Source organism: Muntiacus reevesi, chromosome 6, assembly GCF_963930625.1.
Source record: "Muntiacus reevesi chromosome 6, mMunRee1.1, whole genome shotgun sequence".
Lineage (NCBI taxonomy): Eukaryota > Metazoa > Chordata > Mammalia > Artiodactyla > Cervidae > Muntiacus > Muntiacus reevesi.
Window position 1 is genome coordinate 86,935,778 of NC_089254.1, and position 576,716 is coordinate 87,512,493.

The 576,716-nt window shown below is 45.8% G+C and overlaps 2 protein-coding genes and 1 non-coding gene across 3 annotated transcripts; 2 read left to right on the plus strand and 1 right to left on the minus strand.

Moving 5' to 3' along the window:
- The first annotated feature begins 20,502 nt into the window (after window positions 1–20,502).
- SND1 (staphylococcal nuclease and tudor domain containing 1) lies at window positions 20,503–434,816 on the plus strand. The gene is made up of 24 exons (XM_065939612.1): window positions 20,503–20,776; window positions 51,730–51,879; window positions 57,260–57,380; window positions 60,797–60,875; window positions 63,537–63,697; window positions 64,453–64,544; window positions 65,155–65,313; window positions 66,868–66,974; window positions 70,703–70,793; window positions 82,551–82,664; window positions 171,262–171,351; window positions 204,612–204,712; window positions 241,434–241,544; window positions 258,795–258,867; window positions 281,604–281,745; window positions 336,169–336,278; window positions 420,644–420,832; window positions 425,809–425,950; window positions 429,228–429,351; window positions 430,225–430,294; window positions 431,212–431,325; window positions 432,050–432,253; window positions 434,040–434,084; window positions 434,194–434,816. The coding sequence occupies exons 1-24, from the start codon at window positions 20,699–20,701 to the stop codon at window positions 434,257–434,259; spliced, it is 2,733 nt and encodes a 910-aa protein (XP_065795684.1). The 5' UTR covers window positions 20,503–20,698; the 3' UTR covers window positions 434,260–434,816.
- TRNAG-UCC (transfer RNA glycine (anticodon UCC)) lies at window positions 221,880–221,952 on the plus strand. Its single transcript has one exon. It is a non-coding gene; the product is annotated as a tRNA-Gly (tRNA).
- LRRC4 (leucine rich repeat containing 4) lies at window positions 371,038–372,996 on the minus strand. Its single transcript, XM_065939832.1, has one exon. It carries the CDS (start codon window positions 372,994–372,996, stop codon window positions 371,038–371,040), a length of 1,959 nt encoding a protein of 652 aa, XP_065795904.1.
- Window positions 434,817–576,716: the final 141,900 nt, after the last annotated feature.

Sequence of the window (576,716 nt, forward strand, 5' to 3'; positions counted from 1 at the left end):
CTGTCTCTGGCTTGGCACCACCAAACACAATAACCAGACTTTGAATGGTCCGTGTCCCAGGTTTCACCATCAGCCCAGCCGGCATCTCTCTCACCTGCACCCCTCAGCTTAGCCAACTCCTCTTTACTGGTGGTGCTCGTGTCCACTTCTTGCCCCGACTCTCTCAAATCTCCACTGCGTGTGTGCTCGGTCACTCAGTCATGTCTGACTCTGTGTGACCCCATGAACTGTAGCCCACCAGACTCCTCTGTCCATGGGATTCTGCAGGCAAGACTGCATTCCCTTCTCCAAGGATGTTCCTGACTCAAGGATCAACCCCAGGTCTCCTGCACTGCAGGTGAATTCTTTACTGACAGAGCCACCTGATCTCAACTACCTGAAATCAATTATTTTAGCCTTCCCTGGGCTGCTCCACATTCATCTCTCTCTTTTTGTGGAAGAAAGTGCAACAGTGATGTTTGTCCTGTTTCCTGTCTGATTCTCCCTTCTCTCACTGTTCAACGTTTAGACTATTCACCAAACCCCTCACTTTCTCCACCCACTATGCTGGTTTCTCTTTCTCCTGGTACTTTAAGTTCTTTCTGTTAGTTTTCTATATCCTATAATACAATATATAATAATAATCATCTCCATCAAACAGTGTCTGGAGAGAACGCTGGCTGGAGCTGCCTGACCTGTCACCGGGGCAGCCCCTCTGGAGCCTGCCTGGGCCAAGCAGGTGCCCCTCAGGGTCTGCACATGGGCGCCCCCTGCAGGATGCCCAGTGCTCTGCGTTTGGTAGGGACAGCCTGAGTTGGTAACCCAGGCTTCCTTCATCACATCCCCTCTGAAAGTCTGAGCTATGTGATTGGCAGAGGAGTCAGCATCAAGTCAGAAGAGGCAAAGGAGATGCAGACTTGGGAAATATTTGGCAGCTGCCAGTGCCCTGAGGCACCAGTTCCCCTTCTAACCCCGTACCCTTCAATATCTGCTCCCCACACCATGAGCCTGACTTTCTCCAGAGATGGCATTGAAAAGACAGGCTCAGGAACTCAACAGGGTAAAATCCTTTGGGGGTTATTGTCACTGTTAAGAAAGCTGGGTTTGAGAAGAGAATTCTCCTCTTTTCTTGGGAGAGAACAAGGAATTTATTTTAAACCAACAGGTAAAAATATCAGTCAAACTAACATAATTGCCCAAATGTACTAATCTTAGTAACTCAGAAAAAATAAGTCTGCTGGATTGGTAATAAAGAATGCTGATTTGACCTCTGGCATTTTCTTTAACATTGTGAGAAAATATGCACCACATAACCACATTTAAGTGCACAATTCCATGGCATCAAGTACATTCACAGTGTGGTATATCCATCATCACTATCTATTTCCAGATTTTTTCATCATCCCAAATTCTGTACCCACTAAATAATAACTCTCCTTTCCTCACCCCCTCTAAACTTGGATCTTAATGTTACTTTCTGTTTCTATTGATTTGTCTGTTTTAGGTACCATGTGTGAGTGGGATCATGTAATATCTGTTCTTTTGTGTATGGCTTATCTCACTTGGCATGGTGTCTTTGAAAAGCAAGTTCTTAGGCATGCTTCCCTTCTCTTTATTATCCTGGTCTCAAAAAAATTAAAGCTACTTTTGGAGCTACTGGTAGAGCCTTGGATAAGAACAGAGGTGGAGTCCTGGGCAACAGGGGAGATGTCAGTCCATCTGCCTGCGAGGATGAAGTGTAGAAGCAAAGGAAGTCTGTAAGAGTAGATTCCTTTTGAGTTTCAAGTTCACATGTCTTGAGTACTGGGAGAGCCCCAGTTGAGAGAGAAAACAGCCAGCCCACAGAGATACCACGCAATTCAAATAGGAAAACAACAGGGACATACCTGGTGGTCCAGAGGTTGAGACTCAGTGCTTCCAATACAGGGGGCGGAAGTTTGATCTTTGGTCAGGGCACGAAGATCCCACAGGCTTCCAGGTACGGCCACAAAAACAGAAAACAAGAACAACAACAAAAAAACTGATTAAAAAAAAAAACAGGAAAATAACAGCTTGTCTCTCCCCTCCAAATGCTGGGCTTTCTCTGTTCTGGAGGGTGAAAGTGAAAGTCGCTCAGTCGTGTACACTTTTTGGAATCCCATGGACTAAACAGTCCATGGAATCCCCCAGGCCAGAATACTGGAGTGGGTAGTTGTTCCCTCCTCCAGGGGATCTTCCCAACCCAGGGATAGAACCCAGGTCTCCCACATTGCAGGCAGATTCTTTACCAACTGAGTCACCAGGGAAGCCCAAGAAAATTGGAATAGGTAGCCTATCCCTCCTCCAGGGGATCTTCCCAATTCAGGAATCAAACTGGGTTCTCCTGCATTGCAGGAGGATTCTTTACCAGCTGAACTATCGAATCCTCTGAACTCCAGTCTGCTTGGAAAGGCAAGAAGTTGGTGGGGTCAAAATAGCAAAATTACAATGCGCAAGTGAGTCCTGCCTCTTAGTTTCTACATTCTTCCTCTCCTAAAGCACTCTCATCTTTCAACAACTTATGGAGGAGGAGATGAAAGGGGAAAGCTTGAAGTAGAAGGAAGCAGTACCCTTGGTAGGCACTCCAGAGCAAATGCCCAGCAAGGCAATAATCCAAGGCTCTCACCAAGGTGCCATTCCTCCTTCTGCCCTCACTGCAAGTTCTTCCTTATGGACCACTCCATGGGACCAATACTTTGTGCTGATTGTCATATTCTTGTCCACGTGTTTAGCTCTCCTTCGAGGCTCATCCTCCCCAAGGTAAAAAGAAGATCAGGAGCTGTGCAGAACCCATAGGCAAACAAATCCCCAAGTTAACTGAATACTTTCTGTGAACAACTTGACCATCGGATGGTATCCTGATATGTGAGCTGGGTACAGAAAGAGGCTGTGGGCCGGGTCCTGGGAAGAGCCTGCTAAAAAGGCCTCAGCTGGGCAGCCAGGGGGCAGTGTTTGGCCACCTAGTACCCGATAGGGAGGCATCCCTTAGAGGGGGCAAAGGCTCAGGAAATGGGGCTGAAGCTGGGACCAGCAGGCAATATTAAAGCAAATCGCTCCCAGGCTCTAGAGTACACACGCCACCACTAGAGAACCTGCATGCCACAACTAGAGAAAGCCTGAGCGCCGCAATGAAGACCCAGCACAGCCAACATGAAAAATAATAATAAATTTAAAAAAAATCACTTCCAGGACTCCTAAACCCCTCAGATATATTCAGCTCTGTCTTAACCCCAGGAGCTTAAAGGAGACTCCCTCTAATCACTACTTTCTAGGAACAGAAATTTTCTTGGGAGAGAAAGGACAATCAAGTTGGATAAAAGAGAAAAAAAAATGACCCAAGGTGCTAGATAACAGTTTCTGTAGGAGGAACAGAGAAAATTGTCATAGTGGCTTGAAACAATGACTCATCTAGCCCAGGATTTTGGTTTTAGGACTGAATAAAACAAGGATCCTTTGATGGAGAAAATAAAAGCTGAGTGAGCAAAAGACCGTGTAAGGTAAGAAAGAAAGGGTGATAAGGTGAATGTTATTAAATGTTACTAAAAGAATGTCTTTGACAATGACCTTAGCCTTTGTGTGAGGTGGGATGGCCTTTAAGGGGCTTTCTAAAGCATGCTTCATGAATAGATTGACAGACAGACTGGGTTCTTCAATTTAGGACTCAGTAGACCTGGGTTGGGACTTTCCTGTGTGTCAGTGGCTCAGTCGTGTCTGATTCTTTGCGATCCCATGAACTGTAACCCACCAGGCTCCTCTGTCCATGGGGGTTCTCCAGGCCAGAATATTGGAGTGGATTGCCATGCCTTCCTCCAAGGGAATCTTCCCAGCCCAGGGATCCAACCTGCACCGCTTACATCTCCTGCATTGGCAGGCAGGTTCTTTACCCACTAAGCCACCTGGGAAGCCATGATGCCAATGCAGAGGGTGTGGTCTGCAAACTAAGATCTCACAGGACACATGCCCCACCCCTGCCCCTGACCAAAAAAAAAAAAAAAAAGAGAGACCTAGGTTGGAATCATATCCTCTGAGCTTCAGTTTTATTGCTTTCACAGTGGAAACATTTCCCCCATGGGAGATTATTATGGCAATTTAATGAGATAATATGATAGTATATAAAAATATCTAGTACTATACCATACCATCCTAAAGACTGACTAAAAGGTAGTGTTTATAATTTACTTAAGCACCAATAGAAGGGAAAATGGGGCCATTTAATTACCAAAAGTGATGAGCACGTGGCTATGCAGGCATTCTGAAGCGATGTGTAATAAAACCAGGCCTGAGCAAAAGCTCAAATAGCAAAGAGGTTTTTGCTGTTTTTCTGGGCTGTTGGTTTGTGATCACACAGAACTCTCTCATTTATTCTTTCTCACCCAGATGAATTCTGGCCTGGAGGCTAGAAAGGCATAATTGTCAATCATGCTGTTGCCAAAGAGAAGCAATTCCAGGGTACACTTTGGGTGTGCTGGCCAGCAGACGGGGCTGGTAGGACCAAGTCCTGCAGAGCAGCTACATCACTGTTACCTGAATAAGTGACGGCAGCTGCACTTCTGGGCAATCTTCTGTAGCATTCTTCAACCAGCACCAGCTATGGGGTATGGACCCTTAGAAAGGCGCCCCCCAACCCACCTGTGAATGAGGCTGGGGGTGGGATGGCCTCTGTAAGGCTGCCTTCTTGGGAAAAGTTCATAAGTACCACTTACTTCCTACCCAGTCACAGTCTTTTGTAAGCATTTATTATGCTCTGGTACTGTGTTCTGACTCCTTTTCTCTCTTTTGCATTTCCTGGCCCTAAAAAGATTCTTTTCAAGAATATATATATTTAAATACATGTACATATATTTGGCCGTGCTGGGTCCTAGTTGTGGCATGCAGGATCTTCAGCTGCAGCATGTGGGATGTAGTTCCCTGATCAGGAATGGAATCTGTGTCCTCTGCATTGGGAGCGAGGAGTCCCAGGCACTGGGCCCCCAGGGACGTTTTTATACTGATAGGAGATGGAAGTTGAAAGTCTTAAGGAAAACAATGCACAGGGTGGAATTTTTGTAAGGGTGGGGTGGGTTGTTTTTTTTTTAATCATTGTTTAAGGTTTTATTTTCTTTTCCTTTTTTTTTTTTGGGCTGTGCTGCAGGACTTGTGGAATCTTAGTTCCCCAACCAGGGATTGAATCCAGGCCATTACAGTGAAAAGTGCCAAGTCCTAACCACTAGAGCACCAGGGAGCTCCTAATTTTTTCTCTTAAGTGTCCATCAGCAGGTGGACTGGAAGACCCCTGGCACCTTGGGTAACCAAAGCATTATCCTGCTTCTTGGCTTATTCTGTCTGGAGGGCCTGCACATCAGTGCCTCGGTTCCACAGTTGATGGGGTACCTTCAAGTCCTCACGTCACATATTCTTCAATCAGTCTCAAGGGTCTACACACCTGTCTCCACAACTTCCTCCACGTTTGCGGGTTGCACACCAGGAGAATACTCGGTTTCTGTCTCTCTTCAACCTCAAGACCAACTTCCCCCAGCCACACTTTGGAGCCCTTGGAGATTTGAGTAGAATCTTGTATTTTCATTTGGCCCCATGAGAGAGAAGCATTTTCAGGGGAACAAATAAGGAACTTAACTGAGCTCCAACATCATCTGTCCATGGACCTGCGACCACCAATGACTCTGTACTTTTATCTCTTACCTTGATTTATTCAGGTCCTCTTGGCTAGGCCAAGGGTGCTTAATTATAAAAGGTTTATTTTTAGTTTGGGGGAAGAGATAAATTCATTTAGGAATATGGGGGAGTTATAAGCAAAAAGGAAGATAAATGGGAGGAAGAAAGAAAGAAGGAGAAGGGAAGGGAATGCCTAGGGGAACCTGTTTAGCTGTAAACATTAGGGTTTACAGACCTTTCCATTTGTCTGTCATGGCTAGGAAGAACTTGGTCTCACATCTTACAAAAGAACTGGCTGGAAATCTAACTGCCTTGGAATTTCATGGGTAGCAACTCCCAGCAAGAGAAACCATCCTAATCCTTCCAGGGAAACTCAAACAACAAGCTAGAAAAGTCTAAAGTTACAGTTTAAATGCACTGACATCCTCCTATTTGCCCTTCAATCTGGGAATCCAGAGTTCAGGAGAGACACTCCTCTTAATCCCCTTGTCCTGGCCACAGGAGCTGGATGGGAGTCGGGATGTTTATGCTTGCTTGGGAGCACAATGAGAAAGAGGAGGAACCATGCTTGAAACTGAACTCGGTTTGGAGACCAAAACCAAGCTTTGATTTTGGTCAAAGATCTGAGACGGGGAGAAAAGAGCAAGTGGGGAGCTCTTCTGCAGAGTTTCAGACTCAAACGAGTTAGTGGAATTAGGCTGCTTGAAGAATAGAGTTCTACTCTCATAGGGTCTTAGGGTTTTAATTTTATCATTTGGTACAATGAAGAGGGCTTCCCTTGTGGCTCAGCTGGTAAAGAATCCACCTGCAATGCAGGAGACCTGGGTTCGATTCCTGGGCTGGGAAGATCCCCTGGAGAAGGGAACGGCTATCCACTCCAGTATTCTGGCCTGGAGAATTCCATGGACTGTATAGTCAATAGGGTCGCAAAGAGTCAGACATGACTGAGCAACTTTCACTTACAATGAAGAATTTCTAAGCTCTGGGAACAGCAGAATATTCCAGGGTGAGACTCTCTCATTTTGGATTAGGAGAGCATTGAAACAGCTTCAATCCCAAAAGATGATGACTCGAGGGCAGACAAACACAAGGATGTCACAGTACCTCCTGGAATTGTTGCTATTAATGTGGAAGGCAAAATAATAAAGCTTCCAAAAGGGTTGCAGTCCTTTAGTGGACCGGGACCTGGGGGTCCGGAGTCAACGATAAGAAAGTGAAAGAGAGAGCCGGAAGGAGAGAAAGAGAGAGAAAGAAAGAAAGACAGAAAGACACAGGGACCCAAGCTCTGATGGAGCAAGGGTGCTTTATTAGCAGAAATGCAGGCTTATGTATCTTTAGTAAGATGATTACTCAGCTATTACACAGGATGAAATTTTATCAATAGCCACAATATGGATAGTCTAATACATACAAGGTCACTGACGCTGAAAAGAATCACTGAAGGGGATTCATACATGTCTCATCCTGTGACCTCAGTCCTGGGAACAGCGTGCTGTTTCGCTCATTCCCGGAATAGAAACTGATAAGGAACAGAGAATCCTTGGGAAATGGCAACATATTGGATTCCTTAAAGTCAAACGTCCCCTGATATAAAAGATAATACAGGAGAACACCTCTATGATCAAATACCAGTTACAAATATTTTAAAATGCTCAGCTACAGGTTTTCCCTTGTGGTCCAGTGGTTAAGAATCCATCTTGCAATGCAGGGGACACTGACTCAATCCCTGGTCCAGGAAGATCCCACATGCCCTGAGCTACCACTAAGCAGGGCACAATTACTGAGCCTATGTTCTGGAGCATGAGAGCTGCAACTACTGAAGCCCACACACCCTAGTGTCTGTGCTCTACAGGAGGAGAAGTCACTGCAATGAGAAGTCCGTGTACCACAACTAGAGAGTAACCCCTGCTCACCACAGCTAGAGAACACCCACGCCCAGCAGTGAAGACAGACCCAGCACAGCCAAAAAAAAAAAAAAATAGAAAGCAGGCAGATGCAAATTAAGACCAAAGGAGATACTACTGCACAGTCACCAAAATGGCTGGAATTTTATTTATTCATTTAAACTTTCTATTTTATATTAGAGAGTAGGAATGGCTGGGATTTTAAAACATTGATAACATCAAATGCTGGAGAGGATTAATGGAATAATTAGGACTCTCATGTACTGCTGGAGGCAGTCTGAATTGGCCCATCTACTTTGGGAAAAAAGCTATTCACCAAAGTTAAGGTATTCATAACCTTTGACTCCTATGAATGAATGAATGAAGTCGCTCAGTCATGTCCGACTCTTTGTGACCCTGTGGACTGTAGCCTACCAGGATCCTTTATCCATGGGATTCTCCAGGCAAGAATACTGGAGTGGGCTGCCATTTCCTTCTCCAGGGGATCTTCCCGACCCACGGATTGAACCCCGGTTTCCTGCATTGCGGGCTGATGCTTTAACCTCTGAGCCACCAGGGAAGCCCCCTTGACTCCTATAGATTTCCCCAAAGAAACACATGTTCATGAATGCATATTTATAATAGCTAAAAACTGGATACAGTCATGTTTCTGACACTACTGCTGTGTATTAAACCACTTCACACCTAGTGCATAAATCCATCACCATTTTATGATGGTTGTGGATTCTGTGGGTCAAGAGTTCAGAAAGAGCCTAGAGAGGATTGCTTATCTCAGCTTAGCCAAGTCTGTGGCTTCTGCAGGGAGACACAAAGACTGTGACTCAGTGGTGAGGGGGCTGGAATCATCTAAAGGCCTTTTCCTCATACAACTAGACTGCCAGGGAATGCCTAAAATGGCATGGAAGACACACATATACGTATGCTTCTTGATTTTTGGGAGGGGGGAGGGGACCATGATGCATGGCCTGTGGGATCTCACTTCCCCGACCAGGGAATGAACCTGGGTCACTGCAGTGAAAGCCGAGAATCCTAACCACTCAGCCCTCAGGGAACTCCCCTACTATAGCTAGCTGTTGGTCAGGATCTCAGCTGGGGCTGTTGGTTAACACACCTGAACACAGCCTCTCTATGGTGTAGGTTGGACTTTCACCCAGTTTGGCAACAAGTGCAAGCATCCCCAAAGAACAAGGTGGAAGTGCAAGGCATATTTTATGAAGTGACTTAAGAAGTCACTTTTGCTGCACTTAGTTGGTTAAGACAGAGCAACGGCCTTCAACAGGAGGGGACATAAATTCCACCTTTTATTTTTTTTAAAATTTTGGCCACATCTTAGTTCCCCAACCAGGGACTGAACCCATGCCCCCTGAATTGGAAGGTAGAGTCTTAACCATTGGATCACCAGGGAAGTCCCAGATTCCACCTTTTAATGGGAGGAATGTTGAGGTCGCTTTATAAAAACAACATGTGTGTTGAGAGATATTTCTGTGGCCTTCTTTGGAAAATGCTATCTGCCACAAGCCAAATAGCCATCAAGAGGAGAATGGATAAATTAAGTATGGTATGTTCATTATGAAGGAATACTATACAATGATGAAGATGGCAAACAGCAGCCATATGAGATAGTGTGGCTGGATCTCACCAACATAGTGTTGAGCTAAAGAAGCCACATGAAGAAATACATAGCTTAATTCTAGTTATAAATTTTTAGAAACACAAGCAAAGCTATAAGTCTGTTTTGAGATACAGACTTAGGAAGAGCAGCAATTAGAAGGACAGTTTCTGAGAATACTGGCCATTCATCCTGACTTGGGTGATAATTACATCACGAAGCAGTTCGTGATAAATCATAAAGAGCTGTACATTTTTGTTTGGGGCACTTTCTTGTGTCTTACATTTCACAATAAAAAAGGGTAAGAAGTTGTGATCTTCTGGCACTGGAAACTAAGTTTATGTGAAAAGAATTCACTCTGAACTTTAGAAATGATACCTAGCAAACCAACAGAACATTAAACTCTGTCTCCATCTCTGTTAGTTTCTTTTTAACGTACCCATGTCTTCCTACTTTGTTATAATCAACAGGCAAAACTATTTTGTGTCCTGGTTTTTATGCTGTGCTATAAAGGTAGTTTACATACATGTCATTTTTTAAAGCTACATGGTATTTCATTGTTTACAAATCATAAGGTTTCTTAGCTATTTTCATATTGTTCAGACTATACGTAGCTTCAAATTCTCTAGATCATCACTGTTATCACTAAACTTATTAATAATTCCCTGGTGGTACAGTGGTTAAGACTGTACTCCCAATGCAGGGACCTGGGTTTTATCTCTGGTTGGGAAGATCCTGCATGCCACATGAGGTGACCAAAAAAAAAAAAAAAAAATCTAATAACTCCCTAGATCCTAGACCTTGTAAATAGATCTCTTCATTCATCTTCTCACATCAACCTAATGATTAATGAGACAGGCATGACTTTTATTCCCTTTTTTACAGATGATAAAACTGACACTTATGTTAAGTAAACCTGTAAGTTTCACAAAGTATAACTTCCACAGCTATTCATACCTTGGCAAACACATTCCAGAGCACTTCCTCTTGACCTTTTGACACAATACTTGCTGTGGACTCCTCCCACCCTGCCCCAGGACATTTTTTCCCTTGTTTTTCAGTGGTTCAGTCATGTCTCACTCTTTGTGACCCCATGGACTGCAGCATACCAGGTTTCCCTGTCCTTCACCATCTCCCGTCCTTCACCATTTTTTTCCTTGGGATTTCCCAAAGTGGAATTGTCAGTTCAAAAGTTGTGAGCAATTTTAGAGTATTCCAGACTGTTCTCTAGAATCCAGATGGTTCTCTATACAACCTGAACCAAAGTACACTGATATTAGGAGGGTCCGGTAAAGGGTCAGGACCATGTCAAGTTTATTGATTCCTTGGTTCCAATTTTAGAGCCTCTCTGTAGGAATTCCCTCACCAAAATGGTGTAGGCTAGGGAATACCTAAATACTATTCTCACACTTGACCTATTTAGACTATTTTAGAAGCTCTTCCTTTCCCTTTTCTTGACTGCTTTGGTTGACTATCAGTACCTTGGAGGAAATAATGAAGTATCTTCCCTTAGTGGGTTTTTTGTTTTTTGGCTGTACTGCACAGTTTGCAGAACTTAGTTCCCCAATCAGGGATTCAACCTGGGACCTCAGCAGTGAAAGCACCAAGTTCTAACCACTGGACCACCATGGAATTTCCAAGAATTAGGTACTTTGACTCCTCTTTTTTTAAGCAGATTTTTTTCTTTATAATGATTACTGTTTTCTACCACAGAAACTTTCACTGAGTTACCATCCAATAGTATTCCTTTAGGTTTGATGTGACCTTTTAGTAAGAAAAAGTCATGTTTCTGCATCTCTTACAAAATTCTACTGCAAATACTGCACATTATATTACTCATTGTTCTTTTCATAGTCATGCAATGCCAACTTTCTAGAACTCAATGTCAAAGGAAAAGTTTGTCTCTTTCCATAAAATCATATATTTCCTTTGATCAGACAGTGAAAATTATACAGCCTAATGTATCTTTTTAATTTCTGCCTTGGTTGCAACTATCTCTAATGCAAATGTAAAGTTCAGCCACCATAATGATCCCCTTCTGAGTTTCCAATACTAAAATGTAAGGTTGCCCCCAAAATAAAGTAATAAGTTAATTAAAAAAAATAAAATGTAAGCTTCCAAAAGGCAGAGATTTTGTCTATTTTGTTCCTGTTGAAGGGGCAGACAGAGGGAAACAGCTCTAATGCTTTATATTGGGAAAGAGACTTTTTTTTTTTTTAGAAAAAAATCACATAACTCTGTGGCTGTTTAGCCCATTTCCATTGCAATATAAAGTAACATCCTATCCTCTGAAGTACTCTTAAAAAAAGCAAACTGCTTTCCACCGAACCACAGGGTATAAAATAAAGTTAGAATTATCTTGCCTTCTCATAAAATCATTTCTCATTGGTATTTACGTCATTCACGAATACATAAAACAAAGACTTGGGATAAGAAGAAAAAGAGATTTTCTGATTTTTTATGTCTCTGTGGTTTTGTGCAGAATGTGGCTGAAATAAGGGGTTATTTCACCTGAAACAGCAGTCCCTTGGTGAATTAAGCTGGAAGAGGTCCAGAAAAGGGTGCCTGAGAAAAATGCCTGGACCATCCTGAAGTCCACCTTTTAGTACATGGGTTGCCCTTTTAAGGTGTCAGTTGAACTCTGGTCTCTTGCCTTAACTCCACCCCTATCCTTTCACTACCAGCAGATGACCTATTGGCCTAGACTTTGCTCATTGAAAGCTGGCCGCCCCACCCCATGCATCCAGCTACCCTCTGTCTGTTTCCCACTCATCTTGCCCCAGCATTGCCCACCATCACCACTCATTCAGATCCTGACCTCTTGCTCTGCTTCTTCTTGGTTGCTCTGATCCCTCAGCTTTGACAGCTGACACTGGCTACCCTAGCGAGGCCATGCGAACCCACTCCAGAGACCCAGCCTTACTTACTTTGGATCAGTTTCTGGCTATTCCAGGCCACTGTCCTCCGTGGGAAGGGCCTCATCTTCAATCCTGAGGTCACTGCTTCTATAGAGACCCATTCTGCCTTCTGAAGACATGATACCTTGTGATAAAGGTGGTACCACTGGCTGTAGCTTTCTTTATGCCTTTTTTCGTAGAGATATGAAGGTGGTAGGCAGGGTCCAAGGTGACACAACTGGACACTGGTTAAGGCCAAAGGCTGTAGCAGGAGTAAATCAGTATGCAATTATCTGAGGCTACTAAGAATCCAGAGACATTGATTAATAGCTTTGGGGAGAATGAGATGAAGGTAGGTCACGCTATTAAATGACAATAAGACAGGTTGCAAAGTCGGTCCATTAACCAAAAGTTTATAACCATTGCCCAAATTACATGGTCGTATACACGCTTATTACACCTTTATAAATCCTTTATTATAAATTGACTTACTATATAGATAGGGAAAATTGGAAAGAGCACATTATCTTTCTTGGATTGATATGAATTTTGTTCTGCTCTGTGAGGTCTGAGAAATAATATCTAAGTCCAAGCACTGGATACATTCTTTTCCTTTTCTTTCTTTTTAAAATAGAACTTGAGTTCTACTTCTAATGTTATAAACTTTTTGTTGTTTCTTTAGATTAAAAATAATGTTTTATGCTGTCATGCATTTTAATCAAGTTTGGTTTACATAAGGCATAGAGAAATAACTTAAAAACCTACATAGAAGATTCTGGTATTGGATATGACAGCAGGATTCAAGTTTAATCACCTAGACTAGCCTTGGGTGGCTATTTAAACTTAAAATAATTAAAGTTAAGTAACATTAAAAATCTAGTTCCTCAGTTGCAGTGGCCACATTTCAAGTGTTCACTGACCTCATGTGGTTGATGGCTACTGTGTAGGACAGAGCATATATAGAGTGTCCATCACTGTACAAATTTCTTTTGGCCTGGACTGACCCAGACAACTTGGGTTTGTGAAGTTTTCTTTCAAATAAACATGTAGTAAGACACTGCGGCCTCCCAGGTGGCTCAGTGGTAAAGAATCCACCTGCCAATGCAGGAGACGTGGGTTTGATTATTGGTCCAGAAAATCCCTTGCAGAAGGAAATGGCAACCCACTCCAATATTCTTGCCTGGAAAATCCCATGGACAGAGGAACCTGGCCAGCTACAGTCCATAGGGTCACAAAGAGTCGGACATGACTGAGCACATACACATAGTAAAACATTGTATTAGTCAGCTCAGGCTGTCATAATAAGATACCACAGACTGGGTGACTGGAGAAACAGAAATTTATTTTCTCACAGTTCCAGAGACTGAAAGTCCAAGATTAAGGTGCCAGGGTTGGATTCCGGTGAGATTTCTCTTTCTGCCAGCTTCTTGCTATCTTCACATGGCCTTTCTTCTGTGCACCTACCGGGGCGGGGGGAGAGAGAGAGAGAGATCTATTTCTCTTCCTGTTCTTATAAGGACACCACTCTATTGGACGAGGGAACCACTCTTCTGACCTCATTTAACTTGAATTATCTCCATAAAGGCCCTATCGCCAAATACAGTCAGGGGATTTGGGCTTCAACATATGAATCTGGGAGAAACACAAGCTTGTCTGTAACAAACTTCAAAAAGAAGGAGAAGGAAGAATGGGAGAGAGGAGAGAGGGGAAGGAAAAGTAAGTCAGGGCCAGATGGTGAGGGCCTCATTGCTATGCGAAGGAGTTGAAAGTCTGTCTGAAGCAGAAGGGGAACCTCTGTAAAGTTAAGGAGGGAGTCTACATGATTGAAATGTGTGTTTTAGAAAGAACAGCGAGCTAACAGTATGGAGGGTGGGCTGAAGTCTGAGGGTGTCTTGGAAGAACGGAGACAGGAAGTTACTCCAGTGTTGGAGTTTTCTCCTGTTTACCCAAAGGAAGCTTACTGGAGAGTTGAAAATGTTTTCTTTGAAACCTCTGAACCCTACAGGTGCAGATCCAGGATGAGGGGGCAGGTTTGCCCCCCTAGAAGCAGGTTAGCCAAACGGTTAGAGCAAACTAGGGTCAGACAGTTCAGAGTTCAATCTTAACTCCACTCCTTATTACCTGTTGACTTAGAGTTGGTTCGCTCAGCTTCTCTGAACGTTGATGTACTCCTTTGTTGAAAGGGATTGATTACACTATTTCACAGCACTGTCCTAAGGATTAAATTATGCAATGTAGGGAAAAACATTTAACACACAGCCTGTTTAGTGTTTAGTGCTCAATATATTTTGGCTATTACTACTACCACGGATGTATTTCCTGAATTTACTCTCAAAGGAATATAGGAAATAGGGTTTTTGTTTGCTTAAATGAATCTTGTCTATCTCAAGATTCTCTGTGTGTGTGTGTGTGTCTATGTGTGTATGTGTTCTCTACCACACAGCAGTCACCTTAAGGCTTTTGAAGTCACCATCCTGTATTGGTAGAGTGAACATGAGCTTCAGAATCACAAGAACTAGTGTCAAATCCCTTCCCTGGTGGTCCAGTGGCTAAGACTCAGTACTTCCAATGCAAGGGGCCCAGGTTCAATCCCTAGTCTAGATCTGGAATCTAGATCCCAAATGTTGAAGCTAAGAGTTCTTAATGCCACAACTAAAGACTGATGATTCTGCATGGTGCAACCAAGATCCAGGAGAGTTAAAAAAAAATAAAAATCCCTTGTCTACCACTTCTCTAGCCCTGTGACCTGCAAGAGACATCTTACTTGAGTCTTAGAGCTTTCCTGGTGGCTCAGAAGGTAAAGCATCTGCCTGCAATGCGGGAGGCCTGGGTTTGATCCCAGGGTTGCGAAGATTCCCTGGAGAAGGAAATGGCAACCCACTCCAGTACTCTTGCCTGGAAAATTCCATGGATGGAGGAGCCTAGTGGGCTACAGTCCACGGGGTCACAAACAGTTGGACGTGACTGAGTGACTTCACTTTCTTTCTTTCAGTTCCTTATCAGTGAAATGAATATGATAATACTTTTCAGTCATTCATTTATCCACAGATATTTACTTACATTTACTGCAGAGTTGGACTATAAAGAAAGCTGAGTGCTGAAGAACTGATGCTTTTGAACTGTGGTGTTGGAGAAGACTCTTGAGAGTCCCTTGGACTGCAAGGAGATCAAACCTGTCAATCCTAAAGGAGATCAGTCCTGAATACTCATTGGAAGGGCTGATGCTGAAGCTGAAACTCCAATACTTTGGCTACCTGATGTGAACAACTGACTCACTGGAAAAGACCCTGATGCTGGGAAAGATTGAAGGCACGAGAAGGGGATGACAGAGGATGAAATGGTTGGATGGCATTACCGACTCAATGGACATGACTTTGATCAAGTTCCAGGAGTTGGTGATGGACAGGGAAGCCTGGTGTGCTGCAGTCCATGGGGTCACAAAGAGTCGGACACGACTGAGTGACTGAACTGAACTGAATTGAACAGCACCAGGCACTGGGCTGGGGATTCCACTGTAAGTATATCAGACACAGTCCGATGACATTTTTGAGGGGAAAGAGACAGTTATACTACAATCTTATGAGTGCTCTAACAGGTCAAATATAGGAGAAAAGACAAACCTAATCCTGCCCAGAGGAACGGCATTCCTGTCAATGCCTTCCAAGGCTTGCCTTCTGCTTTTTAAGTGGGGAGTTGAAGGATGGGGAATTGACAAACAGGTGAAGCAAGTCAGGGTGGGAAGGAGCAAAGCGGGGGTGGGAAGAATGCTCCAGACAGACAGAGAAGTAGGCACAAAGGCCCAGAGCCAAGGAATGCCATCTTGCAAAGTCAGAACCAAGTTTACCTGTCCTGGGCAGACTGTGGAAGGGTAGAGCTGAGAGAAGGGCTGTAGAGAAATCGTGGGAGGGGCTTAGGGAGTAGAAAGATATGATCAGATCTGCATTTTAGAAATATGTTCAGCTACGTATTCAGCTACGTTCTGCTACGTTCAGCTGTAGCAGAAAGAATGGGTGGGCTCTAAGTAAAGGCAGGCTGGTGTCAGAGAGCTCTAGTAAAAGCCCAGTGCAGTGATCCAGGTGAAAATGTGCCAGGTTGAAGCAACAGGTGATACATAATAATAATCATGGCAAATTTAACACATATATCCAGGAAGTGTTCTACGCATTCAGCATACACTAACATATACAATCCCCAAAACCAGAATAAACCTAAGAGGCCAGTCTTATTAACATTTTTATTTCATAGAGGAGGAATCCATGGAATAGTCTGCTCAAGAGTATACAGTGTTGGGATCAAACCCAGGCAGTCTTGCTCTAGGCAGGGCTTCTTATATGCTTCTACTGTGCTGCTGAAGACCTAACAGATTTCTGAGATTGAGTAAGAATTAAGGAATGAGGTAGAGAGAGGAGTCACAGAGATCTCCAGATCTCTGGCTTGCTACTGAGTAGCTTTTTGAGTCATTGTTTGGGCTGAAACATATACTAGGGAAGAGCAGAGTTGGGAGAAAAGATAACAAGTTGCTAGTGAGATATGTTGAATTGAATTTCTAATGTAACAGCCATGGGCAGATATTCAGAGTATCATTGTACATATGAGTCTGGAGCTCAAGAGAGGGCTAGTATTACTAAATGTTTTATTTTCTGGTTGCACAGTGTAGCATGTGGGATTTTAGTTCCCCGACTAGATAGAACATGTATCTGCTGTGTTGGAAGCTTGGTCTTTACCACTGGACCACCAAGGAAATCTCAAGAGAGTTATCTGAACAGGAGTTGTATATTTGGGACTCATTAGCATGCAACCATGGGAATGGATTAGATGTCTTAGGAAGAATGTTTTGAACTAGAAAAGAAGATACTTTGAGAAGAAAGCAGAGGAACTCCAGTATTAATGGGTAGGTAAAAGGAGAGTCACTTCTAATGGCAATTAGGAGGAACAGTAAAGAGATGGGAGGAATATAGGGAACAAGGAAGGAAAGAGACATTTTGAGCAGTATGGTGTCAAATGGTATGCAGAGCTCAGCAAAGTGACCACCAAATGTAAAAAGTGTCCATTGAATATAGTTACAAGGAATTCGGTAGTGACCTTGGGGAGAAAAGTTTCAGTAAACTGATAAGAACAGTAGTCAGAGTGCAGGAGCCGGAAGACTGAATGCAGGGTGAGGATGTGGAGGCAACAAACACAAAGAATTTCAGGGACTTCCCTGGTGGTTCAGTGTTAAGACTCCCTGTTTTCATTGCAGGAGGCATTGGAACTAAGATCCCACATGCTGAATAGCATGGTCAAAAAAAGGAGGGGGGAGAGTTTCACCAAGAAGATTTGCTTATGAAGGAAGAGAGCTATCTGGAGAGGGAGGTGGATTAAAGGAAAAAATTAATTTTTATTATGCTAGACATTTGAGAATATTTAAATATTAATGAGAAGAATCCAGGATAACCTGAGAGGCTGTGAAATCAGGAGAGGGAATTATCTGAGAACCCTTGAGAAAGTGGAGGGCGTAGATGCAGGACATAGATGGAGAGTTTAGCCTAAGCAGTAGGAAGTTTTTTCTTTGTAACAAGAGAGATTCAGAGAAGAATGAGAAGCAAAATTAGAGTTTGTGGTGGGAAACAGAGGGAGTTCTTGATGGCTTTTATTATCTCTTCGAAGTAGGAGGCCTTATCACTGTTAGAGAGTGTGGGAGACAGTTGAGTCGAAGTTAAGAGGAAAACAGAGAAGGTTTAAAACAGATCCAGGGAATTTTAGGGCATGGAAAATACTGTGTATGATACTATACTGATGGAGGGGTGGATGGATGTCCATTATACATCTGTCCAAACTCACAGAATGTACAACACCAAGAGTGGATCCTAATAATGTAAACTATGGACTTGGAGTGATTATGCTGTGTCAATGGAGGTTCATCAATTGTAACAAATGTACTTCTCTTGTGGGGATGTTGATAATTAGGGAGTACATGTGGGGGGCAGGGGATACCTGGCAAATCTCTGTACTTTCCTCTCAATGGTACTGTGAACCTAAAACTCCTTTAAAAAAATTAAGTCTTAATTCAACAACAACAACAACAACAACAACAAATCAGACTCATGGTGGTGGAGATCAACGTGACTGAGGAAACAGAAAAAATTCCCAGCAATGCATGAGGACCTATGAATTCACTATGGTAATAACCTGCACGTTTGTTCTAGTTAAGTGGTAGGTTTGGAGAAGACAGAGAGAGCTAGAATTGGAGTTTTGACAGTTGAGTTCAATAGAAGACAATGGGGATTAGAAATTAGGATACTGGTAGGAGAGCGGAAAAAAGAATGGAGACCATCCAAAGGACCAGAAGAGAGCAGAAAAGAGCTGATATAAGGAGGATAGAGGGGAATTCCTTGGCAGTCTAGTGGTTAGGATTCAGTGCTTTCACTGCCAGAGCCTGGGTTCAACCCCTGGTTGGGGAACTAAGATCCCACAAGCTGTGAGGTGAGGTTAAAAAAAAGAGACATTTAGGGTCTTTGAATTCTACTTAAAGAACAGTGTGTGATAGGTAGCCTCTAAGATGAACCCCTGTGATCCTACCTCATGGTATTCATGCCCTGGAGTAGTCTTCTCCTTTTGAGAGTGAGCTGGACCTAGTGACTCGTCTAATAAACAGAAGAAGGTGATGGGATGTTACTTCTGAAATTGGTTTCAAAAAGACTCTTCCTGTCCTCTATGCTCTCTCACTCATTGGCTCTGATGCAAACCAGTTACCATGGTCTGCGCCCTATGCAGAGACCCACGTAGCAAGGAAATGAGGGCGTGAATCCTGCCAACAGCTGCCTGAGTGATGTTAAAGTCAGATCCTCCCTTAGTCAGATAAGGGACCTTCAGATTAAGATCACAGCTTGTGTTGACACCTTGATTGCGGCCCCTTGAGGGAACTTGTGGCAAAGGCACCCAGCTAAACCCTGCTGAGATTCCTGACAAGCGCTACGAGATAAAACTAATACAGAGTATAAGTAACTGAGTGAGAAGGGAAAAAGGACAGCAATTAACCATCAGAGATGGGAGTGTTTGAGGTTACAGTTTCAGCTATGTAGCTAAATAGATGCAGAGATCCAACTCAGTTAAGGTTAAGTTTCGAGGCCAGGGTCCTGGATAAATCAGGTGCATAAATGTGGGAGTCATTCAGGATCACTGGGTGGAGAAGAGTGTGCACAAGGTGTCAGTTTCAATGAATGACAAGTGACACTGGGGCTCTTTGCCTCTTTGTCCTCTTTGGACAGGAAACCTAGTGAGATGGAGAGAACTATAATTGGGTGGAATGAGCTGCCACAAAGTTTGTTTTTTTTTTTTTTTTTAAGACGATGGCAAATTAATAGTATGGAAGGAACACTAGGAATCCAGGAAGATGCTGACCCCAAAACTGGACTCTGGGATAAGCGAAGTGTGGGAGAATCACCTCTTCTCAAGAGTATAGGGGAAAACTGTCCTCAATGTAGGAACAAGTTTCAAGATTAACTGGCATGAAAGTAAGGTTCTTGTCCCCTCATCGTCGGCACTCGAGGAATATTAGCCGTCTCTCAACATTCAGGTAAACATGTATATGCCTTTGCTCTGCGCCTCCCTCTCCCCAATCTCTATGCAAAAGACTAGGGCTAGGTAAAGGGGTGGGTTCGGGTGGTTGAAGGCAGCGTGGCTCTTCCTTCACTCGGTCAACTGAGAGCGTGTTAGCAAGGCTTTCCGTAACTTCACTGGCGCACAAGACATATAACCCCGTAAGGGAGATTTATTCCTTTCACCAAAAAACATTAATCGAACGCCTAACATGTGTGAGACACCGGCTCCACAAACATGAGCGAGGTATATTCCCGACTACCGGGGTGGGGGGGGGGGGGGCGTTCGGTCACATTCGGTGTCAAGGCCAACACAGGTAGGTTTCACATCGTTTAGACGTTTCCAAGTTCTCCCCACACTTTTAGCTGTGGTAAAATGTCGGAAGTCGCTGTGCACCAGAACTGAGATCCCTCCAGAATTCGGCCTCGCTGTCTGGTGTTCCCAGCTCGCGCTTGCGAACCTGGGTGCGCCCCCCGGGAAAGCTAACGTCCACGTGGGCTCCCCAGCCGCCCGCGGGGCGGGGCGTAATGGGCGGGGCCAGGCCGGAGGGCGAAGCTGACCCCGCCCCTGGGGCTCCCAGGGCCCACTGCGCCCCGCGGCCAGATGCTGACGTGTCCTTTCCTTTCCACTACACCTCCCGACACCACCTACTGCCACTGCCCCGGAAGTCCCGCCTCATACTTAGCCCATCACTGCAAATCAGCTCTTTCAGCGCTTCCTGAAGCTCTTGACCGGTTTTGAGACTAAGAGGCGGGGCTCCGCAAGCAGGGTGCCTATTGGCTTGGGGTCCGGCGGGTTCTGGGCTCCAATTGGCCGGAGGGCGGTGGCGCTCTGGCACGCTTGCGCGGCGAGTAGAACGTGTGGCGGCGGTGGAGATCGCGTCTCTTTCGCTCCCAGTCCTGCTGCTGCTCCAGTGAGCGCCCAGCGCGTCCGTCCAGTCTATCGCCCACAGCTGGTCGCCCGCCCGCTCCTCTCCGCGGCGGCCTCTCACCAACACCGACACCCACATTGACACGTCCTAGCCGGCCACCGCCTTAATCGCTGGTTTTCCATCGCTACACATGGCCTCCTCCGCGCAGAGCGGCGGCTCCTCCGGGGGACCCGCGGTCCCCACCGTGCAACGGGGCATCGTCAAGATGGTGAGAGCGGGGCCCGGGACACCGATCTCACTGGCCGCCACCGTGCGGGAGTCTGGCGCTGGCTCCTTCCCCTACCGCCAGCTTGCACTCTCTCCCAGATCCTCTTTCCTCTGCCCCTTCCTCACTTTTCACCCGATCTCGGAATCCCCTCCCTAGACGCCAGTCAACACGGACTCCCCTTTGGTACTTTGCCTCCGGGACACCCTGGCATTAGGGGGCCACAGTGATTTCGGTGATCGCGGCACTCAAGTCTCCTGGCTTTTTACCGGGACAGATCGATTACTGATTAGTTAACGGGGATTTGTTGGTATCAGTCCTCCGATTCAGCGTCCTTCTGTCCATTTTGGCATATGCGGAGTAGTTTGCAGTTTTTCGTAGATCCTAACGTCCGCTCTTCCATGAAACTCTTGGAGTACTTGGCCTTCTTGAAGCTATTATGTTTCCACCGACGCTCAGTTACGCCAAGTTTTCTCGCTCTCTGGACCTCATTTCCCGTCCTTTCCCCTCCACCTCTTGTGTCAAGTCAGTAGTCCTGAGAGCTCTTCATATTTGTGCTCCCCCTCTGTTTGGCCCTCAGAGCCTTAGGCCGGTAGGAATCTTAGAGATCCTTGTTGTTCCTTCACTACGGATGAGACAACTTTGAAGAGGACAAGTGACTTGCCTAAGATCACATGGTGGTTTGGGTTGGAGCCAGGACCGGAGCCTAAGTGTTCTGATTCCCAGCCCCCTGCTGTTACTGTAAATTCTGCCTGATTATATATCCCCTCACTCTCTACATCCTTGAATGGTGAATTTAAAACCTTGCAAGTTTCATTAAAAATTAACCCCCATCATCATTTTGTAATATAAATTCTCTTTATCAATTGTCCCCTCTGTTGGCCTCCCCTCAACATTCCCCAGGATTGGAAACGGACATTTCTTCGTTGTTACCAGAATTTCTGGTCGTGATGGCCGCAGGCTTATAGATTTCATTTCAGGCCGCAATTCTGACTTTTCCATGTGGTAATATTCTTTATGACACTTTGTCCCAGAGCTCTGCAGCCTTTTATAGTTGTAGAAAGTTTGAAAAGCATTCTGTTTTCTTGGCTCATTGTCTTTCACAGGATTATAATTTTTCTCAGCTTGTGTGTGAATTAGATTTCAAGATTTTTTTCCCCCTGATCCTCACACAGTCACTTCTTAAGCAGTATTCCACCTCCAACTGAGATTCTTAGGCTTTTCATTAGTGCTTTTCCCACTTAATTATACATAAATGGAGAGTCAGAGTTTATCAGAAACTGAATGAGGAGGGAATTTCCAGGGTCCATATAGTTTCACCTCTCTGAAATATTGACCTGACCTATGAAAGGATTATCCTGAAGCGGCTCCTCTTAAATTCGCTTTTTCATTTGCACTGATCTTTCCCTTCACCGTAGGAACAGAACAGTGCTTGGTGGTCTGGTAGTGGAATTGGCAGCACCAAGTGAATCTTGTCCGAGTTTTTTTCCTTTGCTAAGGCTTGCATTTTTCTTAAAGTCCCCTCTTATTTGTAGAGTGGGAGTGGAAAGGGGCTGATCATATTTTTGCTTCTATAAATGCTGGAGGTTTCCAGGGCATCTGGATTCTATGGGGTGACCATACTTGTCCGCAAATTACTCCCATGGATACTGAATATCAACAGTAACTTGTTTATTAAGGCTCATGTCTTGTGCTGAGTTTTCTGCTTGTATTATCTCTTTTATAATACTGAACAAGTGGATAGGATCATTGGCTACATTTTACAGATGTGTAATCTGAGGTTTCGAAAGAATAGCTTACCCCAGGACAGGTACTTTTTAATTGGTAATGAGAGGCAGAGCTGGGACTTGAACCCAGACCCTGTTGGCCAAAGCACAGTCTTTTCAAAACATTCGTGGTTTGATGACTCTGACTCCAGGCATTGATTTTAACAGGGCAGGCCCAGTGATGCATGGCCGCAAAATTGCAGGAAAGTGAAGCTGACTGTAATTGAGCCTAGGAGAGATTAGATGTTATTCCTGTCTTGTCCGGGAGCTGCTGTGGCAGTAAGTGACTTTATTTGGTGCTTATGGTCCTTAACATAAGCAAAGAAATGTGGTGTGGAAGACACATTAGGGTGGGAGCAGGCTTTGAAGAAGGTGTTAAGAGTTGCCGCTACTGCTCTTTTTCTGTTTTCAAGCTGCAAAGGGGTGGGTGGGTGAGTTCCAGGCAGAGATTAGGGGAGGGAAGCCGGGTGAACTGCGGAGCCACTGGCAGATTTGTGCCAGGCGTCGAAGCCTGTCTGGAATGAAAAATTGACCCCTGGCAAATTGCTGTGTGTGAAGCTCTTCTGCTTAGCGAAGTTGTATTTTCCTGGAGAGTAATTGTTTCCAGTGGTACCAGGAACTGCTTTGTAAGAACTCTGTGAAGGAAGATGGAGCTCTATGACAGAGGGAGGTGAGGAAGAAGGAAATAGTTTGATGAATAGGCAAAGAGTAATTATCAGTGACTGCTTTTCTGCCTTTGGGTTGAGAGGCAGAAACTGACCAACCGGATTTGGACCTTTCAGGCTGAGCCCTCCGGATTTGTCTGAACTCAGGCTGAGCTGAAGGTTCGAAGTGGTCTTGGGTTGAAGTTTGCTGCAGTGAAGAGGAATACTCATTCTTCCTCTTTTGGGTAAAGAACGGGTTATAAGGCGATGGAAAGTGCATGTTTCTTCTGGTCTCTGCCTTGCCATCTTAGTAAGTCCTGTGTTTTTTTTCTAAGATTGAAGCAGAAAGAACTTGGGACTCAAGTAGTAAAAAAATGTTTGCATTTGACCAATTTTTTAAAATAATGGTAGGGGCTGTGTCTGCTGTTGACAGTAAGAGCCAAGGGACAGAGTTGGTTCTGGAATATGTTGAAGGAGGAAGTGGGCAGTGAGTTGACACAATCATTGTGGGGCTCTTCTGTTAACTGAGAAGGCAGTGAGGATGATGGAAAAGCTGAAGGTGGATTTATATATTTTTTGAGTTGGGGTAAGACTGGCAAGTGTGTGGGCAGGTGAAATAGAACCTAGGAAAGTAAATGCCTGTGTCACATCAGATCTTTTCTCGAAACCCTGGAGGATTCTATCTCTGGGTTTCTTGGGTAATTTGCTAGACTTTCTTTAGCTGTCTCAGAATATTGTCAGCCCATGTTAAATAGAGGTTGGGAGAAGTCTCCGGGGTAGTGAGTGTGAAATTCAGTCACCCCACTTAGCAGCTACTTAGAGATGGCAATTTTCTCTTGTTTTTCTGACCCCATTTATTTCTGTCTTGGGGGACAGAGCCCTTTTTGAAGTCTAACTCTCCTATCTTATGTCTGCGTATCTTTTCAAGGAGCACACAGCAGAGTGAATCTGCGGCAGTTCTTGAATCTTCGGTGCTCAGCAGAAGCAGCCATGGCAGCAGCCTATCTCATCCTCCTTATGGTGTGGAAGGCCAAATCCTAATTCCCATTTCCCTCCATCCCATTTGAAAGGGGAAAGGAATCCCCCTGCTAATCTTTGGCTTTATGGTTAGAACCATGATCCTCACTAGATGACTTAAATCCTGGGGCACCTAAAGAAGGAGATGGCCACAACTTCCTCCCCTGACAGGAATTGTGCTGCCAGGCTGTTGGGAAGCGGGCTGTAGGCTTTCTGGTGAGGAGGTTAGTGGGAATTTCTCCAGTGTACAGCTTGTAGGAGTTGCTGTATGTAATTTAGATCATTACAGCTAAATGTTTCTAGATTTCTGAGCTAAGAAGTACGTGTCTTCAGAGTATAGTGAGGATAGAGTGGTAGTCTGCTGATCTGTTCCTTCCTGTGTGCACTCAGCTCATGCAGACTGTGAAAGAAAATTACCTTTCCTGAGCTACTTAAAATACCCTTATTCTGCCACTGAAAGGGACAAGGTAGGTGAATAACAGTATTTTACTAGGGCCATTTGCAAAGATTCCCAGGTGGCTTAGTGGTAAAGAATCTGCCTGCCAATGCAGGAGACACAGGTTTGATCCCTAGGTCAGGAAGATCCCCTGGAGAAGGAAATGGCCACCCACTCCAGTATTCTTGCCTGGGAAATCCCGTGGACAGAGGAGCCTGGCGGGCTACAGTTTGTGGTATTGCAAAGAGTTGGACACAGCTTAGTGACTGAGCACGCATTTGCAAAGCAGTAGGTGGAATAGAATGGAAGACTTTCCCCTCTAGTCTTAAAATTGTCTATTTCCCAGTAGGTTAGCATGAGTGAGTGAGTGAAAGTTGCTCAGACGTGTCTGGCTCTTTGCGACCCCATGAACTACAGTCCATGGAATTCTCTAGGCCAGAATACTGGAGTGGGTAGCCTTTCCCTTCTCCAGGCGATCTTCCCAACCCAAGGATCCAACCCAGGTCTCCCGCATTGCAGGTGGATTCTTTGCCAGCTGAGCCACAAGGGAAGCCTACAGGTGAGCGTGGTAGCTTTCAATCAAAATTGTAAGCAAAGGGGCACTAAGTTTTTGTTCTGTCTTAAAGACTTCCTGTCATTTTTCCAGTTTGAAAAAGAAGCATACATTTGGCTGTAGTCAGGCTAACACTGGCCACTGCCATGTACTAACTAATGATAGAGATGATGAGCAATCATATTTCCTTTCTCCAACGAGTTTTATTGATCATCTGTGTCAAGCGCTGCCTGTGTATTGAAGAAACAGTGGTGAAAACTGCCCTTACAGTTTATGGAGGAGGCAGACAAGTACATAAGAAATAAGCATATGATTTCCAGTAGGGGAATGGGACTGAGTAGTCGGGAGTAAGGGAAGGGGTGGCTCATTTAGATTGGAAGGCTTCCTTCAGCTGAGATCTGATGGACGTGAAAGAACCAGACACAGAGGAAGAGTTCCCGGCAGAGGGAATAGCATGTGCAAAGATCGTAGGTATCCATTGGTGATTATCTTCAGAATATTTACAGTAGCTTTTCAATTTCTTGAAGTTCTGTGTTCCACATACATGGTATGGGTTTAACCTGAACTGTTAATATATGTGTTTTAGGGTAAGAAAAGGCAGAAAGGCAGCAGAGGTGGTGGTGGTTCTGGTATCCTGGTGAGATAAGTTGTTGTTTCATCACTCAGTCATGTCTGACTCTTGTGACCACATGAACTGTTGCCTGCCAGGGAAGCCCTGGTCAGATTAGTAGCAGACATTAAATCTACAGGATAAATATAATTGATAGGAGACTGACTTAAAACAAAATGCTTGCTCTTGGTCATGTTTCTTACAGGGCCAAGACCAGGGTTCTTTGACTTCCTACCAGTGAATCACGTGTATTCCCAAGGTCACCACCTTTCAGTGGATAGGACCTAGATGAGAAGATAAATGCCAAGAACAGGCTCAACAAGAGTTGCATAGCATCTAGAACCTGATAAAGTTTATGCTTCTGACATCATTTTATTGCTACTTGGAATGTAGTAGCTCTGGCCTCTGGCAACACTTTTAACCTAGCAAACTGTAGGGGATAGCGATGTTGAAAAGCAGAGTAGCATGCTTGAGAGCTCAAAGTAATGGTCAGGAAGGAAGGGCTCATGCAGTGTTGGGGACTCCTGAGGCTGCGTTGTTCTCAGTGCTGGTGTTAAGGAGGCAAATGATTTCGTGCGTCTATGCCCAGTTTACATGGAGAATGAAATTGGGGAAATACGTGAATATTTTAGTTTTCATTTGTTAAGTTCAAAAGAGAAAATTGGCCAGGTTTTTTAATGCAGTTAAGGATTCTCTGGGCTTCCCAGGTGGAGCTGGTGGTAAAGAACCTGCCTGCCTGTGCAGGAGATGTAAGAGCCTCGGGTTCGATCCCTGGGTCAGGAACATCCCCTGGAGGAGGGCAAGGCAACCCACTCCGGTATTCTTACCTAGAGAATCCCATGGACAGAGGAGCCTGGCGGGCTAGGGTCAGTCCATAGGGTCGCACAGAGTCAGACATGACTGAAGTGACTTAGCATGTGTGCATTTGAGGAGGAACTAAGGCCTGTTGTGAAACTCACTTATCGGCATGGGCTGTCAAGCCAGCTGACAGGTATGATTCTAGCAGTGGGTGCAGCAGTAGATACCCTTTGGAATCTGCTGTTTAGATTTTATTTCATTTCTTCAAGGAAGAGAATAGCTGAAGATTTTAGGAAATTCTTTGCCTTATCAGGGGCAAGGAATGAAGTAAAGGGATTCAGCTCTCACTGAGCTTATGTAGCTTTTTCTCCTATTTCTTTGGAGGTAGAGACCCACCCAGGTTTGTGGGTTTTTTTTTTTTCTTTTTCTTTTTTTTTTTTTAATATTTCTTTCTTTATTTGGCTGTGCCAGGTTTTAGTCGTGCACACAGGATCTATTTTTTTTTTTAATAATTTTACTTATTTATTTATGGTTGAGCTGGGTCTTTGTTGCTGCACAGGCTTTTCTCTAGTTGTGGAGAGTGGGGGTTACTCTCTAGTTGTGGTGTGCAGGCTTCTCATTTTGGTGGCTTCTCTTGTTGTGGAGCACTGGGTCTAGGGCGTGTGGGCTTCAGTACTTGCAGCACATGGGCTCAGTAGTTGTGGCTTCCAGACTTGGGAGCACAGGCTCAAAATAGTTGTGGTGCACAGGCTTGGTTGCTCCTCGGCATATGGAGTGTTCCCAGAGCAGGGATCGAACCTGTGTCTTCTGCATTGGCAGTCTGGATTCTTTACCACTGAGCTATCAGGGACAGTCTCACACAGGATCTTTAATTGCAGCATGTGTTAGTCGCTCAGTCGTGTCTGACTCTTTTTGACCCCATGGACTGTAGTCCACCAGGCTACTCTGTCCATGGAATTCTCCAGACAAGAATACTGGATTTCCTCCTCCAGGAGATCTTCCCAACCCAGGAATTGAACCCAGGCCTCCTGTGTTGCATGCAGATTCTTTACTGTCTGAGCCACCAGGGAAGCCCTTAGTTGCAGCATGGGAAATCTTTAATTGCAGCCTGTGAGATCTAGTTCCCCGAGCAAGGATGGAACCCCTGGCCCCCTGCATTGGGAGCGTGGAGTCTTAGCTACTGGACCACAAGGGAAGTCCCAACACCTAGTTTTTTTCGTTTTTGTTTTTTCCCCGCCCAGTTTCTGTTGCTATTCCACTCTTGGGAGACCAACATATGCTTTGTTCTTTCGGCAGAAATTGATGCAGAATCACAGGTTGTGCACGTTTGATGCGGATGGAGTGTTGTGGGGTTTCACTTACTTTCAGTGAGAGTCAATATGATAAATTAATGTTATGTTTTTCTCACTTAGCTCTAATATTTAGGGGAATAAAAAGAACAGTGGTTTCAGTTGGCATTTTTTAAAAATTAGGAAGTTAAGCGAATTACAGGAAAAAGAAACCTAGTGGCAGTTTAGATGACGTTTTTCAGATGTTGTTTTTGAGATGTCCTGTCTCTGAGGTAAACTGGGCTGGCACAGATTTTCTCCATTTACGTGCTGTCTTTCTCCTCTTTATGAGTGCTTCAAGTTCTCTTTATGTGGGAATTATTCTGCTGTGGTCTTGGAACACCAGCCTCATGTGTAATAAGGGGAATTGAGGAGATTGGGGAGTCTGTGGTTCGTTATTAAAGCCCATATATTGGATTGGCCAAAAAGTTCGTTGGGGTTTCCCATGGCAGCTTATGGAAAAACCTGAACAAACTTTTTGGCCAACCCAGTATTAACATTGTCCCTGGAAAGTAGCCTGGTGGAGAAGAGAGGTCCTCGCCCTGGGATTCAGGGGACACAGCTCTAGGCCAGCTGCTGCTGATCTGCTTATGGGCACTGGGGTAAGGTAGTACACCTTTCAGGCTCTTTCTTTTTCTCTTAAATGAAGTGGTCGGACTCTGAGGCTCCTTGCAGTCCCCAAAGGCTGCAGTTGTATCAGAAACCCTATATTACGTGTCTTTTAGGCATGAATCAAAGCTGAGGAATCTCATACCTTCTGCTAGTCTTCATTTTGAATTTATGTTTTCCTTGCGGGAGACATATTTTCTGTTCCCATTGCTTGTTTTATTTTTATTTATTGAGAAGGTAGATTAGTCGGAATATGATTTTCTAGTGTGGAAGACCAGAGTTGGAATTTGAATTAGACTAAGTGACCAGTTACTGGCGTGGCTGGAGGGTGGGTAGAATTGGACCGGGGAGGCTCCTGGCTTCAGCAGTGGTGTCAGGGTAGATTGGTGGGAGTGGTTGCTTGGCACCCAGAGGAACGTGGCACCAGTGGGTTTTATTTACGCAGTCTCACCTCTGTTTCTGAACATCCTGCCGTTCTCCTGGGGCAGCAGGTCTGGACCTAAGAAAGGTGGGGATGATGAGGGCACTCTGGGAGTGTGTAGCTCACGGGAAGAGTTTATCCTGGCCCTTTTGTTTGGTTGAGTCTGGCGGGAGTTTGGGGCTTGGTTGGGTTCTGAGCTCTGGCTTCACGCTCTGAGGCCAAAGCCTCTTCCTTTAGATTATTCTCATTGTCCTGCAGATCTTTTCCACTTCTGTTTAATGTACAAGTATAGGAATCCTCTAAATCTATTCTTGGTAGTTCCTTACAGGGTTTCTTTTCTTTTGAGTTTATTTTTTATTGTAAGCTTTCTTACATTCTTTTCTGGGAGGGATTTTGAGAGAGAGAGTGGTGAGTTCCTAAGAGCCCAGTGATTTTCTAAACACATCCTTGCCTCAGGACCACCTGGAAGGTCGTTCTGAGGCACTGAATTAGAATCTGCACATGTGGCCTGGAAATCCGTATTTTTAAAAAGCCTCTCCTAGGTGGTTTTCTCTCCTGAAGAGGGACCCTTTGGGATTGATCCAAGGGTTGGCATTTGAGATCCATTGATCTTATTTAACTCCTGTGCTGTATGTAGTTGAAGGGACAGGACATAAAATGCAAAAGGAATGTATGCTTTTGGGGCCAGTGCACTGGAATTGTATATGAGGGGAGATAGTAGCTTCTTTTTTTCTTTTTTAGCACTTGGTTGATGGCTCCCAGAACACTTTGCATTGCTTTTAATCTGTAGCTCAATATTGGGCTGATGTCCCCAGGAGTCCATTTACTGTGACTCTGAGAGCATATTCCTAGGTCAGAACTGACAACTGAGAAGTTGTTTTATGTGCCTGATTTAGGCCATATGCTCATTTTAACACTCATCTGCCACTTTTCCTTCTATTTGCATAGATTCCCCAGGTCTTTCTATAATTTGGCATCAATACCTTGGCGCATTATTACTGTGGAAGTCTTTTGTGTCATCCACAAGCATAAAGATTCTTTGTTCCTCACTTTCTGCCCTTTTAATCCCACAGAACCACACACGTGGGCTTTTTGTTGTGTCTATTTATATCCATCCTGTTTCTTGTTTATAACCCCGTTCTTAACAAGACCACCACCAATAAAACCCCAAATGACCTCTTTGGTGGTCTTGGTCTTTAGTTTTTATTCCACTAGCTTGCCAAATATGGAGATAAAATTTTCCTATCGTTCTCAAGCCTTTGAAGGCCTGAGGATGAAGGATCACATTTGCAGTTCATTGATGACCTTTCCTTCTCTTGACCAGCTTTTCTAGTTCATCCGAGAAATCCTTCCAAATGCTCAGGTGAGTGCCATCCAGTGTTAGTCATTTCACAATTGTCGATGTTTAAAATTTGGACTTAAAAAAAAAAAAATTTGGACTTAATGCTTGCTCTTAAGACTTCAAACAGTACAGAACTATGTAAAGTTGAATGCAAAAATCTTCCTCCCTACCCTCGTTATGAATTTTCTGCCATTAATTCTCATCCCTGTAAGTAAATGTACTCCCCAGTTTTTTTCATGCAGATTTATACACCCCCCATTTTTTTTTTTTTAAAGAAACAGAAATGAGGTTATAATGAGTTCTGTAACTTCCTTTTTAAAATTAATTGTCAAAACTACTTTTCAGTGTCATGATTATACGTCTGTCTCATTCTTTAGGGTTTGAGGAGTGTTCTGTAGTTTGGGTGTATTTACTTAACCATTTTTTTCTCTGTTGATACATCTTTGTGTTCTTGTGTTAGCATTTCCCTAAGATAGATTCCTGGAAGTACACTTCGTGTTTTTGGTGGCTGCAGTGGGTCTTTATTTAGACTTTACCTTTTTATATCCTACAAGGATCATCTTAGATTTGATTGAGGGCAGAATGCAAGAATACTGGAATGGGTAGCCATTCCTTTCTCCAGGGGATCTTCCCAGGAATCTCACCCAGGTCTCCTGCATTGCGGGCAGATTCTTTACCATCTGAGCCACCAGGGAAGCCCAGCAACCTCCTTACACTAATTAATTGTTTAACAATTGGTAGTCTACTTCCCCAGTCAGTACCCTTGAAAACCACTGTCTTCTCCAGTGGAGGGCAGGGTTCAGCTCCTGGGGATCATTAAATCACCATTGTTTAATTGCTTCAAGGCTCCCCAGGGGTTTTAAGGTCTTGAACTTACAGGAGGGTCGGCTCCGAGGGCTCTAGCCGTGTCTCCTCTCCCTGGGTTCTGGAAAGCTCCCTCGCTAAGAAGTGTTTCAGTGCCCAACGGCGGGTGACAGGAGGAGGTCAGAGGCAAGGTCCTGTGAGAGGCCTGACTTTTTTTTCCCTACAGACTGGTATTAATACGTAGCTCTTCCTCTTCTTTCTTTTTTTCTACTTGGATTAGAAGGTGGGGGTGCTAGTGGTGGTGAATCTGACAACATCCTGCTCCGAGAAACCCGGCCGTTTTTTAGAGTTCAGAGAGGCTGAGCCAGGGCCAGCTGATTTCAGCCCCGGAAAGGGTTTACCTCCAGTTTCCTGGGTTTCAAGTGTGCATGTGCCCTTCTCGTGTTTTTAGCATATCCGAACACCGCCTCTACTTTTATTTAGTATGAAAATCTTTGGGACAATCAGTTGTCTTTAAAAATCGTCATATTATTTTAAAAGGAAATGGTTTCACCATTGAAAATGGGAAACCAGTGTAACTTGCTAGTTATTGCTTACTAGAAAGTACCTTCAGAAAAACCCCACAATGAAAACAAAATAGCGAGTGTTATTAAATTCTAACTAGGTTAAGCATTTTGCAGAAGGCTCTGAAGGAAGTGTGTAACAGGTGGTAGAGACGTGCTGAAGGCTTCCTGCCTCTAAACCGAAACTGCATTTAATGGGAGGGATTGAAAGACAATTGAAAACAAGACAGGAGGCAGCTCTTATTTACATATGAATGTTGAATGCTGGTACACGCAGGGATCATATGCTACGGAAACCAGTTTTTCTTGTTTTGTTTTTTAAACAAGACCACACTTTGGAAAACAGACACACAAATTGTCTCTGGAGACAGAACCGAACTGATTTTCAGGGGTGGTGTGTCCACATCATTAGTGTCACGGACTAGTGGCCACAATACCTTGGGCAAGTCACTGACCGTTTACCTTCCAGCTTTGCCGGCAAATGAGCAGTGCGCGCCTCTTGCTGATAAGATGAGAGAAGGCGGTATTCCGACCACTGGCTGGAGTTGTTCCCAGCTCAGACGGGGGTGGAAATGGAACCAACTGAGGCGACATGAGGGCAAGAGTGACACCCGGCAAGTTTTGTAATGTTGTTAGTCGCTAAGTGGTGTTCGACTTTGTGACACCATGGCCTGCAGCACACCAGGCTTCTCTGTCCTTCACTATCTCCTGGTGTTTGCTCAAATTCATGTCCATTCAGTTTGTGATGCTATCTAATCATCTCATCTTCGGCCACCCCCAGTTTGAAAGACGGGCTTTAATTTTAAGATCATATTTTTTCTATTATTGTTATTTTTTGATTAAAATGTCCTTTATTTTATAAACAATGTGATGGCATTTGCTTTCTTTCGTGTCCTCGGCACAAATAAAAAACGGATAACATATCAGTCCCTAATTTTGGCTTAGCAAAAAGGTATGCACCGGTGAATGTCTAACCTTCTGAGCTTTGGAGCCGTCATTCATTTAACTGTTAGGGAAGCTTAAACAGATTTAGGTAGTGCATGGAAAAGTGCAGTTGTGTATGTGAATACTAGGTGGAGTTCAGTGGCACAGGTGAGGCTAGTCAGGCAGAAATGCACCTGGCAAAATTTTTAACTCCTTTGGCTCCTACCCTCTCCTCCCTGCGACCCCCTAGCTTCTGGTACTTCAGAACTGGGCTGCATTTCATTTCCATCCCGCCCTCCCTTCTAGATGATCAAAACTTGATATATTTAGGAAAAATTTGCCACTGTAATGTAAAACATTCCGTTTTCTTTGCCCCAACGTGGACTAGGTAATCCAAATTTGTCTGAGCATTTTCTGGTCCTCTTTTGGAGACTGGGAGAGAGGAACAGTGTGTGTAGGATGAGCATAAATTTTTTATTTGCAAGGAACAGCACCTTACCTGGCCTCTCACCTTTGTAATGACAGGGCAACTTATATCCCAGTTTGCCCGGGGCTGTTGTCTTGGCATGACTGTCAGTAACATTTTGAGTGATAAAATGTTTGTTTAGGTGATAAAATGTATGACCCTTTTAGTAAGAAGGGTCAAGCCTGGGGGAAAGATTGGGTTAGCTTAGTTCAGAGAGGTCAAAATTAACTGAGAGTAGATGGTTCCATAAGTCGCTGGGAGGATGGCCTAAGGTATGGGGTGTCTCCAGGCTTCTATGAAACACAGGCAGCTTCGATTTGAGAGCAGGCTGTGCGCCTGATGCTGGGTAAAGCTTTTTAGGCTGTTGAGATATTAGGTGTCTGTCTCATTGAAGCTGTTTAATAGAGGCAGGTAACCATGTTTTATGGTGGAAGGGGGAGCTCATGAAGTGAAATACTGAAGCTTTTCTTGGAGAATGGATGGGTTGGAAAAATCAGATGTCATATTTCAGGTCAGTTTCTTTGCTTTAAACCTCTTTTCTGGGGAGATGGTGAAAGTGACAAGTCTTGACAGAGGCAGAGGAATAAAACGGGGGAGATAAAAGACAGCAGAAATGAGTAGGTCCAGGTGCGTATACTCAGTTCCTGAAGGCAGCTGCAAGTGACCTGCAGTCGAGGTACCAGTTGAAGGCAATGTGCCTGAAGGCCTGTTGGAAGTTTGTGGTAGAGAAAGGAATGAGAAGCGAGACGTTTAAGTCTGTTTCCAGTCTCTAGAATGCAGTGCTACAAACTTTTAAACTAGGAATTCTGTCCCAGGAGAGGGCATTGCTTTATATACAACCTTTAATACCAGGGGCATTTTTATTTTTGGCAACCACCCAAAACAGGGACTTACTTTGCCAAGTGTAATTTATCGACATACACGAAGTCCCAGGTCTTCATGGAAAGTGCGGCATTTCTTCCTTCCATTCCGTCCCCCTGTGTGTAGGTGAATGAGAGGGGAGACCTGGGTCCTGGGATCCCGCCGAGCTCTATTATTCTAGGTGCAGTAATTGCTTGTGTTATTACTACTGGCGGGTGAGCCCTTTCGACGCCCGGAAGCCAGGAGGCTGCCTCTGTTACTTAAAAGCCAAGTTATCTTATTAAACTCCTCTTAGGAGAGCTTTAGACTCTCCCGAGACCTCCCACAGGCTCTCGGTGGGGTCCAGGCCTGGCTCCCGGCTCAGCCCTCCTGCCCGCGTGGTAGTCATCTCCCTGCCAGCAAGTCACACAGCCGGGCGGTGCAGGGCTGCTGGCTGGGCTGCTGCCATTGAATTCTTTGTCATCCCCAGATTGGTGCTCTTAATGAGCGTACCTCCCTTACTCTCGTATTGTAAGAAAATGTGCTTCTTTGATTATCAACAGAAGCGGAAAACCAGTGTAGAGAGAACAGTAAACTTGCGACTCAGATTATCTGAGTAACAGGGAAAATCGGGTTTTTGAAAGGAATTGATAGCACAGGGCTAAACATAGTAAAGATGCCCCAGAAGTTTGAGCTGTCCATCAACTTGCTCATAAAATTTTTGTGCTTTATGTGTCAAAGACATTCATTTATTTGGTAATACATTGGAAAGAGTATGCCTGACCTCCTCCTCCCCAAAAAAGGGTGAAAGGAATCATAGAGTTGGGTTTTAGTGATAGTATAGGGTAGGTAGAATATTATTGCTTTTTTTTTTTTTTTTTTTTTTTTGGACCTTGCTGTGTAGCATGCGGCATCTTAGTTTGCTGACCAGGGATCAAACTCATGCTCCCTGCTTTGGAAGCACAGAATCTTAACCACTGGATGGCCAGGGACGTCTCTGTTGTTGGTATTTTTAATGAAAATGGAGGGACAGTCTCTCCTGGGCAGTAATTGTAAGCAAATTCCAGATCATGGCCAAATGGCCTTCTGTTTCACTTCTTGAAGAGGTGTGAAATTCTATGCATTATGGTGGAGGATGGGGTGGGCTGGGGCTGCAGGATATAGTGGGGAAGGAAGGACCCCTTGTCTTGTGATCTCCAGCTATGTGAGGTGATAAGGGACTTCATCACACACTCAGAAGGATTTTAATGGTAAGGAGAATTCTAGGATGGAACATTAATTTAGCATTAAAGGACCTGAAAAATTTATGGTAGATTTGTGACATCCACTTCTTTATTTTGACATCTCAAATTGACTATCAACATTTCAAATAGGAAAAGTTTCCAGAGAAGTTTGGACAATAAAATGGGAAAATTAACACCTTTCATGGATAGCAGAGAAGTTACCTGACTTCCCCAAGGGAAGTCAGGCTGGTAACAGCCAGCCCTGCACATAAGCCAAAATAAATGTATTAGCTCTTCTTACGAAACGGTTCATTCTGAACAGGATTGGGTATTATGCTCGATGACCTAGCATCCCTGTTGCTGTCAGTTGTAAGAAAAAAATGCACATGGCTTTATGGAAGCAAAACCCAAGGAGCAGTAAAGGCAATAATCTTTATTTCTCTCGGATGTTGCAAGAAGTCAGATGTTCTTTCACTTGGCTGTATCTGGTGCAGCTCTCCTGCCTCCTTTTTGATCGTGGGATTGTGGTTTGCTAGTTTGTATACTGTACTCATTGCTCATTGATGGCAGTGCTGTGAAGAGAAAGAAGAGATGACATCAGCTATGGCCATTGAGACTGGGAAGGCAGTAGCTGTGCCCTCTCCCGTTTATTTCTTCATTCATTCATTCATTCATTTGGCTGTGCCAGGTCTTAATTGCTGCCCTTGGGTCTTCGATCTTTGTTGCAGCATGTGGAATCTTCTTCTTGTGGCATGTGGGATATAGTTCCCCGGCCAGGGATTGAACTTGTGCCCCCTGCATTGGGAGCTCAGAGTGTTTGCCTCTGGACTTCCAAGAAAGCCCCTCTCCTCCTTTCTGAATGAGGAATCGTGGCTACATTTCTCTCCTTCTGAGCACTGGAATTGAGGAGAAGCAAAGAGAGCAAAAGGGTGGGGAGGGCGGGACGCACCGAGCCTGGTAACTGAGTTGTGCCTGGAGTGCACCCTCTCACCTGACAACCGGAGTTTCACCTCCGTTCGTCTCTGTGGGTGGGAGGAAAGGTCTTTGTCATCAGAACACTTTTTTTGAGCTTCCTTCACAGAAGACTTGTCTTTGGGGAGTTGCCTCCCATACCAGCAGTGCCAGCACATCAATTCAAAAGAAATAAGACTTTCAACCTTCCTGTCACGTTTTCATAGCAATTCTGCAACGCACAGTGGTCGGGTATGCAAAGTGTATCTGAACCACAAAAGGCATTGGTGATTTGAAACCCATGAGTAGGCTAAGGCCAGTTACCCTAGAAGTGTGTATTGAAGCATTTAAGAAAGCAATTGGTGACTTTTTAAAGTGCTTTAAAATTTCTCATAGTCCACAAACCAAATCTTTGGACTAGGGTTCCAGCCTGTTGTTGTTTGGTAAACGGTGTTACAGACTGCAAAGTGGAAAATATTCAGAACACATACCCTTGGAATTTTTAGCCCCATTCATGACAGACACTTGAATATCTCTAATACTTGGTGCACAAACAGTGCTTAGAACAGATCTTTACATCAAAGTCATAGAATCGAGAATTTGCTGTTTTCAGTCGCTGCATCATGTTCTAACGGGGGCTCTGGCTGGGGAGGTGGAGTGGATCCTGAGCCCCTTGGAGAGGGCCGGGAGCTGCCTTGATTTTTTTTTTTGTCTTCTTCACTGAGCACTTGCTAACCTGTCAGTGTGTTCTTTGCCTCTACTAATGTTTCTCTGTGAGCTTCTTCTCTGGAGATGAAGTGAAAATGTATTAGTTACTGTCACTGCTATCAGTTTAGGCACTTAGATATGTTTTTGTTACCATGGTATTTGGATATTGGCTTTGGGATGTAAGTCTATCAAGAGATCTTTGTCTGTTAAACAAGAATAAATAAAAGAACCATGGAGAAGATAGTCCTAGAAGAGATGACAGCATTTGTTCAGAGTATCTCTTTGCAACAGGTAGGAAAAGGCCGAGGAAAGTGGGAGGACAATTGAATGTTGAATAGTTAATTGGGAGATTTCTCAGTGTGGTCTGGGATATAGATTTGAGTGGTTTCTGTTGACAGTAGACCTGATAGCTCACAGGAAATAATCGAGTGGTTGGAAATGAGTTAGGTAAAACATTCTGAAAGGTAATAACAAGGGAAATTTGACATCTCATAATAAGAGGGCTGATGAAGAAAGCGGGTTGAAGAAAATTATCCCAGAGGAAACACGAATTTCTTAGGGGAGAATGAAATACTGCTGAAGACTGCTGGAGTTGCCTGAGAGAGGGCAGAGAGGGTGGACTAAGTTTTGAACTCTGGGAGGGGAGAATCTTGGAAGGAAGGGTTAGGTGAAGACCTGCTTGCCTGTAGGTCTTCCAGGGCCTGGAATGGGGGTGGTTCCCTGAAAGGCCTGAGAGAACTTTTGGTCTACCTGTTGTCATTTGGCAGAGAAACAGGAAAAACACCTCGAGTGCGGTGCATGCTCTCAAGAGCTTGGCTCTCATTAGCTTCAACAGAAATCCACTAAGCTATGAGCTGCTTAAGGACAAGGACTGTGTTTTAATTGTTTTTGTCTCTTCTTTCCAAAGTCTAGCACTTGATACTTGTGCTTGATACATACTGGGACCATTCATTTATTCAGGAAAAAAACACATACTGAATGCTTACTTTGTCTCTGTTCTTGTGCTGGGCTCCAGGGCTACCATGGTGAACAAGATGGATGGAGTCCTTGCCCAGAGAGAGCTTGCATGGAGGGGTGGAAAACTGCTGCTGAACAATTCATTATGCTATTTAATGTGTTGGTAAATTCTATGGGAGAGAAAGACAGAGGCTCAGAGCATATACAGCATCGAGCTGACCTAGTCTGGGGAAGGCCTCTCTGAATAAAAAGTTTGAGCCGAATTTGCTGGAGGACCTGTCTGAGCCAGGCAGATTCCCCAGGCAGAGTGGAGAATAAAGGGGTGGTGGTGGTGGATTAACCTGTGCGAATACATCACCCAAGGATCTTGTTAAAACAGATTCTGAATCAGGAGGTTCACGTAGGGTCTGAGCCTGCAGTATCAACAAGTTCTCAGGTGATTGCTGGTCTGTGAGTGCCTTCAGGAACTTTCTGTACATCTTCCTTCTCCCCTTTCATTGTTACAGTTGAAAGTTGGTGGGGTTCAGCTGGGTCAGCACCCTCCCCTCCCCAAGCCCCCCACTCCACCCGATCTGTAGCCATGTTGGCTGCAGTGATAGAACTTTTCAATGTACTCAAAACATAGTTGTTTAGCTGTAGAATCTTATTGTTCGTACCCTACCCCTGTGCTGGCTAAAAATACTCCTCTACTCCCTTGGCATCTTGATCCTGACAGCCTGCATTGTAGAGAAGGCCAGAGGTGTGGCAGGCAGAAGGAGGAAATTAGGATTTGGTAAGGACAAGAGAAAATAAAATCTAAACTCAGGATCTGGTGTCTTGCAAATTAACACATTTCTCTTGGTATTTCCCAAAGCATCTTTCCCTTTGTTTCTAGACTAGAGAGAAGGACCAAGGCATCGTTTTTGACAGTCAGATTCTTTTTTGATAATAAAGAAGGCCAACTCCCTGGGGAAAGGGATTACTATCAAGATTACAAGATTTTAAACCAAAAATACTTTGGCCACCTGATGCGAATAGCCAGCTCTTTGGAAAAGACCCTGATGCTGGGAAAGATTGAGGGCAGGAGGAGAAGGGGCAACAGAGGATGAGATGGTTGGATGATATCACTTAGCGACTGAACAACAAACCAAAAATATGTATGGTGCTCTTGCCTCTGAGAGAATGTTCACACGTTGTATCTCAAAACTTTTGAGACGTTAAAGGGTTTTCAGCTTTTCTGAATGTAAAACCTAATTAGATCACACATGCAGGTTTTTCAAATCCCCACTAGATAATCTCGCACTGGGAGTTTTAGGGCATCTCCCTAAAATTCAAGATCTTTTTCGGGGCCCATAGCCTTTTTGAACTGTGTGCTCAGAGGTTGGAATTCTGTGATTGGAACATGTCCAGCATTTTATTTCATTGGGGAGAGGAACATGAAGTGATGATGAATGGATCATGGGAAGATATGGTCCTTCATTATTGCCATTATATGACAATAATGATTTTGTCACTGAACTGAACTTGGATCCGCTTTACCACACAGCAAAGCCAGTTTACTGACACTGGGTTGTGGTGAAGTATAGTGTTTGTATGTTGGGTGCCAAGCAAGATTGCTTGTGCTCAAAACACCTGAATTCTTTGATGGCTGCCAGGAAATGAATTTTTTTTTTTTTACTTGGAGTGTAGTTGGTTTATAACATTGTGTTGGCCTCGGGTGTAGAGTGAAGTGAATCAGTTACAGTGATGGATACACATGTATCCACTCTTTTTTAGATTCTTTTCCCATATAGGCTGTTACAGAGTATTGAGTAGAGTTCCCTGTACTATACAGTAGGTCCTTAGTAGTTATCTATTTTATGTATAGTGGTGTGTATCTGTCAATCCCAGTCTTCCAGTTTATCCCTCCCTCATTTGGGGTGAGGGCTTCGTGGTGTATGGCTTCTGATTGATTGGTGGTGAGGTAACAGGGTGATGTGAGTCTTAACCATTGACCCTCTGGTGACAGTCTACACAGCCTGTTGTCACCATACTCGACCCGGGTGAGGGTCTTAGCTTCTGCAAAACAACTCAAAGATATGTGTCAGATGTTTCTGTGTCTTATCCCTTGAGGAGGAACTAGAATTTTGTTTTATCACTGAACTGTTGCGTTACTTTTCCTACTTAACTTTTTTTCGTTTCTGCACCCGCTCACTTCCCTAATGAGTAACTGCTGGTGCCTGCTGTTTGGAACTCCAGAAGGCCTAGGAGACTGCTTTTGTGAAGGCCATACAGAGTCCTGCTCGATTTCAGTTTGACTTTCATTCTCTTCGTTGTGTGTGTAGAGGGAGGGGAGCAAGAGAGGTCTTCAGAACCACCAAGGAGATCTAGTTCTTGGGATTTGTTTTGTAATTGAGACTCTAAAGCGGCCGGTAGTATGTTTTCCACTTTTGAAAAAGGTGTGGAAATTTTAGTTTAAAATAACCTCAAACGTTCAAGAAAGTTGTGAGAATAGTGCAGGTGACTCTTGTGACCCTTTCACCCAGAGTCCCTGGTTGCCATAATCTCTTCTTTGTATTTATAAAATACAGTCATCATGTTCTCTAGGGGATTTCCATGGTGGCTCAGTGGTAAAGAATCCACCTGCAATGCAGGAGCCGCCGGAGGGGGGTTCAATCCCTGGGTTGGGAAGATCCCCTTGAGGAGGGCATGACCACCCACTCCAGTATTCTTGCCTGGAGAATCCTGTGGACAGAGGACCCTGCCGGGCTACAGTCCATGGGGTCCCAAAGAGTCAGACACAACAGCATGCACGCACACATGCCTGCTCCATCAAGTCATAAGCACTAAGTTAGTGAATTTCGAACCATTGCTTCTGTGGGAAATACTGAGTTCGTTCCTATGAGCCTCTGGTCACTGCATTTTCATCAAGTGATAGATACAGGATCTTGTGTTGGGCTTCTCTGATAGCTCAGTTGGTAAAGAATCCGCCTGCAGGCCCATGATGCCCGTGAGCCATTTTAAACAGCAAGATCACCACGCAGAAGCCCTGATGATGGCAGTAATTTTCCTTTAGCTTTAACAGTATGAGTGTTTGGTGTTTCAGTCACTCAGTCGTGTCAGACTTTTTGTGACCCCGTGGACTCTAGCCTGCCAGACTCCTCTGTTCATTGGATTTTCCAGGAGAGAATACTGGAGTGGGTTGCCATTTCTTTCTCCAGGGGATGTGTGTACTTGACCCTAAACGTTCGATTGAGGGGTCAAAGTCCTATGATGCGCAGATGATCACTTCTATGTTCTCCTTCTTGTTCAGTTGCTCAGTCCTGTCCAGCTCTTTGTGACCCTGTGGGTTGCAGCACGCCAGGCTTCCCTGTCCTTCCCCATCTCCTGTGCTTAGAGCTGAGTTGCTCAGTCGTGTTTGCCTCTCTCCAAACCCATGGACTGTATCCCGCAAGGTTCCTCTGTCCATGGGGATTCTCCAGGCAAGAGAATCCCATGCCCTCCTCCAGGGGATCTTCCCAACCTGGGATTGAACCCAGGTCTCCCACTTTGCAGGCAGATTCTTCACTCCCTGAGCCACCAGGGAGCTCACCATCTCCCAGAGTTTCCCAGACTCGTGTCCACTGAGTCCATGCGTCATCCAACCATCTCATCATCCTCTGTTGCCCCCTTCTCCTCCCGCCCTCAATCTTTTCCAGCATCAAGGTCTTTTCCAGTCAGTCAGTTCTTTGCATCAGGTAGCCAGAGTATTGGAGCTTGGAGTCAGTTAATTTTTGGTTCTTCCTTTGATAATTTTCACACATGATGGTTACTCTGAAAAACTTGACAGCTGGAATGGATTTTTCGGGAATGACACTTTGCCTCTGCCTGCCACATAGTTCCTGCTGAGTTCTGATTTCTGAGTGACTCTGGTTCCTCGAGCACAGTGGAGCTCAGCGTGGGTGGTGAGGACTTGGCTCTGTAGAGGATCAGTGGGGTTTCTGGCTTCTAGGAACCTGAGCCAGTTCCTTCCTGGTGAGGCTTTCTTTGTGCAAGTTACAGGCGTGGTGTTTTGTATGTGTTACCACTTTTTGGATGCATAATTCTCATAGCAAATGTTTAGTATTTGTGGTTTATTAGGAAGTGCACTGGGAGAAGTTGTGTTCTAGTCCTGACGTGCCACAGCTTTTTCATCTGTAAAATGAGTGCCCCCCCTACAGAGCATTGTGAGGGTGGCGAGGGGTGGACAGTAGAGAAGGAAGGGAAGAGAGACTATTGTGTTCTTATTTCTTGAGTATCTGCTAGGTGTCAGCTACTGTGAGGCATCTCAGTAACCACAACCTGCAGAGAAGGTGGTGGTAGTATTGTCCTCACATGCAGATGAGGGAATATCACAGTGTTTCACTTAGGACTGCCTGATTTCACAGTCACACTCATCTGAGGCTGTGATTGTCAAGACAACTAGGTCACGTTTGAAGCTCACTGGTGGCTCAGTGGTAAAAAAAAAAACCCATCTGCCAGTGCAGGAGACACAGGTCAGATCCCTGGGTCAAGAAGATCCCCTTGGAGAAGGAAATGGCAGCCCACTCTAGTATCCTTGCCTGGGAAATCCCATGGACAGAGGACCCTGGCGGGCTACATATAGTCCATGGGGTCTCAGAGTTGGACACGACTTAGTGACTAAACAACAGTAACGATAGACATGAGATATGACATTTATTTATGATAATCTCTGAGGACAGAGGTTCAGAAATAACTTTCCTAGAGAGTGGAAATCTTAGGTGGTAAAGGAGGGGAGTGAGATCATGGGTCATTTCCCTGATTCTTTCTGGTTGAATTCAGTGGTGGAAGAATTTCCATGAATTTGGTGTTTACTTTTAAATCCCAGGAGGAAATGTTTCTTTTTCTATGGTACATTTATTTTTTCCAATCTTTACTTCAGACTATACTTTGAGACGTTTCATTTCTTTCTTTTTTTAAAAAATTCTGTCCATACCAAGCAGCTTGCAGGATCTCAGTTCCCCCTGCAAGAATTGAACCTGAGCCGCAGAAGTGAAACTACTGAATTCTAACCACTAAACCACCAGGAAACTCCCGAACCATTTCTTATCACAATAATATGGGCTATTATTTGTTGGGTCTTTTTGCCAACTTCTGTGACAAGGGCTTTATTCCCTTGTTTAGGTTTCATGACACCTCTCATGGATGTTCTGATATACTTATTAATGAGGAAATTGAGGCTAATAGAGCCAAGGAACTTTCAAAAATCACCACTGACGTGGATTTGATACTGAAACTAAATTATTTTGTCGCTTACCACTACCCTTTCTCTGATTATAAAGATGAGCAGTCTGTGTAACTTGAAGTGGTCGTCCAGAATTTATTTTTGCTGTGCACATACCGTTTAGACTACCATAAAACTAGCTTTCATCTCACTCCCTGTCATAATGTTTTATATCAGAGGCTGGCAGGCTGACTCTGTGAAGGGCCAGGTAGTAAATACTTTAGCCTTTGCAGGCCATACGGACTCTGTAGCAACTACTCAGCTTTGGCGTTTCAGTGTGAAAGCAAGCAGATAGACAATTACATAAATGAATGAACGTGGCCGTGTTCCAATAAAACTTTATTTATGGATGCTGAAATTTGAATTTTATACTCTTTTCATATGTTACATAACATCTTTTTGATTCTTCTTCTTTTTTCTCTTAGCCATTTAAAAATGTAAACACCATTTTTAGCTTGTGGGTTGCGCAGGAACAGGCGGTAGGGCGGAATTGGCCGGTGGGCTGTAGTTTGCCGATCCTGCTCTTTCTCAGTCTGAAGTTTACTTCCTTTGTATCTCTTTTTGGGTGTTTTGTAAAATTGGGACTGTAAGCCTGCTTTCCCTGCATATGGCAGTGTTTAATAAGTGTTGGTTTGGTTTGGGGCAGCCAGCTCATGGAAGCTTTGCTGGCTTAGTGACAGTCTCTGACACCTGCTCGGCTGGCACACGGAAATGGAGATTTTTAACCGAGGAAAAGATTTAATCAGTAGGTCATCTCACCTCCCGTTTTAACAGATAGCAGCTCCTCAAATGCTTGTTTCTACAAGTGACATAGTGGAACATCAGAATCAGACACTTCAGGTCTAGTCCTTGCCCTGCCATCAATTTCATTTTAAGCAAAAGTCACCTTTACCTGTCTCACATGCAAATTTTTCGTCTGTACAATAAAAGGACCTTGTTGAGATGCTCTCACTTAGCTGCTCTCTTGTTAGAGTCCCCTTTGAGATTTGAACTCGTTTCTTTTCAAACTGAGGTCCAGGTCTTGGTATAGCCGGCCCTGGAGCAGCCTTTGAGATCATCTCTCCTGAATGAGTCTGTGCACCCAGTGCAAGTGAAACGGGCTGCCAGGCCACGGGCTTCCAGGGCATTGTGCCGGGCCCCTCTTGTTTAGGTTTGCCTCTGGCTCTTGCCAGAAAAAAGAAAGCAGAAGCTGGCCATGTTGGCATGTATGCTGGGAAGGACCTCCCAGCTCACAGGGCTTACAGTCTTCTGGGTTGCTTGCTCCTTGTCCAAATGACTTTTTAATTTTCAAGAGAGGCAACAGCGCTGGTTGCCAGGAATCTTTTTCCTGATAGGCTTTCTGAGATTTTTCTCCAAGTTAGTTTTTTTAAGTTCTACACGTGCCTTAATTCCATTTCTTTAGATGTTTTTTGTTTCATTAATGTACACAACAATTCTCCCTCATCCCCTGAAGGCGTTTTTAGGTGGAGAGGGCACCTTGTCTGGAGAAGGGTCACTGGCCTGCTCCTTTGTCCTCTAAGCAGCCTCTGGGTGGTGGCCTTGGCAAGCTTCCAAATGGCATTATGGACTGTTCAGTTCAGTGACCTTCTTGCTTCTTCTTTCTGTGCCACAGAGGGAAGGAGTTCATTCTACTTGTCTCGAAGGAAAAATTTGTGTTGTTTTTGGTCATCTTTCTCCTTTTTCAGGCTTTGTAGATTTTACTAAAGTTTGGCTTCTTTCCTGTGACTTCTACCTTGTTATTTCTCAAGGCTTTGAAAGTTTACAGTAGCCCTTCATTCTGTTGTGAGTCACCATGCCTGACTTCTGGGTCTGAGTCAGCTGACTGTTGGTGTTGTTCAGCTAAGGGTCTAATTTTCCTGCAAGATATGGAAATACCTGTTTGGTGAAATAGACATTTTATGTCATTTTAATGTACATCCATATTGAACCTTAGCAGTATTTTTAATTGAAATAAATATGAAAGTGAAAGTCACCCAGTTGTCTCTTGACTCTTTGTGACCCCCATGGACTATACAGTCCATGGAATTCTCCAGGCCAGAACACTGGAGTGGGTAAATGTTCCCTTCTCCAGGGGATCTTCTCAACCCAGGGATCGAACCCAGGTCTCCCACATTGCAGGCGGATTCTTTACCAGCTGAGCCACAAGGGAAGCCCAAGAATATTGGAGTGGGCAGCCTATCCCTTCTACAGGGGATCTTCCTGACCCAGGAATTGAACAGGGGTCTCCTGCATTGCAGGCAGCTTCTTTACCAGCTGAACTACCAGGGAAGCCCAAATAAACACACAGCCTAAAATGATTCACAAGACTTACAACTGTCTAATTCTAGAACATTTTTCATTGGTACTCAGAAGGAAAAGAAACCCTGGACTCACTAGGAGTCACTCCCTTTCTCTTCCTCCAGCTCTTGAGAACATTCATCTACTTTCCATCTCTATGGATTTGCCTATTCTGGACATTTCATATGAATAGAATTATTCAGTATGTGGCTTTTTTGTCTTGACTTCTTTCACTTAGCATGTTTTCAAGATTTATCCATGCTTTAGCATCAGTCAGTACCTTATTTCTTTTTTATTTCTGAATAATGTCCTATTTCATGGATATACCATATTTTGCTTATTCATTCTTCGCTTGATGGACATTTGGATTGTTTCTGCTCCTTTTGGCTCTTATGAATAATGTTGCCCTGAACAGTTGTATATAAGATATTGTGTGGATGTATGTTTTATTTTTCTCGGGCGTGTACCTAGCAGTGGCATTGCTGGGTCATAGGATAATTCTTTGTTTGACTTTTGAGGGACTGCCAGAGTGTTTTCCAAAGTGACCATATCACCAGCAGTGTATCAGGGTTCTAATTTTTCCACATTCTTGTCACCACTTGCTTTTGTCTGTCTTATTGATTATAGCCACCCTAGTCTCTGTGAAGTGATGATATGTCATTGTGGTTTTGATTTACATTTCCCTTATGGCTAATAATGTTGAGTATCTTTTCATATGCTTACTGGCCGTTTGTGTATCTTTTTTGGATAGAATCTGTTCAAATTCTTGTCCATTTTCAACTGTTGAATTACGATATTTCCTTATTCCAGATACTAGACCCTTATCAGATATGTTTTGTGAATATTATCTTTTCGCTTTCTTGATAGTATCCATTGAAGCATAATATATTTGTTTGTGCGTTCTAAGATGGTGTCATTGCCCAATCCATTGCATTATCCACCATCACAGTGTTTTCTTCTAAGAGCTTCATATTATATTTAGGTCTTTGATCCTTTGCGTTAACTTTTGTATTTGGTGTGAGGTAGAGATCCAGCTTCATTCTTTTGCATTTGGATATCCAGTTTTCCCAGGGCTTCTCTGTTGGCTCAGTGGTAAAAAATCCACCTGCAATGCAGGAGACTCGGGTTCTATCCTTTGGTCAGAAAGATCCCCTGGAGGAGGGCATGGCAGCCCACTCTAGTATTCTTGCCTGGGAAATCCCATGGACAGAGGAGCCTAGTGAGCTATGGTCCTTAGAGTCACAAAAGAGTTGGACTAAACAACAACAACAGCAGTCCAGTTTTACTGGTGCGATTTTTGTTGAAAGGTTCTTTCCCAGTTATCTGGGTACCTGTTTTGAAAATCAGTTGACCATACATTTTTGAGTTTATTTTGGGCTTCCTTTTTGTAACATTTTGGTATTTGCCAAGTGACTGTCCTTACTCGTTTTCTTTTTTTTTAAGATTTCTTTCTCTATTTTTTGCTGTGCTGGGTCCTCGTGGCTGCGTGTAGGCTTTCTCTAGTTGCGGAGGGCGGGCTTCTCTTTGAGGAGGCTTTTCTTGTTGCGGTTCACAGGCTCTAGGGCGCATGGGCTCAGTAGTTGTGGTGCTCGGGCTTAGTTACTACGTGATGTGTGGGGGGTCTTCCTGGACCAGGGTATTAAACCTGTGTCCCCTGCATTGCAAGGCAGATTCTTAACCGCTGGACCACCAGGGGAAGTCCTATCCTTATTTATACTGGATCTTCAGGTTGGCAGATATGACTGAGATATTCTTGTTATTTCTAAACAGGCAGATAAACCTTTTCAGCTTGTCCTCCTTGCAGAGCTAACAAGATACTTCATCTAGTAAGATATGATCTTTAAGGGAAGATTTTTCTCTTGGTGCTGTGAAAAAAAAAATTCTGGTTTCATTGATGTATTTATGGTTTTCTATGGGGCTTCCCTGGTAGCTCAGCTGGTAAAGAATCTGCTTACAGTGCAGGAGACCTGGGTTCGATCCCTGGGTTGGGCAGATCCCCTGAAAGAGGGCTTGGCAACCCACTCCAGTAGTCTTGCCTGGAGAAGCCCCGTGGAGAGTGGAGAGTGTATCCATGAGGTCGCAAAGAGACAGGCAGGACTGAGCAACTAAGAACAGCATGTGGTTTTCTGTACCATCACTTTTTGCCCTAAATGTAGTGTGGCTAGGTTTTTGTGTAAGAGATTTTCTGTCTTCTGGTGTTTGTGGTCTGGGGGTTTAAGTGTTAAGCCAAGTCGTTTATCAGTATCTAGTGATGATTTAAGGTGGGGTTGCTGTTGCTGAGCAGAGCTTGTCACTGTTAGGTAACTCTCCCAGTAAACTCTTAGTGGGTTTGATCCGTTTGAGCCCCCATTTTCCTTCTCAGCTGACTTGTTTCAGTCTTTGTCAGCCTCGGACTCGTGACCTGAAGCCAGGTCCTCTGAATCACACCACGTTTCTCTGTAACCTTTATTGGCAGAGCTGAGAACTGTCTAATTCATGACCTCAATCAAACTGACTCGTTGTGACAGCTGTTTTCACAAACCTCCTGGTGTATCAGGTAGGGCTAAGATCAGATCGTTTCTCTAGAATATGTCATTTTATTAATATAATTGGATAAAGCAGTTACCATATGAATTGCTTTTTATGCCCTATAAATTAGCAATTAAGGATAATTACCACATCCATGAAAGTTTGCAACATGAATCAGTACAGCTTTGGCAGAACAATTACCCCTGACAGTTTCCTCTCAATCTTAACGTTATTTTTCTGAAATTAAAATTCTGAATAACAAACAGTATTTTACTTATTTATTGTTTATCTGACTCCCCCCACTAGAATGTCTGCTTTCCAGGAGCAGACATTTTTGTCTGTTTTAGTTCACTCGAGGCATGTTACTTGCCTGGAACAATGCCTGGCATATAGAAGGCACTCAGTAAATTTGTGTTGAACGAATAAATGGATTAATCAATGGATAAAATTGTAAGTAATCAACTTAGATGTCAGACCTAGTGACTTATAGAAGAAAAATGACTTATTTTCATTCCATATGAGATTCATGTTAAGTTTGAAACATAGACCGTTGGTCTTTTTCATATTTCACTTAAAGGCATTTAAAATATTTTCCCCCCAAAAGAGATTTACCTTGGCTTTATTCGTTAGGTAAACTTAGTCAAGAGAAGACCATTAAGTATTTTTATTGAGAAAGAACTTGAATAAAGACTTTTGACAAGTGAGACAAGTGGAGGGAATTGAAGAGTACTTGTAAGACGATGAAATGGAGAGAGCAAAAAAACGGAGATGGACTGTGTTTTGACCTATTTTAGTTTGCATAAATAATAGGAAGGAAACGAATTCTTTCAATGCAGACAGGTGTCTTCCTTCCATGATGGTCTGTTGACAGTCTTTTCCTATCTCTTCTCTAAGGCTGTGGCCAGATGAATGACAGGGAGAGAGTTTCGGAGGAAAGATGTAGGCATGTTAGGCCTCTCCTCCTGGGGGAGCAGGAATAGCAGTGCCCGCCACAGGGAATATCTGTCTTTGGAAGGTTGACTTGCTGGTTGTCACTTATGTTTGCACCTTCAGTAGTATTGGGTCGGCCAAAAAGTTCATTTGGAATTTCCCGTAAGAGCTTATAGAAAAACCTGACGAACTTTTTGGCCAACCCAATAGGTGTTGTGCAGCCTATAAAGTCATCTCTCTCTAAGATTAATTCGAATGTGGACTGTTGCCTGAATGGCCTATTTGGGGCAAAGAAAGCAAGGAGGCTCTGAAGCAGTCTTCAGAATAGCTTTCAAGGTGAAAGGGGGGAGTGTACAAAGGAGATTTTTCAAAATTGCTTCTTATAAATTATTTACTAAAGCTCTTTATGGGGCTGGGATAATAGTTATAGACCCATTGTCCCCCAAGAGTCTCATTTACTAGATTGAGGGCGTTAGAGGCAACACCTTGCTGGTATTTAAGGAGAATAAGAGGGTACCTATCAGCCATTGTGTTCTTGAGCTTTTCAGCAGGCTTTGTCAGGCTTGAGAAATAAAGATTGTTTCTTAGCTGGGGTCAGTGCTCATTGCTCAGCCACGGCGAGCATCTGGCTGGGCTTTCCAAGATGTACTAGGTCTTCTGGAGGAGCTTTATGAGTTTTCGTGAAAACTTGACAAGAATCGAGAAGCCGGCCTTTGAGACAGGAGCTCTGCTTTATACGCTGTGTGCTGCTCAGCCCTGTTGGAGACTGTACGTGGATGATTTCAAGGCAGGCATTCAACAGTGTGCTGTGCATCTGCCACTTGGTGAAGAATTGACTGTAAATGAGTCACTTCCAAGTTCTTTTCTTTCTTTGGCCCTTCTCATTTTAGGAACATCAGCCCTCCTCTGCTGTGTATATCTGTTTTTTTGGCTTTACTTTGTTTGAGGACTTGTCTTTTTAGAGTGTCAGATCCCTGGGATGATGCCCAGGGCATGGGTTCTCAAGAAAGGCTGTTTCGTTGGAGGCTGTAAGGTTTTGATTGCTGGTAACACTCAGTCACAGAGGATAAAAATGAAAAAATGACTTATAACTAGGTAAGGAAGGCAGTCTTTTATTGTGTGTGTCATGGTGTAGCCAGGGGGGTGTAGGCCGTGGTGTCGACCAAGGTCTGTGTGCTTAAGTTATTGGGGATAATGAGATGTTACTATCTTTTTTTTTTTTTTTTTTATTGGAATGTCTGTATTTTTCTGACAGAGTTTCTGTAAGAAAGTAGGATAGATTCATACAGTGGAATACTGTACAGACACAAAAGTGAATGGTGTTTTGGCATGAATGGGTTTTACCAAAAAAGGGCAAAAGAAGCAAGTCCGTGATGGGTGTACGTGCTGCCAGCTCAGTGTGTGTAGAGATCAGGAATAGGAGAGGAGGAAGCGCCGTATTGCATGGAAACAAACACACAAGTGGTAACTGTAGAAAAGCAGGGAGAGGCTACGGCGGTAGTTAGAATAGAGGTGGTGCTCAGCCAAAGGGACTGCGGGTTAAGGGGGACGTGGCATCCGAGGTCCTGCCAGTCTTCTAGCTCTTCTGTTATAAATTTAGCTGCAGTGGGTCCCCCTTGCAGCCACGGGGGTCTTCACTAGTTGTGGCACTGGAGCTTAGCTGCCCCATAGCATGTGGGATCTTAAGTCAGAGATCAAACCCACGTTCCCTGCATTGGAGGGTTGCTTCTTCACCACTGGACCCCCAGGGAAGTCCTCAGTGTTCTAGTTCTCAGCTTGGGTGATGGTTACTTAGTTGTTGTTTCTTATTCTTTAAGATGTAATGGGTTGGCCAAAATGTTCATTCAGGTATTTCCATAAAACCTTAAGGAAAAACTCGAAAGAACTTTCTGGCCAACCAAATGCACATATGTCTAATGCAGTTCTTTATTTGTATTACTTGTCCACAATTTAGAGCGTGAGTTTGGAGAGGCGGGGGAGACAAGTCAGCTAAGCAAATGACTGTTGAAGTGGCTTCCCTTCCTATTCTTTCATTTTTTCCTCTGAGTCAGCTTCTTTTCCAAGCACTGTTTCCTTTACAGAAAACTCCGTGGTCTAGTCTGCCGTGAAGTTCTACACTGGCAGGGCTCTCCAGCCTTCTAACTATTTGTTCAGCAGCTATTTGTTTTGAAACATGGGATTAAGTCTTTCAGCTCAAGCAAAGGCGCTGCTCAAGCCTCCCTGGTGATGAAATTGTGTGAAGAATTTGAATAGCTTGGGCGATGTTTATCATTTTTGCTGTGTGCCTTTGCTTCTCTTCTGCCACGTGAAACCCTTTCTCCTTCCGCCCTGCAAATATTTGAAGTGATCTTTAGAGCTCTTTGCATAGTTGCAAGTGGGTGGTATGCTAGACATCCTTCTTCAGAGAGAGGGAAGGAACTATTGGGCTTGGGAGCCCGAAGGTCCTTCTTGGATTGCCCTGTTTTCACCATGGAGGTCATGAGTTTTCTCGAGGCTCTCCTTTAGCCTCGACTCTGAGCCCTGTCTGCAGAGGAAGTATTGAGTCCTGGACTCTGGCCCACACTACTTGCACGTTAGCCCTGGGCACCTCGGGTCCTTCCGGCTGGTGTGGGTGGCATGTCAAGGCTTCTTCCTTCAGCATCCACTTTTCTCTGGCTTTCTTCCGTTTGCTTTTCCCATCGTAGAACAGCTTGTGTGGATGGAGACATTAGCTTCTTAATAATCATTGGAAGGAACACAGGTGGTGGTCTTGCTGGGGTGAAATTACAGAGTCTCTCTCCATGATTCACATGCCTCTTTACCCTCCAGTCTTTTCTGACTTTTCTGCCATCTTGTTTAATTCTCATTTGTATTTCTGGGTCAGTCCCTTTAGAATCGAACCCAAGGTTTTATGTAGGTATTTCTCTTAAAAAATTGAAAGTAATCTTGTTCATTCAGTCGTTCAATAAATGTTTGAGTGCCGTGTACTGTTCTAGATGTTGGGGATACAGTAGTGGACCATACCTGTTATGGCGATGTTACCTTTCAATGGCTAAATTTTTCTGTTTCTCCCCAACCTAGGTGCTCTCAGGGTGCGCCATCATTGTCCGAGGACAGCCTCGTGGGGGGCCTCCTCCTGAGAGGCAGATCAACCTTAGCAACATTCGCGCTGGAAACCTTGCCCGCAGGGCAGCTGTCGCACAACCCGATGCAAAAGACACCCCGGACGAGGTAGGTGCTTTTCCTCACGAGCCTGTGGACCCTGGTGATAGTCCAGTCTCCTCCTTGACTGCACATTTGGTGTACTTTCTTTTCTGTATATTTGAGTATTTTTATGTCACAGGACCAGTGATAGACCCACAGTGGCATGCCTCAGTTTGTGCATTCACTGCCTTTAATCCCAGTAACCCCCCTTCTCTTTTCCTCATATACTTTCCCATAAGTTTAGAGCCTTTCCAGGTTTATCAGCCTTTTCAGGTTTACCCTCTTTCTCTTAGAACAGGTTAGAATATTTCCTAGGTAGTCTCAGCTCTTTGAGGTTGGTATTGGTTATGGCCCAGCTCCTTTATTTATGTTTAAATCCTTTACCTTCAAAATCCAGAGGGATGCACAGCAAAAAATCTAGTTCATCTCCCTGGACATTACAGGTGTTACTATAGTCTTGAGTCTCCAGAGATATTGACCATCCATATAAGCAGGCATTTAAGGAAAAACATGTAGTTTTTTCATCTGTAATAAAAAGCATTTTGTTGGACTTAAGATAGTGAAACATTGTTCTGGAAATAGAGAAAAATCATCCCCAATTCTGTCATCAACAGTTAGATTCTTGGGATAATGACTAAATAGAAAATCAGTTATTTTCCATTGGTCTTCTCTCAGTAAGCACAAGTATTGGAAATAACCATACTGTATGTCTCAGGGTTGTTCAGTGAGGATTAAACAAGATAGTGGAGAATACTTCACATGGGCCTATAAGTTACTTAACAGATGTTAGCTGTGGTCATCTATATGTGCTCAGTCACTCAGTCGTGTCTGACTCTGCGACCCTATGGACCATATCCCACCAGGCTCCTTTGTCCATAGGATCTCCTAGACAATAATACTGGAGGGAGTTGCCATTTCCTCCTCCAAGGGATCCTCCTGATCCAGGGATCAAACCTGGGCCTCCTGCATTGCAGGCAGATTCTTTATGGCTGAGCCACTGGGAGGTATGTGGTCATCACTGGTGCTGTTTAGTTTCTGCAACTACAAACACTTCTCATACAGTTAGCCCAAGTACTGAAGAGTAAATCTCTCTCAGCACTTTTCAGATTTTGGCTGCTAAGTGCTTTTCTTGACCAATGTTTTGAATAGTTCTTTCCTTTCAGTTTTGTGTTGTGTAACAGCTTGCCTGCTTTGCACAGAAGAGTGTTGAGCCTGGTTGGCTAAAACCAATCAAGCTTATTTCCCCAGAAGGAAGAAGCAGGGTCGCCTCTAGGAAAGAAGGGTTGGGTTTTCATTTCCTGCTTTGTGGGTGAGGATCGAGGCCAGTTGGAGCTGGTTCTAAAATCTCTTAGCTGTAGCCTGTGCAACGGTACAATGAAATCTTACCAGAACTATCCCAGCTGAAGGAACATCATGTAATCTGACCCCCATTCTCATTAGTTTCTTATATTTCTGTAGCCAAGTTAGTGGGTTTTTTGTCTCTTCCAGACCAGCTCAGTTTCTCCTAGCAACTCTTGAGAGGCCCCTGTGACATGAAGTGTTAGAAACCTGCAAAGCTCACCCTTTGTCAGCCACAGTCACTGTTTCTCTGTCTAATGGTCTAGTCTCTCCCTGCCTTGCTGTGATATGATTTCCTCCTGCCATGCCCTTGAAGTTTTTCTGCCTCAACTAAGGAGTGATGCCAACTAGTAACCCAATTATGAAAACACCCCCAGCTTTTATCGAGGACTAGAGATTCTGCCTTCTTAAAAATCTTTCTTCGCCGTTCTTGAAGCATCATTACAACTGCCATTGTTCTTTGTTCAGCTCTCAACGTGTGCTTGGAATATTGAGAGAACAGTCTCTCTGCCTTCATTTTCCTGTCCTCTAATCCTTGCACTGATACTGTTAGATCTTTTTGAAACACAATTTCATTTTTTCCCTGACTCAGTGTTACTCCCAGGTATTTCAGCGATTCCTCATCCCTGCTTGGACAAATGTAAATGCCTCAGCCTGGGATACAATCCCTTCTGTAATTTGGCTTCTAGTCTTCTCTCACTGAACCCACTCTGGGATGTGAAGTCCCAACCCCGAGGAAGTATTCGGGTCTCCTAACAGGCCACCCAAGTCCTGCTGGCTCATGGCGTGGCTCAGGCTGCCCCTTCCATCGGGAGCTCCTTCTCCATCTTGTGCCCTGGTGATCACCTATCGTCTGTTAAGATCTAGCCCCCTGAGAAGTCCCTCCTGACACCTCCTTTCATTTTCCCCTTTTGGTGCTATCATCCTGTTCAGTGCTCCTGTGTCTCTTTACTAGATTGTCAGCTCCTCGAGGGGAAGGACCGTCTCTCATATCAGTGTTTTTCTGCCTAGTCAGTGCCTGACGTGAAGCAGGTATCCAGTGAGGAAGCGTTTCAGTGAATAACAAGGAGAACGAACCTGAGCATCTCCTTTTGAGGATCAGTAGATTGTGGAACTTGGCAAGGCTTTCTCTCGGGCTTTCCATTGTTTTGGAGCAGGTCTAGTTTTTTTTAACATTCAGACAGAGTCAAGAACGTTTTTGCCCATTTGCTTCCCTTTGTATCACTGTCCCAAATATCATGCACTTGATTATTCTCTGCCTTCTTTCATATCTGCTTTCAAAGAAACTTAGCTCTCTCCTAAGTGGTGTGGCAATAAAAGCAGCTCTGCTCTGTGTCCCCAGCCATCACTGCCCAGTTCCAGGCTAATCCCTTGCGTTGCCTAGCTACTCTAGGCAGCCTGGATACTGCATTTACAGCCACTCTGGGAATTATATATTTATTTCTCACAGATTTGTTGAGCTTTCATTATGTGTGAAGCTGTGCATTGGTTTCATGTGAAATACAGAAATGAATGTCGCAGTGGTTGTGCATTCAGTGGAGCCTTTGAAAGTTGGGATGGTGAGGTGCCTGGGCCAGAGAGGGATTAATTACATACACAGGTGGTACAGTGGGATGATGGACTAGCTAGCTTTGAGGTCTTACACTGTTGTGGGATTTAGTGTTGTTTCAGTAGTTTAGGAGTCTACCTGGTGCAAAGAAAAAATGGGAATTAAAATTCCACTCATCACGGTAGACACCAGAACCTTGTGGTAGGTCTGGGAGAGCAAACTGCTAGATCACCTCTTATTGGGAATTCTGAAGGGAAGAGGCAGTTTTGAGACTCAGCCACTTAACAGCCATTGCTTTGTAGATGGAACTCTGGGACATCACTCGACTACATCACAGTGGTTCTTCTTATGGGGCCATTGTGGACCGTTTGGATGAATGTGTGCATGCTCAGTCATGTCCAACTCTTTGTGACCCCATGGACTGTACTCGTTAAGCTCCTCTGTCCGTGGGATTCTCCAGGCAGGAATACTGGAGTGGGTTGCTGTTTCCTACTCCAGGGGAATCTTCCTGAGCCAGGGATCGAACCTGCTTCTCCTGCACTTGCAGGTGGATTCTTTACCACTGAGCCACCTGGGAAGTGGTGGATGAATGCTTTGAGTCAGCTTCCCTCTATGTAGGGTGGGTCAGGGAGGTGCTGTTGCGATAGCCTTCTCCATGGGGTAGCCTTCTGCTGGCTGTCCTCTGTGTGGACAGGACTGTCTCCTGGAGTGCTCTGTTGCATTGGGAGCAGTGGTGTGGCCAGCTGCTTCCCTGAATATCCCAATTGCCTCTCTTCCTGGCCTGTACCTTGTCCAGTTATTGAATTTGCTCAACCCTGGATGGAATACAACTTGCAAAGGCTGGAAGATTAAGGAAGCTAGATCATTTTCCTTCCGGGATAAGTTGTGTGTCCTTCTCAGGACCTCTGGTGTGGCTTTCTCTTACTGCCCAGTGACTGACCAGCTGTAAAACAAGTCCGAGGGAGGGGTGCTTCTTCTGCAAGCCTTAAAAGCTTTTAGTAATTCTGCCTAGTTGGTAGAAATTGGAGGTTTCCCCACAGGGGTTAGCTATTTCTTTGTGAATTGACCCTTGATAAATGAATTTTTACCGAAGTCTTGGCTTCCTTTAGGGGCACTTTGTTTTGTCAGAGCTTTTCATTTGGGGAAGCAGTATATTACTGAACTTTGGGTATTAGTGTAGTACTCAAAACTGAAGCCAAAAAAAACCCCCACAAAAACTGAAGCCTAGACATTCGATCTGTGGCCGAGGATGTTTTTAGAGTAAGTGAATCACTAAGGTGATAAAAATGTACAAGGCTCTGTTAATTGGTTTAGTACTTGTTTTTGTGATGTGGCTGGTATTTGGGCTCATTATCAGTCATGAGACTCCCTTTGGTTACAGGTATCTGCTTCCATTATTATGGTGTGGGACAAAGGGTGGAAACAGGAGGTAAAAATATGGTGAACTTCATATTGCCTTTGAGTGGTTGGCTCTTTTGCTTATTGGTGCTTTGAGAAGAGTGCGTTAAATGAGTGAGTAGGCTTGTTTTTGTATCTTGAAGAGCACTTACTCAGGATTAGTTCTTCCCAGAACTGTCCACAGTTGGTGTTGGCTGACAGTACTGGTTTTGTGAACACAGGCCCAGCAGGTTGGTGGACTGCCACCTTTAAATTGGCTTCTGGTTTCTGGGAAGTCATGGATGTTTTTCTTCTAGAAAAGCTTCTTGGCTCACCCCGTGGAATAATCTTCGTGGACTGAAAAGGTAGGCAGACGCTTCCTTTTCCGGTCAGTGATGGACTGTTTTGCCTTTACTATTCAGAGCCCATGTTCTGGGGCTCCAGGAGGTAGTAGCGCGTGCATATTGTATACGACCCTGCCCTTTTATATGTTAACTGTTTCTGCCCGTGAACTTCTGCAGATCATGTCCTCCTTGAACTCTTACCCTCGCCTTCCTCATTTCTGTTCTAAGGAAACTTAGGGCACCGAGCTAGGTCCAGACTGTAAATTCAGGTGCTAGTCACCCCTGACTGCAACAGGGCTTCTTCAGAAGAGACATCTTCCTTTGTCTGTACCATCCCCAAAGTGATGAGGCAAAACCATCCTTTTGCACAGCATCTTAAAATCACATGGGGGCTCTATTTGTACCCACTGTGGATGTGTGGCTCAGCCCTTTGTTAGGGTCTTCAACGGGTGATAGGAAAGAATCACTGTTGTCAAGCTGATCCCTTACCAGGGCCTGTTACCAAGTAAGAAGTAAACTGTAGTTCTGAATGGACAGTGATGGAGGTGGGGAAAGTCCTAGTGCTGGTGCCTGGGAAACCATGGTGCCTGTTTTTCGGGCTGGTGCAAGTTGCACCAACAATTAGACCTTCATTTTTCAGGAGCCCTCTAAATGTGTGAGCTGGGCTGTTCGTTTCATTTTTACCTTCTCCTCAGGGCCTAGTGCGTTGCTGGGTTGTTGAAGAGGTGAAGTTGCTTGGGTGTTGATTGTGCAGTGTGAAAACGGCCTGGCTCCTGATCGTGATGGTTCTGTCTTTCAGCCCTGGGCGTTTCCTGCTCGAGAGTTCCTTCGGAAGAAGCTGATTGGGAAAGAAGTATGCTTCACGATAGAAAACAAGACTCCGCAGGGGCGAGAGTATGGCATGATCTACCTTGGAAAAGGTGGGTAGCAAGGGGAAAACTCCCCCTAAGTCTAAAGTTTCTCCCAAGATCAGTTTTCACCTGGTGGAGGTGGCTTTGGACGGTTGGCTGTGGGGTCTCACTGGGAGGGTGCAGAGCTCGGGGTACGTAGGTGCAGAGGAACGGCCCTGGTACACCTGCTCCTTGCTCACCCTGTGCCCGCTTTCCTGCCTTGGTTTAGATGTGTGTGTACCATGTAGTATTTGTTTTCTCCATATGCGGGCCATCAGCCCATCAAACTCATTGGCTCTTTGCTTCTAGGTCAGAGTGCTAATTGAATTCCTATAGATTTCCTATTGCATCTTCTATTTCCTTTATCTGTCTTGTGGCTTTTCTTCTCCTTTCTTTTCTCTTTAAGAAAATGGGATTTGTTTAGGGCTTGTGGTTTTTTGCAGACCACATGATTTGTAATGGAGTGGAAAGAACACAGGTTTCAGAGTGGTATGATGTGGGTTCCTGACTCTTCTACCGTGTACTCTACTTGTTTTTAGTCTCTAAGTCATGTCTGACTCTTTGTGACCCCATGGACTGTAGCCCACCAGGGTCCTCTGTCCATGGGACTCTCCAGGCAGGAGTACTGGAGTGGGTTGCTGTTTCCTTCTCCAAGGACAGAGTATGCCCTCAGTAAATATGTTTGTGTGTGCACACACGTACGCCTGTGGTGTAGCTGTTTAGCTGTAGCTGCCATTTGAAATTCAATTTTGTTTATTTATTTAATATTTTCAGATGCGCAGGGTCTTTGTTGTTGCGTGGGCTTTCTCTAGTTGTGATGAGCAGGGTCTACTCTTTGTTGCGGTATACAGACGTCTCATTGAGGTGGTTTCTTTTGTTGCGGAGCACGGGCTCCAGAGTGAGAGCTCAGTGTTGTGGCACGTGGGCTAGGTTGCTAAGGGGCACTGCCATTTAAAATTTAAAGTTGTATTTAGAAATTGGCTTTCTAAACTGACCCACATGACAGAGTGCATATAATTTAGTGTGTTAATAATATACTGTTCGATTTGATAGAACCTGGCACATAGGAGATGATTGATAAGTATTTACTAAGAGTAATTTTGAAATTATCTTCATCTTTCAGTTTCAACCGCTTAATGGCTTAAAGTTTAATATTTTCACACGGATATTTTGACTGACTCTCAGTGCCAACTGCAATGAAACAGTGCTTTCACTAATTAATTAGCATTCATACATTTATCCTATTTTGTGGCTACTCTTTTTTTTTTTTTTTGCTATATGTAGATGGATTGAAATATTCATTTAACTATAGTTGACTTACAGTATTATGTTTCAGGTATGTAGCTTCTAATTCTTTTCCATTATAGATTATGACAGGATATAGAATATAATTCCATGTGCTGCGCAGTAAATTCTTATTTACATGGCTACTGGGGTTTTTTTTGCTTGTTTTTGGCTGTGCTGCGCAGCTGGTGGGATCTTAGTTCTCTAACCAGAGATTGAACTTGGGACCCTAGCAGTGGGAGTATGGGGGTGTAACTACTGGACCTCCAGGGAATTCTCCTGTGAATACTCTTTTTATGATGGAGGAGAATAATAGAATATGAGAATTTGTGGTTAACTTAGGACTTTTTTTTTTTTTTTAAAGGGAGAGATGATTGATTAATCTTCAAATTGTGGGATAAATACAGTCACCCACCTATTCTGAATACCAGCCTCAATTGTGACTTGATCAAATTTGTACTTTGATTAGTAATAAGTGAGTAGTGTATCTTTGTCCTACAGATTCCCCATTTTCAGTACTCTATCCATCACATTTTGTTGCCTTCTCTTGGTCCAGAGAATTTTGTTTTTCTCCGTTTTGAAGGAGCAATCAAATCATTTAGAAATGAGCCAGCCAACAGCTCTTTCAGAGTGCTCTGTGCCAAGGAAGTGTCTGAGAGCTATTGGGTTTGCTGTTAACCAGCTGGTTTTATGGCCATTCACCTTCTTTGTATCTTGCCTTCATTCTTTCTACGCACTGACCTGTTGACACCTTACTGCTTAACTTTTCCCGTAATTGTGGAGTTCTTCCTTTTGACTTCCCATTCTGTGGGATTATTCCTATTGCTCTGAAAGATTCAGTGTAATATTTATTGATGGCAGATAGCTGTGTGCATCTGTGTCTGGCCTCAGCAGTAACTCCAGTGCAAAGGTTCTTGTGATTCACTTTCATCTTCAGAACCTGAACTTTCTTTGTATGAACAGCATTCATCTCAGCCTTTTGTGTGTGTGGTAGAAAAGGGGCTTGTGATTTGCCTCAGAAATTTGGACAGGGCTAATGGCAGAGCATTTAGGTTGGGTTTGGGCCTAGTATGTAGACTTCTTTTTGCTTGCAGAATTCAGTGAATGCATGGCATACTGAATATAAATCTTACAGAATTTTATTCTACGCTGATGTTACCTATCAGCTAGACTGCTGTGTTTCAGTTTATCGAGGAGCTTGTTCTCTGCTATATTAAAGATTTTTATGTGGTGATTCCCTCATAGATGTCTTCTTTTATCGTTTTGGCTGACAAGCGGAGATTTAAGAATACACCGAGCCTAAAAGCTTTTTCAGTAGCATGGAAATGCAATTAATGGTCCTGGTGCCCAGGTGGAGCCTAATCGGGTTGTGTTTGTTTCACTTCATTTTTCTTGCCCGCTCTGAAGGCTGCTGTGTGAGATTGGAAGTCTGGATTCTCTCCCTTGCATCTCTTTAGAACACCAGAGTGTGTTTATCAAATGATGTAGCTTGTCTTGGTGGCCTCCTGGAGCAGAGAATAGGATATCCTGAGAGGGACTGGACTCAGGTGTAAAATGTAAATGGGCCATGCTAAGTGCCTCTGCTGCCTGATTGTCCAGGTGTGGGGCTGCCTTTGCATTCTGTCGTTTTATTTTTTATTTTTATGTTTTGGATTCTGTTGTTTTAATTCCTGCTGTGTGCTTGGCACTGCCCTTGACGATTTACACACATTGATTCCCACGAGAACCCATCTGGTCAGGTTCTCTCCCCATTTTATAGGTGAGTATGTATACTGAGGTGCTGAGAGAGCTGTGAAGTGGCAGCGTTGTATTGGGCCCAGCCTCTCCTCCTCAGGCCAGTGTTATTTATCCTCTCCCCGGCTGCTACTTGAGCCTTGCTTTCCTGTCAGTCTCCTGGAGTTCCTGAGATTGCCTTTGGCTCGGGAGATACACTAAGAAATAAGTCCAGAGAAGATGTATCGACCTCTGGGTCCTAGAGATGAGACATTTTGCGGGAGAAGAGGTTTTTCTGAAAAACCCAACCCCAGCCTGCTGCCTTGTCCAGTTAGTGGATAACATTATTCCTTGAAGAGCTGAGGGTGAAAGTGGTCCCATTAAGAGCCTTTTTGCTATTGGATATGGATTTAGACCCACGATTCATGTCTCTTTTTTTTCCTTCTCAGATACCAATGGGGAAAACATTGCAGAATCGCTGGTTGCAGAGGGCTTGGCCACCCGGAGAGAAGGCATGAGAGCTAACAAGTGAGTCTGCGCTGCTCTGCTGACCCTCAGACTTCCTCCCCTCCACCATGAGAGCTGGGGGAGTGGATTCTGCACTCGCTTTGATGCATTTTCATTCCTGCCCCCTGATATAAAATGGGTAACATCTGGGGTTCTCCTGGCTTCTAGAACATTCCTGCCCAGGTGCAGCTGTGTATTGTTCTGAGTGAGGAGGTTTCTCAGCATTCGTGAATGGCATTTGGTATGTGTAATCAAAAACTTCTTTGCTTGACAACAAAGAAGTGCTATGCTTCATATCATAAGAGTCAGTAGGATTGTTTCTTATACCACTGATATTCGGTTTCAGAGTTTTTATCTATTCTTCCCCAAATACTTATTGAGCATGTATGCCAGGCTATGTTCTAGGCACTGTGCATATAGCAGTGAACAAAGACACTTAGCTTCTAACAGTTTAACCGGGAGACAAACAACAAACCGATCAACAAATAGATGTACAATATTATATCAGGTATACAAGGAATAAGTAAATGCAGAATAAAGCAGAGTGAATAAATAAAATTCAAAGCAACATCTGCTGCTTGGAATATAGGAAAACTGATAGGGGCTGAGTGGTTCTGTTTTCAGGGAAAATTTCTGTCTCTCCAAAGCCTCTTATGTCTGTTTTGGCTTATGGATCTGTAGATACTTAAGTAATAAGGTAAATGTATTTGTTGTTAATAGCAGTGTGAATTCGTTAGAAATGAGTATTATGTTTATGGACTTCCAGGTGACTCAGATGGTAAAGAATCTGCCTGCAATGCAGGAGACCCTGGTTCGATCCTTGCATTGGAAAGATCCCCTGGAGAAAGAAATGGCAGCCCACTCTGGTATTCTTGCCTGGGAAATTCCATGGCCAGAGGAGCCTGGTGGGCTACAGTCTGTGGGGTCGCAAAGAGTCAGACACGACTGAGTGACTTCAGTGTCAGGTTTATAGGGCATATGTCAGGTTCAAGTTCACCAGTGTTGGCTCCTCAGAAGGATGGGGGTTGTAGCTGGCTTTAATTAGCACATTAAAAGTGCTAATCTGAAAAGTGCACATCTGAAAAATGATAATCTGCATCAGTAATTTGGATGCTGTTTAGCTATTATTTTTTTGGCCAAAATGGCTTATGGAATCTTAGTTCCCTGACCAAGGATTGAACTTGGGCCACAGCAGTGAAAGTGCCAAGTCCTGACTACGGAAGGTCAGGGAACTCCTGCTGTTTAAATCATTAAGTCTGTGCTGTATTACGACTGTAACTGTAGAAGAAGCTTTAGATAAATATTTGCGTGAACTATGCCAATGATAGGGACGAGCAAAGGCCAAAATGTACAATTTGCATCCTTCTTTGTGATCAAATCATTCATCCTATAGTTCTCTGATCCTTTCCAACTCAAAAGAGTCGTTGGCTAGAGCTAATGATTGGAGTGTGAGTGAGCATGTGGGAATTTGTTGAATTTTGACACTTGTCTTAGGTGCTGTGTATGGAAGCACGCTGAAGCTGTATTTTAAGGACAGTTGCTGGCATTTTTACCATTGTAATGTTTTTTGGAATCCAGTTTGCAGCCAGAATGAAAAATTATAAAAAAGCCTACAGCAGTATTGTACCACCTCAACAAAGAAATCCCTCCAGGAGTCCCAGTCTTTTTTACGCCAAAGTTGTCTTGACTTCTTTTCTCAGTTTCAGTGTTTCTGCTTCTATCTCAAGCTACATTCCACCCCCCCCCTCCCCGCCCCCGTCAAATTCTGACAGAAAATTTGGATCTCTGAAGATGATAATTATCGTCTTTTTTTTTTTTCTTTTTTTAATGGGGAGGAGGGAAAGAGCCATTCTGAAGACTTCTGGTTTGAGAAATTGTAGGTCATGCTCCCTGTTGAAAATCCCTGCCGATCAAGGTGGGAGGGTCAATTTCTCTAGATGCCTGTTGATGGAACACGGTGTTGGCATTGTGGAAAGCCTTTCCAGTGTTCACTTCAGCTCAAATTCAGATGAGAGAGTGAAGAGTAGAGCCACTTCTGGGTTTGGTTGTTTTTGATGGCTTTTTTTTGGAGGGGGAGGGGGTGAGTGGTCTATCTACTGGGTTTCTGCTCTTGTGCATAGTTTGGTTTCTTGTCTGATGAAAGAGTCTTCCATCTTCAAACTCCTTTTGCTTAGCTGGCCTTATGGCAAGTGTAAGTAGTGTTGGGCTGATACTGTCTGTAATAATGATATTTGTTCTATGTGCCCCAGTCCTGTTCTGCAGATGACAGAGAGTAAGTGTGATTCTTAGTCACTTTTGTTGCACTGTGTCTGGCTGAGGTCTGCCTGGATTCTAGTTCCTGAATCTGGGGTGGTTAAATGAAACTCTCCCACCTGGAGTGGCTCCCTTGTAAGCCACCAACTTGTTCTTTTGTAATCACTCATGGTGGCAGTACTGAGAAGAGTGGTCTGCAGATGTTCTCATTAAATGCTGTTACAATTGAGTCTTTTATTGGAGGGAATAAATCTGGAATCTGGAAGTTGCACTCCAGATAGGTTTCTGGTTACAGGCCTGGGTCTGAAACAATTGCTTTGGTTTTTTCCAAGCAGAGAAGATGCTGTAGAAACCCAGAGTCAAAGATGACCCTGATATTTCTCTTGTGAACTCATTAACCACACTTATTTCTTTTTTTTCATGTCCCAGTCCTGAGCAGAACCGGCTTGCGGAATGTGAGGAGCAAGCGAAAGCAGCTAAGAAAGGGATGTGGAGTGAGGGGAATGGTTCACATACTATCCGGGACCTCAAGTATACCATTGAGAACCCAAGGCACTTCGTGGACTCCCACCACCAGAAACCTGTCAACGGTGAGTCTGTTGGGGAAAGACCGATCTATGACTCAGGGTGATTTCTCTCTATTTGCTGTCGAGCTCCTTGAGATTAATAAAGCAGATTCTACTTTAGTACCCATGGAGAATTGTTAAGGGTAGAACAACACCATGGTATTTTGGAAGGGAGCTTTCATCCAGTTCATATAGGGATCAAATGTATTTTGCAGAGAATAGTCCTTTGCTGCTACAGAGTAGTAAATTGCTGGTAATTTTGCACATGGGGGATCTTCCTGTTTTCTCTAAAAAATGGCTATCTCTAAATACCACCTCTAAAACTTCAAGGTAGAAATATGTATTCTTTATATATCTAAACATTTATGCATGCACACACGCCCCCACACACACTATATAGTTCTCAGTTCTACTTTGAGACCTTATTAACTTGCAGACTCAGTAAAATAAAATGATTACCGATCCTGAATTATTGTTAGTTTTTGCCAGGCACTCAGTATACAAATGAGCAATCTGGCTTATGGATAACAGAGCTTAGGTATGAGCCAAGAGGTCCCAGAAGGTTCAAAAGATGTACAGTTGGTTTGAACCAAATCCTCCTAGAGTAGCTTGGACAGGAGTCTGTGTGAACCCTTGTGATCTGCCAGTGTTTCGTCATCTCCCAGAGTGGGGATTTCTCAGGATTTGGGAAGAGGAACTGTGCTCCTGGCAGTTTGATGGGGGCGTTGTTTCTCCTTGGCACAACCTGTGTCACTCAAGCCGTTTGTTCTGTCCTGCAGCAATCATCGAGCACGTGCGGGACGGCAGTGTGGTCAGGGCCCTGCTCCTGCCAGATTACTACCTGGTCACGGTCATGCTGTCAGGGATCAAGGTCAGCTCATACGCTGGGCTACGGGTTGGTTCATGGAAGTGTTCAGTGTTGGGGGGACTTCATACATACCATTTCTTTTTAGTATGGGCCGTTAACATTGACTGGAGTACTTTAAACTTTGCAGTGGGTGCAGTTCTATTTAGATCAAATAAGACTTTTTTAAGTACTCAGAGTCTGTTTGGAGTGGGCTGTGCAGAGATGGTTGAAACCTAGAGAGGAGGGGATGGGAAGCCAGTCCATGGGATCACAAAGACTGAGCAACTAAGTATGCACACGCAAAGTTTGCCTAGTCTTCATATAAAATAACCATTTTGATTAAAGAAAAATATCAGGGATTTAAAGCGAAACACTGGTGAATCTCTTCTTGGCAAGGGGTCATTTTCAAGTGTAATTAATGATTTTCCCCATGTTGTCGTGAGTTTTATTTTGCTTTACCAAGAAGTCTGAGAGGATGATATTTCCAGTTGCTTTTTATCAGTATTTTTAGGAGGGTTGGAAGACCTGATTAGACACCTTTCCCAGCCCAGCTTTGTGGGTTTGTGCTGTTTGGACTATTCCTTGTGGGCTGAGCTTGCCCAGCACCCATGCACCCGCCTCACTTGTCCTTTAGTGCCCAACTTTTCGACGGGAAGCGGATGGAAGTGAAACACCAGAGCCTTTTGCTGCAGAAGCCAAATTTTTTACTGAGTCTCGACTGCTTCAGAGAGATGTCCAGATCATCCTGGAGAGCTGTCACAACCAGAACATTCTGGGTACAATCCTGCACCCGGTGAGTGAGCCTGGCAGACTGGACCACGCGGGGCGGGGGTCCCCTTGGGGTTTGAAGAGCTGCATTTGGCTTCTGTTCTTCCTCTTTGTGTTTAGGATCCATTGAAATATCTTGGTAGGGTTATCATCTACTGACTTTGAGACCTTTTTAGGGAGTTACCCGTTCTCTGATAGAATTAGACAGTTTTGCAACTTTGTACTTATAGAAAACTAATCTCAGTTGTGAGGAAGGACGCTTGCACTTATTTTCCCAGATGCTAGTCGTAAAGATTGCCAGTAAGAAAGGTAGGAGGTTGCCACAAGTTAAGAAGTGGCAGTGGAACTTGTAGAATGGGATTGCTGAGGTTTGGAGTACAGTAAGTCCCCTACAGAGGAAGGAGTTCAGTTCTCAGAGTGTATTTGTTAGGTCTAATTTGTTTGTAAGTACAACAAAGTTAGCCTTGGTACCCAAGTAACACAGTTGGCTATATGCTGCTGGCTTTTATGCTTCTTTCCAGATATCCTGGGCTTGAAATGAAGATACTGTACTCCTGTACTTTGTACAGTACTGTACAGTAAAGTACACAAAAGCGCAACCACTTGTAGAGGATGCACACACATGACAGTGTACGCCACACTCGTGAACTCACTTTCATGGCTGGACATGCAAACGCACGTTCACATCATTGAAAGTTTGAAACTTGAAGGTTCACTTGTAGGGGACTTACTCTATGGGTAGAACTGTCATGAGGAAACATTCCTTTGGAAAAACTGTGTCTCAGGCCTTATTCAGTTGTTGCCTAGTGCTGCTTTTGAGTAGGAAGTAGGTTAAGATCTTGTAGTTCTGACTACTGGGAGTGTTACCCTAGTGGATACTTTGGTAGGTGGGATATTTTGGATGGGAAGTTGCTTTTTAACACCCAAGTTTAAATAGATTGTCATTGTAACCTGTATCCAGTACCAGAATAAACTACCATTCTTCTTTGGCTAGGGAATTCTTCCATGATGGCAGTTGTGGAAGGCTGGGAGGCTTGGTTTGGCATGTGCCAAGGTCATGTCTATTTCTTCTGAAGTGCTCGCTGTCTGCCGGGGCCCTGCCAGATGGCTCTGTGTCACTGTCGAATGTGAATTGTAATTCACGGGGCAAAATGTAACTGTAGTTATTCCCTTACTCAGCCTGTTCTTTGGCTCTCCCCTTATGAAAAGGGGAGTAAATGCTGATCTCAGGGAAGGAAATAAGAAGGTATAATCTCTACTGAAGATTAACATCCTCTGTCCACAAGAAGAGCTATTGCAATGCCGATTCCATTCAATGCCACTAACATTTATCCTACCCCTGTTAAGCGCGAGTTACTGTGCTGGGTGCTGTGGGGATATGAAGCCAGGGCTGTTGAAGGGAGTCACAGAACAGCGTCTGCCCTCATAGGGCTGGTTTCTTCATGAGAGAAATGACTCTACTTCATTTTTTTCTTTTTTAAACTACAAAATAGATTGTGGCTATGTTAATCACGTCAGAAGTCAAGAGAAACGGATTCCCTTGCAACAGAATCTAATCTGTGCCTGCCTTATTTTTTAGAACGGCAACATCACAGAGCTCCTCCTGAAGGAAGGTTTTGCCCGCTGTGTGGATTGGTCTATTGCAGTCTACACACGGGGCGCAGAAAAGCTGAGGGCAGCTGAGAGGTAAGGCCTGTCAGGAAAGCCTTCTAGCCAAGGATCTTGGTGTAGGGGACTCCAGGGGAAGGAACCTCGGGATCTTCTCTCACCCAGCCATGCCAATGTACAGGACTGGGGAAATGCTAGAAGAAACTGGGATCTCGCAGAGGAGTGACTGGCTTACAATCTCTGGGTTCAGTCTAATTCAGGGCTGTCTACTGATTTTTCACTCAGACATTATTGGTCACCTGATTTGCTTTATTAATGTTTTCATTTCACTTTTTTCCCCAAGCCTCTCGCTTAAATTTCAGGTTTTAGGCATTTGAAGTGAAATAAACTTGAGGCTCATTTGAAGACAGTGAAATAACTTACCGGCTCCTTCCTGACGTGCAGGCTGGAGACAAGTGTATGATGGAAAGACAGAGCCTGTGGGTCCCTAAATAGGACTATCCAATGTTGCTGCAAAGTCTGATGCCCTGATTTATTGAACTATATGCTGTAGTTATAAATGCTAATATAACTGTAAGGTGTCGTGTTTTTGGCTGGGTGCCCCATAGTTAAAGCAGATGGAGCAATAACTGATTTCTAGAAAAATGATAGTGGATATGCTAAAAATCAGTGGCCATTTCAGGTGTTTCCAGGTATTGGTGAACTTGTCTCCAGGTGGAAAAAAATGAAGCAGATAGATGAATAGAGATGATATCTTGTTCATAAAGTCACACCCACTACTCCCAGGATACGTTTAGGTAGAAGGCCAGGACCACTGGTGCCATTCCACTCAAGCCTGTGTGGTTTATTTCAGAGTCATACAATTTACAGTTTTTTGCCTTTTTTTTTTTTTTTCATAATTCTTGGTTTTTATTGTTTATCTTTCAGGATCCTGAATTGTACTTCTCTTGAAGTCTTTTTCAGGCTGTGCTGTCATTTCCATCTTGAGTAGATCAAAATTTTAAAAGATGTTTGTTGGCTATTTTTATCATTAGTTTTCTTCATGTTTTGAAATTTTGATTTACAGTGGGTTTTTTTTTCTTTCTTTTATTTTTTATTTTTTTAAAAATTTTTAATTTTTCAGTGGGTTTTGTCATACATTGACATGAATCAGCCATAGAGTTACACGTATTCCCCATCCTGATCACCCCTCCCCCCTCCCTCTCCACCCGACTCCTCTGGGTCCTCCCAGTGCACCAGGCCCGAGCACTTGTCTCATGCCTCCCACCTGGGCTGGTGATCTGTTTCATCATAGATAATATACATGCTGTTCTTTCGAAACATCCCACCCTCACCTTCTCCCACAGAGTTCAAAAGTCTGTTCTGTACTTCTGTGTCTCTTTTTCTGTTTTGCATATAGGGTTATCATTACCATCTTTCTAAATTTCATATATATGTGTTAGTATGCTGTAATGTTCTTAATCTTTCTGGCTTACTTCACTCTGTATAATGGGCTCCAGTTTCATCCATCTCATTAGAACTGATTCAAATGAATTCTTTTTAACGGCTGAATAATATTCCATGGTGTATATGTACCACAGCTTCCTTATCCATTCGTCTGCTGATGGGCATCTAGGTTGCTTCCATGTCCTGGCTATTATAAACAGTGCTGCGATGAACATTGGGGTGCACGTATCTCTTTCAGATCTGGTTTCCTCAGTGTGTATGCCCAGGAGTGGGATTGCTGGGTCATATGGCAGTTCTATTTCCAGTTTTTTAAGGAATCTCCACACTGTTCTCCATAGCAGCTGTACTAGTTTGCATTCCCACCAGCAGTGTAAGAGGGTTCCCTTTTCTCCACACCCTCTCCAGCATTTATTGCTTGTAGACTTTTGGATAGCAGCCATCCTGACTGGCGTGTAATGGTACCTCATTGTGGTTTTGATTTGCATTTCTCTAATAAAGTTTTTTGCCTTTGAGGTGCACAACGAAGAGGTGTGCAAGAACATGAATTGAATTTCTCCTTTCTTAGGCTCTTACAGCCTTCTCTACTTGTAAGCAGAAATACTTAGAACTTTTTGTAAAAATAGATTTTAATCTAGGCCATTTAATATGGCATACCTGACAAAGGTAGGTGCTTGGAAAAAACGCAGTGATTGTATACATTGTTTAGTCTTTTTATGTTCCACGGTTACATTCAAAAGATACAAAACGCATATCGAGCACAGCTTTCCAAATATTTCTGATTATTTTGTGATGCTCAGGTTTTTTTTGTTGTTGTTGCCATTGTTCAGAAAATCCTGTAGGTCTGTTTTTCTAAATTATTATTTTGGTTGATGATTCTTTTTGCATTCTTTAAGTTCCTTCCTCTCTTTGAAGAAAGTGAATTATAGTGACAGTAGTTTCTACATGTTTTATAACATCTACAGGAGATTTTTAAGATGGCTTATCATTAAAAAACAGATTTAGACCAAGGAATGCAGATCATATTTCAATGATATGATTACTTGCCTACTGTTTTGCATGCTGTGTTAGAACTTGCTTGCATTGTCGGTAAATCTCTGTTGAGGTGTTTCACGTGTTTTTACAACTACAACATGCTGTTTTTGTCTTTTCACATTTTAGCACTGCTTTGAAAAGCTGCAATACCATTTTCAGAAATAACAGTTTAATAGTTCCTTTGCCCTACATCCTTTTATTTCTAATAAATACTTTGACAGCTTTTCACTGATAGAATGTGTGTGTGTGTGTGTGTGTGTGTGTGTGTGTGTGTGTGTGTGTGTGTGTGTATGTAAATCTTTGCACATATTCCCTGCCCCCTCTTACTCTGACTCAGAAAGTTTTTTCTGGGCTTTGTACTCTAAAACAAATGTTTACCAACTTGATTTTTTAACTTTTGTTTAAATTCTATTGGATTATTGTCCATTTTTCTTCCTCATTAGATGCACTATCGTGACCATTTTGTTCATGTTTTCCACATGGGATTTGGGTAGCTAATAACCTTTTTATATATTTAAATATTTCCTTATGCATTCATTTTATTTATTTTTTATTTTTTTATCTTTTGGCCACTCTGTGTAGCATATGGGATCTTAGTTCCCTGACTAGGAATTGAACCCATGTCCCCTGCACTGGCAGCATGGAGTCTTAACCACTAGACCAGGGGGGAGGTCACAGTGCTCTTATTTTTGAAGAATGTCTTTCATAATCAAACAGTAAACTCAGAGCACAGTGACTGTGTCCTACTCAGTCTTTGTAGCATCACCGACCCAATGGATATGAGGTTGAGCAAACTCCGGGAGATACTGAAGGACAGGGAAGCCTGGTGTGCTGCAGTCCACGGGGTCGCGAAGAGTCAGACTTGACTGAGTGAACAGCAACCTTTCTATAATTCAAATAGAAATGAGCAGGCTTATGCTTCTTAAAAAATACTTTTGTTAGATGTGTGCGCTCTTCCCTCCCACTTAAGAGAGCAGTTACTCTGTCACCCCAGCGCCTGGCATTTAGGGATCACTTGAGAGGTACTTGATACGCCAAAGACCTAGTTAGCAAGATGGACTTCTACCTTCCAGGCTTGAGAAAGGGTGTATCCAGACCCCAGCCCGTCAGCCGTGGGTTTATGGCATATATGTGTGTGGGATTGTTTCAGCTGCTGTATAGTTTTCCTTGTGGCGGTCACACTTTGTGCTGGTCTGATTAGCCTTTTCTCCTGGGTGCCTTGTCTGTGAGATGGGGTAGGGTTTTGTGCCGTTTGCTCCTGTGATGGTGGTGGATTCCGTCGCTGCCCTAGTCCCGCTGAGTGATCTGAATCCTTGCTTTGTTGCCAGGTTTGCCAAGGAGCGCAGGCTGAGAATATGGAGAGACTACGTGGCTCCCACTGCTAATTTGGACCAAAAGGACAAACAGTTTGTTGCCAAGGTGAGTCATTCTCAGCATCTGGCACTGCACTGTGCACGCTGTCAGGCTAGTGATAATACAGAGATCTGAATAATCAGTCAAGGGCTGAAGCCTTTCTCTTGAAAAGCAAAGCACTGACGCGTGCATATGTGTGTGCGTGATTGCCTGCACGGGTGTGTTTGTTGTAAGGAACTTGGAAACTATAAGAACGTAAATTTCTGCTGTAGATTTGCATAACTTCATTAGAAATTCATGGGTTAAAATTGTGCACCTTGACCCTTTGAAATCTCTTATATGCTGGAGGTTTTGTCTGTCTGCTTAGCAAATGACATTCTCTTAGATTGCTTTCTTTCTTTCTCACTTGCCTTTTTTTTTTTTCCTGCTTGTGCTGCACGGCTTGCAGGATCTTAGTTCCCACCAAGACTTGAATCCCAGCCTTGGCAGTGAAAGCGCTGAGTCCTAATGACTGGATCACCAGGGAACTCCCTCTCTCAGATTTCTTATACCCAAGGGTATAAGACTTCAAAGTTCTCTTCTTTCTGGTTTGAAACTCTTGTGGTTTTTTATTTTTTTCTAATGTGGAATTTTTTTGTGGTTTTGAATTTTTTCTATTGTGATGTGTTTTTCTGAGGGCTCTCCACTTTGCTGGGATGGATTTCTCTGAAGGGAACTGAACTACCGAATAGATTGTTTGGATCCAGCAGCAGTGCTGTAAAAGTGTTTTTTTGAAAAAACTTCATCGCGGGGTTTGGTACTTTGAGCGGTAGAACCTATAGTAGACCTCGCTTTCCCAAAATTGCTAATGTTTTTAACTTATTTTTACTTTTGGCAAGACATGCTGGAAGCTTTGTCATAATGGACTTAAAATAGTTAAATATCCATATCCTTGGACTGAGAAGTGACTGTCCTAAATGTCCAACGGTGAGTTTAAGGTGGAGAGCCACTAGGTGGCACTGTCAGCATGAAAAATTTTGGAATGCTTTCTCTCAGAATGGTAAAATTTTAACAAGTCTCCAAGGAATTGACTGGAGTTCTTCACTTTCTTTTTTATGATGCCCAAAGCAGTAGGTCACGGAGCGCTCAAGCGGCCCCTTTCCTCTTCGAGTAGATGGTCTGTCTCTACCCCAGCTGTCGGGTTAACTGTAGTCGTGCCTTTCAGCAGACGTTAGTTGAAGGAGCTCCTGATTGGATTCTCCATATGTGTCTTTCACATCTTGATGCAGATAAGAATGGACCGCTGCTTCTTTGTGTGAGGACCACACCAGCTTGGGAACTTGGACATAGCTGCTTTGCCGATTGGAATTTATTTGTGTTTATGTTTTCCTGTAAATCTGTCCTAAGGCTATAGAAGGACATAGCTACACAAGGAAAGCATGACCATTCACTCACCAAGGAGGCAGGCCTTCCATTTTTTACCATCATCACAATTCCAGTGATACAGATGACTCTTGGGAGAGTCTCATTACACTGTCCTGTCCCTACCTGCCCCTCCTCAGTTGAAACTGAATTGGTAGAGAAACCTGGAAGATTTGGAAGGGTTTTGGGTCTTGGCTACTTGGGAAACTAAGGCACTGCTGAAGAAAAATTCTTCATCTAAAGAATTAGATGATTGAGCCAGCGGCTTTACATTTATCCTCAGTATGATTTTATTGGTAACTTGAGAAAGGAGAGCTTTAGGACATATAGAACATTCCTTCCGATTTGAAATAATCCAGGATCTCAGCATCTATTTTTGTCTTTTTTTTTGTTTTAAAACAAAGGGAGCCTTTTTTTTTTTTTTTTAATTACAATGAAGTTTTATTTTTTACAATGCCAGAATAGAGGAGATTATCTCTATAAAAGCCATCTGATTAAGGATCCTGTAGTATCCTAAACATAAATTTAGGTCATTCAGATATAGGCCTATTCAGAGAGTAGAGAGAAAAAGGTTTTCACTGAATTTTTTAAATCCTTCAGGATTATTTTTGTTTTTAAAACAGGAAAAAGCACAAAAAGAAGGAAAAACACACTTACTAGATGAAATTACTATGAAAGAAAAAGTTGATCATACTGTCAATTGTGGGTGTTGGCAAACTGGCCCATGGGCCAAATATGGCCCACCATTGTTTTTGTGTGGTCTGTGAGCTAAGATTGGATTTTACATAGAAAGAAGGGTTTGTGGCACGTTGGAATTATATGAAATTCAAATTTCAGTGTCGTGAGTAAATTGGAACATAGCCACGTCTCTTCGTTTACATATTGTCTGCAACTGTTTTTGTGGTATTGTGGCAGAGGTGAGGAGTTGTGACAGAGACCATATGGCCTGCAAAGCATAAAGTATTTGTTATCTGGCCCTTTACAGAAAAAGTCTGCTAACCTTTGACCTATACCAGTCCTCCTCAGAATGGTTTGATATGATATAAGGAACTTGAGCCAGAATGTAAATCAAGGCCTTGCTGCTTTCATCAAGAAGATCTTGCTATGGAAAAAATGTCAGCAATGTTCTCAGTGATGTAGTTGATTTATGTTCTGGTACAAGTGCCTTATCTCATTGTAGACTGGCAGTCACTTTTTGAATAGTACTGACTGTATACTGACTTGTATTCTTTTGTATATAATTTTTAAGTTGGTAAGTTTTTACTTTTAACATGTAGACATTTTTATTATTTTTTTAAAAATTTTATTTATTTTTGGAGTTCTGATGTCAGTGACTTTATTACACCTGAATTTCCTTAACTTTGGACAAAATGAGACATTGACTAATTTAACAGGCTACATACAGTCTTACAGGCACACTTTCTTATAGGAATATATCTAATACCAACCATAGCAGGTTAGATTAGTGAAGGATTTGAAAAATTTTAACTCTAAGTTTTTTGCATAGACATTTTTAAAGAACTCTGTGGGCTTCTTAAGAGAAGTGTACTCTTTTATTTCCCTCTCGCTTGAGGCAACCATTTTCAACTCTTGGCTAATCCACGTCTTTGAATAAAATCTTCAATTGCTTGCTCCTAATTTTTCAGGCGTAACCCCTTTTTCTTCACACCATGGAAGATGAGGATTTGGTTTTTTCACACATGGGTCTTCTTGTACTTTCCTCCGTGCCTTCTAATAAGACTATATCATAATTCTGGCTCAGTTAATATTCAGTGTTTACTTTGTAAATGCTAATCACTTCCGAGATATATAGCATGTTATGACTGCTTTTCATTTCCTGCATGATTTTTTGTTTTTCCTGGAGTTAATTTTTTAAATTTTATGTATATATCTTTTATGTACTTATTAATTCAACCCCCACGTTCTGTCATCTGTTTAAGTCTTTTCTCAAGACATGATTCAGGTCATTATTTTTATCTTTTTCCATAGTACTTGCCAGGAGCCTTGTGGCCTATGACAGTCTAGTTTAGTTTAGTTCTTCTTTTTCCTTTTATAAAGGTGTCTTCTTTGGATTTCTTTACCATTATCTTGAGTTTTTCTTTGCCTCACTCCTGGATTGGTGCTATGTTTGCTGACTCTTATGGCTTCATTATGATTTACTGCTTTGTTTTGGTGACACACATTCTGTTAGCTTCTTGGGAAAAGAGTGCTTAGAAGGTAGATTTTTTGAAACTGTTCATGTCTACTCTGTTATTACATTTGATAGTTTAGATGGGTATAGAATTTTGTTAGAAGCTATTTTCTTTTAGAATTATGACAGCATTGCTCCACTTTTATTTGTTAGGAGTTTTTGTTTGTTTTCTTTCTTTCTTTCTTATTTCTTTAGTGGCCTGAAATCATTCTGATCTCCCATCCCAGTGCTATGTTTTTTATTTCCATAAGCTCTTAGCAAATTCTTTATTCTGAAATTTCACAATGATGTGCTTTGCTTACCATGTGTGATCATGTTGTGGTTTAAAAATTAAACCATATTAAAAATTAAATTTTAACTCTTTTGTTGTTGGTTTCCATCTAGTTTCTCTGCTGTTTTTCTAGAATTTCTGTTTGGATGTTTAACTTCATGAACTAGTCCTAATTTTTTCTTACTATTTTCCATTTTTTTGTCTTTTCTTCTTTCTAGATATCTTCATGTTTACCTCTCATCTCTTCTATTAGATATTTTATCATGCTGTGTTTTGATTTCTAAAAGCTTCCTTTGTTCTCTGAATGTTTCTCTTAGTGCTATTAAAAAATAACATATTTCAGAGATGAATATCATCTGTTAGGATTTCAGGAATTAGCAATAATTTGTTAAAGATTTTTCTCTCCCTGTATAGTCTGTGTTCTCGTAAGTTGTTTTTAATTCTGTTTGGTTATTTTGATCTCTTATTTTCAGTTTTATAGACTTTCTTTAGATATCTGGTAACCTTTGGTGGTCTCTCAAAGAACGAGGTATTCAGCACTGGTTTAGGAGCAGTATGGGATTTAGGTATTCAACTCTGGTTTAGGAGCAGTATGGGATTTAGTGTCTCCATTTTGAAATCCAGGTGCTTCTTACATTTTAAAACAGTCCTGGTTTGGGGCCTTATTTTCATTCCCCCTTGAGATCCCTGATTTGATAGTTTCTCACTCTTGGTGAGTAGGGGAAGTCTGCAGTATAAATCAGAAAGACTGTTTTCTTTTCTCACCACTAGCTCAGGATTTAGCTTTCCTGAGTCTGTAGAGTCAGTTACCACTCATTCCTCTGCTTTCCAGCTTCCAAGTTTTGTTGCTATATTCTTCTCTCTCATTATCTTTGTCCTTTCAGGCTTTGGCAAACAACAGGACAAAGCAAAATGAAAAACAGCCCCTCAAACCTTTTATTTTTGTGTAGAAGTATTTAGGGAGGGTAACAAAGTAAATATATGAACTTTCTTTATTGTTCCTTGTGTTCCATTGTAAGGCTGCATCATAATTTATTTAACTAGTCCCCAGTAGGTCATTATTCATGTCATTTATCACTTTTCCATTATTTAATAAATGGAATAAATCTCTGCCTAAGTGGCAGTTATTTCCTTAGAAGTATTTTGGAGTATATTTGCCAAATAGCTCCCCAGACATTGGTAACTAGTGTATATCCCATGTGTGTTCATTTTAAAATATGTTGTTAGAACAGAGCTTGACCACCATTTTCTTAAAGGACCATAATAGTAAATATTTTAGTCTTTCTGGGCCATATAGTCTCTTTGCAACTCTACAGTTCTACCACTATAGCAAGAAATCAGCTATTGGTAATGCGTAATGAATGGGTGTGTCTGTGTTCCAGTGAAGCTTTATTTACAAGAGTAAGTGGTGGGCCCTTAGCCATAGTATGCCAAACTCTATTGTAGAACACAAGATGTCAGCATTAAATGTAAAAGGGAAGATGATTTCTTTTCCCAAGCTAGAACCCAGCGGCAGTTTTGTAGTTATTTTGCCTAATTTAAAACATTTGTTAATGACAAAACTACTCTTGCAAGGAAACCTAAAATGGTCCTAAGGTGCCTTGGGCTTTCCTGAACATAGTCTGGCAGTCCTGCAAATTTTTGCTGAAGGATTCTGCTCTGAGGCTGGTGTGACCATAAAGCCTAAACAAATAGAGTGCCTACTGAAGAGAGGACCACTGTCTCCTAGGTATTAATTTATTCCCTGGTAGCTCAGCTGGTAGAATCTGCCTGCAATGCAGGTGACCCTCGTTCGATTCCTGGTTCAAGAAGATCCCCTGGAGAAGGACAGGCTACCTACTCCAGTATTTTTGGGCTTCTTTGGTGGCTCAGATAATAAAGAATCTGCCTACAATGCTGGAGACCTGGGTTCATAATTTTACAGAGAACAGCTAAATAGCTAAAAAGCCTGCTAAAGGTGACCTATGAACTCTAACTTTGTGCCCCTGGGACCCTCTGGGTGACTTCTGGAACTGATGCAAAGCTGGAGGTGGGAGTGTTGGCCAAGAGTCCTACTCCTGAGAAACTTGAAACTCAGCCAAATGTTCTCTGGATACACGGGGCACTGCAAGAATTGTTGTGTTCTCCTCCTCTTAAGGAAGGCAGTGCTAGGGAACGTTCTCCTTGTCTCTGCAGGTTAGCAGAGAGACATGTTCACTTCACAGCGATTAGCTGAGCCTGCTTGAGACTTTTGTGCCTGTCGTGGCTTGCCAGTTTCCTGCTTGCTTTCCCTGTGGCGTTTTAGCTGATCTGTGCTGTTTGTAGCCATATGGTCCCTTGAGCACGTGGCTTGGCTTCCCTGTCCCTGCTGCTGCATGCTTGGGCCTTGCAGATTTCACAGACCTGAATAACACTTGGGGTGGGGTGAGGGGGCTGAGTCTTCTCGCTGCCCAGCCTGGTTAGATAGAGGCAGCCAGCTTGGTTCTCTGTTCCAGCTGATTGCTTAACAGAGCCCCGAACTAGGTGCTTTGAGAAGATGCAAAAGAATGAGAAGTGGTTTCTGTCTCAGGGAGCTTACCCCCTGGGGCTTCGACTGGGAGAACCTTTGGTTAGCTGTGTGCTACTGTTGACCATGTCCAGTTCTGGAGGTCCCGTTATAAGCTGTCCATGGGTGGGGCACCGGTACTTGTTTGGTTTGACCCTGCTGATTTTCTGCTGTTCAAGAATGTCAGGGCTTTGTATGGAGTTCATTATCATGTCTTCTCAGATGGTGGCTCAGTGCTAAAGAATCCGCCTGTTAAAGCAGGAGACGAAGGAGACGTGGGTTTGATCCTTGGGTTGGGAAGATCCCCTGGAGGAGGAAATGGCAACCCACTCCAGCATTCTTGCCTGGAGAATCCCATAGACAGAGGAGCCTGGCAGGCTATAGTCCATGGGGTTATAAGGAGTCAGACACCACTGAGCGACTGAGCATGAGCTCAGATGAGCACAAAGATGGTTTTTAAGCAAGGATACTTAGTATTTTTGTCTAGACTTTTATGTTCTTGTTTGGTAATATGGAGAGAACAAAAATGACTAGCTACTCCCTTGATCTTTGGTTTGGTCATGTGGCTTTCAGATGAAAAAGAAGTTCTGGGGATGTTCTTTCTGGTTAGGAAGGTGGCCCTCTTAAACCAAAAAGAAGTCAAGACTTGGTTTGTTGCTTAAGTTAGCAAACCAATTTGCTGATAAGAAAATGGTTAATTTAGAAAACATTTGTAAACATTTACCTACTTTTAAAATTGAGACTTTTTTAGAACAGTTTTAGATTTACAGAAAAATTGGCAGATGCTACAGAGTTCCTACGTTAGTGGCCCCCCCACCCCCAGTTTCCCCTATTATTATCTGACAAGATTATGGCACGTTGATTATAAGTAGTTACTGGTATTGATATATTATCAACTGAAGTCTATACTTTAGTCAGATTTTCTTAGCTTTCCTCTGATGTCCGTTTTCTGTTCCAGAATCTCATCCTCAATAGCATGCTAAATTTAGTTGTCAGATCTTGTTAGGCTCCTCTTGGATTTGGTAGTTTCTCAGATTTTCTTTGCTTTTGATGACCTTGACAGTTACGAGGAGTGCAGGTCGGGTTTTTTGTAGGCTACTCCTCTATGGGAATTCGTCTGATGCCTGGCTTCCTTTTAAGTACCTATTAGAGCATCCGGTTTGTTGGCTCGGGCTTAGGTACCTAAGGATATTGGCCTCAGCAGGTTGTGCTTCGTACCTTGTGAGGATGCAGGGTGGTAGCTGGGGTTTTCTGGGGGCTGTGTGGGGAGCCATGGTCATCGCTGAGATAGGGTGGGGTGCTCCTGATATCCCCCACTGTGGTGTTGCTTCACTAATGCTTCCAGGTTTAGCTTGGGGAGAACAGACCTGGCAGATGAAAGCTGGGGAAGCAGGAGAAGCAGCGATGTCCTCAGTTAAGAGAGTAAGAAGGGTGTTTGGTGTCCCCTGTCCAGTGGCCCCTTCAAGGGCGCTCACAGGTGGCGCCTGTAGAAGCCCTGTTTGAGCGGCCGCTCCTTTCCTTTCTGCCTGGTGCTGATGACCTCGGCAGCGTGGGAGGACTGCGGGTTGTGTCCGGAGCTGTCCTGAGGGTCTTTCTGTGTCTCAGAGATGCTGCAGGTTTGAGAAGCTGAGCAGCAGCAGCCCTTTGCTCAGCTCTGTAGACGGGCGCCGCAGATGGGGGGATGTGGCAGGGGGCCAGGGTGACAGCCGGATGTCCCCTGCCTCCGACAGCGCTCTGCCATTCTCCTGACCTGTGGCAGCCCTTAGCCTGCGCTGTGTCATCATTAAGCGTCTCATTTTTCCTTTTGCAGTTGGGCTCTGAGAAATGCAGAGGGGATTGGGTTTAGGTCTTGCATCTGGAGTCCAGCTAGTGACCTTTTATTCTGTGTAGATTCTGCTCTTGGAGCGTGTGGTCAGTAGGGGTGTGTGTGTGTGGACTCGAGGTCAGTAGTATGAGGAGGTGAGCGATGATGTGGGCATACTTCAAATTGCCCTGATGGAAAGCACCATCAGAAACATCACTGTTATAAATGTGGCCTGTGATGGTGCTGACAAGCAGGCTTTGGATGGTAATCCACTCTGCGTTTTACTTATTGCACTGTGTGACTGTAACTGCTGGTTGATTGCTTCTTCCATGTCTCTGCCCAGGAGCTGCTTGTTCTCCGGACAGCTATGGCACAATTTACCCCATAAACCCCACTTACATGCACACATGCACAGACAGGCACACTCACCCCGCTTCTCCAGGAAGGCAGGCCTCGTTTAGCTGGCAGCGTCAGAGCACACAGTTCCTGAAGAGGAGGTTGCTAATCAGGGAGATGCCGAGCAGAGAGAGTCTGCTGCTGAGGCCTGAAATTTACAGCTCCGAGAAGCCGCTCGCTGCGGCTGCGGCTGCTAACACGTTATAAGGGGTGACGAATACCAGTAACTTGTCACCAGGGTTTACTTCGAGCCTCACATTCTGTAATCAGAGGGTAAAGGTGTGAGCGCTATGATACTTTCCTTGGTTTTATTTCTCTGTGAGCATGACTAGGGTGTAGAGAATGTCTAGATATTTCTCATGTCTTAATCATAGGAAGCTTCCCTGTGTTTTCAGCAATGGACATTTTAATAGGAATTGGTTTTGGAGGGAGAGGAAGGTACAGCTTGATCCATCATTGAGATTTGGAAATCCCGTGATGTGTGTGCAGTTGAGATGTCTGTTGGGTCGTGGTTCTGTACCTCCTCTGGAGGGAGGAGCAGTACTGATTCTCTGTACTAGCTGTTGTGCTTGGTATGGCTTTATGGAATTTTTGGCTTGAAGGTGGGATAGCAGTATAACTGTGGATACCTCGTGGTCCCCTCCCCTACCTCTCTCTGCTTTTAATCCAGGGGTCCCTGACCTCCGTGCCACGGACCAGTACCTCCTGTCAGATGAGCGGTGACATTAGATTAGAAATAAAGTATGCAATAAATGTAATGTGCTTGAATCATTCCAAAACCATCCCTCAACTCTTGGTCTGTGGAAAAATTGTCTTCCATGAAACTGATCTTTGGTGCTGAAAATGTTGGGGACCTCTGCATTAACCCATTTCATATACATGTGGGATTTTGAAGGATAGAGAAATCATTAGCTGAGATCTTTCTCTTGTGGTCAGTTGGCCAAGCCACTGCTGCTGTCTTTAGGGAGTGAGGGAGATTCCGTTATGGCAGGCATTTTTACTTTGGCATTAATGTGTCTAGATGGTAATGGTAGCAAGATATACTCTTTTTCTTTCAGTTACTGAATCCATATGCTTGGTTGTATCTTCTTGGCTGTTTTTAGTTCTGCACTTAAATGATAGGGCTGCTGTAAGGGGGGTCTTTGTTTTGGAGAGTTCCAAAACCACCCATACTAGGTAATCATTCCTGACCTTGGCTTGGTCCTCATGTGACCACACATCATGCTTTTGATTACCTTTGGGCTTCACTAAGGTTTTCTGGCCAGGTGAGTTTTGAGGCTCTGGCTCTCTGGGCTTTAGTGTTAGTTAGCCTTTGTGTGATTCTCTAACAAAAAGGTTATAGCAGAATGGCTGTAGTTATCTGAGCCTGGTTTTTTGCTGCATTCAGGTTTTGCAAGTTAAGCTTACACCTAGTTGAAACTTGAAAATAATTATCCCCTCTCCTAATCTATGGGGCTTCCCTGGTAGCTCAGAGGGTAAAGCATCTGCCTGCAATGTGGGAGACCTGGGTTCCATCCCTGGGTCAGGAAGATCCCCTGGAGAAGGGAATGGCCTCCCGCTCCAGTGTTCTTGCCTGGAGAATCCTATGGGTGGGGGAGCCTGGCAGACTACAGTCCACGGGGTCACAAAGAGTCTCCTAATCTATAGAGCTCTTTCTCAGACCTTTACCAGCCTTGTGGTCCCTAGCCTGTTTTTGTCTATACTGCTTCCATTACTAATGGTATGAAAACCCCAGGTTATCTTCCCATCCACCAGCGGTAGTCAGCCCTCCATGGACTTACAGCTTGATTCCAACTGTCATCTTTCTTTTTTTCATTCATTCTGTTTGATGGCACTTTCCTCCTGCTATTTTCTGTCATGTATAATTTCTCACTTGGTTTTTGCTTTTTTGCTCCTTCTTCAGATAGTCCCTTAAATCACTCTTTTTTTTTTTTTTTCCTGTGTGATTGGCTGGTTCTCAGGAAAAGATAGAGGCTAGCCATTTTTGCAGAAGTCTGCAAATGAGTGGGTATATTCTGTTGTAAAAGGTTGTGAGTCTTCCAGGGAATAGTTAGTGAAGGCTCTTTTAGGATTCTTAGCAGTGTGATACCAACCACAGCCAAGGAGACTCTAGCTCCTTTTGTTTCACCTATAAACGATGAGGGGACTTTTGCAAGTCTTCCCTCACGGTGGCAGCTGACCCTGTAGTTTGTTCAGTTACCTGTTTGCTCCTGATGGGGTCTGATTGAAGGCAGGGAGAGTGGGTTTTGATTCATCAGATGAAGTGGATGGTGACTGTGTTTTGTAGTCAATAGCTTCCTTGTAGTAAAGTGTTACTTACCAAAAACCCCAAATGGCCTTGTAACAACAAGTTCTGAATAAAATCGGGTGAATTGTAGACTGCTGGCTGAATTGTGAGGTCTGGTTATAACCCTGATGTACTCTGAGTGTGGTTTTGAGGAAATTTTATTCTGTGCACATTGGTGGGGTGTTCTGATAACCTCCACAGAGGAATATTTGTGCTTTTGCTGTTGAATAGATATCATCGAAAGCTTGGGAGTTAGTTACTAGCTGAGAATGGGGTCCAGTGTTACTGTTTTGGGTTCCAAAACAGAGATGCCCATAGTAGTGCTCTGAAAAGGTGGCTTCCAGAGTAGTGGCTTCCAGAGCAGTAAGTCATATCTTAGCAATCTAACGTTTCTGCCGGTGAGATCAACAACGGAGCATCTCCTTTCACACGCTGAGATGACAATACTTTTTGCCCTTCACTTGCCTTTGATTTTTCTGCTCTGTGTTGGGGTGTCCTATTTTGGTTTTTTCTTGTCTAATGCTGGTACCTCCTAATCCAACCCTTGCCTCTTTTCGTAGAATCATGTTGTGGTAGTCATTTTGATTTTAACTTAGAACCTGTTTCAAGGAAAATCTTCAGTAGCACGTAGAGACTAGATTTCCAGTTCTTAAGCTTTGTAGTTCCCCACAAATCTTGGTCAGGGCAAAAGATAAAAAAGCTTGGCCATCTTTCTGAGTGATACAGATCCTGCCTTGCTGAGAAATCATCATATCTCTCAGATCTGCTAATAATAGGATAGTTTCCTTCAACATTGTTGTACCGTAAAGAATGATGTTGGGTCTATCGCAATGGCTGTTGGTCTCAGCCTTCTTCCTGTGACCGGCGTGCCTTGCTCCTTAGCACACGTGCTGCGGGGTTTGGGCCGTTGAGGCACGTTTCAGCATTTCCGCCTTCTTGCCGCCCACAGGTGATGCAGGTGCTGAATGCCGATGCCATCGTCGTGAAGCTGAACTCCGGGGACTACAAGACCATCCACCTGTCCAGCATCAGACCACCGAGACTGGAGGGGGAGAATACACAGGTGAGACGAGAGAAGCAGCAGCACCTCCTTTCCGAAACCAAGAGGGAGGAGCTGGAGATCACTTAGCTGTGGTCCGTGTGTAGGCGAACACTAACAGACCAATGGTGTAAATCACCACAGTATGATTTCCTAGTGTTTGCAGCCTAGCTGCCCCGGGCAAGACCGTTCCTCTTGAACCACACTCACTGCTCTCCTTCGTTTTTGATGGGCCCCACTGGCATTCCTTCCTAAGGGGCTTGAGAGGAGGTAGGGTTGGTGCATGTTAGGTGGTGAATGAGTCTTGTTAACGAGATCTTACTCTCTGAAGATAAGGAGAGGAAAGGTCCCTGTCTCACGTGCATGATAGCAAGGCCTGTTCTGCTGGTCATTTTGATTTACTCTGTGTTTTTGCTCTAGGAAGAAATAAATCTTGGTATGTGTATATGTATATATACTTACATATATATTGTCTGGGGTCAGCTACTCATCTTTTCCACGTGGTGACTAGAATAATCAGTTGCACTGTTCTGTGCTATTTGCTGGGTCTTCGGGCAGCAGGGGTGCTTGGCTAGCCAATGTGTACGATTTTGGTATGTCAATTTGAGAAATTATGCTTAGGATGAAAACTGCAGGCAGTTTTGTTTTAAATTTTGTGTTCATTTTCTTTCTGTTGTTCCGACTTATAAGAGATTGGGGAAAGGGATTGTGGTTGAACTTTTTTGTTTGTTAGGCTGTCTTGTTTTTGTAGACATTTTTTCCAGCCCCTGTTTTTGCCTCCTGATAGTTAAAGTGTGTGACTGTGTGGATTGGTTGTAGAACTGGGTCCTCGGGGAGAGCCAGTGCCACAGGCAAATTAAACAGCGCGGTTGAACTTGGTGCCATGTGGTTTTGTAATGTATCCTTTTGTAGTTTTAGAGATGTGAAGTTTGCTTTTCTCATGTTTTCCACGTACCCGTGTCTCAGTGCATTCACGAGTTGAAATTCAGGCCCCGTTTTCATTTGTGTGAGAGTTTATAGGCAGCCCATAAGAGTAAAATAAAAATATTGTGATTGTCTTTTGAATCAAATCATGCATAAGAAATCCATACAGGATGGATTCTTTGAAAGTCTGCCCAATCAGTTCATCTCCACCCCTCCCCACCATCTTCCCAGCCTTTTTCCCCCCATATAGGAGGCATTTTAATGCAGCAAACAGTATTGTGGTGAGCTTGAGAATTTAAATGCACGAAAGCTTAGAAATGCCAAAATAAGGTTCTCTCAGTAACTGTAGCTCTGCCTCATTGCACAGAGTAAATATACATCTCCAATTTTATCAGTGTTGGGAGTAGTCCACACTTCTGCATCTGTGCCATGCAGTTGGAATTAAGGTTCCCACAGCAACCACAACTTTGGAATTCTTGAACGTTAATTTTTGTGCCTGCATCATCAGCCAAAGCATTATGTTAAAGTAGATTCAGGAGCTGAATTTTAAGCAGTTTTTAGGGGTGTGGGGGTGTTACAGCAGGTTGATGATGATAAACTACCACTGAGAAGTTTATGTTTTTTGTAGAATCCTTTGTAACTTCTCAAGGGGTAATGGATGGATTTCCCTTAGCTGAGTGGACGACGGAAAGTTGTTGGAATATATTTCCTAGTTTAGGCAGGGTCCTGTTTATAAAATTTCTTGTTCTTTACCAAGGTAGGTTATCGCTTATTTCAAACTCCTGTTCATTCCTGAGGGATCTTCCTCCATTTTAAGAAAGCTTTAAGTGAGGCTCAGCTGTAAGAGTCAACATACAGCTTTTGAGTGAATTGAGGAATGAGTTCCCATATTTGTTCATTAAATTCCTTTGGAAGATCTTAGTGAGGGTCACATAAGAGATGAATATAACCCCCTTTGAGTACAGTGATGGAGGTGCTGTGCGGAGCCCTGTTGTGGTGGGTGCTGGGGAAGTCTTCTCGGGAACAGCTCCGAAGCCTCTTGAGCGCTCATGGATGAGACGTAAGCAGGTGGGAGAAAGGGCCTCGTAGACCAGCACTGTCTAATAGATGCATAATGCAAGCCACAAATGTGAGCTCTGTGTGTTATTTACAATTGTCTAGTAGCTCTGTTTTAAAGAACATTAATTTTAATGCAGCTTATTTGACCTACTATATCCAAAACAGTATCATTTCAGCATTTATTGAATATAAAAAATTCATGAGATATTTAACTTTTATCTTAACTGTGTCTTAGAAATCTGGTGTATATTTTATACTTGGATCTCAGTTCATCCTAGCATATTTCTAGGGTTCAGGAGCCCCAGGTGTCTAGTGACTATTGTAATGGACAGCACAGGTTGAGGAATTCCGATGAATAGGTTCATTGTCCTTGATCAGTCCTTTCCACTTTGTACCAGATGTTGTGCTGGGGAAGCCATGGGGAATAAACCATCCTAAAACTACTCTCATGGAACTTTATAGTCTAGTAGGGGACATACGCACGTGAGTGTGTTTATGTTATGTGCTGTGGAAGAAAACAGCGTTCATAGGAGTGTATGATCTGGGAAGGCTTCTTAAGGCCTGAAGGCTGACTAGGAGTTAGCTAGGTAAAAAATGGAGAGAAGACAATTTCTGACCAAGACAGCAGCAATGACAAGAACCGGATGAGTTTGGTCCTAGGGAATGGGTGGCCACTGTGAATGGTGTACGTGTGGTGTGATGCTCCGTGGGCTGCAGGGCAGGGCAGGTAACACATATTCTGTGAACATTCCCGGTACTCATGAAGAGAGACTGCGGGCCATGTGATGAACTGCCAGCAGTTTTGTATGGTTGGAATAGAGGATACGTAATGCTGGGGTGGGGGTGGGAGGAAGCAGGGTAATAAGAAATGGGTTTGGGAGTTAGGCATGGACCACAGGTTGAAAACATCTATGCCATGGTTTTTAGATTTCTTTTGCCTTGAAGAATTTTAAGGGACGACACCTTTCAGATTTGAGCGTGCTTGTGTTGGTGGCTTGCATTTATAAAACATGAAAGTAACTTTGCATCTATAAAGGAAAATCATGCTAGATGAAAACTGATCTGTAGCGATGGGTTCTGGCTTTGTTTTTGGTAAAACTCGCCTGGAGGCGAAAGGAGTGGAAAATGCAGGGTTGTGGGTGTGGCTCTAGCAGCCTCTACACTAGAGGAGTTAGAGTTCTTGCCTTTCTACTTCCCCTGGAACTCTCACAGTGAGTGGAAGACCTAATGCTTATGTTAGATTTACAGTATAGGTGTAGGAATAGGCGTCATCCAGGGATCCCAGCCAGGCTGTAGCTATGTGTGTGTAATGACTAGGCAAGCAGGAGTCCCTTTGGAGTCCTTGGTTTCCCTAGTGTTCTTTACTGTATACAACAGTTTTTTTTTTTTTTTTTTTTTTACTACAAGGGCAGTCCAGTCAAGTACTGAAGGCGTAGATGTCAGGACATCTGTGAGGCCACATTGTACCCTTATGCAAGTTAGAGAAGACCTCCCCTTGCTTCAGGCAGCCTCAGGTCAGGGCACACGGCTTGGCAAATAGAGTGGAGGCTGGATTTCAGCTCCCATTTTCCCTCCGTCCCCCTGGCCAGGTGCCCTCGTTCACGGCACAGTGTGTACAAGATGATGTGGCTGTCCTAGTTGGAACAGCCCTGATGGACTCTCCAAAGGAAACGTCAAGGGTGTGTTTTGGGAACTGGAGGGTGGTCTCGTAGTTAACAGAAACAAAGGATGCTTGGCCATTGTTTGGAGATGACAGATGGACCATGGAGGGCATTGAATGAAACCCTTAGGACATTGCCTTCTCTCCAAGTCTGGGACACTTTTGGGAGAGGGTGTCAGTGGCTTTGAAATAGAGAAAAAAGTAACCTGGTGGCTTATGTTATTGGAGCTGTTCTAAACCAAAGAGCAGAGTGGAGAAGGTGCAGATGAGGGAGTGGGAGGAAGAGAGGTAGGGGCCAATTGTTTCGCAAGCTCGAGCTTCCTCACAGGCAGGCTGATGGCGTGCAGGGACTCCTGCTACGGACAGCCTCCTTCCTCCAGGTACCCAGGTGATGACCCAAGGGGGCTTGTCCTTCAGGTGAGGATGGGGAGATGCTTCTAATGTTTATCTTCTCCATATCCTGAAAACTCACATGGCATCAGCTCACACAGATCTTCTGAGACATCTATCTCTATATTGTGAAGATTGTAGTGCAAGTTGGATTTTCCTTTTTTTTACATACAGAGACAAATTCATTTCTGTTACATTATACATGAAGGCAAGGAGGTTTTGCCCAAGGCTAACTGTACTTCCACTCCCCCCTTTTGGTTACTTTCTAATTGCAGCCAGAGGAAGGGCTCCGGACAGAACCGCATGATCAAAGGAACTGCTTTCATTCTCTGCAGCTCCTTTCTGGTAGTACGGGGAACTCAGGAGTAGCCATGGCTCTCAGATTGTGGTTAGAGCTTGATTTGTTGCTGGAACACGTGACAGTTAGAAGCTAGAGGGTGCAGTGTCTCTCTGAGAAGGAGTACAGTGTCTGATGCTGTGGATTCTGGTTGTGTGGCACCAAAGTATTGGGTTATTCAGGGAAGATCCAGTGTTAGCTCTTTGGAGATGTAGCTCCTTGGCCGAGATCCTGTTTGGACATCGGTTTGTGGTACTCCTTTGGACCTGAACATGTATCAGGATTTCTCTAAAGGTGTGGTGTGCGTGTGCTAAGTCACACGGTTTTGTCCAACTCTTTATGACTCTATGGATTTTAGCCTGCCAGGCTCCTCTGTCCATGGAAATCTAGGCAAGAATACTGGAGTGGGTTGCCGTTTCCTCCTCCAGGGGATCTTTCCAACCCCAGGATCAAGCTTGCATCACTTACATTTCCTGCATCAGCAGGTGGGTTCTTTACCACTGTGCTACCTGGGAAGCCCTCTCTAAAGGTGTAGTCTGTGTTATCCAGTTGTTTGCCACAGAAATACAAGTGCTTAGTCTTGGAGAAAGGCTGTGGGTTTTCCAAGCTACTGCTTAAAGGAGATAACACATTGTGCAATCTCAGGACTTCCTAGAGAGCTTTCGACTTTGATCTGAAGCTGGAAAACCTAGTGCTCTATTGCCCAGGGCTGCTGCGGGCTTTGTGTTACACTTGGAGTGTTAATGACAAAGGAAATACAGCCCCTGGGCATCCGATGAAGGTGCTGACTTATTTCCCCGTGAAGTCCAATCGTGCAGCGCGCAGTGACACACACACACACACACACACACACACACACACGAAGTCCAGTCGTGCAGCCGGCAGTGACACACACACACACACACACCCATCAGACACACCCATCTCACACACACACCCGTCACACACACACCCACACACCCACACACACCCCCCCCCACACACACACACACCCACCCACCCCTGGGAAGTGGGGTCTAGTCGTGCAGCCGGCAGTGACACACACACACACACACCCATCAGACACACCCATCTCACACACACACCCGTCACACACACACACACACACACACACACACACACACACACACACACACACACACCCCTGGGAAGTGGGGAAACCCTTCCCTCATCTCCTGTGTGGTTTCATGCTTTCACACACACACACACACACACACACACACACACACACACACACCCCCACCCCCCCTGGGAAGTGGGGAAACCCTTCCCTCATCTCCTGTGTGGTTTCATGCTTACACACACACACACACACACACACACACACACACACACACACACACACCCCGGGAAGTGGGGAAACCCTTCCCTCATCTCCTGTGTGGTTTCATGCTTACACACACACACACACACACACACACACACACACACACACACACCCCGGGAAGTGGGGAAACCCTTCCCTCATCTCCTGTGTGGTTTCATGCTTACACACACACACACACACACACACACACACACACCCCGGGAAGTGGGGAAACCCTTCCCTCATCTCCTGTGTGGTTTCATGCTTACACACACACACACACACACACACACACACACACACACACACACACCCCGGGAAGTGGGGAAACCCTTCCCTCATCTCCTGTGTGGTTTCATGCTTACACACACACACACACACACACACACACACACACACACACACACACACACACACACACACACACACCCCGGGAAGTGGGGAAACCCTTCCCTCATCTCCTGTGTGGTTTCATGCTTACACACACACACACACACACACACACACACACACACACACACACACACACACACACACACACACACACACACACACACACACACACACACACCCCCTGTGTGGTTTCATGCTTTCACCTTGTATTGGTTTCCATCACCCTGTCTTTCAGCCTTTTCCCTTGAACTAACTTACCACATAAGTGTTCTTTCACAGCAGGGCTTCTAAATATACAGACCTGGGCACTGTAGGATGAGTTTTGTTAAAGCTGCAGTCTGCCTCGCCTCCCAGAGTCACTGCTGCCTGTTGGGGGTTTGGTTTCCCAGGTCTGACCTCACTGGGTCTGCCCTGCAGGCAGGTGACGGGAGACCAGGGCTGCAGGCAGGCACGTTCAGGCACGTTACTAGTGATGCCCTGCGATGCTTAAGGGCATTTCCTCAGAGACAGGGTGGTTGGGTGGTAATATTCCCTTTTGCAGAACCCCAGGGTGCTTTGCTATTTAAACACGATTAAAAGTGGTTTCTCTACCTATTCCCTTTAGTTTAGATTTCTGAAGGGTCAAGCTTTTCCTGAGACCCTAAAACAGATGATGCTGCCTCTGAGATGCATACCAACAGGAAACTGTGGGACTACAGTCCCTGCATGGAGCAGGGGCAAACCAGTACACTGCGGTCTCAAGTGTGTGACTGGGAGCATAAGGCAGACAGCAGGTTGGGGAGGGACTCCATCCTGGCATTGAGCACCTTGGAGAAAAGCAGAAGCTCTTTGAAATGGATCTAGCATCTCACTGGTTTCTAATGGAGAGATTTGGGGACTGCAGCAAAGTGATCAAAAGACACAGAATGTGTCAGAGCACCAGCAGAGGCATTCTGTACCTGTTTCAGATTTGTTTGATCTGAGTGTTTTCGAGAAGAACATTTGAAACTTCTTTGTTAGAGGACTGAAAAAAAAATTACTATTAGGAGACGATGGCTTGGTTTTAGCTCGTCTATTTAAGATACCAGGATGTATGTATGCTGTTGTTTTTTAATACATCAATACCTGTTGCTTGGCTGGAGTGGTCACTGGGGTCAAGACATTTCATATTTGAGTGGAGATATATATATACACACACACATACTATGTATTTTTATATATTATATATTTAGATGTATTATTTATTTTTATATATTATATGTATTTCATATATATATTTGCACTATTAGTCACTCAGTTGTGTTTGACTTTTTATGACCCTTTGGACTATAGCCCGCCAGGATCCTCTGTCCAGGGGATTTTTCAGCAAAAAGACTGGAGTGGGTTGCCATTTCCTACTCCAGGGGATCTTTCTGACCCAGGGATTGAACCCACGTCTCCTGTGTCTCCTGCATTACATTCAGATTCTTGACCCACTGAGCCATCAGGGAAGCCCCATATATGTATTCCAGTTCAGTTCAGTCGCTCAGTCATGTCCGACTCTTTGCGACTCAATGGACTGCAGCATGCCAGGCTTCCCTGTCCATCACCAACTCCTGGAGTTTACTCAAACTTGTATTTAGATAGAGCTATATCCAGAGTTTCCTAAAACCAGTATGTTCCACTGGTCTATATAAGTGAATTATATCCTGGAGAAGACAACAAATGCCTATTTGCCTTTGATTTACTTTTTTTCTATTACAAATTATATTTTCTTTAGTTCCCTGTAGTTAACGCATCCCCTTTCCCATGATATTGCTTCTCCCCTGCAAATAATTTTTGGGTGAGTTTAACAGTCTCCTAGTGGATCTTGCTTGTTAATCTTTCCCCAAGCCATGTGCATTGATGTCTTTCAATCCATCTCTCTCTCTGTCTTCTCTTCATTTAATCATCACTATTACACTCTTCTATATTTTCAATTTATCTAAGTCGTCCCAGCGCTGCTTTGTTCATATTTATTGCCTCTCTTCAGTCCTGTGAGCTGCGGTAATCTTCTGTTGTTTCCAGAGTTGACAGCCCCATCGTGTTTACTGTCCTGTGGCCACTGAACACAGATGCTTTGCTGAGGTAACCCTCTTCCTTGCCCTGGTTCTTGAAATCCTCTTTAGGCCAGAGATTCCATGCACAGTCCTTCCCTTTCTCTGTATCCTCCTCTTCTGATGGTTTCTGTCCCAGCCCGCCTACTGCTGTGAAGCCTAAACTCCATGATGGCAGGAATGGTGTGGTTTTCTCGGCTTCCTCTCCCCTCTATTTCTAAAGCTTGCAGAGTGCTGTGGCTACTGGAGGCTTTTAACAGATGTTTAAATCGACATGTCTGCTGAGGCTGAAGACCTAATCCATACATTAGTTTTGAGTGGCATCATTTTTAGCAATCCCAAACCATCGCTAATCTCCTTGACTGCTTCTGCTAGCCATGGCAACTTGAGCCAGTGTATTGGTGTCGAAAGGCCCCAGGAGAGAGTTTGTGCAGTCAGTTTTTTCCTCCTTTCTAATTGGATTGCTTGTTTTGATGGTCACGTCACACATGGCTTGGTTTTCTGCAGGCACTTCCTCTTCCCCACTCCTGGTTTCAATCTAGTTGCCGCCATTGGGGTGACGAGCCCTGCCTCTCTCTGAGCGGTGGTTTTCCTCATAATAGTATTTCATTAGTGCGGGGCAGATTGGGTTCAGGCCACCAGAGGGGTTAATTTCAGGATTTTAAGTGTTTTGCAGATTGGTCCCCAACTGACTTTCTTTTAACACGTCTCCTCTTAGTCAGGCTTTCCCAAATAATCCCTCTTTCATAGCAGTTCAGAGGTCTCGATTCATTGGAGTTTTAGGGTGCGCTTCCACCTGAGGGCCATCTTTTTCCTGTTATCGACCTTGTTGGTTGTCAGATTATTTCTTTGCATGGAACTAATTTTAAAATCAATTAGAGAAGCTTTCCCTTCATCTTTCTCTCTTTATTTATGAGATACTGATTGCAGAGCTACCTACACTGTGTTTAGATAAATTACTTTTTTTTTTTTCATAACATTTATATTCAGGGCGAGTTTAGTGCAGCCATCCAGTGCCTTACACTTCTGCAGGCCAAGGCTGTAGGTTTCATTCCTTGGTGGACTAATTAGCTTTATACTGGGAAAATTGTGTTCAGTTCAAAAACCCCAAATGTCCCAGTTCCTCATGTATTATAGGCACTGTGGATCTGGGAAATTATTTTGATTAGTAAGATGTTTGTAATTGTAGAAGCTGAGTCTCAGATCCTGACCAGCATATGCCTGGTGTGGTCACAAGATGGACTTTAGATGGATGGTGGCTTGTGGATGAAGCAGCATCAGGTCATGTCACTGCTGGGGAAAAGGCTTTTCAGAACCGAAATGAGAAGGGAAAGCTGAAGGACACAGATGCTTGCTTTTCCCCCCTGCAAATGACAGGTCTATTGCTTAGGCATATTTTTAATGTCACTTTTCATTTCAGTCCTCCCTTGAAATCCATGACCAGTTTATGGGTTGTTCACGTTTTATAGGCCTTCATCTCACTACCTCTTGTAGTGAGCCTGGTTTTGACGGCCGTGTTGGTGGCCGCCTTGGCATAGTGCTGCTCCATTCGGATTAGCTGTGGAGACATCCGAGACTTTGTGCTCCTTACGTTTTCACTTCTCTGCTAGAAGCCAGTGGATGTTGTCTCCTTTATCCTCGTCTCATTGTTTTGGGCCCTTCGTGAGGCTAAGCAGAAACATCCCCTTTCTGGGGCGTCTGCTGCCAGAATTCGATTCCTTTTACGGTCCTACTGGTTCTGGTTAACCCACTGAAGGGATGCCTGAGCACACAGCCAAAATAGCAGTAGTTGCCAACTCAACCCCGGCCCAGAGCTTTCGATACTCACATGTTTGTGTAATGTCTCATTTCATTCTCACTGGCTCCTCATGGTTCATAATTGGGGCAGAACATACCGATACTGGCCTTTCTGAGTTGTCCTCTCTACACTTCCAGGACATCTTCTGCATCATTACAAGGGGGCTGGTAGGAAGGCTTGACTTTCTTTTTTTTTTTTTCTTTAAATGTGCTGCCGTCCTCTGTGAGATGGTCTGGAAACAGGAGAAAGCCACATCCTTTCATACAGAACTGCCTTCAGCGTCTGCGTATGCAGCTGGAGGTGCTTGTTTTAGAAAGCCTGCCCTGCACAAGCTGTTGGTGGATATCTACAGAGGGGCTGCTGGTGTGCCGCGGGCCCAGGCTGGCTCCCTCGGGCCCTGGCTGGAGCGGGAACCTACGGGTGGGGGCGCAGGTGCACCGCCCACCCTAGTCTTGTTGGCCCCCTCTCCCTCTTAGTGTGACCTCTGAAGGAGCACGCTGTGTTCTGCATGGGATGGGTGGCAGCCAGCTCCCTTGGCTGGTTTTGGCCATTGGGATAGCCAGGACTATTAGGACGGTTTGTACCCTGGTGGCTCAGACTATGAAGAATGCGCCTGCAGTGCAGGAGACCCAGGTTCCATCCCTGGGTTAGGAAGATCCCCTGGAGAAGGGAATGGCAACCAACTCCAGTATTCTTGCCTGGAGAATTCTATGGACAGAGGAGCCTGGCGGGTTACAGTCCGTGGGGTCACAAAGAGTCAGACACGACTGAGCAACTAACACTTTCATTCTATTCTTAACACTTTGTACTTTAAGAGGAGGGAAACTTGACATTCACTCAAAGCAGCTTATTTCTTTCTTATTTCTTATAAAGCACAAAGAAGTCATCTCAGTCCCTTGCTGCTCCTTTCAGGGTGTAGTAAATGAACAGCTCAGCATTTTCTTCAGGAAAACATCTGCGTTCCTCCCTGGCCTTGACCAAGCTCTGCCTCAGTTCCCAAGATCCTGCCATGCCCGCCTCCTCGCTCTTAAGCCTTTTGGCTTCACCTCTTCTTCCCTCACCCCCTTCCACCCTCTTCTTGTGGAGGAGTGAATGCTTTCAGTCTAGATGCTCCTGTTTGCAAGCTGAGTTACAGTTACTCTGGAGGTGCTTGGACTCCATAGTATCAACGTTCCAGAAAATGTAAGCTTCTCAGTTGAGAAGCCATAAGGCATTTTCTGTCTGTAACACCCTTGGGTCCCTGATTATTATTAGATATTCATAAAATCCCACAGGGGGAGAATGGTCATTGGGATTCTATTTGAGAGAGATGTCTCCATCCTAAAAGATACAGGTTAGTCCCAGGGTACCTGAGGTAGTAAATGGGACTTGACAAACTGAGAATTCAGTGCAATCAAATCCTACAGCCTTTCATCTCTCACCCTCATCGCCCAGGGAGAAATGAATTCCCAGGGCAGAAGCCGATGGTGTTGAATACCTCTGTCTTGGACTATAATTGAATGTGCGCAAGTGGGAACACGCTCTCCCCTTGCTCCTCTGGCCGCTCTGGAGACTGTGTGTCTCCCCGTCTGCCTGCCCCCCACCCCCGCCCCCCACCCCCGCCCCTTCCCCAGCACTCTGTCTCCCTCCCTCCTCACCACAGGGTTCTCGAAAGTTCTAATGCAAGCTGGTGCCCTTTCTTTTGTCTGCTTTTGTGTTTTGACTTGGAAGTATTTCCGCAGGTATCTAAATGGTACGAGTATAGATTTGTGCTCCTGCTAGTCTAGTTTCCCTTTGGATTTCTTTCAGTTACCTCTCCCAGTCCCTGCTGGGGTGCCTCCCATTTCCCCTACCACCGCTGGAGCTCAGAGAGGGAGTTTGTAAATGTTTTTTAAAGATATATTTGACTGCACCAAGCCCTAGTTGTGGTGCTGGGACCCTCTAGCTGTGGCACTCCAGGGCATGTGGGCTCACCAGTGTGGTGTGTGGGCTTAGTTGCTGTTCGGCGTATGGAGTCTTAGTTCTCCGACCAGGTGCTGAACCCGCATCCCCTGCTCTGCAAGGCAGATTCTTAACCACTAGATGACCAGGGAAGTAAACTTTGATTTGAATGATGACGTCGCTCCAGGCACTGGCATCTTGGTCATTCTGTTACCATTACTCATGCCTTCTAAGGAGCTCCTGGCTGGGCTGTCCCTTGTTTCGCCCTCGCCCTGAAATCCTCTGGGTGGGGTTTCGGATGCTGCGTGAGCTGGCAGGGAATCCTCATTTACGTTCTACAGAGTTGAAGTTCACTGTCATCCTGTGGATGCCTTGCTTTGGGTTCAGCCTGAAGGAGCAGCATCTTTCACCTGAATTCACGACTTAAAATGTGAACAACCAGACTGGCTTGCCTTGGTTTTCTTGAATAACCACATTTAAGCTGCTTATTCACTGTAATTTTAGGTTCTAGAAAACGTCATTGACGCAATTGAAAGCAGGCCAATAAACCTCTGCTTCCAGAATTTACATAATTTACATCTTTGTTGGTCAGTTCTCTAAATTGATAGATGATGGATACTGATTGGAAGTAGGCGCCTGACGGATTGCAGTCGAGTCTGCTTTTAAATGAGTGCATAAGGCTGTGCAGGGTGCCTGCAGCAGGGCAAGAAAACATCCTTCTGACTTCCTTGTGTTAAAAAGTTATTCATGGTACTTGTTAAAAAACAGTAATGTACCCTCTATTCAGGACAATTGTGATAGGTGTAGGGACATACTCCAGTGGGGTTTTGCAGTGGAAGAGTGAGATTGGGCCCTGAATGCCATAAGAAGGTGTGGGTGTTTATAATCAAGGCAAAGAATGGGGCTGGGGGATGGTGAGAAACCCAATTAGATCTCCAGGGTGATCAGATCTCAATAGGAGATCTGATTGTCCTAAAATAGGACAATGCAGGGGTGAACGCAGTGCCAAGAAGGCAGGGTCCAGTTGAGAAGAGAGCTCGGAGGAACCTGAGTAGTGTTTGGTCAAGGAGAGGATGGCATTTGTGATGTTAGGTTTCAACCTTGATAGAAGGTTTCAAAACCGCTTTAGAGGCTGTGGTTCACTTCTGGGGTGCCTATGGGAGGAAGCAGGCCTCAGACAGTGGAGCTTCAAGAGACTTCCCAGCAGCTCTCTCATTCCTTCTTCCATTGCCGTCTTGACCTTGCCCTCTCTCCAGCTTGGTCCTCGTTATTACTTTGCTGGTCTTTGTCTTTTGTGGTGGTCAGGACCATAAGAGGAAGCCAGAACCTAAGAAGGAAGCTTCCCCTTTTCTCCTTTTATTTTCAGTCCACACTATCTTCTCTGCTCAGTGACAACCTCCTGCCATGGCTAATTCGGGGATGTAGATGTAGATGTACCTCTACTCTCATGGTAGTAGAGGTAACTGAGCTCACTACAGCAGGAGACTTGAGGGTGTAAAATCTCAGGAAGCAATTTTTGACTTGCCCACCCTCATGCTTGTATACCTTTAAGTGTTGTGGTGACGCTGACGTGACTTGGAGTTCAGAAGCTGGGGAGGAGGGACTCACTGCTATTTCTGGCTTCTGTTTAACCTTGGTCCATCTCTTCTACCTCTGCCCCCTTCCCTGCTAGGAGAATGATGTTCATATGTGTGGTTCAAAGGTATCCCCTGATGGGAAGTTCTACAAGGGCAAATCATTTGACTGTTAACTGTTAAATTCACTGCCAATATGGCTGCCAGTATTTTTGCCCCTCATTTGCTACAGATGAGCTCTGGCCTTCTGGGTTTGCACAGGACTGCTCTGAGGACAAAGATTAAGTGGCTGTCTGTTAATGCCGTATCTTTTAATTGAACAGCCGACTTGCAGTGTGAATAGGGGTTTGCCACAGCCCTTCTCTTTCTGGTTTCCCTTCCTCCCCTCGCCCTCCAAGCCCTGGCTCAGAGGCAGAGGCATGTACCCTGCTGGTTCTCACATGAAATCCAGGCTTTAATCCCAGAGTCAAGGCTAGACCAGTTTTCCCTACAGTGTGGTTTATAGGCTACCTGTGTTTGAATCTCTGTGGTTGGAGCCTGGAGTGTTCATTTTGCACAATTGCCAGGTGTTCTGTTGTATTTTAGGGTGATGCTGGTGTTCTAGAATGTTGCTCCTAGCAGGGGGAAAGTGGGGGTTTACTTCTCTAGGATTTTGGTCTCTGACAGTACTGTTTTTCTTCCCGGAGCCAGACTCAGACAGTCTGTAATATCTCTGCTCTTTTCCGGGTGAGCTTTTTTCTCCCCAGGTCTCAGAGCCAGCTGTGAACCAGATGTATCCCTTCTTAGCTTAGAACATCTCCTGAGGATTTCAGTGAAAGGAGATACGAGAGTTCCGCCTGAAGAAATTTGTCTGCCTCGGAGGATGGAGCTCCCTGGGGAGCAGTGCAGTCTCTTAGGGTCTATGATGTACCCTTTGAGCTGATGTTTAGTTGCGGGGAGGCCTGTTGATGATTTCTGGGTGAACTTCATGGTAAAAAGTGAAGAGGCTTATGAGGTGGTGCCCTGTTAGAGCTGGATTCACACCTTACATAAGGTGGAAGAAAGGGTGCCAGATAAAAAGCGTGCTTGCCTTCGACACGTGCAAGCAGCACGCACACGAATGGGAGAAGATCCAGGTGTTTCCTGGCGCGTACGGCGGAGTCAGGAGCTTGCTCACTGTTCAGGACGCAGCCATCACAAGATCCTGAAGAGCCTTCTGAATCGTGACAGGCGCACGTTCATTGTGGGGTTATGACAACCCTGTGTTAAGGCTGAGGAGGAGGCAAGCTTATTCCTTCTTTAAGGTCTTAGGGAAGGTCGTCCCCTCAGCTCAGCTTCTGTTTAGGGCTCCGCTCTGAGTTTCTCACGTTGAGAAGTGCTGTCTGTTAGACTGGTTAATTGATTCACACTAAAAGAGCTCACAGAGATGTGGTCTGAAAGTCACTTTGTGGACGTGTTCGTTCATGATACGAAGTCCAACTGCCAAGTAGACTGGAAGGTTCTTACGCGCCCGGGTGTTTTCCCTTTCATAGGGAAGTCTGTTTATTGTCCCCAGAATTGGAAGTACAGGGGGTTGCTGGATCCCGAGGAAGACTCGGGGGCCCTGGGTGCCCCCGTGGCCCAGGCAGAGTGTGGGGCCCAGGGCCTGTGCTCGCTCCACCGCACCCCTGTGAGAGACAAGGAGACGGAGACGTGGGAAGATTGGAGAACTGGCTCAAGGTGCCTTCCCCAGTAAGCAGGGGAACCAGAATCCCAACTGAGATCTGTTTTACTTGTCTTCAAGTGTGTCTCTTGGATTTTCATATTGGCCGGACAGGTTGGTGACCCTCTCCCTTACGTTGGGTGAACTTCCCTTCAAACTCTAGTTTTTTTCAGAATTTCTGCCAGCTACCAGAAGCTGCAACTGGTTGTCTTCACAACGCAAGTTTTCTTATTTCAACTTATTTTTACAAATGAAAATGTTTTCCTGCAACTGTTTTGGAAGTACCATAATGGATATCAAGAGAGATTTGAATTTACATTTCTGCTGAGTGTTTAACATCAGAGAAGTGGGTAAACTGGGTCACCTTAATGTTTTTGTCTTCCATGTGAAGTTTTTGTGGCAGTAATTTCACTATTTGAGAACAGTCAGGCCGACTCTGTGAAGAGACTGGATTCTCCCTTTTTAATAAAGAGTATCAGTACTTGTCAACTTGGTATAGGTTTCTGAGCCCTTTGAGCCTCTGCTTCTGGACCTTGCATTGTATGTGCTCAGTCGTGTCTGACTTTTTGCGACCCTCCATAGACTGTAGCCCGCCAGGCTCTTTGTCCATGGAATTTTGTAGGCAAGAATGCTCGAGTCGGTTGCCATTTTCTTCTCTAGGGTATCATCCCGACCCAAGAATTGAACTTGTGTCTATTGCGTCTCTTGCACTGGCAGCCGGATTATCTACCCCTGCGCCACCAGGGAAGCCGCTCCACCTGTGGGCGGCCCCCCGCCCCCCCAGATCCTGGATACTTCATTATTTACGCACCGTAACCCCATTAGATGGCTTAAGTTTCTGATTTCATTTTTACGTACATTCCCTACCATAGACATTTTTTCCCTTGTATCAATGAAACATACTCACTTTATAAATTTTGGAAAATTTTTAGAGAAGAAAATATAAATTATATCTCACCATCAAGAGGCAACAACACCACTGTTAATATCTCACAACCTTCTTAGCTGCTTCTGTGTTCATGTTTTGTAACAGAGCACTTCCCCTGGCCTTTAGATAATTTTCTAAACTTGATTTTTAGTGGCTGTGCTGTTTTAAAAAATGTGAATCTACCGTAATTTACCAGTTTCCACCAATTTTGTGAAGATAAGCTGTTTCTGATCTTTCCAGTTATTCTCATTCATAAAAGAGAAGGTTTGCCTGGAGTAGAAAGCAGGAAAAGGTCCATTCAGAGCCGAGGCTACTCTTGGGCGGGTTTTGCTGTAACACTGTGCAGGAGATTCCCACCGCAGACGAACTCCCAGAGGGGCTGATATTTCACCCCGTTGGCAGGAGACTCTAATCACCTAATTCCTTAACTGTGTGCTATTTAGAAGCAGGCTGCGGTCCAGGCCCTTTGTGTCTTATTGCCAGAAGGGTTCCCTCCCCACCCCACCAGCAACTGAACTTGCTGCTTCTGAAATAAAGCGTGGAGTAGATGGTAAATCTTCTCCCGGGGACCACCGCTCTTTTCTGTTGCCCTGACTGGGACGTGGGGAGACACTTTAATGGGAACACAAAGGCTCCCGCGGTAGCTTTGTGAGCGCGGCTGGCAGTGTTTATTTGTTTCGTCCCATGTGTCAGTGACTTCCTTCCACTGTGCATGCCCTTGTGCATATTTGCACAATTACATTGTAGATTATTACACTGTAGCCTATTGTGATAAAAACGATTATCCCCAGGTAAATGTATAGGAAGCTGTTATATTTAACTAAGCTACAACAGCATCGCTGACCGGTGGATATTATGCTATTGCTAATTCAAAGCGATATTACCAACGCTTCTGGGCTTCTCAGGTGGCACTAGTGGTAAAGAACCTGCCTACCAATGCAGGAGACGTGGGTTCAATCCCTGGGCTGGGGAGATCCCCTGGAGGAGGGCTTGGCAAACCACTCCAATATTCTTGCCTGGAGAATCCCAGGGACAGAGGAGTCTGGTGGGCGACAGCCCATGGGGTCACAAAGAGCTGGACACGATGGAAGTGACTTAGCACACACACACCAACGCCACCACCCTGAGGAGGGTGCTGCTCCTTCAAGGTTCCAGGAAAGGAGACACATGCAGGTTCTGCGCTGCTCCGCTGTCTCTGTGTGAAATCTCGGCACTGGCTACAGAGTCTTTCTGATCTGAAGAAGTGGTGTGTTTGCAGAGAGGTCAGGTTCCAATCGCTGAGGTAATAAGCTACAGCCAGCATCTCAGATACACTCTCAGGCAAAGGGCAGCCGTTGTCCCCCAGGCCCAGGTGTGCTCGCCACGTGCCTGTCCCTCCGTTGCTAGCTGTTGAGTTTCTTTACTTGGCCAGAAACTCTGATTTGCTGCCTTGGGTGCATCAGTGTATAATGCAGTGACCCAGAAGTTACTTCACATGGTTAACATCTGTATGTATAATCAGAAGACACTCAGAAGACAGTTCCTCTCAATTTTTCAAATACACTTTTATTGCATATTTTTGTGTGTGTGTTTTCTCTGAGGATCAGTACTTGCTACGGGCAAGTTTCTCCCCCACCCTCAAATCCCTGCCCCAAGACTGGTCCGTTGTTTACTCCCATGGGTCCTCTTGGCCAGGGACAGACCAGAGCAGTTTCTTTCAGGATCAGTTACTTGTCTGACCATCAGCAGAGGTCAGAGGACCCCAAATTAAAGTTGCATCTATTTACTATTTGCTGTTTGTTTATTTTTTTTTCATATCTCTCTATCCTTTTGAGATGATAAATCCTGGTCCAGGGAACAGAGGAGACCAGGGGAGGATGGAGGGATAAGAGCTGAGTTGCCAGTCTGTCGGAGGTGTCCTGTATGATACATGCTCCTCCCTCTTCCTTCTTCCACTTGATAAACTTTCTCCCTGTTTCCCTGCAGCTCTGGAGGGCTGCCGTAAGTAACAATAGAGGGCTTTGGAAGGACACTTCCAGGCTTACTTGTGTCTGTGCGCAGGAAGTGTGAGTGGAGAGATTTTAATTTGTGCACAGGTGTGTCGCTTGGAGTGACATTGGCTCCCCCTGGTTTGGTGTTGATGAGCCCGAGAGTGGTGGGTTTGTGCTGAAATGAGGCTGCAGTTTCTGTAGGGGAAGAACAGGCCAGGCTGGTGATCATCCGTGATACAGTGTCATGTGTGTGGGTTCCTCCCTGTGGTCCTGAAGAAGAAATGAGTATATTGGCCATTTGAAAAAGTAATTTTAGCTCATAGACTCCGTGTCTCACTTGAGTAACTTTTGGAAAGTGTAATATTTTTCCCAAATCCCATTAAATCTATATTCCCTTTACTGTCCTTTAACTGATTAGCGAAATATTTATGTGAACCCAGAAGGCTGATTTATTTATTTTGTTGTCTTTTTTAATAACTTGCTTCTCCCCAGTGCTGGGTGCTTTCTGAGGGCCAGACAACCGCCACGATTTCTTTGGTAATAATCATCTGCCAGCCCCTGGCCTGCACCCTCTAGGGACAGCGTTGAGCTCTTCCGGATTTAATGAAGCCTCTAGCTGTCCCTCCCTCTGGGTAGGTGGTAATAAATCCACCCAAAATGCCCCCCCCCAAGGCCAGTAACTCATTGAATTTATATAGCTGATCAGTGGATAAGACTTAGCATCCTGACCCCACTCCCCACCCCCCGATCCCAGAAGGACCATGGAAGAGATGTAGAAATGAAAATGCCATGTAGCAAATTGGACCCAGACCTCTTGCTCTGGGGGCTTTTCTTGTCTGAGGTGTGAGAGTTTCTGCTACGATTAATTTCCTGGCCAAGGTGTTCTGGAAATTCCTCAGCACCTGCCTCTGCCTGGGTAATTGCCGATAATCATGGTCTCTGAGATGCTGCTCTGGAAGGAGATGACAGATCTTGGGTTCCAAGTCCTGAAATCAGCGTGGTGAAGAGATTGGTGAGGAGAGAGCTTCTGGGTGGGAGACACCTCTCCCATGTACCCGTCACCCTCCCTCCTACCCCTACCCACAACCCCCAGTGTCTGCTAGTCGATAGCACAGCAGCAGCTTTTGGCAGATCCCTCTTGGTTGAGCCAGTGTTCAGGTTGCTGTCCATAATTAAATTCTTTTTGTTGCCTGCAAGCACAGATTTTAGGTGTTAAGATTCAGGGTAAAACAGGTTTCTGCAATCTCTCCTGCTGTAAGGATAACTGGCTACATTTGTTTGTAATGGACACATGCTTGGAGGTGACTCTGTGTTGGGGTCGGGGGGAGGGTTGGGCTGGAAATGGCTGGGGATCTTTTATTCATCAAGCATCTTTTGAAGGCAAAAGGCTAAGCAAAAAGAAGACCGCAGCCTGGGTATTTTTTAAACGCTGATTTTTATTTTTTTTTAAAACGTGTTGATTTGGAATCATGGAAAGAAAAGCATACACAGCTTGGAATACAGTAAAAGATTAATGAGAAACAAAGCCATGAACTCATCAGTGTCTCAACTCCACTAAATTACAGCCCCAAAGAATCACAGTAACTCATCTGTGTGTCATGGAACAGAACCGATTATGGTCTGACTCTGTAGCAACACGGCTCAATCAGTAAAGCAATGCAGAGTGGAAATGTTAAGTGTCGATGCTTTTAATGCAGAGATTTTCAGCCCTTGACTGCACATCAGATCATCTAGGGATCTCTAAAAAACCTTATGTGCCCCAGGTCTACTGAGTCAAAATTTCCAAGAATGGGTCCCAGATAGCTTCTCTTTCCTCCTGCCCCCTTCCTTAAAGCTCTTCAAATGCTTCTGATGTGCCACTTGGGTTGAATACCACCTTTTTTGTGTGTGGGTTTCCTGGGTGGCTGTCGTAGATGTGGGAATCTGGTGAAATGGATTCTGGATGGGGGTCTTATGGTTAAAAGCAGTGGCATCTAACCCAAATAAATCTTGTAGCTGTAAATTTTGTTAAGTTTGCCTTAGGAATTGCTTGAAACAATCATTCTTTTAACAGTTTGGGGAATTTTCAGTTATTTCATAATAAAGATGTCGTAGCCACTCATTTCTTGAAAGTTGAAATATTTCCCTTCTGGAAAGCTCTTTTCCCTATAAAACATTATTGCATATTCTGTCTCCTCTGGAGATAGGGAGAGAAAATCATTATAGTTCTGATATTATTGTGATTTATAATGCACATATCTTTTAGTCTGTGTCCCTGTTTGGCTCGAAAGCTGCCTTTTGTTATGTTAATAAGGCGACTTTGGACTTCACCTGAGGATGGAGGGGGAGGAATGTGCTGGAGGTTGGACCAATCGCTAGTGTTCAATGATTTAATCTTTCATGCCTGTTTAAGGAGGCCTCCATAAAAACTCATAAGATTGGGTTTGGAGAGCTTCCGGGTCCTCGAACACTGGAGAGTAGAGATTGGTGAGGGCTTGGAGAGAGTATGGAGGCTCTGTGCCCTTTCCCCAGATTTTGTCCTGTGCATCTCTTCCATCTGGCTATTCTTGAGTTTTACCATGTTAAACTAGTCATCTAGTAAGTAAAGTATTTCTGGGTTCTATGAACTGCTCCAGCAAATTAATCAAATCTAAGAAAGTTGTTGGAACCTGTAGTTTGTAGCCATTCGGCAAGGAACACAGGTAAGAACCTGGACTTGTGATTGGCATCTGAAAGGTGGGGGTGGGGACGAAATCTTGGAGGACTTTTCCCTTAACCTGCCTCCAGTTAGTGTCAGAATTGTGTTAAATTGTAGGACACTCAGCTGGTGTCAGAACATTGCTTGGTTCCATAGGGACTCCTCTACTTCCACCCCACCCCTCCCTACACATTAAACTTGGCATAAGAGTGGTAATCATTAATAGTAGTAATGTCTGGCTTTTTTTTTTTTCTTGTGATTTGGGCCACTGGTTGCCTTAAAAGCAATAATGCATCTTGATTTGTTCACAATTTCAATTTATGTGGGAAACTTAAATTTTCCGTCAGGAATGCCTGTAACTTTTTAGATACTTATGTTTCACCCCAGAATTGGCTTATCCTGTGTATAACTTTCTCAAGAAATTAAGATGACTCTTTTAAATATTGAATGTGATTTTGTTACCAACCTGGCTCCTTGAACTGTTTCATCAAGAGAAGGTTAAGAGGCCAGACACATTTAGGGGCTCTTGCTGCAGCAGGAGGGAGCGAGAGCAAGAAACGTGTATGCTTGCTTGCTTGCTGGGGCAGGTGGGTGGGTTGCTTGTTTCTTGAGGTGAATTGAGGGCGAGCTGGTTCCTTAATTGAGGGGAGGATGGGGGAGGATGGGTGGCTTGTGCAGGAGGCTTGCCTTGGGTGGTCTGTTGTCCACCCCTCGTGGTGCTGTGTGTAGGCACCCAGAGCTTTGGCACCTCCAGTGGTGGTGAGTTTGTGACCTTTTTGTATTTTGTTCGTAACTTGCCCCAGCTGCACACAGTTCACACTTGCTGTTACTTTTACTCTCTTGTAGTTTCTTTGTATTCTATTGTTCAGGAGCCGTTTGTCCATGTGCGCGCACTCAGGTAGAGCCTCAGGTAGAGGGTCCCAGGTCCTAGCCTGTCTCAATTTTTTTTTTCCCTTCTTTTTTGGTTTCTTCTTCTACAAGGTAACTTCTTAAAATGCCCCTTTCTTTTTATCCTCTGTTTATTCTTTTTCTTTTTTTACTTTTTGGCTACACTGTACAGCAGGTGGGATCTTTGTTCCCAGACCAGGGCTTCCCAAGTGGCTTCGATGGTAAAGAAGCTGCCTGCAGTGTGGGTCTGCCTGCAGTGTGGGAGACCCGGGTTCGATCCCTGGGTCAGGAAGATCCTCTGGAGTAGGAAATGGCGACCCCCTCCAGTATTCTTGCCTGGAGAGTCTCATGGACGGTATACACGACTGAGTGACTAAACCCTTTCACCCTTTCTTCAGCCAGATGAAAGTGCAGCCAGCTTTAACCCCTGGGCAGTCAGGGAATTCTCTGCTCTTTTTAACAATGTTAAAATTACCTATGGGACTTAAGGACAAAAAGGCCCAGGAGTGAACCAGAACCATCCCTCTCCGGGAACGCAGCGCAGGCTCTGTTGTCCCCACAGGTGACTCTTGTCAAGCAGATTGTAGATTCCTGAGCTTGTCATTGTGCTTCTTGGCCAGCACTTATCCCCCTCGCCCTCACTTTTTAATGTTGCCTAAAGCTGTGTGTCTGTTACGGCCCTTATGAGAGACCATATTTTTCTTTTCTCTTCTGCAGGTGACTTTAAAAGACCACTTTGTTAAAATGGAACTCAGTAGATTTTTCCACTTTTGAACTTTGTTCGTAATAAATGATAACACTGTATTATTTAGGATTCTTTGGGGGGAGGACTTGGATATGTTTAAAGGTCGCACAATTAATTCCCGCAGTGTTTCCGCTGAGTCAGGTAAGGGATTCCTTATTGTTAAAACTAATACTCTGAAATTGCTGGGCTCCGCTGTCTTGTTCTCCATTGTTCTCAATTTGAATGCTACCCCTGTGGGGTTGGACAGTTTCCCAGATTGTCTTTCTGGTAATCTGAGCAGAAAGGTTCACCACTTAGCTTTTCTTTAGCTGGAGGATAAGTCCTACAGGGACTTCAGAAAGGTATTCTTTCTAATTTTAGGTGAAGAGCTCTCTCTGATAGGCATTTGGTGGCTGGTGTGGCATGAAGGATGTTATAACATTAGGGTCAGTGTGTGAAAGTGGGCACGACAGCTGGACTGAGCCCAGCCAGACCCACTGAGACCAGAGGACACGCTTTGCCTCCGAGATGTGTCTTTGGCTGATGTTTAAATTGCTTCAAATTAAAGGGTATTTCTCATTCGCCACTGTCATGTCACCAAAGGGCGGAATTAGTGTCATTTTCAGCAGCTTTGAGCTTCTGGAACTGTCACTCTCCCTGAGGGTCACTAGGGGTAGTAACTCGGCATTTCACATTCTGAAGAGGCAAGAAGCTTCTCTGGAGGACTTAGGAGACTTGCCATTCCAGGTCCACTGAACCTACTCATCTGTGTTGCAATATTTTTCTTTTTTTCTTTTTTCTTTTTTTTAAACCCTGTAGTATGAAGTTCATATTAACTTGTCATACTTAAAAGAGCAGTTTGGCGGGGATGGGGTTGGGGGAGTGTGGCAAGTACCATGTACTGCTGTGTGTATGAAAGTACTCTGCAAAGCATGCATCATAAGGCTGTTTGCAGTGATCAGTCATTTTCTAGTCATTTCTAGATCACCCACTAGTGATCTAGTCATTTTCTTCTGGTGGGTACTTAGTCCTTAATGCGAACAATGTGTTGTGTTGAGGATGAGAGAGGGCTACAAGGTACAAGAGGGAGCCTCCACGGTCAGAAATTGACAGTCGGGTAGTGGAAAGATTTCCAGCACAGGTTAAGCAAGGCAGCATATGCTCCCTGCCGGAAAGGATGCAAAGGAGACTCAAAGGAGAGAGAAACAAGGTTTGACCTTTCTTTCCACTTGGGTTTTGGGGATGGTCCTGCTTGTGCCTCTCATGAGATGGAAACCCAAACAGAGGCCTGTCTCTGACAGGGATATGGCGCTAACATGTGTCACCCCACTCCACCCGATTTTATTTTTACTTGAGGGATTTCTGTTTAAACCTTTCAGGCAAATCCAATGTTGTAGGACCCAGCCTCTCATCCAAACAACTATTTAACTTCCCTCTGGGGGAAAAGGAAGATGATGGACAGGAAAGATTGGTGCAGAACTTATTGCTAGGATTGGAACTAAATTACATGCTGGTCAGAAGCCCCACAGACTCATAAGGTGTTGATCTTTTGTTGGATGTCTTCCACTTGAAGACGTGCTTTGCAGTGTCCAAGAACCTTAGTCTGTAAAGCGTTTTCCCATGAAACTCTGCTTTTTACCTAGACATTTTGTGAAGGCCACTCCTTAGGCAGCCTTTGTCGTCTTGCTGAATGTCAGCAAGCATTTACTGTCACTACTCAGATGCCGGGGAGGAAGGTGATGTTATTACTTTCTAGCAAAATAGCCCCCGGCCTTTTGGTAGCTCTACATTGAAAGGTCAGCACCCTCTCTCTCCTTTTCTTGTCTCCTCTGTCCTCACTGTCATCTTTATAACTTGTCCCTCTGGAAGCTGTTTTTGTGAAAAGCACCGGAGCCATATTTTACAGAGAATGTATTCAGTAAGTCTCAAGGTTGTTGTGTTGAGATGGTCACCTTGGTCCTCAGGAAGAAGTTGCTTATTTATGGTTTCTGGCTTTTGGAAGAAAGTATTGACTTTTGGTGTGGTGTTTTTTTCTTTTTTGCTCACTTTAACCATGTGTGCCAGTCATTCCTGGACTATCTTACAGCTTGAGCATACTGTAATTTTGAGTGGTTTCCTTATTGAAATTGGCCAAGATAATCATGGTGGTTTGAATGGGAGAAGATCTCACCTGCTGTTGAGGTTCCTTTTCATTTCGCAGGCCGTGCACCTGTCTTTTATCAACAGCTATGTAAATTGCATATAGATACAAATATTTTTCAAATGTGTAATGATGCTGGTTTTAATGAAGAACTTGGAGTTGCCCTAAAAGCCCTTTTAAATTACATTTGTATGTGGTGTTTTTTAATGATAGTAGATTATAATCTTTCATGGTGGTGATTAAGTTATAAGTTTAGTCAAACATCTGTTTATTTGGCAAAGTGATCATGAATATTCCCTTTGCAATTAACGCTGATTTAGGGAAGATCTATATTTGTAATTAATAGATATTGAAGGTGTGCTAAATATACTTAGGCTCCTCTTCTTTCCTAGTTCCTCCATGTTCTTTTAATTCATTTTGTTCTTTTTTGTAACCTTACCTGTTCGTTTGCTTCCCTTTGTGTATTGAAGGTATAATATTAACTCATTACTGACCATCGGTGGCTGGTGAGTCTTCTTTTGGCCAGCCAAAATTCATTCTGTTATTTCACTAAGACTTTGCGGCCTGTTGGATTCAGAGGCACACCTGTAAAGTCTTCAAATTTTCATGAAATGTTGTCTTCGATTCACTCTTTTGTAGAAGCAAAGGAGTGTTCTCCAGCACCGTGAGTTTCATTTTCACTTTCCTATCATAATCAGTCACTGAGGTTTTTTCGGCTTTTTGTTGGTCCAATATTCACATTGTCTGAATCAGAACTATATTCTGAAGAAGTATCATCTTCTGAGACACTAGTATAAATGTCGCTTGGACAATAAGAAAGTATCTGCATAAAATTCACTGAATTCTTCACTGAAAATTTTGCATCGTTTTTGAAAATTTAATGTTTTTAAGCAGAGTTGGAACAAAAATCTACCGGAGCAAACGGAATGATAATGACGATCAGAAGTTGTATCATGATCCCTTGATCTTAAGCTCTAACAGCTTTGCACAGTGATGTTAATTGTATCACTCTCTAAAAATACATTGATACATCTCCAGTCAGTGACATGTTTTTAAAAAATCAGCGTACTTTATGGTGAAATGTTCCTTTGCTGAGTAAGTCCGTTTTTACCCTTGACCACCCCTGCATGACCGAGGTAGGGGTGTTGCACACGCGGTGAGCATGAAGTAACTGTTACTGCTTGAGAAGGCACTTTTGTCTGTTTCTTGGCCTGTCCTGCACAAGAAACACTTTGAATTAGGTTCTCATGTGAATCTGTAAGTGATGTGCTCATTCCCCTTTAGCTGTCCCGTCTTTTCTCTCGAAAGAATCACTGGTGTGTGATCAAGAAAATAATATACTTGATAAAGTCCTTTGTTAGGTTATGACTTTAAATCTTGGTCCCCTTCCTCTAAATTCAGATGTATAGGTGGAGAAAGAGAAATGATTTCTGTGGAGTGCCAAGTGGATAGTGGAAAGACAAGAGTTTGGAGAGAGAATAAATAGAACCCTTGCTTATTTAAAACAAAAAGCCTCCCTCTGAATGGTAAGGATGGCTTCTTCAAGTAAATTCTAAGATAACCACAAGTGCAACTTTTTTCTCTAAGCCTTATCTCTGTATCTTACAAATTATGTAGTCCCTGAGCAGGCCTTCCTTTTTTAAACTTGGTTACATTCATAAACTGATATTTAGGGAGATTATCTCCAAGAACCTTAAACTATAGAAAAATAGTACTGTTAATCCTTTAAATACCCTTGATAAGTAGAAAGATACTCATGGGAAGATGCAGTCACTCAGCTGTGTGAAGATTAGGGAAAAGGATGAAGACAAGGGACTTAATTTGTCCTATAGATTCAGGCTTTCCCCCCCTTGTTTCCTTTAGTAGAAGCTTTAAGGATGTTGCTGTGTCTTATTTTCAGAATTTTAACTGCTTTGGTTACCAGAATCTTCTGTGTGATATGCCTCTTGTAGCATGCCATCAATGATTTGTAATGTTGCAGAGACATAGCCTCTTCTTGGCACAAGGATTGGTTGGTTTGGATCCCATTTTTTTTATCTGTGAGGTTATGACTGATGTACTTCACTTTCTGTTCTCTTTCCAATGCTGCTACCTAAAAGTGGTTTTTTATCTTCCTGTCTGGAGTGAGTAGCTCCATCATAGACATAGTTAGATCTGTGTTAACCCTTCCAAGTCCTGAAACCTTGCAGAGTCTGATCAGTAGTAGTCCTGGGTGGCCTGAGCCACTAAGAGTCTGAAGAATGAGGGTGGCATCAGACCTATGGGCCAGCAACAGCGGCCCCGCATCCCTCCACCTTAGCTCCTGTGTGTCTGGCCTCCCAGCAGGTGCTCAGAGGGTGTTCTCCACCATCACTACCAAAGAAGCTGTGATTGTGTGTGCACCTGAGTGTCGATGTTTTTTGTCATACCCTAGAGGCAAGTAGTAAAGTACCTGCGAGAAATGGTCATGGTAGAGAATTACACATTTTAAAAAAAAAATCCCTTTTTGTTTCAGAGCACAGTCTCTGCCTGCCATTGCAGTGCTTCACAATTTTAGAAATAATTAAAAAACTGTCTAGTATTGGTCATAGAACTGTCTTAGAGAATCTGGCAGAGGTCTTCGTTTTCTTACACATTCCATTCAGCTCTTTCTCACCAGCTAACCTGACTTCGGAGCCCGCGTGGTCTTACATCCATTTCCATAACAACCGGTTGTTGTCCCTTCAGCTGTAGGGATTGCGATTTGAGGTGGGAGGGAAATAGCAGGAACCAATGAAGGCTTAAATGAGAAATCGGTTTGTAATGTCACACGTTCATCAGAGGAGGGCATGAGAGATGGAAAGGAAGAATGGAAACAGACATCCTGCTGGTGGAGTGAAGTCTCCCTCCTTCCTGATTTTCTGAGCCTTATTTCATTGGGAGATGCTTCTGACTGCCCTGTGTGGCTGCCCTTTTCTTTTCCTTGCATCCTCTGAACGCAGATGCTGTGAGTGTGGGGGTGCTTTAGGCTAGACGACTGATGGCTGGCTCTGGTAGTACAAAAATACCTCTTGATGCACTGGCTTCTGTGGCTTTGTTGATGTCCAGTCCCTTTTCCCCTCAGCTTCCAGCAGTGACTGACCACTTTGAGCCTGTGATCAGTGAGTTGCAGAAATGGCTAACAGGCTGCTAATGTTCCATCTCAGAATCTCAGCCTGTGGTTGTAACATGTAACTCTAGATAATCAATATGACTTAAGAGGCAAGGTGTGCTGTCTTCTTTACTAGTACATTTTGTTCTGTATTTTCTCTGGTCTTAAAAAATAACTGTCTTAAAAATGTCAGAATAATAAACACTTTATACCTTTGCATTCAGTACAGATAAAGTATCTTTTGTGTGTCTTGGGTGGCAGAGTTCGTATAGAAATGGAGGGAAAATGTGGTTACTAGAGCTGTTCTCCAGACTGGTCAGCTTTTTCAAAGTGACAAACATTTCTGTTGCTTTGAAATTTGTAGACACATTGGAGTGCCCTCTGATTCAATGGCCAAGGTCCATGTGTCCTATGCTTTGGATAGGAGAGCACGCGTGCTATACAAAGGATTCTTAATGTGTAGGACTGCCCATGCAATTCCAGCCCTTGTCTCTCTGAGGAATCATGGACAGGATGTCATTCTTGCTTCTATTTTTCATGCCTTCAGATCACAACACTCATACTCACAGGCCAGTTTGCATAATGTCTTGTTCCAGACATACACGGTATTCCAAGGAATTGGCGTTGGGAATTGAGGGACATGTCTGCGGTCTTGTGTACTCTGGATATGACTTGCCCTAGCTACAGTCTAGGGAGAAGGCAATGGCACCCCACCCCAGTACTCTTGCCTGGGAAATCCCATGGACGGAGGAGCCTGGTAGGCTACAGCCCATGGGGTCACTAAGAGTTGGACACGAGTGAGCGACTTCACTTTCACTTTTCACTTTCATGCATTGGAGAAGGAAATGGCAACCCACTCCAGTATTCTTCCCTGGAGAATCCCAGGGATTGGAGCCTGGTGGGCTGCCGTCTATGTGGTCGCACAGAGTCGGACACGACTGATGTGACTTAGCAGCAGCAACAGCTACAGTCTAGAGGGAAATTAAGAGTCAGATAATCCAGAAACTTGACGCTTGACCTCTAAAATCCTTTAGAAAACTTTTTTTCCCCCTCTACTGACAGCAGCTATCAGAGCCTGGCTGACACATTGGAAAATACTGAACATCATGGTTTGAGGAAATGATTCTTGCTTGTGTAGGCCCACAGCAGGGTGCTTTCTTACACGGACTAATTTTTTAGGACATGCCACTGTCGTGATTTTTAGCAGCACTTTAGCTGAAGACTGCTCCTGCCTTTCCATTATCAATGTCACTGCCTTGTATTGTCAGTTGGTTTTTCTCCCGTCTGTTTGCCTTTTATTTGACCAATGAAAGAAGAAACTGTTGTTTGGCAATAGGGGAGAAGAGTGTGTCTTGATGATAGTACAATTAATATATTTTTGTATGATGACCCAAATGTCGTTACTGCCCCCCACATCTTGCTCCTTTTGTGGGTGTGTTTTGTTGCTTTGGATTAGAAAACATCTTGATCTTTTGATATGTCTCTTAAGTGCCTAGGTATCAGTTGCCCGAGTCAGTGTGTGCTAACCTGTTTTTTAAAAATTAAAACAAATTTTATTGGAGTATAGTTCATTTACAATGTGTATTTCAGGTGAATGGCAAAGTGATTCAATTATACATACATCCACTAAGATTCTTTTCCATATGGTCATCACAGAGTATTGAGTAGAGTTGCCTGTGTCGAACAATAGGTCCTTGTTAGTTATCTGGGTAGCCTCTTCCTTTCACTTTGTTTCTGACTCAGTGGAAATTCAAGCTTGTGAAAACAGGGCATCAAAGCGAGGTTTGGGCACTCGGAAGAGCCATTCCATCTTGGCTGACTGGGCCTGCAGTCCTTGTGCTCTTCTAGCCTGGTAATGTTCATTTTGTGCCTTCTTGTCTCCTGCCTTCTGACTCCATGCAGACAGACCATAATGCTTAGCAGTATGATTGCTCACACTCGGTCTTTGCACCTTTCTTTGATGTGCCTGAGGTGTGAAGCTGGTGTGCATGGCAGTACGCTTTCAGGACACCACTTTTCCTCTTTAGGTACTGGACCATAACCTCCCCAGCCAGGTGTGTGTATCTTTTGTTTTGTTTTGTTTTTCTTTTTTTTTTTTTCAGGTGTGTGTATCTTGCCTGGCAGTTACTATCTGATTTGATAGCCATGAAGTCTATTACTTCTCTGATATATGGCAGAAGTAATTTTAAAGTCAGTTTATAGGTTTTCAAAAGATACCATAATTACATGTGTGAGAATTAAGCTTACCATACTTCATGAGACTAGGAAAGGGTTTAAAAGTCTTCCTCTAAATTATAATCTATTAATAGTTGACCAGTAAGCTTAAACACAGTTTTAAAAACAAGTGTCTTATAAAACATTCCCACTTCAGTAGAATATAATATCACATACCTTCATGAATTAGTTGTTTAGAGATTGCTGTAATTGTTAAGAGGCAAGAGAAAGTGTTTCAAGATGTGTTGAAAGAGGTGGGATTAGAAGAAATGGGTGGGTAGGTGAGTGAAAGGTGCAAAGCATAAGTGGGTGCTGGGGCTAAAGTTTTTCTACGGAAATGGCATATAAATCATGAATGCGCCTGGGAATCATGGAGGGGCTTTAAAAAATAAAGGGACAAAGCTGCAATGACAGAAAGAGTGTGATACAGCATCACTCCTGTTTAGTTGCTCGGTTGTGTCTGATTCTTTTTGCGACCCTGTGGCCTGTAGCCCACCAGGCTCTTCTGTCCATGGGATTCCCCAGGCAAGCATGCTGGAGTGGGCTGCCATGCCCTCCTCCAGGGGACCTTCTCGACCCGGGATTGAGCCTGTGTCTCTCGAGTCTTCTGTGTTTGCAGGTGGAATCTACCTCCTGAGCCCCTGGGGGAGCCCAGCACCCCTCCTAACTAACTACAAATATCTGAGGAGGGCGGGAGGATATATAGACATGGGTGTAATAGATCTAAAAATCTTCCCTGTTAATTCAGATGTCTGTGTAGCTTTAAGAACATAAGCCTGCACAATGTTGCTTAGAACCAAAATTGAAAGCTCTTGATAGCTACCGTAAGGGTAGTTTGGGCTTCACTCTGTGGGCTGAAAAGCCTTTGAAGGTTTTTGAGCAGGTCTTGTGATAATAGAGAAGGATGGGCATATCCAGAGTGCTTTTTATTTTTTAGCTTTTTAAATTTTATTGGCTACACTACGCAGCATATGGGATCCTAGCTTTCTGACCAGAAATTGAACCCATGCCCCCTGCACTGGAAGCAAAGAGTCTTAACCACTGGACCACCAGGGAAGACCCTCTGAGTGCCCTTCAGATGGAAGGAGGAGACACTCCAGTGCAGGGTCAGTGAGGTGGCTTTGGTGGTATGAACAGTGAGGTATGGAGACTCTGAATTAGGTGGTAGACACAGGAAGGGAAAGGAGGCCAGAATGTTCATGCCAGGAAGAGTCAGCAAAGTTCAGTTGTTTGATTAAACCTGGGGAAAGGGTGGTTAATTTGTAGATCAGTGGATGTGAATTTGTCAATTGAGACTTCTGATTTTGCTCTCAGGTTATAAGGGTTCATTAATGAAATTAGGTGGATTAGTAGATGTGGAACTGGTTTGGGAGACTGGGTAACCCCAAGAAGTTCTGCTTCAGGTAAGTTGGCACACCCACAGGTGGGGATGTTCACAAAAGGGGTTTGAAATAAGTGAGGTGTAACTCAACAAAACATGTGATGACAAAAATGTTTGACTCCCCTGCATACAGGTTGGTTAATCCAGTAAAGGGTTACACATACTGCAGATGGATCAAGCAGAGAGCCCTGGAAAGGCTTGAAGGTTGGGTTGGAGAGGATTTAGAGGCACTCAGGGCCTTCCCTTGTGGCTCAGCTGGTAAAGAATCTGCCTGCAGTGCATGAGTCCTGGGTTCTACCCCTGGGTTGGGAATACCCCCTGGAGAAGGGAAGGGCTATCCACTCTAGTATTCTGGCCTGGAGAATTCCATGGACTGTATATAGTCCATGGGGTCACAAAGAGCTGGACGTGAATGAGCGACTTTCACTTCACTTCAGAGGCACTCATGTGCCAGTTGCCAGGAATAGAAGGATGGAGAGCTAGGGAGAGTGATGAGGAAGATATGAGGAAACATAGGCCTGCAATCCTTTCTTTAAAAATCATTAGGGTCATATGTATTTGAACTCGGGAGCAAAGGTTTTATGGTCCAAATAATATTAATTCCATACTGCCCTCAGTGGGGTGTTGGATAGCAATCCTACAATTAAACAGATTAATATCTGCAGTGAAACTTGTGTGTTCACACTAAATGGGATAAAAGACTTTAAAGTAACCTCACATCTGTTCAGTTGAAGTTTTGCAGCATGTAAGTTCAGGTTAGGTGAAGATTTACTATCAAATATGTTATAAAATGCAAATTCGGGCTTTCAGAGCCTCTTGGAGTTCACAGTAGTGAACAAGGGATTTTAGACCTGCAGTTTGAGGTTTACTGTGTTAGAGAATTCTGACAAGGAAAGGATATCACCACCACCACCTACCTTCTTACCGCACTGCACCACCCCCGCCCCGACCCAAAGCAGAAACAGGCAGAAAGTCAAAAGTACAAGGTAGGAAATAACCTCTTAAGAGATGAATTTGTACTGGTATCTTTGGACACCACGCTGGGCTTCCCTTCAAGTTAGTCATCTTTCTGGGGTGTATATAATGGTAATAGGTAGTTACGTAGGTGGTGGGAGTCTTTTCGTTTACCAGTGACTTGGATGAGGGAGACCACTCTAGGCGCTTTATTGATGTTATAGAGGCCAATCTGAAGAATTATCAACAAGATAAACAAATCGTTTTAAGTGGCTGCAGTGTTGCTTTTTGACAGCATGTTCTGTCAAAGCTTGTTCAATCTCTCCTCTTTTGTTTTACCTCGACTTCCAGTCAGGAAGCATTTTCACAAGCATTTTTAGCTCCTGTAGGTGACTTTCATAGATCCTGGCTTGGCTGTGGTACTATACTATACTATACATTTTGTATAGTAGCCCGTGGGCTAGGACAGTCTTGTTGTTTAGTTGTTATGTCGTGTCTGACTCTTGCAGCCTCATGGACTGTGGCCTGCCAGGCCCCTCTGTCTGTGGGATTTCTCAGGTAGGAATACTGGAGTAGCCATTACCTTTTCCAGGGAATCTTCACAACCCAGGGAATGAACCTGAGTCTCCCACATTGGCTGACAGGTTCTTTACCACTGCGCCACCAGTGAAACCCCTCAGACAGTGCAGAGATCTGTGTTGTTGAGCAGATCAGATGAGGAATGGAAGCTTGCCTTTTTGCCTGCGTACCACCCCCTTTTGTTTTCCTTGGTTTTATATTTTATGTCTTGAGGGATGAGTTAGAATGGGGAAGGTTTTCAAAGGCAGACAAATTTATTGATTTTAGAAAATACAAAACTTAGTGGAAGGAACCTTGGGTTATAGCCTCCTTTGATCTAGGGAGGCTGTTTGTAGAGAGACAGGCCTCAGTGTCCTCGTTTGTTTGGAAGATGATGCTGTTGAGGTTCTGTGGGACTCACAGCAGTATTTCTGCTCTGGCAAATCCTTGGTGAGGACAGGCTTGGGAAAATCAGGAGTGTCCTTGCAGTTTTCCAGGATTGTCACGAACAAATGACCCCTTTGCATTCCTGGTTCCTCAGCACCCTCTGGAAACTGGCCTGGTCACAGACAATTGACTGTCCAAACAGCGTGTGCAGGTTTGCAGCCGGAGCGCTTAGCAAGGATGAGGCCCAGCGCTTTCCCGGCCGTCTGCCCGCGGGAGCATTACCCCGTGTGCAGCTGTCGCCTGCATCTCAAGTAGCATCCGAGTGTGAGACCAACGCCAGCCCTGCTCGCTGTCCTTTCTGCTCGCTTCTCTGTGACTATCTGATCGATGGGGCCACATGCTGGCGGGGATCTAGCTTGGCCAGGCATGTTGTGGGCTGTAGCCTTGCAGCCTCGCCCCTTCTCATCTCCTCCTCTCTGTCAGCATCCTAGGAGACTGTGCCCCTAATAGAAGCAAAGAGTTGATTCCAGCAGGGATTGTGGATGGGGCATGCTGGTCTCCCTATAAATCGAGAGTGGGTTTTCCTTCAGTTCTCTTGGTGTCTTGTGGTTTCTAAAAATGAGCGTGGAGAAATTTGGAGGGTAAACCCTGTGTGGTGAGTTAGTTGTAGAACCGTCATGATGTTTAGGTTCACGAGCCATTCAGAGACACGCATTTATTAAATACCTGTCGTGTGCCAGGCGTGGGAAATGTGAAGCAGAGCCAGCCCACTCCCTCAGGAGCCCCAGCCAGCTCCTGGCTGGCGGGCAGACCGCTCTGCTGTGTTCCTTGGTGGTTCCAGTGGTGAGCTCTGGGCTTCTACACACTGTTTCCTTGGGGGAAGCAGAAGGGGAATTGAGAGAGCATAAGGAATGGGTTGGCACATTTTTTTTCCCTGTAAAGGGGCTAAATAGTAAATATTTTTAGTAAATATTACGGTTTGCAGGCCATTCGGTTTCTGTCACAACTATTCTGCTATTGCCGCTGAAACCAGCCAGAGACACCACCTAAATGGTGGCCACGGCTAAATTCCAACAGAACTTAGCTTATGAACACTGAAATCTGAATTTTGTATAATTTTCACTTGTCTCCAGATACTCCTCTTGGACTTTTCCCTGACAAATGTAAAAACCATTTTTAGCCTACCAGCCACACAAAAACAGATTAGCAGTGAGGCATTGTGGCCGGTGGGTGGAAGCTTGTCCACCAGCCCCTGGTGTAAAGTGTTGGGCTTTGGCCTCTAACTTGGCCTATTCTGCTTCTGCTGCTGTCTTCAGAGTTGCTCTTCAAGACAGCTGGCTTAGCATTGATCAGGTGCTTTTTTTTCCCCTCGCCCCACCTTAACTCTTGTTTATTTGGTTTGACTGCTTGAAGACACACTTGGTATTGACCCAGTAGTCTTAACTCACTCTCAGCTTTGAGGGACAGGTAACATCCCTCTTCAGGGCTGCAGAGGGCCAGAGGTTCAGTGCCTCCTCCTGGATCACGAATTCCTATCACGTGTCTCAGCTCAGAGCTTCGTGTAGAAGAGACTGGGTTCAGAGCAATGCGTTTTAAATTCTTACAGGAGTACTTTGCACTTTCGGGAGGGTAATCGAAAGGGAGACTTTATAACAGCCATCCTGATAATAGAAAACAGTATTCTTGAATCTCTCGAAGAGCAGAGGTCGTGTACAACAGGCCCATAGGAGCCTTGGATGCTAAGAGCCAGATGTTGTGTGTAGGTGTGCTAGGCATGAAAATTGAGATGATGTTTTCTTGTTTTAAATTGAACTCCCTCAACTCCCAACCCTCTGCCTCCAACCAAATCCTTGCTTATTCTGATTATTGATGGTAGAACAGGACTGGGATGAGGGCAGGACAGCAGAGACTCGTAGGATGCCTAGACATATAGTGCATCCTGTTTCTGATGTCTTCTGATTCTTTGGCAGAAAATCCAAAGTTTATAAGCAAAGTAGAGTGGACCAGTCTGGTCTGTGCATTTTCCTTCCCTCAATGTCATCTTCGTTAAGGATTATCCTTCATTGTTGTTGGTTAAGATACTGTTTGTTGTATCCTGCCTTCTGAGGACTCTGAAAAATATTTTTGACATTGAAATGCACTTCAACTCTTATTTTCTCTTGAACTCGGCACAGCTAATGTAATTTTGTGCCAACCAAATCCTGCTAAAATGGTTACCACTTTGTTATACCTTACTTATCCAGATGACAGTGAGAAGGGAAAATTTTGACTGCTGAAGAGCTGAAATAGTTGTCTTCATAAAAATTAGCTTTCAGTAGAGCCCCCTTGACAACTCAGAGCCTATTTGTTTATATTTTATTCACACTTAGCCCAAAGAAGATTATCAATTAGCAGTGAGTTGGATCTAACAGCCTTACAGCAAGATAGGAAGCAGAGAAAGATGAAACAGATACTAGATGCTCTGAATATGATGTGTCATTTTGTGCCACACTATTTTCTGTTTTGAGGATAGAAAATGATCTCACTGTTGGAACTGTATAGATTATCTTCTTGAGTGCAAATGGGACTCCAGTTGAGGAGGTCAGATGTAGTAAAAGAATGTTGCCTTCCTAAAATGAGCCATCATTCTGTGGAAGATGTTTTTTTGCCTCTCTGGATGTTTTGTTGCCTTTCACTGTAGCATCAGTATCCTGATGGGGACCAAATTTCCTATAGCTTTTATTTGGTCCACTTAAGCTAAGTTCTGTTTCAGTAACAAAAGCTCAGTAGCTTTCAATAATAGAGGTTTATTTCTCATTCATACGTCCATCCTAGGTAGGCTGTAGCTGTGAACCAGATCATTAATTATCTGGGATTTTACCAATATCATAGTGGAGCGAAAAGAGGAAATGGCCGTCAAGCACTGACTTCATGGCGATTTAACTGGCCCCCTCCACATGGAGCAGAACAGCCATGTATAAGCCCTCCTTGGGAAGGGCCCTCTAAGCCACATGGCCAAGTCTGATGGTGAAATGGGAGATGATTTTCTTCTCCCAGAGAGAAAAAGGCACTGTTTCAAAACACTACCACAGACTTGATGGATGACCAGATTTCTCCAGCCCCAGTGTGGAACCCCTAGTCCTTCACTTTGGGAAAACTATTTTTGGAGGATGGCAGGTTTTTTTTTTTTTTTTTTTTTTTTTAAGATTTTATTATTTTGGCTACTCCATGCAGCTTGTAGGATCTTAGTTCCCCAACAAGGGATCAAACCTGAGCCCCCTGCACTGGTGTAGCACAAAATCTTAACAACTTGACCAGGAAATCCCTGGGGAACGTTTTTGGCCTGCAAAACTTTTACCGGTCTGATGGGTCAGTAACGATAAGCATTAAAAGATAGTATTCAAGTTGTGGGTCTTATTTTTATTAGCCCTTTCACTTCCCAGAAAGCATTATTTCTTTTAGACTTGGATAAATGCCTCGGGGTCCACAGACTTGTTCTGATTTGCATAGTTGTCCTTAGCTCTGGGGCCGAGTTGTAGCAATGATCTCTGTAACCTACAAAAAAGCAATTGGAATATGGTCTTCCATCTGCCACCAATTTGTGTTCTGGGTAAATGATGCCAAGAGGTATACTCTGCACCTGACATCTACCTCCTTTTACCAGAAATACCCGAGTAGGTTCCTGTTAACTTTATTCAGTGCAGTATCGCCTGCCTTGGGTAGCACAGAGCCCGATGGAGTGACAGCTAGATGCCTACCTGTATGAAGTTGCCCTATGCAGGTATGTGATGGAAGCGAAAGCAGAAAGACTTTCTGCTCTTCAGGTGGGGTTAGGCGTGCTCCGCTCCCCAATCTTTGCTGTAAAAGAATAACATTTGGTGGTTTCGTATGAGCCAGGCATTTTAAAACCTCTTGTAAAATCTGACCATAGCGTATAGCCTTGCCAGACAGTCTGAAGATCATAAACAGTTGAGTCTGTCTTGTCTTTTGAGAAATCCCAAGCAGTCCTTCCGATGCGGGGCAGCCGTAGGTGCTCTGGATCGGGGAGTGAAGTATAAAGCCTCCTTGGCGGCTGGTGAGGAGTAGGCTGCGTGCAGACTTTCCCTGTCGGTGCCCTTCAGAGTGTGCAGCAAGCGGCTGCAGACGCTGCTCTCATTTGACGCGGTGGCTCCGTCTGCGAGCGGAAGCTGCTGGTTTTCAGACCGGCTCCCTGTAGGATAATGAATTGTCATGCCTCTGCTGATTATCTAACAAGTTTGTACAACGTGTAACACAAGCTGACAAGACAAACAATTTTATTAATTTAAGCCTGCTGCTAATGGGATTGCAGCAGTATATGAATGTAGGAGTATTAGACACACATACAAGAGTATCCAACCCCACAAATAGTCGAACTCTGCATTCGGTAATGGGCAGAGTCTATTCATTGAAAAATAAAGTTTGGTATTTCCATTTGTCCTTAATAAAATACTATTCATTTGAATGGTGAAATACTTAGGGATGTTCAGGGATTTATAGAGCTCAAATCAACAGCTCAAATGAGCCATCGTATCAGCCTTTGAAGTACGAGAGCTAATAGATGCCGGTGGGCAGTAGATAAACTTCTGGTTTTTACAAACCAATTACAAGTAGAGGAGTTTTTGTCATAAATCTGTCTAGAGTTTTGGTCTTCAGCTGGGAGAGTGCTGGAGCCTGTGGGGAGAGAGGCTAGACTTTTACAGCCTCTGATCTGCAGTATTTTCATTTCAAATTCTCATATTCTTATATATAAACTTGACAATTTGAGGCCATCGAACCTTGGGTTGTTGGCTAGAATTGATTAACCATGTTTATGAAAGGAATGCATCATCCAAAAGAGAGGGTTAGTTCAGGCAGATAAGAAAAGAGGTTTCCTATGAACTCTGTGTAATCTGATTTTTGGCTTCTGACAGATGTGTTCCCAGCATGGAAAATGATCTGGGAACGAACCAGGGAGTTTCAGACTCCACCAGAGTACATGGTTGTGGGGATAATTTCAGCAAGCATGCTTCTGTTTTAGAGACAATAAGCAGGGGCCTTTCCTTTCAGGACCCTGGGTAAGAAGTGTAGCAGCAGAGCAGGTTCCCATCAGTCTCCCAACATCCAGACGTTTAGAGCGCAGGCTATAACCCGTGCCAAGTTAATGCGGCAGGCAGTCAAGAATTTAGGGCACTGGTATTTAAAAAAAAACACTTAAAAAATAGTAGTAAATCTAAAGCAGCGAGTGATTGAGGCTTTCTGCCCTAATTGTGTCAACTTTATATATCATTCTGTTTGGGGATTATCCAGTGTTTGCACCCCAACAATTGTGGTGTTGCTGCCTATTTGTCCTCCTTGCCTCTCTCCCTGGTGCCTCCCTCACATCCGCTTTCCCAACAGCTTCTGTACTTCAGACCAGTGTATTGTCTTAAAGCAGATTGCCACAGGGCAGGGGGTGATAGCAGGCAAGTTCTATAAGGGCATGTTGTATAATGTTAAAAAAAAAAAAAGGAACTAGAGAATCCTAGTTGATATTTCCTGTTTTGTCTTTATTCTTCTGAAGCAGAGGCTGTGTTCCCAGAGTGTCGAGCCTCTGGTTCTTCCGGTGTCCTTCCCCTGTCCCTTTGTATCTTAGGCCTGCATGTCTTCAATTTTTCTTACCACCACTCTCTGTTTCAGCCATTCCTGTTGGGATTCTTCACCTGCAAGGCTCATCGCCTCTCGGGTACAGAAGCGACATAAAACCTGGGCTCCTCCACCTTGTTTACTTGCCCCCAAACAGATTAGATGCACGGCTTCATTTTCTAAGAGGTGGAATTGCCAGCTTTTACCAGAAATAACGATATTTGCATAATGGTACAAATACCAAGTAGCTTTTGGATTCTGCTCCTGTTACCAAATCCAGACTCATGCTGCTTGCCATATGATAGGTCAATAAAACAAGAGATGAGTTGTTGGGGCAAGAAACAGCGACTCTTTGGAACGCCAGGAGACTTAGAAGATGGGTGGATTACTGTCCCGAAGAACTAGAATTCAGACTTCTTTTATACTAAAAAGGGAGAGGAGAAAGTCCTGTCTGGCCAGACTCTGGAGGGAATGTGTTCATTTCTTTCTTCTTGGAGCCATTATTCATAGGTAGGCGCGGTCAGGATGTTTCTTGTGAACTAAACAAAGGCAAGTTAGCTTAACACTCATTACCTAGGAGGCAGGGTTCCCAGAGATGGCCCTACATATAATTTAAGAATAGGCAGCATCCCGTGAGTGAGTGATTAACTTGTAGTAGGATACAAAGGTTCTTCCCTATTACATTCATAGTACTAATACACTTTTCTTCATTAAATTGTAAATGGTATTTACTTTGCCTATCTTTGCCATTTTCTGAAAGCCATTTTCTGAAAAGAAACCTTTTTGAGGTTAAACACTCAGTCATGTGTATAAGGTGTAGTAAGTGTACAGCTTGATGAATTGTTGGGTAGGTATACACTCATGTATCTACTACCCAGATCCCAGTATTTTAGCATCCCAGAAGGTGCCTATTCCCAGACCATGTGCTTTGTGCTAGGTAACTGCTGTTCTTAAGGGCTTTCCGGATAGCTCAGTGGTAAAGAATCTGCCTGCCAGTGCAGCAGATGCAAGACACAACAGGTTTTGATTCCTGGATCGGGAAGATCCCCTGGAGACATGGCTATCCAACCCAGTATCCTTGTGTGGGAGATCCCATGGACAGAGGAACCTGGCGGGCTCCAAGGGGCTCCAAGGGTCGAACACGACTGAGTGACTAAACAACAACAGCAAACCACTATTCTTATCATCATTGATTAGTTGTGCCTATCTGTTCTTGAACTTCACTAAATGGAATCATGCAGTTTGGGTCTGGCTTATTTTATGCAACATTGTGCCTATAAGATTGATGTGTATAATATTCCATTATATGAATTAGCTATAGTTTGTTTTTGAGGTCTATTATTGGACAGTTAGATTATTTCCAGCTTGGATCTATTATGATAAAATGCTGATGAACATTCTTGTATATGCCTTTGGACATGCACATCTATTTTTCCTGTGTACCTAGTGATGCTTTTGTTTGATCACAGGGATGAATGTGAATGATCTGAACTTTTTTTCTTTCTTTCTTTTTTTTAACTTTACAGCTTCATTAACCTTCCCTGCTTATTTATTCCTTGAGAGACTTGATTCTGAAGGGAAGAGGAGTGGACTTGAAAGGATTAGGCTATTTGAATCAGGCTGGTGTCTGAAACCAGCCCACCACTAGTTCTGAGACATTAAGAGGATAACTAACTTTAAATCTGTTTCTGAATCTGTGAGATGGGTGTTACAGTGTCTAGTTACTATGTAGTAAATGAGGTGGTGTAGTAAATGAGGAAAGATAATGCATTGTTCAGTTGCTTAGTTGTGTCCGGCTCTCTGCCACCCCATGGACTGCAGCACCCCAGGCTTCCCTCTCCTTCACTATCTTCCACAGTTGGCTCAAATTCATTCATTCAGAGATACTGCATAGGGGATATTTATTTAACACACATTCCTTTTTTTTTTACTTTCTAGAGAAATCTGATTGCCTGCTCATAGCTAGTGAAGAGGAAAATACTTGCTGGACTTTCGCACTATTAATTTTGACGTTTCCTAGCTTTGTCTTGGATAATCATCTCTGTGCAAACGTGACAATGATGAAAGTTAGTAAAGAGGTTAACATATAGCTTTTATGTAAGAAGTCTCAAAGGGCATCTTGCCATGTTTTGTCATCCTACCTTTTTGCTGTTGTAAGAGACAAGCCTCTAAAATTTTAACCTAATTATTTATTCAGTAATTCTTTTAAGTGCTACCTTTATGTCTAAAGGACTTCCGTGGTGTCTCAGAGGGTAAAGAAACTGCCTGCAACGCAGGAGACCTGGGTTCTGTCCCTGGGGTCGGGAAGATCCCCGGGAGAAGGCAATGGCCACCCACTCCAGTATTCTCGCCTGGAGAATTCCATGGACAGAGGAGCCTGGTGGGCTCCAGCCCATGGGGTCACAAGGAGACACAACTCAGCTACTAATACTACAGTTTCACTTTAGACATACAGTGAAAAGTGAAGTTACTCAGTCATATCCAACTCTTTGCAATCTCATGAACAGGCAAGGATACTGGAGTGGGTTGCCATTGCCTTCTCCGGGGTATCTTCCCGACCCCAGGGATTGAACCAGGGTCTCTGCGTTGCAGGTAGATTCTTTATTGTCAGAGCCACCAGGAGTGGGACACGACTGAGCAACTAACACTTTTACCTTTTTATCTAACATTTTCCTCTTTTGGTTATTTCTTCCTACCTTCAAACATTGAGACTCTGTGTCCAGACATGTACTAATAGCTGATTTTGTAATAATATGGACTTGATGAACTACAAACTGCATTGTAATCATAAACTCTTCTGAACAAATTTGTATGTCATCACAATGTTTTTATAGCACAATATAATTTTTAGAGCACATTTTAAAAGTACATAATGATTTCAAAGATAGATTTCATGTGATTGCTCTCCATGTATACCTTAACGAGGGCTTCTGGAAATCACTGTTTTCATCTTTTCTCCATATGGTTTTCTAGGCCACCTACCATTACCATTTTGGTCTACTACCATTTTGGTCATCGTGTATAAGATTAGCATGGTGAAGAACTTGAATATTTTGCTGCCTCTAATTACAGCTCACTGTCCCTTACTTTTAAGTTAATCATCTCCAAACCCAAACAGTTTCTCTGTGAGGGATGAAGAATTTGGAGGAGAAAAGTGCTTTTTAACATTTGTATGGAAGTTCCTTTATCAAGCAAATTCCTAGACTTAAGGGGTTAATAACTAATGTTGTCCATGCTTATCTGTCATTTGGCCAACTGTAGTTTTGTGGATTATTTTTGGTGAATTTCAAGGTGGGAAAGCTTTGGCCATCAGCTCATCTGCAGCCTTTTGCTTCCTCGTTTAGCTGAGAAAGCGTCAACTAAGGGAGGAAAGCTAAACAAATAACGTGCTAAGGATAGATGTTGTACAGAGACATAGACGTCTGAAATACGTAGTCATGCTTAAACTGTTCTCGTTACACTCAGGAGTCTCTTCCATTCAATTAGGTGCTCAAAGCTAAAGACTTGAAGTTCCAGTTTTGATTGCATTTCTTCATCTATGGAGTTTCCCAGGTGGTGCTATTGGTAAAGGTTCTGCCTGGCAGTGCAGGAGATGCGGGTTCAGTCCCTGGGTTAGGAAGAGTCCCTGGAGTGTAGGAGGTGGCCACCCACTCCAGTATTCTCGCCTGGAGAATCCCATGGACAGAGGAGCCTGGTGGGCTACAGTCCATGGGGTTGCAGAGAGTCGGGCACCACTGAGCACCGCACCTGGTTCAAAACTAGCTCCTCTCTAGTCTTACTAGCTATTTGGACTTATTCAACATCCGTTTTCCCCTGAAAGCTGTTAAAATTAGCTTCAGCTCCCTGCCAGAAGCAAGTCTTCCTTTTACTTGTTCAAAGCCTTTGTGTGAGTTTTTAAAAAAATACCCTATTTCAGTTTTTCTTTGAAGGCACAGATCTAGTGGAACAGGTATGTTTGGCATAGGATACTTCTAATTTTTGTACCTAGAAATGTTGTTGGTCAAATCTATTGAATGTTTTGAGCTCCCTCAAGACTCATGTTCCAGAAATTGAAGATTCAGTTGCAGATCTTTGATGCTCAGAAGTATCTTGGAGTCTCTTGTATCTTGGAGTTCTTGTAGGATGGTAGAAAGCGGTTTGGTGTGAGAAGAAATCTAGATTCTCATGATCTTCCACTTGCTTTGCGGTTGCAGGTGAAACCTAGCCTCACGGAGCTTGACTCCAATATCTGGCAACGGAAGGCTTTGGAGTAGATCAGGAAGAGTAGAGCAATGTCCTTAAGGACAGGTTGTTACCTACTAGTTTGCTAAGGCTTCCATAACGTACCACACACTAGATGGCTTAAATAATACATTTACTGTCTCACCATTCTGAAGACTGGAAGTTCCAGATCCAAGGTGGCACTGGGGTGGTTTCTTTTAGGCCTGGTTCCCTGGCTTGCAAGTGGCTGCCCTCCCGAATCCTTTTCATATGATCATACCTCTGTATGTGTGGTCTGTCCTCACCTCATATGCTGCCACCAGTCAGATCAGGTGAGTGCCCTCACTAGGAACTCTCATTTAACAGGTAATAGCTCCAAATATAGTCACATCCTGAGGTTCAACATGTGAATTTGCAGGGGAGAGATCTTAACTCATAACAGTCACTTCAGTGTATCAGGCAGCTTAGTCTGGCAGAGAAGATTTTGGCTTAGACCTTGTCTCCTGCTCAAAAGGAGCTCCGTATTAGGCTAACACGTGATGCTGACTCTCATCCGCAGAAAGCTCGACCCTCTTAAGCAACTTCTAAATTGAACTCCTAGTGGTTTCCTGTTTGTAAAATCCTCTTTATTTTCAAGGAATAATTGTGAAAGAAATTGGATATGCAATGGCATAATATCCTTTGCTGTTGGGACCAAGCAGTCAGACTGGCTAAAGATGTGGATGGCTTCATAAAATGTGCATAATCTGTATCAGAGTTGTCACCTCTTAAAGCTCTATTTAAGGAAAGACTTGAAGAGCCAAACTTTGTATCTGAAGATGTTCGCTGTAGGACAGTCTCTCAGAAAAAGCAGAAATCGTCTAGCCAGAAGTAGAGGCCCAGTGCAGTTCAGTCACTCAGTCGTGTCCCGACTCTTTGCGACCCCATGAACTGCAGCATGCCAGGCCTCTCTGTCCATTACCAACTCCTGGAGTCCACCCAAACCCATGTCCATCGAGTCGGTGATGCCATCCAACCATCTCATCCTCTGTCATCCCCTTCTCCTGCCTTCAGTCTTCCCCAGGATTAGGGTCTTTTCAAATGAGCTCTTTGAAGTAGAGGCTAGCTTATATAAATTCTTGAACATTAATGGTGTATTAAAATTTTTAATTGAATTATTTCAGTAAAGTCATAAGTGTACAGTTTGAATTTTTACTTTTATTTATATTTACACATTCTAATTCTGTATCTACCAAAAATTATAAAGATTATATTTCTGCTGGGAAGATTAGGATATGGTGTTAAGTTGATCAAAAAGGCTTAGATCATTCTGTTTGTACTATTATAATTGTACAAAAATCTAGACTTAGGATGAGACTGAAAGGGAACTGTTTTTAGAACAGGGTTAAACAATCGTTTGGGGAAAAAGGAAAGTGGATGTTTTCATTTTGATTTTCTGTAAGGATTTCTTTTTACTAGATTTATCTATGTAGATGACACTCCTGTTTGAAAGAGTTTTGATAAGGCAGTTTCACATTGTGGCTGTCCTGCATTGGGCCTTTTTTGTGGCATCAGCAACTAGATTAATCTTTCAAGTCCCTCTAAAAAAGTGGTTCTCAGTCTTTTTGCTTTGAAGACTCCTGTATATTAACAAAACCTTTTGAGGGTCCCCAAAACTATTGTTTATGTATTTTATATCTATTGATACATTAAATACATATTAGCAGTGAAGACTGAGACATTTAAAAACATTTAAGTCCTTAAAAATTCCGTTATATGTTAATATAAATTTTTATGAGAAATAACTGTTCTCTAAAAAATGAGGAGTGACACGTTACTGTTTTATGCAAATCTGTTTACTGTGTGACTTTTAATAGAAGACAGCTCGAATCCTATCAGCTGCTGCATTTTCATTGTTTTGATGTGTTGTTTTGGTTGAAGTGTTATGAAGAAATTCTAGCCTCATGCACAAACAGTGGGAAAAGGAAGAAAAGAGGAGCCAGGAGTCTCTAGTTTACATTTTTGAGAACTGCTGCTCTAAAACAATGGTATTTCCAAAGCAGCATTGTAAATCCTGTTGAATGTACTACCTGAGCCTTGAGAAAATCTTCTGGCTTGAAGTGTGTGTGGCTACAAATTTTTTTTGTGAGGTACATTCAGTAAAGTAAGAGCATCATTTGGAAATCTATGTCTCTGACAGTCCACTTATTTTGTTCACTTACTATGAAAACTTAGATGAAAATAAGATGAAAATAAGAGCCCTAAAGAGCAAACACCTTCTCTAATTATACTTAGGGAAGATAAGCCTATCTCTGTTGTCAGAGAACAGAATACTGAGTCTAAAGTCATGTGTATTGTTCCTTGTTTAATATCTAATGGGAGCTTTTTTCATAAACATTTAAGACTCTGCCGCTGTTAAGTTTTATAAATATATCGCTGGCTCCCAAACATGTTCAGGTGACAAGCCTCCTAGAACTCATGGTACATAGGAATGTTTAATACTCTCATTTTGATTCAGGATAACTCTCCAGGTAGAGAACACGTTATATATGTTATATAAAATCAAGCATATGTGTGCACCAAAGTATTCATTCTATTAATAGTAATTCACAGCAGTATTAATGTTGGTTCATTGATTTGTTGAGGTTTGACATTTGATAGTAGATGTTCTTCTTATCAAAGAAAAATGTATGGACAAAAATCTCCAACTGAGACTATTACAGTTACTAACTTACTTTTTGGTAATGTTATTTTTAGTGGTGATGGCACTTTTTCTACATTGTTTGAGAACAGTGGACACCCATATCCTAGAGAACCAGATTGAGACTTTTTAAAATACAGTGTCAAGGCCTATTAAGTCAATTTCAGATAATGATAAAATTTCTTATGGGATAATACTTAATCCCAATCTGAAAACTGTGGCTTTTGCAACAGTAATGAAGGTGGCAGCTACCTTTCTACCTATTGAGATAAAGTGTTTCATTTCTCTTGCTAGAGGAGTTCTCTCCCACCCTTTTGCCCATTTCCACGTAAAACATGCTTTCACTTTGCTTTTGGTTATTAACTCCATGAGTCAGTGCAATGTGTGTGCGCATGTGTGAAGGCCTTTAGTGGGACGATGTGGCTTTCCATGGTCCTTTCCTCTGGATGCGACTTCGCGTCCTCACTGGGTTTCTGATATTGCTCTATTGCAGATGCTGCCGAGGGCTTCCTTTGCTCTGGGCTACCATCTTCAGTTTGCTTGGTGTAGAGTCAAATAACAAAACCAGACCAAAGCAGAACCTTGACATGCATGGAGCAGGCTGCAGTTTTATCAGAATGTCTTTTAATGTTTTTATATTTGAGATATTTTTCAGAAATTTTGTCCTTATTTCTTTGTTGCATTTCTGTATGCAAGCGAAGAATTTGGGATGAGAAAATAATAATTCGTTGGTACCAGATGATGTTTCCAGGACTGGTTTGTAGGATCAGATGTGCGTTTTTCAAATTGGAACCTTTTCTAATGGGCCCCTGGGAAATGTCTTAGCTAAATTGCAGCAGTGACTGGTGAAGTCGATCGAGGTAAATTGCTCCCATTGCTGAGGGTTCAGAAACCAGGCAGTCGAAGCTAAAATTCCAGGGGAAATCGGGCAGAACTATTGCAGATGGTTTCCCCCTTGAATAGCGAAGGGGGTTGGTGTCACTGTTGATGAATGAGGAGATTAAAGCCTGATTTTTTTTTTTTTTTTTTGCAATGAATCGGTAGCCTGTTCCTTGGCAGGTGAAAGAGAAATTTATGAAAAGACCATCAGAATCAGTTAGGTGATTCTTCTCAATATTGGCTACAAATGTTAAAACACAACCATGAACATGTTGGACTCTCTGTTGCTTAATAGATAGGTACCACCCAGAAACTTGTGTATGCCCTCAGTGACCTGAGAGGTGGAGGGAGTCCTTACTTAGGTTGTTCATTTCTACATGATGGTCAACTACTGAGCACTTCCGATTTGCCTTTAGGAAAATGAACCTGGCTGGTTTTGACTGGTTGTGGTGTTATTTGAGAATTGAGGTTATCAAGAAAGTATTTGTGATTGGTATTCTGAGGGTCTGGCTCATGTCTTTCCCACACACCTACTGTGTATTTGAGAAAGTCCTTCAAGTTCCCTGCAAAATGGGGAATAATAATACATCACAAAATTGTGCGATGCTATCAAGTCTTTTGTAATAAAACTCGGTGCTATAAACTGTCCATTGTACCGAATCCCTGGTAAGTGCAGAGAAACACTAAATTAAGGTCTGGCCTTAAATCCTTAAGCATTGAGAGGCCAAGGCCTTCCTGGGCTGTGGCTCATTCAGTTGATGGCAGGGTACATTGTGAATGTCTGGGAATGCAACTTTTTATGTGTTCTCTGTGCAGAGAATTTCTTATGTTTTAGTTCTTTGTTTCTTGGAAAATACTTCATACTGCATTTTAGAAGCCCAGATCTTGTATTTTCCTAGGGGGATAAAGGACTTGATGACTTCCTTAGTTGATGAAAATTCTGTAACTGTCACTTGTAAAGGCTGAACTTAATGTAATTTAGGTTTGCAGCTTACCAAAACCATAAGAACATTTTTTGACTTGTTTTTCTTTTCTTACCTAAGTATGTGGATGTTTAGTCAGTGTTCCTATTTTAATATCACTTGGATGAACTTGGCATCATATAGTATATAACTAAAATTCATGTATAATGCCAAAGGTGGAAATGGCTATGGAATTGCTGTGATGGTATCAACTTTTGGCCTTCAAGAGTTAAGGCTTTGGATTACTGATGAGTTGATTCTGGTTCCTGTGAACTCTCCTTCTACAGATCACTGCTTAATAGTCCCTGTCTTACTGCCTCCCAGAATTATTCTTGCCAAGAATTTGGTGCAAGTAAATATTTTCCTGTTTTCCTCACCACTCTGTCCATGTCTAATTTAGGCTGAGTTCCTCCAGGCTCTTGTGCCTATGTTCTGTGGTTTGTAAAGTGCTGTGTACTTTTATAGCCTCTATAAATAACAAAATATAGCTCATGGCAATAACACTGTGGCACCCTACACGTTTAGAGAGTGTGTGTAAGAGAGAAAGGGAGAGAGAGACACATTTATCTTGAGTAGAGAATGTCTGGCATGCAAACCTATTCATCTCATACACATCGGTACTGCTTCTGATTTTTGTTCATTGATTAGTAAATGACATCCCTTTATCTTTGGGACATTTGATGGTGAAACTAGGTGTGATGCTAGTCCCTTCCTCTCTCTCTTTTTATCCTTTCCCTTTTTTAACATAACAAGGATGAGGAGAGAAAGGCTGTTTGCCAGCATGGTGAGATTTCCACCCAGATGCTTATGTGCTACGGGCTTAGCTTTCTGTCCTGGTCTTTCTGTTTTATTCTCCAGTGGATCACTGCAGATGTCATCACATATTTGGAAGATGTGAAGCTAAAAGTCTATTTCTATTAGCCCTGTCAATATAGTTTGATAAAATGCAAATATCTTTAAAATGGTAGACTTCCAATTAAAAGGCTCCAGCAGGGAGTCTGTTTTGATAATGAAAGTGATTAAGAAGGTTCTATTTTTTCCATTGGTATGAATATTCAGCTAAAAGAGCATGGATTTCTCTCTGTAATTGGACTCCACTAATGAGGTTCTAATAACTCTTAGGTTCTAATAATGATTCTAACAAATCTATTCACTATATTCAGTGAATAATACTGGACCAAGAAGACATAATATCCAGATGATGGTGGCATCATACAGAGTTTTCATCCCAACCATTTCCTCTTCTCCCTCATTCTAAGGAATGACTGGGAGTTTAGGGTTTTTCAGTGCTTGGAATTGCCTTCAAACTTGGAATTTATAGGCCTACAGGTGTTGGTTTTGATGTGAGAAGGGAAAGGACAATAAACACAGCCACAACTGATTATAAGACTGAGCTTTATCTGAAAACTAATTTCTAGAGCATTCAGTCTCTTCACACCAGGTCTTCCTTGCATAGCCTCAAGCAACAACATGGGAGAGGATTTTCTGGTAAAACTGGATTGAATAATTGGATGTGCTATAGTGTAATCTGAGACATTTTTTTTAATTTTATTGAGGTATAGTTGATTTATTGGGACATGTATTGAGACAGCATAGTTACCCAAGATCGCTGCCTTGTTTCCTTTCTCAGCACCTCATCAACAGCCTGACACCCTTCATCTTTCCTTAGTAGGGTCAGTGTTTGGGCTCTCTGTGATTTTCATAAGTCTGTCTTTTCACTCTCTGTTTTTCTATCTTTTCCTTTCATTGCTCATTCTCTGAGAGCCTGTTTGTTTGATACCAGTTTTCCCTCCTAACAAACTCGAGGCAAAGCATAACCTCTCTAGTACAAGAGGATTGAAAGGCATGAGCTTCCCTGGTGGCTCAGAGGTTAAAGCATCTGCCTGCGATGTGGGAGACACAGGTTTGATCCCTGGGTCCAGAAGATCCCCTGGAGAAGGAAATGGCAACCCACTCCAGTATTCTTGCCTGGGAAATCCCATGGACGGAGGAGCCTGGTGGGCTACAGTCCATGGGGTCACAAAGAGTCGGACACGACTGAGCGACTTCACTTTCACTTTCAAGGGGCAAATAGCTGTCCTGGGCATGTTCAGTGACTCAGGATGCTTCCCCATTTTGCTTTGTTTTGTTGTTGTTTGGTGAGGAGGCACGAAGAATTCAGCCAGTGTGGTGGGGGGGGGGGGGGGAGGCGGCAGCGGCAGGCGGGCATCTTGGTCTATAATCCATAATCTCGTTTGATATGGTGCTTTGTTAGTGGCCTTCTGAGTGGCATGAACAAAGAGGTTTTTTATGTCTTTGATTTTGAGGGACAGTTTTTAAATGAAAGGATAAAACTAACTTAAAACTTTGTAGGTGATGAGTCTTTGTGTAAGAAAGAATAGTCTTTCTCTTGTTTAAAACTTGTAGAGATGGTATTTATATTCTCCGCAGCCAGGAAAATAGGAATTTTTTTTTTTTTTTTAATTTCAATTTGTCAGGAGACAAATTGTTGTCTCTTACTGGGGACTATAAGTCTAAGGTCATAGTATGAGATAAAATAGTGTATAGTGAAAATGACCTTTAAAAATCTCTTCTTCATTGTTATCTTGTGCAAACAAAGCAGTGCTTTCAGAATGATCAGGACCAGTTTAAAATCAGTCTTTTCTGAGTGGAATTGGCAGGGAACAGGGATAGACAGTAACGTGTAAAGTTATAGTTACCCCACTCCCACCCCACCCAACCCCTGTCTTTCTCTCTGAGAGAATACCAGCTATACCGGTAAGTTAAATATGTTTCAGAGACAAATTCTTTATCTTCATTGTACCTCTGGAGTTGATAAGGACCTGCCCCTGGAGAACTAAATCCCAGAAGATTCCATGAGGCGACTGAAGTGGGGATAGACAACGTCTTAGAGTACTGCTGGTGACAGTGCGTCAGTGCTAGATCCACAGCTGGCGGTGGTCAAGAGAGATGCTTGGGTTGGTTTTCCGAGGTCCAGAAACATCAAGTAGAGTGTTTTGGAAAAGTGGCAGTGCTGACCTCTGCTTTTTCAGGAGGGTAGGCTGTCTGCACAGGTCAGGCAAGTCTGCTCATGTGTGCCCAAGGCAGGCAGTAAACGTGCTGTCAGCTCTGTTGGATGCTATGTGCCGTTATAGGGTGACTTTCTACCTAGGACTACTGATTGCTGACTTCTGAAGGCTGTCTTAGTTTCTCTCTAGCAACATACCCAACTGATTCTGGTTACTTATTTTAGGGGGCAGTCCCTCCCTGGTCATGCTTCCCTGGTGGCTCGGTGGTAAAGAATTCATCTGCAATTCAGGAGATGTGGGCTCAATCCCTGGGTTGGGAAGACAACCTGGAGAAGGCAGTGGGAACCCACTCCAGTATCCTTGCCTGGAGAATCCCATGGACAGCAGAGCCTGGTTGGCCACGTGGTCACAAGAGTCGGACATGACCTAGTGACTGCATCACCACCATCACCCTCCCTGGTACTTGTTTTGTCAGGTATATCCTAGCCAGTTTATATTTCTTGGCCAGGTTTGTTCATTCCATGCATCTTGTTACCGAAAGGGTCCTTTGAAATGTCTCTCCGTTTTTGCTTACATAATGTTGGCAGACTCTTAAAAAAAAAAAAAACACTTTCTTTGTATATATGTATTTTAATATGGGATTCCATATGCATTCATCTTGTATCTTCTCTGTTCCTCTTCCATTGCAGAGGCAGCTGTATTAACTGGAACAGTGCCCTTCTGTAGCCCACTATTGCAGTGTGCATTGCTTAATCCTCTCCTGCTTTTTTAAACTCGCAGCCTCTAATGAATTAAATAGTTTTTGACTCTTCCTGATAAGGATATTTATGGGTCAGACTGGCAGAGTTCCACCGAAGCACATTAGTGTCTCCTTTGAGTGGAAGCATTTATATAGAGGTGTCCTTCTGTATGGAGGGAAATGGCAGTGCTGTGGGGCCTCTTGCTGCCTGGCCCTACTCGCCTCCCAGCTTTGCGTCACTCCCCTTCATCAGCACGAAGCGTTCCAGGCAGTGGATACCAGGTCTCAAGCCCACAGAGTTTTTATGTTCACTTATGCTTCATTCACTCATTGCCCAGGTATTTCTCTAGCAGTGCTATAGAACTTAAATATTTTTTGATATCTTATTAGTTACTGAGGGGCAGGGGTGTCCAGAGATGTTTTTGAAAGTAGGTGGGGTGGGTTGAGTCAAGTTAAAATAGAAATAAAGACAGTGCCAGGTGGAATAAAAATGTAACAGGAAAGGCACAAAAGCAAAGAACTAATGAAATTCAGAGCAAGAAAGATGTTTGAGAAATAGGTGCCTGATAATGTTATAACTGGTATTGATGATAAAGAGCACATACCATTTTGTATCTTTTTCCCGGTACCAGGCAGTAGGTAAGAGGTTTCCTGCAGTAATTCATACCACACAAGCCAAAGTCCTATGAGGCGAAGGTTTTATTGTCTTTATTTTGCATATGAGGAAACAGCTTGGTAAGAAATGTCATCTTGCTTGTGCAAGGTCAAATACCTGGTAAGTGAAACCTTTGGGTATAGACCCCAGGTCTGGCTCAAGGCCTGTACATTAACCACTACATCTTTCTGTTTAATTTTTTTTGTTTTTTTTGATGTTTCAATTCAGTGCTTTATCTAGGTCACCAGTTCTTTCCATTAAAAAAAAAAAAAGTGTGGTGAAATGAATGTGTTGAGTAATTTGTGTTGTGCTGAATGCTTATTGCTATTTCATGCTATACACTTAATTGCTTCTATATGCTTATTGCTTAATTACATAAAATGCAGTAGTCCTTTTATCATCTTTCTGCAAAACTGCGCTTATTTATTATGACTTAGATTTAAAAAAAAAGTGTGTGCTAATTTAATTTTGGTAGTCAGAGTTCTGTTTGGTAATGTTGTCTTTGTGAATTCACTGATGTCTCCTGGTCAAAGCGTGTGTCTGGTCAGAATGCAGCTCTTCAGTGTGGAAGCATCAAACAGCTGTCACTGTGTGGCGTCTTTTCCAGGCACCAGGTTGACATCTGGACTCAGTATTTTGGTGTAAGAGAAATGGTTCTTGCTAATCGTGTTGTCACAGATCATGCATCACACAGAGCTGGGGGCTGTGTGTTTCTGCCAATTGCCTTTCCATCATTATTCACCCCGAGTTAATGCAAAGGAAATGATCAGCTCGGGGGCCACCGGGTAATACTTGACATACACATGCTCTTGGTTTCCCAAAGGGCCAAATATAAGTTTATTTTCCCTGAATGGGTGTAAGTGACTTGGATGGGTGGTGTTCGGCTAAGCTAGTCAAGTGCCTTCTACGTCCTTTTCTATATGGTTGCCTCAATGTCATCTTAATTCTTAAAGGTCTATTTGCTGTTTGAGTGATTGTAATGGATACATAATGAATGTTCGGGGTAGGAATAACTGTGAACTCGTGTTTGCCAATTCTTGACCTTATTGGAAACACACTGCATTTCCTGAATTCTTATAAGGTATCTCTCTGCCCATTCCCAAATTTTAGCATCTGGTTTCAGGACGAAACTTCTAGTTATAACTGACGGCTTTGTCTTTAATGGTGTATAAAATAATGTGTCTTAAAATAAGCGGGATCTGAGCTTGAATTAAACATGGTAGTTCTTCTATGCACCATTATTTTGTTCTAACCCCCACTGTCCTGTTCTGTTGACTTGGTAAATTGCTTAGCTTGTTTAGAACCCCCGAGTTCTGGTTCTGTCTGGCCTGGCCGTTTGCTTAAAAAGGTGTGTTATTCATTGTGCATTATTGGTGCTTTCCTACCCGTTGGATATACATGGAGCGCTTCAGAGTTCATGTGACATTTGGGGACTGTAGGTGATAGAAAAGATGGTGTCTAATTTAAATGCACCAGAAGCATAGTCTTCGCAAATATAGTCAATGCAAAGGGACATGAGAGGAGGGGAGTGGAGCATATATTTCAATGAAAACTCATTTAGATTTAATGCTGTTTACCTTCACCAAGAGAAAGGAAGAACAGTAGCTGTGTCCTTGAATCTTAGAGACTTAGACCTTGAGGGGACTTTTCTCACTCCTCAGAATTAGATTTGAGTAGCTCAGGTGCATGGTCCTTTTCCAATAGTGCAGAGGTTTGGTATTTCATCACCCGTTCTGTAAGACTACTTTCCTATGCTTGCAAAACCTTTATAGTAGACAGTGGCCTTTGAACTCAGTTCTAGAGGACCTTTTTTATTATATGTGTGTCTTTAAAGACAGTGGCCTTTGAACTCAGTTCTAGAGAGCCTTTTTTATTATATGTGTGTCTTTAAAACATATTATGTTTTTAGATATTTTCCATTATTGATGGTGATTTTTAGGATAGGAAGAAATGGACTGTATTAGATCTAGTGCCTGTTTATACCAGATCTAGATCCATTCCTTAAACATTCACTGTATTGTGCTTAATATTAGAGGTCATCACAAACATTCCCTGTTTCTGTGTTGCCACAGTGCTGATGCATGTTAAAAGGTTATGTAATAGAGGCTGTTTTGATATTGTTTACATGCTACCTAAAAATAAGCAAATTATGAAGCATGCAGTTTTCCTTTTTTTAATTACGAAGTAATATACTAAACAGACGTCTTCCAGGCACTGTCTGACAAGCAAATCATATGAACCGGAGGCATATGCTTCTGAAATCAGAATGAACCCTCGGTCATCCATCCGCGAGGTCACTTGAATATCAGACAATTTATAGCTTAATCTTCAATATCTTCCTTGTGATATGATCAGTTTAATCAGTTTCAGTTAGTACATATATTTTACTGTTTAAGAATGAAATGGTTTTCATTTGTAAATCTAAAGGATAGGAATCAAATTTTTATTATGTTCTGAATTATGCTAAGCTTATTTGATTTGTACACATTAGACACCACATAGAAAAGAATGTTTGAACTGCAGTAAAATCCTTTACTCTTAGCTCTATTAGAATGTAAGTGTACACTGTAACAATAGTGTTGTGCCTAAGTGTGAATTAAGTGTACCAACACATGTTATACGCCTTTATGATGATGATGGGTTGAAAGGACAAGACCCCTTTAGAAGCAAATTGGTATCTGACTTTACAAAGAAAAAAAATTAACGGTTTCATTTATTTCATTTCCACTTATAAAAAGTCTCAGCCCCCCCCCCCCAATTCAAGCAGTGTATTTGTGTATGAATATTCTTACTAATAAGAGGGGTTATGAATCAAAGATGTTTGTTGCAAATATTTTCCATTGAAAAAAATGAAATCAATTTAAAAATTATCAATTGATATAAATATTTTGTTAGCCATTTTGAGGTATTTTGATTCAGTGTGAAATGGCCACAGATATGTGAAAATATTACTTGCTACATTAACCGAAACCTCACTCCTTCATTATTGTCTACTTGAAGAGAATTTTACTATGTTAGATATTTGCCCCCCTATTGTGTGTTAAGTTGTGACCCTCCCGCAAAAGATATGTTAAAGTTAGCACACTAAGAACCAACGACTGTGACATTGGATCTGTGAAGAGCCTAATTTCAGATGATCCGTTAGGATGAGGTCATATCTGGTGAGTCTGGGCCCTAGACCCATGAGAGGGTCAGACGCACACAGATGCAAGAAAGCCTTATGGCAAAGCAGAGGGTGATACAGCTGCAAGCCGAGCATCGCCAGGGACTGCTGGCGCCACCAGAAGCTGGGAAGAGGCAGGGAAAGAAGCTGTCCTGGAGCCTTGAGAGGGAGCATGGCCCTGCAGCACTCTGAGCTTTGGACTTTGGGCTCGGAACCAGGAGATAATAAGTTCATGTTGGTTGCCACCATCAGTGTTGGGTAATTTTTATGTTAGCCCCAGAAAATACATACCTGTGTCTCCCGCCTCTTTCTTTAAACGTTTTATGTCTTGTGATGAAGAATGACTTTCCGTTTTTTTTTTTTTTGGAACAAAAACTACACACTTGGCTTTTAAGTGAACATCATGTCTGTCAAGGCATGTTAACCTGGATTTTTGAAAGGTTGCTTTGAATGCTGAGACTGGGCAAATCTCCAGACATTGTCCTCCGTCCTGTGTACAGGGTTCCCTTCATGCCTCACCCTGGGAGCACTGTGGTTGCCCTGCTGCAGTTGCTCTGGTTTCCCTGTTTGCAACACTTCTGAAGCAGCTTTCTCTTTCCCAAGCCTCTTGGGATTCTAAGTGTGTAGCACGTAATGTAGAACAGAGTTATGTGGTCTGTTTCTGTTGTGTGACCTTTTCATATGATCACGGGCAGATCTCCCAGCTGTTGTTTCTAGAAAATAAGAATGGCTCTTTAGATAAACTCAGTGGGTGTACATTTTTTACTAAGGTAACTAAAACCTCTATATAAACTTTATCTCTGTAGATGTAAATTTGTAGTCATGGCCAGTGTATACATGTTAGTTTATATTTTGATATTCATAGCTATTTATAAAACAGCTCTTTTCCTTCTGTTTTTACAGACAGCTTTATTGGGACATAGTGGTTATGGAGGCAAAGTGTGAAATTTGGAAAACTTTGAAAAATGCATATATACCCATGGAATCATCACTGCAGTCAAAATTGTGAACATACTCATTACCTGCCCCCTAGCCCCCCAAGTTTCCTTGTACCTCTTCCTATCCCTTCCTATGTACCCTTCAAGCCTTTGATCTACTTTCTCTCATTATAGAATAGTTTCATTTTCTAGAGCTTATATAAATGGAATCATATAGTATCTACTTTTTAATCTGGCTCCTTCACTCAGTTAAATTATCTAGAGATTGATCTATATTGTAGTTTGTGTCAACGGTTCATCCTTTCTGTTGCTGAACAGTATTCTACTGTGTGGATATACCATGGTTTTGCATCCATTTACCTGTGGTGGTCATTAGGACTGTTTTCCGTTGCTTCCAGTTTTGGGCTCTTGACATATAAAGCTACGATGGACATTTGTATATGAGTCTTTGTATGGACATATATTTCCTTGTCTCCTGGATAAATACTCTGGAGTATAATGGTTGGGTCTTTATGGTGATAGTAGGTACTGTTGCATGGAATGCTTTCCCATGGTTCTTTCCCTGGGCTGATTAATACTGTTCTTGACCCTGTGTGGATTTCAGAGGTCATTTCTCTGCTGCTGTCTTTTCCCTAGTCCTTTGTGCCAAGAGCTGTAGCTGCCATAATCTCCCCCAAACCGTCCTCACTAGAAACTCTAGGCATTAAGCAATTGTAGGAACTCATTTGTGTCCTGTCTGTCAGGGATCACTGTTCTTTGTCTGTTACCTATCTTATTGAAAACCCATGTTTTAGAATGTTTGGGGTTTTTTTGTTTTTGTTTTAAGCAGTAGGGTAGGTATGGTCGTTGTTTCATTTTTGGAAGTTGCACGTTTTTATTGAATTATGGCACTTTTAATTTTAAACACACATATATTCCATTAAACAAATATACTATTTTCTAACTATGCACATGTTCAAGATTTCTTTTTCGTAATAGCATTAAATATGTACTTTTCTCCCCATTTAGGATTATTTATTTTAGAAATATATCCACAAGGCAATATACTAGTATGTAGGTATAACCTAATTAGTAGGTTAAAGGGTATATAAGGTTAAAGGGTATATGTTTCAGAATGTACCCCATAAACATTTAAACTTTCCTATGTATAACCCAGTTTTTGTTTAGTCTCTGTTCTTTTTGCCTTAGATAAACAATTTTAGAATTGTTTTCATCTGCATGTAAGATTACTAGTAAGAATGTGTGTTTTCATATAATCTACATTTGATTTCCCTTCATGTAAATCATTCATCTCCTTGATTACTTTTTTTTGAACTACTTTTATTAAAAAAAATTTTTTTTTAATTTTGTTGGATTGTAGTTGCTTTACGTTGTGGTGTTAGTTTCTGCTGTACAGAAAGGTGAATCTCTTTTGATTACTTTCAATGTAGAATTATTTTGTTGGTTATATGTCTGTATCTTCTTACCTGGCTTTCAGTTGGGTTTCATTGTTTTTCTATGTCTAGATACTTTTTCAGTACATTTTATTTTGTAAAAATACTGTTTAATTCTGGATCATTTTATGTCTTTCCTCAAGTGGGCTTAAATCATAAATCTTTCTCCATGCTATGTCATGTTTATTTGTTTAAAGCTTAATTATGAGATAGTGAGACATTTATTGTAATTTCTTGGTGAAATAACCAAAGTGCTTTTTAGAAATCAACTTTAGAAATCACTCGGTAGAGGAGTGATTGGTGTCCCCACTCATTCTAGCCCAGCTCAAACTATATTTTTCAACCCCTTGAAACCTTGGCTTTTCACAATCTACTGCACTGAGACAGTTATACAGATATTCTGGAAACCTACCAAGCTTCCAAGAGCTTCTTAACGACAAAACACTGTTTTGTTTGGTAGGTGTAGTGAAGAAATTAGGGGAAAGACTGTCACTGTGTCATTTAGACATCTGAGCACAGTGGGTGGTCTGATACAGTCAGTGTTTCTGTTTTGTTTTTGGACTTTACCTCTTTTTCTTTTCTTCTCTGTGTTGAGTCGCCAAGTCATGTCTGACTCTGAGACCACATGGACTGCAGCACGCCAAGCTTCTCTCTCCTTCACTATATCCTGAAGTTTGCTCAAGCTGATGTCCTTTGAGTCAGTGATGCTGTCTCATCCTCTCTTGTGCCCTTCTCTTGCCTTCAGTCTTTCCCAGCATCAGGGTCTTTTCCAGTGAGTAGGCTCTTCACAAAAGGTGATCAAAGTATTGGAGCTTCACCATCAGTCCTTCCAATGAATATTCACGGTTGATTTCCTTTAGGAATGACTGTTTTGATCTTTGCAGTCCAAGGGACTCTCAAATGTCTTCTCCAGCACCACAGTTTGAAAACATCAATTCTTTAGCGCTCAGCCTTCTTTATGGTCCAACTCTTACAACCGTACATGACTACTGGAAAACCATAGCTTTGCCTCTACGGACCTTTGTTGGCAAAGTGATGTCTCTTTTTAATATGCTGTTAGGTTTGCCATAGCTTTTCTTCCAAGGAGGAAGTGTCTTTTAATTTCATGGCTGCAGTCACCATCTGCAATGATATTGGAGCCCAAGAAAATTAAATCTGCCACTATTTCCACTTTTTCCTTATCTATTTGCCATGAGGTAATGGAACCAAATGCCATGGTCTTAGTTTTTCGGAATGTTGAGCTTTAAGCCAACTTTTTCACTCCCCTCTTTCACCCTCATCAAGAGGCTCTTTAGTTCTTCTTCACTTTCTGCCATTAGAGTGGTATCATCTGCATATCTGAGGTTTTTTTCTATAATTTATTTAAAATTTGTATTGGGGTAAAGTTGATTTAAAGTGTTGTGCTAGAACAGTGGTATTCCTTAAAATCAAGAGATGCAAGAGATGTGGGTTCAATCCCTGGGTCGGGAATACCCACTGTAGAAGGAAATGTCAACCCACTCCAGTCTTCTTGCCTGGAGAATTCCACTGTCAGAGGAGCCTGACGGGCAAGAGTCCATGGGGTCTCAAACCGTCCGGCATGACTGACTGACTGCATGCACATACTATACCAAAGACAGTTTTGACTATCGCAGAACATAGTGAGTCTTCCAACATTTTGTGGGAGGATAAAGACACTGTTTTTGTTGTCCATTCTCTGTTCCCCAAAGACCTTGCTGAAAAAAGGTACCTTCCTTTGTTTGTAGCCATTCTTGCTCAGCCTGGTGGCTCTGTTGACTTTTCTCAGAAGTTTGCCCTTGATGTTACAGTCTGTCCCTTACCCTCCATGTCGGGGTTGTGTGTGTGAGTCCCTCGGTTGTGCCCAACTCTTTGTGACTCCATGTGCTGCAGCCCACCAGGCTCCCCTGCCCATGGAATTTTCCAGGCAGGGATACTGGGGTGGTTTGCCATTTCCTTCATCAGAGGATCTTCCTGACTCAGGGTCATACCTGGGTCTCTTGCTCTGCAAGCAGATTCTTTACTGACTGAGCTACCAAGGAAGCCCCCATTTGGGGTTTCTTGACCCCAATTGGTCATGTTCGTCCACCCACTTGCCAATCCATTTTATGTGTGTCTTCAAATCACTTGCCTGGTCCTTGTTATGTTGTTACAGTAATTTCTGAAATGGATGGTCTAGAAAGAGGACAATTTGCAGTCAGAATGATCTGGGTTTCAAGTCTGTGACTTGGCAATGACTAACCTCAGGTGAGGTATTCAGCACCTTTGAGCTCTGGCTTCTTTATCTGTAAAATGATGCTGTTGAAATTTTGTCTTTGTGAATTAAATGGAACTCGCATTGTCCTTATGTATTGCATATTCAAGTATATGTAGTTATTAATTGTTCTTATCAAGCTTACGTAGTAGCTCTGGCTCACTTTGGATTGCTAAATAAGAAGGTGCCTCTGGCATTTCATTTTGTACATCCATCTCACTGAGAGCTGCTGACCACTTTCCTTAGGTCAGATGGTGGTGGTTTTTTCTTTTTTTTTTCCTGTTGAAAGACTTAGACTTATAATCTTGGCTTTCACTTTGAATGGCCTAGTCTCAAGTGTCATTTTAAGTTGATTTGTTATGCTAATGCCTTAACATATAATGTGTCTCCTAATTAGCCCACATGTAATAAGGCCAGGTACCTGTCTACATACTTGCATGCAAAATATTCTGTGCAAAAAACCCTTGACTCAGCTTCACACCATGAGGGAGATTGTGGCAGCCCATGAGGAAATCTGTTCTCTGACTTGAATGGTGGTGACATGTTGCACTAGAGAACATCATGGAAGCCAGGAATCCATGGTGATGGGAATCATTTAAAATGGGTTTGAGCAGTGTGCTGTTGAACCGAACACCTTGTGAATAATTCTGGTCTTAATTACATCTTGCCTCTACCTCTCTAATAGCCTCTTCGCTGGCCTCCTTATCTCCAGTCGTCCCCCCTCTAATCCCGCTCTATATATGGCTGCTGTGTTAATCTTCCTGAAACATATCTCTGATTCTGTCACTCTTTATCCTCAACTTTTTAAAAAGCTTCCCATTTCCTGGAGAAAACGGCTGAACTTCTGAAATCTCATGATGTGGCCTAAATTTCCAAACTTTCTTTATATAACACTTGCTTTTAGAGTGGGTATTAACAGTGGGAAGTTGGAAATATGTCCAGACATTGGGTGCATATCACTGGGGGATGTTTTTACTGGGTAGGGGGCTTAACGTGCTAGATGGGATAGTCCTACCAATGATTTGGCTAGAACAACAGTGGAACATCCACTGAGCAGACGGCAGGACTTTTGAAAAAGTCAGATCCATTGTGTCAGAAGTAATCTGTCCTGCTCAGCTGCCACAGCACTTTACCCATGACTTATTTTATGGTGCCATTTTCTGTTCTGTGCTGTAGGCACATGCCTCGTCTCTCTAACTAGAATTCTAGCTCCTTTGAGGGTAGGTTTCATGTTTGTGTCCCTAGTATATGCAGATGGGTTCCTTGCAGGGCATGAACACTTGTTTCACTTGTTTTATTTAGTGGATGAAGTTTATTCCTGTTTGAAAGCAGTGACAAGTTCAGCAATTGCTGCTTGTTGCTTGAAAATGTTCAGTAAAAGGGGGTGAGGGAGTTGTGGTTTCTCATGTTTTATAATAATTCTCCTGATCACACTGATTAAAATGTGGTAGCTTCAAGACTTCACTGGCAATTCAGTGGCTACAACTCCACACTTTCAATGCAGGGAGTGCGGGCTTGATCCCTGGTTGGGGAGCTAAGATCTCACATGCTGCATCGTGGCATGATCAAAAGTTGGGAAGGAAAAAAAAATGTTTTTAATAAATTAAAATGTGGTAGCTTCTACTTGTGAATTCCAGCCAACACATGAAACAGGATTGTTTCATCTTATATTGAGTAGGATCGTATTCTTTGCAGGAAGCAGTAGGAAGTGTGGCGGAGTAAGAATTCCTTTTACCAGTTACAGTATTAGAGTATTAAAATTGTCAATCTTGTTAAAATGCATGGGTCCAATCTCCCAATGTTAAAATTATTATTTGTAACTCACTGAGCCTGACTTGTCTGAGGCAAGAGTCTGAATCCCTATGGAAATATCTCAGCACTGTTGTATTTATTTTGTTAGTTTTTGACACCTCTAATTTGTATTTAGAATCACCTGCCTCTTCAAAGATGGCTTCCTTTGGTCATTTTTCTTCTTGACATAATGAAAGCCTATCCTTGTGTTCTCTGTTTAGGGTTTAACTCACTGATCATAATGACACCATTAGTCTTACCTCTGGCTAGAATTCTTTTCAGTGCCTTAACTGGCAGATTAGACAATGCAAAGAAGAAATCCTTAATTTTAGATCTATTTTTATCTAGTTTGGTCATTTAGAAGATCAGAGCGACAGGTGGTGTAGTTCATGAAGAATGAGTTTCATAGTGCAGGGGGATTTAGTATCCTGAGCTGCCCGATGGCTGAAAACTGAGTTCTTTATTTTTCTGGCAGCATTTCGTTTTATAAAGTTTTATGACCTGTTTGTTAGGCTGCACTGCTAAGAAACTGTAATACTGACTAGTCGGTGAGGGAGTTTACTAGGTTCATTCTGCTGGACATCAAGGAGTAAAACTAGGGCCAGTTATAGGGAAACGTCATTAAGTTTAATACAAAAAAAGAGCTTTCTAAGTAAGATGTTCAGTAGGAGTGGGCTGGCCCATGAAGTTATAGTTTCTTTTCATCAAATGCCTTGACACATGACCTGAATAACCAGATGGTAGGAACGTTGTGGAAGGGATTTGACTGCATAGAAGGCTACATGTACACTCCAGCCCACAGGGCCTGTGATTCTGTGGCTTATAATTCATGAAAATAAGCCTGATTAAGTCCCCATAGAAACAATGCACCTGTCCTTATATCTATATATATCCAAGACAAGTGCAGTAGGTGGTTCTTGATGAAGCTTGCTTATACCATGTGGCAATGATCCTGCCTTTTCTTTTTTCCTTCATTATGCTAATTAATATAATTGAGCCTGATACATTAAGAAAAATGGAAACTGGTTTACTGCCTGTGATATTTAGTTCTGTTTTTAGTTGTAACTCATTCCACTTGTACCAAGTTGCTGGAGTGGAAGGGATAGCAGCGTTTGTGGTTCTTTAGGAATTAAGAAAAGCAGGAAACCTTTTCTTTGGAAGTTTTCATTTGGAGTAGAAATCAGGGTCAGAACCTTATTTCATGATTTGACTTATAAATTCTACTTTTTATCCCAGGAATGACTTTTGGCTAGCCCTAGAGCAAATTAGCCATGTGCTTATGTTTAATTTTCTTTTCTCTTCCTAATAATTAAAAGCAATCAAAGTGAAACATCATTCCAATAATAATGGAAATGTTTGAAGTATGTTTCCATTTGTAATCTCACAAAACACATAACTACCTGGCTTATTCACAAGAAACATTTCACAGAGAAGAAGCCCAGGATACTGAAATTAGAGAATTATTTGCAGAACCAAGTCCACATCCCCATCTCCGCTTAAGACAAGTTCCCACAAAACTCTCACCAGTTCCTTTCAGGTATTTTTGTGATCAACTGGCAAAATCTGTGATGCTGCTTAAGGCTGTGCATCTTTAACAAAGGAGGCAGGGAATAGTTCCATGTCCTGCTTGCAGGATCCTAAGTAACAGTCAATACCTTATTTACCTGTCTGATTTCCTGTTTCTTGATCGCTTCTCCCAGGCCAGGAAGATTAATTTAAACACACTGACTTCCTTTATGGTCGTCGAGGATGATTACTGTTGGGGTCTGATTGTTTTCCCGGGGTGGAAGGGAAGTTAATTTAAAAAGATCTTCATCAGAGCAGTAGTTTCAGTGATACATGTGTATGAGTTTAAAAACCAATACCGGGGCCCTGCATCTTGCCATGGGCCTGCAAACTTGTGCCTGCGATTCTGATAAGATACTGGTCTTCAGAGGAGATGTGCAGTTCCTTTGAGGTTAAGCACTCTGAGCTGTTGAAAGATGGCTTGTTTTTCTATTTAAACCTCATTCTGTCATAGGTTACAGTCCTTTGGGGGCAGATACGGGTTGTTAGTTTGCTGAAAATAGAACTTAATTGGCTACTGTACAAAGTACTGATTTTTAATTTGGCAAGAGAGTTGTAATTCAGTCAACCTATTAGGTCCTTAAGGTTGTATGGAAGTGAGAAAACAACGAAAACCCACCTGGAACTCTGCTCCTATACAAACGCAAGAATATAGACCTCTCTGTGTGATTGTGGGTTGTGCACAGTAGAGCTTCTGCCAGTTGTGTAGCTGGAGAAGCAGTGTCTGCCCCACCCGTGAGGACTGCCACGACGTGTTCACTGAGGTTTTCAGCTGCTGTCTGTTTACTTGCTGTGGAAATGTGGAGGAATCGAACTGTCCCACAGATGAAGAATTATCTTCCTGATTTGGACTCTAGGGTTTCCTCTTGTGCTAAATAGGAAAGAGACCCATTGGGACAGTATAGTAATGTACATGGTCAGTGATTTTTCTCACGTATAATTCAACAGATATTGCAGAGGTATGAGTTCTTATGATAGGTTCCTGCTCATAGAAAACTGAGGAGGGATATCAGTTCTGGCTCTGTTTCCTTTATTTTTTATTTTCTATACATTTTATTTATATACATTTTTGGCCACACCACACAGCATGTGGGATCTTAGTTTCCCCCACCAGGGATCGAACCCTCAAACTCTGCAGTGGAAGCGTGGAGTCCTAACCACTGAACCGCCCAGGAACTCCTGGCTCTGATTCTTCTGAAGGGCGGTTACCTCCTCACCTTCTGAGGCTGCATGAAGCACTTTCCAGTGGATGCATAGAGTTACTGGTCCCAGTAGACCTTGAACCAGATGTGCTTGCTGTTGCAGAAGTGAAGTCTGACAGCTGCTACCTAAACTCTTCAAGATCATTATTCCATCTACTTCAACCTTTTTAGATTTTTGAAGCCTTATTAGATATGAACAGTTTTTGCCCAGCGGAACTGGCTTCTTCTCCCCGTTCACTGATGAGACATTGGTCATCAGACAGGGATTAACAGAAGGTTGGGTTTCCTTTCCCCTGATGAATATTTGTGTTCACAGAGAAACAGCAGCTATAAGCACTGTTGTTTAGAGAGACTGTAGAGAAGAGTGGGTGCTCTTAGGTTGATGATCAAGGTGCTGACTCTGAAGAGTGGTGGTGGTAGGCCAAGCATACTTGTGTGTTTCTGGGGAATCTTCTAGTAACTGAACTTGGACGTCACCTGAGCCTTTCTTTGCTGTTTTGCTTTATGTGAGATTTTGTGAGAGTCCATTTATCATCAGTTATAATGTATTTATTGAGCACCTACTGTGCCCAGGTCTTTTCATGCTCTGCCTTGAAGAATTCTTAAATTTTCCCTGATTATATATGACATGCTGTGGTTTGGATAATTAGTGTTCATGAAGGTGCATGCATACACCAATTATTTTGCTTTTTGTGTGTATGGAGAGGAACCATGTTAACACGAAGCCTTCGGGTTCTTACCTAATGGCTTACCTTCTTACTTTATGGCTAATGGAACCACATCTAGACAGCATTCTACGTATAAAGGGAACAGAAAGATACTGGCTTTTGAGTTTCTCTGTGTGGGTCATATAGTAGTCAGCCAGGCACTTTATACATGGTAACTGATTTAAGCTTCAGAATACTGCCTCAGGTTTCCTCTAACCCTTGCTGTTGAAGTTTTCATTTTTTGTTTTATCCGTTGCATCATCATCCATTGCCAAGCTTTTGGGCCCCAGTTTCAGATAACACTCTTCCGTCTGTCTTTCCACGTTGCTGCTCAGTTGGTCTTTGTAAAATTCCAGTCACGTTCTTCATTTTGTAAAATGGTAATGTTCTGGTCTCTCCCCTTCATTTCTCTGTTGCAGAGGTTAACATCTCTGCCTGGCAAACAGCGCCAGGCCCTGGCTGAGCTTTCCCCCGGCTCCCTGTCCAGCGTTACCTCCAGTTTGAACTCCCCATTCTTTCCTACTGCTTCTCTTGTGTCTCTCCCTCTGGAAAACTAACTCGTCCTTCCAGTTTCAAAACTTGAGAAAATGCCTCACCTCTTCTGACGTTATTTCTTAGAATAAGTGAACAGCTAATTCCCAAAACTTTATGTATTTGTGTGTGTGCAACACATATTTTTAATAATAATAAACAGTCCTTCAGTCTGAAATAGTTGACATTAAATTTGGTCAAATTCAGACTTGACATATTGTTGTCTTTTTTTTTTTTTTTTTTTTTGAAAACTGGGGCAAAGTTCACCCCAAGCCCTAGTTTCTCAGACTTGTGTTTTTGAGTCACTTGTGTACGAGGTGAAATTGACAGAAAGGCTGGAAACTGGATGGGAATGAAGCAGGAAACATTTTCAAAGGTTCTGCTTACTGAAATATAGAATATTGGAAGAGCAGTGAGAGTGGAAAGAAGTGAAGAAACCTGCTAATCATGCAAAGGGGCTGACTTAAAGGAGGGCATTGTAATTGACCTGGTGGAAGGGAAGAAAGAGTTAAAAGGGAAACTAACTGGAGAATGAACAGCACTGAGAAAAACTGAGACATGAAGCCCTCCCCAAGATTGTCTAATGTCTACTTGAATTTTGTGAGCTGGTTCCTGATTATACAGAGATAGAAATGATATTGATTCATCTTGGGTATTCTGATGAGTGCTCTTCAAAGAGGAAGGAAAGACCATTCTCTATCCAAGTTTATTAGTGGTGAGATGACATTCTTTAAGAAATATCACCCATGGTGGTCACTGGGGAATTTGAGCCATCTAAGCCTTTTGGCCTAAAAGTAATTTAACAAGTCAGTATCTTTCTGGATGACTGTAATTGCTAGACGTTCGATAGGCATGAAATTTAGTTAGCATTCTTGCTGTTGAATTGATTTTTAATGTTTATTTGCAAAACCGTAAATGTGTGTCCAAAGTCTTGAGTGCTTTCCCAGGGTTATCCATTGTATACTCCCCAGATATGAAATATCAATTGTACAGGCTAGCAAAATGGTATTTAATGGTGGCTGACAGGATAGTGTTTAAGGACAATATGTATTGGATACTTAAATTTTTCTATTATCTGACTCTTGGCACAGATCATTGAATTTAAGTTGTACTGAGATTGCAGAAGATCTAGCTGCCTTAATAACCCAAGCTGTGCAGCATGTTTATTTAATCTTAGGACCTTCCTGTGTCTTCTGCTTTCCAAGCATGTACAGAAGAAAATAAAACAATTTTGGTTCCTGTTTTCACATCTACTTGTATTAGGAAAGATGTCTTTTAAAAAATGGTAGGGACATTTTCAGGACGCTTCTTGAAGCCTAGGGCACACCGGTTTTTTGTGATTTGTTGACATCAGTCATTTCTTCCCCCTCCTTCTCTACTGTTTGCCTTCTTTGATTATACCTCAAGACCCAAGGTTTCACCACATTTCAGTTTAAAATTTTGAGGCTAAATTTGGTCAAGCTACAGCTATAAAGGATGTTCTGTTTCATACCCATATCGTTTTGTCTTGAATTTCATTTAAATTGATCACTGTATTTTAGGCATATGCAATGTCTTCTTAATGGCTTCTTGGATAAAATACATTGTTCAGTTAGAGAAGTAAATGAAATCGTCTGGGTTACCAAGCATGACTCACTAAAAATCTCATTTGGAACAATTTCTCTGTCCACCCTTTGTTAACTATATATCCTCCTGGTTCTGCAGTACTGGGACTTGCACAAGAGTTAAACCATGGAGATCTGGATTTGGGGTAACAGTCCCCACCGTCAGTTCAAGGACTGTGGATGGATCTCTTTCCTTTCTGCTTTTTCTTTATTTTTGATTTTACTTTCATCCTTTGCCTGTAGGTTTCTTAGCTGCTTGTTTATTTTTTCTTAGAAAAGTATGAGCATATGTGTTAAACTACAAGGAGTTTTGCAATGATTAAATGGATATGATATCATATACATAACCCATATGGGTTGTCTGAATAAGATTCCCCTTTATAATAGGCCAAAATTTGCATTTTTGCTTATAGTTTCTCCACCATATCTTTGCGAGGGTGCCTCTGGGACATACAGTAAGCTTCCCATCCTTGTCATGCGTCCATCTGCTCGCTGGAACCCTTCCTACTTGGTCCTCTGTCCCACCACTCAGTTTTTAGATTACAGTCTTGGTACAGAATGGCGGGGGGTACTATCTGTTACCATTGGATACTGTATAAACCTGTTGGGAAAATGGTATAAAAAATTAAATCCTTCAATATTTTCTCCATCCGTATATTCTTTTTATAAACAGTTTAGCCCTGCTGATGCTAAATTAAATAATGATAATCTGTTAACTTTACAAGGACATAGTTTAAAGGCACTGGAAACACAAAGGGAAAAGGTATAGCTCTTTGTAATTTTTCTAGAATGCAGCAAATAAAATTGACTGGTAAACCAATTTGTTGTAGAAGCACTGGGGAAAAAACACATTGCCATATTGTAAATAAAATGATTTTTAAAGTTATAGAGGAGTCTTTTTAAATCATAAATAATCACTAATATTCTGTTATGTTGGGATTTTTGTTTTCCTGCAGTAAATCAATGCTACTTGATTTCAATTTGGATCGATCAACAGAAAAGTGAAAGTGAAAGTTGCTCAATCATATCTGACCCTGTGGATTATACAATGGTGAAGTTCTCCAGGCCAGAATACTGGAGTGGGTAGCCTTTGCCTTCTCCAGGGATCTTCCCAACCCAGGGATCGAACCCAGGTCTCCCGCATTGCAGGCAGATTCTTTACCAGCTGAGCCACAATATAGTCAGCTAAATATTTTCGGATGGACAAAGTGTTAATTTACCAAGTGTGAACACATTGCCACTCGGTAATTAATTCTCTATTCTCTGAAAATTGTTTCACGCCATAGCTTTATTGCTAAAACCTGTAATCTAAATATTTCCTGTGGATTAGGCTAGATTAAATTGTTATTTGTCCCATCTGTTCAAAATTCATGTGGAATGAGGTCCAATTATTTTGTAGTTAAATTCTGATTTTGCAGGTTGAATAAAGTTCTATAAAAGACTGGAGAGATTGGAGGAGCCAGTGAAGCTTTTAGGGTTGTAGGGTGTGGTGATGGCGAACCAGTGCATTTGTGTTAAAACAACTGCCATTGTTTGTGGCTGTGTTAGCCACAGCGCGCCCCCCCCCCCCCCCCCCCCCCCACACACACACATTTGGTGGCAGGTGAGGGTGGGGCACAGGTTTGAGTCCTCTTCTCCCCAGAGTCTGGTTCTATCTGGCATTTTAGAGTAATAGCAGACATAATTGCCTTCTGATTTTTAAGGTTGTGTGGCTTTCTCGATAATAATGGGAAAATGGTTATTCATTTGACCGCTGTTGGTCAGTGTTGATGTTTTAATGTCTCACAAGTATTTCTGTTATCTGTCTGCTGATACCACCGGGGGCATCTCTACTCTTAAAGTTGGGGCTTCATTTATTTCCCTTCTCTCTGTTCTTTCCTGCTGCCCTAGCTCCCAATTTGGATTAAAACTTAAACAGCTTAGGCCTCGAAGAAATAAGACATTTACACAATTGGAGATTTATTACTTTTGAATTTTTAAAAATGAACTTTAAAAGGGTTCTTTTATCTTTTTAAGGTTTCCCAGTACTTCCCATGTCTGAGGAGACTGACAGTTATCCTGGGGGAGGGGAGGGCAAAAGAGACTCAGGACGTTCTCTGAAGAGATCAATCTTCTATTCCTTTCTATGACCTGATTTGGTGAAGATATTTCCACCTCAAAGGAGGATCTTAAGAATACCATATATTCTCATTTTTAGGTGAATAGATGCAGCTTTGATGTTATCATGCCCTCGCTTGAATGTGAATGTTAAAACATGGCAAATTTTTGAGGAATCGTGGCGAATTGATCTATTTTATGTAACATTTACAGGCTGATGGGCATTTAGAGATAGAAGGAATGTCATTTAGACCCGGCCACTTTTTTCCCCCTTTTCTAACAAGAGGAAATGGAAGCCCAGAGAGATTAAGTAATTTTATTCAACAAACATTAATTGAATGTGTTCCAAATGTCAGACCCAATCCTAGAAGCTAGGGGCTACAGAGATGAATAAGTTTAAGTCCCTGTTGGAAATAAAATACATAGTTCTGAGATCGTACAGTTTGTAATTAGAAGGATAGGAAGTAGAATATTTATGAATCATTCCTAGTCAGATCTTTATATGTTAATTGTTAACTGTGCTTCCCCTTACCTTTAATTTATTAAATCATCCAGTAAAGATGATTTGCACTTATTTGCTTACTTTGTGGGGCTAAATCTGGGGTTTTCCTTAGGCTTCTTCCCTTCTTTTAAAGTCTTCCACTCTTTCTTGTAAGATGAGTGGACACTAGCCATCTCCATTTTATCAACTCTTCAACCTGCAGAAGCTTACTGAAACTGAGTCTTGCTGAAGTTTCACTGCCACCCCGAGTGGCCACGTTTTAGTCCTTCCTGTGGCTGTTGTGAATGTGCCGCCTCTGTCTCCTCTCCGTAAACTCCACTCTCCCTGGTTCTTTGGTGCCCCGGTCCTCCTGCCTCTTCCCTTTTCATCTTCCTTTCGTGTTGCCACTGCCACTTCTTCATTCCCTGAATGGGCCACACTTTCCCACCTCTCTGTAGCAGCTGGTCATCCCGCAGACTCGGCTCAGATCTCATCTCCTCGGGAAATGCTGCTAACCTTTTGAAGAACCGAGCCCTTTCCATTTCTTGGCTCTTCTTTTGCACCTTGCCTTTCTTTATGAATCCTGTAATTTTGTTTATAATTTGGTTTATAAATCAACCTTCTCCTTTTGAGATTTTTATTTGTCTTGATGGAGAACAGGGACAGTTTTACCTACAACTCACACTTGATACTGCTTTTAAAACATACTTTCGCACAGAATGACTTCTGTAGCTCAGCCCACTGCGGTCCATCCCTCTTTTTCCAGCGCTCTACTGGGGTCTATGTGCTAGGCCAGTACTTCGCTGCCAAGAAACAGTCTGTGGTGACCTGCTATTAATGGTAGATTTATAGTGCTATCAATTGTCAGTATATTAATTCACTTAAGATGCTTAAACATAACCCTTAGTTATACTCAGATCGATTGGCAAATCTTTTTTAAAAATTCATAAATTATACATGCATTAACTTGAGCCTAACTCTGATTAAATCTTAGTTCATAATTAGTGTGAGGTAACTAACAAATTTTTTACAGGTAAAATAAGTGGTTCTCAACACAGTAGAGATTTTCTTGCATAATGCGTTGTTTCCACATTTTATTATAACCTAAACATTTATGACTCTGGTGTGCCGAGCAGCACCCCATCCTACCTGTGTATCGCAATTAAACAAGAACATACAGATTGGTTTTCCCCAGTGCCTAATTCTCTGTGTCATGTGACCATGATAAGACTTTTAGACCTCTTAATAAAATGATCCATTTGCCAAGATAAAATGTTTTTCTCGTTTCCCCATTTCATTTGGGTTGCTGACCTTTTATCCTTGGCTGTATACTTGTCCTTGATTAAAATTAGATCAATAAAGCTAAATCAAGGTAAAAAAAAGAACATCCTCAGTAGAGTAAGTGACCATATATTACCATTAAACTGTTCAGAAGGAAATACCAGGTGACTTTTTGATTTTGTTTTTACTTATAGCCTTTTATTTCTGATTTGTACTGATAACCAACCATATGCATTATACCTTGTTTTGTGAAAGTATGGCAGTAGGGATGTAGATTTTTTTAAGCTGCTGGTTCCAAATTTTGTGTGTGTTTGTCTTTTCCAGTAACCTCTTGGTCTTGGGTGGCGTTCAAATCTCTAAGATTTATTAGGTGAACATTCTGTAGCTAAGTGGCAAGATGTTCTGGCTTCTCATTAGCAGTGACCCTGAGTAGTTTTCTCACATTCAGCAGCGTTTGTTGAAGCCACCCAGCATCCCTGTCACCTAGCAGTGAGGCAGAGCTGGGGTGCTGGGTGAGGAGGTCACCTTGTGCACATCTCCACTGCGGGGAGGGCTCTTTGTAAGGCGTGCTCAGGCCAACTGGTTTCTCTTTTCTTTTTGCATGTGAACTCTACTCCTGTAGCCAAGAACTTATTGCTTGGAAGAAGACTTTTCTTTTGCTCTAAACTGGAGAGGCATCCTAGAGTTCTTAGATGCCTTGTAATAGAATTCAGTGGCCATGGATTTTGGAGTCAGTTAAGAGTCACTTAAACCCGAGGAGCCTGGCATGCTGCAGTCCATGTGGTTGCAGAGTCAGACACGTCTTAGCAACTGAACAGCAACAAATTAGAGTTCGATTTTTGCCCCACCCATTTTCTACTGTTGGGGGCTTTGGTCTAAATCACATGGTACCTCTTTTCCTTCATCTGTTAAAAAAAATTGTATTTGCTGACTGTTGTTGGATTCTATTGAGGATTAAATGAGTACAGTGGAATTAAAATGAGTCAGATGCTGTTTTTAAGCTTAGTTTCTAATCACCTATGAGCTATAAGAAGCATAGATACTGACTTAGGCCAGATGAACCATGAGAGAAAACAAGATATTTGAGAGAGCTCAGACGGTTTCCTGGGGATGGTGGGTGGCATTTAAGGATGCCCTTACAAAATGTTTGGCATTTTAATAAGGAAAGTCTTTAGCACTGAGATAGCAGTCACATCCAGGCACTGGAAATAACATAAAAAGGGGAGTAGAAGATTCAGTCATGGACTCGTTCAGGAAGGAAACAATTTGGAATACAGTTGTTGGGATCAGAAGTGGGCTAGCATGTTTGATTGTATCCATAATTAATGCCTTCTTGTAGCTAGGTAAAGATCAGAATTCATATCTGAAAAGTCTCCTATTTACTTGGGTTTTGAATTTTTAATGTGCTATGGCTTCTTGCCACTTAAATCAGAATATTACCTTGATTGAATTCCACTTTTCTTTTCCTTATGGTTAAATAGCATAAAATTTACATTCTCAACCATTTAAGTGTACAGCTCAGAAGTGTTTAGGATATTCACATTGTTATGAGACAAATCTCCAAAACTTCATCTTGCAGAACTGAAGCCCTTGTACCCATTAATCAGTTCCTTTTCCCCTTCCCCTCAGTCTCTGGTAACCATTATAGGTCTACTTTTTTTGACAGTTGACTTTAAAAGAAGTTTCTGGAATTCACCTATAACATTGCATGATAAATTATATGACAGCAAATCTGGTGCTATTTATTTCTTTTTTCCATCTGGCTGTAGTGGAAAGATGACCTTTTGTGGGTGTTCTGTGAATTTGGCCACCCTCACTAACCCTCACATTGTGTATATGTGTTTCTTCATGCAATATGGTAGCCTCTCTGACACAGTGAAAGTTTTTACTTTTCCATCTTTTCCAGATATATGCTCGTTATGGTTGGTCTTTAAAATCATAAAATGATTCACTACTCACGAGGGTCCAGCAAACTGTTGGGGAAAAAAAATAAAGTACATTGTTCTCTTACTGCTTAAATTCTCTGTCTTGTAGACTGCATGGATTTGACACCTACTGGTTTGGAAGTCTTCCCTATGCTAATGTGATGCTTGTGCTGCCAGCTGTTAGGTACTGAAGCATTTCTCTTCATCAGCCGTTTTAGCTGTGGAAGCTCTTGTGTGCACTCCAGCCATTTTTCTTGTGGGCTTGTGTGTGTGCACACGTGCACATTTTACATGGTAGGTGGTCCTGCTCTATGGGAATTGGCCAGGTAGATATCTGGAACAGGTAAGAGGGATTATTCTCTCAGGAGAGAGTTGATTATCAAGAGGTGGACTGTTCCTCTCTGGTTGCAGTTTTTGTTTAGTTATATAGAGAGGGTGCTTTTGGCCATTATGGTAGTAAAGAAACCACAGCAGTTATTTTAACAAACAGCTTAACATAAAGAATTATTAACTACGAATGGGAATACTAAAAAGGCAAAAAGAGAACCATAAGGGTTACATGGAGGTTTTAACCACACCACACAGATACAACCTCTGGACACAAGTGTGAGATCGAAATGTGAGAACTCAGGCATTTGGAGGATGGACCCATTGGAAGCGGGACTCAGATCCCTGTTGAGCCGATGAAGGGTGGAAGGGGAACTCCGTGGACCTGGGACCCAAGCCTTCCAGGAGGGGCTGCCAGTTGATTGTTCTGGTGACTCTGAGAGGGTGTGTTGAGGATGTTTCTGGGAGTGTCGGGAAAACTGCAAGCTGGAATCAGTTGGTGCTGCTGGAACAAGCTGCCATTGCAGAAAAGAACTGCTCTGGAGAAGCTGACTGAAATAGGAAAGAGTTTGTCCCTTCTTCCTCCTGTCCATTCTCCCTTTGACATCCCCTATTGGCAGAGCCTAACAGGGAACCAACCAGCTGGCAAAGCAGAAACAGGATTGGCAATTTTCCCACCCCACAGAGTGGAATTTTTAAAAGGCTGGGTTTGGAGCCTATTTTCTAAGCTGTTTGGACAGTGGCTTCACAACTGGCACAAACTATGTCCACATTTTCTTGAGCTTCCCAGGAGATGGTGGCTTTGGGTGGGCCTGCATTCCGTGCTGAAAAGGGACCCTTTCAGGTCTGAGGAGGGTTTCATGTAGAACCAGGTGGGTCAGTTCTTGCTACCTCAGTTGTTGGGAGTTAGGTGAGAAAAACTAGCCTGAACTCTTTTGCGCCCTATTGCTCTGACATATGTTCTGTGGGGCATGCTTTTTATCTGGACCCTTAACTTCTCAGTTGAGTAAAGCTGAAAAGAGTTCCAGCTTTATTGGTTGCTGTGGGGATTAAAAGTAATATGAAATGTAGAAAATTATGGTGGAGAGACAACCTTTTAAGGGGGTTAAGTCAGAAGCCCAGCTGTGGAAGAGAAAAGTGTGTGGTTATCAAAATTGGATGGTGACATGATTGACCTAAAAACATTAAATAGGCACAGTTAAAGTGACATTACATAAAGCAGGCTTCCCAGATGGTGCTAGTAGTAAAGAACCCACCTGCCAATTCAGGAGACATAAGAGATGCAGGTTTGATCCCTGGGTCAGGAAGATCCCCTGAAGGAGAGCATGGCAGCCCACTCCAGTATTCTTGCCTGGAGAATCCCATGGACAGAGGAGCCTGGTGAACCACAGTCCATGGGGTTGCAAAGAGTCGGATATGACTGAAGTGACTTAGCATGTAGGCACTTAAAGCAGGACCTAAAACTGCCTTCTCACAGACCAAGGCCCTGGTCTCAGGTCCCCTGTCCATCCACACGGAGACAAACAGCAGTGGGTGACAGCCCCTGGCATAGGGTGATACGCTTCTGCTCACACCCTTCTGCCCCCCACATTCACCTGGCTGTTCTGGCAACCTGGTCACTTGTCTGCTTGTTCCCTAGGTGCCAACACCTGGCGCACAACAACCCCATTATATTCCTGAGCCCGTTTTTTTCATTTGGGCGGAGGACTAGTCTCTTGCCCAGGGGCAGCCTCTACCGGGTCTGGCTTCAGGTTTGTGAAAGTCCCCCTTCCTGCAGTCGGCCAAGTCATGGCATGTGTACATGATGAACTTGCCTTTGCACCTTGCTGCATCTGAGTGTCTGTGCTGTTCACAATTCTGGTAACTTCCTTTGCCCGTATTTCTTCATGGTGGTAGTAGGTGACAGATGTTACATTTTTCTTACTGATGAGAGGCTACACAGTACGAGAGAGTCATCTTTGTTTAGGGTTAGAATGATACCTGTCCTAAAAAAAAAACCACAGGCCCCATTTTGCTGAGTATTTAAACACAGGCTGAGAGTACTTTGAATTTGTAGATAAAATACGTGGCACTGGACCTGCAGCCTGACTCAGATCTGGGATTGATGCAGCAGGCAAGGCAGGAGCCCTGTCTAAAGGGAGGCCTTAAGCCATGCACTTACATAATTCAGTTCTGTTTTTTTTGGACTGCACTACAATGTATTGCACAAATTTGACTGGAAATCTGGCTGAATTGGAGATTCCACTGGCACCAGCTAAATAATGGTGTCATACCCAGCATCATTGTCTCCTCCTGTGTTCTTCCAGAAAGAAACTTTAATAATTATTATTATTTTTTAACATGGTGAAGAAGGGAAGGCATTCACAAAGAAATATTTCTCTAACAAAACAGTGTTCTTTTCTGAATGGGCTCACCCGAGCCTGCTGTCTGTTGCAGAGAAGATTGCCTTCCTATTGCAAGAGATTTATTTTCTTTTCCTCCGGGACCTTCCCTCTCTTCTAGAACTGTGGGAAGGCCAGTGGCACATCGCCGCGTGCTGGATGGGTTTCATCTGGCCTGCAGCCTGTACTTTAAGTAACGGGCTTGTCTCTTCAGAGGGCACGGGCTCTCCATTTTTAGCCCGGGGATGAAGGGTGAGAAATAGGGAGACTTGTCCTCCATTACTAGAAAACAAGATTCGGGGCCAACTGGTTAATTATGAGCTTCCAGTGAAAAGGAAAGATGTTCCACAGGGGCTGAGCGAGTTGAGATATATTGGTTCCCATGACTTTCCAAGATCTCTTAGACCCCAGGCCTGCTCTGGTCCTTAAGACCCCATTTTCCCTTCTGCTTTTAAACTCTGGTTTCTTATTCGTAGACCAGTGTGTGTGTGTGTGTGTGTGTGTGTGTGTGTGTGTAGCTCTGTAGAGAGAGGGCCTTGCTAGAGAGACACTAATTATTTTCATTCTCGGCTTCCTTTGCTCATTTGAGCAACACGTGAAGAGTGCATCATTCAGCAAAACCTCACACCTTAGTAATGTCAGAGACTAGCCTTTTGAGGACAAAGGAACAACTCTACAATCTTTATCCTTTTCTTTTTCTTCCATCTTAACCACAAAAAATACTACCCAGGCAATTTAGGCTTGGTATAAAGTCAGATTGATGAATTAGTTAGGAAGGTAGGCTGCTGGTACTTTTGAGCCCACATTAAGGGAATTATCCCTTTTTATAGTAGGGCTTCCCTGATGGCTCTGGCAGTAAGAGAATCTGCCTGCAGTGCGGAAGACTTGGGTTTCATCCCTGGGTTGGAAAGATCCCCTGGAGGAGGGCATGGCAGCCCACTCCAGTATTCTTGCCTGAAGAATTCCATGGGCAGAGGAGCCTGGTGGGCTACAGTCTGTGGGGTTGCAAAGATTTGGACACGACTGAGTGACTAACCCTTTCCTTTTTTTCATATTGTAGCATCCTATCATCATATGTAGTGTTGAATTCTCACAGTCTTTTTGTTTTTGTTTTTATAGTATCAGTTCAGCTTTACTTGAATTATTATATATGTCCTGTAAGGATAACCATTAGCTAATGGTAGTTTTGCAAGTGTGTTATTTCGCAGATCCTAGGTAATTGAATTATGTCAGATTTGTAGAGAGCAGAGGATTGCCTTAAAGTCTTAACCAGGTAAAAAGAAAACACTGAGTATTCAGATTTTGTAAAATAGCTTCCCCCCGCCGCCAACATAGCACATAGAAACTATCAGGAGTACTGCTTTTGCATGACTGCTTGCAAAGAGCCTTGTTTTATGGCTGTACAGTGAGATACCTAGTATAGAGTCTTTTTAATCATTATTCAGGAATATACTTATCTTTATGTAATACTGAATCATTTCTGGTAATAGTTGCTGGAAGGGAGAGACATTAGAAGTAGTTCACATTCAACTGGTGCTATATGAGAGACATTCATTACTAACAGTGATGTGAATCCACAGTGATACTGCCTCCTCCTTTTTTTTTTTTTTAACGTTCTCTTTATGTACTGACCACTTCCACTTCTTCTCCTAATCAGAAGTGCAATTTGAGTTTTTTAAAAAATAAATATTTTAGCAAGGCCTTTTTTGCATCCCCCATCTTATTCTCTCTCTGTGTTGGCATGTTCTAGGAAAATGGCACTATACTAGGCACTTTGTAGGTATTATTAAGATCAGTTCTCCTCTCACATAAATCTTCCTTCCTGTGGTCTGGTAGGGAAGATAAGGCCTACAGGAATTAATTAAATTACAGTAATACAAGGAACAAAGTGATTAGTGCTGTAACTTCTGCTTATCTCTTCTGTTGCTTGATATTTTAGCATTTGTTAACATCTATGTTAGATGTTGTAAAATTTTAGCTAAGTATCTTCTTAGTTACATGTGTAGATCTGTTTTTTCCCCACAGGGTTCTTATTACCTGAAATATTCCTTGAATATGAACTTAAGAGTTGCTTAATCCTGTGTATTAGTACATAGGGTTAGTGCCTTTGGTATTCTGACTGGACTTTGAAGTCATTTCCCCCTGGGCTTTATGTGTTCTGTGTGACGCCAGGTTATTCTTAACTGGCTAACTCTTGGGAGGAAACTGAGGCAAGCCGGGAGCTGCTGGTGCAGAGTCATTGTCGAGAGCCTGGGCGTCTGTTCATTCTCTGGGTGACAGCGAGCTGCCCATTTAACTCTTGATCATTTGTTGCCATCAAATGCTGGAGGAATGTTTGATTTCAAGTCCAGGACAGCACTTTCTGTCTGATTTCAGGAGTGCTGAACTTGAGCTTTGTTCTCTTCAAGGATCTGATGCCCTTTCTGTCTCATTATCCCAGTCTGCATCCTCACCATTCCTCCAACTCACCCTTGGAGCAGATCTTTATTTTCAGAGTGCTGGCTGGGTGGGGGAAGTTTTTGTCCCCTGTGCTGGGAAAGGAAGATGGGCGGGGCTTTCTCACCTTTTTTTTCCTTCCTGGGTCTGGAGCCTCCTTGCAGCTGGTTGCATAGCTTCCTACTTGGGAGCCTTTGACTTCTTCGGGCCTTGCGGTCTGTGCGGGGCAGTGTACTTTTCTCTTTTTCTCCTGGCCAGCAGAATTTGTAGCTGAGTGAAAATGTCAGTTGCTCAGTCGTGTCCTACTCTTTGAGATCCCATGGACTGTAGCCCACCAAGCTCCTCTGTTCCATGGAATTCTCCAGGCAAGAATACTGGAGTGGGTTGCCCTGCCCTCATCCAGGGGATCTTTCTGACCCAGGGATTGAACTTCGAACTCGCACATTCCAGAGAGACTCTTTACCATTGGAGCCACCAATAGCTGAGTGAAGGCACCCCATATGGTTTGCTACTTGGATAATGATTTTGGAGCCCTTACAGCCTTAACAGTATTTAAAATCTTGACAGGGTCTTGATAGTGAAAAAAAAAAAAACCTGATACTTGGCCTCTTCTGTCCCACCTCCCTCCCCTGTGCTTACTGCAGCCACAGAATAAATAGCAAGAACTTCTGAAAATGTTCTTAATTGGTATATAATTGTGTAGGAGAGCCATCTCCAGAGACAGATGTTTTGCTCTTTGCATAATGGTCTTGCAAAGGGACTCTTCATTTGGGGAACGGTGCCTTCACTGGGACATGATGCTCACTGTGCTCTGTAGATGATCGGCGAGTCCCTTCCTGGAACATGAGGCTGCCGAAACCTGCTTTGCTTCTTTTTCCCTCTTTGGATGTTGCCAGAGACCGTGGTAACTGGGGCTGTTCCTCAGACTTGCCACTTGGTCTGCAGGCACTGTGGCTAGTGTAGGTGTAAACCGCTGGGTGTCTGTATGGAGGGCGGAGAGAGGGCTGCCAGTCCTGCTGTTCCCTGGCATGGGCAGGTTGAGGAATATTTAGTAGTCTTGTTTTCCTACCGTTGCTAGACTGCCAGCTAGACTACATTGCCGATTGTCTTGTTTGTAAAGACTTTTAAGGAGTATTTCAAATTATCTTCAGCTACATGTGGAGGAAGAAACATGAGTTCCCCAGTTATTTACTAATTTACCTGCTTACTTAGCCATTTGGACTTTAAACAAGCTCCTCATTGTTGCTTTGTGACTGTCTAAACCTTTGGATTCCGTCTGCTTCTGTTTCCATTGGTTTAGGTTGGGCCAGAGTGCTCAAATGGTGCTCGGCAGCATTTCTCAAAAAGTGCCCCGTGGTCCTTCTCACTATTTACCCTAAACAGAGTCGGGGCTAGAACCCCAGACCTGATCAGAGTATCTGACGTGGGCCTGGCAGCCTGCATGTTCCCAAACCCCCACCCTAAACCTGACGGTCGCCTGATTGTCCTTTGATGGTCAGAAGCCAAGAGAGAGTAGTGTCTGGCCCTCCAGCTGCAGCCGCTGGGATAGCTGTGGTCAGAATCCTAACTCTGCTGGTTAACCTGACTTGAGGCATGTTACTTAACCTTGAGCCTCACTTTCCTTGCTGTAATTTAAGTTCATAATCCATTTCATAACGAATTGAAGACTCAGAAGCAGACCCAGTGTTTTTTGTCCTAGGTCTGATGTATGGAAACGGTGGGTCGAAGAGTATGAGAGAAGTGTAGTCAACTAAGGGTTCTATAAAAGCAACAAGGTGCTTCAGGGGCCCAGTGTCTTACATAATCTCACGGTTCAAAGTCCAGCCTTCTTCCATTCTCCCACCTGTAAATTTTTATAATCACATCTCAGTTTTTTTCTTTTTTTTTTTTCCTTCAGTTTTTATTTAACACTCTTCTTTGCCTCCTTGGAGATATTGTCTGAAATGTATTCAATTGTTGTGAACTTAGGACTTACCCAGACCTCATCTTTTTAATAGACCCTATTTATGTTTAGGGGCTTCCCTGGTGTTTTTTACTCAGACAGTAAAAAACCTGCCTGCAGTGCAGAAGACCTGCGTTCAGTCCCTGGATTGGGAAGATTCCCTTGGAGGAGGGCATGGCAACCCACTCCAGTTTTCTTGCCTGGAGAATTAACATGGACAGAGGAGCCTGGAGGGCTACAGTCCATGGGGTTGCAAAGAGTCGGACACAACTGAAGCAACTTAGCATGCAGCACACATTTACCTTTAAGAGGGATTTTTTAGGAGGAAGAAATAGAGTTAATTGAGCAAGAAAGCATCTTTTTCTTTGAAGCAACTCCTGGGGAGTATTGGGTACATGAATCTTCTGTGTGTGCTCCTGTAGATAGTGTAGATATCTTCCGTTTGGTCAAGGTGGTTATGATTTTGACCCTTCCCCTATAGCTGCTGGCTGTAGATTTCCATCTAGTTAGATCTGCCTTTTATAAAAATGTGCTATTGTATGTGTTAAGGATAATAAATAGTGGATATCCCTGTGGATTCTGTCTCCTGGCTGCCAAGGGAATTGAAAGGTCCTTGATTGTAAATATGCCCAGGGCATGTGGTAATGTTCCTATTTTAAGTCTATAATTCAAATGGAAATCACAGCCTTTTGTTTATTAACGGAGCTTGTGTGGCAGGGCAATTGGGACTGGTCCATTTACCTTTTGAAATTTTATCCATTTAAATCGAATCGTGTCTGTTCTTATTTTAATTCAACAGTCTGTTTTAAGATCTTCATAGAGTATAATTCTGCTTGGCTACTTGTAGTGTATTTCAAGTCTACTTTTTAAAACAAACAAACAAACTTGTTTTTGACCCTGGTTATTTGAGAGCCAGTTGGTATTTAAATTATTCCCTTCTGCCTCTTGGAAAAATACATCTGTGAAAGAATATTATTTAGAGAGAAGGGGTGGGGGAAAGGGAATTTAATGCATTTCTTATGAGGAAAGGGATGGCCAATTATTCTGCCTCTGAGTGAAATAAAACTATGAGACATTGAGAGCCAAGGGAAAAGCTGACCAAACCAGGTGTGGAGTTTTCCTATCCCTAAACATTTTTTTAGTCTAAAAAGGCCCTGACATTATAGAATAACATAGCAAACTTTCCTTCTTCTGCCTTGATGTTGTACCGTGTTGCTCAGATCCTCCTCTTTTTAAAGACACAGCCGTGCAGGTAAAGTGCCTGGGCACTCATCCTCCACCCTGTTCTTTCCTCTTCTGTTTCTTCCTCTGCCTATCCTGCATCAGTAACCAACCACTGACCTTCGTTTCAAGGTATTTTTGTATTTTGGCTGTTTACATAGCTCTAGGAATAATGTTGTTTTTTAGTCTGTATTTAAATCATTATCATTCTGCACCTTACTTTCCTGCTCAATGTTGTTTTTCAGATTTGTTTATTGTGTTGCTCTCATTTAGACTAACCGCTCTGTGTTCTGTTCTGTGATTGTACCATAAACATGAGCGCTGTCTTCCTTTTCTTGCATGAGCCAGGCTTCTCTTTGGTACATACCTACCTGTGAGAAGAATTTTCTGGGGCTTCCTTGGTAGCTCAGCTGGGAAAGAACCTGCCTGCAATGCAGGAGATCCCGGTGTGATTCCTGGGTCAGGAAGATCCCCTGGGAAAGGGATGGGCTACTCACTCCAGTAATTCTGGGCTTCCCTGGTGGCTCAGACAGCGAAGAATCTGTCTGTGGTGCAGACCTGAGTTCGGTCCCTGGGTTGGGAAGCTCCCCTGGAGGAGGGCATGGCAACCCACTCCAGTGTACTTGAGTGGAGAATTCCCATGGATGGAGGAGCCTGGTGGGCTACTGTCCATGGGGTCACAAAGAGTCGGACATGATTGAGCAACTAAGTACAGCACAGCAAGAATTTCCTAAGTATTAGGATGTATATCTCTAACTTTAGCCTCATAAGAGTGTAGCACCATGTGAACGTGCCATAGTGGCCGAACCATATTATATTCCCATCCGTGGTTACAGCATACCCATTCCCCTACATCCTCATTTTTAGAGTTTGACAGTATAATCAATGTCCTATAGTATCTCAGCTTACGATGCCCTGATTATTAATGAAGTGATACCTTTCTTCATACACTGAATGTCTTGCTGCCGTTCTTTCGTGAAATGCCTGCTGATACCTTTGACCACTTTTTCTGTTGGATTGTTTCTCTTAATGATTCCAACAACTCTCACTACCACGCATGCCCACCTAACAGTATCTGCTTTAGTATCACTTTAGGGTGAATTATTGGAGCTCCTGTGAAAAGCCACTCCCTCCTTCCCTATGTAAAGACATTGCCTTAACAGTTCTATCCTCTTCATTCTGCATTATCACATACTTGCTTTCCATAGGAACTGTGCCTATCATTTCTTCCCTCTAATACCAGAAACCGAAACCCCTGCTTTTCACCCTGCTTCCTCTGCCAGCTGCCACATAATGTCTTTGTGTTTTGTAGCAGAACTTTGTGAAGTATCACAGCTCTTCCCATTCCCAGTTCCCGTCAGGCTTTCCTACTGCTTCACCATAATTAATCTTGCCAAGTTACGGATGACCCACACTTAGCTTAATCCAAGTGGATCTTAGTCACTTGCCTTGTGCATTGACGCAGCTGGTCTTTTCCTCCTCAGTTCACTCTTTTCCTTGACTTGGACGTAGCGTTGGTCCTTTGTCCTGCTGAGATCACTGATTGCTTCTTCTCAGTCTCCTGCTGTTCATTCCTTCGCTTATTCCTTACAGTTTAATGTTAAAATGCCCCAGTCCTCTGTGCTTCTCAGTCTCTTCGCTTTAAGTACCACCTGTATGCTAACCAATCCCACATGTAACTTACCAGCTCAGAGCTTTTCTCCAAACCCACACTGCCCACGCAGCACCTCAGCTTGAGTCCAGCGTGCCCATAGTCGAACTCCTGTTCTTCCCCTGCTCCCTCTGCCTGTGGTCTTCCTCATCTCAGGTGATGACCCTGCCACCCCACCAGCTATTCCTTTACCTTTGCTTATACTTGACTTCTCCCTTTTTTCTCTTCTCACATTCCATCTACCTGCTTTCAGAATATCCCCAGATTCTAACCACTTCTTACTCTCTCACTGCTCCTTCTTGATGTAACCTGCCGTCATTTCCCACCCGAGGTTAATGCCATTATCTCCTAATCAGTCTTCCTTTGTTTTCTCCTTTCTTTGCTTTAGTGTCTGTCCTGAGGACAGTGGCCAAAGTAATTCCTTTAGATGTTAAATCAGACGCGTCTTTGTCTGTTGTTCTTCCCTCTTGCTCTGTGCTGTAGCCACAGTGATGCCTCTGCTATTCCTTCAACCCACCAGACATCTTCTAACTCGAGGCCTTTGCATTGGCTGTCCTCTCTGCCTTTCTCCAGATAACTGCATACCTCTTTTGAATCTGTTAAAATGTAATGTGATAAGGGTAGGCCTTACTGAGAAGTTAATGCCTGTGGCTCAGTATTCCAGTTCTCTCTCACGTGGGTCTGCCTTTTTCTCTATCTGTTTTCACTTTTCAGCTACTGAATCTGTGCTTTGATCTGTCGGTTTGTTCATGATGCCTTTACAGTAAACAACTCTAAAATTTTACTGGAGTCACATTTATGAATCTTTTCATGGTTTGTGTTTATTCAGCCTTGTTTTATTTTATTTTATTTTTTTATTTTTCAGTGGGTTTTGTCATACATTGATGTGAATCAGCCATAGAGTTACACGAATTCCCCATCCCGGTCACCCATCCCGGTCACCCATCCCACCTCCCTCTCCACCCGATTCCCCTGGATCTTCCCAGCCCAACAGGCCCGAGCACTTGACTCATGCCTCCCACCTGGGCTGGTGGTCTGTTTCACCACAGATAATATACATGCTGTTCTTTCGAAACATCCCACCCTCCCCTTCTCCCACAGAGTTCAAAAGTCTGTTCTGTTCTTCTGCGTCTCTTCTTCTGCCCTGCATATAGGGCCATCGTTACCATCTTTCTAAATTCCGTATATATGTGTTAGTATACTGTAATGTTCTTTATCTTTCTGGCTCACCTCACTCTGTATAATGGGCTCCAGTTTCATCCATCTCATTAGAACTGATTCAAATGAATTCTTTTTAACGGCTGAGTAATATTCCATGGTGTATATGTACCACAGCTTCCTTATCCATTCATCTGCTGATGGGCATCTAGGTTGCTTCCATGTCCTGGCTATTATAAACAGTGCTGCGATGAACATTGGGGTGCACGTGTCTCTTTCAGATCTGGATTCCTCAGTGCGTATGCCCAGAAGTGGGATTGCTGGGTCATATGGTAGTTCTATTTCCAGTTTTTTAAGAAATCTCAACACTGTTTTCCATAGTGGCTGTACTAGTTTGCATTCCCACCAACAGTGTAAGAGGGTTCCCTTTTCTCCACACCCTCTCCAGCATTTATTGCTTGTAGACTTTTGGATAGCAGCCATCCTGACTGGCGTGTAATGGTACCTCATTGTGGTTTTGATTTGCATTTCTCTGATAATGAGCGATGTGGAGCATCTTTTCATGTGTTTGTTAGCCATCTGTATGTCTTCTTTGGAGAAATATCTGTTTAGTTCTTTGGCCCATTTTTTGATTGGGTCATTTATTTTTCTGGAATTGAGCTTCAGGAGTTGCTTATATATTTTTGAGATTAATCCTTTGTCTGTTTCCTCATTTGCTATTATTTTCTCCCAATCTGAGGGCTGTCTTTTCACCTTACTTATAGTTTCCTTTGTTGTGCAAAAGCTTTTAAGTTTCATTAGGTCCCATTTGTTTATCTTTGCTTTTATTTCCAATATTCTGGGAGGTGGGTCATAGAAGATCTTGCTGTGATTTATGTCAGAGAGTGTTTTGCCTATGTTCTTCTCTAGGAGTTTTATAGTTTCTGGTCTTACATTTAGATCTTTAATCCATTTTGAGTTTATTTTTGTTTATGGTGTTAGAAAGTGTTCTAGTTTCATTCTTTTGCAAGTGGTTGACCAGTTTTCCCAGCACCACTTGTTAAAGAGATTGTCTTTTTTCCATTGTATATCCTTGCCTCCTTTGTCAAAGATAAGGTGTCCATAGGTTCGTGGATTTATCTCTGGGCTTTCTATTTTGTTCCATTGATCTATATTTCTGTCTTTGTGCCAGTACCATACTGTCTTGATGACTGTGGCTTTGTAGTAGAGTCTATTCAGCCTTGTTTTAAAAACTCCTCCAGGATCCTTGGGTTCTGCAAAATTTTTGGCTACAGCTTTTTGGCTGCAAGATGGGGTGGATAAAATTTAGGCCTGAGATGGGGCTGAGAATAAAGATCTTGATTAGTGTGTGTTAGTCACTTAGTTGTTTTAGGGATCCCTTCTGTTTCCTCCAGATGAGTGTTGACCAGAGACCTCATTTTAGGAAGGTAAGATCCTGAGCGTGGGGGAGGATGCCAGGCATGTCTTTGGATGCTGAGATGCTGATATTGGGCTTCTTTCCCCAGCCACGAGGAGGTAAAATGATTGAAGTTATCTATGATGTGAGTCATTGCCAGGCTTACATACAGAGTCACTTCCCAGGATGAACAGTGATTACAGTACATATTGGTTTGTGTATTATCCGCCCACCAGAAAATCAAGCATTCTTTTCTATATTTACTTATTTATTTATTTTTTAGAAAAAGCATTTCCATGTAGATTAGAATCTAAACTAGACAGTCCATTTTAGCAGGCAAGATTCAGCTAAAGTCTTGTTTTCTCAGAATACATTCTATACCTCAATTGCCTCTTAGAGATTTCAAAGGCTTTTATGTACCTGGTAATTTGGAGGAATTGCTTTTATTTTGTAGTTTCTTAGGGACTTCTAATATCTCTCTTGTAAGATGTTTACAGATGTCAATAGCTTCTAGATCTGAAGGGTTAGAGTAACAAGATCATTCTGTTTTCACTTGTGATATCTTGTTTTCTACTTGTGCTATTAGTTCTTTCCTAGATTCATGAGAGACATATAATCAGACTCAAGTTGCCCTGTTTTTTATTGGGATGTTTGATGTACTGTTTTCTTCTTTTGAGAGAGTCTTGGCTCAGCCCAGTTCTGTCGAGCACCTTTCCTGTTGAGGCTGCCATGTTCGCACATTTAGGTGTGTCCCATCCCATGGCCCTTATTTAAAACGCTTGTTGAAACTGTTTCTTACCATTCCTCGTTTTAGAGTTCCAGTCAAGTGACCTTGCCTTTAACCTTGGTGGTGTTTCAGAATAAGTAGGGTGAGCTTCTGATATCAGGTTCTATGGTATATCCTAAGGCTGTAGAAGGGAAATTTTGGTTGTTTTAAGTCATTAAAAAAAGCAAATGTTCACTTAGTAACCACGTACCACCTCTCCGAGTAGATTGCCCTATATTGCTAGGGGAATAATATGAATCCATTGGGACCGGTTTGCTCCTGATGGCCGATTCTGATAATCATTGATTTTTGTCTTTATTTAAAATTCTGTTCGTTAGTGACACCTAGTATCTTCTGTCTAGCAATCTTTCTTACACTATCAATAGTGCTATCATAAACTCTTACTTTAGGGCTTCTCAATAGTGACCCACTATAAGGAAAACTCAGTGTTAGATTATTTCTTTAAAGAAGTTTATGTTTAGGGCTATACTTATTAGGCAGGAGACATGGCCACCATATGACTTTGATCAGAGTTTAGAAATCCCCGTTGTTCCTGTGTAGATTCTCACACCTCAACTTGCAAAAGGGGTAAAGACTCACTTTCAATTCTGAAGGTGTCTTCACTTCTTTGAGGAGCACTGCAGTGATCCTGCTGCCTTTATTTATTTTTTAACCCAGAGAAATGAGAAGACAGTTGGTATATATGAAGCTTAAACTCAAAGAATTGTGCATATTCTCGGTGATATTAGTGAGCTGAAATGTTTAAGTGATGTGTTCTGGAGGCCAAGTCTTGCTTTGGGTCTAGGGGGAGACCTCTATCTTGATGCCTTTGACTTCAGAATTGTCATTAGGATGAAAATGATAAGTGTTCTTAATTTGAGTGTAGTTGGCTGCTTAAGAGAACGTAATTTGAATACTATAAGTACAGAATGAATTACTTAGAGATCTTCTGTCAGTTGTATAAGAGATGGCAAAGCAAACGAGCCCAGGTGGACTAATCATACAGAATGGGAAGCAATGACATGTATCTGGGTTGGAAGTTAATTGCTTAATTTTCTCTTTTTTTCTGATTTTTTTTCCCTCCAAATATCTGTTCGTACAGTCCTATTCCTCTAGCATATTTGTTCTCATATATCATTCTGTGTATTTTCTTTTGTTAGTACCTCCAAGTATTTGAATATATATTATAAGGGAGGTACTATATATTTGGGTCTGGGGTCACAGAGGACAACAAATATGAACAGGGTTTCTGTTCTCATGGAACTCAAGGGGCTAGCAGGGGAGAAGCATTAGTCATACCAACCAATCTAGTGAGCGTCTCCCAGTTTCTTATTCACATGGTCTAGTCCTGCATACCGGAGAAGGCAATGTCACCCCACTCCAATACTCTTGCCTGGAAAATCCCATGGAGGGAGGAGCCTGGTAGGCTGCAGTCCATGGGGTTGCTAAGAGTCGGAGATGACTGAGCGACTTCACTTTCACTTTTCACTTCCATTCATTGGAGAAGGAATTGGCAACCCACTCCAGTGTTCTTGCCTGGAGAATCCCAGGGATGGGGGAGCCTGGTGGGCTGCCGTCTATGGTGTCGCACAGAGTCGGACATGACTGAAGTGACTTAGTAGCAGTCCTGCATACCCTGTTCTATCCCACCCCCAAACTTCTTAGGTTCCTTCTCCTTTATCCCCTCTGTCCATTCCCCTGTCAGTTGCTGTTAATTCATTTCTTAAACTAGTTCTCATGTCTCTCAAGGTCCTGTCAGTTCCCAGTTCTGTTGCCTTTATCTGGACCCTCTCTCTTCATCTCAGTTGTTTTGCTCAAAGCACCTCTTTTGGGGGCAGTCTGAGCTCTAAGAAATAACGAAGGGAGGGATTAATTGCGTTATTTATGTGTGTTGAGATACTGTTTGTTCCTGCCTCTCTACTTGTGCTTGTCTTGCTTTTTTTCCCCCATCTCTAGTTTTCTTCCTAGTTCATTCCTATCCTGCAAACTCATGTTAAGTCCCACCTTGTCAATGAAACATCTCCCGATTACTTCTTTCTTTCCACTTCCCTGAATTCTAATAGCACTTAGTCCCTCATCTGTATCACATAATTCAGCACTTATTCAAAACTGCTTTGTGTTACTTCACAGTTACAGGATTTCTTCTATTATTATTGTTAGGTTACAAGGATTTTAAGTCCAGGATTATAACATACATTTACATTGTGCTTTGTCTGGGGCTAATAGTTGGTACGTGCTTAATAAAGGCTTATGGAGTAATAGAATGAGATTTATAGTATATCTGTAAATATTAGAAGGGCCCTGATAACTCAGTGAACTGCTTTTATGTTGCAGTTTATATAGCTATTTCCCTGTTGATGAACATTTAGGTTGTTTCCTGTTGCGTAAACAATTCATTGCTTATTTTTGAGCCTGTCATTTGTGAAAGATAATTTTGTTCCCTGTAAAGCAACCAAATTCTTAATCACGTACTGTGTATCCAGCAGTTATTCAATATTTGTGATACTAGAAGATAGAGCCTCCTTCAGGTGCATTGTCTGTATCTTGTGCTCTTGGCTGTGTTCCTGTGTCAGTTTTTGCTTTGATTTCCCATTCCTGATGTGATATTTTATTTTGCTTTAAGGATAAGAACAAGAAACTCCGTCCCCTCTATGACATTCCATACATGTTTGAAGCCCGGGAATTTCTGCGGAAGAAGCTCATTGGGAAGAAGGTAAGCGATGACAGAAACCTATTTGCGAATAGTTGTGTGTTGTTTTAAGCTGGGCCCTTGTGACGGAATCCCAGAGACCAGCAGATAGATGACTTGCCTCCCCCAAGTCAAGCGATTTTGCTTTGATAGAAAGAGAGGCGTGCCTCTGTCTCAGGAAGTGACATCCCTCGGGAGAAGTCTAAAATTGGGGCCCTGACCACAGTGTGATTGCCAAGGCACTCACGGCGAGCTCTTTCCGGGGTCCAGGCTCAATTCCAGTTTCAGTAATTGCATATTGCCCTGAGCTCCAGTCACTTGGCTCTCTACTTCTCTCTAGCCACCTCCATTAAAAGTTGGGGCTGTGGGATTTGCTGGGGAAAGAAGGTGGCTGCTCTGTACTGCCTTCCCTATTTCTGTGGAGAAGAGGGAGCCTGCCTTGGTGGGGAAGAGAGCATGGTTTCCTGGTGGTTCTTGGGGAGACTTTCTGGTGGAGCCCAGAGGCCCTCAGAGGGCATTTCCTTGGGTTGTCGGAGCAGAATGTTCTAGGAGCTGCAGAACTTGCCGTTCTGTCGAGTGGATCATTAACCTCTGACCTTCTGCTGACTTCCCTTGACCTCCCCACCCTGCCTGTGCCGGGCATTTCTTTGTGTCCTGACTAAAGAGAGGGAATGAGTTGGGAGCATTTCCTTCAGTAATTGAAAGTTGTGGAGAAGAACTGTGATTTGTCTTCTCCTTATTCCTTACTTTGTTTTAGTGGGAATTCTCCAAGGAAAATGTTATGTTTTTGGCCAGCTTTGGTTGTGGGTTCAGAAAGGTTAGGCCATTTGGTTCTAAGGCTGGCTTCAGCATGCTGAAGCCATATTAGCATTCTTTACCTCCATGCAGGTTTTTAAATGATGGGAGTTGTGAGAGGTTTGTCAAAGTAGTGTAAAAATAAATATAAATATAAGCCATTTTATTATATACCATAGTCACTAGAATGATAAATTATAACAAGAGATTTTGAAGCTGGGCATAAGATGAAATTGCTAATTTTGAGGTAGAGACACCAAACTGGATTCCCTAACATGAGTATTAAATCTCCTCAGGTTCCTTCAGAAAATAGGCTCATTTGTCATTGTATAAAACTTGACAGAATGTTGTATTCATTCATGAAGTGTGGTGCGAATGATGGCTTTAAGCCTCTTTCAATTTCTAGATCTCCTGTTATCTGATCGAATGTCTAACATCTGTATTTCACCAAGTTGATACCATATCACTCATTTACTGGCTCATAAACAATGGCATAGAGACAAGCAAGGAATCCCATTCCCCACCCCGCCAGCCCCCGTACGTACGCATATCTATTGAAATCCATCCAAGAATCACATTGAAAGGGGTGGCAGTGCATATTCAGTTCGTGGGCAACCAGTTGTGTGGCCTGTGTTATGGCCTCCACCTGCTTGGTTTGAATATTGCCCTCCCAGTTCGATTCTGCTTCATCTCTGGGAGCATAGATCACAGCTCAGGGTAGCAGCTGCTGAATGGTTTTAGGTTAGTCCAGGGCCCTGCTCTCAAACACTGTGTGCCTGCTGGGCCTTTGTAAAGTCCTCTGTCTCAGGATAAAAGGACTAACCTCCGGTGTCAGATTTGGTGGCAGTTCTTAAGCAATTAGTCTCCTTCTTGGTGGGAGAAACCTCATTTACTGGTGCCTCTGCATCAGAGTTGATTGGATTCTGTTTGTGCTGAGCCCAAGTTTTGTCCCCCACGGTGACACTGTATAAATGATGAATACTGTATCCCCGCATAGGGAAAAGGACGCAGCTCAGCTCTGCTGGGCTAGAACATTCCTGATGCAAACTGCTTTTCCTGACTCACCACCTGAAACCACTTGCCTGTCTTCTGGGCCCATCAGTTGCAACAGCAAACACCCATGTGCTCTGGAGTCTGGGAGCAGACAGGGCAGTGGCTGCCTCAAGGGGATAGCCCACACATCATCACACATTTCTGCCAATTCCCTTCAGACCTCTGCAGCTGTTGAGAGCAGCATGTAGTGATTAAGAGGCACCGAGAGGGTGCATGCGGGCCTGTGTGTGCCCGTGTGCACAGAAGCTGATTAGGGCTGCCTGTCACAGCTTAAGCAAGATAATGGAGGTAAAAATCATCTTCTCTGCCCAGACTATTATTTGACCGTCCCAGAGAGTCTATAATAAGACAGTTTGGAGGGATTTCTAGAATGTAGAGAAATAAGATTGAAGGTAAAGTGGTGCAGTGCTTTGTTAGATTCAGTGGCCTCCATTTCAGTTATGGAAATGCACTTTGGTTCACTCCCCAGATTTAATTCTGGCTAATGCCTTAAAAAGTAACCAGACACCTCTCTGAGTCTTGGTTTTATCATTTGTGAGCTGGGAATATTTGCCTTTCCTCTCATGGATGAGAATCCGGCATAAAACTAGTCATTCATGTTTTTCCAGATGCCTATTAAGATTTTGTTTTGTTTAATGATACTGCTTTCATTTAGAATCTAGCATAGCCTGACTTTTTCAGGTGAGGTCAAGAGATGTGAATCGGTAGGCAACTGATTTGCCCTTGCCCAGATTTGGGTGTTACCCTGATACCCACTTCCACAAAATGAGTATGCACTTATGTTAAAGTATATATTTGCGTGCGTGTTTGTGTTTTGTGTGGTTTGAGGAAGAGGTAGAATACGTGTGTATCCTGGAAGAGTTTCAGAAGCTGTCTGAATTGCCACACTGCCTGGTCGAATGCCCTCCCCATCCCCTGTTTACCATCTGCCATCTGTGCATTCACTCAGATTTGACTCAGGGAATATGCATGGAGGAGAGAACTGTCTTACTAATTTCTTCTGGGGTTCTTCATGGTCCCAGTGTAGTGGACACATGGAATCCTTGATAACTTCAGCATGTCCTGTAGTTTTCCAGAATGTCATCCTTACTTTGTGTAAGATGATGAGATTGTGATGCCCTTCTAAGAGGATCAGAGCTACAGTCCTGTTGTGATCACAAGAACAGCTTCTTTCTCTGTGTATTTTTTTCCTTAATATTTAGAGACTGTCAGCCCTCGGAAAGCAAGAGTTTGTATGTCTAAGTCATTTTGCCCCAGTGGAATAAGGTGATGATAGCTGGGAATCTTCACTGGGAATTTTCCACAGCTATTTCATAGAATCGCTAAATATTTTTTAATCTGTTTAATACAGCATTTACAAATGACATGTGAATCACTGTAACTTCTATCCCTTGATTATGGAATTTTTGTCACCATGGGAACCATTGCGTTCAAAGTTGTAACTTGTTTGGACCATTGAAGGGTCAGAAATGGTGGATGAAATGAAATTCCAAAAAGTAATGAAGCTTTAGCCCTGGCAGTAGAAAGATGCTCAATCCAGGCTGTCCTGTCTCTAGAAGTTCTACCCCTACCCTGACCCTCCACCTGTTCATCTGTTCCCTAAAGATTTTACCACTGTTTTCGTTGAATAAGTAAATTGGGGAATGAGGCTCCTTTGTAAACCAGTAGCTGACTTTGTGTGCTTTTTATGTCATTAAAATTTGTTCTGTAAACTATGCAGACTCTTTTTAGGCACTCGAAATTAGGTAGTTTTCTTGATAAATGCAGACATTTGGAAAGTTATTGGGCTATAAATTAGGGAATTATTGCTTTAGATTTTTCTTTTTTTTGGAAGCCTATTTTACTTGAGGGTCATGCTTTTTGGGAGTGTGGAGCTTTTGGGGGGTGAGTGGGAATGATTTCCGTGTGTGCCAGACTTAACAATTCCAGCAGGTTCAAGACCGAACCTCATGAAAAATCTGTTCTCACTTTTTAGAATGGTTGGTGTAGTATGTAAACGATATTATCTCTATTCTGAGTTAATGTGCTTTTATGAGCCAGGCTGGCAACCCAAGCACTGTTAATAGCCTTGCTTCTCTGGGATAAAATATTCTGAATGTCTAAGTCGACTATAGAAGATACAGCTCATTTGTTCTTTGGTGGCTACCTGTGTGTGATTTTCATGCCATTCCAATATGTATGTAGCATGAACTAAAGACCTGTTTTTTAACAGCACTTCGTATAATGCTCATTTTAGCTTAAAAAGTTAGAGCTGTCATTTATTGAGTTGTTTCTTCCTGGTAAACACTGAATTTTGTTTTCACTTTTTAAAATCTTCACCTCTGTCCTGAAAGATATATGTATCATTCCTATTTTATAGACATGGAAATCGAAACTTACCCCAGATGTCCATGCTTTTAATGATGATTCTGATGATAAAGGGCGTCCGGAAAGGCCTGCTTTCCTGTTGTGTGTACTGACTGATGTGAAGATGACCAGGGTCGGGGTGCTTTGGGGGTACGACCGTTCCTGTGTATGACACCCTACCTGCTGTGAGAAGTTGATTCTCTGCCGCCGCAGCATACTGGTCCACAGAGAGCCGCAGGTGGTCAGAGCACCAGGGATCAACCCTCTGAATGCCTTCAGCCCTCTAGACATTATCTCATGAGTCTTTGAGATGTCCCTGTGAAATGATGTTTCCTCAGGTTGCTCCTCCGAGAAGCCCGTGTCAGATTACATGATCTTCTTCAGTTCCACAGACAATGTGAGGTCATAACAAACAGTGTTAAGCCAGTGTGGAGCTCGATTTTACTTTCTCTGCCATCTCCTGGCAGAGGTGAGGCTTCTGGGAGAAGGGAAAGGGCAGGTTACTTCTTTGTTTTTAATCTTCGGCAGGGCCCCCCCTGCCCCAGGTTGAGGAACACACTCAGTGCTCCAGCCCCTGTGTGAGCCCTGGACCCTGAGGAGACCCCGTGTAGCCTTCTCAGCCGAAGCAGCACTCACCCTAGCCGGTGGGTGCTCTTCAAGGGCGTGGGGCTTCCTTGAGAATTCCGTTTTCTCACAGGCTGCGTCGCAAATATACTTTTGCTGTATGTTAACTTAATCCCCTGTGTTAAGTACAGAGCTGGCAGTCTGGGGATTCTTGTTCTTAATTACCTCTGATGCAGTTTAGCTTGGTTTTTATAAACATTTCCTTTGTCATCTCCACATTTTTCACTTCATATTAATGTGATTCACTCACGCCATGGAAAAGTCCTCTACATTAATGATCAAAACAGGCCCTAGGGTTGTGAATGCATTGTGATTTAAATTGACAGGTTTATGCGAGGTTGCTTGTCCTTGCCTTCTCAGTGCCAGCTGTTACCATCAGTGTGGCTGTAAATTTTTTGAATAAATGGCTGAAGATATTCACCAAATCGAGATGTTTTGAATTGGCTCGTGTTTTCTGACCATGCCTTTTCCAAGTAAGACTTCTCCCACTTAGACGGGACAGGCGCATGTCAGTGCGCCACTGGAGACCAAGGGTCACTGGAGATGCCATTGACCTCTTGGCTGGACTCATCAGCTCTCTTGTCTGGTGTAGGTAATTAACAGAAATGACTGTAGAGTTTCTGGAAACTCAGTTGTTCCCAGCAAGGTAGCATTCTCCTGGCTGCCACTTGAGAGCTTTCTTGATGAGGTTTTGGTTTTGTTCTATCTCTAGGTGGGGCAGAGCACCTCTGTGCTTTAGGGACCGTCAGGGTGTTGAGCTGAGCAAGTAGCTCTTTGGTGAAGTGTGGTATTAGTATGAAGTATATTCTTATGCCTTCTTCAGAAAGGACATCTTATATAAATGAAGAAACCAGAAATTGAAACTGCATTCCTGGAAATTTCTTCTGTAGGCTCACCTGTGGGAAATGGTTTATTAAGCACCAGGATCCTCAAGATCTCCTGTCTCTGGGTACTGTTAGATCTTACTTGGTTTAGAGACCTTCTTCCCTGGACTCCCAGGTTGCTCGTAGTTTCTGGTAAGAGTCCTCACCTTCATAACTGATTCTCACTTGGCTTGTCTTAAGCCACCCACTCCTGATCTTTTCAACCAAGATTCTGAAATATCGTCCTTGGGGCTGGAACTTTCCATGCCTGTTCTCTGCAAACTGGGCTTTTATTTTAGGGGGAGATTTGTGCTGAATCAGCTCAGCTGTGTTTGGGGGTAGGGAGAGGACAGGCTTTTTTTCCCTACTTTAAAAATAACCCTTATGTGCCAAAAATCCCTATAAAATGTGCTGAATTGCAAATCTTCCAACTTCCTATACCTCCTGGTTTACAGAGAATAGCTTCTTTTGAGCTTGGGCTCAGTGATAATGTATAGAATATTTTACAGTGTGTGGAAGAGAGTAAAGTGAGACTACCCAGACATGCTCTGTTGGGAAGCAAACCCAACTCTTGTTATCTTTTCTCACAATATTTTTTCCCTAGTAGTTTCATCTTCTAAGGGTTTGTATAGTGATAGTACATATAAATTTTCTAGGAAGAAAGGTTTTGGTATATTTGCAAAATCAGACATCATTCCAAAGTAGTGAGTCCAAATTTTAGGCATAGACTCTTTAGGATTTCTTTCTGTGGCCTCTGTTTTTGATGTGTCTGGAAAGTTAGGCTAATATTTCCAGTTGCTTGAGTATCTTTCCTAAGGACATGAACAACTTGTGGGTGTACAAAAGGGTAGTATGAACAATTGTCTGGTTCTGAGGTGGAAATTCCTCCAATTTGTTACAACTGGGTGACTCAAGTGGTGTCTTAGGGCTTCATAATTGAGGTCATACGGTTGTGAACTCAAAGGCTATGCATTCTTTGTTTTAATGCATTTAAAATCTGAGCAAAGGTTTTGTTCTTACCGAATCAAGGTCTTTAGTTGATACCTAGAGCTGCCTTCTTGCTTCCATTGACTAGTTATCTATCCTCTGGCAAGCTTTCAGATATTCCTGTGTGTGTGCACAGTAGTGTCTGACTCTCTGAGACCCCATGAACTGTAGCTCATCAGGCTTCTCTGTCCATGGGATTCTCTAGGCAAGAAAACTGGAGTGGGTTGCCATGTCCTCCTCCAGGGGATCTTCCTGGTCCAGGGATAGAACCTGCATCTCTTAGGTCTCCTGCATTGGCAGGCTGATAAGCGCTGCAGTTCTACCTTATAAGGACTGCTGGCGTGGACAGTCTTTCCTGGTGATTTCATGATGATAGGTGTAGTGGGCTGAGTAGTGTCCCCTTAGAATTCATGTCCTTTTGGAACCTAAAAATGTGACTTTATTTGGAAATAGTCTTTAAAGATGTGATAGGTTACAGTGAGATCATACTGGTTTAGGGTAGGGTCAAAACCCAGAGACCCATGCTCTCATCAGAAGAGGGTAAGACACAGACGGAAGGGCATAGGACAGTGGAGATGGAGATGGAAGTGACGCAGAAGGGGCTAAGCCATGGAATGCCAGGGGGAGTGCCAGGAGCCCCCAGAAGCTGGGAAGAGGCTAGGATTTCAGACCCGAAGCTTCCCAGATTGTTACAGTCAGTTTCATTGTAAGCCAACCAGTTTGTGGTGCTTGGTTACAGCAACCCTAGCAAAGTAAAACAGTGAAAATGTAGGTTAGTCTCTTTATCTATCTGGCCAGTTGATTCCTGACTGGAGTTCTCATTCTTTAGTTTTGTACTTTAGTGATAAGCTCCTTTGAAAAGTAATCCATCAGTTGGGGTTTTATGTTGATGTTCTTTCACCTCTGACCCCCTGCCTGTCTTGTATTTCTTGCATTTTTTCTTTCCTTCCTTTCTTCTCCCAGGCTTTAATGCCTGTGATCTCCAGACCAGCTGACAGTTCATACAAAATAACCAATACTTGGGCTTCCCTGGTGGCTCAGTGGTAAAGAATCCATCTGCCAATGCAGGAGATGTGGGTTTGATCCCTGATCAGGGAAGATCTCTGGAGAAGGAAATGGCAACCCACTCCAGTATTCTTGCCTGGAGAACCCCATGGACAGAGGAGCCTGGCAGGCTACCTTCCCTGAGGTTGCAAAAGTTAGATACAACTTAGTGACTGAAAGAGGACTACGACAACCATTACTTGAGCACATTTCTAGTGTTGTTGGCAGGCTCACCCGAAGACTTCTGCCTTGTTTCCCTTTCTTGAAGAATGAGTGCAGATGTCTACTTAAGAAGGCTGCTGTAGTCACAGGGCTTCCATCATTTCGACTTTGATCATTAGCATTTTGAAATATGGCACGCCCTGGGAGAAATCATTCTGGCAGGAGCTTTTGATGAACTATGCTCATCCCATTTAAGACTGATGAATAGGACATTAGGAATAATTAGCAGAGGCCTGGTCTGCAGCGCCACATGAAACAGGTCACTTGCGTAGGTGTGTGCCACGAGAGCTGTGCCTGAGTTTCTCCTGGCACTGTAGGAATCACAGTTTTTGTCTTCAATCTAGTCTTTTTGGACTGGGTAATTTTTCTATGGCTTTGCCTTCCCTCCTCTTCTGGCTGTAAAAAGTGATTGGACTGGGCTGGGCTGATGAGCAGGTAGCCCTCTTCTGAAGACGAAGGTTGAATGGGCTTATTCTCTTTGACAACTTAGCCCCTAAAGCTTTGATCATGCCTCATAACTTGATAGTATAAGAAAGCCAGAAGAGGAAGCCTGGTGAAATCAACTCATTTTTATTATTCAATAAATAGTTCTTGAGCAACTACTCCATACCACACCTTGTTCAAGACATTGGGGATGGAACCTTAGAAACCCCTGTGCTCATGGAACTCATAGTCCAGAAAAGTCACATGGTGGTTGGGTACCTTTTGGGAGGTAAAATGTGAATGAAGTATCATCTCTGTCACAAGCTGCCTACAGTCTAACTGCGATAAGATTACATCAAAATGTGCAAAGTTGAATAAGAACAGATTTGAATATCTGGTGAGATAAGAAACGTGTCTCTTGGCAGGATTGGATTAATATTAATGTGAACTGTACGGATCATGGTTGTCTTTCAGAGACAGGAGAGTTGCCACCTGCTGTGTGACCTCATGCACTTAGTGGCTTCAGCGGCCTCTTACATATGAATATTTCCACCCCTTGCTTCTTTCTCTGCCTTCAGATGTACTTCCACCTGCTGAACACTGGATCCTCAGATAGAGATGCCAGGAGATAGGTGTCAGCTATTAGGTCTAAAATGTAGTTTTTGGCTTCCATGTGGTTTTCTTCTGTGCCCACAAACCGCCTTGGTACCTTTTGGTGGTCTTAAATATTGTCACCACTCAGCCATCATCCCAAACTTAAGTATCAGCCATCTCCCCATCCCATTCTGCCACAGTTATCACTTCCAAATCTTCCTTTTCCCAGTGTTACCAATGGCTATGAGTCTGTATGCTCCTTATCTCTCAGTTACTGCACTCTGTCTTAAGTGGTTCTGCTCCTTCTAGTTCTGCCATCTTTCACAGTGCTGTCGGAATTGCTTTCTGTGGGCAGTCATGGTCACCTCACAGACTCTTGTGTACCCAGATGCCTGCAGGAAAGCTCCTGCCTCCTTAAATGAAGAGAAAAGAAAGCTGGTTGTGTATAAAATATCATAATGTCATTTAGGGATGTTTCCATTTCCAGTCTCACTTCCTACTCTACCCTCCATATGATACATCACAAAGAACTTCTCACCCTTGCATCGACGTGCCGAGCCCTTTCACAGCTTCCTGCCTTCACACTTCTTTTTCTGTAAGGATCTTAGCACGGTCCTCTATTCCTGGCTCCCTGTGTAATGTTGGGGCCCCTCCAACCTGTCATTCCCCTGTGCTGGTTTCTGGAGTATCCGTTCCCAGATCTGACCTCCCTCCCTCACCCCTATCGGGCAAAGAGCCTGTCTGACCTTTTCTTCAGCTCTCAGCTCCTGATGTCAGGAATCACATTAGGATCCCCCAGTAATAAGTCTCTACAGAAGCAGTGGGATTTGTCCTCCACCTGGCAGTTCTTAAAAATCGTAAGTCTTTGGATATAGAGAAGGGATGTAGAAAGCTCATCACATAGCTCTGAGCTAGGCAGATGGTTTTTCTGTCACCTGTCTTCTTCAATTTCCTCTTTCTAATATAGACCTCGAGCCCCACTCCAAAGAGACTTTAGGCGTAGTTCTGTCTGACAGATAAAAACCATGGCCTTACAAATAGGTAGAATGAGGATGTTTCTCGTGTGTTTTCTGGATAGGAGTTGTAGTTATGAACTGATGACTCCCCCTGACTGGCAGTGTGCCGGTTTTTCTGTGAGGCACCCCCCTCCCCTCCCTGGGGGCTGTTCCTGAGGCAGCTGGAGCAGTCGCTCCTTGGTTCGGGAGGTCTGCTTTAGGGCCGTTTCTGCGTCCTTTTGAAACCTGTGCAGCATTTGTAATTTGTTCTCTTTAAAAAAACGATTTTTGACAGAGGGGCTTACTCAACTAGTAGGCAGTAAGTGAATATTTTTCACTTGAATCCTTTATTATGATTTTAAACCTCTAAATGACAGATGCTTGATGGCCCCTGACTGCTGCCTGCCGTGCTCATTCCCAGGGACGTGGGCTCGGTAATGTCCATCTTCCCCAACATAGTCCAGATGAATTGGAAATAAATAAGTCCCTGACTGGCTCCACTTGGCCATTTCTGCGACGTATAGCTTGCCTTATAGCTTGGAAGGTTGCTACTGAGCCCGGCTCCTCAGAGCCTGTCAGGCTAGACTTGGATGTGGGGAGGAGGTGGGGAGGACTCTTGGGCAGGAGAGGCCAGTTGAGCATGGATTTTCCTGCTGGGGGCCTGTAAACCTGACACCCCTTGAGTGAGTGAGTGAAGTCACTCAGTCGTATCTGACTCTCTGCAACCCCCCTGGAAGTAGCCTACCAGGCTCTGCCATCCATGGGATTTTCCAGGCAAGAATACTGGAGTGGGCTGCCATTTCCTTCTCCAGAGGATCTTCCCAACCCAGGGATCGAACCCGGGTTTCCTGCATTGCAGACAGACGCTTTACCGTCTGAGCCACCAAGGAAGCCAACCTCATTGTAATATAGACCTCGAGGGAAAGGAGGAGGGGAGGGAAGTAAATAGTGGAGTCACCTGGGCCCTGATTAGGAATTGGTGAAATCTTGCAACATGCAGCTAGAGAGCTGCAGAAGCTTCTTTACTCTCCTAGTGAGTCTTACGAGCTGAGAGATGCATCCCTAACCAACCATATGGTCTGCGCATTCTCACTGCCTCTGTGTCTCCATTTGTGAAATGGGCATGGTTATTTCAGCAGCTGTGACTCCTCAGGTGTGCAGGTATTGGGAAGTGATGGAAGCAGCCCGCTGCATTAGGAGTAATTTTTGGGGTAGGGCACAAAGGGTGGAACCATGTAAGCTCCTCAGGATGGAAATAGAAGCTAGCACCTCAAGTGCAGCCCTGCAACCGCATCCACGGTTGTCAGCCTGCATCACAATGAACAGGAGGGATGGTTCCGTGACCTCAGAGGCCGAGAGATACACAGCTGAGGATTGTGTGTTTTCAAATTCTTACACTTGGGGTGAATTTCTTTCTTCCAGTCTGCCTTGTTTTCTTGATCTGTAATATACAAAGGAATCTGCCTTTGTAAGATCTTATTTAAGAACCCAGAAAGGATCATTGGTCATCCTGGTATCTCTGATGAAACTCTCTGACGTAATGGGCATCTCCTTCCTGGGTTGGCCAAAAAGTTCATTTGGGTTTTCCTGTGAATACAGTCAACCCAAATACTGATCACTGCGTAGGGGAAAGGGCAGGCTAATTTCCCTTGCCTGGGCCAGAGGTGGGAAAACACCGTTGCCTGGTACCCAGGGACGTGAAGTACACCTAGTCCTTGTTCACTTAACCCCAGGACCTTGAATTATGGTTCCTTTTATTTCCTTAATTTCCTTGTTGGCAAAGGGGGAATGAACATTTTTTGCCCTGTTTTTGCTGAATTGATTGATCTACTTGATCTTTTTATAGTCCTTAGAGTTTAATTTTTTGACACCAAAGACATATTTTACCTGAAATAACAATATAATGTGAATACCTGCAGTAGCCAAAACACAAGATTTGAGAGGTGCTTTTAAATGTGTGAAGATAAATCTCTACCCCCTTTATGGCGTGGCTTTAATTATCCTTAACCTACCAGACTCCTGCTTCGATAAGAGAAAGCTCGGAGATTGAATTCATTCTTTTCCCGCTATACTTATATTACTGTTCCGGTCAGAGTGTTTTTTCTGTCTTTTCATGTGAAATTTAAAGTTTAAACTGTTATGGTTGGGGTCACAGTTTTCCCAGTGGGGAAAGCACCTCTTTTCTCCCTTTTCTGGAACCTGTGTCTTCAGCTGATTGTTTCCCTCTATCATTTGTCAGCTTGCTACATTTGGGGAACATGGCTTTGGAAACCAAATGTGTCAGAATGACTGACCCCTTGAAGTGGCCCAGAGCCTTTTCACATTTTCTACTAGTTTCTTCCATTGCCAGTGGCGCTGCCAGCCATGGGGAAGAAAAGCTGTGTGTGGTTTGAACTCCACAGCATGGGAGGGTTTTTGAAGATGAAAGACAAGGATAAGTTGTATTGCTGTTCTTCAGTGCTGCTGGTTTGGTGGTCGCTAATCAGAGTTTCTGAAGGGAAAATGGTAATATGATCAGAGTCTAGATAGATTTATTGTGTCTCTCTTGCCATTCTGAGAGTGAACGTGGTATTGATAGCCTCTCATATTTTCTCCTTTTCACACACCTACTCCCTCTTCCTTTCCTTCTGTCTCTAACCTTCTGGTGGTTTCCTTCTTCCCGCCTCTTCTGCCTTCCATTTTCCATCCCCCTCCTCAGAGGTGCTCAGACCCACAACATGAAAAGTTTCAGAATTCTAAGCTTGTAGTTGCTCTCCTGTCCCAGTTCACATGCCCATCTGCCATGCTGTCTGACTTGGCCATTGCACTGGATCCCTGGGACCTTTCTGGCCTTAACAGGGAAAAAGTGATTTGCTAAATGTCATCTTTTCTTGTTTCTGTTCTTCCTCCCAGCAGCATGGAACTTGGTCGATGACCAAAGCTGACAAAGCATCAGCTTCTGTCTGAACAAGTCCACTTAGTTTGCTTGGCGGTTCCAGTTTCTCCTTGGGCTTGGGCCATCTCAGATGAGCATAGAATTTGACAGGCTAGGTAATGCTGTGTACATTTTAAATTGCCTGCTTGAATTGTCACTTGCTCTGTTTTTGGAAAAGGGAAAGCATGCATGAGGAAGAAACTGTTGGTTACCCCTTCTAGCCAGGATTGGGTCAGGGTATGTGTGTGCTTGCTAGGTGCTCCAGTGATAGGTCAGCTCGGTACTACGCCGAGCTCAAGATCTTGTGAATATTTGGGTATTGTACTCGTTAAGAAAAGAGAAACTATTTGGTTGACACTGGGACCTGCTTCCAAATCTGGGAGCGTGTGTCTTCTCTGCATGGTCCTCCTTCCTGCAGTTGATACCTGGATTTGTTTCCCCCCTGACTGCAAGCCGTTGTCCCTGTCCTCCACCCCTCTGTGTCCAGGTTGATTTGGGGGTTCTTCTTTCTTCCTTTTCTTGCAGAGATTCCTCTTTGCATTGATATGTATCTATGACAAGGCAAAGATACTTTTTAAATTTAATTTTTAAACAGCCAGGAAGCCATAATTTGAAACGTTTTTTGGTCGTTTTATATAACATGTTCTTTACTTTTTTAAAAAAATAGATGGAGGTTTCATTTTTAGAAAGGACGTATATGGATAAAGCCGTGCATCTTTTTTTATTCTCCTGAAGACTTTCAAAGTCAAATCAAGAAACTAAATCTTCTTTGTTGTTTCATTTGCTGAAACAGATATTTTGAAGTCATTTGGCAGGAAAGCCAATATGGAAACACAGGATATTTTTGACAAATTATTGTATAAAATAGGCAGACCCTTAAATTAGTTAACATATCTTTTAGGCATTTGTTGGAAAGTCAATAACATTGTTTTAAGTTTTTCTTGTGTGTGTGTGGGGAGGGGTGCGTTAGTCTTACTTTTTGTGTTAATTGAGTAGGTAATACATTTAAAAATCAAAATGCTGACAAAGGCTGTATTAATCAAAGAGCTCCCTTCTACCCTGGTCCTTCAGCAATTCAGTTCACCTCTTCAGAAATAACTAGTATTATCATTTCCTTGTAAATCTTTTCCAGAGATATTTTAGGCCAATATAGACAGATGTGTTTGTGGGTGTATATTCTTCAAATACTAGTATCATAGTTAAAATTTTATATATATTGCCCAAAATGATACCTTTGCATTTATATTTCATTTTTATGTACTTAAAAGTACTAAAGAGTTTTTGTTGTTATTCAACCTAGTTTTCTCTATGACCATAACTTTTCTACTTGAAAGTGTAATTATGAATTCAGCCAATATTGGGGAGCATGTCCATTCTGTATGACGGTGTATTTTGGTTTTGCTGCTTTGCTATAAATAACACATGCTGCCTGTTTTATCAGTGACAAAAGCAACACTTATTCACACTAAAAAAAATATTTCTGAAAGAGAAGTTAAAGCAAAAAGAAACTACCACCCAGGGTAGCATCTGTTAATACTTAAGTATGTATTATTCCAATCTTCTTTTTATGCATTTGGGTATTTGCATAATTTTCAACTTAGCTAATAATTATATGGTACTTAGTGTTTTGTAACCTTCAATATGATGGTTTCCCTGTATCATTTAAATAGACTCTTACACGAGGTACTTTTATTATTTAACATCAGTTGAGTATTTAGTCAATATCCTACTTTTGGCTATTTGTCGTGGTTTAGCACATGGACTTTTGGAAGCAAAAAGACGTGGGTTTGAATCTCTGGGGTAGCATTACCTAATTCAGTCCTGTCATGAGCATTAAATGAGGTAATATATGGAAAGTACTTACTGCAGTGCTCGGCACATTTTAAGAGCTCAATCGATAATAGCAAACTACTGAGTCAGGGCTTGGGAAAATGAAGAACAGGGAGCAGTATATAATATGACAAAATGTGAACTCGTTCTATTCTGTGTCCTGATAAGGTTGAATGAGAGAAAGGGAAGATGGCCGTTCATTTTATTGTCTTTGGCCTCTGTTGGCTTGAAAACCAGTCTTAAGAAGACGGCACTGAGTTGCTTTCCCTTCTTTTTAAGAAAATCTTTTTGATACGCAAGTGCCCAGTGGCCCTGGCTTGTATCTGCCTGACTCATGAGGAAGTGGGAGTGGGCCTGGGGAAGGAAGGGCCTGGAGAGAACTCTTCACATCCAGTTTGCTGCTTTTCTGAGATGCCTGGTACATTTTTTATAGCTTGATAGTTTCCATGGGAACTGGCAGGAGATCTGATGAGAACTTAATTTTCTATGACCCAAAGTAAGCTAAATAAAGGACAGAGTATGCCCCAACCAGCATTTTTTTTGCACCCCAGTTTCTCTGAGAGTCTCAAACTTGAAATTCCAAATTTTTGAAGTCTCTGTCTCCTGCACTTACCTAACCAAGAAACACAGCTGCTTCATCATCAGTTAGAAATAAATGTTTGATGTCCTGCTTTTCAACTCCCAAATGAATGCTCAGCTAATCTAACACTTGAAAATATTATTGCCACTTTGATTTACTTTTAAAAGGTTGAATTAGGAGATTGATTACATTTGTGATAATGCTATGAAACAGGTTCGTTCCTAACCCTGTAGGTAGCACATTTTAAGTACTTCACTATTGCTTCAGGTGATTTGTTATTCTTTGTATTATAGAGTGATTCTTCGTTTCTCAGAGCAATTAATAAGTTATCCTAATACTAAATAAGATAACAAAATGAGGTAAAAATTTGGCGTTATTAAAGATGTACGTAAACGGATTGTGAGTTCGTGTCACATTGTCATTTCTCCATAGTGTTACCCTTAAGGTTTCCACTGATTCTAAATGATGTCCCTTTTACATTAAAGTGCATATTAACCAAAATTGATCAAAAAGAATTAGGCCAGGTACATCCTCAAGCAGTATTGTCATTTGTTGGTCTCTCTCCCCCTGCGCCCCCGCCCCCGCCCCCATTACAGGCCAGTTCTTCTAAGGACTAATTTAGGGATAGGATTTACATTGGCTGTATATTCTAGAATGTAACTTCTGATCTACATTCATTTTTATTTGTCCTAGTCTTGTCATCACATACTGGCACTCCCACTGCTAGGAAAAGATAGATTCCTATGCAGCTTGCACAGATAACAGATCTCCATCTGCATTCCCCTTGGTATTTTACCTTTTTGAGCAGTGGAGTGTCTTCGTTTCTAGTAGTTCTGCTCATCTTGCTGCTGTTGATCATCTTATTTCCTTAGTTCTTCACTTGGCAAAGCTTTTCAGATCTCATTCTTGACCCTTCTTCTTTGAGAGCGACCCCATTGACTTTCTTCTCAGGTTAAGTATTTACCAAATATTTTCTCTGGTTTTTGGAATGTGGTACACAATCACTATAGACTTGTAAGTTACTTTTGAAAATGGGGAAGTAGGAACGTGCAGGCACAAGTCAGTTGATCCTAAGCCTGCGGGAGAACTGGACCTGGGAAAGCAGGCCCGTCCTGTTAGCAGTGACGCACAGGTTATGCTTTTGGTGAATGTGACTATTACCACACCGTAACTAAGATGATCTTTTGTTTTCCTTCCGTGATTTTTGTTTGATTATAAAAACAATGTATGTTTGTTATATTAAGTTTGGAAAGTATAAAAGAAAATTAAAAGTAATTCGAAGAACTGTTAGCATTTTGAGATTTTCTTTGATTCATATGTACACAGATTATAAATAAACCTATATGTCAGTTGACAGCATAACCTGAACATTTCCTCACAAACTTAAATGAAATTTTTTGAAGTGATAATTGCATCAGTTATGTAATTTTATTTCATGATTGTGTGATAATTCACAATTTGTGTTCAACTTTTTTGAACTATGGTGCTGTGGCTTTATGTTTTGATAAACATACCATACTGTATAATCAGCTAGATTCACTAGCATGAAAATCAGGCTTCTCCATGTGGGAGGACCTAAAGTTAAGGGCAAAAAAGCTTCTATTTATATATAATTTATATATATAGTTATAATTTGTATATAATGTCTATTCATTGATGTTGAGTGCTTTATTTACATAGGATTTGGCCATTTAAGAAGTATAATAGCTTCCCCCCTTCTAAGTCTCTTAGATTTTTCTCATTTAAAGTCAGACATCTGTTTTTCGAGATTTTAATTATTGAATTTCCAACTTTTATTTTTTTTCCCATAGATTTCATTTAGTCTAGTTCTTAATGCTTAATTTTAACCTTCTATTATTCCCTTATTTTAGAGCAACTAAGCAATAGAATAAGTTTTTGGTTTTTTTTTTAATGTTCTTGCTTATAAATCAGCAGGAGATATGGCAATAAGCTGGATAGTTCTGGAGAAAACCAGAAACAATAACCAAAGTTGGAAGTCTTTCTCAGCCTTCTCATGGATTACTCCTTCAGCCACCTGCACTGTATCATGTATTTAAGGGTAGCTTCTCAGACTTGCAAGACCTTGGGCTCTTAGACTGTAAATCTCTCCAGGCATATAACAGACCTAATTTACTGAAATGACTTTTTATTGTGGATTACTATTCTTGTAATTTCAACTTTTACTTGTAGGATTTAGTGGTTATAACTTTCACTGAATTGCTGTTTAAGTTTTGGTAATTCACGTAACTCCTCTGAATCTGCTTTTTCTTACGTAGTGGTGTATGCTTGCCCTAGGTAATAACTGTGATTACTTTCATTTGATTTAAAATAAAGTCATTCATTTTACTTTATGCCTTAAAAGCTCAGCTAACTAAGAGTTGGAATAAAAAAATAATCTCAATGTAATAAAAATTTTAACTTAATCATTAAAAGTAACTTACTACGGAGATATATCTTCCATTTTCAGTCTTTATAATAAGCTAGCCTGTTCCAAATTGTATGAGTTAGCCGTTTTGTATTGCAGAAGAGACCCCTCTTGCATAATTTTTGGGCAGATTATATAATCTTCCTGAATAACTGTCATGTTGTAAATGTTATTAATGTTATTAATTCCCCCTGCTCCACAGCCCAGACACCTCTAAGCAGTTAAAATACTGTCTCACAGTGTTCAAGAGAATCGAGAATGTGTATTTAAAAAAAAAATTCTCACAGATAGGTTACCGATATATTGTAGAATTATTAAAAATTGGTTATATTCATTCTTTTTTTTTAGGTTTGGGAGTTGCTTATTAGATCAATGCCAGTTATTGGGTTGGCCAAAAAGTTTGTTTGGGGTTTTTTGTTACAGTTTATGGAAAAATCCAGGTGAATTTACTGGTCAACCCAATAATTCTTCTCTTTCCCCCATCTGCTCCAGACAGGCTCTAACATGCCTGTCATTTCCTATTAACTATGGGATTTTTTTCTTAGACTTTTGAGCCTCATACTTACCATTGGATATTTTAGTGATTACTGTATTATGCTTATTGTGATATGTACTCAAAAGAATTTTTATCAAATGTCACTAATAGAATGCTCATTTTATTCAGCGTTTCCGTTTCTAGCCTCTGTCCGTTACAACCATTTGTTACACAGGATGTATGTATGAGTGGGTCACTTCATTTGATTCAAACATGCGTGTGCATCTTGGTGTATCTTTTACAGAGAAAATAAACAATATATTCAATATGTTATGGACCCATCCTTTGTTTTTCACTAAGGAACCTGAAATTTTTTTTAATATATGCATTACTGTTCTGTTTGATTTCATTCATATACATATTTATATATGAAATTTAGCATGTATATATTGCAATTTTGTCTGCCCTTTTTGTAATGCAGTAAGTTTGATTTCTATTTCCTACACCTACTAGATGTTGTGAAATGTTTTGACTGAAATGAAATGTTTGGGCTTCAGACCATTCTTTTGAGATTATTCAAGAAGTCTCTCTTTGGGGTGGTTTGCCTAAAGATCTTGGCTACTGATTGCAATAAACTCTTGGCTATAGGTGGATTCCTCAGTTGCTGATTTTCTAGTGTTTGGAGGTGGGTACTGTTGTGTTATCCAGGTGCTTCTATCAGGATTCTACATATGCTCACCAGGCATTTTCCTGTTACCCTCTAGACCTGCTAGAAGTTTTAGCTTAAAATTCTTTCCCACAGACTTGTGTAAACTTCTGTGGTGATGCTACAGTGGCAGAATATTGTTAAATATCCTCACGATATTCTTAGGCTGGTCTTTTGATGATCAGATTAGTAAATTTATAGCTCAGACAGTTATGTAACGACTAAACCAATTTTCCTATTTTGAGTTTATCTTATGTGCTAAAAGACATGGGGACTTTTCTTTAGTAGCAGAAGAATAAAAAAATCTTTCTGTGCTAAGTTATGGAGGAGGGCTCATTGGGTCTTTCTGTTTATTCCTGTCCTTCTGTGCTGTAGAATAATTCATCGTTCATTTTCCGCTGTGCAGTTGGTGCAGGCTGGAGAGGAACTGGGTCAGCTGGTATATAGACCATCACATAGAAACGAGCTCACGTGACCTGTCAGAGAGTGATACATTGCTGTGGAAATCAAGGATGTATTCAAACAGGCTAAGTCATGAAGATCCAAGGATCCTTGAAACCGTGTTACAGTCTGGTTCATTGTGAGTGAGTGTGTGCAAGGAAACTGGAAAGCAAATGCAGCCAGTGGGAGGCTTAAAGCTTTACAGGGATTTCATACTTTGAAAGAATATTACTATAGATGGTATCTGCATCATTTTTGCCATTTTAAACAGTGCCTGAGTGCTTGTGCTGTTTGTCCTGATCACATGATCTGTTGGGAAGAAGATTGCTTTCCTCAGAAATGGCTGGCTGGTTGGTTGTTTGGACCATCTCCCCAAGACTTAGGCCCTGAAAGATTTCTTCTTCCTCTTCATGAGAGAGTGGTGCTTTTTATTTTTTTTTAACATGGATTTGGTTGAAGTTCTCTGAACCAGACAGGTTGGGAGATTCAAATATTTCTTTTATGTGATTTGACTCCAACTGTTTAGTTATTTGTCTTAATGATAGTAGCTTTTCTGCATATGGCATCAGATAGAGCCTTTCTTTTCTCAGCTGATCCTCAGTTACATTTTCTTGTTATAAAAAATAAAATTATTTTTATCATTATAATGAGATTTTATTAAAGTGGTTCTCAGTGCACTTGCTGTTATGGCTGCAGTCTCAAAAGTATATTTTCATGGATAAACACAATATGGTATATGAACACGCTATATACGCTCTGCCATAGAAGGAAATAAAGTACTGACATATGGAGCAACCTGGGTGAACCTGAAAGCATAATACCACGTGAAAGATGTGAGACATGAGAGACCACTTATCGCATGTTTCCATTTAAAGGACATGTTCAAAACAAGCCAATGGGAAGAGGCAGTAAGTAGATGGGTGGTTGCCAGGGGTTGGGGAGTGAGTGCTCAGTGAGTAAAGGGTTTCTTTGGGATGACGAAAGTGTTCTGGAATTACAATGGTGGTGGTTGCACAGCATTGTGGATATAACGAAATTTATTAAATTGGTATACTGTTGACTGTTGGCAGAATGGCTGCTGAATGAAGGACAAGGAGTAGTTGGTGTTTCCTTCTTGATGTTATTGCTGGTTGGCGTTTTATCCAGTGAGTTAAGTGTGGGTGAGAGTGGGGATGGGGGTGGCTGCTGAAATGTGTGAAGAGTCCCCTCATTAAGAGAAGCATCTACTTGTCTAGGGATTTGCTAATTCATAGAAGTGCTTTGGATAATTATCTTTATGTTCTCATTATTAATGGGAAAGCAAGACAGTTGGTTCACATGCTTGATTGATTTCACATTTGTATGTTTGCTGTCTTTTACTTAAGAAGGTAATATCAGGTTTTGAAATTTTACTTTCCTTCTTTTTTGGAAACTAGTCCCCGATTTGTTGACTAGATGTGGCCACAGGCCTTAAACTGATATTTGCTGGTTCATACAGACCGAAGTTCTACTAATAGGAGCAGTGACTGTGGAGACAGTTTAGTGGTACACCCAACGTGTTCTGTCATATTTCATCACCTTCAGATTATCTGCTGCTGTGAGACAGTGTTTCATCACCGCTAGTTCTTAAACCCTTTGCTGATGTGTGCATTATGTTAGGGGCTTCCCTGATGGCTCAGCAGTAAAGAACCCACCTGCATGTAGGAGATGTGGGTTTAATCCCTCAGTTGGGAAGATCCCCTGGAGAAGGGCACAGCAACCCACTCCAGTATTCTTGCCTGGAGAGTCCTGTGAACAGAGGAGCCTGGCGGGCTTCAGTCCATGGGGTAGTAAAGGGTTGGACATGACTGAAGTGAATGACCACGCGCACACACATTATGTTAGAGCTAAAAATGGAAACCCCCTGGGTTGTCATCAGCTTTTATTGACTGTACCATGATGATGAAGGGAGAGAGAATGGATTTGGTTTATCGGAGTAGGAAATCTGTCTTTCTTCTCTACTAATGGGAAGCAGGGTTGCAGGGCATGAATTGAGGATGGAGCACAGCCCTTCAATGAGTAGCTCTTGGATGTAGGAGTAGAGGAAGAACAGCAGGGGAAGTCTACTGTAAAATGTTGGTGCTTAGTCAGTGGTCAGTTGGTAAAGTGGTATTTCATGTCCTGCATCCTATGAGGCATCGTGTAGCTACCTCAGCTATAGAAAGTGCTGCAGATAGTTATAACAAACATGGACCAGTAGTATCAGACTTGTCTGTCAGTGATCAGCGTGCCAAAATGCAGTTCCTTGTTACGTGACAAGTAGGGAAAACATATGGCAGGCAGGTGGCGGCGGCAGCATCATTATCAGCACACAGTGAGATTGGCAGTTCATTTGCAGATAGTGATGCCCACCTGCCATGGAACCAGCGCACCACTGGGCACCCGGAAGTGTCCTTCTAGCAGTGTTCTGCTGGCCCTGCATCATCCTTACTGGTTGGCCTGAGTGGTGACCCTGGAATCATCCTGGGAATTAGTCAGAAATAAATGTTCAACGTTGAAATCTGGTTAGAGGAGGCCAGGTTTGTTTGTTTGTTTTAATTAAAATATGTGTTTCTGTTGTCTATTTTATTCCATTTACCACTGGTTTATATTTTTAACTTACCTTTTTCTCCTTCAAGTGTAATTTTAAATCTTAGAAATTTATGCTGTGAAAAATTGAACACATACCTTTGAAGGTAAGCCCTTGTAACAGTGTTAGGTAAGTTCCACCAGATTGTTTCTAAGTATGTCCCTGAATTCCCTCAAATGAGATTATAGCTACCATTGTGTCTTTGCTTTTTAAAATTTGAAAACGTTGCCATAGCAGAAGATACAGATCTCCCTTGTTTTCAACAGCTACAGCATATTTATCGAGACATGCTTGTAATAGGGAAAAAATGGCCATGCTTACTGCCAACTTGGAACTTGGGCTAGTGCGAGAGTTTGATCACAACTTGTAATTATGTATTTGTGTTAAACCACCATGAATGCAAAGGACAGAATGCTTGTACATACATCTTTGTTTCTATAGAACTATATTCCCTGAAGTGAAATTGCCAGGTCAAAAGACACTGCATATTAAATATTAGTACACAATTGCCAGTTTGACCTCAGAAGATGTACCCATTTAGGTTTCTGCCAACAGTAAAATTGCCGCTTAGAGATGCATATGAAAACTGAATGTTGATTAGATAAGAGCATGGACAACAGGGATTAAATTCAACTGGAGAACTAGGTAGAGGTGGGGAATTATGGTGGAACACAGAAGTTTCCCAGAAGTGTAGATGGACCTCCACAGAGAACTGCTTCTCATAGAGGGCTTGTGTCAGAGCACAAGACTTCCCAAATTGTGTGACAGTTTTATAGAAAGAGAGTGAGCTATGGACTACTACTCCATCCCATTCTGTAGCTGCCTCTAAGAATTGGTGACACAGGCCTATCTAGTTAGACTTGTGGTACCTAGGCATGCGGCTTTAGTTGGCTCTCTATAGGAAGCAGAAAAATAGCTGTCTCATATCCTAGGAAGATAGAATGATTAGTCCTCCATGACTGAGGCTTCTACTCTGTTATTAATGGGTTTGGAGATGACTTCTAATGACTGCTGCCTGTGGGCAACCATCTATTTTCCTGGGAAAGTGATAGAAGTATGCTCTTCAATTCTTCAGAGATTCTGGAGTAGTCTGGGCTCTGCCTGGTTTATGTGGGTAGAATACCCCAAGTTTAAAAATATACACACACGCACATTTAATTGTTAGATGCACATTACATCAAATTTACCATCTTACCTATTTTAAAGTGTATAATTCAGTAGTGTTAGGATATTCTCATTCTCGCGCAATCAGTCTCCATCTTGCAAAACTGAAACTATACCCATTAAACAATGACTCCCTGTTCCCGCCTGCCCCCAGCCCTAGGAACCCTGATATACTTTTTTCTTGAAGTTTGACTACTCTAAGTACCTCATTTAAGTGGAATCATGCATTATTTCTTTTTTGTGTGTGTGACTGGCTTATATAATTTAGCACAACATCCTCAAGACTCATTCAAATCATAGCATATGTTAGAATTTCCTTCCTTTTTAAGGCTGAAAAGTATTCCATTGACCGCATTTTGTTTCTTCATCCGTGGATATTTGGATTCCTTCTCCCTTTTGATTCTTGTGAGTCGTGCTGCTGTGAATATAGGCAACAATCATTTCTGAGACCCTGGATTGAATATACCCCAAACTGCTAGATCTCATGGTAATTCTATTTTTAATTTTTTTTTTTTTTAAGAACTCAAGAAATATCTTTGCTTTGTGTCTCTATATGAGTAATGGAAAGTGAAGAATTGTGAGTCTGGGAGAGGAATTCTTTGTACAGCTGCTGAGAGGTAGCTTACTTCAGGAATCTAGGCTGTAATTGGTCCCTTTAACCTAGGTTTAAAATCCAGTGCTAACCACCTAATTTCCTAATATGTATTTGTGGGCTGGAGACTTGGCTGTGTGCATATATGAGTACTGGGTTTGTTTTTTTTAAAGGACCTGGATTTGAAGGTGAACACAGATACAATCAGGATGGTCTTTGATCAGTGTCTGTGTATAGTTTCAGACACCGACCTCAGGTATTCCTGCTCTTTGCATGCTGTGCCTTTGATCAGGGAACTTCGTTTCATTTAGTAGGCCTCTATCTTATGTGTGCAATGCTGGAAGAGGAAGGTAGTCTAAAGGAAGACTTATGATGGTAACACCTGACTATCTTGGAATCTTTTCTTAGCAACACAACCAAGAATAATTTATGTAACAGAAGAGCTATATCTTTGGGCTGTTTTTCTTTGTGCCATTGGCAGGTATTCCTTAAGAATTAGATTTTTTCTTTATATTTCTCCTTTGAGGTCACCATACATTTCTCTTTGTCCAAGTTACCATTCTTTCACCTTTCATTAACTTACCTGAGTATATATTTGTTTCCTTGGTCTGAATGACTTCTAAATGCCACCCTGTGGGCATGCTGGAGAAATAGGTATGCCCTGAACTGTGGTGGACACAGGGTGGCTTTTCTGAACTGATTTTGCAATATCCAGCCCCCAGAGCATTAGGAATCGATCAGATCTTGCGCATACTTGAGCTTCAGTTTCTCAGTTTGGAGTTTTGGTGAGTGGCCTTTTCCTTTGTAAACTGGCACAGATTTGTGGAGAAAATATAATTTAATCTTTTTGTTTTTATCCATGTCTTAAAAGCATTCTTCTTTTCCTCCAGTAACATGACTGAGATGCCATTAAGCAAATACCCTTTCTTCACATCCCTGTGCTTCTCATCTTAGTTTTATTATAGCTGTTGTTTTCACGACTGGGTGACATTGTGTGTATTCCACACAAAGGCATGAGTATCTCTGTATATTTGTGCTGCTTGTGTGGCTGGAACTCCTCCAGGGAGAGTTCTGGACGGAGTGATTTAATTTCCCCTGACTGCTGCTGACCTTGGAAATTTTGGACACGGATGACTGTGACTGACACTTGTATAGAGGAGAAAAAAGACCCACACTCACCCTTCACCCTCCAGAGGAAGGCAGTGGAGACGGTGGCTCTGAGGACAAGAAAGAAGAGACATGAAGGGGACCCATGTGACAGTTTCCAGTAGTGTTTTGGGGGCCGTTGGCATTCTTGGGTGTGGATAGTGTGGTATGACAATTAGGTATCGGAATGAGTTATACCATGATGCGTAAGATAATGGTTAGAACACTGATGCAAACACAGGCTATGCTTCTCAGATGCATCTGTCGGTTTATAAGGACTTGGGAATCAAGAGCATTGATGAAAATACTTGTAACTGTGAGGTTACTTGCAAAGAGTGGTTTCTGTTCATCTCTGATCCTCCTCAGAGTTACTTGATATATTTTCAACAGTCAGAACTTCCTCTCCTTGATGATTTTATATGTGCTTATTATCTACCTTATACATAAACAGTGCCTCATTTCTGACCATGTTAATGTTCTGTTTTTGTCAGGGTGTTATCACTATTTCTAGAAATCATTGCCCCCAGCTCTAATGACCTCTTACATAAAATGTTTTCACGTTTACTTGTGAATCTCATGCCTGGGTATGCTTCTAATTAAATATTTACCAAACTGAGTGTTTATCAGGAAATAGTGATGTCCACTTAAATGACTAATGTCAGGTAGAGACTCTTAGCATCTCCACAGGCTCCATCTGAAGTTGGGTTTCCTCTCAAAACAGATGAATGCATCTGCCCATCCGACAAGGGGGTGGGAAGTAGCGGTTTCATTTTGTCAGAAACATCAAATAAGAGAACTCCTTGACTCTGTGCTCATCATAGAGGTTGGGAAGCCATGGAGGTTCATGTTCCATTGATGAAAATGAAATGTGCTCAAAATAATTCTGATTCTGTGGGGGAGTTGGGAAGGGTGATTGTAGATCAGAGAAAGCAACATAAATACATGTGAGTAAACAGCCAGCCTTAGCACCTAATTACAATGATTTTCAAGGGGGTGTTACCAAATACATCTAGGCTGGGTTGGAGAGGTAGGAGAAGATCATTGCTTATGTCTCCTTTTCTTTGCAACATAAATGTTTAATTTTTTGTCAGTGTACCTGTGAAAATTCTTTTAATTTAAGACATGCCAGAGCTAAATGATGTCCTAGTGGGACATAGAGATTTCAGCTTTTGTTTGTGCTTATAAACATAAATGGTTCACATCTATCAGTTGCTCACTTTCTAATAACACCATACTCAACAGAGGCATTAGTCATAACTAAAAAAGCAGGTATTTCTTTACCATGAGTTTCTAGTTACTGTCCATTGAATACATTGGAAACATCAAGGTGAAGAATTCTAGACTTGGGTCAGCAAATCAAGGATAAAGTTCAGCCACTGATTTGGTAGAGAAGTCACTCAAAAGTATCTTCCTCAAACATTGAACAGAATATATTCCACAATGACAGTTATAAATTGGAGGAATTTTCCTCCTTTGTGTACACATTTATTCACCCCTGAAATGTTTTTCAGAACCGACAATTATGTAAATACCTTGTCTTTCTAGTCTAATTAAATAGTAGATTTTTTTTTTTAGTCAGAAAATGAATGATAAACATTTTATTTTTTATACCATGTTTTTTCGTATTTGGTTTGAGTGTTTACAAGGATTCCTACGTATAAGATAGCAAAAGTTCCTGGGAGAAACTAGAGAAGGATAGAACCACGAAAGGCAGGATCATGTATAGAGGATTGAGGCTAAGACTCTGGTCCCTTAATGAACAGTCTGGGCATGTACAGTCCAGTATTGCAACTGCAGCTATAAGTGGCTGCACATTCTAAGTATTGCTGGTCCAGACTGAGATGTGTTTTTCTTGCACAACACACACTGAATTTCGAAGTCTTTGTCAGTGAAAGAAAAGAAACCCCAGCTCCTTAAAAAATACTGGTTATATGTTGCTATGATAATGTTTTGGGTGTTTTGAGTTAAATGAGAAATACTTTTAAAAACTAACTTTCTCTTTCTTTAATGTCACTGGTAGCTCAGCTGGTAAAGAATCCACCTGCAATGCAGGAGACCCTAGTTTGATTCCTGGGTCAGGAAGATCCGCTGGAGAAGGGATAGACTACCCACTCCAGTATTCTTGGGCTTCCCTGGTGGCTCAGATGGTAAAGAATCCACCTGCAGTGTGGGAGACCTGGGTCTGATCCCTGGGTTGGGAAGACGCCCTGGAGGAGGGTATGGAAACCCACTCCAGTATCCTATCCTGGAGAATCCCCATGGACAGACGAGCCTGTCGGTCTGTAGTCCACGGGGTTGCAAAGAGTCGGACACGGCTGAGCGACCAGGCACAGCACAGAGAATGTCAGTGTACCTATGTTGCTCTCATTTGTGACTCTTGTCGTCGTCGTTGCCTCCTGAACAACAGGGGTACATTTGACATCTCCTTGTGAGAGTTTAGCTTGTGTCCTAGTAGATAGCGGAGCTGGGAATCAGCGTGCCCAGAAGCAGGACCAAGAGACCCCTTGACAGTTTTGTTAGATGCTCATCCAATATCTAGATGGACGAGTGACTAAAATGTGTTTCAGATTTTAAGAAGATAATCTCTGATACTTTTAAAATAATTATGTATGCTACTTGTTAGCAGGGAGAAAAGATCAAGAACGCATAAATTAAATACTGTCCTGTTATGCCCAGAGCAGATGCCAACTTGGTTGCTCTCTGTTATCTTCCTGATTTTGTAAGGCAAGGAGCATCCTCCCCAAACACCTCTAGTAGCCTATTAGTTGAGATGATTCCCTACACTCTGCTTCAATTATCTTTGGTAAATACAGTCTCCACAACTAGTACCTGCCAATTAACCTGGAGAGTGTCTAAATAAGTACTAAATAGTGTATCATTCTTTAAAATAAGTCCTATTTATCTGTAAGTTGGGATGAATATGGATGAGGTACATACTCTTGTTTGCTGTGGCTCCTTAAGGAGAAAAGTGTATTTAATTGAGTGTTTCTGCCTAATGATTTAAAGTCAACATGTGCCTTATTTATGCATATATGTATATGTGCATGTATTTATGTATTTACCTCACAGACACTTATCACCTACCATGTACCAGGCTCTCCTCCAAGAAAATCAGTATGTTTGTCTAAAAATAACTGACACATAGAGCTTATTATGAGTCAGACCCTGCTCTAAATGTTTCATGTATATTGATGCATTTCTCTTCTAACAGTGAGATAGGTAGAGTTACCCATGTTCAACCGAAGCCAGAAGTGAGGTCACGTCTCCAAGTTCACAGAGCTCATAGGTAGAACTGCTGGGAACCAAACCTGCAACCCTCCTGATAGCCCAGTTGGTAAAGAATCCACCTGCAATACAGGAGACCCTGGTTCAATTCCTGGGTTGGGAAGAACCCCTGGAGAAGGGATAGACTACCCACTCCAGTATTCTTAGGCTTCCCTTGTGGCTCAGCTGGTAAAGAATCTACCTGCAATGTGGGAGACCTGGGTTCGAGCCCTGGGTTGGGAAGATTCCCCTGGAGAAGGGGAAGGCTAGCCACTCCAGTATTCTGGCCTGGAGAATTCCATGGCCTGTAGAGTCCATGGGGTCCCGAAGAGTCAGATATGACTGAACAACTTTCACTTTCAAACTCGCAGCCAAGGGGCTCCCAGAGCCCGTGCTCTTACCCAAGCTGTTGAAATAGTTTGTTCTACTTACTTTTGTCTGCCTGCTGCCTTAACCAGACTTGCCCAGATGATGTGTTTTCTGTTTCCATCTTGAGGATGACAGGTCACATGAGAGCCTTTTTCATGAGGTGGGGTATTTTTTTGAACATCTCTTTGTGGGTTTATGATTGGCCATGTGGAATAGTGGGTGGGATTATATAGTGATAGCCTCATGTAACAGCCCAGATTCAGGCTGTGGCCTGGAAATGTTAGGTATCTTTTATGCACAGGGCTTCAGATTATCATCAGCATCATAAAGTGTGTGGAGTTCTTTGGTGGTTTGACACTACTGAAGTATGATGATACTACTCACTCATCATATAGTGAATTAGTTTCATGAAGAGGATCCATAGATTGAATTCCTTAGGTGTGACCTGAGTGTTTTCTGTTAATACTAGGCTGTTTTCAGACTTTATATGAGATTGGAATACAAATTGGGTTTTAAGTTCTCATCTTAGTTCTCTGAAGGGTCTTTGAAATTGTTTTCAAGGAGAATTCCACAATGGACCACGGAGGAATCAGATTGCCTGGTACCCCTTCTTTTTCTCTGAGAGTTTCTTTGGGGGAAAAAAAAGTAATATGCAGAATTACACTTTTCTTAATTTAAAGCTTTATCCCAAAATATCTTCAAAATATTTCTTCCCTCCTTCATGCTTTAATATATAGAACAGAATGGTCAACAGCTTGACCATGTGGTCCTAACCATCTCATTTAGTGTCCTTCAGAATTTTATTTCTGAAAGGGTTCCTGATTACATGTATCCATTCATCAAGAAAATATTCACTATATATGCTCCTACTGTATAAACCCTGTGATGCTATATAGCACACAGTGTCTGGCTAAATTGTCTTCTAGGATTCTTGAGTTCAGTGATGCTCTAAAGTTCTAGTCTAGTGCTCTCATTTACCAAGTGAATTGCCTGAGAAAAGGGAGGCCCGGAGAGGTGATGTGTGACTCATTCATAAGAGAATGACAGGTGGAGTCAGCAGGGAGCTGTGGACTCCTTGTGGGCCTTGCTGTAAGGAGGGCCAGACCCTGCCCTTGCATCCCGTACATGTAAATTCTTGCATGTACCCAACATTCCAGGAGCATCTTTGCTGGAAAAATGAAGGAAACGTTTGCATTAACCCAGTACTTCTTTTCAACTCATGCCATCCCATATGGAATCACCCACAATCCCAAAATTCAGGTTGTTATTATTAAGATGAAGACTTTGCTAAGATCTGCCATTGTTTAATTGAAACTGTTCTTTATCAAGTGATTGACAAGTCAGGGATGAGTATCTGGAGATGAGAAACTCCAAGGCAGGAGAGCAGAGCTCAGACTCCCCAGGAGAGGAACATAAATGCTAATTACACATTGACTTTAATTCCTGGTTTGTCATAGCTGTCTGCAGGTGTGCGTCTTGGCTGTGGGCTATTCTCAGGGCCTCATTTGTTTTTGAGATTTTCTTTAATAATGTTACCTCCCCCATTGAGCTCTTTAATCTCTGGCTTTCAGTTCTTTCTCTAGATAGAGGAAAACATTAATTGACAGGTGAATGTAGAATGTAGTTACTGGTTCTTTTGCTGATTGAAGATGAAAGATTTGGGGGAGTGGGGTCTTTTCACTGATTTCCTTTCAAGACAGTTTGGGGATAGCATGCCTTTGGCTTGGAAGATGAGATGCGGAGCTCTTTGTTGCCAGTACACCCCTCACCACAACCATCACCACCACCACTCACATGGCCTTCCTGGTGAATTAGCATGATTTCTGGGGAGAGCTGCTGTTACTGTGTGCCATGTGCTTGCACTAATGAGCCGCTGTCCCACTCCCATCTCCTGAGGAGGAGGCCTGTCATTGGCAGATGCAAGGTAACCTTGAGATTCACTGAGTTTATTTTTAAGCGGGATGGATTATTTTTTTCCCCCTGCTAGTGGAACTGAGGACTTGAGCTTGTTACTAGATGGACTAGGTGAAAACACAAAAATAGGTGAACATCTCTACATACTTTTTGATTTGCCCCTGACTGCCCAAATTGGACCATGCCCACTGTTGGTGCCCTGCTGGGCCCTGAGTTACTTCATGTACTCCTGGGTGGGTACTCTTGAGGTTTAGCTCCTGTTCAGTGCTGATTTCCTGTGTGATTTTTGCCATAACTTCAAGTATCGCAGCCTCTTCCTTCTCCCAGAGGTTAATTATCCGCTCTTGCCAGAGGAGAGTTGCCAGAGGAGTTGGTCAGAATAGATAGCATACATAGGACTCTTTCAGAGAAGGCAATGGCACCCCACTCCAGTACTCTTGCCTAGAAAATCCCAGGGATGGGGGAGCTTGGTGGGGTGCCATCTATGGGGTCGCACAGAGTCAGACACGACTGAAGTGACTTAGCAGCAGCAGCAGCAGAATACTCTTTCCCTCCCAGGGATTGGAGTCAGCTGTGCTTCTGTGTGTGTCGACTGCCCATTTCTTGCCCTCTGGGCTCTAACAACTCTGATCAGCTGCATGTGGGGCAACTCTGAAAACCTCTTTGTTGGCGGTGATAGTTTTTCAGCCCTGCACCCACCCCTACTCCCTATCTGTTCACATTCCTCACATTTATCCATCTCCTTAGCTTGGACAAAGTGATGAGGCTGAGCAGTAATATCAGTGTGGACCTCTGACCTAAGGAGTCCTCTTTATGATTTCTTCTGAGTTGTTGTATTATGACAGTACTTCTCATGAGAAAGATTTCCCTTGCCTTCTGCCCTTAATTGGCTTTCTCACTGATAGGGCTTCTTGTTGCTTTTAAAACGTGATTTAGGTAGAGTGAGTGATCTGACAGTCAGAATTTGGAGGCAGCTATTCTTCTGAAATTTTACATATTCATTTTTAAAATGGATTTTTGAGGAGCAGGCAGTTTGAACGGATTTTGGTGATGCTCACCAGCAGTGTGGTTGATGCTCATATATCGTGCTGTCTTCAAGTAGCTCAGTGAGAACCAAAGTGGTTTTAAGGAAAGGTGGTTCTGGACTTTCAGGCTGTGAGGATGACCTCAGGTTGCTTGCCTTCTCAGTACAGGTATATAAGCTCAGCCATGACCGAAGTCAAGTATATACGCCTTAATGCTGTGATGCAGACTCTGTAGGTTTCCTGATGGACACGGCGTGCCACTTTGTTTTGACACACAAACATGGTCATCTTGAAAGTTTTCATAAAGAAAAAGCATTGCTCCACGTGTTTGTGTCCCTATGTTTTGTATATACTAGGATTAGCCCAGTATTAAAGGTTCTTCTGGTCCAGTCCATCCTCCTCTCACCCCACCCCCTAAATTTCCCAAGTCACCCCTATTGGTATTCAGTGTAGTCAGCTGTGTTGTTTTGATTCTTCTTGATAGTTCTTAACTTGGACCTTGAGAACTTATGGCAGACTGAAACTACATGTAGTTATTCTGTTGAAGCATTTCATATTTTTAAACAGATTTTCAAAGCAGTCCGAAAAGGTTAGAGAGCTGCTTTACCAAAATGTCTAGGAATCCTCCAGGAATATTCCAGATTTCTTCTCTGTCGACTGAAGTTTATGTGGGACCTTAAAGGTTCAGCCATTTGTCCTTCTCTCTTGACATCAGTCATCTTTAAGGTTCTACAGCATCTTTTAGACTCAAAGTAGAACTGAGCAGAAAGTAAAGAGAATTTCCATGTCCCCGCCCCCACCTGCCCCCCGCCATGTACTTCCTCTTCTGTTATCAGTAGTTCCCCTCCTGAGTGGTATATTTGTTATAATTGGTGAGCCTACCTAGACACACCATCATCCATAGACCATCATTTACTCGGGTTCACTCTTGATGTCCTGCATTGTACGGATTTTGACAAATGTGTAATGACATGTATCCATCATTATAGTATGATCCAGAATAGCTTCACTGCTGTCAAAATCCTGCCCCCACATCTGTTCATCCTGTCTCATCCTGCTAACCCCTGGCAATCACTGATCTTTTTACTGTCTCCCACATTTTTGCATTTTCCAGAACATCACAGTTGGAATCATATAATAGATAGCTGTTCAATGGGCATTTTTCTCTTAGCAATGTGTATTTCAGATTCTTCCATGTCTCTTCATGGCTTGACAGTTCATTCTTTTTAAGTGCTGAATAGTATTCAGTTGTGTTCATGAACCAAAGTTTCTTTACTCACTTACTGAAGAACATATTAGTTGCTTTCAAGTTTTGACGTTTATGTATAAAGCTACCAGAAACATCCATGTGCAAGTTTTTGTGTGTGGACTTAAGTTTTTAAGTGGTGGAACATGGTATAAGTTTGTTCTATACAAAACCATTGCTCAGAGAGGCTGTACTGTTTTGTATTCCCAGTAACGGTGAATGAGAATTCTATTTGTCCATACCCTCACCTCCATTTGTTGCCAGTGTTTTGAATTTTGGCTGTTCTAATTGACATGTTAATAGTTGTCTTAGTTTGCATTTCCCCAATGACACGTGTGGGGCATATTTTCATATGCTTGTCATCTCTGTGTCTTCTTTGATAAGATATCCAAGTCTCTTACCCATTGTAACATTGAGATTTTGATTTTCTTACCGTGCAGGTTTAAGAGTTCTTCCTATATTTTGGATACTATAGTCCTTTATCTGAGCTGGCTTTTGGAGGTGTTTTCTCCCAGTATGTAGTTCAGCTTTCAGTTGTTTTTTAAAATCTTAGACCCACAAAGTCATACCGTGAGTGAGCTTCTACAGCCAGCACATGGGGCTGCTAGTGAGCCGTGTTGCAAATTCTCAACCTTAATTACCTTGATTTCTTATTTTCAGGTCAATGTGACTGTGGACTACATTAGACCAGCCAGCCCAGCCACAGATACGGTGCCTGCCTTTTCAGAGCGTACCTGTGCCACCGTCACCATTGGAGGAATGTGAGTGTTCTGGCTGGTAGCAACTTGGCCATGGCTGGGAGTTCTCTTCTCATTCATCTCTCTCCTCCCTTTCACCCCGATTTGCTTTTTGTCACCACTCTCAACACAGTGGCTTGTGATTGTCATATGCCTGTGTAGCACTTTGCTTGCAGAGTACTTCATAATTGCTCATTAGTTAATCATATACTTTCATTATTGTCATTATTTAAGATTTATTGGGCTCTGTGTGCTTGGCATTATGTAGCATTCATTATTACTATTAATAATGCCATTTATTGAGTGTCAATCAACCCTTAGGTACTACACAAAATTAGAAAGATTCTGTGTGTGTTAGTTTAGGAAGTTTAATTGTAGGCCAGGAAAAGAAGAGAGGTTAATTGGACATATTCTTTGAATAGAAATATGTAGTCAGTAGATGACAGGGTCTTCATCTTGTGTTCCACCGGCTGTACCCTGGTTACGTTCCAGAGTCTCTTGGGAGCTTGGTTGACGAGCAGCCTTCCAAGGAGGTATCTGATGGGGGCAGGAGGAAGCCCGCTGGGCCATGCTTCCACAGTAAATATTAAAACAATCAGTCAGTCCCCAGTAGCAATTCTTACTCTCTGTAAAATATACCCGCATGCTAATTGTCTCCTTCTCTATTTAACAGTCTTAAATGGTGTTTGTTACCAAACTGGTATTTTGCTTTTGTTTTAAAAGGGGGCATGGTGGAAGGGAAGAAAAGAATAGGTTTCTCATCAAAACAGGGATTGTCTGATTGCAAGTACAATGGAGCCCATTGGGAGAAACACCTTTCTCTAAGCTATAGCCTGTCTCTGACAGGAAGGATATGGTAGCTAATGTGCTTTCCAGAAGCTCTCCTACCACACAGGAGCTTCTCCCGTCCATGTTCCAAACACCACGCCCCCACCCGCCCCCACTTCCTGTTGTCACTTTTGGAAATAAATATTTTTAGGTGCTGTTACCACTCTCATACCTATCAATGTTGTTGATGTTCACACAGCAATCAGGGGTTTCACTTTTCTGAGAGGAACTGAATATAGGATTTTGATGTCATTATCTTAACACCATCACAGGCGTTCGGTTATTTTTAGAAGCAGGTTCTTGAGAAATTAGATAATGTTTTCAGAATGGGGAAAACTGGGAACTATTTTGCTCATTCTTCTATCTGTCTAATTTGCAGTAATGGTTATTACCAATTTGTCACCAGTTCTTAGGAGCTCAGTGCATGCTTTCCTCCTGTGGAGAGCCGGAAAGTGAGTATTCCCCTAGACAGATTTAAGACTTTTGCTGCCACAAACAAGGAGTCCTCTCCAATAACTGCTCCTTCTATCTACTGATGGTAAAGACAACACCACTACTGTCAAAATGCACATCTTTTTGGCAGATGGTTTCTATTCATGTTTATCTGATGACCCATTAGAGTGGAGGGTTGGTTTGTTTTTTTCTGGTTACCACAGAGGTATATTTTCAAAATTTATGCTGCTTAAAATTAGATATTCTGAAAGTGTTCTTGTAGGGAGTTAACCTTGACCTTTCTCTCTCCCTGTTGTCCTAAGATGGTATCTGATTTACCAAAGTCCTTACCTTGAATTAGATCAATCTGTGCCAAAAATAATGTGCTGTGCTTAGTCGCTCAGTCATTCCTGACTCTCTGCGAACCTGTAGACTGTAGCCCACCAGGCTCTTCTGTCCATGGGATTCTCCAGGCAAGAATACCGGAGTGGGTTGCCATGTCCTCCTCCAGGGGATCTTCTCAACCCAGGTCTCGAACCCAGGTCTCCCACATTGCAGGCAGATTCATTACCATCTGAGCTACCAGGGAAGCGCATGCCAAAGATAGGGTGACTCTAGAAAATGTATCTGATAGCATGCTTCTGATGTTTAGGTCTTCCTCAGGGCTTCTCTTTATTTTCCTGTGGCCTTGATTTTGTTTTCATTTTTCCCTCAATTTTCTCTGCTTAAATCATTCCAAATACTACTGTAGGAAAGTTGAGGTATGAATGATACCAATATCCAAATACACACCTCAGATTCAGAATTATATTAAATACTTTCTGGTTTTAATAGTTATTTGAAAACATTGTCTAGAGCAGAGGATTTATTTTTTTATCCCAAATGTTTTACTTCCATTTTTAACATAAAAATGTACTTATATTTCCAAATCTTTGATGTATGATATCCTGCTGGATTAAATAACTTCTTCTATGAAATGATGACTTAAAAATACTACTTATGGAACCCTAGATCTTTGTGATTTACATCTCCCTCTTCTTTTGGCACATTTTGTTGCCATTTAAAAGCCATGTCTCTTATTAAACTTTTTGCAACAACTTGTTTTTGTAAAGGCTTGTTCCTTTTGTACTCATATTTCAATATTTAGTGAAGTACATAATAAAAATGACCAGTGTAAATCTGGGGACAGAAACAGATTGGGACAGAAGTGTACAGATGTGTTCGAGTGGTCCTCAGTTACTAACTGGTGTCAGCCTGTGGGTTTTGAGGAGGTTGTAGAATGTGCGGGTCAGTTAAGCAAAGGTTGCTGGAAGAGCTTGTCTAGTTAGTAATGCACCACGTCTCTTGTGACAGGCTTTAGACTTTATTCAGCTTTTAGAGATGCGGTAGAATTAAGAGAAGATCAGTGCTATGTCTGTCATTACCTGTAGGCTCATACCCCTTCATATTGGCCTTTGTAGTGTCTAGAGGCTTTCCCTTTAGTCACGGGATCAGCTGTGAATCTCTGATTCTCCAGTAGCTTTTCTCAAACTGCTCAGTCCAGGGAAGGAGAAAGAAGAGGCAGATGAGATGGCCTCTTTGACGGTTATTTCAAAGGGGATATTTTTCAGTGAATTTCACATGCCCAAGTGTGTGAACTGGCCTTGTCCTCAGCAGGGTTCTGTCAGTTCTCCCATGTTTTCTTTTTTTTTCCGTGTTTTCTTTTGCTGTGTGGGACGGCATCGAGTTGCATGGCCTTTGGGAGGCCCCTCATGTGAAACACTCTTCAACTCCCTCTCTCTTGCCCTCGGGGGAACGAATAAAAATGAGGTACATCATTCCTCTAATAGATTAAAATTTTTTTTCTTGATTAACTTCACTCAAGTTGGTGAAAAGTTGTTACCTTTTAATCAAAGCAGTTTAAATAAAAAATAAAAAGATCCAACTTTGAGTTGTTTCTTATTCTCTGGCTCCCAGGTTGGGAATTAGCTGATCCTTTTAGGCCTGGACTGTGACAGGAAGCTGTCAAGATGGCGCTTCCTGTTAATTACTTTTTATTGTATTTAAGACACTTAAATAACTCTTCTTGTGATTTAGTCTTCTGTATAATTAGCTTCAGTGATTAAAATCTCATTCTTCCGTTATTGCCAGAGCCTTCATGAAGAGCAGGTTTTGTGGGGTGACCTCTACTGTGCTGGACTTCACAATTGCTTTGCGCTCCAATTTGGCAAACCCATAGTATCTATTAGCTGATTGCCCATGTCTTCTTATACATCACGTTTTCAAAATGGGAAAAAAAAAAAAAAAAGAAGTTAAAAATTTTTTGTTCACATTTATAAAGGGGCACCTAAAAAACTAACTTGGGGTCCAGCTTCACACCTACACACTCATAACTACCACCACCACCCCATCCACCATCCATGGAAAATTGTCACGTATCCAGTAGGTACAGTGTCACTGAGGTATTGCCCCATTGCTTCTCATTATGTTTAAAAGTATTTCACAATAATAGACAGTAGACATTTTTCCATTTTGGAAAAGTGAAAGATGGCACAGAGATGGAAGTGTGGAATAAGAGCAGTGGGAAAATGCCTATTTTCTGCACAAGGTCAGTTTTTTGAGAGGTGATTTGAGTTTTATAACATTGATTTTTAAAACACTGTTGTAACCTCTGCTCCTGACTTCAAAGCTTTGCTCCCTGCAAAGGCACTACTCTCCAGCTTAATGCCTGTGTGGGGTCCTTACTGCCAGAGATGCTGTGGGACGTCTTAGTTACCTCTTTTGAGTAATGACTGTCATCTCGTAGGTGTGAAGCCATGTTTATGAACTTCCTTTGAAGCTCTTTGATGTCTTCATAGATAGTTTGCCTTTATTATGTTTATTTAAATCAGACAATTACTTACAAGGAATCCAACTTCTTTTGCTTTTTTTTTTCATTTTCATTGGTTCCAGCTTGCAGGCATACTTCCTCAGCTGTTCTGTTAGTCACTGAACATGAGGTTAAGATCTTCTCCTTCTAGAATAGTTCTTTTCTAATCTTAGTTCAGTTTTTCTCAGCCATAGTAGGAAGCCGTGTCATACCACCCGTAGTTTTTCAGGCTTGAGTTCTGTAGCTGTAAGGCTTTTGCTGTCTAGTCAAATCTTAAAACATACTAATGTCTGAGCTAGTTTAATACACTGGTGTGTCTTAAAACATACTAATGTTTTCTTAGCTAAACATGGCTGAAATCCCAATTTCTGTCCTAGTGTTCTTCCCCACCAGATGGTCCACAGCATCCTGAAGAGGTATTCTTTCAATAACCGACATAGTATTAATGTCATTGTCTCAGCCAGGAGATAGGATATGGGTTGTAGCCACCTTTTCTCTGCACAGATTTATTACTTACTGTTCCATCTACTTTAGTGGATTCCCCTACTCCAACCTTTGCTTTGAAGGTGAAAGAAGACATCAGAAGAAACATTCCTTTTCTCCTACCCCTGAACCCCCTAACACCTAAATCATAAACACTTAACCAACCTTCTCTTCTCAAAAGAGCACCTTAGATTGTTTTCTCAACCTCACAGGATGCTTGATTTATATAACTGTGCTACTTCTGCCATGCGGAGTAGTGGAATTACGCCTGTTCACCATCCTGAAGATACTGGAAGCATCTGTGTCATTTGGCTTAGATTACTTTGGAAAGAATAGTTAAATAATTTCACATGTCTCCTGCTAGCTTGAGCACAGTCATCATTTTAAGAGAACAGCCCCATAAAGCACCATAAGAAGGAACTTGGTTTTTGCAAAGGGTTCAGGTGGGAGTCAGGAGAACACTGCAATTTTAGTTGGATCTCACATTTTGTAGCCGTCTATATGTGGGACTATCATGCTGCTGAGCCTTTTTTCTTTCTTTTTTCTTTTTTGCTTTAAAGCCCTGATGCTTTCAGATTACTGTATTACCCTCATCACTATATGGAAGTTCAATTAAGCTTTACATAATGGAGCACTTGGCTCTTATAAATCAGCCAAATCCTTTGCTGAGCAATGTGTGTTCTTTCACTTTTTTTCCCCCTCAACATCAGTTGAGTAGAATATCAAGTACTGGGTGACAGTGTTTACTGAGCGGATCTTTAGGAAACTCCCTCATCAATTTCACAAAGTATACCATCGAGTTTCCAAAGTATGCCATGGGAGAAAATGAGGCTTTTCTCCAAATAAGAGGAATTCATCCTCAGGGAGGAACATTCTGGAGTACTTAGAGAGATGGATAAAGGTATTCAAAACCATAAGTTAAAGGCCCTGTTTGGAAAAAGTAGGAATGCTGTCCATTTCATTTCTGTGGGCCCTAAAAATAGCTCAGCGAGGGTCTGGTCCCAGACAAGAGATGAGTTGCTGCTCCTATCTGCTATGAACAGTAAATTTACCAGTTATTCATCAGATATTTGCTGAACAACTACTGTGTGTCAGGCACCGGGAATATAGCCATGAGCATATCCCTGTGCTAAGTCCTCCTGACTACACTTCATTCTTGGGAACCTTCTTGCCTCTGGTGGCTGAGACAACAAGAGTCCTTAAGGATATTCACTGACTTTGCTGCCTCCCAGAATCTTGCTTGGGTAGATTTTGACTTTAAGAAACACAAGTGACTTTATATAAACAATACCTGAAAAGACTCTTTTCTATTCAGGTCTTGCCTGGGACTTTTAGCGAATTTACCACTCAGAAACAGGTTTAAAATGAAAGATAATCCCTCTTATATCTTTATTTTTAGTTGAGTCCATAACTGAACCTGTCGGTAGACAAAATGAAACACTCAAGCAACTCCCCATTGGAGGTGCTTTTCCCCTTTACCCTCACATCACCGTTCCTGACTCGTCCGGCACTGATGGACCTCTGCGAGTCTGGCAGTTCGTTATGACCCCCCCCCTCTCTCCATGCCCCTAAACACCTGCTTATCTTATTCCTGCCTCACCTGGCAGAGGAGGACCCAATGTTAACTTCCTGACAGAGTCTGCTTCTCACTTTTGTGGATGGTTATCCTTATAACTCTATAAATCAGCACTACTAGATTTAAAATTTTTTAAACTATCTGTTTTTACTTCGTTTTAGTATTTGCACTGTAATTTCTACCCTTTAACCCCTAGTTATCTTATATTTGTTTTGTGTGTGTGCTCAGCTGTGTGTGTCTCTTTGTGACCCTGTGGACTGTAGCCCGCCAGACTCCTCTGTCCATGGGATTGCCCAGGCAAGAATACTGGAGCAGGATGCCATTTCCTACTCCAGGGGATCGTCCCAGCACAGGAATCGAAACCACATCTCTTGCGTCTCCTACATTGGCAGGCAGATTCTTTAACACTGCACCACCTGGGTTTTACAAGTGGTAAACTTGATAATGTTCAGTTTCTGTTTCTGTGTAACTTTATATAGTATCTCTGTACTGCTCACTCTGAAAGATTAGCGAATTATAGTGGTTACACTTCTTTAAAGAGGTTTTATTTTTTGGTTTTATCAAGATGGGGTTCCCCAATGGCTCAGTGGATGAAAAATCCACATGTAATGCAGGAGATACAGGAGACGCGGGTTCAATCCCTGGGGTGGGAGATCTCCTGGAGGAGGAAAGGGCAACCTACTCCAGTATTCTTGCCTGCAAAGTCCCATGGACAGAGGAGCCTGGAGGGCTACAGTACAAAGAGGCGGACATGACTGAGCAACAAAGCACACAGCTTAGCACTTACTCATTTTCTCCTCTTTCAATGTAATTGTCTCCTGACCTTTGCTTGTAAGTTGATCATAAATACTTAAAACCTGTCTCCCATCTCCATAGGTGTTAGAATTGTGTGTTACTGTTGGAACAAAAGACACAGGGTGATTAGTCCTATAGAAAAGGAACTCTACCTTTAAATGCAAAGAGAAATGCTGAATTAGTTAAAGATCTGCTCAGTAAACACTGTCACCCAATACATTAATTCTGTGTCTGTATTTCCTTCTTCCGTTTTACATTTCTTTATATGCAGTTGCCACCGTATCTCACGTCATTCTTTTTGTGGTTTTTCCTCTCATTTGTTGAAGAACCTTGATTTTTCTCATGTGTTGGGTGGTCAAGTTTCTGAATGTCTGAAATGTCTAAATATTTTTGCATACATTCTTATTTGTTAGTGTTATTAAAAAATTGTAGCTTGAAAATTGTTTGCCTAAAAACTTTGAAGGCATTGTGCTCTGTTGCTTCAACAATGTTTATAAGAAATCCAATTTCTGTTTCTTTAAATGTAACTCTCCCCTGCCCCGGCTTTGGAATTGTTCTTACAGTTTCCCATTAATTGGTTTTCTGAAATTTTATCAACATATTTCTATGTCTGTCTTTTTTGCTTCCTACTCAATTGTCTTTTCCACTCTGGACACCAAAACAATTTTTTTGTTGTTACTTCTTGAATTATTTTCTTTCTCTCTTTTGCTACATTGTATCTTATTCTTCATATATCTAACTTCTCTTCCAAATGTTTAAGACCTCCTTTGCATTTTTGTTCTATGTTCAAGAAGATGTCTTCATTTTTGCCTCTTGCTTAGTCAGCCAGCCATGTATATTGATTCATTTACACTCGTAATTATCTCTTGTTCATTCATCTCACTCATTCATATACTCACTTGTTAGTTCATAGGCCCAGTATTTCAAGAGTGCCTGGTATGTACTAAGCACCAGGAATATATCATTGTTCTAAAATGGAAATGATTTGTATCCCATGAAATTTACATACTAGTCTCTTAATCAAACCCATTTTACTTTTTAATTGCAGCACTCACATTTAAATTTTCTGTTCTTTAAGTGCTCTATTTTAATAGCATCCTCTTCTTAGTCTATGAATATAATATTTTCTCTATCTCTGAGAGTCTTATTTAAAAATTAAACACTTCTTCCAGCTTTCCCCCATGACTAAATGTTCTTTACTTTGTTCTTTTTCTTTTATAAGTCCTTAAGCATTGTGTGAACCTTGACCTATATTTATGAAGGAAGGATCAGGGTGGAGTTGGCACAGCTGTTCTTCTGAAGTTGTTTGTGTCTTGCAGACTTCTCTGTCATAAAATCATAGGAGGGCAGAAAGTATCAGAGGAAGACTTCCTTATATGGTGCCCGAAAGTGGAGCTGGAACGCAGAGGAAGCAGGCAGATTGCAGATCCCACCAAAACTGTCAGAGCTTGGGGGCTTTCATCACCTGTTAGGGAGCCTTAGTGTATTTTCCTGGCCTATAAGGTTGAGGGGTGGGGAGCAGGGATAGGATGGGTCTGTGATGTGTTCAGCCACCTCTCTCTAAATGTTATGCCTCGGCTTTACTTTGAGGCTACACAATCCATCTAAATCACCTGCCCTCTGTTCTGCTAGAACACGTTTCTTTGAAGTGAATTATCTTGTATGACATTGACAATTTGGGGAAACACATTAGATATAAAGTAGAAGTCGTGTTGGTTTGTAAGTGACATTCCCAAACACATTGAAATATTGAAAGGGTAAGGGATAAACTCTTAGATTTAAAGGGAGAGCTTTAGAAGGTATAAAGACTTAAGAAAAATCTCAGTGTGAAGATGAGACATTTACAGTAAGAACTTCCTTTAAGTCATGAGTGCCTTAGTGGCTTCAAGAACCTTTATGCTGTTCACCATGTTTAGCTCAGTAGCAGCCTGTCAGTGAGGTCGGAAAGGCTGTGAAGACACTTTTGCCAGTATTCAAACAGTGGATTAATGAAGAAAATTGGGCTTCCCAGGTGATTCATTGCTTAAGAATACACCTGCCAATGCAGGAGACATGGGTTCCATCCCTAGGTCAGGAAAATCCCCTGGAGGAGGAAGAGGAAGTGACAACCCATCTCCATATTCTTGCCTGAGAAATCTCATGAATAGAGGAGCCTGGCAGACTCCCGTCCATAGAGTCGCAAAGAGTCAGACAGGACTAAGCGCAAGCACAGTGAAGAAGGCTACACTCTGCCTCAGACTTTGTCTCTATTGATAGCACAACATTGTAAATCAACTATACTTTTAAAATGGTCTCTGTTGAAAACAAAGTGCTATAGTCCCTCCTCTAGAGGTAGCATCAGAATGCCAGAGTTCAAGACTACTCAGCCTATAGAGACATCCATTGTGTGCCATTTTTATTCTGGTTGTTTTTGCTGGTGCTTAGGCTGTAAAGTTCCATGGGGCTTAAAGGGACCACCTGTAACCCTTTTGCTTAGGAGTTTTGGTGCTTTTGTGGTATATGAACTGATCAGGATCACACAAACAAATATGTGCTGGAAAAAATGCCAAGTGCTTGCTGGTTAGGGTATTTCTCTTTTACCAAGGGTTAAAGCTCTCTGCTCCTAGCGCCTCGATGGGCATCGTAGAGATGTGTGGGAAAGAGGCGGCTCTTCTGAACGCTGTTCCTGATCCATCGCTTGGATGATGTGCCCAGAACCTACTCGCTGTGTGCTTCGTATGTGTCAGTAAAAGCCCTTGATGTGCTGTGCTTAGGCGCTAACTCGCGTCCAACTCTTTGAGACCCCATGAACTGTAGTCCGCCAGGCTCCTCTGTCCATGGGGCTTCTCCAGGCAAGAATCCTGGAGTGGGTTGCCTTGCCCACCTCCAGGGGATCTTCCCAGCCCAGGGATTAACCCAGGTCTCCCACATGGCAGGCAGATTCTTTATCGTCTGAACCACCAGGGAAGCCCTTGAGGCACCCCCAGTTTGTCACCCATCTGATCCCATCTGTTTTCTGTCTTTCAGAATTTGTGCAAACTTTCTGATGTGCTGTTTACTCACGTTCTTATTCTCCGGCACCATTAGGGCTTTATTCTTGTGCATATATGTCTTTTGCGTCCTTTCAGTGGGACCTTGTAAAGAATGTCATGTGGATGTAAGTTCTCAGTCTGCCATTCTGAACCCCCCTCAAGCATTCTTTCTTTCTTCCTTTGGAGAATGAAATTGATGTGATGAGGAGAAGGGGCATTCGACACGGTTACCAATGAGCACAAATTGTGTCTTTTAATACCATTTCTCAGCCCCTTTCTCTATACAATTCTTGTGGCCAGCACAGTACACAGTGGCAACGGAAACAGGAATGGATTTTTATCTTCCATGGTGATGCTGCTTAACAGGGATTTGCTCCAGTTCATACTGAATGACTTTTTTAAAGTAATAAAAATTGTAGTAGCATTTTCAAAAATTTAAAAAATATGAAAGAATCACTCACTACGTAATCATGCTAACATAAGCCTTATTTGAAGGGTGTGCCTTTTGAGTGCTGGTTATTTTTTAAGGATGTAATTTCGAACAGGAAACTTTGACCATTTGGCATATCGTTGGATGAAGGCTAGTTATTGCTGAATCTGAAGATTCTGTAGCTATTTTTTTAAAGTGGGCTTTGGAGGTAAACACAATTGAGATGAAAACTCGGTTCTATGCATGGCTGATTCATGTCACTGTATGGCAGAACCCACTACAATATTGTAAAGTAATTAGCCTCCAATTAAAATTAATTAATTAATTTAAAAAAACAGCTCTATGCCTGGATAGCTGCGCAGTCTTGGGCCATAGTTTTTCCTATGTGAGTTCTATACAATAATACTACACTTGTAGGGCCTTTGTGAGCATTAGATGTATCAATGCATTTAATATGTTTAGCACAGTGACTAAGCCATAACAATCAAATACATCCATGGGTCCTAAGTCTGGCTTCCAAACTGGTCATTAGCCTAATTTCAGACCTAGTGGTCTCTTTTGTCCCCGCTGTCACCTCTTCACGTCTCTGGCCATCTCTTTCACTCAACTTTTTCCTTTTTTAAAGGATTTTTATTGACTGCTTTTATGTTCCATCCTCTTCACAGTTCCCCCTCCTGCCCCTGGCCAAGCCCACCTACTTGACAATGTTGCTACCTCACAGATGTACTTGAATAAGATATAGAAAATGCCTAGTATGTGCTACATGCTCAGAGGCTTAACAACAAATCACCCATGGGATTATGATTAGATGTTGTTATCCTAGTCTGTTTCTTGTTTGTTGTTTAGGCTGTGCCACTTGGCACACAGGATCCTAGCTCCCCGACCAGGGATTGAACCCTTGCCCCCCCTGCCCTGAGAGTGAGGAATCTTAACCCCTGAACCACCAGGAATGTCCCCTGAACCAGTCTGTTCTTACTGTTCCGTGACAGATGCTTTGGTTTTAGACTTCTCTTTTTTCATCTTTTCAATTGCCACTAAATCATATCATTTTTCCTCTAAGCAGTGAATGTAAATATGTTTACCTAAGTACTACTGTAAAAGAAGTAGAAGATATTCATGAGTAATTTTTAATGTTTCAGGGAGTTTAACATGCACTTACCATTGAGTAAGGACAATATATATTCCTTAGTAAAAGCAATTTATTGAATAATCTTTCAAACCAAGAGGTATTGCTAGCAAGCAGACTCCCTGGGTATACTTGCTTCATATACATATTTAGTTACCTATTTACTTCCTATCTGTCTATATGAGTTGTTTTAAAGGCAGAGGGCTATTGTCTAAGTGTTTTAGGAGATGCTGCTATTCTCTATCCCTACATTGAAAATCTTACTGAAAGTCAGATTCTGTGTATTGCAGGGGGGTTGGGGGATAGCTGCAGAATCTTAGTTCCCCTACCAGGGATTGAACCTGGGCCTTGAGCAAAGAAAGTGGGGAGTCCTAACCTCTGGATCTCTAGGGAAGTTCCCTTTGTAGATCTTTCAGGGATCCACATCACTGCTGTGATGCCTTTTTTAAGTTTTGTGCCATCACTGTGTTCACAACAAGTCGAATATGGAGGGATTTAACAAAAACCTGGACCTTGGAGGTCAGCACGCATGGTAGAATTTGGAGACATTTAATGGCATGAGCTTCTTAAGGGCCAAAGAAAACTTGAAACTGCCTTTCATCAAGTTTCCAGTGTCAGTTTTCCATGGAGCCTTTTGGCTTTCTGATATATCTGTTTACATAACAGCTGTGATTCAGCTAACTATTGCCTTAATGTGAGCTTCTATTGTGTTAAAATCATGATTTATAAACCGTCATGTATCAGGTCATTAACAAGGGGAATTAATTATATTATTGTTCTTACACCATCTCGCCTCCTCCCAAAACAAAACCACCTTGACACTGACTAGAAAATCACCTTTCTTTTTCTTTAAAGTAGGAAGCACCTATGTGAAGCACTCAAAGGCTTGTCACCACTTTCTTAGAAACCTGGATTTGAAACTGTCTTCTATTGTGTGTCACTTAGCACGGCCTGTGGCTACAGAGCGATCAGACCATTTAAGTGAGGCTTGATCACAGAGGCTCCGGAGTGGCTTACTGTACTTCAAAGTTGGGAACCAAAATAATCCCCTGTTCTCCCCAAGAGGAGAGAAGAAAAGGAAACCTTGAAACGCGGATTGTGTTGCTGGGTTCATTTGTTGCTTCTATTAAAATGAAGAATCCTTAAGTTAAAAAACAGTTTGTCTTCTAATCCTTAGGAAAACATTGACCACCTGAAAATATTTTTGTTTAGACTTGGTTGCAGAGGTGGAAACTCATTTCTAGAGCCGTTACCCACTGCAGTTGTATACTTTGTTTATGCAGTGAAAGTTGAAAGCCGCTCCCACATTCTAGACCTTGTCCACACTGACGTTGGGCTTGGTCCAGTTGCTAATGGATTCCGGGGAACAAAACAGGACTTGCGTGTTCGTGTGGTGCCAGCTGGCTGGGTTATGGGCCATAAACCATAACGGAGCCGTTAGTAGAATTCTTACTCGGCCCATTTTTCCTTCCTGACCCATATGAGAGAACTTCCCTTGAGCCTTCACCCTGAGAAGCCACCTGTGCCAGAACAGTTTTTCTTCTAAATTATCTAGAAGAAGATAGTTATTCTTCCAGTTACCAGTGGCTGGGTTTTTCTTGTAGCAGACCGACAGCCCTCCAGAATCTAGGGTATTATCTTGAACACCTTCCTCTAAACAAAGCATTTTCAATATATATCAGCAAATGCAAAACAAAAAAAAGCAAAAACTACAGAGGATTTGAAAAAGGTTCTCCCCATTGCCATTTTGGTCTTTACCGGACCTTGCGATTTGGCTGGTTCTCCTCACGCTGTCGGAGCTGATCATTCCCAGTGCCATTATGTAATTTGCTGTCTTGGGTGCATGTTTGTGTGGGCGGGTGGTTTTGTTTTGTTTTTAAGTGGTGGTTAATGTCAGGCTAATAATAAACTGGATACGTAGGCCTGGTTTTGTCATAATGGCCACGCATTTGCTTATTTGTCCCCTATCCCCCTGAGAAGTGGTGCCTACATCTTGGAGGGGGGCCTCTTGTCATCACAGCTGCCTAGAAAATGCAGCACAGCGACTGGCAGCTCTGTCCTAAAGGGACAATCGTGAGGAGTCTTCTCCCTGGTTGCTCTCACAGCCGATTCCTTGTCTTCCTGTGACCTAAATAGAGCCAATAGCAATGCCTTTGCTGTTCCCGAACCGGTTCCCAAAGTTTGGTCTGCTCTCTACCCACAGTTCTTAGACTCTGTATCTTTGTGAAATGCCAGGACCTTTGACACGTGACGCTTTGTGACTCTGGGGGCCTTCAGCTGCATTCCATCATCCTTGGCCTCTTGAATTCTTGTAAAGAAGACTCTGTTAGTTGTCTGGGCTGGGTTTTGTTTTTCACACAAAACTGCATGACTGAACCACTTGGGACTCTTAAAAAATAATGGTATCCTATATTTTAAAAACCAGGTACTAATATTTATTGTTTTAAAAATACCGATTTTTACCCCTAGAGATGCTGGTTTTCTTGGCCCGGAATGGGTATTCTGAATGGTGATTCTAATGTGCCGCCAGTATCAATAAGCTCTAGGAAAGGAAGGCCAGAGGAAACAGAAGTTTCCAAAACCAACATTCTCCTCTACTCTAAGCTAAGTTGTAGATACAGGTAATGGGAAGAATAAAAACAACGCCGCATGTGTGTGTTTTCTCAGTTCACTTCACTGCCTAAGCTCAACCTTTTCCCTCCATTAATTTCTGTTATACCAGCTCTGCTTCAAAAAAGTGCAGAATGGCAGAGTAATGTTGGGTCGAAGGGGATGATGGTTATTTCTAGCTCTGCCTCCAGCTTATTGAGTGACCTTGACAAGTCATTCACTCTCTTTTCCTAAGGCCCTACTCTTGCCTTTTCTGAAGGAGAAAGTGGCATAAGCAGTATTGCTAATATTATGCCTCCTTCATGTACCTCTTCTTAGTAATGCAAAATTCCTTTAAACTTGTCCTCAGGTTCCTAACAGAAGTTTAACAGGGAGTGTTAAAGTCTTGGCTTTAAGTCTTGGTATGAATTTGTCTTCTTGTGTAGCCCTCCCTGCTCAGCCTCCAGATCATAAATGCTGGGTTTACTTGGAAATCTGTGGATTTGCGAAATCAGACAGTTAACTCCTAGTGGTCACTACTGACTGAGTGGTTTCATTGCTACTAGCTGCTGTGGTGTTTAGTCACTCAGTTGTGTCCGACTCTTATGTGACCCTATGGACTATAGCCCTCCAGGCTCCTCTGTCCTTAGAATTTTCCAGGCAAGAATACTAGAGTGGGTTGCTGTTTCGTCCTCCAGGGAATCTTCCTGACCCAGGGATCAAACCTGGGTCTCCTGCGGCTTCTGCATTGCAGGCAGACTCTTGACCACAACTGACATGACCTTAAATTGTTTACCATGGGAACAATATACAATATTGTGAGGTGATTAAATTTCTGATACTCCTTTTACACCTATCTCTAATTATCCAATTCAGAGATTTTGTCTGCTTGGTGGCCATTGTATTATTTTAAAATTTTCCCCTTAACAGAAACTCTTAGGCAGTAAAGGGTATTAGTGTCTTTTGTTGGTGGTGATATTGTTGATACCTAACCAAAACTGTGTCTTTTAAATACTTTGGGGAACAAAAGAAAATAAAGTTGACTGTGCTCTATTTTGCATGGTAGACTGACGTATCTGAAATTAATAATGTGTATTTAGATGACTGAGGCATAATTATTTGGCTGCGTTTAATCCAAACTAATATCTTCAAGTGATTTGCTGTTTCTGTTGATGCCCTTCTTGATGTAACCCCACTTATGACCCTGACTGCTTTCCTTCATGCCTTACTATTTATAAACAGGGCTTGTACTCAGCTAGTTTTCACTTGTGTAACAAACTAGCCCGTACTATAATGTTAAATATTTTGAATATTACCCCTGCTTATAACACACAAATGTTTGAGTCTGGTCTTAACCTTGGAAGACTTGGTTCCCAAATTTTGTTTGGTTGGCAAAGAGGAAAGAGTTAATGACTGGAAGTATTTGTTTTGGGGGGCTTGGATAGTTTGAATTGGCACTGTTTTCCATACCTTGTTGTGCATTGTGTTTGAGAGGGTGTGGCTGAGAATCTCAGCCTGAGCTTGAGTAAAACTTGGGTGGTATGTGTTTTTCTTATAAATGCAATGTCCCAGGACAGATCCATAAAAAGTAAATAGAAGTCCCTGGAGGCTGTGTTTTTCCCATCAGAAACTCAGGAAAATTGGAGTATATAGTTTGAAATGTGCCCATTCTGTTTTTCCTCTTTAGATCCTTACAGCATTAGTTAAGACCTTCCTTTTTGACATTGATAATGTTCAGCAGTAAGACAGTGTTCATTGTGGGTTACAAGAGCATTCATTAGGGTCAGCGCTCATCTCCCTTCCTCTCCCTAGCCAGCTTTCTGCACAGTTTACCTTCCATTTTCATAGCTGAGTAATCTTTTTCTGGAAGGTACACTTTTTATGGCATCTCCAAAAAGCATGAGCTGAAGGATGAGTTCACTTAGCCTAGAGTGTCCGGGACAGTGGGATTGAAAGCAGATTGGAGAATGAAATCGTGTATACTAAGTCAGTCCTATGTGACTCATTGCACCACCAAACTCCTCTGTCCACAGGATTTTCCAGGCAAGAATACAGGTAGCCATTTCCTCCTCCAGGGTGTCTTCCCGACCCAGGGATTGGACACAGTCTCCTGTATTGGCAGGCGGATTCTTTACCAATAAGCCACCTGGGAAGCCCTCAGCGGACTGGGATTGTCTTAAAACTTCTCTAGAGTAAACTTGTTTCCAGGGCACGAGGCGATAGCAGCCTTGCAGCCTACAGCCTCCCAAGAAAATCTAAGACGATTAAGGAGGTGAAACCTGACCAGGGTATCTGGAATCTCTTCTCCCTCTTGTTTAGGTCTTGAGGGTGTTATTCACTCCTGATTTTTGTTCATGTGATTTCAGGAGATGATGATTTCCCATTCATGACATAACTTATATGTCACCCCCTCTGTCTCCCCTGTAATAACAAAATTGCTGGGATAGCTCTCCAACCAGTTTAAAAAAATCTGGTAATTCATTTCTAAATTGGAGCTTGTTTCTTTCTAATCAGCCTTGTAATGTATTACAGACACCACTCTCTGCATTGGCTACAGAAGTGATTTAATGCTGGGTTTTTAATGACTCCTTCATTAATCCTGGTATTCTGGGATTTAACACCCGCTGGCCTTTGACCAGTGGAAATGATGAAAACTTAGATTTCATGCATATTGGATAACACTGGCCCGTTGCGGGAGCCATGAATCTTGCCACTGCAGCGGGTGCGTGTGATACAGAGGCTGCAGCTGGGTGGGTGCTCTCCCAGGCCACGCGCTGCTGCCCACAAGGTGAGCGCGACATCTCTATCAGCCCAGGGTCACCTCCTTGCAGGACAGCCGGGTTTGGAGCGGGAGCCTGTACTGGTGGCTCTGTCCACCTGACAGGTCTCTGGATTTGAGAAGTAAGGCTCACCTTTTCAGCGTTTCCTCAAAGATGCTTCTTTGAGGAAAGCATCATATACCTTAACATGATAAGGCACATGTACCTTAACATCAGTCTTTTTTTTTTTTCTTTTTTTTTCCTTCTAGTAAAGCCCCAGAATTTTGCAGTTCAAGACTGTCTAGTCCGGAAATTCCCTGATGGTCCAGTGGTTAAGACTCTGTGCTTCCACTGCAGGAGTCACAGGTTCGATCCCTGGTCAGGGAACTAGGATCCCACATGCAACAGCCAAAAAAACCCAAAAGGCTATCTAGTCCACCTCCCTCGTTTTATAAACAAGATGTCTGAGTTCAGGAGGAGTGGCAGAACTAGGCCACTGTTGAAGGTACCAGCAGGCAGAGTGATCCCACAGGTGCAGTGCTCGCTGCGTGCAGGCAGAACCTTGCTGTCGTCATTTACTTACTCCCTCACAAGAGCTTCGTGAAGGGACCTTACAGAGTGAGCCCAGGTCTCCACAGCTTCTCTTTCACCTCCTGCTGCTGTTGAAGGTACAGGTGCCCCTGTCGGTGGCTCTCCTCACTCTTGATGGAAGTATTGGGAATGCTCTTTCGAAGAGATGGGCTAGTTTATTTGTGGTAGAATCTTGTGGGCAGACTGAACACCGTGAGCAGGTGCCAGGCTCTTTTCTTCTCCCCACAGATCGCTGCTCAGGAGAGAGGATGTCACCTTATACTTGGCGTCTTCACAGGGGCTCTTGTATTATTACAAAGCGCTCCCTCAGTTTATTTGGAGCACATCAGTTAGCCGGCTGCAACGGCGTGAAGGTCACATGGCAGCATTATTAAAAAAGAAGCCAATAATTTTTTTTTAACATGAATGAAGCAATTATTACAGTGAATATGACCCCCGAACTGTGAGAGCCAAGTGTCACAGGAATTACCCTCTTAAAGGTCACTTCAAAAAGCAGTGCTATGAAGCAGGAGAGACAGATTTTTTTTTTTTCTGTAAAGGACTAGATACTAATATTTCAGCTTTGATAGCTATGTGCTCTGCATGGAAACTATTCAGCTCTATCTTGGTAATCCTAAGGCAGCCAGACAATATGCAGACAATTGGGTGTGGCTGTGTTTCAGTGCAATTTTAATCATACAGACAGACATTGAGTTTGCATCCCTTATGCTATGGAGATATGAACAGATACTTCTAGAACAACTAGTAAACCCAGTCATCTGACTATTATGAAAATGCAGGAAGAATTTCTGAAGGCATAGAGCATGTTGAAAAAGTGAGATGGGTAAGATGAGAGAGAACTAGCTCAGAACTGTCTGTAATGATAGTGTACGTTCTAATATTAAATATCTTTGTGCAGAGTATTGAGGGGATAAAAAGTAGGGTTTTAACCAAAATAATACTTCTAAATTTAATAAGTTATAAATAAACAATTTCACTTATATCCAGAAACTTGATACAGATGCACAATCCCCTACCCAACCCCTCTTCCCCAGCAAAAACAGCCCTGGTATCACGTTAAGTGCAAGTACATTTTCTTGAAATGTTTTCTCTTGACTCTTACCGAGACTCAGATTATGTGGAAGTGGCTGTATTTGAAAATTGTTTTCTATACAGTCTCTTAAATTTCACTTCTGTCTGATTGAACTGTGGCTTTGCTGGTCACTGATGACAGTACAGTTCTTTCCCTGCCTTGGGTGCTCCAGGCAGCCATCCATCCACTCCTCGCTGAATGTTCTCTCCTAGGTGTTTGATCCTGTAAGCATGTCCTTGTTTTATCTGGAATCCGATTCTCATTCTTTAATGCTTCCTAAGTCTTGCTATTTGGCACACTTGGACCTGGAGGACAGCAGTCTTTTACTGTGCTACCCACTTAATTTCTTGGTTTCTTTTTCTTCCATCTGTCACTCTCACCAGATCAGCACTGACTTAACCTTGGCTTTGTCTTGGTTGAAGTTCTCAACCGGGTCTCATTTGTGAAGGAAGGCACTGCCCGCATGAGTCGTTTTTGCTGGTCTCCTAGTGACAATTTTTCTTTCTTTTTTAGCTGCATCTGGAATAACAGCTGCATTCTCACTCCTGAATAAAATGGGTTAGCACAGCGTCTCATGGCAAAGCACCTGGACTCTTAGGCAAGATTGGGGGTAAAATCCGGACCAGCTTCATCACCAGCAGGGTGGGAGGATCAATTTTTATATAAGGGGTGGGGATAGGACACGTGAATGAGGATGTGAACAAAACTGGCGTTGTAAGAGCACCACTTGTATCTGTTAAATGTAAGGGATTAGATAATCCATCATTATGCTAATTCTCAGTAACAGATGGTGGAGAGTTCTGCCTCTCAACAGCAGTTTTCACCGTGGGGGAAATTAGCTTGCACCCAGATCAGCAGACAGGCAGGAATTCCATTGAAAGAGAAACGACTGGTGATTGCATCGGTGTGTCCCTCTGCACATGTGCTGAGTTCTTGTAATTCTCTCTAGTTTACATATTCTTGGCCAGACCTCTTTGCCCCTTTCTATAATGTAAAGAACTTGAAATGATTTCTTTCCATGCAGTTAATTTGAGAAGATCAATATTGGAAGTAGGTTAAGTAAATGTGTCTCAAAGCATTACTATGTCATATTTCTTGAGAGAAAAGATGCCATACAGATTATCAAAAACATTGCTGATCATCAGTCTTCATAATTGAACTTCAGAGGTGACATGCCAAGTACTGTAAATGCCCCATCTTGCCTTGATATAACACTTAAAACAAACAAGCTCTAATTAAGCCCTCTGGCTTCATCTTGTCCAAGAGTTGCCTTGATCCTGCTATTTTCTGTCTGTAAATGATTTATCTTTGGTGTTTTGTTAAGTCATAGCTTCACCTATCCTCTCTGTGCTAATGGCTTTCCACTTTTTATTTCTCATTGCTTATTCCTACTCCCGACTTAACCACGTACCTGCTTCTCATTTCCATTTGTACTGTCCTAGTCTCATTTCAACACCAACATGTTTAACACTAATGCTGATTTTAAAACTCAGTTTCATGCTCATCTGTATCCCAGAGTCACCTGTACAGCTTATTAATCAGTGGTGATCACCGCTCGTACAGGGTGTAGTTGGTTACAGGTATGCTTTAAATTGCCAGGGTCATTCAGATTCAGTGGTTCACTGAGTTTTTTTTAAGAAGTGGTACAGCCATCCTGGACTGGGAAGCCTAAAAGTCAGGGAGGGACCAGCCATCTGTAGCTTTAGTTCCCACCAAGAGCTGAAATTAACAATGTTTGGTCCTGCCTTGGTGACCCATGGAGTTTTGGGAGAAAGCAGTTTAGTGATTAGGTGATGATTTAGTAAAATTCTCTTATCAGTTCTTTCCTATTTCTCTTGCTGTTGCTCTGCTTCGTGCAATCAACAACTTGGATCTGTATTAACACAATAGCCTCTAGAGATGCCTTTTCTAACGGCAGAGTTTCTGCTCTCCCATTTCTTCCTGCATAATACAGCTGGATTAATTTTCCATAAATGCTGTGTCTATGCTGTTAATTCACTACAAACAGCCATTTTAGATTTTAACAAACGTCTTCAGTCCAGCCCCCTACCTCCTTCTCTCTCACTTTCAGCTTACAAACTCATCTATTTTCTGGAGAAAGACACTGGCTTATCAGGAAAGTGCCTTTAATTCCTTAGTCTCTGAACCCCAAACTTGTCTTCCTCCTGCCTGCTTTTTTATCTTCCCCTTTCCCATCTCCGCAAGATTTCACCCTCTTTCTTTCCAAACTCATTTTTCTACCCATGTGCCCTGAATTCTGTTTCTTTTGGTCTAAGGATTTTGTGCCCTTCAGTTCCCCCCAACCTCCCTTTTAAAAGCGATTCTTAAAAATTTGTCTTTAGTCTTCTCTTACTACTATCTGCTTTTCTTATTCTTCCCTTCTCTTCATAGCCAAGTTAATTGAGTTGAAAGCAATTTTGACTCTGCGTCCATTCGCTATGCATTCTTTACCATCTGGCTTTGGCTACTCCACGTTGTTGAAACTGAACCTGCCTAGAACACCAATGCTTCCCTCAGAGACACTTCTGAGTCTTTTATGTGCTCTCTCTGTAGTATTTAAAACATCACAGTCTTGTTCGGACTTTTCTCCCTCCTTTTCAGTGCACGAGACTTGACTGAATTTCTTTCTATGATTCTGATTATTATTCTCTGTCTGCTTTAGAGCTACTTAAATATTTGTGCTTCTTAAGCCTCTACCCTTGACCCTCTTCCTACCTTTGCTCAGTCTCCCAGGTTGTCTCATTCATCCCCTGGCTTCAGTTTGCAGGTAAATGTTGCTAATCTACCTGAAATCTGTGTCTCCAGCCCAGTTCTTCCACCAGTATATTCAGTTTTTGACTGGATGGACATCACCTTTTACTGAAGTTCAGTATGACTGAAATGGAGCTCACGATCTCCCCTTGAAAAGCTGTTTCTTTACTCAACTGATCACATCTTGATTGATGGTGCCACCTTTTACTTAGCCTTTTATGCCACAAATCGAAATGTCATCTTTATCACCTGTCTCCATACCTGATTGCCTACAGGTATATCTCAGGTTCATTTCAGCCTTTCTCTCCTCACTGCCTGGTTGATGCTGTCAGTCTTCCTACTGGCCTTTCTGTTTCTAGTCTGAATCCCTTCTGATCCATTTTGCCCACAGCTGTTGCAGTTTGCTTTTTGAAACAAATCTGATCTCCTGCTTAAAGTCTTCATTAATCATCCCACAGCCTTTTGGATTAATAGAAACCCATGAACTGACCCTGGCCTACCTCTCCATTTTTATATTTAATATGTCCTGCCTCTCATCCATTTCTGTAAAAATAATAATAATAAAAACAGAACACTATTCTTTTTTGTTATTGTTGCTGTTCAGTCACTCAGTCATGTCTGATTCTTTGCAACCCCTGAACTGCAGCACACCAGACTTCCCTGTCTGTCCGTCACTATCTCCCAGAGTTTGCACAAATTCATGTCCATTGAGTCAGTGATGCCATTCATCTTAAATTTTATTATTTTGGGCTGAGCTGGGTCTTCGTTGCTGTGAGCAGGGAATACTCTCTAGTTGTGGCGCACAGGCTTCTCATTGCAGTAGCTTCTCTTTTTGTGGAACACAGGCTGTAGGCTCCAAGTCTTAGATGCCCCTAGGCTCATGCAGTCCTCCCGGAGCAAGGATCGAACCCACGTCCCCTGCATTGGCAGACAGATTCTTGCTTTTTATTTATTTTTTAATTGAAGGCTAATTGCTTTACAGAATTTTGTTGATTTCTGCCAGGCATCAACATGAATCAGTCATAGGTATACATATGGCGGACAGATTCTTAACCATTGCACCACCAGGGAAATCCCAAAACACATCCTTCTTGAAGTTAGTTTGCTCTGTGTGCTGGGAACATAATTTCCACTCACCAGCTCCCACTTGCCCTTTAGCTATTGACTTCTTAGTGAAACTTTACCTTTGTGAACCAGGCAGACCCAAGACCCCGTTGAGCATCTGTGTATGTCCTTACTCAGGACACTATGCTTTCTTAATTACAAGGTTCACAGCATTTAGAATACTAAGTCACAGATACTTTGGATTTTAATTCCTAGTACATAATCCAGGAAGGTGGGAGGGAGACACGGCAGGAGACCATGTAGGTTTTCATGGGCCATTGATAGTACTTGGCTTGTACTTTGAACAGGACGGGAGACATTGAAGAGTTTTGAACAGAAGAGTGCTGTGGGTGTCTGAAAACTTTTTAACTTTAAAAGAAAAAAAAAGATTGTGAGATTTCTCTCTTTTTAAACATTTATTTTATTTTTATTTGGCTACTCCAGGTCTTATTTAAGGCATACAGAATCTTCAGTTGCAGCATGTGGAATCTAGTTGCCAAATCCAGGCCCCCTGCATTGGGAGCGTGGACTCATAGCCACTGGACCACCAGGGAAGCCCCCTTTTAAAAAACTTGATTTTGAAGTAATTATGGGTTCAAACAAGAGCCAGTCCCAGGTACCCTTTACCTAGTTCCCCCCAGTGGTTGTGTCTTACACAATTATTGAACAATAGTACAGATAGGAACTTTGGCCCTGGGACAGCATGTATGTTGGTCTCTTTTTTCCTGTGTGTGGATTCAAGTAACCACCTCCATAGTCAAGACTGACAGCTCTTCAGTTATCACAAGATCTCCTTTGTGCTACTCCTCCTAAGCCTTTCCCCTCCCATCATCTGTGACAACCATTTATCTTTTTCCATCTCTATCATTTTGAGGTCCCTCTGAGTTGTTCTGTGTATCCATAGCTTTTCTAGTCTGTATATGGGAACTGGAGGCAGGCTGACTGGGTGGAAGGACTTGAGACCTGAGTTCTAGTGCAGTTCAATCACTAAGTGCTATTTAATGTCTTAGCTCTCAGAGTAGCCACCTGTAAGGTGAGGAAATTGGACTTTTCAGCTCTAAGCTCTATGATTATAACAAATGAAGTCTTCGTGATTTTTTTCCCCTGTCATAATGAGGTCCATTTTCCTTGTTAATACTTACTGTGCCATAATCTATAGTCTTTTGTATAGTGTTAAGCGCAGAAAGACTATTGAAATATCTCATAATTGTTTTACTGACATATTGCTGCTACTTATATTCCTCAAGTATAAACTTGATACACCGAAGTAGTAGTAATACTTGGCAAACCATGTAAATATGAAGATTCTTCAATTTTTCCCCCTATGTTTTGTAACAAGACACAGAAGTAAACCTCTAGCTCTCTATAATCTTGTGAGCCTCAGAGATACAAGAAATGTGATAAATTGCCACTAAATGTCAAGTCTACTCTTGAGTCAGTTCTTTGAACACGTTTCTACTAATGAGGTTGACCGGTTTCTTGCTGTTGATAAAAGTTCTTAGCCAAAGTAGAAGGTCCTAGACAGTACAGAATCTGCTGAACTTCAGTTTTGCTGGTAGAAAATAAACTACGTATTTCTTACTTGTTCATCACTCCCTACTTTTTTTTATACTCTAGAACATTTAGGTAATACATTGTATCTTAAAGAAGTGATCAGCCTTGAAGAATCGCCTTAAGTTTGCGGAGCAGCCTAGACAAACCCTTCACCCCCATGTGTGCGCAGAGCATGTAGGGCACACAGTCCCCGGGGCAGGGATTGGAGACAATTGTGCTTGTTGCCACAGTGCCTGACCACACTGCCTATGGCCACAACCAGAAATGTGTTTAAACCCTGTATGTGCTACGTGCTGGGTCACTTCAGTTGTGTCCAACTCTGTGTCCCTATAGACTGCCGCCCACCAGGCTCCTCTGTCCATGGGATTCTCCAGGCAAGCCTACTGAAGTGGGCTGCCATTTTCTTCCTCCAGGAGATCTTCCCAACCCAGGGATCAAACCCTAATATCTTACGTCTCCTGTGTTGGCAGGCAGGTTCTGTTTAATACTTATTGAAATGATACATAATCTAGTTGGCTTTGAATATTATCAGTTATTGCTGTATAAAGATATGTAAGACTATTGATAAGTAAAACCTAGCTCCCTTTAAAAATGACAGTAGAATGTCTCTGAACTGAAACATATTGCCTAGAGCATTTGGATCTACCTTCTCATTTTATAGGTATGGAAACTGGTACAGGCTTAGCTCTTTTACAAGTTTAAATGGCCAGAGAGCTGGGTAAGAACCCAGGTCCTCTGGCTTGAATCACAGCTCTGTGCCATGGGTTCTTTATGAAACGAGCTCGTAATTGCTCTCTTTGGAGGGAGGAAGTGGGAAACATTAAGTGGCTTTCACTATTGAAAATAAATATAAATGCTATGTGTAATGTATCTTTGTTGGATGAGGGAGAATTGGATAAACATTCATTTTTAACATTTTTGTTTTACGATATTCATCTTTTCCTGTGTTATTCAATCTCTTCACTCATTTTTTTATAACTTAGATGAGGATTTTTTCCTTATTAAAGTGTCGATGTGAGATGTGATAATTAGAGCCTCCTTTTTAAAATTAACTGTGCCTCACTGAGTGTCTCTTTTAGAAAGTTGGTTTCCTCTTTGTGTATTTTGGAGCACAAACAAACAATAAGCTAAAATCAAACATGTTTTGGGTACCTAATGATACGAAATTCTTTTAACTGCTAAGCAGTTTAGTGCCTCTGGTCTGTTTTTTCCATTACGAAAATGAAGTATTTCATTTTTGTTTAAGAACTTAAACTAGAAGAGTATCTTTCACTAATGATAGGCCCATTTCAGATTTACATTGTTTATTCATTCTTACCATCACCTCTCATCCATATATCTGAATATAGTAGTGTCTTTGTAAAAACAGAAATACATATTTTCCTAACTTTTAGAAATTTACCTTTCATATATTTTGCACTTTAATATTTTCGTAGATATTCCTAAACTGGTTTTTATTCTTCACTTGGAAAGGGGGGATGTAATTGCTTCTTAACATCCTTTTTTTTAACGTGTAACTGTTTGGCTCTCAAACAAATACGTAAAGACCATATTATGCAGTGCAGTGTGGGATGACTCCAGTCAGCTTGTGCAGCAGGAGCTCTCCTAGATCAATGAGTTGATTCAGGAGTCAGAGTGATGGTAGTGGAAAGAGTCATTTCTCCACCATCACTGAGGGAGAGAAGGCTCGAGAGGTTTTCACCTCACACCACTCAATGTTAATTTCTCAAAGGAAAGAGGAGGAAAGGAAAGGGATGAAGAAAACATGCTTATGCCTACAGGCAGCATTTATACCTTGTGTTGGAACATAGAGAAAGAAAAAAGTCCTCTGAATCCCCAAAAGGCAAGCAAATTATTTTAATGAAATGTTTAATGTATATTTTAGCTAGGATTATTAGTATTAGAGTGATCAAATTTATAATATGATGTGGATGGATTATTTTTAGCATGCTGATAAATTTTTAATGCATATCTTGGATAATTCATGTGCACAATATATTTACTCCTATTTTATAGAAATGTAAAGGACAGCAGCATAGTAAAGTGATATAGGCTGAGAATCAGAAGGCTCTCAGATGCCCACTGAGATGGTGTCGCTCTGTTTCTTTAGACATCTCATTTCACAATTTTCAGGGTTTCTCTCAGGGTCTGTCTTCATCTATATATGGAGATTTGCAGATTAGTTTATCTCTATGGACTCTTTTTGCTCAAATTCTATGACTCAGTCAGTTATTACTTTTGTTTTCATCCAGCCGCCCACAGAACCCCTGGGAACACTGAGAATGCAATCAGTCAGCTAGCCAATAAATATTTATTGAGTGCCTACTAAGTGTTTGGCTCTTTTTTGGACCAATAGGGAATATGATCTGGTTGGGAAGACAAGATATGTACACAAAGCAAGATAATAATCTGCAGCAGTAAAAGATAAGTGCCAAATGAATGGCCCAGCCAAAGGAATTGAGATGACGGACTGCAGTGCTTGACTGCTTGGATTAAAGCAGAAGTTTGAAAGACTTTATAGAATAAGGTTAGAGAGGTATATGTGAGCTTTGTTGTAGAATGCTTCTTTACCTGCAGTTATAGCAATGTAGTCAAAAAGAGAACTGGATTTAAAATTCTTAAAAATCTAGCTTCTAGTTTTGATTGCCACTTACTAACACACTAACAGGATTACTTGTAGCAAGCCTGAAACTGATTACTTTTTTTTTTTTTAAGAAATACGTACTTATCACCTTTCTATTGCTATAGAAAGATTAGGTTATGTGCCCAGTCACTCAGTTATGTCTGACTCTTCGCAAATCTATGGACTTTAGCCCTCCAGACTTCTCCGTCCATAGGATTCTTCAGGCAAGAATACTGGAGTGGGTTGCCGTTTCCTCCTCCAGGGAGGTCTTCCCGACCCATGTCTCCTGCTTTGGGAGGCCGATACTTGATCACTGAGCCACCTGGGAAGCCCATCAGATTAGGTTACTGTGTATTTAAAAGCATGGCCTGTAGCAGACACCCAGTAAATGGTCATTAAATCTAAAATCATTGCAAAAGTTCAAACAAGGTTTTTGTGGTTGTGGTAGATTGGAGCATGAAGATTAAGAGGATTCAATTGAAAGTGATCAGGATTGGAAAACTTTGCAAGGAGACCAGATTTGGGGGCGGGTTGCAGAGGGGTGCGGACAGATAAGTTAGAAAGAGCAGGATAGAAAACAGTCATGGGAGAAACACTGGAGACTTGAGTTCAAAGTTTGGATAACTAATTTTATCTGGGGATGAATACAGATGTCAGCCTTAGGTGACTGGGAATCTGATGGTCCCACAATTAGAGATGTTAGGGAAATGAGCTGATTTGGTAGATTTCAGAAAAGCTTAATCTGGGGAAGTGAGTTTTATTTTTGAAATGCTGAGTTTTACATGGTGATGAGTCATGCAAATTCACATGTCCTGCAAATAGTTTGAAATGTAAATGTATGGCATATTTAGCAATGAGTGGACCAGTTTGGATATGAAATGCATATTTGTTAGACAGCTTGCTTATTTCAAGCTAGATCCTTGATTTAATTGATTATCTTAATTGTCTTTTGGGGGTCTAATTGTCTCCTGGGAAAGAAACATGGTTGTTCAGTAGAGCAAGTGTCACTTTGGGTATGTACCCCATGTTCTGTCCTGCAGGAGAAGGGAGATTCAGCTTAGTCCATAAAGCTTCTATGAAACAGACATTCTTCTTATTATGAGAGGTGGAGACTGGGGTAATATTTGAAGGCGGTGTTGTTTTCATTGCTCCTTACACTTAATATGCCTCTCATACCTCAACCAAGGTTCGTCACTGGACTAATAACCTCCTCTGATATTTTGCTGACTTGAAAGTGCAGCAGTACTCAGAGAAGAGCTGGCATAATAGAGTATAATACCACAGTTTTTCTTGTCTTATAAAGCCATAACCAGGATATTGCTGAATAAATGGAGCTATCATATAAGAGGTGGCAATAAGATTACAGTACTGCAGAAATCCTGGGGGCAGAATAAAATTGTCTATTTAGTAAGCATAAGCATTGGGTGTTATGCCTTTTCCCCTTCCTTTTTAAAATTGTTTTGACCCATATTTCCAGCACTATTCTCTCCCCTAGCTAGAGTTAAGAAGTGAATTAGGTGTTTCATTCTCCTGCTTCCAAGTAGGTTTCTGTCTTCTTTTCTGTCCATTGGTGTTTTCAGGAGGTGAGATTAGGTGAGCCCTCATGTAGGACTCGAGTGGGAATAAGATAATGAGGACGTTAGGGCTCAGACACATAGTGGAGAAGAAAAATGGCTGTTCTTGGAAGGTCAAATGAGAAGTCACATCTTCATCACCCACATTGTTATGCCCTGGTCCCTAGGTATCTTTGCTTTTCTTTCTTTTTTTCCCCAACTGAAGAGCGCTCTTGGTGTGTAGTAGGTCGTGACCCCTGAAGCTGGTTAGGCTTTTGCCCGTGTCCAGGGGTAAGCCAACTATTGACACTGAGGGTTGGATGGATGTCTGTGTTGGGGATTCAAGGATTTATTTGTCCGTGAAGCAGTAGTTTTTTCATGGACTGATTCCCTTTCCCCTTTCTCTTTCATCTTTACTCTTCCCTCCCTTCTTTTCATTTCTTTGTTTCTGCAAATCTTGTTTGTAGGTCTCCTTGGATTTCATTTTAATCATGCATCCTTCTGGATTCTTCCAGCTGGACTAAATCCATATCAGTCTTCATTGTTTTCTTTCCACATCACCCTCCCTACAAAGGAAGAATGATGAGGATTTATGAAAGTACAAAAATAGAGTCCTTGATCCTAAGAAGTCTTGATTTTCATATCTCAAGTCCAACCTCTAGAAAATGCTCTCATTGGTAGAACAGTTCTGTGTAGAACCTGTATATATTCTGAATTAATTCTCACTAAATATGAACTACTTATTGAAGGTGTTTTGTTTGAAAGGGTCCTTTTTTATATATTAGTGTATAGCCAATTATTGGAGAAGGAAATGGCAACCGACTCCAGTATTCTTGCCTGGGAAATCCCATGGACAGAGGAGCCTGGCAGGCTACAGTCCCAGGCTACAGTCCCTGAGGTACACAGAGTCAGACACGGCTTAGTGACAAAATGTCAGACCTGACTTAGTGACTAAATAGCCACAGCCAGTAATGTTGTTTCAGGTGGACAGCAGAGGGACTCAGGCATGCATGTGTTACATATGCATATGATACATGTATCCATTTTCCCCCAAACTCCCCTCCCATTCAGGCTGCCACATAGCATTAAGCAGAGCTCCCTGTGCTGCATAGTAGGTCCTTGTTGGTTATCCATTGTAAATACAACAGTGTGGATATGTGAACCCCAAACTTCCTAACTCTCGCTTTTTCCCACCCTTTTTTTGCTTGATTAGCTTCTAAAGCTACTCAGATCAGCCCATTCTATGCCTCCCTGCTCTTGAGTCCAGCTTTCTGAGGTCCTGCTTCTTTGTGTATCATGCCATGTTTCATGTTCACAACCACAGCTGGCCTGGTGTGAATGACAAAAGCAGTCACCTTTGGCTCTGTGTCTGGAGTGAATATATCCTGCCCTAAGACACTTGGTACCTAATGCCATGCTTGATGATAACTTTTTTCTCCTTCCTTTCACTGTAGTTTCTAAAGCTGCTTCCTTTTTGGTTTTGATCTATGTTACGAATTCTGGGAAAGTCCCTAGCCATCGTTCAGACCCTCTGGTGACTATCCTGGTGACAGGACTTGTTAAACAGAAAAGGGAACCATTAAGGGTAAAAAAGACTCAAAAAATCTATTTTAGTTATTTTTAGAATTACATTAGTTCAAGGGGTGAGTGAAAAAATAGGGAAGACGGTGGGGGAGAGATTTGGGACACATATAAAGGAGGTTATGCCACCTCAGATGTTTCTAATTACTGATGCTTCTAAAACAGAGTCTCCTGTCTACATATGCTGCTTGGTCATGTGGGAAGTGCCTCCTGGATATATTTTAAGGAAAAAAAAGAGGGGGAGTGTCATTGTTTCAGATTCTGGGGAACTCAATCTGAAATCGGAGGATAAAAGACAGTCTGCACTAGAACACGTTACTGTTGATGACTTGGTGGCTGAAATCACACCAAAAGGCAGAGCCCTGGTACCTGACAGTGTAAAGAAGGAACTCCTACAAAGAATAAGAACATTCCTTGCTCAGCATGCCAGCCTTTAAGATTGAATTAGATTGTGTTGTTTTGTGGTTTTATTTCTAAAGTAAAACTTGCCATAAATTAGGAATTGACTTCCCAAACTAAAATCCTTTTTTGTATGATGGTATACAGTTTTCAGTAATGATGTATACATTGTATTGATTTTTTTCCCTAAATGTGTTATTTTAATAAATATCTCATGAATGAGGAAAAAAAAAAAAAAAGACAGTCTGCACGCTAGATGGGACAGGCATAGCACGACCCCTTGTAGACACTGTTATACTGGCTTTCGGCAGCTCCCTGTTGCTCTCTTGGGCTTTTTCCTAGTTTGAGGCCTGGGGAAGAAACAGCAGTCAGTAAAGATCCTTATTCATGGCCTATTGTCTGTCGATCCCTCTCACCCAGAATTCCACTCTCACCCTTTACAGTCTTATTTTGCGAGTCTATAAAAGCCAAGTCTGTCTCAAGCCTGAAATTGTCAAGTTCTTGCCTGGTGTGCATATTAGAGGTCTGAGTGTGAACTCATAGAGAAGGTTGGAGGGGAACCTGGCCTTGGGGCCTTTTAGCCATTAATCATCCCCTCCCCAACCTTCTTCACCCTCTTAGACTGAGAAGCCCATGTTTTCTGTGTATATGAGCCGAGGTAGCCCTCATACTCTGAAGAAAGGCACTCTGTCCAGTGCTTGCTTCCTGCCTCATCACCCAGTCTTGGGGTGATCTCTCCCTCCTTCCTGGTCTCTAACCGATTTGCAAAAAAAGACATCAGCTGCCCCCTTCCCTCCGTAGTTTCCCTGTGGTTCAGCCCCACATCACTGAGATGTGAGATGAGCCATCTGATATATTAGGAATAAATTGGGGGGCCCTGTCAGCCAGGGTGCTCCATCTCAGCACTTGTGAGGGAGTGCGTCCTTGTGGTGAAGTTCCAGCCAGTGTGGAAGGAAATGGAGTCAGTTTCCCAGCTTAAGATACTGGAGCTTTTATGGGTCGTGGGTGACAAAGGCCTTGTCTCTATGCCTCATGCCTTGTTGGATCATATTCTCACAGTATATAGCCGTGGGGTGCATTGTACGCTCAGTTTATGAAATTCGACCCATGGGACCTTGAAGTTATTGTAGAAAAATCATATGAGGAATGCATGCATGTGTGTGCATGGATGTGCACACGTGAGACGGTACCTCTCCTAGAGGTGATGTGACTGTTATAAATGAATTGAGTTGTTGTCTTTCAACCGTTTCCTTTAACCTTGACTCCATAATAGTTAAAGGCATTTCTTTATGGGCTTACTTTATTCTGAATATGTGTCCACGTGTTCATTTGCCTCAAGGAAATACTCTGCTTTGTAATCTCCATGGACACCTCAGTGACTGATAAAATGTTGATGGTTTTTAAGTGGAAAATGTTAAGCTCAAATAGCTAGATAGAGATCTATGAGCCAGAGCCATTGAGAATTATCTGTTATCCCTACTCAGATGGAGACTGAAGTGTGTTTGTATGTGTGTGTGTAATGGTATTACGCCTTATGTGCACTCTTGAAATTTACTTATCCATTTACCCTAGCTTCTCTTTTGACAAGTAGCATATACCCTTTAAGTTAGCTCTACCACGTGTTGTGCTTAGTCGTTCAGTCGTGTCTGACTCTTTGCAACCCTATGGACTGTAGCCTGCCAGGCTCCTCTGTCCATGGCAGTTAGGACCAAATTGTGGAAGTCAAAGAAGGTGTAAGTGAGATGTTGTATGTGTATGCAGAGAAGATTATTCACGTAAGTAAAAGTATTGAGGATAATGGAAGGCAGACTTCCCACAGTCAGAGGGATGTACAAATAAGGAAAGGAGGAGAACTGCACGTGCCCTGAAGTGTTGAATGGGGTTGTAGTACATTTGTGAACTCATGGTGTGCTAAAAAGCTGATGCCAAGACAGGATGAAATAGACAAGAGGTTAATTGGGGAAAACAGAGAAAATGGGAAGGGAGCTGGCGGAGGCTGTGAATGCTTAACCTCTGTGGGAAAGGGAAGGATGGAAGGTTGAGCTAGAAACATCTAATCTGGGGCTGTGGGCAGTTGTAAGAGTTCCAGCAAAGGTGAGGGGGCGTGCTCAAAGCCGCAGCTCCCTGTCAGAGCACGCCCAGGTCTCTGAGCAGCAGGCCAGTTGTAGTGTCTCCACTGCACTCAGTCATTGGCTGGAAGCAGCTGGGGGAAAGCGTAGCTTTGGCGGAAACAGCGATGGGTTTCAGAGCACAGCAGCTGGGGCTGTCAGTCAGTTATGCTTCCTGCAGTCAGAGATCCAAAAGGCACGTTTTCATGACTGCCACACATGGTTTTCAATGGTTATAGATACAGAAATAAGAGTATGGAGATAAAAATGTAAATGTGGACTATTTAGACAAATGGCTGATTTCGGAGCTGCAGAAAACAGTGGAAGATATGAGCCTGAAACACATTGTGGCCTGAAATCAAGGAAGTGCTCGAAGGATGACAGGACACAGGAGTCAGCTTGACCCAGATCCCACTGGCCAAATTGGGAATAATTTCAGCATCAGAAACAGTTACGATTGTAGTGGGTTATATGGCTCTTTAGATAAAATATTTCATGACCATAAGCCTCTACAAATCAATAAATGAATAACTTGGGAGTTTAAAAGCTACACAGTTTTTCAATACCTGTTATAAAGAGGAAGAGAATAACTTCATAGAGAGAAGCCTGGTAGACACTGCCTGAATCAAGTGATCAAAATTAACATTATCAGTAAGTGGCACATCATTTCAAAGGAGGCCACAGGAACAACATAGCTTAACTTCTGTGACACATTCCTGCCAAAGATTCATAACTTGCTGCTGATCACAGAGACAGCAGACAGTCCAAAATTACTGGCCTGTAGTCGTGAGAAGTTTCAGGGCTGTGGTAGACTAAGAAACATTGAGCTTCTCCAGACTGAGGAGACAGGGTAACAAAGTGAAAAAACCTGATTCTGCTCTAGACCTGCTTTCCCCTAAGTTCTCTATTGGAACAGTTGACAAAATTTGAGTAGGGTTGTAGGTTAGATGGCAATAATGTGTCAACATCGATATCCTGGTTCAAGTCATTGTTTACTGGCTATGTCGGAAAATATCCTGATTTGTCAGAAATGCACATTAACGGTTTGGGGGATGATGGTATAAACAGGTCATTTGCTCTCAAATGAATCAGGGATCTGCATGTTCTTTGTTATTTATTGTAGGTGCAATTTTTCTGTAAGATTGTTTTAAAATTACTTATCACCTCCTTCCCCTACTTTTAAGTAATCTAGTTAATTTTAGTCAGTTATCTGACCTTCTCTATATATTATTGCTTCCAATCTTGGATTTGGGGTGTAGGGATTAGGGAAGGCAGGCAAAAGTGTGATCAAGTAATTATTGTGAGTGAAATCTATGTTTTAAGAATCCTATTCTCATATATGGGCACAGCATACCTTTTCCAGATTGGCAGAATATAGTACCCCCTGGTTTCAAAAGTATATTATAATGAGAAAGTAAATGCTTTCCACAACCTGCTAGCTGTGGAAACGAGTGGGCAGGGAGGATGTCAGGTACATGGAGACCTTTTGAGAAAGCTCAAGAGACCCATGTTGCTTGTGTTTTTCTCAGGAACATCTGATCCTGCATGGTGGAAACAGTTCACTTCCCATATAACCTAAAATTCTCCTTGAGCATGGAGAAGCATTTCAAGTCCAGAACTTATTCTGTCTGTTTCCAGCTGATACAGAGAGATGATTTCCTGTTAGACTTTCAAGACTGTTAGGTCCCTTTTTGTATGCTGATTGTGAATTATCCATTCGAGCCAGACATGTGTAATTGGAGTAGAATTACTGATACACTCAAGAAAGCAGAATTTATAAATTTGTCTAAAGCAGCATAATGTCATGGCACATAATTTAATGTTCTCTTTTCTTACTGGGCAACTAATCAGTACACCAGTGTCGAGTTCTGAGCCATCTTTGGCCAGGGGGAAATCTCCTGACCTTTCATTAGTGGCCCAAAGAAATGAATGAGAGAGTCAAGTACACGGATCTCAGCTAATTCCATTTTGTCTCCCTTTCATTCTCTTTAAATACAAGTCTTAGATAATGGGGAGGAGAATGACAAAAGCTGGGAAGGCATGTTGAAAGCTTTTGTTCTTAATTCTATGCTGGGCAAGCTTGGCTAATAAATGCTTAGGATAAGAAATAATGTTCCAGTGCTGTATTTCTCATACTTGGCTACAGAGCAAGAAAGACACAGCCCTTGCCCTCTTTGACCTCATCAGTTTGAGTTGGAAGATGGATGACGAATTAATTGTAATATAGTGTGATTTCATAGGGGAACACATACCAAGATGAAAATGCACGTGGTGTGATTCTCACACACCTGGCTCATTGGCGGGGCCCTGTAGTGATATCTGTCATTGTTTCCTGTGTTTTTACCCTCCATGCCGCTGAGCACTAACATTGCAGCTGTTCTCCAGGAAAAGTCTGTTGTTTAGGGAAAAGAAGCTAAGAAAACATGGATTGCACTGAAGCTTTGGAGAGAAGGGACAGGAAGTGATGGGCAGGTCGTGGAGTTTAGAATCTGAGGCCCTAACTGGTTTGCAGATATTTGCTGGCAGGATCCGGAGGGTGAGAAGCCCACAGGAGAGGAAAGGGTTGTGTCCTTGGTTCTGCTGGCCACGCAGGAACTCAGTTCGATACTGTGAATTGATTGGAGCAGCATTAACCAGGATGGATCATTAAACATTTGTGCTGTTTTGCTTTGTGTTCTCCAGCTTTTCATATAGAAGCTTATTTGTGTGGGTTTTTCCCTCGCCTTCTCTGTCACTCCAGCTTTCTGCTCCAGACCCCACATATCGACTGTAAAATGTCAATGCTTTGTTATTCCAAACACAGCACCAAACACGTCTTCGTTGTTGTCCTGGCATTTCCAATCACTAAGCCCTCACAACCTGTTGCAGGTGGGCGTGTCCCAGCCATCCCTCTGGCCTCTTGGTGGGCGGAGCCTCTCTCCTGCCCTCTTGGGCCTTGAATTCTCCCCATCTACAGCTGCTAACTTGGGGCTGCTGGCATTCTCCACCCTGCCAAACCCAGCTCGGTGATGATGACAGCGTTTGCCAGCACGCTTATGCAGTGACTCAGGAGACAGGGTGGCCAGCAAAGCAGCCTCTTTGTGGGAGTGGATTTTGAGAAGTGCTAATTCCGTGGCAGTTTGGAGATATTAATATCGTGCTGGCAGTAGATAAACAGGCAGCAGAGGGGCACATAATGAGAAGAGAATCAGCCACAGCATCTTTTCCTTCTTTATCTCCCTGCACATATTCCCCCCTCTCTTTTTTTTCTTTTTTCTTTTAAAGTAAATCCCTGGGCCTCGATGAAGAGAACCCTTAAGTGGCTTGAGCATGCCCATAGACTGGTTTAGCCCCGCTCACAGCATCCCCACAGGCTGGGAGTCTGAGAGCACCAGAGTGCTGAGAGTTAACCGCCTCCCCCAGCAACACTAAATCATAGCATATGGTACAGTAGCCTATTCCTTACCATCCCTCCTCCCTAAAGGGCAGCTCACCAGATGGTCTGAGCGGGTCCTTCGGTGTACTTACGACAGACACAAAGAAAGACATAACCGCGCTCTCCGCCAGTGATACCATGCCTCTTGCCTTGCAGTTACTTGCTACATACAGGTAACTTTTGAAAGTCTGTTTTTGCAGTTTCACTTTTGCCCATCGAAGTTCCCTTTTCGGGTTGGGGAGGAACTAGGTGAACACGCTTCATTAGCTGGCCGAGCATCATTTCCAGTGTATTCTTCTGAGTAGATGGAAGTCACTTACAGTAGCCCCGCTATCTTATTCTAGTGAAGAGAACGTGCAGCACGTTGAAGATTTTTTTTTTTTTTTGGAAGCAGGATTCTAATTTGAATATTCTGTGGTCCTTAAAGAACTGGAGTATTGCTTCAAAACTGGTCATCTGAGATTTTTCTACTTTTTTACTTTGTTCCCTAGCTCATGCTGTTTTTAATGAAGATGTTTCATTCCATCCCAATACCACCCCTCTGCCACCCCACAATTCCTTCCTGACCACACCTCACCCAGGCCCCCTTGGAGTCAGCGGAGAGTCAGTGTCCAGGGTTCTAATGAGAAAAGACACACTCTTGAGTGTTCCATGAAACCAGCGTTTCTTAAGTTTGCCAGACTGGAGCACGGTATTTTCTAGTTCCAGTACAGGCTAGAAAAAAGGGGATTTTGAGAAATTTAGGTCATGCTTTTATATGCTTTGTTTTTTATCTGTGTGCCTGGTATTTTAGAGCAGACTTTTCTTGAGGGTAGTGGCTTGTTTATACTATTCTGTAAATAGCCCTGCCTAATGTGGGCTTTTTACAGATATTTTCTGCCAGGTTTTATGTACGGATTGATATAGCATCTGACTGTACTAACCAGAAAAAATGCTGAGCCAGGGGACTTGGTTATTCCCCCTTTTTGTTTGGATTTCTAGCTTAGCAACTCATTGGTCTTGAACTCCCTTCCTCTGCCAGGATGCCTAAGACCTCCAGGTGCTAACTGTTGTTATTGCTGTTGACTGAGCCCCATATGCACCTCAAGTGCTCACTGACCTATCTTTTCTGTTGCAGAAACATTGCCGAGGCTCTTGTCAGCAAAGGTCTAGCCACAGTGATCAGATACCGGCAGGATGACGATCAGCGGTCATCTCACTATGATGAACTGCTTGCCGCTGAGGCCAGGTGAGATGCCTAATTATTACAGTGAATGCCTTGGGTCCCCCAGCCCCGCTTTATTCTTTCCCACTCCTCTGCCTGCCCCTGAGCAGAATGTGATGGAAAGCAATGTGCTGAGAAAGCCCATATTCTTTTATAATTCTAGCTTTTCCTCATCAAGATAAAAGGGGCATCACTTCATACTTGCAATCTAACCCGGGTTAAGCATGCTGGGGCCTCTATTTTTTAAAATTTGCAAAATTTAGGCATATATTAGACATAATCTTCCCAGAAAATGCTGTAAAATGAACATATGAGTAAATACTATGTGGAATATTTTTATCTCCACCGTCCTTTCCTTCCCAGGAACAAACCATGGAACCCTTCTTACTACGCAGGACATTTGCCTCGGGTTCATCCCTCCAGGGGCCTCTGCTCCCCAGCCCCTCCCACTTACCACCTCTAGACCTTTCGTCATGTACAAAGGAAATGAAAACATTTATTAGGAAATGAGTTTGGGTGTCACACTTCTGACAGCTGGCAGGAGAGCGTTTGTGAGAAGCCCCGTGACATTTTCCTTTTGTCCTCCATCCCTGTGGCTGGTTGCCCCAAGGACATGCATGCTGCTCAGCAGTATTTCTTAGCAGGGGCCTTCCTCAGGGCTCTTTCTCACGGGGCCTTCTGTCCCTGGAACGGGACTGGGAGCAAAATAATTCCTCTAGCCTTCCCAGGAAGCAGCAAGAGCCCAGTGACCATTGCTGGGTCCCTGTTCTGATCCAGAGCTCAGCAGACTGCTGGACTCTACCAAGATATACCTATTCTTTCTCAGAGCAGCTTCAGATACTTGTCTCATGCAGACACTCTCCTGTGACCTAGGAGTTTGTCCTAGAAGTCTGCTAGTTGCCAGCCTGTGCTCCACGGTTCAAGGAGGAATGAGTTTAAGCCCATGTTATCAGTACCTCAGATTTCGTCCCTGAGATCACTTCTCTTGCTCTTTGGCCCAGAACATTGACCTGATAGGAGGCATTTGCCTCTAACACCATGTGACATCCTGATGGATAGGGCATCTGTAGGATGTCACACAATGTCAGCTAAGAGAGCAGCCTGTTGCATTGCTATGGCTTTTTGGATTCTTTTCTTGTGGGATTTTCCCCGGAGGACCTGCCTAAGACTTCATTCTTAAGCACAAAGTTCACTGTCTTTGGTTGTTGAATGTCAAGTGTAAAATAATATGACATGGACTTCCCTGGTGGTCCAGTAGCTCCCCTCTGCTCCAGTGCAGGGTACCCAGGTTCAATCCCTGGTCAGGGGAACTAGATCCCACATGCTATAACTAAGACCCAGCACAACCAAATAAATACATTAAATATTAAAAAATACGAATACAATGTGTAGCCCATAACTGATGTTTCTCTTCAGTCCTCCCTCACTCCTTATGCTTCTCTCCCTGCCTGTATTATCATTAAGCCAGTGGGTTGAAAGGACCCATGGCGGGAAATGCAGCTCCACATTTCAAGTACTTTTGATGATCTCGCTATTTTAGGAAATGGGCAATGATTTGACTGTTCTTTATGTGGGATTCGGGGGTGGGTTCTTGCTGGGCATGCTCAGTTGGTCTGACGGTATCCTGAAGAAGCACTCACGCCTTGCCAGCATAGCAGGAACCCTTAGCCATTCCATGGGATCTTGAGTCCCATTTTCTGCTCTGCCTTCTCTCCGCCACTAGTGAATGTTTAACTCTGACAGGCAGGTAAGCATGAAAATAATTTGCCTAGCTGCTCCGGAAAGTGAGGCCACAGCAAGCTCTTATTATGCTGTCAGAAGTAGCTGTGTTGTGCTCTAATGTTTAATGAGTATGCAGAGTTGGTGAAATTTTTTAGATTTTAAGAAGAAAACAGTCCGGTTCTCATTTTGAGCTGATGGAATGTAACAAGATGCTTGCCTGTTAAAGCAGTGAGCTGCCTGGAGATAATTGTGTTGAGCCACTGCTTTCAGACCGATGGTGGAAAAACCGGCTTTGGGGCTACGGCCCTGTGGCAGGTTGACTAAGCAGAGAGCAACCAAGTGATTCCCCTGGCCGCTGAGGCACCGCCGTGAGGCAGTACATACCTCACGACGTGTTAGAAGCGGCCCGTGTGACCTGCGAGTGAGTCCTCTTCAGGAGCAGTGCTATCCATGAGCCGCAGGAAGGTCGCCCCATACCATCTTCTAGACGCCAACCCCAGCGAGAAAGACAGGAACACCTGCCAGATAGGAATGGTGACCTTATAGCCTTTGAATACTGTTTTCACTGCAGAATGCAAACACACACACACACACACTTTTGGGGAAATGGTAGTCGACCTTACTGCAAGAACAGTTCTTTTCTGAACACTGCTTTATCTAAGGTCGCACTCCGGCCCCTAGGAGACATTCCCTGTGTCACCTCAGCACTTCCTTGCTCATGTCATGTTACAACATGTCAGAGGGCTTTGTGCTTGCTGCCTCTGCCCCTTACCGTGCCTCTCTCGTGAATGTGAATGCGATCTAGTTCCCCTGGATAAGCTGTATCTTTTTTTTCCCAATTGAACTCGGCCTTGTAATTTTATGTCCCTGTCCATGTGGTTCCTCCACCTCCCAGCTGAGTGTCCTCTGCAGATCTCATTAGCAAGTTGTTTACTCCTTTCCTTGGCCCTGAATAGAACCCCTAAACAAGAATGGCTTTGCTGTTGACCCCCAGTCTTCCACCGCCTGGACTGTCACTTAACTGTCTTTTGTTTATCATCCTGCAGCCACTTTTTAATCTTCAGTGATTGTGTACTAAACCACGCCAATTTGAATTAATTTCCCAAGTAAAATTTCTGGAGGTACTGTATCTAATGATTTAGCAAAGGCCTAATGAATAACATCTGCTGTGTTCAGGGCAAGTCACTCATCTTGGAACTCTTTGAATGAATAATAAGTGGGTGAAGGTAACATGGCAAGGCTAGCAGTCATCTTGAGTCACCCAAGGGTGGTGATTCTGAGAGAATTCTCTGTCCCTGAGCCCCAGATCCCCGTTTTCCTCTCTGGTTGTCACTAGTGGTCTTGGCCATGGTGCCCAGTGCTCTTCCATTGACTTGGCTTCCCGGAGCGCTGCTCAGCCATTAATCCTTTTAGAGAAACATTGTAAGCTTTGGGGAAAGGGCAGCCTGTTAACTCGGCTGACTCTTTGGGTCAGCACAGCTGCCTGCGCGGGAGCTGATGAGCCCTGCCGCCCCTGCTTCCTCTGTGAGGGGCTCTGATCTGCCGACCTTTCTCAGATCATCTGATGGGAGCTCAGGGAGTGACGCGTCAGGCGCACATCAGGAGAGCGGGTGAGACCGAAGAGGAAGAAGAATGCCAATTTGCAGTTCCCTATGCTTTCAAGCATATCCACCTGCCCGCCAGAAACGAGCTCACTGTACCCTCTGCAGCTCTGTTCTGTGTGCGCCTGACCCTCTGCGGCGCCTTCATTTGAATGGCACTTTGCTTTTGGGAAACCCTCAATACGCCTCAAACACAGGGCGCATCTTGAGGAACCCACATCTTTTTTTGTTTAAAGGACAAATGAACCCCTAATTCCCACAGGTGGCCTTCCTTTCTAGTTCACTTGTCTGTCATCGGCTGCCTCTTCCCTCCTTACCTTGTGTCCCGGCAAGATAAGGGTTTGGCACTTTTGTGTGTATTTTTGGGCCTCGCTTCTCTCGTGGGCTCCACTGAAAAGCCCTTGGTTGTGTCCCAGCCTTGAGAGCTCCAGTGTGTGTCCTCGACATTTTTAGTAAAAAGAGCCTGGGTCCAGCTGACCACACTTTCTGATGACCTCCTGAACTGGGTGTCCTCTGTTAGGGACATCACGTGGTCTCTTTCGGCAAGTGTGTCGTTCCCTTCTGCACCGTTCTAATTTTTCACTCCCATACTGACTTCCAGCACTTCTCATCCTTGTCTGACTTCAGTATTTCTTGGCCAGTGGGCTGGCTGCTTTGCTTATCTTGACAAAGTATTCTAAGCTGAAGGCAGAGCTCTCACTCCTGGGAGTCACATATCCTTCTGAGGTATTTCCAAGATACTGGGTCATTCATTATAGGGACCCTTCTTATTTTCTAAGGTATTACACAGTCTCTCAAATTCTCTGTGTTTGATATAGCGTGTCCTGTTTGATTTTAAACAGTACAGAATGTGAATTTCCCTAGCGTTCTACAGGTCTTCCTGCTGGATTTTTGTCGAACTCATTATGGACACTAAAGATAAGCTGGTAACATGTGGAGTCAAAGCCTGGCTGTGTGTCCTGTTTTCCTTGGACATCCCAACCTGTAGGATATCATCTGTCTGCATTCTCCTAAAGCTATTTAATATTAAAATGTAGTATTTTAAGGTTTCCTGGAAACTTACTCTGTGGTTCATTGCAGGGCAACACAGAAGTTGTTCAGAAGTTGAGGCTTTATTCCTTTAAGGCACCTTTTAATTCTAAGGATTTTGTGATTTCAAGATAGGCTGTATATATTCAGAAAAGAAATTGATGCCCCAACTTGACAGTGGAAAAGCAATTGTATTGAACAACCTAGTGTCTGAGCAGATTTAAATGAATTTAGATTCATTCTGGACATCCATAATGAGGTTAGGGTTATCTCGGGAGAAAAGGGCAGGCTCTTATCTTTTCCTGTTCTCTTCCTTGCCGGCTCACTGCAGATTAAGGAACCGGGGGGCCTATCCTCCCTCTTGGTGAGGCAAGCATGAGCCTGCCCTGTCTCAGCACGGTGTGGACTCCTTGTCCTCCCCAGCCCTGCAGGGAGTCCTATTCCTGATTGCAACTTTGCTTTTCTCTAAAAACAAAAACAACTAGTGTTCCTGCCTTGCTAACTTCGGCATCGCTAGTCTCTCAGCCCTATAAATACCACTCAGGGAAGGACAGAGGATGAGATGGTTGGATGGCATCACTGACTCATTGGCCATTAGTTTGAGCAAACTCCGAGAGATAGTGAAGGACATGGAAGCCTGGTGGGCTGCAGTCCATTGGGTTGCAAAGAGTCAGACACATCTTAGCGACTGGGCAATAACATTAAAATCCTATCAACTCTCTCTTGCTTTTACCCAGCGTGGTTGACAGCACCCTCCCTATTGTGGAGTTCTCTCAGCTTGAACCTCCAGGAAATCTGTGTTGGCATTTCCATCACAGACTTTGATTAGAAGGCTAAAAACTTAACTCTTTCCTAGACCAACACCTGTAGTCATTATTAAGAGGGAAGCTGTTTCAAGTAAAGATCCCTCTTGGTGATACAGTTACTGAGTCTGCAGTGGGCTTACTGACTTCCATGTAGCAGTGCTCTTGTGACAGTGAATTGTAAATGTATTTTGCATTTCTGTTGAAGTACTTTCAATACCACTGGGAGAGAAATGTGCTTGAGCTCCCACTCCTGATACAGCCATAGCAGCTCCACTTTTTTCCCCTTGATTTATAGAGGGATTTTCCCACAAAACTTTAATAGGTGGAGGAAAAAATGCCTTGTGCTTAGACAAACACAAAACGTTTTGATAAGGTATTTCCTATCTGTGCCTTCAATTTAACTGGCATTTTCAGTGCTGGTTATGAATGAATGTGAAGAATTACTCACCAGCGCTTTTTTGCTTTCTATTGCTTTAATTGGAAGAGGTCAGCATTGCTGGATTGACACAGTTTTGACTTGTGAAATGCCTTGGTATGAAGCAGATTTCATCTTCCTACCAACCCAGTGAGAAAACTGGTGTTGAGGTTGAATCTGTTTTTTGAAAATTTGAAACTAATATATCCTATCATGGTGTACAGACTGCATGAGTTAACCAGTTCTCAAAGAAAATGAATCATTCCTCTGGTGGGTACAGTTGTTCAGGCTGGTTTTCTCTCGCACATGATGGCGTTGCTTTCATTCCTTTTCTTTGCCATTTTCTTTAGTGTATCCTGGGTCCTAGGCATTGGGGATAATGGTGGTGAAGAAAAAAGATAACAGACTGAAGCCTTACAAAGCATGCAGTCTCGGAGGGACACACGTTAAATAATTGAATAGGACTTCTGGGTGTTGCTATTTTTCCTATTCTCATTTTTCTTACCTGTTTTCTTAGCCCCTCCTCTTTTTTCCCTTTGCATCATTAACACTGCCCTCCTTACATCTTCCTTTATTCCTTTTCTCATTTCTATTAAATTTTCCCAGGAGGACACCTCCCTGAAATTCATCTCCTCCATCCAACCCGTGTTCCGCTCAGTCATTTAATGGTACAGCTTTAAATAAACCAAGATTTCACACTTTCAATCTAATGACCTAACCAAGTGAACATTCCCTTTGGATAAAACTAGATCCTACCGAATACTGCTGAAAACCAAAGCTTTGATTTGAAGTTTTTCTCTTCCCTTCCTGTGGCACCAGAGTGCAGGTGGGTTTTTGTAGCCCAGAGTCTTAGAAAGCTGGAGTTGGGTAAATTGTCTGCTGCCCTCTTCACGTGGCTGTGTTACAGGCTGTGGTACAGATTGGATGCCAGCTCGAGAAGGAGATTGGTCCTTCTCTTTAAGTAACTGCTGCTTTTTCTCCGGTAACCCCAAACGTGCACACCCTACCAGATTGGGGCTTGCCTGTAGGTGGCACAGCCAGAGGTTGCTAATGATATTCAGCACACGTTAGTGTTGGGGGCTTTCACCATGGGGGAGTAGGGCACATCAGCTCCTGCAAGTGGATGTGGTAACAGGAAAATGCATTACAAGAGCGGGTGTGGGGAAGTGATTTGACGATACAGCTGAATGTGGGGAAATTTAGCTTTTCCCTTTCTTCAGAAGAGATGATGCACTCAACATCCAAATAGCAGTAATCAATCTGCATTTAAGGCAGCACAAATGGCCACTTCTGGAGAGCTGTATAATATCTCCATTTCCAAATAATTTTCTCTTTCAGGATATTAAGAGGATCTGTTCACTCTTCATCCTATCTTGCCTCCCGACTCCCAGTTCCAACCCATACGACTCAAGCTGTAACATTCATCTCAGTGATTAGTGTGAGAGGTTTGGGGTAAAGTCAGAACCTGTAAGCTTTAGCTCCTGTGTGTACATAAGGTGTGGGCAGTCAAATCATGAACTCATAGTAAGAAGTTCTCGTTGCCCAGTCTTTTCTGTAATTATTAATGTGCACTGGTTGTATTCTTTCAGAGGAAGTTGTTCTTGACTAACATTTTTAATTAATTTGGTGTTCGCTGCCCCTTCCCACCCAGCAGTGACCATTTATCTGCCCACAGCACCTTATCTGTTCCCACCATCTCATTGTTCTTTTGACTAAAATGCTCTTGCTCCTCTCAGATAGCCCCTGAGTATTTGAGGTTTCAAAATAGTTCCAACATATTTCAAAATACATTTGAAGATTATCATACTGGGAATATAATTTTAATCCCAAATAAATAAGTTGAAGCAATAAATCGATAACATTGCCATTTTTGAATGTCTCCTAACTTGATTCCCTAAGCCACTGGTTCTCACAGTCTGGTCCTCAGACCAGCAACATCATTTTCACCTGGGAGCTTGTTAAGAAATGTGAATTCTCAGGTCTTGCCCATATCGTCCCACCCTAAACCTATGGAAACAGAAACTGGAATTCAGCCCCAGCCATCTCTTTTCACATGTCCTTCAGGTAATTCTAACACACTAAAATTTGAGAACCGGTGCCCTAAACAATTCTTAACTACTATTTTTTTTTTTAAGGAAAAAAATCAAAATTGTGTCCTTTTTGCGGCACATTAGTAATTTAGTAGTTGGCATTGTAATCATTAAATAAAGGTAATAGAGACTGAGGCGTGGATGGGATCAGCTTTGGACCTCTCTGGACGCCTGTCCTGGTGGCGCTTCACCTGGCAGCCATGCTTGTTTCTCAGCAAGCCTGTTGACTGGCTCTGTATTCCCTTTAACTCATCGTTCCCCTTCCTCATGCCCTGCATATGTGACTCTTTAAACAGATTCCTTCTGAGCAGCCTCTGCTGGCTCTTAGCTGATTTAGTGTGAAATCACTTTGAGAGTTGCTGTCCTCACGTGATCTGCCTCCTCGGTGGCATCAGGGGGCAGAGTGGTTGGGAGCGGAGTCTCTGTTACGGACGTCACTCTCCGACTTTTGCTCTCATCCTTGGAAATCTCTCCGGAGGACTGGAGTTCAAATAATTAATCACTGATACATCAATGCCCAGAATTTTATAGCTGCTTGTGAGAGCTTTCTTTCATTTGTAGATCTCTTTGCATCTAAGTTTCCTGTAAATTCCCTCATGTGAATGTGATCTATGCTGCCCCCAACTCCCCTCCTCCAACTCTGGGCCCAGAAGTTGAGTAGGCTTACTTCCCATGCCTCTTGCTTCTGTGTCAAGTTCAGAGAGCCAGATCTGTAGCGAATGGCAGTGAATCTTTTCCATCAGGTCCCTATAAATGTACTCACTTTGGAAAAGCCATTTTCCCAGCAGTAAGTCTGTTGCGTCTTTTGACTGAGTAAAAGGCATTAAATTTTTCTCTGATGTGTTGTTTTTACAGTAACAAATAGCAAGTGCATTGGAGGAGAAAACAAAAACGCATGGTCTGGTGGGAATGTGGATGAGCAAGTAAACAACTGTGAGCAGTGTGATAAGCCTGGATAGCCCAGTGGGCATGTGGGATGTGTGGGAACGAGCACCTAAATCGAAGGGTTTATCCACAAATAGAGTCCATGAACCAAGGCATGCTCTGTCCGTGTTGCCTGGGGAAAGGAGGTGAAAAATAGGAATGGCGTTTCACTGACCCATGATACAGCCATCCCGGTTGTATGAATTTATTCTAAGGAATAATTAGTAAGGTGCCTGACAGTTTAAGAGTTACTCCTTTGGTGTTATTTATAAGGCTGGAAGTATTACACTGGAATATTATAGTCACAGAGATACCCAGCAATAGACAGTTATTAAATTATTGGATGTGCAATGCTTAGAAAATGATGTAATAAAACGTAACAACACAAGAAAGAAAGTGTTCGTTTAGTTACTGTTTTGGAGGGGGAAAAAAACAATTGCTAAACTCTGCCCACAATTTTCTTTAAGTAGGCAGGTATGGTAAAGAATCTGCCTGCCAGTGCAGGAGACACAAGAGATGCAGGTTCGATCCCCGGGTGGGGAAGATCCCCTGGAGAAGAGAATGGCAGCCCACTCCAGAATTCTTGCTGGAAAATTACATGGACAGGGGAGCCTGGTGACCTATAGGCCGTGGAGTCACAGTCGGACACAGCTGAGCAACAGCACACACACACGTGTATCAACACTTAAAAATTACGTTAGTGGTGCTTTTGTCTTGAAATTGAATTATGGGTTGTTCTTGCTTGTATTTTCTCTGTCCCTGTATTGCCTCTGTGATAAAGACATGAAAAAATTATAAGAGCCAGTGTCATTGAGACAGTTTTCAGTTGTCATTGCCTCCGATCTTCCCTTTTTGCAGCCTTGTCCCCTCAAGGAGACTTGAGACTGCCACGGACCATTTCTACGGGGCACTACGAGGCCTGTGGCCCTAACCTGGGATAGCATCGTCTGCTCGTGTTTTCATGAATCTAATATTGCGCTGCCTGGTGGTTCTCTTCCACAAAGCTCAGTTTTCCCCTCTTAACCTGAGCACAGCAGATCGCTTGTCACAACTGGCACAACAGAAATACATCTTCATTTCTTTTTACATTAGTTTTAGATGAGGTTGCCCAGAGTTCCTTGTTATTTGCTCTACTGCCTCATAAGTCCGCCCACCTCCCCTTGACCGTAGGACTCAATTTCCTCCTTTCCTGACTATGTACGCTTCATCTTTTCTGTCTTATCAGTGATTCTGATTTCGTTGACAACGCAGCTGCATCATCTTAGCGCACCCGCCCCACCATTGTGCACCTGTGCCTGCTCCGCATCTCATTTTCTGAGTGTCAGGACCTGGTTGCCTCCTCCAGCTGCCAAGGAACCAGTAAAAAAGCTGGAGAAAGTGTTGCTTGCTGCTGTGTTTCACTGCTGTGTTTGTTTTAGTTGAAACTCTGTATTCATCAATGTGAGCTAAAAATACGTTGCAAGATCCTTTAGAAGTTTAGCAAGTTAACTGGCTCTTTGTTCTGCTTTTCCTCCTTTTCTGTTTGAATTCTTTCCCTCTCTCCACAGTTACATACTGTGTACTACCCAGTAGGTGCTTCTGACAGTCCTGCCACTCGGTCCTGTTTTATTGTTCATGGTCACTGGGGCTTTGCTCCCATCACTGCCTTTCAGATGGCCAGCCACCTCCTCTAGCTCTCAGGGACCTAAGGAGGGGAACGAGAGGTTTCTGATCTTGATGCCCTTGTGTTTCTGCTCAGAGGCCAGGCTTTCAACTCTTCTGCCTTGCCCCGCTCCAAGTAACGAAACCAAGATGCCTGCGACCTGGAGCATATATCTTACCACAAATCTGCATTTCCAGGAGAGCCAACAAGCTCACTCTTCTGTGCTCTGTGCTCACTTTGGCATTATCCAGTCTCCAGTCTGAAATATCTTCACACTCTGTGTTAGTCAACAGACATTTGTTCAGGCACATTTTACCAGATACACGATAATTGAACTAGGTGAGCCTGAGTTTAAGACTATGTGAATATAGCTCTGTATTAAATATTGTAGTAAATATTAAGGCTAGAATTCAAACCCTCAAAAGGCCCCTAGTCTAGCTATAGAAATAGAGTGAATGCATGATGCAGTTCAAAAATACTGCATTGCAATTTGTAACTGGATGCTCAACTGAGTTATGCACAGACATGTACCCATTCACATATATAATTCTACTGCTTCAGAGTAGTTTGTAGATACTTCCAGTATTCAAACAGACCCCCACCTAGGACCCCCGATGTAGCAGTTTGTATGTGACAGCTGTTTTATGATTGGGATGAGGTGGTGGCTACAGATAAGCTGTAATTCTTTTTTTTCTCTAGTGTGGATCTGTGAATAAGTTGCACGTAAGGGTCTGGAGAAAATGGACCCCGCTGGATTAGAAGGAGTAATGTGGAAATCGTGGGAAGACAAATGGGCCCATGAAAGCCAGGTTACACTTTCCCCTTGATGGCACAGGCTGGGGTCTCTGTTATGGGTATAAGCAGGGGAGCAAAATGATGAACTGATTTTGTGACGAAGTCATGGAGCAGTGGCGTGCACTCTCAAAGGAGCCTGAGTGGATTTAGTTAAAATAGTCCTGATGTTATCTTGGAATAAATTGATGTGGGCCTGGCCCAAGAGGGTTACAGCAGAGCCAAGTGAGCACAATTAGGAAGGAAGAAAGGCTTGGCTGTAGGCAAAGACGCAGAGCAGAGTGAAGGGACAGCTTGGTTTCCTGATTAACAAGACAGTGCTGTGAAAGGGGAATTGTTGGTCAGGGCCTCCTCATCTTGCCTTGTTTCCCTGTACCTCTCTGTCGTCGCTTTCCATCTCATTGTTTCCTTTAGATCCCTTTTATGTGTAACAGTGGTTCTTTCTGGAAACTGTTGGAGTTCCCATTCCCCAGAAAAATTCACATATATAATTCTCCTACTATTTCAGGTTGGTTCATAGATACTCCTAGCATTCTCCCTGAAGCTCACTTAATGTCACCAGGTAGAGAATTACTGGGACTTCCATGGTGGTCCAGTGGTTTAGACTCCATGCTTCCAATGTAGAGAGTTCTGGTTCATTCCTTGGTTGGGGAGCTTAATAAAATTCCACATACTGCACTGCATGGCCAAAAGATAAAAATAAATTTTTTTAAAATCCCAAGAAAAGGGACTTCCCTGATGGTCCAGTAGCTAAGACTCCATGCCCCCAATGCAGGGGGCTTGGGTTCTAGCCCTCATCAGGGAACTAGATCCAGGATGCCATAACCAAGACCCCATGCAGCCAAATAAATAATTGAATTTTATTTTTTAAAAATTCCTCCTGTGGCAAGTCTTTTATGATTGGGTTAAGGCTGGCTCTAACCATACATTCTTTGAACTTTTTTGGTAAACTTACAAAAATATTGAGAATACCAGTCTACCATTGTTGTGTTGAAATTAAGGTCATGGCCTCTTTGCCACAAGATGAACTGATGATTCAGGATGTCAGTGGTGCTTAGGCCTGGGCCCTGGAGATGGAGGCTTTTCTGCAAGGGACCCCAGAACCGAAGAGCAAACTGTTTCTTTGTACAGAATGTTAGGTTCTAATCCTTTTATGCTAAGTAGTGGGCTAATCTCCCTTTTAACAACACCCATGTCTGCCTTTGCAGAGTTGATGGTTTTATCTTCTAATGGGAAAGCAGTAGCATCTCATACAGGAGAATTTTAAACTTGCCAAGAAGAGTTTTCTGCTGATCTGAATGGGGTTCCTGTCCCACACTATAGCTTGTAGAAGCTTCTAGAAGCAACCTAAAAAACAGACTTTTTAATCCCTCTCCTTTACTGTTGCCTCTGTGTATGTGTACAGACGTTACTTACTTTTCCCGGCTGGCGATGATTTCTGTCCATTATTGACACTGCTGGTCGTTGGCATCTTTGTGCTGTGGCTGCTTGGAGAAGAAAGCCTCCGACAGGCACAGACTGCGTTCTGCCCCACTCTTCCTTTCTCCCGGCCGGCCTGAGCTCCAGCCTGCCTTTGTGAGAAAGCAGCTATTAAGCAGACACAGCAGGCGAAGTTTAGAAGTCAGGAGTTTCATTCCTTGCCTAATGAAAAGGGATGTTGAGCTGTGGTTTCAGCCTACAGAAAGCGTGGGGAGGGGAGTCACCGTTTGCTCGGTAGAGCGGGCATCGGTGGAAGGCAAACCCACTGCCTTCTATACCCTCCCAGGTCTTAAAAGTCAGAGTGCCCCCAAACCTAGGCCACAGAGGCTGGCTTGTGGAAGATACGGAGGTTGCCCTGCCGAGAAGTCATGACAAGGCAGCAGAAGCAGGATCCTGTTTTCATTTTCTGTATGTACAGCTGTTAGTAGACAGGCATGTCATATATGTACTTTGCCTCCTGGAAGAAAAAGGTACATAGTATATTCCTTTCGGGAACAGCACTGTGGAGAGTCTACTGCTCTTGGTGTTTGCTCCTCACTTCTTTGAGATAAGAGCAGGTATGTCTGCACTGGGTCGTTCCCCCAGATCCTCTCTCTAGAAGCCCTTGTGTCAGACTGATGGAGGTTTTCTGCGGATGGCTCACCCGGGGCCCTGGCTCACCCCGGGCCCTTTCTGCAGCAGTGGGCAAACAAGGACCAAAGCAACCGCAGCACAGGGCGGGAGACCTGGGTCTCCCTGAGCAGGTTTGATACCATTTAGCAACTTTGTCAGTGAGCCCTCATGCTGGGTGGCCTGGGTCCCGTGTACCATTTACTCTTTAGAGGTTGCCCTGGGCAGGCAGCGATTATAGTTAGTATCTACAGATAGTAATACAAAACTTTCACTTTTGTCTCTGTTTTGTTAAGAACTAACAATAAGAACTATTTCTCAGTTTAAGTATGATCTGTTGTTGTTTAGTCGCTCAGTCATGTCTGATTCTTTGCGACCCCATGGACTGTAGCCTGCCAGGCTCCTCTGTCCATGGGATTTCCCAGGCAAGAATACTTTAATGGGTTGCCATTTCCTTCTCCAGGGGATCTTCCTGACCCAAGGGTTGGACCCAGGTCTCCTACATTTCAGATAGATTCTTTACCACTGAGCTACCTGGGAAGCCCTTAAATATGATATTGCCTCCTGAATATAAATGAAATTTACAGAATGTGCCTGAAATCTTATCTAATTTAGCAATTTTATCTAAAGTATGGAAAGAGGAAGTCTTTGAAGGTTTTTGCAAAATTAATACCTGAATGCAACCAACTACTTAATAATAATCTTTTTAGAAACAAGGTAAGCAGCCTACTCAAACTCATGTCCATAACGTTAGTGATGCCATCCAACCATCTCATCCTCTGTCGTCCCTTCTCCTCCCACCCTCAGTCCTTCCCTGCATCAGGGTCTTTTCCAATGAGTCGATTTTTCACATCAGGTGGCCAGAGTATTGGAGTTTCAGCTTCAGCATCAGTCCTTCCAGTGAATATTCAGGACTAATTTCCTTTAGGATGGACTGGTCGGATCTCCTTGCAGTCCAAGGGACTCTCGAGTCTTCTCCAACACCACAATTCAAAAGCATCATTCTTCAGTGCTCAGCTTTCTTTATAGTGCAGCTCACACATCCATGCAGGACTACTGGAAAAACAATAGCCTTGACTAGACAGACCTTTGTTGGCAAAGTAATGTCTCTGCTTTTTAATATGCTGTCTAGGTTTGTCATAGCTTTTCTTCCAGGGAGCAAGCATCTTTTAATTTCATGGCTGCAGTTACCATCTGCAGTGATTTTGGAGCCCCAGAAAATAAAGTCTGTCACTGTTTCCATTGTTTCCCCATCTCTTTGCCATGAAGTGATGGGACCAGATGCCATGATCTTAGTTTTTTAAATGTTGAGTTTTATGCCAGCTTTTTCACTCCCCTCTTTTACTTTTATCAAGAGACTCTAGCTCCTCTTTGCTTTCTGCCATAAGGGTGATGTCATGCATATCTGAGGTTATTGATATTTCTCCCAGCAATCTTTATTCCAGTTTGTGCTTCAGCCAGTTTGGCATTTTGCATGATGTACTCTGCATATAAGTTAAATAAGCAATGTGACAATATACAGCCTTGATGTGCTCCTTTCCAATTTGGAACCAGTCCATTGTTCCATGTAAGGTCCTAACTCTTGCGTTTTGACCTGCATTCAGGTTTCACAGGAGGCAGGTCAGGTGGTCTGGTATTCCCATCTCTTGAAGGATTTTCCAGTTTGTTGTGATCCACATAGTCAAAGGCTTTAGCATAGACAATGAAGCAGAAGTAGATGTGTTTCTGGAATTCTCTTGCTTTTTCTATGATCCAATGGATGATGGCAATTTGATCTCTAGTTCCTCTGCCTTTTTAAGATTAAGACTTCATTTTTTTAAAATTCTGGTTTGTTTCAAATGGCATATGCATACTGTTATCCATATTTTCTGTTTGGGGTATGATGGTTTTTCCCCTTGGGTTAGTATGTTTAACCTTGGTTAAGTCCTAAATTTCTGCTTATGTCATAAAGCTCCTTTGGGATCACAGAGAGAAAGAAGAATTTTAGTTTACCACCTCACTGCTTTTACAAAGAACCTGTTTTCTGACTTACTGCCCAGACCCCATTCTTTTTTCCTCGTAGTATATGAGATGCTCTCCAGCCCCCAGGAGAGGCCAGGCATTCAGCAATGTTCTCACATGAACCATCTGTTTACTGGGTAGGTCCATTTATTTTGGTTGTCCTGATTGTTAGAACAGGAGAAGGCTGTAGGCACTTTGTGCCCGCACAGGACCTGCAAAAAGCTAACCATGCCTAGCCCTGAAGGGAGGCAACTTACAGTTGGGGTGACAGTAAGCTTGTCTTGCCTCACAGCAGGTTTGTTCCCAAGACTCCTCCTTCGAGTTTATGGTAGCAAATGGGAAAGCGTGTTGGTGGCAGAGGAGACTGTAGAACATAACACAGTCCAGATACACCCAGGGCTTAGGAGCTGAAGGAGGTGGAGCTGCTATTAGATGGAGATCCCAAGAGACCAGGGAGTACACCTTGAGAATCAGCCCCCATCTGTGGTCATCATCCGATTCCCTGAATGATAAAGCACCGGACTAAAATTAAATGGAGGAATTCTGACCCACTTGGAATATCTAAAGCCCTTGCCTTGATTCACATTCAGGAGGAACTGTGGCGTTCAAGGAACTTGTAAATATTTTCTTTCCATTAACAGTTCAGAAGAGAGCGAGTTACAGTTTTTTAAAATTCTGTATTTTGATTTCTTACCCTCATCACGGAATGGAAACTGAGTAGAAAGGGAAGTGTTTTGTTTGTTGTTTCTGAACAGAAGGTGTTTCAGATAAGTTGAGTGAGAGATAGGTCCCCTGGGTGGAAAACGAGGCGAGTGATGAGAGCCACGTATGTAAGAAATGACTCTTCCACTTTGCACTCAGCAACTCCCACCCAGTTTGATTTGTGAATTGGATTTAGAAAGTTAGGACTCGAGAGTAATACCTCTAGTTCTGGTCGTTTGTGGAGCCTGAGTGCAAGGAAGGCTGCAGTGTGGTCTGGGCAGTTTACTTTAACACTTTCTCTGGGATATGGAAACCCTAGAAAGTCTAGTTCATGAAGCAGACACAATTCTGAATCTTTCTCTGTCCCTAAACACAAGTGTTCCTTACATGGCAGTATGCACAAAGTGTTAATCACTCAGTCGTGTCTGACTCTTTGCAACCCCATGGACTATAGCCCGCTCTGTCCATGGGATTTCCCAACAAGAATCCTGGAGTGGATTGCAATTTCCTCCTCTAAGTATGTGCAAAGGTCTTAACTAATTGCTTAGTGCTGTACCACCACCTTTGAGTCTGCGGTCCTTCATTGTTACACGAGTGATCAGGTCCCTGAAGCTACCACTCAAGGGATTAGGACGCAAAAGGTGGGAGATTGGACCAATTCAAATAGGACACAACTGGACCAGTCCAATTAGGGTGCAAAAGGTGGTCAGATGTGTGTTGCAGGATCCCCTGCTAAGCCCATTGTCATTACAACCTGAGACTGATTGAAAATGAGGCTTATTCTCAATTATGCACCTTTGCTAATTTCTTCCCGATTTATTTATTATTTATTGACCATGCTGCACAGCTTGCATGATATTAGTTACCCAACCAAGGATGTGAAAGCACTGCATTCATACCACTGGACTTCCAAGAAACTCCCTTCTTCCCCAATATTAAAAAGACTTCTGTACAATATTGCTTCATTCAGGGCAATTTATCTTTTTACCTGGGAGAAACTTATTTCCATTAGAATTGGAATGCTAGGTACATATATTGCATTGAAAATGTTTCATGTGATTACACCCAGAAAGAAACATTATTACTTCAAGAAACATTATTACTTCTGTTTTTTAGGAATGTGCTCTTCCAACTGATTGTTCTTTTATGCCTGGAACAATGCCTTTCATTTGGAGACAAGTTAGGGAGCTGTCTCTGATAACGTGGCAAACAGCTGGCCATAACTAGCAGCCAAGTCATGGTTACTGGGCTTGGGGGAAGAGCAGACGTGTACCCTCCCCACCATGGAATGTTCTGGACAACACTAGCTACTCAGCAGTATGCATATGCCCTCTGTAGTCACATGTGCCCAGTGAACTGACTGACCTCTCTTCTCGCCCCCTTTCCCACCCTCCTTACCCCTTCCCACTGTGGTTTGTATTTTCATTGGGCTTTTTTTTTCTTCCTTTCTCTTTCTTTACAGAGCTATTAAGAATGGCAAAGGATTGCATAGCAAGAAGGAAGTGCCTATCCACCGGGTCGCAGACATATCTGGGGTGAGTTGTGTCGTTGAATGGAGCCATGTGACTTCGAGGCGCCAAGAGCTTGGCTGCTGCTTCACTGAAGGGCCTCCGCTTATGTGTTTTCTGTAGCCATTTGTTTTCAGGCACTGAATGTGAGTTTTTCCACGGCTTCTGCTAATGCCTCTGTAGAGATCCTGTTTTATTCTCTGGGAAAACAGAATTTAAACCAGGGCATAAAACCTCCCAGCTCTCCACCTGAATTTTTACTGAGTTACTTTTCCTTTTTCTTATGATCATGAGTTAGAAGATATTTCTCTTGAGCTGTGTTAAAATGAAGTTATCTTAAATAAGAAATTTCCCTGTTTAATTCTGTGGCTGCCAAGTCTTAGTGGAAAAAAACGTCAAATACAGATTTTCGGACAAGTTTAGGAATTAATCCTAATGAGTGAGGCTGGAAGGGTGTGAGCATCCTTTGAGCTAACAGATCTACTAGATGATAGAAAAGAAGAGGTGATGTAGATACTTTTGAGCTGCCTAAAGGCTGTCTCCAAATGATTATTTGTGACTAAGATGTTAACTTGCGTATTTAGGAGCTTCTGTGTCTGAATTAGATACCTTTGTTAGTTGAGACAGCTTATTCATTTATTCAGCAGGTGCCTACGGTGCCTGGAACTGTTCTCAACAGTGAGGATGTAACAGTGAACAGGACAGATAAAGACAGATAAGGTCCCTACATGCAAGCACTGAAGAGAGAGAACAGTGATGCGGGGGGGCGACCGCTCGGAAGAGACATAGAGCAGCCCAAGGCGGTAGTGAGGGCTGAGTTTGATTTTGTTCAGGGGGCCAGGGAAGACTGTCAGCTGTCTGTTTCACCCTCTGTTCTTGGGACACACACCATCCAGTTCTGCTGCCATAGTCACTAAGAGGCAAGGAGGAGCTCCAGGTCCTATGTAGAGAGAGCACATAGCCCAGGGGACGTGACAGAGGAAGAGCTTGTCAGCCTCAGCTTGAACAGCTTGCCCTGGGCACCAAGAAGAAAATACTGGTGTAAACAGAAGCTCAGCCGAGCCCACAGCAGTGACAAATCCAGTGTGTCTTGTTCTGTTGTGTTCCCAAGCCTGACTCAGGCTCTACCTGTGGTTCCTGGTGATGGCTTCTAAGCCCATCTGGCCAGCTCTCTATTGCCTGAGTGTGGTGTTACCCTGCGGCCTTCAGTCACTGGGATTCACTTTCCCTCTCTGTAGCAGTCACTGCATACTACAGATTGTACAGTGTGGCCTATATTAATTGGACTTCAATCAAGACATCATGCCACTGTTTATCAAGTGAGATACACTGTTATGTGTCCCTCATAGCTGAAGTCTGGCTTTTGAGCTGCAAGTGACTATGTTGTATCTATTGAGGCTCATGTTTCACAGGTGATTTTCCCTGCAAGCTGGTATCAGGCCAATTTTCTTTCTTGGTTACCATGCTGAGTAACTGTTCATGTATGTATTAATTTCTGTCTGTATCTGCTGTGGCATTCTCAGCCATATTTCTTTTAATATCATTCTTTTGGTCAAATCAAAGGTTAATTTTTGTTTTTGATTTTTTTATCTGCAGGGGGGGGAGTTGTAAGATATCTATTTTGGAAAACATAGTGGTAGTGCTGTCTCCTACACTGAGAGCAGATATGCCCACTCCAAAGCCCTTTGTCCAGCCCACACTCTGGGGCCATCCAGAAGCTGAATTGAGCCTTGGGATGGTGCTCTGTTTTGGCCTGCGGGGTTCATGTTCATGCTTAGATTTCCCACTGGGATCGAGGTGAGGCCCTTGATGGGTTTTTGAGGCAGAGTTACACTTGTTTTGGGATTATCCTCTTGGCATCCCCAGCGAAGTGTCCTAGCGATCTCTGATGCTATCTTTGAATCTCACGCCGCCTCCTACCTTGATGTGTTTTCTTTGTGTGTGTTTTGTGTTTTGGTAGCCATGAATCTTAGGAAACTTGCCTTCATGATCCCCCCTAAACTGTAGTTCATACATACTTTTATTCTCTTTTCTGCCTAGATATTGGAGAATCGGTTTGCTGTTACATTACTCAAAAATAAATGCAAGTCAAACTCCTCCACTTACCAAATAAATAAAAGAGGATAGCTGGATCACGTGGGAGAGTGAAAGTGAAAAAGCTGTTCAATTCAATAGATGTCAGAATGACCTTGTCCACCTTCATCACACATTATTCAGTTTAGATTAAAGGTTTTTTTGGTGCCCTCTCTAACAGAAGAGTTTTGTCTCCCTTTTCTAACCTTCCCTTCTTGCTGTCACAGTATCGTGTTCAGTATGTGTGTGTTGATTTCTCTTGAGCTATTTAAGTGTGATGTGTGGGTCTCCAGTTTCCTGCAGTGTTCTGGCGCTGTTACTGAGGGACCTGTGGTCAGGTGGGGTCAGTCAGGTCAATGGTTTACATCCAGGTAAACTAACAAACATTGGAATAAAGGACATCTAATACAAACATGTGTAATGGTTTCATTAAAGTTTGTAAAAAAGTTTTTTTTAATCTTTGTGTCGCTCCCTCCCCTCATTGGCCACCCTCTCAGTTGCAGGCTGTGATAAATGGCAGTGTTCATTGAGCCAACCTGCCGTATGCCACCACAATATTGACTATGAACTGATACTTGTGCATGACCTCTCACACCACCCCAGGACATATCCTTGGAGGAGAAGAAGGCATATGCTCTTAATATTTTGTTTTCTAAACACACTCAAGTAATATGCTCTGTGGAGGTGGTTATATATCATGATTGGGAGACAGATAACCCATAAACTTGTTCTAATCTTAATGGCCTCCCACTCTTAGAGATGGGTTTCTACCCATTGTTCCTATATCTTCTCTTCTGTTTTATAAAAAACGATTTCAGTGGGTCAGGGTTGGAGTGCCCGAAGATGCCTCCTGTGGAGAGTTAGCAAGTGCAAGACCTGCTGGGCTGACTCCCTGCTGTGGGGAGTTAAGTAGCCAGGTGTAGGAGTGAGTGGCTGACTCTCTGCTTGGGCAGGTGAGATGCTGGCCTCATCTGTGGTGCTGAAGCAAGCAGGCTATTTCATGTGCATCCATCAGCTCTCCCCGGGACTGGACTGGACTGATCAATGCTGGCTACCAAACATGCTTTCTTACTTGGAGTTCTCTTGTCCCCAGTTGAGCTCTTACATGAGAGCTCATTACAGTTTTTCTCTTTTTTTTGACTTTTCAAGAATGTTACAATGGCTCCCTAGTGTTTAGGTTGTGTTGGGTTTTGATTTTTGTTAATGGAGATGATTTTTGACATCAATGTCAACGGAATGTGGTATTTTTCATAAGGTTCATGGCCTCTATAATGCCAGATGCATGAACCTACCTTTTGACTGGGGCTAGGATAAACTTGACTCTTCTGTATCTCTGTTCCTGTTTTTCAGGGTATCCACTAAGGGGAAAAAAAAAATAATCTGAGAGTTTGGGTCCTGAAACAGTTGCTGGTTTCCTTTATTTCTGATTTTTGAAAGGTGAAGGAAATAGGCTATGACAAGCACCTGTCACCGTGGTCCTTGCTCCCCTTGTCCATTTCCCCTCCAGGCCAGGACAGTTCTATGAGCATGAAACCCACTGAGAATCTGATCGACTTGGTGCTAGATCTGATTGCATTTGGAGAGTGGTTCTGTGGCGACTGCTTCCCTTCTTTCAACCCTGTTTTCATTATTCGTGCCTTTTCTTTCTCCCTGATCCTGTCTCCACTCCCCACCTCTCCGACACACAAAAAGTCAGAATGCGAGTTAGTGGAATGTAAGGCTGTTGCTTATCTCCGGGTTATTATTGTTTTTGCTGTAGCCTGCTCTGTAATAAATACAATCTCCCGCAGATATAACGTGCAAAACAGGCAATAAAATGTGGCTGGTGCGTGGCTTACTGTTGTTCTGGTAAATCAGACAAATCAATTATAGTTCTGAGGTAGGAGAGAGCTCCCTGCTCCTCAGGTTGCAGCCCACGGTGCACTGGTTTCATCCTCTGCCTCCCTCACTGGCAGTGGGTGAGTCCTAGTGTCCACTGGACTGTCCCTCTGTCCGCTGTTGTGTGTCCTTTCCTCTCGGGTGCGTGTGGAGTTATGTGTGTTTGTTGACAACACCACGAGAGACTAGAGCCTCGTCCAGCATCCTGTCCACTCCAGCCACATTTCTAAAAGCCCCAGAATGGGTCCGATTACTAGGATGGGCCAGTCCATCTCCTGAATGTCTTCTGCCTTTCCGTGGTGTGGAATCCTGACAACTCGGAAGCAGATTTTGCTGTTATTTATTGTGTTCTTCTGTCCTTCCTTGTATTCCCACAGGGCTCGCTTCAAAATTGTCTTCTTTGCTCGCATTACATAGTCACTTCCTAGTAACCTCCTCTGGCCATGGCTGGTTTTTGTTGGAAATGCATACTGTTACTAATACGAATGTGCTGAACTGAGGCCTGGAATAGTCCAAAGACTGGCTCTGGGGGTGGGAAGTGGATGGGGTGGGGCAGTGTTAGGTTTTCAGGTCCTTATTTCTCCATTAAATTGTGAAGTAAAGGCCTGCAGAGTTGGCCAGTGAGGGTGTCACATGTAAATACAGAGGATGGAAGTACTCCTTGAGAATAAATAACCAGGTAGGATGTTAAGCATGTCCTCCTGACCTCTGCCTCCAGGTTCTGGGTTTTCAGCACCTTTTTCAACTTGAGTAGCCCTGTTGTCTTGTCCTCAGGGTATTGGCAGCAGCCTTTCCGGAGGAGGCTTATGAGCTGTTATAGAAGTTGTCTTTTTTTAGCTCCCAGTGGAGTTGGCCTCAGTGTAAGAGTTTTAAAATATTTTTGGCCAAAGAGATTTAAAATGTGGTTTGTCCAGCAAGTCTGGGGAAGTTGTACAGCCACACGAGGGCTTTATAACTTAGGTCTGTGTTAACCTGCAGTTTCCCCTCTGTGTATTCCAACTTGTTGTTTAGATTGCTGACTCCTGCTTCTGTGACTCTAAGGTTCCGCTCAGCTTCTCATCACCAGTGACTTGCTAGTACCAACACTCCTTTCTTGTATGTTTTCACAGCTCTTCCCTGTTTTACTCTCCTTTAGCCTCTGGATAACCTCCTTAACATTTGAGGGTCTTGGTGTGGTGACTGAACAAGGTGGTGACTTTTTTGTGGTGACTGCACAAGGTCGTGGCTGAGGGCTCTGCCTGGGAGTTCAGTTGCTTAGCCCTCGATCTCCCTTCACACCGTGTATTTGCTCCCCTGGGGAAATCCCAGAGGAACCTTGTCTGGCAAGAGCCAGCACCCTAGCCGCTGACCTTGCTGCTGGAAGCCGTATGTGCTCCGTAAGGTTGACATCCCCTCATGGGGAAGGCATGCTGAGTGCCAGTGCCGGGTTCTCACGTGCTCTTTGGCAGCTCTGGTTTTTGCCAGTTTAGGGGAAGGTGCTGTTCTCTTTGTTCCACTCCTCCTCCTTCCCCACAGAAGGTTCTTGAACTCCTGTCACTCTAGTCGGACTGCAAGGGGCAGCTCATCGACCAGCAGTCTCCCAGCTCAGAAACGCAAGGCAGCCCTGTGGTCCAGGCAACTGCAACAGCAGAGTGGCAACCACACTGGGAGTCTCTTCCTTCCTCCCATCTACTGAGCCTCTTTCCTTTCTTCATCCGCCCCCCCCCCCCCCATTCTCGCCTGTCCTCCCCGTCCTCCCATCTCTCCCCACAGCTCCCTTCTCCCCTCCCCTTCTGCAAGAGAGTTTGTAAGCAGACCTTGATTGTAGGGGATTTGGCTTCAGCTGGTCACCCTCCCTGATGGCCAAGGGCATCGCTTTATGGCCCTTTGTTCATAGTTTTTGCAGCCCTAGGAGTCCTGTGTGGCCAGTTCTTGTTTTGTAAAGCTCTCCTATTCACACTCCCCAGAACTGCAGCAGTATCCGTCTCTTCTAAAGAAACCCAAAAGCATTTATGCTTTCCATGGGAATAAGAGAGAAGTCTATCTTTCTTAGACTGAATGTGTTTCTGAATGAAATTGCAAAGAAATGGCTGGAATTTTAAAAAGATTGTATTTCAGCTTCTATCACAGTTAGTGGTTGTATTTAAGCACCTCCTTTTACAAATTTAATCCCATTTTCAACTGAGTTCTTCTATTGTTGATTTTTTTTTGCACTGTCAGACACTAAATGTAGGACATATTCTCTCACCTCTTTTATTTAGTTGGGAACATCATGAGAAATTGTTAGTAGACTTTGAAACTGGCAAGATGATTATTGAGTATCCTTTCAGTGGAATGCTGAGTGCTCCCTGGTAAACCCTTTGGGATTATCTGATTCTGTAGCCCCTTTGCTTATATCTGGATTGTTTTGCATGCCTATGGAGAGAGAATTTCACTTGAAAACCTGATAAGGAAGCAAATGATTCCTGTTTGTCCAAATGTGGTCCTGCATGAAAGTGGAAGCATTAGTCACCAAGTCATGTCTGACTCTTTTGTGACCCCATGGACTGTAACTCACCAGGCTCCTCTGTCCATGAAATTGTCCAGGCAAGAATACTAGAGTGGGTTGCCATTCCTTTCTGCAGGGGATCTTCCCAACCCAGGGATTGAACCCAAGTTTCCCCCATTTGCAGGCAGATTCTTTACTTTCTGAGCCACCAGGGAAGCCCCTAGTCCTATACAGATAGTTAATTGCCACTCTGTAAAAGAAATGTTTTCATACTTCACATGTTTACTCTACAGTTTTGCTCTACGGTTTTGCATCTTTAGCAAATTCGGTTCAGCATTCCTAGTTGCCTATATATATATGTGTGTGTGTTCAGTCACTCAGTCGTGTCCCACTCTTTGCGACCCCATGAACTGTAGCCCACCAGGCTCCTCTGTCCATGAAATTCTCCAGGCAAGAATACTGGAGTGGGTTGCCATTCCCTTCTCCAGGATATATGTCTATATCTATATATCTCCTCAAGACCCTGCTTTGAATCACTTATAAAATCTTTCTGATTCCTTCATTAATAAGTGGATTAATAAAATATTGACACATCTTCATTTTATATTTGTATAGAAATCATGATTTTACTAGTTCGAAAATTATCCTTTAAGAGGGGAGGCAATTGCAAGAACAGGAAAGCAGCACCAGACTACTTATAACATGGTTTATATTGGCTCCTCTATACCTGAAAATGTGGAGTCATTTGGTTGTAGAAATTCTTTTAAGAAATAAAGTTCTAAAGTGAATATGTCTTTCATCTGCAGAATGCCCCATTACATGCCCCTGCCTTTCTGGGTCTGCTGTTTTCTTCACCAACAGGATTTTGTGTTGGAAAATTCAGGTGTCTTAGTAAGTTGACATAGAAGGATTGGACATTGAGCACAGGGCCCTAGGTCTAGACATGTATTCCAGCTCTTAAATTCAGCACCTCTGAAGATATGTTTGATCAGGTGACTTGCCCAGAGGTGGAGCATTGTTAGAAACAGGTTTTTTGTTTGTTTGTTTGTTTTTTCTTGCTTCTTACAATAAAATATCTTCCAAAATAATCTATAGACTTGATGTGCTCCTACACTGAATTCAGGAAGTTTTTCTGCCATACATTTGTCTAGTTCCCTTCTGATTTCGTGTTTAACTGACTCCACTCAGAGGGATGCATACAAATGAGCTCTAAGAAACAGAGTCTTCCCTTTCATTTAAGTGGCCTGAGCTACAGTTTTTTTGTCTTTCTTCCTTTGTTCAAAGAAAGGAGAGAGGAAATTGAGGGAGTCCTGGAGCATTTCTTCCAAAGAAAAAATGTCATCTGTTTTCAGAGAGTTGCCTGTAGCATAGATTCTGCTTCCACTGGTTCATGCTCTTCAGTTCTCTTTTCTGTTTTCTGGGCATATGGGGAGATTGTTCTGTGAGTCTGTTTCATGGGTCCAAATTGGCTGAATGAGCCCATTACAGGCCTGGCTAAATGAATGTTCGGATATATAGGAGGCAATTGATAAAATTCCTGGTTCCCAGGTTCAGGTGTGTGATAGGGTTGTTCGATTTGTGCCATGACTGCCAAGTGATGTGATAAAACCTGAAACGTTTCTGCCCAGCCATGGCTTCACTCTCCACTTCCCCATCATAACACTACTTAGCCCTAGATTGAACTCATTTTGTCCTGTGGCTATTGCTTATATAAACATCTCAAAGTAAGTCATTTTACTAACACAGACATTCTGCTTACTCGAGTTTTAAGGCTTTATTTAGCATGCTTCCAACTTATTCCCTGCAGAATGTTGTACAGAATGTTGGACACTCCTCGCAGTGTTGACTTCCAGATAAATATCCTCGAATCAGACCTTAGGGCAACTTGGGAATTACCTAGTAATTTTGTGCCTCAGTTCCTCATGAAAAGGGTATTCTCAGGAATAAATGATAGAATTTTTATTATAAGATTAGATTTGGGAGTGTTTGAATTTGGAGGAAGACCTGTGTTCGCTTGTAGGACATTACAGCAACATGCCTGGCTACTTCAACCACCGTAGAGAATATTTTCATATTCATTCTATTCCATTATTTCAAGTTGTCAGTCCGCTGACTCCAACTGCATTATTGATAAGCTCTTTTTGAGTAGCTGTCTCTTCTCTCCTGGTTGTGCCCTCCTCCTCCTTCAGGCTCTTTCTCTTTTTCCTGGCAATTTTCCCCTTTGATCTTCACTGGCTTCTCATCATGCCTTCCTTCAGCATTTACACAATCACTTATTACTGTAATTTTGTATTTGTTAATATATTGATTGGTAACTGATCTTAGTTGACATATGTACAATGATCTTCCTCAGTAGTTGCTAAACTCCTGAGAAAATGATATCTTTTTTATATCTCTTTACAGAGCCTGATTTAGATTTGATTTACCAAGGGATGACATAAACAGAATGAAACTGTTTGAACGAATGTGACCCTCTAGATCCTAGATGTATGGTTAACTGTGCTGGTTAGTAACTAGAAGTGAGAGGCTGGAAGAAGGATGCAACAGGAAGGATGGTCTGTTTTCTAGAATACAGCAGCAGTATGGAGAACCTGGTTAGTAGCATGAACCCGAATATTAGATCACCAAATTCAGGTCTTGGCTCAGGTTTTTTATTACTTTGTCACTTTGAAGTTATTTAACCTCTCTGTGCCATAGCTTTCTCATCTGTAAAATGAATGTAATAAGGGCCCTTATTACCTCATTAGGTTGTGGTGTGCTTCAATGAGTTAATACATCCAAAGTATTTAGAACCATTGACCTAATGAGAGAGATCAATGGTTCATGTGGTGGTGGTAATTAAAAGGCGGGGCATTCTGCCTGGCATACGGAAGCTCCTTGAAAATGATCCATCCATCCTCATTGGTAATATTTGTATTGCAAACCTTTTATCTAGTTCAAGTCCCAAACTATAGTCCTTCTCTCTTGAGTTCTTTTACTGCCTCTTTCTCTCTCCTTGGCATTTAACAATGCTGTCTGGTTTGTGTTTTAGATGCATTTGACATGTTGAGTCATGAATGAATGATCAAACAATAAGTATTGAAAGCTTATTATAGCCCCTGGCTTCCTTTGTCGCTCAGACAATGAAGGATCTTCCTGAAATGCACGAGACCCCCAGGGTTCAATCCCTGGGTCAGGATGATCCCCTGGTGAAGAAAATGACAACCCACTCCAATATTCTTGCCCGGGAAATCCCATGGATGGAGGAGCCTGCTGGTCTGCAGTCCGTGGGGTCCCAAGAGTCAGACACAGCTGAAAGACTTAAACTTTTATTATATTGCAGGCAAAGCGCTGGGTGTTGAGGATGCAACATTACAAAAGACAGGTGCAGTCCTTCTAGGTCATATGCAGCTGGGTCTATAATTAGAGTTGTAATAGAAGTATGAAAGTGTTTTAGCTCAGTTGTGTCCGACTCTTTGCAACCCCATGGACTGTAGCCTACCAGGCTCCTCTGTCCATGGAATTCTCTAGGCAAGCATACTGGAGTGGGTTGCCATTTCCTTCTCCAGAGAACCTTTCTGACCCAGGGATTGAATCTGCGTCTCCTGCATTGCTGGCAGATTCTTTACCATCTAAGCTACCTGGGAAGTTATTGGCCTAACTTAGGACTTGTATTATCACAGTTGTACCTTCTTCCATGCGGTCAGAGACCATGTTTTAAGTGATTTTAAATAGAGGCCTAAAGAAGAAATTAGCTGGAGGTTTTATTCAGGGCTGAAGGATATAATTATGCACCAGAAGGTCCTGTGGTGGAAAGTGACACACGAGTGTGGTAATGAAGTCAGCATTTCTCACGTCATTCTGGCCGCTCTGTGGAATGAACAGTAGCTTTAGTATCTTTACCTGGTTGGGGGAGGACTGAATGGTGGCTGGAACTAGGTTTTTGACAGGGAATGAAGAAAGATAGGTGTGAGATCTACTTTGAAAGAAAAACTAGTAGAATTTGGCCATTGCCTGGATCTGGAGGTCACGGGTAGAGGATGAAAGGTGGGTGTCATGCGTGTGTATCCTAATGTCCAGCACAAATAACTTGATGCTGCTTTTCCTGTATGGTGATTTTCCTCCCAAATATATGCCACAAGGGTTTGTGATTCTAGACCTTTTAAAATTGAGGTAACCATGGACTGTTCAAATGGTCCAAGGCCAGAAAAGTGAATGGGCTTCATGCATGAGTTAGTCCTGTTGGGTGAGTGTACAAAATTACCCAGGAAATTAAGGAAGAAGAGGAGTCCCTAGGCCAAGCCCTTTATCTCCAAATTTTAAAGAATCTTTAAAGGGAATTTCCCAAGCTGTGAGGGGAAAAATCATAGAGATTAAAAAGTAAGCCTCATGACACTAGTGACAACTGTAATTATTAATACATATGCACCGTTGGAGACAGAAATGGCAATGATACGAGGTCCTTAGCTGAAAAAGAAATATCTTGACCAAAACCCGTGGTCCGAATTCTTTGCCATCACTCACATATTCTGGGGTACATAGCATATTCTGAGGTACATGGTTTTCCCTGGTAGTATACAACCTGGGCGTCTCACATTGGGAACCTCAGTACCGTATCCTTATGCAAATACATCATATCCAAGTTGTAAAGTCACTGGTTGGGGGCAGCATGAAATCTGTATTTTTCTTTAGGAAGAATTACAACTCCCAAGTGTACCCCAAGACACAACATGTCTAGCAACTTTTAAGTTATTTTTCTTTAAGGATAGTTTCATCGTTGTTTAGCCTGTTATTACACATTTTTCTTGTATATGTGGAATTCTGGTACTTTTTTTTTTCATTTATTTTTATTAGTTGGAGGCTAATTACTTTACAATATTGTAGTGGGTTTTGTCATACATTGACATGAATCAGCCATGGATTTACATGTATTCCCCATCCCGATCCCCCCTCCCACCTCCCTCTCCATCCCATCCCTCTGGGTCTTCCCAGTGCACCAGGCCCGAGCACTTGTCTCATGCATCCAACCTGGGCTGGTGATCTCTTCCACTATAGATAATATACATGTTTCGATGCTGTAATTTATTTTTGGGTGCACTGGGTCTTTGTAATTGGACATGAGCTTTCTCTAGTTGCAGTGAGCATGGGCTGCTCTCTGGTTGCAGTACATGGGGCTCTCATTTTGGGGGCTTCTCTTGTTGTGGAGCACAGGCGCTAGGATGTGTGGGCTTCAGTGGTTGCAGCTCAAGAGCTCAGTAGTTGTGGCGCGCTGGATTAGTTCCCTCTCAGCATGTGGAATCTTGCCGGGCCAGAGATTGAACCAGTGTCCCCTGCATTGGCAGGCAGATTCCTAACCACTGGACCGCCACACTTCTAAGTACTTTTAGTTAAATATCTCTGAGCCCAGAGTCATGCTCGTTACATCATGCTGCTGACTTTACTAGGAACACATTTTTCTTATTCTCACATTGTGCTAACACGTGAATTTTGTTTTTCAAAATCAACAATCAAAGGAGTGTAATGTCAACACTCCTTTTGGCTCTCCACCACAATTATCTAAGTTAAACGTTCATTCCTCAGGAGAGGAGCTTAGTTTGCTGTCATCAGTGCCATAAAGCTCTGTGCTTCAGATGCTGTTTTTGAAGGAGGCATGGATCATGTTTCTCATGCAGTTTTAGGTTGGGACGTTTTCCAAATCAGTTTCCAGGCTTTATTACAGTGTCCATAATATTTATTTGTCTCAAAATATATGGAACAATTAGGAAGAACTAATTCACTCAAGAGAATGTTGACTCTTGGCTCTTAAATTATCTGACCAGAATTATTTGCAACTTTATCTGGGCAAAATCAAATCAGCCCCTGAATGTTAATATGTTTTCTTCTTTTAAAAACAAAAACTTTCATACTTCTTAACACAGGTTTTCTGTCAAAATTTTTGTTTTTAAGTGCCTCGAATATAAATAAGCCAAAGGAAGACAATCATCTCTACTAGTACTACCAGAAGATTTTCAGTAAGATTACATCTGTCATCAAAATATGGGGTTGTTTTCTTTCTTCATTTTCTCTTCTTTTCCTCCCTCCCTTTTGTAAGTGATAGAAGATTTTTTCAGAACTGAGACTTCCACTGTTGTATTCTTAACTGTGGAGTCAGTGCCTGGAACAGTGACACATAATGGGTGCTTCATTCCTTTTTCTACTTAATTATTTTCCACACAAATATTCCTCTTTTACCTTACTATCTACCTAGTATTATTGTCTTACATGTTGTTGGATATTTAGTTTATTTGGATTATTTTTTCCTTTCACAAAAAAAAGTCATTGGTTCCTTTAGCTAAATCATAGTCTGTAGTTATTTTCTTAGAGCAATTCTACTTAGAGCAAAGTAGATCCTTAGACTAAAGGTTAGCATGAGTGATTTAGCAGTATCATTGTTTACCTGTAAATCTTTATTGAGTAAAATTATTAAGTTTTAGTTTAATGCATTCTTATACACTGACCATTTTTGTCTTAATAATTTCTACCATAATGGATGTCCTTTTTCTCTGTTTCAAAAACTTGAATTTAACCTTCCAAATTTTATAATAGTTTCATTAATGCTTTAAAAATGCAAATATTAAGTCCTCCACAGTGCTTTTTACTTAAATTTGTTGAACCTAAATTGGTATGTCTGCAAGCAAAGATAAATGTTCCAGGTAATGGGTTGGCCAAAAAGATTGTTAGGAAAAAACCTGAACCTTTTGGCCAACCCTATACTTTTAGGGGATGTTGAGATTATTTTAATCATCTAACCTTTATTTAACATTTATCTTCATTTTTTTATGTCCTAGGTTGCTTGATTTTTTTTTTTCTTTCCCCTCCTCCATCCTTTTCTGAAGTTGTGTTCTTGTCTCAGGTGGGGCAGAGTTTAGCATGGCATCAATTTCCTTGCCTCTGAGCTCTTGATTTGCCCATGAAATGAAAACTTGTGCTTCATAAGATCGTCTTTTAAATTCTTTACTCTGCACGTATTATTTTAATTATACCTCTCAAGCCATTTTGTGGTTCTGTAATAAATTCTCACCTCTTGCATATAGAGAGTTCAGAAGTGATACAAATTGATCTAAATTTTTCTTTTAAATTGTGTTTCAGACCTGTGTGTTACTTTTTAATCATAGCCCCAGAATTGATAATTCAGAGTTACAGACACTGGCTGATGGGCTTTGTTCCATACTCACACTGTCACATCCCATGTATAAGCTATGTTTTTAGACCTTTCTCATGTCCTTTTTCTGGAAATGTACATGATGGTTATTGCAGTATTCCTATGATAACTTAGAATTCTTTTTTTCTTAGAAAAGTCACAGTAGCATTGTTAAAAATCTAAATGGCCCTTTTCTCATATCCCCATTGGTTGTTTTTATCTTTAACAAGTTAAAATAGGAATACTACCGTTTAACTATTATCACTGTAATCATCTATTTGATGTAAATTGGTTTTTCTACAATTTGGGTAAATTACTTGTTTTTTGAGAAATAACTAGCCTTAAAATAATGGGAAGATATACCTTCCCCTTTAAACATTTTTTGTTATAAATTGGTAATTTTGGACCACTATCTTTTGTGTCCATGAAGTGAAGTAAAGTCGCTCAGTTGTGTCCAACTCTTTGCGACCCCATGGACTGTAGCCTACCAGGCTCCTCCGTCCATGGGATTTTCCAGGCAAGAGTACTGGAGTGGGTTGCCATTTCCTTCTTCAGAGGATCTTCCCCACCCAGAGCTTGAACCCGGGTCTCCCACATTATAGGCAGACACTTTACTGTCTGAGCCACCAGGGAAGTCCCTTTTGTGTCCATATTCTTGAGCAAATATAATTGTTTCATAATAAAATCTTTCTTCATATCATAACTAAAGCAACCAGTGGTGTCAGAAACATAGTATATTGCTGTGCTCATGGATTATGAAAAGAATTTATCTGTTGTTCAAAGTTCTCATGATTAGGATAGTCTTTTACCCAAATAAAATCTACAAAAGCAATCCTATGTTTACTTACCTGACCTAAGATAAAACATTTGCTCCAAAAAAGAAGAATAGGATTTCTTTTTTAAAGGAAAAGGTTGTCAGGAGGAAGATTTTTATGGAGGGAGACATGGATTCAGGAAATACAGCCTAGGAAAGGATGTGAAGGGAATTTCCAAGGTTAGCCCAGGACATCTGCTGTGTATCAGGCCCCACGGGCCACAGAGGTCAGTAGGAGGACTGCATCACTCCAAGGAGAGCTGGAATTTAAAAAGTCATGATTTTGGAAACACGGAATATCTTTGTGATTTGAGAAACACTGAATTCTTTAACCAAGGATTGTAATAGTCATCTGTCGAAGAGCTAGAGTCTGTAGAAATGGGGATGGGGTAGTTTGGGTGAAGTAGTGGGTGGGAAGAAGGTGGAGTTTATTTGTGAAAACCCACAAACTATGAGCCATAACTCTGAGACAGTTGTGGATTGGCAAACTGGAGTAGGGATGTGGCTTGGCACTGCCTTGGTTATCTAGGTGAGGGAAAGAGGATTGAAATAGGAGGAGAGCAGGCTTCCTACGTAGGTGTAGGTGTAGACTCTTCTCTCTTTGCCTGAGGCATAGAGATATCATCAACTGCACTTTCTATACACTAAACTTATAAGTAGATTTTTTTTTTTTTTTTGTCTTAGAGAATAACCAAGGGCATTGTATTTCCTGTTGGTGATCAAGTGCAGGTTTTTCCTCTCAAAGGCTGTGACTTCATTTCTAAAGGTTAAATTGAATGGTTCTTGCAGCATAATTTCAGCCAGTTAAATTTGGGAAACTGAAAGTCATTTCAGTAAAAGAATTATCTTTGAGCCTATATAGAATGTTCGTTTGATTGGGAATTGGGTATTATTTTATGAACGTTAAGTCAGATCACAGAATGATTTTATTTCAAGGTAGAGAAGAAATGTCAATAGACGTATGTACTTAGTAGTATTCTTTTCATTGCTTGAATAGAACATTTCCTCTGTATAGCCAGTTGAGGATGGCATCATGCTTACTCTTAGCCATTGCCTGAGAACTGATACTTTCTTATGGTGCTTTTGGGAAACGTAAGTTTTTTTCTATGCTCTTCTAACCTTTTGCTTTCTCATTCAAACTATTTTCAGTTTAAATTTTTTAAAGTACTTGAAAGCATTGAATAGCTAAAGTGGTTTACCTAAAATATAATTACTGAGTACTGAATTTTGAACTTTTTATTCACTGTGAAAAGGTTATAAACTAGTTGATTAAGAAAATTTTCTTGAGTTAAAAATGAAAATCTTGCATAGTCTACCTACCCAAGACATTTTTTTCTTGTTTATTTTTTATTGTTGTTGTTTTATTTTTATTTGAGCATAGTAATTTTACAATGTCATGTTAGTTTCTGCTGTATAGAAAGGTGAATCAGTTATATGTATATATATGTCCCCTCATTTTTAGATTTCCTTCCCATTTAAGTCACCACAGAACATTAAGTAGAGTTCCCTGTGGGTTTTTTTTTTTTAATTTAGGTGTAAACGGACTTTTGATAAACATGTATACATGTAACCATCACCACAGTCAAGATAAAAGGCTTTCATCATTTCCCACCGCCCCCACACACAATTCTTCCATCCTCTTTGGAATCAGTCCTTAGCCCTTCCTCTGGTCCATGGCCACCACTGATCTGTAATGTATCTTTACAATTTAACCTTTGCAAGAATGTCATAGAAATGGAATCATGTATTTGAGATCCATCCATGTTGTTACCTCCTTTTTATTGCAGAGTAGTAGTCTATTGTGTGAGTGGACCACAATTTGCTTATCCAGTCCCCTGTTGAGGGAGATTTTGGCTAGAGGTGATGACAGATGAAGTTCTGACCATATTCTATGAGTCCTCTAATCTCTTTCTGGAACAGGATTTGACTTTCTTTTAATTGAGCTGCTATTATTGTTGTAATGCTGCTTTGCGTGTTTTCTTCCTAAACACGATTGTGTCTTTTCTTAGCATTTGCCAAGTCCCGCTTTCTTTTCTCAGTGTTGTACTTCATGGAACAGAAAGAGATGGTGGCAAGACCAACCCAATAAAAATATCCAGACACCTGTTTTTTTCAGGGCTGTAGAGGGCAGACATATTCTCAGTGTTTCACATCTGGTGGTAGAAAAAATTTCCCCTCCATGTTGGGGATACAAAGAAAAGAAAGAAAGTTTAGCCACTCAGTCGTATCCGACTCTTTGCAACCCCAATGACTGTAGCCTAGCAGGCTCCTCTGTCCATGGGATTTTCCAGGCAAGAGTACTGGAGTGGGTTGCCATTTCCTTCTCCAGAGGATCTTTCTGACCCAGGGATTGAACCCGGGTCTCCCATGTTGTAGGCAGACGCTTTACCGTCTGAGCCACCAGGGAAGTCCTTGGGGATACAAAGGAGGTCTCCTTCTTCCAGCGTGGGAAGTGCACCCCACAGTCTCCTTCTGCCGTTTGGTCTCTGATTTTTAGGCTGCCCTCCCTTATTATTTGGTGAAGAAGCAGAAGCAAGGAAGAAAACCGAAGGTCATGTTCTCTGAGTGTGCTACAGATTAGAATGCAGCCTCTCAAGTTTAGGGCCTTCTTCCAATGTAGTGCTCCTGCAAATGTCCTCTTGATTCATTCCTCCCAGGAATGGAGCCCAGAGCCTGAAACATGCTTTCTCCTACGTTCCAACACTTTGAAGGCCGGAGTGAGGCACTGTGCCAGCTAACTAAACACTGTGAGAAACTGTAAACCACAGGCAACACTTAATGAGAGATTATTGATGGCCCAGCTGCAACACCTTTTTTATTGTTTTTGGTAGTGTATGCGGTTTCTTGGATTTTTTCCCAGCCAGAGTGGTTTTGTTTCTAGGGTTCTCTCCTGTGTTGACTTCATCGCTGGTAAACTTGACCTCACTGCTGTTTACACTCTTCACCAGCCCCCTTTACAGACGCTTCACCATGGAGCATGGCAGATCAGCCAGGGAAGGGGATCTTTGTGGTCATGTTGGAGCTGGGGGCATTCCCAGGTGTCCCCTCCCAGGGCTCCACTGATGTCAGGAGATTGTCTCGCTAGACAGCTGGTTCCTTGCAGGGAATCATAAATTTCTTCTGTGAATTGAAAGATCACATGGGGCCCTGGAGCCTCTGGGTTGGGAAGGAGGGAGTGTGGAGTGATGGAGGTCCTTTTTGCCTTTCTGGTCAGGAATGTGGTTATGCTCTGCCTACTGTGTGATTGCAGAGGTGATTATTCTGGGCTGGAGTGCCCTGACCACAGAGATAGCTACGATGAGAAGTTAGCACAGTACAGCTTAAAATGAGGGTGTGTGTTCACTTCAGTAACCTTAGAACTGACTTCCATGTTCTCTTTTTTCTCTCTGTCTGTCCACTTGTACACACATACTTTGCTGCTTCAATATTTAGGTTAGTTGGACCCAAACTGCTTTGTGATCCTGAGTCCTTTAGCCTCAGATCAGCCCTGCAGCGACAGGATTGTCAGCTCTTTTAGGCGGGGAAACCCTTCTGGTTTGCTGGAGTGGGCAGTTCAGGACGCAGTTGTACCTGCAGGAGGCTTCATCATGTTTGAGTTCTGTTTCCCAAGTGCTTGTGGAGTTGAATACCCCCATGGTACCATTAAAAGCTCTGCATGTATTTGTTTTTAGTTCTTTTTCCTATGATGTTAATCAAAGAGTGATTGTGATGATGAGAACTAATTAGTGAGTTTCATTATTAACAGTTCCCATCTGAGACTTGCACATGATAATCCTGAGTGGTTAATTGTTAACTAATAGGTTTCCTTATTCCCACTTCCCTGTGCTGTAATGGCTGCCTCTCCAGTCCCAACGATGTTACGCCTTGTTGTTCAGTCACTCAGTCACTTCCGACGCTTTGTGACCCCATGGACTGTAGCCCCCCAGACTCCTCTGTCCGTGGAATCCTCCAGGCAAGAATACTGGAGTGGGTTGTCCTTCTCTAGGGGGTCTCCCTACCCCAGGGATCAAACTTATGTCTCCTGCATTGGCAGACGGATTCTTTACCACTGAGCCACCAGGGAAGCCCATGTTAAAGCCTACTCTGTGGCTATTTTCCGTGGAAAATCATAGATTTCACTTTGCTGGCAACTAGTGTAAACTGACAACCCAAATCCGTGTTCCAGAATTTAGAGAGATTGATTTGTGTTTAGTTCTGCTCTTGGAGGAGGCTGGGGACCTACCTGTGTGAGTAGTGTTCTTGTGGCTCTCTGCCCTGTGACTGCTGTGTAAGGGTTCTCCTTTCCTTGTTCTCTTCCCCACCCTGTCCCCCTCCACAACTTACCCAGTCTCCCAAGCTTGGTAATTCATTATACTCAATTATTTCAAACATGTGTTTGCTTACACAGCAAAGTACTTTGTTAGAAGTAAGTTACAGTCTCACTGATGAAGGGGATCTTTTATAGGCATTGACACATGCACCCACATTTATAAGAGGTTTAGACTGACCATCAGAAGTGAGGGCAGAGTAGGAGTGTGTGCTTAAGGTGTTTTTATAACCTTTCCCACTCCCTGAGGATCATCCTGCCTTTCTTCAGGTCCTTCAAAACCTCACTCCTATAAATTTGAGGTATAGATATTAACATCCTTTGAAATGAAGCCACCCCAGGCACATTTGTTGCATCATTACTTTCTCAATTTCAAGGTGCATTGAGGAAGCAGAAACATTCCTTAAAGAGATGCCATCCACAATAGCAGGTTAAATGTAGCTAATGCAACCTTAAATTAGCTTTTCTAGGAAGACAGAAAAATACTTAATATTTGGTTTGTTTTGGCGCACAGGTAATGTGAAAACTACCAGTGCAACAAAAAAGACTTACCTGGTCAGAATTACAGTTGCTTCTTGATTATTTACACTGGTGGAGGGGAATACTAGTACAGAAAACTATAACTAATATAGCCACATGCATTCTCAAAGCCTTGAGACTGTGTAACTCAACTGTGATAGCTGCAGCGAATAGATTCCCAGACCTCATGAAAACCAGCCTGAGGATGGTTTACTCCACAGAAGGCTGGAGGATGAGGGTCTTTGTAACAGTATTTCTAAACAGAAATATTGATATTTAATAGTCTTACCTGTGCCTTAAGTTTCCATGTTGTTATTTCTTTAAATTTGAGGCCATTAATCTTTATTTTTAAAAATATGTTTGGAGTTATAAGGAAATCTGTCATTTCACCAAGTCTTAGAAGGTCCTGCTTTGAATTATTGGAAGAGAATTTTGAATGTCATGTTAATGACATCCTTTCAACTTTATCATTTGGCTGCCCTTGAGATCCACTTGCCATCTTCAACTCTTCATTAGGGCCTAAACTGGGCTCTTACTGTACTGGTTCTTGTAATCATGTTTTCTCTTATTTACCTATTGCTGAAACCTTTAGAAATGAGTGTTGGAGCCTAGCACAGTGCTGTACTTTCACAGGCTCTTAGGAAGGCAATCGTTTAGCCGTAACGTTTAGTCCATTTTCTAGTAAGATAAGCAAAAATCCTAAAATTAAAAAAAAAAAATTCCATCGCTAAATTCACAGAGAATGACTTATAACTATATCACTTGAGGGAACCTGTCAGTCCGTCTTTCCAGTCTTTTCATTTGAGCCACTGAAACAAACGCTAAAGGTTTCGAGAATTTTTGTATTGAAAAGGAATTTGCCAAGCAAAGGAAGAACTTGAGATGACGAGGAAAGACAGATAGCATTGTCTGCTGTGATGTGAGTTTTGAAAAAGCTGATGACATCTTTTGGTGATTGCATTCAATTTAATTGGCTTTATAAGAATTTTTTATTTCAAAAACTCTACCACCTTGGGCAAGATTTCCATTTTTTCCTTTAATGGATGGTCCATGGGCATATCACCTGCTCAAGAGAACAGGAGATTCACATTTTGTCTCACAGTTTTACCTCTGGAAAGAGACATGGCCAATTCTCGTGTGCTTTTAAAATTTGCTTTCATGGCTTCGGTTGTCACAGCTGGCTTTTACTTCTCATCGTCATAATCGGTGGCATGTCACATTCCCTTTGCTCTCTTCCCATGTATTTCTGGAATAGGATTAAATTGTAGGTTGAGATTTAGGAGGAGTGAAGAACATCCATTGTTTTATTTTTATCGGTCCATCTGTCTTTATCTGTCTTACATGGCTAACAATAGGGCCCCTTCATGTCTCTCTGATTCTCTGTCTGAGTAAGTATCCCTTGATAAACTAGGTAATCATTTAGCAAAATAGAAGGTTGCTGCCATTTACTTTTTTAGTATTAACATTAGAGGTGTACATGTGTGTATGTGTGGTTTTATGCCCATAAGCATCTTTCTCTCAGATAAATACATCTAAGAGACAGTGATGAGCAAGCATCTATTTTTGAAAAATATAGATTACTGTGGTCTCGAGGGAAAGGCCTTCTCTTCAGAGACCTTAAGTTGCCTCATGATTGGCGATAATCAATTTGATAATTGTTGTTGACTTATTGGCTCAGCCCAGGAATAACATTGCAGATTTAGACTAGCATGTACAAGGGTTTTAATCAGGTGGTGCCTTCCTTCCTGTGGAGCATTTGTCTTGCTTGGCTGTTCTGGACCTCAGCCAAGCGCCAGAAAAGCATCTTCCCACTGTATATGGATAGAAGAGTGTGTGATTGTTTAAGTGTTCACTGGGGGAGTTTCCAACCCACTAAAGCTCATTGTTACCTTATCTTTTACCAATGCGCCCTTAGAAAAACACTGAGAATGGATGACTGTCTCTCCTTTTCTCCGAGAATCTGTTTAAAGAGAAGGATGACTCTCATTACTATAGATATTGCTTTCATCCCAGCCTACCTCACGGCTTCTGAATGAGAGGAGCCCCTTTGGCTGCTGTGAAGACTCTCAAATACTTGATGGCTTGTTAAATTTTCATTATCTAATGTGCATTAATTTAGGTACAATAGCTCTGTTGCTAGGAGCAGAGTTAGGAAGGAGAGCTTGGCGAGTGCAGACGGCTTCTGTCGTCTGAGTTGGGCGAGTGTGCAAAGCTCGCTGTCCTCTGAGGGAGCTTGGGGCTCTGCTGGCCGTGCTGCAAACCTCTGAAATTCATCCAGTGACTATTCCCCCAGCACATGCCACGTGATACCCGATGCTTGCTTACTCTGTCATCTGTTTAATTAGCTGGAGAGACTGAAAGGATTTGATGGCTCTCAGCTCCTCCAAAGCTGAGAGCTCTGAGGTTCAGAAGGTCCATGAGTTGGTACTCTTGAGGGTAGATGCTTGCACTTTGGGTTGATGCATGGGAAAAGTTTTTTTTTAATCCCTATAAAGTTTCACATGCTTTTATCATTTCTGTAGTTATTGGTGCTGACATGATGTGGTGTTTTCTGGTCCCCGTGGATCACATCCTGCTATTGCAGGTTTCCTGGGCTGGGAACAGGAACTGCATACCCCGATCTCTCCTCATCCCTGGAAAGACAGAGAGCAGGGCTTGAAGTATTGGCTCCTCCCCACTGACACACACCGCCCCCCCCCCCCCCCCCCCCAAGGCTACACTCTCCTCCTTGTTAGGAAAACACAGCCTGTTAAAGACTGACAATGAACTGTTTTGGGTTTCCTGGAAAAGGGATTTAGGGGCTGTGTCAGGAACCTGGATGTTATTTTTTTTTTTTTTTTAATTGAAAATAAAAGATTAGATTAAGCTTTGAAGATGGTAGGTCTTTTCCTTTAATTTTCTATAGGAGGGAAAAGAGCCCTTTTTCCTGTCCTGGATGAGTGAAATTTTCATTTCAAGCCACCATCCTAATTTCTTTAAATTTATTTATTTATTTATTTGTGGCTGCACTGGGTCTTTGTTGCTGTGAGAGGACTTTCTCTAGTTGCAGTGAGCACGGGCTACTCTTTGCGGCAGTGTGCGGCCTTCTCATTGTGGTGGCTTCTCTAATTGCAGAGCACAGGCTCTAGGTACACGGGCTTAGTAGTTGCAGCACTTAGGCTCAGTAGTTGTGGCTCTTGAGCTTAGTTACTCTGCAGCACGTGGAATCTCCTGGACCAGGGATGGAACTCCTGTCCCCTGCATTGTCAGACAGATTCTTATCCACTGCGCCACCAGGGAAGTCTCTTATATAGCTGAATGCTTTAGTAATGGAACAGAGGAGAGAAGAGAGTCATTGAGAATGCTCTAGAAGCTTTTGGTTAACTCTGTTTCTCCGTGAATGTCACATGGGTTTCCTGTTTTTGTCATAGTTTCAGAAATGTCTGATATTCTAAGGTTATTTGCCCAGCTTCCTGTGATCTGCCAGACTTTTTGCCCCAGACCAGAGAGAAAGAGACATTTACCTTGATTCCATTGTTTTTCTGATGGTTCTTCTTTTCTCCCCCAGGACACCCAAAAAGCAAAGCAGTTTCTGCCCTTCCTTCAGCGGGCAGGTCGTTCTGAAGCTGTGGTGGAGTATGTGTTCAGTGGTTCTCGTCTCAAGCTGTATTTGCCAAAGGAAACTTGCCTTATCACCTTCTTGCTTGCGGGTAAGTCTCCTGTGTTATGTGATGTTCTGGATATTCTTCCTGGAGCTCAGGAGTCATCCCTGGAGGTCACATGCCCTCCTTCCCACTGGGTTTTCCACAGGACTTGGAGCCCATGTGGGTGCTTCAATCTCTGATGGAGACATGAACACAGAGCTCCTAGTCTGATCCTGCTGTTACTGCAGACCCAGCACTGGTTCCATCCTGCTTCTCATTCCTGCCAACCGCAGGATATGGGCACATAGGACAGCGTATGAGACACATACATACTCACACCCTGAGTGAAGGGAATTCCAGACCTAAGACAGTGTTCATCATGGAGTGAGTGTTCATGGCTAGCGTCTGCCATTTGGGCTAGACCGCCCTGCTGTGTTTGTGAACCATTTTTAAAGTCTTTATTGAATTTGTTACGTTATTAGTTCGATTTTACCTTCTGTTGTTTTGTTTGTTTGGCCAAGAGGCACAATGTGGGATCTTAGCTCTCTGACCAGGGATTGAACCTGCAGCCCCTGCATTGGAAGGCAGTCTTGACCACTGGACTGTCAGGAAAGTCCCAAGCCTTCCTCCTTTTCTTTGCTGACCAAATGTCTATCTTTCTTACCTTATCTTTTCCAATAATATTTCACAAGCCAGCAAGTCTATGTGTGAACCATGCTCTATGAGCAGTATACATGTATGCATTCAAGGAGCAGATGGCTTCATTATTTCCCTGCTGGCAGGCAAGAAAATTATTTCCATCAGTACTTTGCAGAGGCTGTGGTCTTTGAGGGAGAGGGTCACCCCACACCTGTGCACACAAACTTTCGCTCACTGCCAAAGGACGTATCCCGTTGTGTTTACCTGCTGCGCGCTGCCTTCTCTGGGGCTGTCCTGTTGCCTCAGCCCTACTTCTCTTGAATTCCTGAGTAGAATTTGCCACAGTGGGGGAGAACTGAGGGCCCCCTTTGCCTTCTCTGCCACATTGCCTCAGCCTCCCTTTTGTTGAAGGCACTGATAGTGTCTTCCCGAATAAGGGTCTCCTGCAGACCCCAGCTAAATGGATCGTTAGGTGTGATCATTGACTCCCTAAGCACGTGGCCATGAAGCCCACAGTTGCTGCTTGGCCCTCATGGCTCCTTGAGTCTCCTGCAACATTAGTGATCACTGCCTGGCTCTACAGGCCTTCTGAAGGGGCCAGTGGATATATGATATACAGCTCAGGGGCAGCTCTAGAGAAGGAAGGCTGCAACAAAGCCACACCTCTCTGGAGGCCTATGCTCTCGTGTCTGCACATGTGTGCTGTAAGTGAATGGAGGGGCAGGACGGCAGTGTGTGCGAGCCCTTTCATGGAGCCGTTCATGTCCTTTTTATTAAGGTTCTCGTAGTGGAGGAGTTTCTTAGCAGTGAATTCTTGTTGTTACAGGGTTTGAGGTATGATATTCAACTCATTCTTTGCTCACTGCCTGCAAAACAAAAGCATCATTTTGGCAGCGTTGAGCTTGATCCCAGAGGTGTGAAAGAGAAACGGCATTATTCGTTCCCGGAAACTTGGCCACAGATCTATAGGGGAAAGAAAACATTGAGGTTCTGGCTTCCCAACATAAAACCACCTGAATGGAGCCTGCCCAGGGCTTTAGACCTGTCTTGGCTGGAATATTCCTGCAGAACCTTTTGGTCGTACCTTGCTCAGACACAGGCAGCCTGATCACTTGGCCTTGGTGTCCGCTGGTTCTCCTGTGTTTTTGGCATTCTTCTAAGCTTAGCAATTCTAAAGGCATTGCTTGAGTTACCTTACATAGCGAAAGATAGATTACAGAAGCTAATACCTGATAAAAATATAAGCTTTTACATTTTTCTCCTGCCATCCTCTATGCAGTTGTGTTATGCATCTTCTGATTTCTTTAGAATCCTGGCAGGGATACAGAACATTGAAGAGTCGTGAGAGAGAGAGGAGGCAGGGAGGCCTCAGTTTGAACCATGGCTCTGCTGTTTATGAGCAGGGGACTTCAGCGAGGTTTGTTGTTGTTTTTCTTACTCTCGTCAAGCCTTGGTTTACACATTGGCTAACTGGAGAGCATTTCTTGCCTTTTAGGATGTTTGCGAGGGTTTAATGAGATGCATAAATGTTCAGAGCAGGCCTGCCATAAAGTAGATCATCAATAAATGTTTCCTTCCTGCCCTTTTCACAAAGACTTAGTGACTTCATAACCAGAGCTTTCCTTAGCTCCGTGTGGAATGGCACAGTTGTGCACTGTGTGTATCTAGGAGATTCTGCTACCACATTAATTGAAGTAAATCAAGAGAAGGAGCTGCCCCAGCTGCCTCCTGACTTAGCAGAACACTCACTGAAGGAAGAGCTACTGGCTTTCCTCTTTGAGTTTGGAGCAAGGAACTCTGCATCCTGGTAAGACACAGGCCTAGGTCTTGAGATGCTCTAGAGGAGAGACAGGCACGTGAACAAACTGTAGTTTTGGGTGGTAGGCAAGAAAATAGAATTACTTACAAGACACAGAAGTAGCTAGCACAGAGGAGGGAGTGGTTGGTTGGGTGGAGGTCAGGGATTGTGTATCTGGGCTGTGTTTGAAAGGAAATATGAGTTTGCAATGTTGTAAGGACAGGATGAGAGGGGAGGAGAAGGAATATTCTAAGTAGAGGTACCAGCAGGTACAAAGATATAGAGGTACAGTATATTCTGATGTGTCCAGGGAACCATGAATCCTTTGGTACAGTGAAGAGTGGGGTGAGGCTGGAAATACAGAAGGAAGCTAGTCTTCCATGGAACATGCTGTAAGGTATGAGGAGCATGCAATGCTCACACTTGGTATTAAGACAGTTTATCTTGGTAGATATGTTAGAATACATGAGGCTGGAGGCTGGGAGAGTGGTTAAGAAGCAAGAGGGACAGAGGCCCAAAATCTGGTGATAGAGAAGAGGAAAGGTTAGAAGAGTTTTTAACAGGATGACTTCCTGTTCCGGGGGTCAAGGATGGGGGGTGACATTGAATATAGGAGAGAAAGTAAACTGGCCCAGGGCTTGAGTTTTTGGGCAGAGTTTGATGTCCACCAGCAAGGGCAACACTAATAGGTTCTTGGAACAGATAGTCGGTGGCCAGAGGATTAGATGGAGAATCCTGAGAGAGCAGTCTTCTGGAAGCCAAGTGTTGAGTTTCACCTTAAAAGATCGAGTAGGTAAAAACTGTGGAATGATTTATACTACTGATCGATTACTAAGTCACAGATTTTTCTTCCTTTAATCAGGGTTGATTCAGCTAACAGATTACAGACTGTTGGGGAGTAAATGTGGGTAAGAAGAAACAGAATTTAAAATAGACGGCTCTTCATAACAGTCTAACAGAAGGGAAAAAGGAATGCAGAAAATTGAGTGCTAAAGGGTCAAGGGAACATTCTAAGGATGTCAGCATCTTGAGTACCTTTATAAAAACTATAATTGTTAGGATCAGAGCAGAACATGACATGAATACTTAGAAAAGCTATTCAGTATACCTATTGTCTTCATAGTGCCAATTATAGAATGTAAAACTTAACGAAGTCTTCTTGGCTAGTGAGGACATGAAAGAGATGAAGTGAGATGATACCAGGACCTTGAGAAGCACTGGTCCGAATTCTCACGAGCAGGAACTCAGAGGGGATGCAAGTCAGTCATCAGTCGGGCAGTGACCTAGTGGAAACAGATTGAATGAGAGGGAGAACAGGGCTGGAGATCCTAGAGAGAAGGGCCCCTCGGTTGTCTGAGACCAACCCTAAAGCTGAATGTGAGTGTAAACAGACATGATACAGCTTCCAGCTGCTCGCCTGGACAGTGGTCCACATGACACAACTTGGTGACTTTCCGTGGAATGTGCCCTGCACCTGGTTAAAATGGAGTCTGCTGGAAATGACGTCATCGTTGTGATTCTCAAGGGAAAGTCGAGAGAACTGTTCAGCAGTCCCATATGTGCTGGTCTCATCACTCCCAGCCTCTTGGAGAGCCCTCTGGACTTCGAGGTGGGGTGGACACTTTCCACTTTCATGTGGCCTTTTTGGGGCAGACGGCCCCACAGCTTGATGGGGAGTGGCATTTGGCCCGAGCCAGCTGGCCTCTGTCACGGTTCCTGCACCCCTGTATGTGGAATGATTGCCTGGTCAGATGGGATAGCAGGTGGGGCTAGGCAGAGTCAGCTGTAGCTAACAGGTCAGCGCCTCCTGAGAGCGTTTGCCCTTCAGTCCTCCCAGCACCTGGCTCAGGTTTGGCCGCGGAGCAGGTGACCTGACCCCCTCAGAACTGACAGTGCTCAAGGTCCCCCACCTACTGTGGAGGCCGCCTCCTAGGAGCACTTATTTCAGTCTTCCAGGCAGTCACGGGCAGTCCTTGTCCTGAGTTAACAAGACCAACATTCCCTGGGCATTGAAAGCATTCCTTCTCTTCATCTAGCAGCATTTAGTGAGCTCCATACACTATCTCAGGGCTTCCCTGATAGCTCAGTTGGTAAAGAATCCGCCTGCAATGCAGGAGACCCCGGTTTGATTCCTGGGTGGGGAAGATCTGCGTGAGAAGGGATAGGCTACCAACTCCAGTACTCTTGGGCTTCCCTGTGGCCCAGCTGGTAAAGAATCTGCCTGCAATGCGGAAGGCCTGGGTTCAATTCTTGGGTTGGGCAGATCCCCTGAAGAAGGGAAAGGCTACTCCCTCCAGTATTCTGGCCTGGAGAATTTCATGGACTGTGTAGTCCATGGGGTCTCAAAGAGTCAGACACAACTGAGCGATTTTCACTTCACTTCACTTCATACACTATCTTCTCTTAGAAGAAAAGCAGTCTGGCGGTGGTGGGTTAGTCACTCAGTCGTGTCAACTCTTGCAGCCCCATGAACTATAGCGCACCAGGTTCATCTGTCCATGGGATTTCCCAGGCAATGAATACTGGAGCAGGTTGCCTTTTCCTTCTCCAGATCTTCCCAACCCAGGGATTGAGCCACCAGGGAAACAAGTTTACTTTGTCTTTATTTTTAGTTCATTTTCACTTGTCCTGTGTGTCGCCTTTACTTAGTACCTTGTCTAAAGGTACACTGAGGCACATATTTGCAGATTGCATGGCCCATGTTTCACATTTTTATTTCAGAGCAACAGTGGGCTCTGGGGTGTCTTATTGCTGCGACCTTTGTATGACATTGCCTTATTTTGCATTACTTTCTTAGCTCTGGGCTGTCTGGGTCATGCTGAGGGCACAATTCAGGAAGTTGTCCTGTTGGCTAAGCATAGCAGGTATCAAAGTGTCATTAAATCAAATGTCTGAATGAGAAGAAAGTAATAATTTGAAATTTCAGTGCAAAATATTCTAAGAAGTCTTAATATCATCAGATAGTTGGACTCTTGTAACTCAGCAGTCCCCAGCCTTTTGGGCATCAGGGACCAGATTTGTGGAAGACACTTTTTCCATGGAAAGAGGGGAGAGGAGGTGGTTTTGACATGATTAAGGCATATTACATTTATTGTGCATTTTCTTCCTATGACTGCTACATCAGCTCCACCTCAGATCATGAGGCATTAGATCCTGGAGGTTGGGGACCCCTGTATTTAACTCACGGATCCCACCTCATTTACATTTCCACAGTCTTAATGGTAGGGCAGCAGCGTGTCCAAGGAATTGTGGACCAGGACAGGTTTGGCTGTGTGGTGGGCAGTGAATGGCGGTCCCCTGGTGTGGAACTCACAGTACAAACCGTCTAGGATGCAGCAGGCCACCTGGCAGGGTGTTCCCACGTGGATCACAGCAGGCGACTCATAATTAACCAGTTACCTAGTCATATGAAACAAGACTAGGAAATGAGACTTTTCTTTGCCTGCCCTCTGGCATTTTTCAATTTTTTATTTTCTCTTTGATTACAAGTGTCCTCTTGAAACTGCCTCCCTTGTCATAAGGCAAGGAGGAGAGCTTCTAGAAGTCTGGGGTTTGATAAATGATGGTATGTGTGCCCGATGAGCTGAAGGTTGGCTGTATGTCCTTCCACCTTGAATGCCTTTGAACAAAGTACCACATTTCCGTCCCTCTGTAACGTCTCTTCTCCAGTCAATCCTAATAGGACTATCAACTGCCTGTTTCAGCAGAGCCAGAACTTTAATGAGAGAGGAGAGGGAAGGTGAACAGGAATATCATCCTCATCTCCTGGCCCCAGGAATGGTGGATCCCCATTGATTACCAGTGCCTAACCAAATTACACAATTAACGCCAGTGTATGTTTAAGTGAGAAATCCCATTCTGCTATCACAGAGGTGCTAATGAATCAGGCTGTTATTGTAGTTGTGTTTGCTAGGCTTCTATCCTTAATTAAGCAATTACAGGGTCTGCTGATACTTATGAATTCTTTTCAGATACTTTAATTGAATTGCAACTTAATGGATATTTGTAAAGTGGGGTAGTCTTTCTCTTGGGACTTGCCCATTTGGTTCTGTCTCCTCCGCCTACTTGTTTCCAGTTGGGTCCCATTACAGGAAATGGGCAGCTGGGCATGAGACTTTTCGAGGGCTGTTCTAGTTCCTCACTTTTAAAGATATTATTGTGAATTATATGAGTTACGTTGGTATCAGAAGGTCTTCAAGGGTCACTTGTAGTAATTAGCACAATAAACAGGTTTGGGGAGACTTTCTTTATGAGGCCAAGATTTTTATTACAAGCCCACTAAAAGAAAGGCATTCTCTGATAGGTTGTGGCTGATGATGAAATTAATGAGATAATTTCTGCCTTCTTGAATGCCTTGTAGTCTTACAGTTGAGATAGCCATGTGAAAAACTGCAACAGGGAAAAACAAAATAGAGTTGTGAAGAGTATAGGTGGCATGAAAGTGCAGAGGAAAGAACAATTAATTGAGGAATGGGAAAAACTTCCCAAGGGAGATGGCATTTGAGTGTCCAAGAGGATCTAGGACTTTGTTGTTGTTGTTGTTGTTGTTTTTTTTTTACCTTTTTGGTCAGCTGTGTGCGATTCATTTAGGCAAAACAGCTTTGCCTATATTAGTTCTCAGGAAGAGTCACCTAAAGAAATGAATGGATTCATCCATCATTTTTCCCTCTACTTTTGTCTGGGTGTATAAATCTCCTTCTTGGCCTTAGAGCGTTCAGAGCTCTGCCCTCAGCTCCCCATCTCGGCAGTCAAACCATCACCCATGATCATGTGGATGGAAGTGCAAGCTTACGATTACCGCCTGATTATCTTCCATCTTTAGATTGTGAATCATTCCCAGAATGAGCCTCCTCATGCTTGTGGGTCATTCAGTCACATGGCTATTTAATAATTTTTTTATGTCTACTGGGAACTTTGCTAGGAATATTGAAACATGTAAGATAAGGGTCCAGCCTTCTAGCCAAGTATTTGTATCTACCAAGGTACAAGATGCATATACATGAAGAGAAATGTATTTGTAAGAAGTCTAAGGGGAGGAGGAGCAACCCTTAGCCCTTTTATAAAATTATTGTTCTTCTGTGATTGTGTCAAAAAGATTAAGACAGTCCTGATTCATAGCCCAGAAATACGGGATCCGGGAAGGCAGCGAGCTGAGAGCTGGCTCAGCCATGTTAGTGTGGGCCTGGAGTCTGATGTTCTGTCTGAGGACCACAATTTTAGGGTGGTCATCAGCAAACTGAAAAGGGTCAGAAGAGAGTGACCTAGGAAGTAATACCTTGGGAGGCCAGTGCCTGAGGACTGGTAGAGGCATCAAAGGAGATATTCTCAACACAGTAGAGTGTCTCTGGGTAAAATAGGCAAGGATTCAATTATTTTTTAAGTAATCATTTCAAGTTTTTTTTTTTAAATTGAGACATAGTAATAAATAAGGGGGCTTCCCAGGTGGCACAATGGTAAAGAATCTGCCTACCAGTGCAGGATATGCAAGAGACACGGGTTTGATCCCTTAGTGGAAAAAATCGCCTGGAGGAGGGCATGGCAACCCTCTCCAGTATTCTTGCCTGGAGGATTCCTTGGACAGAGGAGCCTGGTGGGCTCCAATCCGTGGGGTCTCAGAGACAGGCACAACTGAGCATACAGCACAGTAATAAATAAAGACATCAATAAAAATAACATTTGTTCGGCATGGTTTAATGGCAGCCACAGACCTTGGAGCTAGAACACTTAAAGATGCATTCTTGCTCTCCTGCTTCCTAGTTAATTATTTCCATCAGACCAGCCTGCTTGTATTGGTGTGATGCTGGGACCTAGAGATGCAGGGAGCAGCAGGGCACGTGTGGCAGCTCCCAGCCAGTCAGGCCAGAGACTCCAGCCGCTGAAGGAGAGAGGGTCCTAGGGGTGGCCCAGCCTTCTGTGGAGTCAGTCTGAGGGATGCTGCAGCCTCCCATTTAGGATGTTCTGCCCTCACCGTCAGTTGGGTTTCCATTTCCAAGGAAAGAGAGATGCGGATTTTTATCTGTTTATCCTGGATAAGCCCGTTGATTGCCTCTGGGTGGGTAGGTCAAAGGTAAGTGAAAAGAACCCTTACTTCCTCAGTAACCCTTAGTTCTGCCTTTTAATGTCACCTTTTCCTCTTGCTGCCTTGGGGTCTCAATGTCTATGAGACAAGGGAAGAATGTCCTGCAGAGGTATCAGGCTATCCCTGCAGAGCTAATGAGAGCCAGTAGAGTGGAACAAAAGGGTCAGACCTGTGAGTTTTCCCGCAAGGAAACTCCATTTTTTCCATTCCTTCTCCTCGCCTCCTACTGGAAGGTTCTTTCTGAGTCTGTTAAAGCTTTTTTCGGCTGTCTTCCACCTGGTGGGCACGGTGGGGAGGGAATGGGAAGCTCACAGAACTCTAGTGGCTGTTCTTTGCTGGATTCTGTCCAACAGCAGCTCCTGTCTCTGGTTGTGCCCAGATGCCTTGGTTCTAATCCCGTTCTTGTGGTGTCCCCAGAGAAATAAATCTCAGTGTGAATATTTCACGGCCATCTTCCCAGCCTGCTGGCATTTCCCACCAGCCCTGTAGTAGTGGTGGTGGCCAGCAGCAGTGCCCAGGACTGGACTGCCCACCACTCTCCCCGCCCTGAGAGGGAGGGGTCTCTATCTGGCCAGCCTAAGAGTAGGAAATGACAGGACCTTGGATGCAGGAGAGGGAGTGTAAATGGTGTGGTAATTTGAAATTAAAGGGAAATGCTTAGAAATCTGGTAATGGGCAGCCCTGGGGTGAACAGTGCTCACTGTGCCTGTAAGACTTAATCTTGGTTGCTATGGGAACCACCTCTCACATCCCCCTTTCAAATGGAGATATGACTGGATTTCTAAAAAGCAGAGAAGTTCTTCCTCATGGAAAAGTGTCCTTGCCCCCAAGCCCCAGGTCTCTGCACACCTTGGGTTCCTTCCAGAAAGTTCTCCTGAGGCTTCCCCACACTAATGGGCTGGATTCGCCAGACCTGGCTCTTTATGTAACAGCACTGATGGGGGCGTTAGAACCCGTGGTGTCCAATGGGGGCAGCCAGCCTATGCACACTCTTCTGGTGCCCCGGGAGGGGTGCCATGGGTTTCCACTTGATGGACGGGATAGGACCACTGGCCGCATCGTAAGGGGCTGTGAGGAACCCGGGCAGCTGGGCCTGGTCTCGGTGCCATGGGGTCGGTCCCCGAACCTGGTGTAGGGCTGCCAGACGCAGGCCTTGTAGGAGCAAGAACAGTCCACCGAAGTTCCTTTCATGTTCAGAAGACATCTGAGATTCAACTGCATTCTCAGTCGTGGTTTTTCATCATTAGCTCTTTTCCCTATTTATTTAAACAACCCACTTAATCCAGGCCTGGTAAGTTTTCAGGTTCTTTTAAACCGTCCTTTGCCTATGATAAAAATGGATGAGATCTACATCTGTCTTCAGTGACCTTTGGTTTCTAGACCTACAGCTCCCTACAAAGTTGACTTCTGGGCTTCTAAGTGGGCTTCGTGGAAACTTTCTAAGTTTCTCAGATTCCCTGAAGTTTTTCCTTATTATACTCACACTTTACAGTAGTGGTCCTGAGTAAACCCTAGTAACTCCCATGCTTACCTTCACTGTATGTAGGAAGATATTTAAATGGACTGGTTCGTCTACGGCGGGTGGAGAAGTTCCCATTTCACTGCCCTGGTGTGCCTGCTTTTCCTGAGCTTGTACATCTGCTAGTGATTTTTCTAGGGTTAATTTGGGTGTTTTTATTTTTAAATTGGAACATGGTGTCTGTCTCTTCTCTGTGTGTGTTTTGGATGCGGCCCCTGTGCTAGGCATGCGGTTATTAACTCCACTGATACACCAGTTCGCTCATTAGCATTTGCATTTTAAATTACAAGCTAGAGCAGACGACATTTATGCTATATTTGTACCTCTGCCTTCTTCATGAATGATGTCGTATGTGCAGAGACTGCAGAAATAACTCCTCTGGGGCCCTGAGGTATTTTAGTCTCTTCTTCAACAAACTATTTCTTCTTTACTCTTGATTCTCATTGTTTGATAGCAAATTGTTAAGTTCTTTTCCGAGTTTAGCCTTATTCGTGAGTGCTGCTGATTACGATGTGCTGATGATAGTCTCACCCTTCATATCAAAATAGACCTGCTCTGTGGAGTGGCCTCTTTCCTCTCACGTGATGGTCCTGGAGAGCAGGCTGCTTTGACTAGAGAGGAGAGAGTTTTTTCCCCACGGTTGGGTGGGTGGGGAGACGTGTTAACAGATATTTGTTCTCGCTCGTATTCAGGCTCACACCCCTCTTTTCTATCATTGATTAGTCAGAGGTTATTTTTTTAACACCTGTTACTGCTTGGCGCTGCAAGGAGAAAGAGAGTAGGGTGAGAATACATGCCTTCAAGGAGTTTCTTTTTGCCAAGAAAGATTGATACTGCACTACAGAGCAGCATGTACTTAGATGCCAGGAGTTATGTTCCCTTCAGGGAACGGTTTCTCTTAGCAGATGGAAATGTTAGCACCTAGATCACAAGATCTGAGTCAGAAGTGCCCAGATGTGGATCGGGGACCTGGGAGGGGAGCGTCCGAGGCCCAGCTCTGCCCCAGCCAAGCCTTGGCTGGTTTCTGACGGCAGACTGCGGGCAGGAAGCAAAGCACTGGTAGATAGCTACGCACTCATGTCCTCCTGCTTCCCCTTTGTGATGACGAGCTTCAGTTCTCTGAAGGTCTGTCACAGGTACCCTTCCTCTTGATGAATTCTGCTTTTAAAACACATCATGAAAAATCCAGGGAAGTCGCACTGGAAATAGTAAGCGTGCATTCTAGGTAATACATACAGAGGTAGGTAATGGTTCTTTAGCAATTTTATCTTTACCATCAACTCTTCTTTCAAAAGAAGTTTAAAAAGGTTGGAAGGTTGATGGGCATGACAGAGCTGATGAAGAACTATTACCTCCCTCTGCATTTCTTTACCCCCATGACGGTTTGTGTTCTGTGCACACTGTTACAATGTCCTTCAGTGGCTGCCCTGAGCTCTGGGCCCCAGACCTGGCCCTTTGAGCCTGAGTGGTTTCCCTCTGCCTCCGTAGTCTCCAGCTTCTTCTGATCGCTGTGTCTGTTACCTGCAAGATTGTTCTCCAGAAGCCAAGTCTGATAAGGCAAGTATAGATAAAGTGGAGGAGATGAGCAGGCCCCTGGAGGCTTTGGAGTGGTGAGCAGAGCAGGAGATCCACTGGCTGGGACACAGTGGGTCAGGTGACGTTTCCGTGGGGTTGTATGGTGGCAGGCATCAGCATGGTACTCGGAGTGTTCAGAAGTCTCATGTGTAAATGCTTCGTGAGGATGCTCATAGAAACAGTGGAAGCAAACAGCTCAACTGAAGACCCACGGAGTCCCACAGACTCTCATGGTAACATCTGTCATCAGGGGAAGGCCTGCCTGCTGCTGCGGCTCCAGAGGAGGGGAAAGGGCTTGACTGCCCGCACTCCCCTAGCTGCTGAGCCATCCCCGCCCTCTCACGGTTCCCTGCACCTTCCTCCACTCTGTCGCTGGGTTCTAACAGAGACCTTGAATTAAGTGGGTTAGGAATAAACTGCTTGAATGCGCTTGTGCAGATAGCTTCTCTCACCAGCTATCTGAAGTGCTTTTGGAAATACACGGGAGTCCTTTGTAAGCTGCTTTATAAGCTGTGAAGTCCATTGTTGCCACTCTTCACAGCCAGCGAATCTCTAACCTAAGTAAGGTGGACTTGGCCCCCGGCCAGGGCTAGGAATTGGCACTGTCAGCAGCAGCAGCAGCGCCGCCCATCAGAGTCACCAGCAGCTGTCGCAGGTTGGAGGATTTGCAGAAATTGAGATGGCTGTTCCCAGTTATTGGCACTTGCCTGGTGATGAATGACCGCGTCTGTGCGCAGCGGCTCTGTGTGCTTTCCTTCGGCCTTTTCTTCTCAGCCCCCGATTGTGGCGCCCGCTCAATGGCCCCGTTGTGGAGGAGGGCACTGAATGGAGCGCCGAGTGGCCTGCCTCTCCCGCCATCCCCTCCCTCCATTGGCCTGAACCGAGCCAGTAAGAATGGCTCTTTGATCCCCTGAACTGGTTCTTGGGGCAGGAATTTCGTGGCACATAGCGCAGATGCCAAGGGGCTAAGAAACTAAACTCCAGAGGCCAGAGAAATGAACTTCACCCGAAAGAGTGCCACGTGATCCCAACTTCGATTACTATGGGGTCCTTTGGCCTTAACCCACACATTTACACCAGAGTGGCCAGAGAGGGAAGACTAAAGATCAGTAAAGGTCTATCTTGATAAAGTTGTTCATGGGTAGCATGTTTATTTCTGATATGATTGCCCCAAGAGTGAAATTTTTAGGGGTTTGCACCACTTTTGTATAACTTCTTCTTATCCCACAGTCATGCATATTCATGTATGCATGTGCTGCAACAGGGATTACAGTGCCATCTCCTTAGAGATTAAATTGCAAAGAAAGCTGGCATGAATGACCTCTTTTAAGAGACTTACACCCTCCCAACTCTTAAGCTCTACTGTGATTCTCTCATGTTACCTTTTAACTTTCTCTACTTGCTACTCTCTGAAATTTTCTAGTATATTTATTCTTTTGTTTTGGGTTTGTTTTTGTTTTTTCTTTTTTTGGTGACTCTATCACCAAGATGTAAGATACTTGAAGGACAGGGACCTTGTCTTGTGACTGCAGAACCTCCTAAGTAGAGCCCAGACAGTGTGTGATTCGAAGTCAGCATTCACTGGACAGTTCTTGGGTGAATGAATGCACACTGGTTCTGGGCTAGCACTTAGTTTATCTGGAAGTTCTGAAAACAAAGCAACAACACTGTTACCCTGGAGAATGAGTGCTGGAGCCACAGCAGCACCAAAAGGAAAAACAGGACCAAACTGGGTACCTGTCTAGAGAACTGAATTAAGGCTTAGAATTGTCCCCCAGAGTCACATAACCTCTCTGGGCCTTGGACATTTTCAAAGAGAGAGGGGATCAGATTAGGTTTCTCTAGGGTTCATTAGAGATTTGAATCTCTAATAATAATAATAGCCATAATGGGTATTATTTGTTGTTTAGTCACTAAGTCACGTCCAGTTCTTTTCTGACCCCATGACCTGCCAGACTTCTCTGTTCGTGGGATTTCCCAGGCAAGAATACTGGAATGGGTTGCCAGTTCCTTCTCCAAGGGATCTTCCTGACTGAGGGATCGAACCCACGTCTCCTGCATTGGAAGGTGAATTCTTTGTCACTGAGCCACCTGGGAAGCCCTTAATGAGTATTATATGCTTTGAATTAACTCAGTCCTTACCATAGTATGGACTTCCTTGATAGCTCAGTTGGTAAAGAATCCACCTGCAATGCAGGAGACCCCAGTTTGATTCCTAGGTTGGGAAGATCCACTGGAGAAGGGATAGGCTACCTTCTCCGGTATTTCTGGTCTTCCCTTGTGGCTCAGCTGGTAAAGAATCTGTCTGCAATGCAGGAGACCTGGATTCTATCCCTGGGTTGGGCAGATCCCCTGGAGAAAGGAAAGACTACCCACTCCAGTATTCTGGCCTGGAGAGGTCCATGGACTGTAAAGAGTCGTACCCGACTGAGCGACTGTCATTCATAGTATTAGGTGGATACCATTACAACCCCCATTTCATTGATGAGAAAACTGAAGCCTGGGAATGTTAGCTTGGTAAATAAAGAGCAGAACATAGTTTTTGTCTGTATCATGTGTACTGTCAGTTAGAATGCAGCACCCAGGTTGACACTGACTGTACTGAAGGTCTTAGCTCTTGTGTTTCTCCAGTCTTCCACCCTTTCATGTCATCTGCCTGCACTCTCTTGCTGGCTGGGAATCAACCAGATGCTGTCTTTCCTTGGGGATGACCGACAGCAAAGCGTAAGAAGGGAACGGTGGTGGCCTGTTCGGTAAATGCAGGAGCGTGGGTGTGAGATCTTGGTTAATGTATTAGAATCTCAGCCCTACCAGTGTCACCAGTAGGAACATGTCCAAGCCCAGAGCCTGGCTAGGACATGTGACTGGGGACGAGAGAGCAGGTCAGACCTGTGGGATGGGCTTATGAGCAGGGGCATTTATGGACAAATTAAACTTTAGCCCTGAGTAAGCAAAGTCCTAAGCCAGTTATTACTGCTCTGGCACTTCTAATGGGCCCTGTGCAACCCTTATAAATTATTCAGCTGCTTTATTAATAAAAGGCCAAGCAACTTGCCTGGTCCTGGCGATACTTAAGTAGAGCTCAGAACAGGTTAGAGGGGTAGCAGTACTTAGCCACCCCCAAGGAACCCTCCTTTCTTATTTGGAGATGAAAGGGTTAAAGCAGAGTTTTGACAGATAATGCATAAAATTGGTGTTGAAATGTTAATATTGGAGATAGACAAAGGGCTTTCCTCTGAGGAGGTGCCTGCCAAGGTTCCCTGACTGCTGCATCTGATTCACATTTCACAGAGTCTCTTGATTCTGGTGACTAAATGTCCCAGGATATCTAGCACTTAAGCATCAGAAGTTGTTGGGTTTTTCTTTAATAATTCTGATAATATTTTGTTTTATTATAATGTCAGATTTACAGAAATATTACCAGTTCTGCAAAGATCTTTTCCTTTTTGTTGAATCGTTGACATATTCCCCCATTTGCTGTAGAATCAGGAAACTTGCCACGTTGCCTGTTACATCCATAAACAATGTAAAATAACCTTTTCCATCTCACACAGGATATACCATAAAATAAACTTTTGTCTTATGTGGTCACTGAACTTGTTCCCTGATAGCAACTGTGATGCTGCCCCAGTTTGGAAGGTGTTCTCCAACAACTGTATGTACATCCTGGCTTTGCAAGGAATCCCCTGCTTTCAAGTGCTCCATTTAAAGTTTGGGCCAGGTGTCAAGCTGGTGCATCTTTTTAGTTCAAAAGATATCTTTATAATAGCTTTGGGGGGCTCTGTCAGCCTCAGACTTCTCCAGAGGTTAGGGATCCCAGAAGTAGCACTTGGGGAGGTGGTCTCTAGCCCAGTCTGGGTGCCCCTGGGAAGTTGCCTGTCCCAGCAGGTCAGTATGTTTGTTCTCTGAGCCCCTGGAAGCTATCAGGGCTTTCTCATCTTCCTTCATTTCAGATTTCAGTTTACAATGGACCTGATTAAAGCGAAGTGACTCATTCATACACACATCCAAGAGTGTCTGGGTTCTGTTTTCTTAAAGGTGTTCTGAGAATATCAGTGGTTTGTTAAGGAACCCTACATTTATCTGGACTCTGACCTGCTGCAGGGCAGGCACCATGGAAAGAAGACTCAAGGCTGAGGCTTCCCATCGTGCCCTGACACTCGTGTTCAAGGGCCTGACGTCTTGTCTCACAGTACACAGCAGAGAATTTCCAAAGAAGGATTTTTTTTTTTCCCCAGCTTTGTGCATTCTTGTCACCCTATTTGCTCTTCTGCACCCACTTCCACTATTATGCCTTGGTGACTTTTCGTGAAAATGAATAATACCGTGTTGGTATTTGTGCTTGCCCTCATTGTCTCTTTCCCCTTCACTAGACTATATTTTCATCTATTGGTGAATGGCCTTGATTTTATAACAGCAAGAATTGTCCCAGTAATGTTACCACCATTATTAGCATTTGTACCTAGTGAAGCACTTTGTCTGCATTGCTGTCTGTGATCCTGTAGAGGACTTGACGAGACTGTTACCTTTTAGTACAACATGAAGTATTCAGTTTAGTAATGTTGGACTTGGAGGCCTAATTCTAGGTGCATAAAATGGGTGAAAAATGATTTAGAAATACTTTAAAAACAGTCAGTCACTGGACAAGGAACGGGAAGACCTTGTCTCTTCCTCCAGACCCTAGTGCCGCCTCTCTGGCCTTTGACAGGCTCACTGAGGTGTCAGTCCTCACTTCTGTTACTCTCCTTGCCTGGTCACTTGTAGGCGCTACCTCCTGACTGTTAACTCCGGATTATGGTCCCGGCTTGTGTGGCCTTGGATTATGTTCAATGAGAGCTGATGTTGTTTCTAGCCCTAAAATGCCATGACCTTGTGAACTCTCCCCGTTGCTCAGTAAGTTGAGTTGATTGGATTTTCGCCCTGACGTGAATGTGATCTGTCTGAGGAGGCAGTGACAGCTTAGAAGACATCTGGTGTCTTCCCTCAGTTCATCAGATAAACACTCTAATTGGATGGCAGGACCCAGTTTTAAAGTATCCTGTGCTTAAAGGTAAGCTAGCGACGGGCTAATGCTAATCGATCTAGATCTTAGAAGAGTAATTAGGGCCCTAATGAGATGAGGACCACGTGCATCTAGGATGGCTCCAAGAAAGCAGAGAAGCTGCCTTGGACTTCCTTGGGGTAGGCTGCTGCTTTTTTTTTTTTTTTTATTGTAACTCCATTTATTTATTTATTTTTTTTCCCCAATGGGTTTTGTCATACATTGATATGAATCAGCCATAGAGTTACACGTATTCCCCATCCCGATCCCCCCTCCCACCTCCCTCTCCACCCGATTCCTCTGGGTCTTCCCAGTGCACCAGTGCACTTGAATCATGCATCCCACCTGGGCTGGTGATCTGTTTCACCATAGATAATATACATGCTGTTCTTTCGAAACATCCCACCCTCACCTTCTCCCACAGAGTTCAAAAGTCTGTTCTGTACTTCTGTGTCTCTTTTTCTTTTTTGCATATAGGGTTATCGTTACCATCTTTCTAAATTCCATATATATGTGTTAGTATACTGTAATGTTCTTTATCTTTCTGGCTTACTTCACTCTGTATAATGGGCTCCAGTTTCATCCATCTCATTAGAACTGATTCAAATGAATTCTTTTTAACAGCTGAGTAATATTCCACGGTGTATATGTACCACAGCTTCCTTATCCATTCGTCTGCTGATGGGCATCTAGGTTGCTTCCATGTCCTGGCTATTATAAACAGTGCTGCGATGAACATTGGGGTGCACGTATCTCTTTCAGATCTGGTTTCCTCAGTGTGTATGCCCAGAAGTGGGATTGCTGGGTCATATGGCAGTTCTATTTCCAGTTTTTTAAGAAATCTCCACACTGTTCTCCATAGTGGCTGTACTAGTTTGCATTCCCACCAGCAGTGTAAGAGGGTTCCCTTTTCTCCACACCCTCTCCAGCATTTATTGCTTGTAGACTTTTGGATAGCAGCCATCCTGACTGGCGTGTAATGGGTTAGGCTGCTTCTTAAGGGCACACCCTTTGCTCAAATTTCTCCCACGTGTTCATGTAGGACCTGGGCCCCTTGGTAGCCCAACTGTCTTATGTTCCTAGGTCGGTGGGATTCGAGATTTCTTGTGCTAAGCATTGGCTCATAAGGGGTTTGTTTTTCCTCACGTGCCCACTTTTTAAAGCTACAGGTCTAAACACATAAGCTGAGAAATACATAAGTTTCAAATGGTGTTGGAATGCTGGTTCGCCCACTTCACACATGCGGTATATTAAGGGTTCACCTTTAGCAGCAGCCCAATTAGTGACTGCCGATACTGCTGAAGGACGTCAGTGTGGGATTGTTAGCCGTTGCTATGAGAACCCTCACTTTTGCACCTCCTGACTCATTTTACAGTGAACAGTGCACGTGTGCAGAGATCTGAAGGGGAGGGCTGATGGGATGGGGAACTGGCAAGCACGTGAAGCTGTGTTCTCAAGTCCCTTTGAATGGTGCGTTCTCAGTGCTCATTCAGTTCCTCCACCTCCTGCCCTCATGGAAGCTTGTTTTCCCTAAATCCTCAAACAAATAAGTAAGATAGTTGACCTTTATTTGCAGCCAGCTTCAAAGCAGTTCATTTTTTTTTCCATTTATTTTTATTAGTTGGAGGTTAATTACTTTACAATATTGTAGTGGTTTTTGCCGTACATTGACATGAATCAGCCATGGATTTACATGTGTTCCCCATCCTGAACCCCCCTCCCACCTCCCTCCCCAGCAGTTCAAGTTTAATACTTAGCAGGAAGATTGCCTTTAATGAACCAAGTTTAGAGGAGGTGGATTTTAATCTCTTAATGTTTGGCAGATTAGACGTGCATGCACAGTGAGAAAATACAATTGCAGCTTTCATTCTTACATCTGAAATGGAACCAGTCCCCCAACAGCATTTAGGAACCCCCCAAAACTGTGGGTTCTTCTTGCTGTTGTCATTGATTCAGTTTTTTTGCACGTAGAAGCACCACTATAGCCTGTGTCAGTGTATAGTCTTGCTTAAATTAAAAATAAAACAAACATCCTTTGCTCAACTCACTCAGAGGTCATCTGGACTTAACTTGAACTTCGCCTAGGGAAGAAATTCCCATTCCAGAGCAGGCTCCTTTGCCTGCTTCCCGAGCTCCCTGCTTTCTCAGGATTTGGCCCCAGCCTGGGGTGAAGTGTGGGTTAGATTCCCTCCGGAAGGAAAAGGTGCTTCCCTCAGCCTTTGTCAGCGCTAATTGCCAGCTGTGTTTAGTCCCTCTCTCACTTTGTTTTTCTTTCCCTGGTTGTCTGGTGGGCCTGGTTTTATGCTGAATAAAAGAGAAAGCCTGCTTGCTGATCCCTCCCCTTCCCTCTCAGCTGTCCTCTCACTGCGCTGGGAAGAAATTGTGGGTTTGCGGTTGGGAGCAGAGGCTTTAGAGGGCCTGTCATCACCATGCACCTGATGGGAGCCCACTTGGCTGCTGCAGGTGTAGTGTTTCTTTAGAGTCACAGAAGGGTTCCTGGGCACTTCCACATGGGGCTGAAACCCACTCCCAGTAAGTTCTAGCATCCAGCCAGCTTCTCACACCAGCAGGTCTGGAAGAGGGTCAGAGACCTTACATTTCTGGTGATGTCAGCGCTGCGTATTTACAGACTAATCTTGATTGGAAATGATCTAAATCACCTTTCCCTTTTTTTTTCCCCTTCCTCCTAGTCTTGGAAATTATGAAGTCTCCATTGCACACTCAAAGCCTTAGTGGCTATGAGAACAGGTTTTGGGAACTGGTCCCCATCTAGTCTACACTCAGGCTCCCCCACTTGCTAGATATATGTAGTTTCCCCATTAAAAAAAAAGTGGGACTGAAAGGGTGTTAATTGTGTGATGAGCAACTCAGTGCTGTGAAGTGCTGCTAATCCAGTGAACAGCAAAGCCGGAAATGGCCATTCTGAGCCCAGACTTGATGGAATGATTTGGATTCTGTTCGCATAGATGCCATCATCTGGGGAGGCCTCAACCTGGAGGTGTCAAGGCAACACCTTCTTTCCCGCCCACAAGACTAAACTGGTCTTATCGTGGCGTTCCCTTTCCTCTGCTGGTATTAGCCCCAGCTTGCTGAGGGGTGTTGGGGATCCTGAGCCGGAATGGGTCTTTTATGCTGTAATACCTGTGTTTAGATCGTCTGTGTGGTACAGCAGAGTGGGGTGATTAGCTCTCAATGACGAGTCCCCAAGCAGTGCATTCAGGAGCCATGGAAGTTCCCAATTAAATTTCAGCTGCATAAGTTACAGTCTCTTAACGTGGAGAGATACTCTGAAAAGGAATTCCCAGGACTTCCCTGGTGGCCCAGTGACTAAGTTTCTGTACTACCAATGTGGGGGTACTAGGTTTGATCACTGGTCAAGGAACTAGATCCCACATGATGCAATAAAAGATCCTGCATGCTGCAACTAAGACCCGGCACAGCCAAATAAACAAATATAATTTTTTTTTTTTTTAAAGAAAGAAACAGAATTTCTTCTAGGGGGTAAAGTTACATTGTTTGGGATAGAATGTGATGGTTAAAAGTGGAAGGTGGAAACGTGGGGCTGGCTTGGTTGAAGAATGTGCCTGAGTTCACGGGGCCTTTCCCAAATCCTGGTCCCCTCCTTAGTAGTATGGGTGGGAACCTCAGCACATGCCTCGGCTTCTGTCTTTTATTACTTAAAAAAAAAAGAATGCTGCTTTCTCCTGCATGGGATTCCTTAGTTCTTATTTGGCCTTGTTTCAGGCCACGTGTTGGAAAATCCACATTAGTCACATCTATCTCTTCTCAGCTTCTGCCCTTTTCCCAGAGAACTTAACTGACTTCTGGACTAGGGTGAGCCCTTCCCCCCTGTAATGTGTTCCCAGAGTTCTCTGCCTTATGCTTAGAATACTGTCCAATGTAGACCTCCTCCAGTTGACTCGCAACTCCCAGACTCTTTGTTTGTCTCTTAACATGCTGAACACAGTCCCTGGCACATAGTAGACACTCCATAAATATCTGTTGACCAACTGCAAGAAACCTGAGCGCTGAAGAATTGATGCTTTTGAACTGTGGTGTTAGAGAAGCCTCTTAAGAGTCCCTTGGACTGCAAGGAGATCCAACCAGTCCATCCTAAAGGAGATCAGTCCTGGGTGTTCATTGGAAGGACTGATGTTGAAGCTGAAACCCCAGTACTTTGGCCACCTGATTCGAAGAACTGACTCATTTGAAAAGACCCTGATGCTAGGAAAGATTGAAGACAGGAAGAGAAGGGGACGACAGAGGGATGAGATGGTTGGATGGCATCACCGACTCAATGGACATGAGTTTGAGTAGACTCTGGGAGTTGGTGATGGACAGGAAGGCCTGGTGTGCTGTGTCCATGGGGTCACAAAGAGTTGGACACGACTGAGCGACTGAACTGAACTGGAAATTCCACTTCCCTTCAGGAGCCACACATTCTTCAGTAAAAATTAGGGATCAGGAAGGTCACTTATGTTCTTACAAGTTCAGCCTGGAGCAACTTGTATGTGTGTCTCTTTTGATACACACACTTCTAAGAAGCTCCTGGGCTTCTGTTCTGTAGTTGTACTACTGCCACCCGTTTGTAAACTTCTCTCGGGACCATACCCTACCTCCAGGAACCAGGAATGCACTTAAATAGAGATCGTCACTGATTCCTAAAGGGCAGGTAGCAGTTGCAGAAGGTGCAAATAGAAGGAACCCACTTGGGGAACAGGAGAAAGCCAGCTTCACTGAGAAACTATTAGCTTTAGGCTGAAAATTAGCTTTGCTGTATCTTTTCAGACCCTTGGCCTTAACAGCCTCCGGAGATTCCCAAGTGGATCCATCAGCCTTTGAGGAGAGCAGCTCTGGTAGATTTTTATGGCTGTTTGCTTCAGCTTTGCATGCCAGTAACTCATTTTTGACATGACAGGCTACACCAATCCAGGTTGTTTCTGAAGTTGCTTATCAAAATTGAAAGTGTCAGGTACCCAATATTTTGAGGCCGGTAATTAACTAGAACATTTTTATTTATGTAGATGCCTGTAAAACATCTTTATCGATATATCTTGACCTTTTTTTTTTTTGCCCTAGTATGGGTGATGGTAAGATAAGTAAGAAAAGCAGGTAGTTAGGAAAGAAGAAAGCATCTGTGTGATGAGATGTTTGACTCACCCTGGCACCCCACCCCACCCCCTCACCCCCAGCCTCTGAGGTCTGCTAATGGGAGCAGAGGGCCATGTGCTAGAATGTTCTCTCCCCTCCCGTTCAACTTTTCCTCCCTCTGGCTTCACCTCCCACACACAGTTCTCATTCACGATTCCTTTTCCTGTCTTCTATAGTTTCAATTCCATTTCCTCTTTGTTTATCCAAGATAACTTTTATTTTTTTCTTGCCTTCTTAGTAGGCAGGGAGGGCAGGCAGAATGCTTTCCATGGTGGGGCCTGAGAAACAGCACCTGTGCTCTGTGCTTTTACTTGGATTCTTCATTTACTCTCCCTTAACTCCATCAGTCTGCCCTTACTTAATTTACCGCCATTATGTTCCTTTGGGGGCTAGTAAGAGGAATTCCTGTAGCTCAAATGGTAAAGAATCTGCCTGCAATGCAGGAGACCAGTTTTTGATCCCTGGGTCGGGAAGATCCTCTGGAAAAGGAAATGGCAATCCACTGCAGTATTTTTGCCTGGCGGATTCTATGGACAGAGATTCTATGGCGGGCTACAGTCCGTGAGGTCAGAAAGAGTCAGACACAACTGAGCGACTAACACACAAGAGAAATACCAAGGAAAAGCTCTAAATGCTTTGAATCAAATGAAATTTTTTCCTTATCCTATCAGTGATTTCTTTTTCACTTAGATATAAAGCTGTTGCAAAACAAGTCTTGTTAATTTTCATGTATTCAGAGACTGCTTATCCAATTTGGCAATTATCACTTCCTTCCCCGCTCTCTCCTGCTGCTGCTCTTACCTTAGCCTTTTTACTGTTCCTTCTGCACCGGAGGGATGGAGAGGGGAGTGGATAGAAAATTTCAACAGTGAATGTTGCTACTTACTGTTTAATTAGATTATTGTGAGGCCAAAACTGACAACAGTTGCATTTGGCAAATTGGATTGACTTCTAAAAATTCACTGACAAAGACTTCTTGGTCCTTTGGGTGAAGACAGATTGACTGATTGATGGAGAGGACAGAGGGCAGCTAGGTGAGTGGCTTTTGACGCACTGAGTCTGGCACAACCTGTCTTCCTTCCTCCTCCCTTCAGCAGATATTTATTGAATGTACACTGTGTTCTGGGGACACAGCAGTGAATAAGACAATGGCCCACCCTCCCGGACCAGCAGTGGGCTTCTGTCAAGAGGTGCCATGCTCCAGATCTCACTTGGAAAATACGTATCTTCATCCCCCACAGAACGCAGCCCATGAGCCTCTTAAGAGCCTGAGCCTTTTTAACCTACTCAGGAGGATCATCCGTCCCTCCCTCGCGTCTGCTGTATTTGTTCTTGTCCTCGATGAAGTAGTGGCTCTGCTGGTCTCATGAAGCGAGGCTTGAGACACACTCTGGGGAGATGCCTCTCACCCTGCAGTCTCTTCTGTCTCCGCCTTTGTCTCTTTTCCCCTGGAATCTCAGTCTCTAGCCGTGTGACCACTCTCCAAGAGCTTTGTTATTTGTGTTGGCAGAAGTTCGGATCTGGAGAGCAGTGCTTCTTATGGATTAATTGCCAAAGTAATTATATTGTAAAATAATATGCATGATTGATACTTAATATATCCCTCTCCTGGGAGCTGGAGAGCTTCACTGATTTGGAGAGATGAGCCAGTTGCTGGTTTAGGAGCAGAGCTTTGTATGAAAAGCCAAATTGATGGCCTGGACTTAAAGGCAGGAGTGGATGATGGGAGGTGGTTAAAGGATAACCAATGTAATCATGGAATGTGTCGTCCTAAGAAGGCGTCCCCCGACATCATAAATCTCCAGGAGATGACAGGCAGCAGGGTGAGACGGGGTATCCTGTTCTCCCACTCAGGCTTACTCAGAACGAGCCTTCCTGTGTCTGCAGTGGGGTCATGTGGTTGAAGAATCTCCTCCCCTGCCCTCCAGACTCAAAAGTAACCCTCCTCCCACTCTTCGCTGCTGAGCAGGGTGCACGCAGCCTCTCCACACAACGAGAGCGCCTAATTTATTTGGGTGATCTGTGAGTTTACCTAACATGCCTCTTTAACGCCCCCCTGAAAGCACTTTTCGGCCCATGATCATGTAAGGAAGCCCCCTAAATCCTGGGCCCAGTGGGCTGTTTAAGGATGTTCCTGCCGCTGGGTATTTATGGACAGCGGCTGGAGTTATGGCATTTATGTCTATTGGTTAGGACACTGATATACATCTGCTGCATCTCCCATGGAGGGCTGCACCTTATCTCGAGAGAGAGCAGCTGGTGCATACCCATCACTCATGCTCCCTGCGGGGGGCGGGGGGGCAAGCCACTTGGCCCCCTAGCTGGGTGGGGCAGCGGATGAGGTGAGCTTCGTAGCACCTGCCAGGGAGACTTGGACGGAAAATTGTCAAGGAGTTTTTTTTTTTTTAAGATTATTTATTTATTTGGCTGCACGGAGTCTTTGTTGCTTTGCACAAGCTTTCTCTAATTGTGGCAAGCAGGGCCTACTCTCTAGTTGTGGTTCTCGGGCTTCTCATTGTGGTGATTGTGGTGGCTTCTTTTGTTGCAGAGCATGGGTTCAAGGGCACGCGGGCTTCAGTGGTTGTGGCTCTCAGGCTCTGGAGCACAGGCGCAGTAGTTGTGGTCCACAGGCTGAGTTGCTTCTCAGAATATGGGATCTTCCCAGACCATGGATGGAACCCACGTCTCATGCATAGGTAGGCAGATTCTTTGCCACTGAGCCACCAGGGAAGCCGCCATCAAAGATTTAAAGCCGGACAGGGGACAGTACAGTGCTTAATAGCTTTCCTCAGGGAGGCATGTTTTAACCAGCTTCCTTTTTTTTTTTTTAATGTATATATTTGTTTTTTAAAGAGAAGGTTGGGTGGTTTCCTTTTTCTGTTTTGTTGTTTTAAAGAAATAACATGATTATTGACAGTTTTGAGAAAATAGAAAAATTAAGATGAGTAATAACTTCCATCATCCAGACAATCCCCAGACATTTGTGTGCAGCTCCTTTCCTGTTGCTTTCTTCACCGATTCCCTGCTGGCTCTGAGAGCCAGGAAAGACCTGGTATGATCTCCATGTCTTATGCAGGGGCTCTCACTAACTTGGATTAACTTGTCTGTTTCTCCATCCTTAAAATATAGGACTGGTAAATTTAAAGGAGATTAAAAATAGAAAAGTAAATGGAGAGTGAGCTGGAGAAGAGACAGGCTGAGTTCTGTTGTTACATTGTCCTTGGTGCTGGCCCTTGGGAATTTGTGGTTGAGCAGAAATTTAAGGCTCTTTTTGAGCTTCTGAGACCTGGCCTTTTAGGACCAACATCCACTCCATTTCTTAGGCATAGCACCAGGAATCCATAGAGTGTCTAGAATCGATTTTTTCTAATGTTTCTTCCAGACAGGATCCCAGTCTCCTAATGGATCTTCCTGCTTGTGTTCTTGTAGTCCTTCTGGTCTGTCCACCCTATAAGAGACTTGTCTAAAATGCACCTCTGCTCACATCATCCCCCTACTTATAATGTCTCAGTGGTTATTTTGCCTTCAAAATAAGGCATTTCAGGATCTTCATGGTCTGAGCCCTGTTCATCTTTTTAGCTTTGCCTCCCTGCACCCCCACCAAGCCCTCCTCCTGAGCAGAGGCATTTGAAGTGTTCAGAACCACATTCTGCTCCCCCAGCTTAGAGTGTCTGGCCCCTGCTCTCCTTTCATCATCACCCATGGGAGTCCAGTCTAGGTACGTGCTGCCAAGGAAACCTCGGTTTAGCATCCTGATGATCTGTGTACTTGTCTGTATGTTCCCTGCCCATCTCTGTAAGCACAGTGCCTGGTGTGGAGCTGGCGTGCCATCCTTGTGTGCCAGACGAACCAAGCAGTGCACAAAGATTTGCATACGATCATCACCTGCTGGGTCTCTGCTCTCAGCTCCTTCCTCCATGACCATGCAGGATCCCTGAAACACAGAGCCCAGGTACCCCACTTGCTCTGATCGTCCCACTGTGTGCACGAGAACTCTGGAGGGTACGTTAGGTGGCATGGGAGTGGCAAGTGCACTAGAGGAGAATGGTGTGCTTGGGAAGCCAGATTCAAATTGTCAAGGCAGCAAATGAAGATGTGGTCATACCCAGCAATACCACTCCTGGGCATACACACTGAGGAAACCAGATCTGAAAGAGACACATGCACCCCAATGTTCATCGCAGCATTGTTTATAATAGCCAGGACATGGAAGCAACCTAGATGCCCATCAGCAGATGAATGGATAAGGAAGCTGTGGTACATATACACCATGGAATATTACTCAGCTGTTAAAAAGAATTCATTTGAATCAGTTCTAATGAGATGGATGAAACTGGAGCCCATTATACAGAGTGAAGTAAGCCAGAAAGATAAAGATCATTACAGCATACTAACACATATATATGGAATTTAGGAAGATGGTAATGATAACCCTATATGCAAAACCGAAAAGGAGACACACATGTACAGAACAGACTTTTGGACTCTGTGTGAGAAGGCGAGGGTGGGATGTTTCGAGAGAACAGCATGTATATTATCTATGGTGAAACAGATCACCAGCCCAGGTGGGATGCATGAGACAGGTGCTCGGGCCTGGTGCACTGGGAGGACCCAGAGGAGTCGGTGGAGAGGGAGGTGGGAGGGGGGATCGGGATGGGGAATGCATGTAACTCCATGGATGATTCATGTCAATGTATGACAAAACCCACTGCAATGTTGTGAAGTAATTAGCCTCCAACTAATTAAAAAAAAAAAAAGCACATTCAGAAGTTAAAAAAAAAAAGAAGATGTGGTCACAGAATATCTACAGAAGTTCGTGGGAGAAAGAGTAATCAGGAGGAGCTCCAAGGCAGGCCTGGAGCTTCAGCTGAGTCCTGAGGGCCGTTTCCTGGTCTGGCAGTGATGTTAGTGGCTTGCTGCTGGATTCAAGGTCGGGAGCAAACCTCGACAAGTCATCTCTTCCCCCTAGGCCTGGCTGCTCCACTGCACACACTTTGGTTCATGCGTATGCACGTGTGTGTGCATTAGGGGCAACCTCTCCCTGGCACGATCTCCCTTAGTTTTTACCGCATATCACTCATCACCTTCCATCATGCTGTGCAATTTCCTCATTTAATATCCTTTCCCTTTACTTACCGTGTAAATTTCAGGAAGGCAGGGATTTCCCTCTGCTACCATAGAGTGAAACTTGATACCTGGAATAGTCCCTGCTTTATAGTGGGCCTTTAATCATTAGGGAGCATTTCCCAGAATAAGGAAATCCTGTGTGAGAGGACGTGTAGCAACTGAGTGTTTACCAGTCTGTCCCTATTTGTTCTGTGGCCAGGGGAACTGGAAATGCGTAATTAAAATGCACGGTCCTATGGTTCTGTCCCCAGCTCTCCAAAGAAGTAAGTCCAGGTATGGATTTTCATCAACACAACCATACCATGTGGTCCCTGCTACTTCTGAGCCAATGGAATAGAGATATGAGTGGTAGGACCACACTGGCATGGTGTTTGAGTCCAGTGGTAGTACACTAGCTAGCATGCTCTACTGCTCAAGTTCTCAACATCCTGATGGAAACTTGTCCTGCTGGAGCCAGCACCATCCTTTGGAGACACTGGTCCTGTGTAGGTGGTGGTGGGTTTGATGACCATGTCCCGTGACAATGCCTTTGATGAACTGGAACTTACTCCCTCGTCTGGTTCCTCTGATGCTGAAGCTGCTGTCTTGTTGATTCTAAACCCGGACTGCGGATAAACAGCCCCCTAAGTTCCTGTTTCTGACCAGTGTGTTCTGTGGAAGGCTACCGTTTCTATTCCACTTGGTGTGTACCTTTTAAACAGCAACTGGATCGTGGGCTTGTCCTCATCAGTCTTGGCTGAATAGTAGAGGATCGTTCAGAAAAGGGTGGCTCAGGAGTCTTAGACTAGAATTGTGTGATGAGGGTAATGGCTGCAGCTAACTCGGTTGTGATTAGCAAGTGTTCAGCTGCATTTTCAGCTCATTTTTGAAGGTGGGGAGTGGACGTGAGGATATTTGGTGAACCCATAGACCCCAGGAAAATCTGCTGGAAGGCTAGTAGTGCTTGGCCAGTCCATACTGAAGGTTCACATCGCCTGTTGGAAGCTATCATATCACGCTGTTCCTTGCCCCACCAGGGGTTGAAGTTGAAATGGTTCACTCTTCTGAATTACTTTAGTAGACTCTTAATATTTACCGATACTGCTAGATGCTTCTTAAATAGTGAATTACCTGATTTAACATGCATGACAGTCCTATAATGCATTTGAAATGTGATTCCTGTTTCTCGGGTGAAGAACCTGAGGCCTGAGGCCATCTGCACAGAATGAATCAGGGCGTATTGGGCATAGCCATACGTGGTGACCTGAGAGGCAGAACCAGGACTAACCCTACAGTCCTTCACTCTTCCTTTGAGGGTCAGGGCTGACAGGTATGACAGTGAAAGTTCTATAACTCTAGGGTTCTGGTTCCCCATGGAGATTCAGGCCTCTGTGAAGCCCCTGGATACAAGTAACACACCGTCTCAGGCCGACTATTATTCTGCCTTGTTTTCCTCCATTATTAAATATGCAGAGTGCCTGCGCCTGCTCTCTGGCCGTCTGTCTGCTGCACTGAGAAAGTGGCACATGGGGCTCCCTGCAGCAGGAGCAGCAGTCGCCTCCCCTGCCTTTCCCCAGCCTGTGTTGTGTGTGTGGACAGGGCGACCCAGACGCATCAGGCATGAGTACCAGAATAGAACCAGTGACTTCTCAGCCGCCTGGACTCTCCGCACATACAGGAAATAGGACCAGAGTTGCAAGCTGAGGGTATGGGATGGAGAGAGAAAGGACAATGTCACACACTGGCCAGTTGGCTGATTCAGTTCAGTCGCTCAGTCATGTCTGACTCTTTGCGACCCCATGGAGTCCAGCACACCAGGCCTCCCTGTCCATCAGCAACTCCCAGAGCTTGCTCAAACTCGTCCATCGAGTCGGTGATGCCATCCAACCATCTCATCCTCCGTCGTCCCCTTCTCCTTCCACCTTCAGTCTTTTCCAGCATCAGGGTCTTTTCAAATGAGTCAGTTCTTCACATCAGGTGGCCAAAGTATTGCAGTTCTAAGCCAGCCTTAAATTAACCAGTTAATAAAAATGAATATACTATCGGAAGCTAGATTTGTGTGGGGCTTCTTCTTGTTGTTAAATGGGCTGATTTAACACCATCCAGGAATGGTGGAGATTGTAAGAGCAGTAGCCCACGAGTTCAGGAGGAGGTGGGGTGACGCCCTCCAGGCTTCTTCCCCAGGCAGTGCCGCATGCCCTGTGTCTTTGCTCAGTGAGAAGATGGGATAAACAGTATGTAGACATCAGCTGCCAGGGGCCCTTGGGATTCTGCTTCATGTACATGGGGACACCACTTAGGAGTCTTGCCCCAGCAGTCTACATGGCAATCATTTTTATGTACACACTTCTACACGTGTAGCTGTCTGTATGCTTATTCATCCCTGGATGCCATTCTTACAAGGGCTTTCCATTTCACTCAAAGTAAAACTGGAGTTCTTTGTGTGGCCTCCAAGCGTCCTGTCCACCCCTCCACAGTAAGTACATTTACAGCATGTACAATGGTGCCTGACACATAGTTGGTGCTTGGTAAATATTTGTTGTTGAATGAATTCCAACTGATAGCCACAGTATTCTCCCATGATACAGAAATCTAGACCAATGTGTTGGCAGTCATGTTGTGAGAGTAGATTTTCTTTTTATCTCGGTGCTGGCAAACATCAGCCAACAGGAGAGTTTGTTCATGTTCTCCCTCAAGTTCCTGTGCCCTCCAGTCTACTCAGGTGGAGAGGAAAGCAGAAATAGATCTGCTTTTCTCGCTGTGGCCCGTTCGTCTTCTGAAGCTAATGGGGTCAGAAGAGAGGGGCCCACAGGGCCTTTGCTTCTGTCACTGTCCCCTTTCCCAGCCCTACATGACAGGATCTGGACCAGTATCACAGTTATTGGCACAGATGCCCTGTTTTTTTCCATTTTCTAGAATGGATCTCCATTAAGGATTCCCAGTAAGTTGATGGTGTGGGACCGCCCAGTTGAGCATCTTTAAATGCCCTTAGCAGCATCCCTGCTTCCAGCCACTGCAACAGCAGAAGTGTTCCTCACATATGTTGCACTCCCTTTGGGGGTTAATCTGCTCCTGATTAAAACCACTAATCTCTAACACAAGAAGAAAGAAAACATTCTATTATAGTTATCTAGGAAATGGGAGGATGTGCAGAAGTTTTGCTGCGTAGCGTAGCTTATTTTTTTCTTACTTTTTGTGAGGTTCCAGCTGAGATTAAGTAAAGATGAATTAATAACGAAGTCAAATCAGCCTGGTTATATGACTTATTCTATTTAGCTATGTTCTACAGCCCCAAGGGTATCAGTTGCCAAGAAAATAGACATTAAATCTGATTTCACCATGATCCTTCTGTGTTGATCTGTGCAGAAAAATGGACCATGTTGCCATCTATATTCACATCTTCTGAGTTATATTTTAGGAGGGAGATTAGGGCCAGACTCTGAGAGTCTTTAAGGGATTATATCAGATGCTGCAGTGCTACAGTGAAATTGGAATGAAAGCTCAGCTTCTGAGAGGTTCAATACCTGCCTGCCAACTACCTAGGAACATCCTGGGATGGAGCTTAGGGGAAGCTCAAGGGAAGTTAGGTCCTGCAGAAGAGTTTTCTAGAGCCAGATGTGTCCTTTCTTCCCAGATAGACTCGGGAGGTATAGGCAGAGGTGGCTCAGACCATAAAAAGTCAGTTTTACTTCTTTCTGGCAAGAGGGAGGACATTGATTAAATGCATCCCTAGCCTTCAGACCATGTAAACCCTCTCACATGTGAGCCTGCAGGTTTTTCCACAGCCATAGCATTCTATCCAGATAGTTACTGAATTCATGGATAATATTGATACATAACTGTTTTTCAGAATTAAATCACCTACTTGGGTAACTGGGGAGCATGAAGTTTTAACATATCATCCAAGTATCTTAAGTATATTTCTAAAATCTTACTGTAGTTAATCAGTGGCCTTTTTTTTTTTCCTCATGCAGTATCTTCAAAGGGTGTTTTCTCACATTTTTTGTTTTCTTTCTTTTTAAACAAATGCTACATGGTGGTGAGATCTGGATTCAGACATCTTCATTTTGAGCTACTTGAACAGCCAGCTGAAACGTGAAACTAGAAGAAGCCTTAGAATGATAGCAAAAACAAATAAAAATTAAATTCTTTGAGTGTTTGCCACTGTACCAAACACGTGCAAAAAACCCTCCTTTGCAGGAAAGAAAGACCTAAAACCAACACAACCAAAATTTAAATACCACTTTTGCCATGTGAGATTGTCTAATCAGCCTCATTTTCCTCTATTGACATCATCATCTTCTGTTTGTTCTGATGCTTCATTTTTAGTATCTTTATGGGCTTATGAAAGCAGTAAGATTGCCTGGGTTGGAACAAGCTTCTCTACCATTTCCTATGTGTCCGTTCACCACCAAAATAAATCAACACAAATGCCAGTGTCTGCTCCTTACCAGGCCTTTGAGACCTACTGAAAAGGAAAAGAGTATATCTTATCAAGCTAGCTGAAATCGACAAGCAGGACATACTTTAACAACAGTTGTGTTGCCCTTTATAGAAAAAAAGGGCATCTCTCTTAGCATTACCTTTGAGAGCTGATTGACCTGACCATTCGTAGCACGTAACCTACGTGTTCCAGAGATTTGATCCTATCAGCATATTAAGGTCATCTTGCATAACTCCTAGAATTTGTTAAGAGTATCACAGTAGGATAACCACATTGGTGCACATTATTTATATACTTTTTCTCATCATTATTAAAAAGAAAAGGTAACTTCAGAGTTCTAATGTAAAACTATAAGTACACTTTGCATAAAGAAGTATAATGGGTTTTCTTGCTACTTTGAATTGCTGGACTTGAAGGAAAATAGGGAATGGGAATGAATATAGTCAAATAAATTAAGCCTTGAAACCCAAATAGTGCTGTGTAAGCAAGCTGACGACAAATCAAACACAAGTGTTTGCTGAAGAATATGTGATCTCAGTTGAGGCTGAACAAAACCAGCCTCTTTGTACATATGTGTATATTTCTCTTGACACATGCAAAGACTTGTCGTGTGTCTATTCCTGTGCCCTCAGATCTCTCTGGTGAAAAGTATCATTCATCCATGAAGCAGAAAGCTTGCAGAGTAAATTTTACCAAACAGCACAGAATAATCGTAATCAAATGTTGACCAACAGTAGGTGGGACCTGGGTGGGTTTTTTAGCCTTAAGGATCCCCAGATTTCCAATGTTTGTTTTTTAATATGTGGTTCTCATTTCTTAACTTTGTTCTGGCTAGCCTATACCAGTACTGTGGTCACAGTGATCAAGCCCAGTGTATTCATTCTTTTTAGCCCTGTCTTCCAGGCAGCTTCTGATAGCCTTTCTGGAGCAAATGCTGGGAACTATCCACGTCTCATTTTACAGATGAGGAAACAGGCCCAAAGAAATGGAGCAGCCTTGACACAGTCACAAGCTGCATTAGTTGTCAGGTAGGGACTTCTCCCCATGGACTTTGATCTTTGTGCCTTGCGTTTTGGCATAGTGTGTTCTAAACTCACCTTTTTTGAACAGATTGCTCCCAACTCAGAACCACAGTTTCCTGAAGCATCAGTTCAAATGACACTGTGATCTCTTGGAGTCTATAGAAAAGTTTGGAGTGGAGCATATTTTCCTCTTTAGAACCTCATGTCAAATCTGCAATTACTTTTTAGCTTATTCTGATGAGTGCATTCCATTTGATCTATTTTTCTCTAGGTTGTTCAACAGCCGTAGGCCAAAATCATTATGTTCTGACCTGAGCCAGGAGATGGAGGCAGCTAGGTTTGAAACTGAAATGCGGAGCATGTACAGGGCGCAGCATGTCGTTCGCTTAGGGTGAGTGTAGCTGAGGGTGGAGGGGAGGCCAAATTGCATTTTTCCCAGCAGGAGGCAGCTGTGGCATTTGGGGTAGAACTTTTCCCTCCTTGCCTGGACTTCCCATGAATTGAAGGATGTTTAGCATCTTAACTCCCCCTCTGGAATGCCCTAGCACCCTCTCCCAGAGGAAACATTGAGCACGTCGGTAAAGGACTCCCACGGTTTTCTAAATGCTCCCAGGTGGTGGTTGCACAACCCCTGAGTGAGAGATCTATTGGTTGGTAGCAGCCTTGGGAAAGGAAGATAGGAACATTGAAAAATAGTTCTCCTGCTTTAGGAGTTGGCAATCTCTGCCCTGGTGGCTTAATGGTAAAGAATCACCTGCCAATGGAGGAGGCAAGGGTTCAATCCCTAGGTCAGGAAGATCCCCTGGAAGATGAAATGGCACCCCACTCCAGTAGTCTTGCTGGAATAATCCCATAGACAAAGAAGCCTGGTGGGCTGTAGTTTATGGGGTCTCAAAGAGTTGGACACGACTTAGCAACTAAAAAGCAGCAGCAGTCTGTTGTTCAGTAGCATCAGGATTTAACAGTGGCTTCTGGGGAGAGAACTCCCATGCCACCCTGATGCCTTGTGCACAAGTTAGTGGCAGGGACGGGGGTGGTGGAGAAAAATGTGTTAAAATGACAATGGGGAAAATCAGCAAAGAATGTAATTTCTGCTTTCCTGTAACTATCACTTGTTGCCATCCATGCCTTTTCTTTCTGGGAACATGAATAACAGCAGCTTGATTTACTCCCTTCCTAAATTCCCAGCTGTTGTCTGTTCTTCATGCTTCACAAACCTTAGTGAGAAATAAGTCCTGGCATCTAGGAGATGCAGACCATTTCTTCCTAATCAGCACCCTATCCCTCCTGGCTGCTTCTTACTCCTGCCATGTTCTTTATAATCAAAAGTATTAGCGTCGTGTTGTATTTTTCTTGCAGTATCTTTTTACATAAGAGTATAGTAACTCTGCATTTGCCTGGAAGCTAAAGTTCCTAAAAATATTTCCAAAAGGTCCAAGAGTGTTTTGGTGGTCCTTAGATCTCCCATGAAGCACTGGTTTAGACCATGGTCACATATACTAAAACTTTTCAGGATGATTATCCTCTAAAAGATAATAAAAGATAGCTTGTATAGTAATACATACTTTTCAGTGTTTTCACGTACTTTCCCTGCTGGGTGCTTATTACAACGCTGTGGGATAGGATGGGTTATAGTTCTCACTGTTTCACAAGTGAAAACATTGAGACTCAGAGAAGTTGTTACTTGGCCAAGGTCACATGACTTAATTAAAGGATGAAACTGGCACTTAGTCCTCCACCATTTCCTCCTCCTCCTTTTCAGGAACTGAGGGAGGAGACCAATTTGATTTGTCCTCTTTGGATGTCAGAACAATGTTTCTTTTTTTAAAAGAATATTTTAAGCTTTTCAATTCCGATCTTCCATTGAGACAAGTTCTTTATTCTTCTGCCAATGGAATGTGACCTCCTGTCAATCAAATATCTGTGTCCCCCTTTAACCCACTCTACTCTTGGTTTTGAAAGTTGTTTCAGTAGAACAGACCTGCAGTCCCTTTTGCCTGGTGTGTGTGTATAATGTGGAAGAAAGCCAGTTCCATGGTAGTAGGAAGTTAAAGATTTTTGCAAACTGCCGATGAGTTAGGAGTCCACTTTTTACTTTCAGTCCCCCTTTGGATGCTTCTGCAGAGGTTTGATGATTAGACGATGACAGAGGGAAGAAGATAATGTTTTTCAAATAAATCATAATTTTAATTGGAAAGAAATCTGGCTGATAACGTGAAAAGCTGTATTTAGATAGTAGATATGTACACAGTGTTACAATAATTATTACCTTTTAGATTCTGTGAAATTATTTAAAAATTTGTTGGGAGAAAGAATGCATAGGAAGCAGTTGGGTGTCCTTAATAAGCCGGTTCCTTGGTTCATTTTCTACCTTAGAAGTGAGTGCAGTAGGAAGAGCGGGCATTGTGCTTTCCAGGGATAACACATCAGCTCTCAAATGTCCTGACCCGGGCTATGGTTCTCAGAAGAAACTCAGTGCCTTGCCAGGCACACCCGTAGAGTACTTTGCTCCTTCTCGCTACTCTGCCCAGCTTCAGGCCACCCTTTGTAGCCAGATTATCTCGCTGGCTTCACTTCTGAGTTGTTTCACCTCTTGAGTTGTTTAGTTCGCCCTATGTTGTAGTTCAGTTTCTTTGCTGTTTAGAGTAATCACCAACCGCTTTGTACACCTTAGAGAGCTGTAGGCCTTCTCTCCAAAAATGCCAGATACAGACGATGAGGAAAGTGGTATAACCAGACAAGGAAAGAGGAGAAATTTGAAAAAGCATTGTTGCTCAGAATGCAAATAGTTTAATATGGCTAGCATGTCTCTTGTAAGAGGGACAGTGGTTTAAGATGAGTTTGGAAAGTGAGACTCCCCGTCTTTGAAGGGCCCTATGTCTATGCTGCTTAGGTTGTATCTCAAAGAAAAGTCATAGGCATTCTCTATGAATGATAAATCTGAAGAAGGCTACCAGTCTTCTGAAAATACATGACCACACAGAGATTTTCATACACCTTCATTGGATGGGCAAGCACTAGCCTAAGCCTGTCTTAGGGCTTCCCAGGTGGTTCAGTGGAGTCCTCCTGCCATACAGGAAATGACGGAGACGCAGGTTCGATCTCTGGGTTGGGAAGATCCCCTGGAGGAGGAAATGGCAACCCACTCCAGTATTCTTGCCTGGAAAATCCCCTGGACAGAGGAGCCTGATGGACTAAAGTCCATGGGGTTGCAGAGGCAGACACCACTGAGCACAGACACATTCTTGAGACACACCCTGTCCCAGCCCCATCCTCCCCAGGTTAGTAATTCCTAAGATAGGTAATAGGAAGCAAGAAAGCAATGAATGGTGGATAATGCATTCTTTTTTTTTTTAAGCTCTAGGAAAGATTATTACATAATAAAGCACACAAATCTTAAGTATATACCTTTATTAATTTTGTGTTTATAACAGTACCTGTATAACTCCAGGTCACCACTACCCCAGTATGGAGATGCAGAACATTTCTCGCATCCCAGCAAGCTCTATATTGGCCTTCCCCTCAAAGATAACCAGTATTTTGACTTCTGTCACCATCGATGACTCTTGCCTCTCTTGGCCATCGTACTTGGAGTTATGGTCTTATTTTACCCAACTTTATTTTACCCAGGTTTTGTCTGAGTTTCATCCATGTTATTATATAGCGAAGGTCCACAGAATCTCTTAAAAAGAGATTAGTTTTACCACAGTGCAAAGACTACAGTGGGGGAATCCACACTGAAGTCAGGAAGTATGGTTGGGGGACGCCTGGACTTAGACTTCAAGGAAGGGATGAAGAGGAAAGAACAGATCTGGCTAGGAAGGTTCCGATGTAGAATTTTGCTGGTTATTTGATAATAGAGGATGGCAGAGAGAGGTCACTTTTCTGGTTTGTAAATAATAGGGTGTTTGCAAGGAGAAGGTTGTTAGGTCAGCTTTGAAACCTTGAATGTTAGACGCCTGTGGATTTTTGCAGGTCCAGATGAATTTGATAGAAAGGTCAGAAGTAAAGATGAAAACTGAGAGGCATCCACTTAGAATGGAATCTGAAGCACAGGACATGGATGTGATTGCCCAGGATTTGGGTTTCAAGGAGAAGGCAACTGCAAAGGAGCAGGTTGAAGGAGCAGTCGAGAGAGGAGGTTCTGACCGCAGAGACTGAGGGAAACAATAGGGCTTGAGAGGAAGGGTTAACAGGGAAGCCCAGCCAGGCCCAGCAGGTGTCTCAAAGGCCTGAGCTGTGGCCTCGTGAGGTGTCCTGTGGCCCCCTCCCCTCCCACTCCTCCTGTGACTGTGTTCTGTCTGTGTCTGTCGTTCACCCTGAACCGTGTGAATCCTCAGAGGAGAGGCGCTGGGTCACTTCCCCTACTCATCACTTTCCAAAAATCTAAGAGTCAACCTTTTCCCTCGAAGTACTCGCAGAACGTCCCGGTTGCACGATTTCTAAGGCAGCCTGGAATGGGATGACCTTCCTGAGGGGCCCCTGAATCCCCTGGGGGTCTTCTCTTGCTGAGGGAGCCTGGGCCTGGGGACAGAGCTGGCCTCCAAGCCCGGGTTGTGCTGAGCCTGAGGGGCCGCGGGCAGCCGTGCTCTGGGCACGCCCTCCTCTCAGCAGGCTGGGCAGCTCCTGCCGTTACATAAGACGTGTGTGTTCTGGCAGGGAAGAGCTGCCCGAGTGAGTGGTTAGCAAAAATGATGTGTGCGAAGTTATTTTGAGACCCCACAGGAGGGAATGACAGCCCAGGCCGACAGTATTTTAAACCGCATCACCCATCTACAGAGATTAATACAGTAGAGACTCAGAACACGGGTAACAGGGAAATAAGAACCTTTAGGGTCCTATCAGATTATTAATGCTGGCTCTCCTGGTCCACACAAGGTGACTTCAGTGGTTTAGACTGAATTCAGTGCCTCCAGATTTCCGCCATATGTATTCTTTGACCCTGTCTGCCCCAAGGGCTGCAAGTGGCCGTGGAGGCTTCTTTCCATGGGGTTGGCCTGGGTCACTGGACAGCAGCAGTTTGGTTATGTTCTCATTCACGCTGTAGGGTACCAATTGGCTTTATGATAGACAGAGGAGGGAACACCCTTCTTGTGGTCCCCAGAGTCATCATTTAGTGATTGAGCTCCTTGTGGTTCCAGGCTGGCTAGGAGAAATCCCTTGTTCCCTACCCAACGCATTCTCCTTTCTCCTGACACAAGCGAGAACAGCTGGCTAAGGCTGGGTGAAATACAGAATATAGAATTTTCCAGTTTAGTGACACGAGGGGAGACAGCCTCCATATGAAGCACTTCTCTTTGTTTTGTTTTTCTCTCGGCTGTTATGCTAGGAAATTTGCCTCCTCACACCCCCACCGTCTTACCAACAGCTGTCCTCTTTGCCATTCAGGAGTCAGTGTCTCCCTCGATGGCTGCCCTAGGATGGAGAAGGCTTTCTCCTTTTCTGTCCCTGGGTCCACAGGTGTATAGCCGGAGAGTTCCTTGTGCCAGGACACCTGATTGCCTTCTGACCCCGAGGGGTCCATCTGTGCTGGAGGACTTGCTAGAGTGTGGAGCAAGGGTCCAGAAAGGAAGAACCCAATCCAAGACTGTCGTTTTGTTTTGTTGCATTTTTCAAATTTCTTTTTTAAAGTTTTTTTCTTTCTTTTTTTTTTTTTTTTATGTTTTGTTTTTTTGGCCAGGAGGCATGTGGGATCTTAGCCCCCTGACCAGGAATTGAGCCCACACCCCCTGTATTGGAAGGCAGTGCCTTAACCACTGCACCATCAGAGAAGTCCCTGTTATATATTTTAAGAGAACAAAGGATTATTTAATGATACAAACTATGGAAGCAGAAAAATAGTCACATAAAATGCGACCACATGGAATACTGCATTTCAGAGCCCCCTAGATTCCTTACAAGAATGGGCCCTCTGGCATTTATTGTAAACAAGGTGCCTTGTAACAAGCTTCTGATTCCCCAGCACTGGTCCTACCAGGCAGATATGGAGGGGGCACACTTGAAGAAACACGCTAACACTTGGGTGTGTGTTCATGTGTGAGCAGGTACTTCCAACCCCATAGGAGCCGCTGTCCATGGTCTGAAAGTCGTCCACCGATTGCATTTCTTTCTGGTTGTGATCCCGGACAGGGCTGGCCTTCTGGGGAGTGAGGCTCAGATATGGTGACGTGTGAACTGAGAACAGAGACAGCACAAACAAGCTGGCACTGTGAGTTTTCAGGATGATAGAAGGACCCGGTAGGCAGCCTAGGGCTTGGGAAGACATTGTCCAGGGCGGAGACCGCAGAAGGGCAGCTCATATCTCCTTTCTCCCTGAAACAAAACTTGATTCTCACTTTCGCTTTGCTGAGGAGTCCACCCATTCCTGTCTCTGGCCTCTGCCCGTCACGCGTTCTCGCCGAGTGTCTATGCCCATCCGCAGGTGGACGCAGCCCTGGTGTCACTTTCCCCACAAACAGCAGTGTCTCAGGGTTGTTATGACCCCTGCAGCCTCCTCAGTACCTCCTTCCTCCGCTCTTTGGTCTGCCTCCCCCCACCCCTTTCCTCCCCTCTTGGCACCACTTTCCTTGGATGTGTGAGCACATAGAAGTGTGGGCATGCGCGTGCACACCCCCCCTTGGTTGTCACAGTACCCAGAATCATCATCGGGCAGCGTGCTTGATTGCGAGCTGTGTTGGGGAAGTTGATCGTCCCCACCCACCCTAAAGACACCTCTGCCACTTCCTCACCAGTGACTCGCAGCCTTGTTAGAAATGTGCACAATTGAGGGCAGGCTTCTCATCCCGGGGCTTGTGGCACAAGCTGTCCCGCAACTGTGAGTAATAAGCCCACTGGAGCAGCTTTCCTCTGCCTTGAAGACAGGCCCAGCCTGGTGAGACAGGTTAATATCTCCCACTCACTGCAAAAAATCAGGCAGCCTGTCTGTCAGGTCCCTGATTCGCTCCCTGCCTGCGCCCCCTCCTCCCCTGCTTTTCAGCTAAGCTTTGTATCCTGCGTCACAGCTCAGACCCGGGTGCTCTGCTGCCCCGTTGCCACACTGACAGGAGCTAAAGAGCCTCAATTAAGTGCCAGCCGTGCTGTCAGTGTCCCACTGGCCACAGTGATGGCTGCAGTCGTCGTTTCTGCAGGAATGCATCCATGGCAGGCACTGGATGCTGAAATCCTTTTCTTTCCCTCCGGTCTCCCAAACAGAGCAGATAATCACTTCAATAGAACTATCTTTCCCTGAATTCTACAAAGTGGATTCGAGGAAGTGGTTTGGATTTGCTGTTCCTTTTTATCCCCGAGAGCCCCATGAATGAGAAAGGAAATGAATAGACGGCTTGTCACAACACTACCAGGGTCTCCACGGTGCCTGGGGCCACTGCTGCCAAGCAGAATGGACGCGGGCTGGAATGGAGGCCATAGAGGCTGCTGCCTTCCTCGGGATGGGCTCCACCACTCCCCACAGCCCCTTCGAGAGCTCCCACATCCCAGGAGTTCCTTCTGCACTGATGGAGCTGTCTCTTGCTGCAGCCTCCTGCCCAGAGGAAATGTCCTAACTCTGCCTGGTCATGGGGTGGGGGGGTGGGGGTGGGGGCAGGTGCACAGTCTCTGCACGCCCCTCCTCAGTCAGTCCAACTTGGCAAGTTCACCTCCAGAGATGCCTCTCTGCAGCATGCACGAAGGGCTGCTCCCAGTGAATGAGCCCCACTACCCCATCAAACCTCTCAATGAAGTCAGCTCTAAAGGTATTTCCTATTGGAAGATGTAGGTTCCCTGGTGGCTCAGATGGTAAAGAATCTGCCTGCAGTGCAGGAGACCTGGCTTTGATCCTTGGGTTGGGAAGATCCCCTGGAGAAGGGAACAGCAACCCATTCCAGTATGCTTGCCTGGAGAATTCCATGGACAGAGGAGCCTGGGGTTGAAAAGAGTTGGATATGACTGACTACACTTTTACTTTCAAGGAATGTTAGAATGGTAGGAAGTCAAAAACCCACATCTTGTGAACACCTGGGGATGCTTAGTCTGGAGAAAATAAGACATGAGGATGTGAGAAAATAGATGTTTTACTGTCTTCATGTATTTGAAGGGCTGTCAAGTGGGTAATGGATGTTTCATATGGTCCCAAGGAGTTTGACCAGATTTTAGAAGGCCTAGAGTGTCTGGTTGTGAATTTCTGATTTTATCTGGTACACCCCTGGAAGCCACTGAAGAGTTTTGGGGAAATCAGTCAGGAAGGAAGAATCAGGATGGGGGAAATGGAGGGCAGGTAGGAAGATCAGAAGACTTGGCCAGAAGTGACAGGAGCCTGAACAAGCAGATTCAGGTTGAGGATTGAGAGGATCCCATGGTTTACATAAACAACTGTGGAGGTGGAATTAATGGGATTGATAAGATGTAGCAATGAGTAGGTTATGTGGATAAAGTAGGGACAGATCTAATATAGGTGAAAATTTTAGACTTAACAGGTTGCTAGTGATGCAGTCGGACTAGGGGACAGTGAAAGAAGCGGAGGAGAGTTAGTAGGAAAATGAGGTTGAGTTTGACACATTGACAGGATGGTCAAGGGGAGATGTCTGACAACCCTTGAGGGTTGTCAGACACTCCTTGAGAGCTTAGAGGACAGTTCAGGCTTACCTGTGTGTGGGTTCCAGGTGATCACAGTGATGGAGAAGATGAAAATGAGTGGGCTTTCCAAGGGAGGCTGCAGAGAGTGGAAAGGAAGGGGCCCAAGACGTAAGTAAGGGCAACAGCAGGAGACAAGACGAGCAGCCCAGAGAGAGGACCCAGGAGAAAGGAGGAAAGGGAAAGACCTTCACTATAGGGTTGGCGCACAGTGTCGAGTACGTACAGAGATACAGTTACTTTTCCAAGAAGAGCAGAAAGATGAAGTCTGAGTACCAGCAAGAAGTGTGAGAGTGAGAGTTTGCTGTCATGGGCTGAAAGGAAGCAGGTGTGGGGAATGGAGGAGGGCAGCCCTGGAAAGTTCACAGTTTTGAACAGGGTCTGAGGGAGCAGAGTGGGAATACAGGGGGAGACGGTGGATACCGGAGTGACGACGTTCCAAGAATGGAGTGTGGGAGAGCCAGCGAGTGGGCACATGCCCATGCTTGCTGTTGGCTACATCGGCTTCCCATGAGCCATGTGTGCTTCTGGCTTCTTACCTCTTCAACCACGTGACTGTGGACTATTTTTAGTGTCTTTGTTTAGGATATCCTCATGCCGTCGCCTGTACTAATCCTCTGGTTCTGAGAAGTGAAGCTCTGCCTTGTCTGTTAGGATATCCTCATGCCGTCACCTGTACTGATCCTCTGATTCTGAGAAGTGAAACTCTGCCTTGTCTGGGTTTTTTTTTTTTTTACCCAGTTTTACAACAGGCAAAAGTCAACCCACCTCTTCTCTAAAGGGCCAGATAGGAAACAGACACTGAAATTTGAATTGCATCCAGTGTTTCACATGTCACAGAATATTTCTTTTGCAACCATTCAGAAATGCAGACACCATTCTTAACTCATGGGCTGTACAAAAACAGGCGGTGGGTTGGACTTAGTCCTCAGGAAGCTGTCTGCTGACCCCTTTTTTGTGAAACTAAACAAAAAAAAAGGTGAATGATGTTCTTCACCCATAGCCCGGAATTCAAGCTACTTATCAGGATAGAATGTATTTCTGCATACAATATCAGTCTTTGTTCTTTAAGAACCTTGGTTTCTCAGAATTCCTCTCTTTTTTGGCTTGTTTTCATTTCTGCCTTTAAGTATAAAGAGGGTGAGGTAGAGGTCTCTTCCTCACAGCATCTCAGCTCACAGTCTTATTCATTCTCCTTGCTCCAGGGGTCTTAGTATTCCTGCCAGTCGCTGGTTTTTCTCTTCTCCAGTTCCATTAGCTGAACATACTAATCTCTAGACATGGGGCTTTCACTTGCCTCGGGAGAAGAAGCTCAGAGAAATTTTCTGTGAGTAGAAAGCTCAAGAAAGGCAGTGGTTTGAAAGTATACTCCACACATCTCAGAAGCATTTTGTTCAAATAACAACACAGCTTGGTTTAGAAAAAGTCACTCTAAATTTATGCGAGTAAGCAGCTTTTACATTTGGCGGCCAGGTGTATGGCAGGATACCTCCTGGAAGCTGGTACTGCAGGATCCACGTGCTCGTTTCCCGTGGCTTTCCCCCTTCCCTGGAGCTCATCTCTACCAGCCTGAACGGGAGACTCAGGTTGGTCTCTTTATCCACGAACAAGAAATTTAAAAGACCAACACGAGGATTTGGGGGTACCGAAAATGACATTTATGTTTTAGAAGTCTAAGTTTTGATTCAGAGATAAAGTTACATGTTTAAAATAAGTCAGAAAAAGCTAACGTTGAGGTTCTCATAGAAACCGACTCCCCCTCACCACTCAGCCACGGGTTTGGGCTTGTTAGGTTCAGTCTCCATGGTGCCACGGTGTTACGTAAGCGTCATGTGGCTCTCTGGCCTCTGGAAAGACCATTGTGGGCCTAGCTCTTGACCTCAGACGCTTTGTTTTCTATGTAATGAGGTAGTGAGGTGGCTGTGTTGATGGGGATAATTAGGTGAAACCCAATGGAAAGCATTTTTAGAGGGCATGGTGATTTCATTCTGCTCCTCGTTGGTGGTGATATTATTGCAGCTGCTGCTTGCAGCAAACCCCCAAATGAACATGTGTGTCAGGAAGCAGACAGCCTGCCATCTCCACCCTCCCCTTCACAAACACACCCCCAGAGAAAGCCTGGCTGGCTTGTTTACAGCCATGCACTTGGCATGTCACGGGACGGGAACAGCCTCGTTTGTCAGTGAGTTTTTTCTCCCTTTAAAAAACAATCATCTTTTTCCATCTCTTGCTCTGCGGTGGGACAAATCATAAAAGGTTATTCTGATGCTGGCCCCATTATTATCTGCCACTCCAGCTCCATCTGAAAAAGCTCCTCTCCCTTTGGGAAATGATTCTTCGGTGTCTAAAGCCAATGATAAATCAAATTGGTGAAACCAGTTCTGCGCCCCGCCTGCCAGCCATCCAGCGTGAGGCCTCTAAGCCATCCCTTCCTTGTCTCCTTCTCAGACAGCGGTCAGTGATTTAGCACCTAACACTCTCTCCCCTTAAAGTCCCAGAAGTAAGAGTTACAAGATTTAGTGGTAAACTCACCAACCATTAACTAGTATAGTATGTTTGCAGGAACTCGGAAGAAGTCATTGTTATTACAGGTTTGCTGCGTCTGTTTTTACTCTCTGGTATTTGTTTGGCAGACAGTTATTGAGTATCTACTTTCTGGGGCTCCAGAGAGGAGTGGCATATCCATCCCCTCAGGTAACTGCAGAATGGGATTCACCAGTGATGGGCTGACAACCCATAGAGATGAGACTCAAAACGTCACCCTCTCCTAGTGCTCACATCGTGTGTGACTCTTGTGCCAGAGAAACTTGTTCTTCCTTATGGTGGACCTCCCCCGACCCCTCCCTTTCTTCATGGGAAGCCAAAGCTCCCATCACATTGTGGAGACTGGATCTCATTGCTCCTGTTTGCCAATTAACTTCACTTTCTGGTCTTTTCAATGAATGCATCAAACATGACCAAATCAAGCATCCTACTAAAAGTCTCCCCCAAACAGTTGGAACTATGAACTGAAAACAGCTTCAGTCTCAGCTCTTGCCCAGTTCTGATTCCCCTGACTTCAATTACCTGAGGAGTGTGATCCCTTTAATTAGGATTCCTTCATTCTTCTTTTATCCCTTTCTTCTCATCACTGAAAGAGCCTTACCAGTGACATGTTCCAAAATTGGCCCAGAAGATGCGACCTCCCCTGAGGTAACAAAATAGCGGTTTAGAGAACAAGAGAGAGAATAAAGAATCTGAGACAATGCAAAATCCTCGTTCGTTTCTGACCCTTTCAGTACAAATTGAGGCCTTGTATGCTATCGAACTCTGAAGAACCAATGGTCTGTGGTTTGCCTAGCTCCTTGGGCCATTTTGGGAATGTGAAAACATACGACCAGCTGGTCCTAGGTGGGATGGTTTGCTGTTCTCAATTGTTAACTGACTCACTGACGACGTTTGCAGCTTGGGGCCTCCAGACGATTTCTGCTTTATATCTTATGAGAGAGGACTGTAAGCAAGCTATTTGGTACATGATTTGTGTTACGTTTCTTCTTCTTCTTTTTTTTTTAAACAGTTCTATTTATTTATTTATTTGGCCACACCACGAGGCACGTGGGATCTTAATTCCCCAACCACAGATCACCTCCTGCCTTGGCAGGCAGAGTCTTGACCACTGGACCACCGGGAAAATCCCGAGACGTGTCTTTGTTTCTGCAGTCCAGCCACGTGCAAGGGTTTGGCTTGGCATGCGGATTCATATGATAACTACGTTCCTTACCATCAGGCAGCTGGCCTATCTGCCTCTGTATTTTGTGCCGAAACTTAAGAGTTCTAGATTCTGTTTTTGATGCTTAGGGAGAGAGTAGAAAAATAAGAAAGGGTTACTTTTCTTGGACTGCTGTGTCTTACTCTCTAAATATGGAGTTCACTGTCTTACTGTCTGGGTGACATGGGTTGTTTGTTGTTGTTGTTGTTGTTGTTCTTGGGGGTACAGATGGCAGGGGAAAGCAGAGAAATGGAACTAATTGATTGTTAGTCACTCAGTCATGTCTGACTCTTTGCAACCCCAGGGACTGTAGCCCACCAGGCTCCTCTGTCCATGGGATTCTCCAGGCCAGAATATTCGAGTGGTTAGCCATGCCCTTCTCCGGGGACTCTTCCCCACCCAGGGGGTCCTGCACTGGCAGGCAGGTTCTTTACTGTTTGCCTCGAGTCAGGGAGTTATGAGTTGGCCAACTGCAGCAGCAAGGACTCAGGCAGAGGTCCCGGAGTGCAGTCAGTGTGACAGGCAGCTTATTTTGACTTTCCGTCTGTGCCTTGTCCTTGACGTTCACTCCAGGGGACTGCGTTTATATAGCAAGGAGGGAGAGTGTCGGTCCGTGGTCTCCTCTCTGGGAAGCTTACAGCACTTCCCCGAGTGCTCACCCGGGTCTTAGAGACTAGGGATGAAGATGCTCCAGGACGTGAGATGATCCAGTCCTCTGCTCCACCGAGCTGTCTATGCCCTGGTTCTGCTTAGTTCCACTGTATCTGCTGGCCAGGCAGGTGTCACATGCTAGCAGGTAAAGCCTGTTTTTATTCTGAAAGCCCCACCAGAACAGTCATTTTGTCTCCTCTGTGGTTTGACCAACAAAATTGGTTAAAATTTCAGGAAGCAGTATTTAAAGCAGAAGTATTTTGACTTAGATTTACTTAAGAAGTCTCTCCATAAATGTAGAAAATATAAGTCCCCTGGTCCAGGCTGCTTTCCCAGAAGCAGAGGGGTGGGCTTCATGGCCACCTTTCAGCTTTAGGATCAAATAATTGCCTTTTCCTTTCAGGAAACTTATTTATAACCCCATAGTCATCCCCACACTAAGTTTTTCCGATATTTCATCCAGATTTACTTTCCCCTAATAATTACACCCCCTGTTTTCAGGCTGAGCATTTTCCCTCCTTTTTGTGTTTACACCTTTCAAATATTTGCAGATTGCTGTCGTGTCACCCTCTTAGTCACCGCTTAGCTGAGCTGTACGGATTTAGCACCTTTTATTTTTTCCTTTCAAGGCAGGCATCCCCGCCCCTGAGTCATCTCCCACTGCTCTCTAAGTGCGCTTCAGTTTTCTGCCCTTCCATCTGGCCACACGACTGCCTGGAACTGAACAGGGGGTCACGGGTGGGCATTGTTTTCCTCCTCTGTTGCATTGGAAACCAAACACGATTGCGGTGCTCCTGCCTCAGGTCTCACTGACCTTGCTGGTCAGTTCAGTTCAGTCGCTCAGTTGTGTTCGACTCTTTGCTACCCCATGGACTGCAGCACGCCAGGCTTCCCTGTCCATCACCAGCTCCCAGAGCTTGCTCAAACTCATGTCTGTTGAGTCAGTGATGCCATCCAACCATCTCATCCTCTGTCGTTCCCTTCTCTTGCCTTCAGTCTTTCCCAGCATTAGCAGTGCTGGTCAGTACTGCGCATATCCCCTGTCCATTTAAATTTCTTTTCCCAAGTGTGCCGATTCAAAGACCAGTGGGGCAAATGAGTGCAGCTGTGTTTTCTTTTTGTCCTTCAAGACTCACCATGGGAAAACTGGATATGTGTAGTTCGGGACCCTGTCAGCGCCTCACTGGTATTTGCATAAGGTCTATTACCCTGACTGTTCATGAGCCATTTCCTTCTCTGTGTATGAACTTCTTTCCAGAAGTTCAGTTCAGTTCAGTCGCTCAGTCGTGTCCAACTCTTTGCGACCCCATGAACCACAGCACTCCAGGCCTCCCTGTCCATCACCAACTCCTGGAGTTCACCCAAACCCACGTCCATTGAGTCGGTGATGCCATCCAACCATCTCATCCTCTGTCATCCCCTTCTCCTCCTGCCTTCAATCTTCCCAGCATCAGGGTCTTTTCAAATGAGTCAGCTCTTTGCATCAGGTGGCCAAAGTATTGGAGTTTCAGCTTCAGCATCAGTCCTTCCAATGAATAGTTAGGATTGATTTCCTTTAGGATGGATGGGTTGGATCTCCTTGAAGTCCAAGGGACTCTAAAGAGTCTTCTCCAACACCACAGTTCAAAAGCATCAATTCTTCAGGGCTCAGCTTTCTTTATATTCCAACTCTGACATCCATACATGACCACTGGAAAAACCATAACCTTAACTAGACAGACCTTTGTTGACAAAGTAATGTCTCTGCTTTTCAATATGTTGTCTAGGTTGGTCATAACTTTCCTTCCAAGGAGTAAGCGTCTTTTAATTTCATGACTACAGTCACCATCTGCAGTGATTTTGGAGCCCAGAAAAATAAAGTCACCCACTGTTTCAGTAATATTTATTCACTCTTGATTGAGGAATTACAGCGCTGCTCTGTGCTAGGCAGTGTGTTAGATGCTTAAAAAAAATAAAATTGGACTAAGACACAATCCGCAGTCACCTAGAGCCAGACATCCTGGAGTGTGAAGTCAAGTGGGCCTTAGGAAACGTTACTACGAACAGAGCTCGTAGAAGTGATGGAATTCCAGTTGAGCTATTTCAGATCCTAAGAGATGATGCTGTGAAAGTGCTGCACCCAATATGTCAGCAAATTTGAAAAACTCACCAGTGGCTACAGGACTGGAAGAGGTCAGTTTTCATTCCAATCCCAAAGAAAGACAATGCCAAAGAATGTTCAAAGTACCCTACAATTGCACTTATTTCTAAACATGCTAGCAAGGTAATGCTCAAAATCCTTTAAGTAATGCTTCAGTAGTATGTGAACTGAGAACTTCCAGATGTAAAAGCTGGATTTAGAAAAGGCAGAGGAGCCAGAGATCAAATTGCCAACATACACTGGATCATAGTAAAAGCAAAGGAATTCCAGAAAAACTTCTGCTTTTTACACTAAAGCCTTGACTGTTTGGATCACAGCAAACTGAAAAATACTGAAAGAGAGAGGAATACCAGACCACCTTACCTGCCTCCTGAGAAACCTGTATGCAGGTCAAGAAGCAACAGTTAGAACTGGACATGGAACAACAAACTGGTTACAGATTGGGAAAGAGTACGTCAAGGCTGTATGTTGTCACCCTTCTTATTTAAGCTAAGCACCGAAGAATTGATGCTTTTGAACTATGGTACCGGAGAAGACTCTTGGGGGTCCCTTGGACTGCAAGGAGATTCAACATCCTAAAGGAAATCAGTCCTGAATATTCACTGGAAGGACTAATGCTGAAGCTGAAGTTCCAGTACTTTGGCCACCTGATGCAAAGAGCTAATTCATTGGAAAAGACCTTGGTACTGGGAAAGATTGAGAGCAAGAGAAGAAGGAGAGCGACAGAAGACGAGATGGTTGGATGGCATCACCGTCATCAAAGGACATGAGTTTGAGCAAACTCAGGGAGATGGTGAAGGACAGGGAAGCCTGGCATGCTGCAGTTCATGGAGTCCCAGAGTCAGACACGTCTTAGCGACTGAACAACAAGACACAGTACCTACCCCAAGAAGCAATTTCACCTTAGTTTTATTTGGGTTGGAAATACCAAGTTCTCATATAGGCTTACTTGTGGTAGCAGTGTGGTAGCAGTGAGAGGAGAGAGCAGATTTATGGGAACGCCCAGTAAACTCTTAAACAGGAGCCAAGCTGAGACCAGATCTTCGGATTCTGGAACCCCTGAGGGCAGTCTTTGGTCAGAGGTGGTTCGCACCTCCCTGCTCCAGTGTTTGTGCTCCAGTGTTGAAGCAGTCCCCGCCCCTCCTTCCTCCTCCTGATGGCCTCATGTTCTGCGCGCTGCCCCGTTTCCAGAAAGAATCTTTCTCACCTGGTATCTTTCACTTCTCTTTAGACAGAGCTTGCTTCCCCTCTGCCATCTGCTATAAATTGACTATCCTTGAATCAGGTACAGGAGCAACTCTGCCCTCTCTCCCTCATTTCTCACCTCCTGCTCTGGCATCCGTCCCCAACTTGTGACCGGGGAGAGGACAGAAGCCAGGGGCATGTGTGGGAAAACAGCTGCCTGAGGCTGCCTCCTAGCAAGGGACCGGCCAGTGGTAAGCCCATGATTGACTTGTCCAGTGCATCGTCCCAAGAGTCTCCTAGACAGAGATGCACCTGCCTGCCGTAATCCAGATATGGCGTGTTACTGCATAACATCCAGCACCCTACAGACTGATGATAAATTCCGTCACCGACAGCATACTTCATACAACGGTGGGGAAGATGATATTGTCATACTGCTAATTAGGCTTCATTCGGACAAAGTCTGTCTTTTTCATCATTGAGTTTACACCTCCCAACCCAGTGCCTAACCCAGAGTAGGCAGTGATGCATATTTGTGAAATAGGGAAAGAAAAGGTCTGCCAGGGGATCTCGGCAAGTATCCAAAGGCAGAAGTCTCCATCCTTCCCTCTGTGATGTCCAATGCAGTAACAAACACACAGTAAACGAGTGATAAACACCATCGACCAATCCTTCCAATTGGTTACTGTTTCCACTAGAGTTCTGTTTCCAGCTGCAAATGCTGGGCTCTTGTTTGCTGGACTAAGAGCCATTGGGAAGCTGTCACTTCTAGCCAAGGCAAATTTGTGATACTTCCGTCACTTCAATAAAGAAAAAAGGCACGATGCTTTGAGCCCAGAGGCTTAATTATCATAAAACTCAACATGTAATGTAAAATATTCAAGCAATACATGACTCTCTCACATGGCCATCAACAGAATCTTATGTAGCCATTATCGTATCATTTACAACAATTTGTACTTCTTGCTCCAGAGCTGACTGACCGAAGTGTTTGTGTTAATTGACCTAGTTAGTCAGTGTCTCTAAATGTATAATTTCTTTTTAATAGAATGCTCGTATATAAGCCCAGGATTTGACATTTGAAAGGAGGTGCCCTGTACTCCCGGAGTCGAACCTGACATGGGAAATCGCAGAAGGGCATGGTGCAGACAGTAGGATTTCCTGGCCAGGAGAGAATTTTGGAGCTCCTTCATTTTACAGTCAGAGACCTTGAGTCTTGGAGATGTGTGATACTCTGTCAGCAGCAGAATAGAAACCAGACATGATGTGCCAATGGCTGGTGATGAATTTTCTTTCTCAAATGTACAGGATCAGGCAAATTCTGTTCTGGTTCTGTTTTTAAGTAATCTTGGTCGGCCTTCCTATCAGTGTAGAGAAGGTGTGAGGGATAATGGCTTTTCCCTTAGGCAGGTCTGTCTGTCAGGCTTTAAAGAGGTCAGGGAGCCTCTGGAGCAGAAGCAGGCATGTCTGGCCTGCCTCTCCTGTGTCTGCCCTTGGCAGAAGTCAGCTGCGAGGGCCCCATGGGGGTCTCTCTCTTCTCCATTATAGAGAAGGAAATGTTCAAGAATGTTTGGGATTTTAAAAAATGACAACAATGCTTTGAGTATTTGAGGCTTGCCTGTGTCAGGGGTCAGCTTGGGGGCTGACCTGCACATGTGGCATTGGAAGCCCAGCAGAATTAATTGTGTCCTTGTGAGCAGGCAGGGCGGCCCTGGGGCCTTAGTGGGGAAGAGCAGATAGTGGCGATCGAGCCCCAACCAGAATTGCAGCTCTGCCTGGCCTGCCTACCGAGGGCTTCCGGAACCTGATGACACGTGCTTCCTTCTCACCATCTGGGGCACTCACCTTTGTGGCATGTGGGCCGGCCCAGCTTGGCCTCTGCAGCCTCCGGGTCGCTGTCAGAGAACCCGGCCTTCTTTCCTGTGATGTTTTCTTTAACCTTCTCTAAGTCCATTGTATCAGTAACAAAGCAGCACACCAGGGACGCCAGCCTGGCACCAAGGGGAATTTGAGTCAGAGGTACAGTGTGGACGGGCTTCCCTACTGGCCAGCCTCTCAGGAGGGGAGGGTGTAGCAGGATTTCCCTCGCTGGCTGCACGTGGCCTCCCCCTGCCTTCAGCAGCTACGTCTTGTCTCTCCTACCTTATGACGTTACCTTGTTTGACTTACTCTCTGTTAGTGGGCCGCATATTTCTTGTCCTGTCCGTGATCCCTTGGGACACAAAAGCCAAGTCCCAAAGCTGGTATGTAAGCACTTGGTGTAGCCTTTGACCTCTCAAAGAGGGCTGTCAGGCCACTCAGCCTTCTGTCTTCACACCTCAGTCTTCCCCAAGCCCTAGACCTTGCAGCTCCTCCCCCTCACCCTGAGGTTTTCAGTTAATTCCGTGTCATAACTGTATGTTGTTTTCATTAATGAAATAGAGAAGGGGGACAGAGTATTACATGTAGTCACAATTGACCGCTCTTTTGTGGAAACTGTTGTATATATGTACATCCCCATATGTGAGTGGGGGGAGGGAATCATAATAAATGATAAAAGTTTGAAAAACACTCATCTACTCAGTCCGTCTACAGAAGTAGCTTGGCCCATCAGGTTTCTAACACTCAGATAGTCAATGTTGTAAAAGCCCTTCCTGCTTTCCTAGCCCCAACTGTGAGCCCTGCTCTGGTAACAGATTCCACCTCACGCACCCACTCCCTGTTTTGCGATCCTGCCTGGGGCCCCCCTTGTATCTAGGGATCCCCCTGCCTCAGCACTCGAGGATCCCAGTGCCGCGGGCACGTCTGCCATACAGGTCAGCTCCAGCTGTTGCTGCCGTCACCTGCCCGACACGAAGTGGAATCCCCCAGCCCTGCACTCCTACCTTGTCCAACACCGTCTGGCAACAGCAGCGCTTGACTCCAGAACTGGCCTTTTTCTCAGTAGCTTTAGCGGCTGACAATCTAGGGTTCAGATTGGCTACTTGGTGACTTGGGGGCACATGTCAATTCATAGATAGTCAAGGATGCTCAGTAAATACTCATCCCCTCACCCACCTTTGTTCTCCTAGAGCTTATACCTGGGTCCACCTGGGTTTCAGTGTTTGGTACTTGCTCCCACCGGATAGAACCTCTGTCTGTCCTAGTAATTAGCATCAGCTAAGCCATCCTGACCCAGACCTGAGATGTGACGTTGAAACAGTTTTTGCCTCAGAAGGGGTTACTTCAGAAGAGGCAGGTCAGAGAGAGGGACGAATCAGCCCAGGAGAAAGGGGAGTGAATGATAAAAGCAGCGAGGATATTCTTGTTCTCAGGCAACTTTCCTTTCTCTTACCTGCCTGCCTGATGGGAATTGATGTGCTGGGATGTGTTTACTTTGCCCACTTGGAGGGCAGGGAGACAGCCTAGTTCACCTTGTCCCCTTGAAGAGCTGGAGCCCAGCTCCTGGCAGGTGGAAGGGTAGCAGAACTTAGGCCCGCCTTTGCCTCCGAGTCCACATGCAGTGGTTAAGGTTTGCTCACCACAGGCCCGAGTCTCTCCAGGAAGCTAATCTGAATCCATTTCAGCTTGACTTATTTGCCTCCCTAGGCTCAGTGGGCCATCCCGCCTCTCCAGTTAATCACTTGGTGATCTCCCAGGATTCAGACAGGGCTGGCGGGGTGTGTTGCCCCCTTGAGATTTCAGAATACCCAGGGAAGGACAGGAAGAGAGTGGGGACATCTGGTCACCTAGAGTGACTCTGTGACACCGCAGCCCCACCCACAGCACCCCAGTCACGTCCCATCCAAGAGTCACGAACAAACTGAACACTTGTTTTCGCGGTACTCTTGTTTCAGCAAGTGTTTTACCTATGCTTATGTGGCCAGAATAGAATGGTTTATTTTCCTCTGATAATTACAATTTTTGCTTAGTGTACACATAAAAAATGGAAAGGGTTTTTGGTTAATAACATTGTGAAAGTCATGGATAGACTAGCTTTCATTTTTCTGGAGCCCTCATCTCCTCTCAAAGTGAATCTTAGGCTTTTTGGTCCCATGAGTTTATTGATGTCTTTTTCAAAAAATCAGTTCCACTTCTCCTTCACAGCCTGGCACTAAGGTGCAGGAAGGGAGAGAGGCAGCCCTGGTGACCTTCCGCCCAGGTGGCACTCGGGTAGGGCCTTCCGCATCCCATCTCTGCCTGAGTGGGGGAATGGTCCTGGCACCAGCTCCAGGTACTCCCCTGCTGTGGTTTCTCTCCTGGTGCTGTGCTCCCCGTCCAGAGTTCTGTTTGACGTCGTGTGTTCCTTTTCTGAGGCCTGGAGGCTTGGCGAGAAAGCTCTGTTCTTGAGCTTCTGAAAACCTGGGGTATAAACTATTACCTTTCCTCTGAGCTCCTTGACCTTGAATCTGTGTTGCGGCCAGAAACATGCGCAGCCACCTGGCTTCATCCGTAAGGGGTATACCTTCTGTCTCAGCAGCGGTGGCCCCTGTTCTCCCAAAGGCTCCCAGCAGGTGACCGCCCTATGCCACCTCCCCAAGCCAGATCATCTGTCACTGTCCCTGAGACTGTTTATAAATAAGAGGTCACACCTTCCAGCAGAACTGCCTTATTGCAGCAGGAGAGGCCAGCAGTGGTTTAGATATGGGCACTGAGTGTGTCCCACCTCCACATATTATGATTACTTTCCTTTCCTAGGTCTCTAACCTAGGTCACGTTTTTGGCTTCGTAATTACAGCTGCAGTTTGAATTTTGGGGAAATCTAATTCAGACATCAAAATGTGACAGTAGTTTGTGGCCTTGTCACAGGTGACCACCATCGATGATAAATATCTGCAACATCAATGATTGAAACAGAGGAAGAAAACGCAGTCTGCTTTGGTTAGTGAGCACCCATATTGTATACAATGCTGTCCTTGAGTACACAGGCATGTGAAAGGGGAGATTTTGTCCTCAAGAATCTTGCAGGCTACTTTGTAGAATGAAAGATGACTGAGATTTTGAGCATGGGTAATTGTGTCAGTGATAATAATGATACAATAATAAGAGCTGAAATGTATTGACCCTATGTCAGGCATGGTACTAAATATTTGCCGTAATAATCTCCCCTAATTCTGCCAACAGCCACGTGAAGTAGGTTTTACAAATAGGACAACTGAGGCTTTGAGTGGGCTCAGTCACTGGGCCGTGGTCACAGATCTAATAGATGACAGCTAGGATGTGAATCCAGGTCTGTCTGGCTTCAGACACCTAATATTTCATCAAGATTCTGTTTTTTTCCTCTCTCCCATTATGAGTGAAATACTGATGGTACTGTTGTCCCAAATATAGCCAGCAGACAGAGGGGGAAGCTTATTTGAAGAGGAAAATGACACCAAGTTAACACTTTTGAATTGGATGCGCAAGTCAGATAGTAAAGAGAAAATGTCTAGGCATCAGCCAGAACGGCTCTCAGGAGGCAGAATGGCTGGGGATATCAGTGTAATTTAGGTGAGAGAGCCATTTGTGTAAGTGATGGTTGAAGCGGCGAGACTATAGGCCCTTACCGAGCAAGGAGTCCAAGACAAGGATTCATCCCACATCTTGGTGGAGTGGGGGGTGTTTCCCAAATATTTTACTTGGAGCTCCCCTGGTGATCTTAATAATTTCCAGACCCTGTGACCAAGATCCCCTTCTCCGCTGTTGCTGCCGTGATAGTGGTCATTTTTCCTACCTCAGGTGAACTAAACACCTCCCCTCCTGCCACTTCTCGGTCCTACCTCATGTCATGCATTATCATCTGGCACCTATCTGGCCATCACAAATTCTTCCTTTCTCCTGACACAGGTATCGAATGCCCCAGAGGAGCCCGGAATCTCCCAGGCTTGGTGCAGGAAGGGGAGCCATTCAGTGAGGAGGCAACACTTTTCACCAAGGAGCTGGTGCTGCAGCGAGAGGTAGAACATCTTCCAGTTGCTTCTTGGATGAGGAGGGCGGAGGGAGCGGGGCTCACTCGGTCTGGTGTTTTCCTGCAGTGTCGGAGATCCGTCTGCCCCTTTCTCTGGCGCTCCGCCTTCCATGTCCATGATCCATTCCGTGTCTGCCCACATCCTGTTCCTGGAGCCCTGCTTCATTGACCAGCCACCCGCCAATTGCTCCTCACCCTGGGTGTCCTGGGATGCGGGGTGAACGCTGGCCTGCCCAGCCAGGATGCTGAGGCAGTGAGCTTTCAGCTCTGCGGTCTCCTCCTTGGTGAATCAGCCCAGAGCTGCCTGCCTCCAGCTGGATTTAGAAGCTTGACTAACCCTGTCAGGGGCCAATTTTCTTTGAACATTTATTTGTATCTTTGAGTAATTGCATTTTCTGTAGCGGGTTTTCTGACTTAATTTAATTGTATTTCTGTTTCTGCCTGTTGGGCTGGCTCTTGCAGGCAGGAGTGAGGCTGCTCAGCTGCCATGGTGCCCATCTACCTGCTAATTTCTATCAAGTCATAGTCAACAGATCCATCTTCTTTCCAGGAGTATGCCTGTCACTCATTCTGCTAGGGGGGCACAAAAAAGGAACAGTGGGGAGTGTGCTGGACTCAGGCTTAGGGTTTTAGGTCTGCCTTTTTCCTTTTTTTTTTCCTAAGCAATCAAATCCACAGGATACCTCCTGCTTTAATGCAATATCATATTTCATAACAGTGAAAAAGATTATGGGGATCTTAGAGGTTATCTTGCTCATGGATCTTTGTAGATTCCTAGGAGCAGTAGTGTGGGCTTGTTTGGGATGTTAAGTGCTACAAATTTCTGTTTATAAGCTTTCACATCTCTCATTTTGATTTGAAATGTCAGTGAATATATTAAGGAGGGGGTGCTTAACCTCCTTAATTGTCTCATCAGCATCACATTGCCCTCTATTTCATGTGTGGTCAGATGCATTTGTTCGTGAAGAAGCAGTCCTTATGTTGGTATGCAAGGTGTCTTTCCCCGCTGTTTTGCAACTGCAAAGCGCAGGCTGAATTGTTATCAATTAAAGCTACCCCACCCCCCGCATGCCAGAGAAGTGTTTCCAGAATCCAAACACTCCTGTTGTCAGTAGCTGTTGACATTTTTGACCCTATAGGAATTGAGTTAAAGGGGCGGATATTTTAGAATTTCCCTCCTGCAATATCTCCTTTGAATAAGGAACTGCAGAACTGTTTCACGTTGGAATAAGCAGGTGAGTCTACTCAAGGTCATGACTTGAAGACTTCACATAGGGAGCAGGAACAAAGGTTGGTTGGTTGGTTATGCTTTGGATGGGGGAGGAAATCCGCTCACTGGGCTGCCTGAGACATTTATTGGTAACATCCTCATCACTTATTCTCTTAGTCACATTTCTGTTCATTTCTCACCAGTATCCTCTTCCTGTTGTTTCACATCTTCTAAAGCTGCTTTCCCTTTTCTTTTTCAACTCTTGTTTCCCCAGCCATTTTTCTTCCTGATCATGTTTCTGGCCCGCTGGTGATATCCAAAAGCACAAGGGGGTCAAAGAGAATACTGAGCACTGAAAGGAGTGAGTGGCCCAAAGCTCTTTTACTGTCTCATGGTTATTATGACCTTACCTTTGTCTGTGTACTTGCTGATATTTGATTGTTGAAAAAGCTAAAGCTTCTTCCCCATCCCCTTTGATGCCCCTGGCACATAAGTGAGTTTGCAGATCCTTGATATTGATCTTTCTTAGTCAGAATGTCCCAATCTTTCATACCTGTAAGTTGGGGATTCCTGATAGAGAAACATGGAGCCTTTCCACGTTTTCTTAGCTGCTTGGATGATTGTTGGGCTGATGGGTTTGAAAGGTCTTTATCCAGAGGAAAGACAAGTATGGCCTAAATGGAGGATAACTTGGGATCTTGACTAAAGGAACCAGTTATAGCCAATTCTGGGCAGTTTCCTTCATAGTACATGAAAACTCCTTTCTGAACGGCATAGGAATGAAGAGGGGGTTTTGTTTTGTTATAGGCTTGTTCACTAACTTTTGGCTGTATAGTATCCTCATTTTTATTTCAGGAGTTGTCCTGGGGAGTGCTTCTCTTTGCCATCTTCCCTCTACCCCACAAGAATATAGAAAAGCCCGACAGATTGGTCCTCAAGAGTAGAGATCCTTCCCACCCTTAGGAGAAGGGCCACGTGGTTGCCTGGGTGGCTGAGCACAGGACCACAGATGCGCACCACACGTAACTCTCACCTGCAGGGCAGAGTCCACTGAAGACTTCGTTCCAGGAGCTCTTCAGGGGCCAAACGCTGCTGTGATGGCCGCGGCTGAATGGGTTTTCTTTCCTTGTGCCTGTTCCCTTGGTAATCACATTTAGCTCAGTAAAAGAGGTGTGGTGATATGATTGTCCTTGACCCTGCCACATCCCCCTCTTTTTATATATATATATATATATATATATATATATATATGTTTTATTATCTTATTTTGGGCCAGGAGTTCTCCAGCCCCTGCCTACCTTCCCCAGTCACTACAAATCTGATCTCGGAAAGGAGCAGCACTCGGATCTTTCGTTGATTTCACAGCACCTCCTGGGGCCCATGTGTGACCCCACAGAGGGAGGCATGGCCATCGAGCTGGACTCAGGAATCCAGAGACTGCCTTGAGAAGGATGTGAAGTAGCGGAGGGGCTGTGTAATAAACACCCGAGCAGGGAGCAGACAGAAAGCTCAAGTATGGGGCACCTGGCCCTGAAAAGTGTCTCCTTGTTTATGAGGTACACTGTCTTAGCTTTGGGTCGATGGGGCAGGAAGTGCTGCCTGTCTCTTTCCCAGTTTCGGGTGGAGACAGACTTGAAGTTTTTGCCTCCCATATCCTCTTGTGGAGCCTGCACTGTCACACCCAAGACCCCTCTCATTTCAGCCAGCCCCCATTATCTTGAGACCTGAGCTCCCTGCTTTGCCAAAGTGTGTTTTTACAATCACACACGTCAGGAGAGAGTGCCTGGCATTTTTGGCCATCATGCAGCTCATTTTCTTGAGTGTCTTCCTGCCACCTCTCATTGCCTTTCTGCTTTTTTTCCATCTTTCTTCATGGCCCTTCTCCTCAGCCATTGGTTCCTCTTGGCATTTGTTCCCCTCCCTGAGTCGGGACCCTGGCAGGACTGTTCAGGTCAATGGTCTGGGTATCCTGGTGGTGCTGCCAGCTTCAGGGTATTAACCATAGACTAGACACCACATTGTTAGCAGGTTCTCTTTGTAACCTGGAAGGCCACAGCAGCCCAGGAACTCTCAAAGGACTCCAGCTTTTCTTCCCAGCCTCGCTCATTTGGTGTAGAGCAAGGGTGGGCAAGCCCGGCCCACTGCCAGTTTTGTAAATAAAGCTTTATTGAAACACAGCCACACTAACCTTTTTACATACTGTCTATGGGTCCTTGCATGTTATAACAGCAAGGTCGAGTGGTTCCAACAGGATATATGGTCCACAAAGCCTAGAATATTCACTATCTGTCTTTTTATCAAAAATGTTTGCTGACTGTACTACACAGGTTTTGCTGGGTTGGGTTTAAATGTCTGGGTATAGCCCTGAAAATGGATTTGTTCTCATGTCCCCTGCCTTTGAGGCTGGACCACTTCTGGATCACACAACATGAGATCATTGTGTCCCACTGGACAGCATGTGCGTGGTGACACCCCCTCTTCCAGGCACCCCCCGCCCCCCAAATACAGCTGCCTCTTTCAGGCAATTCCCTGCCACATTGCCAAGGACAGGAAGATCCAGTGTAATTTCCCAGATGGAGAATTGTGCCCGTTGCTAGCATCTTCCCAAAAGTAGTGGTGAGAGAGAGCATTAGATAACCAACCAGCTTAAAAGTGCAAACTCCGAGTTTTTCACACTCCAGTTATCATGTGGTCCTGGGTAAGTGATTCTTTTCTGCCTTGGCGTTGCTGTCTAAAACATTGATCCAGCGATCCCAGGTCATCCTCTTCTTTCTGAAACCCTTCCTGGGAGTTAAACAGTTGTTGGGGAATCTCTCCACACCTTTGTGTCAGAAGGCCAGCTAGCTAGCCCTCACTCACTGATCCGCTGCTGCCGCTGCAGCAGAAGAACCTGCACTGTTAGAGAGGAAACCAGAAGGTATTATTAAAAGAGATCAGCACCACAGTTGAACCCTCTTCACAGTTCCCGGCTATAGGAAGGCAGTTCCCGGGGGGATGGGGGCATCATTTCCAAGGCCTTTCTGAATGACCCCTTTGTCCTGAGCTCTCCGAAATTGCCCTTTGCTGCTGCCTGGAAAATGACATCCTCATGCTGGAGAGTGAACCGAAAGCTCCGGCTGCTGCCCTGACCTATTTCCCTTCTTCCTGCCGGCATCCACAGGGAGGCTTTCCCCCTGGGGAGCTCATTCTGCAGTGGCCTGGGCTCAGTCCTGGATTCCCTCCCTCCCACTACCCCTGCTTTAAAAAAAAAAATACACAGAAGCATCGCAAGCAACTATTGCTGTTTGAAGAGCAAGTATTTATGTTTTAGAAAAATGTGGGCTCAGCATTGAATATTGGTGTCTTATTTACAGAGGCGTTTGTCTGAGAAAGAATACTTAATTAAAAGGAAAGTGGTTCCTTCTCCTTTGTTTTAGCACCAGATGTACTGCGTCTGATCAGAAAAAGGTAAACCGGTCTAAGCAGTTCACCACTGATCAAAATAGTGTTTTCCCTCATGCCCTGTCTTTCCCCCAGAGTTCTTGGTACCTGCCCTCTCGTCCTTCCTTTCCCGTCTGTCCATGCAGGCCCCTTCCCTGTCCAGGAGACAAATGTTAGGAGGAACAGTAGCCACATTACTTGTCTGGATCAAAGCAATGAGGATGGTTCAAGCCACGGGAAGCCCACCAGGGTGGAGGACACCCACTGCTCTCCAGCTCTCACCAGCGCCTTGCCCCTTGGTAGCCCTCGCTGAGCTGGAAAGAATAACCTGCTGGAAAAATAAGCCAGCCATCCGGCAGTGTTGCACTTATTTAGACAAAGACACCCTATTCTAGATTATCTTTACCACTGCCCAGGAAAGAGCGAAGACAGCAAGGCCAGCTTTCTAAACACCTCTGTTACCCCCCAAGGCATTAAAGGCTGATTGAAGGGTTGAGTCTTTTTCTCACCTCCCCCACATATTCTTGACAGTTCATCACCCACCAGGGGTCTTTCCTTTTTTTTTTTTTCAATTAATTTAATGCTATTTTCTTTGATAGGGGCTCAAGTAAAGATTTTCTGTCTTAATAGTGATCAATTTTGTATCGCATTTTCTAATGTAAAAGTGCTTTCTTATATAATACTTTGTTTTACTCTCACAACAAACCTATAAGAAAAATATTATCCCCAGATTTACAATTCTAGAAACTAAGATGCAGAGTGAACTGCCTCTATTCACAGAGCTTTGTAGGACAAATATCAATACCAAAATTCAAATGCCTGCATTCCCAAATGAGTGTTTTTTCTCCCCAAATTTTGCCAGTTTTGCTATTGTAAGGTGGTTATTCTTTTTAGCTATGTTGTCTATTCCTCAGCCTTCAAATATCTGGAACTAATAAATTTGTAAAGGATCTGCCTGGAGGTCCAACACTGGTTGAGTGGTCAGAGTCTCTGAGTCTGACTCTAGGGGCTCACAACTGCAGAGGAGCCATGCCTTCCTGAATTACTGACTCTCCTCTTGTCATAGTTCTTATATCGCTTATCTGCTTGATTCCTGCTTCATCCTTTGTTTGGCCTTAATGGGCCTTAATTTTTGTATAATTTCTCCCTGACCTGCCTTGCTTCATATTAGTTTGATCATGTATGTCCATATTTCTATTTCTAACCTTTCTCAAAAGATGCATCCTTTATAAATATGTAACTCCCCATTGCCTCTGGGATGAAGTTTAATTTCCTTAGTTTACATGTATCTGTGATAACCTCTGAACTTCAGATATCTCCACTATTCGTTTCATAACCTGCACCTCATCACAACTGACATTATGATTCACGATTCCCCATACGTAACATTTCATTCCATATCTCCCATCCGTGAGGTCAACTTAAGCTCTCCACCCAGTATATCAACCACCCCCTTCTCTTGCTCTCTTATTCCCATCTGTCCGTCCAGATATACCCTCTTCTCTCTCTTCAGCGCTCCCTGGATCTCTCAGGCTGGGCAGATGGCTTTCCTTCAGTCCCCAGAGTGCTGTGTCCATATAGACATCTGTCACGTACTGGCCAGTGATGTTGAAGTGATCTGTCTATGTTGGCCTCCCCACTAGATTGTTAGCTCCTCAAGGACAAGGAGCATTCTTTCTGCCTTTGTGTTCTTTATATCTTGCCTCATGTGTAAGAGAATCTCAACTGATAAATGTTCATGAAATCAACTCATTGATTCCCTGTGACCTAGTTCTAGAGACTGGGAAGAAGGCCTGTTCTTGTCTGTTCTGGTTCTTCAGGAAAGCTAAGCTTAACATTTGTGGGGTGGAGAGGAAGTCTTTGGAGTCTTGAGGTTGGACATACAGCTGCTAATTTAAGATCTTCTCATAGAAAAAGTCCATTACTCAGACCTGACTATGTGCTTTCTAGGGGACTCTGACCTCCTTTGGTCTCCCCGTCTTATAGATGGGGTAATGAGATAATGGTATTTGAGCGTTTTTTTGTTTGTTTTGTTTTTAATTCCAGTGTTCAAATAGAAAGCATTTGTCCTTCCCCACAATCCTAATAGATGCTGCTTGTCTCTTTCCCTCCCTGGTGGTTTCCATCCTCTACTTTTGTTGATCTAACTGAGGTGAAGTGTTTATTTTGAAGTTCAAATTTCTGTTCAGGGATAGACTACAAGCACCATGTGAATACCAGGCTGCCCACTTACGGCCCCTTCATTTATGGGCTCCTGACTCTTGCCAAGGTACCTCTGAAAGCTCTAGGAGGAGGGCCCTCAATTCCCGTTCTAATCCCATTCAATGAAAATGGCATCAAAAATCAAAGAGGTGAGGCTAAATATAATGAAGAACGTCGCATTGCCCTTTTCTCCCTCCTCCCTCTGGCTACTGGGCTCCACACCCACCCCCAACGCCCCGTTGGCTTTTAAACTCCTTGGGAGCCAGTCACCAGTTGCCTTCCCCAAGCAAACTCAGCAGCATGCGCTGATGGGAGCCTGCAGTGTGCTGGCTCCAGTGGGATTCCTCTCAGCAAAGCTGCTGGCTCAGCTGGCTGTTGTCTGTTTCCCTGTTCTTCTGCCTGGAACTTTCATAGCTAGTCAAGCGTAGAACTGCATCCATTCTTCTGAAATAGCTGCTGGGCCTAATTCTTCATTGGCTTGGCCAAGATCCTATTACCTGTAATTATGTCATACAGCCCGACTGGTATAGGTTTGATAGGCCTCACTGCCCTCCAGAGACTAGTGTTTGCGTCCTGGGCTGGATGTTGGGATTTGGGGGCAGAATAAAAGGTCTGCAAGAGATGCGGCCTCCTTATAGCCTCTATGTGGGAGATATATAGATATATATATAGATATATATATATAGTGGGTAGGTCTCAAGGATGCCATTCTGTCTCAGGAAAGAAAATCCTTTTAAGCAGAGAGACTCTTCCTTTCCCTGGGTAACAGGTCCTTACTATGGTGAACTCTTCCTTGATAAACTTATATATATATATATATATATATATATATATATATATATATATATATAGTGGGTAGGTCTCAAGGATGCCATTCTGTCTCAGGAAAGAAAATCCTTTTAAGCAGAGAGACTCTTCCTTTCCCTGGGTAACAGGTCCTTACTATGGTGAACTCTTCCTTGATAAACTTCTGTGTTTTTTCTGCCACTTTAGTTTGGTTTTTCTTAATATTCCTTCCAGCACAAGAAAGTTAGAGGTGTAGACCTAACAAATTGTTTCCTCCATAGGTAGAAGCCTTGGCAATGCTAGGGCAGTCCCTGGCACTGGTTTTTCCTTTCCATCTTTAGTCGAACCCACATCAGTCCCAGAGTAAAGATGTAAAAGGCTCAAACATGACTTCCCCTTGCATCTTTCTGCTGCAATAGTCCATAGTCCTTACTTTGAACCTTATCTAAATTGAGGCTTGGAAGTGAGTTATAGTGAGCAGTGATTGCCACTGGAGAATGCATTTACTGGTTCGCTAACAGATTATCACTACAAACGTAAGGTCGTGAAAATCCTTCAAACAGCCTTGCTAAGCAGAACCCCTGCCACCTATGGTATTCGATACTATCTGCCTGCCTGACATAAAATGATGTTCTTTATGAGCCATCCCTGTGGAAGACGGCTATTGCCAGGCACGTTCAGCCTCCTGGTCTGCCTTCTGTAGAACTATGGAGAGCCTCTGGCCTGGAACAAATGGAGAATTGCTATCAGGCGGTAAGAGACTGCTGGACTCCTCAGAGGTAAAAGTGCCGGGTGAGCTGAGTGACATTTATTTTAATTTAGATTTCTCTTACCTCTTCAATCATCCTGGGGGTTTACTACTTCTAAGCTTTGGTTACAGTTCTCTTTTAAAAAAAAAAAAAAAGTGGCATGGGGTGGGGGGGAGTAACATTCTTAATGACAAAGGGCTAAAGAAAAGGGACTTGGAATTAGCATTTTTTAGGTGAAATCCCTTCTTATGAAGTCTGTCCACTTCTTTCTAGAAGCTTCATTTGGGAAATAGTTCTATTTCATTCATATCTCTTGACTAGCACATTGTGTTCACTTTCCACACAAGAGATGGCCTCGTGCAGACTTGCCCCGTCTGCTTCCAGAAGAACTTCACCTCAGACCCTGACACCTTGGCCCACGCCCATGTAGACCTGAGTGTGAGCCTTCAAGCTGGCATGTTCAGGGGTCTTCAGGCCTCACACCTCCCTGTTCTGTTTGTCCTACCTATTCCCAGACGCACCCACTGCCTGAATGTTCATCATTTCCCCTTGGAATTATATGATTCAGCTGATGCCATTTTAAAGTCCGTCTCCTCATAGACAATAGCAGGACTGTCCACAGAGAGGAAGCAGCTTCTCTTCCTCTCCAGCAAATGTGGGTTGTATTTGATCTCCAGGTAGTATTAGTACTAGCTTTCTAGCATTTCTCATGCGACTCCCCCCAGGGCATAGCCCTGACCACTCTGGTGGATGAACCAACCTCAACACCACCCTCTTCTTGCTTTTAGCACGCCCACTCCCTGTGTCTATTGCCAAGGACTGGACGAGATCCTACGGGTTCCAAACCTGGCTTTAGTGATGAACTTCCCACTTGCCGCTCCACCCGTGACCGTTTCTGGTCAGCTGAACTTAAATGGATTTTGAAAATGAAAGTGACCAATGGTCTGTTATGAAATGCGGTGGTGCATGAAATAAGATTATGAGCAAGCTTGAGAATTAACAGCAGAGATCCCCTAACCTGGTCTGAACAGCATGTCTCACATATTCAGCAAGGATAAACTCATTCTTTAGACCCATCTCTTGAACACTGAAGGACATCTTTCCCTTCCTGGCCACTTAACAAAGACTGTTAGTAACATGTGCAGAGTCAGACCTCAGTGCTCATTTCAGCTTCACCATTTATCATGTGACCTTGGACATGATCCTTAGCCTCTCTAAAACCTGGGCAATCTCAGCAAGTAATAGAATTCAGTATTCAATAGAATTCTGGAACCCCAACGGTGCTCCTGAGGTTGTGCAGTGCAGCCATCCTACTAAACCTAAGCCCTTACGTATAACAAGGGTACCTCTCTGTAGGGTTACCATGGGTATAACGGACATTTGCAGTGTGCCCAGCACTGGTGCCCTGGTAGATAGGAGATTCTCAGTGAGCAAAAGCTCACAACATCTTTTATATTGCTCACAAGAATTCTTACTGAGTTGAGCTAAATCTAGGATTGGAACCTCACTGAGGACAAACCACCATAGCCAAGGCAGGCAGGATGGACTGGACACAGGCCTGTGTGTTGGGAGCATTTAAGTAGAATCAGGGGTCAGCCAGTCTCTTTTTCTATAGAGAAGAGAAGAGTCTGGGTCTCTTTGCTACTGCTCCCACATCCTCCTGCACATTAGAACAACTTCTTCCAGGCAGCATTGCGTGCAGTGGAAACACTAATGCTCAGAAGTCCTAAACCTGCAAACAGAGCCTCTTCTCAACTTGACTGTGGACCAAAGATAAGCCACCTGTCACCAGTGGGGGAAGCTAGGACTCCACATATGTCATATGGACATCTAAGGAGTGGCTTGAGGAACTGTGCCATACACCCCGACTGCCATGGGGTATTTGGAGAGTGATCTGCCATGCTTTCTCTGTTTACACTGGACTCTGACCTTACTCATTTCCCAGTGTCACTGGGACTCGAAAATGAGGGCTACCAGGATGACTTATTTAGAGCCTGGCTGGTCCACCCTTCCTTATGCTCTGATGTAGCGATAGTCTTTTTTGTCTCCATACCACCTTACCATGACCATAGTCATCTGGCTGCCATGAGTTTATCTTTGATCTGGATAAAGTTGGAGGGCTAGAGGAGGGTGAAATGCCTGGCAGGAGCTCTGAAGAAAGATCCAGGCGTTATCCAGGATTGAAAGGGACAAGAAAAGGACCCACGACAAGTCCTTTGGGACATTGAGTGCACCAAGAACAAAAGCTGTCCATTGAACCAGGAATGAGAAGTGAATGTGAAGCTGCACGATGAAACTGTCATTTTTCATTCCAGGTTAGCCTAATGCCTTCCCCTTCTCCCTCTCCCTTCTCTTGATGCAGTGGATTTCCTTGTAACAATCACCAGAAAAGGATCTTGGCACTGAATGTATACCTAGAGGTTTCCACCTCTAGGTATGGTGGAAATAAGACCATAAGATCATGCAAATAAGACCAGCAGGTCCGTCCTTCCCTGCCAGAGCCTTCCATAGGCCACTGCACTTCAGAACCTCTCCAGTGCTTGCAGCGCTGGGCAGCCGTTGCTGCTCCAGTTAAATCAATCTAAAACTACTGACCCAGGGTTTTTATGGCAGTACTGCAACCTTACATGAGGAGATGCAACACATAGTCCATTACCACTGATTGGATATGGATTTTTGGCCTGGCCAGTTGCCACTTGGTAATTTTAGAATAGGGTCACTTTCGGAGTTGGAAGATGCCTTGTAGAAGGATACTGGTGTTTGCTAAATAATTGTTTCTTATCTTCATGCCCTGTTACAGCTCCTGCGGGTGGGGCCAGCAATCTCTCTTGTCTGCCTGGAAGAGTTGGCCAGGGCTCATCCTTCATCGGCTTACAGGGCTGCAGACGTGGCCGTTTGTAAACGCCCAGGGTGCACTTAACCACCTCCTCCTCCTAATCTCAGCACTTCTACTCTAAACGCATCAGCAGCTTTGTAACTTGCATTCTATTTTGCTCTACGTTGTGGGCCTTCAGGTATTTGTGGGAGGAAGGTGGGGAGACTGGCGAACCCGCTGTCATTGATTTCGGAATTATACAATCACAGCCTGAGTCACTGTCCCTGGAGAATCATGCCAAGAGCTCCCAGCAGGGCTCTCACTGCTTTCACACGTGGCTTTTTATGGTTGGGTTCTGCTTTGTATTTGCCATGTGACTGCCTGCCAGCCTTGGTTTTTACCATCTGCAGAATGGGAACACTTAACCCTATTCCACCTGGAGAATGCTGAAAGGCATAGAGTGGGGTTCCTGGGGAGCCCCCAGTTATTCCCATGTATGTAGAAAAGGGTTGCCAGGCCCCCAATGACAGATAATCACCCACAAGCTGAGGGCACTCTGTGACCTGGAGAGGTACCTCTAATCATATAGTTTTTTCCCTCATCTGCCTCTGAACAGTTAGACCCAGTGGATAAAAGAAGAGAACGGTTGTTCCTGACCCTGAGGTCTAAATATCTTTGACCTCATTGAGCCAACCTTGGGTAGAATTTCCCTTTTCCCTCTGCCATGCCATCTGTCTGTTACATTGCCCCTTTCTTGACATGACTTTGGTTCCAGTAAGCACTGCTTCGTAAACAGCAGCTGTCCCCAAGTACTAAAGTCTTCCTTAGAGCCAACTAGTTGGTCCAAGTCCTGAGAATCAGACAGCCCGTGTGTGTCTTCCTGTTATGGGTTGATATGCCTGTCTGTGATACCAGCGTGCCCTGTTTTCTGCTTCACGGGGGAAGACTATTCACATATAAATAACATCGTCAAGCCTGTCTGCACACAATCCCAGGATCCAGATCTAGCTTCTCACCTTCTGATCTTTTTGACACGTCTCTCAGCCCAGAGTGTTTCAAAGGTCAGGCTTGAACCCCAGAAGCCATCATTTCTGTCATAATCAAGTATGATAACATATGTAACATTATATAACATGCAGACTAGTTTCAACTTTATCTGCTGCCTGTTTAGTTTTGTTTTGTTTTGCCAGTTGACCCAGAGGTGGGGTTAGTACAGTGAAGCCAGAGTTTATTCTCAAAGCATTTGATTCTTGCTTCCCCATTCCGAGCTGTAGTCAGCTGCTGAGGTAACCTAGCCAGACACCACTGGAGAATGGCAGCATCAGAAATTCATGAGACCTTGGGATCCGCAGTACCTCTCAACCTACAGACTTGAGACCTCCTGTCAGGAGGAGCCATGTGGCTTCCTGTGCCCTGATGAGGCCTACCAAGCATGTGAGGTGTAGACGGAGCCCCAAGGCCACTCTTCATGGCAGCAGTGCTGGGGTGAGGAGGGGCCCTTGTTGACCCGTTTGCATGTGTCCTGAGCATCCATAATACCCCTTGACAGGAAGACCACCTCCAGGGAGGCCCTGCATTCTCCCGCTGCCCAGACTTCTTCCATCTGTCCTTCTTCTCTCTCTCCTTCACCCTCCCCCTGGTGTTTCTGTAATTTGTACAGTATCGTTGAGAGGTATTGAAAAGATCAATAGCAATTCACCTTTTCCTTTATTGATTAAGGTGGCGGCAAGGAAAAATGGCAGGCAGTCCCAATTCATTTATCATGAGCAATCTTTCCTTCCAAGCCACCAGTGACCTCTTCTGCCTGTTACTTTGCTGGTCTATAACTGGGGCCACTCTTGTTTCTGGACTGCTGGAACAGGAATGAGAGAACCACTGGACTTGGCTCCTGTAACCAAAGCTGGGTGGGGATGGAGACTGGCTTTGAGGGGTTGGCCACGTGTGCTGGACTCTGAGCGAGAACAATGTGGCAATAGCTGATGGACATTGCTGCCTCACCTAGCAGTTTCCTCCCCTTATTCTTCCAGAGGGCACAGCCTGCCTTGATTATCTGTTTTTCTACAGAGTGTAAACTGAGTATATGGAGTAAAAGACTGCCAACTGGCTGTTTCTGCTGTAGAAGCAAAAGTCGATCCTTCCATCTGTGAGCCTTCAGGTCATAACTTGGACTCAGCTTGGGGGAACTAGGCTGGTGGGGAGTGGGGGAGGAAGGGTTCTTAAGTTTAGGACAACTGTTTCCACCCCGGGTAAAGCACAGAGACAGCTCACACTTCTTTCTTTAGTGTGTTGTTCTGTTCTCCTTCAGTGGGAACACCTACCTCAGTTGGGGAAGGTGATGGAGACCACCCTACTCAACCCACAAGTACTTAAGACATCACCCACCCGGAGGGATGCCCCAGGGTCTTGAAATCCTTTAAGAGGGAGGCTGGCCCTGACTCCAGAGGCAGCGCTTGGCTTACCCAGCATCTTTTCCCCTTCTGTGGTGGTTTGAATGTTGTTGATTCTCCACCGCATACCCTTACACAGAATCATCTGTTGTCCACCATGCCTTGCATAGCCATTAAGCCCTCTCAGCCCCTCTGCAGCACGAGCTAGTTCCAGAACGTCCAGTCTGTAGAGTTTGAGCCACCAAGTGTTTGGAGCTGCCCCTATTCTGTGACCTCCACCACCCAGCAGAGGGATCCACTTACCTGGACGGGCACTTCATGGGCGGTGTGAAGCCAGTGTTGCCATCAGACACCTCTCACTCTTTCGTGTCAGCCAGAGCACCGGGCCAGGCTTCTGCAGAGGAGCATTGCCGCCACGGTCGCACATCCTGAGTGCCTGCCCAGTGAGTTAGAGTCACTATCTGGGAGCCCCTCATCCAGCGAGGAGATTTTGCTAGAAACCCAGTGCTGCTGTGTCTGTGTCAGGTGCCAGACCCGGAGAAGGCAGCCAGCTCTCCATGAAGCTGGTTAATGACAGGCGAAACTGCTGCAGGACGATTGTTCTTTTCCTGTGGATCATTAATAAACCACCCTGGCCTGCACAGACAATTCCATCACCTTCCTTGGCTTCATCGGACAGGTCTCCCTTTCCGTCTAAAGCGTTCAAAATGGCTGGGGAGGAGCAGAGGAGGGGAAAGACATTCCACTTAATGCACGTGTTTTTCTCCTAAGCTGGAAAACGGCCCCCTGCTTTCAGATGGTCTTGGCAGCCATGTATGGAGGGTTCAAGACTTGCCATGGGTAGGAAGTGCTAGTGGCTCAGCTCCTAATATTTGCAGCAAACTACAGAACAGGCCCAATTTGGAGACGAAGCAGCGAGTGCAGCAGATGGCAAATAGTCCTGCTCCACTGGGGCCCGAGATGGGCACCGTCTTCTCACTTCAGCCAAGGCAGCCTCATTCCTGCTCTGCCAGAGTACCAAAAGCATTTCTGGTTTTTTAGAAACTTCTTTTTTAGGCAAAGATGGAAGAAGGCAGAGCAAACAAAATATGGGAAACTCAATCTAGTTAAAAACATTTCCCTGTCAAACAACCTAAAATAGAACTTTTCCTTTGTTAGTTAGGAATAATTTAGAAATCTACATTTCTCCATAGAGCATTGAGTGCAAAAATAAAAAATGGATTATAAATAGAAATAAGCATGACCCATTCCGCTTCCAAGGACTTGAGCATACAGCATTCAGAATACTGAATTAGAGCATTTTATAGCTATGGGGCCTAGACATTACATTGTCCAATCCATAGGGTTCACAGTAGTTGAGAACTGAGGCCGGAAGAAGGTGATCACTTGGGCACATTCACACAGTAATTCATAGACCTGCTTTCTCCACGCTCTGATCACATTGCTCTCACCTGCACTTCTACAGTGCCTCCCAGACAACAGCCACACCACCTGTCCATCCCCTTGCAGTACAGGTAACCTTGGAGACTATGACATTGGCGGCCTATAAAAGGGAGTTAGTTGTGTGTGACAGGTAGACAGAAGAGGTAAACCTGTGTGTTGTCTACACTCCATTATTTTAGTGAGAAAGGAACAAGGAGCTAAGTCAGGAGGAAGTCTTCCAGAGCCTCTGTGTTCTGTAAAGAAGACTCTTCAGTAGACAGGGGTGCCCAGAGAGCGGCACACAGGAGGGGAAGGCCTGCCAGCAAGGGAAGAGGCCAGGTACCGGACCCACCTGGAATTTTCCATCGCTTATCCTGACACGTGAATCGTAGAAAAGCTATTTTCTTGCCAAAAACTAGGCTTCAGAAGAGCCCCAAATTAATTGGTTTGTTTACTAAGGTGATGGTTGGGGGTCAGATTTCCTAGCTGGATTGCCCTCGGGCTCCTTGGGGAACTGGGATTGCCCCTCAAGCTTGAGCTCTGTGTTCTGGTCACGTTCAGCCTGGGCTCAGGGTAGTGCCTGGCTGCCCTCCCAGCGTCCTGTGGTCTTAGACCTGCTCACTCTGTGCTCACAGGAGGCCTAGCCAAAAGCCGTGTCCTGTTACCAGGGTCTGGGCTTCACCTCCACCTTCTAGCTGAGGCCAGGGACCCATCTTGGTAGCGGTGATGTCTGTTCATCTTTCATGGGGTTGTCAAGTGGGGGAGGAACAAATTACATTTTCCGGCAATTTAATTAACTCTGATTTTTTTACCTCCTCTTCTTCCAAAGCACAGCTAAATGGAGCTAAACATATACACAAGGGCTATATTTAGTCCTAATGGTGTGGTAGCGTAGGGAAGGCACAAACACAGAGGTTTATCTGCTACCTAGTAAACACAGGGAAGTGTCAGGGCTGGAGGATTCAATAGTAATAATAAGCATTTATATGGTGCAATGACAACTTCGATACAGGGCATAATTTTCTGGGGATTGCTATTAATTGTGCTTCTGCCTGTGAACGGCCCCCTGGTGAGGGGCTTTGAACACCACGCAGAGTTAAGCTATATTAAACATCAATTAAAACAGTGTAAAATAGAGTCGGAATAAAATATGCAAAGGTCAGAGTGGCTGTAGAAATGCAGGGGAGAGGGGAGAGAGGGGTTAGGGCCCGGGGAGCCTCATACACTAGCAGGTTCGTGCTGCTAGTCGTGCTAAGCTTTCCAGTTTTCAGGTGTAGTAGGTTTGCTGGAGAGTGAATAATGGTACCTTCTGGCTTCCCCGAGTTCACTTCTTCCCCAGAAAGGTGTCAGAACCTACTCATTGAAGCCAGTAAGAAATGAGAGGAGACAGCCATGCAGTCCCCCAGCACTGTCCAGTAGAACTTTCTGTGAGTTTAGAACAGGTGCTTTCTGTCAGGTATGACAGCCAGTAGCCACTTCTGGGTATTGTATACTTGTGATGTAGTTATTGCAACTGAGGCACAGGATCTTTAATGAAATGTAAATAGCCACATGTGGTTAGAGGCTGCCCATATTGGACAATGTAAGACTTTAGGCCATTTTTGCCCATACTCTCATACACTCAGGAAATGTTCAATTTGCGCTCATCTTCCTGACCAATTTGTACCTTCTACACCTCTCACTGTTTGTTTCCATTTTTCTTTTCGGTTTTTTTTTTTGACCCAGTCCTCCCATGCTTTTGACTTCAACTTCCAAATTCTCTCCTAAGGGTCACACACAATGCCAAGAAATGTGACAGGAAAACATCACCTGCATTAAATCAGACACCATGGCCTTGGCCTTGCCCCCGTCCCCTTTTCTGCTTGACAGCCCAGAGTCAAGCTAATACCAGACGTTTCCCGCTGTCCCAAGCAGAGAAGAGGGGAGTGGCTTTGGATCTCTGTCTGGAGATCAGATCTACGACACTGTCACCATCCCCCACTGACCATCTGATACAGTTGCAGAATCTGACCCTTGAGTTTCCAGAACCTGCAGGGATTGCAGAATCCCCACATCATCAAGGGAAGACCACCTGAGGTCCCTGTGGCACCTGAACTGTGAAAATACCATTTCCCATAGCTCTTTCAACACTTGTTGAATGCTTAGAACGTGCCCACTCATTGCAACAGTGGAACAGAGCACTAGACTTGTAATAAAAAATCCCAGGTTTAAGTCCCAGCTCCTCCATTTACTAAATCTGTGACCTTGACAAGAGCCACTATACCTCCCTGGGACTTTATCTTCCCCAATAAAAAAGAGTCTGCTGGAGTGAGTGACCTGTAGGTGCTGAGAGGACCCAGAAGAAGAGGCCCTCATTGCCATGAAGCCCTCCACCTCCACTCTGTTACCCCTTCGGGTGTTGAGCCTACATTTAAAGCACCCTTTTCCTGAGGCCAGCGAGAGAGGCCTTACCTGTGTCCGATTACCACTGACTCACACTGGGAGGTTGTCCAGCAGGACAGACACGCCCTGAGCCGAACTGGGTGGCATTCCCACCCACCACCCCCAACCCCAGTTGTTGTCGTACTCCTGTGCAGTTTAGGAGGTCAACGGCAGTCCCCATGACTATGGGTTCACCTCAGAGATGGTGTTTTAGCCTGCTGCAGAAGGCGGCAGAAGTTTCTTGGCTTAAGCAGTAGGTCCACCAAAAACAAAAAAAGGTTTGGGAGCTGCCTGATGTGTGCCGACCACCCTGGCCAGCTAGTTCGCCAGCCCCCTCCGCCCAGCAGTCACTAGTCACTGCTCCCGGGATTGTCCCCGGCCCCCCAGAGCCCCTGTGGAGCTGCCAACACTGCACAGCTCACAAAGGGCCCTGTAGCATCTCTAATTGAGGAGCTGGTAAGCGGACGCCCTCAGTAGAGGTATTTTTAGCTGCAATGATACAGCCTCATCTTTTTTCAGGATGTTTTGTTTAGGTTTTCTTCTTTTTTTTTTTCAATAAGTAAATTTGAAGATGTGGTCCCAATCCCCAGTGCCAGCACCCAAGAAGTTTTGGTGCACGCCCCTCACCACAGGCCTCATGACTCCTGTCTACGGTGAGGTGCTAAGGCTCAGAGTTTGCCCCGAATACCAGGCTAATGAGCCTGAGTGCACTGAGAGAGGAGAGCTAGAACACAGGAGGCAAATGCAGGCTGGCCTGGGGCTGAAGGCCCCTGGGCAGCTGGAACAGCTCTCCTCCCACCTTTGGTGGGTCTGGGGAACCGAGTGAGTGGGCCTCTCAGTTACGGCAGCCTTGCCCTAAACAAGCAGTTCCGCTCTGTGGCAAGCTGACTTGTCGAATGCTCTTGTTTTCCTTCCCTTCTTCATCCTGGTCTGTGACTTGTCACCGTTTCCTTGATTTTATTTATTTTTATTTGTATACCATGTGATGGGGGTTATAGGACTTTGGTGGAGCTTGTGTCACACCCCATGGATGGGTCCTGGGGAGGTGGGCAAGGGTAAGTTTCCCAGGTATTAGGTGATACCATGGAATCATTTTGTTAATTGTATTAGGTGTGATAGTGGCACTGTACTTATGTAAGAAATGGCCATGTATTTTTGGGAGATGGACTGCTGAAGTATGGAAGGGCAAAATGACATCATGTCTCGAAGATGCTTTAAAATATTTCAACAGAGAAAAGGAGGGGATAGCTGAACCGAATATGACAAGTTCAATAACTGTTGAACCTGGATGGCTGGTATATGGGAGTTCTTGATAACTCTCTATTTTCAGTGTTTCAGATTTTTCAAATCAAAGGCTTTTTTTAATAATGAAAAAAATGTTTAATTAAAAAGCTCTCCAGGTGATTCTGATGTTCATTTCAGGCTGAGAACCAGTGGTTTAAGCAATTAAATTTGGATCACTGCACCCTAGATCAGCTCTGACTTTGGATAACCTAAGACTGACCTTTCAGGATGAGTTCCCACCAGTAGTCTGAACCCCAGGCACATGGCTAGGTGTGGAGCGGGGTGGGACAAAGGACAAGCCAGCCCTGTGTCTGCAGTCAGAGTTCACGGTGGGCAGCTGCCTTCTGTGCCTCTTGTACCGAAGGACCTCAGTGCCTCCCAGCCTGAGCAGTGCTGCGCCCTGTGGCGTGCCTGCCGGCGCTCCCACACTCCACCCTGGGGCCCTCGCTTGCACACAAGAGACAGCAGACAGCTGCGTCGTGGCACACACCCCAGAGAGTCCTGCTCTCCTCGGTGTTCAGCACTGTAACCTAGTGGGATTTTGCTGAAATGGAGGGTGGGGGAGGCTGAAACTTGCCCCTCCCCCTGCTCCCAGGAGTCCCCGTGTTCTCAGCCCTGCATGCGAGTCCGTGATGACTCTTGTGTCCTCGGTGCCTATGCTGACTCCCAAGCTGAATGTCTTTCTGGCTGCTCTGCAGGTGGGGCGAATAGCAGCTGGCTGCAGTCAAGCTAAATGGAGCCCCAGAGCTCGAACTAGAAGTTTCCATGTGACATTACGCAGCACAGCCTTGCTGAGGATTCTGGCTCAGCACCTCTCTGTTCCGGGGCAGCCTTCACTGGAGGGGGCCTCGTGATTTATACCTAAATGCTCAGCCAGTCTGTGTGTCGCTGAGGGAAGCTGAAGCGGAGGGCAGGCTACAGACTGCCAAGGTCACATAGCCCAGAACTTCGCTACCACTCATATTTACGGAGAGCCTGGGCACCCTCCTTTGGCTCCCGGGGGAAACCTTGACATAGTCCTTTCAGCAAATGCCAGCTTGAGAGAGGTGCAGAAGTCACCTCCTGCGTCTCTGTAGGAGGGCCTGGAGCATCTATTTTCCCTCTGAGGTCTGAGTCAGTACTCGTCCTGCCGGTGACCAGTGCTCCACCCCAAATTCCAGCGCAGGGAGCTCGTTCCTCATCCAGACCAGACCAGCAGGCAGGCTCCGAGGCGCTGTTTGGGTGGGAGAAGGCGGCTGCTCTCCCTGACTCTGCTGCTCCCTACACACAGGGCCCCGGTCTCCACCTGCAGACCATTCATCGTAATTGTCTCCCCGTTGTCCTGAGCTCGTCAAGGGCACGGCCCAAGTCTTTCATCTCCACTGTTCCCTGTCACCTGGCACGCTGCCGGCCGCTGGACTGACTCTGTGAACCACAGAAGGGCTTCAACAGTCAACGCCCGTCGGCCAAGGGTCAGAAACCTAACGTTCAGAACAGTACTTTCTCCCTCATTTAGGCTTCTGAACCTAAACTGGGTGCTGACCTGGAACTCTGACTCGGTTTGTAGAGCAGCCTGTGACCAGGGAAGGTGTCTGTTCTCTTCCCACTTTCCTTCAGAATAAATGATATTCTCTCTGTGCCTCGGTTTCTCCCACTTGATACCCATGGGCCTCTGAGCAGTCTGTCCTCTCTCCCTCCTTACCAGGACCTCTGAGGAGGGTGACATGTTTGTAGGAGGGTCTCCCTGTGTTTTGGGGGGACCATCAGTTGAGTAATACGTAGCCTGGTGTTCTTGGAAGTTACTCTCCTGAACCTGAAGGAAACCTCCGGGCTGCTGGCTCCGCTTAAGCAAAACTACCTACAAGAGGAACTCTCTGGAGTCAGTGACCAGGACTGACCTGTCGGAGCGCGATCTCAAGATAGAGGGCTGTCAGCCCGGGCGTGCTCTTGAATCACCAGGATGTATCTTTAAAATACCAGAGTCCTGTCTTCTCCATATCTGATCTAGAGGCGGAACGCTGGATGTTTTTTAACCGCTCTCTCGGTGCAGGTAACATGTATTGGGGACCAACTACCCCTGTGTTGGAGGGTCTCCGCCATAAGCAGTAACAGCCCTTGAACATCCACTGCCGGCCTCCCTCCCCGAACCCCCGCCACAGGAAGGTGAAGATCAGAAGGGGTGTTTGCTGCTTCTGGGCACCCCTGTCACTTTCCTTAACCGGTTCCAAGACACTGCTATCGTCCCAGATGGTGCGGTAAAGCCGCATCCCCACCCCCACCCCACACCCCACGCAGAGCCCGGTGCTGCTCAACCTTGGAGGGCAGATAGGTATCTGCGGAAGACAGGTCGATTGTGTTTTTAGAGGACAATCCAGAGCTGTCTTTGCAATTTGTTCAAATGAAGACTTTTTTGTTTAGCTCGAGGGAGTCTCACCTGGGTCACGCCCACCAGCTCCCAGGCATCACCTCCCCTCCCCACCGTAGCTGGAGAGTCTGCCTCAGCTGCAAGAGGCAAGGCCAGACACCAGTTGAAAATCCCAGACAGCTTCCTCCCCTCCCTCCACATCTTGTCAGATATTTCAAGCTTTGAGTCCTTATTCGTGCTCTGCCTACTTGGCTGGCTGTTCTTGCACTTGAGCGGCTTGTTTGCCTGGACAGGTCCAAGCTGTCTGAGCCATCAGCAGCTGCACCTCCTCCCTCGCGCCTTCTGTCGGAGCCAACCTTGATTCACAGTAGTGCAGATGGCCCGGCCTTCTCCAGCAACGCCCGCCACTCCCAGCCCTCTCGTGCCCTGCTTTCCCAGAGATGAAGGGGCTGGGCCAGGCCCGGCCTGCAGGTCAGCCTGGGGCTAGCAGGGAGACCACTGTCAGTTCATGCTTTGGCATATTAACCCAGACAACACACTAAAAAAAAAATCTTTTTTTTTTTAAATCTGAACCACATCGGATAAAGATACATCAAGGTCTAAGTTCAGATAATGCAGGAAACACTTTGCAACCTGCAGCAGAGCTAATCTGTTTTTGCAAATAGCCCTGGTTCTAGCTTCCTAACTCTGCTTGCTAACTGTTAGAGCTGAGAGAGAATCAGAGACAAGGGCAGGTGTCAGACATTAGCGTTCCCTCCTTCCCTCCCCTTCTCTCACTTTAAGGCAGACAGGGCAACTTCTCTACTGTGCCTTGCTTTCTCAGACGGGCTCCAGGTGCCAAGAGGCGGTGCCTTGTAACATACCACTGTCAGCAGTTTATTTCCTTTTTCCTTGTCCCTCTCCAAGAGAAATAAAGTGGCAGGTGACCAATGTGAGCGGAGTCGGAGGTGACCTTGGACATATTAAGACATGCATACCAGGGCTTGGGTGTCGCTCTGCCTTCCTGCCGAGCTGCGGACGAGGCGCAGGAATGGGGGTCCTATCTAGCAGGCTGGGCCTGGCTGAGACCCACAGCCATGCTTTCTGGCAGCAGCCTGCAGCAGGGTGGGGTGCCGGGGCCACAGGCTCCTCGCCCACTCGTGTGGCTTGGGACGAAGTGCAGATACACTGGCTCGCTCGGGTGGTCTGTAAACCTAAGGGACACTAGCACCTACTGGAATGCCGTTGCTCCAGCAATACCAGTGTTCACAGGATTTACCCTGAGGCTCAGCTGCCACTCACATTATTTCCAAGCATTCTCCTCCATTGGAGAAACTGGCCCAGGTGAAAGTGGCTTCAACACAGCCCCCAAAGCCAGCCCTTTCATGAGGGAACATCAGGACTGAGATATATTATCCACTGTCCCTACAATTTGGGGTACTCTCCTAAGGACTGGGTATCTTTAATCCTTGATAAGGCTACAGTATCTTTATTGGCACCCAAGGACCAGTAAAGGAAATCAGTCCTGAATATTCATTGGAAGGGCTGAAGCTGAAACTCCAGTACTTTGGCCACCTGATACAAAGAACTGACTCTTTGGAAAAGACCCTGATGTTAGGAAAGATTGAAGGCGGGAGGAGAAGAGTCAACAGAGGATGAGATGGTTTGATGGCATCACCGACTCGATGGACATGAGTTTGAGTAAGCTCCGGGAGTTGTTGATGGACAGGGAAGCCTGGCGTGCTGCAGTCCATGGGGTCGCAAAGAGTCAGACACGACTGAGCAACTGAACTGAAGGACCAGTAACACAAGAGACTAAGGCAGAGGCTGCCTGAAGAGGTATCTGCTTCTCTCCCTGCCATCAGAGCCAGTCATTTGGCGAGCACGCTCATGCCCTAGTAAGCATGATACAGTGGATGGGGTGTAATTAAGGGGCCTTCGATAGTGAAGGACAGGGAGGCCTGGCATGCTGCAGTTCATGGAGTTGCAGAGTCGGACATGACTTAGCGACTAAATAACAGTTCCACTCCTAAGATCACGGTTGGGGTCTATTCTCTTCTATCCAATTTGCTAAGGAAGGAAGGAAGATCTTTTACCTTTTACCAATACCTGGGAACCTTTTTATTTCTCTAAAGCCACAGGATAAGTATCACCAAACTGCTGGATTTCCTATTCTTCAAGACTGGCCCTGTTCTCCAGGGCTTCTGTCTTAGCACTGGGTGTTGCCTTCTCTTCCTGCTACAATTGCTGCTTGGCGTATTAGCCTCAGGAAACTTATTCTCTTGGATCCATTCTCTTCAAGAGTCACCACATTTTATCCACCTGCCTGCTTTCGTTTTTGATCCACGCATTGTCATCATTTAGAACCGCTGGTCTAAGTGACCCACAGGCACAATCCAGGCTCTTGAGATGGGTGTCTCCAGGGTCTGAAATTGACAGTATTTGTCTTAACCCTTAAAGTAATCTTGCTGTAGCCAAAAACCTTAGCCAGCAAACACCTCAGCAGATGCACTGCCCTGGTGACGCAGGAGAACCACCCTGGAGCCGCAGGGCGCAGTGTCTAGAGGGCAGCAGAGCTCCAGTGGGTACCTCCATCCCCTGGCTGCCAAGCCCCTTGTCATGTAACAGGTTTGGAGGTTAGGGTGGGGAGGTTCTGTCCTCCAAACTCACCGTGGCACTGCCTGTAAACCTGCCGAGCCAGGGCCCGAGAGGGCTGCCTTCACGGCCCACGTCATCCGGGGGGTCTGCTTGATGCCCTGATGACCCAGGCCTGCGGGGGCTGCGTAAGTACGGCTGCGAGCTGCCCACTAGATGGTCCCTGCTGCCCCAGCAAGGCGACCCTCTCAGGCTCCATGCGTGGCATTCAGTACAGGTGTAGGCATGAGAGACGGCGCCCTTCTCTATGGGGACAGGTAGGGAAGAGATTTCCCAGCCGAGTCTTCCTGAGTCTCTGTTCCAATGAAAAAGAGACACCCTCCCCTCCCCCACTCTGCACACCTGACTCCGCCTCCGTCCATTTCCCAGTCGCAGCTCAGCTCTTTACCCTCGTGGTATTCTGTAAGCTGGAGTGGTAAGGCCTGAACCTCCAGAAGGGAGATGAAATGACCTTGTGGGGCTGACAGGTAACAGCACAGCCAGCACTGGTTTTGGGGTGTTGATTTCCACGTGTTAAGGTTTGAGTTGCTACTGAGCTCTCTCGCCCGTGTGTGTGACAGTCAGGCTCTGTATCCACCGCGATGCCCGAGCAGGGACGCGGTGTGGGGCGAGAGCTTTGCTGCTGTGCTCTGGCACCTGAGCACGTTTCCGTCTCCAGCATGGAGCTGCCAGTGGGAAACTGCTGAAGTGGCACTCCGGAGGATCCACCAGGGAGACCCCTCCATCTCCTGCCAAGCTAAACAAACCCTGCCTTGCCCTGTTCTGAATCACACCTCCCTGCAGATTCATTCCTCCTTCCCCAGCGCGGCTCGGGCACCGCCTTCCGGGAAAGTCCTGGGTGTCCGCAAGAGAGGCGTTGGAGGAGAACGGAACTGATGGAGGAAGGGGGAGTGCCGCTCAGTCATCTTTTAAGTAGAAAGGAAAAGGTCAACGGAGCCGCACGGGGCCACGGCCACATCAGTGCTGACTCTGCCTCGCTGCGGCAAAGGGGCCGGCTCACCGGGGCGAGCGGTGGGCACTGCCAACCCCACCCAGCTGCTGACAGCCAAGCACAGAGAAACGCATGCTCGGTACACACAGATGGGTCTGAGTGTCAGCAGGAGCCCGTTTTTAGCCCTTGCCCAGGAAGGGCAGCCCACAACACAGTAATTTAATTAAATTTGCTTCTCTCCATGGCCCACATATTTGAAGAGGTTTGGGGGGAAATGAATCTGGCTGAGGAACATCACCCTGCCGCTCTGGCACTGCCCCAGAGCCGAGCCGCAGCACCATAAAGGGTCTCGCCATCCTGGTTACGGCCCAGGGCATCTGTCTGCACTGCAGGCTCTGGCCGGGCTGCCTGCTGGAAGCAGTCCGTCTCCATCACAGGGAAGCCACCAGGGGCAAAATAAGGGGACTCCCCGCCCCTGACTCAAGACCTGCTGGCAGCAGCCTCAGCAGTACCTAGAGCTGTTTGTGGCATTAGCTTTCCCCACCAGCCTCAAAGTACGAGAAGAGAGAGGGCAAGACAAGAGGACCCCTACCCGCAGCGACACTGCGGCCTCAGTCATCACCCCAGTTTCAGTGTTAGCCCACATGCCTGAGCTGCTGCCCTGAACATGATCGGTTTTTAAGGACCTGAAATGGACTCAGCTTTTTCGTATTACCCTGCTGCCTACCTCAGGTGCTACCAGTTTTTGTTCATTATGCCTGAGCTTAACTCACACCCAGACCCCCATGACCTCCCACTGCCTCCCAGCCAGTCTTGCATTAGGTTTATCAACTCCTCAGAGCTTCCCTGGTGGCTCAGATGTAAAGAATCTGCCTGCAATGCAGGAGATCTTCCCCTGGGTCGGAACGATCCCCTGGGTGAAGAGAATGGCTACCCATTCCAGTATTCTTGCATGGAGAATTCCATGGACAGAGGAGCCTAGAGGGCTGCAGTCCACAGGGTCACAAAGAGTCAGACAGGAGTTGCCTAAGCTTTTGCTTTCTCTTGTCTTCCTCCTGCTATCCAGTGTCTGCCCTTTCCTGCTAGCACTAACCTCTAGCCTGTCTCCAAGCCTTTCTTGTCCTAGGTCAGCAGCACCAAGCCTCGAAGAGGTACATTCTCTGGTGATCTTTCTGTCCCCCCTCCCGAGAGTACATTCTCCTGGCTGGTAATCTCTCCTGCGTAATGTGAATAGCAGCACCTCCGAGAGAAAGGGAATTTCTCTGGCACGGTTCAGCTCAACACCAGCAGAACACAGGCTGTTGCTTAGGAGTGGGAATCATTAGAGTCAGGCCATTATTGGAGGGGACCGGTCTCTAGGGGAGCCAGCAGAAATTACCGCTCCTTAATAGACGGAAACTCATTTGCTCAAAGCCCCCGCCCTCCTCTTTATTTCTCTGCATTCCCCACCTCCCTTCTCTTCCCAGCTTTGAAGTTGAGAAGAGAGGTAACTCCACCCGATCCAAGATGGCAAATTTCTGCTAAATTAACTTGGTTAAAAGAGATGCTTGGCTGCAAGCGGCTATATTTTAGAATGTTTCTGTTGGGACTTCACTTGAAACCATCATGAAGGAGACAGATTCTAATTAAATGTATGTGATAGAATTCTAGCCAGGGCCACTCTGTCGTTTCCCTAGAGAGGATTTGTTGAGATGGGGGAAGGGGCGTTCACTGGCTGCAGGCCCCCGAGTCAGCCCAGGCTGTCTGAGCTTTTCCTGTGAGGGTCTCTCCTTGCTTACAGTACCAGGGAAGACATCCCTGCTTCTCCAGTAGTCAGCTTGACCTTGAATGGACCTCTGACATGACTGAGCTTCTGCAGAACTTCCTTCTACCTGTTCTTTACAGCTTTCACTTTTATGGAGATGGGTAGGGGGCCTCAGCCACAAATGCTCCTTCTCATTTGTTTACTGGCTTGACAGCTGTCAGAACTCCCCTGCCCTGGAACACTCGTAGTTGAAGAGAAAGGAAAAGTTGCTGGATTTCTCAGTTCTAGTTGTTTGAGTGAAGTCAGGTGTGGGCACCATCTGGCTTAAAGTGTGAAGTCCAGATAAAGTACTGGCATGAAAGGCCTTCGCCTCCTCTCCCTGCTTCCCTGGAAGCAAAAAGTAAGGGACAGCACCAGTTTGCAGACTCCAGGGCGCACTGGTCGCTTTGCAGCTTCTGTCAGTGGCGCCCCCTGCCGGTGCTGGGCTGAAACCCAGAGACCTGGTCCCAGTACCAGTGCTCGCGGGCACTGGAAGTCACATCTCCCTGGGCTTCCTTTTCCTCACAAATAAAGTAAGAGGGTTCACCTAGATTTTCTGAATTAACTTGGAAACTCCTTTCACTGTCTCCACCTTCCTGAAGTCAGAAGCTGGAAACTCAATCTGTCCTCAATGGCCACTGCCCCTCCCAGGTCGACCAGCTGTGAGAACACACAGGTGATGCACAGGGGCCCTCGGCTGACATTGATGCCACTGGTCAGAGCAGGTGTGGGCTCAGAACAGGAATGAGAAGCGGGATTAAGGAACGGGAAAGTTATCCTGCAGCCCGACAAGCTGAAACCAGAGGCACACGGAATAGGCCAAGTCCGGTCCTCTTTTGAGCTTGTTCTCCTCTGTGACTTCAAAACCTTTTTTCCTCGTACACATGCATACAACACACCCAGCAGCTGCCACTACTTTCCTCACAAGGGAAACCAAATGAAATGCAGGCATGCTCTCTGAGCTATCTAAGTCTTGCCGTATCCCTCTAAGTCTCCTCTCCCCATTCCCCACTGAAAAACTGTCTTCCCTTCCCCTGGTTCCTTTAGCAGTCTCTTCCTCGGCCCTCCCTCCAATCTTAACTCCAGACTTCCCCAACTCATCCCCTTAAGAGATGAATGGGAAGAATACACTGTCGTGTCAGAAGGAAGCCATTGTCAATTCACACAGGCAGACGCTAATAGGATAAAGTATTATCCGACTTCCTTTAAGTCCAGAAATTAAGTCTTCTTGCAGTGGTAATAGATTATCGCCGTAGCCACTGCAGCTGGGGGCTGCGGGAACAGGCCGTCCATATCTGAGGCCTGGGCTCCAAGTCTGGCACTGGGATGGGTCTGCTGCGAGGGATGCGCTGTGCATTCCTGCAGACAGGATGAGGGCACTATCCAGGGAACTGCCTCCAGCTCATTCAGTTCACCTCCAGGGTGGAACCTGAGTAGGAGGACCTGTCTGAGTGTCCTTAATTAACCTGGGTGAGTGGGTTGGGCCTTAAAGCCTGGGGAACAGTAGCCTGAGGCCAGGAAACCAAACTTTGCACAGGGAACAGTTCGTGTGCGAAAGCTCATCTCCGTCATCCTTGCTGACTCATGGAACGGGTAGAGTGGCTTATCTGGTGACTACATCCCCACCTGCACAGACAGGGAAACCAGGGTTGTGAAATGTAAGAAACTACAGATTAAGGACTTGCCTCAGAAGAGGAAACAGGACTGTGAAAAGGAAGAACGAGCCACTGGGCTTCTAGAATGGAAGGATCTTGCCGGGCATCCTTGGTCCTATCATGACAGACAGTTGTACACACACTGGGCGGGGGGTGGGGGGCGGTGACAGGAGAAGGAATGGAGGGTGTGCATTTCATTAATGGGAGATACAAGCAGGTGAATGGATATTAAGGCTCTTCCTTTGGTATTTAGTAATTAATCTCAACTTTAGTAATGGCTCTGGTATTGTTTCTAGGCACACAGAATGGATGAACCTGAAAAGCTAAGTACCACTTTGGTCCATCCAATCCCCACACCTGACGTTAGCGTGGCCTCTCAGTCTTACTGCTTCCCTACTACGGGTCCAAAAATCTTTACCGGGCTAAACTAGAGATGACAGCACCATCCTTTCAAACGCTACCTTCCTTGGCCAAGAGTCTCCTCTCTCAGGGCTATCCCCCACAGGCCCCGGCCTCGTCTCTCTGACTCACTGCCAGGGTCCACGTGCAGCACCGAACTCGCATTGTCATGATTTTTATGGGGAAACATGATTTATATAACACCCCCCGCCGTATAATACTCTTGTTGTGGATAAACAGTGAGCTGCTATACCCGCTCTTCTCCTCTCCCATGACTGTACCTTCTTAGAAAGGAGGGAGCCTGTCAGGATCAGAATTTGATTACAGCCCTGAGGGAGGGGTTGCTCCCAGCAGTGGACAGCCTCCAGCATCTCCCACCCCCCGCCCAGCAGTGGACAGCCTCCAGCATCGGGAACAGGACTGTCGTGGGTAGGTGGTTTGGCCCAAGTACTGACAGCAAAGCTGGCATGTTCCAGAGGATGAAACCTGTGATCATGCTAAAATCTAATTCTAGCCTCTCATTAGGAAATCAAATGCTTGCTTTCTTAGGCTTCTCTTGGAAAGTTGATCTCCCTGCCTTTCTTCTCCTCTGCTCCGTGCCATGAATTTCACACTGCCGGTCCTCCCCCCATCCAGGGTCCAGCCAGCCTTCTGTTTGTGAGGGCAGAGGAATCTCCCTGGCTTTCCTCCCGAACTGCATTGCAGCCCCTTAGCCTCTGTGTCTGCCACATAGCTCCATTCCACTCTCACTTGCTCAGATTATGGTGCTTTTTCTCCTGTCCTATTTTCCTTTCCTCCAAGCCCCTCAAAACTGCTCTGAAGCCCCAACAGTCCACTCTGTGCTCCTTTCTCCTCCCTGGTGCCTCCGTGGGCCCTCCTCCCTTGGTAAAGCACCCCGATAAAGAAACAAGGTGATAGAAGACACTAGGGGGCTTATTACCCTCTAGGCCAAGGACCAGGGTTTCTGGTAGTATCTCCTATCCCAGCTCTCAGCTTGGGCACCATCACCACCAGCTGTGGCACCTTTCCTCTCTCCTGACTAGCCAGAAGAAAAGGTAATCTGTTCCTGGGCTAAGACAGTGCCTTGGGTCACCTAAAGGGCTCATTAAAGAATAGCGCACAAAGAAGAAAAGTAAACCCATCTTGCCCACAGTGCTTGTGCTCGTAGACAGTGCTGTCGTGCTCCCCAAGACTTCTGGGTGACCATCCCTCCTCACTAGACTAGTTCAGCAGGTGTGTTCTCTCTTTGGACACGGATGAAGTTCAGTAATAGAGGAGGTGATGGAGGCTGGTCAGTTGGTCTATCCCCTTATGTAATATCATCAAATTTTAATTCCTACAACAACCTACGAAGTATTGAGGTAGACACCAATATTATTTCCATTTTAGAGATGAGGAAAATGAGTATTTGTCTGAAGTCACACAGCTAGTAAGGGATAGAGCTGGAATTCAGCCTGGGGAGACTGGCTCCCGAGTCTGTACTTGCAAGCAGTATGCTGTATTGCTTTGCAGATATGTATATTTCACTGATCTGCTTCCCGAAGCCTTTATCCCTGCTCCAAGAAGCAGTTCACTTCATCTCAATATAAAGCAAAGATGAAAACAACCTTAATCCACTGCCCAAACCATTCTTTCCCCCTCTGGGGGAAAGGGTGCTTTCTGAATGGATGGAAACCCAGAGAGGTGCTTTGAGCCAAAAGTGCCTTGCAGTTTAGCTGAGGCAGGATTTAGAAATGGCGTGAACAGTGCCTGCATTAGCCGATGGCATGGAGCACAGAGTGCCAGCAGAGGAGATAAAATCAGACATATGTTTGGGTATAAATGTTCTCTTTTTCTCTTCTTTTTCTTCTCTGATTTTAAGCCTCTACGGCTCTGTTGCAGTAAAGTGTTGGAGCCATAATTGTAGGCCCTGGCCCCTGAGGTAGTAGCCTGGGCTGAGTGAAGCCCACTTAGCCTTCTGTTAATCTCTACCCAGCTCTACTGAGGTGAGCCAGAGCTCTTCAATGTGAATAGCATGGACTCTGGACCTCTTCCCCATTAATAGGAATTGTCTTGAAGGGACCCTACTATTAACATGCTGCCCGCCCTCCCTCCTACCACCACCCCCACGCCCCACCAGCTTTGGTACATATTAACAGCCATGATAAAGCTGATGTCCCTAGGCATTAGAAACTAGTTTGTCTCCTCTACCCTCACTGCCAGTAGGATGCAGCTTTATGACCAAAGAGTCATAAAATGCCCTAGAGCAGATTATGGCAGTAGCAATCAGATCATGATTTTAGAGCTGGGGCTAGGGCAGATGCAATGGAGAAGAGTGAAGGAGCCCCGCACCTCCCCAAACAGGCTCACTGTTCAGCCAAACAAGCAGAAACCACTGCACTGTGCATGAGTTGCTCTGAGAGGTGCTTTAAGACCTCTGTCAATCCTTTACCCTGCACAGCTCCCCAGGCCAAGGTTGGGAAGGACCAAGCCAGCGTTCCCACTGGGAGCACCCAGCCTTGTCTGCGTCACCTTTACCTGGCAGTCGCCCTCTGTGGGATTCCTGTGGTTTCTGTCTGCCATTGAACTGAAGAATCAGGCAGCTATTTTGTGTAGTCCTGAGAATCCAACTCCTTAGTGAGCACACGTGGCCCTTGGGCCAGCTCTGGGGCCCCTCTGCTCAGAATTGTGCTCAATAGAGCTGGTTCGAAGGAGACTGGACAGCTCTAAGAGGGAGGAGGAAAGAGCACAGTAGTATCTATAGGAAGGTCTCATTTTCATATTGGTCAGGAAGGAAATTTGTTGGGAGCCTGAATGAGAAATCACATTGGTTTGGGGAATCAGGAGACCTAGCTTTCAATCCCACCTTCCCCTAATTAGCAGTGTGACCTTGGACTATATCATTCAGTTGCTCTGGGGCTCCGTTTCTTTTATTATAAAATGTGAAGGGATTAGACTACATGATTTTTCATGGCCTTTAAAAAATTCTGTCACGAAAACTCCCTAACTCCATATAATCAACAGCACTCTATGCCCTCTAACATGTTGCTATAACTCTTCCCCACCCCAATCCAGCAAGCTGCCAACCCATGTTCCATTCTCAGGTAACAAACCCTACAGCTTGGCCAGGCTGAGGATGAGTCTCCTGCCCAGCATTAATGGCGGCACTTTCGATGCTCAGGGGACCCCTCTCGGAAAAGTTGACCCAAGCGCCTGCTACAGAGGAGGGCGTACTCAACACCGTGGCAAAGGAGCGTTGCCCCTCTAAAGGCTGAACCAGTGCCCAGGTCAGGGAGCAGGCCCAGTGAGCAAAGGAACCCCCCTAACAGGTCTAAGGACACTCAAGCCCGTGAACCATATCCGGTCTCCACAACATTCTCTGACGTTCCTTCAGGAAAGCACTTCTCCCTTAGATTCCAGAACCTGAATATGCCCCACCCCCAGGACAGGTGCGTTTGTTCTTAGGACTCTTCCCCAGGAATGTTTCAGGCCTGTGTCTTCACCTCTCTCCTCAGATGTCTATTCAGCCCCCAAGGCTTTGTCATTTCACAGCAACTGCATACTTCCCTGACTGCCCAGAGAGCTGTCAGAAGAGCAGGGGTGGGAGGAAGTGGGCTCCACACCCTCTGCTTCTGAGGCCGCTCCTTCCTTCACAATCACCTCTGAATGTGTACCCAGGAAGCTATTCTAATAAACAGCCTGAGTTGTGCCTATGGCACTAGGAAAGGGGGTGCTTTCTTGCATTTTTCAGCTGGTCCTCGCCAAGTCCCACCCTTTTTTCTGCTGCAGTTTTCTCTCTTTTTTATTGGGGGTAGGGTAGCAGAGGACAGGCAGAGGGAATGCATCTTTGTAGCCTAGAAACATGAATAGCAGTTTCTTCAAGTGTGAGCCCATGCATACATGCTGCCACAAACACAGATACCCAGAAATTTTGTATAAGCAAAATACACAGAGAAAGAGAGAGAGGAGGATTAAGAATTGGCCCTTTCTTAGCCAACTGCTGCAAAGTGCTGCCGCCTCTCTCCCTGTTCAGCGCCAGGGAGATCACACCCACTCAGTCCTGATTCCCTGCATTAGTATAAATACTGGCGCTTGAAGAGACGCAGGGTCCCAGTTCAGGCAGCCTGCCTGAATGACATTCCTCAGCTAAGCATCAGGAGACCAACACCCACCACCACCACCGAGAGACACGTTTGTTTCTTTAGTACCCGGAGAATGGGAGCAGTCCAGCCAGAGGGATCTTTTAAGCCCAGCAGCATTATTGCAGTCCTCTTCAGTCCGGTCCCCCAGGGTCCCCCCAGGAAAGCTGGTACTGTCTGACCAGCAGCTTCTGCTGAGGTGGCATTTAACTCCTGGCCGGGTCCCAGGAGCTGAGGCTGACCCATTTCCCCCGCTTTTCCAGGGCACAGGAAATTCGGTTCTACCCCCAACAGAGCCAGGGACTAACACACTTAGCTTGTGAAAGGTGCACTAGAATCGGGGTACTTTTATTTAAGCTAAGGAAAAGTGGTTGACAGCTTCAACGTGTTCCCATACTTTAAAAGAAATTGAACACGGTCCTCCCCTCCCCTTTATTCCTTTAAATAGAAATGATTCGGTCGATGCTTATAAGAAGCTATAGGTTCAGGGTCTTACTCAATTTAACCCTTTGGGGACATTGAATTAAAAATTGAACAATATTTATTAAAATACAAAAATACACTTTTCTCACATTACAATCAATGTTCTTTTGTTGGCTTTTCCCCACCCCCCACCCCACCCCCCTTTCAAATCTGAACCCTTTATTTCCTTTTAAAGCTAAAATAATAAGTAAAGTTACATCATTAAATGGACCAGCATAACAGAGATCTCTGCCTTCCCCACCCATGCCCACCCTTTCACTTCCCCTCCTCCTGAGGCAGGCCTGGGAGAGGGAAGCCTTTCGCCCCACTGTGCTACATTCAACAGGACTCCACAGCCAACTCACTCTGTGCGCGTGTGCATCACTTTGTTCGTACTGTGGATTTCAGATCTTTTTTTCCGAAGCATCCTTGGTGAGGAAAGGCTTCATCACTTTAAATGAGCCTGTGCCCTCTCTGTCTCCCCCTTTTCTTCTCTCCCCGTCTTCTGCCCCCCTACCCATCACCACAGCCCATTGACATCAGCCGTAATAATCCCTAATGAATCAGCATTTAGAATAGTCACCAAATCACAAGCATGAGAAAAGCTTCCACTCCCCCAAGCCTCCCACTCCTGGCCTCTCCTCCCTTTCTCCACCTTAAAACAAACAAACCCTTTATAAAAGAAAATCATCAAATGCCATCATTGTCTACAGTCAGTTGCCAGATACTGGGAACAACAGGTGGACATGGCACTGTGCTGATGTATGGCCTCCTGTGAATACCTTTTCTCTGCTACTCTCCCCTCCCGTCCCCCTCTGGTTACCCCCACGCCCCCTTCAGGAGCCACCTCCTTCACCTGGGAAGCCCTGAATAGACATATGCCTTGCACAGAGTGGGTTAAGCCCAACTGCAGGAGTCTGGTACAATATGAAAGCATTTGACTGTGAGCTACGCCAGCTCCCTTCCTTCTCTGCTCCTTCCTTCTGCACTCCGTCAGGCGGGGCACGCGGTATCCCAGTGCACAAGCCAAGAAGACCTGTGCACAGGGGTGCACACCCTCAGTCCCTTGAGGGTTTTGTGTGAATTTCAGTGATTTTCCTGTTTAAAGCACCGTGTTACAGATTTGTCTTCCCCTTGGCCTCAGAAGAAAAATTTACTGCCTCTCAACATTCTAAGCACAGTACAAATTCCTAGTGCTTTTGGGGGGCAGGGGGGGCGTTGTTTAAATAAGGTAAATCTGCAAAGACAACTCTCAGCCTAAGAAAGATGTCTATAGAAATGGGTAGTCCTGGGTCCTGTGAAGCATCTTCTAAAAAAAATGACAGATTCCATCTAACCCCATCCCACCCCTCAGCAGCCCGAGCCCTAACTCTTTAGGGATGTTTGTTGGTGTTTTAAGTTGGTTTTATCTTAGCAGTTTCAACCTTATACCAGAAATCCCTTCTGGCCACATAGCAAGTTGACTTGTGACTTCTGCCCCACAACATTCCCAAAGTACCCTCCCCTACCCCCTTTAAATAGAACTTACAAGTTAGAAAATAGTTTTGTTTTGAGTTTTCTTTTTTAAATTTTAATATAATCTGTTTCTTTTACCAGCCCACAGATTTAATATATAAGCATATACAAGAAAAAGTCTCTTCCCCGCTCTGTACAAAAGTTGCTGTCTTTGTGTGTGTGTGCATTCTATTGCATTTGTATAAGTTTTTTTTTTTTGGGGGGGGGGGAGTCATATCTGAGTTTCCTGTACCTTGTCCTTGGTATGGGTCTGAATGATATAAGGTTCAGAAATAGTGGTGACCGCGGGGTGGAGAGAGTTCCCCAGGCTGTTCTCTGTCCAATGGGCCCCATGTGCTGGTTTGTAGGTGTTGTAGTTAATATGGTCATGAATTGTGGGCAGCACGACTGCCCCCTCACCTGATACACCGGCCGGAGCTGCTGTTGCTGCTGCGGGTGCCGCCGCTGGGATGTCGTCATCCACCTGGATAATCTCTACTGTCCGCGCGGCTGTGACTGTACTCCTCTGCTGGTGCCGCTTGCGAAGTTTATAGAAGACAATCAACATGGCAGCAGCGAGCAGGGTCACTGCCACAAAGCAGCCAATGATGATCTTGGTGGTCTTCATGACTTCATCCAGGCTGGTCTGCATCTTGTCGTTGGTGTCCGTCGCGGTCACTGCCACCTGCTTGGGCACTCGGGTGGTCTGGATGAGCACCGTGGTAGAGGTGGTATAGGCCGGCTGGTAACCAGTGGACGTCGTAGGAACAGGCTTGTACTTTCGCGTTGTGTCCTCGGGCGAGATCTCGGTGGTCTCCACTGTGACCGTGGTGAAGAAGCTGTAGTTGGAGGTGTTGAGCTCGGCCGTGCTCACATTGAGGTAGGCCGAGGCATTGGAGTTGCCCGCCACATTGGTCACCATGCACGTGTATACCCCAGTGTCTGAGAGCAGCACGTGGGAAAAGTTCAAGGTGCCGTCGTTGAGGACGGAGATCCGTGGGTGGCGGGAGGCGTGGCTGAGCACTGTCCCATTGGGCAGCAACCACTTAACAGAGGACATGGGGGGAGTCCGACACTTAAGTTCCGCCATCCGACCCTCCGAGATATTGAGGTCCCGAGGGGCATCCATGATGAAGGGGGCGGAGCACTGGAAGGAGGCCTGGTCCACCTCCACCAGGTAGCGGCCTCGCATGTGCAAGGGAGCGTGGCAGCGGCCACAGCAGGTGGAATTGGTGGGTATGTACTCCCGAAGCCACCAGGCTAGCCAGAGAATGTCACAATCACAGTTCCAAGGATTGTGGTGTAGGTGCAACTCCACCAGGTACCTCAGGGGAGTGAAGAGGTCATGGGGCAAAGACGAGAGATTATTGTGGGCCAGGTTGAGTTCCACCAGCGAGGCCAGCCCATCAAAAGCATTCCGCTCAATCAGGCTGACCTGTGAGTTCATGACCCATAGCTTCTTGAGGGAGCCGAGGCCATGGAAGGAGCCAGGCCTGATCTCTGGGAAGTGGTTCCCCGACATCTCCAGCTCCTCCAGCCCCACGAGCGGGGTGAGGTTGGGCATGTCCTTAATGTTGCACATGCCCAAGTTCAGGTACTTGAGGTTGAACAGTCCCTCAAAGGCCCCCTCGGAGATGTACTCCAGCTTCTTGAGCTCCCCCAGGTCCAGGCGCATGAGGGAGGGCACCCGGTTGAAGGCATAAGAGGGGATGCTCTCTATGGGGTTGTTGCGCAGCCAGAGCTCCCGCAGCTTGGACAGGTATTCAAAGGCCCCGCTGGGGATGACGGTCAGCCAGTTGTCGAACAGCTCCAGGGTGTTGAGGCTGGCCAGGCCGTTGAAGGCCCCCACCTCGATCTGCCGGATGGAGTTCCTGCCCAGCTGCAAGACCTCCAGGTGGTGCAGGTGGCGGAAGGTGTCGGCCTGGATCATCTGGATGTTGTTCTCCATGAGGTTGAGGTACCGGGTGTTGGAAGGAATCCCCTGAGGGACCTCGGAGAGGCCCCGGCGGGTGCACACCACCTTGCTGAACTGGTTACTGCACGAGCAGACGGATGGGCAGTTCTGGGGCCCGGCGGAGGCGGCAGCAGCGATGGCTGCACACAGAATCCACACTTGCGCCGTGAGGTAGACGACGGGGAGCAGGACGGCATTCCAGGTGTGGTGCACAGTTACCTGCCACAAGAGCTTCATGGTGTGGCACGTTCATAATTCACCATCGCCTGGGATTTTGGCTCGGAAAGGAGAACCAGCCCTACCCCGGCTTAAGTGAGCTAGGAGCTCCTCTTTCCATCTGGAGAAGGAGGTGGGGAGGGGGCGATTAGAGAGACGGAGCAGATCGGCCGGGAAGAAAAAAAAATCATGCCAAAACTAAAGAGTGGCCCCTCGTCTACCAGCGCCCCCCCCCCCCCAGAAAGCTGGGACTTGCTCTCCCCCCGAGGCGACCATCCCCACCCCATCATTCGCTGTCACCTACCTCGGAAGGAAGGGAAGAACTGGCGTGGTGTCCTTAAGCGTTCTCTGCCGGAGCTGGCCACCTCGTTCCCATTCTCACTTCTTAGTTTTAATTAACAAAAGGGGGGAAGTCGAGGGGGCGGGGAGGTCAGAGGGGAGGGGAGGGGTGGGGTGGGGGGAGACAAAATGGCTTCTAGTAAATCCGGAGCCGGCGAGCGGAGCCGCGGAGTTGAGGCGCGCCGGGAGAGCCGAGGCCCGGCGGGCTATGCAGGTGCATGCCCCCCCCTCCGCCCGAGGCGGGGCGCCGCCAGCGTTTCCCGGCTTTGTCCTTGGACCCTGGCCCCGGCTCGCACCAGCCGAGGAGGATGCCGCTTCATCGCCGGAGTGTGCCTCCGGCGCCCCCCGCCCGCTCCGGGGCTGCCACCCGGCGGGGAGTAAGAGGGCGCCCCGCAGCCTCCCAGGCCGTGCTTGCCGCCGCCGCGCTGCCCCCTCTCCTGGTGTCGGCCGCTCCCGGCCCGAGGCAGCTGATGCAGTCGTTCGCTCGCGGTGCTGCGAGAGTTAAGAGGAGGTGTCCGCCGCTCCTTCGCCCCCTCCCTCTTCGACACACACCCCCTTCTCTCTTCGCCTCTTCTCTTAAGGGTTAAAAAGCCCCAAACTGGGCTGAGTTTCCCAGTCCGCCGGCTGCTGGTGCAACGAGCAGTAATCCGTCCAGCCCCCCGAGGGGCAGCGGCGTGGAAGCAGCCGCCGGGACCTGGTCCGCCTGCCGGAGGAGCGCGGCAGCGGCGGCGGCGACCGGGTCGCCCGGAACCGCAGGCCCTTTGGGGGAGTCCGGGGGCGCGGAATCGCCCGCTGCAGCCGGGCGCCGGGCGCACCGCCGGCTCTGGCTTTGTGCGGAGAGAGCGAGTTCGGGGCTCCGGCCCCCGGCGCCTTCAGCGGCTGCGCTGCCCGCGGGCTGCTGCTGCTGCTGCAGCGGCCCCGGCGCTGGCGGCGGCGTGAGCAGCGGGGGTCGCGGCTGCGGGGAACGCTCCGGAGCCCGAGAACATGGTCCCCGCTCGCTAGCGGCGGCGGCGGCGGCAGCAGCAGCGGGGCCCCTGCGCGCGGCGCCCACCGTCTCCTCCTCGCGCCGGGCTCGCGGTGTTGCAGGCAGCAGCCACGCAGACTGCTCTCTCATCCTTTTGTCCTTCAGTCAGAACGTGAATGTACTGCTGACGCATACTGTTCTGGGGAGAAGATTAGCGTGATGCAGTGCTCTTATGTATTAACACCGCTCCCCCTCCGCTGCCTGCCCTCGAGGGGTTAACGCCGGCGCCTTCCAGCGCCGCGCCGCCCCGCGCCGCGCAGCCCCGAGCTCCGCGCCTCCGTCCGACTTCCTCTCTCCTTCCTTCCTTCCTCCCTGCCTTCCTCCTTCCTTCCTCTCTCCCCCACCACCCCCCACCCCCCGCCCCGGCCGTTTCCTCCCCGCCCCCTCTAGACGCGGGGAGCGGGCCGGGCGAGGGAGCCGGAGTGAGCGTCAAGTGAGGGGCCGCGCGCAAGTCGCAGGCGTTCGCAGCTATTTTGGTCCGATCGGAGGGAGCGGCCGGGCGGCCGCTGATAGGCTGGAGCGGCGCGGGGCTGCTGCGGAGGGACTGCGCGGGGGGGCCCCCGCCCCCGCCCCGCACCTTCGGGCTCTGGGTGCGGTGGGCTTACGGCCCCTGGAGCCGGAGGCGCGGCGGCTCGCCGCGGGGCTGCTGCTGTTGGCCGGCCTCCCGCCCCGACCGCGTCATCCTCACCCCCGCCGACTGCTGACGGGGCGACCGGCCGCTCGGCCCGGGCTGCACGCTCGGAGTTCGGAGCTGCACTGGGGTGGGGGGGCACGCGGGGGCGGCCAGGGCGCTACTGCACAGATGCCGATTCGTCCTGTCCCCCCCCCGCCCCCCGCCTCCCTCGCACATTTCCTCACCTCTCCTCGGCTTTAACTGGGGCTTTAAATGATCTTTTTCTTAATGAGGGTTGCGGGGGAGGCAAACAGTGGAAGAGGAAAGATTAAGTGCGGGGAGCTAGGGGAATGACATCCTGGGACAGCACAACCACCAACGGGAAGGATCGAGGTGAACTCCCAGCCACCGCGGCACAGTCGTTCATTCATGCAGAGGAGCCCCGGCTTCTCACTCTTGCAGCCCTGCGCCCTTTCCCCTCGCTGCACCCAGAGATTGGAGCGAGTGGGTCTTAAACCCTCTGCCCCAGGAGCTTCACCAGCTCTTCTTTGTTGCCTGGAGTGCCTGGGAAGAACTGCGTAGCAACCTGCCCGTACTTCTGGTGAGAGGAGATCCCGGGGCATTGGGTGGACCAGTATGGGAGAGGGAACAGAACTTGGTCGGCCTTTTCCCCCTGGAGAAAACGACTGCCCCTTTCTCTGCCTAGTGGGGGTGGGGCCATCTGTGGCTCAGCCCTGGAAAGCCAGCTGGTAGAATATGGCATTGGTTTAGTGATGCTTACCCCCAGGCGCCTTTCCTTGTGCCCCGCCCCCCTCTGCCTTGGCAAGCTTGCTTTTCCACCACCTCCACGTGAGCTATTGCTTAAGAAGAGGAGGTCCTGGATCTCTCAGCTCTCTGGGTTGTGCCACACCCTTATCTCAGCATTCTCTACTGCCCAGTAACCTGAAACCTCTTTAAATATGCCAGGGAATTTTTGACGTCCCTGAATGGAGTGAAAGTAGTTCCATTGTTGGCAAGTTGGGTTCCCCATTGTTTACCAACATTTTATTATGCATTTGCAGTCAAATAATAACGAGTTAATAGTTAATATGTGACCTAAAATCACATAGTAAAGTGGGGAGCCAGTCCTTGAACCCTGGCAGGGCTCAGATGTCTAGAACTTGGGTAGTAGAAGTGATTCTCCAGAGTTTTCTTCCAGTCAGTAAGAACTCAGGTTTCATTCATCTCCTTCAAGAGTCATTTACTGGGATGTTTGTCTGCTGGCTAGATGGATGGATCTGTTCTTGTTTAATCTTCCTTTACCCAGTGACACAGTTGCCATAGTTGTCTCCATTTTATGGGTGGAGGTACTGAGCTCAGGCAAGCAAATAACATACTCAAGGTCATACACCCAGAAAGCAACAGAGCCAGCATCTCAATCCAGTCTTCAAATCCTGAGTTTGGTGTTTTCATCACTGTTAGAAAAATGTTCAGTATGTTCACTCTGCGTAGAGTTCAAGGCAGAGGCAAGGTGGGGGAACAATGCATAAAAAACTTCAGTGAGGGACTTCCTTGGCAGTCCATTGGTTAAGACTCCTAGTTGCCAATGCAGGGGGTCCCGGTTCCACCCCTGGGCTGGGAACTAATACCATATACTGTGCAGCACACCCAGAAGATAAAAGGAAAACAAAACTTCAGTGAAGGGTATAGGAGATGTGTGTAGCATGAAGGGAGAGAGAGGAGGGGCTGAGAAGGTAGATCCTTTATTTAACTTGTTTCAGTCACAATTACTGTTAGGTTGGTGAAAAAATAATTGTGCTTTCAGACCTTGAATTTTAAATCATTATAACTAGGCTCAAATACATATTTATTAATCAAAATTGGAATCATTACAATCAAATTTTTACCAACAAGAAATAAATCCGTTTATTCCTGTAAAGTAAAAATCCATGCTTTGGGATTCGATGAACTCTTGGAAAGTATTTTCTGCCTCCTGCTGGTTGTGGAAGCGTTTTCCCTGCAAAAAGTTGTCAGGATGCCTAAAGAAGTGGTCGTTGATTGTCGAGAGGTTAGGTGAATATGGTGGATAAGGCAAAACTTCATAGTCCAGTTCATTCAACTTTTGAAGCGTTGGTTGTGCTACATGAGGTTGGGTGTTGTCATGGAGAACTGAACCCTTTCTGTTGACCAATACCGGTTGCAGGCATTGTAGTTTTCGATGCATCTCATCCATCTGCTGAGCATATTTTTCAGATGTAATGGTTTCACCAGGATTCAGAAAGCTGTAGGTGATCACACTGGCAGCAGACCACCAAACAGTAACCATGACCTTTTTTGATGCAAATTTGGCTTTGGGAAGTGCTTTGGAGCACTTCTCAGTTCAACCACTGAGCTGATGGTCACCACTTGTCACGTAAAATCCAGTTTTCGTCATACAGCACAATCTGAGAAACGGTTTGTGTTGTTGCATACAATAAGAGATGACACTTCAAGCCCACAGTTGTTTTGATTTGTGGTCAGCTGGTGAGGCAACCATTTACAGAGCTTTTCCATCTTTCCAATTTGCTTCAAATGCATGTGAAGCATTCTACATTCTACTGACTATAGAATGGTCAATGTTGAGTTCTTTGGCAACTTCTTGTGTAGTTGTAAAAGGATCAGCTTCCATGATCCTCTCAGTTGGTCATCCTTTTCCGATGGCTGGCCACTGCACTCATCTTCAAGGCTCTTATCTCCCTTGCAAAACGTCTTGAACCACCACTACACTGTACATTCATTAGCAGTTCCTGGGCCAGTTGCATTGTTGATGTTGTGAGTTGTCTCCACTGCTTTATGACCCATTTTGAACTCGAACAAGAAAATGGCTTGAATTTGCTTTTTGTCTGACATCATTTCCCTAGTCTAAAATAAATATAAAATAACAGCAAGTAGTAAGTCATCAGCAGAAAAAAAGAAAAATAAAACTAGAAATGCACATTAAAATGATGTATAACATACATTTATTTAAGAATATATTCTAATAAGCAAAATTCAATAATGCAAAACTGCAATTACTTTTGCACCAACCTAATGATCAAAGAAATGGAGATTAGTTCCATCTGGGTTGTTAGTGGCTCTGTTTGCTCTCTTAACTAAGCCCCATTTGCACATCATCAGCTTCAAGCAGGACGTGCGTGCGTGAATGGTAAGTCGCTTCAGTCGTGTCCGACTCTGTGCAGCACTATGGACTGTAGCCTGCCAGGCTCTTCTGTCTGTAGGATTCTTTAGGCAAGAAAACTGCAGTGGGTTGCCATGCCCTCTTCCAAGGGATCTTCCCGATCCAGGAGCAAACCTGCTACTCCTGCATTGGCGGCAGGTTCCCTACCTCTAGTGCCACCTGGGAAGCCCTCAAGCTGGGCACTCCCGTCTTACTCACAGCTGTGAATCTAGCCTGTCAGGGGTCCATGGAGGAGAATCAGAAATCTACTATTGAGAAGTTCCTCTTTTTGCCACAGCTGGCACTGAGCTGGTAGAGTTCCAGAGGAGACCCTAGCCCTGGGTCTGGATGGTCCACTGGAATACGGCTGCTCCTGCTAGAGGAAAGAGGAGCCTGCCTGGCTGATCTGAGCAAATTCAGGCCCCATGTGTTCAGCACCAGGCCCAGCAAATGTGGAGGTGGATGGAAGGGTAGGATCAAACCAATGCTTAGTAATGAGGCAGTCTCCTGGTAAATATTTGTGAGTGATATTGATGAGTATGCCCAAGCTTCTTGCAGCCCACGGAGTTCTAGATAGGATGGCTTTGCCCTTTGTAGGCCAGTGAGGCTAAGGGAGCGTCTTGGAAACTATCCACTGGACCAGGGAGGCTGTGGGGCCACAGCAGCACACACAGCCCCTTTGAACAGAAAGTGACACTGGAACCTCTAATCCTGTCCCTCGAGTATCATCTAGCCATCTGTCTGTTGCTCCTCACAGTCCCTGATTCTGACTGCTTCCTTGATTTGGAGTGGTGCCATCAGGGAATAAGAAGAGGAAGACTTACACTTGAAGATGAGAGAAGAAGAACTCCTGTGCTGAGAGTGTTTTCACTGGTGGTTTCCCACAGAGAGACTGCTGTGATAGAGCTGAAGAAGCCAGTCAGTGATCGGGCCAGGCTGTGTCAGCACCTGGGTACCTGCACGAAGAGTAGGACACTTGAGTTCTAGTCCCCTTTCTGCCACTGATGAGACATGTGACAAATCTTAACACAGGTCTAAACCTTAGTTTCTTCATTTCTAGAATTAAAGCAATAGAAAATTCCTTCCAGCTCTCATAGTCCATGATTCCCAGCCTTCCCCAGATATGAAGCTTTGTGAAGAAGGTTGATCCTTTGGGATTGTAGCCAAGTTTTGGATATGCGCCACGAAGTTGAGAAGCAGATGATTTCTTCAGTTGAATCTAAGAGATCCACAGTGCCAAAGCAGAGATCCAAAGCAGAGCAGACTGTATTTTCCCAGCTACTAAAAAGACTCTTAGGTTACTGAGTGTTAAAGCTAAAAAGGATCTTGGAGATCATCTGGACTTAACCTCTCATTTAACAGATGTTATTAATGGAGTTCAGAGAGGCATAGTGACTTAGCTAGAGCCACACAACTAATTAATATCAGAGTTTGTGTCAATTCTGAGCTCAGCCCTTCAGTCAAGATGGCAATGTGTAGCTAATTGGCATTTAAACCTGGGGCTTGAAGACACCTCCGAATGCCTGTCTTCTGTGCTTTTGTATGTAGATGCTCTCGCTATACTTTGCTGGGCGGGGCTAACCATGGTCTTCCACAGAGCCATTCTGAGTGACTTTGGACCCCTAATAAAAACCACTACAATATTGTAATGAGCCTCCAACGAATAAAAATAAATGGAAAAAAAAAAAAAGAAGTGGAGGAAATGGTCATCCAGGGGACTGGCTCTTAGGGGACCCGGGATCCTTGCACGCTTGCTCAGTCGTGACTGACTCTCTGCCACCCCATGGACTGCAGCCTGCTAGGCTCCTCCGTCCATAGAATTTCCCCAGCAAGAATACTGAAGTGGGTTGTCATTTGCTTCTCCAGGGCATCTTCCCCACCCAGGCAGGGTTCAGTGCATCTTTTGCATCAGCAGGCGCAGATTCTTTACCACTAACCCCCCTGAGAAGCCCCCCAGGATAATTGAGCTCCTGTAAAGCCCACAGTAGACCACTCCCCAGCCTGACCTGCATCCCAGAGGCATTATCCTCAGCAGCCACTAGATGTCCATGCCTCGCAGGATTTGCCAGGAGTGAGCAGGGTACTATCTTGCCTCCAGGAGGCTTTTGGGCCCCTTAAGGTAGGTCCTTCCATGACAGGAAGATCACATGTGTACACCCTGTACCTCTGGCTCCTGTTTGCAATACTGTCAGGCTGCCAAGCCCTACTCAAGCACCTTGTCTATTTTTATACATTTTAGGCTGCCATTTTAACTAAGAAAAGAAAAAGCCCACAGAAGGAAAAGGGATTTGGAAAACAGGAGGAAAGAAAAATATGGAAGTTGACCTTCACAAAGGGAAAGACACCAGTTGATTGGTGAATTAGTGACAAGACATAAGAAATGGTCTGTAAGGACACAGTCACCTTCTTCTCCCTAAGGCAACAAACGTGTGTGTGTGTGTGTTTGCATCTTTCTCTCACTTCCACCCACCTGCACAGATATCCCTCAAGAATCAGTGGGTCATGAAGTTTCTGTTTAATGGATAAAGTCACCATTACAGAAAAGTAAGATTGTTTTTCTTGCCTGTGATCCTGTAGTGAGCCCATGGCCATGCCGTTACTACCCAGAATCATAAAAGGAATGGGTTTTATTCCTTGAGCCTGATGCTTCAAGGCGACACAACTGTTCTAGAATTACCCACTCTTCCCAGTGCCCTCAAAATCCACTGTCCCTTTCCCCCAAGAACTATGTAGAAGGTTGTAGGAAGAAAATGGACAAGAAAGCTTCTTCTGGCAGGTCCCATCCAGAGCGGTTTGCAGAAAGCTTTAGAGAAGACAAGATGCTTCATAAGAATGGCAAAAAGCATGGAACGCCTCTTCCTCTTCTCTGAGGCTAGTTTCCTAGGACTTAGCATTTCTTTTTGGGCTGCCAGGTCTGAGGGAAGGGAGAAACCTCCCAATGCCCTCACTACTGCCTCTTGTGGAATAGACAGTTTGTGCCCATTCTAACTGCCATCATCAGTGTGGCCAGACAGCCCGGAGAGGACAAGCCAGAAGCCTTGGAAATGTACTCTTGAGGTGCATTAGCCTGTTATAAGCTCTGTGGTTTATCCTTCCCTTTAATTGCCTTCGTGTGGCAATGACAGCAATGATGTTGACGGTACCATTGCCCGGAGCGTTGGTTGGTTTCCATGTTGATCATCACAACAGCTCTGCAATGGAGGTACCATTAGATTCCCCATTTTGCAGATGAATTTAGGAAGTTTTCTCAGAATTGCAGAACTAGTAAGTAACTTTATTGCTAGTAAGTGACTTTAAGGCTGACATAACAAATTACCACATATTTGGTGGTTTAGAAAATCAGAAATTTATTCTCTCACAGTTCTGGAGGCTAAAAGTGCAAAATCTGGAAGGGCCAGCCTCCCTCCAGTGGGCCTATGGGGGAATCTGTGCCTGGCTTTTTGTCTGTTCCAGCTGCAGTGACCGTCCTGTTGCTTGATTTGTGGCTGTATCATGGCCATCTCCTTGGTCATGTTGACTGCTCCTCTCCTGTCTGCCTCCTCTGACTTACAGGGACACTTGCCATTGAATTTGGGGCCCACCTGGACAAGCAAGGGTGGTGTCATTGCAAGAGCTTTAACTTAATCACATCTGCAAAGACCCTTAGCTTAATTGCATCCACAAAGACCCTTCTTTCACATCGGGTAGCATTTACAGGTTTGGGGTTTGGGGCATGGGCATTATCTCTCTGGGGTTCATTCAGCTGACTGCAGCGACAGAGTCTGGTTTCAATCTCAAATCTTTTCAGCATTCAAATTTTAAACCACTGTGATAATGTGATATGCCACTTAGGAAGAGAAGGAGGAGGGTATATCTTAATCACTGGCAGGTAAGTCCTCTGTGTTCCCTGTGCTTGTGAAGGGGAAAGGAGAGCAGCCAAGTATGGGTGATGTGTCCACTGGGTCTTCCCATTGGAAAGGGAGCAGATTCCCTTAGTGCAACAGGAATTATCCCGTGGACCAAGAGGAGGGGGCAGGTAGACCAGAGAAATTCACGAAATCTGCCTTGATTCTTCTTTGTAATACTTTTCTCACTCTTTATAGGGCCTATTGGTTTTTATCCCAAAGATCTTAGAACATCTAAGCATTTACCAGTAGTATTAGAAGTACCACTTGGCACTGCTACAAAATTTGGCTCAACTGTAGCTAAGTCACAGAAATGTTAAGTTTCACACGCATTGGAAATTTAAGAAAAGCCTAAAGATCAGAGCCCAGCAGATGTAAAATGCAGATGTGGGAGTGAGAGTTATGAGTAAATGGCATTTCAAGTATCTCCAGCACAAATTGGGTCCTTAACCAAGAGTCCATGCCTGCAGTTACACACAAATACACAGTGGTTTTATAAATTTATTCAATTTATTCATGTTTTGGTTGGTGAAAGCCCAAACACTTTATTTCCCCCAACTGAGTCCTAGAAAATATGTTCAATGAAAAAGGGAGAGAGAGAGAGTGAATGAATAAAGGCATGTATGCATGCATACATACTGCTGGGTGTTTTACTGTAGTGGAGGTTATGAAAGTTTTCTGGAATCAGAGAAACCTGTGTTCAAGTCATGGTTCTATTTGTCCACTTTGTATATGCTGTGTATATGAGTCACTTCTTTAATCTTCAGATTCTGCATGTGTATAGTGGGATTGACAAATGTACTTAATTTTGTGGTATTATCTAACCAGAATCAAGTAACGAAAATCCATCAGTCTTAGCCAATAGTAATAGTAGTAGCAGTAGCAGTAGTATTAAAAATAAGGAAACTAGTATAGAAGGGAAATATTTTTAACCACAGTCAGTTCTGAGAAAATCCTTTTTTTTTTCCTTTCATTTTTTCCTCTCTGCTTTTGGTATTACCTCTAATTTAGGCCTTTCAGTTCTTCATTTAAGATATCAGGTGTTTTACACTGTTTGTTTTTAACAGTTTTGAGGTAATTTTAGACTTAGAGACAGGTTAAACATACTCAGATTATAGGTTGTGTTCTTCACCCAACTTCCTCTTATGTCAACATTTTATAGCACAGAGCATTTACTCAAAACTAGAAGTTAAAGTATTCATGACAAAGATTTTTCCCTCTTTCCCTCTAAGTCTGTTCTCTGTAGCCACCTAAACAATCTTTGTGACACTATCAGATTATGTTACTGATTTGCTTGGAATGCTCCAGTGTTCTTCCCCCTCATAACTCAAATAAAAACCAAGGGACTTACCTGGAGGTCCAGTGGTTAAGACTCCTCACTCCCCATGCAGGGGCCTTGGATTCAATCCCTGGTCAGTGAACTAAGATCCCGCATGCCACGTGGGCCAGAAACAAAATAGAGAGAGACACATATGCCACAAACATACATACACACAAACGGTGCGCCGTGGACCACAGGCCCTCAGCCACTGTGCCTCGGCTGTTTCCGTGCTCTCATGTTTAATGATCTTTCTGTTCGACCCCTGCCCTTCAGCTGTGCTGCTCTTGTTTCTTTCGGAATACTCTGAGCTGGTTCTTCCCTTTAGGAGGGAGAGTTATGAGCAAATGGCTTTTCAGGTATCTCCAGCACAAATTGGATCCTTAACCAAGAGTCCATGTTGTTATACACAAATATAACTGTTCTGTTCTGTCTGGAATGTTCCCCCACATCTTCAGGTGGTCAGCTTCTTGAGCAGGTCTCTTGAGACTTTCCATGACTACCCTGTCTTTAGACTACTTTAGGAGCACCACCAATCATAGTCACATCCCTGGATTTTACTCTTATTTGATATACCATTATCTGAAATTATCTTGTTTACTTGCACATGCCATAAAAGCAGAGATCTTCTCCATCTTGTGCGCAACACCTCGATCATAGTGGGGAATTAATTATTTCAGAAGGAAGAGGACTATTTTTTGGCCCAAGTGAATAGGAGGTCAGTCCTCTCTAATGGTATATCAGGAACCCTAACCCTCCTCCATAAATCTTTGGATAGGTTTGAAACGACCAGTTTTTTTTTTTGTTTGTTTGTTTTAAATAATGGGAAGTTTAAGGAAGATCCTAATGACCTTAAGGTTTCACCAGCCCTCAGTTTTTAAAATGCATAGCCCCTTGATGACTGATGAGCAGGAGTTTTATAGAAGCATCATCGAGGCTCATGGGCTCTTGGCAGTTGTGGGTATGTGAAGCGTGAGCAGAAGCGTGAGTATAGATACACAAATACGCTTCTTTGTGCTTATAGACGCATGTGCCTGTCATTTTCAAATTTGCTAAAGTGCATTTTCTCCAAAGGGAGTGAGGGCTGTTGGACCTGAAATAGGGAACACCAGGACCGTAAGATCAAATGCTTTGAAAGTGGCTGTGCCAACGCTTTTTGCTAATTAAAGAATGTTAGGACAATCACCACGAGCAGCAGTAAAGGGCGCCCCATTACCTCGCTTTATGGAGAGTCGGGTAAATTTAAAGGCAGCTATAAATATCCCACTGAGCGCCGGAGCAGTCAGTGGGTCCCCGGCTGGGCCACAAGAGGAGCCCAGAGGTTCTGCCCAGGGCCCTTATCTCTATGAGCTGTCAGTCCCCAGATTTTGTGTGGCTAAAGAACAAATAATTCCATCCACAGACTCTTAATTTAAAACACTGTGGGGGGCGGGTGGAGAGGGGAGCAGACAGCTGTGTGGAGAGTCTGACTGGGAGCTTGGCCACCTGGGTCCTTCTTCAGCTTTGCTATTGACTTTCTGTCCCTTTCGCCTTGAGGAAAGATGATTCTTCTCATGTTGTGACTCCATTTTCCTTGACCATGGGTGTGTCACAGGATTTGTTTAAAGAACAGTCACATGGCTTAGGTCTGTTCTCCAAGGAATATTCTAGGGCCCCTAGTGGAGCAAGCAGCTCCCTGCTTCAGAGGATACCTTATAGTTTAGAGAGAGTGAACAAGATGGGAACACACTTTTCTATACTTACTCTCGAACATTTCTGACTGAATTTAAGAAACATACTCGCTTTGGAACATTTTCTGTGTTTTTAATCTGTTCAGTTTGGCTTGCAACCTCTTGTCCTTTTCTGCTGCGTCTTGTAGGTGCCTCATGGCCTCCCAGCCATTCTAATCCCCCCCCCCCCCCCCCCCATAGCGTAGAACCAAGTTGGCACTGCCTTCTCTCTGCCAGGCTTCTTGATCTGTTGTTTAGTTTCTTTGTGGATCAGCATTTTTTGGCCATCAAGCTGCCTCACGCAACTCATTAATTGTTTTCAGTTTTACGCTGTCAGCTTCAGCTATAGCTTGGGTTCTCTTTCTTGCAGCTGGTGTGGCCTCGGTTCATCATCCAGTACTGGTCTGGTGAGGTGGGTTCATTTGTCTCCTCTAAGGAGCTTCTGAGGGAGACTTGGAGGATCCCAAATGAGAATGAAAATGCGGGCTTGAATTTTGTCTCTCGGTGGCTGTTGTGACCGTCCTCAGCCTACCCCCTCTGTCAGCCAAAAGGCAAGGCTCTTACCCTTAGAAGCCTCGCCTGGAGCCCACACCACTGGCTTCCCCATGAGTCATGGAACGACCGATGGGTGGGTTGGCTGACACCCAGGTTCCTGGAGGCCACCTTCCTTTTTCATTGCATGAGCCTGTTCAGGAGTGACATCTCCCCAGCCCCCAGCCGGCTCTTAATCTGTGGTTGTAGATGCAGTTCTGATTGCACATGGTTCCAGTGGAAATCACGTTTACAGCTAGAGAAACTAGGGGTGAGTGAATGTGAAGTAAGGGAAGCTAGGCCCTTGTAGCAGATGTGGAGGGAAGAATTCCCCCGTTTGTTGGTTGGTTCATCTGTCCATCCTAGCCATACTGTCTCTCTGTGTTTCACGTCCGGCCTCTCTCACACACAGTTCTGAATTTGGCCACAACGGATAGGTAGATTTGTTTGTTTTTACACAAGGGTAACAGGACCACCTCGTTCTCCTTTACCCCAGAACGCTACCCACCCTCCACCCCCGCACCTTGGCCAAGAATCGCTGTCTTTTCAGTTTTTCCTCGCTACCAGCCAGGAATGCTAAGCAGCATGCTCTTGGGAACCTATCGTGTTGGTCTACTTGAAACTATTTTTCTGAAGGACACCAAACTGAAATGGCTCTGCCTCTGAAAAGAGGTGCTGAAGCCCCGCTTCTGTGGGACCACCAGCCAAGGATCTGGGCGTCTCCTACCGTGATGCCTGGACGCCGGCCACCCAGCTAGAAGAACCCCCATTCTGTATCACTGTCTTGGTGTCTGGGGCCAGTTTGTGTGATAGCCCAGTGAAGCCACTTGATTTGTATTCAGTGCACAAGCCCTTAAGAAAAAAAAAGTCTGAGAGGAGCCCTGCCAGCCAATAAGTCTGAAAGGATTCTTTGTGTAAGTGAGCGGTCTCTGGGCTGGACACCCTTCCTGCTCCACCCCCCGCAATGGCCTCTCTGGCCCAGTGACTCGGTGGTGCTGTGGAGCTGGCTCCGAGCCCGTGGGGGTCGCTCCCCAAGGGGAGACCATCTTGGGATCCCAGGCGCACAGGGCAGCTTCATCTCCTTCCTCCTGTCCTGGCATCTGACAGTCTGCCTCCCAGGGCCAGTCCATGGGATCCATTCAAGGCCATGTGTGCACACGAGCCAGTAAGTGAAAAAGAGAGAGAGGAACATGAAAAGACCAACCAACCAACAAGGCCGGGGCATTCTAAGTCTTCCCTCTAGCGGAAACCTCCGAGAAGAAGATGGGGCCTGTGTCCAACACTCCACTCTAGTGGGGCCCTGCCCAGCAGAGGGCAGGACCCTCTGTTGGCCTGAGCCTTCTGATTTCCTGACCGATTAAAGCAGTCTTTTGCTCCCACTGTCTGTAAAAGGACAGAAATGAGACCCTCTGCCCTGTACCCCCCGGAGCTGCCGGGTAAACGTCTTCATCAAATTGAGACTAAGAGGAACTACTACTCTGATCGGAGCCCAGGCCAGCCTCTGGCCTTCAGCACCACCATCTGCAAGCCTTCCCCGTGTTCAGAGCAGCCTAAGGGATGGGCTTCCTGCCAGCTCCTCTCCGTCTGAGTCTGTCTCTTTAAGAATGGTATTTGTTATTAATGAGTTTTCTAAACACGTAACCTTCACTTGCCTGCTTCGGTCAATAAGACCATTCTTGTTAAATACTGTTTTCTAGGAAGGAGAAGAGTTCAGTAGGTGTTGAGGGATTTTTCTTACGACTCACATGGGAGCCTGGAGCACAGTGGTACTGGCGCACAGAGGGCTGGGGGTTTCTCGGTCTTTGGGAGGGGTCTGACACACACATCTCTGTTAGGCTGCGTTAGTTTGTGAGAGAAGCCGAAGGGTGGCTGAGCTTTGACCCATCTCAGAGCTGCGCCTATCTCCCCATATTTCAGTGTCCCTGGGTTTCTCATTCTGGTTCCACCTTTGCCAGGGTTAGAAACCGCTTTGTCTTGTTTTTAAGATACTGCTCAAGGGCCTGATGGTCAACTATTTGGACAAAAATGTCAAAACACATGGTTTCCCCATATTAGCCCGCTGAAATAATTGTACTTGTTCTAAACATTGTACTTATACTAAACTTCAGCTCTTCTGAAGGGTGCCCGTTAAATAGGACCGTGTAACCAGACAACTTTTAAAATCTGTTTCTTTGAAAAACCTCTAGGAAGGGCTGTGAGCCTGAGAGGGGCTGTGTCGGGGACCAGAGCTAACAGAGTAGGGTCTCCTGCACTGGCCCCAGCTCAGCTTGTCCTTGGGAACGTTTGGTCCCCAAAAGAAACGGGGATGTGGCCCCACACAGCGACCCACCCACAGACTCAGTGCTGTCACATGGGGATTCGTGGACAAAAAAACCAGTGAAGTATTTCCTTTTGGCTGAAGGGAAGTTTTTCCCAGGCCACCTCCCATCTCCAGGGCCCCTGCACCTCACCGGGGCCTGTGGCACTTGTGGTTGGTGTGTTAATCACTTCTCCACACAGCGCCGTCAAGGAGCTGCGTGGCCCTGATGGGTGGCACAGAAAGATTTGTTCAGGCCCCATCCACCAAGGGACAGGCAGGCTCCCGATGAGACAGACTTTGGGACAAATACAGCCCTGCCTGTTTCAGAGACCTTTGTCCCCTAGAGCAGGTCAGGTGTGAGCAGAGACTCTGAAACCAGTGACTTGGAAGCTGGTTACCAGGGAATATTCTGCATGGGCCCTGTGCATGTACAACGTGCTTGTTTTTATACGCCTTCCCAGTTCTCGCCTTGCTGGAATCATTCGTTGTTTTTCTCCCAAAGAAGATAATAAAAGGGGTTTAGAATAAGGGATGGACTGATCTTCCCTTGCTCCTAACCTCCCCCACCTTTCATTCCTCCTCTCACTCCTACTCCCGAACTTACCATTTAAGAGAACCTTCGACAAGGAACTTGGGATGGCCTTGCTGTCGTCTTCAGGTATAACAGCCCATTTCCCTTCAGTCCTTCCTTTCTTTTTCCTCAGGGCTCACATGTAGTGGAAGGAACGAATCTGCTTCTGGATTGATGGGTCTCAGTCATTGCATACATTGGTCTTGTGGCCTGCTAATGCCATTTGAGTTTCTAAAAGCCTTACTTTGCAAATCCACTTGTGTCCTGGGTTTAGCTTCTGATTACAGGATTAGCAGAGATTATACAGTCTGTCTGATGTCTTCTGCAAGCTTTCTATCAGATTTGTGGCTGTGCATTGAGAAATGTGTACCTCGATAGATTGGAGCTAGAGGCAGAGGTGGACTGATGGGGGGAAAAGGGAAAAAAGAAGAGGGATCTCATGTAGAGAATTGGTGTGGTGTCAGTCCTGATATTTGAACAGAACCAGTTATGAATCTGGAAACCTAGATATTCTCTTCATATCTTGCCTTCCTACTCCACTTGTGCCCTCTTTTCTAGACTGACTTTTCCTTACCCTGACTGCTCCTCCTCTTCCACACCCCAGTTGTTGCACCGGAATAGAGCGCTGAACCGATGCCGTGGGTGGCACCCTTTACCAAGAGCTCTCCTAACATCAGCCATTCCTATGACCTCCACCTTGTCAGTTCTCATTAGATGGCAACTCTTCAATTGTACATTGAGCACCCTGAGACACTGTGGGGGACATGACACAGATGGGTTTTGGGACACAGAGCAACTCCTGTGACTCGGAAACGTTAGGGAATGCTAGTTTTGTCATGGAGATTAAAGAAGACACATTAACTATGGGAAAGGCACATAGGTCACTTTAGGCTATAGGTGGCTCATGCTGCAAGTAATAGACCATCTATGCTGGAGACTGACCTCACATAGAAGAAGGTCAGTCCCAAAGTAGGGTAGTTCCAGGGTGGGTTAGTTTAACTGAGATGTGGCCCCAGGTCAGCCTCAGGTACCTTAGTTCTTTTCCTCTTCTCTGTTGAGCCATTCCCTCAGCGTGACCACAGTTCTTTCTTGGCTGCAAAATGGTTGCCATAGCGCCAGGCTATGGCATGCCCACACACCAATCTCCAAAGTCAGGAGAAGCGCAGTGTCTTATTTCTGCATCTCTTTTTAAAAGCAAAGAAGTCCTTCCCCACATGCCTCTCACCTGACGTCCTCTCCTATCTCACTGTCCAGATTTGGACAACAGTACTAAACTGTGGGACCAGGAAAGAGAACTCTGCTCCCCAGCCCCAGTTATGGACTAAGACCAGGTACTCAAAGGGTCCATGCATTTGGATGAGAGAAAATTATCTCTTTATTTTTATTAACCTCTAACTCAAAGTTAACATGTCCTTTGAATGTGAATGTGAATATAAGCCAAAAATCATAGTAAAACTAGTGTACCTATGATTTTATCACCAATGGAAATGCCAAGTAATTTTATATCATGTTGCAGTAGTTGCAGGAATTTCAACATTGTGTTGACTCTTATCACTGCCTTGAGATTTTAGATGTCAGACCTACTCCTAAATCTTGTTATTTGGTGTGTTAATGAAGAAGTACATATATTGACTAAATCCTGACGTGGGTGGGTTTTGGTGTTTTTTTTTTTTTAATATTTTAATAACTTTCAGTGTAATTCATTTCCTTTGTAATCCTATGTGTTTTAATTAATGTATCCAAAAATACTATTCTATGAAGAAGTGCATAGGTTTCCCTCGACTGTCAGCAAGTCCCAGGGCACAAAAAATAAGTTAGATCCGTTTGTGTTTTCCTGAGTCACATGCAGAAATCCCAGGGAAAAAGGGCAGAGACTTGCCAGCAGGGAGAAGGGGAAATGGCTATTGAATGGCAGCCACCAGACCTTCCCACAGCCGGTGCCTGTAGACTCAGGCAGCCAAAGTGCCACCAAGTGGTTCCAGCCCTGCTGCTGGCCAGCTGCATTGAATTTACAGCCGGCTCTCCCGAACTTCAGGTGTCCATTATACCATCTATGTGCTATTGCCAAGCCCAGATATCCTCTATACTCTTATCTCCTTCATATTTTTCTTTAAATCACCCTGTTCTTTCTGAAACTATTTTAAAAGGAACTTTTTAAAATGGAAGCACATCACTTATCGTAAATGAAAGGAAATTTTAAAAATGAATACAGAGACTGCAGATGAGTGTTAGTGAATTCTGGCTAAATCCTCTTTGCCTGCGAGGCTCTGGGCCTGAAGTCCACTCTGTTTTTGTTAGAGATGCTAAAGGCAGATTAACAGTAAACCAGAACTGCTTCCTTAACCCAGTTTGAGATCGTCATTCCGTGTCCTGTCACTGCCCCACCACCTAAAATAATTCAGTCCCTTGGAAAAAGCAGGGTGATGATAGACGCTTCATTTTACAGCTGAGTGACTCTACCTGCAAAGGGAATGAGGTTAAGCCTGACTTAGTTTTCATGAACATGTCATCTCTTAATAATCACTTCTTTCTAAGAACTCACAAACTGCATTTCAACCTCTGCTTCTGGGACTTGGTCCAGGACAGACTTAAAGCTCTCTTCCCTGCAAGTTCATGGACTTCACCATCTTTCCTTTTCTTTGCTCCATGCTTTTGTCCCTTTTTAAAGGTCAGACTAGAATTTGCCTGTCTCCTTTCTGGCAGCATCTCATCTGTTCTTGGGGACCCATCAACTACCTGTGAATTGATGAGGCTTGATGTTACTCAGTGGGACTTGAGCAGGGAAGACATCAGTTTTGGAATCTAATGGCAGAAGAGACAACCCCTCTTGGCAGAGCCCCAGAGCTCAGAGAGAAACAGATAGGGGAGCAGAGCCCTAAAATCAGAAGGCAAGGGCCTGCACCAGAATCGTTTTGGCCCTGGTCCCGGCAGGCGAGGAACACACCAAGGGGATGGAACTGGGTGTGCAACTTCGGGATGCAGAGCCAAGAGTTGGAATGGGAGTGTTTGAGAGCTGGAAGGAAGCTCAGAAGTCTAATCCCACCCCTCACACTCAGATGAAATCACAAATCCAGTGAAGTCAAGTGATTTACCATAAAGTCATACAGCTAGCGGCAGAGATGAAATGAGAACCCCCTACCCTGAGCTATTTTCACTTTTTTTTTTAATATTTACTTATGACTTATTTATTCGGCTGCGCCAGGTCTTGGTTGTGGCATATGGAATCTTTAGTTGCAGCACTCGAACTTTTAGCTGCAGCATGTGGGATCTAGTTCCATGACCAGGGATGGAACCTGGGCCCCCTGCCTTGGGAGCGTGGAGTCTTCGCCACTGGAGCACCAGGGAAGTCCCTACTTTCATTCAGTCTTTAAGTCTCTAAAAGCACTGTCCTCCGTCCACTCACAGTGTGGAAACAGGTCTGGGGTCACTCTCCCACCCTCCCCTCCTCTACCCTCTCCTCCCCCTCTCCTCTGCTTTCCTTGCGGGTCTTGTTTGACCCTTTTTCCCTGTTGCTCTGGTCCTCTCTCTTCCTGGCATATCTCCAGGCCCTCGCCCTTGCCTGCAGCTCTGCTTCTCCCGAGCCCGCTCTCATTCCTGGAGCCTTCTAGGGCTGGTCCTGAAGCTGAAAGAGAGGATGCTTTTTCATGTCATGTCAACCTTTGTGCCCCCATCCACCTCTCCTTAATGTGATGGCGTTGCTGGTGGGCGTGTTTATGATGAGAGATGAGGAAGAGACCCCCACCCCAGAGGGTTTGGGGAGAGCAGCACGCCTTCCATCTCCTCTCTTACCTCCCCTGGAAAGATTCTAGCTGTCAAGTGTGCTGGGGCCTGGGGGCTGCGCTTCTCTTCTTTCCTGTTCGTCTCTGGACCTCGGAGAACACAGGCAGCAGAAGCTCTGGGTGCACCGGGATGAGACCACAGCTGCAATTTCCCAGCCCTGAGTTAGAACCAGCAGTGATTTTTTTTTTTTTTTTAATAATTCAGGCAACCCCGTGGTGAAGGACAGGCTGACACTTGCTGACCATGCTTTTATAGCCTTTTTCCTGGAACCGTTAGTCGTGTGCGTGTTTACACGCTGAGTGTGCCTTGTGGGCATGTTTGTGTGAGAGCCTGCACTGACATCCCTGGAGTAGGCCTTCTACAGAACGTCTCAACCGAGACACTTTTCTTAACGGTTTGAAACGGCAAATGTTATTGTCTTTGAGTTAAGTGGTTCAATTAGCGCTGATTGGAAAGAGTGGGATGAACTGGGGAAACACACAGGCTGTTTGGTAACAGCCTCGGGAATGGAGGGAAGGAGAGAAGGTGTCACCGACTAAAACAGCTCCCAGGGGCTGGCCTGTCTCTCTACGTGGCTGGAGGAGAGAGCTTCTGGGACCGATTTTGGGTTTGGGGTGCAAGTTGTTGTTGTTGTTTAGTCATTAAGTCTTGTCTGACTCTTTTGCAACCCCATGAACTGTGGTGCGCCAGGCTTCTCTGTCCTTGGGATTTCCCAGGCAAGAATATAGGAGTGAATTGCCATTTCCTCCTCCAGGGGATCTTTCCAACCCAAGTATTGAACCTGAGTCTTCTGCATTGGCAGGCAAATTCTTTACCACTGAGCCACCAGGGCAGCCCTGTGGGGGCAAGAACAGGAAGTTGTTTGAGGAAGTAAGTGGATCATCTCTGCTGTTATAAGTGATCTTTCATTCTCCATGTACAGTATTCGCCACTCTGAGGCGTGTCCCCTCTGCCGACTGGCTTGGCCCGATAGTCAGGATGCACTCTGGTTTGCAGTCCTTCCAGCTCTCCACGCGGGTTCTTGTATGTCCGTCTTTCTGTCTGCCAGAGACCTTGGAGAGAAGGTTAACTGCACCGCAAAGCAGAGCTTCCAGGCAGCTTCGGGGATTTCCATGGCACAGTCCTTCCTGGGGGTAGAGTTGGGGCCAGAAACCTTTCTTTGTGAGTCTGTGCCTTCCCCAGTCTTTCCTCTTTACCCCTTTTTCTCTGCGGCCCTAACACCAGCAGATCCGGCATAATTTCAAGCCCCAGAGCTTTTCATTCCATCTTCCCCTCCAGGTCAGAGTTTCCCGGCACCGTGGAGGGCTCAGTGATTGATCTGTCACTGTGCCTCATCCCCCAGAAGGTTTTCTCTCTCCGCTCTGGATAAAAGAAACAAGACCCGGCTGCTCCGGCCTTTCATCTCCCAGCCCTCACTCTCCCTGGCCCTTCCTCTCACAGCTACTCACTTCCCCAAGCTCCCCTGTTCCTCCAAGGCCTTCCAAGGAGGACAGGTTTCTCTTCAGTTGCCATCCTGACACAAGGCCCATCAGTTCCCCTCTTCCTTCCATTCCCTCTTGGGTCCACCATGATTCCAAGCACCCTCTTCCTCCCGACTCACTCTAAAGACCAGAAGCCCAGAGCTTCCCGTCTGCCACCATGTTAGTACAACAGGATGGTGTGATTGTTGGCAGTGAGGACTTAGGAATCAGAGGTCCACTTTTGAATTCCAGCCCAGTCACATACTAGCTGCATGGCCTTACAGAGAAGCACTTAACTCATCAACCTTTAGTTTGCTCTTCCATAAAATTGGGATGATATTAGTAAGCAGAGTTATAAGAGGAAAGTCACCTGAGAGCCCTGGAGTGCAGGAAAGGAGAGAGTCAGGGAAACAGTGCTTCTCTGCAGGTGATGTGAAGGTGAAAGAGATTCTGAGCCGATGTCTTAGGGTCATTGAAAGAAAGCTTTACTAAAACCAGGGAGGCCATGGTAAACACACACATAGGAAAGGCTTGCCAGAGAGCGCTGCATTCTGTATTTTCCAGAAGGATTAACCTCAGGGACACCTCTATCCCAGATAGATAGCCTCGGGTACCAAATGGTTGGTCCCAGCCCATCTCCATGAGAAGGCTGAATCAAGAGCTAGTGTGCATGCATGTGTGAGAGAGGCATGAACAGAAAGAGATGTTTATCCAATTTTCACTCTTCTTTCTCTTTCCTCTTTTCTGTATGTGGAGGGTTCTTCTATTTGAATGCCCCTAAGGAAACAGACAATGTTTGCAAAAACCACTGTTTTCTGACCATCTTTAAAAAGACATTTTTATATCATGTTTAGATAGATTGAGTCAGAGTGATCCAGCAGATCCTGAAAAGTCGAATGAGATTCCCCACACCTCACCATCTTCCACCCCCACCCCCATAAGCCACCGTCACATAGAGAAAAGGCCTCTGCAAGTTTCTCATTCACTGACTTGAGCAGTTCAGTTACTTCATCATAGACAGGAGATCATTGCTACCAAACCATCCAGAAACAGGACCTTATAACCATGTAACATCCAGGGAGCTGGACTCTGGGAGAGTCCCACGTGCCCCTCAGATGCCATGGGAACAGACTTTGAACAAAAATCTATTTCAGCCTCCAGTTCCTGGCTCAATTTTTTTTTTTTTTTTTTTTTTGGTCCTCTCTCACACCATTTCCCCATGGTCTTTGGGCCCAAGCCCCTCTTCCATTCATCATGTCGCCTGCAAATCCACTTTCTGTGCTGCTGCCAAGTTCCTGTTCTGCATTCCCACAGCCAACTACCTGTGACCCAGCCAGCCCTCCCCAGAGAGTTCCTATAATTGTCTGAGAGAACCAGTGTTCCAAGAAGATAGGCAGAGCTGCCGATATGAGGGGCCCTGGGAGGGGACAGAGCCAAGTCAGCCCTCCCGAGCTGAGGAAGAGCATCATTGCTGAGATGTTTCTAAGCTCTTCTCTGCCTCATCTGCATTTTAAGTGTAGACTTGTACACCAGATCCACCTCTGGGTCCGTGTAAGAGGCAGGAGCTTCACTCACCTGAAAGCTGAAGCAGGAAAGCTCCCAGAGGGTGGTGTTCAGACCTGGTCCCTCCCTGCTTCTGCCTGCTGGGCTGTGCCTCCAGGGCTTCCCACAGGCTCCCACCACAGGGTTCTCCTTCTCAACCGTGTTTGTACGTGCATGCTCAAGTCACGCAGTCGTGTCTGACTCTTCGCAACCCCATGGCAGACTGTAGTTCACCAGGCTCCTCAGTCCATGGAATTCTCCAGGCAAGAATGCTGGAGTAGGTTGCCATCTCCTTCTACAGGGAATCTTTCTGACCCAGGGACCGAAACCACGCCTCCTGCGTTGCAGACAGATTCTTTACCAGTGGGCCACCTGGAAAGCCCAAGTGGATTCACCAAATCCTTACTTATGGCGCATCTTGGCGCCACAGTGCAAGCTTCAGTTTCTGCTCCTGGGTCTGTCTGCCCTTCCTGAGATTTAGGGGAAAGCCCTGCAGGCTGACTTATCACATTTGAGAGGCACAAGATTGTGTTCTGCTAGGACAGAAAATCAAGGTTCAAAATTTCTTACAAGTATGGAGAAAGATGGGCTGCAACTTACAAGGTGAAATGTAATTTACCAGTTGTAACAAATACAGAGTGCTTTTTTAAGTTCAAAGGAAAAAAAATAAATCAGTTACACAATTACAAGATGAAGGTGACCTATCTTGATCTCAGTTCATTTGAAAACTACCCCAGGGCATTTTGTTTACTACAAACCGTGTACTAACAACAGTGTGAAATGATTGATAAAAATGGCTGCAATAGAGAACAGTATAAATCAAACAAGGTGATTATTTGGATGTGTTTAAGCAACTTCTGGGATTCTGTGTTCAGTTTTTAAGAGCATTTTTTATTAAGTTGAGGAGCATTCCTAGGAAGAGACCAGGTGGTGTAGAGGGTGGGTGGGATCCAGGTGCAGGGAGTAATAGAAATGAAGAAACAGAATAAATGTTAATAATACGAATGGCTGTCACATGCAGGGAGCAGACATTTTTGGGGGGCTTGCTACACACCATGCTAGTCACTCACACCTGAGTCTTTTCTCACCTACTTCTCAGAGCAGCCTTCAGAGCTGAGAGGTGTTTGGGCTCAGGGAGCTTTCCCAAAACTACCCACAGGTAAAAAAGAAAAAGGGATCAGACTTGTTCCAAATTGCTCCAGACTCCAAATAAGAGGAAATACAAGTTGAATTTGAAAGACAACTTTTAAATAGTGGAATGGACTCTTTTTAGAGAGTTCCCTGTTAGGGAATATTTTGCTAGAAGCGGACCATTTCCCGGGAGCGTGAGGAAGATGTCTGGATAGGGGAGGAGACTGAGATGACCTTTGGTTCAGATGGGGTGTTCTGTAATTTCCGTGGGCTGGGTGCAGCATCAGATCCAGGGGGGCTGCTGAGCATGGGAGTGGGGGCGGAGACTAGGAGTGTCAGCTTACCCCCTCTCCTGCTTTTGCCTTGCTTGGCCATTTATACCAGCCTTCACCTAGTGCCCCTTTTTGCTTGTCTTCCCACCCAAGAATGGGCATTTCAAGGAGGCTCCATGCTGCCTCCTCTCCCTCATTGGTATAGTCTGCTCTGCAGCAGCATCCCCCAAGGGGGGTGTGGCCATCCTGGCTCCAGACAGAACTGTCTTCCAAGCTGAGATGTTGACGAGGTCTGTGTATGTGTCTGCATGCTCACACTGCAGCCTGATCGATGCCTGTCAGAGCTCGGCATCAGAGTGACAGCCGCACGCCTGGCTGTTTGCTGAACACCACTCGTCCGTCAAGGGAAATCAGACGAAATCCATCTCCTTGTCCAAAGCCTGGCCTGATGAGCTGTGCCTGGAATGCCAGTCTTATATCCCACCCCACTTTGGGGCCTTTCCCATTCCCCTGGGACTTCAGAGTTACAACAGTGGGTCCCCTGGGGCAGGAGATTTATAGTCAGTGAAATGATGTGAAGAGACCAATCCCAGCCCATACCCTTTAGGAACTTCCATTTAGAGCTGGTGGCTGCTGTCTGGGCAGCACAGGTCTAATGCATACAGAATTGACCCACAGTTACCTTGAACTGATTGACATAAAAATAGGGCATAAATCAAATGGACTGGACTGAAAATGTTCCAGATGTGTTTTGAGCAGAGTTGTAGACAACTGGTGGGGAAGGATCTCCTTAAAAGCTCTCATTAGAGAGGCAGTTATGGGGTTTTAAGGCTTTCAAAGTGTTAAGGACAAGTTTTAGCAAAGGTTCTGTGTTTGTAAACCACGTGGGGCTGCACTGTCACCCTGTGTCTTGGCAGGAGACTAGCTAGCAGCTTCTCTCTGCCCTCCCTAAAGCCTGTACAAGCCAGTACCTGAAACTTCAAAAAGACCCTCTGTAGCCCCTGCCACTCCAGCACTTCCATTTCCCAGGGCTGCTGGCCCTTAAGTGAAGAACTCTACCCTGCTCCCCACCTCAGTCCCAGGGCACTTCCCCTCTTGCCTGCCCTCCCATCAGGGGTCTGAATGACTCAAAAACAAATATCAAAGGAAGTGGTTGCAGGAAGTCAGTCACTTTAGAAGGCAATATATGTATATATATTTTTTCCCAGTAGCTAGAAGACTATGGAGCAGGAAATTGTTCAGAAGACAGAAGTGGGATGTCTGAATGGCAGTGGAAAGAGGTTTGCCCAGGAGCAAGAGGATGGAGCAGAGTGACTGAGAAAAATGAGGGGCTTGGAGAGGGGGAGGGTTGCAAAGCCCGCCAACAGGATGGGGACCCTGGATGAAGGGGAGCCTAGGGAGAAGCCAGCGTTTGAGTGGCTCCTGCTGCTGTCTGTCCTCCCAGGGCCTTTCCCACTCAGGAAGGTATTGCCCTCCTAGGGGTGCGCCCAAGGGAATCAGCCCCAGCTCAGGCCTCCTCGTCCGGAGCTGCTCTACTTCAGCTAGCCAAGCATTCCTCCACCCCAGGCCTGGAGAGTACAGCAGTCAGAGCTTTATTGCCCACACACAGGAGCCGCTCTGCAATAAAAGAAAATAAACCAAGGTAATGGGAATGGCTGGTGCAGGGGGCAGGCCCCCGGAGAGCTGGGCCGGCTGCTGCCTGTCTTCCTTGCACCACTGAGCACCATTAAGGCTGCTGTCAGTAAGTCATCTGCAGTCCCCCTGGGCCTCCTTTCTGGGGCCAAGTGAGTGACCTCCGCCGTGGTCAGTCATAGCAGCAGCATATACACACGCGCATCCTGGTTCAGGCTCCGCTGACCACTCCAGGGGCAGTAAGGCAGGGGCTGGAGAGAGGCGATTTTACCTCCTCATACAAACTGACCTCAAGAGAAACCTTGAGATTATAGCCCCTGCTGTCCCATACATGGGGTATAAGTGCTTGGTAACCCAGAACTGGGGCTTCCCTGGTAGCTCAGCTAGTAAAGAACCTGCCTGCAATGCAGGAGACCCTGGTTCGATTCCTGGGTTGAGAAGATCCCCTGGTGGCTCAGATAGTAAAAAATCCACTTGCAATGTGGGAGACCTGGGTTCAATCCCTGGGTTGGGAAGATCCCCTGGAGGAGGGCATGGCAACCCAGTATTCTGGCCTGGAGAATCCCCATGGACAGAGGAGCCTGGCAAGCTACAGTCAGTCTAGGGGGTTGCAAAGAGTCGGACAAGATGGAGCGTCTACGCACAGCAACCCAGAGCTAGGTGCACAAGGTGGAGTCGGCGAACCCAGAAATGCCTAAGGGGAAGCAGAGGGAGGCCCCAGCACCTGGCCTGCTGTCCCCCAAGGTCCCTGCCTCACACATACACTGTTCTCCACAGCAGATATTTATGCCTTGCACGGAGGTTGGCATCAGCAGTGGTTCAGAGTCTCCAATAATTTTCCTTTTGTCATGCGGCGTGTCTGGCCCTTTGACCAGAGAGCTTTTAAATTCCTCCTTCCTAGCCCTCTTGCCTCACCCACTTCTCCCAGGCTCCCCCATCCCCAGCTAGATCCCAACTGGTTACTGAGTCTCAGCTTCTCCCGACACAGGAGACACTAAATCTTCCCTGCCTGCCTCTCGACCTACCATCATTTCCCGAGCTCACCTACGCCCATGAATGCTTAATTTAAAACTTCTGCTGCCTTTTGGCAGCTTGTAATTCTGAGGCCGATTTCAGCCGAGGAGACAAAATGGGCTGATGGATGTATGCAGAAAGGTGAGCAGAAAACCATACACAGTGTCTCTGTGGTGTGGGGACAGGCTTTCTTAACCATTTACTTTAATAAGATGGATATCTACAGTGGAGAGTTATTCTAATAGGATGGATATCTGCCTGATCTATTGGCCTGCAGGATGGTTATGAGTTTTAAATTTCCTCATCTCTGCAGCAATAGATTCTCTGGGCTTTTCAATTATAAACTTAGTTTTCAGTTGGGGAAGCCAGAAGGATTTTGTTTCGGTCAGAGGACTAAAAAGGCAGATTCAGTCGGGGGCTTGGGAGACAGTCGGGCAGGAAGGTGTGCCAGACTAACCTTATCCTTCATCTTACCTTCTCCACCATCCGCACCCTCCTGGACTCTAGCCTGACCACCTCCAGAGGCAGGCCCAAGAGAGTGGGTTCCGGCCCGGCCCATGGCTCTCCCAGTCGATGGGGGAGGTGGTGATGAGTCCCCCACGGCTGGGCTCCTGCTGAGCAACCAACAGAGGAGAGATGCAATGAATCCCAGAGGGTAATGAGCCCAGAACACCACTGACTGGAGTGCTCAGCATGGGATCATTGGGAAGATGAGCTTGGGCAGATCTGTGCGGGGGGAGTCTTGGCTTTCTTAACGACTTTCTTTCTCTCTACTGACACATCACCCCTCAGCCCAAGAGCAGAGCAGACAGGGCCAGCAGGAAGATGGATTCCTGCTCTCCCCAGTCCACTTCGGGCCTTTCTCATTCTGCGTTCCTCACCCGCCCCCAGCCCCTAATGGGCCTCCCACTCCCTGGGTCAAGGCTCCAGAAACCACTTAGACATCTGGGAGCGCCACTCTCCTGGAGGTCAGAGACCGTTCAGCCCACTGGTTAGCGGCGAGAGCCGGGCTCTGCATTTAGGCAGGACTGGGTTCAAGTCTGGCTTCTGTACTTGCCAAATGACCTTAGATAATTTCTTTAACCTCTCTGAGCCTTCATTTCCTTATCAGAAAAGTGAGACTAAAAATAACTACTGCATAAAAAGGTTGTGAGGATTAACTAAGGCAACAGGCACGACTGTGAACCTAATTCAGTGTGTGGCACACGGCAGTTGCCCAATAAATATTAATTCCCTCTTCCCTCTAATAAGGAACTATAGACCTTTCCTTCAGATGTAGAAATGGAAACTGCAGTCCCTTCTTGCCTGGGGCATGTGTGATCCACCCCCTGTGCAGCCTGACTGTCCGATAGAACCTGTGTGCAGGGCAATAGCTAGAAAGGTACAGCCATAATGTGGCAGGTCCTCAGAGCAAGCCTCTGCCCCAGATACTATATGCAGGGACTGTGTTTGGATCAGTAATAAAGGAAAGAAAGGCCTTGTTTCTCTTCAATAATCTTCCTCTTATGTCCTTTGAATCAAACAGCCTTAAAAGCCAAGACAAATCAATAGATGAGTGCCAGTGATTGGCATCTGGATTTTCTTTTCATTTAATTCATTTACTAAACATCTACTGACTTTCCACTGTGTCAGGCACTGGGCTAGGAGTTGGGACCACAAAGTCAAGTAAGCTGTGTTTTTTGCCATCAAGGAGTTGGCAGGCTCAAGGGCTCAACAACTGAGTACAGGGTGATACGTGCTCTGCAACTCACAGGATTCTCTTAGAGTACAACCGGGGATTCCGAAAAGGAGTACTGTACTGCTTGGGCTGATTTTTTAAGGATAAGTAGGCATCGGCCAAGCCGAGGGTAGAAGAAGGACGTGGATTTCGGAGAAAGAGACCAGTGCATCAGTTACGAATTGCAGTCAATTGCTGATAGAGGCCACATTTGCTTAAACAAGATTAAAGTTTACTTCTTTTTTTATAAATTTATTTAATTTAATTGGAGGCTAATTACTTTACAATATTGTAGTGGTTTTGCCATACATTGACATGAATCCGCCATGGGTGTACATGTGTTCCCCATCCTGAACCCCCCTCCCACCTCCCTCCCCGTCCCATCCCTCAGGGGCATCCCAGTGCACCAGCCCTGAGCAGCCAGTCTCATGCATCGAACCTGGACAGGCGATCCATTTCACATATGATAATATACATGTTTCAGTGCTATTCTCTCAAATCATCCCACCCTGGCCCTCTCCCACAGTGTCCAAAAGACTGTTCTATACATCTGTGTCTCTTTTGCTGTCTCACATATAGGGTTCTCTTTACCATCTTTCTAAGTTTTCTTCTTTCTTGTTAAAAAGAAAAAGTCCAGACATAGGCAGTCCTGAACAGGTACAGCAACTCCCAGTGTCAGCAGGGATCCAGGCCCCTTCATCGCCCTGCTCCACCCTCTTTAACATGTGGATTCCTTTCCCGATATCCATGGTGGCCATGGAGCTCCACCCATTCGTATCTTCCTTCCTGACAGGACGCCAAGAGAAAGGGGGAAAGCCCAGCAAGAGCAGATTACTTTCTTAGAAACCCCTCTCAGAAGTCTCAGCTGATTCTCAGTGGTGTGACCAGTGAGAGAGGGGACAGTCTGTAAGCCTGTACTTAAAGGATGCTTGTTACTAAGAAGAAGGAAAGAGTAGAAATTAGGAAATGGAAATTGTGCCACAAACAGCGTGTGCCTGGGCACAGAGCCTCAACCCTGCCTTGTCTGTTTACGGAACACATAGTATTGTCGGCTTGAATCAAGGAGTCCAAATAGTAAGTGGAAGAGGAATTGGAGGTGGTAGGAGATGAACCTAGAGAAGCAAATCCACATTTTCCACCAGGTCTGAAGGCTTTGCTGGTTCAGCTGAAGGGGGCATCTGCCAGGTCACCAGGCTGGGCTCAGCACCTGCAGTCCAGACCCCCTCCTATCTCAAAGGAAAGCCCCCGTGTGGCTCTAGAGGTCACACAAGGCCTGCCAGGGCTTGGCCCAAGCTAGAATGTATATTGGCCAAAGGCCCCAAATTTTTCCCTTACAGAACTAGAGTTTGGTCATACTGTCACCTGGATACAATCAAAATGTGTTTCTGGGAGCTTCCCAGGCAGTCCAGTGGTTAAGACTCCATGCTTCCACTGCAGGGGTGCAGTTTCCATGCTTGGTTGGGGAACTAAGATCCCACAAGCCTCCCTGGGCAGTGAAAAAAAAAGTGTTTGTCTTCTCACTCCAAGTTCTTGACCCAATAGGAAGAGCCAACATTTACTGAGTGTTTACTATGTATCGGACATTATTCTGAGTGCTGCTTCATTTGAACCTCACGTTTTCCTTGTGAGTGAGTTATTCCATTTTGTTACTCCCAGGTTACAGTTTGGAGAAACTAAAACAGAGGCTTAAAATAACTCACCCAGGGTTACTAAATGGCAGAAGCTGAATTTGAACCCAGGTAGTCTGGGCTCCAGAGCTTCACTCGTAACCACGGGTCAGTTCTGCCAGTGGGTGAGGTCTCCTATAACAGGAGAGAATGCTGGGATCCAGGCAGATGGGTAAAGGTAGGACTAGGCACGGAACGTTTTGCTGTCTCTCTTGCAGGGAAGGAATGAACACTCAGGCTAACAGACCAAGCCTGGTCCAGGCTTTCGTCCCCTCCTCAGGCATCCTGTCTCCCCAGTGCGTTCCGACTCCGGTCAGCATGGTCCCTGAAGAGACGCTCCTTCTCATTTTTCTTCTTCTTGCCTCCCAGCCATCACGACTGTGATGGGGTTTTGTGCATCCTCTTTAGGTTCCTGTCTTTTCTTTCCTTTCTGCCTCGCTGAGAATATACGGCATCCACCCCTGACTTAGCTGTCCTAGACCTGTGTGTCAGGAGGGTTGGCCTCTCCCTCCAGGTCACCCTCGTGAGCTCTTCTCCTAGGCGGCGTGTACTTCTTCGTAGCCTCTGCTCTCTCCATCATCCCTTCTCTCTCCCCTCTTAATATCTGCTTGCACCTCCACTGACTTCAGCATCCCTTTCTGTTCTGAAATTCTACCCTCCTTCTGGCTCCTCCACTACCAGTCACCCATTATTTCCATAAGTGTGGCCCAAGTCAGTCCACACACTAGCAGGTGTTTGCCCTGTCCCCACCTGTGATGTACCTCCCATCCTTTAATGCCCATACCCTGCCCTCCAAGGAGAATGTCCTGACTCTCCAGCCCTCCAGAGCTGGCTTTTCTGAACTCCTCCAGGACCTGTTGTCTATGCTACGGCTGGGTGGCCGTGTGGCACTCTGTCTTGAGTTGCTGTGATGTGGCTTCACTGTGTCTTCTCCACTTAAGTTCTTTGAAGACAGAAGTTTTTTTTTTTTTTCCCTCCATTTGGATCTGCTGCAGTGCTTTTGGATCTAATACAATGCTTTTCTATTTCGTAGATTCCAAATAACTATTTCTTGATTGGTTGATGACAGTAATTCCTAAGTCTCTTTACACATCCTTAATGTTTGTTATCCATTTCGATTCCTTCAGCATTTGTTTGTTTTCACATTTTGAAGAATCCTGATCACTTCCGGACTTTGTCATCTCTTTAATCAGTTCAACTGGGCAGCCCTAGTCCTTCTCCAGCCCCACTGGATCTGTCCAGAGATGCAAGGCTGAAACACAGTGACCTCCCCTTGCAGGGTACCTTGTACCCCATTAGAGCTTAAACCTGTGTTTTCTGCTGCCTGGCCTGGAAGCTGTCTTTGTGAGGGAAGCTCCCACAGCAACCAGGATATGGCCATGTAGAAGGTGCCGCCAACAGATTCTCCTCCGTCAAACACCTTCCAGCACTGTCTGGAATCCTGCTGCTCAGGAGAGGCTGTGGGAACTGGGGGTCAGTTGAAAGGTAACAGGCCTACAGCCTCATTCAGAGACCATAGTGCAAAAGCTCATGGCTTGATGAGTCGAGCGGTTGATTCAGGACAGATCAAAAGTGAAAGTGTTAGTTGCTCAGTCATGTCTGACTTTTTGTGACCCCATGGACTGTCGCTCAAGCCCACCAGGCTCCTCTGTCTGTGGGATTCTTCAGGCAGGAATGCTGGAGTGAGTAGCTATGCCCTTCTTGAGGGGATCTTTCCAACCCAGCGATCAAACCCAGGTTCTCCTGCATTGTAGGTGGATTCGCTACCATCTGAGCCACCAGGGAAGCCCGAAGGCACTCAGATGGAGTTCTTTGTTAGGAGGAGTCAATCAGGGCAGACTTCCTGGAGCACAGAAGTGGTGTGAGGTCACCCCTTTACTGTCTGCAGAGACTTCCCGAAGCAGGTTGCCTTAGCATTCCTGTCCTGGGAAATGAGCTGACGTCTCTCTGAGTGGGCTCTGCCGCTCTGCGCCTCCCTTGGCTGCTCAGAGGTTGCTGCTGTTCTGGCTGTGATGCAGAGTCATGGCCTCCAGGACAGGCAGGGCTACGGGAGGCCAGGTGGGGTCAGGCAGATCAGCTGGGTCAGGGCCACCGGTCCTTGGCAGGAAGTTAGAGGCCATGAGGTTGGGAGATGGGGTGTGAGCTCTGGCTCATATACTCACTAAGAAGGTATGAGCTGCTCAGAATCTCCTCCTAGCCTCCTTTTTCTCTCCAGCCTCCCTGAGGCATCCCTGTGAGAACAGGATTAAGACAGAGGATAGAGCTGGTCTTCCCCTTCCTTTCTGCTTCTCCTGACCTTCCCCCTCTCCGTTTCCCTACCCACTGGCTCCAGGTGGCAGCTCAGGAGCAGTGGGCCATTGAGAGCACCTACAAACAGCTTTAAAAGAAATCAGATTCTTAAATGGTATTTACACTGAGTGGCAGGGCAGGAGCCGTGAAGGTTTTTTCCGAGGGCACTGCGGCGGAAAGTCCGTCCACAGTGGGAGAAGCCACGCTGGCAGCAGTAGCCTGACCTCCATCAGAGCAGCCTTCAGCAGGCAGTTAGGCTTAGGCAAAGGTCAGGCTCACTGTGCTTCTCCGAGTCAGACATTCTCTTTAAAACCTTAATTGCGACTTCTGGGAAATCTTAGCTGGAGAGAGTAAAGGTTTTCTTCTCCTGTCTCCACTTCAGAACACAGCTGTCTTGGAGGAGCGCTCCCCACATAGAGCAGAGAGCAGTTATCAGTGGAATTCTGCTTAGTGTGGCCAGACTGGGAGGTGGATCGGGGCGAATGAGGCTGCCATGGCCCCACTGAGGGGGACGCAGGATGGCTCCTCCCTGCCCCGGAACAGGGCACCATCAGCCTGGGCAAATGGTAGCTCTGGGAGGCTACCTGCTAGCTCCTGGGACCTCGTTAAGCTGAGTTGTACTGGGGACGTTTGGTTGAAATGGGAGAGAGAGAAATAATTGTGATTAATGGGACCCTAGCTCCCATGAAGAGGACAGAAAGTCATGTCAACAACAAGCTGCTGACCCATCCTACATATTGTCCTTTCCTATCACTCATATTTCATGCTCTCTTGCATCCGATCCCACTCTTGTGGCTTAGAAAACTTGCCAGAGTTGATTAGAAGGCCCAGAACAGCATCACGAGGCTGTGCCAAGTGGAGATGGACTGTGGTCCCAGTGTGGAGGAGCAAAGTACTTAGGAGGTCATAGTACTTAGACCGCCTGTGCTGGTCACTCCCAGCCTGCCTTTGAGCAGAGGCAACCGGGGCCCAGCTACAGACCATAACCCAGCAGACTCTAGATGCCAACTCCAGCCCTGCCCGGGGAGTTTAGGGTGGCTTAGGGCCTATGAAAGCTCCACTCTGACAGTGTAAGCCATGCCATTTTTAAATCATCATTCACAGTGAGGAAGCTCAGCCTCACCCCACAGAAGAGGGCAGGGAGCAGGGTCATTAACCAGGCAGATCTGGGCTCTGGCAGGCTGTGTTTATCCCAGTCTGCAGCTGTGTGCACCCACACCTTATAATGGGGGGCTTATACTCATGGGCTTTTCTTTGCATTACTGACTGGCCAGAGAGATCACAAGCCCTCCGAGTCCTACAAAGCAGTAATTCAGTTTCCCCACGTGACAGCAGGGTGCACACACAACAGAACAGCCCTCTCACACCTGCACTGCCAGGACCCAAAGACTGCAGGTGCTGGGCTCTCCAGCATCGCATGGGGTGTTATTTCTGTGTTACAAGAGGTAACGGCCAGATTTACTGACCATAGACTTAATAAGAGATTTGAACAGTTTGTGAATGTGCATCAGACGTCGGCAAGGTGCTCCAAAATGCCCAGATCTCGTCTCTACTGGGCCTGAGAGAGCAGCTCCTTAGTGGGGAGGGAGGACAGGGCTCTTTCTCTGAGGCCCGTCCAGGGGTGCAGGTCAGCAGGGCTGCTGGCCCCTACCTGGTGGTCGCACACAGCACACACATGATGTGCTGCCTGGCAGGCTCAGCAGGCCAGGCCAGGCTTCTTGACTGGCATGTGAAGGCAGGATGGATTTAAGGAAGGATACAGTGACTCCAGGGTTGGGGGACTGCCTGAAAGGAGCCCACAGGAGATGGTACCTTCTGAGCCAGCTGGATGGTGAGGGAGACATGAGGAGGAAAGGAAAGGGGGTGCAGGGCAGGGCATCTTCCTCTGGGGACAGGGCCTCCAGCTGTCCTTTCATGCCCTGGATCTGACATTCATCAGGAAGGATGGGCCTTCTGTGTTTCTGTGAGATTGTTTGCCGTTTCTTATATTGAGTTCAATGGAATGAGTAAACTGCCTGGTCCTTAGCTGCCAGTGTGGAATTTCTGTCTGTTCAGGTCCTTCTCTCTGGTGCCTTCTTCTGGCAAAAGGGATTGGTGTCTGTGGCCCTGTTGCCTAGAAACCAGGTGATGATGAAAGAGGAGAAGCCCCGTGTCCCCTTCCATCAGCGCACACACTCCTGTCCCAGCCCAGCCCAGTTCTGACGGCTCTGACGTGACTGAATGAGGCCTTGGCTTCCCATCCACACCCCAAGTTCCTCCATTCCAGCCGCCGTTGACTTTCCTGGGGAGTATCCCTGCTCTCCTAGGAGGGCTGGAGAGCTTGAGGGTTTCTCAGCCCTGTGCTCAGACGTTCCCTCAGCCTACCACGGCCCAACCAGCCCACCCAGCCCCTGGCTTGGAGGATTTAGCCCCCGACAGTGGCCTGGGGCCTCGCCCTGTTCTGTCCTTGTAGTTCCTCCTCTAGCTGTCTTCCATCTGCTTGGCTTCTCACCCCTGCCTTGCTCGGGGATGGAGGCCAGGAGTCGGGGTGTGTAGGAGGCCGGGGAGGCACACACAGCTGCTGCCTGCCTGTACTTCTGCCCAGATAGAGAGAGGCACCCGGCCTCGCTCCCGTTATAGTCAGTGCCGGCAGAGCAGGTGCGAAGCAGCCCCTTCTGCTCGTGACGTCCAGTCCCTCTGAGTCATCACGGCCTAAAGCTGGTGTGAGCTCCTCTGTGAGTGGATGCGCTGTGGGAACGAGCGCTGTGTGTCCTTAGAGGGGTTCTCGAAACAGGCCTTTTCCCGTCAGTTGGGTGCCAGTGGACTTCTCCAAAGACAGGGGAACTTTTCTGTCCCAGGAACTTCCCTTCTGCCAGTGACGTGGAGAAGCTAGGACATCTATTGTGTGCCTACTGTGTGCCATGGACAGAGGAGCCTGTGGTCGCAAGAGACATGTCTGAGAAACTGGACAACAACAAACCATTAATCAATGCCCACAATGAATGCTACAGTTAGTATTGGTGTGGACAAAGTCCTGTGAGGAAAAGCATTAAGTATATAAAGGTGTGGTCCGAGTGTGTAGACGCTTGGTGGATGAGTTGCGTTGGACCTCACTGATTTAGCAGTAGGAAGAAGTCTTCTAGCCAGGGGGAGTGGCCTGCCCAGAGGCCTGGGACGAAGCACCTGTGTGAGGCTGGAGGTGGTTTGGCATGACTCGAGCCAAAATAATGAGGGCCAGAATGGTTGGAAGGTGAGGCCAGCAACAACCCAGTTTTATAAGGAATTGATCCTCTACAGTGCTGAGGAATTTGAACTTTAGCAGAGAATTAAGAAAAGGATTTTGGCAAAGGAAAAAGTGATCCAATTTGTTTGTTGGGTTTCTTAGTGAAGTGACAACATCTATTGAGAATGTCCTATATGCCAAACTCCTCTTAAGTGTTTGATTTATTCTTTAATAAAACCCTTTGAGGTAACTGCCATTATGATGCCCATTTAACAAACAGGAGAAAACTTAGACCCAGAGAGGTTAAGTGACCCCCTTGAGACCACACAGCTGGTAAGGAGTAGAGCAGGATGTGAACCCCGATGGTCTGGCTAACCACGGAGCTGCGATAAGCAATGCCCTGCAGCATCGTCAAGGGGCCATTGGGAAGTGGCGAGGCTGGGGGCAGGGAGTGTTACCCCAAAGCCAGGACCTGAACTCAGGGAGTGGCAGGAAGGATAAAGAAGGCGGGGAGAATTCAAGAGATGTTTATGAAGCAGGACCATTGTGACCTGGAGGTTGACTGTGAATGTAAAAGGAGTCCAGGATGATTTCTAAGCTGCTTGCTCTGAGTGAGATAAGAAACGCAGGTGGAAGTGCAGGTTTTATAGTGAAGATAGTGGATTCAGGATTGGGCTCGTTACATTTGAAATGTATATGGTGGAGGTGAGTCCTGAAGAGCAGTCTGGGCTGGAAATAGGAGCAATGGTGTCATATAACTCTGAGCCATGCAATACAGGGACTGTCTATAGCTTCAGATGGCCCCCCAGGGAATGTCCATATTCATGGGACGTGTTGGTGGGAAAGAATTCACAACTGACACTAAGAAAGCGTGAATCACAGAGGCCTTAAAAAAGAGCTTTGAAATAGAAGGCGGCAGTGCTTAGCTTTGTCAGATGCCTTAGAAGAAATTAATAAAATGGCAATTAAGAGATCTTGAGTGACCTTTGAAGTGATAATCACATTGGAATGTCGATTGGCTTTGTGAGATGGAGGAGTGGATGGAGGTGAAGGGAAAGAGGTCCTTGGGTTCAGAGAGAAAGGTCCACTGGTCGGGATGCAAGGTCAGAGCTAGGTTTTCTAAGAAGAGTAAGATTAGTAGACAAAGAGGTAGATGCTGATAGAAAGGGAGTCGGGTGGTGATTAGAGGAAAAGGTGACTGACAGAGACAGGTGCCCAAGAAAGCAAGAGACTGTGATCTACAGCCAGGTTCTCTTTGGGTTTTTTGTTTGTTTGTTTTTTTGGGTTTTTTTGGCCACACCAAGGGCTTGCAAGATCTTAGTCTCCCAACCAGAGATTGACTCCCAGCCTTTGGCAATGAGGGCACAGAGTCCTAACCACCGGACCTCCAGAAAATTCCCTAGAGCCAGATTCTTTTTCTCCAGGGTGGAAGGAAAAGAAATAATTACTAATGCCACCATTCAGTTCAGTCTCTGAGTCATGTCTGACCCTTTATGACCCCATGGACTCCCGGAGCCTACACAAACTCATGCCCTTTGTGTCAGTGATGCCATCCAACCATCAGGTCCTCTGTTGTCCCCTTCTCCTCCCACCTTCAATCTTTCCAAGCATCAGGGTCTTTTCTACTGAGTCAGTTCTTCACATCAGGTGGCCAAAGTATTGGAGTTTCAGCTTCAGCATCAATCCTTCCAATGAATATTCAGGACTGATCTCCTTTAGGATTAACTGGTTGGGTCTCCTTGCAGTCCAAGGGACTCTCAAGAGTCTTTTCCAACACCACAGTACAAAAGCATCAATTCTTCAGTGCTCAGCTTTCTTTATAGTCCAACTCTCTCATCCACACATGACTATTGGAAAAACCATAGCTTTGACTAGACAGACTTTTGTTGGCAAAATAATATGTCTGCTTTTTAACATGCTGTCTAGGTTGGTCATAGCTTTTCTTTCAAGGAGCAAGCGTCTTTTAATGACTGCAGTGACCATCTGCAGTGATTTTGGAGCCCAAAAATATGGAAAAGATCAGTTTTCATTCCAGTCCCAAAGAAAGGCAATGCCAAAGAATGTTCAAACTACCGCACAATTGCACTCATCGAACACGCTAGCAACATAATGCTCAAAATTCTCCAAGCCAGGCTTCAGCAGTACGTGAACCATGAACTTCCAGATGTTCAAGCTGGCTTTAGAAAAGGCAGAGGAACCAGAGATCAAATTGCCAACATCTGCTGGATCACCGAAAAAGCAAGAGTTCCAGAAAGACATCTACTTCTGCTTTATTGACTACGCCATAGCCTTTGACTGTGTGGATCTCAGCAAACTGTGGAAAATTCTTAAAGAGATGGGAATACCAGACCACCTGACCTGCCTCCTGAGAAATCTGTATGCAGGTCAAGAAGCAACAGTTAGAACTGGACATGGAACAACAGACTGGTTCCAAATAGGGAAAGGAGTACGTCAAGGCTGTATACTGTCACCCTGCTTATTTAACTTATCAGCAGAGTACATCATGAGAAATGCCGGACTAGATGAAGCACAAGCTGGAATCAAGATTGCCGGAAGAAATATCAATAACCTCAGCTACACAGCTGACACAGATGACCCTTATGGCAGAAAGCAAAGAGGAACTGAAGAGCCTCTTGATAAAAGTGAAAGAGGAGAGTGAAAAAGCTGGCTTAAAATACAGCATTTAAAAAACTAAGATCATGGCATCTGGTCCCATCACTTCATGCCAAATAAATGGGGAAACAATGAAAACAGTGACAGACTTTATTTTGGGGGGTAAAAATGCCACCATAGGTGTTTTATAAAAGCAAAGTGTGGGTCTGCACAGAAACCCACAGTGGTTCAGGTAAAGCCTGAGAGTTGAGATCTGCAAAGCAGAGTACACCTGCCCCCGAGCAGACCTTGGCATCAGGAAGGTGGAAGGGCCTACAAAGGCATAGCTGGCGTTCAGATGTGACCTGATTTGGTTACCTTTGAGTCAGATTTGACAGCCTCATACGGTTCCTCCATGGGTCATGTACATGCATGCTAAGTCGCTTCAGTCATGTCTGACTCTTGGCAATCCCACGGATTGCAACCCTCCAGGCTCCTCTGTCCATGGGATTCTCCAGGCAAGAATACTGGAGTGGGTTGCCATGTCCTCCTCCAGGGGATCTTCCCAACCCCGGGATCAAATCTGCAGCTCTTGCATCGCAGGCAGATTCTTTACCGCTGAGCCACCACAGGTCATACACTAATTTCTCCTGAGGAAAGAGGCTATTCGACTTCTCACCCCTAGTTCAGTCCCTCCAGGGCACAGGTACAGCCTCAGGGACTCCGTCTGGGCTTGGGAGAACCCCTTGTGGCCCAGACCAAGGGGGGCCCCGGTGCTGTCTGGAGACTGGATGAAGAGCAGTCCTCACTGCTCTTCTCCACCTCACCGGGAGCATGAGGAGAAGCTGAACCGTTCAGGTGCACCCCACTTTCAGAAGGACTTCCAAAGCCAGCCTTGAGCTCAGGAAGCCTGTGGGAAAGGATGCCAGTGGGGGTGCCCCGCACAGGGGTAGGGACACCAGTTCAGCCACACTCCCTGCGTGAACCTCAGGGAAGAGACAGTTAAATCGCCCTCCAGTCCGCAGCCCCGGGTTTTCCTGGGAAGATGAACAGTCTGCTTTCCTTATTGTCTGCACCAAAGGAACAGATTGCGTCAGTTTGTAAACTGTGTTACCGCTTGCAAAGGCCTGGAGTCAGCAGGTTTGCATTTCCCAGCAGACCGCACGACGCTGATTGCCCTGGCTCCCCTCTTCGCCTCAGGCATGACTAGGAATTGCCCCTGGCCCCCCACCTCTGGCATCCCACCCCTCACCCCTGAGGTATTCCAGGAGAGAGAGGAGGAAGCCCTGAGCTCCAAGCTGGCCCATCTCACCCAGTGCTCGGGCCAACCCTCAATTTCCAGGAGTTTCCTGGCCACTGTGCCAACCCAGGCCTGATTTGCAGGCATTCCTAGGGTCTTGGCTTAGACCAGCACACAAATGTCAGAAACGAGATTTTCCAGAGAACAGTTGGCACTGTGGGTTGGGCTTGAACACGTCATCTGGTCTGCAGGTGTTGAGGGGTTGGGTGGTAACACACTGGTAGGGACTGGAGCCCTGCTACTCCAGGAGCACAGGGAAGTTTGGGACGGACCCTCGGCCCAGGAGGCATTTCATAGGCACTGCCTCTGCGACTCCCAGAGCGTTACATTATTAATTGCATCGTGTTAATGCTTATCATCTCTGAAAGACATCGGTGTGCGTGCGCGCCACGAGTGGAGGGGACAAGTCGGCTGTGTTAAGCTGCTACTATATTAAGGTGAGGTGTCTCTTCAAGTTCACGGCTCTGGCGGCGGGAGCATATGACAGCAGTATGGGGGATGCTGGCAACCTCGGCCGGCAGCGTGGCTGCCTGTGCAAGGCAGGAGAGGAGGCTCGGTGGCACTCAGATTGCTCCGGATTGCTACTCGCCTACCCTGCGGAAAGCTCCGGTTGGGATGCATGGGTGGGGAAGAGCTGGAGTGCCTTTCTTCCTCTCTCCCGCTCTCCACCTTCCCCTCTCCACAGGCTCCTGCAGGGCCTCCCCGCCGGCCCTTCTCTCCATGTAACCCCTTGTCTAACCGCTCTCTCAGCGCCTCCCAGTCATACCGGTGCACCACCAGTGCCGCCACCCCCAATCCCAGCTCATACCTTAGGAAGTTCTGAGCAGAGAAAGCCTTAAAAACCTGGTTCGGTGCTCTCTGACATGTGGAGCAACTGGAGGAGGGTGCCCAGCCCAGAAGAGGCAGAGCTGGTCCCTGGAAGGCTGTTTAGTCCAAGGATTTTGCTTTGTGCTTCTAAGCCTTCTCCCCTTCCAAGCCTCACTCCTCCTTTGTTCCCAGTTCCAGGCTTGTTACCGATGGCCTTGGGGTTAATGAAAGCAGGGATGGGACCAGCCAGCAAATGGGGAGGGTGGTGGCTTCTGCCTATCACTGGGGCCCCTGATGTCACCTCCCCAGAGGTCGCGCTGAGCACTCCTGCTCTGCCTTCAGGAGGAACATGCAGCCAGCATCCTCTCACCCTTCTGGTGTAGGAAGTCTTCCTTCCCAGATGCTCCAGAGCAGGGGTGCTCTGAGCTGCGGCCTACCTGGGATCACCTGTCCTGCCTGAGACAGCCACCTCCCTGAGGGGAGGGCATTCCGTGGCCTCCCAGCCTGGGGGCTGAGGCTCAGTGATTTCCTCCGCTGCCTTGGGCGCTGCGCAGGAGAGAGGATGAGAGGCTCTTGGGGGAGACTACCTCTCTTCCATTCTCCCAATACACAAAAAGGAAAAGAGGGGTTATATGGGAGGGGAGACTCTCGCCACTCCTGCATTTTGCCAAGAAGTCCCCTCTGTGCTGTACCTCCTTGAGCTGCCCTGAGTCAGCACCCAGAGCATGCCGCCCCCAGCTGTGCGTCCTCCCCGGTTCCGGTTCCGGTTCCGTATCTTCAAGTTCTCTTGCCCTGAGTGCCCCTGGCGGCCTTGTTGCAGCTCGCCTTTTCCTGGAGGCAGCCCCCAGCACACTCCGCCCCCACCCTACCATGAAGAAGGCTACAGGAGGGGCCCTTGGTCTTCTCAGTGTCACCCCCAGACTCAGAGCCACTGGACATCCGTCTTGGCTCCTGGAGCAGGAGAGGCCGGACAGCAAATGAAGCCCCATGGTGGCTGGCATTTCCTCTCGTCTTCTAGCTGAGCTCTCGGATGTTCTTCCCCAGACACACACGTTACTTTCAGAAGGCTGATTGGCTGGGGAGGGCCTGGACAAGTGAGTCGTCCTCTCTGTAAGAACATCAGCCCTGCCTGCCTTTCTCTCCTCTCACTTCCTGCACACCCACCCCCCTCACCTGGCTGGCCCCACATGGCTCCCCCGGGCAGACGGTGCCTCACTGCCTGGAGTGGGAGAATGACTCAGCCCCCTCCGCCCACTTGATTGAAGCAGCTCCTGTGTTAAGCTGGACAGAATCCAGACAAGGAAAGAAGGGGACCAGTTGGGGTGGTAGGTTAGGGATTGAGAATATGTTTGTGGTGGGGGCCAAGATGATCCAGCCACTAGGAAAAGGGCTATGAGCAACGAAACATGCACGCTGCCACTGTCGCCTTCCCTCCCTGAGTTAGAAGCCTGCCCCGCGTCTCCCCTTTTCTCCTCTCTCCTTCTCCCCTTCCCCACTCCCTGCAGCCACAGCCGGGAAGGGTGAGACCACAGCCTGCCTGGGTGGGAACTGAGGTGTGTGTGCTGCCTAGGACAGGAGCACTTCCTCAGTAATTAGGAGATGTGCAAATTAACAGCCTGTGCCATTTGTATTAATTTGGTAAATAAGCCAGAACAATTTCATTAGTGGCACATTAATGTGCTCGGGAGCAGGAGGACATGTCCCACTGTGAGGCGGGCAGCAGGGCCCTCGGACAACCCGGGACCAGTGGGTCTAGCTGCTTTCCCTCTGGGCGTGGCTGGCCGGGCCACACCCCCTGATTCGCCCTTTGGTGGAGAAGGATTCCCCAGCCCCAGCCCCGCTCACTCTGATTGACCGCCTCTTCCCTCACCTGCCTCTCTGAGTAAGAACCAAGGGAACTGGGCTCAGCCAAGCAGACCTGCTGCTGGTTGTAAGTGGCCTGACTGCTGTCAGCTGGCCCTGAGCCGAAGGAAGTGGATGCTGTTGTACAGCGCCAAAAACTCATGGTCGGAGTTAGAATTTGAGCCCAGGTCTGTCTGACTGCAGGATTCATGCTCTTTCTACCACCTCCTGGCCCAGTCAGTACACCCAGCTCTGGGGCAGATTTAGAGAAGAAGCTTTGCTCCCATTGGAGCTGACAGTCTGAGTGCATGCTAAGTTGCTTCAGTGTCGGTGACCCCATGGACTTTAGCCCTTGTCAGGCTTCTCTGTCCATGGGATTGATTCTCCAGGCGAGAATACTGGAGTGAGTTGCCATGCCCTCCTCCAGGGAATCTTCCCAACCCAGGGATCAAACAAAAGTCTCATGTCTCCTGCGTTGGCAGGCAGGTTCTTTACCACTAGCACCATTTTAGCTGGTGAATAGGGACATTTTGAAATAACTGCTCCTCCCCAGGAAGTAAATAATTGAGGAAGCATTTGTGTGTCAAGCACCCTTTTAAGTGTTTAACATACTTACATTGGCTCATTTAGTCATCAAAACACATCTTTTGAGATAGGTACTATCACAATTCCAAGATAATTGATTCACCAGAAGCCAAGCAGGTGGTGAGTAAATGTCTCTGCTCCGGAGTCCGTGGTCTTAACTCTGGTCCCTGAGTGTCAGAGGGAGATATCCGGGCCAAGTGTTCAGTTCACTGCAGGCCAAGGTTAGGGAAGCCGTCACAGGAAGATGGTGTTGGATCTGGAAGAGCTCAGCTCCCAGGGCCTAGTTCAGAACTGCAAAATCCCCACCCACTCTGCCAGCATCGGGAGCAGAGGACGAGAGACGCCAGCAGGTCAGCAGAGCATCCAGGATATCCCTTGTGGGTCTGCCCTTTAGACATCTAGGCTCTTGCTTCTGTCTTAACCAGAGTTATCACCAAGCCACCCCCTCCACGTGACACCCCCTGCTCATAGCCTCTCCTCCCCCCAGTTCCATGTGCTCCTAGGTCCCAGCATTTGGCTTCAATATGAACATTGAGGATGGGGAATGAGGAAAGCCATCATCTGTCCCTTGCCGACATTGCTTGTGTCCACGTGTACCCCGTGAGCCCTCGCTATTATCACCTGCCTATATACACACCAAATGCCCACATGAAGTGCTGTGGCAGCCCATGGGGATCACCCAAGGCCTGACCTCCCTGATGTCAGTGCCGTTGCAGGAACCTCCCAAGCCAGTGGGCAGAGAGTCCAGGTCTCTTCCTGAAACACTCCAAGATGCCGAAGAGACAGGCAGCCATGTTGTCTAGCGCTTCTCACTTTACACCGCACTCCATGAGCAGTGTCTCACTAACACTTAGGGTAGCCAGAAAGAGACCAAAAGAGGTTTCTTGTGTACTTAACAAGAAAGAGTCTCCCCTAATTCCTATCTGCAGTTGGAGGCAACTTGCAGGAAATTTCTGCTCATAGTCTGTATACCAGAGATCAAACCAGTCAGTCCTAAAGGAAATCAACCCTGAATATTCATTGGAAGGACTGATGCTGAAGCTGAAGCTGAAGCTCCAGTACTTTGGCCACCTGATGGGAAGAACTGACTCACTGGAAAAGACCCTGATGCTGGGCAAGATTGAAGGCAGGAGGAGAAGGGGATGACAGAGGATGAGATGGTTAGATGGCATCACTGACTCGATGGAAATGAGTTTGAGCAAGCTCCAGGTGATGGACAGGAAAGCCTGGCATGTTACAAAGAGTTGGACACGACTTAGCGACTAAACAACAGCAACATCTGTGTATGATCAGTCCTAATTATACGTGAGCCCATATTTTCTGATTCACTCACTTGCTAAAATTTGTTACCTCCGTCAGTACCCCTACCACTTTTTGGATCATTTTTGAACTTGCATAGAGTAGCGAGTCTCCCGGGGAGTACATTTCCAGCTGAGGCTGCACGCGCGGTGGCTCTGCCTTCTTATTTCAGCTGTCATCCTGCAAACAAGTGTCCTACTCATGGTCTGCTTAGCACCGAGGTTTTCAGGGTTTTTGCACTTTATGTTGTAGTTAAAAATGGCCTCCAAGCATAGTGCTGAAGTGCTGTCTAGTGTTCCTGAGAGCAGGACGGCTGTGATTTGCCTTAAGGAGAAAATCCATGTGTTAGATAAGCTTTATTCAGGCATGAGTGACAGCGCTCTTGGCTGTAAGTTCGATGTTAATGAATCATCGGTATGTATTAAATACGGTGTCTTTAAACAGGAGCCCTCGTCGAAGCAGGTTAGGTATTGATAAGTTGATAGAAATGTGGCTGGAGTCTTGTAGGAACCTAACCCTGTGTTTCCCCAGGAGGCAGTGGTCCAGGATTCCCTAATTCCTTGTTCATGGTAACTTTATAGCAATAAGCACCACAGATAACTAGAGAGAGACAGAGAATGTATATGTATTTTTAATTAGGAGAAAAATACCAGAAATTTGATGAGTCTTAAGAGTAAGTCTTAAAGTTGAACAGAGAAATGGAGCTTTTACAGATATGAAGAGCTGAAAGTGTTAGTCAGTCATGTCCAACTATTTTTGACCCCATGGGCTGTAACCCGCCAGGCCCCTCTGTCCATGGAATTCTCCAGGCAAGAAAACAGGAGTGGTCGCCATTTCCTTCTCCAGGGGATCTTCCCGACCCAGGGATTGAACCTGGGTCTCCTGCACTGAAGGCAGATTCTTTACTGCCTGAGCCACCAGGGAAGCCCGTCACAGATACGGACCCATGTAATTTTATAGTCAAGTCACAAATTTTCAGCAGTGAGTGTGGAAGAGAGACATGATGAAGGATGAACATGTAGACCAACCTGGGAGTGCCTGCTACACTCTCTGCTTGGTCCCCATGTAGAGTCAAGACTTCAGTCTTCACCCTGAACCCTCTGCGCATCTAGGCTGGGGCATGTCCAGCAAGGCCAGAAGCCCAGAGACCCAGGTGCAGCAGGAACAGTGGCCCAGCCCCAACCCTCCTCTAAGACCAGCCTACCTTCCCTAAAGCCCCATTGTTTGAATGAGAAATTACTGTGGTGGCAGCAGCTGTGATAAAAGGAGGAGCGGGGACCCACAGGCGACAGCTTTATCTCTCCCTCTACAGCCCAAGATGGATTGGGCAGCAGCATGGCACCCAGGGCCAGAGATTTCTTTCCTCTGCGGCCGGCTGGGCCCAGGGGCTTGTCAAGCCCAAGTTAGCGTATCGATTGCCAGCAGGGAGAGGCTGGGTACGTGTGAAGCTAGGGCTCACCTGCCAAGAGAGCCTGGCTGCTCCCCAGCGGTGTTGGCCCCAGCTGTGGCTGCTTAGTCACTCACCGGTGTCTCCCCCTGGCAGGAACCTTGAGAGGCCGGCATCTGGTTTGTGGCCTCGGAGGGTGAGGTGTGAATTAGACGTTGGTGAGTAGGGTCTGAGCCTGGGCATCTGACAGGAGAGATGGATGGCACCTGTCTGGTCGCCTCTGCAGCTCATGTCTCAGGCCCTTACCTCCACCACAGGAATCTGGTGTGAGAGGAAGCCACGGGCTTCTCGTCACAGCTGCAGCAGCCCACCACGAGCCCTGGGGACTGGAGGGAGGTCTCGTGCTTGATCAGGGCAGCCATCCTGGCTTTAGGAAGAGGACACCTGGCAACGAACACAGTGGAAGGGGACAAGAGGCACTGGCATGGGCCTGGGAACTGTACCAATTTGACTTGCTTTCAGCTGAGCACGAGGAGGTGTTTCGGGAGCCCCCAAATGCAAAGAAGCCCTGTGGATTGGTGGTAGGAGCCAGCATCGGCACCCCCACTCTACCCACTGCCTCATGAGCCCCCAAACACAAGGCAGGCAGTCCTCTACTCCTCCCAGAAGTCGTCTGGGATCAGCTGCCCCTTGGTCTTAGCATGCTCGATAAAGCGCAGCAAATGAAGAAGAGGTGGTCTTCCCATGTGTTCTCCTTCCATCCCTGTTCTCGTCTGAGTCCAACAAGCCTGCAGCCTCTTCCTCCACCATTAGCTCTCCCACTGTCGGGATGCCCCGTGCTCCAGCACCCAGGGCATTTGCAAGGTGGCAGAGGGCTCTTCGGGCAGTTTGTCACTCACTCCAGTGAATTTACTGGCCAGCAAGCTCTTGAGGCACCTGTGCTTTATCATGTACCATTTTGCCCACCTGTTCTCTGCCACACACACAGGTCCTGCCAATGAATTAATTGCCAGGATTTAGAGAAAGGGGAAACCAGTTTTGCCATCTACAGTTGCGGGTCCTCCCTTCCTCCAGCCCTCAGCAGCGTGGTGCCCGTGTGGGGTGGACAACACCCAACAGAGCCTGGAACTCCCACCCTGGCTCCACCAGGGGGGGCAGGGTCCAGGGTCCTGGGTGATGGTGGAGCCGGCCTTAACCCAGTGGACAGTGTGGGGAGGGGTCAGGGGTGTGGCTGGAGGAAGGATGCTCTTGAGACAGGGCTGTGGGGAGAGGAGGGGAGGCGCCCAGGAGGCAGTGGAGAAAGAAGGCAAGCAGGGCAGCCTGGCCTCTGCTCTCAGCTCTGCCCCTTTCGGGCCCCACTGCCCCTGTGTCTCAGTTTCCCCACTAACAAAATCAAGCTGGGTCAGGTGAGTATAACACCTTCTTTTTCTAGCTCTAATAAACTTTGTATCCCTTTCTACAGCACACCCCCACTTCAGGCATCGTTGAGCCTGCATTCCGCCTGAAAGGGTCACGGAGGGCTTCATGTAGGGAGAGAGTGTTCGCGAACAGGAAGAACACCTAGCGGAGTCCTAACTCTGCCGGGAGAGATGCTGGGGACGTGACTCCCAGTGAGGAAATAGAGGCTGCTTGGGTGCGCAGAGGGAGGGCAGAGCGGGGAACCAAGAGCAGGACCAGGAAGGCGGGACGCCGGGTCCTTCCTATTCATGTCCTCGGTAGCTGCCACTGGCTCTGGCCCAGGCTTCAGAGAACTCCCAGGTATTTAGACATTCATTTTATTGCTTAATCGAGCTTGAAGCCGTTTAAATGAATACAAGTTTTTACGTTTAGCAGTGAAGGTTTTTACAGGCCCCTTTAGCAGGGGAAGAGGTTGGGAGAGAAGCCGAGAAGGAATTCCTCCTGGGCCACTGCCTTCATGAGGCGGAGCAGCATTCGTGCTGGGTCGGGGGTCCCTGGGCTCTGCAGGGATCCTGCCGGCTCTGGGGATCAGCCACTGTGCTCGGCCCCGAAGTCTGGGCTGATGGCGGTGAGCACACCCCTACGAAGGCGTAACCTCCAGCTGGAATCACCCCCCAACTACCCCTGCGCGTCGGGGCGCTTTCTGCCCACCTGCCCCCGTCCCCCCTCCTCACCTGGCTCTCATCCCACTGCTTTTATTGCCTTCATTAAGCATGACTTCATTCAGCTCTTCCAGGAAGAACACGCGTTCTCCCCTCCTTGGGGATTGCCTTGCTCTCCACTTCCACCCAAGGCTTGCCTGTCTTCCTAGCAGAGCTGGGGCTCAGTGGGTGCTGAAGAGAGGGGTAGGTGTTGCCTGACTCACCCCTGACCTTTAGCTGTGTACACACACAAACACACACACAAACACTTAAAACTAAGGAGAGTCAAGTTTTCCCTAGTAGCTCTCTGCCAAGAGGAAGGGGAGGGGATTTGAGGAAAGGGGAGTTGTGAAGTTGCTTTGTCGGTGACACATCTATCAATGGCGAGTCTGGGGTGCAAGAAGCTGAAAAGAGTAGCCCAGCTCACAGCACTGAGGTGAAGGGTTCTCAGACGCTCTCACCCGCTCGCGCTCTGACTCACCGTGGCAGCTGTTCCTGACCGTGGTGGCAGTGGCCCCGGGGCCGCCCTCCTCCCCTGCCCACCCCAGGCCCCCACTGCTAGCTGACACCCCCCTTTCTGCTCCCTAGGTAGAGGTGGAGGTGGAGAGCATGGACAAGGCCGGCAACTTCATCGGCTGGCTGCACATCGACGGCGCCAACCTGTCCGTCTTGCTGGTGGAGCACGCGCTCTCCAAGGTCCACTTCACCGCCGAGCGCAGCGCCTACTACAAATCCCTGCTGTCTGCCGAGGAGGCCGCCAAGCAGAAGAAGGAGAAGGTAGGCTGTGGAACGGGGCCGGGGCCCGGTGGGGAAGGAGCGGCTGCCCTCTCTCGCCCTCCCTTCCCCCCACACCAGCACTGCTGCATCCATACGACAGACAGAAGGGCTTCTGTCCCCCGTCAACTGAGTGACTCTGGCTGGTGTTGGTGTCAGACCCCAAGCTGAGGCAGGCCCCGGACCCTCTCTGAGCGCCCCTGTCCACCACCCCGGCTCTGGTGGGCTTGACACGGGAAGCTGCCTGGACGATGACCTTGGAGCCCAGGGTCACCTAAGACCAGAGGCCTTCCTTCCCCCGCCCTGACCCTCCAGTACTCTCGGAGGGGCCGGGTGGCCTGCAGCCCACGTCTGAATTTCCTTCACATTGCCCTGCAGGGAAGCCCATTTTGGAAGCTGCCCCAGGAGATGCATAAAGCTGTTAGGACAGCAGATTTACAGCCCATCAGTCTGGGCAGACACTGCATTGAAGAGACAAGGGGGGTGGGTCGGAAAGCAGCTTTTGGAAACAAATGGACGATTAAGGAACCCAGCAGTTTGGTGATGGGAGCCGGGCTCGGCAGCCCCCTGCCACTACCCCCACAGCCTGTCGCCACTGACTTACGGCTCAGCCCCAATAATGGGGATAAATCAGCTGGCCACCAATTTGTCAGGGCTTCTCGGAGCTTGAGGAGGATTTCATGGGACAGCCGTGCTGAGCCATAAATTTGTTCCAGGAATAAATGTTTCCTTCCCCATGGGGCAGCCATCTGGCTTACAACTCGCCTCTCAGAGCCAAGGCCCAGACACCTGCCAAAAGGAGTGGGGGGCCCCGGGGCCCAGAAGCCTCTGGCTTCTCCCACCTCTCCTCTGAGAGAGCATCACACTTCCCCCAGGGGCCAGGCACCAGGTGCTGGAGGACTTCTGAGATCTCTGTGTCTCTTAGTCTCATCCCCTAGGATTAGGACAGGTGATCGACCCTACTAGAGCTGAAAGGACTCCGGGGAGAAGTGGCTCCAAAGGCCAAGACAGGTGGAAGAGACTGCCCACGTCTTGGAGGGGCGAGCAGGCCACCACGGGGCCTCTGGGGAGGATTCCTCTTCTGTCCCAATTCTGCTTCCATTACAGCTCCCATTATAGCCTGTCTTCCTGGAGTAATGGGGAAGCAGGCAGCCTCAGCTCCTACAGCGAAGGTACTTCCTCTTGGGTTTCCTTTCTGTGACAGCTTAACTTAAGACTGATACCCACCGTGTCCTCTGCTCGCTGCAGGGAATGGAGGAGAGGTGGTGCAGAGGTGGAACGAGTTAACAGCTGTGGGACATTTCAGCAAACACCCACCTCTAAGGCCCAGATTCTGACAGTATCTCTGCCCCCTGGCCCTACTCCCTGGCTACTCGGCACCTGAGCCTGGAAGCCTTCTCTTCAGATCTGAGTAACCTTCTGCCGTCTGAGGGTAGAGACCCCAGAGGGACCGAGGAAAGGACAGAGAAGGGAGTCTGGCCGAAGCGTGGTCCCTTGCTTAGGTGCTGAGCCAGGCATCACTATTTACTACGCAGTGGATTTGTCTGGAAGAACCCAAGTCGTCATTTCTCTGGTGCCACGTGATGGTGCTGAGGAGTAATTACCAGTGATTAATTACTTACACAGGCTGCGTGGTTTTATTCCAGTCCAATTAAAATGCAGCACACCACTCTCAGGGCGAGGGCCCGCCCGCCTCCTGGGGCCCTCCTGCACATCCCCTCCTCCTTGAGGCCTGGGGGAACCTAGCCCGAGCTCCCTCCTCCTGGTGGGGCTGCTCTCTGGGAACAGCGTGGGCAGAGCCTTGCAGCAGCCCTCCGAGTTAGCTGGACTCAGACGGGAGAATCTGGTGGTCAGCTGGGCAGCAGTCAACTTCGTATCTGAGGTGTCCCCAGGATCCCCAGCTGGCCCTGCCGGTGACCCCATGAGAGCTGCCTTAGCTGTCGAGAGACCTGACCTGAGACGGCATCTGGGGTTAAGAGATCATCATGGTCCCTGTGGGCTGAGAGCCAAACGGAGAGATTTTGTGAAACCAGGGGCACACAGAAGTCTTGTGTGATTATATGCCTGTGAGGAGGTCTGAATGAGGAACCCCAACAATGCTGTGTTCCCCACTCAGAATTTAGCTGCCTCCCTACAAGACCTGATCCCCCTGCGCCTTGCTGTCTCGTCTCCTCAGTGAAGAGGCTAGTCTGTAGGAGGCTGGTGCAGGGTTCCCCCTCCCCCTCCTCTAGGGATCCTGGGCAGGTCTGAGGGCCAGAGAGGGAGCCTCAGAGGGCAGCTGTCTGTCCCCCAGACCCCCTGCCCCACTCGTACCTCGGCAGGGCCCTTGACAGGCCTGGATTGGCCATCGATTGGCTTTTATTGAGCTTAGCTTCCCACTGCGGGCTTGCAGGCCTTCACCACCCTGGCCGCACGCCAGCCCCTCCTCTGGTATTAAATAGGATTTAGAAAGGAAAGGTTCCATGCAGTGGAACCTCGGGTCCACACGGCCTGCAGCCTGCCAGGAGGAAGACCCGGGGCTCCCCCGGGAGGAAGTGCGGGGGAGTGGGGGGTGGAGGGTGGGCGAGGGCAGGGTGAGGACAGAAGAGACTGCCTCTCCTCTGCTGCTGAGCTGGCCCCCGGGGTGCAGGGGATCTGAGCAGGACAGGAAGTGACTGACCCAGCAGTGCGGAGCGGGGGAGGGAGGGGGCTTCCTGCCCACTGGCCCCCGGGATCTGTAGCCAGGGCCACCGAGGGGTCACAGAGGGTGTCTGGCTGACATGTGTGCCCCTCCCTGCCCAGGTTCTGCAGAGAGACGACCGCAGTCGGCTCGCCCTTGTTCTGAGGGTGGGGACCTGCCCTCCAGCTGACTGACTCCTTCCCACCACAAAGCTGTCTGACTGGGCCACACTCACCAGCTTCTGCAGGGACCCTGCAGGGCTCTGTGACTGAGGGCCAGGCCTGCCCTCTTAGAAATGGAGCGCTCCATCTGAGGAGCAGCCTCCCTTCTGGCCTGGGGCAGCCTCAGGCTTCCAGTGTGTTCTCACCCCCGGAGGCGGCAGCGTCCTCTGCTCCCCGCCTGCCCGCTGCCCTGTGAGCTGTGGGACCCCATAGGACGGGCCTCTGTCTGCCTCCTGGTAGGAAAGGGGCCCGAGGACCACCCCGAGGCTCTGTCCGCATCATCCCTGACCTCCACCCCGCTGCCCCCTGAACCTGCCAGGGAATACGCCCCACCTTCTGTCTCCAGGAGGAAACCTGACGCTGTCGCCTGAGGCACCTTGGCTTGAGGAGTTTCTACTCAGCCCTGTTGCAATTCTCTCCACGAGGCAGAGGAGCCTCCCTCCCCTCCAGCCGAGGGGTTAGGATGGGGGCCGGCTCCCGAACCAGCGCAGGGGCCCCAGGAAAGGCAGGAAACAAGAGCGGAGGGAGGCCCTGACTTGGTCTGCGGCGGTAGGGGCACAGCCTGGAGAGTGGTGCTGGTGGGGATGGCGCAGAGGGTAGACTGCTGGGCCAGGAATGCCCCTGGCGAGTCTCCGCCACTCCCTGGCAGCCTCCCCCCCAGGCTCAGAAAGTCCCTGTTGCTCATTCCAGTTCCCGGGGCCCAGGCCTCTCCCTCCAGTGAAAGGACACGCACTCGTGCCACATTAGAGGCAGGACCATGCTTTCAGCGGGTGTCGTCCAGAGTGGTTCAGTAGTTCCAGCTTTCATATGCTTCCTGGTGCACTGCCCCACCACGCCCCAGGAGTCTGTGTGTAGCAGAAGGGTCACGTGGCCCAGCTACCACCTCTTGCAGGGGAAGAAAAGGAGACTCAGAGAAGGCATGTGACTTGACTGAGGTCACACAGCAAATTAAAGGGGAAAATGAAAGGACCAGAGTCCACAACTCCCACCTACGACTTTTCCCACTGTTCATTGCTGCCTTTTGTATTTTGTGTTCAGGGGCCCAGGCGATGCCAAAATTCCCCTTGAAAGGCTCTAGGGCCCAGCCCCCTGTGTTCAAATCCTGGTTCTGCTACGTCTAGCAAGCCTGTGTGCCTCGGTTTCTTCGTTTGTAAAATCGGCGGTAATGTTGATCCCTTTTGAAAAGGTTGCTGTGAGGATTAGATGAGCTAGTACTTGGGTAACGTTTAGTGCGGCCCCGAGTGAGCATATAAGGTTTGGGCTAATAACTTCTGTCACCGCCCGCCCGAGTCCTGTATGTGTGGGACCCAGTGTGTGGTCCAGCCCCCCGGACTCCCCAAGCCCCTTTCTGCCGTCCGGCTGGAAAGCCATCTCCCTCCCTTGCTCTGACAGGCCTCACTACTGGGATAATCTCCTGGCCGCGGGATTGGACTTGACGCGCTGTCACCCCGCATCAGCTTCTGAGCACTGCAGCCCTGACAGTGCAGGGCTGGGGGAGGGAGGGAGAGGGAAGGATGGAGGGCGGCGGCCCAGCTTCCGAACCGGGGTCAGAGCAACCTCCGTGGGGTGCGGAGGACGGGCATCCTCGCACAGTGGCGGCCTTCCCCTCCGCGGCCCAGCGCCGTCGCTTGGGGAGCCTTAGGAGCGCCCGTGGCCTTGTGACAGTGGGAGGGCCTGGGGCATTCAGTGACCCTCACGGGGGTGAGGGAAGGGGACAGGGACTGGTCACCACCACAGGGCCAAGGGGTTCATGCCTGTGTGTGTGAGAGTTGCTGCGAGTCTTGAGTTTTGATTCCCTTTCCCTGGGACCCTTAGAGCACATCCTGATGGGCAGGCAGGGAGGGGTACCCTGGCACCTTCATTCCCAGGAAGATCCCCAGTTGTTCTGGATACCTCAGAGTTTGGGAGCTGCTGGACTGGAAGTTCCCCCACCGCCATGTCTGCCCTCCAGGGACTCAGACCAGCATGATGCAACATCACCCCCCACACTCACTCACCCCCACACTCGTGGTTCCCCCTGCCCAGAGCCCCTTTCCTGGCGTCCTTTCTGACTTCACTTCCTGAACCCCTCACCTCCCCTCTGCTGACCACACGTGCAGGTCTGGGCCCACTACGAGGAGCAGCCCGTGGAGGAGGTGATGCCTGTGCTGGAGGAGAAGGAGCGCTCGGCCAGCTACAAGCCGGTGTTTGTGACGGAGATCACCGATGACCTGCACTTCTATGTGCAGGATGTGGAGACAGGTGAGCACACACCTGGCCCTGTTTCCACCACCCCACGGCTACTGGCGTCGGGCTGGCCCACCTCAGGGCCCCCCTGTTGAGGCAGGGGGCGGGACCCAGGCTTCCAGGGGCCTCCCTGCCTAGCTTGCGGCTGCTGCCCACCTCCCAGGCCCCTGAGCGGCGCTCTGGGCCCAAGGTCATATTCTCAGCCGCAACGGAGGTGGCGAGGCTGAGCGGTCCTCTGAGGACTGGTGAGGTCACCAGTCCTGTCTGGGTGGTGCTCTGAGACTCTGAGGTCATTGTTTTCCTCCCAGACACCCCTGGCAGAGCTGGGCAGGAGGATGGTGCCCTCGGAGCCCGTCAGGAAGCAATGAACAGATTGTCTCCACGTGGCCGGGAAGCGCACGCCGGCTCTGCTCAGTGCCTCTGCCCTTCGGCCTCCCCCAGGAGGGCAGGGTGGGGGGAGCCTGGGCTTGTCTCTGCTGGGGTTTCTCCTCCTCCAGAGGTTCCTGTAAGCCCCGAGTGGTGACCAGTTGCCGTGGAAACAGGCGGCACTCGAGGGGAAATCATCCCCAGGAAGTCTTTCTGAAAGACCCTCCTTCTCCATCCTCCCTCTTCTCCTGCCCTCCGGGGCTGTGCACTGAGGCCAGGGTCCTCGCCCGCCGTCCTGCCCGCCCCCTGCTCTCGGCAGAGAGCTCGGGTTTCCAGAGGAGCAAGGGCAGCAGGGCCGGCTCTCACGGCAACCGCACTGGGGCCCCTCTGGCCCAGCTCCCCACCTCCACTACCTTTTCTCTGTCCATTCCTGACCTCCCTTCTCTCGTTTGCCACCCTGTGCGGGGAAACATTTTAGTTGCCATCAGAGGAAAAAGCTCTTTAAGCTACTTCTTGGTCGAGGAAACCAGGTCTTTGCAAGGCGGAGGGGGCGGGAGATGTCGGTGACATCGAGGGTGACTGTGCGGCTCTCCCTGCCCTCAGCCCCACCCCCAGGCCCACTCCAGTGGTCGGCGACCTCGTGTCAGCCACTTCCCCGCCAACGATACTGCCCATGGAAGCTGCGTTTGTGGCAATGTCACTTCACCATGGAGACTGACCATCCTGAACCTTGTGCTAGCGGGGCTGATATGAGCTGCTGAGCCTGCAGGGTTAGGTTCTCTCGTGGTCAGCAGCATTTCTGGTGAGAGGGGCCCGGCCACTGCCTGGGGAATGAAGCCAGGAGGAAACCTTCAGATCTGAAAGGTGGTCCAGGTAGGAATGAGAGCTACTCCTGAGCCCAGGAGCCGGCAAGAAGGCCCTCTGGGAGCTTGGGGAAAGGGAACTCAAAGGAGACCCTGCCCAGGGAACCCCAGCTCCCACAGGCTCTACCTGGCCTCTGGGTCCTGCCAGATTGGACTCGCTTTGAGTAAGAACAGGTGCTGGGGTGTCCAGGGGACAGAGCTTGAGGCTGAGTTCAAGGCCTCCATGTAGCCTCTGTGACCTCAGAGGCTTCCTGTATCGGTTCCGCACCCTGCCTGGCTGTCGGTGACAGCTCTCGGAAGCCAGAACACTGCACCAAGCGGCCAGCCAAGGCAGATAACAAGGAGAAAAAGGGAACTTGGGGGGAACCACATATTGTTGGAAGATTGGAGGAGCAAGTGACGTGCTGCATGGCATGCCACCTGGATGGCTGTGAGCTCGAGAAAACCCTGCCCTCCACCAAATCCATGAACAGGAACCTGGGCATGCACAGCCTCCCTCTCCTGAAACCCTTCGCCCCTCTGGGAGGCAGGGACATCCTCTGGCCGTTTTTCCCTTCTCTTAATTAAAGCCAGCCTTCGGGAAGGATCTGGTGAAGTAATGAATGCATTGCTATTGGTCCTCCATGACCAACCAGGCTTTGTCTAAGGACCTCCCAGAGGGCTTTGCTATTTGCAGAGCTGTTGCCTTGGAGCAAAATAATAATAATAATAGAGCAAGTATAACAAGATCTCATCTGTGTAGAGGAGGCTTCTAAGTCCCTGAAATTTTACTGTCTGGGCAAGAAATGCAGGCGCAGAACAGAGGGTTCACTGCCAGGCAGGGGGAGGGCAGCTGCTTCTAAAAAGTCCCTGAAACCGTCTTGTGAAGGCCAGGGCAGGGCCCGAGTGTGGACAGGCGCAAACCTGCAGACCCCTCTTCAACACAGTGCAGTTGCCAAGCACCCTGCATGGCCGGAGCTTTACGAGGTCTCAAGAGAGGCGACAGAACCAAGTGAGCTGTGGTCTGTGCCCTGAAGGAGCTCTCGGTGCAGTGGCAGAAACACAAACCAGACGGGGAATGGATAAGGCCCCCTGTGACAAGTGTGCCGATGGCTAACATGTGTCAGGCTCCTGTAACAGGGCGGCCCCGGGCCCTGAGGGTGGGGAGGAATCCCTCGCTGCCACCACACACACCCCCACCCCCCACTCCAGCACCCTCCCCCTGGAAAGCGAAGCTGGTGGAAAAAGGCTGGGTGTAGAGCTTGAATCAGAGCCAGAGGGACGTAAAGGAGAAGCCACTGGGACTAACGCTTAGCAAGAGGGTGGTGACGGGATGCGGCAGGAGGGGGCCTCTGAGAAGACCTTGGGGTTGCCACACCCAGGGACTTATCAGTCGCACGGTGGATGACCCAGGGAGAATGGTTCTGAAAAGAAAAGGCAAGGAAGGGTCCCACCCCACCCCCGTGGAAGAGGGCAGTGAGTTGGCTGGGAGGGTGGAACCACTGGCAGCGCTTGGAGGTTCAGTTCCGCACGTGTCTCTAGACGCGTCATGTCAGAGTGGCCACATCTGAACAGGCTGAGACTGGGCCCCACTCCTGGAATCGCTCCCATCTTTCACAGCCCAGATTCTGAGGTCCTTTCCTTGTGCAGGGTCGTAGGGGGCCCCCTCCTTCAGCTCCACTTTTGTCCCTGGATGACTTGGCAGAGAGCAGCTACTGTCCGTCACCACTTCTGTGGCCCAGGCCAGAGCCAACCCTGGTAGGAATGGAGAAGGCAGGTTGGCCTGGGCCTTGCTTGGTGTCCACTCACTTTCTCCACCTCCTAAACCAAAGCCCAGGAACATTCCCTGCGCATCCCCAGGGACAGCCAAGAGTGGAAGGCTGGGTCCCTCTTAGGCCTGAGATGTCTGCGAAATATCATGACCTCCTCGAGCAGGGGCCAAAGAGAACTCCCCTGCAGTTGGGGCACGCCAGTGCTGTGGGCCCCCTGCAGCAGCCCACACCCTGCCGTCCCGGGGCTCGTCTTCCACCCGGCCCCATCTAGAGGTGAGGCTCCCAGGTCTCAATCCCTCTTCCTCCCCACAGGCACCCAACTGGAGAAGCTGATGGAGAACATGCGCAATGACATTGCCAGCCACCCTCCCGTCGAGGGCTCCTACGCCCCCCGCCGGGGCGAATTCTGCATCGCCAAATTCGTGGACGGAGAATGGTAAGCCACCTGAACCCGAGCAAGGCAGAGTCTTAAGCAGGAGCAAGAGGAGGTCTGTCTCCAGGGCCCCAGCCAGCCGAAGCACCAGCCAGACTTGAGGCATTCGCCGTATCGGCCTGCCTTCCACTGAGTGGTCGCTCTTGACCTTGGCCAGCTCTCCAGTGGTCCTCTGTGTTGCCCATTTGCAACAGTGTAGCCCACAGTTTTTCTGCAGTCGGCCTCTAAGGTACAGGAGTCTCTCTCCTCTCTCCTGGGCTCTTCTGTCGCGGGTGCCCTGGCTGGCTGCAGCTCTCCATCCAGCACCCCATCACCCCGCACAGGAAAGATGATGTCAGGAGGGGGCAGGGGTGGGGAGGGGAGACGCTGGTTCCTGTGAGCCCAGACCAGCCCCCACCCTCCACCCCAGCTGTCTGGTACAGGAGTAGCAGCACTCCCAGGCTGCAGGAAGGTCACTTACGTCTCATCTACCAAGGATAGGGCCCATGGCCTTCCCAGGGTGACGAAGTGACTTGGATGCATTCCCTGCTGCGGCCTCCCAGACAGATCTGCCGGCTAATTACAGCTGCTGTTTAGTGTGCTGGGTTTAAACAGCAGACATCAATCTAGTCATTAGTCTTGTTGCTTTATGCCCCAAGGACACATTAATCTGCTCCACATGCTCCCCTCTCCCTCCCTCTGCTCCCAGCTATGCTCTGATTCCATTAGATGGGGTCCCGGTGGAGTCCGAAATCTGGCCCCCTGTGACACCCTTGGGTGTCATTCTGAGCCCTGGGCAGGGAAACACTGCACCCCCTGGCCTGCCATCGCTGAGGCTCCGGGGAGCCCAGGCTCCTCGAGGCTGTCCCTTGAGCTCTGCCCGTGATGCCATTGCAGGTACCGCGCCCGAGTGGAGAAAGTCGAGTCTCCTGCCAAAGTACACGTCTTCTACATCGACTACGGCAACGTGAGTGCGGGGTCGGAGGTGGGCGAGCAGCCCAGGAGGGGCCCCTCAACACACTGGCCCCTAGGTTAAGTCCATCTGAGCTTTACACCTCCCCCTCCTTCCCTGACAGATGGGGACCCTGTGGGCCTCTCTGCTGCTCGTCTGACTGGCCCAAGTCCTGCGTCTTAGCTCAGAGGCCTTGAGCACTGAGCGGTCTCCTGTCCAGGCCCAGTCACAGCCCCAGTTTCTCTCCTGCCCAAACTCTGAAGAGGGGGCCGTGAAGTCCTGCCCTCTACACCCCATCTCCTGGTCCACAGGGTGCCTGGGTACTGATCCCCAGTGCATCCCAAACCAGGCTTGCTGAGAAGGGACTGGTACCCCCAGGAGAAATGCCCCTTGGACTGGGCCTGGGAGTGTGTTGACCATTCCCCGCAGCAAGCAGGAGAGAAAGCTGTCCTTCAGAGCCGTGCTGCTCTGAGGACTGGTGAGGACGGTGGGGGGGAGCCATGAATAGAAAGCCCAGGGCCTGGGCCAGCCCACCACCCAGGAATACACAGAGGAGAGGATCTTGCTAACTGGGGCTGCCCTGCGCACCTGGGCCAGGACCCTGATCTTAGGGTGCTCTCCCAGCCAGGGACCCCTGCCCGCCAGCCCCGCCCCGGCCTGTGGGAAAGTGGTCAGGGAGCCGGTGTCATGGTGGGAAGGCACTGGGAAAAGTGGATCAGGTGGGCCGTGTCAGTGGGAGCCACCAGCTGGGGCACCGCCAGGCCCTGCCTCCCCGGCTTTGCTGACCCTGCAGGCCTGTGCTTGTGGAAACGGGTCCTGGGTGCGGGCGGGGGCTGAGTTAGAGTGCTCAGGAGCCTGGCCACACAAGTCGTCCCCCGAGAGCAAGGGGGCTTCCAGTGTGTGACGCCGCTGGCCCGGTGTGTCCCCTGCAGAGGGAGATCCTGCCGTCCACCCGCCTGGGCACCCTGCCGCCTGCCTTCAGCACCCGCGTGCTACCAGCTCAAGCCACGGAGTATGCCTTTGCCTTCATCCAGGTGCCCCAAGATGTGAGTCTCCACCCCTTTCTTCCTCCCAAAGGGGACCGTCCCCCGACACATGACCACTGCTGCGGCCCCAGCACGTACTCACGGGAACTAAATGCAAAGCCCTCCTGGGTCCCACCCTCCACCCCCTCGCCCACTCTAACGGGGCTGCGCCCCTACTGTGGCCCCGGCTTGGGGCTTCTGCCTCTAGCCTGCTGGGCTCTGGGCTGCAGTTGTCTCCCAGTACTTCTTCCAGCCTCAGACGGTGCCACCAGAAGTGACTGTCCCCAAACAGATCTGCCTGGGTCACACATCTGCCAGAAATCCTCCCCTGGGGCCACCCTGGCTGATGGGAGGTGGTGGAGACAGTGATGACGTTCTGTTAATCACGGGGAGAGGGGCGTGGCCAGGGAGGTCCGGTCAAGGCAAGGCGGCCTTGGAGCATCTGAGCCGGCTCCTAAGGAGCCATGCGCAGGATTGGGGAGGGGAACCTGGTAGGGAAGGGCACACTGGGTGAAGACTAGTCTGCCAGCTATAGGCAGTGGCAGGAGGTGAGTCGGGCCTTTGTCTGCCCTGGCAGGGAGGTGATTCTTTGTATCATAGGTGGGAGGGACGGGGGGAGCTGAGTGGGGAGTGAGGTGATGCTGGCACGTCTAGGCAGACTTCCTGGAGGTCCGGGACCTGGGGCCCTCACAGCTCTTGGCTGGCACCAGCCTCTCACGCTGACCTGGGTGTGTGCCCGCCGCAGGAGGATGCTCGGACCGACGCGGTGGACAGCGTGGTGCGGGACATCCAGAACACACAGTGCCTGCTCAACGTGGAGCACCTGAGTGCCGGCTGCCCGCACGTCACCCTGCAGTTTGCTGACTCCAAGGGGGATGTGGGGCTGGGCTTGGTGAAGGAGGGGCTAGTCATGGTGGAGGTGCGCAAGGAGAAGCAGTTCCAGAAAGTGGTACGTGTTGTGGGGGGCGGGACAAAAATGGTCCATGGTCCATGCTGTAGGGGTGAAGCGGCCCCTGGCGTCCCCCGCCGCCAGTGTCCCAGAGGAGGGTGGGTGCCCCCGGGAGCCGGTGAGGGAGCAGGAACGCACCATCCTGCTGCTCCTGCAGGGGGAAGATAATGGATTTGGGTTTGTTGGGGTTTTTTAAAAAAGTTAATTACTTCCTAAATTAATTGGCTGACGGTTTGGCTAAAAACTGCAGCTGCAAACTGGAGCAGAAAGTTTCGCAGAAAGTTTCCCTTTGTCCATCCCCCCTGGTGACAGGCCAGGAAGCTGTGCCAGGGGTGGCGCAGAGAGGCTCACAGCCCAGCGTGCTGTCTCTCCTATCCTCACATCCTCCTCTCCGAGCCCATCAGCAGCTCCCAGCACTCAGTCCCGCCTGAGCAACTTACCCAAAAGACTGCCACAACCCCCTCCAGCCTGTGGGGAGCTGGACCTGAGTCCCGCCTCCCTTGTTCATGAGACATATGGCCCTGGGGATCAACCATTGGACACTTGAGTCTCCCGTTCATTAAGAGAGAAGAGTGCAACCAGCCTGACTGCTCCCTAGGATGGACCACGAGCCTGGGGGCTGCCAGCTGGGGAAACACCTTACACAGCTCAGTGGTCGATCATTAGAGCCAGGCTTCACCCACTCAGCACTGTTCCCATCCCAGGTCCCCAGCCTCTCCCCACGACATGCCAGCCTCCAGGGACAGGCCAGGCTGGTGGGAACCCCCTTGCCCTCCTGCAGCACCCAGCTCCCCCACCCTCCTGAGTTGGAGGGACTCAAGTGGTAGAGTTGAAGCCAACATTCTTTTCTCTCCACTAGACCTTGATTCCCCCTTCTCCCTGCTCTTTTGCCTTTCCTCTCTCCCCGCGTGAAGAAGGGTGGTTGGTGGGTCTGTGGCTCTGGTTATGCAGGTTGATAATTTATTTGGAACAAGACTTCACTGTGGATCACTCCTGTGTCTTGTCTGGACAGGAGGGGCCTGACCCCTAGTCTCCCCGCAGTTTCTTGAATCACTCCTAGAAGTTAGCTTAAGTTTCACTATAAACCTGGAGATCTTAGTGTCCCTTATATGGAACTACCCATAATGTTTCTGGTGTCTGTGTGAGTGTAAAGTCGCTTCAGTCGTGTCCAACCCTGCAATTCTATGGACTGCAGCCCACCAGTCTCCTCTGTTCATGGGATTCTCCAGGCAAGAATATGGTGTCAAGAAACATCTAATGTGTTTGTTCATTCACTTACTCATTCTTTCTGTAAATGTTTACTGAGGATCTGCAAATCTCTGAATAAGAGACATTCCTGCCCCCATGGAACTTGCATTCAAGCATGAGTTGGCAAAGAATAAAATAAGTCAACAAAATTAGACATCAGACGATGAGTGCAATGGAAAAAGAGAAAGTAGAAGTAAAGGGAACCAGGAATGTGGGGGAGTGGTCATAATTTTAAAAGGGGGTTATATGAGGTCTCATTAAGAAGGTGACTCTTAACCAGAGGCTTGAGCAGGTGGGAGAGGTAGCCAGGTGGACAGGGGAGAGAAGCATGTTTCAGGCAATTGGAACAGCCAGTGCAGAGTCTGGAAAGAGCAAGGAGAAAGTGACTGCACTTGGATTTTCCTCAGAGGGAGCTGGGAACCCCTTGAGCAGGGGAGTGATATGACCAGACCTGGGCCTCTGCCAGGCCCCTCTGGCCGCTCAGCTGCAAGTACCTGCACCTTGACCATCCATCCCGTTGTTTTCTTGTCCCCCGCAGATCACAGAATACCTGAACGCCCAGGAGTCAGCCAAGAGCGCCAGGGTGAGTTTTCGCCTCAGGAGCCCCAGAGGGTGCTGGGAGAGGGGCTTTGGCCGTCTGGGTTCCAGCCTGTCCTGCCTTCCCTGACGAGCCATTTGCTGTTTTCTCACAGCTGAACCTGTGGCGCTACGGAGACTTCCGAGCTGATGATGCAGATGAGTTTGGCTACAGTCGCTAAGAAGGGCACCGGGTCTGACCCCCAGCACCGCTCACGCCAGCACCCCTTCCTCTGCCGGGAGGGTGTTTTCAGCTCCAGACCTCAAATCGGGGGCATAGATTGGGTCCAGCTTTGCTTCAGTGTCTGGGAATGTCTCGCAGGGCGGCATCTGGGCAGGGGGCGGGGAGAGCCCCCCTGCCACGGCTTTCGGGGGCAGGCATTGTCTTCCAAGAGGACAGGCACTGCCCTCCGCTGTCTCTCCCAGCTGATTTTGTTTCTATTTGGAGGTTTGTGGGGTTTTTGTTCTTTTTTTTTTTTTAATTGTCCTCAAATCAGGAAGAAACATGAAAGACTTTGTCCTTTGGGGGCTTAATCCTGGCCCCGAGGCCGGCTGCCGACTGGCACCCCACGTCCGTCCCAGACCGCCCTTCTCCCCGGCTCTCTGTCCAGCTGTTGATTATGTGATTTTTCTGATACGTCCATTCTCAAATGCCAGCGTGTCCACATCTGCCCCTTTGCCCAGCCCTCCCATTTTCTGTATTTAAAGCTTTTGAGGCCCAATAAAATAGTACATGCTGTCTGCAGCTCTTATTGGTGATGGTGGAGCCCAGAATCTCAACAGCTCCAGCCAGGAGGTGACCTGGACACTCAAATGACCCCCAAGGTCTAATCCATGTACCTGACCAGCTCCCTGAAAACAGCCAGTCACAGGAAGCAGGGCAGTCCTTTGGAGCAACTCCTGGGGCCTGGGGGGTATACCTGGCACCATGGCTGTCGTGCAGAAGCCTGCAGGTCTTCTCTTTTGACTCATCTACACATGACTGCTCTCAAGAACCTCAGCAGCTCAGCATACAGTGCCCAGGCGAGAGCTTGCTGGGCCTTTCCTTTGGCCGGACGAACCAGCGCCCCTCAAGGGGCCAGCAGGGTCTCACTGAGGGAAGTGAGGCGAGTTCTGGCTTCCTGCTGCAGCGGAAGGAAAGGCTAATGCCCAGACTGGCGCAGTGCACTGAGATTGAGGCCCCTGGCTTCTACCCGGATCCCTCCAGTGTCCACTGGAGAACAAGGGGCTCCGAGAGGGGTCAGGGCCCAGGCCGAGGAGAGCCAGTCTCTCCAGGTTAGCTCTGGCTCTGTTTGACTTGACAGGGTGCCCGCAACCCCAGACTACTCCTAGGCCCCGAGGGGGCACCCTGAGCGTGGCTGCTGCGATGTGTGTGGTGAGATGCCCCCGTGCTTCTCGGGGTGAGAAAGCAGGTGTGCATGTGTTGTGGAGCTCATCGCTCCAGCACCCATGATGTCCAGGGAACCTGCCTGTTCCCCCAGACTCCAGAGCCCCATCCCTGTGGCCCTGACCTTCCTAGGCACGTACTCACATGGTGGCCTGTCTTCTTGGCAGCCCCACTTTTCTGCCCCACATTCTGATCTGGGGTGATGCTTCAAGCTGCCATGTGTAAGATCGGTCCTTTCTTTGGTCAAGTCTTTGGGGAAAGTCAGAGGAGCTGACTGTTGAGGGGTGGGGGAGACGCTTTGTGGGGCCTGCCTGGCCAGCTCTCATTCCTCAATGAAGTCTGGGTCCCCAGAAAATTCTGGCTCCTGGCAGTTCTGCCCCACACTCACTTATTCAGGCCCAGGGTTCGTGTGGGGTTCTGCCCAGGACTCCTGTCTTCCTCTTCTTGGGGTGACTCTAGTTAAGGAGAGAGGTGAGGGAGAAGAACCAAGGGCGGGGTGGGGAGGACTGTCCTGTGCAGTGCTGCAGCCAGAACCCCTGCACCCCCTCCTCCCTGGAAGACTTGGGGGCTCTGCCTGCCACCTCTCTGGGTTGGAGTGTCTGATCCCCGGATCAGAACCTCTTCATGGTCCAGTAAACCATTTCCCATGGCTCCAGACACCGCAGTGGGGGCCCGAGAAGGCTGCCGGAGCGCAGGTGATGAACAGTCCGCCCTCTGTCCTTGCTCCTGGAGAAGCTGTTCTAACCCCTGCAGGCAGGCCCACTCTAACCATGGTCTCTCACTTTTATCCCTCGAGGAGACTGGTCAGAGAGAAGAGAATGTCCGTTTCACCCATTTCGCTCCCTTCTCATGGGGCCCGGAGGTAGTCACTGTGTATTCATGAACACAGTTTGCAAAGGGGCAAGATGCCAGCCTACTCGTTTAGTGAAAGGGTCTGAAATCATGTCTCTGTCTTCACAGTTTCCTTGGTTACATCTGCGCCCAAGGATAAACCCTCCATGGTTCTCCAGCTGAAACGATGCCTGAGTCTTCCCCCTTCTTACTTTCTTGCTCCAAGGCTGATTTAGACAAAGGTCAGAGTACTCACCAGACCGGAGGCCCTGCTGCTACTGGTTTCGGCCCCAGCTCCGTGTTCTCTTTACCACGGCTATTGAGTTCTGAGGTCTGTCCTGGCCAGGCAGGGCTGGGACTAGGGTGTGGTGAGCCAGGCGCCTAAAGTACAGAATTTAAGGAGGCCCTCAGAGTGTGCGGGTTCCTTGGCATATTTTCTTTTCATCCCCCGTTGAGGCCAGCCAGCATGAACACTTGCACAAATAGCACCAAAAAAAAAAAAAAAAAAAAATCTCCAAGGTCCTTCTCCCACTAGAGGTGCAAAACATGCTCCTTGATGTTGGCTTATAACCCCTGCCTCCCCATCCACCTTCCTAGTTGAGCAACAGAATTTTTTGAGCACCTGTCATTCATCCATCCATCCATCCACCAAACCACAGGTTAAGACCCAGCAGCACCGGCACAGCCACGGGTCTGCTGAGTGCCAAGGCCACCTCCACAGGCTCTCAACATGCGGTCTAGGTGCTCAGGAGGCAGCAGATGCTGAAACACCAGTAACAAGCCTCAGCAGTGGCCTCACCCCAGGACAAAGCTGAGGCCTCCACCTAGTGTTTAGGGAGGTGTCACAGAAGAGGAGGAAGGCAGAGTCAGGCTATCCTGATGGCAGGAGAGCAGCACTGCTAGTCCGGGCAATCTGAGAAGTTTCCCAGACTCAGAACTGATGCTGCAGACTCCAGGGTTTAGGTAGCCACTGGGAAGAAGTCCTGACGCCCAAGAACCCTCCCCGGCAACCCTCACCCACCTCCTCCCTGCCAGTGGGCAGAACCAGTAGGGCAGGCAGGCAGACAGTGGAGAAAGGGTTCACACAACTGCCTCCACTTTATTTATTGGTTTGATTATTTCTGCGTCCCAGGACGCAATGGACCCCTTTTCTTACTTTATCCCATGTTGGGAAGCAACAGGGAGGGGCTAGAAAACTGGTGCCTCAAGAGTGGTTATTGATGTCCTAATTACAAGAGGATGCTAATTTAATTTGAACCTAATTACAGTGTACTACCCTGGGTGGCATGTGTTTTAATAATTAGCGTCCTTCAGATGCGTAGGAGTGTAATAATATTTACACTGGGTTGGCCAGCAGCCTGGGGAGGCGGGCTGGGGGCCCATACGCCACCCTCCCCCCGGACAGCTTGGCTGCTAGCAGGTGGGGAAGATGGCACACGAGTCCTGGTTGGCTAGGATCTTGTCAGCCTTCCCGGGAAACATGGTTGGGCCTCATCGCCAGCCTCTTGCTTGACCCAGCGGGTCGCCCCACTCTGCGGGGAGCCAGGCTTGAAGTCTGGGAGGTATCACAACCAGCAGCGGTCACATCCCTCCCCCACCTCACACTGCCACAAAGACAGGCCCGATTTCTGGTTTCCCTGGTGGCTCAGACGGTAAAGAATCTGCCTGCGGTGCAGGAGACCTGGGTTCAATCCCTAGGTGAGGAAGATCCCCTGGAGAAGGGAATGGCAACCCACGCCAGTATTCTTGCCCAGAGAATCCCATGGATAGAGGAACCTGGCAGGCTGCAGTCCGTGGGGTTGCAAGAGTCGGACACGACTGAACAACTAACACTCACACATGCTGACTACTTGGGCCTATCCGAAGGAAAGGCTTGTTTAGGGGAGAGGAAGGAGAACCACGTGGTTTTTCTTCTCTTTTTATTGAAATACACCTTCAGAAAGGTGCACAGATGATCATTGTGCAGCTCAGATTTTCACAAAGTGAACACAGCGATACAAGCACACAAAACCTAGAACGTCACCAGCCCCTCGTAAGCTTGCCCTTCAGTCACTGTCTCCCCCAGAGGCAACCCTCTGTTTCATCCCAATGGATGAGTTTTGATGGTGGTGTTGCATGTTTGTTTTTTGCCTGGTTTTGATTTTTTATGTAATTGGAGTCCTGCAGTATGTGTCCTCATGTGCCTGCCTTCTCTCGCTCAGCTCATCTGGGAGGTTCATCCTGGTTACGTTAGCTGTGGTGTGTGCGTCTCATTTCTGTACACTCTGTTGTCTGAAGATACCACTCTTTGGTGGTTATAAAGGAGTCAGATGCTCAGCAATCTGCTAGAGCCAGAGCTCTGCCAGTTCCCAAAGGGAAATCTGCTCGTCCTCATTATGCAACTGGGGGAACGGGAGGCGACACGTTAGAGAAAGAGGAGCATGATGACAGGGCAGGGCCGGTCCACCCACCATGAACCCAGAGCAGTGTGCTTGCCAGTGTGGCCCCCATGCCCAGCCTCTCAGAGCCCTCAGCGGTGTGGAAAGTTTCTATTAGCAAATTCTAGAAGCCAAGCAGAAAAACCAGGGGTTTGAGATGTTGAGAGGGAACTTCGGTGTCTCTACCTAGACGTCACGCTAGGCCAGTGCTTCTCTTAAGTGTGGCAGGCAGACCAGCGATCTCAGAATCACCCGGGTTGCTTGCTAAAATGCAGCTTCCAAGAATAATGCCAGGATTCTATTGGGATTGGGGGTGGGGTGAGTGAGCTCACTTCCTCATCTATCATCTCAGGAAGACAGTAACACTGTAACATTTGAAGTTGATAAAACAAGGAACTGGCCTATTGTTTAGCAGTAAGATGGTAACCAACGAAGACCTAAAATAGATGATGAAAAGTGGTTACCTGCCTGTAGATAGCATTACTGGGGGTGGGGTGTGTACCTTCTTATTAATCCGTGTGTGCTATCCTGTCACCATCGATAAGCATTTCTCTTTTTTTAATTCACTCTCAGGTAAATACACATGTATCACTTCTCACTCCAGTCAACTCCTGTGGGCCAGGGCCTGGGAATCTGCACTTCTGACGAACTTCCTAGGTGACTCTGAGTTCTCAAGTTCAAGAATTAGCTATCACTGTTCAAACTCATCTTATGAGAAAGGAGACAGTAACTCACCCAAGGTCACCCAGTTTATTAATGGCAGGGCCAGAAATAGAAAACAAGTCCCCTGACCCAGGCCTGTGATTTGTCTCTACATCGTGGCTTTCACCTTGGTGGGTGCCCATCTCAGTGGGCCTGGCTGTCAGAGGCCTGGGGGCAAGCTGGGGACCCAGCTCAGCTGAGGGAGGCCAGGGGCCCAGAGCACTTCTAACTGCAGTGCGTTTATAACTCCTACTGCTTGCACACAGTCGCTGCTCACATGCCCTGCCAGCATCAGTGTCTGAGTTGTTTTCTCAGAAGGGAAGCCATCCAGAGCCCCCTGAACATCTAGGCCTTCAGCATCTACTGAGCACCTGCCAGTTCCAGGCACTGTTTTAAGGGCTGGGATACAAAGAGTACTAAGCCCTAGCCTTGTGGGACTTGCAGTCTAGAGGACAGTAGGTCCTGGGTGGTAGACTTAGCTGACTTCACCGAGGTAGAGGTCTTACAGGTGCTCTGGTGTTCACTTGTCAGGTTGACCGAGTGCATGCCTCATGTGCCAGCTGTTCCCTCCTGGCCTGGGGCCAGAGACTGCTTGCACAAGTAAGAGCCCCCACCACGAGTCATGTGCAGGAGTGGTCATGGCAGTTTTGTTCCTACCTCAAGTCACTGGGCACAGCAGACACCGCCAAGGCACATGCGCACCACCGAGGCGTATTCAGCAATGAAATGAATGAACAGTGCTGACAACAACATGGGTAAACTTGGGAAACAGTAAAGCAGGCACTTCTCAGGGGACTTCCTACCATATGATGCAGTTATTCTAAAGTTCAAAACTCAAGTGATACGTTGCTTACATGGGTGAGTGTGTTAAGTGATTGTAAGGTTTATGGGATGTTTTTAAGAGTGTAAAGGGACACTTACATGTGGACCACCAGCATAAACTAGTGCTTTATTGAGCAGTCTGGGACACACTGACACCTTTGATGTTACATAATAAAACACCAAAACAAAGGGATGAGAAGCAGAAATCTGGATAGGGGTCACTTTCAGGGGGGCAGGGAACTCCGGTGGTGGGATGAAGAAGGACGTCAGAGATGTAAGCTACTGGGAAAGGTCTTTGTCAGGGAGGTAGGTTCATAGATGTTATTAATGAGGTGGCATGGGAGCTCAAAAGAGAGAAAGCTGAATTTATTCCTGAAAGTTAGGTGGCATCATGGTGGGAGAAACCTCAAAAAGGAGCATTTCCCTCTGCCAGGGAAAGTTGTGGAAGGTTTCAAGGATGAAGTGATGGAGAGTGGGTCCAGTGAAGGCAACACACTGCATAGGGAAGCCTGCCTGCCTGGATTCCAGGGTTGTGTGCGGCCACAAAACTAAAGACCAGCTAAGGCTGCCACCACCACTTCCAGGAAAGAGTCTGCATAAGACACCTGACTTCACAGTCCCTGGGTAGCTTCAAGTTGAGATAGAACTTTGAGTAAGGTGTGCATACATCATAAGTGTACGATTCATGGATATTTACAGGTCTATACATCCCGGAAACCATGACTCAGACTAGAAGGCCAGCATACCCAAAGTTTCCCTACGCCCCTCCCTCCCTGGCTAGGATTCTACCTCTGTCACCAGAGTTTTGGCTGTTCTTGGTGCCAACAGACATATTTTGATACATAGTCTTTTTTGCCAGAGTGACCAAGCACACTTAGGCGTGTCTGACTTTGCAATTCCATGGACTGTAGCCCTCCAGGTTCCTCTGTCCATGGGGATTCTCCAAGCAAGAATACTGGAGTGGGTAGCCATGCCCTTCTTCCAGGGGATCTTTCTGAGCCAGGAATCAAACCCAAGTCTCCTGCGCTGTAGGCAGATTCTTTACCAGCGGAGCTACCAGGCAAGCCCCACCACGGCTGCTTCAGGACCTTGGACAAGGCCAGCGGGAGGTCTCCGCCCCTGCTACGCAAGATCTCTGCTGCCTCCCTGGCAGTACAGATTCATCATTGCCCCTGCTTGACGGAGTCATTATTCTAGGCCCCGGGCCCAGGCGCTGTGCTCTGGGATTGGGTGACACTGGGGCGGTTCAGTGAGCAGACAGCCTCAATGCATAGTCATCTGAGTGCCCAGACCTGAGAAGCCACCTCCGCCTCTACCCCCAGGCAGTTCTGGATCCACATTTCTGGATCACCTGGCCAGGCCAGGTGAGCATGCCTGGGGCCAGAGCCCATGTCCTCAGTTGTGCCCGTGGAAGGAGAGGCCTGAGTCATGGCGAATGTAAGCGGTATGCTGCTAGGCTCTGGGATGTAGTCACAGGCCCAGTTCGCCTGTTGGTCAGGTGTGTCTCTGAGCCTCCGAGGCTTCATGGTGGAGGATATGGCAGTTTGCACAGCAGTCCTTCCATCAGCTGCAGGCGCCCGCCCTGCCTGCATCACCACCCCAGGCTGCCCTCTGTCCAGCCTGTCCTCAGCCAGTGTGGTTCAGAGTCTGGGTTTCAAAGGATTTCTTGTGGAGCCTTAGGCTCAGCAAGCTAATTAACCTCTCTGACGTTGTTTCCTCATCTGTCAACTGAAGATAAAAACATTAAAGTTTCTGCATCTGAAGTCACTATCAGAATTCAATGACAGGTTTTTTTATTTTTTAATGCAGACCCCGAGCTGACCCAGGGTTCAATAACAGCCATTGTCACTGGGCAGCAGAGAGACAGCATCGGCAGTCTTTCTGTTACCTGGGTAGCCAGCGCCTGACTAAAGCAGGAATCTATTTAGGTGAAAGGAATTCATGGTGATGCTACAAAACGCAGGCACATGGAGCTCTCCTGCTCATGAGAACATTGTGGGGTTCAGGCCAGACAGGAGCCAGAGGTGTCTGAGGAGGGGTGGGGAGCTGAGGTCACTTGGCTGAGCCCCTGGGCTGTCTCCAGTTTGCAGAGTGGCAGGAGGTGGGAGTCATGTACGCTTGGGACAGTTTGGTGCCTGGGGACTAGGCCTGCAGCCGAGTCAAGACAGCCCCCGTGTACTGCACCCTTACGTACTGATGACCCAGCGGCCCACAGCGCAGAGTGCCTGACCTCACGGACTTCAGCAGGTGTGTTCCCATACTCAGCTGGGCCTGAGGGATGCCACATCCAGCTGAAACTTAATGTGGCCACCTGCCCTCATACTTGAGACCTGGGCTTAGCAGGCAGAAGGAAAAGGTGGCGGTGGGGGTGGGGGGGGTTGACGGTGTGGGGAGATGTCTTGGAAGCCAGTATGATCAGTAGACCTAATAACCTGCTGCAGACAATGACTGCTCCCCGCTGATGTGGGGAAGTGGGGTGGAGTGCGTGGAGAGGTGCTGCCCCGCTACCAGCAGGTAGCCCAGCACCCCAAGTTACAGGCCCCCCGAGCCGGAGGAGCAGCAGCTGCACTCTCGTCTCAGAGCTGCCGCGGGAATTCCATTCCCCATCGCTCCGGTGGGGCCTGCCTCCAGGACTGGGCAGAGGCCTCGCTGGCTGTGGAAGAAGGGTGCTGGGGCCTCAGACTCCTTCTGGAGAGTAAAGCCAGGGCAGGGCTCTGCAGAAGGAGGGAGCTGACAGGGCTCAAGCCGAGGGCACCAGGCCAGGCAGGAAATGTCAACACCCACATGGGGCGCTTCCTAGACTCCGCATCCCATCTCAGGTCCACTGAAATCCTGAGGTTGAGGGGCGCATTCTGGGATGCCACAGTGCATGACTGGGGTGGGGGTGGGCATTCCCACCTGACGTGACAGAGCCTACGAGAGGTCAGTGCCTGGCCCAGAGTTATACAGAGTGTGAGAGCACCAGAAGTCACACAGAGGCCCACCATGGTGGCCACTTACATGATCTTGTTCCCTAGGGAGGGGAGTTGTGTGGGCAAGACCTGGGTCTGGGGCTGGATTTCACCCCTCCAACTGTGAACATCTGGCAAGGGCAGTTTGTAGAGAAGGCTCCTCAGGGACGTCAGTGCACCAGTCTGGGCAGTTGGGTGGGAGGTGGGCACAGTGGGCATCACTGGGGACTGGCCTGGCCTCCTTGTCTCATCTGGCCTGATCTGTAAAGGGCAGCTCCCAGGGAGCGGCCCAAGGCAAAGATCTCAAATGGGGCCACGTCTGATCAATTGATATTGGCTCCCTGGGGTGCAATGTAGAAAAGGATTCTGAGGTCATGCCAGAAAGTCAGCTCCAATCAATTATTGATGTCTACCAAGAGTATAGAGAGGATGGTCATGCGTGTCCCATATATGTGCTATCTTTGTCTTGGTGCTTTATGGGGAGCGGCTTCTGGGATCCTTTGACCCCATCAAAGCAAGGGACATAACATTCTTGACAGCAGGCATCAGATTCTGCTAGAACAGAAGCCTGGAAACTCCCTCTCAGAGAGTGGTGCCCAACCCAGTCCATTCTTACCCTTTTACTGTGATGTGTTCCAATTGCAAAGAATGTGTTGCAATTTAATAAACGTGATTTAAGCACCTACTCTGTGCTGAGCCCTAAAGACCCACAGCTAAGTCCGTCAAATTCCTTGCCCTACCAGGTGAGTATCATCTGCCGATACTTGAATCTGGTCAACTTTGACTCTTTGGAAAAGACCCTGATGCTGGGAAAGATTGAAGGCAGGAGGAAAGGGGAGCAACAGAGGACAAGATGGTTGGATGGCATCACTGACTCCATGGACATGAGTGTGAGCAAACTCCGTGAGATAGTGAAGGACAGGGAATCCTGGCATGCTGCAGTCCATGGGGTCACAAAGAGTCAGACACAGCTTAGCAACTGAACAACAACAACTACTGCAAGACCAGTTTTCTTGGGGAGGGAGCTCTGAAGCAGTGGGAAGAGATGAGGCCCACACCTGGAAGCTTTGAGCTGTGGGCCTCTCCTAAGACAAACCTTCCATTTCCCACTTGCGGTGGGTGGTGGTGGTGGTAGGACTTTCAGGTCAGCAGTCCCAGAACAGCACTTCTCAAACTTGAACATGCTTGTGACGCATCTGGGGGTCTTATTAAAATGCAGGTTCTGATCCAGTGGATCTGGGGCAAGGTCAAAAGTCTGCATTCCTCAGAGGCTCCCAGGAGGTGCTGAGGCAGTAGGATCTGGGGGGAGCAAGCTCTCCCCACCCCCCCAGAGCTGCCTCGTTCCCCACAAAGGGCACTAAGGAGGTGACCAAAGCCTGAGTTTGGGGACAGGGAGCGAACACGATTCATGTTACCTAGAACCAGAAATCTGAGGGAAGGAGCCACACCCCTGCATGGCTCTGCAGGACAACCTGACCCAGGGAAGACTCTACCCTAGGAGTGCCAGGGGTGACGCTGAGGGTGCTGGTGGGCTCCTCTAGACTGGACAGCCCTACTATGATCATGATGTCGATAACAGCCAGCCACCCATGTGCCAGGCACTGGGCTACACACTGATGGGTAGGTCCTAGGAAGGAAGGACTTCTGGTCTCCGTCGCAGAGACTCTAGAAGACAGGTCATGCGTTATTCACCTGTGCCTCCCTGTGCCCAGCATAGTGCCTCAGTAGCAGGCATTTGATAAATGATTAGTGACTGAATGACTAAAGTGCAGCTCAGCCCAGGCAGAGGGTACTGTATGGGACCACATCCAGAAGGAAGATGGAAAACAAGATCAGAACCCTCAGGATGCCATATCAATCCCTCACCCCCGTTACCTTCTCACTAGGCCCTGGGAGGACTCACTCTGAACAGGGTGGCCTGGGAATCTGTGACCAGCCTTTACTTGTTGTTTAGTTGGTAGGTCACGTTCGACTCTTCACGACCCAATGGACTGTAGCCCACCAGGCTCTTCTATCCAAGGTTTTCTCCAGTCAAGATTACTGGAGTGGGTTGCCATTTCCCTCTCCAGGGGATCTTCCTGACCCAAGGATTGAAGCCACCACTCCTGCAGTGGCAGGCAGCTTCTTTACCACTGAGCCACCTGGGAAGCCCTGGCCAGCCTTCACTTGTTGAGAAATGAGAAACCTGTATTGCTCCAGGTTGATGATTCCCGAGTTCTTTTGGGAATATTCTGGATCCAGATCCACCATGCTGAGGGAGCAGGGCAGGACCAGGCAAAGTTTAGGGCTGGTCAGGATCCCATTATCCAAATGGTAAAATACATAGACCTCTTCTGGTGTGCCAAGCATATCACATGCTTGCATCCCAAGGCCACCTTGCTGTGGTCCAAGGTCATATCCTGGCTCAAAGGTGGAGACCAAGGTAAGACAACCCAGGCAATCATGCCCAGACTCGGGAGAAAGCGTCCTCTAGGGGTCAAGGTGAGGCAGTTGGGAGGCAGGACCTGGAGGTGGGCAGGCAGATGCAGTGGGGTGATGGTAGCCCACACCCTGTTGTCGGTGAGAAGCAGCCAGGAGGAGGACATGAGTGGTGGTTCTTCCAAGCTACTGGCTTGCAAGCGCTGGTCTGGTTTGTGTGGAAGCTTCTCCATGCCCTCAACTTCGAAATTCCATGGAGCCTCAGAATGGATAGTCATCATCCCATTTTACAGATGAAAGAAACTGAGAACCAGGGAGAGGAAGTGACTTGTCCTAGGTGGCTGAACTAGTTAGCTGCAGGGCCAGAGGTGAGACCCGATGTCCGGCATTCTGCATGTGCACCCATACTCGTTCCCCTCCACCGGCCACCAACTCTCCCACCCCCTGCATTTCCACCCTGGGTCTGGGTGTCCTGACCACCTCCCATCCACATCTGCAGATGAGTGCTCCACCTGGGCCCATGCACACACCTGGCTGGTCACGTGCTGGTGTTCGCCTGTGCCAGGCGGAGCTATGGAGGAGCCGCCAGGGCTCACAGACACAGTGGCACCTGGATGCCTCATCCCTTGCAGACATCTTGGGCCCCACTCAGGTCAAGCAGAGGAGGGTAACAGGTACAGGGGTGGGGGCCGTGCCTTGATCCACCCAGCCAGGTGTGTCCAGGATGCTGGTCAGGCACAGTGGGGCCCGACCCACCCAACCACAGCGTGGTGCTCTGGGAGGCTGGGCCACTCTCAGAATGCAATCTCCACTGGGCCCCAGTATTCCTGGGTTGGCCCTTGACCCCAGCCCCAGAGAGACCCACCATCTCTTGGTTCCTCCACCAGACCCCCAGCCCCTACCCCAGCTCTCTGTGCACTTCTGATATTGTTCTGCCTCTCCCCTCTCACCATATCCTTCACCTCTGTCCCAGGAATGGTGATGCAGGCAACCAGTAGTCACTGTCCAACTCCCACTCGCAACTCTCAGTAACCCCTCCCATCCATCAGGGTGACAGAGACACAAGGGATCAGAGGAGTTCTAAAAATATGGTTCCCAGATCAGCAGCAGCTGCAGCATTTGGAAGCTGGTCAAAAATGCCAGCTCTCAGGCCCGGCCACAGACCAACTGGCCGAAAGGTGGAGCCCAGCAGGAAAACAAAGTTTGCTCTTTGCAGAGAGGAGGTGGGCAACCAGGATTTTCTCCAGGGGGCTGGGGCAGTCATGCATCTCTCAAAGTAAGTACTCCTGTGAGTTGTCCAGTGGGGAGGGAACGCAGGCCAAGGGATTTGATGTGGAAAAGATCAAAGTACTCAAGAGGAAGCTTTATGGGAGGTGGGTTCCCCATACAGTGAGGGGACAGATGCATATGCCATGTGGATCAGGTGGGTGGGGCTGAGACAGACACCAGTCCCCTTGGCTACATTCCACAGGCAGGTGGCAGAGGTGGGGACACACTGCACCTTCCCTCTGATCAGGTGGGAAGGATGCGGCCCCTCCCTACTTCCTGCCTTCCTGGAGGGCTTCAAATGAGTATGAACCTGCACCCCACCACACTCCCAACTGTGGCATCACATGGAGCCTGAGGTTGTTTGATGGCATTTTGGGGTGCCCCAGAACCTTGCCTCCAGGCAGTGATGGCTGTTATTTATGCCCAGGCCTTGCTCTGCTCTCAGGGAGAATATATCATCATAAATTGGCATGCCATGGCAAACAATTAAAAGAGAAAAATAAACCTCCGTGTAATCTCAGGGTGCTCGGAAATGAGGAATTACAAGGTGATGGCATGAAAAAATTATATAAAAATCTATTTTTACATCACAATAATGTGCTTTTATACGGGTAGTAATTTCTGGATGTGCAATAAAGTGGCTTTTACATCAGGCAGAATCAGAGTTTATAGGCAATCGGTGCTTTTATCTGGGAACATATAACTCACCCATCCCCACATCATCCATCCTGCAGGCAGCAAGCCTCATCTTCCCCAGCACCATTGGTACTGAGGAAATAGTTATGCAATTAAAGTGTCATCCCTCCATCCTCCCTGCCCCCACCATGATCTCCCAACAACATTTTCCAGCTTCTATCATTGACTCCTTCCCAAAGATGGGACAAGCCACAGGTCCAGGAGAGGGGGGTGGAGGGGCCAACAGATGCTGACCACTGTCTCCATTGGGCCAGGAAGGAGCCCAGTGCTTAGAGAAAACACAGGACCAGTAAGCCCTCCACAGACACTGAGGGTCTGCTATGTTGGTATTGTTCGGTCACTCAGTCGTGTCTGACTCTGTGACCCCATGGACTGCAGCACACCAGGCTTCCCTGTCCTCCACCATCTCCTGGAGCTTGCACAAACTCATGTCCATTGAGTCAGTGATGCCGTCCAATCATCTCATCCTCTGTCATCCCCTTCTCCTCCTGCCTTCAATCTCTCGCAGCATCAGAGTCTTTCCTAATGAGTTGACACTTTGCATCATATGGCCAAAATATTGGAGCTTTGACTTCAGTATCAGTCCTTCCAATGAATATATTCAGGATTGATTTCCTTTAGGATTGACTGGTTTGATCTCCTTGCAATCCAAGGGACTCTCAAGAGTCTTCAACACCACAGTTCAAAAGCATCAATTCTCCCGCACTCAGCTTTCTTTATGATCCAACTCTCACATCCATACATGACTACTGGAGAAACCATAGCTTGACTACATAGACCTTTGTCAGCAAAGTACTGTCTCTGGTTTTTAATATGTTGTCCAGGTTTGTCATAGCTTTTCTTCCAAGGAGCAAGCGTCTTTTAATTTCATGGCTGTAGTCACCATCTGCAGTGATTTTGGAGTCCAAGAAAATAAAGGGTCTGCTATGGCCCTGTGCTAAAAGCCTAGGACCCTGCATTTGACTTGGAGAGCTCACAGTGACAGTCAGGATGCAGGCAGGGAGGTGAGAGCTAGGGCAGGTAAACACAGGAAGAGTTGGGTGTGGGGTGGGGCATGGCAGTGACGGGAGGCTTCCACTGGACAGAAAGGCAAGTGAGGCAGCTGAAGTTATGAAGATAACTGTGTCCTAGAGGACAGGTCCCAGTCCAGGCAATGTCTTTATCCAGGGCGTTGAGACAGGCATCTGAGAGGACCTGGTAGCTGTCCACAAGCAGAGTGCTGAAACTGTCTTTTGGTATCATCTGGTCTAATCCAACATTCTAAGACCCTGGCAGGAAGCAGATGACACATTCTGTTCAGTAAAGGTGTATACACAAAGGTATATGGGCAGAGTTTAGGGAAATCAACAAGGGATGGTGCAGGACCCCAACACTGGCAAGAGTGGGGAGTTTTAACCACGACCTGGAGGACAAGGGGCAGGGGCAGTTAATGGAACCCTGAGAGTCACTGCATAAAAAAATCCATCACACAGGGGACCGGACTTGCTCTCACCTGAAGAGCTGAGTATAGAAGGAAGCTTGAAGGGAATAGACAGATTTGGATGGGAGAGAGAGCCTACTTCCCTCTCCTCCCACCCTCCGGTCTCTGGCCAGTGCCTCCCAATGGCCATCCCCAACCAGCAGCCGGAGACTAAGGGAGCCTGTTGGTGCTGCCCAGATGGGTCAGCCTCAGGGCAGAGAGCAGAGTGGAGAGGGGCAGAGAGAAGATGTCGTTCATTTGTATCCAGCACTGGCACCTACTGGGAATTATTGGACAGGCTGATAATTTGGCCAAAATGTGAAAGTGAACGTCATTCAGTAGTGTCCGACTCTTTGCAACCTCATGATATACAGTCCATGGCATTCTCCAGGCCGGAATCCTGGAGTGGGTAGTCATTCCCTTCTCCAAGGGATCTTCCCAACCCAGAGATTGAACCCAGGTCTCCCACATTGCAGGCAGATTCTTTACCAGCTGAGCCACCAGGGAAGCCCAAGAATACTGGAGTGGGTAGCCTATCCCTTCTCCAGTGGGTCATCCCAACCCAGGAATCAAACCTGGATCTCCAATGTAGCAGTGTATCAGTGACTATGACTACCATTTCTAGACATCGAATCTTTCAGTTTTTCTCTTCTCACGTTTTTTGTTTCACCAGAACCTATACTCAGCATCAGCCTCGACACTCTGACCTGACACCACATAGAGAACCTATATGATATGGTGGAAAGGAATTCCATACAGTAGTATAGGTGGGCTACAGGCCAAAGTGGCTATTCTGGCAAGTGAAATGGAAGTCCTGAGGCAAACCCAGGTTCCAGCATTTCTGCTCCTGGAATGTCTCCCCTCCAAGAAATCCTCACATGGGGACAGGTGTGAGGATGCTCGTGGCAGCATTCCTTGTGGTGGGAGACAGAGGGCTGATTCCTGGGAGGCTGCTTGGGCAAAATGCACTGGCAGCAAGCCTCGGGCCCTCTGCAATAGCAAGAAAATCGCTCTTCACAGAAACTTGTAAGAGTCTTAAAAGCAGTGCTGAGTAGAAAAAGCGAGAAAGTGAATGAGATCCATAATTCTGAAGCACTCAAATAAGATTAAAAATACATGCACACCAAAAAAAGCCGTTTTGCAAGCACTTTTCCGTTTTAGAATGGTTGGCTTTGGAAGGAGAGGGAGTGGCATTGACAGGGGGAAAATAAACAGCACCCTAAATCAGAGAAGTCAGCAGGGACTCTGGAGCCAGAACACCTGGGCTGGAAGCAAAGCAGTTTTGTTGTGTGACCTGGCATGTTACTCGGCCACTTCATCTTTTTTCTTTCTTTCTTTTTTCTCTTGGGTGCTGAGTCTGGGTCTCCCAGGCAGCATTAGTGGTGAAGAATTCATCTGCCATTGCAGAAGATGTCAGAGACATGGGTTTGATCACTGGGTCAGGAAGATCCCCTGGAGAAGGGAATGGCAGTATTCTTACCTGAAGAATCCCATTCTTCAGAGGAGCCTGTCGGACTGCAGCCCATGGGGTCACAAAGAGTTGGACACGACTTAAACAATTTAGCAGGCAAGCACTGGGTCTTCATTTTGGCATGTAGGATCTTTCCATTGCAACATGCAAAATCTTAGTTGTGGCATGTGGGATTTATTAATAGTTCCCTAACCAGGGATCTGGGAGTTCCTCTGATGGCTCAGCAAAAAAGAATCCTCCTCCAACGCAGGAGACGTGGGTTGGATCACTGGGTCAGGAAGATCCCCTGGAGGAGGAAATTCCCACTCCAGTAATTCTTGCCTGGAGTATCCCATGGACAGAGGAGCCTGATGGGTTACACATAGGGTTGCACAGAGTCAGTCATGACTGAGAACACATATATCAGGGAACCAACCCAGGTCCCCTGCATTGGGAGTGTGGAGTCTTGGCCACTGGACCACCAGGGAAGTTCCTGCTCCATCTTTTAAATCAGAAGAAATGGTAACACCTCGACCCTGAGGTGCATTTGTGAGACCAGCTACTGGTCCAACAAGACTTGTTCTGGGTAGGAGTGTCCACAATGTGGTCAGAATATGCAGGCTGGGGAGCCACTCTGGGTGCTTGGAGGTGGCCCCACAGGGGACAGTGTCCAGAGCACTGATAAAGTTTCTCAAAGAAGGACATGGCTCACCACATATGGCGGGATAACAAGCCACCATTATGGATTCTTTGATTCCTTTCTCCCCTCTTCTCCCCTAAAATGCAACATATACCCCCTGCCCCATTTTGTTGTTAGCAGTCATTAACAGTTTCTGTCTTTAACTCCTGAGTTGGTTTGAATTTGTTGATAGAATTAGTTCCCTATCACCTGAAAAGCTGAGAAAAGATGGCCTTAGGGAACAAGCCATATGCGGGCTGTGTTCTGATGGGAGAAAGCAGAATGAGCTCCTGGGGTGTGTGATTGCCGAGGGCGGTAGGATGCTAGATTGGTGGGGGGTGGGGGAGATGCTGGGCTCTCCGTGGAAGGCACCTCAGTCTAAGGGTCTATGATGGAGGCAGGAGGGGTGAAGACAGCCATCTGAGTTTTGCCAGGAGCTGCCCAGGGACCCTGAGATGTCAGTTCATACTTCCACTTCATCCAGTCGGGGCAGGGCCAGGCTTGCAGCATCTCAATGGGTGTATGCTTAAAGGTCTCCCTATTTCCCACCCTTCTCTCTCCACCCCCCCTTCTCCTTCAGGGGACTGCACATTCTGTAAGGTTCAGATTTCTTTAATTCAATTCGCTTTCTTCCTGGCTCTCCACTTTTTCTGGCTTTTGTGCCAGCAGGGAGGAGGAGAAGAGCTTGCTGTGAGCTTTTCCTCCCCACTTGGGGCTCAGACGCTGACCAGACTCCTCATTTGCTCCAGGATGAGGAGGTAAATGAGCAGCCCAGCAAAGGACAAACAGCTTCATCTAGCAGCCTCGTGCCCTGTGACCCTGTCACACAGCAGCCAGGGACGAGAACTAAGACACATCTCCACGAGGACTTGGCTGCAGCGGATTGAATAGTGTCCCCCAGAGGGTATATCCAAGTCCAACCCCGTCCCCCACAAACCTGTGAATGTGACCTTATCTGGAAGGAGTCCTTGAAGATGTCATTAAGTTTGTACTTGAGTTAAGGAGCGATTGCAGGATGAGATCATCTGGATTCAGGGTGGGCCCTAAATCTTCTAGGAGAAAGGAGAGAGAGGTTTGAGACAGAGACACAGGGAGAAGGCAGTGTGGGAGGGGGAAAGCACCTTCCCTCCACCCTTCTGCGTTCTTAGCTGACAGCCTTGCACTCAAAGACAGATTTTTTAGCATCTTACTGTGGTTTTTTTTTTTTATTTAAACGGTATTTTCTATGGGGGTATAGCCAATTAACAATATTGTGATAGTTTCAGGTAAACATCGAAGGACTCAGTCATACATAAATATGTGTCCATTCTCCTCCAAACTCCCCTCCCATGCAGGTTGTCACATAACATTGAGCAGAGTTCCCTGTGCTAGACAGCAGGTCCTTGTTAGTTTTCCATTTTAAATATAGCAGTGTATACACGTCCATCCCATCCCTAAATATCCCTTCCCTAAATATGTCCATCCTAAATATCCCTTCCCCCACCATCTGTCCCCTTGCCCGCCAACCATAAATTCATTCTCTAAGTCTGTGAGTCTTCAAAGACAGATTAACAAGAGAAAAGCAAATGGAAGTTTATGAAGATATACATCTCATATTCATGAGGGCAGGAGGAGAAGCGGGTGACAGAGGATGAGATGGTTGGACGGCATTACTCATTCAATGGACTTGAGTCTGAGCAAACTCCGGGAGATGGTGAAGGACAGGGAAGCCTGGCGTGCTGCAGTCCATGGGGCTGCAAAGAGTCAGACATGATGTAGCAATTGAACAACAGCAAAAATACCACCTCATGTACACAAGGGAGATACCCAGGAGGAAATGCGTAACTCCCCTGAGGTGGCTTTGGAATTCAGGATTCAATACCATTTAATGGGAAAGAGCAGCAGGGAGGTCAAATAATATTTAGGAAAGATGAAAGGGGCCTCAGAAGAAGAGACGGGAGTGTGGTTGGTTGTGACACAGTCTGTCTGCCTGTCGTGTCACTTCTAGTTTCCAACTGTGATGAGAGTCAGTCCCCCTTGGTTGATGAAACCCTTGGGGAGGGGATTGATGGCAACAGAGCTTCTTTGGGAGGCTCTGTCTTTAAGCAGATGAAGGAAGTTCAGGGAAACCCTTTTCCCACATTTGCTGTTTCTCAGTTGCCTACAGTTTAAAGTAATCAATACCGCAGAGGGGTATGGTTAGAGTGACATGTCCTGAACTTCCACAGGTGTTGTAGCCATGCGTTCTGGGGAACAAACTTACTCAGAAAGACAATGCAGATAGTGGAGTGCAGTTTATTACACCGGCGGGCCCAGGGCAGAGTCTCCTCTTAGTCAAGGACCCCGACCAGTTTTTGTGAAAACCTTATATACCCTAAGTGTACTTGCTCAAACCCACCTCCCCAAATTCCTTGAAACTAGTCTGAACAAGGTAAAAGAGAGATCTGATCAAAGTTAACCCATGATTCATGTGTCACAAGACTAGATAAACAGTGGATATTTATCAATAGGCCTGTGGTCATATCCCGATAAACATAATGGAATCTGCCACTTTGTTCTGTTACAGAGATAACAAGCATGTTCTTTTAGGCGACAGAGAGTCCAAGTACAAGTCCAAAGGCTCTTTTATCCAGGGGTCTGGTTTTCCATTCGGATGCCATTTCTATGGACACCGGGCACAGAGTTCAGAGTCCATTGGGAGGGTGACCATGCGTGTAGCCTGATGTTCACAACCGGCCTGATTAAGATGGAATCCAGCTCTGTCTGTTTCCTCCTTCACAGGCAGATTTTGGGGCTGCCCTTCAGCGAGCAGAGATTGGAGCTATCTATGCCAGCACAAACCAGGGAGCGCCGGCAGCCACAGGGGCTAGAAGAAGCTAGGACTTTCGCCCGGAACTTTCCCTTAGAGGGAACACGAAGCCCTGTGGACTTGGCAGAAACGGGAAAGTGAGGCTGCACGCCACCTCAGCCCTCCTTGGCCATGAAGGGCTGGCCCCACACAGCACCAGCTGGCGCCCTGCCTCCCAGCTGATGCCCTCGCTGCGCGGTGCCCGCCCCGGGATCCCCGGCTGGCCCCACTCTGCTGCCTCTCCTTGGCCTCGGCCAGGGGAGAGGAGGCAGCGCGGACTGCGTTCCCCGCGGTGATTTCATGCCCCATAAAACGGGCGATCAAAAATAATAGACACACAGCAGTCTGCCCGGGGCCTGCCTACTGCAGCGGGGAGCGCTGAGGTCGCTGCGTGGAAAATCAACCCGTTCCCAGCCCTGGTGGGGAGAGGCAGGAGCTACAGAGCCCCAGCTAGTAAATGGGCTGAAAATCAGCAGCCTGTCCCCGCGGCAGCCACGCCCTCCTTTCCCACCGCTGGGACGTGGGTTTCCAATCTCCAGACAGCTGTCTGTCCACCCCGCACAGATGATGGGGAAAATTGAGAGGGGGAGCCCAGGCAGAGGGGTGAGAAAGAGAAGGTGGGGGGTTCTGGGCTCTGGGGGCTCCCAGGGGATCCTAGATGGCTCCTCGACAACTCTGAGCCTCCGGCCATCACCTTCAGAGCACCCGTGTCGGAGCTGGGTGCCTAAGGAGTCCTCCGGCGATGAAGGTCCTGCGGTCGTCTGTCCGCACTTGAGTGAGCCCTGGGCGCCAGGTTCTTCTAAGAGCCTCCAGCAGGGTCCAGCTGTACTCCTGTGCCTCTCAAGAATGAGCTGCTGTTTTATTTTCAAGCAAAGAATAAACATTTGAACAAGGAATTGGGTGAACGAGGGTTCTGCAAACCATCCCCCTGGGGTCAGGGGCTGGGACGTGGATTTATCTTGGTGACTGCTGCCACTGATGAAACACATTTCAATAATGTGTGTTTTGAAATGGAGGGGAAAGGAGAACCCCACAGATATATTCCTTACGTCTCCTTTTCATCACACGCTACATGGAGACCTTCTGTCCCCTCCCGCCTTGGGACCATGCTCCCACTGCCCAGCACGGGCTCCAGCTGGCCCTGGGTTCCCCCACATGTCTTACTTGGAGAACTGCCAAACTCTTCCAGCATTTTCCTGCCTTTAACTTCCTGTCCTCTTTAAGTCCACTCTACAGCCTAAAAAAAATGTCAAGGGCTTCTCGAACAGCTTGGCCTAATCCTTCTCTGTCTGGAGCTGACCTAATCCTTCACCCATGCATCTTGCTCCTCAGGAAACTAGCACCCCAGTCGCATATCTCCCTGTGCCTCTACTAAAGGCAGTTCCTGCTTTCCAGAGCATTCCTTTTCTCTTTCACTGTCTCTTGAAATCCTACTAACTTTCCAAAGCCCAGCTCACATGTTGCCTTTATTCTCAATTCACCCCGGAGAAAAAATTGTCATTTCTCCTTCTGTCACTTTGGACAGCTTCTATCACAGAGCCTCCATTTCTCATTCCAGTGACTGTCTTGTGTATCTTCCCTGCCAAATGGCTAGATGCCAAGGGCCTGACCAAGAACAGTGCCTGGCACATAACAGGCATCTAGGACATGCAGCTGAACTGCGGTAACCTGTAGCATGCATGTGTGGCTCAGTCGCTCAGTTGGGTCCACCTCTTTGTGACCCCATGGTTTGCAGCCTGCCAGGCACCTCTGTCCATAGAATTTTCCAGGCAAGAATAATGGAGTGGGTTGCCATTTCCTACTCCAGGGGAACTTCCCAACCCAGAGATTGAACCTGAGTCTCTTCCATCTCCTGCATTGGCAAGTGGATTCTGGACCACTGTGTCACCCGGGAAGTCAGTAACCTATAGACCCAGGTTGTAAATGACTTTTGTTTCCACTGAGATTTTTTTAAGTGCTTTGTTATACAGCTTCATAGCTTCATTATGCCAAGAGCTGACTGAGACACCTGGGTCCAGAGAGACTGGAGCAGTTATGGGACTGAGCATGCAGCCTTGGCAGAGAGCTCTTCCCTAGGCAGGTTGAGTGACTGTTAGGTTAAGCTTACTGTTAATGTGATGATAAAGAGTCAGACCTCCCAGGTTCAAGTCCTGGTTCTGCCACTTGCTGCTATGTGTGCGTCTCTGGGCAAGTCACTCATTGTCATCATCTGTAAAATAGGGATGACAATAGGCTCTGTCTCATGGGGTTGTTGTGAGGAGCAGTGGGTCGATGCCAAGCTCAGTGCATAGCAGGTGGCGACGGCTTCTTGGGTTTGACAACTCGAGGTTGATGACTCGAATTTGACTAATTATAAATGATTGTCATCTGTCCCTCATTGCTGGTTTGGCTTGCTGGCCCTCTGCCTGGTTCCACACAGCAGGCGCTGTATCTGTCAAGAGGACGCCACGGAAGGAGAGAGACAGCTTTTCTCTGCCACTGTCCGTGGTTCCCCTTGAACTTTGATGTTTTACGAGCGGCTGGCAGCAGCCTGTGCCGACTTCCGTCAGAAGAACTGAGCGTGTCTCCGGCTCCTGTCATGGACCTCTCACCGCGGAGAGAGAGTAAGTCACAGCTCAGAAAGGCAGAGGCCGATGAAAGCAAGGGATGGAGGTGGTGCTGACGCTGATGACTTCACCTTCCTGGCTCATGTGAGTCATTGCTGACCCCGCTACCAGGACCCCTAGCTTCTCAGATGGACAAGAGTGTTGAAGTCTCCATGTCACCTCCCTGTTTGTCACATCAGTAGACAGTCATTGCACCACATCCCCTGGAAGCAGGGGACTCTGGCAAAGTCCCTGCATTCCAGAAGCCTCCAGTCTGGTTGGGGTAGCCAGAGGGACACCGGAAATAGCCAAGCAAGCCAGCGCATCAGGTACCGACAGGACCCTCAAAGCCGCCCAGCAGAAGATCCCACGAGGAAGGGACACCAGAATCTTCCAGTGAATACCTGAGAGGGGCTGGAAGGATGGCTAGGGCTTAGATAAATGGAGACTAGAGTGGACGGAGGCATCTCGGGCACCCTGTTCCAAACCCCCACCCCCACCCCGCAGTGTGGAATCTGCAACTGTCTCAGTGCCCCCACAGCAGCTGTTCCCTCATCCCAGGAGGGGCAGGAGCTCACCAGAGCCTCCTTCCAGGCTTGGCTGGAAATGGTCCTCAAATGGAGACACTCCCTCCCAGGCTGCCATTTCCCAGCGCTCCCAACACCCCAAAGCCAGAAATAGGGGGCGGGGGAGGAATCAAGTCCTGCAGACATCTGGCGTCTCCAGGCTCGGGGGCTGGCGTGAACAGAGGACTCAGAGCTCCTGGGATTCCTACCCCCACTGTGGCCGCTGCAAGAGATGGGCTGATGGCAGAAAGGATGGTGGGCAGGACAGCGGAGAACAGAGGCCTGAGCTGACCCGACTGTGGCCTGGAGCAGGCCGCCGCCATCACCACAACATCATGTCCCCATCTGGCGATGGGGAGACCACCGTCTTCCTTTCCCAGCAGGACCAGAGCTATAAAAGAGAAAGGCTGGGATGGGATACATGGTGGAGGTGAAGGTGCAGGAGGAGGGCTGTTTATGGTAAATTTGAAGGTAGGGTAACGCTCTCTTCTACAAAGAATTCCAAGCTCACGACCCCTCCAACAGAAGCAGAAACCTCCAGCCCCATCTGCACTCCACTCCATCTGCACTGGCAGCCCAGAGACCAACACAATAATAATAATAGCAAATACAGAGCATTCACTATGTGCTAAACCCTGTTGCAAGTCCTTCACGTGCATTCGCTCATTTTCCCTATGATAGGTTCCGTTATACTCCATTTTGCAGAAGAGGAGGCTGAGGCACAGAGAGAAAACTTGTCCGAGATCACACAGCTGGTGAGCCGCGAGGTTGAATGTGGACCTGGCCACACTTGTAACCCCTCTCTTTTGCTGCCTCTCCTCCTCAAAGGGCCTCGGAGAATCTCTTTGGCCCCGAACTGGGAGGATGGACATGTGGCAAGTCCCCAGGGTGTTCCATGAAGCAGTTTTCTCTGGTGGTGCTCAGTAGAATCTGCGCCCCCAAAGTGACTTGGGGCGGGGGTTCGGGGGGCGGACAGGGAACAGGGACAAGTGAGATATCCTGAGGTGAACTAAATGGACTGAAACCAAGAGATGCACACGGAGCTGAGAGCAAATGAGAGGCCAGAGATGGGGCTGGAAGCGGCTCTTTTTAAGATGATTTTGAAGAAAAGGAAGAGAAGGGCCTGGAGAGACGGATCGATAGGAAACAGCGTGTGGGCTCCAAGCAGGGCCCAGCGTCCTGCAGAGGCCTCGGTTCCCCCATTCAGCAGCCGTGGCACCACCAACCTTGAGGGGGAGACAGGCGGGCTGGGGAATGAGTGGGGTCGGTGATGGGTCATGAAGAGCCACTTTCTGACCAGGACAGGTGATGCGCCAGGTAAGCACCCTGAGTGCCTCCAGGTGCTGGCCGGGCAGGGGCTGGAGAAGCAGCATTGGCCACCACTCAGGAATGGAGCTTCGCTGGTGGCTCAGCTGGTAAAGAATCCACCTGCAGTGTGGGAGACCTGGGTTCGATCCCTGGGTTGGGAAGATCCCCTGGAGAAGGGAAAGGCTACCCACTCCAGTGTTCTGGGCTGGACTATATAGTCCATGGGGTCACAGAGAGTCGACACGACTGAGTGACTTGCACTTTCACTTTCAGGAATGGACGTTGCCAAGGACATGAGCCCTCCCTCCCGCCTACGGTACTGGGCTGGCAGGGAGGAGACCCCGGAAGGGGACGCAGGGCAGCACCAGGGACAATGCAGCCGGTGGGTCCTGATCTCAGACATGGACAGTAGGGCCTGGGGCTCCGAGGCTCACTGGCTCCCGTGTCTGGTGGTTGATGCTGGCAGAGGCTGGGATCTCCGTCAGCACCCACACGTGGCCTTTCTCTGTGGCCTTTCTGCTCGTGAGTCAGTTTGGGCTTTTTTTACAGCACGGCAGCCTCCGGGCAGTCAGACTGCTCCTGTGGCAGCTGAAGACTTTCCGAGTGAGAACTCAGTTCAGCCAGTGAAGCAGAAGCTTCATCGCTCTTTCTGATCGAGCCTTGGAAGCCACATAACGTCACTCCCACGGTCCTCACCCAATACCATCTTGCAGCCTCGCCTGCCCCATGGGGCACTAGGGATCAAGGGCGGGGTCGTGGGTCCCCCACCCCATCTGGGAGGGGAAATAGCCTAGCGGCCATCCCAGAAAGGGCAGTCAGTCAACCATTGTAGACTTTTCATGACCTGAGTTCCCCAAAGCCCTCCCTTCCCCAGGTATATCAGGGAGAGTCCCAAAGTTACTCTGTGTCAAAGTGTCACGCGGGAAATAACCTCTGCGTGCAGCCAGACTAGCTTCCCAGAGCTCACAGACCGGATGAAGATTCTTGAATCACATGGCTTATTAAATCAATTAAAAACGCACGTGAGAAGCAAGGGCAAAGAGCTGGGTAGTCAGCATGCTTAGGCTGGGGTGCCCACGGGTGCAAGAAGCACAGTGCTGAGTATGACTGCCCATGTCCACATGTCCTACTTCCCCCTGCGGCAGCAGCCTTGTCACTGATGGTGACAGGAGGATGGGTCGGGTAAGCCAAGAGGCTCCGCGCCCGGCACCGACACTTACTTACTCTATCAGAGAGGTGCAGAGGCAAGGCCTGTACCAGTTAGCCTGGGGAGAAGCTGTTCATTTTTTTCCTAAATATTCAAGCCTACTTGGCACTTTATTTAGATTATTAAAGGTATTTTCCACAGTAGGAGTTAATCTAAGTTAGCATCTGGGTTATTTGAACTTACTAATTTTCCTGGGCATAGCACACATGGAGCCAGAATGAGTGTTGCCAGCGGGTGGCCAGTTTAAGACCTTGTGAATATTGAGCATGTTGGGAGTGTCACAGATATTTAGTGTATCATGGATATCCATGCCTAACTGTTTTTTTTTTAATCTTTATCTATCAGTAATACTCTTGTTTGTTCCATTCTTTGTCTCTCAATTCACATACCCAGATTGTGTATACTTTAAAATGTGTCACCAGCTGTTTGCTTTGATAGTCAATTTTTTAAAAAATCAGAATTGGATATTCTTAAAAGATCCAGCCAACGCATGTTACACACATTCGTTCCGGAAAAGGCCCCTCTGGGTGTCTTGGCTCAGTTCTCATCTGACTTCTGATGCACGGCTACCTCTCGGGCCAGCCGCTGCTCTTCTGCATCTCTAGGCCCCACTGGTGACTATGGCTGCGGACTTCACCCCAGCCTTAGGACGGGGTCACTCTTCTGCCCTATGACTCTTCCTCCGAAACCTGGAAAGACTTGCCAACTGCCATTAAAAGTGGCTCTCCTTGGTGCCCACAGACTCTAACCTGCTCAGGGCGGGCTAGCTCCCTGACTATGCCCCATATCGCAGACACCAGCTCTCTGCCACCTTAAATATGTTCCATGCAGAGCTAGGTTTGACTCAAAAGAAACCACCCCACTCTCAGACCTGCCTTCTTTCCTATGGGACCAGCCGTACCTCTTGCAGGCAACCTGAGAAGGCTGTGGTTAGCCTTGTCCAAACAAGACCATCCTGACAGTCCAGCCACATCCTTCCAGAGCCTGATGTATGTGGTTACTTTCTTGCATGTGGTCACCAACCATCCATCCCAGGTGAACAGGTGAAGTCCATCCTGGTTCTGATCTCGGTCTTCCGTCTTCCCTTAAATGGGAGGTGGAGAGTGTTGGGCCTGCCCACCTCCTCCGCCAATCACATCCCTGTTTCTGCTCCTCATCTCCAATGAGCAAATGCTTCTGGTTTTTGTTTCTAGGTTTGGGGGGGGGGGGTGGCTGGCTGTGCTGGGTCTTTTTTGAGACATTCAGACTCTTTCTTGTGGCTAGCAGTCATCTTCTAGTTGTGGCTCACAGACTCTGAACCTCGCAGGCTTGGTAGTTGCAGTACATGGGCTTAGCTGCCCCATGACATGAGATCTTAGTTCCCTGACCAGGGGCTGAACCCACGTCCCCTGTATTGGAAGGCAGATTCTTAACCACTGGACTACCAGGGGAGTCCAGCAGATGCTTCTGTTTAGTTCAGTTGCTCATTGTGGAGCATCTAGTAGGTAGTGCCAGGCAGTATTCTAGGCTCTGGTGATTCAGCAGTAAACTAAACAGGTAAAATCCCTGCCCTCAAGGCCTTTGTATTCTAGTGGAGGGGACACACAAGACACCCCATCAATATATTAGAAGGTGCAAGGTCGGGAGCTGGGCAGTAACCTAAGGGTAAAGGTGGAGATTGTGGAGGAGGGGAGTGAGGCACCATTTTAAATATGATGGACAGTAAAGGTCTCACTGAGAAGATGAGATTGACATAGAATCCTGAAGTACAGGAGAGAGCTTATCGTGTGAATGCTGGGAAAGGCATTCTGGGCAGAGGGAGAAGCTGGTGCAAAGGCCTGGAGACTTTGGACAGAAACAATGCTATCTTCTAGGTTATAGATTTTTTAAAAAATCTCTTTGCCCCTGCAAGGGCAGGTCCTTCCAAAGATGAGATGAGGGAGGACCAGTCCTCGGACCAAGCCTCCATCAGGTTAGGTCTTTGGGTTATCAAGACACCACACACTCAACCCTCCAATGGGGGGTAGGCTCTTGTCTCACCCACATGATTACAGGACTTCTGCAAGGGCTCACTGCAGAACACAGGGACATCTGGTCCCAAAGACAAAGCCAGGTTTCCACCCTCCAATGCAGAAATTGATCTTAACACTAAAAGAACAATCTTCCTAACATTCCACGTTTTACATCCAGTCTTTCTGATCACTTTTTTGCACTTATTTAAGTTTTTGAAGCCAGTATATCCATGAAACTCTTTTAGGAATGATTATTATCACCCCATTTTGCCATCAGGGCTTCCCTGATGGCTCAGATGGTAAAGAATCTGCCTGCAATGGAGGAAACCGGGGTTTGATCCCTGGGTCAGGAGGATCCCCTGGAGAAGAAAATGGCAACCCACTCCAGTGTCCTTGCCTGGAAAATCCCATGGATGGAGAAGCCTGGCAGGCTACAGGCCATTGGGTCACAAAGAGTCAGACATGACTGAGCGACTCCACTTCACTTCTTCACTTCATTTTGCCTTTGGGGAACTGAGGTTCAGAGAGGGCAATTTGCATATACAAGGACACACAGCCAGCCCCTGTGCTGGGCTTCTTTGTCCAAAACAATTTGGCCTCTGAGCCTCGGGTGGCTCATCTGAGAACGAGAAGGACGCTGTTTCCCAGCAGGATGTGGGGAGGAATAAATGAAAAGTAAGATGAGCGGCACATAGCAGACACTTAGCAAATAGTTACTAATGTTACTGCTCTCACTCTGCAGTAGAAAAGGGGGCTCTGGGTCTGCCAGGGGTGTCAGTCCCCCACCCCCACCTCAGTCTGATCTGGAGGGTCCCCAGGGGACACACAGGGCATTTTGTGGGGTGCAGGAAGGGAAGAGGGGGGTCTCAGATAGGGGCTGGGCTCCTCTGGACTCTCTATTTTTCATCTTCCTTTTCTTTACCAGCTGCAGTAATTTAACAACCCTGGGAGTGAAAAAAGATAGCTGGGGAAGCAAATGCGGAATAGCTTAAATTAAAATTAAATTGAAATAAATTAAATTAAATGGGCAACTTTCTGGTGCTCATCTCTCAGGCCAAATTATTGTGGAGCACTCAGGCTGCAGAGGAGATGGCCTTGGGGTGGATTCTAGCGCTTCCTGGTGGCCCAGCAGGGTGGCCCTGGCTGCCCACCTGCCCTTCTGGGGCTGCTGCCTCTGGCGACTCCTCCTGGTTGAGGGAGGTGCTGGAGGAGCCCAAGAAGTCAGAGGTGCAAGGCTGGCCTCGCCCACCCCTATTTCCTTCATCCTGTCTGCTTCCACCACTAGGTACCAGGTAAAGGAGAGACTCGGGCTTCCCAGGTGGCTCAGTGGTAAAGCGTCCGCCTGCCAAGCTGGAGATGTGGTTGAAGCCCTGAGTTGGGAAGATCCCCTGGAGAAGGAAATGGCAACCCACTCCAATCTCCTGGCCTGGGAAATCCCAATGACAGAGGAGCCTGGCAGGCTACAGTCCATGGGATCGCAAAAAAGTTGGACAAAACTTAGGGACTAAACAACAAAGGTAAGACTTGTAACCAAGACTAATGATCCCCAGCTCCAGGTCCCTTCGCTGGAGGAGGTGCTTTTCTGATTAGCAGCAGAGGGGCTTAGAACAATACCGGGTCTGCAATAAGCTTGACTCCCTGGGTTTCTAAGGCCTAACTTAGCCTGGGATGTGATGGAGCCCAGCTACTCTGGGCCCTTCAGCTGTCCCTTGTCTCCCAGGCCACCACGGTCACTGCAGACCAAACCAAACCAGAGTCCAGGCCAGGCCCTGGGCTCATGGACTTGAGTTCCTTCAGCTTCCCATCAAATTCTACCGCCCCAGGGTCCAAGGTTAGAAGAAAATTTGCCACAAGCAGAGTTTCTTTCAAGTCTCGGTTCTGAGTGAAAAATTCATGTGCATTTTGCATTCTGTCTCATGGTAAATTCATGTTTATTTTAATGTGTAACGTTTTCCAATATTTACCAATAAGTAAAACTGACATGCCCAGAGGCTGTGCCACTTTATCCTGGTTATTCCAGGCACAAGGTCTGGCAGCGCCTGAATGAGAACCAGCCTCCCTGTCCCTCTGCAGCTCCCACCCCCAGACACCCCAGGCTGGAATCCTACAAGATGAGAAGATCCCAACAACAAAATCGAGGGTATTTACAACATAGATGAACCTTGAAGGTTATGGTAGGTGAATGCCAGTCACAAAAGGACAAATACTGAATGATTCCACTCTTGAGATACTTAGACCAGTGAAATTTATAGAAACAGAGAGTGGTTGCCAGGCAGCTGGAGGTGGGAATAGGGAATTATTCTTTCCTAAGTGCACGGACTCAGATTTGCAAGATAAGGAAGTTCTAGAAATGGATGGCACAACAGTGTAAATGTCCTTAAAACCACTGTGTTGTTGTTTGGTTGCTCAGTCGTGTTTGACTCTTTAAGACCCTGTGAACTGTTGCCCAACAGGCTCCTCTGTCCATGGAGTTTTCCAGGAGGAATACTGGAATGGGTTGCCATTTCCTCCTCCAGGGGATCTTCCCAAATCTGGGGCTGAACCCACATCTCCTGTGTCTCCTGCATTGACAGGCGGATTCTTTACCACTGAGCCACCAGGGAAACCCCTAAAACCACTGCACTGTACACTTAAACATGGTTAGGATGTTAACATTTATGTATTCTTTTTAATCACAATTTAAAAAACAAAAAATGAAAGCATCAAAGGTCAGAAAGAGTAACAGACCAGGGTCTCACCTCAGGTTAGGGGCAGGGCTCCCAAACTCCCCAGGCCCCTGGCCTCCTGGGTTGTCCCCAAATGAGGCTGAAAAGAGACCAGGAAAGCTGGCATTCCAATCTCTGCATTTTACAGATGAGGAAATTAAGGCCCGGGGACCTCTGCAAGCTGCAGATTTTAAGAGTGAACCCCCCAGGGGTGATTTCCAAGGGTTGGCCTGAGGTCTCTTCTGGAGATCCAGCAGCTAGAAGGATGCTGGGTGAGTCAAGCCAAGCTCCACCTGCTTCCCCCTTTTAAAGGGTGCAGATAACCCTTGTCCCCTCGCTAGGCTGCAAGGAAGATGATTAATTAATTAACCTTCCTTAAGGGCTCAGGCACAGGCTAATGGGCAATAGGCCTTCTCATTGTTACTTTTTAATCAGACTTTGCAATTTTATAGCTCCCATCACCCAGGGCTATCAGTGTCTCTTGAAGTTAATTAAGCCTGCTAGGGATCGACTCAGAGGGCGGAGGATGAGAGGGCTGGGTTTGGGGGTGGAGGGGGCCAAATTCTGATTCCCCTCAGGGCTCAGGCCTGGGGCCCACTTTAGGGGGTGGGTGGGTGTGTGAAGACCCTCCTCTGCTGGGCTCCACGGTCACATGACTGAGCCTGGGAGGATGCAGGGAATGGGTGGGATTGAAAGCAGCCAGGGGTCCCCTGCTCCTGGTGCAGGAGCTCCTGCTCTGAATTTGCCTCGCTGAGCAGTGGGGAGAATTAGGAGCTAGAGATGATTAACAGAGCTTCTCTTGCTCCATGTGACTTTCATTCTGCCAGGGGCACCCATATGTGCAGCACCCCTTCCTCTCACTCCCCTTTTCCCCATTTCATCTGACGACAAATACCTCTTGGGTGTGTCAGGTCTGTCCCTGCAGTGAAGAGACAAATGAGCAGTCCAAGCGTAGTCCACCTCTCACATAGAGGACAGTGATCCGTGGTGTCCTGTGCTCCCGTCTGGGATGAACAGCTGTGAAGGTTCTGGGGATAATGGAGACTCAGGGAGTGGGGACCCTGCTAACAGGCACTGCAACCACTGTGTGGGCCGCCAGAGCCCCCGAGCAGCTCAGGAGCCCATCAGACCCGCAACGAGGGTCCCTGACCCCGCCAAGCTGGCAGCAAAGCGGGCCCAGCACATGGGGCAGAGATGGTGCCATCACCCCAAGCCCAACCTGGGGCCCCCATTATGGAAGCAGTAGCAGGAAAGAGATGCTACAGACTTAGGGTGTCTGGTACTGAACAGACTGCCAGGGAATTGGGAACCCAGGGCACAGTGGCTATGAATCCAACCATCCAGGCAGGGCCTCCAGCTCCCACACCTACAATCAGAGCTCCATTGTCTCAGTTGCCAGACACAGCAGGTAACCCTGGAGATCACTGGCAGGGAGAATCCAGGTGTGTGAGCTGTGGAAATCAGGACAGCTTAGGAATGTATAAGATCCTGTGGGCAGCCAGAGGCTATGTAGCCTCTTAAGACAGGCCTTGTCATGTCAGGATGTCCAAGGATCCTGTTCCCCAGCTCTGTCTACTCTGGGATCCCATAGGCCCAGCCCTTAAGGGAGAGCTGAGAGGAGACTTTTGTGAAGACAGCACAAGGATTCACTGAAAACCATTGGCCTGAGAGCCATATATATTTGGCCTGAGACCCATACGGGTTTGCTATCAACTGAATACAATCGTTTCTAAAGAAAGGCAATGTCAAAGAATGCTCAAACTGCCGAACAATTGCACTCATCTCACACGCTAGTAAAGTAATACTCAAAATTCTCCAATCCAGGCTTTAACAATACATGAGCCGTGAACTTCCAGGTGTTCAAGCTGGTTTTAGAAAAGGCAGAGGAGCCAGAGATCAAATTGCCAACATCCACTGGATCATTGAAAAAGCAAGAGAGTTCCAGAAAAACATCTATTTCTGCTTAGCTGGGAAAGATCGAGGGCAGGAGAAGGGGACGACAGAGGATGAGGTGGTTGGATGGCATCACCAACTCAATGGACATGAGTTTGGGTAAATTCCGGGAGTTGGTGATGGACAGGGAGGCCGGGCATGCTGCAGTTCGTGGGGTCGCAAAGAGTTGGACATGACTGAGAGACTGAACTGAACTGAACTGAACTGCTTTATTGACTATGCCAAAGCCTTTGATTGTGTGGATCACAATAAACTGTGGAAAATTCTTAAAGAGGTGGGAATACCAGACCACCTGACCTGTTTCTTGAGAAATCTGTATGCAGTTCAGGAAGCAACGGTTAGAACTGGACATGGAGCAACAGACTGGCTCCAAATAGGAAAAGGAGTATTTCAAGGCTGTATACTGTCACCCTGCTTATTTAACTTATATGCAGAGTACATCATGAGAAAAGCAGGGCTGGATGAAGCACAAGCTGGAATCAAGGTTGCTGGGAGAAATATCAATAACCTCAGATATGCAGATAATACCACCCTTATAGCAGAAAGTGAAGAACTAAAGAGCCTCTTGATAAAAGTGAAAGAGGAGAGTGAAAAAGTTGGCTTAAAGCTCAACATTCAGAAAACTAAGATCATGGCATCTGGTCCCATCACTTCATGACAAATAGATGGGGAAACTGTGGGAGACTTTATTTTGGGGGGGCTCCAAAATCACTGCATATGGTGACTGCAGCCATGAAATTAAAAGACGCTTACTCCTTGGAAGGAAAGTTATGACCAACCTAGACAACATGTTAAAAAGCCAACCTTTGCCAACAAAGGTCCATCTAGTCAAGGCTATGGATTTTCCAGTAGTCATGTATGGATGTGAGAGTTGGACTATAAAGAAAGCTGAGTGCCGAAGAATTGATGCTTTTAAACTGTGGTGTTGAAGAAGACTCTTGAGAGTCCCTTGGAATGCAAGGAGATCCAACCAGTCCATCCTAAAGGAAATTAGTCCTAAATATACATTGGAAGGACTGATGAAGCTGAAACTCCAACACTTTGGCCACCTGATGTGAAGAGCTGACTCATTTGAAATATTTTGATGCTGGGAAAGATTGAAGGCAAGAGGAGAAGGGGACGACAGAGGACAAGATGATTGGATGGCATCACTGACTCAATGGACATGAGTTTGAGTGGACTCCAAGAGTTGGTGATGGACAGGGAGGCCTGGTGTGCTGCAGTCCATGGGGTCACAGAGAGTCAGACACGACTGAGCAACTGAACTGAACTGACTGAATACAATCATTCTCAAAATGCTTTGGACAATACTCAAACCATTCTGATATACAGGTATATTCTTTATTATTTAGAATTTGAATTCATTTCAATTACAAATCAATACATGAATCTAGTGACCTTAAAAATTATTAAAATAAATTGAAACTGATCTAGCTCTTCTGTTCCTTCCCATGTCTAGAGTGAGCCACTATCACGATTTGGGTGTGGGTCTTTAAGATTAAGAAGAATTTTTTTCCTACCCATTAGAGAGACCACAAAAAAGAAAAATGGAAGAGTGTTTTTAAAAATATATAAATGGGGGACTTCCCTGGTGGTCCAGTGGTTAAGACTTGGTGCCTCTACTGCAGGAGGCACAGATTCGATCTTAAGTGGGGAACTGCATACCACACAGCATGGCCAAAAAACAAAAACAAAACAAATTATATATACGTATACACACACACATATGTTGCTTCTGTCGTATCTGACTCTTGGCAACCCGTGGACTGTAGCCTGCCAGGCTCCACTATCCATAGGCTTCTCCAAGCAAGAATACTGAAGTGGGTTGCCATGCCCTCCTCCGGGGGATCTTCTCCACCCAGGGATTGAATCTGTGTCTCTTGCATCTCCTACACTGGCAGGTGAATTCTTTACCACTAGCACCACCTGGGAATCCCTATATACATATAAGACTCCCACAAAAGTATGATACTCAAAGAAATGACCAGAGCAGGCAGCTTTTATACCTTTTAAACAAAGAAACAATAAACTTGTGAAGAATTGACAAGACAAAGGAGCTTGGACTTGGGGTCATAAATTGCTGAAGAAGTAACACGGTTTGTTTTTTTTACAGTGTTCTCAGCCCTAGATTCCCTATCTCTGGTGATAAGGGTGCCTTCTGCCCTACTGGTACAGGGAAGGTACCTTTCACGTGGGAGATTTATCTCCTGCTTTTCAGAGAGATAAAGGAGGGTCAGAGTGTCCTTCTTACACCAGCTGTTTCTCAAGTTCCTTTAATTCAAAACAATCAATATGCCAAAGTGGTGTGTTTAGGGGGGTGACATTCTGAAAACCTTACTTCTGCAACTGGCTTTTTCACTTAGTAATATTTTTCATATTTAAACATAGTTTCACATTTAAACATAGTTCATTCCTTTCGGCTGTAATGTAGTCTTCTATCCTAAGAAAATATCACATTTTATTGCTGTATACGACTTGATATTTCAAATCTACCTCAAAGATCATTCGTGTGCATGCCTGTGTGCACATGTGGGGGCGTTTCCTTACGTGTCTGTCTTTCTAGTGCCAACACAGAAGCAAAATCACTGGTAATAGGATATGAACATTTTCCATTGTATTTATTTATTCATTTGGCTGAACTGGGTCTTAGTTGTGTCAATCTTCGTTGTGGAATGTGGAATCTAGTCCTCTGACCAGGGATGGAGCCCAGATCCGTCCCCTGTATTGGGAGCGTGGCTTCTTAGCCACTAAACATAGCTCAGTTGGTAAAGAATCCGCCTGCAAAGCTGGAGACCCCAGCTCAATTCCTGGGTCAGGCAGATCCACTGGAGAAGGGATAGACTACCCACTCCAGTATTCTAGGGCTTCCCTTGTGGCTCCGCTGGTAAAGAATCCACCTTCAATGCTGGAGACCTGGGTTTAATCCCTGGGTTGGGAATATCCATCTGCAATTTGGGAGACCTGGGTTCGATCCCAGGGTTGGGAAGATCCCCTGGATAAGGGAAAGGCTACCCACTCCAATTTTCTGGCCTGGAGAATTCTATGGACTATATAGTCCATGGGCTCACAAAGAGTCGGACACGTCTGAGCAACTTTAACTTCACTTCACTTCAAACCACCAGAGAAGTCCCCATTTTCCCTTTTCAATAGATACTATCACATCACTCTCTAAAGGGCTGTACCAATCAACACCCATCCGCCAGCAGTTATATGGGCATACCCACTTACACACACCCTCACTAGCACTTGGTATTATAAAGAAATTTTTTTCCAAGCTGGTGATTGAAAATACTGTGCAGTTTTGATTCATATTTCCTTGATTACTCCAGGGATGAGCATCATTTGTTGATCAGCATTTATATTTTCTCTTCTGTGAATTGTGTACTTATATCCATTGTTCATTGTTTTCTACTGGTTGGTTTTCCCTTTTATTCTATTGATTTATAGATATTCTATGAATGCTAGATTTTAATTCCTTTTCTATATTTAAATACTATCCTATTTCTATTTAAATATAGAATATACTATTCTATTTCTATTTAAAATGTTTGCCATCAATATGTTGATTGACTTTTAAATGTGTTTGTGGTATCTTGTATCCTGTACAAGTTTTAAATTTTATTTGTCAAGTTTCCTTTATGGAGAAATTTCCTGTATGATTTGATGTGCAGAATTTTTGTCATCTTTAAATAAGCTTTCCCTGCTGTAAAGTAAAAAAGATCATCTAAAATTTATTCTAATAATTGTAAAACTTTTCTTTTTGCATTTACGTTTTTAACTCATTTGGAGCATATTTTTATGGCAACAATGTACCCACATATAACTACATTTCCCTGTCTCCTCTGCATATAGAGCCTCCATGGGACCTAGCTCTTGTCTCGCAGAAGCAAGCAAAATCTGGGGGGAAGCTTGGGGAAAAGTTTTGCTTTTCTCTATGGGCACTGCTCTTTCCTCTTTCTTACTTTTTTTTTTTCCGCTGCCCAGAATTTAAGTATGTTGTCCTTTCACTAGAATTTCAGAATTTGTTTGTCAAGTTTCACAAAAAATCTGGTTGGAAGTTGAACTGGGATTTCTATCAACTTTGAATAACAGAGACAATGGAAACTTAATATAATAGAAATTTTAGTTTTGCCTAATAAGTAAGTTCACAGGAATGCAGACCAAAGCTGGTGCAAAGAGCCCATGATGTCAACATGAAACTGAGCTTTTTTCCTCTCTACTTTTGTTAGTGTGTGGTTTTTATGCTCTTGGACACAGGATGTGCTGTACTCCCAGGGACGGCATCTTTTTTAAAAAACAAAATTTTATTTATTTCTTTATTTTTGGCTATGCTGGGTCTTCCTTACTGTGCAGACGTTCTCTAGTTGTAGAGAACAGGAGCTACTCTCTAGCTGCAGTGCATGGGCTTCTCATTGCGGTGGCTTCTCATGTTGCAAAGCGCGGGCTCCAGGACATGGGTTCAAGTAGTTGTGGCATATGGGCTGAGCTGCTCAGTGGCATGTGGGATCTTCTCAGACTAGGGATTGAACCTGTGTCCCCTGCATTGGCAGGCAGATTCTTTACCACTGGACCACCAGGGAAGTCCTGGGATGGCATCTTAACAGCAACATGAACTCTAAAGCATCTAGCATAAACCTAATAAAAAGTGTCCAAGTCCCAGATGGAGCCTTCTCACCACAAACATGATATAGTTTTCTTTTATTCAACTCTTTTCTTGCAAATTCTTCTGGAACAATCCTACTTGGTCATCAGTTCAGTTCAGTCACTCAGTCGTGTCTGACTCTTTGCGACCCCATGGACTGCAGCACGCCAGGCCTCCCTGTCCATCACCAGCTCCTGGAGTTTACTCAAACTCATGTCCATTGAGTCGGTGATGCCATCCAGCCATCTCATCCTCTGTCGTTCCCTTCTCCTCCTGCCTTCAATCTTTCCCAGCATCAGGGCCTTTTCCAAGGAGTCAGCTCTTTGCCTCAGGTGGCCAAAATACTGGAGTTTCAGCTTCAACATCAGTCCTTCCAATGAATATTCAGGACTGATCTCCTTTAGGATGGACTGGTTGGATCTCCCTGCATTCAAAGGGACTCTCAAGAGTCTTATTCAACACCACAGTTCAAAAGCATCAATTCTTCAGCACTCAGCTTTCTTTATAGTTCAACTCTCACATCCATACATGACTACTGGAAAAACCATAGCCTTGACTAGATGGACCTTTGTTGACTAATATGCTATCTAGGGTGGTCATAGCTTTCCTTCCAAGGAGCAGGTGTCTTTTAATCTCATGACTGTAGTCACCATCTGCAGACATCTATGTTAGGAGTCATTAATTTATACCAATGTGTCTAAGTACAGTCAACTCATAGAATTCTTTCTAATTTTCATTTTTGTATTTAACTTTTCTCCATCTGTGAGAAGTCTGAATTCCATCATTCTCAATATATTTGCTTATGTGATCAGTTCTCATATGTAACCAACCTCCTATTGATACTGACACATCATAAAAAGAGAGAGAGAGAGAGGTTTTCTAAGTCTGTCTGCAGAGAGGGTCTGGGAACAACACAATCCAAAATCAAAGAGAAAATATGGAGGGCCCAGCTCTTGGGCTCTAAATGCCCCTGTCCCCTAAAAGGAGCCATAGTTCCTTGGAGAAAGGACTGATTCCAAGGCTAAGGCAAGAAAAGCACAAGATGAGCCTGAAAGATCTTGAACCAGAAGGTAAGGATGTCCTTAAAACATGACAAAGGGACCCAGAGGCCAGCCTGAAATGAGTGCTCACAGGTCAAGTCAGGGGCTATACGAATATTAAATAATAACAACAAATTTTTGATATTATCACTCAGTGAATAAGGTAGGAATCCGTGAGCTTATGATGATAGAAAGAGGGAGAGACACACAGAGAGAGGGAGAAACAGAGACAGAGAAACAGACAGGGCTGGAGAGACAGGGCGGGGGGCAGGGAAGAATAGAGATGACAGTTTTTCTTTATAATAGAATTCCAACTAATAAATACAGAAGGAAGGTTGGAATAAGAAAATTTGGCAACCTTCACAGTAATAAAAAACACAACCAAGAAATACCAATGGATGCTAAAGCTAGTGAGTGAAATTTTGAAGAATAACAGGATATTACAGAGTTCAAAATGCTTATTGATTACCAAGAGGGAGAGCGGCTTTCAGTGGAGAAATCTGGCCATCACTACCTCAACTAACAAGGTTAACATCATCAATAATGAGACAAATTGAAAATCACGTACCACCCGCCAGGACTCAGTGAGAAGAATGTAACATCAGTTCGGTTAATACTTCTGCCAAAGATGCATAACCTGAATCTAATCATGAGAAAACATCAGCCAAATCCAAGCTGAGGGATGTCTACCAAATAATAGGACTGTGATCTTCAAAACCGTCAAGGTCCTGTAGGTAAGGAAAGACCGGGGAACTGTTGTAGACTGAAGGTTACATGACAACTAAGTGAAATGCATGATCTTGGATTGAATCCCTCTGATAGAAAAGACATTATTGAGAGGATCAGTGAAGCTTGGAGTCTACAGATTTGGTGGCAGTGATGTATCCATAATATTAATTGCATCCTCATTTTGCTGGTGTGTTGTAGGAGAATGCCCTTGTTTGTAGGAAAGGATTCCTGAGTGATGGGGCATCAGGAATACCAGCAATTTTCATTCAAACAGTTCAAGAAAAAGAGTTTTTAATATTCTTCTTGCACCTTTTCTCTAAGTTTGAAATATTTGAGGGGAAAAAAAAGAGAGAGAAAGGGAACAACAAGCAAAAACACCAAAAAGAATACAGATGAGAAAGCCAACAGACAAATGCAGAAAGTGGGCTATTGCATAAGACAGCTGACTGGGTGTTTTCAAACTCAATGAGATGGAAAATAAAAAGGCAGAGGGAGGGGATAATTAGACAAAAGAGAGTTAAGAGACACAAGAAACCAGTGTGGATCCTGGTTCTAAAAAAACAGTTCTGAAAAGACATTTTAAAGACAACCAAGGCCTTGGTGCCCAGGAAGAGCGGGACTTCCTAGGACTGGTCTGTCCCAGATGTATTCCAGGGAGATGGGTATGTGCTGTCCTCCTGCCAGCCCAGCGGCCCCCAAGTCCCCCCTGGAAGCAGAGAATGTAAAATAAATCTGGGTACCAGGGGAAAAAAAAAAAAAATAAAGACAACCAAGGATGCTGTACATCTGAAACTAACCCAACATTGTTAATCAACTATACTCCAAAATTTAAAAAAGTTAAAAAATAATCAACTATACTCCAAAATATTAAAAAGTTAAAAAAAAGACAATCAGGGAAATCTGAATGAGGACTGAATGTCAGATATTACCAGCTAATTCTTGCTAATACTCTAGATGTGAAAAGGCTACTGTGATTATATAAGAAAATATACCTTTTCCCCCAGACACACACGGAAATAAAAGAACTTGAGGTCTGGAGTTGGCTTTAAAATACTTCAGAAAAAGGGGGTAGACCAACCAAGAGGAGAAAAACCTTTGATAATTATTGAATCTGGATGTGGATGTTGTATTAGATAGCTCAGGCTGCCATGACAAACTACCGCAGGGTTAAAGAGCAGAAATTTATCTTTTTACAGTTGCAGAGGCTAGAAGTCCATGGTTAAGGTGTTGGCAGATGTGACTTCTTCTGGGGCTGTTCTCCTTGGCTCGCAGGTGGCTGCCTCCTCACAGGTCTCCCCTTGGTCTGTATTGTCTCTGTCCTAATCTGCTCTTTGTATAAGGACACCAGTCATTTTGAACTGGAGCCACTTAGATGACTTCATTTTACCTTAATTACATCTTTAAAGCCCCGAGCTCCAAATATGTTACATTCTGATGTTCTGAGAGTTAGGACCTCAACAGACAAATTTAGAGGGAATACAATTTCAATCTCTAACAGGTGTATGGAAGCTTACTGTATCATTCTCTCACTCTGGTGAATATTTGATTTTTCATAATAAACATTTTTCATCATAAAAACAAATGCGGAAAAAGTAAGCAAAGAGAACCCCCCACAGATGTATCTTTCGAGGAATTTTGCTGCAGAAGACATCAGAGAAATGAGATCATGTCTGGAGGTAAATATGAGGTAAAGGGAGTAATTTTTTCTTTAAAAATGATTTTTTTTAAGTTACTTATTTTTAGTTGGAGAATAATTGCTTTACAACATTGTGTTGGTTTCTGCCATACATCAACATGAAGCAGCTCTAGGCATACACATCTCCTCCCTCTTGAACCTCCCTCCCACCTCCCCTGACCCCCTCGCACCCCTCTAGGTTGTTGCAGAGCACCAGGTTTGAACTCCCTGCATCACACAGCAAATTCCCACGGGTATCTGTTTTAAACATGGTAATGTATATGTTTCAATGCTACTCTCTGTATCTATCCCACTCTCTCCATCCCCCTGGTGGCTCAGAGGGTAAAGCATCTGCCTGCACTGCGGGAGACCCAGGTTCAATTCCTTGTTTGGGAAGGTCCCCTGGAGAAGGAAATGGTAAACCACTCCACTGTGGCCTGGAAAATCCCATGGACGGAGGAGCCTGGTAGGCTACAGTCCACGGGGTCGTCCAAGAGTCAGACACAACTGAGCAACTTCACTTTCTTTTCTCCTTCCCCCACTCTGTCCACAAGTTTTTATGTCTGTGTCTCCATTGCTGCCCTGCAAATGGGTTCCTCAGTATCATCTTTCTAGAGTCCATATATATGCATTAGTATACAATATTTGTTTTTCTCTTTGATTTACTTCACTATGCTTAATAGGGTCTAGTTCATCCACCTCATTAGAACTGACTCAAATGTGTTCCTTTTTATGCCTGAGTAGTGTATGTATGTACCACAAATTCTCTATCCTAAAATGGTTCTTTTATTATGGCATATTTGTATGCTAATAGGAAGGATCCGATGTACCAACAGAGGAGAGAAGGGACAATTGCAAAAGAAAGTCTGGGAGTTGGCAAAGGCGTTGGAATATTCTGATAGGAGCAGAGGTCCTGCCACTGCTGGGGAATGTAGAAATCCTCTTCCAATTGATTATGCTTACTCAGTGAAATAAGAAGCAGGGGTACCCACCAGTTAAGAGTGAGCCTTGTGGCTGCCAAGAGGGAGAGGGGTGGGGGAGGGAAGGGTGGGGAGACTGGGGCTGGCAGATGCAAACTGTTATACACAGGATGGTTGAAAAGCAAGGTCCTACTGTATAGCCCAGGGAACTATATTCAATATCCTGTGATAAACCATGATAGAAAAGAATATGAAAAGAATGTATATATGTGTAACTGAATCATTCTTCTGTACAGCAGAAATTAACACAACATCCGTAAATCAACTATACTTCAATAAAACTTTAAAAACTCAAAGAGAAAAATAAATAAAAGCCATCATAAAATTATTGTTTTGAAAAAGAGTGAGCAAGAGTTGGAAATTTGAGGAGAGGACTGAAGATATGAACTGTTTAGCTGGAGTGTGGAGAGTGAATTGAACAAGGAAATGGAGAAGGAATGCCAGGGATTAGGGAGCCCCTCTTTGTGGGTCAGAAATATGGTTTGCAAATATTTCCCCCCAATCTATAGCTTGTCTGTTCATCCTTTTAATAAGGTTTTTCTTACAGCAACAGTGAAGTCCAACTTGCTAATTGTTCTAGTTATGGAGCCTCCTTAGTTTCCTCCTAGGGTCAAGCTTAAGAAATTTTTGCTAAGCCCTAAATCCTGAAGACTTTCTCCTACTTTTCCCTAAAACTTTTAGTTTTACATTTTGCAATTCTGTCTGTGATCTGTTTTGAGTTAATGTAAAAAATTTTTATTTATATTTTTGGTTGCGCTGGGTCTTCATCGATGCTTGTGGGCTTTCTCTAGTTGCGGTCAGTGGGGGCAACCCTTCACTGGGGTGCATGAGCTTCTCTTGTGGAGCACAGGCTTGATGTGTCCAGGTTTCAGTAACTGCAGCTTCAGTAGTTGCAGCACACAGGTTTCAGTCGTTCCGACACTCGGGCTCAGTACTTTTGGTGCCCGGGCTTAGTTGCTCCATGGCATGTGGAATCTTCCTGGACCAGGGGTGGAACCTGGGTCCCCTGCATTGGCAGCCAGATTCGTATTCACCGTACCACCAGGAAAGTCTCATTTTGAGGTTTTTTTTTCTATGATGTGTGAGACAGCTCAAAGTTCATTTTTGGTCTGTGCACCAGCACCAGTTGTTGAAAAAGCACAGTTTCCGTTCCTTCGCTGAATTGTTTTTGTATATTTGTAAAAATTCAGCCCAGTATCTTTGTCTTGGGTCTATTTTTGTATTCTCTATTTTGTTCCATTGATCTATGTGTCTATCCCTTTGGCAATAACACAAGGTATTGATTTAGAACCTTACTATCAGGTAGGGTGATTTCTCCCAATTTACTATTCTTTTTCAAGATTGTGTTAGCTATTCTAGGGCTCGTGTACTTCCAGATAAACTTTAGAATAAGCTTGTCTGTGTCTGCAAGCAAAAATCTTACTGAGATTTTGATCAAATGATAGAAATTGCATTAAACCTATAGAGCAGTTTGGGGAGAATTGACATCTTCATTATGTTGAGTCTTCCCATCTTTGAACACGGTATCCCCCCATCCCCTAAAGTATTTAGGTTTTCTTTGATTCCTTTCATCAGCATTTCTTCATATTAATGGGATGTAGGTGGGGCAGATGTAAGTGTTTGTCTGATATCTTGAACTGGAAGTCTGGTGTCAATTTTTAAGTCTGATTACTAAAATATTGGTGAAGACCTTGGACAACTTTCACGAAGAGGTTCAGACTGGATTGTTCTAGAGTCACTCATTTTCGCTGACACTTCTCTGCGTGCTCTTATATTCCATTCTGGGGTGACACCTCCTTGTAGCCAGCTCCTTGGGTTATGAGTTGCTTAGAGTTCACTACAGAGTCTTTGCCGTTTGGGTTGCTATGGAGACTCCTCTTCCTTCCAGTGTGTTTCGCCACCTCTGCTCTTGTTTACTGATTCTTGGGGGTAGTCACTTCTTTCCACATGTTGGCCTCACAGCTTTCTAATGCTAGTGTACAATTCAGGGATAGTACACTCACAATATTGTACAACATCACCACCATCCAGTTACTGGATATTTTTTATTATCCCAAAAGAAAACCCCCAAACCATTTAAGCATTCACTCCCTGCTTCCCCTTCCCCTCAGCTCCTGGTAGTCACTAACATGCTGTCTGTCTCTGTAGATTTGCCTTTTATAATTATGTCATACAAGTGGATCACACAATATGTGACCATTTTGTGTCTGGCTTCTTTCATTTAGCATATTTTCTTGGCTCATGCATATTGTAGTAGGGCTTCCCAGGTGGCTCAGTGGTAAACAATCCATCTTCCATTGCAGGAGACACAAGAGATGTGGGTTCGATCCCTGGGTTGGGAAGATCCCTTGTAGAAGGAAATGACAACCCGCTCCAGTATTCTTGCCCGGGAAATTCCATGGACAGAGGAGCCTGGTGGGCTACAGTCCATGGGGTTGCAAAGAGTCGGACACGACAGAGCATACACACACGCATGCATGCATGTTGTAGTAGGTATCAGTACTTCATTCCTTTAAAAAAAAATTAGTATTACTATTATTTTTGGTTGCACCATGCGGTATGTGGGATCTTAGTTCTCTGACCAGGGAGCGAACCTGCAACCTCTGCACGGCAAGCACAGAGTCTTAACCTCTGGACCACCAGGGAAGTTCCGGTATTTCATTCTTTTTAATGGGTGAGAAATTTCCATTGTATGGACGTATTACATTTTGTTTACCCATTCATCAATTGAAGGACCTTTCAGTTGTTTCTACTTTTGGATATTATAAACAGTGTTTCTGTGGACATTCACATACAAGTTTTTGTGTGGACATATGTTTTTAATTTTCTTGAGTATATACCTAGGAGTAAAATGACCGGGTCATACAGTAATTCTATGTTTAACTAAGGAACCACAAAATGGTTTTCCACACTGCAACCATTTTACATTCCCACCAGCAATGTATAAAGGTGCAAATTTTTCTATACCCTAACTGACACTTGTCATTTCCCTTTTTCTTTCTTTCTTTTTTTTAATATACAGACATCCTTATTGAATGCGAAGTGGTACCTTGTTGTGGTTTTGGCTGTATTTCCCTATTGACTCATGATATTGAACTTCTTTCTATATGCTTTGTGGCCAATTGTATATCTCCTTTCCAGAAATGCCTATTCAACTTTTTGCCCATTTTAAAATTGGGTTGTCTTTTTATGTTGAGTTGCAAGAGTTTTAAAAATATTTTGTATAGAAGATCTTTTTCAGATTGATGATTCAGATTAAAGATCTATTCATCTTTTTGCTTTCTTGATCGTGTCCTTTGATGCACAAAAATTTTGGTGAAGTCCAATTTGTTAATCTTTGCTGTTAATTGCTTGTATTTTGGGTGTCATATCTAAGAAATCATTGCTAAACCCAGTCACAAAGATTTACCTGTATGTTTTCTTCTAAGAGTTTTACACCTTTAGCTCTTACTTTTAGTTCTTTCCTCCATTTTCAGTTGATGTTATGTACTCTATGAAGTAAGGGTAAATTTCTTTTTTTTTGCTTGTAGATTTTCAGTTCTCCCACTACCATCTGCTAAAGAGACGGTATTGTGTTTAGTCACTCAATCGTCTCCGACTCTTTGTAGCCCACCAGGTTCCTCTGTCCATGGAATTTTCCAGGCAAGAATACTGGAGTGGTTTTCTTTTCCTACTTTAGGTTATCTTCCTGACCCTGGGATTGAACCCGAGTCTCTTGCATCTCCTGCATTATTTCCCTAATGAATGGCCTTGGTACCCTTGTCAGAAATCAACTGGCCACAGATGTGTGGGTTTATTTCTAGACTCTAATTCTATCCCATTGGTCTATGTGTCTATCCTTATGCCACCTGTTTTAATTATTGTAGCTTTGTTGTAAACTTTGAAACCAGCATTCTGAATCTTCCAACTTTTTTGTTCTTTTTCAAGATGTCTTGGCTTTGAGGGTCTCTTGCAGACCTGCCTGAATTTTAGAATCAGTTTTTACATTTCTGGGGGGAAAAAAAGCCATTGAGATTTTGATACTGATTTTATTAAATCTGAAGACTACTTGAGGAGTATTGTTATCTTAATAATATCTGATTTTCAGTCTTCTGATCCATGAATATAGATGTCTTTTCATTTATTTATGCCTTTAATTATTCAACTTGGGGCTTCCCTGTTCTCATCCATTTCACACTCGGTCTTATGAGCAGCATCTGCTTTCCTTTCCCATATGCCATTAAAGAGCTTTTCTTTTTTACTTCTTGAATTTTCACTTCACTTTTTTTGAAATTCTACCAATTGTATTAGAAATTCATTTGCGCTAATAAGATTTGGTCTGCTTAAAACTTTTTTTTAACTATAAAAAGGGAAGGGTTTGTCAGTTATTACAGTTTACCATGAAACTGTTTAACCTCCAAGTCTCGCGCCTTGAGGAATGAGTCGGATTGATGGAGTAGAAGAGAAATGTTAGAAAACAGAGTGCCCCAGGTGTGGCATTTGGGGTGAATGACATTGGAATGGCCGCCTCCCTCTCTTCCCTCTGCGTGCTTCTCCCCCTGGGCCAGAGCTTAAGTTGGTACTAAAAATCTGTTCCTTTATAGGTTCAACAGACTTTTCAAGGTCATATGTAAAACAGTTCATATGGAGAAAATACATTCTGCATTCCACAAAAGGACCAACCAACATATAAAACAGTGGGAAGTCTATCCCTTTTACAAGGAGGAATGCTCATCTGCATTCCTGGGTATGTGAGGAAGGCTCCCTTGGTATAACTATTGGCTTTTCTAACACCCCTTTACTCACTTTTCCTCCTGGGCATGAGCTCTTCTCAGCCGGGAATGAGTAAGCGAGTCTGCCTTCCTTTGGGTCTCAGTGAGTGATTTTTTTTTCTTCTCAGGCTGAACTGAGTTCGGAAACTTAGACTTGATCATCAGGAAAAGTGACATTTTATTTCTCCATCTCCTTGCTGCTGTCTTTTTTTTTTTTTTTAAGATTTATTTATTTATTATTAATTTGACTATGGAGGCTTTTTGTTGCTGTACTCAGGCTGTCTCTAGTTGCAGAGAGCAGGGGCTACTCTTCACTGCTGTGTGGGCTTCCCATTAAGGTGGCCTCTCTTGCGGCAGAGCACCGGTCCAGGCACTTGGGCTTCAGCAGTTGCAGCACGTGGCTCTATGGTTTCGGCTTGTAGGCTCTAGGCCATTGGCTCAGTAGATATGGCGCACGGGTTGACTTGCTCCATAGTATGTAGGATCTTCTCGAGCCAGATCAAACCAGTGTTCCTTGCATTGCAAGGCGGGTTCTCAACCACTGGACCACCAAAAAAGCTCCACTGCTGTCTTATTTTTCAATTTCTCTAGAACCTAGTCAGAGAAGAGAGATGCTATTTATTGGACTTTCTCAACATCTTGTTGAAGATGGCTGGTTTTCAGTGTCCCACCACATCCTGGATCAGATCTAACTAGGAAGGGAGTCTTAAAAAAGAAAACTATGTTCTACTCCACAAAACTATGGCCTGGCAAGGACCCAGACATCATTAAGGTGAGTCTAAATGTGTGCACATAATCATTTATTCATAATCGCATCAGCAGAAGATTGAATGTTTCCACCTGTTCACACAGGAATTTTTATTATTTGCAAAGATTCCTTTCCCAGGCTTTTCTGGACTCGCCAAGGAGTGTCCTGGCCTGATTACGAATCAGTCTTCAGCATCACTTGTCCTTGCTCTGAAGCCTACCACAGCCCTCCCCAGCTGCTGCCTTTGCCAATTCCATCTCAGCCAGACAACTGCCCCTGTCTCTGCTGTCCCTGTGGGTGGCGCCAGGGTTCTGTGGTCGCTGGTCTGGCGGCCGGACAGAACTGCCCCTGGGCTAAGCTGCAGCAAGTGGGGCCAGGGACCCTCGGCCATGGACTCGGGGAGGCTCTCTGGGTGGGAGGAGAGGGCTCTTTGGCGGGTACATTGGATTGGGCTTAAGTTCTGAGGAATCCAAGTCAGTGAACCACTCTTCCCAAAGCCCTCATTCTCTCCAGGGCACACTCACACCCCAGGGTAGATGAAACGGGGTAAGTTCTAGTGCAAGCAGCCACACAGCCCCTCCTGGTGCTGATGCCCATGGCTGATCGGCTGGCTGGACCAAACTCCCTTCCCCCTTTGAGAGATCTGTGTACAAGCCCCCCACGGTCCCTGCCTGCACCGTGGTCTCATCCAGCAGCCCCTCTGCCAAGCCCACTTGCTGTGACCGTGTGTCTCAGCCCCACCAGCACCCCAGCTCAGACAAGGTCAAGTCTATTTGCTTTAAAAGGCACCTCAGCCCTCATGTAAATGTGAACTCAAATGCATACTGGGGATAGGATGGGATGGGGAATGTCTACCGGGGAGAACCTTACTATGTAAACAACCATCCTGCTAACTAGAGCTTTACCAGCATCCCTGATTGTTCTTAATGTGAGTCTTAAAAGGCCAGATGAGAGCAAATATGGATGAGGGCATGAGATCTTCAAAGCAGGAGCCTCATTTTAGGGTTGTGTTTAGAAAAGACCCTGTCTTCAGAGCTGACACAAGCTGCTTCTGGAAACTCCTCAAGTCAAGAGTGGACTTGAGATGCTTACTCTGGAATGGGGGGTCTGAGTGGGCCCTGGACCGTGGGCCCCCTGGTTCCACCGCCCGCCTGCGCCGACTGGAGCCCAGGAGGGTGAGCTGGAGGCTGCATTTGAAAAGAGCCCATTCACAGCAGCTATGGGGTTTGCCACCCACTTCCGGGGTGGGCTGAGGGAACGAGGCGTGAGAAGGAACTGTGGGAACCCCGGGGAATTTGACCAGGCCGTGGCCCCCAGCCCTCCGCTGGCTTGGAGGCAGTCTCACTTCTGCCCCGGGTGAGCCCCTCCCGTCCCGTCAAGGGGACCCGGGCGGCACCGCGCAGTGCCCCCGAGGTTCCACGAGGGGGCGCGCGAGCTCAGTGTCTGCGGCGCAGTGAGCCTGAGAGGCGACCGGAGAACCGCAGAGGTGACCCGGTTCCCGCGCCTGGTTGGGGCCCCTGCAAACCGCGCACCTCGGGAGAATGGGCTTTACCTCGGAGGCACAGCAGGTCCTTAACAAGTTTTTGTTGATTGAGTTAGCTATAAACCCAATCACACCGAGGATTTTGAGCTTTAACTTGCTCTATCCTACTTAATTTCATCCCCAAACGAGGAAAATTCTTTTTACATATTAAAGGAGGCCTGCTGGAAGAGGGCAGTGCAAGCCCAGACGGTCTTAAGCGGTCCGTTTGGGGAAGAAATGATTGAAGAAGCGAGGTGGGATGGGACGGCTGGGCTGCGCTGGGCTGGGGCGCGGGAGCAGTTGTCCCACTCGCCCTGTGTGAACTGTTTCTGCTCAAAGGCTCAGCTAGGGTGGACCCAAACCCCGGGGAAATTTCCTTGCCCTGGTTGGTCCATTTCCTGGGAGTGTTTCAGGTTAAGAACAGCACCCCAGGGCCAGAGGCAAGGTACGCTGGTGCCAGGGGAGGGCATCATTCTTCAAGCCCTCCCAGGGACTCTTCTCCTGTGGGACACACCCCACACACCCTTCCTCAGACTTGGGCCTTTTCTGCCTGCTTATCCTTCTGTGGGACTTGGGCATCACTTCTCCAGGAGTGTCCTTAACTAGCTCTCCCTGACACTCTGTCTGGGCGAGGGCCCCTCTTCTAAGCTGTGGTGACAGCGGGGGATGGGCAGTTCTACAGACCCAAGTTCAAATCCTTGTTAACAGCTGGGTGATTTGGAGCAAGTTACTTAATCCTCTTTTTTTAAAAAATAATTGACTAATTAATTATTTTTTGAGTGCACTGAATCTATGTTGCTGCGCTCGGCCTTTCCCTAGTTGAGGCGAGCGGGGTCTACTCTTTATTGCAGTGCGCGAGCTTCTTCTGGCAGTGGCTTCTCTTGTGAAGCACGGGCTCTAGGCACGCAGGCTTCAGCAGTTGTAGCACACGGGCTCGGTAGTTGTGGTTCGCCTGCTCTACAGCATGGACACAATAGTTGTGGTGCAGGATTTTAGTTGCTCTGTATTAGTTGCTCAGTTGTGTCCGACTCTTTGGGACCTCATGGACTGGAGCCCATCAGGTTCCTTTGTTCATGGAATTCTTCAGGCAAAAACACTGCAGTGGGTAGCCATTCCCTTCTCCAAGGGATCTTCCTGACCCAAGGATTGAACCTGGTCTCTTGCAATGCAGGTGGATTCTTTACCGTTTGAACCACCAAGGAATACCTAGTTGCCCCGAGGCATGTGGCATCGTCCTGGTTCAGTTAAGTTCAGTCACTCAGTCGTGCCTGACTCTGCGACCCCATGGACTGCAGCACGCCAGGCTTCCCTGTCCATCACCAACTCCCGGGCTTACTCAAACTCATGTTTATCAAGTCGATGACGCCATCCAACCACCTCATCCTCTGTCGCCCCCTTTTCCTCCTCCCTTCAATCTTTCCCAGCATCAGGGTCTTTTCCAATGAGTCAGTTCTTTGAATCAGGTGGCCAAAGTATCGGGGCTTCAGCTTCAACATCAGTCCTTCCAATGAATACTCAGGACTGATTTCCTTTAGGGTGGGACTGGTTGGATCTCCTTGCAGTCCAAGGGACTCTCAAGAGTCTTCTCCAACTCCTCAGTTCAAAAAGATCAGTTCTTCAGCACTCAGCTTTCTTTGTAGTCCAACTCTCACATCCATACATGACTACTTGAAAAACCATAACTTTGGTTGGTTTGGTCCATAGACGGACCTTTATTGGCAAAGTAATGTCTCCGCTTTTTAATATGCTGCCTAGGTTGGTCATAGCTTTTCTTCCAAGAAGCAAGCATCTTTTAATTTCATGGCTGCAGTCACTATCTGCAGTGATTTTGGAGCCCAAAAATATGAAGTCTCTCACTGTTTCCATTGTTTCCCCCATCTATTTGTCATGAAGTGATGAGACCAGATGCTATGATCTTAGTTTTCTGAATATTGAGCTTTAAGCCAACTTTTTCACTCTCCTCTTTCACTTTCAAGAGGCTTTTTAGTTCTTCTTCACTTTCTGCCATAAGAGTGGTGTCATCTGCATATCTGAGGTTATTGATATTTGTCCCGGCAATCTTGATTCCAACTTGTGTTTCATCCAGCCCAGCATTTCGCATGATGTACTCAGCATATAAGTTAGATAAGCAGGGTGACAATATACAGCCTTGACGTTCTCCTTTCCTGGTTTGGAACCAGTCTGTTGTTCCATGTTCAGTTCTAACTGTTGCTTCTTGACCTGCATACAGATTTCTCAGGAGGCAAGTAAGGTGGTCCAGTATTCCCATCTCTTTAAGAATTTTCCACAGTTTGTTGTGATCCACACAGTCAAAGGCTTTGGCATAGTCAACAAAGCAGAAGTAGATGTTTTTTTGGAATTCTCTTGCTTTTTCTATGGCCCAACAGATGTTGGCAAGTTGATCTCTGGTTCCTCTGCCTTTTCTAAAACCAGCTTGAATATCTGGAAGTTCATGGTTAACATTGAAGCCTGGCTTGGAGAATTTTGATCGTTACTTTACTAGCATGTGAGATGAGTTCAATTGTGTGGTAGTTTGAACATTATTTGGCATTGCCTTTTTTGGGATTGGAATGAAAACTGACATTTTCCAGTCCTGTGGCCACTGCTGGGTTTTCCAAATTTGCTGACATACTGAGTGCAACACTTTCACGGCATCATCTTTTAGGATTTGAAGTAGCTCGACTGGAATTCCATCATCTCCACTAGCTTTGTTCATAGTGATGCTTCCTAAGGCCCACTTGACTTCGCATTCCAGGGTACCTGGCTCTAGGTGAGTGATCACACCATCATGGTTATCTGGGTCATGAAGATCTTTCCCTTGTGGCTCAGCTGGTAATCTTCCCAGACCAGGAATCAAACCCCTATCCTCTGCACTGGCACATGCTAAGTTGCTTCAGTCATGTCCAACTCTTTGTGATCCCACGGACTGTAACCCACCAGGTTCCTCTATCCATGGAATTCTCCAGGCAAGAATACCTTGCCATTTCCTCCTCCAGGGGATCTTCCCAACCCAGGGATCAAACCCCGGTCTCTTATGTCTCCTGCGTTGGCAGACAGGTTCTGTATCACTAGTGCCACCTGGGAAGCCCCCTGCATTGGCAAGCAGATTCTTATCCACTGCACCACCAGGGAGTTCCTATTTAATCCTCCTTTTCTACAAAGTTACACCATTAAATGAGACCTATCTACCACAAGCGTAGCTGAGAGACACTCTAAGACCTTAGAACCAGAACTGGAACATCTTAACTAACCTCAGCTGGGACTGCTGTGGTATCTTTTCTTTGTGGCGGAGTAGGTCACCGTCTTATTATCAGTAGGTGTCAGCCCTTCAAAGGCAGTGGCCGCTTTACTCATCTGGAGCAGCGCCTGCACCCAGGGCCAGGCTCACGTGTGCTTACTGGAGACAGTATGTCCTCCCTGGGACCAGGCTGCCCTGGGCAGGACCTCTCACATCTCCCACCCACTCCCCTTTCTCAGAGGCTCTCTGGGTCCTTGCTGAGGTCCCAGAATGACTCCTCCCCTCTCTCTGCCCCAAGCCAGCTGGGCAGCCTACAGCCCATCAGCTCGTCTGTCTCCAGAGGCACTCTTGGCCCAGCCTTGCGATCAGCTCCCGGTCTCTGCATGCAGATGGTCCCCTCAGCAGGGGACCCACACCCAGGAGGGCTGCTCCCTTATCACTCGCCTCACCTCACCCAGGCTCTGCCGCTGACCCCTTGCTCCACTTTAAAAAACAAAGTTATGTACTTATTAAGTAGTTGCGGCAACAGGATCTTTGATCTTCACTGCGGCATGCTGAATCTTCAGTTGTGGCATGCATACTCTTAGTTTCAGCAAGTGGGATTGAGTTCCCTGACCAGGGATTGAACCCAGGGCCCCTGCATTGGGAGCAAGGAGGGAAGTCCCCTTGCTCCACTTTAGAGTGAATCTTGTGGAGGACCCAGTTCTCTGCTCCCTGCACACTCTGAAGTGCATGACTCTCAGATAAGCCTGAACATCGGTGTTGCCAGAGGTGGGAGATAGCTGCACCATAGGGTTGGGTCAGAGAGCCGAGCTAGGCCCCAGAATGGACTCTGTTCTCTAACACCCTTATACCCTGGCTTCAGCCTGCATCCTGGAAGCACAAGAGTCTTGCTGAAATGAAATCCCATACCTGGCTTTACTTTCTCTGTAGCACTTATTACCACCTGACAGATTATAGATTGTATTTATTGTCCATTCATTCCCATTAACATTCCCCGCAAATGTAAGGGCAATGACTTATTGGAAGATTTAGTTAGGAGCTGAGGTTTCCAGGTGTGCCAGGTAGAGACTGTAACAACAAGAAGTGCCAAAGAGAGAAAGAGAGGGGAAAAACCCAATGAACCTTTCTACTGAAAATTATAAAACACATGAGGAATTTTAATGCTAAAAAAGACAACAAAAGCAATGAATCAAGACAGTTCATTGCAGTTGGCATTAATTTATAGACTAATCTCTTTTTAATTTATTTATTTATTAATTTAAAAATAATTGCTTTACAAAATTTTGTTGTTGACAGTTTTTTAAGAATAAATGTGTTGAAGGAGCTCAAGAAGATGGTTGAAAGGATAACACCTATTAAATAAAAATTTTAAAAAAGAACAATACATTCTAATAGTTAAAAGTGAGCCAAGATGTAGACATCTTGGAAATGAGAAAAAAAAATTAGCCATTAAAAAATGTGATAGGATAGATTCCACAATTGAAACAAAGGCAATATTAGTGAATTTGAAGATAGTACAAAAGAAATAGCTTAGAATGCAGCAGAGAATGAAGAGATTTAAATAAAGGTTAATTAAGGCACACATGTGATAAGAGGCTCCAGTGCATGAAAATAGAAGTCCCAAAAGGCAAGAAGGGAGAAGTAATATCTAGAGAAAGAAAGCTGAGAATTTCCTAGATAGAAGTGGGCATAAGTGCGTTCAAGGTGCCAAACAAGGTTAATAAAAATGGGTCCACACCTAGACACACTGTACTGAAACTTAGAACATGAAGAATAGCAAGAAATCAGAAAATCCATTGTCTTAGTCCTCTTAGGCTGCTAGAATACATTACCATAGACTGAATAGACATTTCTTTCTCACAATTCTGGGCCCATTTGGAAGTCTGAGATCAGGGTGCCAGAATGGTTAGGTAAGGGCTCTCTCTTAGGTCGCAGAACTTGTCATATACTCATATGGTGGAAGAGGCAAGAGATCTCTCTGAAGTGTCTAAGTCCCTAAGAGTCCTCCTGCCAATGCTGGAGAGATGGTGTCCATCTTTGGGTCAGGAAGATCCCCTGGAGAAGGAAATGGTAAACCATTCTAGTATTCCTGCCTGGGAAATCCCATGGACAGAGGAGCCTGGTAGGCTATGGTCCATGGGGTCGCAAAGAGTCAAATTCAACTTAGCAACTAAACAGCAGCAATCCCATTCGTGAGGGCTCCAACCTCATGATATAAGCACCTCCCCAAGAACCAGCTTTCAAATACCATCACCTTTGGGGGTTGGAATTTCAGCATTCAGCCAAAATGGCAAAACCATTTTGGCTCGCAACATTCAGACCACAGCAACTATTATGAAGAAAAGATAAAATATACCTAAAGGCATGTCCGTTAGACTGTCAGCTGACTTCCCATCAATAGCAATGTCTGCCAAAAGACAATGGGCATGAATTCTTTAATGCTGTGAGTTTATCTGCAGCTACATTATCATGCAGCATCAAAGACAAAATAAAGATATTTCCAGACACACAAAGTTAAAGAGAATTTACCTCCCACAGCTGTTCACCACAAGAAAAAGTAATTCAGCAAGAAAAGAAATGAACCTAGAAGGAAGATATGGGATGTGATAAACAATGGTGAGCACAGACATCAGTAAAATGTATTAGTGAAGTTCATGAATTTTAAAAAGAAAATTTTGGGGACTTAAAAAGAGTGAAACAAACTTTATAAAGCAATAAAGTCATAGGGAAGAGTGGTGTTCAGTGTGGTTAAAATAAACTAATGGGCTTGTATTTAAGAGATTAGAAATATGGAATTTTTGACATTGCTAGAATAATTTATAATTTAAAATGAATATTAAAATGTAAAGATAATTATTAAAAAAAAAGAAATACAATTCTTATTGTGTTAATCTGCTCAGGCTGCTGTAACAAAATACCATAGACTAAGTGTCTTAAACAGTAGAAATTTATTTTCTGACAGTTCTGGAAGTTGAGAGTCCAAGATCAAGGTGCCAGCATGGTTGGATTCTGCTGAGACCTTCCTCCTCTGCTTCAGACAACTGTTTCCTTGCTGCATCCTCATATGACCTTTCCTCTGCGTTAAGACAAAGAGATAAAATAGAAAACATGGAAGTCAAAAAGTAAGCCCACATTCAAGGGGAGAGGAATTAGCCTTTTGAAGGGTGAAGTGTTGAAGAATGCATGGACACTCCCTCCACCACATTAGGAGTGGCTTTTTTCTTTTTAATGCACCCTGCTCAGGAAAAATAAAGATTGATGTCTTTAATCAGCTTTAGAAAATTCTCAGCTGTTATCTCTTCTGTTCTCCTCTATTCTATTTTCTCCTCTTGAACCCTTGTCAGATATAAACCAAACTCTTTCATATCTCTTAATCTTTTCCATAGTTTCTATGTTCTAGTCTGTGCTGAATTATTGGTTAATATCTTCATATTTCTCTTCCAGCTCACTAATGTTCTCTTCAACTAAGTCTTCAATTGGGTCTAATCTGCTATTCACCCCACTCTAACTTTTTAATTTTAAAATCATATTTTTCATTTCTAGAAGTGCTATGTGCTTATCAGTACTTGCAGCTCTTCCCAATTTTGATAGTCTTTCAATGCTGGCCTATTTTCATGACTCAGTCTCATTTCTTTATATACTTGCTACACAGTTATATTATCTAATGATTTCAATACCCGGTTTCCTTAAGTACCTAACTCAATTGTTGGTTTTTCTCTTGACTTTCACTAATGAAAGTTCTTCCTTGTGTCTCCGGAGATCTTTTACTGTGAGTTCACATTGAGAGATATTAATCTGTGGAAATCTTCGGGCCTTAATTGAAGATGACTTTCTCTAAGGAATATTTGCATTTGCTTTTTCTGGATGCCAAGGCATGTCCCAACCCAGGGCTGTGGGCACTTTAGTCATCTTTCAAAGGTCAAGCTTATTGCAAGGAGTTTGGGTTCAGCTCCTCCTGTTACTGGCTGAAACTTTAGTCTTACAAAGTTTATCTTGTTGCACAAGATACGTGGACATTGGCACTCAAGGCCATCCCATCTTTCCTGTGTGCTTATAATTTCACACTTTGATTTCAGCCTATTTGGTTCCCTAAAGCTTTCCCTTGCTTCTTGCAATCCCGGCTGTGAATAAGAACCATTTTGTCAAGATAATTACGACTGTGGCCACAAGTCTTGTCACAGCATCCACGCTGCCTCTTCTAGAAGTCCCAGAAATTAAAACAAACAAACAAACAACTTTTTATTTATTTTCGCTCTGCCAGGTCTTGGTTGCAGCATGTGAGATCTTTAGTTGTGGTCTGCGAGATCTAGTTCCCTCATCAGGGATCGAACCTGGATCCCCTGCACTGGGACACAGAGTCTTAGCCACTGGACCACCAGCGAAGTCCTCCAGAAATTCTCTACCATGAAAATATCCTGAAAAATAAATAGAATTAATAAAAGAACTCAGAAATGCTAAAAGAGGTCAACTTAGAAAAATTCATACTATTTCTATACATATGTAATAACCAATTAGAAAATACAATAAAAAAGTAATTCACAATGCAATAAACTTTGAGATACCTAGGAATAAATCTAACAAGACTTGCGAGACCTTTATGGAGAAAAATGACAAATTATTGTTGAAGGATATAAAAGAAGATCTGAATAAAGGGAGATTTTTTTTAATGTTCATGGATAATATTCATAGGTTGGAAGATACTATCATAAAGATGTCATCTCTTCTGAATTTAATCTATAAACTCAATGCAGTACAAATGAAATTTCCTCTGAATTTTTTTTTTTTTTTTTTTTTGTGGAACTTGACAAACCTATTCTAATGTAAATGAGGAAGACCTCCCATACCTAAAAAAAAAAGACAAAAAAAAACCACCCAGAAGAAGAGCTAAAGCAATTGTGAAGAGGCATAACAAGGGGCAAGGGGTGAAGGGGACTTTCCATCAAAGATATGATGAAGTTTTACTATAAAGTTATAGTAAGACAGTGAGGCATTAGCCCAGAGACAGAAAAGTAACTCCATAGCTTAGAATAGGCTAGAGTCCAGAAAATAAACCCTCTCATGTTTGGAAACTTGATAAATGAGCGAGGTTTCCCACATTAGTGGGAAAGAGAAGAACTATTTAATAAATGATGCTGGGACAAATTATTATCTTTATGGGATAATCAATCTTCACAGATGCCATACAAAAATTCTATGTTGACTTCAATGTGAAAAGCAAAACTTCATAATTCTTGGAAATATAGTAAAGTATCTTTGATCTCCAGTTAGGAAGGGAAGGATTTCATTTTTTTAAGGAGGGTATTTTAAACAAGACACAAAACCTCCCATTTACAAAAAATGATAAACTCAGCCTCATTAAAATTTAGAACTTTTGTACAACAAAAGATACTATGAACACAATTAGAGACGACAGATTTTTTTTTGCAATGCAAATAACCAACAATGAGTTAGCATCTAGAATATATTTTAAAAGTCCTACAAATCAATTTCTTAAAAAGACAGAATTTAAAAATGGCACATGATGCAAATAGGCATTTCACAGAAGTGGAAGCCCAAGAGGTCGCTATGCAATCTGAAAAATGGCTTGATGTCAAAGCTAATCAGGAAATTGCACATTAAATGCACATCTTAACCTTGTCAGATATTAAACATTTAATATTACTGCATGTTTACACTTTTAGGTATGTAAACTGGTATAATCTCTTTTCAAGAGCAATTTGGCTAAATCTAGCAGAGCTTAGGGGTAAATCCTTAGAGCCAACAATTTTATTCACAGGCATATTCCCTAGGGTAATCATTATTCATATGCATAAAAGACTGTAAACAGGAATGATCACCCCAGCACTGTTTGTAACAATGAAAAAAATGGAATCACAGGAGAATGGATAAATTGTGATGTATCCTTATAACCGAGTACAGTGCAGCAGTTAAAGTAAATGAACAAGAGCTACATATATCAATATAGATGCCCCTAACAGTGTCTAAATCATACAAGTTGCAGAAGGATGCATGCTGTCTGATGCCTTTTATGAAAATTTCAAAATATGCAAAGTGATTCTCTATATTGTTTATGGTTACGGTTACACCATAAATCTGTAGGAAAAGTATAAAAACATGGATGAAAAGTAAGTACAACAAAATGTTAAAAATGGAAAAAGTGAGTATTTGATGAAGTGGGCACATGGATGTCTTATTATTCTCTTGTCTCATTTTTTAAAATACTTGATTTTTTTTTTTTTTTAAAAAGCACTCCTACACTGTGTGTGGGATGGACGAGAAGGAATCAAAACCCGTTGGGTGGCTCTTGCAGTGGCAGGGGTGAGAGGCGGCGGGCGATTACAGGAGAAGGTGTGGAGAGAGGATGGTTTCAGATTTATCCTTGAGGATATGGGCTCCTGGTTACTTGTTTTGTTTTGTCTTATCCTGAACAACTATGTGGCTAAGTAAAAAATTGAAAAGTCTGACAAGTTGAGGAGTTGTCAGTGAAGTGAGGAAATAGCACCCTAGTGTGTTACTGGCCTGGGTCAGTGGCTTTTTTGGCACAGTGGTGGTAGCTCCACTGAGGTCAAACATATGTGGAGGGAGGCTCGTGCCAGGTTATTCATGTGGCAGCAATCCCAGTGTCCAACCAAAGAAGGATGGATAAGTAGGTTGCGGTAAAGATACTCCCTGGGAATCCTATGATACTTGCCTGAGGTCTTTGCCAAAGTGATGCTTAAAATTTTGAGAAGCTTTCTTGCACAGCAAAGGAAACCATCAACAAAGTGAAAAGATAATATACAGAATGGGAGAAAAATATTTGCAAATCATAATTGATGAGGGTTTTATATCCAAAATATATAAAGAACTCATACAACTCAATAGCCAAAAGATTCCAATGAAAAAATGGCCAGAGGAACTGAATATATGTCTTTCCAAAGAAGACATACAAATGGCCAACGGATACATGGAAAGATGCTCAATATCAGCAGGGAAATGCAAATCAAAACCACAATGGGGTATCACCCCACATCTGTTAGAATGGCTGTCATCAAAAAGTCAAGAGATAAGTGTTGGCAGGATATGGAGAAAAGAGACGCATTGTGCCCTGTTGATGAGAATGTAAATTAATGCAGCCACTATGGAAAACAGTACAGAGCTTCCTCAAAAATTAAAAATAGGACAACCATATGATCAAGCAAACCCACTTCTGGGTATATATCCAAAAGAAATGAAAACAGAATTTCAAAGAGACATCTGCACTCCCATGTTCATTGCAGCATTATTCACAATAGCCAAGACACAGAAACAACCTAAATGTCTGAGTATGTGATTTAGTCACTAAGTCATATCTGACTCTTGCAACCCCACGGACTATACCTGCCAGACTCCTCTGTCCATGTGATTCTCCAGGCAAGAATACTGGAGTGAGTTACCATTTCCTTCCCCAGGGGGAGTATATATCAGAGTATTATCCAACCATTTGGGACAACATGAATATACCTTGAGGGCATTTACCAAGTGAAATGTCAGAGAGAGAAGGACATTGAATGGTATCACTTATATGTGGAATTAAAAAAAAAGTCGGGGCTTTCCTGGTGACCCAGTGGTAAAGAATCCATCTGCCCATGCAGAAGACACAAGTTAGATCCCTGGTTAGGGAAGATCCCACATCCCGCAGAGCAACTAAGCCCATGCGCCCCAACTATCGAGCCTAGGTTCTAGAGCCCCAAAGCCACAACTACTGAAGCCCGTGTGCCCTAGAGCCTGTACTCCACAACAAGAGAGGCCACCACAATGAGAAGCCCGAACACCGCCAACTAGAGTAGCCCCCGCTCACCACGAGAGAAAAGCCCGAACAGCCACAAGGACCCAGCGCAGCCAATGAATAAACAAAATTACTTAAGAAAAAAAGCCAAACTCATAGAAACAAAGGGTGGGAAAAGTGGTTGCCAGGGGCTGGTAGGTGGGGGAAATAGGGAGAGATTGATAAAAGGTGCAAGCTTTCAGCTCTAAGATGAATCAAGTCTGAGCTATAACGTATAACATGGGACTATAGCTGATAACACTGTACTGTATAGTTGAAATTTGCTAAGAGTAGAAATTAAATGTTCTTGCCAAATAAAAAGGATAAATGTGTGAGGTGATGGATGTGTTCATTAACTAGATGGGGGGAATCCTTTCACAATATACACATATATCAAACCATCATGACATGCACTTTAAATATCTTACAATTCTATTTGTCAATTATACCGCAATAGAGCTGGAAAAAAAAGAGGAAAATGATCCATTTTCCTATGGCTTGAAATGCAAATACATGTGTACAGTCATTTGTCATCTGACTCTTCTTATGATACCTTTGGTCAAACAGATTTTTTTTTAAAATTTCTACATAGCTGAATTTACCAATCTTTTTCTCTTATGGCAGCTAGGTTTTGTTCTGTGCTTTAAAAGACCTTCTTCACTTTGAGATTACAAAAACTCCTTCTATGGTTTAAAAAAAAGAAGAAAGAAGTTAGATCAATATATATCAACAGGGTGGTGCTTATGCTTACTTGCTAAGTAGTGTCTGACTCTTTGCGACCCCATGGACTATAGCCCGCTTCGCCCCTCTGTCCATCGGATTATCCAGGCAAGAATACTGGAGTGGGTTGCCATTTTCTCCCCCAGGGAATCTTCCTGCATCTCCCGCATTGGTAGGCAGATTCTTTATCACTGAGCCACCTGGGAAGCCATCACCATAGTAAATCTCAAATAATAATATTGAGTGAAAAAAGCAAGATGTTGAATGAAATGTGCAGTATAACACTGATTTATGTAAATGAAAACTGCAAAGTAAAGTTATATATTTTCTGTGGATACAATTATGTACATAAATTGCATTTTTAACAAGTGGAAGGAAATTACCAAATTCAATATAGTGTTCCTCCTGGTGGTGGAAAGGGATTAGGATGTTATGGTGGTAGACGTCAAGAGAGACATTAGCTTTAGTTTTTTTTAATATAATTTATTTATTTATTTGTGACTATGCAGAGTCTTCAGTGCTGCACACGGGCTTTCTCTAGTTGCAGAGAGCTGGAATTACTCTCTAGTTAACCTGCGGCATGTGGAATCTTCCCAGTTGTTGTTCACTCACTCAATCGCGTCTGACTGCGACCCCATGGGCTGCAGCACGCCAGGGAAGGCCCCATGCTTACCCTCCGGTGAATGCGGGTACTGGCAGCTTGGCAGGGTGAAGATAGTGTTGACTGCTGCCAGGAGCCCAGACTTTTGAGTAAGTTCACTTGGGTTCAATTTTTTACTCTGCCTCCAGGTAATTATTTCAATCATATCAATGAAGTTGCCTGAGCCTCAGTCTTCTCATCTGTAAAATGGAGATAATGGTTACCTTGCAGAGGTTCTAGTCAGCACTGACCTAGTTCTGCAGATCTTGAACTGGTTCCGTTTGATCTTCCAAATACCCCTCCCTAGCTCTACCCCTTTCAAGAATCCATGCCCCTTTTCTGGGGCTTGAGGAGTGTGGAAAGTTTGGAGAGGAGGCTGTGTTTCCACACATGGAAAGCCAAGGGTAGATTGGGCAAAGCCTTGCCTCTGCTGGCAGTCACCAGCCAGGCTGAATGCTGGCAAAAAGAGCAGCGAAGGGAGGTCTGAGTGTAGGTGGACGCAATACTGTTAAAATGAATGGGAGGCACTCTGGGACAATGACTCAGCTTCCACCGGGTGCTGGGGTTTCAGATATTCCTCCCTGCAGTGTCTTTGGCCAAGTCTTCCCCCGAGCTCTTTTCAGGCAAAGGCCTCCTTTTCTTAGGAAACTGCCCTCTCAGGAAACCCCTTCTCCCTCCTCAGTTATTTCATAAAAACACTTGATGGCTCATTAACTGAGAGTATGAGTCGATCCCTCTCTGGGAAGACGGACGCCTTCTGGCAAAGAACTGGAAGGCAAAGGGAAGATGATGATCTGAATCTGTGACCGCAGGAACTGACACCTTACCTCACCTGGCACAATACAGGTGCTGCTAGACGATACCAAGCATGCTTCCCCCTCCCCGACACATTGGATAAGCAAGTGATATTAATAGGTAGACTCCAGTAGCTAAGACTCCGAGCTCCCAATGCAGGGGGCCTGGATTCAATCCCTGGTCTGGGAACTAGATCCCACATGCCACAAAAATGCAGCCAAATAAATAAATAAAAATAAATATTAAAAAAGAGGCAGCTAACAAATTGGGGAATTGCTGACTTAAAGTTAAGCAAGTCTACTGTGGGAATTATCTGAGCCTTTAAAGTCTATTGCTCCTTGTGACTTCCCAGGGAGAAATTTACATGGGAGGCCTATTCACAGTTCCTTAAACTTCCTGCACTGTAGGTAGGGTTCTTGTTCAAGGTCCTGTGAAACCATATCTGAGAACACTGTTTCAGAAATAGATTGCATAATTGGATTACAGTAATTCTGAATAATTCATTATCAAAAGGATGATGATGATTCTGCCTAATGAAGCCTTGGCTTTTAAACTATGGCTGCAAGTGTGAGGATCTCCCGAGCCCAAAACACCTGAGTGTTCATTGGAAGGACTGATGAAGCTGAAACTCCAGTACTTTGGCCACCTGATGCGAAGAGCTGACTCATTGGAAAAGACCCTGATGCTGGGAAAGATTGAAGGTAGGAGGAGAAGGGGACGACAGAGGATGAGATGGTTGGATGGCATCACCGACTCACTGGGCATGAGTTGGAGTGAATTCCGGGAGCTGGTGATGGACTGGGAGGCCTGGCTGCCGCAGTCCATGGGGTCGCAAAGAGTCGGACACAACTGAGCAGCTGTACTGAACTGAACTGAGGATGGATGTACTTTGGGCTTCCCTGGTGGCTCAGATGGTAAAGAATCTGCCTGCAATGCAGGAGACCCTGGTTCAATCCCTGGGTCGGGAAGATCCTCTGGAGAAGGGAATGGCAATCCACTCCAGTATTCCTGCCTAGGGAATTCCATGGACAGAGAAGCCTGGTGGGCTACAGTCCATGGGGTTGCACAGAGTCAGACGTGACTGAATATGCACACACACAGGATAGATGAGTGATGGTTAACCACGGGAGAAGGGGGCAGGTCCCCATATTTTAGTTACCTGGGGAACTGCAACCCGTACAACCTTTCTCCCCATCTGTCTGAGGTCTGTGTTCTCCGTACATGCTCCCCTGAATTCTAACTTGGTGCTCTCAAGTCTTGCTGCTCAAGACACATGTGGGAGGAGGAGCCAAGATGGCGGAGGAGTAGGACGGAGAGACCACTTTCTCTCCTAGAAATTCATCAAAAAAATAACTGAGCGCAGAGCAAACTTCACAAAACAACTTCTGATCGCTAGCTGAGGTCATCAGGCGCCCAGAAAAGCAGCCCATTGTCTTCGAAAGGAGGTAGGACAAACTATAAAAGATAAAAAGCGAAACAAAAGAGCTAAGGACGGAGATCCGTCCCGGGAAGGGACTTGATAGAGGACGTTCCCAGACACCGGGAAGCCCTCGCACTGGCGGGCCTGGGGGAAGTGTTGGAATCTCAAGAGTTTGAATCTGACTGGGAGGGATAGAATAAATAAAACCCACAGATTACGAGCCTAAAAGCAACTCCCAGCAGAAAAGTACCCCAGACGCCCGCATCCGCTGGTGGCGGAACGGAGAGGGGCAGGCGGCATTACTTGGGGCAGGGTCCGGGCCTGAGCGCCCTGAGGACAATCGGAGGGAGCTTTTGTGAGTTGCCAGCTTGAACTGTGGGAGAGCAAAGAGAGAGAGAAAGCTAACCGGCCCGAACACACTGCCGGCCGTTCGCAGAACAAAGGGACCGAGATTCTGGGCGACCGAAGTCCGCCGGGAGGGTCGCGGCGAGACGGAGGGCGCGGGCGCCTGACCGGCGGGGGCGGGGGCTGGGGCTGGGGACACGGAGGGCAGAGGGCGCGCACGCCCGACTGGCGCCGGCGGGGACTGAGACTGGGATCGCGCGGGGCAGAAGACGCGCCGCACCCGGGGAGAGAGCGCCCGTCAAGCGCCTGGCTGCCTGGGCCGCTCGGGCGGCGTGGGGCCGGAGCGCGGGCCCAGCTTTGTGTGCTGCGCTTTTGTGAATCGCCCGAGGGCTGGAGCCGCATTCAGCGTGGCGCGCGCTTCAGACAGAAGAGCCTGGAGCCTGAGCAGCACAGACCGAGAAAAGAGCGCAAGCCTCTCCCGGGAGCGCCGGCCCCTCCCCACACAGCCCCTCCCCGCACAGCCCCTCCCCGCAGCGCGACGGAACTAGCTACCTGAATAAGAATCCACCTCCGCCCCCTGTGTCAGGGCGGAAATTAGGCGCGGAAGAGAGACCGGCAACAGAACCCAAATAAAGGGAACCGCTTCAGAAGGGACCGGTGCAACAGATTAAAATCCCTGAAGAAACCACTGACTGACTACACCGGAAGGGCCTGTAGATATCGAGAAGTGTAAGCTGGAACGAGGAGCTATCTGAAGCTGAGCCGAACCCACACTGACCGCAACAGCTCCAGAGAAATTCCTAGATATATTTTTTCTTTTTCTTTTCTTTTCTTTTTTTTTTTTTTTTAAGTAAGGAAAAAAAAAAATTTTTTTTTTTCTTTTTTCTTGGGTCTCTTTTATTTTCCTTTAAAAATTCCTTATTACTCCCCCATTACTCCTTAACTTTCATAGATTTTTACGATTTTTTTAAATTAGGCAAAACAATTTTTTTTCTCTCTCTTTTTTCTTTTTTTTTCTTTTTCTTCTTTTTCTTCTTTTTTTCTGTTCTTTTTTCTTCTTCTCTTCTATTTTCTTTTTCTTTTTCTCTTATTTCTTTTAAAGCCCTCTAGCACTCCTTTTACTACACCTTAATTTTCATTTTCAATCCACTATAACCTTACAGAAGAAAGGAAAAAAAAAAAAAAAAAGAAGAGAAGCCCTATTTTTATACCAAACTTCATATATATTTCTAAAATTTCTTTTGTGTGTTTTGGTTTTTGTTTTTAATATAGTATTTTTAAGAGTCTAACCTCTACTCTAGATTTTTAATTTTTGTTTTTCAGTATATGATATAAATTGTGAACATTTAAGAATCCAATATTCAGCTCCCATTTTTATTCACGAATGTGTTGATTATTCTCTCCCAATCTTGACTCTGTTTTCTACCTCAGAACACCTCTATTTCCTCCTTTCCCCTTCTCTTCCCAATCCAATTCTGTGAATCTTTGTGGGTGTCTGGGCTACGGAGAACACTCTGGGATCAGACAACTTCGTAGATCTGTCTCTCTCCTCTTGAGTCCCCCTCTTTCTCCTCCTGCCCATCTCTATCTCCCTCCTCCCTCTCCTCTTCTCCATGTAACTCGGTGAACCTCTCTGGGTATCCCTAACGGGGGAGAAACTTTCCACCATTAACATAGAAGTTTTATTATCAGTGCTGTATAGTTGGAGAAGTCCTGAGACTACAAGAAGAATAAAACTGAAATCCTGAAGCAGGAGACTTAAGCCCAAAACCTGAGAACACCAGAAAACTCCTGACTACATGGATCTTTAAGTAATAAGTGACCGTACAAAAGCCTCCATACCTGCACCGAAACCAACCACCACCCAAGAGCCAATAAGTTTTAGAGCACGACATACCACGCAAATTCTCCAGCAACGCAGGAACATTGCCCTGAACGTCAACATACAGACAGCCCAAGGTCACACCTAACACATAGACCCATCTCAAAACTCAGTACTGGGCACTCCATTGCTATCCAAAGAGAAGAAATGAAGATCCGCACACCAGAACACTGACTCAAGCTTCGCTAATCAGGAAACCTTGACAAGCCAATCGTCTAACCCCACCCACTGGGTAAAACCTCCACAATAAAAGGAACCACAGACCTGCAGAATACAGAAAGCCCACTCCAGACACAGCAATCTAAACAAGATGAAAAGGCAGAGAAATACCCAACAGGTAAAGGAACATGAAAAAAGCCCACCAAGTCAAACAAAAGAGGAGGAGATAGGGAATCTACCTGAAAAAGAATTTAGAATAATGATAATAAAAATGATCCAAAATTTTGAAAGCAAAATGGAGGTACAGATAAATAGCCTGGAGACAAAGATTGAAAAGATGCAAGAAATGTTTAATAAAGATCTAGAAGAAATAAAAAAGAGTCAATTAAAAATGAATAATGCAATGAATGAGATCAAAAACACTCTGGAGGGAACCAAGAGTAGAATAACGGAGACAGAAGATAGGATAAGTGAGGTAGAAGATAAAATGGTGGAAATAAATGAAGCAGAGAGGAAAAAAGAAAAAAGGATCAAAAGAAATGAGGACAACCTCAGGGACCTCTGGGACAATGTGAAACGCCCCAACATTCGAATCATAGGAGTCCCAGAAGAAGAAGACAAAAAGAAAGGCCATGAGAAAATACTCGAGGAGATAATAGCTGAGAACTTCCCTAAAATGGGGAAGGAAATAGCCACCCAAGTCCAAGAAACCCAGAGAGTCCCAAACAGGATAAACCCAAGGCGAAACACCCCAAGACACATATTAATCAAATTAACAAAGATCAAACACAAAGAACAAATACTAAAAGCAGCAAGGGAGAAACAACAAATAACACACAAAGGAATTCCTATAAGGATAACAGCTGATCTATCAATAGAAACCCTCCAGGCCAGAAGGGAATGGCAGGACATACTGAAAGTAATGAAAGAGAATAACCTACAACCTAGATTACTGTACCCAGCAAGGATCTCATTCAGATATGAAGGAGAATTCAAAAGCTTTACAGACAAGCAAAAGCTGAGAGAATTCAGCACCACCAAACCAGCTCTTCAACAAATGCTAAAGGATCTTCTCTAGACAGGAAATGCAGAAAGGTTGTATAAACGTGAACCCAAAACAACAAAGTAAATGACAACGGGACCACACCTATCAATAATTACCTTAAATGTAAATGGGTTGAATGCCCCAACCAAAAGACAAAGATTGGCTGAATGGATACAAAAACAAGACCCCTATATATGCTGTCTACAAGAGACCCACCTCAAAACAAGGGACACATACAGACTGAAAGTGAAGGGCTGGAAAAAAATATTTCACGCAAACGGAGACCAAAAGAAAGCAGGAGTCGCAATACTCATATCAGATAAAATAGACTTCCAAATAAAGGATGTGAAAAGAGACAAAGAAGGACACTACATAATGATCAAAGGATCAATCCAAGAAGAAGATATAACAATTATAAATATATATGCACCCAACATAGGAGCACCGCAATATGTACGGCAAACACTAACGAGTATGAAAGAGGAAATTAATAGTAACACAATAATAGTGGGAGACTTTAATACCCCACTCACAACCATGGATAGATCAACTAAACAGAAAATCAACAAGGAAACACAAACCTTAAATGATACAATGGACCAGCTAGACCTAATTGATATCTATAGGACATTTCACCCCAAAACAATCAACTTCACCTTTTTCTCAAGTGCACACGGAACCTTCTCCAGAATAGATCACATCCTGGGCCATAAATCTGGTCTTGGAAAATTCAAAAAAATTGAAATCATTCCAGTCATCTTTTCTGACCACAGTGCAGTAAGATTAGATCTCAATTACAGGAAAAAAATTGTTAAAAATTCTAACATATGGAGGCTAAATAACACGCTTCTGAATAACCAACAAATCATAGAAGAAATCAAAAAAGAAATCAAAGTATGTATAGAAATAAATGAAAATGAAAACACAACAACCCAAAACCTATGGGACACTGTAAAAGCAGTGCTAAGGGGAAGGTTCATAGCATTACAGGCACACATCAAGAAACAAGAAAAAAGCCAAATAAATAACCTAACTCTACACCTAAAGCAATTAGAGAAGGAAGAAATGAAGAACCCCAGGGTTAGCAGAAGGAAAGAAATCTTAAAAATTAGGGCAGAAATAAATGCGAAAGAAACTAAAGAGACCATAGCAAAAATCAACAAAGCTAAAAGCTGGTTTTTTGAAAAAATAAACAAAATTGACAAACCATTAGCAAGACTCATTAAGAAACAAAGGGAGAAGAACCAAATTAACAAAATAAGAAATGAAAAGGGTGAGATCACAACAGACAACACTGAAATACAAAGGATCATAAGAGACTACTACCAGCAGCTCTATGCCAATAAAATGGACAACTTGGATGAAATGGACAAATTCTTAGAAAAGTATAACTTTCCAAAACTGAACCAGGAAGAAATAGAAGATCTTAACAGAGTCATCACAAGCAAGGAAATAGAAACTGTAATCAGAAATCTTCCAGCAAACAAAAGCCCAGGACCAGATGGCTTCACAGCTGAATTCTACCAAAAATTTAGAGAAGACCTAACACCTATCTTACTCAAACTCTTCCAGAAAATTGCAGAAGAAGGTAAACTTCCAAACTCATTCTATGAGGCCACCATCACCCTAATTCCAAAACCAGACAAAGATGCCACAAAAAAAGAAAACTACAGGCCAATATCACTGATGAACATAGATGCAAAAATCCTTAACAAAATTCTAGCAAACAGAATCCAACAACATATTAAAAAAATCATACACCATGACCAAGTGGGCTTTATCCCAGGAATGCAAGGATTCTTTAATATCCGCAAATCAATCAACGTAATACACCACATTAACAAATTGAAAGATAAAAACCATATGATTATCTCAATAGATGCAGAGAAAGCCTTTGACAAAATTCAACACTCATTTATGATTAAAACTCTCCAGAAAGCAGGAATAGAAGGAACATACCTCAATATAATAAAAGCTATATATGACAAACCCACAGCAAGCATCAGCCTCAATGGTGATAAATTGAAAGCATTTCCTCTGAAATCAGGAACAAGACAAGGATGCCCACTCTCACCACTACTATTCAACATAGTGTTGGAAGTTTTGGCCACAGCAATCAGAGCAGAAAAAGACATAAAAGGAATCCAGATAGGAAAAGAAGAAGTGAAACTCTCGCTGTTTGCAGATGACATGATCCTCTACATAGAAAACCCTAAAGACTCTTCCAGAAAATTACTAGAGCTAATCAATGAATATAGTAAAGTTGCAGGATATAAAATTAACACACAGAAATCCCTTGCATTCCTACACACTAACAATGAAAAAACAGAAAGAGAAATTAAGGAAACAATACCATTCACCATTGCAACAAAAAGAATAAAATACTTAGGAGTATATCTACCTAAAGAAACAAAAGACCTATACATAGAAAACTATAAAACACTGATGAAAGAAATCAAAGAGGACACAAACAGATGGAGAAACATACCGTGTTCATGGATTGGAAGAATCAATATTGTCAAAATGGCTATTCTACCCAAAGCAATCTATAGATTCAATGCAATCCCTATCAAGCTACCAACGGTATTTTTCACAGAACTAGAACAAATAATTTCACAATTTGTATGGAAATACAAAAAACCTCGAATAGCCAAAGTAATCTTGAGAAAGAAGAATGGAACTGGAGGAATCAACCTGCCTGACTTCAGACTCTACTACAAAGCCACAGTCATCAAGACAGTATGGTACTGGCACAAAGACAGAAATATAGATCAATGGAACAGAATAGAAAGCCCAGAGATAAATCCACGAACCTATGGTCACCTCATCTTTGACAAAGGAGGCAAGGATATACAATGGAAAAAAGACAATCTCTTTAACAAGTGGTGCTGGGAAAACTGGTCAACCACTTGTAAAAGAATGAAACTAGAACACTTTCTAACACCATACACAAAAATAAACTCAAAATGGATTAAAGATCTAAATGTAAGACCGGAAACTATAAAACTCCTAGAGGAGAACATAGGCAAAACACTCTCCGACATAAATCACAGCAAGATCTTCTATGACCCACCTCCCAGAATATTGGAAATAAAAGCAAAAATAAACAAATGGGACCTAATGAAAATTAAAAGCTTTTGCACAACAAAGGAAACTATAAGTAAGGTGAAAAGACAGCCCTCAGATTGGGAGAAAATAATAACAAATGAGGAAACAGACAAAGGATTAATCTCAAAAATATACAAGCAACTCCTGAAGCTCAATTCCAGAAAAATAAACGACCCAATCAAAAAATGGGCCAAAGAACTAAACAGACATTTCTCCAAAGAAGACATACAGATGGCTAACAAACACATGAAAAGATGCTCAACATCACTCATCATCAGAGAAATGCAAATCAAAACCACAATGAGGTACCATTACACGCCAGTCAGGATGGCTGCTATCCAAAAGTCTCCAAGCAATAAATGCTGGAGAGGGTGTGGAGAAAAGGGAACCCTCTTACACTGTTGGTGGGAATGCAAACTAGTACAGCCACTATGGAAAACAGTGTGGAGATTTCTTAAAAAACTGGAAATAGAACTGCCATATGACCCAGCAATACCACTTCTAGGCATACACACTGAGGAATCCAGATCTGAAAGAGACACGTGCACCCCAATGTTCATCGCAGCACTGTTTATAATAGCCAGGACATGGAAGCAACCCAGATGCCCATCAACAGATGAATGGATAAGGAAGCTGTGGTACATATACACCATGGAATATTACTCAGCCGTTAAAAAGAATTCATTTGAATCAGTTCTAATGAGATGGATGAAACTGGAGCCCATTATACAGAGTGAAGTAAGCCAGAAAGATAAAGAACATTACAGTATACTAACACATATATACGGAATTTAGATAGATGGTGGCGATAACCCTATATGCAAAACAGAAAAAGAGACACAGAAGTACAGAACAGACTTTTGAACTCTGGGGGAGAACGTGAGGGTGGGATGTTTTGAAAGAACAGCATGTATACTATCTATGGTGAAACGGACCACCAGCCCAGGTGGGATACATGAGTCAGGTGCTCGGGCCTGGTGCACTGGGAGGACCCTGAGGAGTCGGGTGGGGAGGGAGGTGGGAGGGGGGATCGGGATGGGGAATACGTGTAACTATATGGCTGATTCATGCCAATGTATGACAAAACCCACTGAAATGTTGTAAAGTGATTGGCCTCCAACTAATAAAATAATATTTAAAAAAAAAAAAAAAAAAAAAAAAAGACACATGTGGTCTTTCAACCACAATACAGCTTCTCCCCTGGGCATATTTTTTTTAAAGCATTTCTTATTTCAAGGGTGAGGTAGATTAAACTTCATCAGATTTGAAAAAGGGTGATTGTGCTTGGCTAGTGAGAGGATGTATTCAGATAAAGATAAAAGAGAAAATTGTTTCATGAGCCCCATGAGGGGATTTTGCTCGAAAGCTTAACTTCTAACTTGTTGATTATGATTGCAAACCAGGATTTTTAAAATTAACCTTTTGATTTTGAGATAACTGTAGATTGAAGGGCACTTGTAAGAAATGACACAGAGAGATCCAGTATGCCCTTTATCTTGTAGCACAAAATCACAACCGGGAACATGACATCGATACAACCTACCGATCTTATTGTGATTTCCCCTGCTTCACATACCCTCCTAGGTGTGTATTTATTTCTACACAGTTTCATCACTTGTGTATGTTTGTGTATCCACCCCCACCATCAAGATACAGAGCAGTTCTAACATCCCAGGGATGCCCTTCTCCCACAGCTGCAATCAGGGGGGCTTCAGTGTGAAATGTGACAGACTAAAGACAGGGCGAGTGCAGGGAAAGGAAAAAAATAGAGGTAAGACCCTGGGTGACAAAATACGAAATATGTATTTGCTCTCTGCCCCGTTTCCTGGAGCAGAACTTCTAAACCCCTCAAATTTCCTGTGATTTTTTTTTTTTTTTTTTTTTTTTGGTCTAAGGAGGCAACTCCTGGTGGGTTCTTGGGTGGGGGCTTATTGTAAGAAAAACCAAGCCAGAATTAGAAGCTTAAATCTTTCAGTCTTGCCTCCCCTACTCCCAGGAGATAAGTGGGGCAGAGATTGAATTAATAGCTGATCAAACCTATATGATGAAACCTCCATAAAAACCCCTACAGTAAGCGGTACAGAGAGCTTCCAGGTTGGTGAGCACATCCTCGTTCTAGGAGGAGGAGGATGCACCCCAAATCCATGGAGACAGAAGCTCCTTTGTTTGGGAACCTTCCACACCTCTTCCTATGGACTGCCTCATCTAGCCGTCCCTCTGTATTGCTTGTGATAAACCAGTAAACATTAAGTGTTTCCCTGGAGATCTATGAGCCATCATGATAAAGTATGGAACTTGAGGAAGGGGCATGAGGACCCCCTACTGATGAGATAGATGCACTCCAGGTTAGACATTTACAACTGGCCTCCTGTTTACATTTCATGGGGCACAAAGCAGTGGGCTTCAGGCTGCATCCTTACAACTGTTAGCATCTTCTGAGACAAGAGATAGGTGTGCTGCAGTTAAGGCATTTACAATCGGCCTCCTGTTTGCCCTCTGAAATGGAAGTAACAACAGAAACTGGTAAATAGCCAATGTTTGTCTCATAAACATGTCAAGGTAGCCATGGCAAGGACAAAGAGGGGCAAAACTCGGTTTGAATAAAGGATTAAGGGATCTCCGTTCTCCCCTCTTTGGGGACAAGGGAGACATTACACATAGACAGAAAGGTGCCATGTGGGTCAAAAGTCAGAGGATTAAAAAAAAAAAAAAGTCAGGGGATAACACCAGGACATAAAGAGTCTTGCCCCTCCCAGAAGCCTTCATTTTGAGATACATCTTGGCTGATGGGTTTGTATGCACTCAGGGGAGGGTCTCAGGGTAGGTCAGGCATGGAAAAAAGAAATCAGATAATTGGCTAAAGGTAGACAAAGACCCAGAAGAACTGACCTATATAAATGACTTAACCACCTTTTTTCTCCTCCTCACTAGGGTGGACGCCCTCGCCCTTTCTCTCTGAGTGTGCATCTCTGCCTTGTTTCTGTCTTAACTAAACAAACCATTTCTCTGTATGCTCTCCCACTTGTGATGCTGTCTCTAATAATAAACTGTACCTGCCTTTATTGTTTCTGCCTCCATGATAAATGCATTTTTCACTGAGGGCAAAGATCCAGGGGCAAATATCTTCTAGCCACTAGCCCTTGCTGGTCTGGTGGCTAAGATTCCTGGTTCTCATCCAAGCTACTCAGGTTCAATTCCTGGGCAGGGAATTAAGATATCGTTTCATGCCATGGCTCACTGCCACCTTGTTGAGACCCCTATGTTTTCAGACACCCCTGGTGTCTGAAAGTGGGGACAGTATAATGGGACTAAGCCCCATCCCCGTGGAAACTGTGTCAAGTGCAGGTAGTTAATGTCAGGACTGAATTGTACAGAACTCAGTTGGTGTCCAGAGAGTTGGAGAACTGGTCATTGTGGGGGGACCCAATACATCTGGTGTTAGAAGTATTCCATGTCCAGAAGAAACAGTGGTTTTCTTCATCCTAGAAGACTCAGGTGGCTGCAATGGGAGAGGGACTTCATGGAAAGAATAGAGGAGTTTAAAGGGAATTTTCAGAAAGTTCTGGCATGCTGAGTGATTCAACCTTTCATTTGCACCCTCCTCCCCTCCCCCCCCCCAAAAAAATCACTAAAGACTCTCCCATTGATTCCTTCAGAGTTAGATATGTTTGGGAAGGGAGTGTTGAGATACCGGCTCAAGTAGGAATCTAATCAGGGTCACATGAAATCTCTTCTGATTCTCACCACCGCCTAGACAGGGATGGGCATGAGATACTATCCCCATATTTGAGAGAAGAGAAAAGACTGGACCAGGACTTCCCCGGTAGCCCAGGTTAAGGATCTGTAATGCAGGGGAAGTGCATTTGAGCCCTGGTCAGGGAACTAAGGTCCCACATGACTCAGAGCAACTGAGCCTGTGTACTCTGGAGCCCAAGCACCACAACCGAAGAACTGGTGTGCTACAACAAAAGATCTCACACGACACAATGAAGACCCGATGCAGCCAATTTATATAAATTAATTAGTTAATTTTTAAAAAGTTTGAACAGAAGTGACCTCACAGGGTCACACAGCTTGTAAGCTGCAGGCTCTGGGAAAGTCTCGGTGTGGACAGGCCCTACCTCCTGGGTTCCAAATCGCATCTGGTGAGTGTATCAAGACTCAAACTTGCAGATTCCTATGGTCCAGTGGTTAGGACTTGCCACTTTCACCACTGAGGGCTCAGGTTCAATCACTGGTCAGGGAACTAGTAATAAGATCCCACAAGCCTCCACTTCCCCCAGACCCGCTCCTTCCCTGTGGTCCTCAGTGAATTCCAATCATCTGTGACCCCTCTCCTTTCTCACCCCACATCTCACTCAGCACGTCCTGAGCCTCAACCCCTAACATGCATCTCACCCCAGCATCCTCACCATCTCTACTGCAACCACCCAAGTCAAGCCTTCTTCACCTCCTGATGGAATATCTCGCAAAAGCCTCCAAAACAGTTTTTCTGCTTCCATAGTCGTCCAGCTCGAGTGATGTAAATCAAGCTTTGGCCAACAATAGCCTGCAGGCCAAATCTGGTTTGTGAGCTAAAAATGATTTTTACATTATTAAATGGTCGGGAAAAAACCCCAAAGAATAATATTTTGTGACACGTGAAAATACGGAATTCAGATTTTATGGCCCATATGTGAAGTTTTATTGGCATACAGCCACGCTCATTCCTTTATGTACTGACTGTGGCTCTGCCATCACAGAGCAAAACACTGCACAGAAATATCACGGTCTACACAGGCCAAAACCTTCACGGAAAAGGTGTTCTGACGTCACCTCTTTCCCAGCCTCCTCCGTGGGCTTCCTCCTCCCCTCGGAGTGAAACTTGAAGTCCCAGAGTCCCCTGCCCGCTTCTCTGAGTCCTTTTCTGTCCCTTGTGTCCACCATCATCACACTCGGGGCATGTTGGCTTTGGGTGGGGGCCCACGTGGGCCCCCACCCTCGCCCCGCAATCCCTGCTGCCCATTTACTGTCTTCGCTAAGATCTTTCCCCCTCAGGCCTCTGAACTGCTGTTTCTCTGTCTGGAATGTTCTTCTGCTCTTTGCATGACTGACTCTTTTTCTCCAGATCTCTGCTCAAGTGTCATCTCTTCAAAGAGTCCTTTCTTGTCTACGCCTTCACCCATTACTCCATTTCATTGAGTGTCTATTTCCTTCATTGCACTTTTGTCTATTACTTCCTGTCACCCCCACCATGACATAAGTTTCATCTGGGCAGAGCACATATTAGACGCTCAATGATTATTTGCAAATGAATGAATGAATGAGTAGCTTTTCTTGGCGCAAGAGTTGTGTGTCCATTTCCCTAGCAGGGTGACAGCCATCTCATGGATTGAGATAATTCCCATAAACTTCTCCCCAGCATTTTGTTCTCCTCTTGGGTCCATTGCTGTTGTTAACCATTATGAGTCTATTTTCCTAAAATGTTGGGTCTTTCTGCAAGAAACCAAGGAGACAGCTGGTACTTAGCCAGTTTAGGGAAGAACTGCATGTCCTTCTCAGCAGGTAAAGGAAGTCTTTCTTCTACTATCAAGAGACCCAATCCATAAAAAAGATTTATCTGTAAACATCCAAGTCTGGTGACTGGCACACTTATAAAAAGTTTCAATTCACTTCTTTTTCTCCGTAATGGGAAACAACCTCAGCTCAACAACCTTGGTAACAGGAAGCAACCTCAGGAACACAACAGATTGCTGGGGGTTGTGAATACATGAAAAGTACAGAGACTGAGCAGGATTGCCTAGGTTATAAATAAATAAATAAAATCTCCAAATTTTAGTGTGTGAGGACAGCATGTTTATTTCCTGCTCGCCTCCATCATGGTTGGCAGGGACCATTGGATGTAGTCACTTAGGAATCCGGGTCGGTGGGGCGCTTTGCTACCAGCCAGGGTTGGTCTCAGGGGCTTAGTCCCCAACCACAAGGGACAGGAAGGGCAGTCTCTCCTGTGCCTGAAAGGGGTGGGGGTGATTGATGAACAACTGTAAGGACAACCACAGGCTTCCCAGGCGGCACGGATGGTAAAAAAATTCTGCCTGCAATGCGGGAGACTCAGATTCGATCTCTGGGTCGGGAAGATCCCCTGGGGAAGAGAATGGCAACCCACTCCAATATTCTTGCTTGGGAAATCCCATGGACCAGAGAAGCCTGGTGGGCTACACTCCATGGGTCGAAAAAAGTCGGACACGACTGAGCGAATAATACACAATGACAACCACAGGAGGATGAAAAGAACATTTTCTCTTTAAAGGCAAAATGAGACCAGGAAAGAGGGCAAGAAAGATAGGAGCTGAAAAAGAAGGGCTTCAGAGGCTCCTAAAGGCATATCAGCGAGACTAACGACTCTGGTCACACTCCTGTATTCATCTGAGCTGTAAATTTCTGTGTCATCTATTGTCATGGCGTTTGAAAAGCTGATTATGCACTCTTATGGAGCTCTTCAATGACTCTTTACTCTTAAACATTTATAGCACCCTTCCAAATGAGTGAGTTACAGCAATCCTCCACAGGTGAATGTATTCTCCAAGCTCTTGCTTCTGTAAGCAGATGCATGTAATCCTCAGGGACACACACAAAGGCATGAACTCTGACCAGGCTCAACTGCTCACAGAATCTCACACACACCTCACAGTAAGGGCTGAATCAATACCAGATGACTCACCTTTCTCTTTAGGGCTGACCCTAAAATGTGATTTCCGTTTATAGCCAACCCTTCCCGTGGGGCAGGATACTTCTTCGATGACAGAGATGTTCCACCTGCCAAGGCAGGAGACATGAGACACACAAGTTCGATCCCTGGGTTGGGAAGATCCCCTGGAGGAGAACATGGCAACCCACTCCAGGATTCTTGCTTGGGGAATTCCACGGACAGAGGAACCTGGTGGACGACAGTCCACAGGGTCAAAAAGAGTCAGACATGACTGAAGTGACTTGGGACGTTCTATATCTGTGCCGTCCAATGTGGTAGGCAGGCACTGGCCGAATACGACTCTTGAGCATTTGAAACATGGTTAATGTGACTGATGTGTGTGTGCTTAATAGCTCAGTCATGTCCAACTCTTTGCGACCCCATGGACGGTAGCCCACCAGGTCCTCTGTCCATGGAATCTTCCAAGCAAGAATACTGGAGTGGGGTGCTATTTTCCACTCCAGGGGATCTTCCTGACCCAGGGATCGAATCTGCATCTCCTGTATCAGCAGGCGGATTCTTTACCATTTAGCGCCACGTGGTAGTGCTTTATGGGAAGCAGAGTGTGACTAAGGTGCTGAATTTTAAATTGTATTTAGTTTAAAACTTTTTTAATTTGAAAAGCCACATAGCCACACAAGGCTAGCGGCTGCTGTATTGAACAGCATAGCTTTGGAGTAAAGAGGAGAACCGTAGCTTTGTATTCAGCTCCCATCTTGGCTATGCCAAGAAAAAGGCAGCTATGCTGTGAAAGACCAATATAAATGCTGGTCATGATGCGTTCGATTCTATTATCTCCTTCTGACTCATACTGTCTTGCACATGGTCTCCTATTCAGGGAAGATGTCTAGACTGTTCCTTGTACAAGAGTGGCCTCTAACTGGAAGAGGTGGGTGGTGGTGGACCACTGACCAAAGGCTATCTACAGGATGCCTGGAGCCCTGGAAGGTGGCCTGTCTGGAGTCTCTGAAGGAGCAGCAGTGATTGACTCAGCCTATCAGGGTGCCTCCCTTGGAATTTTTAAAGGTTGGCCAATCAGCAGAGAGAGGAGGCAGGAGCAAGCAAGCCAGGAGAAGAGACAAAGACACAAGGTTCAGAGAGCTGGGTTCTCGGACGGCCAGCCTGTTCTAACCCCAATTGCCAGTCATATATATGCTTAAACAAGCAAGCAAAAAATTACCCTTTCCTTTCCTTTAAGGTGGACTGAGTGACTGTTTTTTCTTTACTTAAAAGAAATCCAGTAACTAAAAATTCCTCTAAGGAGGGGTTTCTCAACCTGGGTACCACTGATATCTGAGGCCAGAGAATTCTTTGTTCAGGGATGCTGTCCTGCGCCTTGTAGGACGTTTAAGAGCATCCCCGCTCATTCTCACTAGATGCCCGTAGCATGGCCGGCCCACCCCCACCAGTCGGCATTACCAAAAATGTCTCCAGACGTCGCCAAATGTCTCCTGGTGGGTGGGGGCATGGGGCAGGGGCAAGAATCTCCATTCTCCGCCCCCTTGAGAATCGCCTCTCCAAATGTATCCCAAGTCCACCTCCTCTGGCCTCCTTGAGGACAAAAAGATAAAAATGGCAATTTATTCCTAGCAACTCCCAGCTCTCCCTCCCTCTCTTCTCCAGGCTAAATAAAGATAGCTTTTTTAGTCTTTTTCCTAGAGTCTGTTTCACAGATATTGATGGCGACATCTAAAGATGAGACTGAGACCATTTGGTGGAGAGGAACTCTGTTCCCTTAGCTCCCCCTATTTATAGAGACAGTGGGCAGAGGCAGCTGTGCAACCCTGGGACAGTGACAGCTCCCTGGTCAAGGAAGGGGCATCTCCAGGCTCAGTGCTCCGGCCAGCCCTTTCTGCCCACGAGCTGATTAAGATCTGCTGAGCCAACATGCTACTGATTTACGAAAAAAGAGGAAACGCTCTTTCAAGGCCCTCAGCTTTTGTCTCTTCACATCCCTTTGAATATTCCAACCCTTTGGTGGGAGTCTCTCCCCTTGGTATTCTCACAGACACCTCAAACTCAGTCAAATGAAACTCTTTATCTTCCTCCAGTGTTTTCTATTGTGTCCATCTAGTTTCCTGAGTCAGAAGCCTGAGAGTCATCCTCTGAAATGATGTGAAAGGAAGAGAGTGCTAGAAGAATCTGGAGAGGGAGACAGTAGCTAACTCAGGGAGGATTTTTTTTGCACTGTACTAAGGCTTTTCGAGGTTGATGGCTGCCTCCCCTTTCTCATCAGCCAGTTCCTCATTCACCTCTCACAGTGTGAGCTGGATTTTTTCTTTTGGCTTCGTGTGCAGCATGTGGGATCTTGGCTTCCCAGCCAGGAATCGAACCTGCATCCCCTGCAGTGGAAGCATAGAGTCTTAACCACTGAACCACCAGGGAAATCCCTAGATACCTCTTGAAAGCTTTCATCATATTCACAAGTCCCATCCACGGGAAGGGGTTTATACAGGGTGTACAGACCAGCAGGGTCAGAAACCTTGGGGCCACCTTAGAATTCTGCCAACCATAGGCAATAAGTCTGTACTCTCCTACCCCATTTTGAAAATGTTTAAAAATATATATATTTTCTCCAATTGACTCCATTTTCAACTTCACCAGTTAAGAAAATGAGGCAATGGCAGAAATGGTTAGCTCTTTCCCAGTGCCCAAATTTCTATTCTTTCATAGAAACAAAATTCATTTCTACCACAGGGGGTATCACTAGCTGGGTACAAGGCTACTTAGAAAATAAAGACCACTCTCCCTAGCTTCCCTTGCAAGTAGAAGTGGCCACAGATCACTTTCCACATAACAGAATATAAGTAAAAGTGATGAGTGGAGCTACAAGAAACCTCCCTCACGGAGCCTCTGGCTCTTTCCTTTTGCCCATTTTTCATTCCTTTCTCTATGTGAATGCTAGAACCCAAGTGGTTTCAGCTGGTACCATGAGGATAAAGACCATGCCCCAGGATGGTAGATGAGTGAGCTGTCAGGAGCCTGGGGCTCCAGGGTCTTTGTGAACCAGAGCTGCCTTCCCAGATTTGAACTGCACACCACTGGGCTTTCAACTGGTAGAGAAATAAACTCCCATTTTGTTTAAGCCATTGTTGATTTGAGTTGTCTGATACTCAGAGTTAAATATAATCCTAACCAACACAGGGGGTTATTTTCTTAGTCCCGCTAGACTTGACAACTTAAATTTATTTTTTCTTCCTTCGATCCCTTTAAACTCCTATGTCCACGAAGTTCCTAACTCCTGTTGATTCTTCCTTTGCGCTTCACCTCACACTCATCCCTTCTTTTCAATGTCTACTGACACTTCTGATCCCAGACTTTTCTCTAGGCTCCATCTCCCTCCCTCCCATCAAGGCTGCACAAGTCCCAGACTCACATTCATCATGTCAGTCCTCAAATTCAAACCCCCAAACCTAGGCTCCTCTCGTGCTTATTAGGATAAGGTCCCAAAGAGTTTTGAAACCCTTTCAACATGGCGCTCCCACCAATTTTATTATTTTATTTTTTACTTTCTGGCTGTACCACATGGCATTCGGGATCTTAGTTCCAGGCGAGCGCGGAGTCTTAACATGCTGGACCGCTAGGGAAGTCCTCGCCAACCATTTTAGTTTCTCCTCCCTCTAATTCAGATCTTCCTCAACAACCAGGAGACTCCCCAGAACAACCCAGTTTGTCTTTGCTTTATGCTGGAGATCTTCAGCCCTGGCTGTATTAAATCATCTGGAGCCACTGAAAACAACCAGCGCCATGTATCAGGGTTGTTCAACACATGAAAACATTATCTCATGTGAGCCACAAAGCAGCCTCATGAGATGTAGGCACTGGCATTGTCACCATCCTACTGATGAGGAAGCAAGAAACTTAGGAACTTTAGGACATCATTTCTAGTCAGATGGCCAGTGAGTGTGGAGGCAGGACTCCAACAGAGAGGGCTGCCCTCTAAACTGCTCCTGTGTGGTCCCTACAACTACAGTACAGAGTATTACAGATGAAAAATGGTTTCTGGTGGCATGGCACATAATTGATGGCCAACAAATCACAAAGTACAAATGAAAATTTTAAAAAATACAAATGCCAGGGGGTTCTCTGGCAGTCCAGTGGTGGGGACTCTGCACTTTGACTGCCAAGGGCACAGGTTCAATTCCCTGGTCAGAGACCTAGGATCTAGCAAGCTGTGTGGTGCCACCAATAATAATAATAGCAACAATAATAAATACAAATTCCAAACCTCCACCCTAGACTAGTGGAATCTGTTTCTTGGGATTAGGGTCTGAGCACTTTTGTGTCATCTTTAGGTTGAGCCCAGGTTTATCACATGGTGATTCCAAGGTGAGCTGGGGTTGAGACCCATTGCTTTACATAGTTGCTCCTGCCTATCTGTCTTCCTCTCATTCCCTCTCACCACCCCCAGGTTCTACTTACCTTTTGAGATTCAGTTCAAGTCTTACCTCCCTTTGTGGAGCTAGCCAGCTTTCTCCAGCCGGAGTGCTACCTTTTTGAAATGTTAGTTGCCAAACATATCCACACCAGCTGAGCTGGCACCTCTTCTACCTCTAGGTTGAATCCAGCTCTTGGCTTCATGCCACTGGATCCTTGACAGGTTTTTCCAAATTTAATCATTTGCTGCTCAGCTTTTTCCACCTTTGCCCAAAAAAGCAACAAGCATAATCACCCCTCTATCAGTAACAAGTTAGATCCAAACTCAGGGTCTTGCAAAGTCGTAACCTTGGCTCAGTGCTCCCCTCTCAGGGATTGAAAGCTAGGGAGATGTAGGGAGATGGTGATCAAGGGGCAGGACCCCCAGCGCAGTAGAAGAGAGGAATGTGGGTGGGGCCTTTCCAGGACTCTCAGGTGCAGAGCTGGAGGTTGGTAAGATGAGGGGGTGCTGGTGCCTCTAGGGGAGAGGTTGGACTCACAGACTGGAAAATCTTGAGAGCAAAGCTTGGGTACGATATGGGATAAAATCCGGTGGTCAAGGAACAGAATCTGAGAGGGCAACAATTTGAGCAAAAATGACGTTGGGCCACTGGAGGTTGTTGAAGGACTGAATGAATGGATCTTCACCTGCATTGTTGGGAAGAATTTAGAGGGCTGTGGTATACTTGCTTGCTGCAGGAGACCGCCAGGCAAGAGAGGCTAAGAAGGCATCAGATGAGGGGCCTGTTGGGGAAGAGAGGGCCTAGTCAGACAGAGGCCAGATTCCAAGAGAGTAGTGCATTCTGCCATCTACTCCTCCCCCCTCGCCCCCAAGTTCAAAGGGCACAGGGCTCTTGTTGGCTGTGTCAATTTCCACTGAAGTCATGGGTGTGACCAGGTCTCCCTGTCTGTCCTGATAATCTTGCTTGATTATCTCCTTCCACCAGGCTATGAAGCAGGTGGTAAAAAGAGTCCCAGGGAAGGGGCATCACTTGTCTTGAGTTACATGGGGACGTAATGGCAGTGATGGAGTTAGAAGCCAGTTCTAATTCCCAGCCCAGGGGTCTTTACTCTTGACTCTGTTGCCAAGGTAGTCACTTTACCATTTGAGGGCTCAGAATGAGGCCTCTGGTGGGAGTGGCGGGACTAGACGCCTCTTCTCCTGGCGGATCTGTGTTCCACAGGAGCCCCAGGTCTTCTCTGACCGAACCTGTTCTTGGAGACTAAGTGGAGGCTGAGTGGGACAGAGAGCAGCCTCCGGGGAGCCAGTCTGGCAGGCTCTTCCCTGCACCATTGGCCTTTCCGGTCCCACTGCCATCAGCTGCACACAGTGAGGTCAGCCACTGTTCTTTTGGGTCCTATGGGAGGAGGCCTGGTGTGAAGATCAGCTCAGCAATGAACAACCTGCTGTCCACATGATGAGTTTCCCGATTCAATCGGGCTCGGGATGGAGGGAGAAGTCAGGGTCTATTCCAGAACATGACTGTATTGGACAGGCCAGTCAAAGTGCTCAGTGCATCAAAGGAACCTTTCCAAGAGACTCCCCATTCCTACTGCTCTGCCAAGGGCAGCCCCACCCCCACTGGATCCTACTCCAGTCTAGTGGGGTGGTCTGAGTTCAGGGTCCTAGAAGACAAGGGTTGTAGATCTCTGGGCATCCCAAGAGCCCAGAGATGACCTGGGGCAGACACTCTGGCTGACCAGGGACCCAGGCTAACCTGAGTCATTCAGGTTCTCTGCTTAATAATTTGAACTAGAGCTGCAGACAGAGGGCCAGGAAGCAGGGATAAGTGAGCTGCTGAGGAGCCTTAGAGGCAGCATTCCAACCTGCAGTCTTGGAGCTCCTGCTGCCTCGGGGCTACAAGACAGCCCAGGCAGTCAGAGAGATCCCTGGAGCCAAATAGCCCTCCAGGCTCCCCTGTGTTCCCGGGTCTACCAGGAATGAACACACACAGAATATCCCAGCCAACTTATTCCCAGGCATCTCTTCACAACACATTCGGTCACCGGAGGCAACCTGAGTGAGTCTCTGTCACTAGATGGCCCCTGTGATGGGCGTGGAGACACACTCAAGGGGGTTGCATCTAGGAGGCCAAGTGGGGGTGTCGTGGCCCCTCCCTGCACAGAGTACTCCTCCACTCCCCACCTGGGAGGACCAGAGTGTTCCATGAGAAGACCCCAGATGTGCTGACTAGGATGCAGAGCTGAGAGTCTGGGGAAGAACTGCAGCTAGGAAGGACCACAAATAGAGCCAGTCACAGGCCTGCAGGTGTGCGTGGAGGGGCTGGCTGCAGCAGGGTGCCTTCCTCACCCACAGTCTCCAGTTTATCATTGCTCTCTGAGCAGCAAATGCTCCTGTGGGTCCAGATGAGCCTGGGGTCTGTCCCATCACTGGAAGACCCTGGCTTTTGTTTCAAACAGCTGACTGAGTAGATTGTGACTCTGACCAGGGGGGTTTCTTCTTTCCATCACCTCCCCCTCATACTCCCAGGTTGCCAGACAGATTCTGAACTTCCTCCCAGGGTAGAAGAAAAGCAGGACAGGTGCTCTGCCAGAGTCTCCCTCCTCAGGTCTGGGTGGAGTGGGGCATCTCCAGACCAGATTGCTGAGGTTTCTCTCAGCCCAGATCTGCAGAGATACCACCATCAGCATCAGTGTCCACCTCAAGTCAGGCCTTCGGCTAAGAAATGGTGAACAGACCTGCAGCGTTGAGTTCAACAAACATCTCCTGAGCATCTACTGCGTGCCCAGGGTGGGGACAACTGGGCAATGTGAGCCATGTAGAGATGGGCAAGACCCAGTTCTGACTCTGAGAAGTGACAACCAAGCAGGGAGGTGTAGAATTTACAGAGAGAATGGTAATTCAGGGCAGAATATGATCAAAACCATTACAATCTTTTCCAACTGATTCAGGGACTAAGGAGAGTTGACTGCATATCCCTGGGGACAGAGAGGCCTGCATGGAAGAGTCAGCATTTGACCTCGGTCTAGGGGACTGGGGGCTTTGCTGGAGGCTCAGATGGTAAAGAGATGGCTTGCAATGTGGGAGACCTGGGTTTGATCCCTGAGTTGGGAAGATCCCCTTGAGAAGGAAATGGAACCCACTCTAGTACTCTTGCCTGGAAAATTCCATGGATGAAGGAGCCTGGTAGGCTACAGTCCATAGGGTTGCAAAGAGTCATACACGACTGAGTGACTTCACTTTCTTTCTTTCTTTCTTGGGCACGGGGGTAGACTTTGATGTGGAAAGAGAGATGGAAATAGGCTGAAGCAGGAGATTCCCCAAAGAAGGACTGTCAGTCATTGGGTTACCAGTAATTAATGTCAGCTGCTATGCCAGGCACTGTACCAGGAGGGGCTGGGGAACAGTATGCTGCATGGCCCTCCCATGGTCAGTGGGGAACCAAACAGGCCGAACCAAACAGGAACCCTAGGCCAGTGGGACAGGAGCTGTGGGTGAGAAGGCAGGGGTGAGGGGGTCCCAGACCGTGTAACCTTGGTGCATGGTCTGCTGGGAATTAAGCCTCAAGAAGGGAATCAGAGCCAGACCATGTTGCCCCACTCCCACCCCACCCCCAGCCATCACCACTCTACTGAACTTGAATCTGAAAGCACTGCATGCATGCTAAGTCACTGCGGTCATGTCTGACTCTTTGTGACCTTATGGACTGTAGCCCACCAGGTGCCTCTGTCCTTCGGGTTTCTCCAGGCAAGAATAGTGGAGTGGGTTGCCCTGCCCTTCTCCAGGCAATAGAACTCAGGTCTATTGCATAGACAGGTGGATTCTTTACCACTAGTGCCTCCTGGGAAGCCCCTGAAGGCATTAGAAACCTACTTTTTGACTTTGGTCCCCAAGCTGACAACATGGAGGAAAAGACCAAAGAGGCCAACCTTTTGGGGGCTGGGACACTTCATGGCACTGTTTACCCACTGTCCTTTGACCAGTTTCCCCCCAAAGATATCACCAGGAAGTGTATCTATTGGGGAGCATGGGTTCACTCCCTACTGAGAAAACAACACCCACAGGAGGACCAGGAATAGAGTGTAGGTCATTTCTCCAGCACATTCTCGGGATCATCTCTTGTCATCTTCACAGCAGACTCTGGAGTGAGGTTTACGACCAGCTTTTCCAGATGGAGCCACCGAAGCAGCTCGGGGAGGGAAAGGCATGGGCAGAGGCGGACACACAGCTCACACCGGGCCTGTCTTCTCCAAAGCTTGCTCTTTGATTTGGTTCCTGTTTGATAGGTACGTCTGGGTTTGTCCACCAAGGTTAGCGCGCTGGTTGTCTGTTTATCACCTTTGTGGTCAACGGAAACAAAGTCAAGAGGGGATACCTCGGGTCAGGGCGCTATTGCAGGGCCATTCCTTCCCACCAACCACCCCATACCCGTGCTGCGGAAGAGAGGGCTGTGTGAGCCAAGTCACTGCCCTGAGCTCTGCGCACAGCAGAGGAGGACACACAACATTTGGGGGCGTGTCTCCAAATCCCAGGCACCGCCCCCCGCCAGGCACTCCCCGCCCTGCCCCGCCAAGCCGCAGACAGCAAAGGCGAGAGAAGCCCAGGGTGCAATGAATCAGAGTGAAAGGACCTCTCTGCGACCTCTGGGAGGAAGGGGGAGTCTGAGCCGTCTCAAAAGACCCTCCCTCCCTGCTCCCCAGCTTACACTTAGGTGCTCTTGGGAGCCGCCGAGCCCGCTCCGCCCAAAGGGCGCAGCCTTTGCGCTCTGAGCTCCGGGGCCCTGCGCACCGCCTCCCTCCCCACCTCCGCCCCAGGGCTAAGCGCTTGCTATTTTGGTCGGGGTGGGGAGCGATCTCATCCTCGCAGAGGTTGAGTCAACAGCCCCGTCACGGGAGGACGGAGAGCTTAGTAAAGAGCCTCTGAAGATGGGTGCTCACGTTTCTGTGTGTCTCGGGCTCCGCCGAGAGCGGGAGCGAGGTGAAGCTCAGAAGTCTTTTCGCTCCCCAGCACAAATGACTGTGGTGTCTGTGACAGCAAACCCGACCAGTTCTTCCGTCCGAGATCAGTTCTCTCCCGATGTCAGAGTACCGGGCCGCCAAACTGTGGTTTGGGGGCGAGCTGGATCTCTGCAGGGTTTCTCCTCTCGCGGGGTCCGGGAGCCGCCGTGTGGTCGGGGGACGGTGCGGGGCGGAAAACGCAGGGCTTTCTCGCCTGCTGTCCGAGAAAGGAGCCCCTCCCGCTCGGGTCTGTAGAGGTGGGTGGGGCTGGGCATGTGGTGGGAGTTTGTCCCGCCCGCCAGCCCCGCGGGACGGATGGCTGGGCGGCGGGAGGGAGGTCGTCCTTCAAATCCAGCAGAGCTGGAGGCCCTGGCCTGGGCCTATCTTTTGCCCCGGGGATCTGGTCACACACCCCAGCAAGTCCCTGAAAGAGCCTGCATTCAAGGAGCGTCTGCCCGAGGTAGACAGACCCAAGTGTGTTGTGCACTGCGTGCGTGTGTGTGTGTGTGTGTGTGTGTGTGTGTGTGTGTGTGCGCACTCCGTGTGTGTGCAAGGCGAGAGGGTCTCGGCGTCCCCCGCACTCTCTCTCCGGGATTCTATATTTTGCCATCCTTTGTTCTCAAAATAGGCGGCGAGCCTGCTCTGCTCTGCGCTCGGAACCGGTGGGGGCCGTAGCGAGCTCGCTGGCGCGCGCAGAGTTAGCAGCAGGGTTACAAACAGTCTCTCCCTGCTCCCCCGGCCTGAATTAATGTGTTACTATTTTGGGCGCGCCAGTGTTTCCAGGGGAAACCTAATGACGCAATGACGTCAATGCAGGTCAGCAGCAGACTCTCCGGGAGGGCGGGCGGGCTCCCGGCTTTCAGGCTCCGCGCAGTCTACGGGCGGCAGGGCGCAGACGAGGTGGCGAAGGCGGCGGGCGCGGGGGCGAGGGAACCCCGGGCGGGACCGGGAACCAGAGGGCGCTCCCTCCTAGCGCCCGGACCCGGGTAACTTCCCATCGCCGGGCACGGAGTTTCCTTGCTGCCCACGGACAGGAGGCGGCTTGGAGGGCAAGCGGGGTAACCCCCCACGCCCACCCCACCTTTATCCAGGGGGAGCCAGAGGAGCCAGCAGGTTCGGACTCACTGAGAGGGCTCCACGCGGGGCCTCCCACGCACAGGTACGCGCAGGTCCTCAGGGTGTCCCCAGCATGGGGGAGGGAGACATCCACACTCATTCCTGTCCACACTCCTCTCGTGTTCTGACACCTTAACTGGGAGTCTGGGGTCTGAGACCTAGCCCCTCCTCCTGTCTCCCCCACATTTCTGAGCCTAGGAGCCGCCTCTCTGCTACTCTCCAGCACCTTATCGGGTGGCAGGCTAGAACTGGGGCTTCTCCGCCGCTGGGCCTCCCTTAGAAGCGCCATCTGAGACCAGGAGACTAGGTGGAGAGGGATGACCAGGCCAGACGTGGGGGTGTGAGACTGGGGTGGGAGCTTCAAGAGCCTGGAGGGGGAGCCGGTGCCCCTGTGCAGGGCGCGTGTATGGTACTGCTGGCGTGTACTTGGTGTGTGCGTGTTCTGGGAGCACGTCGTGTGTCCATGAGGTGTGTATGGCTGCTCTCATGGAAGCCTGCTGGGCGAACGTGTCAGTGGCATAAGTGTGAGAACACCTCAGGCTCTCCTCCTTGACCTGCAGCCGGGGTACCTGTCAGGAGTGTAGGGGGACAGCGACGGACCAGCCTGGGTCCAGGGTCTTTTCCCCCCAGCTCATCTGCCACGGCTGGCCAGGTCGCACCCTATTCCCAGGCAGGCTGTGGCCCGCTTTGGCCCGACCTGGCTGTAGCTTCGTCTGGAAGCACACTTCTCAAAGCTCAACCTGCCTTCTTGGTCGAACTCACTTGTGCCCTTCTCTCCTTGGAGCGTGAGTGGAAGGGGGAATTCATTTCCATCCACCCCTCCCCACCCGGACAAGGCTTAGGCTTGCTAACTGCTCCGCTCGGCGGCAGACCTCGTTTTCAGCACCGGAGTTCGGACAGCTCCACGCCCGCCCTGGCGCCGCCTCTTTCCTCCCAGAACTGGGTGCTGGGCCTGGGAATGAGACTCACTGCCTGGGCCTCTCTGGCTTCTAACTTAACTCCTAGATCTTCCCACCCCACTGCCCCCAACACACACACAAGTCTGGCCTTTGCTTCCCTTTCCCAGATCTCAGTCTGGAAGCTTGGAGGGGTAAAACCAGCCGGCAAAATCTCCAGAGCTGACTGCCAGGTGTCTGTGCGTTGAAGTCAGGCTTCCTCCAAGGGATAGTGATTCTGAACAGAGGCTGCTAAGGCCTTGCTGCAAGTTCCCCGTTCCCACCTCAGTTTATTAAAATTAAGTAAATAAATTCCTTCCCTGAAAAGGCAAACCAGCCTTCAGAAGGCATTGTCAGGGTTTAGGATTTTCTGGATTCTCAAAACACAATTCATGGCCTCTGTTTTCCCTTCCTGGGGCTTCCCAGGTGGCGCTAGTGGTAAATAACCCACCCGTTAATGCAGGAGACATAAAAGATTTGAGTTCGATCCCTGGGTTGGGAAGATCCCCTGGAGGAGGGCATGGTAACCCACTCTGGTGTTCTTGCCTGGAGAATCTGTGGACAGATGAGCCTGGAGGGCTACAGTCCATGGGGTTGCAAAAAGTCGGACATGACGGAAGTGACTTAACTTGTTTTTCCTCCCCAGACATTTTTATAGCCCCGCCCATTCCTGTTTTCCTGAATCTGGGCCTCAGCTAGTGGAGGGGCAGTGAGGCTGAGTCCTGCCCACCTCTCTACCTCCCCTGGTAGTCAGTGTTCAGCTGAACGTCATGTCTTTGGAGCTCTAGATGGAGCAATGTCTGCAGGAGTTCTCCCCAGAGCTGTGTCCTGGACTTCCCCAGAGGCCCCAAAAGTTGTTTTTGTGGTTGGAGAACTCTGTGTAGCTCACACTCGCTGCACTGGCCACATAGAGACCTCCAAGAGAGCGCGCACTCCACACCACTCTCCAAGTGGAATCCAGGACACAGTCATTCTACCTGTGGTTCCCTCCACTCCTGGTTTCCTTTGGCTGATGAAAGCACCAGAGGTGGTACTGGAATGTCGTCTCAGACACCTCTCTCCATTTGCTCAGGTGTCTCCTTACTGTCATCCCAACTGCTCCAAGAAGAGCAGATTCAGAGATGGAAGGGAAGATTCAGACTTCTTGAGGGAAGCCAAGAAGTCACCTCTGTCCATCCTGCCCCACCCCACCCTATTTCAGAGACCCTTGGCAAGGCTGGGGACCATGAACCTCTTCCTCTACCTGGAAATGAGAACATTCTTCCTCCCTAGACATCCTCCTCTCTCAGATAGCAGAGATTAGGCCCCCCTTGTCAGAGCTGACCCGGGGGCAGATCCAGGTGGTGTCTGTGTCCTACTGAGCCTGTAGCTCTAGAGGAGATCTGGGCTCATGGAGTAGGGTGCCTCTTTACAGAAGTTCTGGGACTTGGAGTGTGTGTACACACTGCCAGCAGGAAATGGCCTTTTCTCTGAAGAAACCATTGTTCCACTTGCTTCTGAGCTATCAGAGAGAGGAGAGAAAAGAAATCCCAGGCTAGGGACAGGGAAGGAGGGACAGTGACCCCAGTCCAGTGGCTTCCTTCTCACAAGGTAGAAGCCCAAAGTCAGCTCCTATGGCATCCTGAGTTTCCCCAGGTCTCAGGGGGAATCAGGAAAGGACTGTTATTCCAAAAGAATTAATTTTCATGATAAAGCTGTGGGTGGTGAGGGAGGTTGCAGTGTGGGCAACATGTGCAAACCACAAGGGTATATAGCTTCCACTGAAGGACAGTGCCTCCTACCCTTCACCCCAGGATTTCTGCAGCTCAAACTTGGTCCTCTGGGCCACCATCTGCCAAGCCCCACTCCTGGCTACTTTCCAGGATGCTCTGGCTTCCTAGCTTCCTTCTGCAGAGTTAGGTAACATGTGGCTGTGGCCTCAGGGGAATGCTGGCCAACGTCAGGCAGATAGATGTTCGCCCAGTGGACCCGAGCCTGGCTTGTCCACTTGTGGGCACAATAGGGACCTGGGGAGGAGAGCCAGGGAAGGTGAGTGGTCCCAGCCCACAGGAAGCCTGCATGTGACAGTGCACTGGGTGATGGGAGAGCCCAGGTCTCTGAGATTGTCCTTGCCTGATCAAAGTCATCACTGGCCAGAGGAGCTTCGGTTCCACTCCCCAACCCTCCACCCTGCCTTCACTCCACCACTCCTGTCAGGTACTCAGCAGGAAGCTGGACTGACTCAGCACCATTCCCTTCGTTAGCATGAGGCCAAGACTTGTTTAAGTAACTCTTTGTGCCCAGCCTCATTTTCTCCATCTGCATAATGGGATTAGCTGAAGCAGGGATGATCCCCACAGCTGAAGAGTCCTGACAGTCAGTAGCACCTGAAATCAGAGATAGCCAGCTCCTAAAATACCTGGGTTCCTGAGAGGCTCAGGGTGCTGGTAGCTTTCCTGCCTCCTGGCCAGCGTCTCGGCCTCTCCCTATGGATGGAAGCCCAGGTCCTATCAGAGCAGCGAGAATGCAGGAACTCACTGCTACTGGCTGCCCGTAGGAAGCATGTGTGATGAACAGCTCTGGGCTGGCCAAAGTCACACAGCTCTAACCCTCAACTCAGGGCTCTAGCTGGGAGCCCCCATCCCCACCCCCAAACAAAGAATAGGAGAGCAAAGTGGAAATGGTCCTAGAGTTTAGTCTTGGGGCCAAGAAGCCCAGGGTATTCCCTTCCGTAAGGAATCACATAGGGGTATCCTGACCACCTCACTATCCATCAGTGGGACCCTTGGGCTCAGCAGGGACAGAGACAAGGTCTAGGTGAGTTGGGACAAGGTCACTGTTCTCCCTATGTGGAGCTTCCCAGGAAACATGGATCTCTTCCTCAAGGCTGACATTTGGATTCTGTAGCCCTCAGAAGGAAGACAAGGAGGGTGTCTCCTCAGTCAACAGGAGCAACCCCCATGCACAGTGTGTCTGTTTCCCCAGAGGCTCCAGGTACAAGGTTGGCACTGACAGTGGGTTCTGAGTGACCTTGAACTAGTCGTGTCTCTGCACAGCATTAAAACAGAGATGTAGCATCTGCCCCAGCCCCTCACAGGCAGTAGTTAGTCTGATGAGTACAGTGAAGACAAATGTGTCAGTGGGGCAGGGGAGGGTATGGGTGGAGGACTGTTGACCCTAAGAGTCCAAGAAAACCCCAGAAAGCTATCTCCCCAAATGCTGTCTGGCCAGGTTCTGTTGTCAGAGTCTCAGCTTCTCTCTGTGCGTGGAAGCTGAGCACTGCCATTCAGGAATATAAGAAAATACAAATGCACTAAATATGATGAGATGGTTGGGCATACAACACCTGACAATGCACAGATGAGACTGGCAGCAGTTCATTAGTCACAAACACTCACAGCCTGCGGTGGGGGTAGGGGAGGACACCACATACCTTGTAGGGCCACGTGACAGCCACACCAGGCTTGCCCTCCGGAGCTGCCCTTGGGAGCAGAGCGAGCCAGCAGGGACTGTGTAGTAAAAGCTTTACAGTAAAAAGAGGGCCCATGCATGTGGGCCAAGTCACTTCAGTCGTGTCTGACTCTTTGCAACCCCAGGGACTGTAGCCCACCAGGCTCCTCTGTCCATGGGATTCTCCAGGCAAGAATACTGGAGTGGGTTGCTATGCCCTCCTCCAGGGAATCTTTCTCACCCAGGGATCGAACCCATGTCTCTTACATCTCCTTCATTGACGGGGGTGGGTGGTCTCTATTTACCACGAGAGCCACCTGGGAAGCCCAATAAGAGGTTGGGTGCCCCTGATTCTTGTGGGAAGTCGTGATTGACTTATTTGAATAATTTCTTATTCAAATGGTGGTCCAGGGAACCCCGCCATCTCCAGGTGCCCAGGAAGGCCCTTTCCCTTTTTAGGACAAGATTCTCAGCTGCTTTGCTTCTAGTTGGGTGGTAACCAGAGAGGACTGAAGACCCCCTTTATTTCCTCTTGATCCTACACTGTGGAGCTAGGGAGTGGATTGGCACACTGTCATTGGCATTTTTACCCTGGTAGTCAGGATGGGCACAATGTATGCGGCTGGGGTGACCACGCTGATATGGAGGCCTGGCTCCCAGCCCAGCTCCTCACTCACCGTGTGGCTTTGGGCAAACTTGTCCCTTTCTGGTCTCAGATGTCTCCGCAGGAAGCAGAAAGTGTTGGTTGAATTTGAATGCTCTTTCTATTTTGTTGTGCTGTGAGCCTCAAAGACTCTGACTGTGAAATACAAGGCTCCATGCTCGCAGGTAGAGGCATTTGAAGGCTGGAGGTGGGAGGGCATTTTTGTCCCCTTAGAGTTGGGGTGAGCGATGGTGACTTAGTTCCTTGGGGTGAATAGACTCTGGGATGTTGGGAGTGTAGGTCAAGACCCTCTCCCAGCCTTTAGCCCAGTTAGGGTCTCACGTGTCCCAGGAAACTGGGCTTTTCCCAGAAGAGGCCTATTTACAGAAGATGTGCTAGATACTAGATGTGCTAGAAGAGTTTGTGTGGTTTGGCTGTTGAGAAAACCAAAGCAGAAAGCTATCTGGTTTTCAGAACATGGAAGCCCCCAGCCCAGATCTAACTAAAACAGATAGGCCTTCCCACCCAGGCCTGTCTCACAGGAGCACTTGCTGTTCCTTTTACTTTCTCTTTCCCTTCCTGGAGGCTTGCTGGATTTATCTCTGCCTGCAATGCAGGAGACCCAGGTTCAGGACCCTGGGTCAGGAAGATCCCCTGGAGAAGGGAATGGCAACCCACTTCAGTTTTCTTGCTTGGAGATTTCTATGGACAAGAGGAGCCTGGCGGGCTACAGTCCGTGGGGTCACAAAGAGTCAGACACAACTGAGAGAACAACACACAGGCAATTTCAAGATTCCCTGGTACTGAGAACCCAGAGCCTGTTCCTAGCCCTTCTTCACACCTTGGGGCTCTGGGTTTCTGCTGCTTCCAGAGACAGAAGTGTGCCGGCTTAGTCCAAGGCATTTGTACGTGTATATATGATGCTAATAAAATGGAAAATGATAATCATAGCAGCTGAGGAAGCTAAGCCCAAGCTCAGGCAGCCAGGGGTGGGGAGTGCTGGTAGGAGGCCAGGCTTGAACCTGCTCTTTTTGTGTTCATTTTACACCCTTCCCACAGCACCAGCATAGATTTGCAGAGACAGCTCATCAGAAAGGAGCCTGTGCAGACCCACAGGCTCCCTGCTATGGGTCAGGTGGCCGCGCCGCGGTGAGTGCAGAGAACAGCGGTATGCCCTGTCTCTTCGCAGGGCCAACCAGCCCACTGTGCAGCATCCAGGCTGCAGGCCAGAATGCCTCGCAGGGGTCGTGTTTGATTCCACCTCTCAGCCTGCCTACGAATGCAGGTCCCTGGGACGTCCCTGGTGGCCTGGGCTGTTCTTGAACCATCTGCTTCCTAACCAGACCTGCCAGAGACTGCCCCCAGCCATGGGCCTCCGAAGCCAAGCTGATAGGTGGGGACGCAAGTGGTGACCACATATGAGAGACATGCAGACAAGCTCCTGTGTGGCCATTTTTCCCCATTTCATTTCCCTTTCCACTCCAGAAGACTTAAAATTAAAAATTGGGGAAGAGAATAACACAAAAGCATGTACACTACCATAAAATAGATATCTATAAAATAGATAACCAATGGGAATTTACTATATGACTCAGGGAACTCAAATTGGAGCCCTGTAACAATCAAGAGGGGTATGAAGTGGTGAGAGGTGAGAGGGAAGTTCAAGAGGGAGGGGACACATGTATACCTATGGCTGATTCATGTTGATGTATGGCAGAGGCCAACACAGTATTGTGAAGCAATTTTCCTTCAATTAAAAATAAATGAGTTTGGGGAAAAGGAAAAAAATAAAAATTGGGGCAAGGAGGGCACATATTTTTAATCTCATTTTAGTGATGAGGCTGAATTAACTGCTCCAAAATTATACATCACTGGAGAGCCAAGACTGGGGTCTGACTTCACACCTATTCTGCATCCTGGACTCCTTATCCCTCCAACCTGCAGCTGTTCCTCAGAGCCAGAGTCTGAAAACAATGAATTGCAACCCTGGCTGCATATTATAATCACCCGAGGGCTTTAAAAACATTCAGCTCCGAACCCCAGAGATTCTGATTTAATTGACCTGGGTGGGTCCCAGGCTTCAGTAGGTGATTAAAAGCTCCCCAGCTGCTTCTAGCAGGCACCCAGGACTCTGAGTCATCATAAGCAAACTCAGAGGTGGCTCAGGGTAGGAGTTCCCTGGCTTTTCTGCACATTGGAATCATCTGGGAATCTTTAATAATATTGCTGCCTGGCTCCCTCCCACAGACATTCTGATCGAGTGCACCCTGGGCATCCGGATTTTTTTTTTTTTTTAAAGCTCTCCAGGTGATTCTAATAGTCAACAAGTTTAGAAACCATTGGCATAGGCTAAGGCCCGGCTCCTCAACACGTGGTCTGTGGACAGCAGCCTCAGGGATCACCTAGGAGCTTGTTAGCAATGCAGAATCTCAGAATCTCTGGACCTGCTGAATCAGAATCCGAGTTTTAACAAGATTTCCAGGTGATTTGTATGCACAGTCAAATCTGGCCTATGGAATGACAAAAAGGCAGATGAAGGCATAATTTTTTAATCAACCCATCTGCTCATTCATTTATTCAGTCATTATACTGATAATCTAAGAGCGCGGGCTGTGTGCTAGCACCGTGCCGAGCACTGCTTCTTCAAAGATGAATAAGGCTAGGGATGCGGTGAGAACGGAGCTGTCAGAACCCGAGGGCAATGCCAGCGCCCATGGAAGTGGAAAGGATGTACCGTGTGAGTGGGAACAAGGACTAGTGCCCTTCACTCTCTGGAGAGCAAAGGGCGCATCTTATGAGGCAGGCGGGTTCAGGGGCTACGGAGACTCAGGATGGCTGAGTGGACGTGGGTGCACAGGATAGAAAAGGGGTCCTATGCCCTCCAAGGAGCCTCAGCTTGAGCTGTGGGCAATGCGGTGCCTATGGAGGCTGTAGGTAAGACAGAGGAGAGTGTCCTGACTCAGATGGGTCTTCTAAAGGGAGCTGTGAAAGATTAAGTGGCAGTACTGGAGTGGAAGAAATCTGGTGGCCGTGGAGACCAACTGGAACATAGAAAGAGGTCCAGTGATGAGGGGGTGGCTGAAAGGATGAAGAAGAGGGCCAGGTTTGGGAGAGGGTTCTGAGGGAGGATCGGCAGGGCTTAGGGGCAGGTTGCATGTGGGCTGGAAGGGAGAGAAGTTGAGCATGGCTTCCGTGTGTGCAGTTTAGGCATCCAGGTGAAGGTGGCCCCGTCAGTTGAGGTGAAAAAACCAGGAAGCTGGGCGAGTTTGAACAGGCTGAGAGGTGACTGTGTGTTTGGGACTGGAGCTAAGAAGACAGGCTGAGGCTGGCTGGGGGTCTGGGACTCAACAGTGTCCAACGGTCATTGAAGTCATACGAATGAGTGAGATAATTTAAAGCCAGAGGAAGTGGGGAGGGAGAGACAGAATACTGGGGCCTGACAGTTTGAGGAAAGATTGGAGGAGGAGGAGAAAGGAGGGGGGCAGGAAGGAGGTGGAAGAGTGGGAAGGAGGCAGTAAAGACAGGCTGGCAAGAATGAATCAGAGAAGGAAAAAGAACACCAAGATAGAGGACGCCTGAAAATAACAAAACATTCTTGTGGAGTAAAACGCTGCAGAGGATTCTGGAGATGAAGACTGAAAGCTGGAGTTGGGAGTTAGATCATTAGTGACTCAGTGGTCTCAGAGGCGCATGGGTAGAGGGACCAGGTCGTAGTGGGTCTGGGGGGTTGAGAAAGAGGACCCAGAAAGTGGAGATTCGTCTCCATCGTTGGTGGGAAGAGGGAGGAGGAGATAGAGCAGTAGTTTAAAAAAGATGTAGGACAGAGGGGCTTCTGTATCCTGTTTAGGTTGGAGAAGATGAGCCCATTTCTTTTTTTTTCCTTTTTTATTTTATTGGGGTGTACTTGCTCTACTGTGTTGTTCTGGTTTCCACTGTACAATAAAGTGAATCAGCCATATGTATACATGTATCTCCTCCATCCTGAGCCTCCCCCCACCCCCCCTCTAGATGATCACAGAGCACCAAGCTGGGTTCCCTGTGATGCTGCAGCTTCCCACTAGCTAGCTACTTACACACAGTTTCATATACATGTCAATCCCAATCTTCCAGTTCATCCTACTTCCCCTTCCCCAGCCCCACCTTCACAGGTCTATTCACTGTGTCTGCATCTCTATTCCCACCCTTGGTAATAGGTTCATCTGTATCATTTCTCTAGAGTCCACATATTTGCATTCATATACAATATTTGTTTGAACCCACTTCTGAGTTAAGAGGAAAGAATTAAAAGTGGTTAAAGCTAGCAGGGAGAGAAAATAACTGTCTTCTACCTGGGAGGGGGAGATGCAGTTCAGACCAGAGAGGGAGGAATTCATCTTGGAGAAGAGAGGGATGTTAAAGCAGTTCCTGTGAGTGTTTTCTGTGTTCCCTGGCCGGGGCAAGTTACCTACGGACAGCCAGGAGGGAGTGCTGGGCTGAGCAACCTCAGGAGCCCCGAGAATTTCTAGGAGCAGGAGAGAAGCGGTAGAGCCAGCCAGGTAGGAATCTTCATGTGTTGAAACACACACTCCTATATTATAATTGTGTCATTTTAATTTTGGTATGTGAATTAGAGAAATGTATTGGGTTTTTTTTTATTGAATGAAAGATTCTTTAAATTTGGTAGTGCTTTATAATTTTCAAAAGTTTCACGTACATGATTTCATGTAATCCCATGAGTGCATGCGTGCTAAGTCGCTTCTGTTGGGTCCGACTCTTTGAGACCCTATGGGCTGTAGCCCACCAGGCTCCTCTGTCCTTGGGGATTCTCCAGGCAAGAATACTGGAGTGGTTGCTGTGCCCTCTTCCAGGAGATCTCCCCGACCCAGGGTCGAACCTATGTCTCTTATGTCTTCTGCGTTGGCAGGCGGGTTCTTTACCACAAGCGCCACCTGGGAAGTCCATGTAATCCTATAATAGCCCCTTTTTTCCTTCACCTCTATCTTGCCCCTCCCCTTCTCCCTCTTACCACTGGTAACCACTTGTTTGTTCTCTATGAGTCTGCTTCATTTTTGTTAATTTTCACTAGTTTGCTATATTTTTTAGATTCTACATATTAGTGATTGTATAGTATTTGTCTTTGTCTGAATTACTTCACTTAGCACAATACCCTCAGAGTCCATCCACATTGCTGCAAATGGCAGAATTTCATTTTTTTCTAAATATAAATTTATTTATTTTAATTGGAGGCTAATTACTTTACCATACTGTAGTGGTTTTTGCCATACATTGACATGAATCTGCCACGGGTGTACATGTGTTCCCCATCCTGAACCCCCCTCCCACCAAAATTTCATTTTTTTAATAGCTGAGTAGTATTCCATTTTGTGTCTGCATGTGTGTGTGTGTACCATATTGTGTTTATCCATTCATCTGTTGATGGAAAGTTAGGTTGCTTCCTTACCTTGGGAATTGTAATTAATGCTGCTACGAACATTGGCGTGTATATATCTTTTCAAATTAGTGTTTTTGTTCTTTTCAGATAGATATTCAGGAGTGAAATTGCTGAGTTATATGGTTGCTCTATTTTTAGTTGTTTAAGAACCCTGCATACTGTTTTCCACAGTGGCTATACCAATTTACATTGTATGCATTTTCTAAAAATATTTTAAAAGTAGTTTTACTCTTTAAAATGCTCTTTACCCTTTACTCTTTTACTCTTTAAAATACTATACTACTGTTTTAGTATAGTATAATAAAGAGGATATTATCAACTATTTACTATGAAAGAAGGTGTTTTAACTCTAGTAGAATTAAGAAAGAATCTAGTCTAATCTCTCAAGCAGTGAGAGATCTCTCTCTCTACAGTAACTCTAATAGCTGGTTGCCTAGATCTGCTTGACCATTTCCAGGGCAAGGAATTCATCTCCTCTCCAATGATCTATTCCTTCAGCTGAGAAATGAAGAGGCTTGCATGTAAGGCTTGCATGTATGGAGTTGAACCTTTCATTGAATAACTCCCCGTACCTCACCAGTCCAACTTATGTCCTCTGAGGCCACAAAGAAAGTGTCAGTCCTCTGGCATGAGATCTCTTTGATATTTGCATGTGGCCAGAAACCCCATGCATATCCCCTTCTGGCCCTTCACTCTCTTCTCTTCTCCAGACAAAATGTCTGCAGGCCCCCATCATTCTGTATGTGACACTTTGCTCTCCTGGCCATCAGACACTCTATTAAGTATGAGGGCTTCAGAGAGACCAGTAGGTTCCATTCTGCTTGGGAGGTACTTTACAGACTGCTGACCTATGCCATTCACTGTGCTCAGCTCTAGGGACCCAAAAATGATTGAGAAATAGCTTAGCCACATGAAGTGACACATGGAACAGAGTCCTAGCTCCCTTCTTTCTCAAGACACCTCTAGACTTATAAGAAGGGGATATTCTATTTTTAAAAATACAAAGATTTCCCCGGTGATCCAGAGGTTAAGACTCCATGCTTTCAATGCAGGGGTCACGGGTTTGATCCCTGGTCAGGGAACCAAGATCCCATATGCTATATGGCACAGCCAAAAAAATAAATAAAGTAATTTAAAAATACAATGATGAGGATAGGCCATCAGCAGATGAGAGGTTTCCACAAAATTCTAGAAGACTAAGAGCAGCTGGAGGTCTGGAACAGTTATATAGAACAGTGGAGGAAGCATCGACTTAGAGAACTCAGAGGAGGGACAGTAGATGAGAAGGGGCTGATGTGCTCCCGAGAACCCCTGAGAACTGGTCCCCACAGGGCCGGGCATGGCAGAAGGCAAGAATGAGATCTGGTGCCAAAGTAGGGAGATTATTTGAACGTCTCCTTATGTAACTGTCAACCCATACCACCAGATTACCAGGTCTCCAGCCCTCACTCACATGATTGGAGGTTTCTTCTAGGAAAACTGAGTGGCCCCAGAAAATAGGTGTGTGAAGATCCCCAGAGAACAGCCAGCTCCCGCTGAGAACCCAAGAGCCAAACTCAGCTCCTGAGGAAACCCCCAAAGCACACAGAACTCCCACATGACATTTCAGTGTCTTATTTTTCAATATATGAATAGACACAGCCAAAGATAACTCACCCCCCAAGGAGAGTTTCCACCATAATGAGGCTGAGGGAAACACAGAGAAAGAAGACCCCTGAGGAAATGGAAATAACCCAAGAACAGAAAAGAATTCAAACAAAACAAGCACAGCCTCTAATTAGTGTCCGCAGAGACAGTACCAAAGGGGAAAACTCAGAGGACAAGGAAGTGCTCTTGGAGATGAAAACATTTTAAGAATGGCTGCCAAAATAAAATATTCAGTTAAATTAAAGATAAAATTACAGAAATTTCCTGGAAAGCAGAAGATGAAGATTCAATAGCATTCGAAGATGAAGTTGAGGAAATAACCCAGAAAGCAGAATAGCAGGACAGATGAAAAAGATAATAGAAATGAAAACAGAATCAATTTGGTAGGTTCACATGGGACTAATAGGAGTTCCAGAAAGAGAGAACAAAGAACTCTGAGGGGAAGAAACTATCAAATCAATAACACAAGAAAATTACCAACCCTGAAGTTTAGAGGTCTTTATAAAGAATAAAATCAGCAGTGTATGCCAACCTAAAATTTCATTGTATCAGGAACAAAGAGAATAACCCAAAAATGTTCAGAGAGAAAATATAAAAGCCCATGAACATTACAGAGGCACGAGAATTCTTTTTTTTTCCTTCAAGAGACTCCAAAATGCAGAGGAACTAGAACTTCAAAATTCAGAGAGAAGGTAATTTCAAATTAGAATTCAATACATGACAAATTATCTTCTAGCACAGAATAAAGACATTTTAAAGATTATATAAGGGCCCAGACAGTAAAGAATCTACTGGCAATGCAGGAGACCTGGGTTTGATCCCTGGGTTGGGAATATCCAATGGAGAAGGGAATGGCTACCCACTCCAGTCTTCTTGCCTGGAGAATTCCATGGACAGAGGAGCCTGGGGGTTACAGTCCATGGGGTCACAAAGAGTTGGACATGACTGAGTGACTAACACGTTCACTTTCAACACATCAGTTAAGCAAGTTGTTAATAATGTACTCCTCAAAATAAAGGCAGAAGCAAAGAAAGGTGGACAGCAAATTTCAGAAGCAGTGGCTCCAATCTGGAGAGCAACTGGGAGATGTCTCCAGCTAATATCTGAGCCCGGGGAGCTGCTATACTGTCCAGTTGGGAGCCCAAGAAGAGAGGGTTCTTGCCAGGGGGGTTTTTCAAAATTAGAGTAACTGAGGCAGCAGAGCTTCTGAATAAAGCATAAGACTTATATAAAGCATGGAGAACTGTTTGAAGGAGATCATGGGAAAAAATAAAATAGAGCCAATTAGCAAGTCCTGGAAAAGCAAAAAAACCTACACACACAAAGTTTAAACCTTGTATGCTAATTGATTCTGCTGTGGCCATGTTTGCATAGTCACCATAATGTAAACACTAATTAACCAAAGACGGTGATAGACCAGGAGAGGTAAGATGTGGGCAGTGTAATACAAGTGAACCTTGTATATAACCTTCTGTTATATAAGAAGTACATCTGCGGGTAAGCATCTATTCATATACTCATGAGCCATTTTTATTTCCTCTTCTGTTTTGTGTTTTGATTATTTTTCTGTTTATTTCAAACCAAATTCTTCATCTAGCTTAATGATAAAACCATAGAAGAAGTCCCACTAGGGTAAGGAGCAGTTAGATGAAGTGTTAACTAAAGCAGTTAAATAAGAGAAAGAAATGAAGCACCAAATTAGAAAACAGGAAGTAAAATTGTATCCTTAATGTAAAATGATGTGATTGCATAACTTGAAAACCCAAGAGAATCAATGGAAAAAATTGCAAATAGAAAGAATTCTATAGGATTGCTGATGCAAAATTAATATGGCAAATTGACAGCATTCCTCAATAAAACAATCAGAAGTTTAAAAATGCAACAGAGAGGAAAACCAGTTGTAATAGCAATAAAGAGCAAGATCCATTATGAAGAATTTTGAGACTTTGTTCAGTAATGTGATAGAACTCATCAAATGGAGATGAAAAACTCCTTGGGTTGGAAAATGTTGATCTTAAGTATAATGATGTTAATTCTTCTTAAATTATGCAATATTAGATAATACCTACATAATTATTTCCTGAAATCAGACAAGCTTATTCTCAAGTTGATATGGAAGAATAAACATGCATGAAGAACCAGGAAATTCTCATAAAGTGGAGTTGTGAGAAGAAGGCAGTTCTACTGTATGTGAAAACATAATTAAAATAGAGAGGTGCTGGATAATACTTGGTCAGACCAATATGACAGGATAAAGAGCTCAGAAAAAGGCACAAATTTTTATGGGACTTTAGAATATCATAAAATGGCATTTCATATCAGAGAGGGAAAACAGATTACTCAGTAAATAGGTCTGGGCACATCTAGAGACATATCTGGGGAAAAAGTTGACTCCAGCTCACTCTTTTCTTCAAAATAATGGAACAAGTATATAAAAGTTAAAATTGAAGCTATAAAGGTACTAGAAGAAAATATGGAGTACTAGTTCAGTTGCTCAGTTGTGTCCAACTGTTTGTGACCCCATGGACTGCAGCACGCCAGGCCTCCCTGTCTATCACCAACTCCCGGAGTTTATAATATTAATATATAAATATATGGTCTTAGAGTAGGGGAGAACTGGGTGGTTATGAAGCTTTATTCAACAAAAGACTAGTTAAATCAACTACTTAAAAATATATCGCTGAATTGGAAAAAAGCACAAGATTAAACAACAAATGATAAATTGCTAAAAGATATTTGCAGACATATGGCAAGTAAATGCCTACTTTTTTCTATAGAAAGAACCACTACAAATCAATATAAAAAATGAAAAATCCCACTGAAAAATAGGTAAGGGATGTGAATAAATATCAGAGATAAAGAAAAATTCATTGCTCTTGTACAGATAAAAAGATACTCAATCTCATAATGAGGGAACTGCAAGTGAAGATTACAATGAGATGTCATTTTTCATCCTTCAAAACTCAACAAAGATGGAAGACAGAATAGTGTATTGACAAGGATGGAGAGCATTCATGCATTATTGGTGGGAGACTAAATTGGTACAAACCAATATCTACTGTCAAGTAGAAAAGCAAGGATAGAATAGTGTGTAGAGCATGTTACCTGTCATTTACATTAAAAAAAGTAAACACATATACTTTATACAAATGTAAAGGGGCTTTGAAAGAAAGCACAAGATACAGGTCTCCTTTCTTCCTCCTTCCCTTCTTTTTTTTTAAAAAAAAATTTATTTCTTTATTTATTTTTGGCTGCGCTGTCTTTGTTGCTCTGCACAGGCTTTCTCTAGTTGTGGTGTGTGGGCTTTTCATTGTGGTGTCTTCTCCTGTTGCAGAGCACCAGCTCCAGAGCTAAGGCTCAGTAGTTGTGGGCCATGGGCTTTGTTGCTCTGCAGCATGTGGAATCTTCCCGGACCAGGGGTCAAACCTGTGTCTCCTGCATTGGCAGGCCGATTCTTAACCACTGGACCACCAGGAAAATCCTCTCCCTCCATTCTTCCTTCCTTCCTCTTTTTCTTTCCTCCCTTTAAAAAGAAATAGAAATAATTTTATGTTTTTCTAATTATAAAAGTATTCATTGCTTCTTATAAACAAGAATCTGAAAAATACAGAAAGAGTTTTGTTAAAAAGAAAGCAAAACCACCTTCAGCCTTATCAGAAAAATCACAGTGAATATTTTGTTGCATATTCTTTCAGATATTTTTCCTGATGTATATTTTTGAAATATTATCCCACCTTGCACATTATTTGCAGTCTGATGTTTCTCACCAGACAGCATCTTCCTTTGGAATGGTCAAAATTTGTATTGCTTTCTAGGAGAAATGTATGTATTACGGACATTTATCTTTGTGTGTCATAGGGCAAATATTTTCCTAGTTCAGATTTCTAATTTGTATGACGTTTAAAACTTTTTTTTTTTGACCTCTCGGAGTGGTAAGTGGGTTTTTCGTTCCCCGACTAGGGATTGAACTCATACCCCCTGCACTGGGAGTGCGAGTTCGTGCACAGTCACTCGGTCATGTCTGACTCTTTGTGACCCTATGGACTGTAGCCCGCCAGGCTCCTCTGCCCATAGCATTTTTCAGGCAAGAATACTGGAGTGGGTTGACGTTTCCTCCTCCAGGGGGTATTCCCCGACCTAGGGATAAAAACTGCATCTCCTGCATCTCCTTGCATTGGCAGGCAGATTCTTGGCCACTGAGTCACCTGGGAAGCCGCACGGAGGCGTAACCACTGGACCACCAGGAAAGTCCCCAAACTTTATTTGGGGGGATTTTCAAACGTACATAAAAGAAGGCAGAATAGTGTAATAAGCCTCGGCATATCCATCACCCAGCTTCAGCCATTAGCAAAACATAGCCAATTTTGTTTCATCTATATCCCTTCCACTTCCCTCCTATTATTTTGAAGCAAATCTCAGACATCCCATCATTTTATCTGTAAACATTTTGGCAATGTAGTGATTTTGACATATGGAAAATTTCAATGTTTCAGTAAATCAAATCAAATCAGAAGACAATAGTCTTTGTGAAATCCCAGCATGATTTCTTGAACAGCATATTCTTTCCCCCACTGACTTGAAATGCCAGTTGGGTTTTCTGTTCTCTTCCTTTGATCCGTCTGCTTAATCTGACACCAATACTTTACTGCTGAAGTTACTATAGGTTTAAAATATATTTGTTCATATTTGATATGACAAGCATCAGGGGATGCTCTAATTCAGTCTTTTTTTTTCTCCCGCAAATTTTCTTATGTATTTCTTCACATTTATTCATCCAGATTAATGTCAGATTTATTTTATCAACTTCAACTCAAAAACTCAATTGAGATTTTGATTGCAGTTATGGGAAATATATGGTGAATTTGAAGAAGATTGACATTTATACAATATCAAGTCTTCTTATCTTAAAACCAAATATGGCCCTCTATTTATTTGAATTGTTCAGTAAAGTGTGAAAGCTTCTCTTTATGAGGTCCTGCACTTTTCCTGTTAAGATTCTTTCCCTATATTTTGTATTTCAGTTGCTATTATGAATGCAAGTCCTTTTCCCATTGTAATTTCCATAACATCTTACAGAAAACCCAAAAGAACTTTTTGGTCAACCCAATATATTCTGATTGTTATCATTATATAGGAAAGCTAATAGTTTTTCTGTGTTTCTTTTGTAACTACCTGTCTTAATCAACTTATTAATTATGATAATCTTCACTTGATCCTTGGATTTTCTATGGAGTTCATCAGGTTTTGATTCTCCCTTCCCAATAATTACATCACTTTTCTTTTTTCTTTTATAATGGCATTGACTAGACCTTACTCCCACGCAATCTTTCATGATAGCTCAAACCAAGGACATCTTTGTGCAGTTATAGAGTAGTATTTTATCGTTAAGCATGACACTTGCTCCTGATTTAGATTTGTTCTTTATCCTTCTTTGGAATTATCACTCTATTCCCAGTGTACTAAGTGTTTTTTTTTTTGTTTAATATATACTATATTTTATCAAGTGCTTTTTGGGCATCTGTCAAATGGTCATATGATTTTTCTCCTTTAATCTCTGTTCCTGAGATAAATTGCACTGATAGATTTTTAAGATTGACAATCTTTGAACTCCTGGAATAACCTTTGCTTTGTCATTTATACTATTATATTTATTACTCTTCCACTGGACTCTATTTGTAATATTTTATTTTTCCCATTAATGTTGGTACATGACACTAAAAATTACTCTTTCAAAAAACTTAGGTGAGGAATAGAGAGGCAAACAGAGAAAGGACATGTGGATACAGGGTGGGAATGGGAGAGTGGGACTTCGAATTGCACTCACACATATACACTATCATGTGCAAAATAAACAGCTAGTGGGAAGCTGTGGTGTAGCAGAGTGAGCTCAGCTCCGTGCTCTGTGATGACCCAGAGGGGTGGGATGGGGTGGGGGTGGGAGGGAGGCTCAGGAGGGAAGAGATCGCGTATGCATATGGCTGAGTCACTTTGTTGTACAACAGAAGCTGACACAACATTGTAAAGCAATGATTTTTGTTGTTGCTGTTCAGTGGCCTAGTCGTGTCCGACTCTTTGCGACCCCATGGACTGCAGCCCACCAGGCCTCCCTGTCCCTCACCATCTCCCCAAATTTGCCCAAGTTCATGTCCATTGCATCAGTGATGCCATCTAGTCATCTCAACCTCTGACACCCTCTTCTCCTTCTGCCTTCAATCTTTCCCAACATCAGGGACTTTTGCAAACAATTATACTCCAATTAAAAAAAAAAAGCTTAGTTGAGAAGGGCAGGAAAGAGGAACCAAAGCTGTAGAGACTCAAGGATGCCTGTGTTTTGAGCATATCAATAAGTCTGGGGGGACATGGCCAGGAGAGAGGAAGCCTCTGAGGATGTAAGAGGAAGAAGATGTGACTATGGAACAGGAGCCTGTGGAGGGGGCAGACTGTGGGACCAGCACACCAGGGGCTGGGTGGTCGTGAGCAGGAGAAGGGGTCATGTGAGAGAGGCCACAGCAGTTGAGGCCAGTCACAGCTGGAGGCCTCGGTTGTCATGGAGCCAAGGAAGCATGGTTGCCCTCCCAGGTTGGTGGGTGAGGGCTGGAGGCACATTGGGAAGCTAAGAGAGCAGCTGAGAGAAATGGGGCAAATCAAGATTGTCACGCATGCCATGGCCTCACTGAGGTCAGAGACCTTGACTTTGGGGGGCTTTAGTTTCCAAGGTGATGCAATGATTTTCTCCAAGGACACTATGGGAGTAGAAAGGGTCTCTGGGGCCAGTGGGGCGTCAGTGGAGGGAAGGCAGTTTCTGATGGGTTGTTGAGTGTGGAAGGCAACCAGCAGGGCCATGGAGGTAGCAGGTCCCACACATTGACAGTGGGGATCTTGAGACCTGTAAGGACACACACGACATGCAGACCTCTCCTTGAGGTGGCTAGCACAGGTTGTCTTTTTCAAAATTTCCACCCTGAGGCAAAATTTTCCATTTCTGCCCTGTCACAAAACAAGCAGAATGCACCATGGCTTAAGCCAGATGAGTTATGTAACTGATTTCATGCCCTGCCACGTTTCTGACAGTTACAAAAAGTCTGTACTGTTGGGACATTGTGTTGGGACCACAGGAAGAATGTTCTACTGCGGGGCAAAAGCTGAGCAGAGGAGGGGTTCAGGTGGCCGGCCCAGCCCTGCTGCTCTGATCCCCTGGGAGAAAGCTGTCTGATGGGGACAGGGCAGCCGGGGGCTGACCAAGGGTGTGAGTGCCTGAGGCGCGCTAGAGGTAAGACCTGGAGAGCAGGCAGCACAGGGCCCCCGAGGCTGGCCTGGCGAATGGGCCTCCTGCTTGGATCTCGAGGTCACCCTCAGATGATGTTGGGGCTTGGGAGACAGGGAGCTAAACAGTGGCCAGGGAGTTGGGAGGTGAGAGCGTGGTTGGAAGGCAGGTCCTGCAGAGGAAAAGTAGGAATGTTTGGAAAGTTGCAGTGGGGAGCGAGGCGGCCATGGAGCCTGGGGGGCCCAGAGAGGGGCATGACCCACTGGAGACCATCCCTCATCCCCACCCCGCCCACCCAGCTAATAAAGCAGCAGGGCTGGGATACACACCCAGGTCTGTGACTCCCTGAGGGACAGCAGGCGTCCTTCTGGACTGGCCTGTAGACACTGCTGTCCCCATGCCACAAGACCCGGTCAGAGTTGGCCATCCCTCCTGAAGGTGGCCACTGGGTGGCTAGGTTAAAAGTCTCCAACCCTGAATGCGCCCACGCGGCCAGGGCGCACAATGATGGAGCGCCCTTCTAGGACCCAGGGGCTCTGCCTCCAAGTGGGAGCGGCTCAACCGTCTCTCCTGCCTGGTGGGTTCTTTGGGGGCTGCCCCCTCCCAGATGAAAGAGGATGAAGTGAGTGTGGGATTTGGCTCTGGATGAGCACACTTCTGACTGCTGGCTCTGGGTCCTTGGGCAAGTGGCCGTCTAAACTTCAGACTTGGGCTTTCCTGGTGACTCAGACAGTAAAGAATCCGCTTACAAGGCAGAAGAAGCGGGTTCGATCCTGGGTCAGGAAAATCCCCTGGAGGAGGAAATGACAACCCACTCCAGTATTCTTGCTGGGATAGTCCCATGGACAGAGGAGCCTGGTGGGCAGGAGTCTGGTGGGCTGCAGTCCATGGGGTCTCAAAGAGTCAGACACAACTGAGCAAATAACACTTTCACTTTTTGCCTGAGAAGAGTGGGTGCAGGACTTAATCTAGAATGCATACTTCCCTGGTCAGTTGCTGTTATGATGAAAGGAGAGAATCCACGTGTTACCAGTTGAATGCCCCAGGTTTTCCCAGGAACTGACTCTTTGAGGGTGAGTAGCAGACGGGAGGTTTATTAGGGAGCACTCTTAGGACTCCGTGGGAAGGGGAGGAGCCCCTCATAACCGAGTCAGTTAACCTCTATGGTGTGTCTTGGGAAGGAGAGGGGCCTGGGCAAGGTGACCCTCCTCAATCGGGGAGAGTTCCAGAAGAGGGATGTGAGTTCTCAGGATGGCAGCACTCCCCACAGCTGGGAGAAGAAGTCCATCAGCTATGAAGCCAGTCCTGGGCTCAGCCCCTGTGTGAATTGATTGATCTGGAGGAAACATGAACCCCCTAATATCATGAAAATGTGGGCATCCCTTCTAAGGCAAATCTACTTTTATCAGCTCCCCAAAGGGGTCTCTAACCCCCGTGTTTTAGGAATGATTATCTTGCTAGGGTCACGTTCTAAATGGAGAAGAGGATTTCCTTGACCATCCCACTCCACACTCTGCCTCTCCCCACCTGGTCATGTCTGGGAAGCCCTCTCTGGAATCCTTTCCCTCAGTCCCCTTCTCTAATCCAGTAACCACCACGCCAGCCCAAGTGCTAACCTTCAGAGGGAGTGACTTTGGTGCTGAACATCCGGATTTAAACACTTTCCCTGCCACTCAGCCTATGTGTGGCCTTGAGCAAGCTTCTTGACCTCTGTGAGTCTTAGTTTCCTCACCTGGGACGTAGGAATAATTGTACTTATGTAATGGTTACATTCTAGAGATGGACTCTAGAATGTAGAGCTGGTTTAGGGAAGTGCTCCACTGCACAGTGCATAGAACAGGGTAGGTGATTCATAACAAAAATCATTTTCCAGGGTTCAATCACAGTTTCTTGTCTATCAGCCTCTCCTTGCATAACTGATGGATGCCTCAAAGCCAGGGGGGTTCAGATAGGAGCTGGATGTCACAGTCGCCACGTTGGGGCTGCAACCCTAGCAGGCACTCTTGCTCCTGAGAAAATGCCCGATCAGTAGGAGCCCCAGGTTACATCTGAGGAGCCCTTGAGCATTCACAAAGGGCATTCCCACCCTGCTCTCATAGCCGCGCTGGGCAGTGGACAAAGCAACGATGACACTTGAGTGTCCCAGGGGTAGAATGGCCTTCCTCAAGGTAAACCCAACTCCCCAAGGTCACAGAGCTAGTGAGCAGCCAAGCTCGCGTCCTCCCTGGATTGGTTACCAGGGAGGTGTTGGCACCAGACTCACTGCCTGGGTTCCGATCCTGGCGGGCTCTGCCCCTTGCTGACTGTTGCGCCCTGGGGACTTTTTTCACCTCTAACAGCAGAGAAAACAATAGCCCTTCTCTCACAGGCAGACATAGGGGCAAACGTCGTGTCTGGAGCAGCGCTGCCCTTGTCTAAGTGTGAGCTGCTTGTGGAAAGGTCACGGTTTGTACCACACTTTCTGGGGTTGAGGCGGCTTCCCTCATAGCTCAGTTGGTAAAGAATCCACCTGCAATGCAGGAGACCCTGGTTTGATTCCTGGGTCGGAAAAATTCACTGGAGAAGGGATAGGCTACCCACTCCAGTATCTGTGGGCTTCCCTTGTAGCTCAGCTGGTAAAGAATCTGCCCGCAATGCGGGAGACCCTGGTTCGATCCCTGGGTTGGGAAGCTCTGCTAGAGAAGGGAAAGGCTTACCCACTCCAGTTTTCTGGCCTGGAGAATTCCGTAGACTGTATAGTCCATGGGGTCACAGAGTCGGACACGACTGAGCGACTTTCACAATCTGGGATTGGAGCTCCGTCACCCTCCTTTCCCCACCACTCACCATATTCTGTTTCTCCTCAACATGTGTTGGTATTTTCAAGGGACTCCGCCTGAGGCCTGGGCGTCATACCTACTGTTTCAAAAACCTTACTTTTTCTTCTGTTGTCAGTCACTTCCCTTAAGCCACCTGCCTCTTTCCCATGACTATAAACAGCAACAGCTCCCCTCGCCTCCTCAGCTGCTGCCCTCTTTCTGTTTCCTTTCCCTTGAACTGTAAACGTCTAAAAAAATAAAATAAAATATCTTGGGCTGTGGCCTTCCCCACGCACTTCTCAAGTACTGACTGTGGGCTCTGCCGGGTTTATTTCCTGGAAGCTGCTCTCTGAGGTCACGTGGCTGCTGAGAGGGTGGCCAGGCCCTGGTGAGGCTCTTGCTTCCCCCGCTTCCCTCCCTGCCTCCTTCTTCCCCTCGAACTCACTCGGCCCAGGTCATTTTCCCAGACTAACTCCCAGATCACCAGCCTTCTCCAGCTTTCTGGGGCCTGCCCAGTCCCCTCTTCCTCCTCAGCCTCAAGTCAGGGCACTGCTCTTAGATCTGTAGCTTCTTAGATCTGTGGGTGGATGTTTTTTCACCAAATGAGGGGGATTTTCAGCTTTTATTCCTGAAAAATATTCCTTTCTGCTCAATTCTCTCTCTCTCCTTTTTCCTTCTGACTCTTTTATGTTAAATTACCTGATATCGTCCCATGGGTCAGCGAGTCTCTTGACTTTTTAAAAATCCATTTTTAAGTTCCTTTCTAAAATCATGTTTCTCTGTGGGCTTCAGATGGGATAATTTCTATTGATCTATTTTCAAGTTCAATGACCCTTTCTTCTGCCGACTCCAATCTGATGTTTTAAGTTTATCCAGTGAATTTTTTATTTTAGATCTTGTAGCTTTGAGTTCTGAAATTTCCATTTGGATCTCTTTTATAGTTTCTGTTTTCTACTGAAATGTGTACATCTGTTCACTCATTATGAATATCTTTTCTTTTTAACCAGGTCCCCCAATAACAGAGATGTTAGAATTAAGAGATAGAAAATTGTAAACAACTATCATAAATATGTTTAGGCGTTTAAAAAGAAAAGATATTCATAATCAGTGAACAGGTGTAGACATTTCAGCAAAAAATAGAAACTATAAAAGAGATCCAAATGGAAATTTCAGAACTCAAAGCTACAAGATCTGAAATAAAATATTTTATTTATTTCCTTATTTGGCTGTAACCAGGTCTTAGTTGTGACTTGTGGGATCTAGTTCCCTGACCAGGAATCGAAACTGGGCCCCCTGCACTGGGAGCACAGAGTGGTAAAATCCAGGTGGTTCAGTGGTAAAGAATCTGCCTGTCAACGAAGGAGACATAGGAGAGGCGGGTTCGACCCCTGGGTTGGGCAGATCCCCTAGAGTAGGAAATGGCAACCCACTCCAGAACTCTTGCCTGAGAACCCCATGGACAGAGGAGGTTTGCAGGCTACGGGGTTGCAAGGAGCCAGACAGGACTGGGAGACTCAGCACACGTGCACATACATATCGGTATGTGAATGTAAAAGCCCTGTCGCCAAATGTAGTCACATTCTGAGGTGGGGGGTTAGAGCCCCAGTGTGTGAATTTGGAGTGGGGGTCCAATTCAGCCCATAACAGCTATCCTGCCCCTGAGTCCTGCCTCTCCAGCAGCGCAGCGCTCTGACCTCTGCCTTGGGGAGAGTGCCACAGCTCCCCACAACTTGGACATGCCCTTGGCCACTATAAGCCCAGGACCCTCTCCGAGGGCCCCTCCAGGCAGGTCCAGCAGCACAACGCCCTGAAGCACTCCCCCTTGGGTGTAACATGCCCACCTGCTGTGCCATTTACTGTGAAGTGAAGTGAAAGTCGCTCAGGCGTGTCCGACTCTTTGTGACCCCACGGACTGTAGCCTGCCAGGCTCCTCCATCCACTGGGGTGGGTAGCCATTCCCTTCTCCAGGGGATCTTCCCAACCCAGGGATTGAACCCAGGTCTCCGGCACCGCAGGCAGACTCTTTGCCGACGGAGTCACCAGGGGAGCCCACCGTATTTCTTGCTCCCCCTAAATCCAGAGGGTGATGCTTCCAGACCTGGTCTCCAGGAAAGAGGGTTTTCTCTGCACAGATGATTATCTGACCTTTGGGAAAAGTTTTTTCTCCTGGAGGTCAGATCCTGGAGATCCTCCAGGGAATTATGGCAGCTTTCAGCTTTTAAGGCCCTCTTTTCAGAATCCACCTCTGCAGATCCAGCGAGTTCAGTTGGTGGAGTGGGGGGTGGGAAGTTGGGTTTCTATTAGCATCAGAAAGAAACAAATCAGGAAACTCTAAGATTATTAATAGAATGAAATTCTATAAACTGCAGTACCTCAATTCACCCACAATTCAGAATATACAATAGTTATTTTTATCTAAATTATTTCCTGAACAAGAATAAGATTCAGATGTTAAACAACTGTTACTCTATTTAGTTTCATTTTATGGTTAATGAAACTATGAGGACAATATGAACTTACAATGGATCTGGAAAATATTATTACTGAGCAGATAAAAAGAATGGTCTATAAATTAATGAGTAACACTTGAATAAGGAATGTTTCTATTTTAACATGAATAAGGGAAAATGTAAATATGAAATGGAGAAAATTACAAGGGACAGCGTGTCACCAAGCAGGTGACAAATCGCACAACATGAAGCTAAAATGCCAAAAGATACAGAAAGAGTGATTCAGCTAGTGATGAAATCACAATGTAAACATGCCTAATTTTAGCAGGAGTTCTATTACACAGCAATGGATTGGATGCACGTATGAAGAGTCTGCCTTCTGCAGCTCTTGGGCAGGGAAGGTCAGCTGGGGTGACAGCAGTTGTAATAGGAAAACGTGGCTGGTCTCCCTCCCACCTGTCCCTCCTTTCTTATCTTCCTTCTTTAATTCCTCCTTTCCTTCATCCCATCAACACTAACAGTGGCTGCTGGGTGTACATCACCTAACAAGACAGGCAAGATTTCTATCCTTACGGATTTATAGTCCAGAGGAATAGGCAGACATTAAACAAACAAACAAATCATTCTAATAACTATATATTTGCAAAAGGAGATTAAGTGCTGGGAAGATGCTGAGTGGACTTCATCTGGGTGCTTAGGGAAGGTCTCTCAGAGGGATTGCCCATGAAGCAGGGCATTATCCAATTGAAGAAGGAGGGATGATGTTCCTGGCAGAGGGGACAGCAAGGGCAAGGGCCCCAAGATGAGCTCAGAATGTTCTAGGAGCTGGAAGAATGCCAGGAGCATGCGGAGAGAGGGAAAGACATGAGGAAATAGGGGAGCTGGGCAGGGCAGGTGATCACGCGTGATTTAATGATAAAGGTGATAACATTTAGAGATTTCTTTAAGGAGAGGAAGGACATGAGCAGATTTGTACTAAAAATTAATAATAATAATAATTAATTAATAATAATAATCCAGAGGGACGTGTGGACGTGGAGTGAGCAGGTAGGAGGCTGCTGTGGCCAAGGTCACCAGTGCAGAGGGTCTTCTATAGGGCAGAGGCAGCGCAGAAAGGGTGGGAGTGGGTGGATTCGAAATACATTTGGGGTTTGAACATGAGACGTCTAAGAAATAAGGGGTGAGGAAGTGCAGGTGCTCATCGTGGCCTCTGTTTTGTGCAGAACAGCCAAGAGGTAGGAGCACCCTCTCCTTCGTGTGTCTGAAACTCTCTTGTTTTACAATTAAGGGGCATTAGCGCTGGCCTTTGGGAGGAAGCATGCGAAGTCCCTAAGGTCATTCTGTCAGCTGGCAGAGAGAGCTAGAACTGGAACCCAGGGATCTACCTGTGCTGAGCGCCCACCCCTCAGCAGTACTGGGCACAGATCTCCATTGAGTTCCCTGTTCCGAGCTTGGGGTCGGGGTATTCCACAGTCTCAGGAGACCCCAGCCCATCCACTACTCACCATCACCCCCATGCAGCCCTGCCTCTCTCCCAGGCTGGACATCACCCCAGGCCCTGTAGCCTACGGGGTAACCCCCCCTCACTGCCCCAATGCAGGCCTGCCCTGCAGACCCCCCTCCACCCAGCCCAGGAGGCGGGGACAGTGCCAGGCAGGCCTCCACACGCCAGCCTGGAGCACAGCGGCCGCGTCCACGTGCCCACCTCCCTTCCTCCTGCTCTGTTTCTCCTCTCTGGGCAGCCTCCAGCTTCTATTTCTGCCTCCCTCTGTCCCTTCTGCCCTTCACTTATCACGGTCATTATCAAGTCCTACACCTTGAGAGCTGAAAGTGACCCTCTACACGTGGGGTCCTCAACTTCTGATTATTAAATTGGACTTCAGGTCACTTCTCACCTGAGTTTGCCCCGGATCCTCACCATGCTGACCCCTCTCCTCGCTCCCAGATGACCTGTACGTTGTCCGCTCCTGACTCTTATATCCTCATAAATCTGCTGCATCTGTGCTGCCTTCCATCTCTCTGGGTCAGGTCCCTCCTATTACATCTCCTCGGAACTGTTACAAAGCGTCGAACCTCTCCCCCCCGACCAGCAGCCTCTCCCTCTGCCAATCAATTTCATCAATTTTTCCTGTTCCAAAACCTTCAGAATTCTTTTCCCATTTAGGTTGTTATATAGTATTGAGCAGAGTTCTCTGTGCTATACAGTAGGTCCTTGTTGGTTATCTTTTTTTTGGCTCAACTATGCAGCCTGTGGGGTCTTAGCTCCCTGACCAGGGGTTGCAACCATGACCTCTGAAGTGGGAGCATGAATCTGAACCACTGGACTTTCAGGGAAGTCCCTGGTTATCCATTTTAAATATAACATATGTAGAACTGAATCACTTTACTATATACCTGAAACCAACACAACATTGCTAATCAACTATACTCCAGTATAAATGGGCTTCCCAGGTGGTGTTAGTGGTAAAGAACCTGCCTGCCAATGTAGGAGATGTCAGAGACGTGAGTTCGATCCCTGGGTAGGGAAGATCCCCTGGAGGAGGGGGCGGCAACCCTCTTCAGTATTCTTGCCTAGAGAATGCCATGGACGGAGGGAACCTGGCGGGCCACAGTCTATAGGGTCGCACAGGGTCAGACACGACTGAAGTGACTTAGCATGCACACGCACATATACAAACAACCTTCAGAAGCTGCCCATTGCCTGCTGGAGGAAATACCTGGCACTGAGGCTGAGCTTTGGCCATTTGACCTTTTATTTGTCAAATGGCCATTTGACCTTTTCTCACTCCTCCCCATCCTTCACAAACCACCCCACCCCCACCCCCCATTTGTTTCCACTTGGAGCCTTTGCTTCAGCCAGTCTCTCTCTCCACCTCTGAGTCCCACAAGTTCAAACCCCTCCTGCTCCCCCAGGCAGCTCCCTTCTGAGCTGGGAGCTCCTGGGGGGTAGGGACTGTGGTGGGCTCGCCCCCGCCTCCCAGCATCCTGCACAGGGGTGGCATGCGGCAGGCACTCACTGACATCTGACAAGTGAACAGCCAGGGGTCTAGCGAGTGACCCTGAGACACACGCGGGACCAGGATTAGGGAACCCAGGAAAGTGCCAGGAAGAGGTGGAACTGATGGGCTGAGCGAGGAGTTCAGTAAGGAAGGAGAGGAGGAGAGGATGGAGAAACAGTGGGTGGAGGGGGCAGAGGGTAGGGGGAGAGACAGCCTCCTTGGGAGGAGCAGAGGAGCTGGGGCTCAGACGGGGGACGGTGTCTGGATCTGGTGAGGTTGGTCCTGCCTGGACAGATGGTGTGCCAGGCAGAAGAGCTGGGGAAACAGAGGGAGCCCTGGCCTCACCCCACACCTATGGACAGGTCCCTCTCCCCTCCCACCAGCAGGGGCGTGGCCGGAGGAAAGCGCTTCTGAGAACCAGTCCTGCCTGTGTGGGAGGGAAGGGCTGGAAGCTGGGGGGCAGCCTGAGGCCCTCTTCCCTTGTGCCATCCCATGGTTTACGCCTTGCAGATCCCAAGAGGTACATGGGGAAGGTGAGGATCTCAGCGAAGGACAGAGCTGTTGCCAGAGCAGTGCAGGGCCAGGATCAGAGCCGCCCGGCCAGTGCTGGGGCATCAGCAGGGGTGCACAGAGATGAAGAATCCGAGAAGCCTATGGAGGCACAACCTGCTGCTGCCTGGAATCGGGGGGCGGCGAAGGGGGGGAGTCATAGTTGACCTGGATGGGATCACTAAGGGCTGAGCGTGGAGGGAGAGGAGGGGAGGGGGCAGCTGGTTGACTCTGGGGCTGGGAGCTCGGGAAGATGAGGTGGGTATTGCCAAGCAAAGGACTGGCCAGTGGGAAAAGTGGCAGACAGGCTGGGGAGAGGTGTTCCAGGAGGACTGGGCAACCAACTGTGTACAGCGCCACGGACAGGTCAAGTGAGACAAGTTTGGAGAATCGACCACTGGACTTCCAGCACGCACATGATGGTGACCTTGATAGGAGTGATCTTGGGGACAAAAATGACTGCAGCGGATTCAGGAGAGAGTGGGAAGGGGGTGATCAGTGTAGTGAATAGTTTTGCCTGCAAGATGGGCAGTAGCTGGAGAGAGATATCTGGCCAGCAGAGGCCTTTTATTCAGGTGGTAATGACCCAGGAGGGGGCCACTGGCCAGTCGGTGTCCATGAGGTGGTCAGGGGGAAGGGGTTCCGGGCAGAGGGGAAGGGTGGGCCTTAGGGAGGAGCAGGGTGGCTCATCAGACGTCAGAAGGGGAACACAGGTGTGCACAGGTGGGGAGACTTGGTAGCAGGAACACAAGGTGTTTCTGTCCAAGCCACACACGGGGTTACTATGCCCCCTTTAGTGATGAGCAAGCCGAGGTACAGACAGGTCAAGTACCCACTATCAGGCAGTGGAATTAGAACTTGGCCTGAGATTGGAAGCCAGCAGACACTCCCCAGGGAGTGGGAGAACAAGAGAGTCAGGGCAAGGCCGTCAGCAACCTTCTAGGTCCTGTCTGTCCTGGAAGCCAAGGGCAGAGGGAGCTGCGCGGGCTTTAGGGTCAGACAGACACCAGTTCCGGCTGGGTCTCAGCCACTCCCGGGCTGTGTTAGACAGGTCAGCTTCCTCCTCTGGGGGAGCGTGTGGAGTACCCCCTCCACAGGGTCTCTGTGAGATGTGAGCAGCGTGTGATGACTTGCAGCAAGCCCTCCACAGTGGAACGCCCTGGAGGGCTGACATCAGAGCAAGGAGGAGCCTTGAAGAGGAGGACCGAGCACCCTGTGGGAGGCGAGGGGGCCCGTGCAAGCAGGAGGGGGCCGGCTTACTCCCTGAAGGCCCTCGGTTGTCCTGCCTCGCGGTCCAGTACCGAGGCCCGCGTGTCTCAGTTCAGACCCTCCTTTGTGCTCCCCCTACGCCTTCAAGGCCCGGCCCAGGTGGGCTGCGGCACAGGCTGGAGCCGGGGAGGTGGGGCCAGAGGACACCGCGGGGCCCCCAGGGAACCCTGGAGCTGGGGTGGGGAGAAGGGGGTGGAGGGCCCCCGGGAGCAGTCCGAGCTCAGACAGGCTGCGGGTGATTCTCCGCTCCTGTGAACACTCTGAAGCAGCCCTAGGCCCCAGTCCTCAGGATGCAAATGAATTACCACCAGGTATGGAGTCCGGAAGGCGGGGCGGGGCCGAGCATCGAAGAGGGGGAGGCTGGGCCGGGCCAGTGTCTCTGGGTGGCCCCTGCTGACAAGCCCGTGCTGGGAGCTGGGAAGGCATGAGCACCCTCTCTCTGGCAGGTTCCAGATGCGTCCTTGACTCATTCAGGAAAAGCACAGAACAAATCACCCTATCTTGAGCTCGGCCATGGACCACAGGCCAAAGCTGTCTGTTCTGCAGATCTGTGATGCTGAACCGACTATGTCTCCCTCCACTTCTCAGCACTTATTGCCTCTGGGGGCGGAGTGGGGCGGGGGTCGTGGGGTGGTAGAGTCCTCCAGATAAGACAGGTGAGACCCAGGCCAGGCCAGCTCCAGCACTTATGGGAGGCTTTGCTGACTCCCCTCATTAGGGAAGCAGGAGGGCGCTGAGATGTGGGCGCTTCACTGCCACCTCCGTAAAGCAGCTCATTTCATACGTGCAAGGGAGGTTTTACAGGCTAAGCCAGCTGGCACTTGACCCCTGACTTCACCATAACCATCTCATGTGCTGAAATAGAGGGCGTTGTCAGAACACACCAGGGCCCATGCCTGCAAGTTCACAGTTGTCTGACCTCAGAGATCTCATCTGACAACTCTCATCCAAGCCCCTCTTCTTGGGGTTCCTGGCATTTGTAACTCTGGGGGGGGTTCCTGACAGGACCTGGGGTGCACAGATCCCCCCACCCCAGCTCTCTAACTGAACCCCAAATCACAGCAGGAGACCAAAAACCTCCAAGGTCAAAGAGAATACAGAGAGGCGTGGACCATGAAAAGGAGAAATGCAGGCTCAAACAGCCCTTGCCTGAGGATGCATTACCGTCCTCCCAGCCCTGCCAGCCTCCCCACCAAATGGACCAGGTAAGATTTAGGTTGTGACACTGAGTGGGGGGAGGAAGGGGTTACTGAGATTCTCGCTACCCGCTTGCTTCCTGGCTCTCAGCTCTCTCCTCCCCCTTCCTCCCTCTCCCCAGGTCCTGGATCTCCTATCAGAAGGCCACCTGCAAGCTGAGCCCCCGGAGGACAGCGCCTTCCCCTTCAGCCTGCCCTCCCGCCCCGGCAGGGCTTCCGGCCCCTTTGGATCTTTTTGCGGTCTGGGCTTGCTGTTCCTCTCTACAGTAGTCAGGAAGCCCTTACCCCAAAAAGTATCTGCGGGAGGCCTTGTCTACAGAGGGCACGCCCCGGAGGGCTCCCGGTGGGTCACATACCAAACCCACGGACTTGGAGTGAAGCCATCAACCTAGCCGTCCCCGTAGAGGGTCTGTGTGACCTAACAGCGAGTGCTGAGCCCCACCACTGGACTGTCAGTGAATTACCGGTGTGGGAAGTCTGCAGGAGATTCCACGAGGTAAGAAGAAACAGGAGTGGCTCAGTTAATGTGGTGGAGGTTGTGTGATGCCCTGGCCCCAGCTGTCTGTCCTGTCTGGAGACCACCTCCCTCTAAGCTTCTTTAGGAGAATTACCTCTCCTATGCTGTGGGCACTCCTGGTGGGACTGTCACTTGAGGCATCTCACATTTCCCTGCCCACTGTCCCAAGAATTGAATTGAAATTCCATGGGGAGGGATATGAGATTGGGAACGAAACGTCGATGCTGATTGAGTGGCAGCTCTGCTGGTGGGAAGACTGTGAGCTCGTGTTTCTGGAGCCCCCTGAATTGCCTGGCGCCCGCCCTTCCCCAGCCTGGACCCTCAACTGCCCCCCTTCATCTTATGAACCACTCCCAAATCCCTCCAATAAAATGCTTTATTGCTTTAGTTAAGCCGTCAGTAGAGTTACTTGCCTCAAGATCCAGAGACCCCTAGAGACAGGAGGTGGGATTGCTTACCTTGCAGAGGAGGCGGGGCAGGCCCTGAGGGAGCTGAGTGACCATCCTGAGAGGGAGTGTGGGGGGCTCCCCTGGTGTCAGCCCCCAGGGCACAGGGGACAGAACAGAAGACAGAGATCACATACACGGCTTGGGTTAGGGTCTCAGGAAATGTTCCTGGAAGGTGAAAACAATGTTGGGATGCAGGACAGAGGAGGACCTATGTAACATGGAGAAATGTGACATATGGATAAATAGGGTCCTCAGGACTTCCCTGGGGGTTCAGTGGCTGGGACTCCGAGCTCCCAATGCAGGGGGCCCAGGTTCCATCCCTTGTGGGGGAACTGGATCCCACATGCTACAACTAAAGATCCTGAGTGCTACAATTAAGGCCTGGTGCAGACAAATAAATAATTTAGGAAAAAGATAAATAGGGTCCTCATTTTCTAACCGGGGGACAGGATGGGTTATGACAACCACAGGTGGCTGTGGATTGCTGTCCCTCCTACCGGCTGTGGGTTTCTGGGGGCGGCTTCTGTGGCTGCAATGAGCACAGGCCTCATTGCATGCTCCATCACTCAGAGAAGTCCCGAGGCACTCTCCATCCGGGAAAGGCTCACTCCCCTGCCCCTCTGTACCTGAAATCCTACCTCCAGGGGCCCTGGCTGGCTGCTGTGCCAGGGCAGCCCACAGTGAGGGGCACGTGTCAGGCCTCCCCAGGCCTGTAACCCTTAGAGGTCACACCAGAACCACAGCCTACAAAACAGCTGGAAATTTCCCTCCCCATGCAGAAGCAACTAGAGGCAAGTCGGAGACGTCCGGTGAGCTGGAGTATGACCCACACTGAGATCAAAGGTGCAGGAGGAACCTGAATGAGGCTCGGTGTTCACTGGGAGGGGGAGAAGGCTTAAGGAAGGCAGGCTTGGGTCCCGGAGCAATTAACTGTAGGTGTGTGAGGTCACCCACCCACACACAGTCAGACATCAGTGGGAAATGACAGGATGGTGACAAAGCCTGCAGGGCTAACTAGTGCCTGTGACTGCCAGAGCTCCTGCCCCCGGTGCCATCCTGATCTCCCAACCCCGGCCAGCTGCAGAGGAGGTCATGCCCTGCCACCTGCCTGCGGGCACGCAGGTGGGGAATGCGTATGCAGCTCAAGGGTGGCATCGTGTGGTCATTTTGAGGTAGTGCACCCCACAGCCTCCCAAGAGCTCCATCCACGGGCCACTCCCCCAGCTCCGAGTCCGACTCTGTTCTAGGAGGGCAAGGCCTATAGACCTTGCCCACAGAATCAGAGTTCTTGGAGGTGCTTTCCTGAGGGGCTCAGAGCCTGCAAGGGGTGGTGGAGAGGGAAAAGAGAGATGGAGTATGAGAGGGAGGTGGGGGGAAAGGTTGCTGGGTGGAAGAAACCCCTCGGAGGGTGTCTGCCCACCAGCCTGCTCTCCTGGGTCTAGGCCACCTTTCAGAGTGGGTTTCTGGGTCCACATCACAGGCATTTGGTGATGGGCCACTGTCCTTGGCCCTTCACTTGAGCCCCTCAGGCTGCAACTCAGATCCCTGCACCCTAGGGAAGCTGCTCCCAGGGAATAGAGAGGAACCCAGGGAGAGGGAGGATTCAGAGAAGACTCCTGTTTCTGGTGTGAATGAAAGAATCTCAGCTGCAGAATGGATCGCATCTGGATTTACATCTCAGGTCCTCGCCATAGGAGCTGTGTCACCTCCTTCACCCTCCCTGTGGGTACCTGTGGCCTCATCAGTGACCCCACTACGATGCCCACCTTGCAGGGGCATGAAGAGGAGTCAGTGCCGGTACAGTGAGTGGTCAAAACAATGGAGGAGAAGGTCCCTGACTCTGAGTCTGGGGGTGTCAGCTCTGGGGAGTATCTGCCCAGCTGCCCGAGCGTTGCTGTGTCTTTCTGCTTTTGTGTGTTTTTGTTCATTTGGCAGCTAGCTGTTTGATTGAAAACAGCCACGTGTGCATGCCCCCCACCTAATGCACTGCAACAGACAGGAGGTGTGCTAAGGGACGGGGGCTGTGGCCAGCGCTGAAGCAAGTCTACAGGCGCCAGGAGCTGGGAGGGAATGGGGGCAATGGGAGGGGCACGGCTGCCAGAGCGGGAGGGGCCAAGGCTGGGTCTTAGGGAGAGGGAGGAGGGGGAGGGGAGACGGTACAGAAGGGGCAAGTCAAGAAAGGAAGGGAAGAAAGGGGGAGAGCTCATGGCAATATGGGAAGTCTCTCCAGGAGGCCAGGGTCCCCCTCTTTGGGGGCTGGCACTGATGGAGTGTCCCTGCATCGGTCCTTCTCTGGGCCTTGGCTTCTGCCTTCAAAAACCAGAGGAAGTTGGATTCCTTCTCTTAGCTACCATTGCTCCCCTCCAAGGCCCACCAGCTCTCCTGGAGCATGGGAGCCGTGAGGGCTCTGGAGGAACTTGGGAGTGCACCAGCCAAGGGGTCCGGGGCGGGGGTGGGGGTGGAGGGGGTGGGACTGAGATAAACTCTGGGAGAAAGAGTCAGAGAAATTACCAGCAAGGAAACCTATAGGCTTCCCCAAAGTACAGTTTGAATAGAAATGTCAACTGCACCTGGAGTTATTACACCCTGTAATCCTAGTGACATCTAATCCTATATACCAACTTGATAATATCATGAGCATGTGTGGCAATACCACCGCATGTTAATCCTGCCTTCTTCCCGAGAAGAGCTTCCTCCTCCCAGCAGCGTCTGCCGAGCTGCCTTTGTTCTCCCCAGAGACGGCCTCATCCCTGCTGAGCCCGGGGAGGGACAGTGGGAGGACCAGAGCACTCCCAGAAGACTGCAGTTGTTTCACCAGGAGGGAGGGGACAATTGTCAGTTGGTTTATGCCTAATCTGGCTGGAACCCGAGTCCCTGAGAGTTGCTGAGCCCCCACCTTCAGCCTCTCTGTTCCAGACTCTCTTTTCCCCACCCTTCCTCTGTATCCTTTTCTTCTCTTATTCTTCCTTCCCGTCTCCCTCCCTTCTTTTTTTCCTGGCATCTATGGCATGTTTTGCCAAGGACACCCTCAGACACGGTTCTGTCCTTCGAGAGCCCCCAGGGACTAGCCCATCTCCTCCTGCAGGGTTCTGTCCCCCAGCTGTGGGGTCTGGGGCGGGGAGGGGGAGCAGACCGTTGCCTGAGGTGGGAGAAGCATGGTTAGTGGTCTGTGGACAGGGGGCTTTCAGGATAGGGGACAGAACATCTGGGCCAGTGTACCCCTTATGATGGACTCTAGGCTTGACTTATCTGCAGGGGAGCCCATGACAGTCCCCAGGGTGTAAAGCTTCCTTTGCTAGCAGAGCAGGAAATCTCCTGGACTCTTTTAATTTTTTTGGTCACACAGCATGTAGGATCTTAGTTCCCTGAGCAGGGATCAAACCAGCATGTGGGATCTTAGTTCCCTGACCAGGGATCAAACCATCATGTGGGGTCTTAGTTTCCTGACCAGGGATCAAACCCTCCCTCCAGCATTGAAAGCATAGTCTTAACCACTGGACCACCAGGTCCCTGGGCTCCTTTTAAGGAAGTGGGATTTTTAAGGTCAAAGTTGCAGAGTTATTCACACAATCCAGGAATCCTATCCCAAACTCCATGCCCCTGTGCTCAGCCTTCTAGAACCGTGATTCCGGAAGCCTGGTCTCCCTGGACTAGCAGCTTCAGTGCCACCTGGGATCTTATTAGAAATGCAGATTCTCAGGTCCCGTGACAAAAATGTGCTGAGATGGTTTGCATCACCTTGGGAGAAAGAAAAGTGCCCATCTCCTCCCTAATTCCACATTTAGTGACAGTCAAGTTGGGAGTTTGAAATCAGCTGTGATGGGAATATTTACACCATGGGAACTGGCAAGCACTGCAAATCAGTGCCTATTATCCCTTCAGAGAGCAGCTTCCAGCACACCCCTGGGCCCCATCCAGACCTACTGAATCAGAAACTCTAGAGGTGGGGCCCAGCAGTCTAGGTTTGAATAAGCTTTCCAGGTGACTCTGATACACATCCAAGTCTATGAAGCCCTCAGTGGGAAAAAAAAAAAAAAAGAAGAAGCCCTCAGTGGGAATCATGAGTCTTGAGATTGGGATAGAATAGAAAGATGTTGGTACTTCCCTTGGAGTCCAGTGGCTAAGACTCTGCACTCCAAAAGACGGGGCCTGGGTATGACCCCTTGTCTGGGAACTAGATCTCACATGCTGCAACGAAAGAGTTTGAAAGCTGCAATGAAGATCAAAGATCTCATCAAGTGCTGCAACTAAGACTCAGTGCAAACAAATAAATAAATAAAAAATATTAAAAAAGAAACAAAGGAAGAAAGAAAAGGGGGATGTTGAGGGTGACCAAGGAGTAGCATTCCCAAAGTAGAAAACTTTGAGAAAGGTAAAGAAAGGAGAAAGTAAACCAGACCTTGAGACTTCCCTCCAGGCAGAAGGGCAGAAGGCTTTTAGCAGGAAGCCCTTCTGTGCAGTTGGGTGCAGCCTGCCTGGAGCAGTCTGCCCACTCCAGGCATCTGGATGAGGGAACGGGGCCGGAATAACTGGCTGGAAGTGTGCGCCTCTTGATATTTCCACAACAACAAAAGCACATTTACAAGCATTTTGTCAGAAATACAAGGAAATGAAGTCTTGGAAAACTTTTTTCAGATACAAGATAAAAATGGAAAATCACAGTACCGTACTCATTACTGCTCATGTCAATGGGTGCAAAATACCATGGGAATTTTCTTTGTCCAACTTTTAAATATTTCAAACGTACAGAAAAATATAAGGGGGTAATACAACAAAATCCTTGCACCTACTCCCAGAAATAGCAAAGTTGAACATTTTTCCACCACCATGTCAGATCAGTAAAAAAAAAAAAAGAAAGAAAAAGAAAAAACTTTTGTTTGGCAAAAGTTTTGGCAAAGTTCCCTTTGCACCACTTTTCCTCCCTCTAAAAAATAGCAACTGTCCTGAGACCGATGGATTTTCTTTTCATATATGTGTTCATACTTTACTACATATGAATTACTCATATATCACACCCTGCAATGCTTTGAGTGCTTCTTAATTTACATAAGTGGTGTCACACTGAATATATCATTCTAGAACCTGCTTTTTTTTTTGTTTAACCTAACATTACATTTCTAAGATCAACTCTAGTTGATGGGTGGAGACCTAGTTCATTCATTTTGATTGATGAATAACATTACACTGTACAAATAGACCACAATTTATGAACTCACCTACTGATAGTGATTTAGGTTGCTTCCAATTTTTCACTACCACAAAGGACTCTGTGGTGAACATCCTTGAACTTGTTTCTCTAGGACCCTTCCCTAGAAGTGGTCCTGCCACTCTAGGGAGGGTGCATTCCCAGTGACACTCACGTTGCTCAACTGCTCACTAGCTTGTCTGAACTGGTTGATGCTTCCACAGGTGTGGATATGATATATCCTAGAAGACCCTTTATTCAGTATGCTCTTGGATTGTGCTCTTTTCTGAACAAAAAACCCATTCTAAGAGTTTTCTCTAGTTCGTTCCTGACCTTTCTTCTCTTAACTTTACTCTCCTTTGAAGTCTTAAATTCTTCAGTCATCAGTTCTCCTTCCAGTAGAGTTTTCCAAGATCTGAACCTAGTGGCCCACAAGGCATGACCAGCATGTGTGTTATAAGGTGGAGTGGTGTGTGTGTGTATGGCTGTGTTTGCAGCTTTGTACCAAAGCCAGCAAGAAGGACTGGAAAGGGAAAGACTTCCCACAACATCTTTTCAATAATCCATCAAGACTGAGGGGTGGGGGGTACCCGCTGTGGAGAATCCTCTCTTCCTCCACCCCTCCCTCTTACTTGGCATGGGTAGGGGGGAGAATTGTCCCAGGATGTCACCCTACTATGAATCTGCCCAGCTGTCCTTGTTGTTGTTTAGTCTCAAAGTTGTGTCTGACTCTTTGCAACCCCATGGACCATAGCCCACCAGGCTCCTCTGTCCATAGGATTTCCCAGGCAAGAATACTGGAGTGGGTTGCCATTTCCTCCTTCGGGGGATCTTCCCCACCTAGGGATCTAACTCGAATTTCCTGCTTGGCAGGCAGATTCTTTATCACTGAACCACCTGGGAGCTCCCAACCCTCCTACTCCCACCCAACTCCAAATACTTCTTTAAGCCACACAAACCCACCAGAGAGGGGAAGAAGTGTGCTTTTCTGGGGAGGGGCAGCTCCATTTAGGGGAAAGGGTTGATTTCTTGGCCCTGAGCCTAAGAGTTCTATGTTCATGCCAAGGGCTGCCTCTTGCATCTGGGCCTGTGGGATTAGGAGAGCTGCCAAAATCCTACACTGGGAGTGACAGTGGACAGCCTAGATCTTGGTCACTGACCCCTGGGCCATTCGGAGCTGCTCTGGTTCCTTTCCTTCCAGGCCCTGAAGCAGGCAGTCTTCAAGGCCTCGGAAGTAGACTTGAGAAAGGGACACCACAAAATCGCCTGCCTCAAGCCAAAGGCCTTTCAAGAGACAAGAATCCGAAGTGAATTAAAAAATACAATTCACAGTTAAGTGGGAATAGGGAGAGCAGGGATTCAAGGACTATTTCTGGATGAGACATTTCCTCCCTAACACTTTAGGTGCAGCCACAGGAGTTTGTTGTTGTAGAGGGTATTTGTCCTTTCTCAAAAAGATGAAGCGTGAAACCCTTGGCTTCCTTGTTCCGGGGATTCTTTTTGGCCTTAAGCAGCCCACTCTCCTGGGCAACAGGTGGCTTTCTTCATGCTGGAGGACAGGAGGCCTACCCCTATTGGCAAGGAATTCCCACTGGAGTCCTTACCTTTGAGCCCCGCCCACCAACCAATGAGGACTCACGGAGGTGATGTGACTACATCCTGTTTCCCAGCCCAGTGGAGGAGGATGGGACCAGCTGGGGAAAAGAGCCAATGTAAGTGACGGATGCCACGACCATGTTGGTAAAGAAGTGGAAGGCAGATGAGTCAGCAGCAAGTTTAAGCAATGAAACAATTGCACCACGGGGTGTTTCTTAAATTCTTGTCTACTTTTAGAAAGCATGCAATGCCATTTGGTTGAGCCTCTCAGTTCTGAAATAGCTACAGAAAATGTTAAAAATGTTGTGGGTGAAGATGTGCACACATCTACCTCTTCTAAAACAGCAGTTAACAATTGCACTGTGTGTCTTGCAGCAAATCTTTTAATCCAGTTGTTCCTTAGTTTCCTCATCTGTAACAGATGAAAGTTGTCTCTGGAAATTCCTTTCAGTCTAACATTCCATGATTTGATATTATGCTCACATTCTTAATGCTCAGGCTGGGCCCACACAATGCCAAGGCCACTAGCCAATTCAGCTAGCATGGACAAAATGTTCTCTCCCATCAATTCCTTGGCACCATAGAGATAAAACAACCAGTTAATTGACACAATTTTTCATTTCACAACAGGTTGGTCTGGCATCATCTTGACCAGTAATTCATCCACGGTGGTGTCCTGACATGCTGCATGTCTCAAGCAGTTATGAGGTGTGTCATAGGCAATTTGCTATTAATAATTAACTATTGAGATTTTCAAACAATTTGATTCACTTTTTAAACAATTAGAACAGATCCAACATATCCCTGTGATGATGCTCCTGTCAGTCACTTGCGTTCTGATATGCCTCCCTGTCTAAAAGAAGAAAGGGTAGAGTTACAGCTGCCAGCCGGGGATTGCGTCTAGCCCTGAGCTGATGGCAATACCCATGGGAGGGTGTCACGTGTCATGCATGTGAGTGTTGCCCATCACCTGCAACACAGCGTTTGACCTTGACTGATGGAGACCCTTGATACATAGTGAGACATCAAGTCACTGGAGACTCAGGCCCTGGAGCAATCTGATCCAGATGTGAGCTGCTGCCAGCATCCTATGATTCAGCTGTAAGTCAATAAAGTGTTGAAGAAAGCACAAAATGAAGGGCCTGTTCATTATGCCAGTTTCTTATTCCAGAAAAGCAGGGTTTCATCATAATCTGTTCACAGTTGGGGGAAGGGAAGGGGTATGAAGTAGTGATTATTGAGCATGTAGGTGCCAAGTACTGTGTCACACACTCATGGCAGGTTTGAATGCTACTTGCCATGTACTTCCTGGTCTCTGCTGTCCAATGGGATCGCGCTTCCTCCCCCTTATGGTTTGGAATCTTCACGTAAAATTCTGGCCAGTGAGTTGTGGGTAGAAGCAAAGTGTGTCGATTCAATGCCAGGGCATTTAACTGCTAGTTTTAGACCTTCCAGAGAGCCCTCTCCCCCTACCCTGGGGACTGGCAACAGTCCAGTGGCTGTTACATCTTCGGCGAGAGTCCTGGGGGACCACAGCGCAGGGCCCCCCGCCAACTGTGATGCATGTGAATAAGGCATCACATGTGAGGATAAAGCAAAACTCGGTTGTCAGAAGTCACTAAGATTTGGGGGTCGCTCATTATTGCAGCCCGACCTAATTTTGTGCTGGCTAGAGCAACGTTTTATATAGCATAGTACCGGAGAGGGAAAATGTGAGCTTTAGAGTCAAAAAGACCGAGACTGGAATCTTAACTTACTGACCTTGAGCAAATTCATAACTTCTCTGAGTTTCTTCATCTATAAAATGGTAGTTATGATTCTTATCATGATCTTGCCATTAGGTTTGGAAACAGTATTTATAAAATACCTAGGATTGGTATGTAGTAGATGGTTGACCATAATTATTTTTAATTTCATTTATTTCTCAAAATAAACCTGTAAGTAAAGAGAGATCATGGGAGTGTAAGAGAAAGGACAATTCATTATTGATGTTTCAAATGACTTTATATGCTATGGACAACATGGACCAGGGACCCCAAAGGTAAGTGGACGTGTGGAGTCATCTGTACCTATCCCCTCCCACCCCCTACCATCCCCCCACCCCCGAGCTCAGAGAGGCTCTTTCTAGAAAAGAGAGGAGGCCCCCAGGATACCATTTACAATTCAGTCTTTCTATTGCCAGAGGAAAGATGAATTCCACTTACAGAAGTGATTATCGATACCATCAGCATATAAAGTAAGAATATAGCAGCGGAGTGGGCTAGTATCCTTGTTAGTTTCACAGAAGCTTGTTATCTTTCCAGGCAAGGGCCAGCTGAGATCTATCCCAAAGGCCCAATGAGCTAAACACTTCTGTTAAATCAGCTTATTAGTAGTATCATGCCCACTTCAACTGGCTCACCCAGGATAAGAAAAAATTTGCGGAAAGTAGAGAGGAAGGGAGAGGAGACCATGCATGGGACGGGGTAATTGGGGAGCCCTTTGCCTCCCCCTGCTCCCCACCATGCCTGGCCTGATAGAGCAGCAGGGGCACAGCCAGGGAAGGAGGTGGGGGACCCAGCCCTTCCTCCCCACCTCAGTCACTCTGGAAACCATCACATTCCAGGGCTAATGCTTGCTGCAACTCCCAGTTACATGTAATTCCACCAAAGTGGAGCATGTTAAACCTCCAAGCCTTGTTTTCTCCACCGTCTGCTCCCCGACCTCTGTTTTCCTCTGAAATGCCACATTGTGGCCAAGAACTTGGAATTACAAATATTCAGTGACCTGCCCCATAAACACCTCCGTTCTGCCTCTCTCTGGGATGGAAGCTCCTTAAACACACTCTCACACATGGAATGCAGGGCCACACTCAGGGCCCAAGGAAAACTTAACCACCACTTCGACTACTTGGTCAGCAGTAGGTCAGGCAGGAAACACTGGCTGAGGTTCCCACAGCCTTAGTTGAATGAAAAATAAAAATGTCCAGGTCCAGACAAAGTACCACAGGCTGAGGCAACTCTTGGTTGCGGTGAGTGGGCTTCTCCTTGCGGTGGTTTCTCTGGTTGCGTAGCACAGGCTCTAGAGCTTGGGTTCAGTAGTTGTGGCACCTGGGCTTACTTTCTCTGAGGCACGGGGATCTTCCCAGATTAGGGATCAGATCCATGCCTCCTGCATTGGCAGGCAAATTGTTAACCACTGGACCACCAAGGAAGTCCTCTTGGTGAACTTTCGACTTCTCCCACGCAGATCAAGGCCCCATGAAAATTCCCATGGCCAGTGAGGTGACTGATCCCCAGCAATCTTCTAAGTTGGGGTGGTTTAGCAAAAGCATATGTTAGATGTACATGGATCTGTGCTCAGGGGATTACAGCATGAGAATGGAAATAAGATTATGGGACTGGGTCCTACTCCAGGGGATCTTCCTGACCCCAGGGATTGAACCTGAGTATCCTGCTTCTCCTGAATTGGCAGGCGGGTTCTTTACTGCTGTACCACCTGGGAAGCTCCAAGGTATGCATGGCTTCTTGCAAAGTCATTCCTTTCATTGGAAAAAATGTTCTAAAGATAGGACCAGAGAAACCAATTTTGTGCATGGAAAGATCATAGCCCTCTGGATCCCAAGACAGCTATGAGAACTCAAAAAAAGATTAAAAAAAGGAATATTGATAGAAACTTAGATCAGATAAGGGGCTGTAGCTTCAGTCCCCATGTCAAGATGGTAAATGTAAAAACTTTAGCTGAGGTGAAAATTACATGTAAATGTTGGGTTTTATAGAGCTGCAAGGAGTCTGTAGTAACATACTATTTATATATTTGTGTGTGTGTATATATATATATATGTATATATATACAAGTCTTTATTGAATTCTCAGTGGGGCAGTGGTCTCTCAAGGGTGTGACTTCCGGAGAGCTGTCTCCAACCCCCAGATCTTGCAGAGAGGGACAGATACCTGGGGTTGACCTGACTGTGCCCCATGCTGTGGGGGCTGCTATAGAAGGGACACAGAACTTTGAATCATCTACGTGGGAGACTGAATTGTACCCTTCAAAATCATATGTTAAAGCCCTAGGCCCTAATGTGACTGTATATGGTGACAGGACCTTTCAGGAGGTGATTAAAGTTAAATAAGGTCATAAGGGTGGGGCCCTAAGCCAACAGAGCGGGTGGAAGAGACATCAGGATGTGTGAGCACAGAGAAAAGGCCACGCGAGGACACAGCCAGAAGGCGGCCGCCTCAGTTCTTGCCGGACATCTATCTTGCCAGCACCTTGATCTTAGCCTTCCAGCCTCCAGAATTGTGAGAATATAAATTTCTGTATTTAAGCCACTTGGTCTGTGGTATTGTTTTGGCAGGTCTTGCCAACTGTTGCAATCTACAATGCAGATTGCTTGTTTTCTGTTTTCTGTTTGTTGATCAATTTTGCAGAATAAGACACCTTTCCACAATTCTTCAGACCCTCTTAGTCCTGCTCGAGATTCTGAGTGGTCCCACTCACCCAAGTGTGAAGCCAAAGGGTAGAACCCTGTAGACAGTCCGAACCATGGCAGGTGACTACATTAAGGAGGCTGAGATTGAACATGGGGAGAACTTGCTTGTTAACCCCTAGTTGTGGGAGAGTGAGCAAATCCTCATCCCTTCTGTGCCTCAGTGTCCTCATCTGTAAAATGGGAGCAAAAATACTACCCTCCCTCATAAGATTATGATGAGGATGAAACGAGATAACATAATGATTAACACATGGCGTGACGCTCAGCGAGGAATTCCTCTCAGCGCAGGTCGCCTGGGTGCAGCCTGGGTGGGACACATGTCAGCTCGCCCTGGCTCTGGTGGGCAGAGAAGCCCAGGGGAGGGCGCGTGGAGAGAGCATCGTCTTGGCTCTCCAGGAGACCAGCAGTGTCCAGGAGAAAGTCATCTTACTAGGGCAGCTGCTCTTGACATCGGCACCTGTCCCTAGTGGAAATTTCTCTCTCCTGACTGTTTCCAAATAGGAGGAGACCGTCCTCCTCGGGAGAACCCTGTGCATCTTAATTAATAAGGTAATGAAGAAAAGCCTTCACCAAAAACCTGGCTCCCAGCAAACACTCAATAAATGTTAATGATTCCTATCTACACGTGGCCCACAGGCAGTTTCCACGCCACCCCTTTATGGAGCTGTGGCCTCAAGATTAAGGCATAATGTGGACCCTTTTGATCAGACCAGCATTGGGTAACTTTATTAACCAAGTTGGCTCAGCTGTTCTAAGGCAAAAAGCTCTGTTGGTGTCAAAGGTTTCCCCAGGCCTTTCCCAAATGTCCCTGGAAGGCTGAACTTCCCACGATCCCCACCAGGACATAGCAAAGCCCAACAGTGAGCCTTCCTGATGCTCTGGGCCTTGTCACCCTGCCTGCTGAGGGGCAGCTGAGCCCTGTGACTTTACTGACCTCCTGTCCTCTCAACTCCCGACGCTCGTGTCCTCCCCCATGAGTGAGAGCTCTTGTGACCTGGGAGAGAGTGGAAACCAACACGGCAGAGAGTTAGATTTGCAGGAGGATTGGGAGCTGCAGGAAACAGCGCAACTTACAGGTGGTCTGAACCCGGGGGAGTTCACCTCACTGAGTCAGACTCGATGGACTGAGTCTGGCCAGCGTGCTTTGTATCTGACTCCCAAAGGGCTCTCCCTAAGTGACTGCCAGCTCCTCCAGCACTTTTCTATTTTAGCATCCCCTGGGATCGTGCTGAGCACACAGGGACGCTCAGATAGAAATCTTTTTCTGTCTTTGTGTCCGCTTTTCGTTAAAAAGGCTTTAAAAATCATGTTCTGGCATGGACTGCTTTGTACCTACAAGAGAGCCAGCTTTGCAGAATCAGGCGACATTAGGGGTCAGTTTACAATCTCACTTTGTCAGGACCTGGTTGCTAAGGGATCTTTCGATGGAGATTGGTGATAACAAACTCAGCAAAGAGCTGATTCTTGAGGAAGAGTTTCAGGTGAGGAAAATTCTCCTGCTGATTCAAAAAAAGGCAGTCACAAGTTTTGAACATTCTGGAAACATCACACTTGTGCATAATTTACTCTTTCTTTCCGCAAGGAAGCAGGGATGAGACAAAGAAACCTACAAGAAGCTGACTCTTTCTTCTGAGAAATTATAAGAGGTCAGGAGGGAGTTCTTAATTAAAGAAGAGAGATCAGGGCTGGAGAAAAGCTACAGACCAGGACTCAAAAGATCTAACCAGATTTGGCAAACACCTAAGACAGAAGATTCAGAGTCAATGAATGCTACTCAAGCCTGAGGAAGACCAAGATTAAATTAAATAAAGGGACTTGAGGCTTCAGGGCACAGCTCTCCCAACACTGCTTGCCTGAGGTCCCAGCCCGCTTCGCTCCGTGGCTGCTCTCCTAACGTGGAGATTGCTTCTGGGCTGGAAAGTGGGGACATAGACAGGAGACGCCTGTTAACCAGCCAAGCTCATGACCCTCCCTAGTCAAATGGGAATAACACCGTCCACCTCTCCTGTGCTCTGGCCTCTGGTAGGATGAGCAGAAAACTCTAGGGAGAGTGCCTGGTGAGTGCTATTCAACTACGAGGTGCTATCACTCAAGATTCATTCATGTTGCAGACTCACTTTCTGCTCAGAATGGTGCTGGGTGGTGGGAAGCCAGATGACAGATGCATTCTGTCTTCAAGAGGTTCCCCATCTAGTGGATGAGACGAAGGGTGAAAGTCGCTCAGTCATATCCGGCTCTTTGCAACCCCATGGACTATACAGTCCATGGAATTCTCTAGGCCAGAATACTGGAGTGGGTAGCCTTTCTCTTCTCCAGGGGATCTTCCCAACCCAGGGATCAAACCCAGGTCTCCCAAGTTGCAGGCAGATTCTTTTACCAGGGTGTGAATCACAAGGTGTGAAGAGTGCTCTAATAGATGCATGTCCAGGGTGAGATGGGAGCACAAAAGAGGGACTCCCTCTTCATCCCAGAGAGGTGAGGAAGGCTTCCTACAGGAGGTGACGTCACTGAAGGATGAGTCGTGTTTAGCCAGATGAAGAAAGATGGGGAGGATGTTCCAGACTGAGGGACCTGCAGGTGCAAGGGCTTAGGGGTGTGGGAGAGTTTACATGTTGGAGCCAGGCTCACAGTCAAGTGTGGGACCAGGAGAATGAAGAATAGTGGACCAGGTGCAGCCCGGAGCATGTGGCAAAGCAGGTAGAGACTGCTCCCCGGTTCCCTAGACACTGGGCCCTTCAACACATCATTCTAGCCTCAGTGGGTGACCCTCCCTCTCTGCTGACACTGCCTGTAACTAAGAAACTGCCAGACTTATCTCTGGCCACAACTTGCAAGGTGGGATCCCATGGAAACCTCCCATCTGCACCATGAATAAGAACATGAACCACATGGGACAGAAACAGAGACACAGCAAAACCTGCTCAGGGACACACAGGAGTGTAGAATCTAGGATTCCCCTCTGCATTTTCTAGCATAAATATGAGGCCACACGCTCACAGACACGCCTGAAAGATGCAAGGTCCTGCTCAGAATTTGCCAACAGAAAACAAGCCTGGTCCCACCACCTGCATCTCAGAACTATCCCTCCCCGACCTGTACCCACAACCTGCCCAGAGCCACCCAATGAGCCCTCAGCCGGTCAGCTCTCCCTGCATCCATCCCCTCAACCCCATAGCCCCCGCTCCTGGGATGGTTCTGCCCGATCATTTGCAACGTGAACACTCAGGGCTTGGAAAGACTAAGCAGCAACCTGCCCCTCACTCCTCAATAATTCTTTTTTTTTTTTCTTTTCTGGAGAACACTTAGCAGGAAAAGCTAATTTATGAAGTCCCTAAAGATCTGAACTTTCCGCAGAATTGGCTGCAGCTTCTAGTGGGTTAGAGTCTAATTGGAGTGGAGCAGAAGCCAGGATCTGTGCTGAGGAGGAGGAGGGAGGCATGAAGCCACAGCCCAGGAGTCACCCCTGGCTGGGGTCCCCAACCCGCCCTCCTGCCCAGCAAGGAGCAGGGAGAAAGCAGAATGGGGGAAGGGCAGCGCACAGAATGAGTCTGGAAAGACAGAGGGGTCAGGGATGTTATTGCTAACATCTAGCCAAATCTGAAACGCCCCAAGAGCTGGAGGCACTGTCCACCCTTCTTCCTGTCCAGGTCGCAAGACCAAATCCAGCTTAAGTCTACACTACCCCTCAGGTCGGGGCTTCCCAGGTGGTTCAGTGGTAAAAGGACCCACCTGCCAATGTAGGAGATGCAAGAGATGTGGGTTCCATCCCTGGGTCAGGAAGATTCCCCTGGAGAAGGAAATGGCAACCCATCCCAGTATTCTTGCCTGGAGAATCCCATGCATAGAGGAGCCTGGTGGGCTGCTGTCCATGGGGTCGCAAAGAGTCAGACACGTGTATGTGTTGAGCAACTGAGCACACACAAACGTCCCCCTTTAGATCTTGAGCCGACAACACTCCCTCAAGTTAAACATTCCCATCACTCCCCTACAGGCTCTGCGGGAGGGCCAGTGTTCTGTAAGGGTAAATAGAAATTCAAAATAAGAAGCTTAACTCTCTCTGTTGAAAATAATAGAAGAGACTTTTCCACCTCACCTCACTCTCTTTTCTTAGAGCATTTACTTTAGAAAACTTGTAATTGGAAGTGCTTTCTCAGTCTCTTGGAAATGTATGTAAATTTTTTCAAAAGCCAAATAAGCCTCTTGCCGGCTTTACTACCCAGGCATGTCTTTCTCAAAGACCCGGGAATCATTCATTTCTTTGAAATGGAATCATCCCAGAAGTGCCCCGTCTCCTAGATTCTATGAGAGAATAGGACCCTAACTTCGGCTTCCATTGCAAAACTAGCTCTTGCCATAAAGAGATGAGTTTATTTTTCTTTTGGGTAAAGGCAGTTAGCCAACACAGGTGGCTACTGCAATAAATGAATCTAGGACGAACTACGTGTGACCAATGGTGCTGTGAAGTTCTCTCCCCCGATGGGTGGTGGCTGCTCGTTTAGAGAAAAGACGAGTGATCTCTTTCCATCTTCGCACTCTCTGAGCGGATCACGTCACATTCTGGTTTAATGATAATTCAATAGTAAAGTTGTTTTTCTTTACTACATCTGGAGAGAGGTTTGCCAGGTTCGGAGGAGAGTTTGTTTCAAACTCTGGGTCCCCAGAAATTCCCACACTCTCCTAAAGGGAGTTCATGGCAGTGTTCTGCCCAGGCTTTGCCCGGGGAGGAAGGGCGCAGAGTGGAGAGGGCAGAGGTACGCAGGCTCTGCCAAGGCCACAACCAGCACGGATTCGGGAGCCTGGACGTCACCTGGAAGAGGCAGGACCCGTTCCACCCTGGACTGGCCCCATGTTTCCCAGCCCCAGCCTGCCCTCACAGGGCTCCTGGCCCCAGGTTCACCTTGCTCTTTCAGGCACTGAGTGTTAAACTTCTTTTGTTTTCCCCGTCAGCATAGCAATCCTATTCCGCAGCTCCTTTCCGCTTTGCATACAAAAGCCGGTGTATAATAGACTGCACAGATTCCATTGCTGAGTCTCCTTTGTCCCATAGTCAACCTCATTCATCTGGACACCATTCATGACGATTTTTTTATATCACTTTTCTAGGCAAAGACTAAAGTGCACTTTGCTTTCTCCATGAAGAAAGAATCTGTCAAGTAAATTTGTCAAGGAATTTGCTGGAAAGCATTTAATTGATTTGAGAGCAGAAATTCTTTCTGAGCATTTAACGACGTCTTTGCATACTGATTGTTGGATGGTGATTCTTTTTCTTCTTGTCTTCCCTCCCCAGAGCTAGCTGAGAAGCTCGCAAAGGAGAGGTCCCTTTCACCTGGTCTCTGCCCTGGTCAGATTGGGATTGCTAGCTGCTTCCCCAGGCCATTTGGTTCCAGTCTTTGGAGTCCAGTTCTCAACACTGGCTACACTTTTAACACCTGGGGAGTTTTAAAAGTATATATGCTGGGGCTTCCCTGGTGGCTCAGTTGTAAAGAATCTGCCTGCCAATTCAGGAGACATGGGTTTGATCCCTGATCCGGAAGGATCCCACGTACTGCGGAGCAACTAAGCTTGGGCACCGCAACTACTGAGCCTGTGCTCTAGGGCCTGAGAGCCATAACTATTGAACCCATGTGCTGCCCACACACCCTAGAGCCTGTGCAAAAACAAGAGAAGCCACCACAATAAGAAGCCAGCACACCACAGCTAGAGAGTAGTCCCTGCTCGCCGCACCTGGGAAAAAAGCCTGCACATCAACAAAGACCCAGCATAACCAAAAAAGTGAATAAATAAATTTTTAAAAAAGAGTATATGCTGATGCGTGGATCCCACCCCAGCATCTCTGCCGTCATTGATCTGTGGTGGAGCCAAGGCAGCATCTGTCTTAGAGGATCCTGGGTGACCCTGAGGTGAATGGAGAGGAGCTCTGTAACCTGGGTCAGATTCCTCCCGCCCTGTGACAGTTGAGAGGCAGCACCGCCCGGGCCCCTCCTCCCCTACCCTGGCTGCTCATTTAAGCACCTGAGGAGCTTTTTAAAAATACAGAGATACCTGGCACTGAGCCTAGTGATTCTGATTTTATTAGGCTGGAGTGGCGATTTGGGCACCAAGAGCCTCTGGTGTGCACCCACGATGAGAACCACCCAGACAGGGCAGCGAGCCCTGGCTTCTGAGACTGACCAGAACTAGAATCAGGGCTCTGCTGGGCAACTTTGAGCAAATTAATTAACTTCTCTGAACCTCAACCTTCTCATTCCCAACCCTGGAATTGATACCCACGTTAAAGGGTTGACTGTAGCCTACACGCGTAGAGTCTTCCTCCACCCTCCTGGTACGGCAGGGGTTAAAGGGGTTAAATAATACTCCCTTGTGCAAATTTACTATCAGTAATTAACCATGCTACCAATAAAAATTCAAATTTTATTAATAAAAGAATGCTGCTTTAGGGTTGAGAGAAAGAGGATGCCAGAGCCTGCCCATCCTGCCAGTCTTTACTAAGTGTCAGCAGCTTCTTATCTCATAAAACCCTGTTCAGGGCGCTGGCACTTTTGAATCAAATTTTAGTTCATTAAAATCTCCCTGGAACTCCCAAGGGGAACTCTCTGCATATGTTTAAAGCTCTGCACGCTAGATGTTATTGTAAAGAAGTGAATGCTTTTCTGTTAGAAATAATCACATTTGTATCATAATATAAATATGCAGTGATTGAGCTCAGAAAGAGAGCCTCAGACTTGAAATCAGATCAGATGGATTCTCGATCACTGTATGCCTTTGGCCAATGCCCTTCACCTCTCTCGGCTTCCACTGGCTCACCTAAATTTTAGATGGAGATTCTAAAAATTGGGGTTGAAAACAGTGCTGCTGCTACAAAGGGCGTTTGATTCTGAAGCTCATCTCTCATGCCGATATCTACAGGCAGAAGATGTGGCCGCAAAGTACTGCAGAGAGTCACTGCGAGGCTTTAAAGGAACCTCCTTTTCCAAAGGGCATCCTTCCATCCAACTTTCTGAACCTGCTATTGGTACCGCACTCTGCCAGATGTAGAGAAGGATGAAGATAAAATGGCTGTGGATTCTGTCTGCCAGCCCTCAAATAGATTGTGGTTGGGAGGTTCAGATAAGTCATGCATGTAACTGACTCTAATGCAGAGTAGAAAAGATGTCCAGCTGGGGGTCAGGGCAGGCTTGCTAGAGAAGGTAATATTTTAACTGTGCCTTGAGGAGAAGAATTTAGGTAATGGGGCAGGAAATAGCAAGAATGCTGAGGAACCCAGGATGTGAATGGAGAGTGTGTGAGTGGAGGGGGCAGGAACAGAATCCCCGGGAAACAGAGGCGAAAGGCGAGCAGGCAGTTCCTGGGGGTCTTGGATTTCATTAGGGTGTTCCTAGAGGTGAAATCTCCAGTCAAAAGGAATGTGTATTTTAAAGCCTTAGGTATACACTGCTCAAGTGGCCTATGGAAAGGGTGCTCAACGTACACTTCTAAGGAAGTGAGATGCCGGAAACTGATCTAAACATGGGGGACGAGGAGGTGCAGAGGCTGTGAGTTGGGGTGCAGGCTGTCAAGTCAGTTTAATCAATATTTATGGATCACTGAACTGGGTGTGAGGGTGCAGAGACAAACATACACATCACTGCTCTTGGGGAGCTCGGTCTGGCAGGACAGACAGACCACAGTCCGGCACTGTGGGCAACCCCAGGGCTCCCTTGAAAGCTACAAGCAGGTTTTTGTGTGGAAGAGTGTCCTTTTTGGGATTTTCCTCTTTGAGGCTTACCTCCGCAGAGTTACATACCTGGTTCCATCTGTTCTCATCAGGTTACCTGCTCTCCAAGGGGCGGCTCAAGGTTTCTACCGAGGTCCTTACCCCAGCCACCACCCTTCAGCCATGGGGGAATTTCCAAGATGCTTGGTGGCATCTGCCCAGCTCCTTGCAGGTGACTCCCTTCTCTGGGCCACAGGTAGGACAGCTGCCATTGGGAGTCTCAGCTGGGGAGTCTTTGCAATAGGTATCCAAGGCCTTAAAATATACATACCTGTTGACCCAGCTTTTCTACATGAGCCTAAGGAACTAAGCATGAATATTTGATTTATTTACAAGATTAGGCATGAGAACATTGTTCGTGAGAAAAAAAAAAAAAACAGTAAAAACAATCTAAATTTTCAACCATAGGAAATTGTTTAAATAATTTATGGCACAGTTGTACATTGCCAGCATTATAAATTACATGGTAAAAGCATATTTAATAATATGAAATGAAAGTTGAAGACAATTGAAAATATCACATTGCAAAATGGTATTACTTTATGATTCTATTTATGATAGAAAAAAGTATATATGTACACACACACACACACACACACACACACACACATCTATTAGAAAGGGAAATAACAACCCTCTCCAGTATTCTTGCCTGGGAATCCTATGGACAGAGGAGGCTGGTAGGCTACAGTCCTTGGGGTCAAAAAGAGTCAGACACAACTGAGCAACTGAGCACACACACATATGCATCTATAGAGACTCAAAGAAAAGAGAAGGGCTATGCATAAAAACATAAAACATTAGTAATTTCAGGATAGTGAATTATAAGAAATTTAAAGCATCTTCTCTGGATGTTGTCTACAAGAATGTTCAGTACTTACATAATAAGAATAAATGATACTCTACTTCTTTCTTTTTATTTATTTATTTGGCAGCATTGCCCATGAAGAATCTTAGTACCCTGACCAGGGATTGAACCTGTACTCCCTGCAATGGAAGCATGGAGTCTTAACCATTTGCCCACCAGAGAAGTCCCAAAGACACCCTGTTTATTAAAGTGACATCTTCCCAGACACAGGGCAATGGGCAGGGTCTCTCATCTGAGATATACCCAGGCAGGAGCTGGGTACTAGGGGCTGGGTGCTGGGGAACCACACTGCTTGGGAGCTGGCCTGGCCCGAGAGGGTCCTCCAGACCTCCAGGTGCCCAGGATTCAGCCAGGCAGGTGCCGCACAGCAACCTCTGCTTATGCAACACATTGCAGGAAAAATGCTCTTGGAAGTCTGGCCTCAGCCCTGGGCAAACAGATCTGCCCACTCCTTGGCCTCATTACAGGCCATGATGGGACAAACCAGGACTCAGGCCTGGTGGTTGCATAAAAGAAGGATAAATGGATGGAGCTTCCAGTCATTGCATTCCACTCCACTGAGCAGGCGTATTCAAACTTCCCCTCCCTGACTGCTCAGCCCATACAAGCCAGGAGCCTTCTTCAGGAAGACTTCCAGACTAACCCCACCATGCAGTGTACCCTGAACATCCCCTTCTCTAATTAATAACTAACATTTGTAGAGTGGCTACCAGCTGCTTTACTTGTAACAATCTGAATACCCTAATGATAACGGTGTGAGAAGGTACTATAAGGATCTCACTACCAATGAGGAAATAGAGGCAGAGGGAAACTCATTCCCTAAAGTCATGTCTGACTCTTGCGACCCTATGGACTGTAGCCCGCCAGGCTCCTCTGTTCATGGAATTCTCCATGCAGGAATACTGGGGTGGGTTGCCATTCCCTTTTCCAGGGAATCTTCCCGACCCAGGGATTGAACCCAGATCTCCTGCATTGCAGGCTGATTCTTTACCATCTGAGGCACCAGGGAAAGTCCCTTCCCTAATGTCACAGGCTTCTAGATCACAAGTCCAGGATTCAAACTCAGACAGTGTGACCCCAGAGCCAGCCCTCAGAGATACCACACCTTATAGCCTCTCTGGCAGATGACCGATGTCACAGTCATGTTTCCATGATTTTGAGTTGCTCCCAGGTTTTTCCTGGAAGACTGAATTCCTCCAGGGTCACTGAGAAGGTGCTGGATACCATGTTACTATTCTAACTGCAGGAGAAGTAGAGGTAGCCTATGGAGCTTGCTTCCAGCTGCTGCCACCACATTTGCAGGTGATTGGGCAAGTTGTCTGATAAAACACCTTTAGGGACAAAACTGGGCTGGTGACTTGGGAAGCCTCGGAATGCATTAGATCTCGGTTTTCTGTAGCATTGAAGGCTTCTTGCTACTTCTCCACAGCATCTTCCCAAATGCCCGTTCAGCCCCGGGTACCTGGGGAGGGTCCAACTCTACGCAGGATCATGGCCCGCGTCCTTCCACTCCAGTGGGGAAGACAGATTAGGACAGAGAAAGTGCATGCAGCCCAGAGGCTGAGCCTCTTGGAGTCAGTCTCTTGGCTGTCATCTCTTTCTTCAGAGATTCCAGGCTGGATTCCAGCCCGGGATGTAAGAAGCCATTACCAAGTCTGGGCAAATCAGCACAACCATATTAACAAATTATCTCCACATGGTGGAATTAGAGATGACTTTTTGTCATAGCTTTGCTTCTTTGCATTTTCTAATTTTCTGAAATGAACATGATTACTTGGGCAATTAAATCATTAAAGGGAGCAAAAGTCACTGTCCTTGTTCTGTTCTTCACAGGACTCTTTCCCCAGCCGTCTGTAGACAGCTATCTCAAGGTGCCCTCTACTATATGTGGCTTCCTCAGAGTCCCTTCTGTCCTTCACATCAACAAATTCCCATCACCGCCCTCTTCTTCCACACCCTCCACTGCACACTAATCTACTCAAAACCTTGCAAATGACATAGTGTTTCACAGGCCTGAGGCTACTGGTCTCCCAAACCCTGGTTTCATGAGAAGTCATCTTTCCTGTCTTTGAAGAGGATGCCTAGAACCATGTCTCCACCTGGAATTCAGCCTCAATTAACTACTGGACATCTGCAACCAGAGGTTCTAAACAACCACACTAGCAACACACCTTTAGTCCCACTCTTATCGCCGCCCCCCACATGCAGACACCTCCTCAGTTTCTATCTCTGCCAGGGACACCATCACTGAGCTCTAGGTAGGAAAGCTAATGGAACTTTGACAGATGCTTAGTTTCTCCACAGAAAAAAATTCAGTTAATAAGGCTGCTGTTCTTTTATTCAAAGTGTCTCTTGGGTCTTTCCTTCTTCTGTCTCCTCACTCATGCTCCTGGACTATGGCTGAGGTGTGGGACTAAATCTTCCTCATTTTTAAAAACATCTTTCATTTTATTACTTATTTTTGGCTGTGCTGGGTCTTCGTTGCTGCATGGGCTTTTCTCTAGTTGTGGCAAGTAAGGGCTACGCTCTAGCCAGTGGCTTCTTTTGTTGTGGAGCGGAGGCTTCAGTAGTTGCAGATACTGGATTCTAGAGAACAGGCTCAATAGCTGTGGTGTTCTGGCTTAGTTGCTTTGCAGCATGTGGAATCTTCCTGGATCAGGGATTGAACCCATGTCCCCTGCACTGGCAGGCAGACTCTTAACCTCTGCACCACCAGGGAAACCCAAATCTTACTCATTCTTGCATCTCCAGGATCTAGCATAGTCCTCAGCACACAGTATACTCTCAGTGTATGCTTTCCTGGTTGAATGAATGAATAAATGGATATAAAAGAAATCTTTTATAACTTATCTCCTTTAGTTTTTCCCTGCAATCTTTCTTATATTGCTCTCCAGTTGAATCTCCCCAAATGGTGACTTGACCATGTGATTCCCCTCTGGTGCCTTCAATGGTTCCCATTCTCTGCAAGAGGAGAGAATTCTCTCTTCAAAATCCAGCCCCCCTAGAGACACAGATGTAGAGAACAAATATATGAATACCAAGGGGGAAGGCGTGGGAGTGAGATGAATTGGGAGATTGGGATTGACATATATACACTATCAATGCTATGTATAAAATAGATAACTTATGAGAACTGACTGTATACAGCACAGGGAACTCTACTAAGTGCTCTGTGGTGATCTAAACGGGAAGGAAATCCAAAAAAGAGGGGATTTAGGTACACATATAGCGGGTTCACCTTGCTGTACATCAGGAACTAAAATAGCATTGTAAAGCAGCTATACGCCAATAAAAAATAATTTTAAAAAATCCAGCCCCTCTTTCCTTTTCTTTATAAAGAATTTGCTGTCTCGTGCCCTGGGCTCTCCTCCAGCTATGATCCTGTGGAAGCCAGTGGACCTCAGGTGGGCCGTCTGTCCATCCCGGGCACTGCTGGGCAGCCTAGCTCCTTGGCCCTGCTCTGCTTTGTCCAACTGGAGTCTTCAGCTCAGCTGTCAGAGGTGTGTGATCATGAAGTCTCTGTGGTTTGTGGTCAGGGTTTATTCCAGGAATGTTTACTGAGGGCCCACTATGTGCCAGACACTGCTAAAAGCATTTGCTCAAAGCTTCATTTAACCATGTCCAGAGTCCTTCCTATGTTTCAGACCCTGGGCTAGAATTGAGCAGACCCAGTCTTGACTCTCATGGAACTTACATTCTCATGACAAAGATAAAATCATTGACAAATTAGTAATTAACTGATTGTAGTTTTTGATTTGTGCTATGTAGAAAGCAACACGGTGCTCTGACAGATGGCAACAGGGAGGACATCAGTCATTAGCAGAAGTAACTCAGACCATTCATGCATCTGATAGGCATTTATGGACCCCTTACTACGTATCAGGAGCTGTGCCAGGGGCAGGCAGCAGTGAGGTGAATAAGATACAGTCTTTGCCCTTAGGGAGCTCACCCCTGAGAAGCCACATACATACCAGGAGAACCAATCCAGTCCACCCACCCACCCATTCCCACCTTCACACAAATATTTAGCTTAGAGAAAAATAGCCCATTATTTGACTGAATTATCCTGTTACTTTTTTAGTCCAATCTATAAGCTTATATAGGTCCTCCTCACTGTGGGTTGAAAGGCACATTTCACACAAGAGAAGGTGCCTGGGATTGCCTAAGATCAGAACAGAAATCTAACCTTTGTCTGCCTTTTTCCTTCTTCAACAGGGCACCAGTAGTGACTCTGCAAAGCATAGAGCTCTGTGAGGACAACTTCAGACCCCGGCGCACCCACGTGAGCCTGCAGCTGGTGACTGATCTCAGTGCAAAACCACAGGGGCCATGGTAGCTGGGAACTGCGATTTCTAATGATGCCACTTGCTGGGCCCATCCCTTGACCATGCTGAATCGCAGGCTCTCATCCATAACAGGGAAATAAGACCCATTTTATCTCTTTCTGTGGGTTACTGTCAATCAAAAACCATGAAAGTGCTTTGAAAAAGAAAAAGCAATATTCAAATTCAAAGGGTTAGA

Bases quoted from the DNA above. Each gene is read 5' to 3' on its own strand.
- SND1 (XM_065939612.1), top strand. From the start codon at position 20,699: ATGGCCTCCTCCGCGCAGAGCGGCGGCTCCTCCGGGGGACCCGCGGTC. The intron at 204,713-241,433 runs GTGAGTGTTCTG...TTTCTGTTGCAG, and splicing joins ACCGTCACCATTGGAGGAAT to AAACATTGCCGAGGCTCTTG. The intron at 431,326-432,049 runs GTGAGTCTCCAC...TGCCCGCCGCAG, and splicing joins TCATCCAGGTGCCCCAAGAT to GAGGATGCTCGGACCGACGC.
- LRRC4 (XM_065939832.1), bottom strand. From the start codon at position 372,996: ATGAAGCTCTTGTGGCAGGTAACTGTGCACCACACCTGGAATGCCGTC.